Source organism: Elgaria multicarinata, chromosome 10, assembly GCF_023053635.1.
Source record: "Elgaria multicarinata webbii isolate HBS135686 ecotype San Diego chromosome 10, rElgMul1.1.pri, whole genome shotgun sequence".
NCBI classification, from domain to species: Eukaryota; Metazoa; Chordata; class Lepidosauria; order Squamata; family Anguidae; genus Elgaria; species Elgaria multicarinata.
The window spans coordinates 65513460-66090175 of record NC_086180.1 but is presented as its reverse complement, the minus strand read 5'-3'; the positions used below and the strand labels follow the sequence as shown (position 1 = coordinate 66090175).

Here is a 576716-nt window from a genome sequence, read left to right as displayed (position 1 = left end):
AGAAAATATGTAAATAAAATTCTTTGAAAGTAGCTTTCTGGGAGCACATGAAATATAGGAACAGTTTATTTGTTAATGTTGGAAGGCTTTCATATAAACTTATGAGGACACTTGTGCACCTTTCCTCTGAAGGCAGATAAAATCCCATAAATTCTTCAATCAAAACGTCTCTGGAAACAGAAAATAGCTCTGAAAGCCCATCAACAGGCTTAATAGGATGACAAAAACTAAAGAACTTACAAATCACCAATGCAATATAATGGAGTTGGAATTATCTGGGAGAACATTAATTTCCAAGGTTTTTAAAAATCTGAATAAAAGTGATTAAAATTCATTGGGGTGAGAGGTGGAGGCAAAGGAGGTGAAGGAGGCAAGAAATATACATTACATGTGGGTTTTGCAATAGTTTGTGATACTCTGATGCTATAAAGCAATTGTTTTGATTAAACAGAGTATATTCTAGCTCTTCAATCTCAAGGCTTGATTCACCTCTGAGCTATTCAGATTTTAACTGTCATAATTCTATTGAAATTAATGATGTTACACTGAGATTAAAAAATATACCGTAATAGTTCAGTTCCTAAAACAGCATGAAATTGTCTGGCTGTAAGCTCACAGCTGCTAAAAATATTTTGGAAAATGTTATTTTGATTTTGCTCACATGGTTCTTTGGCTGTAAAGGCTGTCTCTACAGCAGGTCTAACAGAGGTCAAATTACTTTTGACACACACACACCCCAGCCACGGACATACATCCTATAAGTTTCTGCGCTTCTGCCACATTACTATATATGCTGTTTCTATGATCAGAGGTAAGGTAACTGTAACATAGATATTGTAACATAGATGATATGTAGCTTATATTAAAGCAATAGGAAATAACATGTCAGGTTTCTCATTAGTAAATTGTAATAATGGCTTACATAAAATGAGACAGCCTATTAATATTTTCCTTAGATTCACATTTAAAAGAAAAATATTGCTATGATTGTAAGTATCCTTATGATGCATACAAAGAAATTCATTATCTTAAAATGATCTGGCATGCCTAAACTAGCCTGAGCTGTATGAAATTTTAAAGATATTGCTGAATACCCATTCTTTAATTTTAGCAAAATAATGAAAAACATATTTTACTTTAGCTTACAAAATCTGTACACACTAATTGATATGAAACATCTATTTTCTACATATCTATTGCAACATCTTTTGTGGTATTAAAAACCATTTCTCTTTCTATATATTTAACTTACTTTGCAAAACCAATTTAAACATTCCAACTATTCATCTACATTTCTTTCACCTGCTTGTTAAAGTTAAAAGAGTTTTGCCAATTAAAAAAAAATCCATCTGCCAGGTTACAGCATATTTAACCTGAATAAAATATGCATGTTGTTTTTTATGTCAATATAATAACAAAAGAAGATGAATGGGTAAACATTAAAATAAATACATTTATTGGGTAAAAGAAAGATATACAAGTACTAGGTGAACCTTCATTTTACCAGAATAAAGTAATTGCATACTGTTATTGATGATGATGATGATGATGATGATGATGATGATGGTAATAATAAATATAATTCTTTAATATCCTCTGAGAAAAGGTGGGACATACCATAGGAATGACTGAAATTCAGTGCATTTGACACAATTCTTCCTACCTGTCCATTTTTCTTTTCTTACAAAGGCAGAGTTGCTCGAAAACAATTACAATCACAGCCCTAGTATTTCTGCCTCTAGGTTCCCAATGATATACCACATCCCTCCTATCTTCACCCAGTTTCATTTATTTACTACAATTAATTAATATATAATAAGAGGCAGGAACAGTTGGAGAGAAGTTCAAACTGGGTATGCATATAAAGAACTTTGGAATGGTTTTGAGCCAGGTGACACGTCATTTAAATCATTGCCCACTTGGTGCTTGTAGAAATTCAGTAAATGCTTTCCTTTTTTTGCCATGTTTAACGCAACGTTTATTATTTAATATTGTGTTCTTCCCACATATGTTTTATTGTACACCATGGACTGTGTTTTTTGGTGGCTAGAGACAAAAGATATTATATACACACTTTCTTGCAAATATGTGACAATGTGTTGACTCTCAAGTTAGGTGAGCATAGGACCACTGTCTAACAGATATATTTAAATATAAATCAGCAAGATTTTTAAAAGAACAAAGGACATAATGTTCTGCTTTTTTCATTTCCCCAGTCAAAAAGTACTGCAGATTACTGTATATGCAGCATCTATGATACAAGATGGGGGTGCCATGAAATTCAATACGTTGTCCTTTCTGCAAGAAGACAGTCCAGCCATATCTCTGTTTACAGTAGTATCCCCAGTTAGCCCCAATCTCTCTTTCTAAATCAGATTTTGCAGGATTATATCTACCTGCTTACTATTCCTTCCTTGCGTATGGTGTTACATACATACCGAACATAGTGCAAGGACTGCCAGTTCAGGAATGAGTTTTGCACGTTCTGTCACTGCTAAAGTACATTGATTCCTAACATACAGCTTCACGGCTGCCCATAGTCCGGGAGTGTTGAAGCAAAGTTTGTCTACGTTAATATGTTGTTGTTTTTTAAAAAAAACATGCCAATACAGCGCAAGCACTTTGTCCCATAATGACTTCTTAGCTTATTCAGTACCAATGTGCTATGGCTGAAAACGGTATTAATATTAATGAAAAAATGGAAGTCTGAGATTTAGTGACTCTTGTTCCCTCCCTGCACCTCCCTTATGTTAAATCCATTAGCAGAGATGAATGCACATTAATAAATAAAAAAAGAACAAAATCGCTCTCCATTCAGAAAGAGATTAACTTGACCTTTGCTACAGTACGCCTTCATGTGACTACTATGATGTTTGAAGTTGACCTGCGCACTGATGTTATCTCAGATGTAACCACTGAGAATTCCTATTTTTCTCATCTGAAATGTTTGTGATTTAAATTGCTCTGCTTTTGATGGAAAGAGTGTTAGAAATGTATATAAAAAACCCAGGATAGCTGTGTCAAGCTTTTTTGTGAATATGGTGATTACTAATAGGACTCTATGAGGGGCTCCCAAGTGTAAATCTATATAAAATTATTTGTCAGAGCCATTAGGGAAATGTTCCAGTTTATTGCTTTGTCTTTAAAATTAGTACTTCTAATATGCTGTGCAATTCATAAAGGAAATATTGACTCTGGAATCAACTAGTACTTGGACAACCACTGTAAAAATAATTTTTAATTATTAAGGGATAAAATAATCTCAGTAGACTGAATTGTATACATAATTATTAATCTCGTGATCAGGGTTGCACCAGGGTTGTGTATATGGCTGTGCCATAAGATTAAATATTGTAAACTCTTGATCGGTCTACTGTGCCTAGTTTATTCTTATATTTTATAGATACAAAACGTTAAGTCCACTTTTCTATTTCAGTGTTTTAAATATGTATACAAAAGAACACCTATTGCACAGCTGCTGAATACCTATGTGTCTTTCCGGTAAGAAATGAAGTGAGGTGGACTTAAAAACTGGAAGTGAATTATTATTATTATTATTATTATTATTATTATTATTATTATTATTATTATTATTTGTATCCCACCTTTTGCCCAATGCTGGGCCTCACCTCGCAATTATCACAAAATGCAAATAGTTACCAGTGCTGCTTATTTGCAAAACCTTTAAGATAGCTGTCTACCCTTTCACAACCAGAGTAGAGGGGAGCAAGCAGCAACGCCAATTTTTTAGATCAAGAAATGCAAACATCCAAACATAGGAGCCTAACAACTTCCAGTTTTTATTAGAATGGGTGGAAAGCACCATGTGTATAAAAGATATGGCTATTGTAATGGTATAAAGCCATTTCAAGGACAGACCACTGATTTATTTAGGTCTTCAGAAGAATGGATTCTTTCCACCCTGCATTTATGTGCATGGTATGTACATTCAGTTTAGTATTTAGTACCATATTTTGCTACAGTTTTAGAAAGATAATTAGACTCTAGAAAGGGGGCTCTACTAATGTTTGCCACTATTTTTTTCAAACTCAAAGACCCTGTTCGGATGACACACCAAGGGCTTTGCTAGACCTGCCGGGATAAGCCGGCAGGGAGGCGGGGCGACGTCGCGCTGACGTTAGTGCGCGCCGCCTCGGCTTCCAGTCGCGGGACGCGCAGGGACTTCGGGATCCCTGCAGCGTCCGCCATTTTTTTTTTTTTTAGTTTAAAGGGGCCACGTGCAGCCCGAAGACTCCGGACCAGGTAAGTCCGTTTTTTTAAAAAAAATGAAGCCCCCCCTCCCTGTCCCCGGCCTTGCCCTGGCAGCGCCGCTCGCCTGCTTGGTTGGGCGGCGGCGCCCGGCGCTTGCCTGGGCAATGCCCCCCATGCCAGGCCTTGCCCTGGCAGCGCCGCTCGCCTGCTTGCTCAGGCAGCGGTGCCCAGTGCTCTCTCTCTCACCCGCCCTCCCCCCTTGCCATTCCCCCTTGCCATCCTTCCCCCTGCCCCTCTCTTCCCCCCCCGGCCGACGGGCACAGCGCTCGTATGAGCACTGTGCCAGGTCCGTGGCTTTTCGCGGCTACTCGCAAGTAAGCGAGTAGCTGCAAAAAGCCACAGGCCTTCCTAGACGTTTCGCAGCTCCAGCCTGAGGCCGGGGCTGCGAAAAAGGCGTGCCATAAGCAACTTCGCTTATGGCGCGTTAGAGGAGGCCTCAGTACGGCCTGGGCCCGGATTCCCCTGTGCATCATCTGGACGCACAGCAGGGAAATTGGGTCTCAAGGCGCACTAAGGCCTCGTCTAGGAACGCCCCAAGTGACAGTGATTAAGCATTTTGAGCTAAACCTTATGACTCAGCATGTTATGTTAAGCATTCCTAACTATGGTGGTCACATAATCATGGTTTAAACACACTCACTAACTATTTGCTGTGAAAGGGTTAGTGGCCGAATCATGGCTTAGCGTGTTGTCTGAACAGGCCGAAATTTTGCTTGGATCTGATTGTATCTCAGGCGTAGGTCAGAACTTCACAATGGTTTTATTGCTTGTTTCTTGGTAGTATCTTTTGCAAATGGAGTATGCCTGAAAATGCCAATATGAGTTGCACAAAGAATGGCTTTGAAGATGTAAAATGCCAACACACTGCAGATTCTCCAGTCAAGGACAGTTTGAAAGTGGTTACATAGCAAAAAGTTGGCACTTTTTCTAACAAGTACTGAGTGTCAAACTAGATGCTACATGCAGATGCATGTAAGAACATAAGAAAAGCCAAACTAGATTGACCAAGGATCCATCTAGTCCAGCATTCTGTTCACACAGTGACCAACCTGCTGTTGACCAGGAACCCACAAGCATGGTATGAGTGCAACAGCACCCTCCTGCCCATATTCCCCAGCAACTGGTGTACATAATCATACTGCATCAGATTCTGGAGGTAGCATATAAACATCAGAACTGGTAGCCGTTGAGAGCCTTATTCTCCATGAATTTTTCCAACCCCCTTTTAAAGTAATCCAAATTGGTAGCCATCACTATGCCTTGTGGAAGCAAATTCAATAGTTTAACTATGTGCTGTATGAAAAAGTACTTCCTTTTATCGGTCCTGAATTTCCCACCAGTTTCATGGTATGACTGCAGGCTCTAGTATTATGAGAAAGGAGAAAAATGTCCCCCTATCCACTTTCTTTACACCATGCATAATTTTGTACACCTCTATCATTTCTCGCCTTACTCACCTTTTCGCTAACTAAACTATCCCACCTATTGTAACCTTCTTCATAGGGAAGTTGCTCCAGCCCCTGGATCATTTTAGTTGCCCTTGTCTGCAGTTTTTCCAATTCTAAACTTTTTATTTTAGGTATGGGGGCTTATACATGGGGAAAGCCCTGGGGTGGCTCTGCAGTGGCACTGTGTTGTTTATACAATGCAGAAGCCACTGCAGAGCCAACTCAGGGCTTTCCCCCGATGCTACAAAATAAACAAGTTGGGAACTTACCCCAACTTTTTTCTCTGGACCAATGCTACAATGGCACATCTGCTGTCTGTTGCCGCTCCAGAGGCACAGTGGAGGTGTGTCCAGGCAGATGGCGACCCCTGATTGGTTGCCATGTTCCCGGACATGGGGGCAGGGTGGGCACATGAGCTGAATGCCCACTGGAATATCTCCACACTTCCTACGGCATGGGGAGAAGGAACACTTGGCAGGAAAAGTCCCACAAAGTACCATGTACATTGATGGTGCTATATATAAATAATAATAATAATAATAATAATAATAATAATAATAATAATAATGGAAAACTGGGGAGGGACACACGGATATGCAGTGGCGCTCGTGCAGTGTTGCGTGGTGGCACGGCATGGGGCGGAGGCAGCTCCTCCAATTGAAGGATGCAATCCGCATGCTCACTCCTTGGCATGGGGACAACCTCACAGCAGTGCAAGCGCAGGGTTTTAGGAGCTCACGGTGCCAATGCATTGTCAACACAGCCCCATGTACATTGATGGTGCTATATAAATAAATAATAATAATAATAAATCAGAACTGTTCACAGTATTCTAAGTGACATTGCACCATAGGGCAGTATGATATTGGCAGTTTTATTCTCAATTCCTTTCCTAATTATGCCTAACATGGAATTTGCCTTTTTCACAGCAGCTGCATACTGGATCAACATTTTCATCAAGCTGTCCACCATAATATTGCCCTGATTTAAACCAACAATAGCCTCAATAGGCTGAGATTTTGAGCAGAGGGGTGGGCAGGGAGATAGGGTGCTTAATCCTTTCCCTGTTGGTTGTTTCCCCTCTACACATGTTCCCACTTGGTCTGTTTTTTCCTTCACGGAATTTGGAAAAACACTTTAATGAGGATTTTTAGCAGGAAAATGGCCAAGAAGGAAAGGATAAAGCAGCCCATTATTATTTATCTGTTATGGCTGTTTGAGGTTAAGGCAATTTTCAACATACTTAACTAGGAGTAAGCCCCACTGGACACAGTGGGACATACTCCCAAGTAACCATGCATGGGACTGAGTTGTGTAAAACCTATTCTCTTTGAATTTGTCAAGTCCATTTGTAGCAGCCATCCTAGTTTACATGCTATTTTAATAGCAACTGTTTTCAAAAGAATAATCATTGTTTTAAAGTCTGTGCAAATTTGGGAAATCCTGATTCTAGTAAAAATTTAAATATTACAGAGAGAGAGAGAGAGAACTTCAATTTCATGGAATGTATCTTAGTATTGTGGAACATAAATATACACACCTACCCAAGAGTAACTTTCATTAAACTAAATGGAGTTCGGTGTCGGTGTCTAGCTCCCTAATATATTTCTATTCTTTGCCTGGCAGCATGCCCATCCTAATGTTCCGCATGAAATACAGCTGCCAAATTGTACGATCACATCTAAGTCATATTTTCTATATATGCTCCCATTACTCATGCATATGTGGGGAAAGAGCTGTCCCCTATATCCTGAATGGAATCACTGCACAAAGCATCTTTGTGGCACACGTGAGTTCAAAATATATGTACACCCTAAAGAGAAAAATTAATGAAAGCATTATGGAACTCACTATCACAAGATGTAGTGACGGCCACCAATCTGGATGGCTTTAAAAGTGGGTTGGATAAATTCCTGGAGGCAAAGGCTATCACTGGCTACTAGCCCTGACTGTTGTGTGCTGTCTCCAGTATTCGAGGCAATAAGCCTGTGTGCACCAGTTGCTGGGGAACATGGGTGGGAGGGTGCTGTTGCACCATGTCCTGCCTTGTTGGTTCCTAGCCAATGGCTGTTTGGCCACTGTGCGAACAGAGTGCTGGACTAGATGGACCCTTGGTCTGATCGAGCCTGGCACTTATTATTATTATTTATTTATTTATATAGCACCATCAATGTACATGGTGCTTCTTATGTTCTTTCTGAACTCAGCCTTTGTGGTTAAGCAATCACAAAGAATAAATGCAATGAAAATCCGTTTTGTCCTCATCCTACACAGGAGCATCATTTCCGTAGATAGATGAAAGATAATCCCCGCCACTCGACTGTGCATCTTTTTGCCTAATGTAGTGCTTCTGCTAATAAGAAGCTGCAGTTAAAAAATTAAAAATATAATTATAAATGAAAGAACAGAGAATTGTTACTATACATGTTAATCAGTGAGAACAGAGCTCTTGACTCTCTTTCTTTGAACAGAGATCTCCCACTGTTTATGCAGAGCCTCCTATCTCCTCTTGAAGAAAGCCTTTGCCTTCGAGAAAGTGACTGTTGCTCCCTGTGCCTGAAGCAGCCCCTTCTTTCTTCTGTCAGTAACACCAAGGGAGAGAGGCCCCTTCATACAACTTTGGGGGATAGCGCTCTCTTGAAGCTTGTTCCTTGCTGTTAAGGACTCATTAGGCATTATACCACAATTAGGACAATCCTTATGTGAGCATATAATGGTAATTGACTAGCTAATAATCTGTATTAATGGAAATAGAAAAAGTGCCTCATTTGATAGCTAAGTGGTTTCTGTTAATCTGGAATATTTATTGCAATTTACAACATTTCTTTCTTTCTTTCATATTCTCCTTGCTGTCGGTGCTCTGAGTGTTTTCTGATTTTGATTTCTGATAGCAAATTGTGCCATATAGCAATAACCATCCTTCAATGGGGTGAAATGGCTCTTAGCACACAGGAAATAAATACAACATGGAATAATTGATACTACAACCCAGGTATGTCCACAAAGATAGATTATCACCTCGATAAACATGCATGCGTTTTATAAACCCAGTTCCTCACTAACCACTCCAAGCTGTATTTTCATTTATTTAAGTAAAATGTTCTGCATTTCACCTTTTGTCTCAAAGAAACTCTCATTTCAGTGACAGATGTCTTCACTCCTGCAGCCTTTAAATTTAAAGCTTTTAAAAAGGCAACTACAATAAATACTATGGCTATTTCCTCTTTTTATCTGTGCTGTGATGAACATTAATCTCTGAGTGAACAAAAAGTCTGATAGCAACCTTCTAGGTTAGATAAGGCCACTTGACTTTTCCCTCTTGGTGCCTGTTTCTTTAAAACTGGGTTGAAGCAAACTTAATTTAACACACACACACACACATTTCATGCATCAAAAAGTTCATGACGATTTATAGCCACTGGTTATTTGGGGCAGTATGCAATGGTGTTATTCCACAAAGTGAAAAAGTGCTACTGGAGTTTCGCTGAAACTTTCTGCTGCGCAAGCGGTCCCCCATTTTGCTTGTGCAACCAGTTGTGCAAGTGGTTGAACAACAGGCTCTGCAAGCATAATGTACAATGGGTAACACAAACATAATGTGGAGCTGGCGGAACACCAGGTTGCGCAAGCATAATGCAGAACCAGCTGTGCAAATGCACTTGCACAAATGTAACTTTGCTTGGATTCTCCTCTTGAGTGCAGTTCGGAACCTACTTTCTGCTAGCGCAGCATCATTTGTGCAAATCGAATGACACAGTTGGATACTGCCCTTGATTTCTGAACCAGATACAAAAGAGAGCAGGGCTCCTGCAGCTTTAACTGTTGTGATGAAGAGGGAATTTACCAGGTGCTGCATGCATACAAATGACACCTGCTAAAATTCCTTTTCTATGCAACTGTTAAAGATGCAGGAGCCCTGTCCTCCTTTCCATATGGTCAACCTAGATTATCCTCCTATCCACTAAAACTTTTCCCCCCTTCCTACTCTCTGGAACCCTCCAGCCAACCTCTTCTGTTAAATCTGCTGCAAACCTTTGCTTTTCTAAGCAGATGTTCTGTTTCCTAATATCTAATTAAACTGGAGATCTCTTTGGCTGAAACTGACCAGCACATATTTTTTTAAAAATAACCCCATAATATATATATATATATATATATATATATATATATATATCTCCACCAAACTATTATAAAGCTGGTGTGTCCAGTGTGGCACCTGGGGATACTGAAGTGCCTATGGATTCCTCTCTTAACATCCTCCAGGCTTTGTGCCCTTCCTGATTTTTATATATACTTTTCATACTGGCAGGCTGCGAAAGGAAGTGCTGGCCTCAAGCCCAATCCAGAGGTAAATTTTGAAGGGCAGGCAGAGCTGGCCTTAGGGTGGATCATGCAGGGTGCCGAGTTGAGGGAGGCACAAAAACCAAGCTGAAGGGGGTGCCAAGCTGAGCAGAGCATCAACCTCACACCGGCACCAGGCCTCATAAACCCTCTGGGTGGCCCTACAGAGGTGACCACAGCAGTGGGCACCAAAGTCACTCCTCACCCAGGAAGCTATTTATTCTAAGACCAGCCCTGAGTGCAGAGCACTCATAATGACAATCCCCATAGCCATGCTCCCAAGGAGAGTCTAAATGTGCAGGCAACTGCATTGATCCATATCTACAAACTGGTTCTAATAGCTTTCATCTCTCTACCAGGAGCAGCTATGTTATAAAGCTATGGAATCCTAATTGCTCATTCCAGTTCAGGCCATTTCAAAATACTTTGCATTACAATAGGAATAGCTCACAACTATATATTGTTGCTGAAAAAAATTCATTCCCCCCACCCCCCACCCGGCTATTGTGAAGATTTCAGCTACCTCAGAGGGAACAGGGAATTATGAGGGGGGTGGGGTGGCAAATGATATCATTATCCCTGCTAATGTGAAAGTGCTGGCACTGTGTCCTTGTGAGCCCTGGCTCCATTACATCATTGGTTTCATCTTTATTTACAAGAATGCCCCTGGTCCCCACTTAGAATCAGCAGTGTGCCCTCTGTGAAATGGGTATTTTGTTGTGCCTTCTGGGTGCAAATATGTGATTAGGCATTTGGAGTTCAGACCATACCTCTGCCTTCTTACTCAGTTTTTGGTAAAGTTACTTATCTCGGAGCCTCATCAGTTTGCCTTCTGTAAAGTGGATGATGGAGAAGAAAACTATGGGTTCAAAAGAATGACTTTGTACTTCTGCCTTGTACTTAGATTCTTGTACCTCTGCCTTGTTCTTCTGCCTTGTACTTAGATTATTTCATTTCATTAATTCGTTTTTTACATTTCTATACCACCCAACAGCCATAGCTCTCTAGGTGGTTGTCAAAGATTTAAATCTTAAAAATACAATATTATGCACAGTATAAAAACTATTTACATACAAACATATGAACAGGCAGCACACACACACACAAGCAATTTTAAACAACAATAAGAAAATCCAGGACCAAAACCTTGTCATATGATGCCAAATGCCTGAGAGAAGAGGAAGGGCTTAACCTGGCACTGAAAGGATAACAATATTGGTCCCAGCTGGGGCTCATTGGGGAAATCATTCCATAATTGGGGGGCCACCACTGAGAAAGCTCTCTGCCTTGTTGCCACCTTCCGGGTTTTGGGCTGAGTTACTTTTTTTTTTTTTTTTAAAGTCTCACCATTTTTTTTCTCCTGGGAAATGGGAGTTTTGTCACTACTATATCTACTACGTCAGCCATTTTGTCAATGTGCAAGTCCCCTATAGCAGCCATTTTGTGAGAATACCCATAACACTCTTCCAAAATCCCAAATGTGCCTACTGTCACAGAAATGTTGTGGAATTTTGCCTGAATATGTTATCATAGAGATACTGAGATAGTGCAGTAGCATTTTCCATAGTTAGGAATGAAGGTAAGCAGAATCTATGAGAAGGTGTGGAAAAGCCATGGCTTCAAGCCAAGCATAACGTATATAGCAAGGCGGGATGATCACCCCAGGGAAACACCCCACTAATCCCTCTCCCCTTTTTTACTAGGAGATAAGAGGAGCAAGGATTAAGGTTTTAGAATTGACACCGTTCTAATTATAACACAACCCATATATTTTATTCAAAGTTCCTGCAATTGCATTTAAATCTTCTTTTAAAAGTTTATAAATGGTTTACATTTTGTAAAGTACAAGAATCCATGAATGTCTGATAAGATTGTATCACTATGATTAGGATTTTATTACATGTTCCGTATCGAAAGCTATTTGATATTTCCTGTCCACTCAGATTTTAAAGAGCAATTTTTTCACTAGAAGAATAATTACAACAATGGATAAATAAGGGGTTAATGTAAAACATGAAGGAGAGTGTTTAGTGGAGGAATTTAAGAGCAGATAAGAAATATAGCATCCCACATATTCTTCCATAATTGTACAGTCCTCCAGAGATAATGGATATCATTATCAACGGCGCCTGTCCTAGGAAACTTGGCAAGGTTATGATTGTTTGTTACAGCTTTGGTTATATTAACATACACATTAATATTTATAAATATTTGATGTCATGTTAATTTTTCATATAAGATGATTTATGTAATGTTGCTGTGCTCTGTTAGAGGGCATTTACTGTAGGCTTCAAAAGGGAACTGGATTGATGCATGTTCTTTAAGGGGACTTGACCGTATATTACTGTACATACACACAATGAATCATTCCAGGGAATAGTGATTCAAAACTAAATTATCTGAATTGTGGAAAAGCTCCATTAACATTTTAAATAAAACATAATAAAAAAGACCACACTAAAGTATTTCATATGTCTTATTAAATAGCAGGCATTTCTTGTCAAATACAGCAGAATTTACTGAAAGTTTGTGTCTAAATAATGGATTTCAAAAATTTTATGACCATTTTTTCCCTATAGTGCACATCCTAAATTAAATTATGATAGAGTGTGGATAATTCCCATTATGGCATGGTATATGAGTACAAAGAGGATATCGCCTATTGTTTGAAGTGAATTACTTTTCTTTTTGTCTTTTACAAGTGGAATAGTTGAAATCCTAGCAGCGTTAAGAAGAATATTCGATTGTATGTTTCCTGAAACTTTAGAGTAAAGGAATGCGCAGCATTAGAACTGAGGGATGTTACTGCCAATCCTCAATTTATCCTGCCCTGTTTCTGCATCAGTTTGTGTCATTAAAAAAAAACTCCACACAAAAATCCATGTGCATTTTTATGTGCATTTCTCCTAACATGTACCTGTTTTGCATGCATTTTGCCTAATATGCACATGTTTTGCAAGCAGTTTTCCCATTTGTAATGCTTTGTACATTTTTTTCATTAACATATGCATTTTCGTGTGAACCTTGCCCTAATAGACATTTTTGTTGTTATTGTGAACCACTGATAAAAGCTTTGTCTATTGGACAGTATAGAAATGAAATGAATGAATAAATAATTTGTATGGAGCACTGTGTTACAAAATTTATAAAAAACACCGATGAATACCGCAGGATAACTGTGTTTCGGTTCACATATTGATTCGGGAAGTGTGAATTTGGTATGCTCATATCAAAATGCAAACCGAATGAAATTCTTCCCCAACCCTACAAGAGGGGCATTGATGGTGGTGACTGTTCAATGATGAAACAAATCCTTTCTATGCTAACTGTGATCTGCTCCCACATACTTGAGAGTAAGAATCATTTTACTCAATGGGGTTATGTTTGAATAGAAATGTCTGGGATTATAAAAGTGGTCTTGGTTTGGCTATCTCAGGATGGAGATAACCCCTGAAAATAAATCCCGAGAGCAGCTATCTTGCTTGTGGTTAATGTCCTTATTTTGCACTTCAGAATTGGTTTACCACAGGAAGATCTCTACCATGAATTAGGATACACTTACAGAAATTCTTTCCCAGAGATGTCATTGCAATTTTGCGAAGACCGACCGCTTGCCCCTCCCCCCACCCCTCTTACCATTCCCAGAATTGAGAAATGGCTGTTTTACTTTTGGTTCTAATAAATTTCCGTTATGATCAGGAAGCAGCAGGATAGTCTGATCCCTTACATAAATATGTCTGGTATTGCAGAAGCAGTTATAGCTCATTTGTAGATTTCTGAAATATTCCGGACTCACACTTTCAATTTTCTACGTTTGTTTTTAAGGTTGCTATTTTAATACTTCAGCACTAGATTTCATTTTTTTATCCAGCCATGGACTTTAAGGGACAGCCTCTTAATTCCTTTTAGGCCTATATTGGCCTCACAATTTAAGAGCCAACTTGGGGACTGTCTGAAGGAGATTGTTCTTCAAACTACTTGAACACAATGAATATGTATTAGAACTAAAATCAAAATAGTCCTTTCTCGTGTATTCACTGGTGCGAAAAGGAAGAAGTGGCAGATTTTACTGGATAGATCCCCTCTAAGTAAGGTGTCTAGTGGGCATGTATGTGACTTGTATCACATTCAGGACTGCTTTGTCTTGGACTGCCTCATCTATGGGCTGAGAATCTTCACCTTATCAATAAATGAATGCATATTTTATAAAATTTTCAGTGCACACAAATTTTAATTTACATACTAAAGGTGTTTACCCCGCCCTCCAAAAATGCTTATTCTATTATCTATTTTAATAGAATATTTCTGCTAGTAGAAATAAAAATTGTTGAGTCTTCATACAGAATGCCAGGTAAGAGCTTCACACTTCATAGGAGTAGTTTCCTTGGGGAAAGGAAATCTAAGACAATCTGTGACAATGAGTGTGACTGCCTGGACACAACAGTATAACTAAAATGACGGCATGCACCAATAGGCCTTCTCTGTGGGAAACATCAAGATGGGCACCAGCTACTGGAAAGCCTTGCCACTGTTTGATAGACCGGTAAAATGGAGTAAAATTCAAGTACTCATAGACAGTAGATTTAGTAATAGTTTTACACACAAGGTATGTTTACATTGGTGGTTGATTGGCAGGATATGTTGATAGTGATTGTGGAACTTGTTTTTAGGAGACTTTAAAATGGAGAAAAGAGAAAGATAAGAGTGTTACGCTGACAATATATGTAACAGTTCATTATAAGTAAATATTTTAACAATCCATCCATCATTTTAATAGACTTTTAAAAGTCGGTTAGCCGTGCAATCTTATACACGTGTACTCAGAAATAAGCCCCATTGACATGGGTCTTATTCCCAGGTAATTGTATATAGAATTGCATCGTAAAGTACCCATCAATTAGATGGGCACAGGGAGGGCTGCATCTGCTTCCTGCTGCCTCTCATTCCTACTGTCTCACAGTCAGGAAAGGAGTAGCAAAGGCTTATGATATTCTCACCCCATCTATCCTGAGGCAGACTGGCCTTGTCAGCAACCCACCTTTATTCTGGTTGCGGACAGAATTTGACAGGCCTTGCCACACATTCCTGCATCCCAGTTACGATGGATATTGTGCTGAATACCTACAAGGTGGAGAGATGGAGAAAATGCTGTCCCCTTGCCTTGCCACCTGTAGCTGTCCATCTGAGCCACCTTCACCATGCTGATGTGTACAAGTTCTCCTTCGTGGTCTCTCCGCATCACACACATGGTTTCTGTGCCTGCACAGAGCCTCACTTCGGGAAACCTCTACAGCTAAACCACCCAGAGAGCTTCAGCTATGGGGTGGTATATAAATGAAATAAATAAATAAAGGCGTTTTAGGCGGGAACCCTTCCCTCCATCTACTGCTCATGTTCTAATGGTTCACACCTATTCCCCTCAGTTCTCAGTGGTAGCTTCATTAGGGAAGCATCTTTGGAGAATTTTTGTTAGAGTTCTGCCCTTGGCATTTTTTTCTCTTAACTATCTATATTTTATTTCAGTCTTTCTTTCTTTACCTTTTTTGTTTTTCTTTGGTGTTCTTTCGCAATCTTGGTGTATGACCCTCCAGGGCCCCTTTAGGAAAAAGACACAGTGTGGAAGTAAGCTGCTGCTGTCAGACAGCTACACTCTGCGCCTTTTTTGTTTAGGTGAGGGGCACATGATGGAATCATGCCTAAATTGCCAGGCTATTTCTAAGCAGACGAGAAGGCATCGCTCAGATTGCTTGTAAGCTCTTTTGTGGTGCAGAGCTCCAGAGTTGGTGACAGCCGACAATATGGACTGCATCGTTGCTGAGGCAGGCATGGTTCGTTCCTCTCCTATGCTTATCTCTGGAGACTTAAATCAAACTTCCATGAGTTCTGAAACTTTTAATGCAGTGGGGAGGTCAAATACAGCATCCAGATCTGCAGATGCTCCAGATGATTGCATGGAGGTAAGAAGGCACAGAGTCGATAATCTCCCTTCACCGCTTAGAAGAGTATTAGAAGCTGTGGTGAGAGTTTCGTATTCAAAGAAATGGGAGATTTTTCCCTAGTTTGCAATGGACCATAATTTTGACCCTCACACTTGTTCTTTGGGTCAAGTTTTATTGTTCTTACATGCCCTTTTTGTTAAGGGCCTTGAACTTTCCTCTATCAGGTTTTATCTAGCTGCAATTTTGACTTTTAGGCCTCCATTGAGGGTTTTCCCATATTCTCTCACCTAATGGTTAAGAGGTTCCAGCTTGGAGCTTGACAGTGGTCCTTAAGGCACTTTCTTCCAAGCCCTTTGAGCCCTTGGCTACAACAAGTTTGCATCTACGCTCTTGGAATGTGGCATTCGTAGTGACCATACCATCAGTTAGGAGGGTGAGATTGCAATGGTGGTCTCAAGGAACTGAGGGCAATAGGCAGGAACTGTTAGGACATGCACAGTAAATGGGGGGGGAAGGGTTCCCACCTAAAATGCCTTTAGCCATTGAAGTTTCCTGAAGTGAGGCTCCGCACAGGCACAGAACCCATGTGTGTGAATGACCAGTTGAAGATCTACAGTTACAGGTAAGCAACCTGTCTTTCCTATTGTGACAAGAACAGAAAGATGCCGTAGGAGGAAGTGAGGCAGCATAGGTTCAGATGCAATTCAGTTGCAGCTTGTATTTCATTTTGTCCACAATGAGCTATCACTAAACCATGTCTTCATTCATGTCGCCTACTTGGAGACTGGGCATGCTGAGGCAGGTGTTTTGGAGATGACTGGTTAGGGCTTATGTTAAGGGGTAAGAATTTCCCGATCCTCACTGAGCCATGATGTAAGCTTAGTATAGTGCCTATCTTGAGTTGAGTATCAGACCACCAGCAGGCAGCTAAAAGCGATGGCTCACTGGGAGCCATTAGAGGAAGCTGTTTAATATATGTATTATATTGTGTTTGGTGTTGTTCCCCGCCTCAATCCAGAGGGACAGGCGGTTTGTTGTTGTTAATCTCCTGTTGTCTGACCATGCTGGATATTCAGAATAGCCAAATAACAGGAATTCTGAACTGCCTGTCATATTTATTTGATTTATTCCACTAATTGCTTGTGCCCTAACCAAGGGATATTGGAGTGCTCTTCTTTCTCCATCTTGTATTATAATCCAGTTTATTGAATAGTTTGTGAAAAGTCAGATTCATTGCTATGGATATAATGTAAAGAGGCCACACTAGGGCAGAATTCAGTTACCACGTTTATTTTCCTCCTGTTCACCACTTGTGATCATAATTCAGATGTCTTACTGCTAATTACATGTTCACATACACATTGGTTCGAACAAAATGCACCAGGAGTTGCTTTATTCCACTCCGTTCTCATTTAATAGAGAAACAGTAGAAATGGCTACACCTTCTGCCTACTTCTCTGTAATTTTTTTGCAAAATTTTAAATAGGATGTCAGATAAAACCTATGGAATCCACCACTTTAGATAAACCTACCAGAAAATTATACCATAGGAGTATGAGAAAATAAGGTACATTCTTTCTAAAAATTTATAATCAATTAAATCAGTAGCAGGATGGTTCTCATGCTGCAAAGACAATTTGCATCTGTTGAGTTCCAATACTTTGGACCATAAGAAGCATCTGGCACTAGTTTCACCATATTTAGCAGGGCAATGATGGCATGTAATCTCATCCTTCTTGTCTTCACTTCTAACAGCTCTACTCATTCCCTGTGGGTGGTTTATGAAGGCCCAGATTGGTACATTTGGAAGTTTTATGTTGAAGAGTTGGAGCCAATTTGCACATTGCATTGCTTTTTGCGTTTGTTTTTCTCATAGAAGTAATATATTCCTAGGAACAGTGTACTGTGATAAACTGCTGCAGCTTCCATGATCAGGGAAATTCCAGAAGGTGATTCCCTGAGGTTCTGCAGCTACACCTTTAGATTACCATTTCATACATTACACTGCTCCTGCAAGTGGATCATGTGTATGAGAAGGGCCAAAAATATATAAAAAAACACTGTGTTTGTCTTGTGCTTCTTCATGTAACGATGTCTGTGTGAGAAACAGACACCCGAAGCTGTACTCCACCTTTCTGGTAGGAGTACTGGTCCTCTTTCAATGAAACTGCCCTGTTACTGTATCAGTGTACCAAAAAAGGAGCTTGAGCAGCTGCTATTATCTCAATAAAATATTTAGGACAAATTAAACATAATGAAGGCCTTCTGGATGAGATTATATTTTTAAGAAAACAAAATCCCTGCACTCCACTTATGTTCATTAATTTGAATTGTAATTGTTATTTACAGTCATTTGGGGAAAATTTACTTTATTAAAAGTAATATTTAAGCATTCAAGTCATCTTCAGCTAAGTGACCACCTTCATTGCCGAAGTTTATGCTATGTTTCTTTCATATCTTTCCCACCTAAAGTGTTACTTGAACAATTTTCAGTGAGAAACATTATTCATGCAGATAGGATAAAAACTACTTACAGTAATAAATATTGATTTGACTGCTAGGCTTCGCTAATTACTTTCTGTCTGGGGTGCTGTGATACACACCTTCAAGATGTCCAAGTTCATGTCAACACTAGAATTACATGGTAAAATAGAGAACCTGCCATTGTAATTCTAGTGTAGATTTACACTTATAATCCTGACATACGCAACATGATTTAACAGTTTAATACTGTCAAAATAGTGTGTTTAGTCTGCAAGTTTGAAATAGGAGGAAAAGAGTAATAAAAGAATAATCATGAGATGAAATGTAAGAGCGCACAGAGAGCGCCAATAACAACCTGCTCCCTCTACACAGATTAAACAAGTTCTTTACTGTAGCACACATTGTCATTGAAATCCTCTTTCCTGTAAGATGTCATGATGGACACTTTTTAATTATACAAAATAACATGTAGCCATTTGGACTGTAACATAGAGGTTGTTTATGTCACTCATTCAGTTCATCTGACACATATTATGAGACAAGTTAAAAAAAGAAAAAAGCTATCTCAGTGACCACTGGCCAGTGAGTTGAGCAAGTAATAAAAATGCCAATTAACAAGGGCCCTTTCTACACCTAATGGTTATCCCAGGAAAATGGAGGGATCTTCCCTGCCTGCTCCTGGGATCCTCTGTGCATCATTTGGATGTGCAGGAACGATCCCGGGATGATCCCGGGGGCAGGGAGGCAGGTGTAGAATCGGCCAGCGTTATGTAATACCAGCCTGCACAAGAATTCACTTAATGCCCCCCTGGGCATAAGGAGGGCTGGGCAAACCTGTCTTTTGCAATAGCTGACTCAAGGCCATTTAACAATAAATGCTACCATTTGAAAGATGACAGAGAAGCAAAGTTATATCATTCTAAAACTACTACAATATTTTCCCCTTGGTTTAGCACTAAATTAGGAGAGATGTTGGAAGAAAACCTATCTACTAGCATGGCTGGTGTCAGTATTCCAAACCCTCCCACTGAAATCTGAGGTAACAGAGACTCACTGTGCAATCCACAAAGTCTTTATTCATAAAAACAAACACGTCTTCACACCCATAGTGTCTGTGAAGGCTACTAGCTGTCCATTAACCCTAATTAACCAAACAAAGCAAGGCAGCTGCTTATCAATTAAATGAACAATTTCCCATAGTGGCTGACAGGCTTTTAGTGGACTCCTCCTTCAGGGAGGATTTTCTTGACCCAATTTCTGACGTGCAGCTCGTTGACAGACCATTTCCCACCTCCTTTCAACTTCACCTGTTTAACCCTGCAGCGGACTCTGGGATCTGTCAATTCTGATGTTCCCTCCCCCTCTGACAAAGGCTGAGTTTCCAAGGGGGAGGGCAAAGATGGTCCCTGAGCTTTGGCATCCTGTTTGATAAGCTCTTGGGAAGATTCCTCCCTTATTCCTGGAGGGGAATCCCCTTGCTGCCAAACTCTCTGTCTTGACTGAGCTTCTTCGAGCTCTGTATCTGAGCTGCTGCTCTGCATAGGATTCCTGTCAGCATCTGAGTTCAGTGGCTGATGGAAATCATGATAGGATTGCATGCTAAATTAATGAATTTGAACCAGGAGAAAAATATATTCTTCATAGGACTGTAGTTCCAATACACCTTTTAATAAAATTGTAGATGCTTTTTCATTTAGAGAAACAGCAAAATCTTTTCTCAGAAAATAAAATATTACACCAGTATAGCTCCCAGTTCAGTGCCAGCAGAGTAATACAAGCCAGCCCTCTTGGCACTGGACAACAGCAAAATCATTTGGAGGAAGAACTAGCAAGAGCTGGGGGGGGGGAGATATATTGCTGAGGTAGCCATTCTAGACCCTGCCTAGGTGTGACTTTCCATATATATGGTTAACTGGTGAATATTTTACAACTCTGAAGTTCTTAATCTGTCTTCCCCACACATCCTGTCTGTAGAGTATTCACAGAAGCAGAAGTCTCTACTAACACTGAACATATATTTCAGAAAAGATTAAGCAACCTTTTGGCAGCAAACAGAAGCCAACCTGTCTCAAAATCCTTTCTGTGTTTCAAAATTACACCAATCCTTTCTTTTCTAACATATTGACCCCTGTATGCAGGGCTACGAGTAGGAGCAACTGAATTGTGATTGTTTCATCACTTTTTGGCAAGGCTTTGGTTAGAAATAACAAGGGCATCCCAAAGACTAACAGCTTTATTATAGCATAAGGCTTTATGGACTATTAGAGTTATCTTCAGTTGACAGGTATATAGGGAGTTGTGTATAGAGAAAAACAAACAATTGTAAAGAATGAGGTCAAATGGCAATGAACTGTGAAATGTTGAGTCTCTGATCATTCAATGTAAAGCAGGGCAGGGAACCTCAGGCCAGAATCAGCACCCTGGGGTTCCCCAGAGAGCCATGCCCCTCCCCCAATCTCATCTCCTTTTCTCCAACTACTAATCTTTTGGTGGTTTTCTTAGCTCCTCCCCCCTCACTGCCATTTTCAAGGGCTGAAATTCCTCTCTTAAGGTTTAGGGCTCATCTACACCAAGCAGGATATTCCACTATGAAAGCAGTATGAAAGTGGTATATAAAAGGCAGGAGCCACACTACTGCTTTATAGCAGTATTGAAGTGCATTGACAACTGTTGGGGCCCATGACACATCTACACCAAGTAGGATATAACACTATGAAAGTGGTATGAAAGCAATATATAGTATATGTCATAGGCCCCAACACTTGTCACTGCACTTCAATACTGCTATAAAGCAATAGTGTGGCTCCTGCCTTTTATATACCACTTTCATAGTGGAATATCCTGCTTGGTGTAGATAGGCCCTTAGTTACTGGTAATAACAGCTTTATACTACTATGGAGGGGGGGTATCTTGGCACCATGTCTTTGCCTTTGGCACCATCCCCTTTGCCTTCAGCCCTGCCCATACTGGGATGCGGCCTCAGAGTTTCTCTGAAATTCAATTCAGCCCTCCGGCTGAAAGAAGTTCCCACCCTGATGTAAAGGTTAAGATAAGTAAAGGGACCATTCACAACAGCAGCATTTGTTTAGTTATTACATTTCTATACTACCAATAGCGAAAGCTCTCTGGGCAGTTCACAAAAATTAAAACCATAAATACAGCTTAAAATAATATTTTATTTATTTATTGCATTTATATCCCACCCTGTGAAGTAGGTTGGGCTGAGAGTCTGTGACTAGCCCAAAGCCACCCAGTGAGCTTCCATGGCCGTGTGGGGACTAGAACCTGGATCTTCTGACTTCCAGTCCAAAACTCTAGCCACCATACCACACTGGCTCTCAATATAGAATCTTAAATGACAATAACTACAGAAAAAACTACAATAACTACAATAAAACCTAGCAGCAATGCAGAGATTAAAAATGCAGATTTAAAACAGCAGCACTAAAAAATTAGAATGTTAAAATGCCTGAAAAAAATAAAAAAGGCTTCACCTGGCAGTGAAAAGAGTACAATGTGGGTGCCAGACAAACCTCTCTAGGGAGCTCATTCCACAGACGGGGTGCCACAGCAGAAAAGGTCCTCTTCCTGGTAACCATCCACTTCACCTCTCTTGGCAGGGGTTCCCAGAGAGGGACCCCTGAAGAGGATCTTAGGCTCTGGGCAGATACCTATGAGAGGAGATGATCTTTCAGATAACCTGGCCCCAAGCCATTTAGGGCGTTGAATGTTAATAGTAACTGTTTCCTGCAATTCTACAGGAAACCAGTATCTTGATTGAAGCCTAGACAGACTCAAACATTGATATCGTCTTATTTAACAATTTTGCACTAGAATCTCCCTTTGAACAGTTAACATTTTCTGCAACTATATGTGTATAACAGGCAAAGTTGTAAAGGAGGGAGATGAACCGAAGGTGTTGTGTGCTGAATTATCCCATTCTTAGATCATGAGGAACTAAAAAGAGTTCCCAGGAGTGATTAACCTTTCTGATCACACTGTGGGCTTGTTCCTAGTGCAAATTTCCCCATTGCTGTAATGCTATGTCAGAAACTGAATGAGAAATGTAGCGAGTGAGAGATCCTAACTAGTTGGGAGTTTTTTGCCTTCTGCTTTGATTCTGCTAGTCCCTCATTTGCTGATTGGACTTTCAGGGATAAGAAAGGGTTGAGCATAGTCCTGTGAGGCTTGCTGGCAACAAGAAATAATTTTATTTGTATTCACTGGTGAAACCCTTCTCATGGTACCTTCCCAATGCAAAATTTAACTGGACTGTGGAGAAAAAGTGATTTGTGCTGCTTCGGTATCAGGACGTTACTTTATTATGCCAAAGAGATTCCTAACTGCCAAGTTTTGGCAGCTTTCCAGTCTCAATATTCTATTAGTAATGAAAATGGTTTAAATAGTAGGTTATGGGACATTAGGTGTTTCTTTGTGCAGCTTTTTTGTGGTTATTATCTGAATGTGTTTAGTATTTCTAATTGATATATAGACAGAGCATTCTACTTCATTTATATTTAGTTTCTCTCAGTCAGCTGCATTGTTGGACGGACATAGTAAAGCAAATTTCACCAACCTGGTGCCCTCCAGATGCTTTGGACTTTAACTCCCATCAGCCCAAAGCAGCATGCTAATAGTCAGGAATTCTGTGAGTCGTAGTCCAAAACATCTGGAGGACATCAGATTAGGAAAGGTTGTAGTAAAAGATTTGAAAGGCACATATAAAACTTAAGACTTAAGTTCATGTGGTTTATCATATTTACAGAACAGAACATTATCAGGACCAATAACATTACTACTTGTTCTGAACATCCCAGAGAGCTTCAGCTATTAGGCAGTATAGAAATGTAATAAATACATATTTTGACGAAAATGAACTAATGATATGAATTGATATACAGCAACTGAAAATTATTTTCCCTGTGTTCACCTTCTCCAGATATACAGCAAGTATATTAGTACTATAACAGCTAAGTTTATAGAGATGTTGGCAACAGTTCAGTATTGCTTTAGCCTTGATCACTGCCTGCAAGATCTTTGGCATCCTGTTTGTTTTTCACACATTGTAATAAATTCAGTGCTACCAAGAAACACCATTTCCTGACCTGCTTAATATTAAGGATCCCACCCACCAAGATCTCTGAGACCCACTTCTGTGTGCTTTCCAAAACCTAGCCTTCCTTTTTGCCACTGGATGCCAATGTAACTTGTATGAGTAAGTCAACTAACATCATCTCTCTCTCTCAATAAACTTGCAGGGCCGGTGCCAGGCTTTTTTGCGCCCTAGGCAAGGTGAGCTGCTTTCACCCCCTCCCACCCCACCGTATCCCCCACCACCCCAGGTTGGCGGAGACAGGTTACCTGTCCCTCTCCCGAAGTCCTCCTGGCTTGGCGGGACGCTGCAGTGGGGTGGGTGGGTGGGCAGCTCCACTTCCGTCCATTCCCCCCCCCCCCCCAGCTTGGCTTTGGCTGGGAGCGCTCAGCCGAAACCAAGCCGGGAAGCTGTGGGAGGGCAGTCAGACGGCTCCACGTTCTGACTTTCGGCGCACGCTGGAAGTCAGAACTTGGAGCCGTTCCTTCCCCCCCCCCCGCCCCAGCATCCCGGCTTGGCTTTGGCTGGGAGCGCCCAGCTGGGAAGCTGGGGGAGTGCAGTCAGACAACTCCACATTCTGACGTCTGGCACGCGCTGGAAGTCAGAATGTGGAGCCACCCGCCCCCACCCCCGCCCCCAGTGTCCCGGGTTGGCTTGGGCTGCTGGGCAGATGCCCAGCTGAAGCCAAGCCAGGGACGCTGGGGCGGGGGCGCCCCCTTACCACTGTGGCGCTCTAGGCAGCCGCCTAGCTGGCCTTTATGGAAGCGCCGGCCCTGTAAACTTGGCCCTTTTCATTTGCCCACCTGTGAAAACAATTAGGTAAATGATCACATGGGAGAGGGCCTTCTCTGCAGCACCTCCACACCTTTTGAACAAACTCCCGTCAGAGATCCGCCATGCACCATCATTGCAGGCTTTTAAGAAGGTCTTGAAAACATTTGATGTTACCATGGCCTTTTCACGTTGAGTATTGTTATAGTTGTGATTGCCATTGTTGTCCTTGCTTATTTTATTGTTGGCTTTTATTGTTTTTAAATTGCTGTTTTATTGTGTTCGTGTTTTTATTCCTTTTAATATTTTAATTTTTTACCAACAGGCAAGGAAAGACCTATTATGTCCTATTATGCAACGTTTCCCTGGACGCTCCCCTGAGTCACTTCTGATTAGTCTACTTCAGGGCTCCAGTAAATCTACCACTGAGCAGGTGGCCAAATTCCTGAATTTGGCCATCCACACCAGATCTCTTATGGATGTCTGATTGTGCTTAAATCCACAGATTAGCAATTTTATTATCTATATATCCTTCCCTTTTTTCACTATGCTAGGCCCCAATAACCCAATCCTGTTCCCCTTTTCAAAAACCAAAAAAAATAACAATCTGGTATCTTTAGTGGTTTTGTAACACTCCCTCTTCTTTCTTTATCCCTACTTTGTATTGTTTTATATAATGGTGTATCTTCTTCTTTTATATTGGTCTGTTGACTGTAAATAAAGAAATACAATATTTTAACTGTTTCTATGTATTGTAGTGTTATAAACCACCTTGTGAGGGCTTCAGCCCTGAAAGGTGGCCAAGAAATGTTTTAAATAAATAAACAAGTAAATAAACAAGGGTATATATTTAGCCATTAACAATAATGGTAAGAATAGGTCTGCTTTACAGAGCCATATTTACCAAAGCATAACTGTAACTATTAAGCAATATCAGGTTGTATAAACCAGCTGTCACTAATTAGCTGTCATGGGTCTATATCTATCAATACCTTATCACCAGATACTTAGTGCTTCAGCTGAACTGACATTCTGTGATTTTCTGAAGATCCCCCCCCCCACACACAACTATTATGGGGAGAGAAGCTAGTTTGCTGCCAAGAACCTGACACCCATTCACCCTCACTCTATAGAACTTTGCCTCTACACAATTCCTGCACTATAGTATGCTGGTTGGGGAGTCTGAGTACTAGTCAAAAAAGTAAAACATATTTGAGTACTGGGATAATATATCTGCCATCCGCCTACTTCTTTGCCCTTCCTATCCTCTACTAAATCTGCTCCACGTTTCTTTAAGCACAGAAATATGTGCAGGGTCCTAAATCTTTAACATTGTGATGAGAACCAAACATCAGTATATTAATGTGTACATAATAGGTCACCCACTGGGGAATTAGCAATGCCATTATGATGACAAAAAGAACTTGGTCTGATTGCCCTAGTCTATCAGTATATTTTCTGCAAAACAAATGATGTCATTCAGTAAGGAGCTGTCTTCCATTAGAATAAAACCCATTATAATCTTCAGTCTACCATTCAAGTGAGGAATGGTATTTAGAGACTCAGGTCCAAGTTCTGCTGACCGCATTCAGATGAATTTCCCTGCTATACAAATAGGGCACCGTGCCGAGGCTTTCCATTTTAAAAAAAATAAATCAGAAATGAAGTTTCTTGAAGATAAGAAGTGGCTATGTGTATATAAACAAACAGATTGATTAAATTTTACAGTGATTTGGAGGGAAAAATGGAAAGGCGTTTTGGATTAAACAGGGTTGTGTGTGTGTTTTTAAATTCAGAGTGTATCTATATATAAAAAATGTATAATGCACCTTTGAGCATCTCACCTGCGCTATGCCCACTAATTTAGCCTTTCGGAGACTCCTACTGGAGTTGCAAACCTCTGAGCAACATCAAAGGGCTTCCATTTAAAATATATATTAAAACCTTATCTGAGAAATATTTCTTGTCTTAAACTTTAGATGTAGAAAAAATATCTTACTCCATATCCCCTAAAGCATTACTTCTCAGACTTTTGAAAAATGAATCCATCTCCAGAATAACGAAGCAAATCACATACCCCTAATAAATCTTTGTGTACATTGCTATATAAGCCTATCATTCGTAAAATATATGAACCGGGTATCTGTATGGAGTAACAAAGATCCTTTCACCCCAGTTTGTGTGCATCTTATTCAAAGAGCCATGTAACAAGCATCCCAATGCCCCTTGACTCCAGTGGGCTGATAGGAGTATCTGTGTGCCCTTCTACTTGCTAAAATGACTGAGGTTCACAGATTTAATTTGTGCCAGGACTCACCAGGATCTCAGCCTTGGCAACAGTAGACAGCTTAGGATTGTAAGAAGTAAGGATTGGTGAACATACCAATAAACAAGTCAAACTGCATTTCCTTAACTGAGTAACTAGTTCAAGTTCCCAGTCATCAGGTATTGCTAGTGTTCTACTTACAGTGTATCTGAAGTGTGATATATAGGTCCAGAAGACCCTGATCTCTTTTCTTTTTCAGTTGTGTGAGTGGCTCAGATAAAGGAATTCCAGTGACAACCTGGGAATGGAACACTAACTAGGAAACGTTCTGATATAAGGTTTTAGATTATATGGGTCATAATGAAATTTCTAGACTAAAGTTCAGAAACCACATAACTGAGAGTAAGGCCACAGCTAGACCTAAGATTTATCCTGGGATCATCCAGGGTTTGCCCCTGCCTGAGCACTGGATCCCCTGTGTGTCACCTAGGTGAACAGGTTTGACCCCTGGACGATCCAGGGATAAACCGTAGGTCTAGCTATGGCCTGGGATATCCTATTGGAGTCTTTGGGACTGCTCTTGAAAAAGTGGTTTGTGGACTACAGAGTCACCTTGCTTTCAGCTTAAAATCCTACAATATTGGAACTGACATCTGTGGAGAAAATCAGCACTTGAAGAAAATCAGTAGTCAGACTCAAGTAGAGATTATGAAAGTGCCAAACTCTGAAGGTGAGAAGCAATGAAATAAGAGATGTGCAGTGCCTCCAGACAAAGGGCTCTAAGCACTAGTGGTTAGAAATACTTGTGCAGCTATTCTGTCTTTTTCTCCTTAACAGATTTTCCACAGTAAGACAAAAGAGAAAGGAAGCAGTGAGAAAACATGGTAGGTTTACGAGTTGAAGACATCGTAGTCTGGAAACCATCACCTCCCTAAAATTATGTGAATGAAGCAGAGTGATTTCACTATAAAAGCATTAGCTGGAAACACCCCTAGAAAACAAATAAGGGAGGTTGTGTCCCACCTAACAATTCCGTTATGCTTCCTGTGCCTTATGAAATATTGCTAAATAATTCAGCTGACCCAAGAACTGGATGGGCAATATTCAGTAAAGGACTTTTAGTCCTAGAGGAGCATTAAAGTACATTATCTTATGAGCTAACATGAACTTTGCATCCTTGAAAGTAGGACAGTTCATGGCTTTCTAATGCAGCAGAGTGGGGGTGGGGTTTTTTCTAGCTTCGTAAGTTCCCAAGAATTCTTATGAATCAGGCACTTCCTTTTCATTTTGACTTAACAATACAGATGGTGAATAATAATATGTGATCTAGTAAAACTATTTTAAACATAATTTAGAAGTATCTTGTTAGTTTTCTGTTCCACAGAGTTGAAAACAAATCATACTGATTTTTCATGCAAAAATTTTAAGCTATATAAAGCTACTCATTTTGAGTAGAGAACAATGTTTTCTGTCAATCAGCAGAATGGATACTACTAGCAGAATGGAGTACCCATCCTGCTGCAAACCCTCGCTTATGCACCCCAAACCTGCGATGGAGGAACTTTGAAAGCAGATTTGAGGGTGCATAGTGGGGCTGCTGAAGGAAGCAAGGGAAAGTCCCACTGCACAACTGGAAGTCTGCTCATGTGACATTGGATGGAGCTCTTAACTTGTACTAGCACCCTAAACAAATGTCATTGAATTGGAACTAGACCAATGGCCAATCTATACAGGTAATTTAGTGCAGAGTGAGAGAACATCATGATCATTCATGACGCATGACGTTGTGGCCACTCCACAGCAATCGAGCAGCTTCCCTTTCAAAACAGCACATTGTCACAAAGTCGTTTTACTGCGTCTTTACTGCTCCTGTACCGTTCCACTGCAGTGTGCCCCATCCCCGACATATTAAAAGCTGCTTAGTGTGCCTGGGTGTGTGCCTGTGACCTGGTCAAGGGGTGTTTTTCTTTTCCCTTTTTGTCCTGTGTGAGCTGTACCCCTTTTTTCCATTCCCTTCTCCTCCCCACATTCACAGTAGCACACTTTGGACACAGACCTCCTTTCCTGCTTCACTTAGCACTATTTCTCAATAGCACTGCTCCACTCTTTACTGCTGCACTATTTCACACTTGTGTTGTGTTCAATATAGGGAACTTCAAACTTTCCTACTCCAGTTTTAATTTTTACTTTGCACTAGTTTGCAGTTGAGCTGTTCAAGTTTCAGGGCCAGGACAGAGCTTTTCTGATTCCCTTTCTTTACCACTCTGCTACTTTGCAGTTCTGTACTTTGTTTTAGGGACTTTAAAAACTTTTCCTGTCACACCTTTGCAGCTACTTCACGGCTACTTACAATGGTGGTAGCAGAGTCACTCAGGGCTGTGGGGTATCATGGAAACACTTTGAAATCATCAGTCTCCTCTACATGTACTGGGTAGTAATTCATTCTCCACCATTACAATGACTAAGGCTGTGGGAAGCAGGGTGCTGTGGCTGTGCATGGCTTCTTATCAATGTAACCATTCTAGAAGCAGAACAGACTTCAATTTTGAAGACAAATGGTGGATGTGAGGAGAGAGATGCGAGGTAAACTACAGGGGTGCCATTCATCTCTTCCAATACACTTCCCTGAGCAGGGGAGCATGAAGCCTTGCTCATTCAGTGAACAGCACCTATGGTGTTGATGATATTCAATTCTGTTTGCAGGATTCCACCCACCCAAACCCAAAGTATGGGACTTTCAAGTGCCATTTGGTCTGTGAAAGAGGGTTTTTAGGTAGCGTATATTCCACTTTTCTTTCTTTGTGTGCTGAACCAAACTAATTTCATGAAAATCCGGTTATAATCAGAAAACACTTCATAATCCCCATGAGGATGGGGTCTAAGTTAAGGCGCAATCCTATTGGATCCAACTGGAGGCTTATGGGTATCCAATGTAGAGCAGGAGGTGGAATGGAGACAATCTTTGCCTCCCACTCTTCAGTTTAGCTAGATGAGCTTTTTCACCTAGCTGTAGCATCGGGGAAGGTGGGGGAATGGAGTCTGGGGTGGGCTGGGGATACAGAGTGAGCCATCCCCGCTCCTATATGCCCACTGGCAAGCCCCCTTTTCCTCCTCTCCAAGGTTGTTTTGCAACTTCAGAGAGGTAGCTGGCATGGTTGTCTTTGCGCCAGGTGTGAGGAGGCAGGAGAGAGGGCAAAGAGCACAGTCTTCTGGGTCCAAAGTCAGAGTGCTATCTCCAGCTTCAAATCCAGGAATCCGAAGTATCCTATGGCCTTCCATACTCTGTTTAGGGGCTATAGAATAGTTTTCTTCATTGCTTTTAGGTCCCACTGAAATCAATAAGATTTAAGTTAGTCATGATTAACTTTTCACTTTGATTCCAATAGGAATAAGCATGACAAACAGCCTGAATTCAGCCCAGTGAAAACGGAGTATTTTGTTCTGTTGACCACATTGTAGCTGTTATGCATGCTGACAGCTCAAGCCACTGGCACCACATGCAAAGGTGGCTGTGAGAAAACTGATGCTATGTGCAAAATATGTTAAAACCTTTCCAGCTACTACTACCATATTTGGGAATGGCAGCTAGGACTCCCAGCACATATAGCAGATACCAAATTTATTTATTTAAATATGGTATCTGCATACGAGAGGAGAGTGTGGGGGGGGAAAGTCTTATATGATCACTTTTTATTGGAAATTATATGCATAGGCTTGCTGCCTAAAGCTATGCAGCACAAATCTGTTACATCATGAGCAATGAGATTTTTGTTGACTCACAACTTGATCAAAAATATCTTGAATAACATGAAACCCTCCCTGGCCTGGATCCTAAGAACTATGTATCTAGAGAGCTTTGGACCTGCTTCTCTTAAACAGCAACTCCTTATACTGCATGACAACCCTGTTTTGAAACTGAGAGGAGTTTCAAATGTGGTTTGTGACATCTCTGTCACTTAAAAAAAGAAAAAGAAAAGTAAACACTTACTTTGCCTGCCCATGCCATTTGGATTGCCTAAAGTAGTTCTTTCCATTGACCTGGTTTGCCTGATCACAACAGCCCACCGTGGCTTATTTAATCCATAGCAAGCCGTGATGTCCACAGGTGCCAGGTTGTCTATTCAAGCCCTGGCTGTGGCTCATTGTCAGAGGGCAAGGGATTGTTGAATGGTTTTAAAAAAACCTCAAATAACCCATTGTCTATTGTAGGCTTATTTGAGGGTTGTTTCCAGCTCTAATAGTCTCTGCCACCTGGGTTCAGATGACACAACAAACCATGGCAAACAACTGCTACAGGCACCCACATGTGCCACAACTCAAGCCATGGTACACTGCAGTGACTATGTGAGCTGGTGTTAAATGAGACTTATTTTTTAATAGTAAGTTTGCTTAATATTTCAGCTTTAATCCATTGACCATATCATGCTGTTTCTACTTATAAAGAAGTCCTCCCACTGAAACACACAACAACTTTTTATCACACTATTCTTTGTCTTTTTAATATGCAACCTTATGTGTTACTAATATGCAACTAAAGATTCAAGGTTGCCCATACACACACACACATACATACACATATCCTTTGGAAAATCCATGCTATGAAATGCAAAAATTATAACAACTCAGTTTGTATTTATACAGAAAATAATGCTATTTACTTTCTTCTACACTTATTTTGCTGTCATTTAAATTTAGGACTCTGTCATATGTCATATATGATTTTATTACTTTTATGCAGGTGAAATCATAGCTAAAGGAAAAAGAATTATGGCTAAGTGTGCTTTGCAGATTCTCACTGCCTGTTTTCTGCATGCCGTATACTTTTGTCACTCAAGCTGCATGGATGTATTCCAATAATTAATAGTAAGCAGGGCAGGGAGAATTTTTTTAATGGACCCCTTCTAGAGATCTTGTGTTAAAAAAAGGGAAAAGTTCCCATGAGTGAAGTATAAGTTAGCTTTTTTCAAGAAAAAGAAAAGGAATGAATTACATTTTTCTTCTTGTCCTTTAAATGAATAGCATAGTTTGGGTGAAATTATCAGGCAATTGCATGCCTTTTATGCAGATAATGCTATTTGATGAAAGCGGTGTTTTGATCTGCTAAGGATAATACAGATCCAGGGTTGGATTCATTGGTAAGAGTAAAGCTGTCTTCTGTGATAACTTCATCTCAGCATGAGGTCAGACGGGGAAAACTGGGATGGGGGATTAAAAAATGACACAGTCGGAGCAGTATTCAGTTCCCTGCTGTGCTCCTGGCTGCACACTATAGCTTATGTTTCTGATCTGTTATGGTATTGTCTGCTTTTCTCTCCCAGAGCAGAAAGAGATTGCTTAAAACTTTTCTTTTTTCAGCTAGAGGGATTAGTTCAGTGCAGCTTTTTTAATTAAAGAAACTGTATCTTTTTCAAGGCAATTTAAGGCTGCAGTAGAAGGCCATCAGCATTCATAACTTAGTACTATTAACGATAACAAAGAGTTGCCATACCTTTTAAATTTTAAAATAGGAGCCAATCTGCAGAATTTTAGGGTTCATAATTGCTCCTTACCCAAAATAAGTGGCTCTGAATGAATTATTGTCTAGAGCTAGCAGCTTCAAATATGGTGAATTCCATTTAGCTTAGCTTCTTTTATTAAACCCTCATGATAATAGCAAAGTGTTTTAATTGTGTAAATATGTGAAAACAGTTCCTGATGTTTTTCTCTCCTTTTCAATTTTTTAAAGGAATATTTCTCCTTTTATTTTTTTAAAAATGTGCATACATATATAGCACTTGGGAAATATAAATGTGAGATGAATTTACAGCTCAATTTAACCAAGGTTAATAGATGGAAACCTCAAATATTCCAAATAAGGCCCATATGGTGATCACTTTACAAAGCATACAGGGATGGTGCTTGGGTTGCAACATACACATCTCCCACTAAATTCCATGTCAGATCAATTAGAAACAGCTATCCTGGACAGACGGGAACAGAGTATGTTGCTGCTAGACTAAAAAGGTATAGACATGAAAGCAGCAAAGCCATACCTATTTTATAATTACATTTTTTAAAAAAAATAGCAAACAATATTTTATTAACATTTCATTATATCAGGAGAGTTGTTTACTTGACAAAAAATAAAACAATTTCCAAACTTTTCCCACTCAGACTGGTATGTTTTGTTGAATTCAACAAGTTGAAAGCTGGACTCAATGCATCTTTCTCACATTATGTTGTCCCTGAGATGGAGAATTATGCTTGAAGTTAATGACTGATGGTGATGATCATTAGAATTTTTTTCAAACATGTTGTGGTCACATGGACAATAGAACTTTAATACCCACTTACCTGAGAGTAAGCCCCATTGGACTTAATGGGACTTACTTCTGAGTAGACATGTATAGGATTGAATTGTAAGACCCTTTATAAAAGAGTTTGTAACTGGTCTTACTTTTAAGCCTTAATGCTTTCAGTGCCATTTTTCTTGTAGAAAGGCACAGTACAAATCAAATCAATCAATCAATCTTCCAAAAGCTAAAAATTAAGAAATTATAAATAGCTGTATTAATTAGCGGCATATTGAACTGTCTAGATACTAATTAATGACCCGTATGTTATTAACCACTTTAATTAATATGGCATTTTATATTGTAAAATATTATACCATTGTTAATCCTAACAATAGTCATGTATCAATACTGTTACCATTTCAAGGGTAGAGAACTGTGTCAGCCAGAGAACTCTCTTACACAATAAATGCACGGCTGAGTAATAGGGATCTTTGGGCCCACTTACGCGGGAGGTTTTCTCTGGTATGTTGCAGCTCAAAGACATTAGGAACACATGGCGTTCTTGCTACTCTGCAGCAAAGCCATCTTTTTCAAAGACATTTTGTGCTACATTTCCCCTTTAAGCCACATTCAGTTCAGTATGCCCCATATCTCCAAATTAAATGTGGCTTCTTACTGAGTTTGGGGGTGTGTTCTGCTGTTACATCACCCTGGGTGGGCTGCCCCTTTTCTTTTCTTTTTTACTCCCTCCGCATCCATGCTTTGTAGAATGGCGGCAGCTATCGTAGTTTGGAGAACTCATTGCCCTCAATTGCACTTGAGCAAAGAGTGCAACTCCTGACAAAGGGTGACCATATGGAAAGGAGGCTCCTGTATCTTTAACAGTTGTATTGAAAGGGAGCTTCAGCAGGTGTCATTTGTATGCATGCAGCACCTGGTGAAATCCTCTCTTCATCACAACACTTAAAACTGCAGAGTGAGCAGATTCAAAAGAGGGCAGGGTGCCTGCAGCTTTAACTGTTGTTATGAAGAGGGCATTTCACCAGGTACTGCATGCCTACAGATAAGAACTGCTGAAATTCCCTTTTCAATACAACTGTTAAAGATACAGGAGCCTTGCCCTCCTTTCCATATGGTCACCCTAGACACAAGCTCAGCATCCCCACTCAGGAGCAAAGGATTGCCCAATTATACTGTGGAGTAGGAAGCAAAGAGCAAAGGTGGTGGTGGTGGTGGTGGTGAGACTGTACTTTTGAGTGTCTGATCATTTGTTGCTGCAATTATGCACATTTTAATAGTGCCAGTCTGAATGGCAGCTGTTCCTATCTGCTGCAAACTGCCCTCCAAACACTCCCTTAGGTATTCAAGTATACTTTCATGTATAAACATATACTTGAATACCCAAGGGAGACACTATGCTAGTTGGCTGCTGTAGTTTTTCCTGTCACATCCATGCTTTGTACAATAGTGGTGGCTGTCTTTCTCTCTTCCTTCCCTTCCCCCAACTCCCCTCCAAATCTCGCTCAGTCCCACCAAGAGAGGGTAAGAATAAGAGAAGGTCACGGAGGGGGAGCGTGTTGGAGGCTGTACTTTTGAATGTCCAGTTATCTGCAGCTGTGAAGGGCTTCAACTGAGTTAAAAAATGGATGTCCCCATATGGAGATAGATGAGTTATGAAGGGTTGAGGTGGGGGGGGGACATAGCGGGGGGGGCAATCCTCTGCTCATTTCTCTGGCCAGGTCATTGATGTTCCTTCTACTCTGCCCACCCAACCCCAACCTAACGTGATTTCTGATGCTATATGAATGCATTTTAAAAGGGGGGCTTTACTGGCTCTCGTGTGCCCTGGGAATTGTAAGCCTATGCGGCAGGGTCTTGCTATTTACTGTTTTACTCTGTACAGCACCATGTACATTGATGGTGCTATATAAATAAATAATAATAATAATAAGAGCAAAATTGAATTGATGAAAATCCAGATTAAAACCGAAACAGATCATAAAACATTTCCTTGTAGATGGCCCCTTCATTTACTCTGCCTTGCCATCGTTGGAGTTATTGGAAATGACGTAATTGTACAATATATAATACTAGAAAGCTAATGTTATCTCATGTATAAAATTGAACAAGATTATGTAAGTGGCCACTGAAGAACCTCACCACAGAAGTGGATTCAGATTTAGGAACATTCGATTGGGGTGGTGGAAGTGGACTTCCCTGCTCCTTTCTTCCCACAGCAGCTCCTTTAGGATGCCACACAGTGCGTCAAGGGATTCTGCTGAACAGATTTGGCTGTAGGGTGGGGAAGGTAAAATCCCTGAACATCGAACATCCTTCTGTGAGTTGGATGGAGCTTACGAAGGATGCCTCTGCCCAATTTTCAGGGATCGCCCCTTTCTCCTGCACATAGCAGGATCCTTTGACTCACTGTGTAGCATTTTTAGGGTTGCTGCCATGGGGAATAGGAGGCAGGAAGTCCACTCCATCAGCCCAGTTCCACATGCCTAAATTGGGATCCAATCTCCAAGGTTTAGGTATTCTTCACAATCATGTTTTCTCTCTTCATATTGCATTCCAAAGCTGAGACACCACCACAGAGAAAGCCCTCTCCTTTGTGATTATATAACACATTTCTAACAAAGAAGGCATTTGGAGTAGAGACAGGGGTATAGGGCAGGATACAAATGTTTGTTTGTTTTTAAATACAGCCTCAGTGGAAGTTCTTAAAATATCTTTTTAGTAGACATGCATGGGATTGTACTGTAAATTCTTTTTTAAATGCAAACCTATACATACATATCTGACAGTAAGTCCCATTGATCTCAGTGATTCATAGACATATATAAGGTTGCACTGTTAAAGGACTTTGTAGACTACTGTAATGAAGCTGCCCTTTAAGACTGTTTGAAAACTGCATCTGAGACCACATTCCACTGCCGTCTTACTGACAGATGTGGGTTGATGAGAACACCTTAACTCTATGCTGAACTAACTCCACTCATTACTAGTTCTTTCTGGGCAACAACTTTTTAAGGTCCTTATTTTTATCTTTAAAGCCATACATATCTTTGGTCTGAAAGATCTTAAACTTCCTTGGGTTTTAAGATGGGCCAGTGAGAAACTCCTACAAGTTATCTCTTGGAAGATAAGATTGTCTTCCCTAGGAGAAGGTACTTTTCTGCAGTGGACCTAGAGTCTGTGTGCGTTTTTCCTAGGTCTCTTTTTTTGGAGGCAGGTGAAGATGTGTGCATTCTACCAGGATTTCAGGACCAGTTTAAGATTTATTTACTGTCACTTTTTTAATTTCCGATTATTGTTCATATTATTTAAATTGGACTTAACATCATATTTTTATTTTTATAATCCATCTTGTGAAATATTTTGTTAAAAGATGGTCTAGACATATGTACTTACTAAATAAGTAAAGAATTGTGATGCACAAAATTGTAGTGTACAAAGAAATATCTGTGGTTTCATATAAAACCCAGCCAATTTTCTCAGTCAATAGTACAGTAGTGAAGATGTATGGGAGGAGGAACATTAAAATGATTTTCCCCCCCCTCCAACTTATGTGTGGATTCTGTCAAGTTGGTTCTTTTATGAGTCCATAGTAAAGAGGGTCAATGGTTGGGTGAAACTAAAGTACCTCGCTTTCACCAGAGGTCAAACTCTTATAGAGCATTGGTTTATGCAATGGAACACAAACTAATGTAGCAGAAAAGCATGACCCCCATTTAAAGGTTGATTTGTATGATAATCAGTACATTCAGTGGTTCTAGAATGTATGCATGTAGGACCCTAGTTTGCCTTAATTAAGACAATTAAGACATATTTCTCACTGCAGACAGCCATTTAATTTTTATGGCTTTGTCACTGATCAGATTAGAATATTTGTTGTACAATATTACTACAATTTAACTGCCAAGCAAATCGGTTTCCTGAAAGTATCCCTGGCTGCTTAGCGATATTTCCATGTAAGGTTACTTGTTATTTAAAACTTTTATAATCCTTTACTAATAATGCAGGAAGCTGGACATCCCAGTGCACTGAGACTCACAGGTGTAATTCTGCTCTGTTTGACCTCAACAGCAAAATTCCCATTTACTAATTTGTCTAATTTACTAATGAGTTACCAACAGGCCTCTGCACAATCCAGCTTAGCTGAAGTGTTTGGATTTAAACCGATTTATCAGTTTAATTGGCTTAATTCCTAGTACTTTCATGATGTTGTAGATCAGTCTGCTTTGTTAGCTGTCGGGTTATCAATCGGGGCTTATGTTGTATAAACATTCCTTTCCATTAAAGTTCAACTTCCCACCCACCCCTGTAGAAAGATGTAATTAAGTTTATTTTTTTGGTTTTTTCACCTAGAATTGTGGAGGTCAGGTGAAACAAATTCAGAATCAACACCAAGTAAATTACAAGATATTCAATGCAGGCTAAAATATTTTTCAGCTGCTAGTAATGTTTCTGTCATTAGGCATAAATAAATACCAAACTGCCTCATATATATATATATAGAGAGAGAGAGAGAGAGTAAAGTAAAGTATAAATAAGGCTGCAATCCTACACACATGTACCACATATTAATTGCTATTGAATTCAATAGGACTTGCTTCTGAGTAAGCATGCATAGAATTATGTTAGTAAATTGAGTGAGGTTATCTTTGGAAACACTTTGAGAAACCTGACACCACACAGATCTGCTGGAATGCTCTCAAACATGCCCCAAAAGGCAGGGGCTAAAGGGGAAGCAGAAAAATGACCCAACTCAACTGTATTTCCAAAGGAAATCCTAAATAGCTGTTCAGCCTGTTCTAAGTCAAGAATAATAATAATAATAATAATAACAACAACTAAACACATGAAGCTAATTGTACCAAGAACAAATGGGAATTGCAACTGTCACATTATGGCCAGCCAATAAGATTGATGGAGCAACTGAAACAAACTCCCCCCCCCACTTTGTCTCCGTGTTCATTTTTTAAAAAATATATTATGCTTTATCCTTATCCAGAGTAATGCACAGAGCTTGCTCTTTAGCTCCCACCCAGGCAATCTCTTATCTAACTGTCCTCAACCACATCTTGACGCATACCCCCAAAGCAAACTTAGTGGTTAGAAACAATTTCCTCTGATATGAGTTGTATTTCAATGCCATTTGACAAGCAATGGTTTCTGTGCAAGCACTTGAGTACCTTAAAAACACACACACACAGAGAGAGAGAGAGGAGCAGCAGCAAAGGCTGAGCCACTTTCAAGCACATAGAAGAAATAGATTAATATGCACATTAAAAAAAGGAAAGGAAAGGACACATTAGGGCAACTTTACAAGTCTGGAGAGCACATGCCAATGCCTGGGATTTTTCCTCACCTCCCCGTTTTATGGGTAGCTTCCAGCAGACAGGAGCCAAAATGTCTTGCGTCGGGGTCCAATCCTGCTGTTTGCTTTCAATTACACCTTGAAGCTAAGAGGACTGGGAGGCTTTCAATTGCCATTTGAGTGCTGAAACATGTGCAAGGTCCTTTTCGTCTGGCACTACAAAATAAAAGTTTATTAGCAGCCAGGACATTTAGGATGGGGCGGGTAGAAAAACAAGGCTATCAAATTAATGTGTATAGGCTAGACTGTAGACTAAAAAGTATATGTGTGTGTGCGTAAAGTTTAGTCACGTCCAGTGACAGACTTTAGAAAGATATTAGCCAGATCAGATTTGAAAGAAACGTGACTTAACGCACTTCAAATTAGCTTAAAGGCTAAAGCGTAATTAAACTCCAAGTAAGCTTTATCCCCTAGTATTAAACTTCGCCTTCGATCCTAAACGCATTACTTGAAAGTAAGCTCCATAGATTGCAGGAAGACGTTAGCACTGCACTGTTCCGCACTGTTTTAATAAGTATTATTTTCTCTTGCCAGTTACTTATCCCCTGGACTCCGAACAAGGAGGAATGGCTGTCATGATAGCTCTCTGCATACCGTACTATAAAATAACCGGAACCTCTTAATACCCGGAGGAGACGATGAAAAGAGCAGAGGGCAGATTTGCCTAAGTGATGGGAAATCTCTGCTTCCCTTGGACTTTGCAGTACCTGTTCATTGCAGTTATCATAGTTGGCTTCTTTTTACAGCGAAAAACTAATCTAACGGGGGGGGGGGGGACAGGGGGACGGACACAGAAACACCTACATTTCTGTTTCTAAAAATTTACTTTCTCGCTCCTCCCTTCCTGCTTCCCCAAACGTCGGTCCAGCCTTCTCAAATTCCAGCAAGGAATGCAGCATTGTGAACACTTTTCCATTTCGATGACTTTTGTTATTAGGGCTCCGATGGTTTTAGGCGACGCCAACTGAAAATCCAGCGCAGGAACATGGGCTGCGTGGCCGATCCTTTGTTTTAACGATCGCTGGAGAAGCTTGAAAGTGTTCTTTGATGGACCTTGGAAGTTTCTTTACCTGCAACTTGTGCTTTTCCACTTCTTTTGATCCCCCCTCCCTTTTACCTTTCCCCACTTCATCACGGGCGCCGGTGCCTAAACGACGCCTTCCTTCTCAGCCCATTCCACCCACACCCATCGCCCCACATTCCTAAAATCGTAATTTCAGACCCGTTTCAAAGGGACAGGTTGGCCATCCTGTAACTTTCCTGGGCTGCTTAGATTGTTAGAGAGTTGTGCCGTTTGGCTGAACGTGGCAAATGCTTTTCTCTTGCGTTTTGCTATCGGTATGTGTAAGTTTGAAACGCTGGACTGTCTCTGTTCCTTTGCGTTCTGTAAGGGTCCCTTCTCGCAAGAAGATTTTACGTGGTCAAAGTAGTGATTTCCTCACTCACTGAACCAGAAAGGCGAGTGATGTATTGGAGACTAGAAAGTCAGCCTGCCGTCACAAGTAGTGGCCACAGGAGCACAGCAGCCAAACTGTTAAAAAGGTGTTTATGATGTAGGCACAATTTAAGCTATTCGTCTGCAATGAGCTTCCTCTGAAAAAAACTGCAACGCATGGCAGAGTAGAAAGTGCTCCTACCGTACCTCACCACCAACCACTTCTTCTCTACCACCGCCCTGTTTCTACCCCAGCCTCCAAGCCTTTCCCTTTTTGTTTTTATTCTTTGAGCAAGAGTTCTGTGAAGCTTGAAAGCTAGCTCCCTGCTTTGTGATATAAGCATGGTTCTAATAAAAGCATGATACGGTTCTCTCCCCCCACCCACCCCACCGCGGCCTCACATGATTTCAGTGTACTTCCTAAATTACAACTTTTCGGAGGCCGGGGCAAAAAAAAGCAAAAGTGAAAGGTTGCAACTGCTGTGTTAAAGAGATGCAGAGAGAAAGAAACTTCCAGAGTGTCAAGCAGACCATTTCCCGCTGCAAAGACACCACAGTGACATGTTGGACAACGGTCTTGTGGCACCTTAAAGCTTATCACATTCATTCTGGCACAAACTTCCGTGGACTGTGGTGTGCTTCAACAGACGCAAAGTGGGCTACAGTCCACGAAAGCTTATGCCAGAATAAATGTGTTAGCCTTTTAAGATAGAAGACTTGTTGCTTTTGCTGCAATAGACCAAGGCTACCCCTCCGGACATAGTTACTCAAAAAACAAAAGTCCGTGTTCCCAAGGAAGTGGGGTTAGTTAGCATTACAGTCTACGTCTCAGAGACAAAAAAAATTGTATTTAATTTTTCAAAACAAGGTATAGTAACCAGTATAGCCGCTGTAGCTGCTTCTCCGTGGGGGCTGAGGACTAGGAGTGTGTGTGTCGGGGGGAGGGATTTGTTTGTGTTCTTTTTCGGGGAGATGTACGGAAGACCTAAAAAGCATTGCCCACCTAAATTACAAGCGTTGCTCATTTCGAGGAGTGGGCACTTTGTCGGGTCACATATTGCCCAGCATAGATCACGTAGGAAAGGGAGGCGAGAGAGAGAGATTAGTTCTCTGTGCCAAAGAGGCGGATGCCACCGCATCCGAAAGCGCCCTACTTTCAGACGAAGGGTTGAACCAAAAAGCCAGGTCATTGTGGAGGACCTGGGGGCCAGCTTCTAGGTTTACGAAACCGTGCAAGCCGGTCCCATCCGCCTCTATGTTCGGAAGTCGACTGCAATCCTAGACACACTTACCTCGGCGTAAGTCCCATTGAGCTCAATGGAACTTACTTCTGAGTAAACGTGTATAGGATCGCTCCGTAAATCTTGCATTTATTGGAAGGTACTCCTAAGGGCGCCGAGCATGGCAGCCTTAATTACAGCCCTCTGCTCTGCTTCATCATCAATCTCTCAGGCAGTCATTTGCTCATCCACCCTCGCTCTAATGACTCAGCTGACCTAACATGCCCATCCGATGAAAAAACAGCCAAGGCGAGGGAAATTAAAAACAAAAACTAAACTGAAAACAAAGTGTTGCCTAAGAATAGCGGAGCCCTTTACGTCGCCCTAAGGAGCACCGCGTCAAGTGCAAATACTTAGCGCAGTTAGTCGCTCTTCCCCCGTTTAGGAAACACAAATAAATTAATAAAATAATAATAATAAAAATAAAATAATAAAATAACAACAACAACCCCTCTCCATCGCACCCCAATAGCAAGCGGTACACCCAAGCCCGCTCTTCCGCGCTCGTCGGCGGTTCTGGGCGAATGTATAATGAGGCTGTGTTAAGTTCATTAGTGTTTGCAATCAGCGGCACGCAGACACCCTCATCAGGGCAGAAAGCTGCGAAGAGCCATTCATCAGCGTGAAGTGTTGTTCACGGATGACCCCTAAATCATGGCACTAGTAGTAGATGCACTGATTGGACACAGCATGGGAGCCTCAGCACTTTGCATTAACCAACAGAGGCAGTAGGGAAAAGAGAAGGGGACGAGGCGAAGGTGGTTCAGTCCATCTGACAGCAGAAGGCAGCAAAAGGGACGCCTCGGTGCAAAAAGCGAGGGCGGGAAGAGCGGCTGCCAGTTTGCCAAATGCCGAAGCAGAGGCGCCGGGGATTATAAATGGTCACGTCCATGCCCCAGTGGCAGGGCTGGGGGGATGGATCTCCCCGCGCTGTATGGTAGGCGCCTCTCTCGTGCGTGCGCGTCTCCCCCTCTCTGGCAAGGCAGGCGCTGAAGCGCGGCTGCCTCCGCCGAGCCCACTCTCTCTCTTTGGGGTGCCCCCCCCCGTTCGACAATTAGATCCCTCCCGGCTGCTGCTGCTGCCCCTCCCCCTTCTCCTCCTCCGGCTTCTGTGGCACTTTATTTTGGGGGTCGTCCTTCTTCCTCCCGTCTCTTGAGAGCGGGCGAAAAATAACAACAATAAACTCTCTCCGCGCGCACCTCTTGCTTGGAGGAAAGGGAGCAGTCCGGAGAGCTGTGGAAAGTGAACTCCTCGGGGCTTGCCTTTCCCTCCCCCACCCCTGGCAGGACGAGGAAGGGAACTTGTAACAGTTCTCTATTTCTTCTTCTTCTCCTCCTCCTCCTCCCCCCACCCCCGTTAGCCCTCTCTCTCCCTCCCTTTCTCTCCCTTGTCTTCCCGCGATTTTTCTTTTTTTCCCTGTTGGCAAAGCGTATGGCGCTGCCGCTCTTCCCGGCGCTGCTGGGCTAACTGAGGAGAGGAGAGGAAGAGGAGGAGGAAAGTCTTAAGCTGAGGCGCCCTGGGTAAGTGGCTCCGTTTCGCGCTCTTTGCTGGTCCTAGTGCCCGCGTCTCCGTCTGAGGGTGCGGAGGAGTTGCGACGAAGAGCCGGTGTGCGTTTGGGGACGGGGGGGGGGGGACCTTCCGTTCTCTTCGCTCTCTCCACTCCCTGATTTGGAAAGGTCTGAGGACCGTGTGGCTTCCAGTCCCAACCTGCCTCAGGAGGCGCTTCTCGTTTCCTTGAGTCGCCTCGCCTGGAAACTTTTTTTTTGGTGTGGTCTGGTCTGAGCTTTTGTCCTTTCCTTCTCTCTTTGCTGGCGGCCACTGCTGAGTCTTCCTTCACTCCCTGTCAAAGAGGAGATGGAAGAGAGAAGCAGGAACGGCGCGCGGGCGGAGTTGGGGATGGCAGAGGGAAAGAAAATCCAGTGTTTCTCTCTCTTGGTGACAAATATGCGTGTCTTAACAGAGTCGCAATAGTGCCCTGTGGAAGTGATGTCCCGTGCTGCCGCTGCTAAGCATAGATCATATCTCTAAGACTGTGAAAAAGGAGACGCCGAAGGAAAGGGCAACCGTGTGTATTTCGGGGTGGGGGTGTTGTTGTTTCAACTCCATCTACTAACTCGTGAGACAAGACAGCAACATTGACCTGACTAGGCGACTGTCTGTTGACATACGTGGTGTCGTTGCTGTTCCGGCGTCCTTTAATTTCTAAGGGCAAGCAGAGGATTTTGCCTCTTAGGATTCAGCAGGTTGCGCTTTGCTGATTTATCGACCTTCTCCAGTCACGCAAGGTGTACATGCACATTACTTATCCGAAACATTTGCCTTGTAAGCTAGCAAAAGCCTTCTATGTTATTGGACGATGTGCTGTAGATTTAGGATAACACTACTGCTGCTTCTATAAGCAATTTCATCTCCCTCATCACTTTATTAGTCCGGACTTCTATTTGTAAGTGTGTAAAAGAAGCTGACTTGTGGTTAACTTTTGCATGGTTTGTGTTATCTGTGGTGCGATCTGTGTGGATAAGGTTGTCTCTTTTTCATAGCACTGTACTTCTCTTCTGACACAGTGTTTGCAGGCAGTACAGAATCCACTGGGTGGTCTGTTCACTCTGGAAGTTAGACATTCAGACCTTACCTAGTTCTTCTGTACTTTGTGGAAAGAACATACACACAACTTTATTCTGACCTGTGTTTAAAAAACCCTTCCAAGAAAAAGAAAAGAAAACAGGAGCATAATTGCTTGAAAGTTTAGACTTCTACAGATCCTTATCTTTATCAAAACCATGGGAATTGCATATAGGGTATTAAGTGCATGGTTCCCCCTACCCCCGTTATGCATTTATTGCCATCTAAAGTTTTATAATCCAATCATAACTTCAACGGAAAAGCAAATAGAAGTCTGGTAATATGTCTGCTATGTTGTTGCTGTATGCAGAACTCCAGTGATACGATAGCATTGTGATTTGCTGTATTAAATCAGTGAATATAAAGATTTAAAACATATAATGTCTTTGAGAAATCCAGTTTCCCCATATACTTTGTTTTCCTACTTAGACTGCAGTCCAATCCCACTGACTAAGTGGGATTTGCTTCTGAGTAAGCCTGCAAAGGCTTGCACTGTCAGAATGTTTCACTTACTATTAAAATGCTACTATTGTGGATATGAACTCTAGTATTGATGACTATATAATATGTAACGATGTATATATTCTAAAGGTATTTAAAAATAACCATCTTAAATTGCTCTGTAAATAAGGTGCGTATATGTTTAGAATGAGGATATCCTGATAAAGGGAGGCCCCCATAGGAACTCTTGACACACGTACACAGACTACACCAGTTCCTAGGTAATCTTATGTATTGTATTATGTTACACTGCTTTGTCTATGATATCTCAAAGCCACCTGGAATAAACTGAAGTGAGAGGATTTAAGCTGTTGTTGCCCCACTGTGGTATGCCAGTTGGCTTAAATTGAAATTCTTATGCTTCCTATGTGGTAGATTGAGTGTAGCTTCTATAAATTAGAAAATGGAAAGTTTTTTTAAAAAATGTGCTATGTATAATATCCATGGAAAAGAAATGAAGAAGACTTCTCCTGCATGTAAGGAAATAGAGATGAAAGTACAGGTTCTGATTATTAAGTAATTTATTCTAGAACAGTTTTCCTTTCACTCTTTGAGGCCACCACTTACTCAGTTGATTATAATATGTTATAGAAGCAAATGATGAGGGTGTCTTGCAAAAACGAAGAAGAAGACTTCTATGGATCAGGGAGGCATACTTATGGTTCAATCATGAATATTCATGGTCCAGTTAGCAAGATATTAGCACTCTAGTTAAGCTTATTATGCAAGTGGTAGTTACTTGGGGCTCAGAGAAAATAGAATATCTCAGAAAAAAATATAAAGTAGACTATTGTGAAATTAAGAACAACCACCATTGTAAATTGAAAGTGAGAATACAAAACTCGCTTGCCACTATGTTTAGTACTACACCTGGTATAACTGACAGATAATGTTGCGTCGTTATAGTCTTAAGAAAATATGGATTAGTCAAAAATTACTATCCTTTAAAAAGCTGACACATTATATTGTGTCCTCCATGGGGCTCCAGGATCCCAGTAGTGTCAATGTTCAACCTCCGATGGCTTCACTGTTTATTGGATTAAGTCCCATAAACAGCAAAGGTCCACAATTCCGGGAAAATCAGGCCTTCTGTATGATGCTCCCTTGAAATGGGTAGTACTCCAAAAAAGCAAATTGTTGAATTGTTTCAAATTTTATTTTTCCTGAATTTATAACTGCTCTATGCAATAATGATTACTTCAAAAAAAGAAGAAGAGGTAAATATGCTATCTTTAAATCACTTACTGTCAAGTAGTCCAGTTGACTTCAACAGGATTAGATGAAATTGGTGGAATAGATAATTTTCAGGTTGTGGCAGAAAAATCAGAAGATCTTTGCAACAAAGGATATTTTAATTTTGAGAATTTTTATGATGCGCAGATTAAAATGTATTTTTAGAGGTAATAGAAGAGTACAGACATATCTAAAATTTGCCTGGTAAACAAATACTTTTCATAATTCTGTCTTAAAGCTTTTGTGTGTGTATGGTTTTTTTGTTTGGTTTTTTGTTTTGTTTTTGTTCTCTAACCTGTTCCCTTGTAGGAGGTTTGTTGTTTTAACACGTATGGCTATATTCAGGTTCTTAACATTTGGTGTGCAGAACAGAAACCTTCTGCTACTTGATTGTGTTGAATCTGTTTGTTTAAAAAGAATGACACCATGTCATGTATTGATACAGTGAAATATATCTTCTTTTTTTGAAATAATTCTTTGAGTTGGGAAATTTCAGCTAGGTTTCTCATTCTTACTTTCAGTTTGAGTGACAAGTTGCATACTACTCATTATAATGCAAGATTTTAGTTTTATATTCAGTTATGGAATTAAATTTTTACTATTATTCTATTCTCCCCACTTTTAAGTAGTTGCCTTTTAAGTGTAATTTCTGATTTGCCAGTTACCAATTCTTAAGAAGGCTGATTTTAAAAGTTGCAGACACTTTTACAACATATCCCTGTAGAAACATGCTGTTCATTTTTTATTGTTTTGAAACTAATTACTTGACTATGTCTTATAAAACCTGATTTATTTTATACTTTCTTCATACCAAGCATTTCCATTACGAAGCTTTACTTATAATTGAGATTAATGTTTATAAGTAAAAGTAGTGGTTTGGAGGACTGCATTCATTTTGAGTGCTGTTCTAATCAATTTTACATACAGCATTTCACCATGTATCAGTCTGCATCCAAACCTGCCTTATTATGTAGAATTAACTTGTTGGTGATTGATAGCAAGACTGCTCCATCTTGAGAAGTCATTTGTTTCAAAACAAGTGTTAGGGATTCTAAGACTTTCAGAGTGCTGGGTCACACAACTCTGACCTTACTGTGGCCTGAATGAAGCTTCACAGAAAAACTGGAGAGGAAACAAGTTTCTTTTTGAAAAACAAATGCTTGTATTTAATCTGCATTTTTGTTAAATCTATAATTTAGACACAAATTTGTACATTTCACCAAATCAAAACATAATAGATATAGGAAACAGAAAATAATAGTCTAATAATGCACTTGCATTTCTTTTCAAGGATGAATATTTTCAAGAACGACGTTAAAAAATCTAAGTTGTGGTCACTTGATTGTCATATATATGTTCACAACTATCCTAGAATTACGTTGCATGCTAAAAGAAATTATCCTGAAAATGAAAAGTAATGTACAGAGAAGCAGATTTTTATCCTTTTCTAAAAACAGTAAGGGTAGTGGATGCTCTCATTCCTGCTGTGAAATTTGCATATTTTCTCCTCTGACTGTATTTCTGTCTCAGCGCTGTCAGCATTTTGTTCCAGACAAAAAGTAAATATTCACATTTTAACATGAGTGTGATATCCATATACCGTTCACTAAAAGTATTCTTTGGCAGGAAAGACTGAAACCCATAAGTATTTTAAAATAAAGCAGAGAGAATAATGCAGTCCCAAGTAAAACAAATGTGCCATTTCAGTTCCTTAAACCTGGGTCATTTCAGTTGTGTGAGCCCTTGTTCATGTGGCATTACTTACATGTTATAATAAATATGCTGATATGCAAGTTACAGTTCGAAGAATGCCATTTTCAGAATGTTTATTTCAGAACAACTACAATACATATTTTTGGAAGTACATGAAAACCATGAATAGAAGACCATGAAAATGTCAAAATTGTAAAATGCGTCCTGAACAATTTCCCCCCTATTCCACCCTCGTATGGAAAACAGGTTGTGTGTCCCATAATCGGTGGTATTGCTTTTTCTTTCCATACTCGACAAGTTTATATTGTACACATTGTAGTGGAGTAACTGCACTTGACTCCCTTATGAGTTCTTGGAATGTGGATGAAAATATGTAGTCTCTCTGCTAACAAAGTTATCAGTATGAGATTAGATAGATAGATAGATAGATAGACAGACAGACAGACAGCCACCCACCCACCCACACCCAAAATATGAAAGTTAGTAAAAAAAAACCTTCACATTACAGTAAAAATCTTAACTGTCAGAGTTAAAAGAGACACTCTGCTTCTTACTTGCTTTGGGGGATATTTTATTCCTGTGTGTATATGATGACATAAGCTCAGCAGAATAAGGCACGTTGATGATGTTACTCTGAATATTGTGTGTTTCATTAGTGTAATTTTGCTAATATGCTATTAGTATGAGACTGAAGAAAAGAAATTCCAGAGTTGAGAAGTTAAAAACAAAACACCAAAGACCAAGAAGTAAAAATAAAACACCAAGCTTGATCTAAGTGTAATATTTGCCAGCCTCATTGGAAGGATCATGGATGTAAGTAACTTCTGAATTTCCTCTACAATGTATGCAAAAAGAAAAAGGGTGTTTTTATTATATTAGTGCATTGCAGTAAACTGGCTTTCATGTGTGTAAAAGAAAACATTGTTACCTCTGGTACATGGTAAAACATCTGCGTTAACAGGTTTTCAGTTAAAATATTATTTTGTAAACAGCAGAATATTTCCTATTACTTGAGATATCTGTAAACACACAATGTCATCTTAGTTTGTATATATTTCATTTCCACATTTCTTTCCTTTAATCAGGGCACAGGGGTGTTAACTGCAGGATACAAACATGTAGTATTCTGGTTACAAAAGGTTACAAACACACACACCCCAATATTTTTCTAGCAAAGTTGTGGAGTTACATCAACAACTTCCATAAAATGATACAACTCATGTTGACACAAATCAAGAACACATATCAGCACAAGCCACTGTGTGGTGGTGTGATCTTCATTTAAAGAAATTGGGCTACTTTTACCACAATATTATGAGGATTGCTCCTTGAGATTCCTGTGGGAATAAAATCTTTTCAAAACACCCACAACATAACTTTATCCATACTTCTTTGATGTCTACAAGTCTCCTTAAAAATATTAATGACCAATATAGGCTATAAAGAAGAGAATAGGCTATTGTACAATATCTCAGTGAAAATTAACGTGAGACCTACTGTATTGGTTTCATTATAACTTTAAATGAATAAACAGCTGTCTGCATACTGGTGACATTTTCTGTATATTAAAGCATCATGGACATATGGCTGATTCAGATTATTTAAATATTCATTTTGGAAAAGGATTAATTTATCTGTGAATATTAGGTGAGGTATAAGATAGTTATCCTAAGGCTGAAATCCTAAATTTATTTTTCTGAAAATAAGTCCCATTGAAATTAATGGGGTTTACTTCTGAGTAAAGATGCGTGGGTTCTTGCAAGAAAGTTCCATCAAAATTTATAGGACTTCCAAGTAACAGCTGCAATAAAGTTGATGTTTAATGGGGGTCTAGTAGTTGTATGTTGTTGCAGCCATATGAGTATTGGATAGGGGTGTAATTTATAGTTTGGTGTTATAAAATGATTGTATTGCATACTGCAAGCAGTTTGAGTTTTAAAATAACTAGTGCTTTGAAAGAAAGGACCATTGTGTCTTTCATTTGCTGTTCCTGTAATGTGGTGTAAAGAGACAGAGATTGAGTTTTCATATACCTGATAGTTCCTTGAGCCATAAAACTGAGAGCTGGTGATAGAGTAAGCTTTGAGCCAGAAAATGCTTAGTTCATTTTAGTCATGCCCCCACTGGGTGGGTGGTCTTAGGCATGCCACTATTTCTCAGCCTCAGTATCCCATCTATAATATGGGACCAATAATGCTGGCTTTTAAAATAGGACTGTTGTCCTGTTTAAAGCAGAATTATTGACAGGGCTGAGCCTACAATCCCTGGCAGGACAGCCACATCAGAATTTAGGCAGTAGTAATGTGCAGAATTTAGGCAGTAGTAACGGGCAACAAATTAACCATTATTTTTTCACTGTGTTGGGTACCAGTTGCTACTTTGGGTTTCACTATACCTTGTGCAGTTCCTTAGGACAGTGTTATATAAATTACTAAATTTTATGACATGAATGTTAAAATCACAGTGATGTAAGAAATTGTAGATGGTAATGCAAATGATCAAATACATAAGTTTTGGTTAGGACGAACTGCTGCTACTTGTAAAATAATCACTAAAATATTAGCTTTTAACTTAAGTGTGATGATTTATAAATACAATTGGCTGAATTTTACGTACAGTGGTATTAAAATCCTGATAAATCTTTAACTATTGGTAAAACTAATAGTATTTATTTCAACAGTCAAATTTCTTCCTGAGTTTATAATCTGCCAACAGTATTGAAAAATAAGAGTAGGAGCATAATTCCCCCCAAATGGTTGTAGCCTATAAAAGTATCATATTAAACTGAAGTACATGCTTAATAACCACTGTACACAAATGGAAACTACAGCTGTTTTCACAGCAAAATCTTAGCACTGTAAACTTACTGAAATCTGGTTTTTGAACTAGTGGTTCTCTACTCCCCACCCCCACGGTGTTATTGCTGACTATAAATTCATTTAAAAGTCCAACAGGACTGCAGTAGTTTTTCTGAACAGTTTTTCAATAATTACTGAGGCTGAGTGGTGGCTGTTAACTTCAGGGGTAATTTGACATGGTGGTAGAGTTGGTGTATTGTACTTACTTTGACATGGTCAGTGCCATTGCAATTTATACCAGCCTGAATCTTTACAAATTAAACATTAAGCAATTATTCCAGTTCACTGTAATGCATTAATAAGGCACTTCCTCTTTTCTAAACTACATAGCCAGTGTATAATTTTACATTAATAAGGATCATAATGTCATAATACAAACTGATTTCAGTTGGTTATCATCTGCATTTTATTTCCTTTAAAACTAAAGCTCAATTCTTGCAGAGATATTTGGCAATGAAGACATTTTTTTAATATTAAAGTGAAAGGTTTTTTTTACTTAATTTACACCACTGAAAAATAAAAGCTGTTTGTTTTATGTTAGGGCTGTGTATTGCTTTTCAGGTTTACTATGAAGTCTAACTGGAAAAAGGGTTAACATTGTTGATCTAGTTGTGTTCTATAGTAGGTCTGCAACAGCAACTGAACATGAGTGACTGCACATGTAGTGTTCTAATTTTGGGTGGGGGGATAGAGAAGGAGGAGGAATGGTGTTGAAGCTCTATTGTTCAATCACCAGCCAACCACATTGCGTGCAACCTGCTGTTGTCTCTTGGTTCATAAGCCAAGTAACTAACCCCTCAAGTTTAGAAAAGCAGGACTATTGCAAATGACTGCTACCCCAGTTTGAAGACTGTATATTATGGAACATTGAAAAGTAATGCTGAAATTTGAAGAGACAGACTGTTAAGACTCCAGGTGAGACTTTGGTTTTGATTTTCTTTCATCTATAACTGGTTAGCAAATTAAGATTTTGGTACAGTGAGAGCCTTTAGCAATGCAATCTTTCTCCAGTTTATATTGAGTTTGATTTAACACATATTGATCAGATAATGGGAGGCAAGATCACAGGGGTCAGATATATGTTCGACAATATTTTGTAAATATGAATTCTCTTAAAGCAACTACATTGTTGCATAATCTGCATTACATAATTGGATTTTCTCATACACAGTTAATGGAAAGATGCAATAGTATGGTAGTTTCAATAATGACATGAACGATGTATTTATTTAGAAGCTGCATGTTCCAGAAATGGGTGTTACGATTCTGATGGTTAATGACGGCCAAGGACATCCCATATTCACTTTTGGGGAAACATTCATTCCTTCATATGATGAGGCCTTACTTTAAAAAAACAAAACCTTACAGCACAATTGTATGCATGTTTACTCAGAAGTAAGTCCCACTCTTTTCAGTGTTGTTACTCTGAGGATTGCAGCCTCAGTAAGTTTAGAGTGTCTCTAATAGAATAAAAGCTATTTGAGTTTGAAACTAGGATTTAAAATTCTTAATGTAGATAGTAGATTTTAGCTGGTGTTATGAATTATGGGATTTTGTTGACTGTTTAGCTCCCAAAAATCATAATGTGTAGAATAGTACAAAACTTGTTCTGTTTTTAATATTGCTGATACATTTATGTAGCATGAAATTCTGTTGATTATTCGCATGCAGCCTTATTTCATGAAAAGGAACACAAAGAGTGCTGTAAAAAGCAATTTAAATAAATGTGACTTTGCCATTGATTTCTGTGGTTTAGGAGTTGTCCAAATACATTTCTTACATTTTCTGTTGAATATTAGCTATACAAATAAGTACACTACCATACACCATATAAATGTAAAACAGTTGTGTAAACCTACAAATCAAACCATCTTAAATTTCTAAAGTACAATATAAAGTACAGAAGTAAATGTTTGTTTTCAGCTGCATCCGCATGCCAAATTACTTGTGAGTAAGCCCTATTAAATTCGGTGGAACTTGGGTAAAGTAAATATGAGCTGTAGATCAAGTGAATTTCAGCTAGAGGCATATGCTGTATTTTCTAAAATTTAATATTAAATTCACAGGCCAAAAATATATTTAAATGCCTGCAGAAGGTAGATATCCTACCAAGTATTTAAAATGATAATCTCCTTTGCAATTCTGTTTTTAAAATAAGTTTTACACAGAAGTTGTGGTGCTATAAATGAGAACTGTAGGACTTCTTAAAATGTTATCATTTAGTTTAGTACATATTAGAATTTTTAAAAATGTCTTCATCCATTTGTTGCTCCAAATTGAGTACATTTAAATGATATGATCATATCTATAATTTGATAACTAATTTTGATATTTTAGTGCATGTTTCATTGTCAAGCGTTCATTTAACTATGAAAAAAATATTAATAATGTTTCATTTTAAAGTAATGTTAAGTATTCTACCTGGATCCACATTATTTGTAATAATTTCTAGAAAAGTAATTTCTCACTTGAGAAGTTTTGCTTGTAGCTGAAAACATTGTAATAGTGAACTTAGCATGTCTTAACATGTTTGTAAGACAACATATGTTCTGCAGGATGTTGTGCATTTGAGTGCATGTGTGGTTTAATTATATTTTAATTAAAGGAAACTTGGGCAGCTGACATGGAGATTTTGGAACTTGTGCCATAATATTCACGTGTTACTTTGCACATTGAAATGTATTCGAGTTGAGCAAAAGGTGACTGTCTTAATTCTAGTAGTGATTTGTAAAGTGTGATGGCTAGGTAACAGTGAGATATGGCAGATTTCCAATGTTTTGTGTGTGAAGAATTCGTACGTGCATTCATAATTTCCTTGCCTTCTTGGTTGGGTTTGTTTAGTAGGACTTTTCAAGTGCCTAGCAATTACTCATGCAAGCAAAAAGTAGAAGCATCAATACTGTTTCTTTTAAAGGATACTCCATAGGGGCTAGGATATCTTGAGGATAATCTGACCCTTTGATGCAGACCTATATATTCTGCCTTGCATTATGATGATAGAGTAATGCCACAGAGCAGTCCTGTGCATATTTGTTGAGACATTAAATTACACTGAGTTACGCTAGTGAGAATGCTTAAGATTATAAAGTGGGATTTTTTGTAATGTATGTCTTTAGTCAACAAGGTTTGGAGCCCATATGCTTTCTTATGCTTGATGTATAGAACATAGAATGTATATGTGTCCCAGAGCTTGGAGTAGCCCCTTCCCATTCTCTGCTGATTCAGTGCAGTAGGAGCACATACACACCACAAGAATATTGTATACAGGATTCTGTTGGTATAAGAAGTTGGCAGGACTGCATTCAGTAACAAGCAGTTATTGTATTAGAATCAGAAGTTAATGTCTGATGTTAATAGTTTCTTTGAATATCAGAATAACTTAGTTGGGATATATGTTTGTTTGATATTACTTAGGGTGACCATATGAAAAGGAGGACAGGGTTCCTGTATCTTTAACAGTTGCATAGAAAAGGAATTTCAGCAGGTGTCATTTGTATATATGGAGAACCTGGTGAAATTTCCTCTTCATCACAGCAGTTAAAGCTGCAGGTGCCCTGCCCTTTTTTAAATCTGGTCACTCTAGTATAGCTCCTGCACCTTTAACTGTTGTGATGGAGAGGGAATTTCACCAGGTTCTCCATATATACAAATGACATCTGCTGAAATTCCTTTTCTATGCAACTGTTAAAGATACAGGAGCCCTGTCCTCCTTTTCATATGGTCGCCCTATATTACTGGACTATGATTTTAAAAATTCCAAGACATGCCAGAGAACCATTGATGGGACAGCTTCCATCCTGAGGACTTTGAATAGCACAAATGCAGCTGGTGTCTTTTTTGCAAGTAGACATCTACTATTTTATATTGCAGTTTTAAGACATGGAACTTACTTATGCAAATATTACTATTTCTTAAAATCATAGCAGAAGAAATATTTACGCATACACAGTTTCTTAAAGCAAAGATTACCTATTTTAGGATACTTTTAGGATGCTTTTAGGATTTTTTTAACAGTATATACTATGTTTTTAATTAGTATTTTATGTATTTTATGCTTGCTGTTGTTCCCTGCCTCGATACAATTGGAGAGGCGAGTAAGAAATAAATTATTATTATTATTGTTGTTGTGGATATACAAGAAAACTTCCGGAGAGAAATTGGATTGAGCTGTAGATAGAACATTGGGATTGCTTAGCTTGTTGGACTATCTTGGTATAACTCTGAGTAGGCAGTGCTCTGTTTTTCTGGACAGCTTAATGTGTCACCTGAAAGTATGAAGAAGGAATTTAGCAAAGTGAAGTATGAGATTACTGCACTTTATTTCAATGCACCATGGTTGCACTACCATTAGGCAGAGTGGGCAGATTTTGTGTATCATGAAAAGGCAGCAAATGGTTAGTAGTTTCGTTTATTATTATTGTGTTCTTACTCCCAGGGAGAGGAGCTTGTGTGATTTTGTGCCTAATGTGCAAAATTATGTCATCTTATGGTATTATGCAAGTTGATAGGGTGTGGGTGTACGTGTATGCATACACCATGTGCAGTTCTGCTTCAGGAAGCCCTGCCAGTCACCTATTTTTCTGAAAGAAAATAGTTTATTTCTGTACTAGTAGGCCACCTTTCAGGGCTTCTCCTTTCAGTTTAGCAGATGGCCATTCTGCCACTTTAGCATAGATTCTATTACCAAAAGGGCCTTTCCCCCGAAATCCATGATAGAGTAGGGTATTTCTTCTGCTTGATAGTAGAAGCAAACCAATTTGCTATAGGCACATGTGTCATGTTGATATTTTCTTATATAAAAAAGCTACGATTCATCTAAGTCCCAAAGCAACATTGAGATTGAAATTTGTCATTTGTATACCTCCTGATTTAAAATCTAACACATGTGGATATTGCTTGAAGTAGCCTTGATGTGGCACATATTCAGTACAGAAAACCATGTTTGGTAGACTGACTTGACCTCATGATTGTTTGTCTCTACACTACACTACCCAGTCCGAGTAGCAATTCACGAGAGAAACAGAGAATCATTTCTCATGATATGGCCATCCCAATGTAGAAGCTGATCTGTGTGGTGGCCATATTATGAGAAATGATTCTTTCTTTTACTTTGGCAGATCAGGTCACTAATATCCATTAGAAAATTGCCATGAAATTCTAACTTGTATTAAACAAGTTAGCTGTTTTCGGAATTTGTAAAGTTCCTTTCAGTGTTGTGTACTCATCTGGTTACATGTGTCTGGTGTATTAAAACATTTACATATTTGAGCAAGTTTTAATGGAAGATTCTATCACATAAAGCTTTTGGAAACATAATTACATAATGTATAACAATGATAGCAACTCCTTAAATGACAAGGCAATATTAGAAAAGTAATAATTTGATTTTAATGGAGATGGGAATTATAGGCATACTGGCTTCTAACATTTTGTTTTATCTTCTCTTTTGTATATATTTTTATTATTTATTACAAACATTCTTATTGATGTTGTCACTGTGTTTTCATGATATAAACCACTTCTGAAACTCTTTTAGATTACAAAGCAAGGCATTAAAGACTTTCAAACGTGGCTTGTATCATGAAAACAATAACATCAATAAGAATAATTAAAACTAGTAGCACACACCAAAACATGATAAAATAGAATGAAGTCTTTACAGGCCTGAAAGGCCTGAGAAAATTTTAGTTCACCAAAAAAGAAACCTCTCTGATGAGAGCATTCGATAACTGAGGTTCCACCCCCCAAAAAGGCTGTATCACTTTTCACCACTTCCTTTACCACTGAAGGAGGACTCTGAGAAGGGTCTACAAATATTATTTTAATATTCAGCCAGGTTCATGTGGGAAAGGCTTTAAAGGCTTTAAAGGTTTTTTAACAAAACTTATCACTTTGAAAAGTGCTCTGAAACAAAGCATTAGCAATTTTCGGAACTGGCGAGAAGTTCCATTTGATCAGTCTCAGTCAGTAATCTGGCTGCTCTAATGCTAACATATGCTAAAATATATAGCAAAGTCATTCTGGATTATTAAAAGATACTATGCTCATCTATAAGCTATTGGGGCACTATGGTAAAGCTGTCTACTATAAGGGTTTTATAAGGTAGACACATGTCTGCAAGGTTCATGTCAGACTAACAAGCATGTTTTAAGTAAGATGACATAAAAATGACCGAGTCAAGCAGCGATGTCAGTATGTGCTGCATGGCTGCCCTCACTCTGGTACAGAGGTCATCTTGTTTGCTGTTTTCTTTATAAATCAGGCTGATACAGCAAGCTATTGGCACTTGGTGCAAAGATCCCATTTCCATCTTTTATTTTAAGTGGTACACTTATTTTAGAAAAATGCATTTTAAATCAGATTCTGAAAAAAGCACCTTTTTATTGAAAACAGAACATAACTATCAGCAGCAGGTTATATCTGATATGTAAAAAATATATAAACAAGAAATATATTGCAAAGATGTTTTTCAAATATGCATATTAATTTGTTAGAAATCCTAAGAAATCTATGCAGACTTTCTGCTCCGTATAGTAAAACTTGCTCTGTTGGTTTTATATTATTTGACAACAGTATTCCGTATTTTAAACTCCATTGTTTTTTTTTAAAAAAGAATGCTAATGTTGAGAGAATGAAGAGCAGAACTCTAAAAAAAATAGAAATGTGAAATAAGTTCATTTCATTTTTTGTGGTAGCAGTAATGCTCTGAAGACTATTTTGTCATAGGCAGCCTAGTTCCGAAAGCTATGCATTAGGTATCTTAGTTGTGTTGAAAAAGGATGGGAGTACTGACTTAACTGTTCATCTGATATGTGTATTTGGGTCAATTTCAATGACTGTTTTAAGTCCAATTCAAAATATGCTAACATTAAGTATTTTATTCATACAAGAAAATAAGAAGAGCCCTGCTAGATCATAGCAAAAGTCTTATGTAGTCCAAAATTCTGTTTCCACAAAACCCGGCAAAAGGACACAAACTAAGTAGCTTCCCTCCTGCTCCTATTCCCTGGCAACTGGTATTCAAAGGCACATATACTCTCTGACACTGGAGGTAATATATAGCCATCCTGACTAGTAGCCTTATCCTCCATGAATCCCCTCTTAAAGCCATGCAGATTGGTGGCCGTCTAATCTTCAGGTATAAAATTGCATAGTTGAATGAATGAATGAATGAATGGTGTATTATGGTTACAGTCCAATACAGAGTTCTATACAAAGAAAGATACAGGAGTTATTAAATCCAGTAAATTTTAAAATGGGGCCAACATAATTTCCCCCTTGTTTTCATTAAAAAAGAAGGAACCTAGCAACCTTGTCAGTGACATAATTTTATGAAAGAAGAGATTTTTATCCAGATACTTTATACTGTGCATGATTTTATACATTGCAATCCTATTCACCAGTACTCTCCTTTTTCCTAAGCTAAAAGCCTCAAACCCTGTAACCTTTGCTCCCAGGGGAGTCGCTTCAGCTCCTTAATTGTTTTGGCTGCCTGTTTCCCCACTTTTTCCTATCTCTACAATATCATTTTTGAGATGTGATGACCAGACAGCTATTCCAAGTGCGGTTGCTCCATAGATTGGTTTAAAGACAGTGAGATATTCACATGTTTACCTTTCATTTCGTTCTTGATGGTGTCTAACCTGGAATTTACCTGGACTTCACAGCACCCGTACTCTGGTTTGATGTTTTCATTGAGCCATCAACCCTAATCCAAGGTCACTTTCCTGGTCAGATACCTCCAGCTGAGATCCCCATCAGTGCATATGTAAAGTTGGGTATGTTATTTCTTACCCCAATGTGCATTTGGTGTCTGGTTCCAATACATATCCTTGGGGACTGGCTGTTTACACCCCAATTGTGAGAAATGTACATTTATTCCTACTTTCTGTTTCCTTTTCTTTAACATGTTACCTATTCCTAAGACAACCTTTCTTCTTATTCTATGACTGCTAAGTTTGGGTGAGGAGGTTGGTGAAAGCCTTTTGAATGTCCAAGCAAACAATGTCGACCAAACCACATCATACTTCATGCTTGTTGTCATTGTTCAAGAACTCTAAAAGATTAAGGAAACATGACTTATTTTTCTAGAAGCAATGTTGTATGCACAAGCTCTTTATGTGGGACAGCCTTGAAAAGTATTTGGATAGTTCAGCTTGCCCAGAGTGCCGCAGCCAGACTAACCAGCCTGATTTTAGGGAGCATGTAACTCCCTTGGTAGATCAGTTTTACTGGTTACCAGTACGTTCCATGCATAATTCAAAGCGCTGATTGTGATCCTTAGAGAATGCATTTTCCAGAATGAACATTCCCATATTTTAATATCCTTGGGAAATGACCTTATCTCTGTCCCAGCACCCTCAGAGGCACATTTAGCAGGAACATGGGAGAGGGCCTTCTGGTGGGTGTTCAAAGGCTCTGCAACATCATGCCAAACGAGACCCAGCTAGTTCGGTCTATGTCCTTCGGTTGGCAGGCAAATATGTTTTTTTATTCAGACAGCCTTTTGGGTTTTAAGCTGTTTGCTGAAGTAGATTTTAACTGTTGGGCACTGTTTACATTTCTTTTTTATTAATGTATTTGTAACTTATGTGCTTTAATTATAATTTAGTATTTTATTTTAGTGTTAGCCATCTTAAGCACTTTATGTAGTGGAAAGGCAGGATATAAATTAATTAAATGTTTAATTCTCCTTCAGCATGATTTGTCTTTCCATACGTGTGATAGTTTTATCTTTAACAATGCTTTCCGCCAATTTACTTGGCCTATAATTTTCAGGATCCCCTCCCCCCTCCTTACTAAATCCCTTTTTAAAAATTGGTATTACGTTGGCCACTTCCCAGTCCTCTAGGAGACAGGCTGATCTTAGGGACAAGTTATACATTTTTGCTACATCAGCAATTTTACGTTTGAGTTCTTTAAGAACTCTCAGATGATGCCATCTGGACCCAGTGCTTTGTTTGTTTTTCAGTTTGTCAGTAAGATATAGAACTTGCTATTTGCCTCAGTTCCTCAGACTCTCCTCCTGAAAATAAAAGTTCAGGCATGGTTATCCGCCCTATATCTTCTGCAGTGAAGGCAAGTGCAATGAATTGATTCAACTTCTCTGTAATCTCCTTATTCTCCTTTAGCACTTCTTGAATCCTCTTGTCATTCCACGGTCCAACAACCTCCTAGCTGTTTCCTGCTTTTGTATTTAAAGTGTTTTAAAAAACTATTGGTTTTCATAAAATTGCCCCAATGTAAGTGGCTTGTACTGATGTACTGAAGTGCTAAGAACTGAAGAGCAAAAGATTAAATATTTTCAACAATTTTATCTACTAACTTTGAAAGAGAGTGTTGTAATTTTCATTTTGATAGCCATGACTAAAATCAGGAAAATAGGGTAAGTAGATGCAAAGTCAAAGCTTGTACTGTTAACTCTTTCTATAAAAGCACAGTTTTGGCTGTTGCAGAATTCTCCCCCCCCCCCGAGAAAAGGTAAACTCAACTGCACGACTGTTAAAAGCTATAGGAGAGTTGTTCTCCTTTATCCGTGTCATGTGAAAGTAAAAATAGAGAAAAGGGTGGATTGTATGTAATACGCTATATCAAAACTAAAACAACTCCAAATGACCAGTGTCCATTTTGAGCTATGAAGAGAGGTAACCCAAGTGTGGTGTGCATGTAAAGAATTAGAAATGAACATAACTATACAACTAACTAGCCAGCTCTGTAACTCTTTGCATATTTATAAAAAGTAGGTATCCAGTGAAATACGCTATCTTAAATCCAGTGTTCCTATGTGTATCATAAAATATCAGCATAGTAATAGCATTCTGAATTTAAAAGTATTAAACTCTGATACTGTGCTGTATTCTAGAATTAAGCTTTGTTTTAGAGTCCATGCTTAATCGTTCTATGCAAATTGCAGTGCTTTTTTATAGTTCTCAGTATAGTAATAAAAGAGTGTAATAGATATGGCGTGTGACAAGTTGATAAGATTATGTATTCCAACTTCCTGATATTATTTCTTAATATTGTATAGTGTATTGTTAAGAAAAAGATTTTATAGAACCACTTCATGTCACCTTTTCTTTCTCTTGTGCAATGGGCAGCCTCTTCTTTATTTTATTTTTAAAATTTGTATATTTCTTGATTAAAACAAACAAACAAAACAGAAAACCTCTAGTGAGAAAGCTAAATGCTGCATCTTTGACCTTTCTGTTTATCAGTAATCTAATGAGACATCTCTGCTGTAATAACAACTTCCAGCATTTCTTGCACAAGTTCTTGCTAACAGCACAGACCTTGTCCATTGGGGGCTAAGAATATTTAATCCTTTAACGCTGACATATACAACACATAGCCATGTCAGCTACAGCTGTTTCCAAACATCAGTAACAAAATTATAGACAGGTTTTGAAGCTTCCGTGGTGGAAATGAATACATCTGAGGATTCAACTTGCTGACAGTGTTTATGTAATTTAATCTTACCATCTGGAAGAAAGTAAACATTTTTTAGAAAATTTAAGTTAAGGAAATAAACCCCTTGTGGTTTTTAAATTTAGTTAAGTTCATTAAAATGTACAGTTGCAAGTTCATTGTGGTTATATCTGGAAGATTATTATTAAAAAGCCGCAGGGACATCAACTCCTTCATTAAAAATTGTTTTTTTAATCTATAGTTGTGATTTTTATTTTAGTGTAACTTTATTAACAGCAAGAAGTTACTAAACATCCAGGTACTGTACCTTAATGGTGGTATAAATTATAGTTGAATATTAGGTCTATAATACTTCAATTATTATGTATGCTTAAGTTGCAAAGGCACTAGTGGGACTTAAGTGTTTGTAACTATATGCAAGATATCAGTTTTGTTATTTATGTAGACATTAAGATCATAGTCCAACATATAGTTAAGTAAACTTACCTATTCCCATGAATTTGAATAGGCTTAGTGCACTTACAGTCCTATGCATGCTTACTTAAGCCCCACTGTGTTCAACGGGGCTTACTCGTTTGTAAATGTATTTAAGCTTCCAGCCTTAACAATGTTTTAAATTGTGGCCCCAGTAGACGCTGCAATTAGTGGTGATTTACTAACTTATTAAAGCAATTCCTTTTTACTGGTTTTCTTAAGTTTTTTGTTTACCTAAAACTAGAGAAAAGAGGTTTGTGACAAGTGGAAGACTAATACACCCTAAAACACTTATTTTAACATGAACTTTTGTAGAAAAAAGTTACCTTTCTAGAATTAAAAAAAGAGCATACTTATTGCATACATTTGCTCTATTCTGGTTTTCATTAATATAATACGATCACATTCTTAATACAGAACTGAATTTTGTTTTATTATGGTTTTAATTTTTGTGAACCGCCCAGAGAGCTTCAGCTATTGGGTGGTATAAAAATGTAATAATAATAAAAAATGTAATAAATAAATATTTTTTCTTCATTTTTTTTTAAAAAATACTCGTACATATGTATATATTTAAATTGATTTTTGCTCCATTGGGGGAGGGGGATCTTAGTATCAAAATACAATGTCCTTACTACAGAAATTTGCCTATTCAGAAATTCCTTCAGAGAGAACATGTTCTAGCCAAAAAGTTTAAATTACGCACCAATGACATTTTTTTTAATAGGAAGATTTTGCATATTTTAAGTCTGTAAAGATATCGCCCTGGTATAATATACTAAAATATATTCCAGTTCCAGAGGACTACTTTTCTAAAATTGATAAATTCACTCTGAAAAAGGAACTAACTCTTGCCAGGTTTTTGTTAATACCTTCTGCAGTTCTTGATGGTAGACTAGCCAAGTCACCTTATCAATTGCGCCTTTGTCATTGTCGTTTAGAATCTTCCTCATCATTCATTTAATTGTCCTTTGTCACAAGACTTTAGGGGGGAATCTTATTGGCTTGCTAAAAATTGGAACAAATTTTTCAGTTTTCCAGGCTTCTTGCTTTTTAACAGGGTGATAAAGATTTTGAGAAAAGCACTGCCCAGGTATGCACCAGATTTTATCCCTGGTATCCCAGCTATTTTTATAAAAATTGAAAACCACTTTTCACTTTACGGAGTGTTATATTTAGGTTGTATTTGTTTGCCTTCAATTTATTAATCATTTTTCTGATTTATGTTTAGTCTGTTCACGTATTTTTTGTATTATATTGGTAAATTTGGGGTGACCTATGATTATAAACAATACAACTGAAGTTTATCAAATTTACCCTCCAGGTATTATACATGTGCCTAAGTTGATTTCCCCCAGCTTGTGTAGGGGCATTGAAGTTTGGGAAATAGTACAGGGTAAAAGCCTCTCCACTCAGTATAGACTCCAACTCATCCACCTCGCACACCGGGCTGGATCTCTCATCTGTTTACAAGCCTGCAAAAGCCAGACCAAATAGAATGTTGATATTTCTTAGAGTCTTAAAATAGGCTTTGAACTCAGTATGATAAGAAAGTTGCAATTAAGGTTAATTTGCTTGATGTTGGAAATACAAGATGGACAGAAGAATTGAGAGCACATTTCAAAAAGCTTTCTTTTCTTCCTGCCATGTATATCATTCCTATGTACATTTTATTATTTTAAATTGTAAAGCCCCGGGACAGGCCTTCTAAGGCTGCGCCTAGAGTTTGGAAGTCCCTGCCAAGAGAGGCCCACCTTACAACTTCCCTGATGGCCTTCTACCATTGTACAAGGACAATCCTTTCCATCTGGCATTTGGCCTGCTGAATTGTTAATTTTAGGTTGGAATCTGATGTCCACTTATTTGGGAATAAGCTTTACTGAAGTCTGTGGAATCTCTGTGTAGATATGCATATAACTGTGCTGTTAATCGCCTTGTAGTATCCAACATTGACCCCAGCGTTAGTGCTAAGTGTAATACTGTGCTAAGTGTAAACCAATGTTTGTGCAATATAACTATTGCAATGGGGAAAAGCACCTATTTGTCACTGAGAAGCAGTGGCAAAAAAACCTGAGAAGCAGTGGCAAAAAAAGCTTTCCTATTCATCTAGTTTTGAAGAAAAATCACCCCCTTTGTGCTAGTCTGCTGCTGAATTTCAGTGGCAAGTTGCTGCTTTGTCTTGTGCTAGTTTCATTGCACGAGCATTGTAACCTAGCGCAGTATCATTAATGCTAGCACTAGGACAATGTTGACATTTTAATTGAAGTGTTTTATCCGTTTCCTCTTCTCTCATTGTTGATTATGTTGTACTATTTACATTCTATAAGCCACTTTAAGTTGTTCTTTTAATGGAGAGGCACAATGATAATACTTTTAATGAATAAATAAGATGCCTTTTGTGTTCCATAAAAATGTAAACATCATCTGCAACCTGGTGTTGTTTATTGGCTGAGAATCTGAACTGTTAATCAGGAAGTCTCCAGGTCAAATCTAATCTGTTCCAGGAGCTCACTAGAGAAGCCAGTCTTGGGCTCAGTTTTTCCATCTGCCCTATTTATTCATTTATTTTATTTGTACCTCACCTTACTACCAAAAAATGGAACTCAAGGTGGCTTACAAAAACAATTAACATTGATTAAAACAATAAAACAATACATTAAAATAAAATAAAAACTTAACAATTACAAAAAATATATTTTAAAAAACAACACCAACCCAACAACCCTTTTTGAGGAATAGCAACGGTGATTTGATTTATAGAGTTGTTGTAAGGCTTCCAGGTAGATTATATATGTGAGGTACTTTGAATACTTGAAAGTACTATACAAATTATTTGGTATTATTTGTTGTTTCGTTACCACCGTATAATCATTCTAATTTCTACTGACTGTTCATTTAATTGGGCAGTTTTGTTTATTTAGTTTTTTTATTACATTTTTATACTGCTCAATAGACGAAGCAAGTCTAAATCACTATTAAATGAAAAAATAATTGTAAATAAGAAGAGTTAGAGGTTATTTTGGAATAGACAGACATTTATAATTTATAAATTAGTCCTAACATTTTCTTAACTCTGTGGAAGGCATCTAATCCTTATCAGCTCATCAGGTACCATTTGAAATAGTGCTTGAACCTCTAAGTCAGGAATCAGATTATGTTTGCATTTTGGACCATCCCTATAAAGGTTTCATGAACTATTTATTTAAAATTCTTACACTTTACCCTTTCTCCAACAGGAACACAAAGCAGCTTTCAATATTAATAAAATAAATGCCAGTAAAAAAATGCTAAAATCCTACTATCACAACAGAAAAAATTTAAAATACAATTTGTCCACAAGTTGCCTGCTACTACATTAGATGAAGAAATCAGATCCATAATAATGAAAACCAGAAACTACACCTATAACAGCAAGTTAAGATCTGTGAGTTACAATGTAATATAAAGAAAAAGAAGAAAAAATGACAAAATTACTTGATATTTATTAGTAAGGATGGTAGTTGGATGTGATCCATTTCCATATATCTAAAGTGGATACTAACTGCTGAAGATGACTGTTTTGTCCATAAAGAGATGTTTCCATATTCTTCTTCCACATTCTTCTGATATCAGATGTAATACTAGGGAGGGTTTGATCTCGTTGGCTTTTTCTACATAGAGAACAGTCAAACAAGGATGATGCTATAATATTGTTTCTTGATACTCTTAGTGAAGGTAAGAACTAGTTAGAACTTTAAATGTCGTAGCCATCTCTTGTATTCATATTAATAAATTTCATAGACTTCATAGAAAAACATTTGTCCCACTGGTGTTGTCCTAGAATGTATCAATGTATACTTCAGTGTTGGAATCCCAGAGTTGGATCCCGAGTTCTCTTCCACAAACAGTTCCTTCCAGCTGTGGGAGGAACTCTGATCCAGAGGAGCTTCTGCTGGAAACAATTTTTAATGATCTTCCTCTCCCCTTTGTGCCCCCCTATGCTACTCCCATACTGTTTCAGAGACTTCCCCCATCCCTCAGAATCAAAGTTTTGGGGGCTGCAAGTCTGCTTCTGCTAATGGAAGTATCCTGTGAGCAGAACACTGCTGAGAAGACACTCCCGCTAGATTGTTGGGATAATGTCATAATTTCAGTGCTTCAAAAGAGCCATGGTTTGAGTTAAAACGATTGTTGTTGTTTTCATTTCTATATTGCCCCATACCTGAAGCTCTCTGGATAGTTTACAACAATTGATAAAATACAAAATGCAACATAATAAAAATAGCCTAAAAAATTAACACAGGAAAATTAAAACAATGTAAACACCTAAAAACCAATGAACAATGTTTTCTAATAGATCTGCTCTAAAACATCAGACATAGATGCCTCATAATATACCATTATGTACCACCAGGACAATTCATTTTATGTTCTGGGAAGTTCATGTGCATAATTCTTGAAAGCCATGAATGTGTGACCCAAATGAGAATATTTTTTGTTATTTACAAAACATAGAACCTGTGGCAAATGATACCAGTCAATCCTAACATCTGGTAGTTGCCTCCAATTGACCATAAGTAATTGCAATAATGAAGAGGAAAGCAACTTTTTCCTTAAAGGAAAAAAAATCAAATATTCCATTGAATAGTAGCAGTGGACTGTTATCTGAAAATAATGTCTTTAGTAAAAGGGAAGTGATAGGCTTTGAGAAGGATCTGACTGTGAATTGCACAAGGACAAACTGTTTAATGCATCAGTTCAGTTCTTACCAGCATGCATTTCAGTAGCTTTGAAAAACTTAAGTGGATGCACAAATCTTGCCAAGTCCTAACTTTATGAATCTGACCTAGACAGCTTGTTTGAAATAAATACACAGACGAATAGGTTCTTAAACATTTATAGTTGAGCCCTGCGCTAAATGAAAGACCATGTTTAATGTTGATGCAATAAAAATTAATTAGTTGTAAGTCAGGTTTTGCTTCAGTTGTAATTAGTTTAGTGCATAATTATTATGTCTAATAGCAATCTGAGATCTGCAAGCATTTTGATCTTATTCCAAGTTTTTAAAATAACACCTCTGTTAGATTTATACCATCAATGGCTATAATAAAATCTTATTAGTCAACCATATTATAGACACTGTAATTTTTAAGTGGCTGAAACAACTTTTACATTGATGTCAGTCCATGTTAAACTATCATGGAAAAATATTTTGCAGTGGATTTTCTTTACTTATTTAATTAGAAAAGTACTAGTGATAGTGTACTCAGGTTTCTTTTCCTTTGTTAAAGGAAGTTTTTACTGTTGATTTCCTAATTTGTATGCTATATGACAAACAAATACCTTCCAAATACAAGCCCAAAGCCCTTTCACACATGCTTTGGCGTTTAAAAAAGTAGCTACTTTGCAAAATTGCTTGTAAAGACTTTAACAATTGACTGAAGTTCATACAAGTTCTTCTACCACATAGGTGTTCCCCTTCTGTGAAAGGGGCTGGTAACACTGACAAATCCTGAAGTCGGGAAGGGGGTATTTTATTTTTTTGGTGTTGTGGACTTTTCATGGTTATGAAGAGGCACACATATATCATGAGCTGCTCCTCATAACGTGTTCATACACCACTGTGATATATATCAAAGTTGGAGCCAACTGTATGGGTACTTCTCACTCAAGCAAGCAACAACCCATTGGTAAGGGGGACCCATATTCCGCAAGCTCATGTAATCTTGGTATTCACAGAAAAACAATGATGTGGAACCTTGCAATGGGGGAAGTAGATGCATGCCATTAGAGATACATATATGAATTGGACCACAGACCTTTTAATTTACTTTTTATTTAAGATTCTTATATCCTTCCTTTCACAAGATTATTTATATTATTTATATATTTTTGTATTACCAAGCAAATCATAGTGCATACATGGGTTCACCCTTGCTGTAGTGCATTTCAACAGGAATGTTAGACTCAACATCAGATGTTCAAATTTTTCTCTGAACCACTGTTTCAGTCGAGATGTGATCAGCAAGATGTTGATAGAATTACTGGAACATTTTACATTCTGAATGATAAGAGTAAATTTTTAATATGAAAATTTATATGGGATTCTTGTTCCCCATGTTATTTAACAATTACATGAAACTACTGGGAGAGGTCATTTCGAATTTTAGAATAGGTTTCTATTAATATTCTGATGATACCCAGTTCTATTGTTTTCTGTCATCTAACACCCAGAAGGTAATCAAAGCCTTGAATGTTGCCTGGGTTCCATAATGGACTGGATGAGGGTGAACTAGCTGAGGTTAAACCCAGACAAGATGGAGATGTTATTGGTCAGTAAAAAACATTACTCGGAGACCAGGATTCTACTGGTTCTGGAAGGCGTTGTGTTCATAGCTAGGGAGTGCCCCCTGATCCTACAGTATCTTTGTATTTAGAGGTGGAAGTGGTGGCAAGGAGTGTGTTTATAGTATTACATTTGTTGTACCAGCTGCAACCCTTCTTGAGTCAGTCTGATGTTATAACCAAGGCATGGTTAATGGTAGCATCATGTTTAGCTTATTGTAATGAACTTAGTGATATGGTTTGCACAATCATTGAGTGTTAAACAAGCTACCACTGCTTCTTTAATCCTTGGTGTGTGCTGGCGATTTGCCAAATTACCTGTAAGGGCAGAGTTTGTCATGTCTGGGTGGGCTGACCTTTTGGAAGGGCAAACAACCCTCAAATAACCTATAACTTCTTGTTGGATTATTTGGGAATTGTTTTCCCTCAAACAAGCCATGCTGCCTGAGTTTGGACGACATGACAAAGCTGTGCCCAGACAGAAAATTAGGCAAATGGAGCCCCACATGTGCAGGCATGCACTGAGATTAAATAAGCCATGATGGCTTGTTCAACCCTTATCATGCCAACCAATCCTATGTGGGGCTACCCTTGAAGAGAGAAAAAAGAAGACAGCCCAGAAGCTACAGTTGGTATAAAATGTGGCTGCGAGGTTGCTAACTGGGGCACAATATTTGGATCACATTACACCTGTCTTGAAAGACATGCACTTGTTGCTAATTGCTTTCTGAGATCAATTCAAGGTGTTGGTTTTAACCTTTCAATCTCTGAACAGGACCTGGCTATCTAAGGGACTGCCTGTCTTGTTATGAACCTGCCCTGATATTAAGATCTGCAGGAGAGACCCTTCTGAGGTTGCCTTTACTTGCAGAGCCTCCCTTGACAGACTCGTGCAAAAGGGCTTTTTCCTGTGACACTCCCAAATGGTGGAATGTGCTCCTTCAAGCACGTCAATGGCCCTCACTCTCTTGGCTTTTAGAAAGGATATGAAGACGCATCTTTTTAATTTAGCCTTTTAAATTACGTCATTTTAATGTTAATTCATGTATGCCTTAATAGCAAGGGCAAGCTGATAGTATTTTCGGCGATTGCCTCACAACTCCTTTCCAAAGGGGGGGGGACACACTTCTGTAACATCTTTTGCTTTGATTGGATTGAGTCACCTGAGGTATGGAGAAACTTAATTTATTTTTGCATATGATGTTTTCTGTTTTAGTTGGTAATCTTGTTGATTTTATTGCATTGTGTTTCTTCTTTGTAGTTTGTTACTTATCTAGATTCTTAGGTATGGCAGATTAGAAGTCGTTGAAAAGTTAAAGAAATTAGGTCTAAATCAAAAATTATCTTAAATATGTTGCATGCCGTAAGTGTGGGGTACCTGATTAGTAAGTGTGGGAACCTAATTAGATTGGGGCCCAGGTGAGCTAGATTAGGATTCCTGTGCTTCCAATTTGAATAGAAAAAGCCCCATTTGTGTAATTTAGGTTTAAATGACCCCTTCTCTAGAATTGTTTTAAATATTCTGAGCAATATAGCTACAGAGGGTATTTGGAAAAGAACATTGTGGTAGAAATTAGCATCATTTACGTAAGTTCTGTCCTGAAAGCAAAAGCTTCATACTTAAGAACTAGTATGCTGTTTAAAAGTTTATTAATTTCTGGGGTTTTGTCAGCAGGAAGCATATTTTACCCTAGGTAGTTTCACAAATTTGGCAGCTAGTTGATGGATCTTCTAAGCAGGATATTACCCTAGGACAACAGCTCTGTTAGGATTATGGAGTCAAGTGCTTTGAAGATGTAACATCCAGTACGAGCGTTCTGCTTAATAAATGTATAATGGGAGGCATTCTCACTGTGAAACATCTCTTGGGATAATGCACTTTTGCAGTCTTCAAAAACAGGCAGGGACTGTGAAGAGCATATGTTGAAGTGGTTAATTGCCATGTCTAGACAAGAATTCCACAAAAAGCCTTTATTGGGGATGTGTGAGAATCAAGCAAAGAGAAAAGCTTGCTGGGTGAGGTCCGAGAGGAGACAGGTGCGATGAATGAGAGATGAGTGAATGAGAGAGATGCATTTCCAAGAGAAGAATCTATACACTTGGTATGCTAGATAAAGAACTGAATTGAGTTTTTAAATTTGAGGAAATTACGCACACAGACAGGGATCCGAGAGTAAAGACCGTCTAGAATGTTATTTTATAAGAGATGAGGGGATGCTGTCAGAAGAAAAATCCAGCAGGCCTCTGAATGGCAGAAGTGATTTGTGTGAGCCTCTTCAGAATACAACCATAGTATTATATTATTTATTTATCACTGTTTTTATCTAACTGACCCATAACAGAAGTTTCTGGGCAGCTCACAAATAAATACAGCATTAAAATATAACATAAAACTAAAACACAATTCAAATAAGAATCATAAACTGATAAATCCAGGCTAAAAGACATGATTCTTTAAAAGACCTTACATGGCACTGAAAAAACCATAAAGATGGTTCTAAGTGAACTCTGTTAGTACCATCACTAAAAAGCTCCTCTTCCAAGTGTTTACTTGCCTCAACTGCCCTAAGATACATTGGATCTGGCTTTTAATGGCTGGACTTATGTAAGTGTAGGGTGACTTTAATTGTAATGTTGAATTTTGATAGGCAGGTGATGTTATTTAGTGTGTAATCCTATGCATGTTTAGACAGGAAAACATCCTAAAATTCCAGGAGGAATGCTGGAAGTTATAGAATATTTTTCTGTCCAAGCATGCATAGGATTGCTCCCCCCATTGATATTGTTATCTACCATGAGTGCTTTGGATAGGCGGGCTAAGAATTTAATAAATAATTGCAGCCTCCTTCAGGTTATTCAGATGAATGAAATTGAATTATATTTGCTGCACTAACACTGTTGTGCTTGGGATCTAGTTCACTTAATATAATAAAGGATACAGAGAGCTGTAGGGCCACTCTACACCTGACATCTTTGCTTCACAGGTGTTCACTAATATAGGGAGCAGGAAATGTATACTCTTATTCCAGTTGTATATTTGCATTTGTATATTTATTGGGAAATCGTGGCTCGGCGGTATGTTCCCAATGTGTGTACATCTGGCCTAATAGATAAGTAATGATCTTTATATACAACGTTATATTTTCATGTTTTTCCTTCTCTGTGTATATCTTTGCAGTGGAAAGTCCTGTATGAAGCAGAACATGAATATTAGGGCTCCTATGTCTTTTCTAACCCCTCCCACGAGTCTAAAGACAATAGAGCACAAGATAGAACAGCAAATAGAACACACAATGGAGACGAAAATATGGTTTAGAAAACAGAACAAATAGAGGGGAAAATATACAAATAAATAGAGCAAGTTGTATACAGGCAACAAAACTTTGCAAATCATATGGAGAAGCTAAAAGCAACACACACACACACACATACACAGAGGGAGGGAAATAGTTCCACTCTTTGTTCATGCAATTATATTCCTTTAACTATGCCACCTTGCTTCATACCTTTGACTTGGTTGGCAACAAAACCCCAGAGATTACTGAGAAATATACTATGCTTGGAACAATGAAGACCCCCAATGCTTATCAGATCAAACTCTGAGCCCTTAATTATTTCAGACCATTTATTTGCACAAATGACAGGAATCTTCAAATGGCACTTATATAGCACATAGCATGGCATTTATATCTCACATAGCATGGCATTTATATCTCAAACTTTTAAGGCCAGAGTTACTTTATTAAGACTTTTTAATTTAGTAAATGTTAAATTCAAGAAGCTGGAGATCAAGGATACATGAAATGCCAACGAAAGAGGCACATTTCAAAACTAAAAGCACATATTTTTTCAGCCTCTTAATGTATTTTATTCTAAGAGTACAATTGTCATAGCTTTGAAATGTATTATAGCTTTGAGTGAAGTGGTTTATTTTCATATAGTTAATAATTGAAACAAACTTCTTAAAAACTGCTGATCACAGAATTTAAAATAAAGCCTTGAATTTAGTCTATGTTTATTTTCAATCTTCTCTTACAAACCTTTTACATATTCCCCTGGTGGTCTTTCAAAAGCCAGGTGTTTGGGATTGTCTCCAGCCTACTCAAAAAACACCCCAGGCCTTGGATTAATACATGAGAGCTGCTTTTTATTTAGGTCTTCCCATTTACATAATGCCTCTTCATGGAATGTACACCCAAATTGAACCAGATTCTTAGCAGGTCAGTGGTGCATGGCCTTGTTTTTCCACTGAATTAAATTTTAAAATTGTCCTTCCTCAACTAGAGTTGACAAAAACTGTGAAAGCATCTCTGAAATTGCTGTGCATATATATCATATAAATATCTATGGTATAAAGGAATGGAAGGAAAACAAAGCAATGCTTTGGAAATTGCCCTTAGTGCATGTAAGTATAATTTTAATATTTGAAATCCAGATCCATGTAATATGCATAAGTGGCATGACTGTATAACACAAACCTTGAAGTAATGACTTTGTTATGTCTTACAGTTGTCTTGCATATATAATGCCATTGTAAAGGCCAATATTTATGTGAAGGTGTTCTAGAATGCCGTGCCGAATTCTGTGTCGAAATATTGATATAGCTAGCATTAACTCACATTATTTAAACTACTGTGAGTTACATGAATTGTAGGGTGTTTTCACCCCATCCTGTACATAGAGCCACACCACATCAGAGTATGCCTTGGTGGCAGAATTGCTTTGGAGCTGAAATTGCAGTATAACCAAGGGAACTTTTGACATGCAGATCCAGTTGGTTTGTTTATATAAGGCTGAAGAGTGCAGATCTTTTAGGCCTAACACTTTTAAGGAAAAGTTTTAATGAGCTTTGATAAGGTAGAAAATGAACCTTCTAATAATGATCTGCAAGTAAAAGACCACTTTGGTCACAAGTTTGCTTATGAGCAAAACAAGATAGTCATCTGGAATTGGAGCAAAGGAGATTAAAAACAGTAGCTTGATCACATGCATGATGAGGGGTGAAGAATGAGTCGGAGTTAAGAGACAGCTATACATTTTTGCCTTATCATGGTGATAAAATAATTGCATTTGTATTTAGAGAAGTAACTCAAATAGATTCAGAATAGTTTTTGTTATAAATCTAGATTGAGAGTGTTTGTTTAGTTTAAGAAATCAAAGCAAAATAGATACAGAATTATTTTCATTATTTTCATAAACGAGAACTGCATTTTTCCAAGATGATAAAACCAGGATATTTGTTTCCAGGAGCAATGAGGATTTATAAATAGTTAACTCAATCTATGGCAACTAAAGTGAGGAACCATTTTACATTGCTCGTGGCGGGGTGGGGGATGTAAATTTATTTATTTATTTATTTATTTAGAATATTTATATACCGCTCCCTATTGAAAAATTTTGGAGCAGTGTACAAGGTAAAATGAAAAATTTTGAAATTATCAAGGATGAATAAGGACTTGGTCCTAACATTTTGGAATTATTAGAAATATTAGAAAGCAAGAATGGAATAGAAGACCTCTTTCATAACAAGCATGATAAGTGTATTCTGTAACTCCTATTTAATATTTGTAAGGATTACCAATTTTCAAATGTAGATTACAAAAAATATTATGAATAACACTGCAAAATGAATAAATGTTTAATACGGCCAAAAGCAGAAGTTATTATGATAAATCACAAAAATACAGTTTCAAATACAACATGCTAAAACAAGCAAAGAAAAATATCAATAGTAGTCAACACTATGGAGAACATCATAGTTGGGATGCCATTTCTCAAATAACATGCCTGTGTTTTTCTGTTGCTACAAAAATGCTGCTCTTTTAAAATTAAAATTCTTATTATTGCTTAGCAAATGACCAGTGTGTGAAGAATATTTGATTATTATTTTTTAAAGTAGCTTATTTCAACTAGAAGATCTATACAATATTTAAGTTGGGACAGCAACCTGTGGCCCTTGGCCCTCATTATGCTATCATTTCAGACCTTTGGCAAGAGCAATCTTTTACTTCTCCGGCAGCCTGCTGCAAGGGAAAGAAGAAAAAGGAAGAGAGAGAGAAAATAGTATGACAGAAAGAATGTCAGAAAGAGAAAAGGAGTGATCTATCCACTTTTGATTCTGTCCTGTTCATTACTGGCTTTGGCCCTATTCACTGTTGACATGCAGTATGTCCCTAACAGATTACCCATGAGAAAACAGAAAAAAGGTTGCCTATGCTTGGTTTAAATATATAGACGAAATAAACTATGGTGAATTAAATACTCTCTCAGTATAGCTGAAAGCATTGACAAACTATAAAAGCCCTTTTGGGGCTTGCATAAGGGGAAAACTGAAGATACTTTGGTTTTTAGTGTAATTTAAAGTATTTTGGCGATAGATGTTCACTTCAGTAATAAGTAGCAGACATATCCTGAAGAATGATATTTGATCCAAGAAGTTTTATTTACCTGAACAACTATAATAAAAAAGAGATTTCTACGGTTTCTCTTCTTGAGTTATAAGAGGATTTGGAGCGCTCTTTGGTCTACCAAGAACCATCGTATGGAACATATTGACTGAATTTGAACATAAGAATAAGCTTAATAAAAGATTATGTAAAAGAGCTGTGTGCTGGTCCATACAGCTCATTTGCTTACCCCTTAGCGTCCATCATGGGAGTGCTGGGGCAAGAGCTACGAAGGGGAGGGAAAATAAGTGGCTTCTTCCATCCAGTCTTTGCTAGATTGGACTTCCTTCCATGGAGGGAAGGAGCTCTTCCATTTCCTGAAGAACCCAGGATTGAACCCATCTTCTTAACAGTTGGTCAGGAACTGAGTAAAACAGATGTACTATGCCATCATAAAAATATATATTTGAACCGCCCAGAGAGCTTCGGCTATTGGGCGGTATAAAAATGTAATAAATAAATAAATAAAATAAATAAATAACAAGGTTATTTTGAACTGAAGCTGTTTTACATCTTGCAATAGCCCATTGCGCACGATATTGTGAATCTGTTCAAAAACATGGCATCTCAAGTCAGCTTTCAGATTAGCAAAACATATGAACAGAGATTGAGTGAACACTTGTTTTTAACTTATCCATCTTTTGTAATTGAATTTTGTGCTGCTGTATGATTTTATTGCATTTTATTATTTTGTTGTGGTTGTGAGCCACCTTGGAAGGACTACATCCTAAAATGTGGCTTATAAAAACTGTTACAAATAAATAAAATAAAGATTAGTAAAAATACAAAATGGTACTATTATTTCATGTTTGTAAATCATGTCAGAAGACAGAGTATTCGTCAGTTATAATTTCATAGTTTATGAGGGTAGCTTGTTTTAGTAAACCATAGTTAAGATTAAATGCAGTTTAGGGTTCAGATGTAACACTGCATGAAGTAGTATTTACAAGCATAAGCTTTGGGCTCATGCACTCCCCCTCCTCTCTACTTCCACTCAGCCAAAGAAGGAGATCTGAAGTTTTCATTTCAGTTAGCAGTTCAGCACTGCATCTGAACTGTAAATTGTGCTTAATCTTTAATATGGTTTATTAAAAGAAACCAACTTTATAAATCATGGTATGGTTTGAAGTTGGCTTTTTTCATTAAACCATATTTAAGACTTTTTCTAGGTTCACACATTATGCTAAACAGCAGTTAGTTAAAAATGGAAATGGAAATTTCTAATTTCTAATTTCTTTGTGGCTGTGCCAGAAGATGGTAGGGTAGGTTAGGGGGTTGACAATCCCATAGTCATGTACTACAAAAACATAGTATACCATTGCGACCAAATCCAGCCAATAAGAGCAGTTAATTCATAGTAGTAGACTTCAATGGGGTGCCTGGAAATTAAATGACAGGGTAAGATCCTTGTTAGCTTCATGTGATCACACCCAACAGTAACAAAGGGCATATGGGAGGAAACGTTATTAAGGTACAATGCTCATTATCCTTAATGAGCTTAGGTGTAGAGGGAGATGCTTTTGACTTGTGGGTATTTTATACAGAAGATTTCATGTGATGGTGAAGTGACATTTTGGAACATTGTAAAGGAAGAAAATGTTTTGGCTCAACAAAAATTAATTAGGAGAAAAGTGGTAAGGGAACAGAAACTCAGTTGCTTAAGAATGCTCCAACAGCTGTAAAATGAGAACTTGCTAGAACATTTGTTAATATAATTATATAAAAAGACATTTTTATATTTCCCTATTCTAGTATTAAAAAGAGGTTTTGTCAAGCCGTAACAATTTATTCCTTATGGAAACTGCTCTATTATTGTCTGATGGGCATTTTACTTCCATAAAACAAAATGGATTAAAGAAAATTAAACAGTATTTTTAAGACTTTGACAGTATGTGGCATGCTAACAACAATCTTTATCTAAAGAGGTTGTGGGAAGAAGATACTTAGATTTGCATTCCTGCACATAACCAGATTCTGTTTTCTAAGAATACAGATCATTTAGCAGATTTTTAGCTTAATCAACTGTCGAACATAGCCCAACACAGAAATCGAAGTTTAAGTACTTGGCATTAAACATTGCATTTAAATCAATTGGAGTATATGGATTGAATGCACATTCTGGTTTCATCGTTTTGTGGATCACAGCTCAAAGACACAACCATTATAACCTAGTTTTTAGAACTGTTTGGGGAATATATGTGTATCTTTACAGCATTTCTTTTGTCCTACACTTCTCTTAATGGCACAGTTCCACAAGTATATATATTCATGAAATATTAATTTACTATTTCTGTTACTTTGCTTAACATTTGGCAATTAGTTGTGCTGTCTTGATCAAATAGTTAATTTAGTACTTAACAGGTGCTACACTATTTCTATTAGGTTAGGCCTGTTAGGACAAGGACATTTTTATCTGTGGAGAAAGGATTCTATGGATTAGTCAAATTCTGAGTTTTGAACCAATTAGGACTGCATCACATACTCACTGATTTGGATCAGGATGACAGATTTTGTGCTCTCTATCAGGCTGTTAGCATATGCATGTTCTTCTTTTGTGAACTGCCCAGAGAGCTTTGGCTATTGAGCAGTATAGAAATACAGTAAATCAAACTGATTTATTTATTTTAAATGATTTTTATGCTGCCTTTAAGGTTAGTGACATCAGTACACACACATATAGCTTCTTCATCACTCATAAAAGCTCCCTGGCCAGTATCAGTTGGTTCTTAGCAAAAAATTGTAGAAATAATGATGCTACATGAACTGGTACTACTGTACCCGTCTTCTGACTGGCCTTCCTTCTTCTCACAACAGTTTGTTGGTTTCTGTTCGCCACTCTGCTGCTAAGATCATCTTCTTGGCTCGCTGCTCTGACCATGTTACTCCACTTCTGAAATCTCTTCATTGGCTTCCAGTTCACCTCAGAGTCCAATATAAACTTCTCCTGTTGACCTACAAAGCTTTTCACAGTCTAGCTCCTTCCTATCTTTCCTCTCTCATCTCACACTATTGCCCAGCTCGTGCTCTTCGCTCCTCAGATGCCATGTTTCTTACCTCCCCAAGGGTCTCCACTTCTCTTGCTCGGCTTCGTCCATTTTCTTCCGCTGCCCCTTATGCCTGGAACTCTCTTCCAGAACATTTGTGAACTACAAGTTCAATCACAGTCTTTAAAGCTCAGCTAAAAACTTTTCTTTTTTCGAAAGCTTTGAGAACTTGATTTTGATCTTACTTTTATACTGTTAGTTTTACTCTACCCTGTGCCTGTTTTGTGCATTCTCTTCCCCTTCTTATTGTTTTATTATGATTCTATTAGAATGTAAGCCTATGCGGCAGGGTTTTGCTATTTTATTGTTTTACTCTGTACAGCACCATGTACACTGATGGTGCTATATAAATAAATAAATAAATAATGGTAATATATCTTAAAGTAGCCTTTCCCAATGTGGTGCCCTTCAGATGTTTGGGACTTCATCTCCTATAAACCCCGGACAGCTTCCCAGTAGTCAGTAATGCTGGGAGTTGTAGTCCAAAACATCCTCAGGACACCAGATGGTGTCCTAGTGTATACCCAATACTCCTCAGCCTTCTGCACACTGCAGAGGAAGATGGGTAAATGGTAACAAGTTTCAGGATTTCTGACAATTGGCTGTCCTAGCTGGGACTAATGAGAGTTGAATCTGGAGGGCACCAGGTTGGAGAAGGCTGTACTAGTATCTTCCAAAACATGCTATAAAATGCTTGTTTGAATCTACAAAACAGTGTTTGTGAGCAATTTCACTTCATTTCACTGGGGCCTGAATGCAGGTTAAGCAGTGGTAGAGTGGAGGTTAAGCAGGCAGTAGTGCTTCATGGCTTGCACCTACTTCAGCAATAGCAGAAGCTTTTGTTGGATAAGGAAATCCTATCTACCATATTGGTTTAAGTATCTTTTTATAGTCTCTCTTGGAATTTGCATCAAGAGAGGCTTGCTGTTTTATGAAAGCAGTTTATAAGGAACCTCTATGAAAGGCCGTAACCTTGAATGTCCTGATGAGCCCCTACGAAAGCAATTTAGGATACCTAATGCATATATTTTTATCTGAGTTTAAAGAAAATATTAAGAAATAACTTAGCTGCAAAATACATTACACATATAATTACTGCTAAAAGGGTCAGCATTTATAGCCCAATCCAGTTTGGGGGCATTATATGTTCAGAAGCAGATTTCCATTCTGTACAGTTAGGTGCTGAGTGCATGCCTTTTCTTTCCTTGCTGAGCAGCTGTTTGGCAGTGTTTTAGCTTTATAAAAAGGATTCCATGCATGGAGTCATGTCTTATCCATCCATATTCCATTGTATCAGGATAGTAATACTTATAAGTGTTAAATAACTCATTGAAGCAATGAGAAAACCTATATAATGACCAAGAGGCAGATCACCTTGGACTGGTTTATAATAATAAAAAGCAAAGCAGAAGACAAAACAACAAAATAACAGCCAAAACAATATATTCAGCAATGAAAACATAGACCCCACTTGTTCAATTCCAGGAATATTCTTGTGATTATGTTACTTTTACAACCATGTTTAACTTCTCGCTGCATAAGCCAGTGAATATCAAATAGGTTTTCTCCACCATACCATTACAAAGTAGCAATATGGTATGATTCAGAATGCTTTGATATATTTGTGGTGTTCACAGCTAGGGTCCCTTCCTCATTTCACAGGGGAAAATCCCTACACTCCAGTGGTTGTTTCAGTGTATGCACTTGGTTATAAAGGGACTTTCAGAGATACTGTACTATCAGCTGCACATGAACAGCTTGTGGTTTGAAGAGGAACCTGGGATAGAAGTATTCTACATCCCGTATCCAATTTTACCCAGTGGAATATGGAATTAAGCACTCTCACTTGTTTTAAGAATTTCATTTTATCTATTGGAACAGTGGACCATATGTTTTAATCTTTAGAAATGGGTGGAGTATATAATGCATTACAGTAGTAGTATTTTAATTTATGTTTGAGATTGCTCTGGTTTAACCCACTGTGTGAAAGTAGAATTGCTTTTCAATTTAGTAAGGTAAAGAAGAAGCCCGTTAAAAAAAAAGGAGCTCTGGTAGATTTTTTACAGATGAAGTGTTGATGTATTTACCTTTCCTTTATGTAAAATACAAAGCTCTGAATTTACAAGGCACATGAGGTTTTATATGAAGTGATATTCAAAAAAAATTCCTCACACAAGAAAAAAATCCCTTCAATAAATGGATTTCCAAATAATTGAGCCGTGCTCATCTGAAACCAGTCAGATCTGGGGCGGAGGGGGGTGTATTTTAAAAGAATGTGCTAAGTGTCAGTCCCTATGTTTATTTACTAGTGTCCTATTATATACTAGTGTCCTATTATGTATTTCATTGACCTATTTGGTCAGTGAAATACATTTATCTTCCTAAGATAAGTATGTAAGACACAGGATATCTAAATTGTATCTTGTGAATGTGCCCAAATAGTATTACCACAGTTAGGATTGTATGATAGTAATTCAGTAGTGAAGTCAGGTGTCTAGTTTTCATTGTAGCTGTTCTTTCAGATTGTCCAACAGAGATATAATAATGTATTTTTTCATATTCCTGAAATGTAAGGGAAGTACTTATACACATACAACACACACACACCCAGTACACACACAAACTACCCAGATTGCTGTACTTTATTGATAAACTACATAATGAATGGAGAGGCATAGAATATGTCAGGGTGATAATGTGTGCAACTTTGGTTAAATAGTTTGTTAAATAATGTATTCAGATTGACTAGTGTTTCTCAACTTCGACATCACCCATTATGTGTTGAAGTAAATTAAAGCTGGAAAACCTTTGTCAGTGTTATAATACTCAAACTGACATCCAATTCCCCCAGACAATAGGTACAAGTCTGCAAGCTGCTCTAATTCTTTCCAGTCTTTACATTTATTGATTCTTTTGTAGACCTGTTTCATCCAATCTATTACAAATGGCACCAGTTAAAAGTGTGAAGTTTATCACATTTGACCCGAGGCACATGAAAAACAATGGTTTCGTAGCATATGTTGCACCAATACCAGAACTGTTTTTAATCACAGCAATTTTTTTGTCTAGGGTTTTTAGACTAGTTTGAAGTGTTGTCTTTATTTAGAAGATGGACATGTTAATTTTTGGAGTGACCTTTAATCCTCTGTGTAAAAAGCAACTCTATTTCTGATGTGAACTTAATTCAGCTAGTATTTGTTACCGTGGGCTTTAAATGTTTTATCAGTTCAGTCAGCTTCTATGCTGTAGTTAACTTTGATTCAAAGCTTATTTTGCCATGTCTTTGAAATGTTATTTTGCATATTTAAATGAATTGCTTTCTATGCAGTGTTCATGAGCATGACTGAAATATCTCTTCTTCGTAAGATTTTTGTTCCTCCGTTAATAAGGGAGTTCTACTGAAAAAGTTATCATTCGTAATCTCTCTACAGATGTATCAGTAGAACAGGTTTACTAGAATTAACTTAATATAACATTTTTATTATACACGTTTTTTCAGGATTATGCCTTTTCTGCATATCCTACACTGTAAAACATACCGTATAAATAATTGATAATAAACAAACAAATCCTACTTTTGCCTCTCTCTGTTCTGCCTTGAATTTAAGGCTTTGAAGTTCAGTAAATAATTTATGGTACTTATTAGAGTAGACGAATCAAACAGTATCCTTGATCCTGGTTGTTTTTTTGCCCTTGTTGTTTCTGAGGAGAATTTTTAAGTGATCTCTCTGATTGGTAGATAAACAGGATGGTGAAGAAAACAGAACGATATACTATAGAGCATGTTTTAGATACTTGTTGTGATGAACTATATACTAATTTTTATATGCATCTGCATATTTATAAATATATAAGCTACAGAATTCCTGGATCTTTTTAAATAGCAGTGTGTCATATTTTTTTGGTAATAAATGTGTAAGTAAATTTTGATACTATGGCAGACTCAACTGTGTGATAGAAATTTTAACTGTGTGAAACTGCATGAAAACTTCCTGAAGGCAGATTATTAAACCTACCTCTTGCACATATAAATTCACAGAAGTTGCATGCAAACCAGATTAAGTACTTGTCAAAGTCTCATCATGGTTATGGAGATCGGAAATAAAATGTGGTTTGATGTGGAAATAGAGTGAAAAATTACAGAACACATTCTCTGAGCATTGGGCTAAATAAGGTATCCTTTTATTCCTGCTTCGGCACAGAGCCAGAAGGAATACTGGGACTACCGAGCTGGGTTTAAATACACCATTTTAAAGTGGTAGATAACTGAGTTTCCATACTCCTCAGATTCATCTCAAGAAATTTTTTGATTGTCCACAAAACAGACTTGCATCAAATGTGTTAAGATTCTAAAATCTTAAATATAGAAAATGGTATCCAGGGCAGACTGATTTATTGTTCTCTTGTTCCAATGTATGAATAAATTCTTCCGAGGCCTGAGCTTTAGGTAACAGCTTATCCTTAAATTCAGTATAAGTCCAAGTGCTAGGTCCAGGATGAAGTTTTTTCTTCCTTTTGTTTCCGAGTGTTCCAGAGCCAGCATTCTGGGCAAAATCGGAGGTTTTAATTTTATTTACACAGCTGATAAATCCAGATAGTATGCATTATATTTGGATGTCTGTGCCTGCAGTCTGACTCTAACTACACTTTCCATGGTGAGCTGGAAGAGAGAGAAAGAGCAGTAATCTCAGAAGGTGGACCATGGAAAAACTATAGCCCTAATCAGGCATTCCTGATCAATGTTGATTAAACACCAGAGTAGGGAGAGAGCGATTATCTAGCCTTCTGTATGGTGGGGAGAGCCCGCAAGAATAGGGAAGGCTCTCATCTTCCCAAAGTCACCCTCCATGTGTAGAGGGAGATAACAGCGATGACGGAGGGAGCAGGATTATTGTGCTCCCCCTCCTCACATGTTTAACCAACATTGATTGAAATGTCTGAATATAGCTCATAGTGTAGAACTTCTAAGTATTAATGAAGAGCTTCAAACTTTCTGCCTGGCTGTTGCCTCTGGCCCCCCACATATTGCATTGGGACTGGAACACACATTGGGTCTACATTAGTCAGAGGACTTATAGGCACCAAGAGGATGTAACCCTAGGAATAATACCAAGTTCAGGGGGAGACCAAACTGTTCCATCAGTCAGCAAGAGAAGGAGCAGTTGCAGGGAGCTTTCTTCTTCCTCATTGCCAGAAAGAATACTTGGATCCAATTGACAGTTGTTCAGGGATTGCAGAAGTAAAGGAAAGAATGCTCTGACCTCATCCATTGGCCAAAGGTACAAGAGTCACCAATTGCTATTTAACTAAGAACACCAGCAAAGGAAAATCAGCTTGACCTGAAGTGCATTTAAATGTATGTTCATAGCTCACCACTGTGATCTGGCATTGATAAACTTGTGTCTGACTCTTGTTTTTTTTATTTATTTGTAAGCCTGATAGCTGGGCCTCTTTTTTTTATTCCTGTGAACCACTTTAGGAGACAATAAGTATCTGAGAAGCAGAGTAAAATATATAGTAAATAAATGAAGATTCCTTTAAATTGAAAGCTTCGTAGCCCTAATTACAATACACCTATGATTTCAGGCACAGTAGCTACATTTTCATCATTTTACTCCTAATCTCGTCCACAAATTTCAGGCATAGAGGCCTATTTTCCTGGGACTACAAACCTATACTAAAACATTTGCTTGATAATATAACCTTCAGAGCACATGCCAAACAAGTTGGGGAAGGAAAAAGATACCAGGATGCTTCAGCCACAGCAATATCAGGCCTAAAGGTCTAATTGCCTAGGTTGAAAGGTCTACCACAGCCAGGATAACCCAATTCCCTCAACCAAGGGTGAAAAATGAGATCCCAAATTGCACATGGAAGTCTGAAAGGGAATGCAACTAAAAGCTCCCATTAAGCACTCACTGTTACACAGGCCTCAGAACTCATATTTGTATTCACAGACCTTAGTGCCAATTTTTTAGATACCGTTAAATTATTCAAGATGGCAAATTGTTTTTTTATTTTGATTATGATGATGATTTTAACAGAAAACTACTACATTAAAAAACAACACTCCTAACATCCACAAAAAGATTGCATCTAAAAAAATCTTTATAAAGATGTAAACCCATGCGGATTATGAACTACAAAATCATCTGTCCAAACTAGATGATTGTGAAAATGCAAACCAGTCTATTTCCAGTATGTGTCACATTCACATGAATTATCTTATGTCTATCCCCTTTCCACATTAATCTCTGATTTTTTAAAAAAATCCAAATTTAAATGCATATTTACTTTGTACATACCCATTTTAGATAGATATTCTCTCCCAATATGCATTTTAAAACAGGTTTTGATAACTTTTTGAGCCAAAAATTAGGGTGAAATCCAACAGATAGCTTTGTTATGATCGCACATTTAGTCCAGGATGTGTGGATCAGATCAGTTCATATTGGAACTCTATAAGATTGGATTCCTCAAGCTTTTCTAACAAAATGACAAAATAAGTGTGAAATATGTATATTGAGTCAAAACATTCCAACTTCATGTTTATATTGTGGGACAAACCAAAGATGTACATGTTTGTTGAACACTAGCAATGGTTTGGCTATAAAGCAGGGATGGGGTTAACTTTCAATAGTAATTGGCGCATGTAGCGGATAGGATTGAAATCTGCCCCTGCCTCTTGCCTTACTTCTCTGATGTTTGAAGACCGCCCCCCACCCCCACTTCACACCAGCTTGATTCCAAAATGAACTAGCTGTGTAAAAACATAAATATCAGAGCGTGGGCAAGGCAACTTTCACTTTTTAGTATTAACACCCCTTTTCCTCTTTATAGATGAATTGGTAGTGCCTAACCAGAAAAAGAGATCTTGCTATTATAGTGTTGAATCTAATGGTTCTGTTCCTCCAACAGAAGGTTTGTTCCTCCAGTTGAATCTTCCATCAGCAGAAAGGACATTTGGGATCCAGCTCATTGTAGGTTTCTCACTGAGTCAGTTTGGTGTGTCTCAGGCCTTAGCTAGACCAGGCTAGATCCCAGGGTAAACCCCAGGATTGTCCCTGTGTGTCCACATGATGCACAGGGGATCCTGGGATCAGGGAGGGATCATCCCTCCCTTGCCCCGGGATACAGCCCTACACTTTGGCCCCGCTTTTTCTACAGTCTCGGGCTGAGCCCAAGACCGCGGAGCATGTGGCCCGTTTCCGCAGGTTTACCTGGCTCCACGCGATTACTTGCATGGAGCCGGGAGTCGCCACGGGGCACAGCGCTCCTCAGGAGTGCTGCGCCCATTGGGGGTAAGGTGGGGGGAGCGGAGAAAGTAGTTAAAATTAAAAATAAACCCTTACCTTTGCGCATGAGTGTTTGTGCGCTCCGTCTGCTTTAAAAATAAAAATAGCGAGCGTGACGCCTCTCTTCCTGAGGTCGCGTAAACGAGGGAGAGATCTCATGTTAATCCCAATGTAAGATCTCCCCTCCTCTCTCCTGGAACAAAAGGTAGGTCTAGCTAAGGTCTCCGTAGTGAAAAAGCAAATTCGGGCTTGGAGATTAGGAAGAATTCATTCAATCAATCTATGAGTTGCCCTACAGTGAAAGAAAACTCTTAGGGTGACATACATAGTTAAAGGGAAAAACCAATAAAATCAATGATAAAATCAACAATTAACACATTAAAAGTACTAATTTAAAAGCAGCAACAAAAAAATATTTAAAAGAAATAAATAACCGAGCAGAATGAAACCTGAGAAAGAAGGAAGATTAGAGAAAAGAGAGAAAAAATGGCCATGAAACTTTTTAAAGGAAAAGTTTTGGTTCTAGTTGAGTATTACTACATATAGAAAAATGTAAAGAAAGTGATATATGGTGACCAAGGACATAAATTTTGTAGTCCTTATTTGTTCCAGAGTTTTCTCTAATGTAAGTTCGGATAACTAAACTTCAAGGGGAGAGATTAAAATCTTTCCATTATTACTGTCATCTGGGAGTAAGTCAAAATGCTAGATGTACTCTATTTATAGAATGAAGCTGAACTGTTGCACATTATCTATTAGTACTGCCAATAGCTACCATCACCATTTAATGCCTACCATCACCAATTAAAATACGTATAGTTAATTATTATTTTCTTTTTTATCATTATGACATTACATAAAAATAATGACACAAGTAATTACACAGATGGATAACTTAGAATTGTAGATAATCGATTTATTTCACAAGCCTTTCTGCTCAACTCAACTCTTTATTTTGAATATGAGTTGTTTCACATCATGCACTCCTTATTCCAAACTGAAGGAAGTGCAACAATGACTTTTTAATGCTCTTAGAATTTGGAACACATACTGAACTAAGTGTTGCAGAGAATATGCTAGCCTATTTTAATCCAGATCTGGACATTTTTGTGTTTATAGGGTGAAATTAATGAAAAGATATTGCTTCCAGTTCAGATGAGCCATGTGCATGTTGTTTACTTCCTCTTTTAAAAGAGGGGGCAAATGCAGGGGCGGAAAAACGACTGTAAGGAAACACGATTTCCCCCTGTCTAATGACTCTCCCAGTTTCATATCTTAGTTTGGAGCCCCTGAAACATAATTGATAAAACCTTAACTTTCTACTCGCTAGTCACTTTGGAAGTACATTGTTTCATCAGTGTCTAGTTCAACACAATCATATACGTGTGGGTAGGTTCAGAAAACCAGAGGCAAATTTAATATTTCTTGCTCAAATATTTCTTGTCCGGGCCCGATTCAAAGTGCTGGTATTGACATTTAAAGCCCTAAACGGTTTGGGGCCAGGTTATTTGAAGGAACGCCTCCTCCCATATGTACCTACCCGGACCTTAAGATCATCTACAGGGGCCCTTCTCCGTGAGCCCCTGCCAAAGGAAGTGAGGCAGGTGGCTACTAGGAGGAGGGCTTTCTCCGCTGTGGCACCCCGGTTGTGGAATGAGCTCCCCAGAGAGGTCCGCCTGGCGCCTACACTGTACTCCTTTCGTCGCCAGCTGAAGACCTTTTTATTCACTCAGTATTTTAACACTTAATTTTAACTTAAATTTAAATTATACTGTTTTAACTCTGTATTTTAACCTTATATCAATTTTGCTGCGTGGTTTTATCCTGGTTGTGCTTTTTATATTGTATTTTGTATTTGTATTTTTAACTTGTTGGTTGTTTTATGATGGTTTTAATTTTTGTGAACCGCCCAGAGAGCTTCGGCTATTGGGCGGTATAAAAATGTAATAAATAAATAAATAAATAAATAAATAAAAGCAAACTTTCATTGTCCCAAGATAATCAAAAAGGGCAAGGTGTAAAACTGCTTTAGTAAGCCAGTTTTCACAAGTCCACATGTAGGCTGTTCCACATGGCTCTGTCTACATGTTTTCTGACCCCCCTCCCAAAAAACATCTCTAGGTGAGCCATGTCTTTTGTTTATGTATTGGAAGAAGAAACAGAAATAGCAGAAAGAAAACCAAAAATAAGGAAACTTTTCAGCTTTGGGCAAAAGGGTTTTCAACCAGTATTAGGTCAACAGCAAAGCAATAGATTGAATCCACTGGTGTCCTTCCACCAGCATAATGGAAACTGTTGGTGGAAGGCATTTCCCTACCTTCCTGCAGCCCTCCATTCATCCTCCAAATCTGTTGCAGAGAGCTGGAGGAGAGGATTGGGAAGTTCTACTGGGTGTTCAGAAGTCTGGCTATGTGATGGTGGATTTAAGCCAATATCTTAACAGATTGCTGCAAGCAGGGTGTTACAAAAGTCAGTCAGAGAAGCTTATGCTAATAAGAGTTTCCAATTTCTCATGCTAATAAAATCTGAATTGCACAACTACACTTCTTGCTGCATTACCAAAATATCCAGTATTTTAATTGGAGAGTCAAAATAAAGGATCAGGTTCATAGCTTGGGGGATCTCCTTGATCCTATGCTGCATCTTCAGGTTGTGGCAATGGCAAGGAGTGGATTTGCACAATTACATTTGGTGCGCCAGCTGTTACCCTTTCCTGAATCAGTTCGACTTAGCAACAGTTATCCATGCTTTTGTTAAATCATGTTTAGACTATTGAAATGTGGCATATGTGGGGCTACCCCTGAAATGTGTCGGGAAGCTTTACTTGGTACAAATTGTGGCATCTAGGCTGCCAACCAGTGCATAGTATCAGGAGCATATTACTACATTTATCAACATTAATATGTGTGCACACCTATATCTTCACTTTGCCACTTTATTCCAGGCACTGGGAAAGGTTGAAGCACAGTGCAATGTGGGTTTACGCTTACCATCCCCTGTGTTGTCTGTAAATATCCAAGAACTTGGGAGAAGGGTCCAATCTATTTCCTCTGTCCGGTATCAAGTGACCGAGATCCCCTTTAATTTCTTTGGGACCCAGGAATTGAAGGATCTTGGATTCCCCTTCTGTAGTTTCTGGTATGGGGAAGAAAGTCTGTGTGATGAATCTGGTTTACATGGTCTATGACTGTTAAGGTATAGCTAGCTGACATGAACAGCTTCCATTTTAAAAGTCCAAAGCTCCATTTTAAAAAGGTAATATGCTAGGATGGAAATAATGATAGGCAAGCAGTCAGCCCTATAGAATATGGATGTATGTTGCATTTCTTTCATTTAACCTTGTCTGCCACACACAGGGAGGAAATTCATCTTATTATTAAGGGCTCATCTACATGAAGCAGGATATTGCACTATGAAGGTGGTATGAAAGCGGTATATGAAAGACAGGAACCACACCAAGCTGGATATAGCAGTATGACAATGGTATATGGTATGTGCCAATCGGCCCCAACATTTGTCAGTGCACTTCAATACCGTTATAAAGCAGTAGTGTGGCTCCTGCCTTTTACATACCACTTTCATACGGCTTTCATAGTGGAATGTCCTGCTTGGTGTAGATGTGCCCCTAGTCTCCTTAAAGGGTGTCAAGATTCTTAACTACTTTTTATGCAAGATATTACCTAGTTTGCTTTCTTCAAAAAGGTGTTGTGTCCAAATCAGACCCAAGAAACTGCAATTTTTGCTTCCCAAGGTGCTTAATTGTTGCAAACTTTAAGAATGGCCTGTTTTAAACACTTGTATCCATGTTCCTTGTCTCTCTGATACAGTTTTTAAAAGCTGCTGGTTTCAATTAAAATAAGCTCTTTACACACACCTTTCAGTGCTTTATATCCATTCAAACAACTGGAGAGTTAAGGTAGAAAAGGGAGGTACTAATTCAAGGGCATTTGAGGAGCAATTCACCTCAGTAGTCTGTCTTAAAGGGTCCAGCCTCAGTGTATTATCTTTCCATCCCTTCCAGCATTCTAATGTCATCTCTCTAATCCATGCTGGTGAGCAGTTCAAGAGGAGAAGGTGGACAAAACTATGTTCAAACAAACATGAATGTGGAACACTATATAGGTATGTGCCATAAACGTATGCAGTATAGACTTTAATCTTTAAAAAAATACAGTTTATAGTCCTGCAGATACCATGGCCTAAATTCTGCGCTTGAAAAAATATGAGCAATACCAACAAAACCTGTTCCTGTGATGAAGTGCTAGGATATATAATTGGAAATCGTTTTACTTCCTCTCTGTTCCTTGTTTGACATTGATGGGTCTATCTGCTCTGTATTGAATGGTAATGGGAAATACGTTTTTGGCTGTATTATTGAAGGTTTTGTGTACTCAGGGGTTCCAGGGCAGGAAGCATCTTGGAAATACTGTTCCTCTTCTGAGTGTGCTGTTAGAGTAGCTGTGAGGGCAGATGCTTGTAATTTCACTTGTTCCTTATGTTGATTCTTATCTATGTATGTAAGTAAAAACCTTGGAAATCTGTTTGCTAAATCATGTGGTAAATAGTCTTGCTGATGACTGCAGAGTTGCTTTGGGGCTGCCGTTGTTAAGCACTTATTACAGGAATCCAACCGGGCAAATTAAGAAACCTGTGTGTTTGCTTGTTATTTCAAGACTTTTATGCTTGGCTTCTGAAGAACCCCTTACAGGACCTCATGACCTAAAAAAAAGGCTTGCTGTTCCTTAGTCAGGGATTGTGCCTTGTGAAATCTGAATCACTGACCTGGCAACAATGAAAATGATTACCTCCAAGGGAGAATTTAGCTTTTGTTATTCTTTAATGCAGCATGTTTGAATGTCTAGTATTAAAAATGTATGTGTAAAATAACTATGCAGCACTTAGTGCAGTTTTATAATACCACATTAACAGATACTGTTAAAAGTGATTTTTCATCATTCTAGCAGGTTAAAGGATTTATTTTATATTTCATTGCAAATGGTTTTTAACAGTTGCTGATTTGCAGTGCAGGCATATTTACAGTAACTGAAACTCTTATTTGTTCCACACCTGACTGTATGGAAATACTATCTCAAATGTATGGCATTTAAGACATTGCAGAATTTACAAAAATACAAATGTATTATGTTGCACTAAACATTTACTATGGAAGTGTATTGGACTGTTGAAATTCAGAGAGGGCATCATTTATGCAGTGATATACATACAACAAACTCCTTCCTTCCAACATTCTGGATTTAAGCTCAATTATTTATTCAGGCATCTTTTCTTTAATGTAGTTTATTTGTCTTTAGATTTTTTTTTTTTTTGCAGTATTTCTTGAAAGGTTTGGGTAATGACTAGAGAAGGAAAACAAAATAAGCTCTATATAGATTGGCAATAGGGCACTTTTTAAAAACAAGGGGTAGTAGATGTTTTAGAAGAGCCTTGCCCAAGATGCTGGTGGCCTCCTGATGTTTCGGTCTTCAGCTCCCATCAGCTCCAGCCAACCTGGTAGATGGTCAGAAATGCTGGGAACTGCAATCTGAAACATTGGAGGGCACCATGGCCCTTTCTACACCTAAGGATTATCCCAGGGAAATGGAGGCATCATCCCTGCCTGCTCCTGGGATCCCCTGTGTGTCATTTGCATGCACAGGGATGATCCCTGGAAAAAAGACAGGTGTAGAAACGGCCCATATTGGGGAAGGTTGTTTTAGAAGCATGAACATTAGCATGGCCAGTTGGCAAGCCAAACTGCTACCCCACCCCACAACACTTTCCTCTCAGTTCATTTTGGGAGGGAGTATTGGAACACATCGGGCTTTCTCCTCTTACATGCACACCCTAGACTTGACCTCTCTTCCTGCCCGGCTTCTCCAGAAGGAAAGCTAAAATGTGGAAATTTTAAAAAAATTAATAAACCAATATTAACAAAAACTTTGATTCAGTGTCTCTTTCTCTTCATGCAGCTTTTGTTTATATCTAGAATTTTTCTTTCTCTTTATTTTAATTGTGAATAAACGTATCTCCTGTAATGTACCACGTTGTATCAGACATGGCCTATTTCTTTCCTTTTCCTTTTTTAAAAATAAATGCTTCTGTTTCACTTTTCAGCAATTTATTTAAAGCCTTTTATTATCGACTCCACAGGACATGGAACTGTCCTTCCTTTATCGGTGGATGTACTGTTCCCACTTATTATTTTGAAACATGTAATTTAGAAGAAACCTTTTGCTATTTGCAAAATATTATAGGAATCCTAACTTAGAAAAGTTGTTAGGATGATCCTTGCAATGAGTTTTGATACTAGTGTCAGTGTTCAGTCACTAACTGTTAAGTGTTTTAATGGCAAGGAGGAACAGATCACAAACACAAAACAAAACTACCAGTAGTGATGTGAAAGATGAGTAGAGATTATGAACGATGTTGTACCTTTACCTTTTAAAAGTGTTATATGGTATTTAAGTTAAAACATGGATTTCCCGCCTGACAGATTTAATGGGGCAATACCTCTTAAAAAGAGGCGTTACATCACCCATGGTGGAAGACTTCAAGTAGTTATATTCCAGGAAAAGTGAAAATACCAGTCAAGAAAAGTAGCAAAACTGTTCAGCTCCAACTGTTTTTGAAATTTATTATTGTTGCTTTTAAAATGTATTTGAGAGATTTGGGACCTGTTTGCTGCTAGATGTGTCTGTTGCACCGAAAATACTTATGGATGACCGAATGCTGACAGATGCTGTTCACCTTGCTAGCAGTTGGACAGAGCATCAGCAGGCTTTTATGGGTTCAGTGTACTACTGCTGATGGAGTGGTATTCATAAAACAATTTTGGCATTTTGTATCTTCTTGCTTCATGCAAAATGCTGCCCATAAGAAAGCTGCTTGAGATCACATCTGCATGGGATATGCCATTTATTGGCCAGCACATGGGTTGGCCACTGTCGTGTTGTTTGCCTCCACAATGCTGGAAAAACGGCTGTCAGCATTTTGTGTTGGCATGGAGAAAGCTGTGAGAACTAGAGCTTTGTTTCTGCTGCCACTGTGAATTAGTTGATGACTAGTGCTTTAGTTTCTGAGCATACATCTGTATGGAATTTTGTTAACAGCTGTTTGTCAAAGCCAGCATTACTCTATAATTTGAAATTCTGTTATGGATATTCTGTTAAGGGTTCCTACTAAACTCCTATGAGCTCCTATTCCTATTAAGTTCCTATTTACTAATAATTGAATAAAGCAGTATGTGAGATTTATTTTTTGTTAAGGCAAACACATTTTTATTTTATTTATTTATTTATTTATTACATTTTTATACCGCCCAGTAGCTGAAACTCTCTAAAATATATTTAGAAGACCTAAAGTATATTTGCTGTATTTTCTGTATCAACATACTGTGTTTTCTCAGTACGGGGCATATGCATGACTGTCAACGCTATTAATCTGGTTTTTAAAAATTTAGCCAATTTTTAATAAGTATACAAAATAACAAATATGAGTATTGGTGACTTTTAAAGGATATTGCTAATATGACAGGATAAGTTGTTCTGATGGATGACCTTTATGAGGAGAGGGACAGAGGGAGTGAGACTCTGTTACTCTTACTTGATCATACTGCTGCTTTGGAAACCATTAGTGTTGGGGAATGTATGTTGGGCCCCAGCAGTCTTGCTGTTGGGTGCCTCAAAGTACTGTCTTGTCTCCAATGCTGTTTAGTATCTACGTGAAGCCACTGGGTGCAGTCATTAGAGCATTTGAAGCCCTCAGTATGCTGATGATACCCAATTATATTTCTTCATTACATCTGAATAAAGAGAGGCCATTTACAACTTCAATCAGTGCTTGGGCTGGATTAGGGCCAATTAGCTGAATTCCAATAAGCTGGCGGCACTGTGGGTGAGTGGTTCCCAGTTATGGGAAATAGGGGAATTAGATGGGGTTTTACTCTCACTGCAGGAAAAGGCTTGCAGTTTACACATGCTCCTGGATCCACCACTGTCATGGAAGCCCAAGCAACCTCTGTCACAAGCAGCAGCTACTACAGCAACTGTACCCATTCTAGACAGGAATAGCTTAGCCACTATGATTCATGCATTAGTAATTTTGAGATTGTATTACTGTAATGCACTCTATGCCCTTAAGGTAGTTTCAGAAGATGCAGGTAGTGCAGAATGCAACGGCAAGGTTATTGACTGGGGTTCCTTGCCACGCACACATTAATCCTCCACTTAAGGATCTACAGGGGTTGACCGTCTGCTACTGAGCTAGGTTTAAGGGTTAGAGTTAGTATATGTATAAGAGCACTATACAACTCTGGAACAGGATAGCTCAAGGAACATCTCCCCCTATAGCAACCTCCCAGGCCATTTCAATCTTAAGGGGAAGGCCTGTTGTTTGTGCTTCAGCCTACAGATTTTTGTTTAGTGATGTCATGTAACTTCTATGCAGTGGCATGCCATCCTATGGAATGAGCTCTCTCTAAAATATGTCAGGGCTCAACACTGTCATGTTTTATGTATTTATTGAAAACATATTTGTTTGTTTTGGTTTTCCCCTGACTATGAGCTAGCTTTGTACCAGCCTCATGGTACTATTGTGTGTATGTATGCATGGATGGTCTGTTGTTGTTGTTAATTATTATTTTATATACCACTTTTGGATTTGTTTCAAATCGTAGATGATGATGATAAAAAACAAAGATTCTTTTTTTATTGATTGATTTGATTTGTACCCCTCCTTTCTACCAAGAAAAATGGCTCACAGTGGGTAATGGAGAGGGGAGAGGCACAGGAAAGTGCTCTCTCCAGGCGTCCAGAAAGTGCACAGATTCCCCCGGCCACAGTAATGGCGTGGCGGGGAAATCTGTGTACTTTCCAGAGGCCCAGAAAGCTGCTTTCCCTGAAAGGGCCCCTTAATACAGTGAAACAAAGATGCAAAGCCTGCTTCTAAGAATGAAACATGGTTAATAATACTCTAGATGTAAATTAACGTGACTTAGTGGTCAGATTTATGGCATTGTTCAGGAAATACATACAAAAGTTTCAATGGGAAACTTGATGTACATTGATTTAAATTGTCATTTTTTTCTTTCTGAATTAAATCACCCTGATTTAAATCAATGCACCCCAATTTTGAGTAGAGAAAGCTAGAATATGTGGTAGTTTGTACTGGCATTCCTGGGTATTAATTTTGTCTAATAATAAAGATTTAAATACGTTTCATTCTCTTGTCCCTGAATGATCTACCTCGCTTTTGGAAACTTTCACTTTCTACCTTTGAGGTATGCCTTTCACAGGCCTTATTCTTGTAGCATTCTATTCTCCTCAAGTCACAGTGGGGCAGTTTACAAGTAATGGCATGGGTTAAACAAACCATGAGCTTCAGGGCCAAGCAGCAGAGAGCCAGCACACTGCCGCTCAACTCCCTATGATCAGCTCATTTGTACGCTGACGAGCAAGACATGCAAAACTGGATCGATAAGGGTTAAATAACTGAGCAGTTAATCCAACAACAAAGCATGGGATTAACTGCTGGGTTGTTTAGTCCTAAACAACTCATTAGTCTGGGTTCGTACATCACACTCATCAACCTATGAACAAGGTTGTTGAATAAAAGTGGAAGCGGTGTGCACGCAGGAGGCAGCATGCTCACTCTCTTATACTTGTGCATGACAACTCATGGGTGGTTGTTACGTGCAAACCAGGTCCATGTCTTGCAGCGCATGTCAAACTACCCTTTTCCAACCATGTACATTGATGGTGCTATATAAATAAATAATAATAATAAGAAGAAGAATTGCAGCTATATTCCTGAAGTCTGAGCCATTCTACCCCTCAACAAACACTTAAGGAAATTAGAACAGCTTGTAGAATATAGGGTCTACAAGCATTTTATAAAAAAAATTCCTTATGCATAAATGCACGTACTTGTCTGAACCTTTTTTTTATCATCCTCATTCCCCTTCAATTTGTCAATATATACTTTCATGTGTTTCCTCTTACAAGAAACTAAATTAACACTTACGATTTGACTCTAGCAGCCATATGCATCTATTTCCCTTGTATTTCTTCCAACTTCATTTTCATGTGTATTGCGTATTGTGTATTTTTATTGTTTTACCTCCCTGCTGGAAAGACAACTATCCATAGAAGGGTAGTGGAAACATAGCAGCATTCCCTAGCAATATTCTTCTAGGCCATATGTAGTTGAGAAGACAACACAGCAGGAAATGGACTCCTAGGTCATAACTGTTTGTCTTAATTGGGTCATGCTCAAGACATGGCAGAACACTTTTGGATAAGAAAGATGTAGGATCAATGCATCATAAGAAACACCTTCCACCTGAATTAGAAACACCTTCCACCTGAATGGTATGTGTGAAGAGTTCTTGTATTCTAGTAAGCACCTAAAAGTAGCAATAAATCTCAGACTCATTCTACAGACTAAATGCTGGCCATTGGCACAAGGTTGCTGGAAAGGTCACAGGTGTATTCAGTCCTAATTTTAATGAAATACTAGAAATACATTGCATACTGGAGTTATCAATGGCTTGTTACATAACATTTTAATTACAGAAATGTACTTTTTGTGGGGCTGCCCCTGAAGAGTGTCTAGAAGTTTCAATTGATACAAAATGTGGCAGCTAGGCTGGTAGCTGTTGCATGGTATTGGGACCATATTACACCTGTTCTGAAAGACCTGAACTGGTTGCCAGTTACCTTCCAGGCTCAATTCAAGGTGTTGGTCAAACTTTAAAGTCCTAAGTGGCTTAGGAACTAGCTAGCTAAGGGACCATTTGTCTCGCTATGAACCTGCCTTATTACTAAGATCTTGAGGAGAGGACTCTTTGAAGGCACCATTACCCACAGAGGCCTGTTTGTTGGGCAAGCCTGAAAGAGCTTTCTCCTGTGTTGCACCAAATTAAGAAATGTACTACAATTGCCCCCCACTCTCTCAGCCTTTAGAAAGGGTGTAAAATGCATCTTTTCAATTTAGTCTTTTCAGATGTTTTGTTTTTACTGGTTTTTAAGTTTTTGTTTTTATAACGTTTTATTGTTTTAAATTGTTGTATACTGCCCTGATGGCTTTTTGGGCGATAAGATGGTATATAAATGTTAATAACAACAACAGTACTAGTAGTAAATAAATACATAAATATGATTTCATAGTGAACAAATTTGTTGCAAAATTTATGATCTTATTATATTTGTTCACTAGATACTTAGGACTAGAGCTCTATGTTTTCATCAATTGTATTTATGTTCTAATTTACAAAATGGTAGTTCATTCATTGTTCTTTATTACGGTCACAGACCAGCAAAATCAACACCAAAACATACAAAGGATAGATAAAAGGTGACATAAAAACAAAATACAGCTCGGTGAGTTGCTTCACTCAGAAGGATTGCAATGTTATTTTTCTAGTTTGCATTGAGGTCATGAGAAACTTAGAGACCCTTTCAGTAATATGGGAGGACACATCCCTTAAACAAATTAATACCAACGTTGTGGGGCTATATCCAGAAAAGGCTGTTAATAAGGGAAAGATTAACTTTTTTCTACATTCCTCATACGTGTTACAATGCAAAATGACATGTTCAACAGATTCTATTGCTCCAGAACCACAGGGACAAATCCGTTCATTAACCGGAATCTTACTAAATCGTCCTTCTAGTAATGCTGATGGCAGCACATTAAAACAAGCAAGGGTAAATGCTCTCCTATACTTCGGAATGGTTAAAGCATACAGATATGAAGCTGCAGTGAGCCCATAGTTATTAAAATTATTGTAGAGCAGCGGAGAGCAAGATTTGTTAGCAGCAGTTCTTAAATGCTGTAGATCTAAATCTATTAGTCTTTGAACAACAAGAGATTGGGCCTTCTGGAGCCCATAGTTGCCCACAGCTTCCACAGAGAAGCCCAGCCTAAGTAGCTTCTTCTCCATCTCTCTCATCCAACGAGTGACATAGGAATCTGAGAACAGTAAAGAGAAATAGCTACCAGGAGCTGCAAGGAAGTGTAGCCGTAGCCACCATTTAAAGGCCTCGATCCATGCTTTGCATTCAACTTAAGGCAAGAGAGACTAAATGGTTTAATAACCTCAGTATTTCTCTTAATTGGGAATGAATACTTTGTGTTGTATTAGCCACCAGAAAACACTGATTTGCCAAAAGTTCCGTAAAAGATATATCAAAAGGAAAAGGCTCAGGTTTAGTAGCCTCAGCCTTAGGGGGAGAACGGCAAACATCTTCAGCTCTAGGAGAAGGCTCATTATCCTCAGCTAATGCAGAGTACCTATTTGCGACTGGAATAGTAAAGACTGTCTCTTTTGGTTGAGGTTTTTGGGAAGGCAGAAAGTCATCGATTTTGGACTGCTTGAAAGATGGTTGAGGCACCAGCTCGCTCAGAGATCTGCATCTTTTCCTACCTTTTATTGCCATTTCACCTGAACTGCCACACACCCTAACAATATGCAATCTGAGAAAGAGTACCCCGTTAAAAGATAAAATAAAGAATAAAAGTAATAGTCAAAATAGCTAAGATATTAAAAATGTTAAAATATTGGCTAAGATATTAAAAATATAAAAATATTAAGCTAGAGCAGCATAAAACATGAACTGATTTCCTTCCCTCCAAGCAGGGACTTGTTTGTTTGTATATTTGGGATGTTCACTTCTCTCCTCCTCACAGCCAAATTTGCTGATCGCAAAGCACACTCTGGAGTCTTTATTCGCGACGAGGCAGTTCCTTTTGCACGGCTTCTTGCCCACGGCTGAGAGCTCTTTTGCTCTTGCCCTTCAGCTCGCGCCGCAGGCTCACGCCTCCGGCACCCTGGTCCCTTTTGTACCTGTTGGAGTGGGCGGGACAAACAAACTCTCTCAGGTAATATAATCTTAATTTGGTTACACAGTAATATAATCTTGATTGACAGCCAAGATTCTCACTGTGATGCAGTTCTATTTCAGAGGCTCAAAAGCTCTCCAAATTTATCTCCTAATTTTTGTTGATAAGTGGAAGCAGGAGCCTTGAGTGTCATACATTGGCCATGTTCAGAAGACACGTTAAGACATGGCTTTAACCACAGTGATTAAGGCTTTTGGCTTTATTCACCATGGTTAAAGCCATGGTTTAAGGTGTCTTCTGAACACAGCCATTGACTGTCTGTGCTAACAGGATGGCTGACCAAAGCAGGAAACAATGGGCAGTTGCATTTGAGACTGTTGCACAAGGTGGAAATCTTTTGGCCAAGAGAATTAGATGATATCAGAGAGACAATTGAACACCAGTCCCCAGATAGGCTGCACTTCATACTCTAGGCAATGTTTTACTGAGAAAGTGATCACCTGCATCCCCACAGACAAACAATCCTGTCCTAGCTTTTATTTTTTGCGCAATTAATTTCCCCTCCACCTAGAATTCCAAAGATATATATTTTTTCCAACCTGCCTTGCCTGAACTCCTGTTGTTTCTGAGAATTACCAAATGCAAGGAGGTTTAGGTAATTTGTCTTAGACTATTTTGTTAATGCATTCTTTGCTAAAATCGAGGGTAGTATCTAATGGGACAAAAGTGTTAATGTAAATTGCATTACCCCAGAGAATCCTGTAGTGGCAGGTAACAGTGTCGGATTCGAATCGCACTAGCAGTCCCTAAAGCTACCGCAACATAATTTACGTGAGCGCCTGTGTTGCATTGGATACTGCCCCAGGACCAGAATGCAGTGGGAAAGGGAAAATGGCAAAATGGGTACGACATCTGAGAGAAGACAAAATAATTATCATTCAGAACCAGCAAGTAGATCAGTGTCCTTAAAAAGGTTATTAGTGTTAAAGAAGTCAGAATCATCCTAATTTATTAATATATATATTATATAATAATATATAAATTATTAAATTACAAAGCTATAATAAGGTCACTTAAACAGTCTGATTGGCTTAAACACCATATTTTGTACAATCCTCTGCTTAGTTCCAAATGGGTTAAGAGGCTGGGAAAGGGATATAAAGTTCAAGGATTGCCAGTGCCATCCACTGAGCTGAACATTACTGTTCATGTTATAATTCTGATTGCTAATCCTCCATTGCAAGCTGTATAAAAAAAGTTGCAAACCGTTTAAATCCAGTTTTGTAACCCTGCTCTTCTATCCAGCTGCTTCAGTTTTGGGCCTTTTGTTGATAGTGTGAGATAGACTGCAATAGAAGATTAAAGTATAAGTTAAAATTCTGAGATTTCAACTGTGTCCAGGAATGTGAAACATTATTCTCTTAGGAGTCCCAAGCCACTGACTTCACTTGCTTTTAAATCAGCGCTTGGCTTTTACTTGTGTTATTAAGTTTTGATGTTCTGTGAATCACTATGCAGTGATTATGGCTTTGAAAAAAGTCTTTGGAATATTTAAGACTGTGCACTGTAAAGTCTTCTTATATATGTATTTTTATTTTCCCTGAGCTTCAGAGATTTCTTCTATTTTACTGGAAATGAATGTTGTAGTGCCATTGCACACTCATTTATCTTTCTTTGTTGCTAGCTGTGTGAGGTACATATTATTTTCAGATCTAAAAAATATGCTTAAGTTGAGGATGCTGAGGCCAGTTTCATATGTGGTATTGGATAGGATTGCCAGCGATGTGGGTTTTCTGGAAAATTTTATATTGGATTTTTCGTCTCATGCAAATTAAGCCAATGTGCATCAACATTTTCAGTTTACATCAGAACATTTTCAGTTTGTTTAGGAAAATAATTAAAGAGTGATCCAAATTAGCATGTTTTTCTAAATACAAATAAAATAAACAACAAAGCTTTTAAAAAAGTACCTCTGAACTTGGAGGCTGCCGAGTGTCCAATGAGGGCGGCTGGAGAGCGGAAGTGATCTTTGCCTCGGCTCTCCAGCTGCCCTGCATTTCCAGCCAGGAGGTTACATTGCTGCTACTCGAAACCTAAGCTTAACATCTTCTGTTTTAATGTGGTGCAGCACAGTTCCTACAGACCAGACTGCCAACTGCCATAGTATTTCATTTTGCCGATGGGGCTGGCTGGGCTAGGAAAAGGAGCCACATTGGGGGGGGGAGGGATCACTGGCTGATGCAGTGGCTGCTGTGGGTAATGGAGGTGCCTGGGTGGTGTGCAAATGGGAGGACCATCAACCCCACTTTGTCAAGGGCCCACTGGAGGCTGCCTGCAGTTCTGATCATGATTATGAAAATGGAACTATTCTAAGAAATAGCACCCATCAGTATCCTTTGAAGAAATCGGCTGAGTGTAGTAAAAGCAGTAGCTAGAACTGTCACTACAGGGTATTCTTGTGATATTTAATGAAGAACAACATGAGAAAATAGTTCAGTTGGCATCTTTATATCAAATACCACTAAACCTTAGATTCTGCCCTTGTGTCAGAAAACAAATATACCCAGCAGTATATATATGAGAGAGAGAGAGAGAGAGAATATGAATTTATTTATTTATTTTATTACATTTTTATACCGCCCAATAGCCGAAGCTCTTTGGGCGGTTCACAAAAATTAAAACCATAATAAAACAACCAACAGTCTAAAAACACAAATACAAAATACAGTATAAAAAGCACAACCAGGATAAAACCACGCAGCAGAAATTGATATAAGATTAAAATACAGAATTAGAACAGTAAAATTTAAATTTAAGTTAAAATTATGAGATGCTTGAGGTTCTTCTGTGAACAAGGTCATACCTGACATATGGACGATGTAAAAGAGTGTCAGCAATGCCAATACTTTGTTGATTTTTGGTGAAGTTTGGAACATCTCAAAATGGCAACTTCTTTCTGGATACCGCACTTGAGTGAGACCATGGAACTGTCCTGGGATTATTGGTTTCATTATACTTTTCTCCATTTCACTGAACACAAATTGCCTAGACTAAAGTACTTCTTGTCCTGAAAGTGCTTTATATAGTAAACTTGTTTATGTTTGTTTTACATGTGAGATGAGAGCGGTCTTGGGATGTTTCTAGATAATTTGTAATAGTATTTTCTTGCTACCTATATTGGTACTTCGTACTTAAAAAGTTGAAGAATGTTGCTTATTTTAATACTGATGCACAGCTTAAAGTTATATACAATAAACAAAAAAAATACAGTTTACAACAAAAAATGCTAAGTCTATACAGTTTTCAAATCAGCACCAAAAAGCTGTGAAATTGTGAGCTAAGGCTCACAAGTCTTAACTTGTGAGCCTTAGCTGTAAGGAGGCAGAGGGCAGTATCCAACAGTATCATTCCGCAAACTCAAATATTGCTAGTGGAGTTCTATTGAATCTTTCCATTGCGCAAGTGGTTATCCATTAAGATTGTGGAACCATTTGTGTGAGCATTTGCACATAGCTCAGAACCTAGTTTGCTCTTGAGCAATATCATTTCCATTAACAGAATGACACAGCTGGATACTGTCCAAAAAGTGTGAGTGAAATTCTCATTCTCCCAAAGTAGATAAACCATGTGGACAAGATGGAGAATATGATACGCAGAGGTGATTGTAGGATTGTGGAAATCTGATGATGAACAACTTAGAGCCACCTACTTCTCTCTCTTTTTTTTTAGAGCAGACCTCTCCAACCACCCTCAATTTAAATAGGCTATTGTAAACAAAATGAGGGAGGCAATGAAGACTTAATCAAGAGAGTTCTAAGACAGTCCATTTAAAGTGTTGCACTTTTTTAAGAATTCCTTGGTGGATTACATATGTTCTGTCCTAATTCTGGAAAAGAGGATGCTCTAGAAGAGCCTTCCCCAACCAGATCCCTTCCAGATGTTTTGGACTATAACCCTATGCATTCCTGACCATTGACTTCACTGGCTGAGTCTGATGGAATGCACCAGATTAGGAAAGGCTTTTCTAGTACAGGCTTCCCCAAGCTGATGCCTTTGCAGGCCATGGTGGCTGGCAATGATTGGAGTTGCACTCCCACACATCTGAAGGGCACCACATTGGGGAAGATTGTTATTGTTGTTGTAATACTTGCAGGTGACAGATTGTGTTTAGGAATTGTTTCCCCTCCCCCGCCCTCTGTGCTGAAGTTGTCTATTCCTCATGTATACACTAAATATCTTCAATCCTAGATATTATTATTATTATTATTATTATCATCATCATTATTATTATTATTAATTGCATTTTTATACCGCCCAATAGCCGAAACTTCCATAGATATGGCTGTATGATCATCTGTGAACAGTTTGGGCCTAAAACCAGCAGTGTGTGTGTGTGTGTGCAAAAATCTGTTCCTGAAAATAAAAAATTCCATAAAATACATTTTTTATCAGTATTCTGACCCATGGAGTTTGCTGTTAATGCTGTTCCTCCCCTGCCATTTCACCGTGTGATCTTAGCCAGTCAAGGACCATGTAGTAAGCGTTGTAATGTTTCTACATAGCCAATCCAATTTGGCTACATAGTGTTTCCACTAAGGGAAATAAAATAACATTAACCCCACTGGAGGGGAAAGGGATGTTGCATTGCTCAAGCGACTGATCTACACTCCATGTCTTCTTACTCTGTACTTAATCGCATCAGTTGGGTTGCCTTGGCAATGTGGGGATGTGATGTGTCCCATCCACAGAGTGGATGAACCTGTGCACATCCTCCACAACAGCGCTAACTGTACCGCCCACAGACACAGCTGTGAAATTAAGTTAACATTTTGACTGGGTCCTTCTGTTGGGTCATTGATTTTGTACCTACTCTCTGCAACCCCAAAGGCTAGAGATCTTGCAATATCATGGGCTCTTTTAACACCTGCTTCTGTGAATCGTGGTCTTTAGCCCCTTTTTGTTTTTACTGATTTTTTTGGCAGTGTGTGTTTTGAATTTTTTGTTCTTGCGTTGCAAGAATTGGAGAATTGGGCATACTACAATTAGTTGGAAGGGTGACTGCAAAAAGCAATTTGCATTTCAAATACATAATATATAAGGTATTTGGCCTCATGTTCCATATTCGCTGATCAAGCATTGACCCTTTAATGCAACCTCTGTCAAACAGTATAATGGTTTGGAAGTAGATGACATAAAACTTAATAATAGCTAATAGTTTTAAGAATAGTTGTTCCAGCAAGCTTAGGCACAGTGATATTTTGCAAACGCAGCTGTCACTCATCAAGCAGATCCTATTCTTTATATTTCTAAACATCTCTATACTGAAATCTTTTTGTTAAAATTCAGACCTTTAATTTACATAAGGCTCTTTCTAAACTCCTTCAGCTATAGTTCTTTTAAAATTCTTTAATTAATTTTATTTATTTATTTATTGCATTTCTATGCCACCCAATAGCCGAAGCTTTCTGCGTGGTTCACAAATTATGATACCTCGTATTCCAGGCCACCATTTATTTGACTGAATGTGCTATGAGAAAGGACATAGAGGATTTCTTTTTGAATGTACAGTTGTGTTCAGTCTTGGTGGCATACAAGAAGTCTGTTTGATGAACAAAAGCATTCAGTCTCATATATATTGACTGTTGAACTGCTTGGGGTCTTGACAGCTGGATCACTTACTGACCCTTTTCTTCATGCAATCTCTTCAGGGATCAAACAGAGTACTGCCATACTGAGCATTTTCCAAATGCAGAAGGACTGAAGTGGAGACAGTCTCATCTTAGATTGATGGCTAGATTGATAGTAAGAAGCAGAGGAGGTTCAAGCACCTTACTAGTATGAAATCATCTGACAGGTAGACATATTTGCCTATAAATTGGGGGGAAAGTAATAATAGTGTTTTTATGATTACATTACATGATATTTTATGATTACCAAACAGCTAGCAGATATCAGATTATACACTTTACTTGTTTACCAAGTTGATGGGTGACAGTGATTGAAAAGCATTTTCCCTCTCTATGCTATTCTGAAGGCTGGTAGTGGACAGCCATTTACAAGATGAGCCAACAAAATTATATTTGTTTAGGGTTTTTAGAGTAATTTGTAACTTTCTCCTTAGCTTGTGTGTGTGTGTGTGTGTGCGTGCGTTTTGCATATGCATACAAAAAACATGTATTTGTATCTTTTGGGATAAACCTTACGTTCCACATTTCAGGGGAAAGACTTTTAAATGTCCCATTTTCAGCTTCTTATAATCAGGGAGGGGACTGTTGGGGATTGCATGTGTATTATGTTACTGCTTTCTTCTAGTATGGAAATACTTCATTTATTGAGACAAGTACATTTTCCTTCCATTTCAAAGGTAAATCACTCATCCAGTTCTCCTGCTTTCCCCTGACTTCTCCCCACAAGCTCCAAAGGTATGTGTCAGCCTCTGGCTACCCGCTGATTGGCAGAACCTTACAATTTTCAAAGAAAGCTTCAATCCCCACCTCCTTGGCTCCTCCTTCGGCTCAAGCCTCCCAGGGCTCATCTACACCAAGCAGGATATTCCACTATGAAAGCGGTATATAAAAGGCAGGAGCCACACTACTGCTTTATAGTGGTAATGAAGTGCAAAGACAACTGTTGGGACCCATGACACATCTACACCAAGCAGGATATAACACTATGAAAGTGGTATGAAAGCAGTATGTGTTATATGTGAATGGGCCCCAAGAGTTGTCAGTGCACTTCAAAATCACTATAAAGCAATAGTGTGACTCCTACATTTTATATACTGCTTTCATACTGCTTTCATAGTGGAATATCCTGCTTGTTGTAGATGAGCCCCCAGTATCTCTCTTCTGCTTGCTAAAGGCAGACACTCTCTGCAGAGCTTGGAAGCTACAGGAGGAGAAACGTAGCAGGGACTAGGAACATGGAGCAAGGTAGCCTTCCTCACTTCTGTCCCCAATTAAAGAGGGACCTGGTGCTGGAGTGCAAAGTTGTACTTGTCCTTTGATCCTGTGCTCTCTGCTCAAACAGATTCAGAGCCCCAGACAGCTCTGGCCACCTGCACCCCCTATTTCAGAGGGGACCCGGAGTTGCGCCTCTTCCTTTAGAGGGAAAATACTAACCCTGCTAGCAGACAGGAGGGCCCACTTGCACTTCTTTGGGCTCCTGGCCTGCCAGAGCCTCAACGCTGCATCTCTCACGTAGAGGAGACTCGATCCTCATTTCCCCTCTTTTATGGTCAGAAGGCAGCAGCAGCAGCAGCAGCCTGCGCTATCCAGCCCTTGCCTTTTCTTGCCACCCTCTCTGCTACTGCTTATGCCTTGCTGTTCCCAGCCCTCTTTTGCCTAGCTGACATTTTCCTGGCTCCATGTGGAGTCGTTGGAGTTTCAGGCAGGCGCCTCTCACATGTTGTTGATCCTGGCTGGCCTGGTCTCTTTTGAACCTCTCCTAGTGCTGGCTGGGACACCACACAAGACCCAGCCTGATATTGGGCCTCTCTTGGCAACCCCAAACATGTTTGGCTCACCCCACCCCACCCAAAAGAAGGAGGAGGTCCATAGATGGAGAATCTATGGACCCCCTGTCCATAAGTGTGTAGAGTGGCCACGTGGGCCTCTGATCCCTCTTTTGTAAATAATTATAGTATTCAGGAGTGTATCAGTGCCGAGGTGGCCTCCAGGCTGTTACTCGATGACTCATAGGAGGAACTTTTACCTCTCTTCAGCACTGATGTTCCCCACCCTGTATCACTAGAGCTTTGGTATATCCCATACTTTTGGAGCTTGTAGGAATAAGTCAGGGAAAACACAGCTGTTACACTTACCATGAGCTGTTTTCCCCTGACTTCTTCTGGAGTAGCTCTAATCCCATCCGTTTTTATGTGTTGGAGGGTGGTAGTTGCTAGAAGTCTCTTTGCCGCCTGTCCTTGTATTGCTTGTTACTTTCCTAGCTTCTGAGCTCATGCCTTACCGCATTACACTTTCGGCTGAAAGCTGTCAACCTGTTGTTGAGTACTTCAATAAATGTCATTCTACAATCTACTTTGCTTGTCATCCTTGTCTCCTGCTGGGGTCTGACCCTGTTACTTGGGAGGGGGAGGGTGGCTCCGAATTTGTCTTGCTGTTGCCCTTCTAGACTGTTTTTTCCTCCAGGCTTGGCAAGTACTTGGACTGGGGAGCTTGAGCCAGAGGAGGAGCCAAGAAGGCAGGGGCTGAAGCTTTCTTTGAAATTTTAAAGGTCCTGCCAATCAGTGGGTAGCCAGAGGTTAACCTTTGGAACTACTCTGGGAGAAGTCAGGGAAAAGCATCTCAGGGTAAATGTAACAGCTGTGTTTCAGTAATCAGGGTGTCTTATCTTAGGCTGTATGTGTTCCAACCTTTGATAAATCTGCTGTATATGCAGTGGCACCAATTAGTTTCATAAATAGCCTCACACTATTGAAAGTTGGATAAATGCTAATTTTCAATTTAATTTTCAAATGTAATTTTAGAAAGACAAATAACTAAATATTACGAAGTCTAGCACAGACTTCCAAACAATGCTACTGTAACCGAATATCACTTTTATGCTTTCTGCTTTTACTTAATAACAGAAACATACACACAGGAATAGTACAATTAGTTGAGAGAATGTGTCAATGTATTTAACTCCTTCTTGGACATGGACTTTTTTCTGTCTGCTATGGATAGTGCATGGATGAAAGTGTGTTTCAGATTAATACAGGGCCGGAACATGACCATGATGGGCCCTGAGCCAAGTGGGTTATAGTAGGCCTTTCTCTGCCCCAACTAAGAGCTGACACTCATTTATGCACACATTCATCAATGAAAATTATGTTATGTACAACACAGAGAAGAAGATAAAACCCACATATCTTAGCGCAACATAATGTCCTTTGTTTTCCTAAAGCCATCTTCTTCTGTTAATTGGGCTCCTTGAGTATAAAGAGGCTGCACTACTGGATCTTCCCCCCCAACATTATGTGGGTTTCCCTGCTCCCAGCATCCACAAATTGAGCATGAACCACTGCATAGGTTAAATCTCCCCTATAGAGATGTAAGCATGCAATTTTAACAATATACTATAAGAACAGAGAAGAAAGTCTCGCTGGGTAGGACCAGAGGCCTATGCTAGTCAACATCCTGTTTCCCACAATGGTCAGCCCAGATGCCCATGAGCAAGATATAAGGGAAATAGCCCAGTCCTCCTATTATTTCCCAGCAACTGGTATTCAGAAGCATGGTGCTCTGATCATGGAGGTAGCATATAGTCATAATAACTAGAAGGCATTATAATCTTATCCTCTGTTCATTTTTCTAAACCCCTTTTTAAACCTGGCCATGCAACATAGAGAGAAAGGCTAACTGTGCATCCCACAGCCTTTTGTATTCATGGAGACCTCTTCACATGATTAACACATGAAGGGGGCTTAATACATTATCAAATAGAATTACTTTGTCAACTTGCTTCCTCTCTAGGACTTCAGTCTTTCATTTCTATGGCACCACACAAAAACCTAGAGAGTTCCATTCAAATTCATGAAATGCCTCAACCTTTTTTTTAATTAACAAAAATACAGTGTTTAAATGGAATTGTTTATTTAAAAGGGTCTGGGATGTCATTCAGCCCATCTCTGGGAAGTGGGCTGTGAGTGGAGACTCCTCCTCTCTCTTATGCTCTTTGTGCACCTGAACAGTAAACGCAGACAAAGGAGTGCATGTGGTAAGACATGGTAGAAACAAAAGTACTGTGCTGTAGACAACACATACACCATATTTAGGAGGTGAGCCTAGAACCCAGTTGGGCCACCTTGAAACAGTGGTTCCTCGGTATGGAGGCGTAAATCAACAAGAACTCCCCAAAGTTCTCCGAATTCCATCTCGAAGCTTAAGTCGGTATCAGATTGCAAGCTTTTGTTTTTTCCGTTCCGCATGAAAATACATGCATATTTTTATGTACGTTTTCCAAATTTGCCCATCAGTTGTGTGCATCTTTGAAATGTATGCATTCTTCTCCCATTCATTAAATAATATTTGTGCAATTTTTAAAGGTATATATTTTTCATACCATTTTTTCAGAAGTACACATTTTCCATGCATATTTTTCAGATGTATGCATACACGAAGCACATTGCAAGCTTGGAAATGTATGGACTTTGACTGCAGATTGTGTCCGAGTCAGTGTTCAGTCCAGAATGTGCAAACTGAGTAAATCCTGATTTTAAAAAATGTACTGAACCAAATTTCTCATATATTCCTATTCCTGGCCTATAGCTTATATATTGAATGCCTTAATCCAGCCTTGGTCATGGAATCCTGTGCTTCACCCTCTCTTCTCTGTCCCATTATATCTAGGAAGAATATAACATATGTTTAGGCACAATCTGTATTTAGGTTCTCTCTGTTGTCCTTTTCTGCTTCTTTCAGTCCAGGGATTGAGAGAGGTTTCATGGAGATTGAGAGACAGATAAATCTAGTATTGTTTCCAGGTCGAAGACATTATTTTCTGCCCAACCAGGTGAAACAGGACAGAGGGGGATGAAGGTGAGGAAAAGGCATCCATAAACCAGAGACCTATTGCCCCTGTCATGTTGGGTTGAAAAAAATGTTTGATTTCAGAGGAGCAAAATTCCAAGAGATTAAGGCCCACCTCATATTTACACAATGATCCTGACAGTTCATAAAAACACATTTATCAGTTTACTAGCTTGGAAAATGTCACAATAATTGACATGCGTTATGCCATTTGCTCTCTAACCCAGAGCAGTGTCTGGCTTGTCAAGAAAAAGAATAATACAGCTGGTAGTTATATATTTTTTAAAAAAATGTCGGAAGAAAGAGTGAATTACTGAAAATATCATTGTCGTGGTCTGGCCTTTTGGGTTTATTTGTTTGGCATTCACCCAGATGATTCATGTACCTTGAGGTTGCCAGTGCTGCCTTTCCAACTGTGTTGCACATTAAATTAGATGACTCCTCTAAGAGAACGAGAGAGTAATATCTACACATGCAGTATAGTGTTAATACTGTTTTACAGTAATATAATTCTGGCTTTGTAAAACAGCATACAATCAATGCTGCTGCTCTTTAAAATCCTACATTTTTATGGTTCCTTTACAGTTTTTTTTTTTTATAGTTCCCTCGTGGACTTTACTGTTTTCTATTTAAATTATTGCTTTCATTGGTTCATTTTTAATTTGTTCGTTTTGATTCCTATCATAGTTAACCCCCTCGCTTGAGTCACTTAGAAATCTTTGTAGCAGTGAAAAGCTTCCATTAACCCCCATCAGTTATTCCATGCAGATTATACATGTAAACTACCAAAATGTAAGCTGTTCCTCAGAATTGCTCCAGGGATTCTGCTTCTTCATATTTGCCAAATTAATTATCATGTGAGATGGCATGAATATTGATCAAATTTCAAAATGAATGGTATAAATTTACCAACAGATTGTTACAACCAAGTCATTGTGAAGTATCTTTAGAAACCATTGGAAATGTTATTTCATATCAATTCTCAATCAAGAAAATAAATAATTACATACAATTAGGAAAGGGACAGTCTAACACTGATGCAGTGCACATTATAGTAGATGACTCCCTGCTTTTGAACACTGTAATTGTGGATTCCCCATCTTACCAAGATATAGAGAAATTTAACAAATTTGTGTAGTTTAGAAGAAGAAGCTTGAAGGTTAGGATATTTTAACTTGGCAAGGGCATCAGTGTTAGGATGCAAATTTTATGGCCCTTGGGAAGGGGTCCCTGAGCCTTAGAATACTGTGGGTCTCCTGCTCCATGGGCAGAGAGGAAAGTCTGTTGTGGAGAGTCTCCATTGACTGGTATGGAAAGCTCTGCCAGCAGTGCTCTGTGGGTAGCTTGGACAAAAGTAGGGGGAGCAGTCTGAGGTTGGGTCAGGGATGAATTGGGGACATGCCCCTAGTACAGAGGAAAAACACTGCAAGCCTTGGAAGGAAAATTAAAGAATAATGGGGAAGAGAGTCTGCCCTGGCCGGTGCAAGCACGACTTAATAAGTGGCAGTTTCTCTGAAGCGGTCTCCCCTCTCTAACCGTCACGTGATTGTTCTGCCCATGTATGTAGAATGTGAACGCAAAATTGCTTCTTTCTCAAGCTACGAAAATTATGTTCAGTCTCACTAAATCAGCACTATTATAGTAACCATTCTAGTAGTCCAATTATCTTATGTAAATAAGTATAATCATCTTTTTAGAAGTCCTCATCTATTTTTTAGCCAAAATATAGAAGGAATTAGCAACTAATTTTAACTAATGGTTGCCTTGGTGGCAACTAACTTTAACAGGAGCCAGACCTAGAATCCGAATGGTTCAAGGGGTCATCAGCGCTGCCTGTGCTTATGGCCTTATTCCTATGCTAACAAAGACAGAGGCAAAAGAATCTACTACAGTGATTTATTGCACACTTGTGATTGGCCACTCATAGAAGTTTGCAGGTCCATTACATGACATCATCAGCATCCAGAGCCCCTCCCATGCCTTTTCAGTGTTTATTCGCTTAGAAAAACTCTGGGGATAATCAAGTACTGAAATAAAATGCACACAAACAGTAGTGTGTAATGTCAGCATAGTGCAGTATTTCAGCCACTAGATAATATTGTCTAATGTTAAACACAGGAGGGAATTGAAAGGGAAGGCTTCAATTCAAACCATGTAGTTGCCCGTGTCCACCTATGTTATGGAGCTGGTCTCAATCCTGCAAAGAATGTGGAAGCAGCAAGCCCTGGTAAAGGAGCAGGATTTTCTCTTACAGAGTAGCCTTGAAACTCCATTCCCTCAGTGGAGCAGAAGCTTTGGCAGAGGCATTCCTTTATGCACTTCAGCTCATGTGGAGGTGTGAATAGGTGAGGTGCATGATAACGGTACAACTTGGATAGAGTCTCTGTTGCTGGAGGGAAGGATTAAAGAGCCTCTTTGGAGAAAGGACAGACTAGGAGGCAAACTGGGATCAGATGCAAAGCCCTTGGTGGTTAGATTAGGTATTCAGTTCTAATCCTATTTCTTACTACTGAACCCTGGAGGAATCTGTAGAACCTATGCATGGAATGAGGGAAGCATGTACCTGTCCCGTAGAGAAACCTGTCCTGGCCTCAGGCCCCTTGCAATCACACATTGGATATAATGTTTACATTTGGCCTGTAAATACCTTGTAGTCCCCAAACCATTCAATTTTAAACTGTATTTTTGGTAGCATTAGCACTTGTACATTTTGAAGCTATGTTTATTGGAAGTTAGCACAGCAAGGACCGATGCAAATGTTTTGCCCAAATATGGATGTTAGACACAAACCTTCTGCCCACCTCAACAATACTCATAGTAACCCATAGTAATGGTTATTAGGTAGTGTATTTGGGGAAAGAAGTCGATTGAAAAGGAATATTGTTTTTAACAAATATTTTCAATGGTGTCTATATCTCAGGTAAATTTTTTAATGTAGTCTCCAGGGGATTAGTTATCAAAGCATGTGTAAGGATTTTTCTTTGAAACTAGATACCTGAAATTTCTATTTGTACACACAGTCCATGGCTGAAGAGCTATTCAATGTGCCAATTTCTACAAATGAAACTTGATCCTAAACTCTGAGCTTAGATACGGAATGTAAAATTAGGTGTATATTAAGTTGTTGGGAACAATGACATAGAAAAATGATGCTTTGGTATAACATGTGATTCCACAGAATGCAGTATATACAATAAGTTATATGTGTTTTCTTACACAAATGTTTGTATAGTGCCCAATAACCGAAGCTCTGTGGCAGTTCACAAAAAATAAATTATACAAATATTTGTATAGTGCCCAATAACCGAAGCTCTGTGGCAGTTCACAAAAATTAAAACCTTAAGTATAGCATAAAAGCATATAAAATATAAAAGCTTAAAACTACAGTATAAAAGTCCAACCAAAATAAAATCTTGCAGCAATGCAGACTTGAACAGTAAAAACAAAACAAAACACAGAGCTAAAAGTCTAGGATTCTAAAATGCCTGGGAAAATTAAAAAAGTCTTAATGTGGCACTGGAAAGAGCACAATGTAGGTGCCAGGAAAACTTCTCTAGGGTACACGTTCCACATCTGGGGTACTGGTTAGCATACAATTAGAATACTTCAACGCCTGTGCTAGCAAATGTGTTCTGTAGTATTAAGGGAACTTGAGTCACTTCTACTTGGAGTGGGTAAAAGTATTTGCTTGGCATGAGTCGACACATGATTGGTCATCAATATCACATGATTTTCATGTCTAAAATATTTATGAGAACAAGCACTACTGCCACAGCTTCCATATTTTGATGATGTGAGGAAGTCCACACATTGATCTGCAAGTTTTTGATTTGCCTTTGAGTGCATGTGTGAGGTAGTCTTTAGGAAATAAGTTTTGTATTGTAATTGGTAATTAACTTTTTATTTTATTTTTTGTCTGTGGAAGGATTTGATGTAATTCAAAAGGTTGCACATTCATTCAATAAAAGTAGTCTCCTTACAGAAGTTTACTTAGTATTTGTTTAACTTTTATTTGTATGTAGTGTCCCTTTTCTTCACCATTTAAGCAACATTCCTATATTTTTACTTCTCATCTCCACTTTATGAATTGAGATGGAATTGTAACTCTTTGCTCCCATGCTTCTTAGAGTCTCACTTCTCAGATTTTCTCTCTGAAAAAATCAGACCACTTTTCCCATTTAATTTAATTTAAATTATCAGTATTCTGAGTGAGAAATGAAATTTTAAAATTAAAAATGAACTATTGAGCTAGAAGGCAATTTCAAAGCTACACAAAATAAAAGATGCAGTAATGGATATTTCACAACAAAAATTCTAGTTTTTGAAGCCCAAATCACCACACTTTCATATACCTGAATCTTCTTTTTGCCCCTTTAGCATTAGACTTTTTTTCCACCTGTATAAAATGAGCAACTGGATTAGTTTAGATCAGTTACGCTGTCTTGGAGAAGCTTGAGGGGGAATTGGAAATGCATCCACTATATCTCGTGTGTAAATTAGGTTTTTGATCGTTTTGATGAGGGATAATTGCTTAAACATGACAGTTAATTTGTGTTTTGTATTCCTACGTCGAAGCTTCAGAGAAAGTGTGCTATCCTAGATATTGCTGACTTAAGTTTAAATTTTCTAGACTTCGTATTACTAGAGGCATTTTATTTCAAATTTAACTACAGTAGTCTCCATGTTTTACAATGTGCTAATGTAGCAATCTTCGAGAAGAAAACGTTTTTCCAAATTTTAAAAATAATTTGTGCAATTAATGGGCATGATCCACCAACATTTCGCACTTTTAACTCCCACTAAATACTGTCGGATTGAAGAGTGCTAAACTTTGGCTAGATCATGCTCAGAATGTATGCCTTACACTGGCAGTCTAATATTTTTAAGTAAATAAATGCACATGTATTTACAAATATATAAAATACTGTCTTCCTTTTGAATCCAGGTTCTGTAAACTTACTTTTGTAGAGCAGGTAGATGCTTAATCTTCTAAAATAATATATTTAAAAAAAGATATTTCTGTTTGCTATGCAGTCCATATTGCAGCCTAAGTTATGGTTATCAATAGGTTTCTCAAGTTATGGATCTGGGTTTTGAATTTAAAAAAAGCCCAAGTACTATATTCCTGGGAAATTGTGAGCAAAACCATTCCTTTACAGCAGCTTGTTTACAGGCAGTTTAGTTGTAGCTGAAGAAGTTTAGGAAGTGTAGTTTGCTGCTTCCTTTTCAGGTTTCTGAGCAGACCTAGAGTATTTACAGTTCTTTTACTTTTATTCTCTTCTCAGTTGCAATTAAAATAAAAATTTGTATTTGTGTGTAGTTAGCATATATCCCTTTTCTCTGTATTTTAATGCTATACTATCTTTAGTGTTATTTGCTTTACTTCTCCATTGCCTACATGCCCCAGTGTTAATTACTTTTGTTTTGCCAAATTTATCCATAGGGTGCTCTCTATATACAGAAAAATACTGCTCTTATCCCATATTCTATAGCAAAATGTGGAAGGTACTAAATTTGAAACACTACAGTGTGTTTTATAGAAGATAACATGTTATTCTGAATCCTGGAACCATCCATACTGTCCCATTAAGTCTGGTCACCCTGAAATTATTCAAAACTGCCAGTATATCATCAAGACTACTGCCACTGGTAAAGTGAAAAAGTAATAGTAACTGGAGTAATTCTAATATAGTACTAGCTGTAACCCAGCAGCAAAGTCAAGCTTCCTTAGCCCCAATTTATTCAGGGTATATCCACCTTGTGATAGGAGGAACCTATTTTTGCTTAGAGATAGTAAAACCTGGTAGTTTCATTTACGTTTAGATGCAAACTATGGTAGTGCGGCATACAGTTGGCTGAGCTTTGTATTACTTGAGGTTAAATGCTGCAAGCTACTCAAAAAGCACATTAGTGTATTTCTTGCTTTGCTAGCTTTAACATTTCTGGAATGCTTTAAGTATAGACACATACTGCTTCCTAAGAGACAGACTCCTGCAAATCTGTCTCCATTTACTCTTGTTAGAATTGAATCAGTACAATTGATAAGAAATGTCAGACAATAATGTGCCTGGTTAAACAGACCATCTGCTTGTTTCATAACATTAACATTTATGCTTAGTACATTTCAAGAACTACGTTTGGGGGCGCTAGGCAGAATCTATTGATAGTCTGTGAGCAAAATATAATATGCACTATTTAACAATATCCATGGAGGACTTTCTTTTCTGTTTTCCCCAGCTTCAATTGTGACATTCTTGTTCTCACACTTCTAAAGCATAAAGAACCTTTAGCATATTCTGCTACTGATATTTGTGTACAGATTTCACACAAAGATCTTTATCATGTCTGGAGTCTCTAGAGAACACCTACAAGCTATCTGTTAAATTACCCAAAACTACTTTGCTGTTGTTTAATTTAAAAATAATGGTTTTGCCTATTTCTCTGTTTAGTAGTGGCAATACTTAAAAACAACACTGTGCAAGCCTATGAATACTTAATTTAGGGTGACCATACATCCAGTTTTGCCAGGACATGTCCGGAATCGGGGGGGCCAAACCCAGTCTGAGCAGGGAAATCCCTGTTTTCCCCGTTATGTCTGGGCAAAACGAGGGGATGGGGGCTGCCGTGTGCGGCAGCCCTCCCAGAGCCGCCCTAGATCAGCACTGGGGGCGGGGCTGGGAGGAGGAGGAGCTGGAAGTCCGGAACACGTCTTCCAGCTCCTCCCCCCACTGCCGATCTAGGCTTCTCCTGAGTGCTGGAGCCATCGCGCAGAAGAAGGCCTGCATCAGCACTAGGAGGAGGACATGGAAGATGCATTCCGGACTTCCGGGAATGTGTCTCCCAGCCCCTACACCCCAGCACTGATCTAGGCAGCTCAGTTTTTGCTGCCTGCCCCAGGGCTGGCCCAGCCGCCTGGGGCAGGGAGCGAAAACGGAGCCCCACCCGTTACCTCTCGTTGCCCTGGCGTTAACAAGTGCCATGGCGACGATATCTGGAGGAGGACCTATGCCAGTGCTGCCAGCACAGATCCTCTGGGGGAGGAGGAGGAGGAGGAGAAGAATAAGATGAAGAAAAGAAGAGAAAGAAGCAAGCAGCAAGAGAATAAGCAAGTAGCAGGTAAGACTAAGGTGTGTGGGTGTGTGTGCGTGGGTGTGGGGGTGTGCTGGTAGTGTATGTATTGAGGTCTGCATGGGGTGTTTGAGTGAATGGATGTGTGCATGCGTGTGTTTTGGAGTGGGAAATCCTGAGTGTGTGTGTGTGTGTGTGCGCGCGCGCTCGTGCTAGCAGTGTGTGTATTGATGTCTGAATGGGGTGCATGGGGTGTTTGACTATGAATGAATGAATGCATGTGCATGTTTGCAGTGTGGGGGCGTGGAGCGTTGTAGTTTTCTGTGTGAGTTGGGGATGATTTGGACATGATATTCCTATTAAATAATGCATTTTGACCCATAGACCTTCCTCTCCAATTTGTTTGCTATAATTGTCAGGATGTATATTTTGTAACAATGGCTGATAATTGTGTTAATTAAGATGTTATGTAGAACAGGTTTGTCTTAATTGTGTGCTGTGAAATCAGACATGTAACCAAGGCCATGTTTGGGTGGGCACAGCCCTTTGGGGGCTGGACATGTTGATGGGTATGCCCCCTTGGGGGTGGCCATGTTGTCCTCCTTTTTTGGTTTCCAAAATATGGTTGCCCTACTTAATTGACAGTAAAAACCTTTGAATACAGTTGGACTTACTTCTAAATAAACGTGTATAGGATTGTGCTGAAAAGTTATGTTTTCCTGGTGGCAAGTTGTGAAGCAGCCTGTAGAAAACAATAATAGTTTTGTTTTGTTTTTTAAAAAAGGCTAGCAATAAGCAGAACCAACTGAATGGAAAATGGAAAAAAAGTCGCTACTCAACACCCAAATATTTCCAGACTCACCCACTAATGTCCACGCTTCCCCAGAAAGAGGCAGATTGCAACACACATCTTCCATCATCTCCATTTAAACAGTAGGCTGAAGTAAGGGTTAGATGCAATACATTTAGTTTATTGAATACTATGAGTTGCATAGGGTGGCTGTATGAAAAGGAGGACAGAGCTCCTGTATCTTTTACACTTGCATTGAAAGTGGAATTTCAGCAGGTGTTATTTGTATGCATGCAGCACCTGGTGAATGTCCCTCTTCATCACAACAGTTAAAGCTGTAGGAGCCCTGCCCTCTTGACCAGATACAAAAGAGAACAGGGCTCCTGCAGCTTTAAGTGTTGTGATGAAGAGGGAATTTCACCAGGCGCTGCATGCATACAAGTGACACCTGCTGAAATTCCCTTTTCTACACAACTGTTAAAGATACAAGAGTCATGTCCTCCTTTTCATACGATCACTCTATTGTTGCATCACAAATAAGTCCAGGGCTGGTGCTATCATTAGGCCAACTAGGCAGCTGCCTAGGGTGCAGACCTCAGAGGGGCGCAGTACTGCCCTTTAAGGGTCACAGTTTTATACAAATTAGCTGTTTTAAGAAAAACAAAACAAAAAGGAAAATATAATAATTCAGAAACTCTTCTTGAACAGCTGAACTGAAGTTGGCAATTATTGGGTGTGTGTGTGTAAGTAGCTCGCTTTGCCTAGGGTGCAAAATAGTCTGACACCGGCCCTGAGTAAGTCAACTCCTCCCCTCAAATGTACTTCCCTTTCAGGGCAAGGAATAATGTCTCTCACTCCTGGTTAATGGATCAGATATGTTATGGCCCTTAGTCTGGAGGATTAGGAGTTGAGAGCCTCCCCTGTTCTGGTTTCTTCACCTTGCGTTTCTCTTGTAGCTGCTATAAAACTGGAAGCTTGACAGTGCCTGCTCTCCTTCTGGGCCCTGCCATCGTAAGTAAATTAAGTTCAGCATAACATTTCTGGTCCCAAGGGGTGTAGTATTAGCTTCTCTTCACCCAGAGACCCTTCCTCTGCTCCTCTCCAGTTGCCTTTCTGTTCTTATTTCCCTCTACTAAACAGCCATTTTATCTCTTGCCTCTCAGGCCAGGCTCCTCTTCCTCTGGTCTCTTCAATCACTCCTGGCTCAGCTTTTCCATCATCCTTCTGTTCTCCCCATGCTGTGCTTCTGTTTTGCTTTTCAGCTCTATCTTGGCCCCACCCTGTATGATAAGCTGAGCGGCAGCCTTTCTGCACAGCCAGCCAGACTGATGAGCTGTACCAATCTGTTCCCTGCAACTGTTACCCCCATTTGGAGCCTTGAGGAGCTGGTGCTTTTTGGTGCTTCCCCACATACACCTGATATGGAAAATCCTCTTCACTCATTCCACTTTTTCCTCTGTCGACAAGCCCTGATGGGAGAGTTCCTTCCTTCCTTCCCTAGTTGTGCCGGCCGTCTTATCTCTGAGGGAATTTATGTTGCACTCTGTCTCTTGTGTGCCCTGCATTCAAGATCCTGACTTGTTTGCTGGCTTACGTTGCTCACCCACACAAATCTCATGCCCAGCTAACCCCTCAGTGACTCACATTGTTGACCCCTCTTGATGATTGTAGAATCCCTTACTTCAAGCCTTCACAACTTGTGACCAATCAATATGAATGTAATACTACAGCCATGTTTGGTTCCCACTGGGAGCTCAATAAATTTATTCTTGCTGCCTGCTTGGTATTGCAAAAATGGGTTTGTCAAGAGCCGCAAGTCTATAGTAGATGGCTGGTAGGTTGCATCAAGAATAAACAGCCCACATTATTAAGTTATCTTGAACTGAAGATGATGATGTGCAATGATGATTTTAGGAAGGGAAAATCTCTCTGCTGCTGTTGTCTGCTCTGTGTTTTATTCCTGTAGTTCCTGGAAGTGTTGAAACGATAGGGACAAATACACCTGACAGCCTTAATTCTAGGAAGATGTATTGTTTTGGTGAAGATTTGTTGTTGCTTCTTGGGAGGCTTTTTGTGATTAAGGAGTTGTTCAGATTGCATCTTCCTTCACAGATGATTTTGCATGGTAGAAATGAACTGTATTTGAGAGTAAAGGAACAGAAAAAGCAGGTACCAACTAATGAAGCTGTTTAGCACAGCAGCTGCTCTTTCTTTAGTGTGTCACCTATGCTGAACCTGATACCACACAGTCTGCTATTTGAACTAGCAGAGATCAGAATACTGTACCAGTGCATCTGCTTCTTACCATTTAGCATAAAATGACTCCATACTTAGGTACCACTTAAAAAATATTTTCATCAGTGCGTCCCACCAAGAATATGTATTGGGATCTGTGCTTTTAAACTTCTTCATAAATAATCTGGAATTAGGGATGAGCAGTGGCTAGAGATGTGTTCTCTCTTCATACAGCTCATAGTTAAACTATGGGATTTACTATCACAAGATGTAGTGAGGGCCACCAACATGAGCAGCTTTAAGAGGAGAATGTTAGATTTGATACCGTATTTCTTCGATTGTAAGATGCCATCGATTGTAAGATGCACACTAATTTCAGTACCACCAATAGAAAAAAAAACCTAAGACACACCCGCAATTCTAAGACGCACCCCATTTTTAGAGATGTTTATATGGGGAAAAAAGTGCGTCTTAGAATTGAAGAAATAGGGTAGGTCTTTGGTCTGATCCAGCTGGAGCTCTTATTTACATATGTTTTTCATTCACCAACTGGTGGAAAGCAGCCATCTGTCATGGGATACTAAGACCTCATCTGTTCATCCTTCTGTGGCTGGGGGAGAGTTCTGGGGAAAATATTGGTTGTGTTTTAGGGGCCTTTTTTTCTCTTGTAGCAGCAAGAATGCAAAGGAAAACAACAACAAACCCAGATATTGTAGCAGCACGTATATACAGATACATACAAATACAGATGTACAGATATATTCCCTCTTGGGTGTAATCACTTTTTTTGTGTGGTTACTGTTGCTTTCTTCCAAAACTTTTAGGAAATGTTTTCAGGCTTTTGTTCTCATGGCAAGTAGAATAGAAGAGTGTTGTGATGTTGGGTATAAATCACATTCCTTTCACTCAGTCATGGAAGTATTGTATCCTCAAACAATTCCATCTCTTCACTCAATTGCTATATACAGATATCCCGCCCTACTCATCAGTGTTAATCAGCTCACTCCAGGACATGTTCTGAGAGTATCCATCCTGGATTAGCGACCTTTTCAGATTGGTTCCCTGGAGCTTGCATGAGAGATTCTGACCCTCAGGCTTTATAGCCTTTAACCACCAGGTATAACATCTACCGTCTCTGAGCCTGAATCTAAAATTTAATCTGACTCCTGAGGGATATTTCTTAATACCATTGCTTGCCAGTAGCACAAGCTGTAACTTTATTTCAACAGAACAGTGATACAAAAATTCAATACTGAATTTTGCCTATATTATTCATATATTCAAAATGAAAAATGACAACCAGTTTCATTCTACTGTATAACCTGGATAGTGGATTTTTGTATACTTGTTTTAATCTTAATTTTAGAATTTCTGTAAACCGCCCAGAGAGCCCTGGCTATGGGAGCGGTATATAAGTGCAATAAATAAATAAATAAATAATATAGTAGTAACTAAGCTATCTGTAGTAATACATTAATTTATATGGATTTCTTATTTTTATGGTGGGTGATCAGAAAGAAGCAGTGGCAGATGGGGGATGAGTATGTACATGTACTAGATGGTACAGAGGAGCATCAGCTAAGAAGAGGAGGGTTCCAGCCTGTGCAGTCCAGGCATGCCTATATTGTGCTTGAATGTGGATTGGAGCATCCAATATATGCACATATCTTCCCCTACTTCATAAGAACATAAGCTAAGGGGAAACTTTCTACTTCAGTGTTGTCTGTTCTTACTTGCAGTGCCTCTTCAGTGTTTCAGGCGGAGATACCTGATCCTTTCAGGTTCAGATTCTGGGATTGAATTTGGGACCTTCTGCACTGAGCTATTTTCTCTCCTTCCATTTTTCAGCCTCCACTTGATGCAAGCAATCAGATTTCAGTGTGCACTAATGCACAAACCACTGCTAGTGATTCATGCAGGTTTAAAGTGCACAGGTCCAAGAATTGTTTTCTTGATGGCCATCAGACTATTCCTTCACATGGCACATAAAAAAATAGTAGCTGTACAGTAATTCTCTGCCTGACAACTTTTATTTCTCAAAAATGTGGGCAATTAGAATTGATTAGTTCATCTTAATAGGTTTGAGGCCTCAGCTAGACCTAAGCTTTATCCAAGGCAAATGAAATGGATGGGTCGTTCCTGCCTGCTCCCGGTATCCCCTGTGTGTCATTTGGATGTACAGGGATGATCCCAGGATGATCCCGGGATATAGGCCTGGTCTAGCCATGGCCTGAATGTTTCTAGGATTCAGCGTGATAAATCCACAAAAACGATTTTTGTAACATCTTAAACACGTTAGTTCCAAAGTGTTAATTAACTTCAGAAAAGAACACAGAGCACTGATTTGATGGACAGAAAGCTGGATGAGGATTGTTTGGAGAAGTATTTAAGTACTCGGATGTGAAGGAACTTGGCACATACTTAATTGTTCTTTGATCAAAGACATTAATGTATTTTTTAGGTACATCTTGCCACATGGAATACCAGTTACTGATGATGTGTGATGGCATATGATATTTTCAAAGTAGCAAAGATCCAGCAAGTCAGATAATTTAAAAAGCTAAATATACCACCACCTGCACTGAGGTTTTCACATCTGCTTCTTTGATAGAAGTGTTGACTTAGTTAATAAAATTTTAAAATGTCATTTCTATAAAATATAATTTAATAGCCTACAGTTACATAAAGTTTTATGTACTTCAGCCCCCATTTGTTTTAAGCTATGAAGCAACCAGTGTTTTATCCCCTTCCCCAAAGCTAGGGTGACCATATGGAAAGAAGGACAGTGCTCCTATATCTTTAACAGCTGTACAGAAAACGGAATTTCAGCAGGTGTCATTTGTATGCATACAGCACCGGATGAAATGCTGTCTTCATCACAACAGTTAAAGCTGTAGGAGCCCTGTCCTCTTTTGTATCTGGTCACTCTAGTATAGTCCTGCGGCTTTAAAACATTAAAGATCTTCTGGCCATCAAGATTGACAATACCCAAGTAGATGAATTATTGGTCTTACTTGGGTTGAGGAAACTCTTTTATCCGTATTTTCTTTATTCTGGTTAGTCATACGAATTTCTCATTAATTAGGTGAATGATGATTTGTCAGGTGCTTTTAAGCAGGGACCTTGCATTGTTTTCATTCATGGTTATGAGTGCACATAATGACCTATGACCACTCATGAAGCAATTTATTTTATATATAGTCTAGGATTTCTGATGTGCACATAGTCCTTTTTGCTAACCATATAGGAAATAGTCAAACAGCATTGACTTCTGTGCATGTCTTTACTCTTTCTGCCCAGAAAGGAAGAATCATGATACTATGACATGAACCGCCCAGAGAGCTCTAGCTATTGGGCGGTATAAAAATATAATAAATAAATAAATAAATAAATTCAGAGATCCAATGTACAAACTTGTTCATCTATACCAAAGTTTCTCTGATTCCTGCACCCACCATAAAAGTACTTTGTTTTATGTTGGGCAAATCCTAGTAGAAGAAGGTGGGCTTCTTTTGAAGTCAGTGGGCCACAACTGAAATACCAGAAAAAATCCTGTTACAATATCCGAGATTGGAAACAGGATATTTAAAGGACTGACTTTTCCTGCATGTTCTTGCCTGCCCACTCGAATAGCCTTTGGAGGCAGTTGCACATTACATCATCGTTGTTGCTGGGACAGGGCATTTTCAGTAGCAATTCCAGCCTATGGAACTCCATCCTTGCCCTTGGAATCTTGTCCAGTTATCTATCTTCTGATGGTATTATGGCATTTGGTGAGAACTATATCTTATTTCCCTATATTTATAGGCTTGAATGAATCCATTCCTGCTTTTTCTGTTTATTGTTCATTTGTTAGGACATTGTTTTGTTTTATTGCCATTATAATTATATTGGCCTAGTTTTGGCTTATTTCTTTAATTTGATTGTTTAGTAGCTGCCCTGGGATTCTGTTTTGAACTAAAACAGGATTCTGTTTCAAAGAACCTCACAAGGACCATATAACAAGTGGGGCAAAATTGGTTGGGGTTCCACATATCCCATTTCCATTGTTAAAAGTTTATAGCAGGAAGTATGTCTACTCAGAAGTAAACATGAGCAGCATGTCTACTCACAAATAAGCAGTGCAGGCCTTTGGATGTCTACTCAGAAGTAAGCATGATTATCATGTTTGTTCACAATTAGCAGGATAAGCTTTTGCATATTTACTCAGAAGTAAACAGGAATGAATCACTCAACAGCACTTTCGAATAGTAACAAACAGCAAGCCTCTGCATGGCTAAACACAAGTAAGCATGAGCATGACTACTCAGAAGTAAGCAGCCATTTCCACCTCTGGCCTTATCCTCTCTGCCCCACAGGGAAACCTCTTGTCACTGATCAGCTGCTGATTGTAAATTCAAGCTTTTCCCTCCATGGCAGAGTGGGTGGGACTAAGGGAAGAAGCTGCCAGGCGAGACAGGGAGCAGATGGTGTCTGTGTGAAGCGTTCAGGCACATGGATTGATTCTGGTCCATTAAATAGTGGATTACCAAACCAAGATTTTTATGTCTGCACTGAACCAATATCTTTCCATTAATTTTATCCCACAAACACAAAAAACATTTGCACATCTGTCTTAAAATAGACCAGCATGTTTTCTGCAATACTTAATTCAGTTTCTTTAAATTCTACAGACCCTTAGAAAGTGTTGCACTTCCCATCCCTGGACTAAGGGGTGGCCATAATTATTAATATATGAAATATCTTTGGCAAATGTTCCTGGAAGAACCTTTTGATTTTGAATGGAGGTAAATTTTGCACTCAGGGTTTGATTAGATCCTACTGAAATGGATCAATAGATCTCTGGCTATTTCACTATCTTTAAAACCGTATTTAAGTTTATTGTGGAGCAAAAATTTGGTTCTCATGTTTAAGTGAAGCTTACTTGTGAAATGAAAAATAGTCACTTCAGAGAGTTTCCTAAAATAAAATTAGTAAATGTTCATTAATTTTTCTACAAGTGGCAAAATAATCTCTATTTTTGACAGATACATCTGCTAACATACATGGAGGTCTCATAATTTTTAACTTGAAGTTGTTAAGACTTACAGACTCTAGTCACTTATAAAATACTTAAGTATTCAAATAGAAGAGAAATGGCCCTGAAAAATAGGAGCAAGAGAGAGTCCTTCTGAGCCGTGTTAAACTGAAAATTTTAATTTATTAGTTTTAAAAACATGTTTCCAATTAAATATTCCAGTGACTATAAACTGTATTAAACATTTTACAAGTTAACACAGACTTGTAATTTAGTGAGAAGTAACAGAATACTTCCTTAATAAACCACAAATTAACTACGGAAATAAGTTGTTGCTGGGACTGAATTTGACTTTCAAGATGAATTGTTTGCAATTTTATATTTTGTATTTTTTAACAATTGAAAAGCATAGGTTATCCTGTGGTTGAATACAAATTCTGTTTAATTTGACAGATGGTCTACAGTTGTGCTGTTTGCAAAGAACCTAACTAACTGCACATTTGACTCCTAAGCTCTATAGTAACATTTGAGATCAAATGAGATCTGGGAATACAGCATTGACACTTCCTGAAATTTGTTCTAGCCTTGTTTTTGCTCTCCCCTTCCACCAAAAGAGTAATGCCTGAGCACAGAAACACAATTCTTGTGGTCAAACTACATGTCATGTTAATCGTGTGGTATCCAGCTCCCTGAGTTGTTTTTGCTTTTTTGAAAGTATGTGTGTGAAGCCCTGATCTGGATCAAGACCACCGCAGATGGGAAGCAGAGGTTTAATGCTTCCCACCCCAGCCACTTCCCTCCTGAAATCCCCGTTCGGTCATGTGGCACTCTTCAGTAATCTGCTGGAGTGCTTAGAGTGTGGTTGCAGCTTTCCTTGTTGCATGTCCTGGTCCCACCTTTCCCTGCCCAGCAAGAGACTCCTTTCTTTCTTTGATGGTCCTGAACTCTTCTCCCATGGAGTCCTGTGTGCTCCCCCTGTGGTTCTTCAACCAAGGGAGCTAATTGGGTCATGAGCTCTAGGTGGCCAGAAATGGATGGTCTTCGGAAAAGGGGAAAGAGGCTGTATGGCAGAACCCTGGGTTCCATAGCTTCAGGTAGTTTTGGTGAGGGAGCAAGCCAGCCTGTGGATGCACCCAGGAATGTGCATTAGGATCTTGGGAGGCCAGAGAACTACAGAACTTACCAGGAAGGCCAGAAACGGAGTGATTTCAACAGCAGAGTTTTACCTTACCTTGGATGACAAAGAACCAAGTGGTTTAAGCAGGTAATTTCAGCAAAGTGGTGTCTGCTTTTGAAAGCCAGGGACTACTCGGGCATGAAAACAGTTTTTATAGGGTTTAAAACAAAAAGAACAAAGGGACAAAAACTCTGGGTCCAACTAAGAAACATCTGACAAAAGAGGGAGGACAGCTTCGGTCCATTAATCAAGACTGCACTTCTTTGAAATTGCTGTTAAACTATTATCCCAGTTTAGTAGCAGCAAATTTTTAGTTCAATCAGAAATGGACACGTTTTAATTAATTAATTAATTTTTTAAATTTTATTTTATTTTATTACTTCTCTATACCACCCAATAGCCAAAGCTCTCTGATTTAAGTGACTTAATAACCTCAGTACTTAATTATTGTTTTCAAAGTGCCTGCAATACTGCCACAATGTCCGTCCCATGGTAGCATAATGGCCTGCAGCATTTTGTTGGTAGATCACTGCTGTGACTATATGCCATCCTAATATTTGATGAAGTGGCATCTCCTATAGCATATTTCATTAAATGTGAAAGATTTTATATGTAATTTTACACAATGCTCTGTTTATTCTCAAATACAGCATGTTTTATACTGCTCAACAATTTAATAGAATAGGTAATACAGCCCAAACTTTGGTATCTTTCTAATGCAATATTGAAGAAATGACTTTTACACTCTGGTCAAAGGAAGGGATCTTGAATCAAGGTAATAACAGGTGGTAGCCCTGTGATCTTGGCAGCTTTCCTCCTGAAAAAATATATAATGATAAAATAATGCTGTGATACACTTGGCCACTGATTGCACTGCAAACAAATTTATCTTCTAGCTGCTTTTCAGATTGTGGCAATTGTATCTAAAAATGTCCCTTGTTTAAATCAGTGTTTTTCACTGCAAGGGGTTTCCCAATCACCTCAAGTGCAGCTGTCCACCTTCCCACCCCTTTCTTTATCATCCAGTTTCGGACAGCATTGCCGCAGCTCGTTGTGGGCTATTTAATCCATGATATGCATATGCAATCCCTGTTTAGTGATGCAAACCCAGTGAGCGTGGATTACAAGACCGTTAAACAACCTTTGCATAACCCTAAAGCAGTCCATAGATAAGGTGAGGATTATTTAACGCCCAGGCATGGGTTGCATATTCAAAATGGTGGCCACATGGACCCCACATGGGCCTGCAGCCTCATGTGGGTTAAATGACCCATGGTGGGCTGTCATGTTGTGAGAATAGCCCCAATCTCTCCCTCTCTCTTTTTATAGTAGCTGGTCACACTAAACGGTGGCTCTCTAGCTTTGCCTTGTGGTTTGCTTTAGTGGTGGACCAGGTTGCATGATTTACCAGGGGATGCTTTCAGGGTTTCAACTGTGCAGTGAGGGTGGAGGAAGAATGCAGGAGCAATCAGCTGATTAGCTGTGGAGGGGGAGAAGAACAACAATATGACTGACTAGCTGCAGTGGTGCATTGTGCAGGTGCTGGAGGTGAGGGGAAATTAGACCTATTCTGGGACTTTTTGCAGCACTGACAAGAGCAGAGGGCACTCTTACAGTCAAGTAAAGTTTCCCAGTCCAAGGACCAAGTGAGCTTATCAGAATTGCCTGATGACCTAGTGAATGACCGATGAGACATTGCTTGGACAACAGGAAGAAAGGAGATATCTGTAAAGGTGAACATCATTCATTTAAACATTGACATTTATTTAAAGCACAACACAAAAAAGGTGTTTACAATATGGAATGGTTCCATTAACTAATTCCTACTTCAAAATTGACATATAGATAAAATGAAATCAATAACTATTAAGGATGGGTCTAGACTTAACAGTAACAATGGAAGCCCCGTGAGTTTGTTCAATACTCCTGGGAAACTTAGCAATTGTACTAACATCATCTTATTATGCTTTCCTCCACCTCATATCTACATAATTGGCTACTAGGGCTGTGCAAGAGTCGAATCTCAGGATATTCACATCCGAGGCTTTGAGGCCATTTTGTGGCAGACCCACCATTTTAGGAGGCAATCCACCATTTTTCGGTACAGCCCTAGGCCCCGGTACAGTCTACAGCCCCCAGCATCCCGTGGCTGGGAGGGCTGGCCTTCCCAGGGCCCAGGAGCAGCGGGCAGATGTGTACTTGCCGCATGCGATTGCCACTCCTCGGCACAGTCACTAGCTTTCCTGCCGCCATTGGTGGCTTCCTCTCATGAGATCACGTCTCGACGGCATCCTCTCACAAGATCGATGCCGGCAATCGCACACAGTAAGTACACGTCTGCCCTCTGCTCCTGGCCCCCAGCGAGTCCAGCCTTCACAGCCACTTCATGCTGGGGGCTGTACCAGGGCTTAGGGCTGTGCCGGAAAATGGCGGATCCTGTCCTAAAATGGCGGGTCTGCCACAAAATGGACTCTGAGCCTCGGATTCATATATCTGAGGTTTGAACCATGCACAGCCTTATTGGCTACTGTTAGTGAGGCAAGGAAGCACACCATGGGATAATATCAGGGTACAGATATGTTTTATTACACATTACAAATGCAGTGAGATCTGCATTAACCTGCCATGTTTGGTGGCAGCAAATGTTTATGTTAATATCTAATTCCACTCTTACAAAAAGTTTTCAAGATAATAGTTTAGGATCTCATTCTTCAACTCAATTCAAGCTATATATATATTGTACAATATACATTCACACACAAAATGCAAATTCACAGTGGCCTTAATTTGTTTATGGATTTGGTCTGTCTACATGTGAGTGACTGAGAACCAAAATTTGGTCAGAGGACATGAAGGGGCTGTACTGAGAATATAAACCCCTTGCTGTTACTGAAAAATCAGTCTAATCAATCAGGAAGTAGAATAAGTATTACATTGTTGTTTTCTAAAAATTACATTGTGATGTTAGAATATCTTATATGTTATGGAAAATGGCAGTTTTGCAAGATAGCATAAATCATAAAGTAAATTGTGGGCCTCCAGGTGTTTTGGCCAACAACTCCCATCTTCCCTTACCATTGAATATGTTGGCTATAACAAGTTAACCACTCCTGTTATAAATATTCCAGGTATGCCTTGTACAATTAACTAGATATGCTGTATCAACTTCCTAAAAACTGTTAATAATAACTTATACAAGATTATCATCATCATCATCATCTCTCTTTTCTCGGTTGTGGTGGTTTTTCTACATGAAGGGCTTTGCTAAGTCATGCTGTCTTTTACAGATTCAGGAATTTCCTGACTATTAAGCATGTTTGAAGTAAGACTGCTTTCTAGATGTTGGTGTGGGCCCAGATGTAGGCCCAGTTTCTGAAGGTTTTCTGTATTGTTTTTTGATGTGATGCCATAGTTGTTGTTGTTATTATTATTTTTATTTATTTATTTATTTATTTATTACATTTTTATACCGCCCAATAGCCGAAGCTCTCTGGGCGGGTCACAAAAATTAAAACCACAAAAAACATCCAACAGGTTAAAAACACAATTACGAAATACAGTATAAAAAGCGCAACCAGGATAAAACCACACAGCAAAGTTGATTACAAGATTAAAATACAGAGTTAAAACAGTAAAATTTAAATTTAAGTTAAAATTAAGTGTTAAAATACTGAGTGAATAAAAAGGTCTTCAGCTGGCGACGAAAGCAGTACAGGCGGACCTCTCTGGGGAGCTCGTTCCACAACCGGGGTGCGACAGCGGAAAAAGCCCTCCTCCTAGTAGCCACCTGCCTCACTTCCTTTGGCAGGGGCTCATGGAGAAGGGCCCCTGTAGATGATCTTAAGGTCCGGGTAGGTACATATGGGAGGAGGTGTTCCTTCAGATAACCTGGCCCCAAACCGTTTAGGGCTTTAAATGTCAATACCAGCACTTTCAATTGGGCCTGGACCTGGACTGGCAGCCAATGAAGCTGGAAAAGGACTGGCGTAATGTGATCTCGTCGGCCAGTCCCTGTTAGTAAACGGGCTGCCCTATTTTATACCAGCTGAAGCTTCCGGACCGTTTTCAAAGGCAGCCCCACGTATAACGCATTGCAGTAATCCAAGTGAGAGGTTATCAGAGCATGGATAACTGTAGCTAGGCTATCTCTGTCCAGATAAGGGCGTAGTTGGTATATCAACCTAAGCTGATAAAAGGTGCTCTTTGCCACTGAGTTCACCTGTGCCTCAAGTGACAGTTCTGGATCCAAGAGCACCCCCAAACTACGGACCTGATCCTTTAGGGAGAGTGCAACCCCGTCCAGGACAGGGAAAACATCACCTCGCCGGACAGATGAACCACCCGCTAACAGTACCTCCGTCTTGTCTGGATTGAGTCTCAGTTTGTTAGCCCTCATCCAGTCCATTACCGTGCTCAGGCACTGGTTCAGAACAGTCACTGCCTCACCTGGGTTTGATGAAAAGGAAAGGTAGAGCTGGGTATCATCCGCATATTGATGACACCTCAGTCCACATCTCCGGATAACCTCCCCCAGCGGCTTCATGTATATGTTAAACAGCATAGGGGATAAGATAGAGCCCTGTGGAACCCCATGGCTTAGGAGCCATGGCACAGAGCAATAATCCCCCAGCACCACCTGGAATCGGCCATCCAAGTAGGAGCGGAACCACCTCCAACTCCAGCTCAGACAACCTATCCAGAAGGATACCATGGTCGATGGTATCGAAGGCCGCTGAGAGGTCCAGGAGAATCAACAGGGTCGCACTCCCCCTGTCTCTCTCTTATTACTATTCTATCCATTTCTGTACTGCCCTATAGCCGAAGTGCTCTGAGCAGTTTACTAAATACAACATAATGAAAACCGTTTAAAAAATTTAACACAAATTTAAAACAATGTAAACAGCTGAAATCAATTTAAGCAGACAATATGAGTTGAAAGACATTAGAGTATATATGTTAGCTGAGTTTTTCTAAATAATTCTAGATGTCAACAAATCTGTGGAGCCTTTAATGAAGTAAAAATATTACTGAACACCAGTGTACATTATTTATTTCTTTATTTTTGATTGATGAAAACCTGTTTATTCTTAGAAGAAAATGAATAGCTGAATGCTAGTTTCCTTTCCATCACAAAATTAAAGGTTGAATGACAGGAGTTCATAGCTTTTTTCTAAACAAGCTCAAAAAGTCTTGTTCATCAAGTTTAGCTTCTGGTAACCAGGTGATTGTAGTGTTAATATTTATTTTAATGCACCATATGTAAGTCACGCTGTTGCTATGAAGCCAGACAGTCTTCCATTGATTAAATGTGTGGACTGACATCTGTCATTTTTTTCCCAGTGAAATATGGCCCTATTATGTTTTAATTATGTGAAATATCTTTGGAAACCTGAATGCTGATACTGTGTTTCTGGCCACTGAAATCTGTCATCTTATTGTGCCCTCACTTCCCATACGTTAAGCTAAATAGACTAACTGCTGTTAAGAACCTGTCAGGGAATGCATGTCAAACACTAGGGGTATCATGCAATCAGACTGGTGTCAGGGTGGAAAAGTCAGTTGCTGGGAGGGTGGAGAAGACTGACCTTGTTCTCTCAACATTGCCTTTACACTGAATGGAACAGATGAGATTCTGAATTATTCACAACGCTGAAAGCTTATAATTGTTAGCATTGGTGGCAGCAACGAAGCATAGAGACAGATTTTTGTGTGTGTCAAAATGTCTGACCTGGTAACACTTCAAAGACTTTCCTTCACAAAACTGTCTTTTAGAATTTAACTTCCTTTCCCCCAAAGGTTTCATATGTAGAATTATTCCCATTTTTGTTTCCTGTATATGAATCTGGGTCAAAGAGGTTCAAGTTAAGATTTAGTATTGTTTTTCAGGAACTCAATAATGGAACAAAAGAGGTATTTTTGAAGGATTTGTTGCTTCAGAAGTAATTTTTTCAAGGGTAGGTACAAATGCATACGACAAACTAAACCTATAAATCCATAATGCAGTGTCATATAAGATTCTCCTCCTTTATTAATAGCTTAGAATGTGTTTTTAAAAATAAAGCATTTCTTAGAATTCTGTAGCATAGAAGTAAAAATAAGATATATTTGAACCAAGCTTGATTTTCCAATCATCCCCCCGCGCCAGTTTTATAAAAACCAATATTTAGAATGTTTAAGTGTCCAGAAGCTTTATCTAGTAAAACTTAAAATGGTAAGAATGAGAATTTTACCTGATTAGGTTTTTGTGTTATTCAGAGGGATAAATACTGAATGATGCAGTAGTTTACTGTCTACACATTTTAGATTAATTTGAGTTTTGTATTTTAATTTAAAAGTTACACCACACCAATGGCTTTTCCTTCATTATTTGAGCACTTTTCTTCATAGCCTGCTGCTATTCTCCTATTATTATTTTTTTAAAAGAAAGTATTATGATCATTCCCCAGTTTCAACCCCTCTAAATCCTACTATTAAAATATAAATCAAGAGGAATTTTGAATCATCAGCTTTATACCTATTCGTGCTTTTGTGCATGCCCCATTCATTTCATTGGAGTTATGCAGGACAGATTTCTCGGGGATTGTCTCCCATCTGTGAAGGGACAACAGCTTAGCTTTCAGTCCTAAAAACAGAACATTGAAACCATCTTGTGAGGCCAGTAGATTACATTTGTTTTACTTGCATTGATTACTACAGCTACAATTGTAATATAACTTTGACATCCAGAATATACAGCAGTTTAATGTTAAGATTTCAGTAAAGGGCCTTCTGCATGTGTCCGTACCATCTGAGGCCAGAAGAGTGACTACCAGGGAGAGGGCCCTTTCAAGTGGTGGCACCCCAGTTATTCCTCCCCCCCCCCGAAAGAGGTATACCTGGTACTATTTAGTCCTTCTTGGTGCCAGACAAAGACCTTTCTATTTAATTAGAAAGTACTGTGGATTGTTTTTATCTGGCTTTTAAAATCTGTCTGCCTTGTGTTTTTAATGACTGTTTGGGGCTGTTTTGTTTGTATTTTAATTGGTTTGGGTTTTATTTTAATGTAAACCATTCTAGGAATCTTTACTGAGAGGTGGTATAAAATATGTTATATAAAAATGTAAAAATCATAAAACAAATGTAGAAAAATTACATAACGTGTCAATATCAAACTTGAAATAACTCAGAAATCTTTGCTTTCATTCCCCTCTCTTCTTTTGAGGGTTGTTTCATTTGGATAAAGTAGGGAAACTTGGCATCTTTCTGAGATGTTGCGAAAACAAATTTAGAAACAGGTGTCAGGTTGTTGTTTTTACAGACTGATATAGGTTGCTGAAAGAAATGAATGCAACTATTTATCTATTCCATGATTTAACAGAGGTAATACGACTGTCTTTACTTCTTTAAAGGCTTAGTCAATGAGCAGAGTGATCCTTTGGTCCCTGGGAGATGCCACATTCCCCTCCCAAGGTCGTAGGCACTCCATCAACCTTGGGAGAGGGAATCCAATATTAGGCTATTCCCCCTCTCCTGGCACTTTCATAATTGCTGCAGAAAGCACCACAGTAGCTGTTCCTTCAAGGTTACAACATTGACCTCTCAGGAGATAAGGAAGGGTGAAAATGGGGCAAACAGTGGCTGAGGAGAGGCCAGGGTCCTATGGCCTCTCCATCCCCAACCACCACTGGTGAGTCACCTAGATCGGCTTAGATGCCCATCTAGCTGAAACTGTTGTTGTTGTTGTTGTTGTTGTTGTTGTTTTTAAAGGAGGAACAGGAGGTGAAATCGCCTCTGTCCTTCTCTGGTCCTGCCTGGCTCTTGCCAGCAGGGTATTGGATAAACAGAGGGCTTTGATCATTAGATAAAAGATGAATATTTGGATTGAAAAATTGTAACATGTATAATTAGCTGTACATTATTTTGAGACTATTTTTCCGTCCATTTTATCAAGAATCTTCCATACAGTGAGAGTGAAGATATTTTATCTTAAAATCACTTTAACAAATGGTTACAAGAATATAGAAAAATAAATTATAAAGGAAAAAAATCACAATTGAATGAAAAAGAAACTGCATTAAACTACTTCACACAAGCACCAACATTATTCACTATCTAAATAGCCTTGAAAGTATAAGCTGTGAATTTGGTTGCACGTCAGCTTTAAAAATTATAGTTCCAATATATTTCCATTTATGTTCTGTGGGTGCTGACCTTGGATGCTTTGAAAGAGCTGACCCATTGTAACTTTTGTCTGTTTGCTTACAAACATCATGTGGAATGTGGTATACAAGATTCTGGAGGGTTCACACATAGCTTTGGAATAAAATGGAGATCCAATAGTTACTCTTACACATATCCAAACCTCGCTTATTTTACAGTGGTCTTAAGGTGCCTGTGTATGAGAAAAACCGAAAGGCCTAAGTACTTCTGAGTTTATTTATTTATTTATTTATTTATTACATTTCTATACCGCCCAATAGCCGGAGCTCTCTGGGCAGAGGCAAAAATTCTATCAGGGCTTGGGAGCAAACCACATCTGCTGGAAGGGGGAGAAATGCACCTGCAGTGAGGAGATTATGAGGGAAAGGGGGGGGGAAGCAGCAGGAGGGAACTCTTTGTGTCACTTTCTACTAATTTTCTCCAGTTAAACAAAGTAATGGGATAGTTAGATGACCATAGAAGAAAGAAATGCCACACAGCAGAGAGGCATTTTAAGGTCTTTTTGCAGAGCTCACAGCCACAGTATCACCATTTGGATTTGGGATGGGTGTATCACCATTTTGGATTTGGGGTGAGTATTCCCAAGCTCTGGTGTCTGTGTCTTTATTCTTTGCTTCCTTCTCCACTTGCAAAAGGGTAATATAAATACCAGCTAAACGAACGAAAACTCACCATCGCTAATAAGCTTGCGCTGTGGGAGAAAAGGTGAGGCAGTGCTTAATTTGTTCCTGTTGCCCACCCCTGTTTTCAAGGTTTCATTATGAGATTTCTTATTCTGATAAAAGAGGCTAAAGCTTCATATATATGGATTACAGACTATACCAGAAGATCCAAATACCACTTATTTTGTCTTTTATTCCGCAAGTTTGGGGATTTCTTTTCTAGGCACACTCTAAGATTTTCCTCATAGTGCAGGGAATTAGAGGTTATGGAGGGGGCTATGTTGGGGAAGATACCAAAGGCAAGCTGTCAATAAGTATTTTTTTTGTAAGAACCACAGGTGACCAGTTAAAATCTAAGTAACCTTCATCAAAATCTGCCAAGGAGTAAGTGCTTTCTTGAAATGTCTCTTGTTCTACCTTGTCTTCATTTTTTTTTCCTTTGGCCAGATCTACACCAAGCAGGATACAACACTTTAAAAACGGTTTGAAAACGGTATATGTAATGTGTCCTGGGCATGAACAGTTGTCAAAACCATTATAAACCATTATAAGCAGTAGTGTAGATCCTGCCTTTGTTAAATATTTGCTTGTCTATCTTATTGTTCATTTTCTTCCATTCTTAATTTTCTACAGGGAACAGTATTTTTTTCTCTTTTCTTGATATTGTTTTAATTTGTTTTTTAACAGCCCCCAGAACTGTTGTTTTTAAATGGATACTGTTGTTTTTATACTGTTGTTTTTAATGTTTTTAATGGTTTTAAATTTTGTATACTTTTAATGTTCACTGTTTTTTACTTTTGTAAACCGCCCAGAGAGCTTCAGCTATGGGGCGGTATATAAATTTAATAAATAAAAAAAATTAAAAAATGAATTCCTTTGTTATGCTATAGCATTTCAACATCTTTATCCTTCACTACCCCTCCTTACCCACATTTCTTCATGCATATTCTTTTGAACTCTCATAAATATGATCCTCTATCAAATGAGTCCTTTCGCTGCTGCAGTGCTGCTACTCAAGCAGCCCTACCTCTGTCTTTCAATTTGCCCTCTTCTTTAAGCAAAAAGATTCTCTCCTTCTTAGACAAATCTCCCTTGTTAAAATTGAAGTCAGATTTCATTTCCCCTCTCCACAAAAGTATGCCACAATAACCTAGCAATCAAATCCTCTTGACTAAATCCCTTCCAATCCACCCCGAGCTATTATCAAATAATCCCCCAATGTCAAATCAAACGATCAGTTCTTAATGTCTTCCTGGATGTTGCTCTTCCAAATCCGCCTACCACAGAGATCCCTAACCTGTTCTTTTATTTGTTAGGCTGTAGTTTCTCAAGTTGGTGTTTCTAAGCAAATTAGTTGACAGTCAGTTTCATTGAGAGTCCAGATTACTTTACAGACTAATTCTCAAAGCTGTAACCCTGCAAAAGCAAGGGAGTGGGAAAAGAAAGTGAAATGATCATGATGCTAAATATCAATCAGTGTGGTTTTGCATGGTTTTGTTTGTTGAAGGTTTACTGCATTGCATATTTAAACTTTTCAATAGCTTCATAATTTTCTGAAATGGCATATTTCAGTCAAACCAGTTTGAATAAATAACAAGAAAACCTACTATTTGAATTATGCTTAACACGTATTTTATTTATTTATATTGTATTTTAATCTGCCCAATAACAGATGCTCGTTGGGTAGATTACAAAACCTAAAAGAAAAATATACAATACAAATCAGCAGCCAGGGCAGAATTAAATATAAATATATAAAGACAGCCAAAAATCTTTTTTAAAAAATCCTTAAATTCCAAAACATCTACGAGAAAAGAAAGGTCCTTGCTTGGTGTTGAAAAGAGTTCAGGCAAGCCTCTTTTGGGAGAGTGTTCCATGCATGGCGTGCCACAACTGAAAAGGCCCTAACTCTTGTAGCCAACTGCCTAACTGCCTTCAGTAGGAGTACCTGGTGGAAGACCTTCGATGATTACCTAAGGGCCTCAGCAGGTACTTATGACAGGAGACATTTGTTTAGATACTGTGGTCTCAGCCCATTTAGAACTTTAAAGGTCACCACCAACATTTGAATTGAGCTTGGAAATGGATTGGAAGCCAGTGTGGTTGATAAAGCACAGGCATCACATGATCACAACAATCAATTCCAGTTAGTAACCAAGCAGCTCTGTTTGAACTAACTGAAGTTTCCAAGCTTTCTTCAAATGTTACCTCACATTTATAATACATCACAGTAATCCAAGCAGGAGGTTACCATAATGTAGATAACCATTGCCAGGCTATCTGTTTCCAAAGAGGTTGCAGCTGGTATATCAACCTAAGCTGATAAAAGGCATTCCTAGCCATTGAGGCCATCTCAGTCTCATGTGGCAGTGATGGATTTCAAGCTTCCCCAAGCTGCAGAACTGGGGGGGTCTCCTTTCAGGGAGAGTACAATTCCCTTTAGAGCAGCTGAACAGCTCTCAACTGGGCAAATGAATGCCCCCACGAACAGTACTTCCATTTTGTCTGGACTGAGCTTCAGTTCGTTGGCCCTCATATAGTCCATTATCCTGCTTGGCACTGTTTCAGAACATCTACTACATCACCTGGGTTAGATGAAAAGGAGAAGTAAAGCTGGATATTAATGACACCTCAGCCCACATTCCCTGTTAATCTTCCCTAATAGTTTCATGTAGATGTTAAATGGCATGGGGGATAAAAATTGACACCTGAGGGAACTTGTGACAAAATTGCCACAGAAGAGAGCAACAAAATCCCCCGCACCACCTTTTGGAAATGACCATCCAATAGAAATACAAGCACTGTGTAAAACAATGTCCAAACTTCCAATCCAGTGAGCTGGTCCAGAAGGAGGCCGTAGATGATAGTATTGATAGCTACTGGGAGGGCCAAAAGAACCAAAAGCTCACACTCCCAACCCCCCATTCTCTCTCTTAGCAAAGGTCATCCCACAGCATGACCAAAACTCGGCTTAAAGCCAGACTAAAATGGATCTAGAAAATCATGAATGCCTAGAGTTGATCGGCAACCACTTGATCACTGTGCTCAAAAAGGGAGAAGTGTACAGCTGTTCTCCACTTTTAGTTCCAGTTTAGGATTCTTCAGGAGTGGCTGATTACTGCATCTTTCAGAGAGACTGGTACCACTCCCCCCTTCCAAGGAAAAATGTATAACTTCCTGGAAGAATAAAGGTTGAACATACAAGTGGTCAGTCAAACTTACTCAGTTGCCTTGTCTGCGTCTTTGTGCTTCAACAGTTAAAACTCATCCAATAGATCTATACCAGGTGGTGTTCAGGATAACCTTGTTAATAGAACTTCACTAACAATGGAGTCCAAGTGATGGCAGCTATGAGTAATTTTACTTCAAATTTATCACATTGAGGGATTTGTGATCAATTCCCTTTCAGGTGCAGCTCATAATCATCATCTGAATCAGCTCTGCTGGGACACACTGAATATTCAATGGAATTGGAAAAGAACTCCACCTTTGCCACCATAGAGTAGGGCCAATAATGAGCTCTAACCTGTATTTTATCAGGGTTAGCACAAATCTTTCTCCACTTGTGTTCCAGACAACATCCTTCATTGCCCTCAAGTCCAATGTGCACCAAGGAGCTTTTGTGGCTCTGCAGAAGGGGAGAGGGCATGTGGATAGGATTGTGTTAACTCTGTGTCCCATACAATGACCAGGGCATTGACAGGCGCGCTAGTCATATCAACTGAAAAATAGATAACATTCAGGTGTATGTATTGGCTGGATTAATTGAGATTTACTGGAATTTTTTAGGTTAAAGTTTTAAAATTAATGTGTGGGTACAATCTTTTCTTTTAAAACAAATTCCAACTAACTTCCATAAGATATCAAAACAATATTTTTCTTACAGAAACAATATTATAGTTTTTGTGTAAGTAGAAAGAATGTTTTCCACAACCACTGAACTATGGGCTCATCTACACCAAGCAGGATATTCCACTATGAAAGTGGTATATAAAAAGGCAGGAGCCACACTACTGCTTTCTAGTGATATTGAAGTGCACTGCAGGATCTACACTACTGCTTTATAGTTGTAATGAAGTGCACTGACAACTGTTGGAGCCCATGACACATCTACACCAAGCAGGATATAACACTGTGATAGTGTATGAAAGCAGTATATGGTATGTGTCGTGGGCCCCAACAGTTGTCAGTGCACTTCAATACTGCTATAAAGCAGTAGTGTGGCTCCTGTATTTTATATACTGCTTTCATACCACTTTCATAGTGGTATGTGTAGATGAGTTTGTGTAGTGCTTGTGTAGATGAGCCCTATGTCTACTTCCACTATATAAGTAGTTGACGCAAATTTACTGTACCAGTCTTCTAATCCACAACAGTAGCAGTACAAAACCATCCAAATCTTTTCTGGCATGATCTTTTCAGTCCCACCAACTAATCACAACTCTGCCACTTGAAATTCTGAATAGGAAATCATATTTCATGTGGTTTCCCCACCACATTTCATGTGGTTTTTCATGCAGAAAGAGACTGCTTGAACATTAAAAAAAAAAAAACCCATGCACATCAATCAGAATGGTAGGTTAGAATCCTTCTCCCTCACAAGCACAACAGTCCCAGTAGGGTTGTACCACATTATATTTTGGAACATATGATTTAGCAATAAAAACACATTCCTATACATATCTATTCAAAAATAAATCCCATTGTGCTCAATTGAGCTCAATAAGACATATTCCCAAATAGTTGTGTATCGGATTACAGATTTAGCTGCAACATTGTGTACTCACTTACTTGGGCCAATGAACTCAATTGGACTTAGTTATGTTGCGAGAATTCAAATAAGGATGCTTGCAAAAGGGAGTGCCCCTGCTTGAATTCTTGCATGTATGTTTGACGCAAACTGGAACCTATTCCAGTTTGTGAACCTCCCAGAGAGCTCTGACTATTTATTGTGGTATAGAGATGCAATAAATAAATAAACAATATTCACAGCCTGTTGTGAGCTGGCACTGCAAGCACCGCTGCCATTCTTTCCGCTGGCCTGAGGTACTGGCAGTGGGTGTTCTAAAGGCTCCAATTTCCTCAGGGTAGAAATAATGTGAGTGCATCACTTTCTCTCTGGGGATTATGGGATTATCAAATCCAGGGAGGGTAGATGACCTCTGCCAGGCCTCTGGGGTGCCCTCTGCTGCCTTCGTGTTCCCCTGGCACAAAAGTTAAGTGCTTTGGGTAGGAGAAAGAGAAGGGAATTATATTTCTCAAACATCTGCAAGCCTTCTGTGAGTACTTCAACTGAGCACTCAAGAAAGCTCAGCTCCTTTAAGGTGAGCGATAGGAAGCTCATTCGTCTTTACACTCTAACCAGCTATACATTTTGTAGCATTGGAAAACAAGATTAAGTGCATGCCACTAATATGTAACTTGTAGGAAAACATCATGTGCTATTTTGTATTTGATTAATTCTAAAATATAGGGGTAGCTGTTGGCTTTGGAGAGGTGGTTTTTTTTTAGGGTTGCACTCATGACAGGGCTTTTTTATTCAGAATGCCAACTTCAGAATATACTTCGTAGTTTTGTACAAGAAGACAGGCTTCTGAAATTAAGATTCTAGATATGATGACCTGAAATATCCATGTATTAAGAGTCATCAGTTTGAGTAATGGTAGACCATAGCTACAGATCATTTTAAGCACCTCTTCAGAGCGTCATTTTTCCAGCTCAGTTGATTTCTGACATATCTCACTTTATCAGCCACTGAAGTGGAAATTCCATCACTCTTCTATGTGTTTTGAATTTTTGTGAGTGTTTATTTGTAATAGGTTTTATGGATGATTAGTTATGTGAATTCTGTCATTGTTTTGTGGGACTGGACAGTTCTTAATTTTTTTTTTATAAACTCCAATTTGTATTTAGGCTTTTCATGTTAGAGTAGTTGTATTATTTATTTTGTTTATTTTTGTTTTGCATTTCTTACATTTTGAAAATAGCTATCTGTCACTGGGGGAATGTTTTCCCGTTAAAAATATTACTAGTTAATATTCAATAACTGCACAAAAGAATAACCTCAAGAGATTAAAAGTATCTAATATTATGCTTTCCTTCCAAAATGGTCAGTGAACTGCCTTGTAAACTTCAGTTCCTAGGACTAGTAATATTTCTGATTATTTAATTAATTAACCGTTTTAATGGATGTGTCATGGATCTCTTCTTATAGAAAGCAGGAATGAGACTCTGAGGCTTTTATCATGCTGACGCTATTCATGGAATTTTATGGGGTTCAGACATCATTGTCTTCCACTCATAAAACCTCTCAACTTTTTCCTACTGCTCTTTCTATTCCCCCCCCTTGGAAGACACTGTTTTGGAAGAAATGCCTTACTTCCATCCCCCAGCGCAGCTTGGGCATGGGGAAGCTATTGCAGGTGGGGTGGGAGATGAGGCGGGGAGGCATGCCATAGGCGACCTTCCTGTGGTGCCACTGGAGAGGGGAGGGTGGAACCTTGCCCATATATAGGCTCTCGCCCCTCCCCTCCTCGTCTTTGAAGCGCAGCTCCTTCCCTGTAGGCAGTATGATCTCGCTGGTTGTTCTTTCAGAGGCTGAGTAGGAATTTTTTGGCTCATAATCTTTCATTGGTTATAAGTTTTTTGCCTACTTCACACTGTAAGACAGGCAGGGAGAAATAATTACGTTGATTTGCAGTGTTAACAATTTGGTCTCAGTCGCTGATAGGCAGCTATGTGCGGGCATCCTGAGCGCGTTAGGGTTGGTGAGCATTCAGTGGCACCGCTGCGGTGATGGGTAATGGCTGAGGCTTCCCAGCTGCGAGCCCCGCAGCCCAGCTGGCGGTGATAAGGTTAGCTTTGAGGCCAACCTTCCTCACCCACTCAGAGCCCCACAGCACAAGGGATGTGTGTGACACGGAAGGCCTCCCTACCCCAAAAGGGAAAGCCAGGGAGCTGGCGAACGTTGAGGTACCACTCTCCGGTTGTGAATGTCTCACCCAATAAAACAACGGCATAAGGCCAGATTAGAGAAGATGCCCACTTAGGTTTACCCTTCCTGCAGATCTATTAATGAATCTGGCCCTATTTAAATCCCAACTTTTGTGTCCGCCTCTTTATTTCCCACACTCCACATTCCTACAAAAGATGGAATAGCTATTAGAGGGCAGTATAAATACACATTATAAAGTTCACTTCCTTTTTTTAATAGGAAGATGCAAGATATTGCATCTCTTATTTGTTCGTGACTATTTTGCATTAAACAACTTGCCTGTAAATGTGTTCCATAGTTTAATTAATTGTTTGTTTCTGATAGTATAATTCTATTTTGATTAAAAATAACCTCTAGTATGGACAGCAAATATTCTTTATTTTTAAGAAAAGATTTTTTTTATCCTAAAATAATTGTTTTAAAATATTACTCAATCCAGCAATAAAACACAATATTTTTTTATTTCTGTTTACGTTCTTTGTTTAATTTTAATCTCTGAAGTTTAAATGCTCATAATGTAACACAATCATAGTTGTAGCCATGGATGTGAGTGAGCTGTCACAACACCACCATTCATGACTCCTCTGTTCCAACCTCCTGCTTTTTGTTTTCTCTACAAAAATGTGAAAGGGATAGTTTATCTTGCAGTATTAATCCCTATCTTCAGACATTGAAACAAAAGGTTTGGGGGCTGAGGAGAGACACCCAAACAATAAGGGATTTTGTGAACCCACAACAGAATACAAAATCCCAGAAACCAGGATTTTGTTTGTTTTTGAAAAGTGACTTACCTCACCAATTCTAGCTCCTGGCAATTAACAGAAGGTATGAGGCAGATAGCATCCTATATTTCAGTGTTTGGAAAGAGGTGATTTAGCCCTAAAAGGGTCAGCAAATTACTTGCCCCTCATTGCAAAACATCTTAGATCTTTGCTGTCAGTTCTCTACTCCACTTCCAAGTTTACCATGCAAAACCAACTTCAGTTTGCAAACCATAGCTATAATCACATTTGATTTTATCCATATGACGATAGTTATTAACATGTTGTGCTTATTTTTCTGTGTGTGAAAGCTTTGTTTTTAGGCAGCAGGTCTGTAAATTACTGTTAGTATTGCCTTCCAAAATTAACTGTTCTTTTACATTCTAAACCAGATGGCTTTATTAAAACTAAAAAGAACATATGAAGCGTGCAAAGTACTACATGCATTAGGTGCAATGGACACCATGTTTCCAAACCTTAATAATCAGGGAATAAGGGAACTTGTGGGTGGAACTACTGTTCTGAAGTGAATGTAGCAATTTTCTACAGCACTTTAAAAGGCCTGTAGGCATGCTAAAGACCTAGCTGGATGTTAACACTATGTAACATGGCCCTAAAGCCTAGTTTACATAAGAATAATTAAAATATATGCTACAACATATGTTTATGGCATATAGAACCAATACAGTATTGTCTTTTCTCTGGCATATTCTATACAAGTAAGTAGAGTTGTAGGGGGAAAATAGGCGGGTAACTGTATAGAGTTCTGAAACATCTACTTAACCAATAATATGCTATAGAGATAAATATGTCATAAAGTAGTTTTAATTCCATTACAGTAAAAATATTAATCTGATTTGTCAAAACACTGGTCACTCAATTCCCCTGAGTTTATATGTTGCACATATTATTAAAACTAGTGTCTTTAAAGCATAGCAAGGAAAAGACAATAAAGCATTTGGGTAACTCCCTTTGGGATGTGGTTCTCATGACAGAGATAAGAAAGAAAATGAAAACATGCTGAAGTTTGACCAAGGGATCATTTATGCTTCAAGTTAGCAAATTTGTTGACACGTAAAATTACCTTTTAGGTTTTTTTGTTTGTTTGTTTGTTTTGCTATGAAAATGATCAGAGATTTAGAAAGTTATAAGCTCTATTCTAAAAAGTTGCATGTTATTTGTCATTGGTTTGCTCTGATGATGAAACTACTTTGATTTCTTGATCGGAGAAAGAAAGGCCATCGTTTTGAAGTTCTTCATAGTATGACAAGGTGAAAATGTCATACAATAATGAGATAGCATTGCAGTAGGAAAAGTATATTTTATCTTATAAAAACCCAACTGTTTCAGAAAAGTCAAATACTGAAAAGCCAGAAGCACATTTTATTTTTGTTGACTAGCATTTCTGACTGATGATCTCTAAGTTTCAACATTAAATACCTTTCTAAATTTAGCAGAAATGCATGTTTTATTGTTGAACTCTTTTTCTGCAGCTTTCTAGATGAGTGTTTGTAGTACACTGCAGAAAGCTTTTTACTAGTGTCTCCTAGATCAGATTGGCTGCATTTCTAAATACCTATTAGATATTTGTCTTTCCACATCGGAAAGCACTCAATTGGTTTCCTTTTCAGGTGGCAAATTTGGTACTAGGTAATTTTGTGACTCCAGCTTGATTTACACACAAAAATGACCATATTTGCAAAATACTGTATTTTGCTATTATATCATTTTAATTATCTTTTACATGCATTACATTAACTTTGCTAGGCTATGAAATGTTGATAATATTTGCATACTTCTTTCTCATTTTCTCTGAAACATTCATACAAGTACATACAATAAGGTCCTGCATCTAACCTTTCATGTGGCCCATACCTGCAGGTAAGTTAAGTCATATGTAAATAAGTAAATAAAAAATAAATTAAAAGAGAGAGCTGAGGCACTTCTCTCAGTTTGGGGTGGGGAATGTCCAGATGCCACCTGCCCCACTCCCACTGGTCATCAATTTGGTAGGGGAAATGAATGAGCGTAACAGTTAGAAAGGTTTCCATTGACTGTTGTCTCTTTTTATCTTCCTTGCAGAACCCTTTATTTTCCCCTGAAAAAGACTTTCTCTGCATACCCTGGTTGCATACTTTTAATTTCTTACTATCAGATCACAATATTAATGGCACTGGAGAAGTGAATGGAAAGGGAAAGGAGTAGTTTATGATGCCCTTAGGAAGAGTAGTGAGCTTATATGAGGGGAGAAACTTTAGAGAGAATAAACTACTGGAGCTGGGTGCTGAAATAATATTTGGTCAAAGCTAGGAGTAGGATTACAAACCTTTGTGCCAGAAAGATGAACACCAACTTTCAAATATGAAACCTCAAGAATATTAATGGGGATTAAAAGGGAAAAATTGAAGTATTATAGTTTCTCAACATCAAGACTATTGTATTGGCAGGCTTGTCATCTTCTGGCATTAGTGTAGGAGATTAACAGTCCCAAAGTGGAGTTAGAAATACAAGATCTCAGGGTAAAACATCAGGCTAGATGAGAGGAGCAATGTCAACTACTAATGAATTTCAAAAGGCTGGTCCCTTTGGAAAGACTCATTCTGGCCAGCAACAGTTTTTGTTGCAACTGTCTAACATAGTGTATTAACCAAAGGGAGTTGCTTGTAGTCTAGGTGGTTTTGTATCATACAAAGCTGTCTAGAGACTTGGTGCTTTGCCAATGTTCGTGGATTCCAATTGTAACCCCAAACACTACTAATCGGACTGTAGTTTGTATAATAAAGCAATTGTTTTGAACTTGCAACTTCTCTGATCTTCTAGGCACTTGACAGTTTACCATGAAATTCCCCCTCTCCTCTGTCATTCCCATCGATGAAGAGGGCCCTGGCTGGCTACTTTCCATCTGATTAGTTTGCACCAGGACAATGTCCACTCTGAGACTGTTAGTGTCCTGCAAACTTGGTGCTTCAGCAAACCCTTCCACTGCCTCCCCTTCTGATTTAGAATCACTTCTTTTTGAAGTGCCTCTGCAGAAGTGCTGGACCCAATCCCTACAGCTGTCTAGGTATCTAACGATCAAATCTCTCACTAATGCAACCTGCCCACCCCCCCAAAAAAACACATCCTTGATGCAAGAGGATATATGTTCATCTTCTGAAGAATGGGTCCCTTTTAAGGGATAATTTCTCTCTTCCGAAGAATGTTGCCCTCCTTCTCTGAAACCTCCATTCTCTGCGACAGCAGAGGAGCTGTCACTCAGTGATTGGCCCCCGAAGTTTCCCTGATTAGAGGGATTTGTTTAAAAAGCAAGGGAGGCTGTATTGGTCAGCTCTAGCTTCCAGTGAGTGGAAATGTAGGTCAATTGAGTCCCCTGGATATTTTCAGTTTTGGGGAGAGGACAATAGTCAATGCAAGATTTTCTGTTTAAGGAAGAGAACTGAAAATCTGAAAACAAGTTATTTATCCATCCACAATTTCAGATATTTCCTAACCTGTGCTATTAAATTCCAATATTTATAAGTATGTTATGGAAAAAGGATGAAATGGAATATATATTTTTGTATGTTCATAAAGGGTTGTTTTTTTATTTTGCAGGTCAATATCAGTAATGTTTATGTCACGAGGTTTGTTTTGTACAAAACTGTTTTGTACAATTAGCATGATAAATGTTGATATTTAGGGTTAAGCTTAGTAATTTTCAAAGACATGTGGTTGTCCTTAATTTATCTGGATACCTGCCACTGGCTTTCTAAATAAAGAATATAATTGTCAGTAAGTGTTAGTATTCACTAGGCTTTTGACATTTACCTTAACATATATGTATTCTTGCTCATATGCACACATGTAAGTATGCACATTCTTTGTCACTCATCATTGACAAGTTTCTCCAATGAGCAGTGAAGGTAGAGGGAAACCCTCCTTTTTCATATCTCACATGGGCAAAATCAGCATTAAAAGTGATCAAAAGCCATCCCTTCATTTCTGCACCCAGCATTAACAATAGCTTATTCCTTGGTATGAGTTGCCTGAGGAAGCATTCATGAAGGGGTCTTTGTAATTTGGGCTTTGCCATGGCAACAGAGCTAACTCAGCAGCTCCAGAGCTTGCTGCCATCTTCTGGGTTTCCTTGTGTATAAAGTAAATCCCTTTTATCCAAGACCTTTCAATGTCTCTTGGTTGATAGGAAAGATAGAAATGGGACCCACGAATAATTGAGTTTGAGGTTCTTCGTACCTGATGTACAATATAAGGAGAAAGAAACAGAGTTCATTTATTCTACAGCACAAACACAGGCGAAATTAGTAAGGGTGCAATTCTACAAGTTAACATGTTTTGTAAAGTGCTTAGTCTCAATCAAGTTTTTCAGGAAAATAGCGTTCTTCCATATATGTTATGCAAAAAGTAAGCATAGCATCTATTGCATCTCCATATAACTACAATGATAATAGAGAATGCCAATAATACAGTGCTATTAAACAGCTTGGAATTTCTAACTGTCTCATTCTTAGTCTAGAGAGGCAACAGATAACCTAGAAAACTGTCTTTTGAAGTATATTGAATTCATTGACTTCTGAGAAGGAGATCAGTACTTGCTAACACCAGAGCATAGATTAAATCATTGAGGACTTTCAACTGTGGATAGTAAAATAAAATTTACACAGAAAAATAGTACAAAGGGCTGTTTGCAAAAAGGGAAAAAGGGGGGAGGCTGGATAACTTTGAAGATAATCTGTACCTTGATGATTCATATTAAATTTTGTTATAGTTGATAAGTAAACAGTAGAATATTATAACAGTAGAATATTATATATGTTACAAGTAGGCTTTTAAATTGTAGTTTTCAAATAACTGTAGAAGACTCATAAGTTTTTATGTAGAGCTATAGAAATCCTTAATGTAGCTGATTACTGGTAGCAAAAGGCATATTAAATTTTTTTAAAATCAAATCTAAGAACAGCTATGTGCCAAACTGGAAGTTATCAATAAGACACATAATGCAAGTTATACAAAAGCACTAGAAAAGTATATGCCCTTATGGTTCATATTAGAAATGCTATTGCATCAGTACCTATGAACTGATAGTGGAGGCTTTATATTCTCTGTCATTAAAAGAAGGTATTTTCCCTAGTAGGTTTGAAATGGCCTTAATAATAATAATGGTTTCTGTATTCAGCTTATGCATTCCACATATACAAATATATATATGTAGAAACTGAATTTATACAGGAAAAGTATCTTGGCCCTCCAGAATATTTCAGGTCTGGCATGATGATTAAAGACCTGTCCGTTTAGAATTTTAAATTACAATATGATTGTAAATTAAATGCAGGTTAACACAATCTTGAACAGATCTAACACAATCTTGGTTAACTTTTGTTGGACAGGAAAGAAGTGCAGCTTGATATTGCATAGTGATGAATTCTGTTCTTTGTTTTAATAATCTTTTTCAAAGAAATTGGAGGTTTCCATTGCTTAAGCTGTGTATGTTAATTAAGTGTCATATTTTATATATACTATATCGAGGAGAAAGATCTCATTATGCTCTTCTTCCTAAAGACAAAAGAAAAAACTATGAAATGTTAGTACAAGAAATAGCATTTCTGTTAATGAGCCACTATAAAGCATTTAAGTTCTCAGATCTTGGAGTTTGTTTATGCATCAAGACAAAATTGTGGCAATGCCCCTTACGTTGAACTGGCTAAATAGATTTTAAATATGCAATATTTTTTTTGTGTCTTTAAAATTGCTTTCTACCAATTAAAAGAATATGTGCATGGTAATTATTTTCTCTGTTATATTCATTTATGTGTACATGTGTGTATCTATATAGCCATGAAAACTGATTGGTTTCACAGTCTCTGAATTTGTAACGTAAAGTGCTAAACAAATCACAAGGCCATGATAAAATTACAAAAGTTGTAATAATAAGTTGCTTTGGAAAGATTGTTGAAAATTCAGTTACTGCTTAAGCATCTTGAAAGTGGTCTATTTTTAGTGGAATGCATATAGGGTTTGATCAGGAAGAACTTTATTTAGTGTAACTTTGATAAGTGGCAAAAATAGTTCTGATTTTTTAAACAATTATTTTTCAGTCTCAGTTGTATAAAAAACAGAACAATAAACATACACAAAAACAGTTCGGTACAGGTTTCTTTCATAGATAAGATGTTTTAGGTATTGAGTAAAAAAAATAGGACGGAAGCAGATGTATTGGCTGAAATCTACAGGCGGACTTTGCAGTACAACATTTTGTGGTAGCTCTGACTTGTTTGTGTTAATCTGTTTTTTTTTAAGCTATCTAAGCTAGTGGCCATCTCTGTAGATGTAGCAGAGAATACTGTTACTTAATTAATTACACCTTGCTTTTAATGATTCTGGTCCTTCCTGGAGGAGCAGTCTGGTGGTTCCATCCTGTTCCCCCATATTTTTAACATCTACATGAAACTGCTGGGGGAAGTTATCAGGAGATTTGGGGTGAAGCGTCATTAGTATGTGGATGACACTCAGCTGTACCTCTCATTTCCATCTACACATCCCAGGGAGGCTGTTGAACTCATGAACCAGTGTCTGGAGACTGTTTTGGGGGTGGATGAATACACGCTGAATACACGCTGAAACGTAATCCGAAAAAGACGGAGGTATTGTGGTTTGGGAAAGTTGAAGGTCTACAACTGGCCTCAGATGGGGTTGCACTTCTCCTAAAAAACCAAGTGTGTAGTCTGGGAGTCCACCTTGACTCTGCGCTAACTGGGGAAGCCAAGTGGCGGCAGTGTCCAGGAGTGTATTTTACCAACTTAGGCTGGTATGTTAGTTGTGGTGGCCATATCTGGAGAGGTCAGAGCTTGTCTCAGTTATCCATGCAGTAGTGACATCCAGGCTGGACTACAGTAATGTGCTATATGTGGGACTGCATTTGAATACAGTCCAGAAACTTCAACTGGTGCAGAATGCGGCTATCTGAGTGTTGGAGGGAGCGAGGTGATTAGATCATATAAAACCTATATCGCAGCAACTGCACTGATTAGCAGTTTGTTTCTGAGTCCAATCTGAAGTGCTCATTTTGACCTTTGAAGCCTTAAATGGTTTGGGATTCAATTATTGAAAGAATTGCTTTCACCCATACCAGCCTAAAAGAGAGTGCCTTCTCATTTGCCTTTTCTGCAGTGGCCCCAAACCTCTGGAATAAGTTGCCATCAGGGGTCCGCCATGCCCCATCATTTTAAGAAGGCCCTGAAAACTTACGATTTCACTCTGGCCTTCTCCTGCTTATGTTTTATCAGACTAAGTTGTAGCTCCAGCTGTCTTTTGTAATGTTGATTTCCTGCTGGTGTTTGCTGTTTTTTAGAATGTTTGCTGCTGCTGCTGTTTTTAACTGTGTTTTTACTACTGTATCTTCTTTTATTATGTGTTTTATTGATGTTTGCTGCCTTGGGAGATGTCCTGCCCTGAAAGACAGCCAAGAAATACTTTAAATAAATTAATAAATTGTGAGAAGAACTTACTGTTAGTTTTGAACTTACCGAATTCTGGTATTCTGAGAGGGGGTGGGAAATTCCCTCTATCTATACAGTTCATAATTTTGCTTTTCCAACCCAAACACTTTTTGCTTGAGTACAAAAGCTCAACAAGGTTCTGATGCTCATCTGGAGTTTTGTGCAAGCAGCACGTTCTGTTCTGTGTAATGGCAGTGCAGTTGTGTACTGTATCAATGCTATTATGCACAATAAGCTTTCCCCAATTTTGAAGTGCTTGCTTAACACATAGGATCAACCTGACTAAGGCCCCATTCAGACAACACGCTAGCGTGTTGTCTGAATGGGGCCAATGTGTTTAACTGATATAAAATATGTTTGGTGCTTATTTATTTTATTTATTATTCAGATTTATATACTGCTTTCCACAGAGGTATCAAAGCACTAAACATAAAAGACAATGGCATCAAAACAACAATAAATATAACAATAAAACAACACAATACAGAATTAATCAGGAGTAAAACACTTTAATATAAATGATAACTTGCTGGGTCACACTTCAGGGAAAGCCTGTGTGATGAGATGAGTTTTAAGAACACCTTTAAATAACAGAATTGTGTGTATGAGAGAGGGGGGGCTGTCTAATGCCAGTTATTAAAGCTTTCCAGCGGGTGGGTACCTCAGCACTAAATGGTCTACTGCAAGTGCTTCTGAAGTGAAACTGAGGAGCTTGTGGCACCTTCAGAAATGCTCCCTCTGATGATCACAGATATCAGACATAAGGGATGAGGTGTTCTGGTAACCTGGACCCGAAGTTGTTTAGGGATTTATTTGTTAACAACAATACCTTAAACATGGTCCCGTAACTTATTGGTAGCCAGTGCAGTTATTTTAGGCAGGAAAAGAACAGTATGTCATATGTTTCCTTCTCTGGAAATGTTTGCTTGGTTTTTGAGCAAGACTTCTTAGTGACATTTTTATTCACTGAAGATGAAATACACCAACAACTGATCTTGTGCAATTTCCCTTCATATATGTGCTTGCTGACATCAGGGAGTCAAGCTGAATCTGAACAGCAATCTAGGATGAACCTCTGTTTTTTCCTGAATTGGAACAAAACCTGAACCGTTATCTTTGTACTTTGTTGAAACTGAACCAGAAAAGATCAGTGTCTATCAAATAGTACAATGAGAACATATATGTAAATGAAAAACCGAGTAGAAATATGTTTGAAATTGGGATTAATCTGTGAACTCAAAGTTGGGGCAGGAAAACAGGAAATAAAACTTTCTCCTGTAAGTCAGAATTGAACTGGTTGATTATGTGTTCTGAACTAGTTACTGAATTTTTATTGGCCTGATCCGGAACCAAACCAGAACAACTTCAATTGCAGCTGAATCTGAACTCGAACTATACTCAAAGATTTAATGGTTTGACTCCCTGGTGAAATGAATAGAGCATACTAGCAATTTACGATAGATTGCATCCTTAGCGGTATATATTTTACTTCTCTTCCTTGGCAGAGATTTCTCATCTAATCTACCAAATAATTACTCTATTTTGGTCTCTTTCAAATACAGTTCAATTGTAGCTGAAAGTAAGCTCTATGTTGTTTGAGTTGGGCTTTTACCCTTAGTAATTACATAACTGCCGATGCATATATGCTATTATGTAAATATGTACATAAATTATATATAATCTATTTAATCCTCTTACAGGTGAAAAATTGAATGTAGAGCAGAATTTCAAGCAATCTGGTCTGAGGCGCATACAGAAGGAATGAAGCATGGATGTGAAAGAACGCAGACCATATTGCTCCCTGACAAAGAGCAGAAGAGACAAGGAACGGCGTTACACAAATTCTTCAGCAGAAAACGAGGACTGCAGAGTGCCTACACAGAAGTCCTACAGCTCAAGTGAAACCTTGAAAGCTTTTGATCATGATTCCTCCAGATTGTTGTATGGAAACCGGGTAAAAGAATTGGTTCACAGGGAATCAGATGAGTATAGCAGACAAGGTAAGCATAATGTTCTAATGCAAATAGCATACATATTTTTATACAAATATGCAGCACTCTGGGAGATCCCATGCCTTCATGTCATTCTTGTAAATGATTCAGGAATGGTTGAAATTTCTGTCATACTACTACCATATTGGCTTCACACTTTTAACTCTAAACATGATCGATCATTCCTGGTTTAAAAAATGACCTGATACAATCTCTAAGGTTTGCTGAGAATGTGTCTTTCCTATTCATGTGCCAAGTGAATACATTTTTAAAAAAATAATTTTTATTAGTAATTTCACATCTTAAAATACAACCACATAATACAGTTAACACATAAGAAAAAATAAACAAACATAAATTGCTTATAATTCCAAATTATACTTATCTAATTTTCCATAATCACATAACATATCATAAATGCACCCCACCACCTTCGGGATCTATTCCTGCTTCCAAAATCTCATTGTTTCTTCTGGTGGTGATTTTCCACCCCCTTTAGAGAATACATATTCTAGGAACTGTTTCCAAATTCCCTCAAATTCGTTTACATTTGTTATACCTTTTCTTAACCTTATATTACATGTCAGTTTATCATTAATAGCTATATCCCATATTTCCTTATACCCCTCTTCTATATGATAATTTCCCTGCACCTTCCAGTTCCTAGATATGATTAACCTTGCTGCTGTCAACAAATTTGTTATCAATTCTTTAATCTCTTTGTTACACTTTAAATTGCCATATAGTGATAGTAATGCCACTGTAGGTGCCACTGTAGGTGTCTCTTCTATCTCTATTCCCACAATTTTTTTTATCTCAATAAACACCATTTTCCACAATTTTTGCACAAATTCGCATTCCTACCACATATGTAAATACGTTCCTTTCCCTCCACATCCTCTCCAACAATTTGCTGAATTCATCTTATTTATTCTGTTTAGTCTCACCGGGCGGTCAGATGTGCCAAGTGAATACAAAGGCATTTCAAGAGGCACTTTTAGGAACATTTCTACAATGCTTGTTTCTGGGGTTAGATATAACCCAGAAATGCAATGCATCCAGTCCCTGAAAGCCACATATAACAGGGGCTTCAACCCTGATCCCTTGCCAGCTGACACAGCTGGTAAGACAACTGCAGAACTATTTTGGCTTCCCATATTGTTGTGGAGTTCTTGCAAAGAAACAACATTACTGCACTTTCCATGGCATTTTGCCACTTCCATTGTGTGCTGCAGTGCCCTTCTGGGAGTGTGGGCAGGCTGTACAGACAAACTCTTCATGACTGCTGTTCTTCTATGAAATGTCTTTCCCCAGGAGACTTGTCATTACTTAAACATTGACGTCGTTGGTTCAGGGTCTGAAATAAGTCAAAATGGCTAAACAAATGTATTGTAATTGCACTGAACTTGTCTCATGCTCACAAATTGTAAGAATTAGGGTGGGCACATAAGAAAGAGGACAACTCTAGCCCCTTTAACAGTAACGTAAAAGAGGCAATCCAAGCCGGTGTGGCTTGCCTAACAAGTGACACCTACGAAAATTCTCTCTTCTTCACAACTATTAAAGGTGCAGAAGACCAGTTCTCTCTTCCGTATGAACACTCTAGTAAAGAGTGAGAATAAATTCACACAACCAAGCAGGGAAGATTTTTTTAAAGTATCTTAGGATGTTGGAGGAGTAGGATAGTGTCTGAAGTATAAACAAATCAATAAGCTAGAAATCAGTGGGTAGTTCTTTTCCTTCAGGCCACCAATGTACTACAAATTACTTACATTGGTATGCATGGGCAGGCTGATTAGTAAACTTTTTTATGGGCTAGTCAGGTGTGAAGTCATTTGACAAGTCACCTTACCTGACTACTACTTGATATGATTTCTTTTATTGTACAACTACAGACATGACTATATGGTTCATTTGTGACCACTTTAAGGTGCTATGTCATTATACAGCATGAAAATACTATTTCTGTGTAATGGATTGGATTACACATACTTATTTATACTATGAAAATACTATTCCTATGTAATGGATTGGATTATACAGACTTATTTCTTTAAGCTCCTACCTTTCTGATTATCTGACAACCCTCATCCCTGGACCAAAACTTATAAAAACTTGTGGTAGATTGCCCATCAGGACTCTAGATAGTTTCTATTTATGAAACAAAATCTCATCGATCCAGAAGTAAGATTGGGTAGGTTTGAACATCCTCATGGCAACAGTATACAGTTAGGGTTAGTAACTATGTATTATTATAATGGCAATAAGAATTTACATGAAAGTAAAAGGAAAAATTGAAAATTTTACTTGAGTTTATTGTATTTTAATTATTCTATTGTGAGCTGCTTGAGGGGGCCCTTATAGAGCCAAAAAACATCTATGGAATGCTGCAGGGCACCATCTTGTCCCCAATGTTATTTAACATCTATATGAAGCCGTTGGGAGCGGTCATTAGGGGATTTGGAGCGAAATGCCATCAATACGCTGATGACACGCAGCTCTATCTCCCTGTGACAACTGAATCAGGTGAGGCTGTGCAGGTCCTGGACCAGTGCCTAGACTCAGTAATGGGCTGGATGAGGGCCAATAAACTGAGACTGAATCCTGGCAAGACAGAAGCCCTGTGGGTGAGAGGTTCCCGAGTCCGGGAGACAGGCTCATTGCCTGTTCTGGATGGGGTTGCACTGCCTCTGAAAGACCAGGTTCGTAATTTGGGGGTACTCTTAGACCCATTTCTGTCATTGGAGGCTCAAGTAGCCGCCACGGCTCGGAGTGCCTTCTACCATCTTCAGTTGGTTCACCAACTACGGCCTCTCCTGGACAGGGATAGCTTGACCACGGTGGTACAGGCATTGGTAACGTCAAGATTGGATTACTGCAACGCGCTCTATGTGGCGCTGCCCTTGAAGCTACTCCGGAAGCTGGAGCTAGTGCAGAATGCTGCAGCTCGGCTGTTGTCTGGAGCTGCCCCTTTCCAGCATGTAACTCCTCTGCTGAGGGAACTGCACTGGCTGCCTATTCGCTACCGGGCCAGGTTTAAGGTTCTTGTACTTGTGTACAAAGCCCTAAACAACTTGGGACCAGGATACCTGAGAGAGCACCTTCTCCCTTACCAACCTGCCCAGTCACTGAGGTCATCCGAGGGCCTGCTCCTGGTGGTTCCACATAGATCCATCCTCCGATTGGAATCCACCAGGGGAAGAGCCTTCAGCATGGTGGCGCCCCTCCTGTGGAATTCCCTGCCTCTGGAGGTCAGGCAGGTGCCAACCTTGTACTCCTTTCGGCGCCTCCTGAAAACATCTTTATTCCAAGAAGCCTTTCTTTAACATGCAGCCTTGGATTACTGTTATTGCTTCTTTTAAATTTTGTTTTAACTGTTTTTTCTTTTTTTATTATTTTCATTTTACCTTGTACACTGCTCCGAAATTTTTCAATGGGGAGCGGTATATAAATATTCTAAATAAATAAATAAATAAATAAATAAAAATGTTTAAATAAATAAATAATAAAATTGGCAAATGCAGACACACAAAAGGTATGAATATAAAGGCTTCATTTAAGAAGCATTTTTTCACTACCTGACATGGTGTTTTGCCTGGGCAGGGTCCCAAACATATATGTTTTCCAAAGGTCTTTTCATCCACTTGTTAGGTTGGTTCCAAAGGTCTTTTCAGCCACATGTTAGCCCCAAGAAATCATGATATTCTGGTCAGTATCAGGAAAGAACTGATTGCCCTCTCAAAGATCAGTTCAACTGAGCTCAGAATCTGCTAAGAGAGTCATAGTGCACAATCCTATGCATGTTTAGAGGAAAAAAAGGCCCTTCAGCTCCCAGCATGCCCCAGCCATCCATGCTGGGAGTTATAGGACTACCCCCCCCCCCAAACATACATAGGACTGAGCCCTTACAGAGCTTTCAGATGAAGGGCTTCTAGTGCTACAAATCAATCAACATTCTTAATGGAATTTTTCTGGAAAGAAAAAAGATGGCAGAAGCACTCAAAAAACATTGGAGGATTACAAATGGAAGATGACGTTCTATTAAGAAAGCAATGTGTTTGATGATTCCAGGATAAAAGCCTCTTCTGGAAGCATCCTTATATGTATGTCCTTTTTCTGATATGGAGCCAATCTGCATGAGCATTTTATTATGATATATGGGGCCAATCTGCATGAGCATTTTATTATGAGCATTATGGGACAAACAATGCACACCCCAACTTGTTACGCTGGCACTACTTCTCCCTCAATATTCTGTTGTTCCCCAGAGTACTTTTATGAAAACTTTTCTGGTGCTTGTGGTTCCTGTGTGCTACAAAAGTGTGTATTCTAATCTAGCGGTATTATGACTGTTAATGGTAGTAATGACCTTAAAGCTGTAGAACCTGTTTTGTAACATTTCCCCATGCATTCTTTTACCCTGCCATGTCTTTCTTCTCCATATTTCATTCCCTACTCTTTCATCACACCAATTTCCATGGGATTAGCAGGCAGGACACCCCAGCACCACAAAAACCAGCACCATGACCTCCCCATATTCTTTCCCCTCCCCTGTCTTTCTCTTCCCCTGTGATTTTTATTGTGTCTATCTTTGACTGTGCACCTATGGAGCTGTGCAGCTGTGAATAAACACACTATTTTTAAACCTCCATTCCTATGCATCATTGAAGGTAGGCATGCATTTAGCAGTCTCAAAAAGTGCAAACTGAAATGGTAGCCTCCCCTCCCTTTTTCTCCTGCAACTACAGTACTATACTGAGACTTGAGCCGTTTGTGTGTACTATAAACACAAATGATAAAATACATGTGACTTTTCAAACACCACCTACTTCTCCCATAATTACAACACTATGCATAATCATAACACTATGCATTCAACCACGTTGTAAAACCCAGTGGATACTGTACTGTATTCATTAGTATGTGACCCCAGAGCAGCGATTGCCTTTTGGAAAGAAAAATATATATCCCAGTACGGTACTACCTCGCACACGAAAGGGGCAGTAGTATAGATCCTACCATGCAAAGCTTATCCAATGAGGATCTGTTGAAAGGGCGTTTTAGCCAGTGAAAAAGAACTAACAAACTTTCTATACTCTTAGTTTAATGCCTGTGTACTAAACTAGGATTGTGGAAAAGAGGATCAAGTGTATGTTCCCTGAAAAAATAATGCCTCTCTCCCTCACCAACCCCACCCCCTCAGCCTGGCTCAAGGCTGCCCTGCAGTGCATGATCCAGAGGGAAAGGCCTCATCTACACCAAGCAGGATACTACACTGTGAAAGTGGTATGAAAGCGGTATATAAAAGGCAGGAGCCACACGAAACAGGATATAGTGGTATGAAAGTGGTCTATGGTATGTGTCAATGGGCCCCAGCAGTTGTCAGTGCACTTCCATACCACTATAAAGCAGTAGTGTAGCTCCTGCGTTTTATATAACGCTTTCATGCCACTTTCATAGTGCAATATCCTGCTTTGTGTAGATGAGGCCAAAGGAAGAGGTGTCAATGACCCCATGCATACCAAAGCAACCTTAGTAACAACTGACTATGAGGGATTTGGAAGCATATCTTCCTCCCTGCTTCAGGATTTTCCTGCAGACACTAATTTGCTGACATATGGTTGAAATTGTGATGGTTTTGCACTGCCTGCCTAGACTATGAAAGGCACAGGGCATTAGCTTGAGAGGGAAAGTACATAAGACTTGAAATTGCCTTTCTTCAGAATATGCCTGTCCTCTAAATAAATGATTTAAAACTCTAATTAGGATTGATGTGGCCTTACCTCAGGGTACATTCAGATTCATCCATTGTGACCTGGATCTATCTGCAGTTCTCTGCTGTTCACTTGAGAAGACATATAAGCATGGCAAGTCCCAGTAAATTACCACCGTTCCCTTGGATGGTCTCCAGCTATTCCAGATTATTTGCTGATTATTTGCCGTACGCAATTTGATCAGAACAGAGCAGAACATCAGTAATGTTTTTAACAAAGAAGTTGTAACCAATATTTCATTGTAAGAAGCATAAGAGAATTGGGATTGCATAGTCTAGTTCTCCTTTTCAAAATGAAACAAATATTGCCTTGAATAGTTTCATTAATTTAATCTAAAAATGGTTACTATATATTTATTTGGAGAATGTATGAGCTGCTCCTCAATATAAGGTCTCACAGTGGCTACAGATAAAATAATGCAACAATGAAAAAAATACAGAAATAGCATTGCCACTGTTTAATACATTAGCCAAACCATAAAATGTTAAACTCAACTATTCAATAGATTGGAATGCCTGGGCAATGTTTTAAAAAGAATTTTCTGGGATCATGAAGTCAGATTGATTGCCAGGTAATCACTGAGTAGGGTACTCCAAATTAGAGTCACCATGGCTGAGAATGTCCTTCCCCAGACACAATCTGCCAATCTTCCATGGTGGTAGGATTCAGAGAGGAATTCCAATGAAGGGCATAAAGTTCAGATTGGCTCCTGAAGTAGAACGGGGTTCTTCATATAGTTAATTTATTTGATTTATGTACAAATTTTGCACAGTGGTATATGTGCATAATGGTGCCCAATAAATGAAAACCAATTCATTACAAAACATATCAAATTCAAAAAAGTTATTTACAACAATTCAGTAAATATTTCATAGCATTGATCAAACATTACAAGGAAATAATACTATCACACTTAAAACATATCAAATATAAAATGAAGAAAAATTGTCAGTTAAAAAAATAGCTAACCCAATCTTTGTTGCTAATGCTATTTCAGCAGTACAGAAAAGGGCCAGAGCAGCTAAGTTTAAATAAATGTGGGTTCTTTGATGCAAGATCTTTATCAGGCACCATGCAGAGCTGGGTCCTTCATATCTCCTGCATAGAGGCACTTCTAGCAGCAAACAGAAATGCTGGGGAGTGCCATGGTGTTAAATGCTCTTTCTCAGCCTTCCAGGTATTCTGGCTGAAAGCATTGGTCTTCTTGAACAAGCAACCAGAATATGTGGCTAGATCCCAAGCCATTTAAGAGTAATGACCTGTACTGTACTTTGAATTGTGCCTGGAAACAAGAATAAAAATCAGCATTGTTCTTTAAGAACTCTTCAAAGGCAGTGCCATATACAATGCATTGCATTAGTCTAGTCTAGTTAATATCAGAGTATGGATAACTACAGCCATACTATGACCTTGTTTACATGTAATGGAGGCAAAATGTAGGCTTATTAACCTGTGATTAGTTTTTAGGTGATCTTAAGTTTTTTAACCCAAAAATAATCCATAGTGTCCAGGTTCTCATGTCATGAAGTAACCTACGATCAGAGGTTACATCTTCAATTTGGAATGAATTAACTCATGATTTGCCACCATTATGTGCGGACAGGGTTAGACTCTGTTCAGGAAAGGTTGCTTCTGGCACACCATGCTACCTGGTGTGGATGCTGCTTGGGCCTCAGTGACAACATTGGATCTGTCAATATGTCTAACCTGATCTTTCTGGTGGAGTACAATCAATCTTGAACTGGTTGAATACCACTTCTCTGTTCAGATGAACCAGATACTACTGTACGATTGTACCTTTGTCATATTTTGTCAGTTTTGATGCATTAGCCCCATCCAGTCCATTGCTGACCTCAAACAATGATTCTGAATTTGAATCAGAGGAAATTTTCTGTATAGTGTGGGGTGCTCTTTGGAAAAAGTGAATGATAGCCCTACCGAACCTACAGATTTCTGTCTGACTCTTTTCTTAACCAGATTTAGAGTATTGTACTAGTGAAATATATTTAATCTTTTTGTACTGAAAAACAACAACACTAATTCCATTCTAATTTTCCAGTTATATTCTGCTTTCACAAAACTGCAGTGTTACTAATGTTCTTTTCACAAAAGTGCAGTATACCTTTAGCTATTAGTCAATCAGTATACATGGGATTTTGGCAGTTGAAGAACTGAAATGCCAGTTTCTGGAATGTTTTCTGTAGTGACATATGGGGCTATCTGGTTATCTGGATGGTCTTTTAAAAGTGTTTGGTATGGCCTATTGGCTTCTTCTAATGCTTGCTGTTTTAGCAGCCGTGATTACCTATAGGTTTGATAAAATTCAGATTATCCTTGGTTGATTATGCATTCTTGGATAATGACTCATTGTGAATTCAAGAGAGTTTGCTTCACTTTGTCTGGTATTTATTTTGTCCAAGGTCGTGGCACACATTTGAATGAGAATAAAAGTATAAGTCATACTAACCTGTTCAGAAAAAAATGCATTTGGTATATTGTAGAAAACAAATATGGTATGCTGAAGGTTTAATGACTAAATTTAATAGTTAATTGTTGAAATTATTATAAAACCTATACATATAATTTGACATAATGTGATATAAATTAGAAAACAAGTTGGTATCCAGGGTGCTACTGTACTTTGTCTCCAGATAAAATAAGAGCTGGAAAAAGTAACTCTGATTAACTATTCTCATTTAGAACCTCCCTTCAGTATCTGATTGGGGATGGAGATTTGGCATTATGAAACTTTTCTGGGTTCAAGATTTTATCATTTTTGTAGTGCATTTAAAAAGTATTACAGAGAAAGCATTTGATGATGTCCATGCATTGAAATACAGTTATGTTCCACTAGTAAAGTGTGGGACTATAATGTCTTTATATCAAGGATAAATTCTGCAAAGCGACTTGCATTTATGCAGATTTATTTTGCATATAAATTCTAATACCAGCATTTGAATTTCCATAGAGTTTACACTTAGGGTTACAGTAAGCACAGAGTGACTGACAGCAAACATAGTGCCAACTGATATATTTGAAAACAAACCCTTCATCATTATCATTGCCAAATTCAACCTACCCAGCTAAAAGTTAATAATAATAATAATAATAATAATAATAATAATAACAACAACAACAACAATAATTTATTTATTTCTTACCCGCCTCTCCCTTTGGATTGTGTTTTTTAAAAAAACAACAACATGTAAAAACAACAACTGGACTGTAAGACTGTCACTTTTAAGGACTGCAGAAACCTAAACATTAATCATGACTTCAGTCTTTAATTAATGTGAATCCAAAGTTTATTACTTTTTAAGTATTAGCTACGGAACATGATTCATTCAGAGAACAAAATGATTAATCTTATTCAGCTGCTATAAATGTCAGTTACAGCATGAAAAGATTTAAATGGTCATAGTTTTCTTTCTTTTAAACTTTAAATGCCTGTATTTAAACACACCAGTTAAACAAATCTGTCTTATCATTCTTACATACAAAATCTTGCTCTGCCCCCACCATCTTTTAAATTGCCTGACTAATGATTTACAGCCTGCTTTTAACCACTTTACTTGAAAGCAAACCCTGTTGATTTCAAGAAAACTGACTTCCACATAAAAGCATTTAGGTTTGCAGATTTTTTTGGGTATTAGGGCTGGGGAGTTAGCAACAGCAAAAATTCATAAAAAGTTGAGATGAAAACAGTCCCTTTCTGGTTTAATTCACAGTCACAAAATGCCAGCTGAAATAGACAGGCCTTACTTACTTTGTGAAGATAGTCAGATGTACTGGTGAACAGAACTTCTGGAGAAGCTTCATAGTTGTGGGGCAGTTACCAATAATTTTATCTGTTGATGACATTTTTAAGAGAGCAGCCTGGTTGAATTTTAGTGATTGTAATAGGATGTAGTCATAAGGGGTACTCTAAGGTGTTTAGCACTTTGATTTTGGTTGGAAGAGAGTGCAGAACTTGGAACACCGAAATAAAGTACTCCTATTCAACCCTGCCATTTAGAGCACATGCTCTACTGTTGAAGCAGCCTTAAAAGACATTAGAGTAATATAGCTTTGAGGTTAAGAAAGCCATGAATGAAAGTAGCTAGATCTTAAGAGAGCAAAAGATGAAATTGCTTTCTCCTCCAATAGAGCTGGTAAATTCATTCCTATCTACCGTCGCAACCTGGCTTTCTCATTGCTTTTACCAGTAGGGTGGGAGTGAGGGGTGGACTTCATGTGGCAGGTTTCTTCAAATCATTATCTTAGTCAGGATACAGTCATACTTAGGATATTAGTCATTGCCATTCCTTCCTGCAGTCAGATACAACGTAAGAATAGAAATTGCAGAATGTACATCTCTGTGTTTCATTCTATTTATTGAAAGTACTATTCCTCCCTTTGCTGTCTTCACATTAGCACCTGTACGCAAAGCTTCAGCAGGTTAATCTGGACTGGATTAAAGCCCTAGAAGAAATTTGAACATGACCGAGTTAGTGTTTTATTTTATACTGATAACCATGTTTTTAGAATTCTGTAGTTAATCAAATAACTTCCTCCAAAAGATCAATGGATTGTTATTGCCTTCAACTTGAACATCAGTTAATTTCTTATTGTTGCTTTAGAGCAGGGGTGGACAATTTGTAGCCCTACAAATGTTTTGATTTACAGCTCCCATGATTACACACTGTTGGCTATGCTGGCTAGCGCTGATGAGAGTTGTAGGTGAAAACATCTGGAGGGGCTCAAGCTGCCCACGCATTCTCAAAAGGGTTTCCAAAATGGAAGAAAATACAATAAATATTATTTAGTACTTAGACTGCGCTTCAACTTCAAAGACCCTAAATAATCCTAAGTAAACCCCTATGAGATAGGCCAAAATATTACTAAAAGTAGTAGTACTTTGGGTTTAATTTCTGAGAGAAATTTTGCAGAAGGCTTGTGTTGCTAAAGTTATGGGAAAACTGTGGGCAATTAAAGAAGTGGTACATCAAATAGAGCAACACTGGTGACAAAACTCAGAACAACTCTGATCAAACACAGCTTAGAACTCATTTGAAAACCTACTCCATGGTCATGAGAGTAGCAAAAAAAATTGTACTCCTCCTCCACTGTTACGTCTGCACAGAGTCACCCAATAGAGCTTTTTTGGGTGGTGAAAAGCACACTATGCTCTGGCCCACTGGACCACTTGATGGCCATTTGTGTCTAATTTGCATGAGATTTAGGAGATTAAATCAATTCTATCCTTGCTGACGTGGATGCCATAGTTGATAGAAGTCCAGCGGATGTAGCTTTGACTCTTTCTTGTCTGGTTATAATGGATACTTCTCAATTTGTACCGCCAGAGAGGGCCTTCTCAATGACTTAGAAGTCCCAGCTGATGGAGGCTAGGTTGACTCCCTCTCTTTTGTCCTTCCTCCAGCAGGCAGTGACATTTTTATTCAAGCAGGTCTTTGGCATGTAAGCAAGTCTGTTGGGTTGCATGTTTTTATTCTGTTATTGTTGCATTTCAATTGTGCTTTTAATGTAATTGTTTTATTATTGTTTTGAGTTTTTATTTATTTATCTATGATTGTAAGCTGCCTTGAATACCATTTTCTAGGTAAGAAAGCAGGATACAAATCAATAAATAAATTTGATAGTGGAAGGAGGTAGGGATATTCAGTCTCACTGAGAGAGGTTTTTTTTTAAAGAGCTGTAGAAACACCATTTTCAAGACTTAAGCATGAGACTTTGGCCTTAGCTAGACCTAAGGTTTAGCCCGGGATCATCTCGGGGTCATCCCTGTTCATGTAAATGACACACAGGATATCCCGGGAGCAGGCAGGGACGACCCCGGGATAAACCTTAGGTCTAGCTAAGGCTAAAATGTTAGTTATGGTTTTTCAACTGACACCCTACTAGGCAATTGGCAGACTTCCCTAACTCATTTTCTTTATTTCTAAAATGGGAGCGTTCCCTGTGGTATGAAGATACCTCAGAGTCTTAATCAGCTAATGTTTGTAAAGTGTTATAAGCTTATTGTGTTGATGGTGTTATCTATATAAGTGCTAAGCAGTATTATCAATATGATTACATCATAAGGTGATAGTGGATTGGCACCATGGTCTTCGCTTAATCTTTCCCATTTTAATGTATTTTTGCCAATATATCCTAAATTTGGAAATGTTGTATATTTCATTAGTTTCATGGTATTCTGTTCATGTAACTTAAGCTTCTTCCTTAGTTGTTTTCTTTTTGGAAAGTGAGTTACTATCAGAAACTAAGGGCAGCATTTCATGCATTTTCACCCACAGTGAGAAAACTAGGTGACTTAATACTTACATGCAAACATCGAGGGCATAATATTCTCAGTGTGTGTGTTTGTGGGGAGCATTTTACTTTAGTATAAAGCTATTTGCATTACTGTAGATAGAGCTATTTTTCCCTCCAGGCAATAACATGAAATGGAGGACCAATCTTGAAGACTGGTACAGTGAATGGGGGTGCAAGGCGGGTGACCATCCCAGATGTACATGAAAAAAAGAGAAAGAAGCATCATGGTCCTAAAGAAACGTTTATAATACAAAAGCCCAATGTGTTTCGGCCTCTTGTCACCATCACAAGACAACTTGTCAATAATTTCTGCAGACATAACAACTCCCTGAAGAAGGCCTAAAAAACAAGAGGCCAAAATACGTTGGAATTTGGTATAATAAACATTTCTACAGCATCTTGAGACTTCTCTCCCCTTTTGGGCACAGGGAATGACCACTCCCCACCTCTAGATCTGGGAAGGGAGCTTCACCTTAGGAAAAAATGGAGAGGGAAAAGCACACCCCTTGTACACCCCTGCAACTTCTCCCCAACACCTGGCCTCACACTATGTGGATGAGACCCCTTTTACACCATAGAAGCACCGAATGATAACATGAAGCCCACTGTCAATGCCAACTCAGGTTCTTATCTTCAAAGAGTCATAGCTAGGGAGCCAACAGAGAAGAATGTTTAGCAAAAATGAGAAAGAGAAAGCAGCATAAGCACTATTGCAATAGCCAGAGCCCTTCCAAGAGCAGTGGAGAACATCCTGAGTACCATTATTATTAGAAACAAACGAACAAGTCTCTGCCCTCATGCTTGACTGTGCTTGTGCAAAACCTTTTCTTCCCCTTCCTTACATTAAAAGGTTCCTTACGAGGACTGAACAAATTGACACCGTACGATTCACTGGCTCAACATTGTAGCTGAATGTACTAGTGTCCTTTATAGGACCTCCATTGAAACTCAAAGTTCCCTTAAGGAAAATTTCATTTAAGATTCTGTTCCTAGTGGCAGGATCCTTAGCATGCAGTGTTTCCAAAACAAACAAACACTTCTATTAGTTAACAAAAAAAATGTATCTTTCATTGGAGAAAGGTAGTCCTCAGTACAAATTCCACAGTTACTCATAAGGTCAACTACTTTCTTATGCCAGACACTAATTTCTTTGTGTCCAAAACCTGTACATCCTAAAGAAAAAAGAATGGCACAGAAATTCTTAGAAGGATCTTACAGTTTTACCATGCAGTATGGTCCACATCAGAAAGATGGAGGCCCTCTTTGTTTCCTTTAAAGAGTCTTTCATAGAGAATATTACAACCAAATCCACTTTAGCAAAGTGGATGAGAGACTCCATGCAATCTCACAGAGGATTATAGAGCAGTCCATTATGAAAATGGCAAACTCAGTGGCCCTTCAGGGCATGCCACCATCAATAAATTTTACAAATCCACCACTTGGTAATTAGTTGACACATTCTCTTGACATAAAATTTGAAGCTTAATCTTCTTCAAATGCAACCTTTGGTGTTGCAAAATATTCTGGAGCAATATAACGGCCAAACTACATATTCCTTTTAATATGTAGCATGCAGTTTATGTCTATTCTGTCTTACTCAAAAGTGAGTAAGTGCCTAGTCCAGACAGGGATCATACTATTTATTTATTTATTTATTTATTTATTTATTTAAAACATTTATATCCTGCCCTTTATCAATAAGATCTCAGGGCGGCGCACAGATAAAAGCATACAATATAAAACAGTAAATATACACATCTAAAAACAAATTAAACCATAAACCAAGTTAAAACAATATATAATTTAAAAGCAGTAAAACTATTAAAACAGTTAAAATAATGTGCCAACTATGTGTGGGGCCATTGCTGCAATTTAGGGAAAGCCTCCATTTACTTCATGGAGGCCTTTTTTCTTCTGCAATTGCAGGTGCCTCCCCCCCTCCCATCTAGACTATGGCAGGGTAAGGTTACATACCCCATATTTCTGAGTAAGAAAAATTAAGATTTGTATTAAAGCTATGTAGCTATCTCTTAAGGTAAAGGGTAGTTTGGCTGTAAGTCTCCCATCTGGAATTACACATGTAATAGTTCTTAGGGATTCTAAACTGAGTTGCTCTTATGACTAAGTGAAAGAAAATTGGGCTTACCACGAAGCTATTGTTGGTGAGAAAACAGTTAACCCACTCATATTATTTAAGTGGGATATTTAAAGTAGGTATTCCCTAGGTTAGGACTTCCATTTTTCCTGACCTTTCTAGGATTATTCATTTTGGGAATTGATATCACTTATATTGTATCCCATGTTACAGATGGTGGCTTTATTAAGAGTTCAATATTTTTAGTTTGATTATCTATGTATTGGGAAGGAGGAGGACTGGTGTCTCCTCTTCCTGTTTGGAAAAAAAATCCAGTGCTGGCTGTAGGAGGAATATCATCCTAAACTACTTTGTAAACAATGAATAAATTAATATCTTTAAAAACCCATAGGTTAGGGAAATTTTTAAACAAACATATTAGGCATTATTATGCCACACAAATCTTCCACCTCTTTGGATAACAAGAAAATCTTGGACGGCTAGTGCCTTTGCAGAAGGCTACTAGATTACCTGCTTCTAATGAAATTCGGTCTTGAATCTAGATTTTAGTTGTTTCTTGGTGGTGGCCTTTCAGTGATTCTCCAGCCTCGATGCCCCATACACATTCCATGCATGCACATATTCATCTTGCATAGTCACAACATCTATACCTCTACTCTACACTCCCTTAGCTCTACGCTCCCCTTTTTCATCTGTCATTTGTCTTTTCTTCCTGAATCCATAATATATATTCATCCATTGGTCTACCCATATTGTTAACCTTGATCATATCTACCTTTTCCTTCATCTCTTTGTTTCTCAATCCATCCTTTCCATTTTTCGTTCCCGAAGTACATTTTTACAAACTGGGGTAGAAGGTTATGGCTATAATCCGAAAATGGCTTTATGAACAGGAGTAGAAAAAATACACTAGCAAAAGAAGGTAGAAAAGTATGTTAACTCTGATAACAGGTGTGTATATAATGCAAAGTTTAATAATACAGTATTCTTTACGAGTTTGACTTCAAGGATTAGACCAAGTGCTGTAATGATCATATGCATGCACAGTTGATGTGGTGTAGCTCATCCTATAAGTGAAAGGTTATTCTACAGTTGCATAATATGATAGCTTTGTGTCTTGCCTGTTTTCTCTTTTCTTTGATAAACTTGCTTTGCCATGTCTTGCCTAAACTTTGAGGTTGAACGGCAAGTCGTATGTACATATTCTCTATGCGATGTACAGAATCAAATAAAAAACAAAATTAGAATTCTAAAAACACAACTTATTGCAGCTGAGTGCCTGGTGAACTGTTCAGCACTCATCCAAATCTCTGTATAGCATCCACTCTCTTAAAGTATTGAATAGTGATTTGGAAAAGTGTCAGAGCAATAAACTAGCTGTTGTGATTCAGGGTGAAACATGCATGCAATCCAAAGTGTGACATTTGTTCATGTCCTTCTTGGGTCACACTTTGGCCATATGAACTTTTCCTAGGCTATTTTCTAGGAATTTGGGATGAGTTGGGATATTTCAGTTCTACATCAAGCAAGATATAACACTTTGAAAGCAGTTTGAAAATGGTATATGGAATGTGTCATGGGCCCCAATAGTTGTCATTGTGCTTCAATAGTGTAGATTCTGCAGAAGTTAGATCCTGCCATCTTACCTAATGGCCTTTTTTCTTTCCACTAGCTTTTTCCACAGCTCTCCTCACTTATTCACTTTTCTCTGAAAGATGTGCTGTAGTCTGAACCTCAGATATTTTGAATAAACCATTCCTTATCACCTATATATCCCCTGGGCCACAGAGATGTAACCCAGAATCTGGGCTTAAAACATAGCCTTCAAGCCCTCTCAGGTACCTTCCCGCAAATGTTGTTGGCAGATAACATAACATATTTAAGTATGTGGAATACCAACATAATACATGCATTACATAGTTTAATATATAATATTTAATTATGATGAATTCATTAGTAACTTTGAATGCCAATTAATTAGACAGGCGGTTTACCTATCTGGTGAATACACTTGCATGTTTTTTAATGGTTTTATTTATCTTATTTAATCTATTTCAAAGTAATACAAAAAGAATATCAGAGAGTTTCAGAAAATTACAAATCATCATAGTCTCTATAAACATTATTTATTATTATTAATATTAAGAGCGGAAATTACCAAATATTTTCATAATACAAACAAAAAGTGCTTTAATATAATATAATTAGCAAGTCATATAATACTTGCTTTCTTTTCAACTGAATTGAAAAGGAAAGCTTACTGTTTGCTGAGAGCATACTAGGATGGTTAAGTCTTTCTTGCCATATGGTAGATTTTAGGTGAACCTTTACCTCTTTCAGTTTACTAAAGATGTGCTTCCTGATGCAACAGTTCCTGTGTCAGCTGCACTATTTGCACTAGTGTGTTTCTGAGCCCAGTTTAAAGTGCTGGTTTTGACTTTAAATTTTTAAACAGTTTGGGGCCAAATTTCTTAAGGACCACCTAGACCCATATCAACCAACCTGCACTTTAATAACAGCAAGAGTGGCTCTTCTCACCATTGGGGGCAGTTAGGTGGGTGAGTACACAAGAAAGAGCTGTTTCTGCTTTGGTCTTTCACCACAGGAATGGGTTGCCATCGGAAGACTGCCCGGCCCCATCGTTGCAGGCTTTAAGGCGGGCCCTGAAAACCTACTTGTGTACCTTGACCTTCCCCTGATTATGTTTTATCGGACTGGGTTCTAGCTGTAGTTGTGTGTTGTATGCATGGGCTAAAGATGCCGTTTGTTATTCTTTAGAATATCTGTTGTTTTATCACATCAGTTTTTATTATGTGAATTTTACTGTTAGGAGGGCTTCTGCGCTTAAAAGCAAGCCAAATTATTTTTGAAGCAAATTCATCCCTATATGTTTCAATGAAAGTAGACCACCATGGTATAGTTACACTAGTGTTCTGCTGTTTTTATTATTATTTTCAATCAGCAACCTTTGTTTTTAATGGACTTTTAATGAATAGATAGCTATTTAATTTTGTTATATTTGTTTTGTATGGTTTTTTATCTTATATGCCACCTTGAGAGGGTTTTACCCTTAAAGGCGACCTGAAAATAGATATTACAAAATTAATACACGGCTTGGGACCATAATACCTGACGGAACGCCTCTCCCGACGTGAATATACCCAGTCACTACGTTCAACATCTAAGGTCCTCCTCCGGGTGCCTACTCCGAGAAAGGCTCGGAGTGTGGCAACGAGGGACAGGGCCTTTTCGGTGGTGGCCCCCAGACTATGGAATGACCCCTGACGAAGCTCGCCTAGTGCCAACGCTGCTATCTTTCCGGCGCCAGGTTAAGACTTTCCTCTTTGCCCAAGCATATGGCAGCACATCTTAATTACCCACGTGTTTAGTTTTTTAACGGTTTTTAATGCTTTATGTGTGTATGGTCTGTGTTTTAGAATTTTAAATTTTGTATACTCGTTTTTAATCTTAATTTTAAAATTTCTGTAAACCGCCCAGAGAGCCCTGGCTATGGAAGTGGTATATAAGTGCAATAAATAAATAAATAAATAAATAAATATATTCATTAAAAGTTCATTAAAAACAAAGGCTGGTTTAAAATTGTTTGTATGGTTTTTATCTTATATGCCACCTTGAGCGGGTTTTACCCTTAAAGGCAACCTGAAAATAATTTTAAACCAATAAAATAAAATAAATAATAGTGACAGCTAATTGTTCGGGCCCTGTAGGTTACCTCCTAGACAAATAATGTTTTCTTTATTTTGGATTTTAAGTTCTGATACAAAATTTAGGCTCTGCATGTATAGAAACATTTTCCTATTCACTCCACTACAAACAAACGTTGGAATAATTCTTAGTAGTTCTAAACATAGGAATATTGTACAGACGCTAAATAGTACTGATGATGTGCAAATGTTCAGTAAATGTGCTGGAAATCGTACATTTCAGCATTTGCACAAACTTTGATAAGTTACATAGCATGGTTCTTATTTAAACAGTTGATTGTTTACTGATTCATCTTCTCGAATAGCCTTCACACAATTTACTCACCAGTATGGCTATTTACTGCTGTGACAGTTGCCTTTCCTCCCTGCATGCATTTTTGTTCTGTTATTTATTCACAACTCAGTGATAAGTACTATTTGATTTGTAGCTAATTGCAGCAACTGTTTTTCATTATTTATGAATGTCGTAGTCAGAATCCATTTACAATTCTGACTGGGATAAAACTGATTGCAACAACTGATATGACCACAGCAATAAAGTAATTAACTGGCACACTTGAAAGCTGTCAAGGTCTGGGGCATTAACTCCTTGTGCTTTTCATGGACCATTCATTCTTCTGTGTATCTAGGTCTTCATATTCCGGTTGTTCTTTTTTATTGTGTTTGATTCTGTACTTCTGAGATTAATACACATTTACACACAACAATGTATTTAGGACAATCACTAGAGTTCTTGCTAGAAAATAGCTTTAGAAAAATATTAGTGTATACACCTCTTTCCTGTTAAAACAAACAAAACAGCTTTCAAAAAACAAAATAAGCAAATAATAAAAATAAGTATAAAGCAATAATAAAAGTAGAGAAATCTGCAACCGGATTAAAGCAGAAAACAGCAAATTGACAAACTAAAATCAAACATTAAAATCATGTTAAAATGAAAATATCTTCAGCAGAGTAAAACAGAAGGGGTTCAGCAGTTCTCTATAAGGAGGGTATCCCTTAGGACCACCACTGAAAAGGCCCTGTCTCACATACCCACTTGTCTCATCATACATAGGAGCAGGTCCGACAGCACAGTTAACATTACAATTCCAGTAGTATAATGATTCATAATATAGATCAACATTCCCACATCTGGTGCCCTCTAGATATTTTTGCCTCCCAACTCCCTACGTTCTTCAGTGTTCTCCCAGCATTGCCCCAGAATTCTCCCATCATGGGCATGCTGGCTGGAGTTGATGGGAGAGAGTCTAAAATATGTGGAGGGCACCAGGTTGGGGAAGGCTGTTACAGATTATAATTGAAAGAGCTAGAACATGGGTTCTCAACAAGGGGAGAATTCCCCCCTGGGGGGAATTTTAGGGTTCCAGGATATGGGAATTGGGACCACTATTCAGCAAAGTATGATGTCCCGTAGATTATGTCTTCCTACACGTTATTAAAAATGTCCCAGAAAAGTGTCATATCGTCTGCAAAAGCCAGGCCTTTGCTCTCTTTTCCCTCCCTCCCTTGCAATCCTAGAAGTTTCAAGTTTCCCATTTAAAGGGGCAACGCAAAGCATGGGAGCTGAGAATGTAAAAGGGGCCATGCTTTGCGTTGCCCCTTTAAATGGGACTAATATAGAAAAAATTAAAAGATTTTCAATATTATATGCATATTATTTGGAATTCACCTTTTGAGTTAGACTATCTTGGGAAGGGGGAATTATATTACATTACATTGTTACATTGTTATTTATTACAGTCACAGACCAGCAAAATCAACAAATTCTGAACAATGGTGAAAGGGGGGAATGGAGCATAAAAGGTTGAGAACCACTGATCTTGAATGATCAGTGATGTGTGTGTGTGTGAGAGAGAGAGGAGCTTGTCTACACCAGGGGAGGGGAGGGGGAGGATCTCACAATATGCTGATCGTGAGATCCTCCCCCTCAGTCCACTTGGGCCGCACAACTTCCCAGGCATTGCGCCCATTGTGGCAGCCATTTTTTTTATTTTTTTTTACAAACAGGAGCTGGAGCGCACTCGCACTCCAGCAAAAAATAAAAGGTAAAAAAAGGCCCTCTCCAACTCCCCTCCGCACCCCTGATGGGCACAGAGCACCTGAAGAGCTCCGTGTCCCATGTCCGGTTCCCAGCTCCTCGCATTTACTCGCGACGATCTGGGACGAAACTGGGATGGCTGCCCACACATCCCGTGGTCTCAGGATGATCCTGAGGCCGCAGGAAAAATTGGGCTAAAAGCCATCCAGTTATCCTGGGGAAATGGAGGGATCTTTCCTCCCTGCCCCCCGGGATACCCTGTGCATCATGGGGACGTACAGGTATGTTTCTGGGGCCATCCCCGGGATAAGGCCCAAAGAGAGAGAGGATTTGAGACAAATAAAAGTAAAATGAAAATACAGTCTTTACTAAAGCAATATTTTGTAAATACCGTAATTTAAATATACTTAGAAGTTTCAAATGTATTACACCTGATTTATTCATCTAATCATTTAATATTCAGTTGTATGTCTCTTCAGTTTATTGGAGTTGGGTATTTTACTAGATAGTATATTTAGTTTTTAGCTGATTTTTAATTATTGTTTTATTATTGTGTTTGTATCACATTTTGTAAGCTACTTTGAGAGGGTTTTCCCTTAATAGTAGCATACAAATATAGAACATAATTAATTAAATAATAATAAAATAAATTCTGATCCTCCAAAACATGACACAGAAGTGGCCCCCACTTTCTCTGGAAAATATCAAACTTTAAATTTTAAAATAATATATCTGATTTGCATTTGACTAGATTAAACCATCAAACCCAAAATTGAAAATCTAGGAATAGCAATCATCGGTTGCTAGTCTTGCATGTTCTTTTTCAGGAAAAAAAGTAATGTACTTATTTGCTTTTAGGCATTCAGCTAAAGCAGGAAGATTTAATAAAGATAAACTGAGCCCTTATTCTAATCTAATGAATGCTTTATTCTTTAGGGAAGCAACATTTTCTTATGACAGGTGGCATCTGGATGGAAAAATATGCTGTTTAGGAGTTTAGCCAGGACAGAGACAGATAATCTCGATACACACTTGTTATTACTTTCACACTTTCATAAGGTTAATCCTATATGCTGAACTAGCTCTTCTTCGTTTACAGGTCTTTCTATATTTCTTTTCTACCTTAGAGAACTCCTGATGTGCTTAAGTAGTTGATAAAGAATGGCTTAGACGGAGAGAATGAAAGGGGTCACTGCAGATACAAAAAGGATATACTTGACCATAGCGAGAGCTTAACAAAAGATGATGTGATATACCTAGAAAAACTTGTATAGCTATTGTGTGTTTATTTTAAGGATTCTGTTTTCTAAAAAAAAACCCACCAACATTGTTTCTCATATTTTGTTATCTTTTTCTTCCCTAATCAGGACAGAATTTTACCCTAAGGCAGTTAGGAGTTTGTGAACCAGCAACTCGAAGAGGACTGGCATTTTGTGCTGAAATGGGGCTCCCCCACAGAGGTTACTCTATCAGTGCAGGGTCAGATGCTGATACAGAAAATGAAGGAGTGATGTCTCCAGAGCATGCCATGAGACTTTGGGGCAGGGGGGTCAAATCAGGCCGCAGTTCCTGTCTCTCAAGCCGTTCCAACTCAGCCCTCACTTTAACTGATACCGAGCACGAAAACAAGTCCGACAGTGAGAATGGTAAGTCTTTCTGTATGTGTGAAATGAAAAACAACCCCACCTATTTCAACGTTTATATTTATACAAGTCTTATTTTTTAAATGTGACAGTACTTTCTGAACAACTTCAATTAATGCCAGTTTTCCAGGAAAAGCCAGTACCTAGTATTGATCACTTAATTCTGCAATCCTTTACATGTCTCCTCAGAAGTATGTTCCACTGAGTTCAGTGCAGCTTACTCCCAGATAAGTGGGTATAGGATTGCACAAGCAAGTTACAAAAGTTACACAAGCAATCTGTAAAATATTTTATCAACCATTTTGCAAAATTGTGTGAGAGAAACGTTAGCTACATAAGACTTATTTGGCCTATGTCATCTGTTGTCCTCCAAAGAAGAGCAAAGAAAGGAAGTACCGAAGTTTATTTCCAAGGCTAACTTGGATTCTTTGTACTTTCCTTTAAAAATGTAAAAGAATTTTCTGAAATTGAGAATGGATGTGTGAGTTCACAGAATAGTTTATAAAGAAGGTTTAATTGACTGGGGGGGGGGGGAATTTGACCATTGCTATTTGATGAGAGTACTTGAAATTATAGTAAATTGGGAAGAGTGCCCTTTGTGCCCTGGAGACTAGATTATTATGCAGTTAAAACCCACAAACAGATAAACAAAACTCTTTTATGGTTTTTTGTTAAGTTAATTGTTAATGAAGCAGGTTAGTTCTGAATAACATACTGCTCACAGGCTGCATGCAGCCTCCTAAGTATTGTGCATAATTTGTTTTCATTGAGATCCCCATGTAGACAATACTGGGTTAGATCAACTAGTTATGTATGGCAGCCTAAGGCAACTTCATAAGTTCCATACATTCATACAGCTTGAATTGTCGTTGTGCAGCAGAACTTCCATGATGAACTGAATCATCATTGTGCAACTTTCAGACTTTTGTTCCTAGAGAAAAACAAGCTTAAATTTATGTCTTTTAGATTTCTTTTCAAAACAACTACTAACATAAACTTGTGCTATCACTAAAAGCTTGCCTATTCCTGATATAATAAGTTAAGATCGCCAACATTTAAATTAGATATGCTCTTGTGTTTTAAACAGCAGCAGGAATGAAACAGGTACAGGTTTTCCTAGCATGGAGATTAGGTGAAGGGTAAAAGTTAATCACCTATATTTCTCTTATCAGGCTGCTTATTAAACACAAAGGAACAGAGCCAATAACAAAAATGGGCAATTATTATCTCAAATCAAGTAATTCAGTATGTCTAAGAATATAAGTGCTCAAGAATGTAACCATTGTAGGAGGCTGAGATGCATTTGGTGGTTGGGGCGGGGAATTATTCAAAATATATTTGCAGTCTGATTATATCCCAGAATGTAATTGTTCTGACACAAGTAGAGGATTTTACTTCACAAGTGTGTAGTATTATGTGAGAGACAAGAATGGTAGAGCAAAACAATTTCTGGCTGCTTCTGATATATCAAACATAGTACATGGACTGGAGGCAGATACCAACAGCAGGGCAAAGCAACGAAGAGTCCATTTCTCTGGTCCTGGTAGACCTCAATACAACTCTTTGTCATACTGTCTATGAAATTAGACTCAGGAACAAGCAGGCAAGACAAAGGAAGCTAACTTTATGGCTTGGTTTGCAGGTCACAGCAACCTAGCGATTTGTTTAATTCTGGATTACCGTGAGGTAACCAGCATGCTAGTGCAGGCGGCTCAATTGCTCTTGCTTGGCTCTGCCTGCCAGTGGGAGCAGCTAAATGAGTCAGGGACCCTTTGTCCCTGGCTTGGTCAGCATGACGTCCAAACCTGGAACTCATGCTTGTTTCTTATATCTTAACACATGTTTTGGAAGAGGTAAAAGTCTTCTTGAAGTGACTTTAGCAACTCATTTTCATGCAAAGATATGTTTATATAATTCAGTTCTTACATGACAGACAAAAAAGTAACGAAAATGTTTTCTTTGAGATAGTCACTTCTGATTTTCTGCACGTTGTGAATTCGTAAATTCAACGTGTTCCTCATCAAAACCAAATGTGTGAATTTACCCTGATTTTGTGCATGATTCAGAGTCTTTTGAAATACCCAGGGAAGCGGACCCATTTCATAAGGAAAGATAGATTTTGTCATGATTTTTTTTTTTAAAAAAAAAGTTTTGCTTTTATTCGCAATGACAATTAACTCATAAAATATTAGTTGGAAATAATTTGCACTGGTTTAGATAAAACTTCCTCCAAAATAAATCAATTTAAGCTTGAGGTGACTGTCTTCAGTTCTTCCAGTTTGTTATGGGGATCATGGGTCTAAGGTCTTTACAGATAGCTATATTTTACAAATGCACAGTTCCTATTCAGTTGTTTCAAAGAATTTACATTTTTAAAATGTATTTGTTTATTTGTTACATTTATATGCCACCTTTCCTCCAGGAAGCCCAAGGTGGCATACATGACCTACCCCACCCCACATCTTCTATTTTATCCTTCAAAAACCCTGTGAGATAGGCTAGGATGTGAGTCAGTGACTGCCCCAAAGTCTCCCAGTGAGCTTCATGACCAAATGGGTTTTGTAATCCAGGGCTCTGTCTTTCCCCAAGTTAGTTCCTCTGACAGGAAAATATTATTTTATTGCAATATTCAAAGAGAAAGATTTGTCACTGGAAAAAAATGTAAATCTCTGTTCCTCTGCCTTAGTTTAGTGTCTTTTCTGGCTTGGATGGTGTACAGAATGTAATTATATGACATAAGTAACCACCTCTAATTTATTAGCCACAAACAATCTTCTTATCTCCCTGACACAGCAGTACACCTAACCCCCCTCCCCAGTATCCATTTTAAGGGTGCTCTTTCCCATCCTTGAAACCAACTGCTGGATAAAGGTAGCACTTGTTTAGCAATACAAATATATATATGTTTTCTTGTTATCTGAAAAAGCCTTTAGGGGACGACGACTATTTGAAATGAAGCCAAGGAAGATTTTTCTTATACTTCCTTGTTATAAAAGTTGAGAAGGAAGGTACAAGCATGAACGATTGGTATCTATGAAGGGCTGATACCTCAGGCAGAATAGTTGTGTTCTTCATGTTGGAACTTTGAGCCAAAATAGACATGGCATTATTTGTGCAAATGCAATTAATGTACTCATTTTTTGTTACGTAAATAGTAGTCAGGAAGCAGCCTCAGCAACATTGGGACCACAGGGGGTGGGGTAAGGGTATTCAACTCTCTCCTTCTCTATAATGACTCCAGTGAAAACCACCACCTCCACACTGCCATTTGCCTTGGGAGGGGGGAGATTCTATTGGAACTAATGAAACTTTTTATGTGGGGGTGGGGAGGATAATTTTTGGTTGGACCACAGTGGTTGGGGAGGGAGAAATATACCTTACTCTCTGAATTCACACAATTAAGTCTAGTTTGGCTCTCTACAGCTGACATGATAAAGGATCAATTTCAAAATTATGAAACACTGTGCCTTGTGATACACCTCTCTAACATCATCAAATCTGAAATCAGGTGCTTATTTCAGCTTTCTCTTTGATTTGTAAACTTCCTCTAAGTAGTCAATATTTTGATTAGATGTCAGTGTAAAGTTTTAGCAAACAGAAGTAAATGTTTCCCAAGATAGAAATCACCATCACTCGTGTATTATTCCAAACACAGACTGTACAGATTTTATCTGTGATGTTTATAGATAATTCCATAAATGAAATATCAGGTCTCAACTAATTTTTCTTGAATTCAAGTATAGACTTTAGCAAGAGTATGAATAAATTAATTAAACATTATTTAGTATTAGTGAGATTATGCAGCAGACTGTCTGATATTTCTGATACGAAGTTAAGAAGTTTGGCTACTAAAAATATTTAACTTCATTTATTTATTAGGAGGCAAGCAGTAGAGCATAAGAATATATCACATCTGGGTAAAACTAGGGCATCCTATAGTTCTTAGTATTGGAGATGCAAAGCAGATTGTTCTATAGATTTATCTTATCTGAAACTGAATTGCAATTATTGTTGCACAGGCTGAGTAAGAGTCATGTTAACAAATTTATATGACAATCCAGAATCTGACATACTATAATGCTTTCATACTATAAAATCTAAATATGTCTAAGTTTAAGGGGCACTTTTGATGTAAATTAAGGTTGATAAAAAATTCAAATATTAAGAAAAAAGGAAATGAATCATCTCTATCTCAGATTGCTCAAAAGTCAGTTTTCCACATCTATACGCAAAAGATAGTTACATCTCTTACAAAATATATGGTTCTTCCATCAGTATTCCAGTGCTTAAGGTAAGTTGCACATACATTAATATACTTTACAGTCCTCTTGTCAAAGAACTTTGTAATCTCCTAGGATGAGATCCACACTTTGCTCCCAGCAGCATCCTTTGAGTGGAGTTCTGCTCAGAATACTCCTGCTGGTTGAAAAAGAAAGGTGATTTACTTTCCTCCCCAGCAGGGCCAGTGCCAGACTATTTTGCGCCCTAGACAAGGCAAGCTATTTGCAACCCCCCCCCCCCCAAATTGTGCGGAAGTCCGAATGTGTGCGCCAAGTGGAGAGCTGGGACTGTCTCACTTTGATTTGGGACCGAGCCGTCTGGAATTCACCGGGACTTACTTCCGTGCGAACGCAACGCACTATGCAGCCTGGCATCCCGATCCCCCCCCCGCACGTTTACTCAGGGGAATAAGGCTTCTGAGTAAGGAGGCATAGGCGGATTGGGCTGCACTGGTGCCTCCTGGATGCAAGTCCTGTTGATCCACGCGTGCAGGATCGGGAAGCAGGAGAGTTTGCCTTGCGAGGAGTCCACAAGTCCCTAGCTTTCCTGGGGGAAGGGAGAGGGAGTCCTGCTTGCCCGCCTGCCTGGACATCGCAGCCTGTTTGAGGAGAGAGGTGAGGCGACCTGGTGCCCTTTCCTCGGGAGTAAGGCAGAGGCTGGCATGGGCCAGGGTCGAGCTTGCCACGTGCTTTTTCTTCTTCTGGCGGCGGCCTCCCAGCTCTGGGAGGGCGGCTTCCAAGCGGAAGTACGAACGCGGAACCCCCACCACACCCCAGTGTCCCTGGCTTCGCTTTGGCTGGGCGGGCGTGGGGCGCCACCTCGCCCGCCCAGGCCCAGCTGAATCCTTGGGCTGGGCTGGCCCGGTTCACAGCCAACAATGCGCGTGAGTGCTGCGCAGCACCCGGTGCCCCCCTTAGCTTGGCGCTCTAGGCGGCCGCCTGAGTGTCCTCTATGGTAGCACCGGCCCTGCTCCCCAGAGCTTCTAGTTCCACTTTTCACCCTGGTGGAGGATCCCACAACCTATTGAAGTAGATTTACAAGGACCATAGGGAGCTGCGGGGAGAGGAGGAATCAAGAAATCAGTTTCTCCAGTGGGATTCCTCTACTGGATCAGAAGCCTACCGCAGGGGGAAGAAGCCCTTCTATTCATAGGAGACAAATTCCTGATCCAAGCCACAGTTCTCAGGATTTCTGTAAATATCCGGAGAGATATAGTCCTATCTGAAACTGCTTATCTTCTGTTTGTACTTATAACCATAGACCCACAAGACTATTCATTCTGTTTTAGTCATCAGTATGGTTGTCAGAGGCTACAAAGACACCCAGAACCTCCTTTTTTGTTTTGTTAGAGCATGAGGGATGTGTTGCACTCTTTGTTCCACAGATACCAGTGTCTTTAAGGCAAAACATGAGCCTTCCTTATACATGGGGCTCCAGTTTGAGTAAGGCAACACTATTACAAATATCTCTCCCAGGTACCCACAAACAGCTTCTGTCTGCAGTGCTGTTTTTGTCTTATCCTATTAATCTAGAATAATTTGATATGTTATTCCTCTTGATGATAAAGAAGGGTGCTTCCTATTAACAGCATCCTTTCCCAGTCAACCTCCTACTGCAGTGAATATCCTCCTCTAGGTCAACTATCACAAAGATATCAACCGTGCAGATCTTTGATGCAAGCTATAATTCCCTACTGATCTGCACTACTATTATTCCAGCATTTAAGGTAGGTTGCACAAAGATTAGTATGTTTGGGTACCTCTCTGGTGAAAGATCTTAAAGACGCCCTACTCAGGTGTTAACTAAAAGTAGTAAACACAACACATGAGTGGGGCCTTGGCTGTGCCAAGTAGGCCCACCCTTGATGTTCATGTTTGTCCACCCTCAGGTGTCAGGATAGCTGTACACATGGAGACCTCTTTGGAACGCTGTGGTATCGGGGTTCTGAATTGTGTGCAAGCCTCTGTGTGTACAGCTGTATGTGTGAAAGCATGCCCCTACAGATGTCCATACTGTACATGTGGACATCTAAGGGTAGAGCTATGTGAACACTCAGCGTGGCCATAGCCTCACTTGCATGTTGTTTCTACTTCTTTGACTTATTGCCGGAATTAACCCGAGTTAATGCCTACTTTGACTTAATGCCTATAGTCAGCTTCCAATTCATTGAAATGTAGTCTCTGTAACAGCAAATAAGGATTAAACTGTAAACCATGAAAAGTGTTTGGGCATGGATAGTATTTGTATCATAATTTTGTAGTGCCGATTTTGCTGTTTGCACTTGATAGTAAATGCAAACTCAGGACTGAGTGTTCCACTGTGGATGCAACAATGTGAAAGCTTGAATTTCTCACTTCTGTGAAACAAGGAAAATCGCCCCTGATATTGTTGTTATTAATTTGGCTCCATTTGTCCTTTTTTAGTGTGTTTTCTGTAGATTCTAGCTAACAATAATACCAAACAGCAGCTCATCAAAGATGGTGTTATATTACTCAAATACCAATCCCATTAGGACATAATGTAAATATTGCAGAGTGGCTTATACAACAGAACAAGTAATTCTTTGAAGTCATTCTTTTTACCTATTGGGATTTTAGCAATGTACCTTTTTCTAAGACCTCACTAATGCCAAAGTAATTATTGCATAATATGGAAGAATTTAAGGCTTTATCCATAAAGCAATGGTACTAAATTGGTGGACTTTTACATCTACGAGTAGCATACCTTATGAGTAACAACATTCTTCTTGTAAACATTTTAAGTGCTTTGCTAAGCAGTTAGGTGAATGCTCGCTTCGCCATCTCAGGTTATGGGTGAATCAATAGTGCCTTATAAAGGTAAGTTATTTTTTCTTTTAAAAGCAGGATTTTTTATTATAGTTCCATGAGTAATTTGTAAGTGTATGTTATCCTAGATTGGTTCTAATTTTTAGAATAAATATTTGCCTTGAAGTTGCCAAAATAAAAATAAAGATTTGCTTGAAAGATCATTGATAACTGTATTTGTTGTGCAGTTCTTTCCCTGACACTGCAGTTAGAAAGCCTAGTTTTGTTCCAGGAATTATGTTAGAATTATGCTAGTGGTATCGCCAGGCTCGTTAAAAAGCATATGGGAACTAAGAAAGGACTGCCAAAAGGCAATAGTGTTTAGTCAACCATGTGATCCTGGAAGGAATAAGGGAATCTGAGAGTGTATGCTGGATATTTGGAACAGATCTGGGATAGAAGATTTGAGCAGCATGTAGAGTGGAGGAAGGGCAAGATAACTTCAGGAGGAGGCTGGAGAGGGAATGGAAGAGGAAAGGCAACTTGCCATAAGGAGCAGCCAGCCATTCCTAAGGCTTTTACAACTCTTAGGACAGAATCATGAAACAATCCAGGGGCGTGAGCCAGATGTGCATGAATGTCTTAGGCCTGGTTCTGATACTTATCTGGGTGGTAATGGTCTGTGTATAAATATGGAGGAACAAGCATATGCCCCTTTCTCCATCACATCCTGATTCCTCCAATCTCCAACATATACACACAGATTTGGCAAGAACAATATGAATTTGGTTGCTGCATGTCCATGTGGAGTGCCCATATCCGATGTGAAGTGATGTGAATGATGGAAGAAAAGGGTGAGCATCTGTTCATTCATCATGCTAAGACTGTTGCTGCCTGAGCAAGTGTCTAAACTGGCCTGTAGGTTACGGCAGATTAGTTAAAGGGTGTGTGCAAAGGGATTTCATGGCATATTTTCATCTCTTGGTTGTTTTGGAGGGTTATATCGCCTATGTCATCTGTGTACCAAAACTACCTACTTCACATGCAGTTTTTCTACATTAATTCAAATAAGATTCTCTATGTAACAATCAAACTAGCTTGGAGTTGAATCTATTACTTATTTATGAGCCTTTTGTAATGTCAGTGTTATTTCTAGAATGCATATGTGTGGATACTATTTTATATTTAGGTTTTGTACAATGTGCTGCAAGATGACAAAATGCCAAAGGTAATCTTCTGGCATTTACTGATTCGAAATCAAACTGCTGCCTTGCAGAAAATAGCAAAGACACTAATTGAATTGCTTATAAATACTTTTTTACAGCAAAAATCATTTGAGATTGAAATATATGTATAACACGTTTTATGCAAGATGATGCTTACAGAGAATTCTTAAAAATGCTTTAACTGGAAAAAGAATTGCATGTTATACATTGAGGAAAATAGAAGCTATGGGACTATTGCCTTGAAAGTTACTTTAATATGAGCATTTACATTTAGATTCATTCTAAAGCAATCATAAAATGCTTCCAGAGAACTTTTTGTCGATTTTGCCTTTTTTTTTTAGCATGCTGCAAATATATTGCTACTCAGTTTCACTAGCTAAAAAGTATTTTGTGTGTGTAGTCCAATAAAGAAATCTTAACACAATATCTTATTCTTTTTTAAATTATAAATATTCTTCTAATTTTTGAGATTGCAATGAAAGCAATCCATGCTGTGCACATATCAGAACTGATGATGTGTGCTGTTTTGATTTTGAATGTGTTTTTGATGTCCTTGAAAAATCATAGGGGTAGCAGTAAAATTGCTTTAATTAATGAATCAGAGAGCAACAGATCTGCTGACTCAGGCTTATTGATGTAATTATCACTGGCACAGAAAGGAAGCAAAATCTGGCAGGAGTGCTAATCTTTCGTTTGTGGTCAACTGAGAAATAGTTAAGTGCCTACATTATATTTCATATATTCTGTTTTCTTTTCTTTCTTTTCATTTGTTAACAAAATTATTTCAGACCTGATTACCATAATATTTTTCATATACAGTTACACTGTAACAATGGCAAGTAAATCTCATTTTTGCTTTCTATTTTACAAGTAAAACATCTATCACATGATCACATGTGTGAGTATGTCATCTGTCATTTACTATGAAGTGGCCTTTTTTATTCAAATTGCATAATGTTGGATTAAGTCATTTGAAGGGTTTAGTGTTGATCATTATTCCTTGGGTAACACAGCAGACATAAATGAACATACTGAGTAGAATCTATGCCACACATGTGAAATATTGTTTGTAAGAACAGGTGATTAACTTTGCTGCTAATTCATCAGGGCAGTGGTGGGCAACACACAGCCTGTGGGCCACATGCAGCACCCACTGCCCCACCAACCAGTGGTTGTTGTTTTTACAAAAAAAAAAAGTCACTTTAAGCATTTCATAGTGCTTAATTATACATGTAGATATAAGCCTTAGGCTTATATGTTACTCTCCCAGCCTTGCTCTGTTTATCTCAGGGAGAAAGACTATGGCCATAGCTAGACCTAAGGTTTATCCCTGGATCGTCCAGGGGTCAAACCTGTTCATCTAGGTGACACACAGGGGATCCAGTGCTCAGGCAGGGGTGAACCCTGGATGATCCCAGGATAAACCTTAGGTCTAGCTGTGGCCTGAGTCAACTAGGAAGATCCTGTATTTATTTGAATGGAAAATCTCCATTGCCCTGAAAGAGAGAGGGAAGTCTAAAACCCCTATCCTGTCCATGTTCTTGTAGAAGTTAGTTAACTTTGTTCAGTGGGCTAAATATGCATAGGCATACAACCTATGGCTGCAATCCTGTCCACACTAATTAGAGAAATGCCTTATGTTAACGCCTGGCACAGCCTGTGCGTAGGGAGACTATTGTGGGTGGGAGTGGGAGACTAGGCGGGGAGGCATGCCATAGACAGCCTCCCCATGGTGCCACCAGAGGGGGAAATCCAAGCCTATATATTGGCTCTCGCCCCTCCTCTCCTCCTCTGTTGCACTGTAATGCTGCAGTGTTTCTCTGTAAGTATTGTTAAATTGTGGTTTTTCCATATGCGAGAAACAACCATAGAAGGGATTAGATCATTTTGTTCTGTTTATATTGCATCATTCTCCAAAATGTATTTATTTATTTATTTATTTTATTAAAACATTTTTAGGCTTCCTTTAAGGATAAAACTTCTTTCTGCTGTTCTTAGTGCTTGTTTGATAAGGAATAAGCAAAAATGTTATTTGTTCCACTGGAGATAGAACAGCAAACTGCAAAGGAATAGCCTCTCTTTACAGAACATAAGGATTGAAACTTTTTAGTTTTTTAGGACTGACTTCCTCTTTTTTCTGCAACATCTTGCCTTTGCCTGAACAATCAGCTGTATCTCATCACTAATAACTGCTTAAATAAATTAAGAAAGTATGTCAGTGAAGACACTCTTTCCTTACTTTATGCTTAATGAGAAAAATGCGTAGGATTATTATTGTTGTTGTTGTTGTTGTGTTGTTCTTCAATACAAGTTTTCAAAGCACTAATAAATCATACATGAAAAATACAGTTACATTTATAATAGATGTAGCTGAACAACAAAATATCTATATCCTGTTAAAATACACATGGAAGAAAGGGTGTGTTTAGTTTTGTGATAGTGTTCGAAAACATTAGTTCCCTCTGCCCAATCTCGGCCACTGAAGTAATTGTCAGGTATATGGATGTGGCAGTTTCTCTGATAAGTGTTAGATTCCAGATTTACCAGACATGAGAAAATTGTCTCACAGAGATTCTAGTTCCATCTTTTATCATTAGGAGTAGAGAAGGTATGACTTTTATAATCAAATATTACAGCGTCATTCCTTGAAGTTAATAGACATTATTCTCAGCTCATAAAAGAATGTATTACTGAACAGAGCAGTCCTAGGGGAAGGGGGGAGTATAATAATTCCTTTTTTCCTATAGGTTTCAGGATGGAGTACTTACTCAGGTTTCTGTGGCTCTTTTTATTAAGAAAAAAACACATGGAAACAACCTTCAGATAGCAAAGTGGCTTATGCAAATTTCTGCATGCTCCCTTATACACACAGAGAGATGAAACAAATCCAGAGCCAGAAGTAGTGAGACTGAACTACTCCAGGCAAGTATCAGAGGAGAAACCAACATCCCCTCCTTACAGGCCCCTTAAGGATAAATTTAATACCACAAACAGTATTATTATTATTATTATTATTATTATTATTATTATTATTATTTATTTATTTATTTATTTATATAGCACCATCAGTGTACATGGTACTGTACAGAGTAAAACAGTAAATAGCAAGACCCTGCCGCATAGGCTTACATTCTAATAAAATCATAATAAAACAATAAGGAGGGGGAGAGAATGCAAACAGGCACAGGGTAGGGTAAACAGGCACTGGGTAGGGTAAAACTAACAGTATAAAGTCAGAACAAAATCAAGTTTTAAAAGCTATAGGAAAAAGAAAAGTTTTTAGCTGAGCTTTAAAAGCTGCGGTTGAACTTGTAGTTCTCAAATGTTCTGGAAGAGCGTTCCTGGCATAAAGGGCAGCAGAAGAAAATGGACGAAGCCGAGCAAGGGAAGTAGAGACCCTTGGGCAGGCGAGAAACATGACATCAGAGGAGCGAAGAGCACGAGCGGGGCAATAGTGTGAGATGAGAGAGGAGAGATAGGAAGGAGCTAGACAGTGAAAAGCTTTGTAGGTCAACAGGAGAAGTTTATATTGGATTCTGAAGTGAATTGGAAGCCAATGAAGAGATTTCAGCAGTGGAGTAACATGGTCAGAGCGGCGAGGCAAGAAGATGATCTTAGCAGCAGAGTGGCGAACAGAAACCAACGGACTGATGTGAGAAGAAGGAAGGCCAGTGAGAAGAAGGTTGCAGTAGTCCAACCGAGAAATAACCAATGCATGAACAAGAGTCTTGGCAGAAGAGACAGACAAAAATGATCGAATCCTGGCAATATTATACAGGAAAAACGACAGGATTTAGCTACTGCCTCAATATGAGGAATAAAGGAGAACGAGGAATCAAATATAAAGCCAAGACTACGAGCTTCCTTGACTGGAGTAAGTGTAACATCATTGACAGTAAGAGAGAATGAGAGATGAGGAGAAGGTTTAGGAGGAAAAACAAGCAATTCGGTCTTTGCCATATTAAGTTTCAAACGACGATGAAGCAACCAAGCTGAGATATCTGAAAGACATGCCGAGATACGATCGTGAACATCAGGAGAAAGATCCGGAGAAGAAAGATATAATTGTGTATCATCGGCATACAGATGATATTGGAGGCCATGAGATTGAATAAGATTATCCAAGGGCAACATGTATAAAGAAAACAACAGCGGACCAAGCACCGAGCCTTGCGGAACCCCTACAGAAAGGGGAAAAGAAGAAGACGAGCTGCCATTAGCCAACACGCTGAAAGAGCGACCCGCTAGATAGGAGGCAAACCAGTTATAGACAGAGCCACAAAATCCAAGGTCATGAAGGGAATCTAAAAGAAGATCATGATCAACCATGTCAAAGGCTGCAGTTAGATCAAGGAGAATAAGAACGGAATAATGGCCTTTAGACTTGGCAGTAAGAAGATCATTGGTAATCTTAGTAAGGGCTGTTTCAGTGGAATGCAAAGGACGGAATCCAGATCGAAAAGGATCCAAAGCAGAGTTACTAGAAAGAAAATCAAGACAACGAGAGTAGACCACACGCTCCAGGATCTTTGAAACAAACGGCAACAAAGAGACAGGTCTGTAGTTAGACAGAGATAGCCTATCAAGAGTAGGTTTCTTGAGAATAGGAGAGACTGTAGCATGTTTAAAAGCAGAAGGAAATGAACCAGAGGACAGAGAAAAATTAATAATATGAAGCAAGGAAGGGAGGATAGCAGGGATAAGGTTAATAAAGACGCGAGAGGGAAGTAACTTTAGGAGCATAGGAATCTGTCTTATACTGAGTCAGACCACTGGTCCATCTTGCCCAGTATCATTGTCACTAGCAGCAGGTTTCCAGAGTTTTAGGTAGGAATTTTTCCTTCCTGGAGACGCCAGAAATTGAACCCGGGACCTTCTGCATGCAAAACATCTGCTCTACTACTGAGCTATGCCCCCCCTTCCTAAACCCAGGACAGAAAATATGGGCTCCCCTTCCTTCCTGGTTGGCCTCTCCCCCCACCACAATTGTGTATCCTACAAGGGTTTGTCAGAAGAATGAGTGAGCTTTGGATCCTAGGGATCAAATGCTTATGCCAATAAGCCTCCAGAACATCATTCCCCCCTCCAGCAGTACCACTTAGGCAATTTTTAAAATCATATTTTATTGAGTCGGGGGAAGGACAACTCCTGCCTCATTGTTCTCAATTGTCAGAATAATACTTGTAAGTGTTCTTTATGGAAACACATTTAGCTACTTGTTGATATACAACAAACATGGTAACACATGTGTGGATTTAAGGTCCAGTTGTTTTTAACTAATAGTGCTCGATAAATAAATTTCATTTTCTCATTTGCTATTTTCAAAGTTCTTTGTTCTTTACTGTATCAGATGTATTGATTTTATGAAATAGCTAATAGGGTTTCCTTTGTGCAGAGTGCCTTTTTCCTGTGATTAACTTTTTACAATTGAATTGTTTCATCCCCTTGTGGGAGATATCTAAATGTAATAACAAAGTACATTCAAAAGAAGCCCTGATCATTCTTTCTTTTTAGAAATATTACTGGAATGTGTTCTTACAAAGACTAGATTTCTGTTTGACTCTCAGTAAAGCATCTAGTATGTGGGTAAGCTTGTACTCTGTTACCCATAGTACCTGTTCAAATAGAAGCTACAAATGACAAAAGGAAGTCTGAAGTTATGGGAATAATTGAAACAGGGCAACAATTCAGCAAAAAGCCAATCATGGTAGTAAGTTCACATGAAAAACTGTGAGTATAAACACAGCTTCAAGGCTTAAGTGGTTTAGACAAAAATCAAGATTAGGGAAATCTACCACAACTTGAATGCAGTGTACTAGAGATGACTAACTTTCAGCTGACAGGTTGGAGCAACTTTCTGTTTGCTCTATCCATTTTTAAAAACTATTGTTATATCAGACGTATTGTGAAAAGGCAAATCACCTCTCAAAGTGGTTTTTCAATTCCATTCATTTCATTTATTATTTATTACAAAATGAATGAAATGGAAATGTCATGATTCCAAGCCCTCCCACTTATGTGAGACAATAAAGACGTTGGCTACATAATCCACAAATTTATACCACAAATAAACATCTCTTCACACCTTTAGGAAGTGTGAATGCTAGTAGCTATCCTCTAAGCTTAATTTGGCTAACAAAGCCTTCAATTAAAGCAGGAGTGTTTCCTACAGTTCAACAGGCAGTTTAGCTCAGGGAGGGTCTTTTGGGAGGAGCCTCTTGTGAGCGGCTACCCTAAGGGAACACCTCCTACCTCCTCTTAACTCTGCCTGCTTGACCCTGTGGCGGACTCTGGGATCTGTCAACTCCAATGTCCCCTCTCCCTCAGACAGAGGCTGAGTTCTCAGGAGTGGGGGAGGGAATGGTCTCTGAGCCGTCAGCATTCTCACCCATAAGCTCAGGGAAGATTCAGCCTTGATTCCTGAAGAGTCTTGGAGAATCTCCTCACTTCCTGTGATGGCTGGAAAATTCCTCCTCCTCCTCCTCCTCCTCCAGATTCTGAGTCTGGTTGGACCCCCGTGAAAGCCCTTCCCACACACTAGGGAGAACAAGCCTGATTCTGACACTAAATTTATTTATTTATTTATTTATTTATTTATTACATTTTTATACCGCCCAATAGCCGAAGCTCTCTGGGCGGTTCACAAAAATTAAAACCACAGTAAAACACCCAACAGGTTAAAAACACAATTACGAAATACAGTATAAAAAGCGCAACCAGGATAAAACCACACAGCAAAGTTGATATAAGATTAAAATACAGAGTTAAAACAGTAAAATTTAAATTTAAGTTAAAATTAAGTGTTAAAATACTGAGTGAATAAAAAGGTCTTCAGCTGGCGACGAAAGCAGTACAGTGTAGGCGCCAGGCGGACCTCTCTGGGGAGCTCGTTCCACAACCGGGGTGCCACAGCGGAGAAAGCCCTCCTCCTAGTAGCCACCTGCCTCACTTCCTTTGGCAGGGGCTCACGGAGAAGGGCCCCTGTAGATGATCTTAAGGTCCGGGTAGGTACATATGGGAGGAGGCGTTGAATGAGTATAGATAAAATGGCCACTTTTATTTCTGTCTCTCTGAAATTCATAGAATCATAGAATAGCAGAGTTGGAAGGGACCTACAAGGCCATCGAGTCCAAACCCCTGCTCAATGCAGGAATCCACCCTAAGGCATCCCTGACAGATGGTTGTCTAGCTGCCTCTTGAATGCCTCTAGTGTGGGAGAACCCACAACCTCCCTAGGTAGCTGATTCCACCGTCGCACTGCTCTAACAGTCAGGATGTTTTTCCTGATGTCCAACTGGAATCTGGATTCCTTTAACTTGAGCCCATTATTCCGTGTCCTGCACTCTGGGAGGATCGAGAAGAGATCCTGGCCCTCCTCTGTGTGACAACCTTTTTAGTATCTGAAGTGTGCTATCAAGTCTCCCCTCAATCTTCTCTTCTCCAGGCTAAACATGCCCAGTTCTTTCAGTCTCTCTTCATAGGGCTTTGTTTTCAGACCCCTGATCATCCTGGTTGCCCTCCTCTGAACACGCTCCAGCTTGTCTGCATCCTTCTTGAATTGTGTAGCCCAGAACTGGACGCAATACTCTAGATGAGGCCTAACCAGGGCTGAATAGAGAGGAACCAGTACCTCACATGATTTGGAAGCTATACTTCTATTAATGCAGCCCCAAATAGCATTTGCCTTTCTTGCAGACATATTGCACTGTTGGCTCATATTCAGCTTGTGATCTACAACAATTCCAAGATCCTTTTCGTTTGTAGTATTGCTGAGCCAAGTATCCCCCATCTTGTAACTGTGCATTTGGTTTCTATTTCCTAAATGTAGAACTTGGCATCTATCCCTATTAAATTTCATTTTGTTGTTTTCAGCCCAGCACTCCAGCCTATCAAGATCACTTTGAAGTTTGTTTATGTCTTCCAGGGTATTAGCTATCCCAGCCAATTTTGTGTCATCTGCAAATCTGATAAGCGTTCCCTGCACCTCTTCGTCCAAATCATTAATAAAAATGTTGAAGAGCACTGGGCCCAGGACTGAGCCCTGCGGTACCCCACTCGTTGCCTCTCCCCAGTTTGAGAAGGTTCCATTGATGAGTACTCTTTGAGTCCGATTCTGTATCCAACTGTGAATCCACCTAATAGTTGTTCCATCTAGCCCACTTTTAGCTAGTTTGTTAATCAGAATGTCATGTGGAACTTTGTCAAAAGCTTTGCTGAAGTCAAGATATATGATGTCCATAGCATTCCCACAGTCCACAAGGGAGGTTACCCGATCAAAAAATGAGATCAAATTAGTCTGACAGGATTTGTTCCTGACAAATCCATGTTGGCTTCTAGTAATTGAATTCAAGGTGTTTACAGATTGACTTCTTTATAATCTGCTCCAGAATTTTCCCAGGGATGGATGTCAGACTGACCGGTCTGTAGTTCCCAGGTTCCTCCTTTTTGCCCTTTTTGAAGATAAGGACAACGTTAGCCCTCCTCCAGTCATCTGGCACCTCACCCGTCTTCCATGATTTTGCAAAGGTAATAGACAACGGTTCTGAGAGTTCTTCTGCTAGCTCCTTCATTACTCTAGGATGCAGTTCATCGGGCCCTGGAGATTTGAACTCATTCAAGGAAATTAGGTGTTCTTTGACCATTTGTTTATCAATCTCAAATTGCAATCCTGCCCCCTCAACTTCTGTTTCACTTTTTCCAGGGGGGTCATAGACCCGCTTTTGGGAGAAGACTGAGGCAAAGTAGGAATTGAGCACTTCAGCCTTTTCTTTGTCATCTGTTATAAATTTGCCATCCTCATTAAGCAGTTGAACTAAACCGAATTTAGAGATGCTTAAGTAAGACAGTAAATAACAACAATTCAGTAGTTCTCCTTTGGGCACAACAAACTACAAAAGAAGAAAAGTAAAGAAGTAGTATGTTAGAAATGTTAAATATATTAATTACATGATGTACTAAAATTGAATCATGTTACTTAGTAGATGAAAGTTAAGATTATGAGTCTTTGGATTAAAGTTAAGACTTTTGTGGCCATACTGGGTTTGTATGGTCAGTGTTTGCTGGGATATTAGTCTTCCTGTTGTAAAATTTACTTAAATATTGGTGAATAGTGGCACTGCAACTCAGGCCATGGCTTGACTAGCCCTATATCCTGGGATCGTTCCGGGATCATCCCTGTGCATCCAAATGACACACAGGGGATCCCGGAAGCAGGCAGGGATGACCCCTCCATTTGCCTGGGACAATCCTTAGATCTAGCTAAGGGCTAAGTCAGAACTGGGCGGATGGTTAGAATGATGAACTCGGGGGATTGCCTATTTCATTGCAAATTGTGCCCAGTTCCCTTTGAGTTTCAGGCACGGTTTGTAATAGGCTCATCCCACCATAAGCCTTCCCTGCTGCTGCCTTCTAACTTTTGTTCCCTGGCAATAACAGGAAGAAGGATCATGGCAGAGCCCTACTTAGGCTTACAGACTGCTGGGCTCATGTCTCACAGCATCCAGGACCATCAGAAATCATGAGAAATGTAGAGCTGAATGGAGGCCTTGCTGTGAACGCTCCTTGCTACTGCCAACTAAGTTTGGGGGTCAGAAAAGGGCAGCAAGTAACTCTAAATCTAGTATCTGCTTTTCAAGGAAAGCTTCTGTTGTCGCCTATGGAAGCTTCCCTTGAAATGCAAGTAGCAGCTTTAGAGAGGTGAATTAGTCCAGACATGGCATGGGGAAGAGGGAGAGAATGAAAGAGAATAAAACTTCCCTCTTCCCCACAGTCTTGAGGCTGCTCAAGCTCCTCTGTGGTTGTTGTTTACATAACAAAAAAGGAAAACAAAATTATTTGCATTCATGCAATTAATGACTCCTCTAGTTTGACCCTTATATGTAAAGAAATCAAAGGGCAAAAGACGAAGGAAGGTAAACAAACAAATAAAAGCTGGATAATGCTTTCTAGTCAAGGGCTATAATGAAAGGCCACAAGGAAAGCCTGTAAACATTTGATTCCTTATCCTCTCAACAGATACTACAAATAAATACCCAGAATGTACTGATGGAGACAGTGTGCTTTATAGTTAAATCAAGAAGCATGTAGAAATACGTATTGGAGGCATGAGTGATGCATTCACGCTTCCTCCAACAACTGCTCTTACTTCTTTTTAGAAAGCCATTATATCTAACTTTGAGAAAAGTGGCTCTATGGAGCCATAATTGATACAATTTTTAAAATCAGTCTGCTGCACGTTTTTGAGTTCATTGTTGAAGGGTGAAATTCTATGCATGTTTAGACAGGGAAAAACCCTACAATTCCCAGCATGGCCTAGCCACTATCCCTGGCACCCTAAATTATTTTCAGTAATTCGGATGACCTGTTGCTTATCGTCTGACTATTTCTACTTTACATATTTTAAATTATATGTGCATTATGTGTGTGTTGAACACTAATGATAGATTTTTATTTATATAGCACACAGTAACCTAATGTCAGTCAGGGTGGTTTGTATGAAATTTCAGCTACAATATTACCATAACACAAATATAAAAAGCTATTTTTAGAACGGAAAATAGGAGGATGCAAAGAATACATTAAAGTTCTTGCCAGATAACTGTTTTGACTTTCATCTAAGTGTGTATTCACTGCAGAGTTTCTCAGCATTTAAATAGCAACATTTTGCCCCTGAAGAAATTCCTTCCTTTTTGCTATCTGTTTTCAGGTGCTATTGGTGGTACATGTGTCATCATTGTGGGCGGTATCCAACTGTGTTTTTCCATTAACGCAAATGATGTTGCAGTAGTGGAAACTAGGGGCTCATCTACACCAAGCAGGATATTGCACTTTGAAAGCAGCATGGAAGCGGTATATAAAAGGTAGGAGCCACTCTACGGCTTTATAGCGATATTGAAGTGCACTGACAACTGTTGGCGCCCATTGATACATACCATATACTGCTTTCATAGTGTTATATCCTGTTTGGTGTAGATGTTTCATGGGCCCCAACAGTTGTCAGTGCACTTCAGTACCACTATAAAGCAATAGTGTAGATCCCACAGTGCACTTCAATACCGCTATAAAGCAGTAGTGTCGCTCCTGCCTTTTATATACCGCTTTCATAGTGGAATATCCTGCTTGGTGTAGATGAGCCCTGGGTTCCAAACTATGTGAATAAGGAGAATCAAACAAAAGTTACGTTTGTGCAAACACAGTTGTGCAGATGGTTGTGCATTATGCTTGCAAAACCTGTTGTGCAACTGAAAGATTCAGTGGAGCTCTTCTAGCTTTATTTGAGTTTGTGGAATGACACCATTGGATACTGCCCTATGTATTTTTCATATATGCTTTCATGCTTTCAGTTTCATTTTAAAGGATTTCATTTTTTTAATCCTGTCTGGTTTTTAGGGACTGAGCATCCTTGCCATGATGCTTCAGGAGAGTATTCATTTAGCTTTCTTAAAAGAACAACAACTGGCAAACACAAGTAGCAAGGCTAACTCTCATTACCACTCTCCCAAAGCTCCTTCATTCATGGAACACTTTAATATTTTTCTTTAAATCTAGATATTGGGTTTTTTTTAATAGTCTTTCTCCAGTGCTACCCCTCAAAAAATAGCATGGCTACCCTTCTTACAAAAAGGCTCCTCTTGTCTCCCCCCACCTCATCCCTCCTCATAGTACAATGCATGGAGACAAAATAGTGTGCTGTTAGTTGTAGCTCTTGGATAGTGGTTAAGATTTTTAAAAAGTTGGCTTATCTAGAAAGGCACAAAGAATACTAAAATGGATACTAACAGTCCAGATGCTTTTTAAAGGTGTGGACATTGGAACGGAAATGGAGATCTGGATCAAACTTCACACTGGCAACCTCACTGTAGTGTAGGCTCATTTGCCTTTGGTATCTGACTACTGATCATTGCAATTAAGAAGCTCTTGGAACTGATTTAAGTGTAGCCAGGGCTGACTCAATTTAGGACCCTGCATATGAACAATGCTTTCTAGGATTTAATCTATCATTCCACAGTAGGGATGTTGGAGAATTCTGCAACAGATTCAAATCAGTTCAGACTTCTGTGAATCTGGCCTACAGATTCTTAAGAAGACCAGCTTTTTCTGAGTTACGTAAATTCTGTAGACTTGCAGACTGGTTTTTCACTTTTAGGGAGGAATTGCGCTAATTCGCATTAGTGCATTTGCGCAAGTGTGCATTAGTAGAATGAAATCCTGGTTAAACAAATCCAGTTCTGACAATGAGTGGATGACAGAATGAAGATACCTGACAATCTCTGTGAAACGCAGACGGAACAAATTTAACAAAATCTGTACATCCCTACTCCACAGGCAGTCAGAGTGCAGGGTAGGTATAATATGATCACAGTTGCTTAAATCAATAAAGAATTGTGCTGCTATGTTCTTAACAAGCTGCAAAGAAGTCACTGCTGGAAGCCCATGAAAGACTGGCAGCAGCTCTCCATGTTCTCAGGCAGAGATCTTTCACATCACCTTCTACCTGATCCTTTTAACTGTAGTTGAATTACCTCCCCAAATACATTTGATACCAGAGACTTAATAGGGGAGGCATAATCCAAGATGAAATCTAGTCCTTTATCTGCCCCACTGACTCTACTTGGTCCTTCTCCCAGGGGAGGAGAAGGCATGCTAACTGTCCATTTGTAGCACTGGCTTAAGTACAAAGTAGCTTTGAGACATTCATTTCATTCATTAATTCTTGTATTTCATTTCTATACTGCCCAACAGCCGAAGCTTATTGCGGTTTACAAAGATTAAAAACGTTAAAAATACAATACTGTACATAATATAAAAATCATTCATATAGAAACATATAAATAGGCAGCACACACATGCACATCTAACAATTTTAACAATCAACCATAAGAAATACAGGACACAAATTTAAAACCTTATCATATCCTGCCAAATGCCTGAGAGTAGAAGAGGGTCATAACTTGATGCCAAAAATAAATAACAATATTGGCAACATCTGGTCCTTGCTGGGGAAACTATTCGGTAATTTGGGGCCACCACCAAGAAGGCTCTCTCCCTTGTTGCCACCTTCTAAGCCTCCATCATAGGAGGCACCTGGAGGAGGCCATTAAATTATGAGTGTAGTGTATGTGTAGATTATTATTATTATTTATTTATTTATTTATATAGCACCATCAATGTACATGGTGCTGTACAGAGTAAAACAGTAAATAGCAAGACCCTGCCGCATAGGCTTACATTCTAATAAAATCATAATAAAACAATAAGGAGGGGAAGAGAATGCACCAACAGGCACAGGGTAGGGTAAAACTAGCAGTATAAAGTCAGAACAAAATCAAGATTCATGCTGGGAGAGGAACCGTACAGGCAGCCACTACAAGCAGACCAGAATTAGTGTTATATGTTTGGAACTTCCTGTCCCTGTTACCAATCTGGCAACTGCATTTTACTTACAAGTCTCTCTCAGAGGAGGCACCTGTAGGAGGTCCTTAGCTTATGAGTGTTGTGTATGGATAGATTCACGCCGGGAGAGGCACTTTATCAGGTATCGTGGTCCCAAGCCATGTAAAGCTGGGCCACCAACTGACACTCTGAGCCACTGAGGCCACCTGAGCCTCAAGTCACAAAGAGGTAGCTCCAGGAAAACCCCAAGCTATGAACCTGCTCCTTCAGGGAGAGTGCAACACTATCCAGAACAGGTTGAGCACCCTCCATTTGGTCAGAAGACTCGCACACTAACAGCATCTTACTCTTGTCTGGATTGAGTTTTCAGTTTATTATCCCTCATCCAGTCCGTTGCTTCAGTCAGTCACTGATCTAGCACATACATCCACAGACTCACCTGATGAAGATGAAAAGGAGAAATAGAGCCACATGTCATCAGCGTACTGGTGACAACCTGCTCCAAAACTCCAGATGACCCAACTCAATGGTTTCATATGGATGTTAAATAGCATGGGAAACAAAACCAACCCCTGCAGAACCCCATACTGTAGAATCCTCAGGTCCGAGCAGTATTTCCCAAGCTCTGCCTTCTGGAGCTGACCATCCAAGTAGGAGTAAAACTACTGCAATGCAGCACCTTCCACTCCCAACTCAGACAATCATCCAGAAGGTCAATGAGATCCGCTGAGAAATCAACAAGGTCACACTCCCCCATCATTTTTCTGACATAGGTCACCATACAGGGTGACCAGGGTGACCAACACCAAGGCTGTTTGCATGCCAAAACCCCAACTGAAATGGATGCAGATAATCAATCTCATCCAAGAGAGTTTGGAGCTGGTTGGCAACAACTTGCTCAAGGACATTGCCCAGGAAAGGAACATTTGTCACTGGCCTAAATTTATCAGTGCTTCAATAACGTCAAGGTCCAGGGAAGGTTTCTTAAGGAGTGGTCTCACCACACCACCTCTTTCTAGAGGCCTTGATCACCTCCCTGGCCCAGCCGACTGTTCCCTCCCTGCCAGTTTTTATAAGCCAAGGATCCAATGCAAGAGCAGCTGCATGAACCTGTTCAAGCACCATGTCAATTCAGCTGGCTATATTGCTCTGGCATTTCTTGAGGGCAGGGAGAAAGGCTTCAGGAATCAAGAGAGCTAGAGAATATGTGGTTCTCATACAGGCTATGTTCAACAGTCTTTTAAACATGGGAATTTTGAAGGGCTGCATATATATGTTGAACAAAGTTTGTGAAAGAACAGAGTTGAATGGATAGTTCACGGTGATGGGGAGACTTCTACATATATTTGGGATTTGTTTTGTAATAATCAGAAATGTACAAAGTCTAGTTATTATAATTTATTTTTAAAATTACCCCACCAGTATGCATGTTACATATTTTTATTTTTTTGTTATAAATTTCATTTAAAAAACTTCAGTGCACTTATTTTGTGGCCTTCAATAATACTATTTTGGGAATTGCTGTCTTTTGATGGTTGAATATAATCCAACCTTATAAACACAAAGTGAAAGTATTTTTGTTGACTATTGTGTAGTATTTGAACAATAAAGGGTTTTGCCATTTTATCCAGGTAATAAACTTTTTTTAAAAAAATCACAGCAGTGTTATAAATGACAGAAGAACACAATGGTGGATGTAGAGTTTAGCAACAGGTTTATTATCTCATGGAGAAACACATGAACCAATTTAGTGTTCCCTTTGAGATAATAGTATAGATCTGTTGACATCACAATGCATAATTAAAAATGTAAAAATGAAATTTGCATTTTACTTGGATATGTTTTACAACAGTACTACTGTGTAGATATGGTGAATATGAGTAAACCTGGGAAATGTCTACACCAGCCCTATATCCAGGGATTGTCCTGGGATCATTCCTGTGCATCCAAATGCCACACAGGGGATTCCGGGAGCAGGCAGGGACGATCCCTCCATTTTCCATGGATAACCCTTAGGTGTAGAAAGGGCCCTGGAATCTGAAGTGCAGTGGGGAAAAACTCTATTCAAGAGGGCAGTATCCAACTTTGTCATTCTGTTAGAACAAATGATGTAGCCCTAGCGGAAAATAGGTTCCAAACTATGTGGAAGAGGAGAATCCATCTAAAGTTACATTTGTGCAAGTGCAGTTGTGCTAGCATTATGCTTGCACAGCTCACTGCTCAACTATTTGCACATAACTTTTGTGCAACCATTTGCACAACCAGTTTGCACAACTCAAAAGATTCAGTAGAGCTTCAATAGTGCTATTTGAATTTGCAGAGGGACACCATTCAGCACTGCCCATAGTATTTCCTTTAGTCATTCTATCTACTCCATTCAGTTCTTACTGTCAGATCTCTTTCCTGCCAGTGTAGAAGTATCCTGAAGAGGAGCAGAATCCTGCAGTTAGCAGCAAGAGGAAAGTCTTGTGAGTACTGCTCCTGCACTTTGCATGCCCCATCCTATATGGCAGCCTTCCCCAGCCAGGTGCCCTCCAGATGTTTTGGACTTTTGTCACTCCAGTACTACATAACATAGGGGGTAGTTTGCATAGCAAATTTTGATAGGAAATTGCTATTCAAAATGGCAATTGCAAACCTTGCAAAATGTGTAGAGTTTTGGCAAACATCTACAGCAGGGGTAGCTAAGCTGTGGCACTGCAAGATGTTTTGTACTATACTTGAACAGCCCTTGCCCTTGAGGGATGATGAGAGTATAGGCTATAACATCTGGAGGACCACATCGGGGCGATGGATCATGTTGTAGTAAGGTGAGGGAAGGTTAGCTCTGCTCATGTGCATCATCCCTTTGATGTTCAAACTGGACCCCCTCCCCAGCCTTCTTTTATATGTAAACTGGGCACATGTAAGTAAACAAATATGTTTACTGCCATGATGTCTAGTTGACCCTAAATCACTGGAGAGCTGCTGCAGGTGGCATAAGACAACTTCATACATCTTTTGCATCTTTTAAAATCTATTTTAAAGTGTTTTATTCTGTTTTTATTTTATCTTGTACACCGCTCCAAAATTTTCAATGGGGAGCGGTATATAAATATTTTAATTAAATAAATAAAATAAATGCATCCCGTATTATATGTTAAATTTCCTGCAATGAGAATATATGTACCTGGCATAGCAGTGCTGACTGTTGCATTAATATGCTATACCAGAAAGGTTTTATTGACTGAAAAGATTATGCACAATCGGCACATGTAATTGATGATACTTTTTAAAGTGACACATATAAGTTGGAATGTTTCTTCTTATTCCACTTAATCTTCTAAAATAAAACAAAAATATGCCCTAATATATGAAAAACCACAGCTCTCAATGCTTGCTACTCTTCTTGCTCCAGGAAATACCTGACAAGTCTGTGCGTGTCTTTAACCATTTTATAGATGAAAATAAAGAGTGGTAACAAAAGTTAAAAACAAAAGTGCTTAAGTACCTTAGTAATTACTATAAAGCTCATTTGTAATTTGTATATCTGGTAGATGTTTAACTGCTGAACTTTGCAACTAAGATTGTAGTGCCTGAATTTGCTTTCCTTTCCCCCCCCCTCCTCCTCCCTCCCAATCCCCTTTCCTTTTGTTTCATGTCTTTTAGATTGTAAGCCTGTGGGCAGGGACTTCCAAGAAATACTTTTGTAAGCCGCTGTGAGAGCCTTTTTTGGCTGAATGGCGGCATAAAAACCCTTAAATAAATAAATAAATAAATAAATGTTTTAGACCCAGAATAGATAATATGTAAATATCTATCCCATATTTGATTCCTTGCTCCCATGTCATTACTTCATTTGCATTTTGCCCCCAATGGTGCCATTTGATACGGCAGCATCTGTAGCAAACTGTAGCTTGAGAAGTGATTTTCAACTGGAAAATGGCAGGGGGGAGGAGTCATACCCCTACTTGCAACACGCTGTGGTCCTAATCCAGATTGCCACATACACACACACACACACACACACACACACACAGGCCCTGTTCAGAAGACACCTTAAACCACAGCTTTAACCACAGTGAATAAGGCTTTTTGCTTTATTCACTGTGGTTAAAACCGTGGTTTAAGGTGTCTTCTGAACACAGCGTGGCTTCCTGGCTTAACCACTGTGGTTAAATCCATGGTTTAAGGTGCCTTCTGAACAGGGCCACAATTCTTTTAAAAAAAAAATGTTAACAAGCTCAGCATAGATCACATGGCAAATGTATGTTATCAATCTTAGTGGAAAAGTAACAACTTTAGCATTTTAAGTTTCCATTATAAAGCACCCTCCTTAAAGTTAGGGAAGCAATTGTGTGATTATGGTCACACGGCTTTTCCCCTTTTGTTATGGTGATCCATAATGGAGCATATAAAACATCGTATTGTGGCACAATATCTTTATTAAGATCTGCCATAAAAATCACAAGTTAGCTTTCAAGTGTCCCAGAGTTCTTTCTCAGAATCGATGTTAAACAAAAAGAGGGACAAGGATTGGGAATAAACATATGTTCCTGGTAAAGGGCATTGTGGAAGCCTAGTCTGCAGTATGATACATTAAGATGGTAATTCAGTAAATTCTAGCACATTAAATAAATTAGTGCTAGAGATCACTGAGTCATAGAAGCAGTTTGTGACCTGGCATAGGAAAAAAAAAAGACCCCCAAATACCTAATGTACTTCAGTTCCATTCTCTGCCCTTTTGTTCTGTGCATACATGAGGGCACAAGTGTATGCCCAGATTATTTTTTTAAAAAAAATACCTTACCAGAAACACTTCTACATCTTCATGACACTGAACTTCTCTGGACCCAGAAACAGAGCCCAATGTTGGAAAAAGATAACAGGATTTTTTATTTCTCCAGCAGAAGAGAGAATCCTTCCCTTTAGAAGTCAAAGGCAGATAGATTACTAAAAGAGCACAAAGTTGTTTTCCCATTTTCTGGGAGGTTGTCTTAAACATCAGGTTTGCGGGCTCTTCCTGTCAGCTGTGGTGTGTAGCGTGGTATTTATTAAAATTAAGCAATGCAGAACAGAGTTTTGGATTTTGTGGAGAAGTTCCTCTTCAATTCTGTTTCTTATCCCTGCTCCCTTTGTCTGGAGTAGTTTTAACATTTTTCCTACTACACTAAGGTATAATGAAATATAATTATGGAATTTTCAGTTGCATTCTTAAAACTGTTTTAATCCATTCCACTGGCAACATTAGGTCCTCTTTTTTAAAGATTTTTTTTTATAAACCTTCTCTCCTGTGAGACAAACAAAAAAAGTTACATTAAAAAAGAAATTCCTGAACTTTACTTTTATTACATTAGGAGATTTTTAAAGGTTAGTGTTTCTTTGTTACTATACTTGGTATTTAAAGGCAATTTCTTTTGAGAATATCATGCAGAACAGTTTAGACAAAGCTAAGGACATCTTTAAAAATTTAATATTGGAGAAGACTATCAGGAGAAAAAAGTTACTAAGGCATTCCCCCGTGCTCCCATTAATTTGTATATTATCAAGGACCTGTTTATGAATATGGTTACTGAAGTAGGCATGTAATAAACAGAATATAATTGAATTTTCAATCTTTTGTCACAAGGGAATAATTTTCTTACAAGACCTCTGCTCTATCTTCCAGCTAATTGTCAGCAGTTATTCAATATTGCCACATAAATGTCATCAAATGGTGCAAACTCTCCCACTCCCCAAAATGATTACATTTAAAAATGTGTGGCTCTACTCCATGATATTTGAATGATTTCAATCACATATGCCTTTGTTGACAGGGCCCAGAAATGGTTTGAAATGAAATCAAACAGAGCTTAGGGCTCATATGAATCATGCTTTATCACTGGGTATTCAACATGCAAAAAAGTAACTTGCATCTCTCAGAAATCCAGTGAAAAAGTAGGAAGAGCTGTAGCTGAGAGGATATACTTTGCATGTAGAACATTCCAGGCTTAATCCCTGGCATATCCGGTTAAATAGATAACAAGCAGCATGTCTGGACCTTGGAGGGTTACTGCCTGTCACAGTAGACAATGATAGACTAGATAGACTGTGGCCTCATCTACACCAAGCAGAATATTGCACTATGAAAGTGGTATGTAAAAGGCAGGAGCCACACCAGGCAGGATATAGCTGTATGAAAGCGGTATATGATATGTGTCAGTGGGCCCCAACAATTGTCAGTGCACTTCAATACCACTATAAAGCAGTAGTGTGGCTCCTGCCTCTTATATATTGCTTTCGTACCACTTTCATAGTGGAATATCCTGCTTGGTGTAGATGAGCCCTAAGGCCATGATTAGACAAGGGGGGTGGAGGGCGATGATCTCGCGATATGATGTTCGCGAGATCGTCCCCCTCAGTCTACATGCAGCGCGTTACGTCCCAGGAGGAAGATGATGTGCCCGCCATTTTTTTTAAGAAATAGGAGATGGAGTGCTCCAGTGCAAAGGTAAGTGTTTTTTTTTAAAAAAAATAAGTCCTGACCCCGCTCCCCCCCCCTCCGATGGGCACGAGCGCTTTCAGAGCTCCATGCTCTGTGCCCGGTTCCTGGCTCCTCGTGTTTACTCGCGAGGAGCTGGGTCTATACTGAGATTTATTTATTATTTATTTATTTAGAATATTTATATACCGCTCCTCATTGAAAAAATTTCGGAGCGGTGTACAAGGTAAAATGAAAATAAAAACAGAATAAAACAGTTAAAACAAAATTTAAAAAGAAGCAAAAAAACAACAACACAGAAATCTAAGGCTGCATGTTAAAGAAAGGCTTCTTGGAATAAAGATGTTTTCAGGAGGCGCCGATACATCCCACGGTCTCAGGATCATCCCAGAACTGCGGGGAAAACCATGAAAAATGTGTAGGGCGAGATCCCAGAGAAATGCAGGGATCACCCTTCCCTGCTCCCAGGATCCCCTGTGCGTCATGTGGACGCACAGGGACGATCCCTGGGATATCACCCCATCTAGCCATGCCCTAAGACTGCAATCCTATAGCCATATACTTGGGAGTAAGCCCCATTGAACTCAGTGGAGCTTACTTCTGAGTAGACATGTATAGGATTACATTGCAACAGTCTTAATATAAGTAGGATATCACTTATATTCCTGAACGCAAAGCTAGATGTCTAGGATAAGGACTCTGGCCTAGCATTTCCCCTGACATGCTGGTTTTCTATGTGCAGAATGTGTGGTGTGTTTTGTACATTTATTTATGTGAACCTGCACCCTTAAGTGGCATGGTCAAAACAGGTTAAACAACTTATCTGCTGTTTTGTGACAAATAGGCAAAAGCTATTAATTTATCCCTGTAGGGATAGAACATTTGCATTCTTGTTGGCTGCCAACTGAGATTCTTCACTAGGAAGTTGAAAACCTCTTTATTTTTTGTGAATTTTGTTGGATTTCTTATTTTTGATATAGCTATTTGACCCTTAAACTTCAAGAGCATTCAGTGTTTTAAATTAACATTTAAAACTCCATATCCATCTTACTGTTACTTAGCGTGACCATATGAAAAGGAGGACTGGGCTCCTGTATCTTTAACAGTTGCATAGAAAAGGGAATTTCAGCAGGTGTCATTTGTATGCATGTCGCACCTGGTGAAATTTCCTCTTCATCACAACAGTTAAAGCTGCAGGAGCTATACTGCAGCTGTACTGTGACCAGATTTAAAAGAGGGCAAGGCACCTGCAGCTTTAACTATTGTAATGAAGAGGAAATTTCACCAGGTTCTCCATATATACAAATTACACCTGCTAAAATCCCCTTTTCAATACAACTGTTAAAAATACAGGATCCCTGTCCTCATTTTCATATGGTCACCCTATGATACTAGATGCCTCTGGATGTACAGTTCAACAACTTTGTTACTAGAAGTTCAAAAGGTGGCTGTTGTCAGCATGTGAACAAAAACTATTATAAGAAAGGTAATTGGGGGGTTTAAGGCATAGGAACTGCATTGAAAGTACTATTATGGTAAGTCAAATTTGAAAAATTCACATTGGGGATAGCTCCCATATGATTTACAGACTTCCATATGCATGTTACTTCAACCTGCAATTTGCATCTGGTAGCCAGAATTTAAAGGGGGGGGGGAGTTTAAAAAATCGCACTAAGCTTCTGCACTTTAAAACACCCCTACCATTCCTTCTGATATTGCAAAGTAATCCCCCGCCCTCTCAAGGTTGTACCAGTTCAAAAATGCATGTAAGCATCAGTCTTACATGCAGAATTTGATCTGTGTCTCCCACACTTCCTACTTCAGGAGAGGGTATTTTGTTTGTTTGTTTGTTTGTAGCATTTACAGCCTGCTTCTTTAGTCCATTGGGCTTCTAGAATTGCTTACAAATAAGCTTGAACGATAAAATGTATAGATCATTTTAAAACACAATAGGAAAACAGCCAAGCAGCAGCAATTAAAAGTAGAAACTAAAAAGTCAGACAAAAGATCTAAAATGCTTAGGTAAATAAAAAGGCCTTCACCTGACACCAAACATCTGTTCTTGGTTTTATTATGTGAAATTGATTTTAGTAGTTCTGTCTGTTTTTACTCTGTACTGCATATTTAATCAACTTTATTAGTGTGTTTTATAAGGAAAAGTGCATATAAATTTCTAAATAAATAAATGTGCCATATTCCAGGAAAAGATAGCGTACTAGAAGTGTGTCCGAATAGTCAGACTAGTATATAATGGGGAGCACTGTTGTTGGTGATGTACAGGCTAGTGTCACTTATGCTGCCTTGACTAGAGTTGACTCAGGTTCATTGGTCATGGATCATCACACCATGGATTAGAGATGATTGTTGTGTCAGATGACACATGACTACCCCAAACTATTCATGTAAAAGGCACTCTTAAAGGCCAGTTGTTGATCTTAACATTTATGCTATTATAATCGCTTTCCAGAGAAACATCTCTGTAATCCCAGCATAATGTAATCTTTTGTGATGAAGCGGTGGCACAGAAGTGTGCTGATTGACATGGTTCTAGTGTGATTTGTACCGCAAGTACTTTTAGGATCCAGCAACTGTTGATAAATAGAGGTTCTTAATTTTCATTACAAATTGAACACAATGATGATGTGTGTGCGTGTGTGCGTGTGAATATGAATATAACCACTGAAACCTTTATTTACAACATATTATTCTCATCTAGGTTACAGAATTAATGTTAACGGTTGATGCTAAAAATAGATGCGAGAGGTACAGGACAGTTTCGAAGAGGAGATGGCAGATGAAAGTACTGGTTTTGTGTTTCCACAAACCTGATCCATTCAGCCAGCTGCCCTTTCCACCTGCCCTGTGAATAAAGCGTTCCCAAAAATGTGTGTTTAAAGAGCACTTATAAAAGCCAGACCCTTTTTGGTGAAAGCTTAGTAGAATGAGCCAGTTTCAAATTTTTAACGTGTGAGACAAAGAGGATTAGGGAGCTGCTTCCAGCCAGTGGAAATTTGATTTCAAAAGAAAACACAGCGATTTTCAAACTTGAGATTCCTATTGTATGAGCGCCAACTGTAATAACTTTAAAATTAGTTTTGTATGGTGGATGGCAGTTGCTTCAGCCTTGAAATCTGAAATCTAAACATTTACCAGGGAATTTGCTAAAGCAGATTTCATTTAATCACATGCTATATTACAACCCAGTCACACATCTCAATTAATAGGTTTTGCAGATCCACAAGAAATAATTCAAACCTTTAGGCTGAGAGTTGACTATGGGCTAATCTATACCAAGCAGGATATTCCGCTATGAAAGCGTTATGAAAGTGGTATCTAAAAGGCAGGAGCCACACTGCTGCTTTACATCTTCACCAAGTAGGATATAACACTCTGAAAGTGGGATGAAAGCAGTATATGGTATGTGTCATGGGCCCCAACAGTTGTCAGTGCACTTCAGTATCTCTGTACAGCAGTAGTGTGGCTCCTGCCTTTCATATACCACTTTCATACTGCTTTCATAGTGGAATATCCTGCTTGGTGTAGATGAGCCCTAAATTTCTCACATTCTGGACAAACCACATACTTTGTCATTGTGTGTATTAGCATTAATTGCGGTGATCTTGTTATTTGCATCATGGACCTTAGGTGATCTTGTTATTTGTATCATTGTCTTCACTATTGATCATTGTAAACACATAGAGCTGGATCAAACAGTGACCTTCCATGGGTGGCACTTCCCCCCAGAAACATTATATCACAGCTGCCAGTGGTAGGGGCCACTACCAGCACACCACTGCCGGAGGGCCTGGGCCACCTGCAGAAGGACACCATTGGATCCACCCCACTAAAGTTAATAGATTATTATTTGGTGCAATCCTATACACAGAACTAAACTCTATTGAGTTCAATGCTACGTATTCCTTTTTAAGTGAGTATATTCTTCTCCCCATCCTCTCTCTCTTTGGCCATGGCTAGACCAAGCCTATATCCCAGAATCGTCCCAAGATCATCCCTGTGCATCCAAATGACACACAGGGGATCCTGAGAGCAGGCAGGGACGACCCCTCCATTTGCCTGGGATAATCCTTAGGTCTAGCTAAGGCCTTGTCACTAAGGACCTTTGAGAGGTAATTTTAGTTGCCTTGTTTGGTGCCAGAGGAAAATGCCCACATTGACCCTGTTCTGACCACATGCTAAACCAAGATGGTTAAGCATTTTGAACTAAACATTGTAACTTAGCATGTCGTATGAACCATGACTTAGCATGTTGTGTGACCATTCCTAATCATGACGGCTATATAACCACATGTTCACAAACCACTTGCTGCAAATGGTTTAGTGGCCTAACCGTGACTTAATGTGTTGCCTGAACAAGCCCAGTGTCTTACACTCCTGCATCCTCCTCCATCTTGCAGAGTCTTTGCCATCTGAAAGCTTTCGTTTTGGACATTTATTTCCTTCCAGCTACTTACTTTCTTGGAATTATTTAATAACAACTGGTTATATTTTTCAAATAACACTTTTACATGCTGTCCATGGACTATTTGAGTGTGGGTGAAACATTTCACCTCTATCTTTTTTGATGTTGCTTCACTTTGGAGTTTGAAGCGTCCTTGTCCATATAGTATGAATGTACCGTAATGACACTATGACACTTGCAGGGAATACATATTTTTAATCTATGGCTGTTCTAACAACATCTTAGCCAAAATATCATTCGTTTATGCAATTTATATGATTTATGTAAATTATGTGTGTCAAATGACTTGACTTCTAATGATTGAAATGCCTTAAATTAGTGTAATAAATTAAAATACATAGTTTTCTCAGGTCGTCTATTCTGGATTTATTTAAAGCTGTGAAAAATACAACAATAAGTGTTTAAAAATAGGGTTCACAATTCAGTGGCAGGACATTTGACTTGCATGTATATTATTATTATTATTATTATTATTATTATTATTATTATTATTATTATTATTATTATTATGCCCCATAGCCATAGTTCAGTCTCTGACATTTAAATAATTTCCAATAGCAAGAGTGAGAAATGGCCCCTACCAGAGAATTTAGGGAGCCATTGCCAGTCATCAGAGAAGTAAGATTTGGCTTATTGGGCTAGTGATCAGATATCTGCCAGCAACATTTTCAAGCTTTGGTGAACACTGATGCATTTCTGCCATTCCTTTAAATGCTTGGTGTGTTGCTGCTGCTGCTGGTGCTGCTGCTGTTGTTGTTTTAAAAAAATATCTTGGCTTGCACAGGATATACTGTAGCTCCTGAAATTGGTTGAGAAGAAGAAACCTTGCTATGTTGCCTTTCTGTTCAGGTCACCCCTTTCCTTCATGTATTGAAGCTGAGTGGAAAGCTCACAGTGCTCATTTTCCAGGAGCCCAGACTCGGGCAAGCCCTTAAACGTTTTGCTGCCTGAGGAAAAGCAGCAAATGGTGCCTCCCTCCCTCAGGTTCAAGTGCATAGGCCAAGGCGTGATCAAACTATTTTGCCTCCTGAAGCAAAATCCCCCAAGGCTTTGGCAGTAAAAATACAATACACAACTATTAATTTGCTGCCCCTGCATGACAACCTTGTATTTATCTGCTGCCAGAGGAGGTCACCTCATTCTGCCTAACAGTAGGGTCAGCCTGGGATATTTTAGCCATCTCTTTAGTCCCTCATCTTACTCCTGTGCATTTCTTCTGACTGCCCTCCGCCTTCTCATTAAAATCTTCAGGGGTGTGTGTGCGCTGCCTGATGTTTTCCATGGCTTAGAGGAATATGGGGCTTTGCTTTGAAACAACAACAAGGCTTTTGCTGCATATCTACAAGCTACCCACTCTTGCCCTATCTTTCTACCAATTTTAACACTCTACACATCTTAACACAATTCTTACACAAAGCAACAGCCACTTTACTTATGCAGGGAATCATGTACAGAGATTCATTATGAATCCTATTGGTTGAGATCATATTGAAAAGTGGTTGCTGCACAATAGAGATTCCAAATCAATAATGTTAAATGTTACGTTTTCAGCCCAAAATTACATTTTCATGCTAGTTAATATTAGAATTGTGCAAGTATGGATGAGGTGGAACTCGGGAGGCAAAAGAATACGATATAAATAAAGGGCATGATGCAGTGGGTTTTCTAAACCATTTTTCATGACAGAGAAAAAAATGCCATCAGTACTCGAGTGGCTTTGTGGCCTTGGGCAGCTAAGATGAGCGTAGTGTTTTTTAAACAATTCTAGAATTATATAATGACGTGAATTATGACAACAAATATTAAACTCAATAATATTCAGTTCATGATGGGACAATTTTTCATATAATCACATTTTTAGTTTCTGATGTGACTCATCTCTCTTATTCCTATTCTTAGCTCGTTTTTATCATTTCAAAAGCTATTAATAGGGTATAAAAAGCATATGGCCACTGATTAATTGGTTCAATGTACACATTGCTCCAGTTTGCATGATCAAACAAGGTTGTTTAAATCCGCAGTGCTGGCATGCCAAGGTGGCATGTTTGATCATGCAAATCAACCCAACAAAAGGCCATGGGTTATTTGAACTTTGTTTCCCCCTCAAACCATGTATTAGATGATACAACAAGCCACACCTAGTTAGGTAATAAGGCTAATGGCACCATTGATTTAAACAAGCCACCGTGGCATAAGCCACGGTGCCTTGTTTCGATATGTGCCAAATAGGTCATTCTCAGTTTACTGACTTTTTTTATTCCCATATATGAAAAATATAAGGTTCAGTATATAGGGGCTTTCTAGGGGAAGGAGATGTCATAAATTGCTCCCCACTTTCCTTCTCAGAAAAGAAACTATGTACATCTCTGGTATATCTAAATAAATAAATACAAATAGTTCTGTATTGGACTATTGCGAAGCATTGAATGTGGGGCACCTTTTAAGACTATTCAGAAATTACAGAAGCATGTTTATTAACTGGGGCTGGACTTGTGGAACATATTTTACAGTTCGGTAAACAGCTTCAGTGGCTTTTTGGTCCATTTAATCCAAAATGCTGGTTTTAACCAATAAAGCCCTAAATAGTTTCGGACCAGGGTACCTGAAAACCCATCTTCTCCCTTCTCAATCTGCCTTGATCTTATCCTTGTGCACTGTACTTCCTCAAGTACTTCAGGTGGTGCCTGGAGAGAGAACGTTTTCAGTTATGACACCCTAGCTCTAGAATGACCTTCTAAAAGAGGTTCGCCTGATGCTACCCTTGTTTTCTTTTCAATGCAAGGTGAAAACCTTTTAGAGTTAAGAACACTTAGTTGGGAGTAAGCCCCATTGAGCTCAATAGGACTACTGAAAAACCATGCTTAAGATTGCATTGCATGTCTATTAGTCTGTATGCGTCTTGCTTTGTATTAGAATTGTTCTTTGCTGTGTTTGGTTTTGTATATTATTTTATTGTATGTCATTGTTTTTACTTTGTATACCACAGCACTTTGGCTGAAGAGTGGCTCACATATAAACTAAAATAATAAATAAATATTATAGATTTGCCATAAAATAGGCATTTTAAGGGCCCAGCTCATATGTTGTCAAATAGGTGTGGGAACTTGCTTTTGTTTAGTTGTATCCTACGTCATCCTGTAACATCTGCAAAGACGAACTGCCTGGTTCAGGTGAAGGAAGTGGTTCCTTCCCATGCCCAGCATGCAGAGGCAAGCAATTTTGGGTTGTGGAATGAACTTTGTAATCTGCCAGACTTTTATTGGTTCCTCTTTATAGATGCTAGTAGAACAGTATAAGATCCACCCATGAAGAAGTGGCTCCCATGTTGCACTCTCGCTTTCTCTCTTAATGCATTAGTTAATTCAAAATGCCATGTAAAAGAGACTCAGGCCTTTGCTAGACCTACCTGATAATCCAGGGGAGAGGAGGGGAGACCTCGCATTGTGAATAACGCGAGATCTCGCCCTAGTTTACACATAAGGCACAATGGCCTCAAGAAGAGGCATCGCGCCTGCCATTTTTTTTTAATTTTTAAAGGGCTGGTTGTGCACGAACTCTGGAGTGCCTAAAGGTAGGGATTTTAAAAAAACCAAATTGATTTCCCCTCTCCCCCCACCCTAGCCCCAATGCGCGGCTCCCGGCTCTGCCGCGGAAACGGACAACACGCTCGCAGTCTCGGGCTCAGCCCGAGACCACGGGGAAAACTGGGCCCAAAGTGTAGGGCTTTATCCCGGGGCCATGGAGGGATGATCCTTCCCTGAGCCTGGGATCCCCTGTGCGTTATCTGGACGCACAGGGGCGATCCTGGGTATCAGCCCTGGATAACCGCTGGTCTTGAAAAGGCCTTAGTTGATTTACACTTTTATGTATAAGTGTCATGTGAACTTCAGTTGGAGGTATCAACTGCCTGGACAAATCTTCCATGGTTAATTCTTGGATTTATGAAGCAACAGAAAGTTTGCTAGCTGAACGTTACTGTTGCTAGTGTTTCTTATACTTCTATAATAACCAGTATATAATTAAATTTTTAAAAAGAAGAGAAAGAACTGTATCTCTTAGATAATGAAAAGCTACCTGAAACCAAGACTTGATCCTCAAAGTACTCGAAGCACCAGAACTGAGAACTGGAATTGCTGTACTTATTGTTAAAACCATCTCTTAGATGATAGCTTGTCAATCAGTCACAATAACAGAAGGAAATCTATCTATCTAATATTGAGCTCAGGGTCCCTTGCAGTAGCGATGTTGAGGCACTTACTTCTGTCTTAAGACAGATGGTTTGGGGGAGGTTGTCAGAGGAAAATGTGCTACATGTAATTTTGCCAGAAAATAGCTTTGAAGGAAGAAGGGAGATGTCTTTTAAAAATGCAACACTTCAACAGCACATACACATTGTGATGTGAGGACAGACATTGCAATTGCTGAGATGGTTCTGAGTCATGAGGAGGCTGAATTGTTCAACAGCCTCATTTAGCCTTTGGTCAGGAGATGGGAATATGGCATCCACTACTCTTAAGTATGTTAGAGAGTAGTGTGGAGAAGAAGACAAATGGGTTCAGAGGGTAGTTTTTAAAAACACCAGAATTGTTGTGCATTTCCATTTGTAAGTCCTCATTTCTACTCTTGGAGTTTTCATTCAAATCCTAGCCTTTTCGGGCACTCTCTTACCTGGGTAGATCAAACATGTGAGGAGCAAGAGCACTCCAGCCCCAGGCTTCTTCTTCGTCACATCCGACTCCCTCTGTTCATGGAGAGATAATGACTAGGTTTGGGGCTATTGTGTTGTCAGGAGCTTTTTTTAAAAAAAACCCATGGTGGCTTATTTGGCTAAAATAACTCAAATAATTCACAGTGTTTAATTTCTAGTCACCTTGCATGATTTGCTTAGTCATGCAGTTGTTGAGATAAAATTGATTTTTCATTAATAGGCCTTTGTTTTAGACTCCAGATATGCCAGATTGACCTAGCATATTGTTCAAGCGATGGATCCCCAGTCTGTCACCTTAGGTACTTTGCTAATGTAGCATTGATCAAATCTACAAATCCCAAACTCCGAAGAAGCGATAGAAATATTAGCCATGGGACGCACTACACGCCCGAAAGATAAATTGTTCAGGATGTCATTTTGCAAGTTGGAGGTCACAATTCATTCATCTTGTTACTTTGTTGTATCCCTTTAGTGGCTTCAATTGCAGGATTAAATATTGAATGGTGGCAGATCATTCAATATATAGTTCTCCTATGCTGGCATTAGACGGCTTTTCATGCTTAGACTGGAACTCTGTGAACATAGAATGCCAAAGGTAATCGTGCTGATGATCTATTCTGTAAGATTAATCCTCCAACAATATTACCAGGCAATTCTTAACACATTGATTCATCCCTGATTTGACACTTTTAAAATGAATGGATGTACCAAGCTTTTTAGAAATGGGATTGTGAACGGAGCCTGTTCTGAAATGCACCATCAAAAATTAATCAACTTGAGAGCTCTATGAGGAATGTTTCACAATTCTGGGTAAATTTGTGCCTCTGTACAGCACCATGTACACTGATGGTGCTAAATAAATAAATAAATAAAATAATAATAATAAATTTCACAGGGTTGTTCCACGCAGAGACTGGGAAAAAGACATCTGGACAGCCATGTTCCAATAGATTGATTTGAATTGCTTCATGCTGCTCAAACCCCAACTGTACTTCTATCTAACTGAGATTTATCTATATTAAGTAACTTGTATTGTGGTTGTTGTTTTATAATACTTATAATAATGGAACTATCTAGTTCCTAGTTTCATCTGATTGAATAATATGATAGTTTTATTACCTATTTGGGTTTTCTGTACAACAGAGGCTGTTATAGATGGCTGCTTGGATTGCAGAAACATTTGTTGACATGGAGTCAGTAGAATAATGCTTCAGTTTCCCCACATATCTCTGTTACCAGTCAGTACCAATAATATTTGGTTAAGTGTGATATCTTTTACTCAGCTAATTAATGTCCTTCTAGAGAGTCCTTCAGTTTGTTTGTTCCTTAGTTATTGTTGGAGAGGTTGGCCATCATCATGTTTTTCCACTAACTATTCAAGACTCCTTTGACATTCACATTGATTTCTGCAATATTCTGTTCAGATTCAGCAGGGACCATTTATGGTTTAGATGTGTGTGTGTGTGTGTGTGTGTGTGTGTGTGTGTGTGTGTGTGTTTTAAGGCCGTGCATTAAGCAGGCATTGAGTGGTGTCATTGGTCATTCATTTTGCTAGCTACCATTGCAGTTCAAACTCAAAGCCCCATCAGCCTTGGCTCTATGTCTGCTTTTCACTGATTCTTTCTTACATTCTGTGAAGTGTGTGCTTCCCGTTCCACAATCGGATGTCAATTGTACTGCCATTATAAGCCTCACTGTGTGGGAGGGAGGAATGAATGAAACTCATTAGAAAGTGCATTCAATATATTTTCTTCCCTAGTGCTCAAATCCATTTTGTGCAGTAGAAACCTTCTATAATGTTTAATATTTGTCTGCTGTGCATGTTAGCAGCTTTTATATTTGTCATCTTGTCTTAATTTAATGAAAGCATAGTTGGCCATCTATTTTATAGAAGGCAGATCTCATATGCAGCTATAACCAGAATAATGTATTTTCTTTCTCCCAGCCCACCATTTTTTTGTTATAAATAGCATGCACACACACACACAGCTTGCATTCTGTAAGTGTAGTTATACATGCCCCGTCCCTGATCAAAATGCCCCATCTCCCAGTGCAAGGCTGATGGAAATGTGTGAAAGGGCATTGGAACTCCCACAATCCAACATATTCTGGCTGACATGTGCTGGAGAGCTGATCTCTATTAAATGCTACATCTTGAATATTCTGGTTGGCTGGTTGTGACAGCTCATATAATGTACTATAGTGGTTACGAGGCTGAGCTACAAATCAGAAAGTCATAATAATGCGGACATAATTTATAGGATTGTTATAAGCATTGCAAGAGTGGAGGCTGATGGCCTCAATTTTGGTGGGGCTGGGAATCCATTCTGGGTTTCAGTCAAAACCATCCAGAGGTCTAAAAGAGCTATCCAGGGTCCTGAACTTATTGTGCTGCTAGAATTCAGCACCTTGGATAGATCCTTTAGAGTTCTGGCTGGTTCTGGCTGATACCCAGAATGGATTCACAGCCTCACTGAAATTACACCCACCAGCCTCCACTGATTACAGGACAATGTATATGAGTGCTTTCAACATTAAAAAGCACTACGAAAATTACTACCACTAGTAATAGTAGCAATGGTTCATTTTCAGACTTTTCTGTTAATCCTTGAGTTTTAGGTTTAGTACCGCCATCAGTGCTGCTACCTCCAGACCTCTAGGTAAAAGTCTGAAGCCCTGCAGTGCAGGTGTCCCCTAGAGAAAGGTGACAGCATCCCACTTGGGGAAGCAACACCCACCCACACCCACACCGCAGTTCAATGGCAGCAGGCATACTGCTGAGCCAACTGCAGCCATGGCTGCTACCCCATTCATTTCCCAAAGTGCCCCTGGGCCAGAGAGGCACTCAGGGAAATGAAGGTAGTGGTGGAGACACATGGCTGCAGCCAGCTGACAGGTGGTTTGCTGAACAGAGTGCCTGTCACTGCTGAACGGCTGTTCTTTTTTAAAGGAAGAAGGGGAAGAAAAGGAACCCTTTTCCATTCTAGATGTAGCTAACTGGGTGCTTGTGTGTGAGAAGAACCAAATGACAAGGTCGCCTTGGCATTCACCTTACCTTTTCTTCCCCCACCACCCACCCATGCACACACACACACGCACACACCAGGTGGCATTGGGACAGAAAGAGGATCTTTTTCCTTCTTAAAAAAATTGTCACATGGCAATAGATGGGCTGTTTTGCCAAGCACCAGCTGAGCTTGCTCCAGCAATTGACTGAGCAGCACATTTACCATTGCACAAGTGTTTTGATAAAGTAGAAAATGAAAACTCTCCCTTTCCTAGTATCGCCTGGTAAAGTGGGGTGGGTGGGGAGAAAAGTATGACCAGGGCAGTCCCCGCACTTACCATTTCCTCTCCTTTACCAAGCAACATCCGGAAGGGATCCTTTCTTATTCTTATTCTTTTTAAAACACAGTTACGGAGTCGCGGGTTCAGTGAAACACCTGCTCAGCCAGCTCCACCAGCCAGACATGCCCCTTGCTTAGTTGGGCAGCATGTGTGATTCCTGCTACAGGACAGATTTTTTTAAAAATAAAAAAACCAAAGAAGAAAAAGGAATACCTTTCCCAGTGTTACAGGAAGGGGGAGGGAGGGGGGCAGGTGCAAACTGGCTGAAAAAAGTGGGGCACCAGTGCTAGAGAGGAAAGGGCAGAGAGGGTGGGACCTAGCAACACCAGGGTGCAGTAGCGTGGCTGGGGCTGGTCCTTGAGGCCAAAGTCCAGGGCCGGATCTACACTACTGCTTTTAAAGAGCTTTATAGTGTAGATCCTGCCCAGGGCTCTGCAACCCAGCCACCAGCACCCCACTGATCACCCAGAGAGCAGCAAATGATGAGGGCATCAGAGTAGAAGAAGCAAACTCAATTTTATTCCTATACTCACTATGATACTATGATTTCAGTGAGCTGAAAATGCAAAACTGCATCTGCCCAAAGTATTTTTTTTAAAGTAGGTTTGGCAAACATTCTGATATATAGGGAATGTAGTAGTATTTGTAAAAACATGGAATCGTGTTTGGGTTGGGGAAAGACAAGTCTTAGTTGTGTGCCACCCACCCAAATAAGTCCATTAAGCACAGGGTGTAAAGTTTTCTAGCTGAACCACTGGATTTTTGCAAGCACCTATTAAGGCAGTAGGTTGACCTAAAAAATTGTTCAGTTAGTAAATGGAATTTTCGGAAATGAATTCCATTTTGTCTGTTCTTTACTACTCAATAGCTGCTACTAAAATGTTAATAAATATATTGTTTCATTGAGATAGGTTTGATGATTCTTTTTTCTTTTACAATACATTCTGTTTTTTCTTTTAGCTTATACTATTTATAGTTCACTGTTATCACTTGGGATTAATTTTGTCAGGTTTTGTATTCTCTTGCAGATAGGCTTTGTTTTTCCAGGCTTTCTATAGTACATAGAAATGTTCAACACTTCACAAAATCAGTCTCTTAGCTAGAATTATTTTTGAAAGGTTCATATGGAGTTTTCTTCTACGCATAATTTGTGTGCCATGTTGGTGTTTGTTGCGAAGTATTTCATTGGTGCTTCCTGAGTTTTGACTTCTGATAAATAGAAATGCCAAGCAACACTGAGCTGATTGTATCTCACCCATGATGGGCAGCTTGCTTGCTGTTATGATGGAAGGATCTATCACAGCTAGAGTATTCTGGCTTCTGCTCCACTGGATTTACAATAGATTATCTCTTTATCAGCTTGGACTTGTTTTTCTCCTGATGGATTACAGATAAATTTATATGCACAGTTATTCCAGGATTCATTTGTGACCCTTTTATGAATGGAAAGATGATTTGTAAATGATGAAGTTTCTTTTCGCCGATGAAAGAAGACTTTCCTATTCTCTGGAAACATTTGAAATCCTACCTTGAAGCTATACCAATTTTCATATTCTACATGTTTTAAATGTTCTGAAATGGAAGTCAGTAAATGAAAGTGTGATTGCAGAAGGATAGAAGATTGCAGAAGGATAGAAGATTCATATGAGTGCATTTTCCACTGCAAGTTAGGAAGAGCTATGGGGAATTTGCTCTTTTGAATGGGTATGAAGCACTTTCACTAAAAGAAATTCAGGATTGCAATGCATATGATAGCTGGACAACCAACTATACAATGGACAACTCTTTCTTATCCTTGTAGCTCAAAGATCTATCTGATATAAAGCTGACACTTCCACTGTTAATGTGGAATTTAACAGCAAAGGTAAAATTTTGAAATCCAGAGCCCTCTGTATAAATACCTATTATGTGCTCCCAGTGTAATGGAATTAGAATAGTAGGAGCCAACAATAGTCGTACAGTGAGTGGGTACATGTTTTTCCTTCATAGCCTGCATGCAACAGCAAAATTAAGAGGCATCGATTATTGATCAAGATTTCTTTCTAGTTGAGTGAAAGTCTGAGCTTCTCTTCGTCTGTGTCACTCCAAGGGAAATAGATGCAGAGACAGACACACGATCTACAGAATAGTACCCTAACAGTACTATTTGTAACAATGGAGGAAAGGAGTAACAGAAGGTGAAAGATGGGATATACCTGATAGTATATTATGAGTATCCTTCAAATTGTTTGGATTTTGCTTTCCAGTGTAATTAACTGATTAATTATATTAGACTATTCATCATTAGACTAAAAATCAAGACTAATTGGACAAAAGGTCCCCAACTGAAAAGCAATTGACTAAATAAAGTATCATGTTGCGGATTCTTAATTTTTTCCTCATGAACTTGCTTCCTGATTTGGTTCATCTAAACTGTTTCGTGTGGAAGAGTTTACTTTGTCACTATGAGGTCAGTATATAAAGATTTAACATAAATCTGCTTTGGTTAAGTGAGCCCTTCAGCCTTATTAAATCAGCAACTAGGCAAATCCCTAATATACAAAATATCCAGGCATGGATGATATCATGGTTAATTATAATATTCTAATACAATGAGGCAAAATTATATGACCTTATTAAGTGAAAATGAAACTCTGTCAAAGGAACTAAACCATCTACAGCTCCATTTTCTGGTTGATAAATCAGGTTATCAGTGATATCATAAAACAAAACTTTAGATCTGTACTCATTAGCAAACCACATAATTCTTTCTCCCCTCCCCATGTAAACTTGGCTCATTTTTTATCTAGTTCTCTGCAGTTTCATATTGAATCTTCCTTGTACTAATACCATTTTAGTATCAATGTGCACAACATACTTGAAACAGTAAACGCTTGTAGCCTTCCTTCCTTAACCCAAGTAGATGCAGCTTAAAGTGCCCAACACTTTAAGGCAATGGGCTGCAAGCTAGGTCAGTATGGGTGCATTCCTATATATGTTTAGACAGGAAACGTCCTACAACTCCCAGCATTCTCCAGCCAGCATGGCTGGCTTGGCAATGCTGGGAGCTGTAGGACATTTTTCTATCTAAACATGTATAGGATTGACATTTAAACTTTATATGTGCAATAATAGCAATACATTATAGCTGCCAGCATAATATTGTGGAATAAAAGTACACCATGCACATCCTTTGTTGCTTAGTTGAGAAGATGATTCCTCCAGATTGCACATAAAGAGGAATATATAAAACACAGTTCAAGAAAAGGGAGCACTAGGAATACTATCAAAATATGATCACACAGCTGTAAAAATAATGCATGACTACCAAAAGCTGAAAACTAAATATGAACATCTGGAGGGGGGGGAATAAGGGAAATTGGGGTTTGGATCAACTGAACATTTTTTGGTAAGGCGTTGTCTATGGTAGGTCAATCAGTTATTTCTACTGAAGCAATTTAATCACAGTCAGTTTAGTCACCTTTGGAGTCACATTGATGTCATGAAGTAAGAGATCTATACTTAACCTCTACCCTGCTTCTGTGTCGACATTTGCCAAATGTTGGATTCTGGGTTAAAGCTACTTTCCTTACTACAAATGTTTTTAGGCTAAAGATTACTTGTGACTTTTTATATTAGTAACATACTTTCCCTCTAATCTGGCTCTTGCAGTATATCTTTGGTTGTGTTTCCCAATATTTATATCCCTAGAAATTATGCTCCTTCTCTCAATCTCTCTCATGTTTTCTTACTATTGCGTTCCCCAGTTAGCAAATCACTGATGATGAGTCACGCAGTTTTGTGAATTGAGGAAAAATATTATTTCAGAAGACACTTATAAAATGAGAGATTTCTTAGTGTTGGACTTGCTGAATCAGTGATCCATTTGTGGCCCCTTTGCTGTTAGGACAAATCTGGAAGTGCTTTGATGATACTTAATATTGACTATGTCTCTAAACTTCAAAGTAATGTAGATGTGCCACTGGGACTTATCCACATGGATATTCACTTTACTAATAACTGTTTGGATGAATTACAACAGAAATGCTTATTTTTTTGATCTTTTATATGAACTTCCCTGGTTGTGTGTGGATGTGAAGTTAAGGCAGTTCCCAGGTAAGATAGAATTCCTTAAGGTCTTAAAACAAGGACTGAGCCACAATATCATCCAGTAAAAATATGGGGATGAAATTAGGTCTTTGTAGGGGAAACTATTTACTTTACCTTCACATCTGCCTTCCCCCGCCCCGCACCTTGGCTGCTGTGTGCAGCCACAATAATCACTATCATTTTGCTGGTATATCTGAAGAGTTGTCTGGTTGCCTAGGCAATGTGAAGACACTTTCCTGTCTTCCACTGCTGAAGCAGAGGATGAACCTCAGGGGCCCCATTGTGCAATGGATGAACCTCATGCCCCCTCTGAAGTACTGACAAAAGTTGAAGTGCAACTTTGCAGCCTGCCAACAAGGCTACAGAGTTAAGTTAGTTTAAGTCACTTGTGCTTAGAAACAACTGTAAACATACGCTGTAAGTTTAAGTGTACTGAAGAGAAAAGGTTAAAACTTCACGCCACAGTTCACAGAAGGCATTTTCTGTTTAACAGCAAGCATTTGCAGCAGCTTCAGCTTCAATTTATTGACATAGCCTTTTGTATTCTAAGGGCCAAAACAGAGATTACTTTAAATCTTTATCTAGCACCTACATCTCCATCCACCCTATTTTTACTCTGGAGTAGATGCAGGGCCCCAGATTTGGATTTTAAAAGCCCCTCTGTGCTAAGATCCTGATATTACTCTTAAGTAACAAATGTGTTAGACGGTGGGGGGGACATAGATGCTAGACACAGATTTAAAGAAATGCCTGTTTTAGTGCATGCTCTTTTAAGCCACCTGGAAGGTTTGAAAATGAGGGGTTGGAAGTAACTTACAGGGCTGACCAAAGAGTGTCAGTTCCTAGCTAGGATCTAGTGACCAGAAACGCCCACGGACAGTTTGCGGGATGACCCTCAAAGCTAGTGGGACTCTTTTATCAGATATAAAGAAATCCAACTCAGGTGATTATAAAAAGCAAGAAGTGGGCCAAGGCAGATTCTTAAGGAAGATGACATGTGGATGCTGGAAGAATAGTGGGGGATTCTGAACTGTTTGGAGAAGAGAATCATGAGGGAACTAGTTCCTATCACCTGAGGAGGACAGTGTGTCCTATGTATCAGCTGAACATCAGGAGCCACTATCCACTTTCTGTTGCCTGAACTATGTCCATGCCTTGATAGATGTTTAAGAGGAGCATGGAAGTGGATTAATAATGCCAGGTAGCTTTATGGAATCTTATGGAAGCCCACAAAGCTAGGAGGACTGCTAGAAGCTGCCTGTGAATGGGATGTGCTCCACCAATTCACTCCTCATCAATTTACAATTTTTTACTAGTCCTGCATTATTTATTACAAGACTATGTTTTCATGCTACTTTTATTTAGATACTGAACAAGTTTTAATCAACTGAAGAGAATTTTACTAGTACATTTAAGTATAGACAAGGACTTATTCTAAGAGTTTGTTAAAGCGATGGAGTTAATCATAAATCCTTTCTGAATATAGTTATGGTCTTCCTTGCATAAAGGGTATGGGAACGTAGGAGTAGATTTGCAATGAATAAAATATTGTGCATCTGTTTCAGAATATCTGTTTCTGCTGCAACGTATAGTTCGCCTCCGGCATATTGCATTGTAGCAAATCTCTTTTTATTTGTTAATACTAAGGGCACAAACAATATGCTGTGTATCAAACATAATAATGTTAGAACCAAAATCTAACGTGTTGGCCTATATTTCGCAACACTTGGTGTGTGTGTGTGTGTGTGTGTCTGTCTGTGTAAATATGGAATAAATGAGAAAATGGGATTATGACATGATTTGCAAGAATGCCACAGGAAAGTGGATCCCTTTTGCCATTTTTAAAATGCCTTCAGTTTCCAGGAAGGTCCAGTCCTCTAAATGCAACTTTGATGTTATGATTTTCTCAACAGGCACTACTGCTCAGCCCACCCTATGTTGGAATGCTGCATATCATGATGAGGATCTGATCCTGATTGGAGATACTGAATGCCACCAAAATACAAGTAAATAAGAGCAAAGATGATTATATAATACATACAAATAAATAACAGTAAAATGCTGCTTCACAGGTTTACTACAATTTGATAAACTCAAATTGTCTTTATGGCAAAAATGGATTTCTGGACACAGATGTATCATTAAATACTGCTTTTACAATGATTACATATTTCACGCATTCCTCTTGGCAGGAACTTGTATTAAAAGGATATAATACTGTTGCCTTGTGTTGTAAGATTCGGTGCCAGGCGTAAGGTTCAGCAATCCAAATTTTCTCTTCAATCTCCTGGTCAATATGATAATGTGACTTCAGTATTCAAGAGACACAATTAATCATATATTTATTTATTATAAATTCCTCAAGAGAGGGAGTCTTAATCCAGGGGGATTCAGTTTCGGAGAAGCTTGCAGGGGCCACATTCCAGTGGCGAGTGGGGCCAAAGTTACAAATCCAACCTCCACCCCACAAAAATTGCAACATGTAGGAGCTTAACACCCTCACTGCCAGAAACAAAGCCTTGGGAGTGGTATGTCAACCTTTTAGAATTGGGATAAAACTGCACAAAAGCTGGAAAACCTCCAAATGATTGGTTGTTGGGTAAAAGGGAAACCCAGGAGGAACACAGGATGGCTAGATTTGGCACCTGGGGCTGAGTTTCCCTATCCCTGCCCTAAATCAGGCATGCCCTCATCATAAATCACTGTGTACTAAATGGCCTGGTTCAGACAACCCGCTAAACCATGCTGCTTGTGGTTAAGCAGCATGGTTTAGTGTGTTGTCTGAACCAGGCCATTGCCCAAAACAGTGCAGTACCTCCATGATCAGATGCTAGTGAACATGAGCAGGAGGGTGCTTTTGCGCTCATGTCCCACTTTGGATTTCCCACAGGCAGCTGGTTGGCCATTGTGTGAACAGAATGCTGAACTAGATGGATCCTTGGTCTGATCCAGCATGGCTCTTCTTATTTTTGTAAGAGTGGACAGTTTTTGTTTCAACCATCCTCCTAAAGTCAGTCTTCCTATTCCTTCATTTAAGTAGAGTGTGGGAGTTGGGAGGTCTGTGAACAAAAGGAATGGACTCATAGAGCTGCCTTATCTACTGAAATGAATGATCAAGTTCTTGTAAACAGGAAGGAAATAGCTCTGGTGTCCAGTCAAAAGGCAATGGATTAGGGAAATGGTCTTGCTGCATTTATTACTACTGAGTTCTTAACTATCACATTTTTATTTTATTATTTAAAAAAAGGAAGATAAAAATGAAAAGCAAAGAATTCAGATACAAATCTGAAAATTTGGAAGAACTGGGGCTTTCAAATTAAGAATGGATACAATAAATGGGTTTCAGACAATTTAAATGTTGCCAAAATGAAGTTCCATAATTCCTATTGATAAAGAATAGATAACCGATTACAGTTGCAGAAACATAGCTACCAGTGAAGTATCAGGAGAATTTTCTGTAAAAAAAATAGGCGTTCGTGTATTCCCATAATCCTGTCTGCAAATGGGAGATGGTTATTAATAAGTCCATCCTGACAGCCTGGTGAATGCAAGCTTGATGGTACATAGTGAAGTTATCCTCTACAAGTTTCCAAAAAGTAAAATAATTGTCAAAAGTTGATCAATTAGAATCTGCTGCTTATATGTATTGAAAAGGTGGGGAGGGTAACTGCTAGTTTCTAAAAAATTAAGATGGATAAACTTATCTCTGTATTAGTATAGGTGTTGTAAATCATGACCAGTTTGATGACTAATCAATTACAAGGCATTAAGATTTCAGAATTTATTCCTACAACAATATCTTCCTTAAACTCCATTTCCATTTCCTTGAGCCAATTGTTGTAGCACAAGTGGGAGTGCTATTTAACAATTATGTATCAATTATTCTCCCTCTTAGTGGTGGGCATTGATTTTTTAATTAAAAAATGAATGTTGTGCTTCTCAACTTGTTTCCCCAGACTCTGCATAAAAGGAGAACAGTCATCGAATATGGGGAAAACAGTAATGTACATACAACAATCTGGCTTTTTCACTCTAGGAGGTTCATTTGCCGTACTAGGTTACTTCCTGGGGGGATGTATATATATGTAAGTAGTTATTTATAGGAAGCAAGTTATTCATCTCAGTCAATTTAGCAGCAGATACCTATATTTACATAATTCTCAGCTACATTATGAGATTAGTCATATTAGTGAACCACAGAACAAGCACTGGGCGCAGATGGAAAATAGCTGCATTGCTCATTTTCAGTTAAAAGTCTATTATCTTCTAAGCAAAGGGCAACATTTATTGATTCTAACTCATTGTTTAGTTTTTCCGTCATCTAGAAAAAATGGATAAAATATGGAATATTACAGTAATGGGAAAAACGTAATTAATCAGTTGAGACTAGGTAAAAGTCAGGCTAGCCCAGCAACGTTTCTATTAAGCGGACACCTTTTCTAAACTTTATTGCTCGCCAGTATGATATATTATGTTCTGAATAAGTATGAATTGATTTATGATTTATGATTTATTTAAGTATTTGTTTAAAATTTCATGCCTCATCTTTCAATCTTGAATGAACCTCATGATTTATTTGTGCTGTATTAGTCCTGTATTTCTGTTATCTCTGTTACTTTTCAGATATTTTGTCCTGTGTAGATTTCTTGGGAAGGAGAGTGAAAGTTGATTGGAGAGTTGTTATTATTATATATGTGGATTTTACTTCCTTTTTCTGCAGAGGTCTGTACTAAAATAACAGTTTAGAAGATAGCTAGTTGTATTTGGAGTGGGGATGGGAAACTACGTCAACGTTGATCTCTTTCTTGGCTCACAGAACAGAGAGGGTTAAGCATTTAACACAGGAGAGGGCAACCTCTGGCTCCCAGGCCTAATCTGCTCCAAGTCCCATCCCCTGAGGGGAGGAGTCCCCACATTATCTTTTAAAGGCTGCTGGGGAAAACCCCTCTATGCTTATTTTTCAAACTTTTTCTTTCCATCAAATTTAAATGATAAATGTTTTATGGCTGTACCTGTTCCTAAAGAATAGCAGTTCCAAAGCTTTCAATATGTCACAGTCTAGGACTACAAGGAGAACATGTAAATAACATTTATTTTTTAACGCTACAATAATTATACATTTTTAATATTAAAAAAAAACCTTACATTTATAGTTGTGCCTTAGAGTGTCCCAAACACTTCAGTTATCTTTACAATAATTAGGATGACCATATGACCGGATTTGCCCGGGTTTTTGATGGCAAATCCGGGAGAGGGAGGGGAAATACGGATTTCCACCCCAAAGATCAGCTCTAATGGGAATTAACAAAAATGCTTATAACTTCATCATTTTTTAAGATAAAGACATGAAACTTGGCACAATAGTAGCTCTTAGGAAGGGCTTAGTCATACCAAATTTAAAACAGATCCGTTCATCCATTGATTTTTTAGGAATTTTTTAAAAATTGAGGTTTTAAAATTATTATTTTTTAAATTGTCATTTTTAAAAATAAAGAGATAAAACTTTGTACCATGATAGCATTTAGGTAGAGCTTTAGCCACACCCAATTTGAAACAGATCCGTTCATCCATTGATTTTTTAGGAATTTTTTAAAAATTGAGGTTTTAAAATTATTATTTTTAAAATTGTCATTTTTAAAGTTAAAGAGATGAAACTTTGTACCATGATAGCATTTAGGTAGAGCTTTAGCCACACCAAATTTGAAACAGATCCGTTTATCCATTGATTTTTTTAGGGATTTTTTTAAAATTGAGGTTTTAAAATTATCATTTTTAAAATTGTCATTTTTAAAGATAAAGAGATGAAACTTTGTACCATGATAGGATTTAGGTAGAGCTCTAGCCACATCAAATTTGAAACAGATCCGTTCATCCATTGATATTTTAGGACTTTTTTTAAAAATGAGGTTTTAAAATTATTATTTTTAAACTGTCACTTTTAAAGATAAAGAGCTGAAAGTTGGCACCATGATAGCTTTTAGGTAGAGCTTTAGCCATACCAAATTTGAAACAGATCTGGGGCCAGTAGCAAACCCTGTTAACAACAACAGCAGCTTGCAATTAGTGAAGATACAGTCAGAAAAGATATTTGAGGGAAGGGGAGAATGTAACACACGGAGTATAGCAAAAGCTTCAAAGAACAGCAAAACCTACAAAAGTAGGAGTGAGTGAAGTTAATTTCAGATACATTGAATCTCTCACTTGTTCTTTATTTCAGTGATTTTAACATTAAGATTTGTCTTAAATGTGTGCTGTAAAATCAGACATGTGACCAAGGCTATGTTCAGGTGCTGGACACGCCCCCTCGGGGGCGACCATGTTGTCCTCCTTTTTGGTTTCCAAAATATGGTCACCCTACAATAATCCAATCATTGAATATTATTACCATATTGAAGGTGGGGACAAAGGCTGAGAGATACTCACCTAGTGCAGAGGTGAGGAACATACGTCCCTGTAAAAGCTGGTGAACTGAAACTCTCATCAGTCCTAGCTAGACCTAGGCCCTTTCTACACCTAAGGGTTAACCCAGGAAAATGGAGGGATCATCCCTGCTTGCTCCCGGGATCCCCTGTGTGACATTTGGATGCACAGAAACGATCCCAGGACAATCCCAGGATATAGGGCTGGTGTAGACATCCCCGTAGTGATTTTGTGACTGAAAATAGATTTCAACTTGGAAGCTGCCCAGCAAACACTCTTAGCCACTATGTTATACCAACTCTAAAATAAAATAATGGTAATATACTGTCTAGAACAAATCATGCATCAGGTTACCCATAATGAATATGAAACATGTCAAATGGTGTACAAAAGTTTGTCCTCTTTTATTTCTGGGTCGCAAATGACTAACATAGATATTTGTGGCTAGGCAGACTAGTAAAACTTCATGTGGACTAGTAGGTTTTGTGGACATATTTGCAAAGCAGATTTAGAATTACTAAATTTCACAGGATGAAAGAACATTAACATTTTATCATCTGTAATCTACTATATGCAGACAAATATGTGAAAACATTTCTAGCAGCTTAAATTTAAGGATTAATAGTGTAACCCCATACATGTTTACACAGCAGTAAATACCACTGAATTCAATGGGGCTTACACCCCGTAAGTGGGTATAGGTCTGCAGTCTTACTATTCACTCCTATACATTTCTATTCAAAAATAAATCCCATTGAGTTCAATTGGGAACAGGTAAGAATTGCCCTATTAAGCAGTTTCTGTCAAAGACAGAATTTGGAATTTGTTTCTTTGTGTCTAAAAGCATAATTTCTTGGACAGTCTCAGCATTACTATGAAAAGTCCTTTCCCATTGAGGCTCTTGTTTAATCAACTATGTCCACTACAGTTCCTGTGTTCATTTTTCCATCTATCGTTTAAAGGCAAAAGGAGCAATAATTGATTAGAGAGATAGATTTGATATTGGCATAAGTAGCATTGAAAAATAAAGGGGACTAGGGAAGAATGGGAAAGAAGAAAAAGTAATTCACTAGTGGTTCTAATTACCTTCCCTTCTCTCTTGTTCCTCTTTGCCATTAATCTAGTTTGTTTCTTATAATGAAACTAGGACAACACAGTATTCCTATACTCTTCATTACAGCCACTCAGCTGTGAGACCGGAAATTGTAGCTATAGTGAATTCTGCAAGTTAATAAGTCTGTTTTCATTTTGCCTTGAGTTCTATACAAGGGATCTCTAAAATCTGAGTGGGATTCAAAGATGGATTAACAACTAACTCAGCATTGATTATATTTTCTTTGCTTTGTTGCTCTGGACAAGCCCAAACCAACTTTGATTAGATTGCCTAGACTTCTCCTTTGTTCTGAGAACAGAACACCAAGGTGATTAGTCACCACCTAATTTGTTGCCTGGACATGCAAAAAAATTCCTTTCAATTTCATTTCTTGCTTTGGACACATTTGTCTCATGAAGCTTCTTTGCAAGAACGAATACACTTTTGAACAATTCACTGGCACTTTTTTTGTGTAATCCATGATTACAATACCTTGATGAGACTCCAAAGCAGCTGCAAGCAGCTGCCTCATCACTTACCTTCACGAACCACTACACTTAGGCCTTATTGCCAAAGAGAAATACACACACACACACACACACATATACAGAGTCCCTTTCTACACTTAAGGATTATCCCAGGAAAATGGAGGGATCGTCCTTGCCTGCTCCCGGGATCCCCTGTGTATCATTTGCGTGCACATGGATGATCCCGGGATGATCCCAGGAAAAAAGGCAGGTGTAGAAACGGCCACACACACAGAGCTGGGAAGAGTGCTCTTTTAACCTCAACTATCTTTTCACACCAGATACTGTTTTTTTCTTCACCTGCTAGTATACAATGATACTTAGAAGATAAAGTTGCTTATTGGAAAATAGATATCTTCTGACTGAGCCCTTAACCATTTACATTTCTTCTTCCTTTTTGCTCCCACAGAATTGCATCATTTTAAAATTGCCTTTCATTATGAAGTGCATCTTGTATGAATGCATTCCTTTCCAGTTTGCTCTTCAAGTGTTGAGAGATTAAGGGGCTTGACAGGTATGACAAAGCAGAACTTTGAAACGCTAAGAGGAGAAACATTGCAGGCTTGGAAAGATGAAAACAGTCCATAACAATGAGTGCTACTTTTGAGCTCTGTTTCTAATTATCAGAAGGACATTGAAAAGAACAGAGAAAACTAGCAGTAGCCTCAACATTCCAGTATCCTTACTTCCATGCTGCCTAGGCATTGCTCACTGAAAGATCTGGGTTTCTGATGCAAGTTTGAATATTTATTTATATAACAATAGAGGTGCTCAGGAAGACCAGTTTTTATGTGGGACAACAACTCATGCAATATTTCCACACCTGTACATGAGAAATATAGAAATATAGCAGAACAAATCTGATCAGGTTGTGTGTTTTATTTTATACTCCCAAACAGGCCCAGCTTTGTATGGGTTGGAATATTTTTTAGTTTGATACAGTGAATCCTTCAATCAAAGTTACACAGCAGTCAGAGTTAGACATATTGTCTCAGTAACGCCACAGCCTACTCTAACACTTAAGACATGGCACAGTAGTGGACAGCCATATAATTCTGTGTCTCAGACTAACCCACTCCAGTTCAAACATTCTTGACTGCAAAACTATGCACTGGTTAGGAAGTCTGCCTCCTAGAGACTGATGATGGCACTGCTTCCTTCAAACACATGGACACATTTAAATTAATTAAAATTATTGCATTTAATAACCAAATACCTTGAGGTGCACAGCTCTAGGGTCTCCTTAGTGTGCATGCCAGATTTCAGGTGTCTATGTTTCATGGTCCTCGAGCTATGGTGCTGATAGGCTGACAGGCACATATCCTCTTTTATTATTATAAATGCCAGAATGTAGCAGAAACTTTCAGTTAGCTACTTTTCTCTCATTTAATATCTTTGTCACCTATAAAAATAGAAACAAAGACCAAATCCATCAACAAGTGTATCAAATGTTTTACTCAAATGTAGATACAATGCTCAGTTCACATATTTAACAGCACACTTTGTTAATAATATATTAAGAACATAATGCTATTCGCACACAGACACCAATAAAAAGGATGTTGTGTGTAACTAAGTGCATATAGTTTGCGTAATCATTGGCACTAAGATAGGACTTGACTCTTCTCTTGAGTGGGTGTCTGTCTCCTATCAGACGTTTTTATTGTGATGTAATAAACATCAATTAGAGACCAATCTTGTGGTTATATTATGTTGGCATAATGTAGTAACAATCCTGTACAATCCTAGCAGCAAGGTCAAAGGCAAAAGAATACAAGTATGAACAAGATATAACATAGAGAAATAAACCACTTCTACAGTGTTCAAGGCAGCACAACTGGAATTGTGTACTGAGAATACCCAACAATACCCTTGCAGGAATAGCACCAATCAAGCCTAGCAATTAGGATGTCAGCTATTGATGCCTGTGGCCGCAGGCTAAGATTTGAACTCCTGGCAGCAAAACACAACCAGGATTAGCCTACCAAAAACAACCCTATTGACAAATACCAAGGGTTTTAAAAAGCAAGAGATGCTATTTCATTCATAACAACCATCACATATCTTTAATCCAAATATTGGTACTATTCTATAAGGGGGGAAAGACCAAATCCATCAGCAAGTGTGTCAAATTTTCATTCAAATGTAGATACGATCCTCACTTCACATATTTAACACACTTTTGCCAGAAGAGGGATGGGGAATGCATTGAAATGGTGGGCAATACTATCATCTGGCTGATAGCTTGGTGGGAAACAGCACTGCAGGGAGAGGCAGTTTCTGGATACCCCCCCCCAAAAAAAAATTGCTGTTAAGTCAGAAAATGGAGGGGGGGACACAGCAGTATCAAAATATAGGCATTTCAGCCACAGGATCAGGCAGAAGGGGATTTTAATAATGGTGCCTTTGTTGTTTCCCAGGGACCATAGGGCCAATCCATCACACCCAGGGATCCTAGCCATATAGCCCAATATTTTGCTGTTCAATTACTCTTCCTAGTTTGTTGTTAGCCTTGGCTAGCTGTTGTTTGCATTAATTCCACGTTGTCAGAGTTGCCACTTGTGCACCCATAGTTCTTTAGACATGAAACAGAATGATATAGTTCTATGTCTTGTGACTTGATATGTAAGCTGTGTTCCCTTGCTAGGGCTTGTATCCACCTGGTGCTAGGCCATGACGGACTGCAGAGTTAGTCAGAATATTCTCTCCATTGCAGCTGTGGGTAGAGAAGGTAGGGACTGTCATCTTGAGCTCCCCACTAACTCCTATCAGAGTGTTTAAACTTATGTCACCTCTTTTGCAGATGTAAAGTTACCCCATTGTGGGAGAAGAGTGGTCTTCTCAGTGAACATAGGATACTGACTACTTTTTAGTTCTTCTCCAAAGTCATACTGTATGTTTAATTTTAAGGCAATTATTTATTATTTATTTATTACATATTTGTGCTACCCAACAGCCAAGGCTCTCTGGGCAGTTTACAATCAAAACCATAATATACAAAAATAAAGATTTAAAACTTTAAAAAATTAAAAAGATCAGATAATGCCAGAATAAGTTATAGTCCAGGGAAAGCTTATCTAAAAAGATAAGTTTTCAGGAGGCATTTGAAGTATGTTACAAACTGCATGAAGGAGGGTTTTCCATAGGGTGGGTGCCACTACAGAGAAGGCCCGCCATCGAAGTTCTTCATGATGACAGTCTGTTTGTCTTGAAATGATGAACAGGACCTCCTCTGACGATCGTAAATGTCATTGGGATGTATATAAAGAAAGGCTGTCTGCTAGGTATCCTGGTACCAAGTTTTTTAGGGCTTTATATGATAATAGAACAAGCTTGTATGTGGCTCGGTAGCTAACAGGCACCCAGTGGAGTTCTTTTAGCACAGGTTTTATGCGGGCAGAGCTAGGTGTCCTCTTGAGCACCCTAGCTGCTGCGTTCTGTACAAGCTGTAGCTTCCGAACCACACACATGAGTAGCCCCACATAGAGTGCGTTACAGTAGTCTAATCGTGAGGTTACCAGTGCATGAATGACCGTGGCTAGGCTATCCCTATCCAGGAATGGACATAGCTGGTGTACCAAATACAAACCTTCCTTTAAAATCCATTTGTAATAGAAATCATGTGGAAAAAACTTTGCCAACTTCTACGCTTTTTCATTGATGGCCGTTCTAATTATAACTCTTTTTGTCATCCTCCACATTTGAGTTACATTCTGTCCCTTTCAACACTAATTGGTGACATGCTATATGTCAGCATGTTTCCCCCCAAATACTCTAAAGCTCATCAAGTCTGCTTGCTTTTATGAAGTAATGAACTTCAACTTTGTTTTAATTTATGGATTTCAGTTCTTTTTAATTCAAAAGTTAAAGGATGGGCCCAAGAAAGCATGCTTACCACAAAGCATCTCAAGCTTGATGGCACACTTGATTGCTGGGTTGTCTCGTCACTCTGGCACTGCTGAATTTGAAGCCAATAAGGAATGTAAGATTTCAAATATCTGAAGTTCAATAGAGATGTTTTGAAATATTATCTAATCATTCCTAGCAGCTTCTTATCTTTTAAGTTTGGTTTAAAAATATAGTAACACAGCATATAGTGGTCCACAGCCTGCTATTTGCTGTACTACTCAGAGCTTCTGTATGAGTAGAGCTCCCTGTTCACTTCAGTAGCAAGGGTAGCTCTGTGTGTATTTGTACCTACTTCATCCACTGAAGGCAAGACCTTTGAAGGAGGGAATTTATTTATTTATTTATTTATGTGATTTGTTTTATACCCTGCCTTTCGACCAAGAAAAATGATACACGGAGAACCTGTGCTTGGAGAAAATCAGTGGATCGGGTTTAGTGGTTGCAATACAGTGTTCAGTAAAAAGCATAGCACCTGCAAGTGCAAAGGCTTATGCAATCTACGGTCCATCTAGCACAGTGTTGCCTACTCTGACTAACAGTTGCCCCTGCCACAGCAATATGCTCATGCTTAAAGGTGACACAGGATTCAGATCTATATATCAAAAGTAGTTTTTTTGTAGAATTAAGATAGAACATCATAAGGTAATAGAAATATTGTGCTGTAACTAACTGAGATAAATGCATGATAATTTGAAAGATAGGTATAATAAAAATGAATGAACTACTTATTATTGACAAATAATTGTGAACATAAGAAACCTATTATTATCCAAGGATACATTAACTTACCAACAACTATGTTCCACGTACCATTTGTGGATGTCCTGCCAAACCTCTAGGGTTAACCTAATTAATTTTAATTAATCTGTGTGCTGGCTTGAGATCCTAATGATATAGGGCAGGATACAAATATTTTAAATAAATAAATTTTGAGTCTGACTCAGTAGATCCTTCGTATGTTAAATGTTATTTAGGCATGTTAAATGTTCTGTAGAATGGTTATCCTTCAAACCAGTAATTGATTTGCCCATTAGATAGGCCTAATGCAAAATCACAAGTAGTGTCAAACAATAGAATATAAATGTTCTACATGATGCTGCAATCAGTGATGAAGTTTGCAGCTTCAAAAATATTTGGTAGGCATTGAACAAGAAGGTGCTTTATTCTTGTTGGCACATTGGTAAACGTTTCCATAATGCTTGCTTTATTTTTAACAGCTGCTTATATGTTCAGTTTTAAGCATGGTTAAGATTAGTCATGTAAAGCCTTTTGAGACAGTAGGGAACATGATATTTTTGACCAGCTGCAAAAATTGTAACCTCATAGAGGAAAAATGAAAAGAATAAAAGAAAAGAAAAACCTGTTACTGTATCGGCCTTTTTTCTCTTCGGCTTTTAAATTCCTGTAATCCTACAATAGAACTCTAATGTTATCTTGAGCAATTCATCATGATCCAGCTGTTTTAAGGATTTTTTTAAAGTTCAATTTAAGGTTTCTTTAATTCAATAGATTATTTGTGTTTATGGACTTTAAATCCAGAAAAAAGCAGTGTTTAATAAAATGTGATTTAAATGACCTATTATAGTTAGAGTAAATGAATGTAACAAAAGTAGAAACAATGTTTAAAGTCACAGAATGTTTGAATACTACTGATAAAAATTGTCCCAAACAATTCCTTCTTCTTTTTCCCTTTAAGTAGTATAAAGTAATTTGGTGAAATTAGGTTGCTTCATCTTCATTTGTTAGGAAAAGGCTTCCTTCAGTTAGAAGATAATTATCCTGTTTTCTGACTTCCTTGATGGAAAAAGGAGGCCATAAATAATAGGTTCTGTAGAACAATGCATATGGTTCTAATTGAACATTCCTATAGTTTGGTTTGATACAGTTATCCAAATGTGGTTTTACAATACTATGTCAGTTTCACATCAGTTTTGTGGGTAATTGTTTCATGTTTTCATACAACATTTCTGAGTTTTAAAGAATCTTAATGCTGAAAGAAAGCTGTGAAAATGAAATACTCATTTTTAAAATCCATTAATATTGAGGGAAGATTTGTTATCGTTTAGCCTGCATACCAGTAACATTTTTGTTGAGTTTTGTGTTGAAGAACTGAGCGAAAATAATATTTTTTGCTAAAATGAAGTTTAAAAGAAAGAAAAGGAAAGCTTGCCACAAATACATCATCATATGTATATTTCACATAGTACATTAAGTCCCTGCCTGTACAGATTGATGTTAAAAGCTTGTAATCAACCATGTAATAAAATTTTCATCACCAGCCCATGCATGTAAGGTCTCACTAGACGATTCTTGTCTTGCCAGCTTGCCAGACAGTTCTGTATTATCGAACCCTAACGAAGCAACTAGTGACTTGCTGTGCAGATAAATCTTCATCCCAATCTCTGGAGTTTATGCAGAGTGAATGGATCATGCCCCAGATATTCATCTTTTTGTACTAGGAAGTATTGGCTGAAGGGAGGAAAAAGAGACTGGAAAGAGCATAAAGTAAAATAAAAATAATAATATTCATTTCCTGCCTAGGTCCTTGAGGTCTGTCATTAGTCCATGTTTTGTGTATAAATGAAAGAAATTGAGAATGTTCATAGGAGCAATATCCTTGTAAACATGAAAGCTTCTCTATTCTTTTGTAAATCACTACCAGCTAGTCCATCTTGAGACCTGGTGTAAAAGAGCCATTTTGGCCACCTCAAAACTCAAACAATGTGATGGTTAATAAAAGTATAAAGGGGTACAAACTGAGTATCAAGCCCTAGCATTATCTTACATTTTAACAATTCCCCTTCTGTAAAAGTTACGAAGAAAATGGTCTGAAGAATGTGCTTTTTTCAATTATCTTCAGTTTATAATCTACAATTGCATAAAATGGATGCCTAGCATTATTGATATTTGCCTGTTCAATCGTATTATTGTTTACACTACAAATACCTGTATCTTGTTGATGGAGGCCTTCATTTTATCTATACTGAAAGAAGCAATAGTGGGAAACATAACAACTGTCCCTTGATCATCATGAGCTGGGGAATTACAGGTCAGTGTGTAATCTTCCTTTTCTAGCCAAAGTGCTTGGGTGGGCACTTCCAGCTTATCGACACCTATTTTAGTCTGGGATCTGATTAGGGTTCTGGACTGAGATTGCCTTGGTCCCCTGGAACTATCATCCAGAAAAAATACAAGGGAAAAGTACGTCTCTTGGTTCTCCTGGACCATTGTTTCTTTCATTACCATTGGTCATTATATACTTCTGGGTTGGGGGATATGGACACTGCTTTGCAGAGGTTCCACACCTACTTCCTTGGGAGATGCCAGGAAATGATGCCGGAAGGCTGTCATTGTTCCCTATAGACTGTCATTGTTTCCTAACATGTGGGGATCAATTCTTGTGTTTTTAATATCTACGTGAAACTGTTGGGAAACGCAGCCAGGTTTTGGAGTGTGTTTTCATAAGTATGCTGATGACACTCAGGTGTATGTCTCCTTTCCGTCTGCACCACGTGTGGCAGTATAATTCATAAATGACTATGTGGCAGGATGGGAGTAAGTAAAGTGAAGCTTAATATGTCCTTAGAACTAGAGGAGAGGTAGAATTGCCTGTTTTGAATGGGATTACACTTTCCCTAAAAGAGCAGATGCACAGTTTGGGTATGCTTCTGGATCCAGGCTTCCTTTTGGATAGAGACAGAGACAGCCCTACCAGTTGACAGAGTGAAGCAATTGTCCCAGGTGGCAGATAATGGGTGGAATGAAAAAAGCAGCAGTGGCATCCCATTCACCTCTGTTGGAGGACAGAGTTGTGTGTTTCACTTGATACGCCCTGTGCCCCTAAACTAGCCTGTTGCCATCAGGTGGGGTACTATCATATAACCAGTGCTGAAGTAAGGCTCACCTGCCAGTCCAGACAGATTCTGTAGTTAAATTATGTGGGGGGAGCACCATCTTGTCCTTCATCTCAGGCATCAGTGTCTTGGGGCAGCCCTGAAACTCAGAACTGTGGCTGAGTTTTTTCAATTAGCTTTTGCTGATATGCCAGCTACAACACTCTTTGAAGAAGAGCCAGTGCTCTACTGTGGTGTATTCCTTAGTTACCTCCCAGCTGGAACACTGTAATGCGCTGTTTGTGCAACTGCCCTTAGAAATTATTCAGAACCTTCAGTTGGTCCAGAATGTACAGCAGATTAGCTGCTAAGGAGCATATAAAATCAATACATGGGTTTCAATATTTGCAACTCTTTAGTTATAGAAAGAAAACACTATCAAGGAATTCTGAGAGAAACCTTAAGTTGTTGATGAAGAATTAATGGTGAAGGAGTCTAATAAAAATATTGTTATCTAGAATATATAATGCAAATTTGCTGATTTCTAGGGGGGAAATGACTGAAAATGAGATATAACAAAAATGGTGGTATATCTTTACTAAAGGTCCAATTTTATCACAATGCTCAAACAATGCTCAACACCAGGAGTTAGCTTGGCATTTATTTACGGCAGACCAAATATTAATAACCACCAAATGGAGAAATAATGAAGAAGCAACTATTAAAAGCTGTTTATTGAAAGTTTGAAAAAATTATTAACTTAAAGTGCAGCATGACATATAGGGAAATACTTCTGAATTGGTGCCTATTTTGTCATTTCTGCTAATTTGATATCCTAAATAACAGTATCCCATCGATGATCATTTGTCCATGAAGTTGCTAATACTTTATAAGTGCTATATCTATGTTACCTTTTAAGTCAGGCACTCTAACTCATCTGCCTTGGCTTTGAGGCTTCCAGAATTAGGATCCAAACAGCTATATATTTTGTACTTCATATAGTTCTTTTACATGTGATTTTTCCTTTGATAACTTTGAGGTTCTGATGACTCTCCAGTATTTCATTAACTCTTCGTGCTCATTGTCACCTATTGTCATTTTGAGGGTGTTGAGAATTCAGAATTAGATGCTTCTCGGGGGGTTTCAGCTTTCCCCACAAATTTTAGATTCACCTGCATTCTGGTTCCATTTTGGTTCATGTTGCCTAATTCATCTGTTTTGTACAGGCTTAGCTACTCTCCAAAAGTTTGCTTGTGCCCACCATATTGCATTGAGACTGAAGGTCTACGTGTTTAGGGATTCAGGCCTGGTTTTGAAATAGAAACTGCCTTGGTCTTACTGTGAGATTACCTTTGCCAGGAGAGGAAAAGGAGGAGTGCGAGCCTGTTGAATCTCTTGGAACTCTCACTGGCTTTTGATACCATCAACCATGGTATCCTTCTGGATAGGTTGACTGGACTGGGAGTTAGAGGCACTATGTGGTGGTGGTTCTGCTCCTAATTGGATGGTTGATTCCAGAAGGTGGTGCTGAGTGATAATTGCTATGTGCCTTGGCAACTATGCTATGGAGTTCCACAGGGCTCTATCCTCCATGCTGTTTAACATCTACATGAAACTGCTGGGGGAGGTTATCCGGAGGTGTGGAGTGAGATATCATTAATATGCAGCTCTATCTCTGTTTTTCATCAAATCCAGGTGAGGCACCGTCTGTTCTGAATCAGTAGCTGGGCATGATAATGGACTGGATGAGGGCCAATAAATAGACTCAATCCAGACAAGTAGGTAATTCTTCTGTCTGGCTACATAGTGCAATCTTGTAATGATAGTGGTCTTTATACTGCCCAGATCTTAAACAACAACCACACAAGTCTTTAGTAGGGATTATATAGATCGGTTGTGCATCGTTATGGATCAACTAAGTGCAACTGAGCTATATATGGATTGTGTAGATTTGGTTGCACATAAGCTTGTAGCCAAAACCATGCCACTGAAAAACAGCTTTGCAGGTAGAGCAAAATGGGTAGGACATTACCCACTTTAAGGTTTCCTAAGTACCAGAACAAGATGGATTTAAGAGGAAAAATAGAAAGGATAACTCTAAAGCTAGATCTAAATTATCAGTAGAATGCAAATGCAACTCCATATGGCAACTCTCACTGTTAACTGCAAAATTCCTCTCTAAATAACTGCTGTAGAGGTGGTCCCTCTCAGCATTAGGTCGTGGTTTCTATTTAAACCACTATTTTATTTGTATTACTAGCAAACAGACTCAGCTTCCCACAGATTAGAATTGCCTTTAGTTTGATACAGAGAAGCCGTCAAGAAAACGTACACAGCTGTCACAGTTGGACACGTTGTGCCTGCCTTGTCTGAGTGAAGGCACGCCTGCTGGCACCTGTAGGCATGGCCCCTGCCGTGGTCCAGCCTTAGCCCCTGGGGGGAAGGGTCTGTCCAATCCATCCCCCTTAGATGGAGCTGCCCCACAGCAGAGTAGAGGAGGCAGGCTGATAACTCTGCCTTCTAATCTGTCTCTGGCTTCAAACTGTGCTTGTTCTTTTTTATATACTTTTACATTTTGGGGGGTTGTTTTTCAATATTTGGTGCTTGGTTTTTTTTTTAATGTCTAAAAAGCAAGAAAAACATGAATTTTGTATACTTAAAATCTGCTCGCTGCAGCGCTGAATCATGATGGGAAGTCTGGTTGAAATCAATCAAATGGCATTGAAGTAGTATATCTTTCAGATGTTTGATTTGTTGCCTTTTTGGTTCAAGATCACTCTCAAAATTTTCACTATGCCTAAAACCATTCCAGACAGAGTAGAACAAATCCTAAAAGTCACATAACAATCAGATGTGTGGTTTCGACACCATTGAGGATATGCAAACAAACATTTCCCTTTATTTATATAGATAAGAGTTCTGTAAGATCAGGCTGAAGGATTGCATGTGTTGCACTTACTTACCCACGTAGTTACTCGTCTTTTAACCAAACAAAGTGGAAGTTGTCAGTGTCATTAATATAACTATGGTGACTCTTCCCATATTAACTGACAATGAGAAGATGTTTTTTTGAAGCAATGTATTCACACTGCTTTGTAATTGGTTTTCCTCACCGATCATATACTCTCCAAATCATGTGTTTTACTATGGACATTCCTGATTTTCACAAAGAGCAGCTGCTGAGGTTTATTTTGATTGATTGATAAATAATGTATAGGGTAATAATGATTTTTCTAGTATAATTTTATCAATCAAATACTGCTTTCTCCTTTTAATCTAGTGCTGGTCAAATTGTAGCAAAGTAACTCAGTACATACAAAAGGTGGTGAAGAGTTTTCAAGATGTAGTAATAGATAGTGGTGGTATATGGGGTTCAGGCAGTGATATCCTTGGTATGAGAATAGGCATCTCTGAAATTTTGGATGTTATGACATCACTTTTATGGGAGAAAAAGCAATGAAAACTAATTTAATTTTTTTCCAAGTCCTGCACATTCCGAACCATAAAAGATATTTGGATAATCAATTTCAGTGCAGCATTTCCATGTGAATGTGCTCACAGGATCACTTCAAAAAGTGATGCTTTAAGAACCAAACATTATATCAGAAATGGCCTTTGTTTTTGCTTTACTCTAATTTAGCAAAACAGTTTTAAAATTTTAACTTATGACTGGATGCTTATCAGGCAGAATTTTAAAAATTGTCTTTCAAGATTCTGATGGTCACTTTACTCTTACGCATTTGATATTACTATCTATTTTTATACAGACCAACATTATAGTCTTTTATTTAATTCCAGATTGTGAATACATTTTATCTAGTAGAAGTTTAACGGGAACAAAGAAGAAATTATAGATTTATTTGAACAGTTCCTTTAATTCAGCAACTATTGTACTGTCAACAAAATGTCTTTGTCCAGGATTTTATTGGACTGGAATGCATTAAATAGCAAATTTTATTTCTATGAGTTACTTTATCTTGCTGTATTCTATGACCCTAAGGAAGAATACAGCAGGATTATCAATGAACCACAAATATGTTTAAAAATTGTTTCCATTTATAAAAGCATGTGAACACTAAAAGAAACCATATGGGAATGAAAAAACACATCTAGGTAAACAAGCTAAGAATATTAATTCCAGTATGCTTCATGTGGTTGTATAGATGTTTTCTTGTGCTATATTTGATTGAAAAACAATAGATGACTAAAATTTAAACTAAAAAAAGTTTGAAAACCTGAGTAAGAAATGGAAAAGCAGCCTGAACATAATAGTGCTATGAAATCCATCCCTGCTTGTGGTGAGATGAAAGCATCCATGAAAATAGCTATAAAACAATACTCTCATACATCATATTGGAATTATTTCAGTACTAGGTTTTATTATCAGATTTAAATCAAAGGCACTGTAGAGACCATATAGTACTCTCCACCATGCACACAAGGCCCCAAGTGATGCAAGAATACATAAAGACATGTGTGCATAGGTCTACAATTCTTCCCCCTACAAATACTTGGAAAGGTTGTCACACAGAGTGCAGGACACGGAATAACGGGCTGAAGTTACAGGAAGCCCGATTCCGGCTGGACATCATGAAAAACTTCCTGAGTGTTAGAGCAGTACGACAATGGAATCAGTTACCTAGGGAGGTTGTGGGCTCTCCCTCACTAGAGACATTCAAGAGGCAGCTGGACAGCCATCTGTCAGGTATGCTTTAGGGTGGATTCCTGCATTGAGCAGGGGGTTGGACTCGATGGATTTATAGGCCCCTTCCAACTCTACTTTTCTATGATTCTATGAAAAAGAGGGAAGGAAAATTGGCTAATTATCCTGAATATGTATATTTGTAAATGTAAACCCCTTGCATCATACATTGCCTATGTTTGGACATCATGATAAGCCATGATTTATTGTGAAAATAATAATCCACATCGAGTCCTGGGCTCTTATGTTCTTTTCTCCCATTCCTCCAGTGTGGCCACAACAAGAAGATTAGATGTTTTCACTTCCGTTATTGATTAACTGTTGTTTAGCATTACATCTGAATCTTTAACTGTGATTAATCTTAATGATTTGAAACAAGCCAGATTTATAATATGTGTTTGAAGTTGGCTTGTTTCAAAGAAAACACAGTTAAGATTAACAACAGTTTGTCTGATTCAGACGATTCAACAAGCTGTGGTTAATAAACAAAAAAATGGAAGCAAACACTTCTGAACTCTTTCTCACAGCCATGTCAGAGGAGAAGGACACATGTGAGCCCATGGCATGCTGTGGCTCATTGCCATGGTTTATTGTTACATCTGAATGCAGCAATTTCCTTCTGTGTGTGGTGAAAGGAACATGCATGCCCACTCCACCATATGAAGATGATAAAGGGTTGGGTGAGTGTAAACTTACCATGGTTATTAATTAATTACAGTGAGTTATGACTTAAACAATTCAGACTTTACTACTTCTGCCTGATGTGCTTCGATAACTGCTTGCACAAGTGTGCTCTACTTCAATGAGTCATATAACATAGAGGAGGGAACTTGCTCTTCGAATCATATCTCTGACTTTGTGATCAGAAAAATAAGACTTGAGATTTTCTTGTTAATAGAACTACTTTACTTAGAACAAAAGAGTTGAGCTTAAAATCTGATCTTCCTGAAGGTGATTTGCAGAACAAATAGAAAAGAAGACAATCCAAGTAAATAAAAATGATGGGTAGTGTTGTAGACAAATGGCTATGAATTCTTTTCCTTCCAAACATTCAGCCAACAAATTTCTTCCTCTGCCCTCCTTCAAACGTAAAAGAGTTTTGCAGTTAGGGTGCAGAAAGCCATACTTGCACTAGTTATCTAGGTTCTGTATCTGTAATTGCAAACTGATCTACAGATGCTTGAACCACAAGAAGGTATTGCAGGTAAAACATACATTCATTTCTGCACCAAGAGACAATTGGCAATGGATGTTGTGTTTGGGCCCTATTGAATGGAGCACATTGATGGTTATTGAATTTGTAGACCAAACAAAGTTGGTGGGTTGGTTTGTCAGCATGGCAGTGGTCTTCAACTAGTGCAGACCTGAGACCCACCTCAGACTCCCAACCTGCAACATGGGACACACTTTAACAATTTCCCAGTTGACCAACATGTCAGCAGCAGCTTTGCTGCAACCCATCTGGACTGATCTCGTGACCCGCTTTGGATCACGACCCACCAGTTGAATACCACACTGCAACAACAACTTGGGGTGGGGAGACGGAGTTGTCCTGTACAATGTAAATCTGTGCAGCTACAGCTTTCCACATGCACAAGGCACCTGTTGCCAACAATTTATATATAGTTACTCAGACCCATGCTCCCCCCAAACTGTAAGATTTTAGCTAGGAACAATTAGGTGTTTGTATGCTCAAAGGCTTTCAAGCAGTGTTAATTAAAGTTATACAGTACATACTTGATACTTCACACTTTGCCTGGAGTTGGAGTTATTTTTACAAAGAGAGAAAGCTTGTCAGTGACTACTCACTCACATTTTCTACGTACTTGTATCTGTTTTCTACCAGTTTTGTCTTGAATTGTTACTGTGTATTTGTCTTATCAGCTATATTTTAGAAAATGTTCTAAACCTCCAGTTCTTCAACATTGTCAGTTGAATTTGGGCTATAGTTCCAACTGTAGTGACTGTATAACAATTCAATAGTACAATAAACAAAATTCTACCATCATCTTAAATTGATGACTGACAGCATATGTATTACTTATATATCCTCAACTCTGATATCCTGTGACTTATATTAACCTATTCTGTAAGGATCACAGATCTTCAGAGGATCTCCTATATCATTGCAATTTACTTGCTGTCAAACATGTAGGAAAATCTCAGTTAAAAAATTCCATTTAAGGAGTTTGGAGCTGGTCGGTATTTTTTGTTTAGTTTCATAATAGTATGCCCTGTGTGAATTTTCTGCATGTGCTGATGAAACGCAGATACGATAGTACTGTAATTGTTTTAAAAGTGAAGAGTGGTTAGTTTCAGACTTCCTAATAGTGAAGTGGGCCCCTTGCAGGTAGATGTGCTGGAGACCCAAATAGTAAGAACACGAGAGCCACAGCGAGTCTCTGGGTGTACCTGGACCCCTGTAGTACACAGGAAATTACCCACCCCTACTCTTCAAACCTCAAAAAGTTCAAGGAAGACATGATACATACCCACTTGCATCTGCTCCTGAAGAATATCTCTGGCATTTTACAAGCACTAGCTGTGACCATGCCGCAGACAATACACTTTGGTACATGCTTTCTGAGCCTCAGATACTGCCCAGTGCAGTTGTGCCAGAAGCACAGGGAGGTCAAATAACTGCAGGGGTTGAGTGAAAGGGCTTCCAGATGTAGCTTTTATCCCACCATCGTCCTGCCTGATTCACAGAATTTTATGGGGTATCCAGACGATGAATGTTCCACTTGTGATGCTCCCATATTTTCCCACACTTTCTTCTGTCTTTTTCTTACCATAGAAAATCCTTTAAGGAGAAAAAGGCAGAATAGTTGTACAATGCTTTCTAATTGTTAACAAACACCTGCTGTCTAGAAGCACAGGCTTCAATATACCGCAGTATTTAGTCAGTGGTCAACTTGGGGCAGAAGGACACTGAAATTGCCTTCATTTCCAAAGTTACCACAGTATACAGGCAGCACTCCTTGCTTTGTCTTGGAAGAACCCAACTACATTGCCAGTGTTCATTTGAGGGATAGAGGGAGCAGGAGTCCTCTCTTCTACCTGAGATGACTGTGGTGGGAGGGAAATTTGTACAAACAGTGCATGCTTTGATGTGTTGTTTTGGAACTTGCATTTCTCCTCCAGTCTGTGGTTTGGATCTGAAGGAAGTCTGAGGCCTCCCATCCCCTCTCAAGAAACAGCAGGAAACACAGGGAATATGCTTGGAGGCAGCACACCCTTTAGCATGTTCTCTCACCCCAAATCCTGTGTCCTCATAACTGCTTCAGAAGTTGAGGGAGGCTAAGCTTTCAACATCTTGTCCTCCAAAGTAATCACTGGGTAGGCAGGGGAGTGATAGTCTTTGTGATTCTCACAGAGCGTTTGGATTTGTCAAAATTATTCATGATTCTTCACTAAAAAAATGGATTTCTGTTTGAACATATGCATGTCATTTTTGTTGCATCGTTAATTTATTATTTATTCATTACAATTATTTATATCCTGCCTTTCAGGAATCCTTCCAACATGGCTTACAATCAAAATAAAGTTACGTTACTAAAATCACTATAAACAATGAAAAAAAGGTCGTAGGATCTATTTCACAGGGCAGCTGATGGTAGGAGGCCTTGTGGGGAAAGGGAAGGATAATCCATCCAATGCAGAATATTGAGTTGGTCTTTGCCTGGCTGCTTCCCTCTATCATCTGGAATTTTTAATTTTGTGTTCTAAATAACAGCCTAACTCTGACATACAGCCTGGTCCTGAATATGTTTACTCATAAACAGCTCATTCATAGTACGTGTGTTTCAGTGAAACGTTGCCATTCCATAAGCCCTGCTGAAAGCCTCCATCAAGAAAGTTACTTCTCCCTCAATTGTCACCACCACCAGCCATTCTAGCAGGCTGTGCTTGAGGGAAATGAGAGGGGAAGTAGGGCCATTCCACCAGGGTCATTCTCTTTCCTCCTGAGGGAGATGAGAGGGAGAAGTAGGGCCATTCCTTTCCCTCCCTGTTCCTCTTTCCTTGAATATCATGTCTTTTTAGATTGTAATCTTGCAGGCTGTCTTCTTTTACTCTGGGAGCCCTTTTGGCTGGGGGAAGACTACTCTAAATAGATAAATGCATTTAGGACTGTCAGCAAGTTTATAAAGTCAAGTTTATAAAGAACTGTAAACATGCTTAGCAATGTATGAATGACTTAAATATCATTCCTAGAGCATTTTTTTAAAAAATTAATAAATGCTCTCCCACTTTTTCTCCTCATATTTCCTGTGCTGGAACTACTTTTTAATTTGCAGTTTATCTATACTTGCTTATTTTACCTGTCCTGGCCCAACCTACAGGATCAAGGATCCTAAAGGACCAAGGCAGATAACTATATTGCTGTTAATGTAATTTAATCTTTTCTAGTGTGCTATGTAGGTAAACTGAGCATGTCAAGCTTCACAGTTTAGTGGGAAAACCAAACCAAAAGCATTTATCACTGTTTGTGTAATTCGGCTGCCAACCTGAAACAGTTAGGAAATACAAGGTTCCCTCTGGTTTCTTTGGGATTCTGGGCCAAACAAGACACTTGCTTAATACTTAGCATGAAGCTATGTGTCTTGTTTTTCCTTAATTAATTTCAGGCATGGGAGAGGGGCAATTCTTTCAGAGATGCCTTAAAATGGGAAACTTTTTTAATTTTAACAAGTTGAAGAACAATGGAATCTGCCAGCCTTCTTAGTTAAGAAAATTAATTTATCTAATTAGTTAACGTTGGGTCAAATGATGCTGTACAGAAGTATTCTTTAACATTTTATTAGTTTGATAGAGCCTGTATTTCTCTTCCATTAGTTCTGTTTCCAACCATTATTAAATCACTTCTAGGCATCATTTGTATTTGTAAATTATAGTGAGTTATAAACTCATTGATTTTCACATTTGCCATGTTAGTAAAAGGACTTTCATACCACACTGCTGAATTTCCATACTGGAATAGTTTGGCTAAAATAAATGGAACAGATATACTGAAGACCTGTTTGGCAAGAAAATTTGAGTCTGAAAGCAATGGGAAACATCCAAGAATAGTCCTTAAACATATTGCATTCATTACAAGCAGCTGTGTGTGTGAGAAACCATTCTTTATCCCACCTACCAAATCCAATAAGGCACAGCACTGCCATTTTTATGCCAATTTCCTGACCTTTTTAAAGCCTCAAAAACAATGTGCACAAAGCACATGTAAAATAATAGGTTAACTATTTAGTAAAAAATGGTGTTAAGGAACTGATGCTGTAGAATTGTTCTTAAATACTCATTGTTTAAATGTGTGCATTTAACGTTTCATTGGTGATGCAATCCAGTTGTCCCACCATGCTGGCAGCTACTAACACCAATGTAACATTGGCATGATGTAGTCTGGATTCTGTACACACCCAGAAGCAAACAACCAAGGATATCAGATTAAGCGAGAGTTAATGTAGCGATACAAACAGTATCCTTTGGTACCACCACCATTTATTTATCATAGTGTTGTATACCAGCAGTGTTGCCACTTTAATCATGCATATATAAAAAAAATCCCAATCAATGCATGATGACAACAGAACGGCCCCATGACATTTATCTTACTTAGTAGATGTGCAAAATGCAGTAGCAACCATAAAATCATTATGCTGCCCTCTCCAGTGCACACCACTATAACACAGCCAACAGAAGCCCAGCAATTGACATAACTCCAAGAATCCCTGCACATGGGGGTTTGAATCCCCTAGTAGCACAGACACCTGCAGACAACCAGCATTTTGATAGACAAATACACATGCATACAAAAAAAGGAAAGACTGACATTCCTATCGCAATGGATGTGCAGAAGAATGCATGGAGAGCTCATTGTTAAGCCCCACTGAGGGAACAATGCTCCGATACAGGCCCTGCAAACAAGACAGTTGTATCATTGTCCATGTAAGGGAGAGATCAGATTCATAACTGAGTGTGGGAACCACAACAGAAAACTCATGTGGGTCAACACCACAACCTGCATAGTAGCCCATCAAGAAAATCATTGGATGTAAAAAAATAATCTAGATGAGCAACATTTGTTTTTTGGTTCACTGGTCAGCAACAATAATTAGATGCAAAAAAGATAGAAGAAGCAAGATTAGAACCAATATCTCCCATTCCATGGAGCAAAATTGGTAGAATAACATACATGTAATCCCTCAGCAACAAATACATGACAGTAATGGGTCTGTCAGGATCAGGCCTGTTCTCCCTAGTGTGGGGGAAGGGGTTGTGGAGGGTCGAAGAAGAAGAAGAAGAAGAAGAAGAAGAAGAAGAAGAAGAAGAAGTTTACCAGCCAACACAAGAAGCGGGAGAGGAGATTCTCCAAGCCTCTTCAGGAATCAAGGATGAATCTTCCTCAAAACTTATCTGTGAGAATGTAGATGGCCCAGAAACCATCCCCCCCTCCTGGAAGGTGGAGCTGAGAGGAGGTGGGAGGCAGTCTCGGGTTAGCAGCTCACAAGAGGCTTCTTGAAAAATAGTCTCTCTAATGAAAAGTGTCTGTTGGAATATTGGGAACAGCCCTGCTTGAGTTGAAAGCAACTTTCTAGCTTTGTTAGTCAAATTCAGCTTAGAGCATAGCTCCTAGCATTCACACACCTTCAGGTGAGAAGATATGTTTGATTGTTGAATAAAGCTTTATGAATTACACAGGCAGGCTTGAAATCACGACAGTATCCCACGTAGGGAGCTGTAGTGGAACTCTGGCTGCAGTTACTGTTTGGTCTGCTCCATTTGCACTGACTGTCATCCTGGGGGGGGGGGGAAAGAGGGGGGGAAGAGACATGACAGTTTAGCCAGTAATTCCAATAACTGGAGTGAAGTGGCTTGTATTTGTCCATAAAGTGGTTTTAATGTCATTTCAGTGTTTCAAGTATGGTTTTATTGCTTTTCAGCATTTTACTATGGTTTTATTCCTTTTATGTTTTTTACATATATATTTTTTATTCTTTGAATTGCCTTGGTGACATTTGTGGAAAGGTGGAATATAAATATTACCAAAAAAGTGATTGTGTTCACAGTGCCATCACCATTGCATGGTGGGTGTTTACCTGCATTTGGATATTTGTGGTCCTTTCTTCATAGTGTTCCCTATATGGGAGATACTTCTACGATGTCTGAAGTGAGGGAGCATTCTTTATCCGTTATTAGGGGGAGTATGGAATACATGTGTAGACATCATTCTTGGAAGCATAGATTCCTCCTTCCTTGCTTACTTCTGTGTTTTGTCCTGACATCTCCAGTTGTAGCAATGAAGTTGGGCATTTGTATTTGGAATCTTCAAGTGTATTACGTAAAATGTTCTGAGAGGACAAAAGTTTACAATGTGTTTATTATTTTTACTTACTTAGAATATGTTTGAATCACCCCTCTGCTCGGTGAATGCTTCAGGCTATGTACAAATAAAAACATCATTAACTACAAAAAGCTATATTTAAAAGTTCAATAAAGGATTAATAGCAAAATCAGAGAGTGCTTTTAACTATTAAAATCTCAGTGGAATAATAATGTCTTCACCAGCCGTCTAAAGGACTATAAAGAGAGGGCTAGCCTAATGTTTAAAAAACTTAAAGGTTTTACCTTTAAAGGCAGCCTATAAATCATTTTCATCCAGGAGCAGCGCTGGATCCAAGAGCACTCTCGAGCTTCACACCTGATACTTCAGAGTGAGTTGTACCACATCCAGAAAAGGCTGTACTCTCAAACTAAGTGAACTGCCTACTGAGCGACATGACCTCCATCTTGTCTGCACTGAGCCTCACTTTATGTTAGGGATAGTTAAGGCACTAGCAGTGGGGTTTTGTAAGGTTTTTTTTTAGCTAAGGTTTAATTAGAAGTAGTTTGGAAAACTTTAGGCTTGTTTGGCTCCTGGAATGTTAGAATCTGTGTGAATTGATCTCTGTCAGCATTTTCAGAGAAGGGATGGGGGAGTGGTTCTTCTCCCACAGCCACACACTTTTTTTAGCCTTGGTAGAGAAGCTGTCTGTGATAAACTGATAGAGAAAGGGTGGGGGTTTGCTCAGATTGAAGCATCATCTTGATGCGCTTAGCAGTGCTGCCCTGTTTGGACAGGGGCATTGCTGAAAGGCCAAAGCCCCTGTCTGTCAAGTGGTCTGGAAGAGTCCTACACTTCTCTTTTTAAGCTGGTGTAAAAGTGAGGAGCCTTTGCTAGGAACATCTGCTTAGCATTTCCAGAAAACCTCCCTGTTTGGATCCATCAACATCTGAGATTCTGGGGGGCACTCTGCACATGCTCCCTCCTAAGTGGAACTTTGGATTACTAAGAACTTGCCATGAAAATACCTTGAAGCTTTTCATAGGATTGCACTCTCGTTTGCTGTGGATTGTGTATCTTTGTTGTCAGCTCAGTACACCAGCAGACTGGGCTTGATCATTGATTGTTGGACCTCCTTTCCTCTGCCTGGACTCCTTGCATCTGAGGAGCCACATTCCCCATGATCTTGTTTAAGCCTTGACCATGTTGAATTTGAGTTGCCAGCATATGATCTGAGGTTGGACTTTCTCTCCTTGGGTGGTTTATTAGGCCTTTCAAAAATTTGCTCTTTTGATTGCCTGAGGGATCATGTCAGGAATCATCCCCTCCCTTGTCCGTGTTTGGAACTAATGTATGAATTGTCTTTCCCTTATGTTCAGAACTATGGAAAAGACAACAGGGAAACCACTGATTTGGATTTCTCGTGTCAGTTTGCCAGAAAGTGTTCATGCCTGAGGGACCAGGAGACCTGACACTTTATTCACCCACATCCAGTCCCACACTCCATTGACATTAGTTCAGCATAGTGATGAGACTCAACCCCAAAATTCTGGATGAGCTTTCCCAGTGGCTTCGTTTAGATCAGGAGTGCCCAACCTTTTTGGCCAATCACACACCATACATACTCATATACACAGTCATTCATATACCTGGGTTCACTGGGAGACCTGTATCAAGGTCACTCGCTTTCGCCCCCCCCCCGACCCAATGGCTGCTATTGGTGGTGGTAAAGTAACGATCCGGCGTGCATGGGGGTTGCTGGGGAAAGGAGGAGGCTGAAGCCTCTTTCCTACCCTGCCACTCCTATCTGATTGCATAGATCCTTCCCTACCTGTCTATGGCAAACTGTCTTCCAGGAGATGATCTGAGGGATGATATCAGAGAGCTCTATGTTTCCTGCCATAGAAGCCCACTTCCTAGAGTTTCTCTAGAAGGAAGAGACAGGGTTTCCCCCCCCCTTTTCAGGGAGGGGAGTGCCATCACAGGGTTTTTTGGTGATAGTGGAAGTTGGGGGAGGTGGTTGCAGGACCAGCCTTAGGGCGGTGCTTTATGCACCCCAGATTGTGGGTGTGGGTGCAGTCTGTTCATTTTAATGACAATGTTTTAACTTATACCATCTATTTTCACTGGTGTAACATTATGCCATCATCAGGGATGAGGCTGATATGGGCATGAGCATAAGATTCGAATTGTGCCCAGACCCTCTTCTGAGTCCTGCTACCACCCTTTTTTGGCCCCTAGGCTGTATAGCTGCTACTATCATAGTTATGCTGGCATAATAATACTATGATACTGCATCAGCGTACATCATGAATGTAGACATATCTTTAGGTAATGCAGTACAAGGGTAATTTATTTTATTTACTTATTATTAGCTATATTTTATATACTACGTTTCCCCTCTGTTGTTGGTATCCTTTCCAAAATCAGTTTGCAAAAGTCAGGGATAGGATTCCAGCAAGAAAATAAAGTGTGTGTGTGTGTGTGTGTGTGTGTGTAGTGCATGCTAGATATGATTTTGGAGAATTTAATAGAAAGTTTATCTTCAGCTAAGTGAAAAGGCTCTAGTATAGCTTTGCATATTGAAAGTTTTCTAAAATGGATTAAACTAGGCCTCCATTAGAGGGAGTTATACATTTGTCGCTAAATGTATCTGAAAGGTTTTCAGAACATCATGGGTGCCATAGATTATCTTTTGGCAGATGCAGAACATTTTTAAAAGAAATTCTACTCATCCTGTCCTATTTTAATAAGAGCGGATCTGAAACTAGTTTCTCCCCATTGCATTTTGGTATTCTGTTAGTGAGATCTAGAGAGGCAAGTCTTTTAAGTTGTGTGTCTCCATCTTTCTTCCTTTAGTGTGATCAGACTACTTCTAACCAAGATAATTCAGGAAATATGTGCTTTGTTTATATTGCTGAAGTAATTCATGGAAGCAAATGCAACATGATCTCAGTGCGAGCTGTTATCTTCGCCATACACCCTGAGTAAGGATATGTACAATATAATTCAGAGCAGCCAAATGCACATATATACCCAGAATTATTTTGACAGGGTGTTGTATCAGCAGCCAGATCCCCCAAACTTCGTTTTAAAATCACATATTTATCCTGTTATACCTTCTGAAGGCACACGTACAGTGAGCAAGTAATGGAAGTAATTCCAGTTTAGCCACATGTCTGTACTAGGCAACCTAGGCATATCCATTCCCTTCATTTCCCTGTGATGTTGCTTTCTGCTCGTGGCTTTGGCTGTTATTGCCAGTGAGTTAAGTCTCCTACTAGAAGTTATAGTATAAAGCTAGTTTGAAGGAGCAGGTCTGTATGTGCATTAACATGCAATAAAACACTTCAAGGTATGTTGTAAATGCATTACAGCACTCAGGCTTGTACCTAACAGCCTGCCTAAAACACATTTATCATTAAGCTGAAAACATACCCATTGAATGTAAGTTTAATGTAGATCATTCTGGTTGTTCAAGAAGTAGTAGCTATGAAATATGGAATACATTTCCTTGAGTTACAAAACTCTTTTCCTTAGAAGTAGGACTGAATTACACATTTCACAGCAATTCATGTTATATTTCTCTCTTTCTTTACAAATATGAACCAGGAGTATTTATTTTAGGTAAGCTTGTTTCTGCTTTTTTTATACATTAAAATTATAATTTTAATGAGTATGTAGGACATGAACTTTCTGTAATGGTGGAGGAGGAAAAATGGGTGAGTAGACTATGGCAACTGGACTGTTTTCTGAGAATGTCAGGTTAGATAATCAAATATTGTGAAGTTTTAAGTAGTGGATGCTATGGGACATCATATAAGCAAGTTTCCAAATAATTTCAGGGCCTCTACGAATGAAAGCCAACAAATTAAGAGTTTCTAAGGATGCAGGAACTGAGGGGAAATGGACTGAGGAGTGCCAGGAAGGAAATACGATTCATCATTAAGACACAGGAAGTGGAGTGGAAATCAGGAGATCTCCATGAATGCTCAAGGTTTTAGAAAAGTGGATGGAAAATGTATGAGTTGGGGGCTAAAAAGATGGTGAGATAGTGAGGTTTTACATGACAATGGACAGTTGAGTCAAAGTGTTTCAGAATAGTGTGAAATATGGAATCTAGGAAAGTGCTTTTGTCATAATGGTGGCAAGCGTCTTAGGAAAAGCACTAGCCCAGGAATAAGTTCAAGAAGTAGTAGCTAAATAGTTGATGTTATTAAAGTGATATTGAACCTATATAGAGGTGGAGCAGAGGGTAGATATTCACAGTTTAAAAAAGTGAAAACTGGTGACCAAAATGATTTAATGACCTTTCAATTATCATCTGTGTACAGACTAAAGATAGGTTTGAAGGACAGAAGCAGCTGAACTCCTAGATCCAGAACACAGTTTCTGTAGTGTTCAGTGGAAAGAACACTTGTGTAGAATAAAATGTGAAGGATTTTACATGGAAATCATAAGGAAACAAGTTTGTGCTTTCCTCTATCTGAAAAAAAAAAAAACACACCTCTGTAAGTGTTTTGCCATCTGAAAAACACTGTTCCATCGGAATTCTGTCCCAGCATTTCTAATGGTAGGAGATGCGTGAGATTCCTATTTCACCATTACAGAGAACAGGGTGGATTTTTGTCCTCCATGAGAACATGTACACTTTTACTGATAGGACTGCTCCATTGGTGCTCTTTACCAATTCTTGTTGGTTAATTATAACGTTGTTTCTTAAGGAAAGCCAATTCTCTGTGCCAGACAACTATACTAAACCATATATTACTAAAGGATGACTGCAAATACCTTGGGATTACTTGTTTTGTGCAGGCATGTTAGGCTGCCTCTTCTTTCTCTACTTTTCTTTATTCCCCCTCTTTTTTTCAAATAACCCTTTATTGCTACATAAGCATTAATTTCTAATTAAAGAATGTGCTTCTTAAGAAGAAGGAGCAAGCACCATAGATGCAAGAGCCAAAATCCTAAATCCAAGCCTCCTGGTCAGTTGGTGGTGGTTGTATTATGGAGATTAGACAGCCAGTCTCCTGTATGGAAGGAGTGCTGGCAATAGTTGTGTAGGCAACTGGTTCCGTGCCAGATAAAAGCCAACATGATTGTAGCAGCTGCCAGCAGAAAGGAATGTGAGAAAATGGAAGTTTATGAAAGAGAAAGCAAGTAAACATATGGAACTCAATAAACAGCGACATTTCAGAAAGTTTTCCTCTGTATGTCGTTGGAGAATATGTTTGGACTGCAGATTCTGAATCCAACTTACTTTGCAGTAGCTCAGCACTAGTCAATGAGATTTCTTCAGGACTGAGACTGCAGCTGCTGTTGCCTCTTCCCGAAAAGGAAAGATCTAGAATTATGTGTTTGGAAAAGCTGCTCTGCTTTTTCATCTGGGAAGGATTTAAAATGGCCCATTTCTTCCAAGGTAATATTACTTGGGGGGAGGGTGTTTGTTAAAAGAAGCAAACATATTTTAACCTATCATAATTTTATTTTTGGTTGATATAAATGGATTCTTGATTGCAAAGAACTGTGTTAATCTTGAAACATTAAAGAATCACATTTCTCTCTTAATGTTTTAAAAGCAAGGGAACGTCATACAGTTTGAATCTTTCTAGTCAAGAGTGTTTGTTGATCTAAGAGCCTAATGTACAGACTTTGTTCTTAAGCACTTAACCAGCAGTACTGTTTCATGTTCAAATATGATAACAAAAGTATGTGTGCTTCATTTGTACAAGAACTGTCTCTTGTATTAAACATCTGATTGCCTGTATGCCCTTTTTCTCTGAAGCCTACTGATTAACTGATGATATCTCACTTGTGCTCAAAGCCTAGAGGCAATTAACTAATTAAAACTGTTTTCTGACCATGAAAACCATGACTGTTCAGGTTTCCCTTGAAAAAATAAATAAATTTGGGATCTGAACTGAGTGAGTTTCCTTGTATCATACGTAGTGTGTGATTTCCCTCCTGTGTTTTTGCATGTTAAAATATCAGTTCTGAATAACGCCAATAAAAATCTGGATTAATACTTATCACCTTATCATTTCAATATTATATGTGTCTCAAAATTATGTGGGAGTTGGTGTGTAACTATGAATATTACAGTGACCAGAGACAAACAAAGGCAGGACTCCTGCAGCCTTAATAGTTGTGTAGAAGAAGGCATTTTGGCAGATGTAGCTTGTCATCCTTAGTAAAAGAAAAAATAAATAAGGAAAAAAGCAGCACCTACTGAGATTACACAAATATTAAAGATAAAGGAAGCATGTATTCCTTTACATCTGCCTATCCTAATGAATGTATGTAGCAAAGTTGTGTCTGAGAATTGCCACCAGCCCTATGGATCATAGAATCATAGAATAGTAGAGTTGGAAGGGGCCTATAAGGCCATCGAGTCCAACCCCTGCTCTATGCAGGAATCTACCCTAAAGCATCCCTGACAGATGGCTGTTCAGCTGCCTCTTGAAGGCCTCCAGTGTGGGATTGCCTACAACCTCCCTTCCTTTGTAGTACTGCTAAGGAGCTACCAGGACTATAATACTAAGGAGCTATAATACTACTTATAATTATACTAAGGAGCTACCAGGGCTATAAAGACTGCCACTTTTCTCAAAGGAATGTGCCACTTGCTTTTCTTACTTTAAAAAAAGAATTAAAGTTTATTAATAGTTAAAGTTATATTTTGGTTTTAAGACACAAGCATTTGTTGACTCTCGCAATTAACGAAACTAAATTAAAGCAGTTTTGATTTTTATTAATATTCTTGTTATTTCAAAAATATAAAAGATCAAATTAAATATCAGCAAATCTATTGGTCTTCCTACCCATTTAATCTACTTACCAAACTCAGACAGATGCTTTTTAGTCTTTTTCAGCTGTGCCTGCACACTTTTCATAACACGTAAATTTGCCTAATAATGTCCAGTTCTATGTCACTCATCACTGTCTTTCATGATGACACTTTCCCTGCTTCTTCAAAATCCATCTGTATCTTCAATCTCATTTGCAGTAGAGCAGCTACTTCCTCCTGTTGCTGAAGAAGCTCAACTTGAAAGCCGAATACAATTAATCCCACTTGATTATTGGCTGTTGTTGTTGTTATCTCACCTGATCTCTCTTTGTCTTCAAATTTTGTGACCCTGTTCAGATGGTACACTAAGCCATGGTGGTTAAGCATTTTGAGCTAAAAATTATGTCTTAGCGTGTTGTGTGAACCATTCCTCCATGGTGGTTATATAACCACGGTTTAAACATGCTCACTAACCATTTGCTGCAAAAGTGTTAATGGTCCAATCATGGCTTAGCATGTCATCTGAACAAGCACAATGTCTTGTACTCTTGCATCCTCCTGCTTGTAGAGTCTTTGCTTTCTTTTTGGACATTTTTTCCTTCCAGCCGCTTGCTTTCTAGGAATTGGTTATATTTTTTCAGATAACACTTTTACATGCTGTTCATGGAATATTTGAGAATCAGTGGAACATTTCTCTTCCATCTTCTTTAGTCTCCATTTCTATCAAATTCCAATTCTTCTCTTTCATCATTGTGTAGTACTTTACTAAAGTTACTGAGCTAGTTTCTTAATATTGTCCAAATATTCTAAATCAGGCAATTTGCTCAAGTTGATCATGCAACCATATTAATCTCTGGAAGGATAAACTTTTTGTACGTGTTTCCTGTTGGTTTCTCTGGCCTTCCATAGGCAGGATTTGTAGACAAAAAACTCAAGTTGATCAGCCTTGGGGACTTTGTGAATTAGGGATTCTGGAAAGGTTTTTGAAATTGGAATCATCTTTGGTGATATGAGGATGGAAAATGTTTGAAGGACGTGATGATAGTATTGCTCTTGAGTTTCTTGATCTATGTATTGGGTTTACTCTTCTTTAGAGTTAGCAAGTATACTATAGATAGAGCACTAATAAGGTTGTTCTAAAGTTAGTACGTCCTCACCTGATAAAACTTTTGAACCTATCTCAGGCAGAGAGTTTCTAGGGATATGAGATAGGTTATCTTTATGAATTAGAATTTGCTGAAGCATCTGGGCCACAGTTTGAGGAACAAGCTTCCTTTAGGGTAGGAATACAGTTTATTGAATTCTCTAGTAGAGAAACTGAAGGTGATCAAAACTGTGGCCTGCCCATCTCCTGGTTACCTTGAAGACAAAAGGCAGTAAGGCTCTATTTCCTTAGTTAATGAAAATCTATATAAAATCTTGGGAAGAAGCTCAGTCTAACACAAGCCAATATAATCTACTGAAATTTTAAATAATTGCTTATTAAGCATGGCATATTCTGATTAATTCTTTCAAGAGATACTGGCCTAATTCATAATTGGATAGAAGCACAGGAAATTTTGGTCACTTCAAATCCAGAAATTTGGGAATCCCTGTTTAGAATTTATTTTTGGTACAGTTTTGACATTTCTGAACTATATCTTCGCTATTATGCATTAGAGGGGTCTGAGAAGAAAACTCACATTAAAAAGTTAGGCAAACTTTCAGATATATACAAACAAGAATAGGGTTCAATAATCTTCAGTCTAGAGAGATGAAATACAAGTCAGAAGCTAGGAGGTTCTGGATCTGAGATATCTGTTCTTTCACTTTAGGAATGGTAAAGGGAGAAGCTGAGTTGTTCAATAACAAGCCAAGCTGAAAAATCATCTTCTAATTATTTCCTTCAGTTTGCTCCAGCTTACTATAAGAGGCTGCACATGTGTGGTAGTCACTTCTGCCAAGAAGTGTCTCCTGCACTTATTTTTCTCTTGGGAGACTATGGATAATTGGTGGATCCTTGGCATCTCCAGTTTTAAAGGATCAGGTAGTAGATGATGGGAAAGATTGTTGTCAGAAATCTTGGAGAGGTGTTACTAGTCAGAGAAATCAATACAGGGCTGGATGGACTAATGGTTTGGCTCAATATAAGGGAGGTTCATATGTCCATTTGTGCTCAGCAGATGCTGGAAACCAGCTTTTGGGAAGAGCCCTAACTCTGTGATATAGAACCTGCTTTTTGGACAAAAGATTGTGGCGTCTCTAGTCTGGACTGGGAAAGATTCCTATTTGAAACCCAGGAAAGCTATTGCCAGACAGAACAGTGGATGGATTCAGTTATGTCAGCATCCTATATTACATTCAAAGGGTTGTGTATCCAAATACACTTCTCCATTCAGTTGTGACTAGTCAACTACACAGAACTAGATCAGGGCAAGGGTTTATTCTGACTGACGTGGCATTAGGGATGTCTTTGTCTTAACTTTGATACCAATCCCCTTGCAAAAGCTTTTGAACCCTTTCACAAAGGAGTACAAAAATTATCCAAATGGGGGGAACATAGTATTCCCAAAATTATCCACTGCTAGCACTGTTTATATTCCATATTTTTCTTAGCTTAGCATTAAAAATAGAAATAGGAGCATGCTGATTAAAATAGCTGGTTGGGAGGGTGATTACCCATTTGGGGTGAAAACATCAATACAGATAATAATTGGGAAGGTTTGTGGGATAAACTGATAGTCTTATGGGCTAAAGTAATAGAAATGAAATGAGATTTAATAGTACGAATTAGAAGAATATTAAAGCAAGTCTTCAGAGGCCCTTGGGAGCTAATAATGAGCATTTTTGTTATCTGCTGGGAACTGGGAACTGGAAGCAACAGGAGAAAGAGAGACCTAGGGTCTTGGTTAATCACAAGATGATTATAAGCCACTAATGTTATGCCATTGCAAAGAAACAACAAATACAATTCTACAATGTGTTAGGCATGATAATTCCAGTAGCGACAGGAAAATAATGTGCTACTTAATACACTTGTATCTGTTTCCAGACAATGCCAAAAAAACTCAGGACTGACAAAAGTGTCCCACAATCTTTCTGGATGCCTTCAATTCTACATCATGGTAATGTCCTACTAATTAAGGAAGATCCTGATAGTGTTCACATGATAGGCAGTTCATTGTTTTTGATAAACCAGCTATGGGTCTTAAATATATCCCCTACTAAGCCTGTCTCAGAGCTGAATATGTGGCACTGGTGTAGAAGATTCTCCACTGTATTGATCCAGTCCACTTACTAATCAAGTTACAAAAAGTTATGGCTCCCACTTTGAGCCACCACCATCTGGAAGCAACTTCTGCCATCTGCACACAGACCAAGGCAGGTTTGAGTAGAATAGCTATGGGTTGTTTCTCTTCTTCCAGGAAGAATAATTCTGAATTACAAACTGTGAACTTTCTGGAGCAATTAGTGTAGCAAAAGAGAGATAGTCTGTATAGTGACAGCAGAGGCAGATATTCTAGTGCTTTGTTTTGTTTACTGGAAGGGCACAACTTAAGAGCAGTGAATAAGTGATTTTGCTGTGTCCAGAGGTGGTACTTACATGGTTGATTTGTGCGAAGAAAATGCTGATATAGTGCAAACATGCAGGCACACTTGCACATTTCAAATGGTGTTCTTCAATAGTAGCTGTCACTAAAGCATAAGTGTGAATATTGTTATGTAGCTTTTTGGCCTACTCCAGCAGCTTAGCCAGACAAGTTATTTTTCAGAAAGGACAATGATCTAGTTAGGAACACAACAAGTGCTTTATTTGTTCATCTTCTGGAAGGCAAAACTAGGGGCACATCTATACCACTATGAAAGCGGTATGAAAGCAGTACATAAAAGGCAGGAGCTACACTACTGCTTTACAGCAATATTGAAGTGCACTGACAACTGTTGGGGCCCGTTGACACATACCATATACTGCTTTCATACCACTTTCATAGTGTTATATCCTGCGTCGTGTAGATGTGTCAATGGGCCCCAACAGTTGTCAGTGCACTTCAATATCACTATAAAGCAGTAGTATGGCTCCTGCCTTTTATATACCGCTTTCATAGTGCTTTTATAGTGGAATATCAAGCTTGGTGTGGATGAGTCCTAGGTGTCCCTTCTTGAAACAGGCCTTCTTACTTACAGAACTCTCTCTTGTGTTCCTGGCCTGCCTCTCTACAGATAGCTCTCTGCTTATGCTAAAGATATGTGAAGCATAAACTGATTTTGTTACAATATCTAGTGAAGGCGATGTGGCTTTTTTTAAAAAAAAAAAAATTGGGGCTGACTTTGCATCAGTTTCCCTGGGACTACAAACTAGAAACCACCCTAAGTATTTCTGAATAGGAGTTTTCCCATGTGGAAGTCGTCACCATTCTGATCCTTACAGAGGTGTCCCGGCTCCGTGCCACAAGAGCCTCTTCCTCCCTTCTCCCTCATCAGAAGAGAGAATAAATATGCTGTGCTGAACTTTGGAGTAAGCAGAAGTGCTTTTGCCACCTCTAGAGTCTAGTTCACTATGGGAACTAGTGAAGGTGGCGTTTTGGGAAGGTGGCATATCTGATGTCACACTGCTCAGCTTTAGAGTAGATAGAAGCAGTGTAAAAAGCTCACTACCTCTTCCTATTTCAAAGTCAGTGCTACATACGAACCCCCTTTTCTCAAGTTCTCTGCCATGCACAGGGGACATGCAGAAGATGAGGAGTCGGTGGTGACCACTATTTACGGCTTGACTAGTAAGCCAAACCAAGGTTTGTGGATCTCTGCCCATACAATTTCCTGAAACATACCAACACCTTGAGATCAAGCTTTCTACCTAGTTGACTGAATTCAGAGACCCAGACATGTTATACTACAAAAAAAGGAGGAAGAGGCTGAAAGAGCTGTGCCTACGTTGTGTCTCAGTAAACAGCCAATCCATTGTAAATATAAAATGATCATAAAGTTTATATCATTCATATTTATTCACATTGGTGATCAATTTCTGTATGTGTAGCAGGCAATATTCACAAATCTATTCATCCAACCCATATAATTGTGACTCTTCTGCATTCCCTAGCAATCACCTTACTGAATTAAAAATTGCCATTTCTCATGGATGTGGAAAGTGCATGTGAAAGGTAAGGCACATGTGAAGAGTTGACAGCAGCATCTGTGATTGCATTTGCAGCTTCTCCAGGGTAGTTTTTGAATTCATCATAAAATGTAAACTAATAGGCAGCCAAAATATGACTGGTTACTTAAAATCAGTATTTCTGATGCTCTTGCCATGTGCACCTCTCTTCTCTGCTTATTTCTTCTCCCATTTCTTTCCTTTCTAAGAATTTTTCCTTTCGCTCTTCTCCTTTTTTCTTCATTTTACTGTCCCACTCTTTCTTCCTCTATTGTAGCTCCTTGCTACCATTATAACTCCCTGATTCCTTTAGTTTTCTTTCTTCTCAGAATCCTTTCATGGGACCCTGCTTCTTTTACTCCACCTTTCTAGCTCTTTGAGCTTGGCCTGCTTCTCTCTAGGGTCAAAATAGTTTGGCCAATAGCATATAGTCTAGAGTCTTTTGCCTGCCCTGTCTCTCTGTGACATTGGAGCAGCTCAGCCAATCATTGGCAGAGGCTTTATCATTTGCCCTTGATGGTAACAACAGCCTTCCCCATCCTGTTGCTCTTCAGGTATTTTGGACTAAAACTTCTAGTATTCCTGACTGTTGGCGAGGGCTGATGGGAATTGAAGTCTAAAACATTTGGAGTGCACCAGGCTGGGAAAGGCTGGGTTACAAGACAGATGTTACAAGTATTCTAACAAGTATTGCCCACTGCAGGGTGTTGACACAAAATGAAGTTCATCAAAATTATGGTGTAGTCTTAGCATGGAACTATATGTTTATTCCAGAATTTTATCTACATTCCAGATAAATAATAGAGAACAATAATAAAATAATAGTAATAACAACAACAATAATATCTATTTGCATGATTCAAAGCTCATACATAATAACTGAAATGATCCTCATTATTTATAATTAAAATTTCATGCTTTCTTTGAGAGAAAGTTATATTTCCTTGTGCTTGAAAGCCAATTTAAAGTAATTGGGTCATTTTATTTTTGCCTATGCATATTTTATGATTATGATTGACTAGTACATTTTGTTAACACTCCCGATTATTTGGAAACAATAATAAGTATAGTGATTATCATGCTGCAGTCATGATGTCTTTAAGATTAGCCTTTCAATCAGGTATGGGCAACCCAGGGACTCTAGGTAACCCACCATAGCCATATGTGTTCCCCACCCACCCCAGGTCTCCCCTACTGCTGCTGCCACTACCAAAATCCCAGCAATTCTTCTGGGAAACAACTGTTTGGCAGGCTGGAGCAAGCGCTAACTTTGATGCACTATTATTGTGCATTATCAGTCTTTTATAAGTGAAAAGAAAGGTGACATACATTTTTGTTTTTTAAGTGGAGTGTAACAGAAGAATAAGTGAAGGCATGACTGACAGCATGGACCAGAATGGAATGATGGGTGAAGTTAATATCAGTTGGAAATGTAAGTTGGGAAGTAACATCAGAGACAGTTGGTAACAGATCAGAATCAGTTGAATTAGAATGAAAAGAGTTATTGAGAGGAATTAAGGGCAACAGTTAGGTATAAAGTTAGTTTGATTAAAAGACAGAGAGAGAATGAGAAATGGGAGCTGACAGAGTTAGTGGTTTAGAAGACATGGAAAGGAATTAGTGAAATCAGAAATAAGTTAGGTATGCCTTACCCAATTTGGTGCCCTCCAGATGTTTTGGACTACAGGCCACAGTATTCCTGACCATTGTCTATGCTTGCTTGGGCTGATGGGCACTGAAGTCCAAAACATCTGCAGAGCACCACATTTATCAGATGAGTAATTGTTGTGGATGATGTTATATTTAATGTTTTGCCAGCCTGTGTTCTAGTCAGGATTTATTCTAAGGCTGGCATATCTCGCCACACATGTTGTTTTTGAAGTACACAGCCAGGTATACAAAGAGAGTTCTACTGTTCCTTACAAATAAGTAGGTGGTGGCAGTGAGTTGTTATGGAAGATATGAGGGAAGTCTAGGCTCACTGGACAATTATGCAGAGATCTCTAGGAGCCAGGATCTTAAGGGGACTTGTAGATATGTAACATGAAGTCAGAAGTATTTCTTCAATACTTTTCATATAGAAGATATTTTAACTAGTTAGTGGTATTTTGAAATATTTGTGAATTATTGTGCTATTGTTTAACTATTTTTCATGTCTATATTTCTCGGAATAAAGAACTAAAACCAACATTCTGTATATTCTAGAATGTAAAACTCTGAATTTTTTTTTTAAAAAGCTCTTCAAAAAAGAGCAGAGTAGTGTTGAGCCATAGATATATAAATATGGACCTTGAAAATGATGTAGTGACCTGATCATAGCAATTGGTGGGAAAATATGAATGTAGTGGGGACATTCTGAATTGAGAGGACACAAGCCTAACAGGCAGAAAGAAGGTTGCAGCAGTGGAGATGAGATTATTGTTGCGTGAAGAAGAGGATAAAGATTATAAATTTATAATTGTCTGAGTGTTGGCAATCCTTTAATCCAGTTATGAGGGTATGTCCAGATGGCAGCTGCCTGAAGCCTTGGTGGGAGAAATGGCCTGGGAAAAAGCAAGTCCCTGGTCGTTCCTGTGCTCCAAGCAGCAAGTCAGCCACACAGGCTACCCAGCCTTCACTAAGACCACTGTCTGCTGATTAGACTCGTGGAAAATCTGGAAAAGTTGAGCACTCTGCACATATGTAGGGTGCAATTCATACCAAAGTCAATGCCCAAACTTGAACTAATTTTAATAAAGCTGGGGTTTATCCAAATTGTCCAGGGAATATTCATCCAAACGGTGCAGTACAGCTAAGGGATATTTTTTTAAAAAAACTAAACAAAATGCATCTGGGAATAGTGTATGAGTAATGTAATTGTGGATTCTATGGCTGTAAGAGAGAGGGGCGCAAGTCTTTGGAAATGTTTAAGCCCCTTTAAGCTGCCACACGTTTCTGTTTTTAGCTGACGCACTGTTTTTATTTATACTGCTTGAGATGTGGATTTTTGTACAATTTGCTTTTGTTTGTAAGCAATGCTGATTGGCATTTATGGTGCAGGTTATAAATTTTAGAAATAAAGAATGGAAAGGGACAAAGGTGCAGTTCCATATGTGAATGCACTAATCCGTTTACAATTGTGCTTATGCACAATGAGTTGTATGAAACAGGCCCCCTTTATGCAGAACAAATTTGTAGACGAAGCTTGAATTTCCTCAGTCCAGAGTCCTGTGATGGTACTTGCATGAGAAAAACAGCTGACCTGCATGCATCCAATATTAATCGAGCTTAAGTCATTCATTTCAATAGGTCTACTCTAAGTTGGACTAACATTGGATACAACCTATTGTGTCTGGATCATAGCCTGGATCAATCTGCGAATTCTAGCCCAAAAGTTCTATTTTCTTCGCATGGATAGATTGATGTCATGCATGAGAATGAGAATTGAGTATAGATGTCAAAAAGGCAAATGGATCCCTTCTTTTCTTCATTCCGTGTTCCATTGCTATGCAGAATTTAGGAGCATTTCATAGCAGCTGGACCAGTAAAAAAAAAAAAAAAAAAAATGCTGCAAGATCAGATAGATGATTTCGACTTGTTTGTTTTTGTTAATCACATCTCGTTAAGGCTGTCTCCATCTCTGCTAGAAAGCTGCGCAGAAGAGACACTTTTTTAAGAAATGAAATTTGCGTGACATGTTCTGTAGCCCCCATTTAAAGGAGTTCTACAAGACACGCAATGTGAAGGGAAGAACTGGCTCCTACAATTTCAATCTGTCACGATAAAGATTCTTTCCTGGCAGTTGACGAACGAAGCGCCTCTGAGTAAATCTTTCCATCGGCAAACTCGAGCGTCAAAAAAACCAAACCAACCCGCACCCATCATTATCAGACGGATTTCATGTGCGCTGCTTTTTTTAAAAAAAAATCATTTTATCTCTCACTGCCATAAATAACACATCACTCTGTGTCCCTTCGAAATCTTTTAAGGCTTTTGCTGCGGACGGTGCTTTTGGAAGAGCTGCTGTTTTGATGCAGTCCGTCAGCGTCACGGCTTATGTTGGGGAGGGGTGCACCGTGCGTGTGTGTGTGTGCGTGTGCGCGCGTACACACGTGTGTGTGCTTTAAAGGCACTCCGTCGAGCGAGGTACTACGTGCGGGGACTGGCGACAGAGCTTCAAGCCATTTGTGGCCATGACCAGACCTGGGGGGATGGCAGAACCGCCCGAGGAACGGCGAGGGTCTGGCGCGCCGTGGGCTGGCAAGAGTTAAGCGCTGCCTAGCCCGCCCCCTCCCTTGCCTGGGTGTAAACAGAGGAGCCTCAGCCTATCATGTCTGATTGCTGTGCTGTGCCTGAAGAGAAAGCCAGGCTCTGTAACATGATACATTATAGACTGATTCAACTTGGAAGCGCTGCGCTCGCCTCGTCACATCCAGACAGTGGAATCGCCACGGAAAGGTGGGTGACTGCGAAGCGACCCTTTCTGACCTCGCAGCTCAGCCAGGATAAAGTGCGATTTCTCACCTCGAGTGGAGCCACTTAGAACATTTCGAGCAGGACTGCTGGCGCTGCTATAGGTAAATGTAGAAGGGTCCCCCCCTTTCCCCCCCCCCCTCTTCTTTTTCTTTCCTCCTCCTCCTCCTCCTTTTCTGTATGCTTGCTCCGGTGCGGTGTTGGACTAGGAGGAGGCTGCTCTTCTCTTTGAATCGGTGCAGAGGCAATATTAGCGTTTGAAATGAGATGGCTTTTTAACCCCTGAAGGGCCGAATGGAGAACTCGCAAAGGCACAGGCTTAACTTTGCACATCAGTGGACATGCCAGATGCTGTTACAAGTAGCTGCTCTGTTCCAAGCGGAGCTATTGTCCCCCTAACACTTTAAAATCCAATGTATTCCTCAGCGAGGATGTGAGTCTGTTTTTAGATTTAAATTGGAATTCACCATATTTCCTTTCAAGCCTTTCGAGTACCACGTTTTGCCATCATTTCTTTTTGATGTGGCTGAGATTTTACAGTGTTCCTCCAGGCTTTGGGACTTGATTAGTGCAAATCTACCGTGGCGTTCTTAAAGGGCAGTGTATAAAATATTTCTAATTATGGAATCGCCCGCTTGTGAGAATAACAAACCTTGTGTATGGCATTAGTTAGCAGACTGTGTTTTTGTTTTTTGAGAAAAAGCCCATAAAGGCAGAGCCAACTTTATAACTGCTAATGTAGTGTAGCTTAAAACAGTATGAAAGCAGACTGGATTGATTTAGAAATAATTGTTAAATGTTGCCTGTAAACTCAGGATTACTCTTTGACATTTATTACGGTATCTGGAAAAAATAAAACATATCACAGTTGCTGTAAACAGTTGCAAATTCCTGTACTTTTTATTTATAATTCTAGCTCCTTTCCCCTTGTATACTTAATACATGATATATACAGAATAGATGGCTGGGTTATAAAGTCATTCTGTATTCTTAAAGCTTAATATAATCAAATTCATTGCCTAAAGATGGTGTAGTTGAAGATTTGATCCCTTTCCACTGAAGTGGAAATACTTTCAGTAATTGAAAGCAGATTCATGTCTGGAGCTGTACAAGCCAAGGTTTTCATTTTCAAAAATAAACCTTTTGTTCTCCAACTTTAAATGTTTGAATTAAACATCCAGAGACCACCATTTGCTTATTGTTTAATGTAGTCTTTAAGACCTGTTAGAAATACTTGCAAGAAAAGGTATATCAGGCTTCAACTTATTTTGGACAGTCATTGTGTTTGTCTCAAATATGTGATAATCCTATCCAACTACAGAATTGTGTGTTTTACAGATTCTGACTTTTACATTAAACAAACAACTTTCTGTTTGTATGTAAGTTTAAAGTAGTGGTTGTTCTCACGTCCTCAACCCCTCCCTAATACATTTGATACTACAAGCTGATTTCAGAATAGGGGGATGGGAGTATTGTAAAACTTTGATAGCACTGGTCTATCTCACCAAACAAACCTGGACAGCTGCTCTTACTTAACTTTGTTTCTGTTTTCTGGGCATCATCATCAGAAAGAAAAATCTTTTCAAGAATGTTTTCAGTCAGATCAGGAATAGCTGGGTAGGAGATACAGTTTTTGGACCTTCAGGCAAAGACTAATCTGCAACTGACCTGTTTAGGAATTTGGAAGGTGGAGAACAATGGAGCTAAAGTGTGGGACTGCCTTGCTATTGTAGGACTTTTAAGCAGCAAATTAAATGGGCTAAAATTACGTGGGAAAAGTTGCCAAGGATTAGAAGTTCCTGCATTGAGTCTGTGTAGAGTATACATACTGTATCCCTTGTACTGATTAACTGATGGAATGAGTCAGTGTTAGCTTTTCATCTTTTTACAAACTACTATTAAGGTGAGTCAATAAATTTTTGTATTACTCCTAATGCTAATGTAATTGCTTCTAAAAACCATTGGGCGGCCTGTCTTCTTCAATTTTTGAAATCATTGCAAACCTATTACAAATTTAGATAATAAAAATATAAGAAACACTCTGAAGATATTATTTTTACAGTTTTGACATTTATGAAAAATCTATAGTAATTATATATTTATACACTTTTCCTGTGTCCGAATGATAGGGCTATGATGATAGGGCTATTTGTTGCATAACAGTTTTCTTTGTCAAATACTTCCAGGAAAACAAATAATTCACACTACAAATCTCTATAAGTATTACTCAGGGGGGAAAGTTTTTGTAAACATTTTGCTTCTTTGGTGTTTGTGAATAATCATTTTGCAAGGAATTGTTTCTCTAGTAAAATTTGGACACGCAAGGTTTAAATAATTTCAGTATAATGCGGACTAATTTTTTCTTATGAAGTCGGGTAATAGTGAGCTGGATAATTAATGCTGTATGACAGATTAGACGCTTTACTCCAGGTATTCAGTTCTTTAGAAGATTCACAAGAGAAGGGTTGCTAAGCACCCATCAGTACTGCAGGCAAGGTAGAATGACCCAAATTAAAGAACCTATTCAAAGCTATATTTTTGCGTTTGTTGAAGCGCATTTCAAAAGATTTAACAAGACAATTAAGGGGGGGGGGAGATCTCCTTTCAGTTATGATCAGCAATTAAGGGATCAGAATTCAGAACTTAACGTTTTGTTTATAACTACTACATTTTTGTCCTTTTCAGTCCATTCTTTGAACTAAACAATGGTGACAACAAATCTAACCAATCTTTCTAGAAATGAATGCTGGTGCAGTAAATACAGAACACGATAGCCTGCACTCTTTTGTTCTGAATGGGAACTTGGGAACTTTGTTTTCTCTAAGCACTGTAGAATGGTTTTAATATGAATGAGTACAATCCACTGTAAAGTTCTTCTGTGACCTGCTTAAGCCCTGTTGAAATGAATGTGAGAAACATAAGACCAGCAGCAGCAGGAGGGAGAGCAGAACCTATAGGGGTTGGGGGATCTGTGTCTTTCCTGCAGTCTACAAGCTTATTATACTTTTATAATGGACTGCATACCCTATTCCAACAAATATTTCTGAATAGAGTGATATGCACCAAGTAGAAATGTCCTGTGCTTCAACTATGGCTCTTGTTTAAAGGTTTGTTGTGAAATGTTGACTATTTTTCTCAATTCATTTGTTTCCTAAACCTTTTTAGACCTGCATCCTAAAAGCCCCTCCCTTTTTAAATGAGAAATAGAATTGAACTAATTCAATAGTTAGATTATAAATATTTACAGTATTCAAAGCAAAATTAATTAACCTTTTAAATATTCATTAGTTATTAACATATAAGTACATGAAGTAACAGTAAATCTTTTCTCCTTTGGGGGGTAAGCCCATGCATTAAAATGTCTAGAGGTTTAATAGGTTGCAGAGATAGTTGTAAAGGATTGGAAAGAAGTCTGTCCTCAACCCCTTTTTGCTAATGCATTCTGTTCAGAATTGTAATTGCAATACTGCAGAATATTCACAGTAAGCAGTATGAACTCCCCTATTCCTCTCAAGGGATTTGCAGAAGCTGCTCTACATGTATACCTGAAATCTTGCATATGTCTTCACCAACAAAAAAGTGTCTGATAAAGGATATTGTCATATCTGTTTTACAATTTAGATTTGCTTGTGCCGTCATGCCAATAACTGCCTACAACAATGTCCCAAAACAACTAGATGTAGAAGAAAGATGTAGAATGTCTTGGTAGGGTAATGTGAAGGGGGTGGAGCTTCAGTTTTGAATTCTAATTCCACAGGTTTTCCTCCCTAGTAGCTAAAGTATTTGGGTACAACTCCGTTACTGAAGGTTCAAATAGAAGTCAAATTGTTTTTGTACATCCTAAACAAAATCCCACTGATTTTAATGAAGTTTTGTTCCAAGTAAAATGTAGCTGATTCATGTGATTTCATTAGGACATTGTTGAGAGTCAATGATATGCTCATTTCAGAAAATTTTACTGTGGAGATGGAACAATATTTGTTTATTTATGTTCAACAGTGTCACTTTCTAACACTTTTTTCCTATATGTCTTTCTCCCAGTTTTTAGAGTAATTTTAATTGACTATATCTGTGAAATAATAGAATTTCTATAAACCATTTTCAATTTCCTTGATTCCTTACTGAGAAATGAGTTTAAATGCCTATGGATAAAGATCACAGTCCAGAGCTCTTTTTTGTTGTTGCACCCACCACACTTTTTCATGAACATTTTTTTCTTTGTGCAGCAGGCCCAATGCCGCAGTGCACACTGCCTATAAAATGTTCCCTGAGGTTCAAAGCTACTTTTCTATGGGTTAGGAAGACAGTTTGGTTAAATATCCAGAACCCAAGGTGACTGCACAAAGAAATATGTAATGCTAATTCAGTAAGCGGGTTTTTTTTGTGTGTGTGATATTGAGTAAAAAAAAAAAAAAATCAGAAATGGCAAATAAGGTTTTTATTGTGTTTTATTGTGTTTTTATTGTGTTTCTGGTTTTTATATCATTTTAATATTGTTTGATTTGTTTTTAACTGAATGACTAGTTTTGATTTTATGGGGTCTTTAATGTGTTCTTGTACTATCTGACTTCTTTGGTACTTTTTCTATAACAATTTGTTAAAACTGTAAACAAAAAATGATTGAAAATTATACAGTTACAACTCCTGCGGGGTGTGTAAAGTTAGTCACATAGCTTTCTGATTTGTGGTCATAATTTCTACAGCACTGACTAACAAGCTTTGGTAAATACAGTGATGCAGGATATTTTTGTTTGTTTAACATAGTCCATTTTCTATATATTCTATACTATCTTGGAGGCCTTATTTAACTCAAAAAGCAGACTGGGATTTTAAAATAATACCTAAAAGAGAGTATACTTGGCAATAACCAAAAAACAGTGTACATTTCAACTGTTAGCTGTGTTAGTTTGTAGATAAGATGTAAACTTTTAAGAAACCATCATGATAGCTAAAACACTCAGGCCAGCTGTAGTAGGGTCTACACTTCGCTGTAGCAGAAATACTGTTGAACGTTTGGCTTTCCTTTGATTACTAGTGTACAAATCAAGACTAATATTTTACTATTGACTAGTTTGGAATTTACAAATAAAGTGCAAAGTTTAGGTCCATTTTCTATGTAGATGTAGCTATCCTACAGATGTTTTATGGATTTATTGAAAGTAATCACATCAAAATCTATAGAAATTATTTTATTGAAAGTAGCCACATCAAAATCCATCAAAATCACTACCAGAGTTGCTTGTGTTAATTTCTGAAGAGCACTTTCTTTCAGTCATAAACTGCTTCTTAGGTGGGGAAATGTTGCCTGGAGAGCTGTAAAACATAGTCTTGAAAACCTTTATCGCTCATTCTTTTTAACTAAAACAAAAGTGCCTTATGTACAGAGTTAACATAGTTAACCTTTTATAATTATTTAACCATTATGTCATTAATGTTCTCCCCTGCTTAAATGTTATCCATCACTGCAAAAGACACCTGACTGTGCTCTTAAAAGTTTGTTTGTCTTTCGATTCCTGTGATAGTAGGGGGCAGTACATCTCCTTAATTATCTTTGTTCAAGGAAATGTTGAAAGGCCAGGATAGTTAAACAAGGCCATTTGGATTTGAGATTTATTTATTTATTTATTTATTATTAATTAAAAAATAAGGTCAAAGTCAAATGCAAGGAAAGTGGTTAAATGCATTATCATATTGTTGAGCACATCATCAGTAAAGTGACCTTGATGGAGGTGGAAAATGCCATTTGGCTCTTTTATGACAGCCACCACTCTGCCTCCATGATCTCTTCTTCTTCTTCTTCTTCTTCTTCTTCTTCTTCTTCTTCTTCTTCTTCTTCTTCCCCTATTTGTTTTGAAATCTGATTTCTGTTGATCATGACACATCAGTGAACAGGTGAAAATTGAGATAGATCTTTTTTTTCCTGATTGTGGTAGGTTTAATATGGTTTACTTATTAAGAGTTTAGCTGTTACTTTGTCAGGTATGGAAATATTCTTTCATTAAATATTAAAGCAATCCGATTAGTTCACCAGCCTATATCTGCTCTTAGGCATGTTTGAAAGATAAAGGTTATTTTCTATGCAAGGGACCAGCTGCTATTCTACTTCTATGGTTTTAAAGCTACTGACAAGAGAGTTGCCAACTTCAATTTTAACTGGTGATGTAATGTTTGCATTTACAACTATGTAACTGTGCTTACTTGGAGGTTGTTAAAACAGTACTGAAGCTGTTCTAGATTCATAATTACTTTTCAAAGCAAATATTAGATCAAAATAAAGGTTGTAATCATATTTCTAGATATGTTCATGATGATTTGAACAAAAGTTCGACATACTTAACTGGATTGCTTCTAACATTCACAAGTAGTTATATTCAGTGGTTTTATGCAGTTTAGGTCACTTAAATAAATGCATTCAGAACATTGCTGAGTGACTGAATTCCCACTAGAACGCCAACTTGCTTAACTCAAAATTTAGATATTAGAAAAGTTATTTGAAGATTATCGTTGCAACCCCAAGCACACTTACTGAGAATAATTTACATTGTATATGATTCAGTCACGTTAAGAACTTCTAAATCCCAATTAAATGCAATGTAAAGCACTTGTTTAACTCCCTACCAATTAATGATTTAAATCAATGTGTCTTAGGTTTAAGTTGATGTCTTTCATTATTATTTAGATAAGTCACAACATAACATTTTACATTAAATATATAAAAATAGTTAATTATGATTGTTCATCAGTAGCTTTAGGTGAAGCATTTGTTCTTCTGATTTTTAAAAACAAAAACAATTATGGGTAATCAGAGAAGGGCAATTCAAACTCTTTTTCACCATATGATGGCAGGTTCCCCCCCCCCTGCAATTTGATTATAATTAAGCAAAATGTGTTTTTGCCAGCCTTTAATATATTAGCTATTTATATTGTAAAAGTCACAACTTTTAACAACACATCATTAAACTTTTATTTAGTGGCTAATTAGGAGAATATGCTCCACATATCTTTAGTTCTTAATTCTGTTCTGTAGACAAAAGCACACAAGCTAAATATTTTCTCATTTCTCTCCATCTTTCTATCTTTTTTTTTAAGAGTTTATTATCTTTGTCCCTTTCAGAGAGCTAAAAAGAGGTCTCTTAAATTTTACTGTCCTGAATAACCAGTTGATGCTTCCCAGAATCGGTGTGGACAAATGTAAGAATTAAACCTACATTGACCCGGTTTGAACAATCAAATCAAGCCACCATGGCTTGTTGTGAGCCATGGTGCATGACAGGCGAATTTGCATAATCACTGCCTGGCTACAACTTATTGTATCATCTGAATCTGGGAGCTATGGCTTGTCGGAAGGTTAACAATCCTCAAATAACCCAGGGGCTGTGGCATGGTTATTTGAGGGTTATCTAACCCTCCAACAAGCCATGCCGTCCCGGGTTTGGACAACAAGATAAGCTGTGGCCGGGTAGTGATTATGCAAATCAGACTTTGCATGAGCCAGCACCACCATGGCTTGATTTGATCATGCAAACTTGTGGGTTTCCTGTAAACAGCGGATTGGCAACTGTGTGAACAGAATGCTGACCCTTAGACTTATTCAGCATGGCTCTTCTTATGTTCTTACTTTGAAGTAAGCCCCATTATGTTAAATAGGGTTTACTTCCTAGTAATGTGTCTAAGATTGTAGTCTGGGGTACTGTAAGTAACATTAAATTTTCTGGAACTTTTGTGTAAATCTGTAAAGAATTAGGTTGTATTAGTCAGACTGTGACTGAGAGGAATTCCATTGAAGTCAGTACAAGTAATGTGTTAAGGACTGAACTGGAAGGCATGCATTTTGATTAATATTGCTGTTGGTTCATGTTTCCAAATCATGAATAATGGAACTAAAGCCCACTATCCTGTTTTGGACTGATTTTGTATAAATTAGCCCTGCATATTCTATGTGCCATATTGAAACAAAGCATTGTTGAATCAAAATTATATTATTAGACATTGAAAGGAGGAATAATGTCTGTATTTCATCTGGAGCGTGTATGCATTTAAATTTTATTTCATTTCATTCATTAACAGAGTTGTGTGTGTGTGTGTGTGAGAGAGAGAGAGAGAGAGAGAGAGAGAGAGAGAGAAATCCACATACTATAATTTTCTTGAGTGCTAGATATTGCATTTGTATATCTGACTTGGCTGAAAAAAAATTAAATGGTCTCTTTGGCTACACATCTGAAGAGGCTCATAAACGCAAATAATTCCTTTCCAAGTCAATTATAACTTATGCTTACTAAATTGGTTCAAGATCTGCTTGTGTCAGACAAGTAACCTAATGAGTATTTTGCTTTTGAGGAAACCACATCCCAGAGCTTAAAGGAGATAAAGGAAATGGGAGTCTGGAAGATCTTCATTTTTGTTGAATTACAGAATATTAACAACTTAGAGACCCTTTTGTGCAAATGCCAGCTAGTTTGTGGTGTTACTTTAGTTCTTTATGCAAAAGTTAGGGAGGAGATATATATATATATATATATATATATATATATATATATATATGAGTAATTATAATATAGTGTTTTTATATTATAGTTGTTAGTGTTATACTAATCCTTAACATGATTCAAGTGTACAAATAATGAATCAGTTTATATTACTTTAGTGAATAGTTATTTAAACCAATTGTTTTAAAAGCAGTGGGCACAATCCACCACCAATATTTCTAGGCTGTAATAACCGGATAAAAAAAAGTAAATAAGCTACTCTGCAAGTCAAGGGTCAGATCTACACCTTGTGTCAAATCATTATGATTCCATCATGGTGATGCTATATCCCTCTTGCAGATTTATACCTTGCAGGACACACAGTGACATTTGTTTGAATAACGTGGAATAAAAAACAGGAAATAATACTATGAAAATGGCATGTGGAATGTGCAATGTGCCCACAGTGATCAGTGTTATTATTATTATTATTATTTATATAGCACCATCAATGTACATGGTGCTGTACAGAGTAAAACAGTAAATAGCAAGACCCTGCCGCATAGGCTTACAATCTAATAAAATCATAGTAAAACAATAAGGAGGGGAAGAGAATGCAAACAGGTACAGGGTAGGGTAAGCAGGCACAGGGTAGGGAAAAACTAACAGTAGAAAGTAACAGTAGAAGTCTGCACAACATCAAGTTTTAAAAGCTTTAGGAAAAAGAAAAGTTTTTAGTTGAGCTTTAAAAGCTGTGGTTGAACTTGTAGTTCTCAAATGTTCTGGAAGAGTGTTCCAGGCGTAAGGGGCAGCAGACGAAAATGGACGAAGCCTATAAAGTCATAATGTAGTTCTTGCCATGGTTTATACATTTTTCTTTGTCTCCCAGGTAGTGGTATATTTCATAATAACTTTTCAAATTATTTTATTTTAAACATTTCCCCCCATTTTTACCTTTTGTTCTGTAGTGCAGGATAGAAATTGCACCATGAATCCCTGGACTAAGAATTTAGGATTTATTTATTATTTATTTATTTAGAATATTTATATACTGCTCGCCATTGAAAATTCCGGAGTGGTGTACAAGATAAAATAAAATAAAAACAGAATAGATTTTAAAAGAAGCAAAATGTACAGTGAACCATGGCTGGTCATTAAGGAAAGGCTGCCTGGAATAATGACATTTTCAGGAGGCGCCGAAAGGAATGCAAAGTTGGCGCCTGCCTGACCTCCAGTGGCAGGGAATTCCATAGGAGGGGGGCTACCACGCTGAAGGCTCTGCCCCTGGTCTATGTGGAACCACCAGGATTTGATGCTCTCCTTTTCTCCTCACTTCCAACCGTCTTTAGTAAGCAGAACAGCTGCTATAGGCAGGGAGTAGAAAGCTGTGGCCGTACGAGGGGAGGAGAGTTGGGGGAGCACATAAGTCTGAGGCTTGTTCACATAAAGACCTGGTTTGTACATTTAAACAACTCATGGTTGGTCAACCATGGGTTGTTTCGGAGTACACAGGAGTAAGCAAGTGTGCTGATACCCACCCCCTTAACATTTTGCTAAACAATGGGCATACTTGGCATATTTTCCATGACATCCAATCCTGGAATTTTCAGTTGTTGAGGGAGAAAACCCAGAGTTTTAATACATGGGACTATAACATTTTAATATGAGAAGCGCTCAAGCTGATGGAACAAAGACCTGTACTTTTAAAACTTTTGGGAGTAATATCTGAATGAAAGCTGACGATAGTTTACTGAATTTTCACCTGATATGTATTAACTGCTAAAATAAGAGTATTTGAAAAACAGAATTTATAATGGAAATGACAGCTCCACCATAGCTCTGCCAGACCTGCTGGAACAACAATATTTAAAATGCCATAAAATCAAAGATTGAGCACATTTACCTTTTCTTGCTACTGAAAGATAATATGGCCATGAAATGCAGGCTTGCTTTTATAGATAAATTGTGTGCTATAAGTCTAGTCTATTGTAGGATCAAGAACTTTCACATCTACGGCAGCAATTTCTTTTTAAAGCAGCACAGCATCTAAAATCATCCGTCTTTTCCTCCCCCAATCATTTCAAAGGTGTTCTGAAGCTTTTATCAGTTGCAGATACAAACTTAATTACTGTCTACTAGAATACCAAGATGGGGCTGCGTTATATAAATATTAAAAAATAAATATATAGCTTCAGAGCTACTGTAGCTATACAATGTTTATTTAATGCATTGTAACTGTTCATTGATTCCTTTCAAATTCAGTTAAAATATATTGAAAATATTTTAAAAGCCTATGGTAGTAAATAAATTGTATATAACAATTATTGTAGTAACTATTTTAAAGAGCAGTCATCCAACTTATTCTATAAAACATTTTAGAAATGAGAAAAAGTATACTCTTATACTTTTGAAAATGATTGATAGCATTTATTCTTTTTTCAATCAAGTACTATTCCTTTAGCACAAGACGTTTGGAAATAATTTGTTAGAAAATGAGATGAGAAGACTATTTTAAGCTTTTTATCAAGTTATTTTGTAAAGTTTCATTATACTAATCCTGTGATTGTCAAAAGTTGAGTGGCAGGGCAATCTTAAACCCCACCGGAGGGCAGCTGAGGGGCATTAAGATGGGGTGGAAGTGGCCCTCTGTTAGTGCAGTGGAGCAACTGTCCTGGTGGTTCTTAGTACATAGAGATCTGTCCTGAAATGGGCCAAGACAGGGATGGCCATGGTCCCTGGAAAGCAAGAGAACCCCCTCCCTGCCCTGTCTGAGCTGACAAGGCTTTGGAAGTGGCTGTTCATCTGCCACAAATCCCACCCCACTTAAGACTGCTCTGTAACTCTAGGACAGGGGTGGGCAACTTGTGGCTTTCCAGATGTATTGGCCTGCAACACCCATCATCCTTACCCATTGGCTATACTTTCTAGAGCTGATGAATGCTGTAGGCCAGAATATCTGGAGGAACTCTAAATTGCCCACCCATGATCTATGAGAAAGTTAGTATCATAAGGAAACGAATAGACATTTATTTTATAGAGGAGCAGTTGTCTTTGTACTATTAAAACAAATGATAAATAGAAATATGTTGTACCAACTAGTTAAATAATACCTACTGTTGTCTAATAAATTGTAAGTAATACAATCCCTTAAAATACCCATCAGCCTTAACACGTGTAGATAGAACTCATATCACACAACGGTTTTAAAATGTGTGTGAAGCTGCAAATCATCATCCAAATTCAGCAAGAGATATCTGTGAGCGACACTGATACATATGCACAAAGTGGGTCTGTTCAGACAACACACTAAGCAATGGTTAGGCTGCTAGCCCTTTTGCAGCAAATGGATAGTGAGCATGTTGAAACGGTGGTTATGTAGCCATCGTGGTTAAGAATGGTTCACGTGACATGCAAAGTCATGGTTCACACGTCACGTTAATCCATAATGTTTAACTCAAAATGCTTAACCATCATGGCTTAGTGTGATCTAAGCAGGTTCTGTGAAGTTTATCAAAAGCCCAATTAACTTCATGGAAGTTTCTGATATGGATGATGAGCCATAGAGGGGATTAAGGGGGATGGCAGTACAAGAGTTACATCAATGGGAGAGCAAGTGAGATGAAGTTAGGATGCTCAGAAACCAGTCCAACCCCACCTCCTCCATGCAATAGGTCCTGAGAAGGTACTGGTTCTTAAAGATTTCAGAAGTGTTTCTGTCTATACAAGTCTGCAGCACTCAGTGGCTTGCAGATATAACTGTAAAGAATCATATCATTAGATCTCACAGGCCAGTTTCAAACAGAACTTCTTTGAGGAAGAAAATCCAGCAGTGTTTTCTGAAATGAAAATCTTTCCAATCCATCTAGTTTACATTTTAGCCTTTGAATGTTATGCATATTCATTATTTTGGTACAATAATGCCATCTGTACAAGATCCCCAACTAAAATAGCTGCAGTTTCCCCCATTAAAATGGAACTGCATATTAAAACAACAGTGTATTTGAATGAATTCCCCCACATATCATTAAAATAAAAGCGTTAGGAAATCAATATTCTTTTATGGCTCTACCCTTAAAGGCAGCTTAAGAAAATCATTTTAAATACATAAAATAAATAAATTACTCATCCTAGTATGATTGTTCGCAAGGACATACTCTGTGAAAAGTCATTTTAATATATTTTTGAATGGCAACACCAAGCTGTTCTTTAGTCTAGCACAGCACTCTTGCTTCCTTTTCTTGGTCAAAGTAAAATACGCAAGCTGTTTCTACACCTTTCTCCCTGGGATCATCTCAGGTTCATCTCTGTTCATCCAAATGCATCCAAATGATACAAAGGGGATCCCGGGAGTAGTCAGGGACGATCCCTCCATTTTCCTGGGATAATCCTTAGGGTCACAATGTATATGGGATGAAAAGAATTTGGTCCTACATTATTGGCTTTAGGTGTTATTAAAACCAGCATTTCACAGATCCCATTGATGCCCATTAATGTTGATGTCTGTTCAGCCTTTATGATTCAGTTTCAGGGATTAGACTCAGGAGAATGTAGGGTAGGCAGATGCAAGAGCATCATGCAAGCTGCACCTGCTGAAATGTCCTCTTCCTCACAACTATTAAAGGTGCAGCAGCCTGTCCTCTTTTGCATCTGACCTAGTACAGCACCACTGTACATAACCCAGATCTCTCACATTACTTTCCACCTTTTTCCAAAGAGTTCTTCCATCTCCCTTTTTTATCCTCACAACAACCCAGTGAAGTAGTTTAGTCAGAAAGGGAGGGTGAGGGAGAAGATGAAGAACTGGCCAAAAATCATCTAGCTGAGTTTCATGGTTCAGTGAGGATTTGAGTGTGATCTTCCTATTAGCACTGTACAACACTGGATCTCATGAATGAAAGAACAGTCACTAATTTGAAGAACTGCAGTTAAGGGAAATTTCTTTTTCCATTCCGACATATGGAGTGATTTCAATGTTTGATTTGAAGCTTTTGGTGAGGCTAGATCTAGTCGGGACTATGCACAAAATGAGTCATGGTCTGTTGCCCCAGCAGATAGGTGTGAATGAGAACTCTGCTATTTGACACATGCTATTTATATCACATACTATAGTCATGTTTAAGTGGTTTGTTCCTTACATCTTGACATTTAATTAAAAATATATAGTGATAAACAAATAGGTGGTTGTGGTCCTTCAAAAACGGCTCAGATTTGTATTTTATTTTATTACTTAAAATTATTTTAGGCCACCTTTAAGAGTAAAACCTTCTCAAGGTGGCATATAGAATAAAAACCATACAAAAATATACAAATAGGAAATAAAAATACAATATAATACTTTAAAAGGTATAAAACTGAATTACACCAATAAAACTTGCAGACTACATATTATACGAAAGCCAGTGAAAATAGGTGGGTCTTCAGAACCTTCCTGAATACCTGCAAAGGAGGTGCCAGACAAACCCTGATGGAAGCTGACTCCAGAAGTGTTAGGGTACTCCTGATAAGAAGGGGGGGAACCTAAAGAAAGCACGCGGTCTTGCTTATTTTTATTATAAATTTTTTTCTTGGCACACTAGCCCTTTTTCTATTCCTGTTTTATTTGAAAAGACCACTGCAAATCTTGAAATTTACTTTACAGGATGCTGCCCTTAAGCTTAGCTAGACAACTGGCACTTCTAGCACAGTACTCCGTGCCCCATGCAGCACACAAATCTCCTCCTTAGCAATGCATGTCAGTCAAGAACATTTGGATTAAAATAAATGGGGCAAGAAATAAAAGGAACATGATAGTCGGAGTCTACTACCGACCACCCAATCAAGGAGACAGAAAGTGGAGGAAGGAACTAAAGGATCAGCTGTCCTTGACTTGATATTGACCAATAGGGATGATTTAGTGGATAAAGTGGCAGTTACGGGAACTCTGAGAGAAAGTGACCACGTCATATTGGAATTCTTGATTTTAAAGGAAGTAAAAGCTGAGTGTAGCCATACACATACTCTGGATTTTAGGAAAACTGATTTTAATAAACTCAGAACTATGATAAGTAAGGTCCCATGGCAAGTGGCCCTAATGAGAAAAGGAGTCCAAGATGTGTGGGAGTTCTTTAAAAATGAAATTTTAAAGGCACAATTACAAACCATTCCAACTAGGAAAAAAGATAGAAGACAACAGAAGAAACCAATGTGGCTCCACAAAAAGCTTAGAGATGACCTGAAAACAAAAAAAGGATACATATAGGAAGTGGAAGGAAGGCCAGGCTACAAAAGAAGAGTACAGACAGGTAGCACAGAAGTGCCCAAATGGCATCAGGAAGGCTAAAGCTGAGAATAAGCTGAGACTAGCAAGGGATGCTAAAAGCAATGAAAAGGCTTTCTTCAGATATGTGAATAGTAAAAGACAGAGAAAAGAAATGGTGGTTCAATTGCTTAATGAGGCAAATTGATAACAGATAAACAAGAAAAGGCCGAAGTGCTCAATCCCTACTTTGGCTCAGTCTTCTCCGAAAAGCAGGTTTATGATCCCCCTGGAAAAAGTGAAGTACAAGCTGAAGGGGCAGGATTGCAGTTTGAGATTGATAAACAAATGGTCAAGGAACACCTAATTGCTTTGAACGAGTTCAAATCTCCAGGGCTCTATGAACTGCATCATAGAGCAATAAAAGAGCTAGCAGAAGAACTCTCAGAACCACTGCCTATTATTTTTATGAAATTATGGAAGATGGGTGAGGTGCTGGATGACTAGAGGAGGGATAGCTTTGTCCCTATCTTCAAAAAAGGCAAAAAAGAGGAACCTGGGAACTACAGACCAGGGATGACATCCAACCCTGAGAAAATTTTGGAGCAAATTATAAAGAAGTCAATCTCTAAGCACCTTGAAAACAATGCAGTAATTACTAGAAGCCAGCATGGATTTGTCAAGAACAAATCCTGTCAGACTACTCTAATCTCATTTTTTTATCAGGTAGCCTCCCTTGTGGATTGTTGGAATGCTGTGGATTTCAGCAAAGCTTTTGACAAAGTGCCCCATGATATTCTGATTAACAAACTAGCAAAAAGTGGTCTAGAAGGAACAACTATTAGGTGAATTCACAGTTGGCTACAGAATCTACAGACTCAAAGAGTACTTATCAATGGAACCTTCTCAAACTGGGGAGAGGCAACGAGTGGGGTACCGCAGGGCTCAGTCCTGGGCCCAGTGCTCTTCAACATTTTTATTAATGATTTGGACGAGGAGGTGCAGGGAATGCTTATCAAATTTGCAAATGACATAAAATTGGGTGGGAATAACCTGGAAGACAGAAACAAACTTCAAAGTTACCTTGATAGGCTGGCGTGCTGGGCTGAAAACGGAATGAAATTTAATAGGGATAAATGCCAAGTTCTACACCTAGGAAAAAGAAACCAAATCCACAGTTACAAGATGGGAGATACTTGGCTCAGCAATACTACAAACAAGAAGGATCTTGGAATTGTAGATCATAAGCTGAATATGAGTGTGATGTGGCTGCAAGAAAAGCAAATGCTATTTTGCACTACATTAATAGAAATATAGTTTCCAAATTGTGTGAGGTACTGGTTAGGCCCCATCTTGAGTATTGCATCCAGTTCTGGGCACCACACTTCAAGAAGGATGCAGACAAGCTGGAGCATGTTCAGAGTTGGGCAACCAGGATGATCAGGGGTCTGGAAACAAAGCCCTATGAGGAGAGACTGAAAGAACTGGGCATGTTTAGTCTGAAGAAGAGAAGATTGAGGGGAGACATGATAGCACACTTCAAATACTTGAAAGGTTGTCACAGAGATGAGGGTCTGGATCTTTTCTCAATCATCCCAGAGTGCAGGACACGGAATAATAGGCTCAAGTTACATGAAGCCCGATTCCGGTTGGATATCAGGAAAAGCTTCCTGACTGTTAGAGCAGTACGACAATGGAACCATTTACCTAGGGAGGTTGTGGCCTCTCCTATACTAGAGGCATTCAAGATACAGCTGGACAGCCATCTGTCGGGTATGCTTTAAGGTGGATTCCTGCATGGAGCAGGGGGTTGGACTCAATGGCCTTATAGGCCCCTTCCAACTCTACTATTCTTTGATTCTATGATTCAGATGTCTTCCCTAGCAATGCAACTAAAATAAAAGTCAATGGAACATCCACTCTATTTTATTTATTTATTTATTTATTTACTGACTGTATTTCTAAACTGCCTTTCTGGAATCAACTGAAGCAGTTTACAAAATGTTCAAAACATAAAAACTATAGTCAAATCAAAACATAGTAAAACATGGCCTCTTGCTTTCTTCTCCTTTGATTACCACACTCTGTCAACATGTTTTCTGGGCTCTGACTCCATCTCCATCAGTACACTTCTATTTTGTAGTTGGTGGCTGTATTTTTTCCATGACTGAAGTGCTGTATTTTTCCATGATTGAAGTTGATTGAATCACAGAATAGTTTGTGTGAAGAAGGAGCAAAACACAATAATTTAAATAATTTAAATGAGCTATTAAAATTTTCATTTGAAGTGCACAAAATTTTAGCTGAGGCTTGTGATAAATCATATCTTTTCTTTTCTCTTGCTGTTTTGTAACCTCACTCAATAAACTTCACTATAGGCATATAACAAAACATTGCAGCATAGTTTAATTGAAGACTTCAGAGAAATATCTCTGCTGTCCTGGGAAATGAGATCTAAGCTCCTATTCTTGAATTTGCTTTCAGGCAAGTAAAGTGGGTGATTTTTTTCCCAACTATAAAATGATTAAATAACATGCTCTAAAATATTAAATAACTTGTTGTAAAATTAAGTTTGCTTTTCTTAAATGAAAGCAACAATCTATTAATTTTTCCAATTAATAATATTTTTCCACTTGAAAGTGCTTTCATATTACCTGTGAACATCTTTAAAGAGATTCCATGTGGTTTGTGGTTAATTATGAGAACCACTTATTAGCATCATAATCAGCATGACTCTGCCATGCTCTAATAATGAAGCTGCTTCCTCTGCAAAATCGATATCTGTAGTACAGATATGAAAAAGCATATGAAATGTAGTCATCAAAAGATAATCGTAGCTTACTGAAGCATGTCTGAGTAGCAGTACTTGCAATGTCACAGGTGTATAGTTATCTTATTGTAATTAGCCTTTTATACTTCAATATTTAAGCAGGAGTGCCAAATAATCCTGGAATAAAATGAAATATTCCTTTCATTTGCATATAGAAATTACATGAGAAAGTTTTGGGAAGAAACAGGATGCAACAGTTAGCCTTCCTTCATGTCTAAAACTTTTTAATGTTTGAAGACTTGCCAGTATCCAACATAATTGCCCCATCTCACCAGGCAATAGGTTGGTCATCCCTCCCAAGAACTGCCAAAGTGGAAAAAACCAGTAGTGAGTTTGTTCAGGGTTAGGGCACTCAGGAACAGGGCAGCCTTACCCTAAGACAGCAAAGAACTTCCAGGGGCTTTCATGGCCAGAGTGCATGCAGGGTACCAGCTCTTGAGTAGCTCCAAGACTAGTTATGAAAAAAGGAAGGTTACTCTGGTGCTGTTACAGAAGGATTTGTTTGTCAGTGATGGCATAGAGAACATGTAAGGGCTGGAGCAGTGATATATGACAGTCCTGCTCTCTTAACTAAGGGCCGATGAAATCTGACTTCTATATTTTAGACCACCTCATTAACATATAGTTCTTAGTTAAGCTAACCATAGCATATAACTTACGTTTCTGCTGGTCTCTTTAATGGCTAAGGCTTGAATGGTCAAGTGACTGTTTATTCTCATGTACTGAGCATCACCAGAAACCCATTGTAGATCCTGCTTAAAGGAAATTGCAGATTAGAAGGTTTGGGAAACGTCAGTCTGCCTTGATCCATCTGGCTTTTGAGTTAATCTGGTGGAGTTGTGACAAGTTGCAAACCTTGGTGGCAAGCAGCAGCAGAATCATTGATAACTGGATTCTGAAATTTCTTCCTCTTTCGTTTGGGGAGGGTTTTGGCCTCTGGGTTGGGTTCTGAGCAGTTTGTGACACTATCTGTTATAGAAAGAAGAGGAAATATAAGGTGCTATAGACAACCAGTTCTGTTTTCAAGATGGTCCAATGCATTTTGGGCTGTATAACTCCTTTTCAGAAGTCTTCCCTCCCTCCCTCCTTCAGTTCCTTCAAGTAAGAGTAGCTTGCCTTTGATAGCCACAAAGAAAGTAAATGGAAGAGGCAACCACCCTCAATTGCTAGGAGATAGATATGAGTTGTATCCAATGTTAGTCCTACTTAAAGTAGATCCATTGAAATGAATAGGACTTAAACTAACTTTGGATCCAACCCTAGTTCACAAAAAATCAAGCCAGCACTACTCTGTTTCTCAGGCAGCCCAGTTTGTTCTCTTCCTGTAACACAATAGGCAAAGTTGTACAGATCAGCTGCTTTCGGTTGAAGGAACAGTTCTTCATGGAGGAATGCTTTCTTATTTATATTTATTTATTACATTTATACCCTGCCTTTTTTTTTCTTTTGGTGGCTTACATGGAACTCAAGGCGGCTTATTTATTTATTTATTTATTTATTACATTTCTATACCGCCCAATAGCCAGAGCTCTCTGGGCGGTTCACAAAAATTAAAACCATTCAAAGTATAAAACAACAGTATAAAACCATAATATAAAATACGATATAAAAGCTCAACCAGATAAAAACAGCAGCAATGCAAAATTACAAATTTAAAACCATGTTATTTAAAATTTATAGATTGTTAAAATGTTGGGAGAATAAAAAGGTCTTCACCTGGCGTCTAAAAGCATATAATGTAGGTGCCAAGCGAACCTCCTTAGGGAGCTCATTCCACTTACAGGGTCCTCCTCCTCCTCCTCTCCATTTTATCTTCACAACATCCCTGTCAGGTAGGCTAGCCTGAGAGTCTATGACTGGCTCATAGTCACCAAGTGAGCTTCATAGCCCAGTGAGAACTAGAACCTGAGTCTCCCCAGTTCCGGTCCAACACTCTAGCCACTATACCACATTGGCTCTCTCTTTTGCTTTATCTGGATGGAGTGGGTATATTCGACTTATGGAAGGTTTGTTTTGTGCCTCGAAAACAAGTGTTTTAAAAGAGATTGCATGGAAAAACCATGGGAATTGCTACCGATCATTCTCCTTCGCTGCAAGGCCCAAGGGCCACTGGTGGCTCCCAGTCACTTCAAGTGTCTCTTTCCATCTGTCCTTCTTTCTCTGTCTATTTCTTCAGTAGCTGCTTAATCTCAGTAGAGGTTCTCTAACTTTGCCTTGTTGTTTGCTTTATCAGTGGGCCAGTCGCTAAAATCTGGACTAGGGGAGGAGGCTTCTCAGACTTGCTGCTCATTAGCTATAAGGTGGCTGGTGTGAGGGGGGGGAATGCAGGAGCTATCAGCCAATTAGATCTGGTGGGGAAGGAACCCAAGAGGCAAAGACTAACAAGATAGGCTAGCTGCACTAGCGTACTGTGTAGATGCTGGAGTGGAGAGAAAATCGAATGCACAGGTGTGAGAGGCAGCAATGTGGACCTGTGCTGGGAGATTTTGCCGCTCTAGATAGAGAGCAATCTCTCAGTGATGATAAAACGACCCATACCAATCCAAGGACCAGGTAAGCCTTGTCAGAATCGGCCTGCCCAGTGACTTGGTGACTGATGAATCCTTCCTTGGATAATGTGGAGGGGATGGGGAGGAGAGACCTGAAAAGGCGTCCAGCCAAGTTCTACACACTGTGTTGCAACTTGACGAGCGGGGCAGAGGAGAGGGCCCACGTGGGCTAGGTGGTGGTGCCTGAAAAATAGTGAAGGTGCATGAAAAATAGTGAAGATCACTATTACAGGTGCTACTTACTAGAGCACCCTGTCAACATTTTTGCTAGTAGTTGTGCAAATACTTGCAGAACACCACTACTTGTTTTCCATTCACAGTTCTTTGGATCCAACCCTATCTGCTTCTGATTTTTTAGTGTACTGCTAATGTGTCCCATTTTGAATCCAATCCATTATTTCTTTGCACATAAGTGCTCAATAAGCACAATCATTCTGAACAACAACAAAAATCACAATAGCCTTTTAAATCAAGTATCTCTGAAACAGGATGAAACCCGCTTGTCTGTGTGTCTTACTCTGTGGCTTGATGCTATTGCAACTCTGGCATATTAGCACAGCCCTGCCTGAAGGATAACACTGCTGTGCAATCAGTACTTTAGAGCTTTCTACCCCCTAAACCCCTGCAGCTCAATGCTTTATAAAAATCGCATTTTAAAAAAAATTCTTCTCCAACAGCTGCCCATGGGCAGTGTCCCAGCAGTGCCTAATAGGCTACCTGTTATAGTAAAAATAGCTCTTCTAGCTGAGATAGCAAGATTAGCCAAGTTTCTCGCAGAGGGGAGTGCACGTATCGGTGTGGCTGCATGCATGCTCTGTCTCTGTGCTGCACATAACAGCGCCACGATGTCAGACAGTTATTTCTTGACGTCTTTGTGGAGCAAAGTGAGCAACCATGCTGAATTTATGGTTAATTCCTCAGATGTTGCAAGAAACAGGCTTTGTTTTCATAAGGCCATTTTGAGCTGTCCATTGCACATGGCAAAAAAAATAAAAAATAACTGCAATAAGGTTTCTAATGAATTCACAATGTTCATGTTATTGCCATTAGTAGGCTGCTTTTGAAAGAGCTGAACTTGAGGATGAAATTCCTTGCGTTTGCTTCTGATGATAGTAGTCTTCAGTTTATAGACTTCTCACACATAGTTTTGTTTCATTAAATGATGGTTAGCAACTGCTGTGAAAATGTTATAAGACATAAAAGACTGAAACTTAAGCACTGAATTGTTGATATTATAAATGTAGGTACGTTAGAAAGCAGTCCTATGTTCCTGGGAGAGCATCCCAGGGAACATAGGATTTTTCAGAATCATTACTGCTATGACCTTGGAAAGGGGGACTCTGGAATCCGATCCCTCCCCTGGGCCTACCCATTGCAGAAGGAACCAGGCCAAGCGCTTTATGAAGTTGCAAATGTGGCCTCAGAGGACCTTGAAGAGGTTTTTAAGGGTGTTTTCTGGTGGGCGGGGACCCCACCCCACCAGTACGCCAGGATCAGAGACCCACCTAGAGCAAAAAGGAAATAGCAAAAGCACAGAGAAGGGGAAAAAAGCCCCCGTCGCTCCTGTCACCCTGCTGGCAACAGCCTGACACGGCATTGGATACACAGAACCTTCCGAGTTCAGAAGCTTCTGTCTAATGAGGGTGCAACTGATGGGATTGCACCCTTAATTTGTCCTAAATATCTTCCTCTGACAAAATCCTGTTCCTGACTCTTGAGAGAATAATAAACTTGGCAAGTCCACATCTCCATTTTGTTTATTTTGGCAAGCAGTAAGGAGTGAGTTTTTCATCTTCATAGTTTTCTCTATCATATGCTCAACTTTGTGGCTGTAATTTATTTATTGCACCCTAAGCAGATGGGAATTTAAGATTTTAACAGCTCTAGTATATTGAAAGGGGAGGAATACAATTCCCTTTTTTCCCTTGTCAAGGAAAGAGACATAAAATAGAAAATGTCATTCTAAGAATGTGAAGGTAGATGGGAGAAGACGGATCATATATTGGGCCTGTCAAACATGACAGGCACTCTTTAAGCTGTATATGAGAAATGAGTACATGTAAAATCTGTCTCTCTTTTGTGGTCTTGATTTACTGTGGACAATTTTAATTACTGTGTGGCTGTGCGAATGTGTGTGTTCCAGCTGTTGGGACAAATGTTTGATTTGTTAATGGGTTGTACAACATATTTGTATGTTCTTAAGGTTCTACTACTATAATTATTATGGTCATATGTTACTAATAATATTTGAAACATGGTGGTATGAGTATTTTCAGTCTTTGCTGAAAGGAGTGCAATGTGGGCATCAGGTGAACCTCTCTGGGGACTTTATTTCACATCCGGGGTGCCACACTATTTTTCTCTCGTACATTAATTTTCTCAGGAAAATAGGTCTTAGGTTTAATTTTGCTTTTCTGAGGCTTTTCAGTAGTTTATCAGAGACTCTCAGGCATTTCTGAGACTATCAGAGATTTCATATTCTACGTAACAAAAAGCACAATTTAGACCAACTGTATGGCCCAAAAAACTCAGGTGTGCTTTAGAGTACACTTGCAACCTACAGTGGAGATTTTATGCTGGGATCTTGCATGATTGAAACTTACTGTTCTGCTTTACAGAACATGAAAGATAATAAAAGGCTGATTAGGATGACCGTGTAAGCCTTCTTGGACTAAGAGGTGTTCTCAGCTCTTTTCTCTCTATATATTTGACATGAAACAGCTAACGGTATACAGTACTGCAGGGCAGCTAATAGCAAGGCAGTGCAGAGCTGACAGGTGCGTACCTGGAATAGTGGTACACTTAGCTGCACCTTCTGGAAGGGAAACCAGATTCCTGAGGATTAAACCCTGGTTAAGGGACAGTTTTAGGATGGATAAAACTGTCTATCTTTTCATATTTGATGGGGATTTCCCAGGATTAAAACAAAATTCTCAAGTGGTTTTCTCAAGTCATCTTTCTAGTCTTGTGATTTTCTAAAATGTGGTGATAGAATTGTGCTTACATATGTATTCTTAAATAATGAATGATCTTGCAATATAGATGCTGCCCCTACTTTGGGGTGAGGGTGAATCCTACTGTGTGTGCAACCAATAGCATCTGTAACCTTCTGAAATTTGTGTGGCTTTGTAGACTTAGTATGTGAATTGGCTTTATTGTTAATTAAGACATTTTTAGCTTTCTTTTCTTCCAAAGTTTACTGGATACAGAGCTTATTAAGAAATTCAGATAAGCATTTGGCAAATTAGATGTGTAAGATTTATGTGGGGCTGAAAAAAATTCACTTGTTACATATTGTGAAATTACTTGACTTTAGTCCAAACAAATATTACAACTGGTTGAATTAGATGGCACAACATTAATTTGTATCTGAAATAATTTTTTTAAACGTTCTGACATGATATATAAGCCATCTGAAAGTCTGCCTACTAACTGAAAGTATACATTCCTATAAAATGTCAAACTTAACATGATTTTTCCAGCTAAAAGCTTTATTCTGAAGTGAGTGGGAGTGGGAAAGACCATCTTGCACAGAGAAATGCACAGATTAAATGCACGAATTTCATGAAAGGCCTATGTAATAGGTCTATGAATTAATCTTTCGGTAATGTATCTGTTCTAAGAGGGTTCACTAGCCAAGTATCCCTCTTAAATCACCACCACATGTTCCCCAAGACTAGTATTAAAGGATAGAAGATAGGCTTTGAGATTGTATGTCTCCTCTTACCATCCCCATCCCTCTCTGACAAAAAAAATAATCACACTTCCCTTCTCATACTAGCCTTAACCATGGTTATTTAATTAGGATTTAGAAACCAGCTTGAAACACTGGTTTCAAATCCTGGTTAACGGGAAACTTTGAGTAGTGCTAATCATGGTTAAGGCTGTAGTCAATGTAAGCCATAAGCACACTTGAAATATGTTATTCCCATGTTTCAATTAATTTAGAGCTTCTGGTTATGTCCTAATTCATCTGTGTGTGGGTTTTGTACTTGGATCTTGCAACAACAGCATATTTAGGCTTTGTGATTTCTGAAATTGTCAGAATTCATCGGTTGGATTCCATGTTTATTCTTTCCAGTTGGAGCGCTCCCTAAGCGGTGTACCTTTTAGAATGCTCCAGTTGATGGGAAGGAAGGGAAGCAATTTTGACAATTCCCCCCCCCATTCCCCTGCAGCCCCCAGTGCCATCTCCTATGCTGTTTCAGAGCGTCCCCAACCCTCTACAGCAGATTTTTGAAGAGCATAGGGAGCTGCAGTGGAAGGAGAGAATTAGTGAAAATCACCTCCTCCCCATTGCACAGTGGAATGGATGGATAGTCTCCTTCTGTCTGCAGGAGGCAAATTGCGGATCAAACCCATTATTTATATGTTTGTGTCACATAGTCAGGTTGCATATAGTGGAGCAATGCAAAGACACTGCATTGTTGTTTTTCAGCTGCAGTGTTGCATTATACATACCTGATAGCAATGATGCTACCAGTAAGTGCTGGTATTAACATTTAAAGCCCTAAACGGCTTGGGGCCAGGCTATCTGAAGGAACGCCTCCTCCCGTATGTACCTGCCTGGACCCTAAGGTCATCCTCAGGGGTCCTTCTCTGCGAGCCCCTGCCAAAGGAAGTGAGGCAGGTAGCTACCAGGAGGAGGGCCTTCTCTGCTGTGGCACCCCGGCTGTGGAATGAGCTCCCTAAGGAGGTTCGCTTGGCACCTACATTATATGCTTTTAGATGCCAGGTGAAGACCTTTTTATTCTCCCAGCATTTTAACAGTCTATAAATAAATTTTAACTTGGTGTTTTAAATTTGTAATTTTGCATTGCTACTGTTTTTCTCTGGTTGAGCTTTTATATTGTATTTTATACTTTGAATGTTTTTATTTTTTGTGAACCGCCCAGAGAGCTGCGGCTACTGGGCGGTATAGAAATGTAATAAATAAATAAATAAAAACAATACCATTAAGCCAGTGGTCCCCAACCATTTTGACACCAGGGACCGATTTCGTGGAAGACAATTTTTCCACGGACCGGAGGTGGTGGTGGTTGAGGGGTTAGGGAGGTGCCAAGGGGTGGGCTGCCCCTTTCCTTGCCAGCTGCAGCCTCCACCTCCCTCCACCTCTCACCAAGCATCAGCCTAAGATGCAACATGCTCCACCTTCGGAGTGCTGACGGCGCTGTGTACCTCCAGCCCATCCACGCACAAGGCCCACTCCTGCCTGCCAGCGGCGGTGGTGGCCTGGGTCGCGCCCGCCTGGTCCCCGAGTGGGAGGAGCGGGGCTGCGGCAGCCTCCCCACCCCCGCCGCTGCACCCGGAAGCCGCTCTCCCACAGTGGCTCTGACAGATGCTGGAATGGGAATGGGCGGGCGTGGCTTTGCTTCGGCTGGGTGGGTGCCCAGCTGAAGCGAAGCCGGGACGCTGGCGTGGGTGGGTGGCTCCGGAACGGCCCGCCCGGAAGTCGCTCTCCCAGAGCTTCGCTTCGGCTGGGCAGGCAAGATGGCGCCCTGCGCCCAGGTACGCTGGGGTGGCGGTGGGTGGGTGAAAGCAGCTCACCTGCGCGGCCCGGTTCCTAACAGGCCATGGACCGGTACAGGTCCGCGGACCGGGGGTTGGGGACCCCTGCATTAAGTGACTGATGTAGTTTATAAAGTGTACTCTGCGAAAATAGCCTTTTTGCTCCTAAACAGGAACAATCCTATCCCTCTGGGAGTGTGTCCCGGGGACCATAGGATTGTTTGGCGTCTTCTTCCTGAGAACGTAGGCAGTGCTACGAACTTGGGAGGGGGACTCTGAGTTCCAATCCCCCTCCTCTGCCCCCTAAAAGCTGCCACGAAAAGAACTGCCCTGGCTGCTCCCTGAGGTTTCACATGCGGCATTGGAGGGAGGGTAAAATAGCAGGAGAGGCTGGGACACAAGAAATCCTATGGCCTCTCCAGCCCCAGCCAGGCCTGCCCCAGCTCCCGGCACTGCACCTTCTCCTGTCTAGAAAGAAACAATTGTAAAGGGAGGACAGACAGGCAAAAATCGCCTCTATCACTCCTCCCGCCCTGTTGGCAGCAGCCTGGCAGGGCACTGGATATTCAGAAGCCTCTGAGATCAGAGGCTTCCTTGTAAGAGAAACAATTTATTACAAGCATTGGAATTCCTCTCAGTACTGGGGCTTCAGTATAAAAAGCATATCTGTGCAAATGCCCATTGTGTCCTTGTGCATGGGGGTCAGTTCTCACCACTAAAATAAATTGGGTGCCTTAAGGCTGCAATCATATAGCTACTTTCTTGAGAGGAAGCACCACTGAAGTCAGTGAATCTGACTTCTGAGTAGACATACATAGGATTGCTCTACAAGAGAACCATGTGTACATACAAGCACAAACAGGCCTTTGTATTTCAAAACACACTTAATATGTATCATTCTGGGTCCCCATATTTTACAATACGGAGGCCACAGCTGTTAAATTACTACAATATAGGAGCCTCTAAAATTATTACATTTCAGAGTTATAAATATATTTATCATATTCACCCGCACCACTGGAAATAATGTCTCAGCATATGAATATATAATTACAGGATTTCAAAGTATTTGGGTCTTGTTAAAACAACAACAACAAACCACCTTTGGATATCAACTGTGCAATTTTGAAGAAATGAGGAATGCCATTTGTTTTTATTAAGCTGGGATTTGAACATTTTAGAAAGCATTGAGGGAGGCATAGCTTTAGTAAATTGAGGTAATGTTTCTCACTTGAATGTGAAACATTATTTTTGGAGTGCTTTCATTTTTTATAAAGAAACATAGAAACCTGTGCCTGCACAAAATATATTTACTTTGTGGGTATTTTGGTAATTTTGTGTTGTTTTTCATTTTTACAGCATGGTAAACATGTCTACTCAGAAGTAAGTCCCATTGAGTTCAATGGTGCTTACTCTCAGGTAACTGAGCATAGTACTGCATCCTAAGATTAATTTCCTGGCAATTGCAGAATTAGCCAAGACAAATGAGAGATAATACCTGGTGATAAAAGGTGAATTTATTGATTAAAAAATGTCAGTATGTTTAAGAGTCGAGTACTGAAAATATTAAGAGAAAACAAAGGGTAGAATTCTCATAATGTTTAGCTGGCATTATGATTATTATTTGAGAATAATTTATTATGATTATGATTATTATTTATTTATATTATTATTATTATTATTATTATTATTATTATTATTTATTGCATTTTTATACCGCCCAAGTAAAACAGTAAATAGCAAGACCCTGCCGCATAGGCTTACATTCTAATAAAATCATAATAAAACAATAAGGAGGGGAAGAGAATGCACCAAACAGGCACAGGGTAGGGTAAAACTAGCAGTATAAAGTCAGAACAAAATCAAGTTTTAAAAGCTTTAGGAAAAAGAAAAGTTTTTAGCTGAGCTTTAAAAGCTGCGATTGAACTTGTAGTTCTCAAATGTTCTGGAAGAGCGTTCAAGGCGTAAGGGGCAGCAGAAGAAAATGGACGAAGCCGAGCAAGGGAAGTAGAGACCCTTGGGCAGGTGAGAAACATGGCATCAGAGGAGCGAAGAGCACGAGCGGGGGAATAGTGTGAGATGAGAGAGGAAAGATAGGAAGGAGCTAGACAGTGAAAAGTTTTGTAGGTCAACAGGAGAAGTTTATATTGGATTCTGAAGTGAATTGGAAGCCAATGAAGAGATTTCAGAAGTGGAGTAACATGGTCAGAGCGGAAGATGATCTTAGCAGCAGAGTGTGAACAGAAACCAACGGACTGATGTGAGAAGAAGGAAGGCCAGTGAGAAGAAGGTTGCAGCAGTCCAACCGAGAAATAACCAATGCATATAACAAAAAGTGGCAATCTTAAGTATATACAAAATTGAAAAAACACATTTAAAGTACTTTTTGTAACAAAATATATTTAATAGTGAAAACAAGCAGAGTTAACATTTTAATCATCTTCCTTTTTACTTCAAACTATTTGTTATCTGCTTCTCATCTTCCACCCTTAAGTAACACCACAAGGAAGTGTATATTTAACCTTGCTTCTTACCTGATCCTGTGAGCAGCTGTAGTTTAATTTCATTTCCTAGGAGCAAGCATGAGGATCGCAGTGCCAGTACAAGAAGACATATAGTCTTGTGCCAGTAATGGGCCCTCTTTCAGGAAACCAAAATCACCTGAGAAATTTTATTGATCCTACTGAAATTCATAACTTGTCTGGAAACTCCTACATTTGTTTTACTTTGACAAGACCCTCAAAATTAGCCTCCAATTTTAGTTTGAGCAAAATTCATAGCAACTAGATGAGTAGAAACACAGTTATGAGAAAATTCATTAGTCTTAGTGGTATTCCCTTTACTTGTTTTGAATTTCCTAAGGAGGATTTTACCTGAGGAGGGTTTCCAAATTAACCTCAAATACTGTCTGAGCATCAGAGATCCACCCCCTTCCCTCTGCCCTGTTAACTATAGTACCTAGACTTCCTATTTTAATATGTGCTCCTCTACCACTATGACCTCAGGGCCAAACAAAATCAGTGAACACTTTTCTTCTTCTTTTTACCCACCCTCACCTGCCTTCTTGAGGGAGAGTGGAATTTTACAACAACAACAACAAAAAGGTGGAAGGGAATCCTCGTCTGGAGTGCCATGATCCTGATCAGAATCGGGGCCACATGCGTTTACACAAGAGTAGAGAAAGCTAGTACGCAACACCCACTTTTCATTCTTTAATGAACGTTTAGTTTGGCCCTCAGTGAATTGAAAGACAAGTAGAAGAAATTGCAGTGTGCAAGCCCTAAAGTCCTTTGACTGTATGGGCAGTATCCAAAGTGACACTACCCCTAACATAAATTATACCGCACTTGTGGAAGTGGCGTCCAGCACAATGCAAATAACATTTGCTAGTGTGGCAGGTTTTCCAAGCAGACTCATTGCACCAGCAAATGCAATTGGCATTGCTCTAGAAGTCACTTAAAGTACTTTACATGTAATTTACATTAGTGGTACTGTCGCATTGGATGATGCTGTATGTATGCAGGTTTGAACATGAGGCCAAACATGCATACATACAGGAGCCCCCTGTGACGGTTGGAGGACCTTTTAGAACATAATGAGGCACATGGGGGGGGGATAGAGATGATGGGGAAGTCCCATTGTGCCAGTGGACGTCCATTTGTGTGACATTGGATAGAAGTCAGAATTATTTCCCCCCTAAAATAGTATTACTCTTTGGTGAATTGTTGCAAAGTAAGTGGAGCTCAACCTCTTGATATTGCAGTTGCTGTTCTTAATATATATAATGCTGAGCTCCAATCCAAACTCAATTTTTCTCTTTCAAAAGTAATATGTATAGAATTGCTTCTTATACTACTTGAAACAGAATATTATTGGCAGTAACTGGGGAAGTACTTGGCATTAACTGGGGAAGCTCAGGTGGCAGCAGTGGCCAGGAGTACTTTTTGTCAGCTTAGGCTGGTACACCACTTGTGACCCTATCTGGCCTATTTGCCTTTGTTATTCATGCTCTGGGGACATCCAGGCTGGACTACTGTAATGTGCTGTTTATAGGACAGCCTTTGAAGACTGTCCGAAAGTTTCAACTAGTGCAGGATGTGACTGCCTGAATATTGGTGGGAGCCAGGTGGTCAGCTCGTACGACACTGATACTGCACCAGCTACACTAACTGCCAGTGCATTTTCAAGTCCAATTAAAAGTGCTGTTTTAAAGCCTTAAATGATTGGGCCCAAGTTACTTGAAGGATCACCTTTTCAAATATCAGCCATCCCATACTTTGAGGTCATCAACAGAGGTCTTTCTCACTTCTCAACCGCCAAGAGAGGTTAGGTTGGTGAGTGCAAGAGAGAGAACCTTCTCTGCAGTGGTCGCACACCTCTGAATCTGCTTCCATTGGAGGATTGTCAGACATCTGTTTTATTGATTTTTTTTCTTTTACTGATAATCACAGCTTTTATGGAACTTTTTGTATTTTTTTTTAATATTGCCTTGAGCAGGTTAACCCTTAAAGGTGGTCTAGAAATAAATTAAAATAAATATTAGTGCAATTGGGGAAGTTTAGTTTTCAAGCTTATAGTAGTTTAATCCTCTTACGTATCTTGGTACTTGTTCCTACAGTTGTGTGCAATTTCAAATATCTCATTACCAATTTGCTAATTTAGGGTGTTTGCTGCTGTCACAGCTCTCAGTGAATATTTTAAGAGGTATGCTTGAACAATGATACTTAGTAAGCAGTGTTCCACACTGTTGGCACAGTCAGTAAGATTCAAACCATTCACATTTTGTATTCTGGCAGTTATGATTACTTTAGTATGTCTTTTAAGTAAATGCAGTTTTTCTGGTATGATGCAAAATGTTTTCTAGCCTTCTGAATTTCGTCGTACCCCCCATTTCTTGATTTTTAATATTAAAACATATTTGTCATTTTATGGTTTCTGACTAGGTAACTTCAAGTTATTTTAAATTGACATATTTGGCTTGTTCCTTTTTTTTGATAAATGATACTTTAAGTTTCCAGTATTGTCCATGTTCATGATGTTCATTGGAACTATGTCCCAGATGATTATCTCGACAGTGTATGCTTTCACTTCAGCAAGACCTTCAAGAATTTGGGTCACTGCACAATGAAATACTTTTAGGGCTGAACATATCCCATAAGACTCTCTACAAAGAACTGGCATCCAACTAGCAAAGTGAAAATGTAAAACTTGGAGTTTTCTGTGTTTAAATGGATTTGCAAACCCAGACAATGAATTTCTCTTGCTGAAGAGATAAAAGACTTATGTTCAAATTTAAATGTTATACTTTAGATAATTCTTAAACTCCTTAATGCAATCTCTAGGAATATATCAAATGTATTAATTTTCTAGGTAATAATAATGTTCCCATTCTTACAGCCATCAATATAAAAACATGTTTTTGAAGAAAACTATGAACATGATATATGATACCTGTATGTAAACATAAGAATGGAGACATCCATTTCTATTAAGAGGGACTTGCATTATGTGCAATATTCCATACAGGAACCCCATGACGCTGGCATATGTCACTTACTTTAGCGTAGTGTAATTTATGTGAGTGATAGGGCTAATTTGAGCCCAGAACAAATCCATGATTTGTACTTTCCTGAAAATCAGGATCAAATCCTAGTTTGCAATCCTGGTTTGCAGGGAAGTGCAAACCAATGGCTCAGTTTGCACAATCACCATGGCTTAAACTGAGGGAGCCCCAGTTCCACGCCGTACAGTGTATCATAATAAAAAGCTTAAAACCTAAATAATTTCTCCTATTTCACACCACTGCTACTGATGAATAGAAATTAAGAAGATATATATGCATGAAAATACGGTCTATAAGTTCGTAAGTCCCTGCAGGCATTGTTAAATAGCACAGCAGTGTAGAACCCCGGACCTCAGACGGACAATTTGGATCCTGCGTTCAAAACGTATTGAAAGGTAGATACAGCTGGCATTGGAAGGGCTATAGTTCAGTGGAGGAGCCCATGCTTTGATTGTAAAAGGTCCCAAATTCAATCCCTACACTGGCCACTTCAGACAACACGAGGCCTATATCTAGGTAGGGCTGGGAAACTGTCTTGTTTGGAACCTCCAAGAACTACTGTCAATCAGGATAGGCAGCCTTCCCCAACCTGGAGCTCCCAAGATGTGTTGGACTACAATTTCCCATCCTGAGCCAGCAGTGCCTGGGATTGATGGGAGTTGTAGTCCAATACATCTGGAGGTCACCAGATTGGGGAAGGCTAGTGTTGACAATATAGATAGAACAACAATCTGTCTTGGCTTAAGACAGCTCCCTATGTTATAGAAAAAACACAATCCAGATTGGCCTCATAGCATATTTGAAATTTCTATTGTTTCTCCTGTTTGGATATGGTCCTCTTTGCCCCTTTTTTCATCTTCTAAATTTATGTTTTTGGGAAATTAGATATTAGTGGGATTGCTTTGTCAAATGTCTCAAGCCTCTTCTATTTTATGGCTCAAAGAGATTGTGGGATTTTTCTAATCATTTGTTAGGATTTAAGGTGTGATTATTTTCATCCATAAAAGCATTGTTATACCTGATACTCAAATCACAGATATTATATTTACAGGCATCTACTGGGAAAAATGACCTGTAATTACTGTAGAAATATTCTGAGTTATAATTTTTGATACTAAAGTTCAAGCAGAAAATTCCTGTGCTAATAAAGAATAATGTCCGGAGGTAAACTTATTATGCAACTGGCTACTAATGTTACCTCATCTCTGTAAACTTTTATTTTATTTTTTCTCCCAAAACATTTTCAGATTTTCATGCACTTTGCAATGACCATTTTTTAAAAAGGGATCCAGGGGGTGGGTGGGGGGGTGGAAATTACAGGCTGGTTAGCTTGACATCTGTTCCAGGTAAAATGGTTGAAAGCCTTATTAAAGACAAAATTAATAAGCATGTAGAAGGGCATGTCCTGCTGAAGAAGAAACAGCACAGCTTCTGCAAAGGCAAGTCTTGTCTCACTAATCTTCTAGAATTCCAAAAGGCTTTTTATAAAGTCCCTCACCAAAGACTCCTGAACAAACTGAGCAGTCATGGAATAAGAGGAGAGGTCCTCTCAGTAGCTGGTTAAAGAACAGAAAGCAGGGAGTAGGAATAAATGGTAAATTCTCCCAATGGATGAGTGGGTCCCACAGGGATCGGTACTGGGACCTATTCTTTTCAACATGTTCATAAATGATCTGGAATTAGGAGTGAGCAGTAAAGTGGCCAAGTTTGCTGATGACACCAAATTATTTAAGGTTGTTAAAACACAAAGGGATTGTGAAGAGCTCCAAAGGGATCTCTCCAAGCTGGGAGAGTGGGCATCCAAATGGCAGATGTGGTTCAATGTAAGGTGATGCACATGGGGGGGGGGGGGAGGGACCAGCTTCAAGTATAACCTGATGGGATCTGAGCTGGTGATGACTGAACAAGAAAGAGATCTTGGGGTTGTAGTGGACAGTTCGATGAAAAATGACCACCCAGTGTGCGGCCGCTGTAAAGAAGGCAAACTCCATATTAGGCATTATAAGAAAATGAATTGAGAATAAAACTGCCAGTATCATATTTCCATTATACAAACCTATGGTGCGCCCACACTTAGAATATTGTGTACAGTTCTGGTCACCGCACCTAAAAAAATGATATTATAGAGCTGGAAAAAGTGCAGAAAAGGGCAAAAATGATCAAGGGGCTAGAGCATCTCCCCTATGAGGGAAGGTTACAACAGCTGGGATTGTTTAGTTTGGGGGGGAAAGGAGGTGAAAGGGAGACATGATAGAGGTGTACCAAATTATGCGTGGCGTGGAGAATGTGGATAGGGAGACATTTCTCTCAAAATAGTTCATCCCACGAAGCTGGTTGGTGGGAGATTCAGGATAAATAAAAGGAAGTACTTCTTCACACAGCGCCTAGTTAAACTATGGAATTCACTACCACAGGATGTAGTGATGGCCACCAGTTTGGATGGCTTTCAAAGGGGGTTGGATAAATTCCTGGAGGAGAAGGTTATTAATGCTACTAGCCCTGATGGTTATGTGCTACAGTATCTGAGGCAGTAAGCCTAGGTGCACCAGTTGCTGGGGAAGATGAGTGGGAGGGTGCTCTTGCAGCATGTCCTGCTTTGTTGGCCCCTTGTCGACAGCTGGTTGGCCACTGTGTGAACTGAGTGCTGGACTAGATGAACCCTCGGTCTGATCCAGCATCAGGGCACGTCTTATGTTCTTATGACTGGCTTGAAGTCATTTTAGAAACCTTCTTTCCTTCTTTCTCATATTTTCTAGATGAAGTTGTGCTTAATTCTTCCATAATAGAGCAACTGATACAGTTTTGCTACTGTAGTATTTGTGTAATTTAAACAAATTAACATTGTAGTGTTATCTTTTGGTTCTAAATGAGTGAATGTTTCTCTGAAATTTAAAAAGGAACCTTTTTAATGATTGATGGCATAGGGAGCAGTAAAAACATGCTGTTTTCCCTTGTCGAAGGAAATCAATTTTCAATATATAGTTCAAGTTTATAGTCTCTTTCATTTTTTTTAATAGAGGTAAAGTTTCATTCTACAATGCCATTCACTTTTATGCTTATTAAGTGAGAAATTGTTGGCTTATATTTTAGTATTGAGATTTAGCACCTGTGATACAGGTGGCTTGTGACTCATGGGAAAACCATTAAGGCCCAGTTCATATGTTACCATGGAGAAGTAGTGGCCATCAAAACATGGAAGCTTGGATCATGGCTATTTATTTAAAGTATTTTTCTTCTGTTCCTCGGCCAAAGAAGGCACCCAGAGCAGCTTACAATCAATCAGCAAAAAAGGCAGCCCTTTCCCACAGGCGATTACTCTAAAAAAAACTATGACAAACAAGAGGGGCTGGTGCAATGGCCCTGCCTCTCATCATCCAGTAGGGGAGGGTGGGGAAAGGACAGTCCTATTGTTATTGGAGAAGGAGAAAAATGCCTCCCTGTCCACATTCTCCACACCATGCATAATTCTGTACACCTCTATCAAGTCTCTCCTTAGCCTCCTTTTTTCCAAACTAAGCAATCCCAGCTTTTGTGACCTTCCTTTATAGGGGAGATGCTCCAGCCCCTTGATCATTTTAGTTGCCCTTTTCTGCACTTTCCCCCATTTTGACTGTAATAGCAAACTATAATTTGCAGAAAAAATACAAGTGAGGGGGGAGGAAGAGGGGGAAGCATATGAACCTAAGGCTCATTCGTCTTATGTCAAACTATGGTATGAACTGAACCACTTGACATCGAAAATACTAATATAAACCATATCAAAAGATGAAAATTCATGTGCAAATATGATTGTAAGTTCTTATACAATAGTGTAAGATAGAATTTTAAAAGGAGGAAATGCTGTTTTCCACCTTAAATTCAAGTGATGTAGAAACAATTATTCCTCCAATAGATCTTTGATATATAATCTGCTGCCGTTTCCTACAACATGGCTTCTTCACAAGTTAGTTTTGCAGCCCGTTATGCATATTAATTCAGAAGTAAATTCCCCCTGGATTCAGTGTGGCTTCTGTGAGCGTGGAAAAGATTGCAGCATTAGAAAATTTCATCACTGCACCTGAAGATCCATTAATGGTAATTTGAGAAGTCTGATGCCATATTTTCTCAACAGCAGACACATGTAGAGCAAATTTCATCAGCTGTGGATTGATTGATTAGTGGGCATCTTCTACTCTCAGAAAATTGGTAGGATACCTATTCCTTCTAAAAGTAAATTGAGAGCTTCCCAACTTGAATGTCATCCTTTGTGGAATAATAAAGTTAGAAAGTAGTAGAAATCTAGTCAGAAACTGCAGTTAATACAGTACTTTCTAGCCATAAACTATAGAAGATATAATACTGTAAAGATTAAGAAAACAATGTATGATTTTATAGCATATTAGCAAACAAACCCGGCTTCACATGGCTTGGAATAGCCTTTAGTTTGATACAGCGAAGCCTTCGAGCAAACCTACACAGCTGTCACATGTTGTAGCCCCACTGTCTGAAGTGAAGACATCCCTGCTGGCACTCCTAGGCACAGCCCCTGCCATGGTGCATCCCTTTAGCCACCTGGGAGAGGGGTCTGTCTACTCCATTCACCTGAGGGGGGTCCTACCCCACAGCAGTAGATGGGTGTATAAAACTCTCCCTCATCCTACTAATCTCTCCCGACTTCAAACTTTATGGACTGAAAAGCTATGTGCTACTTAGGAAAGCCTGCCCCTAGTGCCTGAAGATGTTAATGCAGGCTTTAACCTTATGTATACATTAAAATTAATGTGTTTTTTTAAAAAACAAAATAATTCAGGGATGTGCACCGGAGGGGTCCCCTTAGTATGCCTAGCAAGTTTCAGGTATTTGAACTTCAAGATCTTGGCACTACAGCACTGATGGATGGACGGATAGACATCCTCTGTTTTGGTTATAAATAAATACAATATAAATATTTGGTTATAAATAAATGCAATATAAATAAATATTAATTATGTCTTATGATTAGAAAGATTAGAGGTTCAAAAATGCCTATTTGTATCCCGAGCCAGTTTTCTAGGTGTTACTAAAAGTTCAGAACAAATACAATGCAGAATTGTTTTATACATGGATTTATATAAAACCGCCCAGAGCTCTCTGGGCGGTTTTTGTGAACCGCCCAGAGAGCTCCGGCTATTGGACAGTATAGAAATGTAATAATTAAATCAATCAATCAATAAATAAATAAAATAAACTTTCAAAATCAGTGTTTTTACATCACCTATATTTTATATGACACCTGGCCCAATCCTGTTAAATATTTTTTAAAGTAAGGGAGCATAAATATGCAGAAGACATAAAGTGAAGAGTAGCTAGGTATTTATAACATAGCACGTTCTTTTTTACATAATCTTTCATCTTATTTAACTCCAAGATTCCCACAAAAAAAAAGTACTGCATTGTTCTTGGCTTTTTGACATCTTTTATAAGCTTGCATTATATGAAAAATATGCATTTGTTTCAATTTCTCCTAGAAACCACTAGTAGATTCTGAAGTGGAATTTGATCTGTTTTATATGCTTGCCCCTTAAAGTGTATACATTGCAGTCTATAACCATCTGCATAAAAGGGGACATGCTAAACTTGTTTTTTAAAGTCCAAGACAAAATTGATTTGTTGAAGTGTTGGACAGCACATATTAAATATTTGATAGTTGTGAGAGCTATAAATGGTCACACTTTACATCCTAACCTTCATAATATTTTCCCTCTTGCTATCGGTGTGCATGTGTTGGAAGCCACCGTGCAAATACAGTTCAGTAAGGACAGTTTCTTAGAACTATTTGGAAAGGTTTATTTCTGCTTGAAGTATTGTTGTTTCCTTTCTGAGAAGAATACATCACTACAATTTTATATTCAAGCTTTTAACAGAGTCCGTCAAAGTCTGTTATGATCTCCTGATAATGCAGGACTACTGACTTGCTTTATCTAACGCAGCCATTGTCGGATAGAGTTATAGCATGACTGTGGGCCAGTTGATTGTTATGGCTTGAAGGAGTATTTTCTTTGTAGCTGCATCGGCATGAACTGCCTTGCACCTGAGCCATAAGAGGACAAAAAATAATTGATGTGATAAACTAGTTCAGGGCCAGAATTGCTTTATGAAAATTATTTTTTTTAAATTTTAAATTACCTTTTAATATTAAAAATGTCTACTTGTAAAGTGATGCAATGTTCTGGCATTCTACATTATAGTCAAGAAGTGGCAAAACATTTTCTGTTAATTATGAATTCTCAATGTTTTGTTTTGTTTTGCATTGCATGCTGCCTGAGTTTTATACTTTATGGTAACATTTACTGATTATTTTAATATCAAAACCTTTAAAAGAGTGTATGTTTGTGCAATCTCCTAAATTACTCTTAGAATGTAAGATTATTTGAGAATCAGTATTGGCCTTTTATACAAATAAAAATGTCCTTCTTTATTTCATGAAGAAACAAGAAAGCGCTGAAGGAAACAATAAGTAAACATCTATATTTTTACATGTCAAGTGACAATAGATTTTCCTACTATTTAATGATATTCCTATAACGTTATATGCTGTATTTTTAGCTGGGTTCTTGTTTTACCTGACGTGCTTTTTTGCTTTTTTTAACAAGACAGTATGTTGTCCTGAGTACTATAGAGCTGGAAAGGTTACTAGGAAGTTTGAAATAAATAAATTCTTAAATTAAGCTGCACTGCTATACAAAGTTACTTGGATGTACATCTCAATAGGGCATATGTCTGAGTAGAAATCTGTAGGATGTTGCTCTTAATTAAAAGAAGAAAGTATAGAAGCTTGGATCTTTCTCTTCAATGGCACCAGAACTTTCTAAATATCAGTTTAATACATGTTAAACTCGTGAGGAAGAATGCTGGCTCTTACTCTTAACGAAATTAAAATAGCCCATTAAAGTAAAAATTCTGTACTATTAGGTATTGAAATGCTCAGGTGATTAAACAAATGGAATATCCAGGAGTTTACAAGCAACATTTAATTACCCTTTAGTGAGCAAGTGAATTTACACTAAAGTGATCTGACAAGGCAGTTACTAATAAAGATAATTTGACAGTGTAACTTTGGGCCAGACACTGACGCTCAGCCTAACCTAACTTACAGGGCTGCTGTGGGGATAAAATAGAAAGGAGGAAGAGTTGCTTTGAGTTCCTTTGCAAGAGGAAAAAGGCAGGTTATAAATTTAATAAATACATGAAGTGACGGGCAGCTTGAATCTATGTATATTTACTTGCAAATAAAAACCCACTGAATACAATGGCTAGGGAGCACATTTTTCTGTGAGAGTGAACTATTCATTTTCTCTCCCCCCCCCTTTCCTTGGTAGCTCTTATGGATATTTCTGTGCAATTCATTATCTGCTACTGAACTAGTTGTTAGTCATGGAGCCACAGATCTGGTTTGCATGACACAACAACCAAGGTGGATTGTCAGCCTTGTTTGGTTCAGGGTGTCTTGTTGTGAGGTCTACCTGGAAGTATTTTTTAAAAATGGGGGTGGGGCACATTTGTACTCTTTAGTGGAGTAGGCCGCTGAGCTTGTGCTGCAAACGTGCGTGGGATATAAGCCAGGAGTGGGTGGGAGGATTAAGGGCAGAACAATCCATGGAAGGGTACAAAGCACCTGATTTGACTGTCAGGAGTAATGTGGGTTAGCGAGCGAACAACCAACTCACCATAGCTTATTTTCAGGGTGACTTACCATGATGTTTGAATCAGTGATATGCTAATTAGGCTATACACAACCAGAATGCACGGGGAAGAAAAACAAGCAACTGAGGCTTATTTTTTCCTACATAATCATGCAAACCTGCCCAGGGCCTCCTACTCTCAAAATAGCCTAGAACATTTGTGTAAAAAGCTGCTGAGAGATCTAGGAGCATTAACTGGTCAAAATCCTCTATCAAGACCTGGAGCAGCACTATAAAGCAGTATATGTTCTGAACCCCAGTTGATATGAGTCGGGAACAGTTTTCTCATATTTGCTTTCCTCCAGCTGTTTTAGACTTCAACTCCCATCAGCCCCAGATACCATGGCCAATTGACAGGAATGCTGGAAGTTGTAGTCCAAAACATCTGGGGGGCATCCAATAGGGGAAGACTGGTCTAGAACATTCATTTCACCCAGAAAATGTAACTGTAGCTCTTCCATTTCAACTTGGTCATTTTGCCAAATGTGAAACATTTGAAATCGGTTTTGAATTGTTAATATCAGATGAATGCTGGTTACCAGTAACCTCGCCAGTGTAGAACATCAACTGCAATGTATGCCTTGTTTAGTGTTGGGGACTATTGACAGTGGTAAAAGCCATGGTTATCATGGGTGCATGAGTTCCTGAGCCATTCCTAACAAGGCAATCTCTTAAGCTGTCCTAAAAACAGAAGTTTGAGGCACTAAAACTATGACTGCCTTGATACATTCAACCAGGCAATCTGTTGAGAAGCTGTGCATGGGTGGTTGCTCATACACACAATGCTCAAGTAGAATTCCCAGGTTGCCTCTAGCACCCACAGTAAAACTTACATTCATACCCCATAGTTCATCTACTGGCCTATTGTACTAGAAAGCCCCCCCCCCCCGGTCCCTTCAGCCTATGTTGGTGCACAACTGGGCCAAAAATGACTGACTTGTCTCCTACACCTATTTATTTTAAAGCACCATTTTTAAAATAATAAAAATAATATATAATTTTAATATAGCTACATGTCTACTTAGTATGGGCAATCCTGATGCTATGCTGTTGCATAGAAAATTGTTGCATGCTTTGCACTGATGAAGTGGCATCCTATTTCTTACATGGAGCAGATAAGGCTTCAGCTGCCACACATGCCATTTACTGTAAAGAACTTTCTTTAACTTTCCTGAATGTATATCATAAATATAGATAGAACAATGCAATGTTACTTTGTGTAAGGTAAGCCCCAGCTGTATCTCTCTCCCTCCCCACCAACAGATAACGTGTACAACCTTTATTAGATTAAAGACCTTGGAGGGGGTGCTACTTTCGTGAAATACAAGTCCAATATTAGATTAGCAGACATATGTGCATGCAGAATAAGCCTATGTATTAATGCAAGGAACAGCATTAGCACTCGTGGTCTTGTGATGTGCTCTCTTCTGTAGAGATCAGACACATCACTCTTCGGAAAAGGATAAAGCCTTGTGACCTAGACCTTATCGGCCGAGTCTGTCTAATGCAGCAGCCTCTCCGGTATTATTAATATCTGTCTTGCATACTGTGAGACTGGCCTTCACAGTATCTTTATATCCAAGGATAGGCTAACCTGAGATATAAACAAAATCAACGAAACAAAAATCTTTTATAGGACTCCTCTCTTGCCTAGTTTCAGTTTGACTTGATGCTTCCAAAGGATGACATATATTTAAAATTAAGTACTCTTTATTCTCATTGATTTCTGTGGGAGAATTAAGTATTTGTTTAACCCTTCTACACTGAAATCAATGGGGTTTTCATGTCCATCTTTGACTGAATCGAGTACTTCTTTATTACATTTAGATCTCACTTTTTTCTTCAAGTCCCCAAGCATCTAACAAGAAGATCTTGACAAGAATATTGAATTCAGATTGTTTCATCTTCACCTTTCCTCTAATAGTGTCTCCTTCATAACACAATGACCGCATTTACCTGACCGAGGATATGTATGAGCACTTACACAGAGCCCCTTTTCAACTGTTTCACTCTTACCTTTGCACAAGTAACAAAACAAGCCAGGAAGCCAGACTTACTCATAACTTAACCTCCAAAGTAGGAAAAACTATGGTTAAGGGCTTCCAAACAAGCCAGGATTTATTTATTTATTTATTACATTTTTATACCGTCCAATAGCTGAAGCTCTCTGGGCGGTTCACAAAAATTAAAACCATAGTAAACAACCAACAGGTTAAAAACACAAATACAAAATACAGTATAATACAAAATACAGTTAGCTTTAAACCATGGTTTCAAGTTAGCTTATAAGTCCTGGTTTGTTTGGACTATAGTTAATTCCAGGTCTGGATGTAATAGAAAACTATGATTAAGTCTGACTTCCTGACTTATTTGCTTGCTCATGTACAAGGAGAAGTGGTGGCTGCAAAGAGGATGCATGTGATTAAACTAAAATTTATGGCTTACTGTGTTATTGAGTCATGGTTCTTATTTCTGTCAAAATAACAATTAGGAAAATACTCCACAATGCCTGCTACTTGAACTATAAGCCCATACGTCTTTACTAAGCCTACCAGCAATGCTATTGTGTGAACCCAAAATGACATTCACAATGTACATGGGGTTAATGATTAATTCAGGAAATAGTTCACATGTGCTTAGGAATGAGTAATAGTAAGTTCCTCATTTTTACTTTCGAAGAACACCGAAAGAGTCTTGTGGTGCCTTTAGCATATATTGAGACATAAACCTAGGTAGTTCATCAAATGCACACAATCAGATTAATTAAAATTTATGATTTATGGCAATTTTGAATGTAAAGAAACTCTTGTGGGGGTAGGGTTAGTTAGTGATATTGCATTAATTGACATTTATTTATTTATTTATTACATTTTTATACATCCCAATAGCCAAAGCTCTCTGGGTGGTTCACATTGAAAGACCATATACTCATGCGTCCCATTATTATTAAGAAACTGTAAAAGCATCCATTGTTTAGCAAGTGGGGCAGAACTATCATGCTTTTCATTTAATAATAATAATAATAATAATAATAATAATAATAATAATAATAATAATTCTTTCTTACCCACCTCTCCATTTTCATCAAGGTGGGGAACAACAGTAAGCATAAAATACAAAAAATACTGATTAAAAACATAGTATACATTGTTAAAACATCCTAAAAGCATCATTTAAAAATCCGATATGAATCCTTACTGACAAAATTTAAAAAATGAAGGTGCACGGTGGTATCAACATCACAGCTCAATGAATGGTCTATTTCAAAGCATTGTGTTAATGGAACAATTTCTGCGTTACTTCTACATCTTCTGGTTCTGTGCAAGTATTTTCACACAGCACGTAAAATCCCCCTTAGCAGTAAGAGGACTATTAGCAGTGAGCAGTACTTGTATTATGGCTGCTGAAGTGTTAGCAGAGAGCCCTTAACTCTGATCCTGTGAGTTGATGTATCACCACAGCAGCCATTAATATGCAATGTGCTTTACACTAGTCTAATTTCATTCGTCTTCACAACAGTTCTGTGAAGCAGATTATTGTTATTATTAAATTTTTATATACCATCTTATTTGCTAAAAAGCCAACAAAACAGAACACAGCAATTTAAAACACAAAAACCTTTCAACAATAAAAAATAGAACAGTAAAATGGGAGAACAGTAAAACGACTCATAATTTAAAAGGCTAGATTTAAAAGGCTAGATATTTTTTATCATTAAGAAAACTGACTTGAGGGATGTAGACTAAGCCAAGGTCACTCAGTCAGACATGACTTCAACAAACATCAAGCTGGCCAATCATGTATGTGTAAAATAAATTGTTTTTTCATTGTTTTTCTAGCTTTATTTATTTGTTTTAGGAAAACTATTTACCCTTCCTTTTGACCCTAAAATGGGTCAATTAAAATTTGTTACAAAATAACAATGAAGTAAAAAGATTAATAATACAGAAGAACCTGTTAGTAACCCACAACATTAAAAAAAACATAGGAAAGAAAGGGGATATAAAAATATACAGGTGTAATTGCATATGTCCACATATTCAGTCTCTCTGTTTTAACTAGTTTGTATCATAGTAAAAATGTTTTTTAATGTCATGTCTGACAACATGTTGTATGGTAGCAAATGTTGAAAATAATAAACCATTAGAATAGTCTAGTGCATACTGCTGATAGCTAGCATTCTCCTAGTGTAATTCCAGATGTTGGAGGCTAGAGGCTACCTTTATATAGCAAACATATCAAAAGACTCCTAGAAAACAATCGATCCAGTAGGTTGGATCCAGAGAAATGCTTGCGTAACGGGCCAGAGAAATGACTGCACAACTCATAGAGGTTGCCTCCATTTGATTTTTGGGAATTCACCCTCAGTCCCCTGCACCACAGCCCATCACATTCACCAGGGTCCCCTGACCCTCTGGCTGCATTCGGACAACACAATAGTCAATGGTAGGTTAATAGTCAACTCCATGGTTGATTATCAAGGCTGTGTGTCCCCACAGGATATGACTCTCTGGGCAGTTTACAAAAGTTAAAAACAGTGGACATTAAAAAGTATACAAAATTTAATCAACCATGGTGTGGATTAAGGCCAGTGTCAAGTTGACTATTAGTCAACTGTGTGTTTGACTGACACATTCCCTGCCCTTTCAATCCTCCCATTGGTATTCCATCAGCCATTGTAAATTTAGCCAGCTGGACTAGTGTGGCAGCTGCCGCTTTGGTCACTTGCCAGGAGACTCTGTAGTTGCCGAAAATAACCAAATGTGTGCAACAAAATAGCCAACGTTGCCTGACACACAACATGATAACCAACGTTTGTTCAAATAATCAACTCTGCACAACGTTGATTATTTGCATTGGTTATTCTGTCTGAATAACCAATCATGGTGTGAAAAAGTCCCAACAGACAACACAATAACCAGCCAATTTAACCCTCCTTTGACTATTTAACCCATAGTTGTTTATCATGTCATCTGAATACAGTCTATTTGGGGGCTGGGGGAGATGGTAGGGAAGTCGGCTTCCACCAGCTCTATTATGCACACTTTTGTCTGGACCCAGTCCAATGAATTATGAATTCTGTTTCCACAAGAATCACCTCTGAATTAGGTCACTTGATTACCTGTAAATCACAAGAAAGGGACTATAATGGTAATAGTTAATATCTGAATAAATGATAAACATAACATTGGTCTGGTATTTTTTCTTACATATTTCAATTCTCTATTCCTGTAGTCCAAGATGTACTTGTTCCAACATATCCCAAGTTTGAGTATCTTCCGGAATTCCCCAAAAAGCTTTCTATTTAAGCAAGCATTTAGTAGCCAGCTATGAATGGTGGACTTCTTTAAATAGCAGTTCTTTGAATCTTTTGTAAATTGTATTTTATTAATAGTTTGAATGTTGTTACCTGTACTGAGGGTGGTTCATAGATTAATAGCTTCATTTTATGGATTTCACACTACACTGTCATTTGTTTGTGTGAAGAGTTACCCATATGATTTGGGCCAACTAACCATTCCAAGAGATCCCAGTGCTTGGGTTTAGTTATGGAGAGCTTTATGTTCAGGAGATCTTGAGCTTTCATTTGTAAAAGGCACATACACGTGCCACAGACACATACTGAACAAATAGCTCCTGCCTTTAGGAGGATTTCAGAAACTGTCTCTAATGCACCATAAGGAGCTTCTTGCTAGGAAATAAGTAGGATATCCTGGAGTATGCACTAGCCCAAAATGCACTTTCTATAATAAGATACATAATGTGGTGGAGTTCTTAATAATTAAGTGGAAGACAATAATGTATGATTTATGGCTTTCTACAAACAAGGTGAAAGAAGAAAGTGCAAAAGCTGGGTTGCAGTTAAACCTCAAAAAAACCAAGATTATGGCAACCAGCTTGATTGATAACTGGCAAATAGAGGGAGAAAACGTGGAGGCAGTGACAGACTTTGTATTTCTGGGCGCAAAGATTACTGCAGACGCTGACTGCAGCCAGGAAATCAGAAGACGTTTACTTCTTGGGAGGAGAGCAATGACAAATCTTGATAAAATAGTTAAGAGCAGAGACACCACACTGACAACAAAGGTCCGCATATAGCAATGGTATTCCCCGTAGTAACCTATGGCTGCGAGAGCTGGACCATAAGGAAGGCTGAGTGAAGGAAGATAGATGCTTTTGAACTGTGGTGTTGGAGGAAAATTCTGAGAGTGCCGTGGACTGCAAGAAGATCAAACCAGTCCATACTCCAGGAAATAAAGCCAGACTGCTCACTTGAGGGAATGGTATTACAGGCAAAACTGAAGTACTTTGTCCACATAATGAGAAGACAGGATACCCTGGAGATGAGGCTGATGCTTGGGAAAGTGGAAGGCAAAAGGAAGAGGGGACCAAGGGCAAGATGGATGGATGATATTCTGGAGGTGACAGACTTGACCTTGGGGGAGCTGGGGGTGGCGACAGCCGACAGAAAGCTCTGGCGTGGGCTGGTCCATGAAGTCACGAAGAGTCGGAAACGACTGAACGAATAAACAACAACAAAACAAACAAACAAACGAAAAACATTACAATTAGGGCCTGTTTTGATGCTACATCTGCTATAGAAATGATAATTTTCTTTGGAATGGTTATGGTAATGCTCAAGCCATATTTATTTATTTTTTACCTTGGCTGCTTTGCTCCAACACTGCAATTCTTTTAACCTATTAGTCAGAATTCTAAACCTTTTTAAAGCAGAATCTCTGTTATGTTGTTGACTGTAAAATCACTCTTGATTAAATCAAATAGAGAACATGAATTTTAGGAAAGAAGTGGGTGTAATTTTTTCCACTAAGATTTTTATGTGTTAGATTGTAGTATGTACTAGATACTGTTTGAAATATTTGTTTCGTAACACAGATCCTTTGTGCCATAAAAAAAAGTCGCGAGGAGAATCTATAACAGGATTTGACACATTTAGTATAATGCATTACAAGTAAGAATGACAGCATAGGATAGTTTATACTTTCAAGCAGTTTTCTAGAGGAATATAGCAATAGCATATTTTTCTTCTGGAATAAAATCATGACCTGTTGTAGATGATTAAAAAAAATGTATTCTTCAGGACTGACACTATACTTAGGCAGAAAAATTCAGTTTAAGTTATAGTATGTGTGCTAGTGATTGTACCAACTTTCTTAATCCCCTTCTTTTGCCAACCATTGTACTACACACACACACACACACACACACACACACACACACATATAGTAAAAGAGATTGCAATGTCTGCTACTGCTGTTGCTTTAATATGTTTTTGTATAGTGTGATCCTATGCATGTTTATTTGGAAGTAAACTCCATTGTGTTTAATCAGTCTTACTCCACAGTTAGTGTGTTTAGGATTGCAGCCTTACAGCACAATCCTAAACATATTTACTCAAAATGAAGTACCATAATGTTCAGTAGGATTTACTCCCAAGTAATTATGTATAGGAGTAGCCTTACTGTTTTTCAATATTTGGTTTTAATTTTATTTAATTTACTGTACTTGTGATATCTAAGTAACACTTTCCCTGCTATAAGTTACCTTATGGAAAAGCAGGGTGTTACAGTCAATCAAGGATTCAATATTATGCATAACGAATTTGGAATTTGGGATCTGTGGATTGGTGTTCAACTACAGTAAACAGCGAAGTTATGGGCAAAGAAAAGTGTTATGCTTTCCCTACCCCCATACCTATCATTAGGATTTCTTTTTTATAGAAAACATTGAGAAAGTGATTTAGTATATGTTGCAATGATAAAAGTCTTAGCTGCAACAATTCAGAGAATGCATTTTGCTTTGTAAAACAGGATTGTAAAAATCCTTTCAAAAATGACATTTGAAATAGCATTAAAATACAATTTCCTTCTGATAAGGTTCTAAGGCATTCATATGAAAGATGATATGATTCAGAGAGGGTCTGTGTCAGCACAATTCAGTGTTGTGTTGCTCATAAATAGATTAATCCATTAAGAGAATAAGAATTATTTATTTTTATGTAACCCATAACGTCATTAGATATAATTATTGGTTTTGCCAGAGTGAGTTAATCTGTAGAAACCTGAAGAATTACTATACTGTTGTGAAGCCGTTCATATTACTTCATCAGATGCAAAATAAACCTTTTAATTAACAGTGTTGGTTTTAAGATACTAAGAAACACTGAACTATAAATGATTTAAGGAAAATTTTATACCTCCCTCCCTGATTAATAAATACCTTAGTACTATCGGTCTTTTAAAAGTGTTGAGGTACGTATTAATGAGGGAGGAGGAAGGTGTCAAATTGTGCTATCTGACATCAAGATAACGAGAAGATAGTAAATTTTGGAAAACAAACAGAAAAGATTAAAATAAAACTTAAGTAGAAGAGTTTACAAAGAAAGGTTTTGTAGGTAACAAAATGATACTGTGTTGTATATGCATTTGATTAAGGTTTGCTAATCAAAATTTGACTGAATTATATCAAGCAAATTATTTCATCAATTTAAATTAAATAAATTATAAATGTAAATTTCTGAAATTATGATTACGATAAACTAAAAAAAGGCATTAATATTCCAAAATTAATTTTTAGATCACTATCCCCCACTCTTCACATCCCATTTCTCCTCTCCTGAAAATAAATGATTTATCAACATAAATTTGCAATTTAGCCCAGCAGGCATAATAAACAGACTAATGTATTAAATTCCACTTCCAAGAATATTCAGTTTAACTATCAAACAGTGGATTATATCAAGCTGAGGATAAGCCATCCATTTTGAGGTATCCTTACCGGGCAACCAGAGGGTCTCTGACAGGCCTTGCAATACATACTTATCCATCTGGGTCTCACATGTCAAATGATGCCAAATTGTAGCAAGTTTATTGTAGAGTCTCTGGAGAAGCCATTGTGCACTCAGCTTTTTTATTCCTTAGACCACTTGACTGATTCATTGAAGGAAACCTGGGCAAAGCCATGTTATTAATGAATTATGACAAGCCTTTTGACTGTGAAGGCAAAGAGGTTCCAGCTATCCCCTTTTAAGACAAAAACTTAATGGAAGATGTTCATAAGTGCTCATCTCATTCTGATGTGAATATTCAGAAAGCCGTGAAGCTGCAAGTGGCAGCGTTTAATACCATCTCTCTCATGATGCTTGAATAATTTTCCAGAAGGTGATCACTGCAGCTGCTGTGAGCATGGATATTTGTTTATTTTTCACCTTGGTCCTACTGGAATGCTGACATAGCTAATTTACCGTGCACATAGGGGAGAATGGTTTCATATTCATAGCTGTCTGGCATTCTTTTGAACAAAACGAAATAAGAAGCCAGTGCTTGGGACAACTCGCGTAACCCAGACAGAATTTATTGGAGCTGACTCTTCTGACTGTCTTTCTTGAGGAAAAAAAAATCTGAGGCGTATTCATGAGGAATTTGGGGGGAAAAGAGGTGGAAGCTGTCCTTTGTGTTTTTTAATGGATGTGTGTAAGAGAAAAGGAGATGGCATGGGCTGTCGGGGTGAGTTATAGAATGCATTTTGTGATCTCCCCTTGGTAGTACTGCTCATTATGTTAAACAGTATAGCTCTTAAACCCTCCATAGTTTTCATTTTATGTGCATTGGCCTTCATTTGCTGAAATGCTTCAAGTTCACAGCACTAAAGTCATTTTGAAAACAGGATGTAATTACAAAGGTTTCTTATGCTTACCCACAGCTTTTTGGGACCAATGTAATTATCATTACATGTGGATACTGTAAATTGAATATCCCTTCCCTAATTACATTAAACTCAAGGGTTAGCTGCTTAAGCATCTAAATAAGAAAAGTTCACCCTTTGCTATAAATAGTAGAATTGTTCTGTTAGTTAAGTTGACCTTTAAAGCTCAGCGTTTACATGATATTGTCAGGTGTACATTATAAAGATAGCTTGTAATGAGATCTGTAATGAGTAACCCAGTTATAATGGCCTTTTCTAAAAGTTCATTTATTCAGCATTTTCTAACGGCATGATGAAATTAAAGTTTTAATCTGTGCATGTCAGGCCCTTTTTAAGGAGCGAGTGTCCCTGTTCTTAGTTTAGTTCTGTCCTGCCAACTGCTGGAAGTAGTTTAATATTACTTCCACAGCATCACAGCTTGACAGAAGTTACCATAAATGTAATGAATTAGTCCTGCCTATTTGAAGAGGAGTAATCTATTTGAGAGGGTTTGTGCTTTCTTTGATGTAGAGTTTTCTGTTCTATTTCCTCCTCCTTTGTGCATGTATAGGAATGTACTGCAAAAAATTTGCCAAAAATAAGTTCTTGTTTTATGTGAAAGGATAAAAATGAATTCTCATAGGCAGTCTAAAGACTTTTTTGTATATCTGTTCTATTTTAGTGGTGACACATTTTGCTACGGTTGTACTTGTAGCGATTCTATACTTTATTGGAGAAAATAGAGAAAAGGTTCCACTGAGAATTCATGTTTGAATTCAGAAGCATTGCAAATATTAAGGTTCCACATAGCAAATGATAGCTATTTAGTTTTGTTGTCTCCATTCTAGCTTCATTAAAATCACAACATTCCACTGTTGAAGCTTTTTTTCTTCTTCTCAAGGACACCTCCTGCTGAGTGTCCTTTATGAGCTCTCTCTTGAAATCAACAACCTGCTATATGTGGGACAAATTACGAAGCATGCATTACAAAGGAATTCTCTTACTGTATATAACTGACTAGAATTTTGATTATGCAGAATGAACCACAGCAACCATTACCCAACAATGCAGATGAATACTTAAAATGCAGTATCCTAACAAATTAGCCATTTTATCCATTTAGCCTACCTTGTTCACTCATACCTTCCTGATTATAGTTGTAATTATTGTTTTTCTTATATGCGTTTCTATTAATTGTAAAATTTAAGACATTTATATGTGGTCATCTTCAGTTTCAACAAATTATATTGCAGTAAAATCAAGCATATTGTGTAGATTGTTTGACTTGTACGATGACGTAAGGATTAAAATGTATAAAGAAATAACATACCCAGTTCATTCAGTTATAAAATATAGGATTATGTTCTCTATTATCAGAAGTTTAACATTATGCCACCTAAATAGGAAAAGGGCAGGCTGAAGGTTTATACCACTGACTGATCCTCTTCAAAACAACGATCTAGCAGAGAGACATATGAGGCAGTTAAGTCCAGTTTAGCGCTTAATTGCCAGCCAGGCTTTTGCATATACATTGAACTAATCAAAGAAACAAGAAAAATATACAATGTCAGCCTACAAGGAAATCACACTAAGCGTAATGATAGAAAATAAGAAATCATTTAACAGTTAACAACAGATTTGTATACTAAAATTATTAAATTAGTTAAAATAGGCCAATGAACTATGTTATCATAGGTCATTGAGACTAATAAGTGACTCAAGTAAGCAAACTATTCCATTTTGAGGAGTAATAAAGAAGGTTCACCAAGAAGATAAATGAGGCTGATGAGCAATACAGTAGAAAGCAGAGATGACTTTTTACCTGTTGATTCTTGGCTCAACTAGAATTCAGTTGATATGACCATGATGGTTGAAACCACAAATAAAGTCAACAGCAACTAGAATTCAGATATGTAGGAACCAAAAGTTGTTTACCATGTGTTGGCTTGTTACTTCTCTGGAAGAACTTGGAAATCTGATTTCTAAACACATTTACTTGGAAGTGTCAAAATATTTTAGTGAAAGTTAAAAAAATGTGTACTTCGAACACTCTCCAGTCCTGTCCAATTCTCTGCTGTAGCTGCATGGTGCTGGCAGAGTCATGTTCTGTAACAGCTACAGCACCATCCTGTGTGAAGCAAATGTGATACAGCTAAAGATCTTGCCTCACTTTGTCATTAAACATAATAGGAAGCCTGTTTGCTACAGTTCCTGACCAGTTCTGTGCTGCACTGATGTTGGAGCTGCTGTATAGCCTTAAAGTGGACCACAGGGTTAAAACAACCCTGGAATAAAGTGATCTGGCTGGTTTGGCAGCTGGGTTGAGAAGCTGCCTGTCAAGAGAGAAAGGCCCCTCCTCCATGATAGAATTATGTAGGGGAGGGGGTGTACGCACATCTTCACTGACAATTGGGACTTGTCAGTTGGGGAGTATTATTTAATTATTACTAGCTGATATACCCGGCATTGCTCGGACCCTCTAAGATATATGTCTGTGAGGTAATCATCTTAAAGTAATAGTCCAATGCTAGGCCTGCGAGTTAACTTTTAAATGAATTAAATTAGTTCCCCACCCCTCACCCTTGATGCAGGCCAGGGCCACCTTGCAGCTGCAGCTCTCCATGGCCTGCTTGACCATCTTCTGCTCGGGTCTCTTGGCAGGAGCCGGGAAGCCTCCAGGGCAGCTGGGTCAAAGGCCTGTGCCTACCTCGGCCTACATTTCTCGCCCACCAAGTGCTCTAGCAGGAGACTATAATGAAGCACCAAGGCTGGCTTGAGCACTTGCCCTCTTCATCAGGCCTACTCAGGCCTGAGGAAGAAGCCGCCGCCATGATTTTCCTTGTCCCCACAGAAAATGAAAAGTACAACTCCTGGCATGCCTTTCACCATGGTGCCCAACTTGCCCAATGGGCGTACTGTTGCCAAGGCTCATGGGAAGTGTAGTCTTACTGAGCTGGTCCATGCTGCACTGTGCAAGCAGTGCCTGTAGGTAGGCTGTGAGGGAGCCAGATGACTGACTGACTGATAGTTACCTCAGCCATTGCCATCGGCGATGGGCCCAGAACTGCAGCCGCCTTCCCTCCCACTCACAATGGAGCTTGACAACCAAGGCAGCTGGCCCCAGGCACTCACCTCCAGGCCCAGGATGGTGAGCCACTTCCAGATGATGACTGCCAAAGCCTGCTAAGTCTTCCCTCCCACCCAAGGCATGCTGGGAGTTGTAGGCAAAAGTCTAGGTCCCTGAAAAATGTATTAATCTTTGAACACCTTCTGACGTGTGGTGGGAGACAACTGGAGAGCGGGCCTTCTTAGTTGTGGTATCCTGCTTATGGATTACTTTTTCCCAGGCTGGCTTGCCTAGTGACTGCATTAATCACTTTCCAGTGTCAAGTAGTAGTAGTAGTAGTAGTAGTTGTTGTTGTTGTTGTTGTTGTTGTTGTTGTTGTTGTTGTTGTTATTATTATTATTATTATTATTTCCAAGGCCTTTTAACTTGATGAGATTGTTTATGCTGCTTTCCCCCCCCTCCAACGTTCCAAGACAGAACCAGGAATTACTGTTTATTCATAAACAGAATAAAGTTTATGATTTTTCTGTAAAAGCCTGACTATACCATTGAAACAGATGAGTGAATGGAGGAATGACTGACAGCTGAGGCTAGAATGGAATGGTGGGCAGGGTTAGTGGCAGATGGAGAAAATCAGGTAGAAGGAGAACAAAGACAGGTCAGGAAAGTGGGAACTGAGTTAGGATTGAGAGATAGAGATCTGGTTTGCTAACCCATACTTTACTTAAAATTAGCTGCTCTACATCCAGTACTGCACCTCCCAGCATGCCCTTGGCAGCCTGCAGTTGCCCGCGTCCTCTGAGACATCCTCTTGTTGTCGATGCTGCTACTTGATAGAACATCGAGAAGTAGCATCAGCAAGGAGGGGAGGTAAGCGGCTGTCAGTGGACGTGTCCAGCTGTAGCCAATCCTGCTGGAACTGCTTCAGCCAATGCTTCTCACCCCCCAAGTGCTCCATCATGCTGGGGCCAGGCCGGGCCCTTCACCCCTTCATCAGGTCTGTTTCTGGGCATGTCTCCCCTTCCTTCCTCCCTCCTTCTTAAAAAAGAAAGCTGCGCACTCGCTTCCCCCAGATTCTGAGAAAACAGCAATATCAGGGTAGAGTGTCTTTGAGCATGTCTCGCCCCTCAAGGTCACGCTGTTGTATATAGTTACAATTTTTAAAACCACGCAGAGGGTGGGAGGAGGCACCACAAATGGACGCAACTCATTTATTTGAGTTGTTTCCTTTTATGTGGAATTGGGTTGACTGCTCAAGACCACCCTTAGGAGTTGCTGTAATGGACTGGATGAGGGCTAATAAACTGAAGCGGAATCCTGATAAGACAGAAGCTCTGTGGATTGGTGGTTCCCAAGTCTGGGAATTGGGTAAGCAACCTGTTCTGGTTGGGGCTGCAGTCCCTCTGAAGGAGCAGGTGCGTAGCTTGGGAGTATTCCTAGATCCATCCTTGTCACTGGAGGCTCAGGTGGACTCCGTGGCCCAGAGTACTTGGGGTCAGTTTTGGCTGATCCACCAGCTTTGGCCTTTCTTGGACAGGGATAACCTAGCCACAGTAGTGCAGGCACTGGACTACTGCAATGCACTCTATGTTGGGCTGCCCTTGAAGACAACTCGAAAGTTGCAGCTAGTGCAAACTGTAGCAGCTAGACTACTGACCGGTACATCTCACAGAGACCATATAACACTGGTCTTAAAGAAATTGTACTGGCTGGCTATTTGCTTCCGGTTGGAATTCAAGGTGTTGGTAACGATGTTTAAAGCCCTAAATGGCTTGAGACTTCGATACTTTCCCTATATATGCCTGCTTGAGACTTGAGATCTGTTGGAGGAGCCCTCCTCTGCTTCTCACCAATGTGAAACATGCTGTGGTTGAATGTGGGAGAGGGCTTTCTCTGTTGTGGCACCCCAGCTATGGAATGCCCTCCCCTTGGAGGCCTGACTGGCACCGGCACTGGCTTCATTTCGTCACCAAGTTAAGACATGGCTTTTCAATAAAGGCTTTTATGGCTAAATTCACCAAGCCGGTACATAGTTTTAATTGTTTTAATTGGTTTTACTGGTTTTAAATTCTATATTGGTTTTAGCTTATTAATGGTTTAATTTGTTTTTAGTTGTGTATATTTTTGTTTTATATTGGTTTTTATCTGTATGCTGCCTTAAGATTCTTATTATATAGGGCAGGATACAAATGTTTAAATAAATAAATAAATAAATAAATAAAATGCCTTTGACTTTGCTCTGCCGTTAACCCAGCTGTGCAGGTGCTCTGCTCTTCATGGCCTTGGGATTCATTTTGACCCAGTTCACTGAAGGCCTCCAGTAATTTACCAGTAATCTGTTACTGGATGGCCCAATTGACACGTAATGAGAAGCCCTGTGGAGAATTTCCCTGTGGGGCATCTTGTGGCGGTGGTTGCCATTTTGAATATCTGGGATGTGACGGGGGCATACCACACATGTGAATCCACAAGGGTGGGTTGTTGGGGTGGTTGACAAGCCACCCGTAACCCTAAAATAGCCCATGGGTTCTACGTGGCTTGTCCACCAACAACCCACCTCCGCTGGGCTCACATGTAACAAGACTTGAGTTGTTCTACTTGTGTTTTCTCTCAAAACCTCCAAAACTGATCCCACTTCAAAAACTAAATATATGATGTATAACACCTCTCTATGCTTTAGGAGGCTCACTAATATTAATAAATAGCTAATTATATCCTAAGTCTGCTTAGACATGATCCCTGCCACCACTACCTTTTTGCCATATTCCCCTGGCTAGGCCAGGAACACCCTTACACTTTATAAATCTGTACACAGTAAGCAATTCGGTGGTCTGTGAGCAAGGAATCTAATCACCACAGGATCCACCGAATATTGAAAATAGGGCTTATATATTCATATGAAAAAGACAGGGTTGATTAACATACAGAACATTTACTCAAGTGAAACAAAAGAAATAAACTTGCTACAATCCCTAACTGCACTAACTCTTAGCTGGGGTCATTCAGAGTGTAGTGCAACTATATATGTGTGTGTGGCAATAGTCCTATTTAGGTGTTCTAATTTGAGGTATGCCTGAATAGGCCTAAAAACAGGCTTAGATTTAATCCACTACTTTTTGTCTCTGGCTAACTACCTATTCCAACTTTCAGTTCCGTGGGACTGTGGACTCTGGCCTCATCCATCAGCCAGAGAACCAAGGGCCTCTAGAAGGCTACATACCCTGGCTCCCAAAAAGATCATGGCAATCTTGCCCAAAATATATCAAGTGAAAAAGAAGAAACAGCTGAAGGGAGCTTGTTTTGCCATTTCCTGCCAGGAAGAACACCCATAAGAGCTTTGAAAATAAGAACTGATGCCTGGGCTTTTATTTTTTCATCCACCCTCCCAATCCATTTTCCTTTTGTGTCATGTCTTTTAGGTTGTAAGCTTAAGGGCAAAGATTGTCTCATTATTAATCTTTGTAAGATGCGCCAGGACCTTTTTTGGCTGGAGAGAGGGGTAAAAACACTGTAAATAAATCTCTGCTATAAAGTGGAAAGTATGTGTCCGGAAATGTTTACCCATCCATCCCATTTTTACTGGAATTCTGCAAATTTAAATGGTTTCTTTTTCCTACTTCAACGATTTAAATTAAAAGAGAGTTGCTGCTGAATTTGCAGAGCATTCAGATGGGATTGTGCTTTCATGCTCCTTCAAACAGATGGATAACCTCTATCTGTTGATAGATTTGGATGGCCTAGTTGGCATTTCTTTCATCCCTGAACATACACTAAAGTATTTGGAAGCTGTTTTGTGAAAGCGTTGGATTTAGGGGTGTGTAAACAATAATTTCTTCTAGCCTGGGATTTTTTTTTCTTTTGCTGGCTAAAATTGGTTATGGGCCATACGTTCATTTGTGTTTTCCACTTTCATTTAGATCAGACTTATAAAGCGTAAATGATGTTGTTTGTTTTTATTGGTCAACTTGGCACAAAATTAAAAACTGACATTTAAAATTGCCTGGTTTTCTGTAATACTAGTTCCAAGGAATTTTCAATATAGCCCAAATTTTCATAACATAACTTTTTAAAAGAGCATAATTGGCCAGATTCTTTCCAAGCTTTATCTAAGGCCAAAATGGTTTGTGATATCCTGCTTAGCCTTGTCCCACAAGCATAAACTAGTGTGTTTATCCATCTATTAGGAGTATTCTTTTCTCTTCTCTTTGAAACGGACTGTATAATCCAGCTAATTTCACAACTTTATGAATTCAGTCTGATTTGGGAGGGTTTAAGGAGATTATTAAATTATAAGCTGTCATGTTTAGCAAATTAACACCTTTTAAAGTTGTGCCAGTTCTGTAAAGTATATAATAGGATTCTTCTAACACTAGAAGACATGTCCTATAATGTATAGTCATAGAGGAAACAAGTAATCTATGCTTGCAAGTAGAAGAATATTCAGCATTTACTATTTGATGCCAATTTCTTTAATGGCACCTAAATTGAGCTGTTATCTGCTGACCCCAAAGCCTCCAGTCCAGTTTTACATTGCTGTGTTGTCTTAGCTGAGTCAGTGGTGTCCTAACTTTGGTGATCATATTAGGGTGGTTTTTTTTATTTAAGCTTTCCAGCTTCTTGCCTGTGGCGTTCCATTTGTTCCTTGGGTAGGAACATTTTCTCCACATGGGTGAAGCTGATAAATTCTGTTCCAGCAGAGAAATAAATTACAGACTCACTATAATGAGACCATCAGTGTCTTGTAAATGTCGTTTAAGTTGTAAGAGTACTATTATGTGGGGCAACACTTTAAAAAAATCTGTTAATTTTCCAATTGTCAGAGTATATTCCAAATTACAAAATGTACTGGAAGTTCTTGTCAAACATGGTCGATATGAATACATTTATATTAGAGGATAATGTTAAGAATACCAATAGAATGCCAGGCATTCTGTTAAGCTGGATTGTGCCAAAAGTTATTAACCCTTTGTTTCAGCCAATTTAAGTGTACTTGTTGGAATAATTACATCACTTATACTGCAATTCTTTACATGTCTACTCAGAACTAAGTCCCATTGTGCTCAGTGGGATTTAGTCTCAGGTGTGTATAAGATTGTAGCCGTGGGTACTTAAATTATGATGATTGTCATAAGATCAAACAGCAAAGTTATTTATTTCCTAACAAACCTTATGGACACCAGCGTTTATAATCAATCAGATGATTGTGTTGCCTAATAAGTAAAATTACTAAAATCTGTAGCTGCTAGAGATGTGAGTTGAATGAAGAATGCTTAATGCAGCTCCACTAATAGAGGCATTCAGAGCACCGTCTGGTCCAGTTTTATTGGATGAGTTTCAGTTACTGAGGATGTGGACAAGGTGCTTGGCCAAGTTCGGTCAACCACCTGTGTGCTTGACCCTTGACCCTCATGGCTCATTACATAAAATAAGGAGAGGATCACAGGATGGGTCTAGGAGGTAGTAAATGCCTCCTTCAGAGAGAGAGTGGTGCCAACCTCTTTAAAAGAGGCAGTAATCAGACCACTCCTGAAGAAGCCTAACCTGGAACTGGAGGATGTTACAGGCCGATGGCTAATATCCCCTTCCTGGGCAAGGTGCTTGAGCAAGTGCTTGCGGGACAACTTCAGGCACTCTTGAATGAAACGGATTATCTAGATCTATTTCAATCGGGCTTCAGGCCTGGTTTCGGAACAGAAACTGTCTTGGTCACCCTGTGGGATGACCTTTGCCGGGAGAGGGACAGGGGGAGTGCGACCCTGTTGATTCCCTTGGACCTCTCAGTGACTTTCAATACCATCGACCATGGTATCCTTCTGGATAGGTTGTCTGGGCTTGGAGTTGGAGGCACTGTGTTACAGTGGTTCTGCTCCTACTTGGATGGCTGATTCCAGAAAGTGGTGCTGGGAGATTATTGCTCTGTGCCATGGCATTTATCCCCTATGCTGTTTAACATTTACATGAAACCACTGGGAGAGGTTATCCGGAGATGTAGGTTGAGGTGTTATCAATATGTGGATGATACCCAGCTGTACCCCTCCTTTTCATCAAACCCAGGTGAGGCAGTGGCTGTTCTGAATCAGTGCCTGATCACGATAATAGACTGGATGAGGGCCAATAAATTGAGACTCAATCCAGACAAGATGGAGATACTGTTAGCGGGTGGTTTGCCTGTCCAGCTAGATGATTTTCACCCTGTTCTGGACGGGGTTGCACTCCCCCAAAGGATTGGGTTCGTAGTTTGGGGGTGCTCTTGGATCCAGAACACTTGAGGAACAGGGGAACTCAGTGGCAAAGAGCTCCTTTTATCAGCTTAGGCTGATATATCAACTGCACCCTATATCAACAGAGATAGCCTAGCTACAGTTATCCATGCTCTCATAACCTCTTGTTTGGATTACTGTAATGCGTTATACGTGAGGCTGCCTTTGAAAACAGTCCGGAAACTTCAACTGGTACAAAAAAGGGCACCACGTTTACTAACAGGGACTGGCCAACGAGACCATATCACGCCAGTCCTTTTCCAATTTCACTGGCTGCCAGTCAGGGTCCAGGCCCGATTCAAAGTGCTGGTATTAACATTTAAACCCCTAAACAGCTTGGGAGGAGGCATTCCTTCAGATAGCATGCCTCCTCCCATCTGTACCTGCCCGGACCCTAAGGTCATCCTCAGGGGTCCTTATCCTTGAGACCCTGCCAAAGGAAGTAAGGGCTTTCTCTGCTGTGGCACCCCACCTGTGGAATGAGCTCCCTAAGGAGGTTCACCTGGCACCTACACTATATTCTTTCTGACGCCAGGTGAAGACCTTTTTATTCTCGCAGCATTTTAACAGTCTTTCAATTTAATTTTAACTTTACTGTTTTAAATTTGTATTTCTGCACTGCTGCTGATTTTATCCTGGTTTTATATTGTATCTTACATCATATTTTTATACTGCTTGTTTTATATTTTGAATGGTTTTAATTTTTGTGAACTGCCCAGGGAGCTTCGGGTATTGGGCAGTATAAAAATGAAATAAATAAATAAATAAATAAATAAATGTGCATAAGCATTGGCCAACATGTACAGATAGTAGCATCATGGAGAGTGAATTGCATATATTCTTCATTCAATATGCAGTTTCCCAGAGAAATCAGAGAATGTGCATACACTGACAAAATTGGGTACTTTGCATAGGCAGTATACATAGCCTCCAAGAGATGTCAGCAATGAACATACAGTGGCAGAATTTTGTTTATGGTAGAATGTGAATAGAGTAACAGCATAACCAGGACATTTGTGCAATGCAATATGCACACCTGTTCAGGCAATACGCCCAGCAAAGAAGGAGAATGTGCACAATTTCCTTTTCATTGTGCTTCTATGTGGATAGTACTCTGGATTTATGTATCAATTCATATAAAGCCTGCCAGATACAGTTTTTGGAATAGCATATGTGACAATTGGATTCATACACACAAACACATATTCTGTGATATCAATCAGGCTGCAATGCTCCTTCTGTTGCGTATTTGGGGGTATTTGATGCTACTGTCCACTTAATTAATAACCTTTAGCCTGGACATGTGGACAATCTAGGTGTATGGGTTATATTTAAAGAAGAGGACAGGGCCCTTTTACAGTGCTTCCTTTAATTACTGTGAAATGGTGGTGGAATGTACCAAGTGGTCTGACCACATGGTCAGTGCAATTGAACTTAATCAACTCTAGTTTCCAATTAATTGTATTTATTTAACCAAGTAGGAAGAAATCCAAAAATAATCAGTTGCTTTTTAAAAGAAAATGTAGAATTGGCTAACTACACCTTTTCAAGAGTCCAAATCCTCAGGATAACTCAACCAAAGCAATTTGCAGATGGCTGACTGTTATTTTAATAATGTATTAGTTTTATATGTTTTAATCAGTTTTATATATTTTATAGTATTTTTATATTTGATGTTGTTCCCTGCCTCAATCCAGAGGGAGAGGTGGGTAAGAAATAATAATAATAACAATAATAATAATAATAATAATAATAATAATAATAATAGGGCCACCTGGTACTGCACAGTGTGGGAGAATCTAATCTTAACTCTTTGGCACCAGTATTTATTTATTTATTACATTTTTATACCGCCCAATAGCCGAAGCTCTCTGGGCGGTTCACAAAAATTAAAACCATAATAAGTCAACCAACAGGTCAAAAACACAAATACAAAATACAGTATAAATACAGTATGAAGACACAAAGCATGATTGCACAAGCAAATGTATCTTTTTGATGAGAGATATTTATTTATTTATTTATTTATTGCATTTCTATACTGCCCAATAGCCGAAACTCTGGGCGGTTTACAAATTTAAGACAATTTAGAACAAAATAATAGTATAACACCATAATATAAAATACAATATAAAAGCACAACCAAGATAAAAACAGCAGCAATGCAAAAATACAAATTTAAAACAGCAAAGTTAAAATTAATTTATAGACTATTAAAATATTGGGAAAATAAAAAGGTCTTCACCTGGCGTCTAAAAGAATATAATGTAGGTGCCAAGATATGATATAGAACCATTTGTCACAGCATGGTTGTTGCATTTAGGGAATTTTATTCTGTAGATACATTTTAATAAGTTTTAAAAGATTTAATTATTTTTGTAGACATAAATATTGTCTTCACAAATAGTTTAAAAAGCATACCCTTTAGTGTTCTTTGAATACTGAATTTTTACATAATGGCCAACTTCCTAGATCATCATTGGAGACAATGTGTCTCTTAGTGATGTCAGTGACAAAATCCTTGTGACAAAATAGAGCAGGATTGTATTCTTTTCTCTTTTTAAAGGGGCCAACATGTAGGTATCTCTTTTTTATTGTTTGGGTTTGTGCTTATTCTGCCTCTTGCTTAATATGGGCTGATATATATTTCCACATACTTGTTGCAAATTACAGGCCATTGTATTTTGATATTTGCTACCTGCCTGAGTGCTTAAATAGATTGGAGATGGGCTAACAAACTGAAGTGCAATCCACCCAAGATGGAGATACTATTGGTCAATAGACAAACTAATGTTGGATTGAGGGTTCCACCTGCTCTGGATGGGTTTGCATTTCCTCTGAAGGATTAGGCTTGGAGGTGAATCTGGACCAAGCACTACTTATGGAAGGTCTCAAGTGCTGCTCTGATCAGGAGCACCTTTGAATACTCAACAAAATTTAAGGGTATATATTCAGTGAAACCATAATATTTAATATACAAAAATAAAATAAAGATTAATAATAATGTTGCATTAAAAGTACACTAACATATTGCACAGACCAATGTATAACTAAAACAACGTAGAAAAAGGCCAAACGCGTTTCGACAAGAGGTCTTCGTCAGTGGCCTAGCAGTTTGAAAAGGCTGAGGCCCGGCATATTTTCAAAGGGGAGTGACACCCTATTGTATCGTTAGCCCCAATAAATCTTCAGGGAGTACACAGCAGCCTGCATTGGCCACTGACGAAGACCTCTTGTCGAAACGCGTTTGGCCTTTTTCTGCATTGTTTTAGTTATACATTGGCCTGTGCAATACGTTAGTGCACTTTTAATACAATATTATTGTTAATTTTTATTTTATTTTTGTATATTAAATATTATGGTTTCACTGTATGTGTGTGTGTGTGTGTGTGTGTGTGTGTGTGTATATATATATATATATATATATATATATATATATATATATATCCTTAACTTCTTTTTGAGTATTATATGGTTGTTTGTTAAGGATTTCACCTTTCCTTGCTCCAGGAGCACCTTTGCCCAGCTTTGGCTGGTGTGCTAGCTGCGCCCCTTCCTGGGAAGCTTGATCCAGCCACAGTGACCCCCATTCCTCAAACACTTTCTCTTTAGAATTTTACAACATATTCCATGTATGGCTGTCCTTGAAAAGAGTTTGGGAACTTCAGCTTGTACAAAATGTGACAGCCAGATTGCTTTCTCTCATGCACTTAGTAGTTGCACCAACTGTACTGCCTTCCCATTTGTTTCCAGATACAATTCAAGGTACTGGTTCTTACTTATAATAGCCCAAATTGGTTTGGGGCCAGGATATTTGAAAGAGTACCTCCTCTCATATAAACTGCTCCTAGTTTAAGATCTACATCAGGGAGCTGCTATATGTACCATCACTAGTCTTGTTTAGTGAGAAAACAGGACTGAGTCTTTTCTGTGTGGCACCTTGGCTATTGGTACCTTTTACCTAGGGAAGTTTGACTGGCTTCGTATTTGTTTAGTTTTAGGATAGTTGTTAACAGCTTTTTCTTTTCTATAGCTTTTGGATTATTTTAACGTAATTCATTCCTCCCTCTGGTTTGGGGAGATTTTTTGTCTTGTACTTAATTAGTTTGTTATTACATTCTTTGAATATTTTTAGGTTTAAGTTTTTAAATTGTAAATTCCCTTGGGGTCCCTCTTGGAGCCAAAAGGTGACTCATAAACAGTTTTATAAATAAATATTAGTAATGTATTCCTCCCAAAATCATGTATTCTAGAATAGTCGCATTCCACATGAAACTCCGTACCCAAGAAAGTCCTGAAGCATTAACGCATACCAGCTTTTTACACATAATTTATTTGCCCTTACCTTGAATCACCCACCTCTGCAATACTGAAAAGTTGATAATCACAGATAATGTGGGCAACACTTCATCTAATGTCAAAAGGGACCAGAGAAAGGCTGTCTTTGGAATTCTTAGGCTGAAATAAGCAAAACTATTCTTATGAACTGGGCCTTGTTTTACACAACAGAAAGCACCCACCTAAAAGCTAAATAACGATAGGGCATCAGTTTTAGCAACCCTACTACTGCTGGTTATGATCTGGAAACTTTATTGAGGATACTAGCATTGCCAGAATATATTCAGAAGAGAAAAAGATGCTTCATCATCCTTGAAAGTCATGACCACAATCTAACACAGACTTATTTCAGTAGGGCATAACTGTGCACTGGGTTATAGTCTCAGGTCAATTTTGCTACACTATTCTGAAAGGGAATGTCTGTATAAACCAGACAAACATTTGGAAGAGGGGAGGCATGAAATCCCAGTAGATCAGATGAGCGTGTTTGGGAGAGTAAGGCTTTAAAGGATGGTGCTGATCCTCCCTTAAGAGAACATCTTCAAAAACTCAGCCTACCTGCTTCAACTTTAATCAGGAGCAGCTGTGCATAATTTGGCATAGAAGCTTTTAAAAAATTGGCTCCTTTTCAGAATGGGAACAGTCAGGGGGTCCCTGCCTAGATTCCAGGACTGGGAGCTTTCTAAAGATGCAAGAGCTGTCTTCTTTATACTGCTTCATTGCTTAAAGGCAATTTAGCTTCACAAAAGAACGACAACGGTGGATTTTGCTGGCCTGTGCACCAAGAACACAATATTTTTATAAATCTGAAAACCCTGAAACATTCCCTTATGTTTAACTTGAGATTCATGCTGAGTTCTGTCTAGCTGTGCAGACTTTGGCTTTGGCACAGAGCAATGTGTTACGCTTACTAGCTTTTCAAAAAGTACCGATTGAGAATGGTATGTCAGATTAGTCTAACTGAATGTACTTTAGTTAGTTCTCAGATCCAGCAGTCTCTTCACACACAAAATTACTTGTGGAGATGGAGGAAAGCCATGCTTGATTGATAATTGCATAACTTGACCTCCTTTAGTAACTGACATACTAGCTAGGTAGCAGCTGGTGCCATTTTAATGTTTGCCACAATATTCTAAACAACAACATATTTAACAATTCTCAATTTCTAATGGTAGATAGAAAGATCTTTTAATGTTCACAAGTTTGAGCATCTTACATTGAAGAATTTATTTAAAAATAGATTTTTATTTCAAGCTACTGAAAACAGTGTTTCTCTACTAACTTAAATGGCTACTCTGGATAAACGAGTTGAAGTCTGCAGTCTTTACTACATCTCTAAACAAAAGAACATTGTTTTTCTAATCTCCTGGAGTGTAATAATAATTTCCACCCTTTTTGGCAGGCCACATGTAAGTACCAGGCAGTTCATGGAGGGTGCATGATATGCAGGTACGCTGTAGGAACGATAGCTATTTTCCAGCCATATAGTAGAGTCAAGAATGCCTAGAAAGAGGAGGCATAAGCACCAAAAACTAAAGTGAGCTAAGGGTGTGTGTGTGGAGGAGAGGGACGGTTGGCCTAAGAACGAAGAGAAAAAGTAAGTGAACTGGCTTATGATGAAGAAGGAGAGGTTTTGAGTGGGAATGGTAGGGTGGTAATAGAGCATGGAGGATTAAGAAACTCAACAAGCATTGCTTGGTTGGGAGAGTGATTAGAAGGGAAAAGAAGTTGCTGTAGCAGCCATGATATATCCTCAGGCTCTTGGCCACAGAATTAGAAACTTCTGCTGCTCTGTAGGAACAAATATATCACTGTGAGTTCAATTGCATGCCTAATTACCCCTTTTGTTTATAAATGATAGCTTTGCATACAAACCAGTTAAAAGAAGATGCCCTTTTTTCTTTCAGATTTCTAAAATTAAGTTGGCAGTTCATTTTAATTCAGAGGTGGCTGAAATTTGAAAAGCACACTTCCTGAAACAAGGTTAAAGGGGTCATCATCCATTTTTTAAATATAATATAAAGTAGGTTTCTTAGATATTGTATAAAATTTCCTTCTAAAGAAGTTCCCATTGTAACACATCTTTTTTATTACTGTATGATGGCTATGGAAAGATCTATTACTATCTTAACTTAAGTAATAAGGATTTGTTAAGCATATTTCCCAGAGGGAGAGCTTCACACTAAGTACAATGGTTGCCCAGTATTAAAACTGTAGATAACAAGGCCTGTGCAGTTACAAATAATTGTGCTTTGTGTGCGCTCTGCCACAACACTTTTCAGTAATGCTATTTGCATGTAGAGTTTTAATTAAGAGATAACTGTCACCACAGGTTGACTGCAGAAGGCTCTAGTATCCAGCAGAGAGATAAATGCCAGTGCCAAGTTATACAGGTTGGATAGCATACAGGGGGTCTATAATATAAAATGGATTTATAATTAAAAGTCACTTATTACAAAGTTATTGTGTTATATAAAGGGAGGAGAATGCCTGAAATCATGTGATTTCATGGTGTCACATACTACCTATGCATTTTCTTAGCTCGGCTTAACTGCATATAATGTAGTTATAATAGGAAATGTTTTGTGAATCTTTTAAAATACATGTTTATGTTTTTTATGTATATATTCCAATCTATCCCTAATGCATGAGGCACAACTTTCCCTTGCTTAATTTTGGATTAATGGCCATGTAAAGAAGGCCACCATTGCTTCCATTTTATAGATAGAAAACGTAAGTTGTGAATGACACATCCAAAACCATCTAATAAGTTATGAATAAGGTGGGATTTGGACCTTGTTCTCCCAAGTCCAAGTTTTGAAAGTTGTACAGCAGGTTGTAGTTATTTCTATTTGCTGAACTCACATGGGCAGATTTCTAAAGGCTTGAATACACTTTACAGCTACCCTGAGAGAGCTGCCCTAAATTATTCTACTTGAAGACTATAGCTACGTGGTGGGTAAAGTAGCCTGCTCATGATTTCACGAATGCTCTTCAATTTCCCCTTTATTTTAATTCCATGTTATAATGTGTGATAGAAGCAAATTTATTCACTAATGTACTAGACAAATATATTAATCTGGGCTCTTATTAAGACATACAGATATCTGTTTTAGGTATGGGAGCTCCAATAGGCATGCACATTTCATCTGTCTGGACTGTCTTTCCTATTAATTTCAGTAGTGGAAGTAGAACCATGTGTGCTTCAATTTGGAGCAACCAGCATGCTTAAGACCCTTGTGTCCATAAGACTCTTGTATCTGTGGCAGGTTGCATACAGGGCTCAAGATGAAAGCATAATTGTCTGCCAGTTTAAAAATACCATATATGAAAGAGTATTCCATTAATAGTGTGAGGTCTATATAAAGTCTTAAATGTTACTGATGTCTAGTCCATCTTATCTTGGAAGTGATCACTGCTTTCTCACTGCTCTAGTCTATTCTGCAGACACACATAATGGCCCAGTTTGCACAGAATGAGAAGCCACCATGGCTGAATTTCTCTGTTGGTCTTTTTTGTTGTGGCGGCCACCACCATTTTCAATATTTGGGGCATGACGGGGATACACAGGAGCTTGTCATTATGTGAGAACCTAGCGAGGGTGGGTAGTTGGGGTGGTTAACAAGCTACCCGCAATCATAAAACAGGCTTGTCAGCCACCCAACAACCCACCCTTTCCACGTTTACACATAATGACAAGCTGTTCCGTGTTCCTGCCACAGCTTGAAGATTCAAAATGTCAGCAGCCACCGCAAGGAGAAGCCCTGCAGGGAAATTCACCCACTGTGGCTTCCCATTACATGTGAACCAGGTCAATAAGGGAATGGATTAATACATTTGGATTATGTAAATCTAGCCAGTGAAGCAAGAACAGAACCATGGAATCTTAAGTTTATAGACATGTAACTGATGTTTAAAACTGTAAGTTAATATTAAAATAATGTGAAACTTAATTAAAGTTATCCAGTTTTGCTCTTATGTAGAATTAATTTCTATACATTGGGTTATTTGGAAAAATATCATAAAATTGTGAAAAAAAGTTTGTGAACCCTAGGGATAATTATAGAAATTCCATAGTTACCTTGATAGCCTTCATAAATCAAAACCAGTCATGTTCAAAGTATCCAATATGGTTTAGATTAACCAATTCCATGTCATGTGAAATAAAACAAATTAGGCAAATAATGAGTACCTAACAGTCGGGATATGTGCAAAAGTAAGTGAACTCCTGGTTGCATCAGCTCAGTTAAAGGGAATCATTAGAATCAAGTGTTTAAGTAATTAGGTAGATCTTCAGCGGTGAGTTTAGAAGGCCCCACCCTATAAAATGATCAGAAACATTGTGAGTTTGGTCTTCACCCTATAGTTGTGCAGAAACATATCAGGCCACAATCCAAAGATATCACTGAGCACCTCAGAAAAGCAGTTATTACTGCTTATTATTCTAGAAAGGGTTACAAAACCATTTCTAAGGATTTGGGGCTTCACCAATTCACTGTCAGACAGATAGTCTACAATTGGAGAAGTTCCACAGTCACTCTACCCAAGAGTGGTCATCCTACCAAAATCTCTCCAAGACCAAACTGGCACATCATTCAGGAAGTTAAAAAGCAGCACCACAGTGCAACATCCAAGGATCTGCAGGCCCCTCTTACCTTGGCTAACGTGAGTATTCTTGACTCAGTGATCAGAAAAAGACTGAACAAGAATGGTGTTCATGGGAGGATAGCCAGGAAGAAACCACTACTCATTAAAAAAAAAAAGCATTGCCGCCCGTCTGAAGTTTGCTAAAGATCACTTAGATGATCCCCAAGACTTCTAGAACAATGTTCTCTGGACTGCTGAGTCAAAGGTAGAACTTCTTGGCCTCAATGAGAAATGTTAAGTTTGGCAAAACCAACAAACACTGAGTTCAAACAGAAGAACTGGTTTTTGTGGGCTGCCCAGAGAGCTTTGGTCAAGGGGCAGTATAGAAATGTAATAAATAAATAAATAAATCCCAACTGTCAAGGACAGTGGTGGGAATGTGATGGTTTGGGCCTGTTTCGCTGTGTCAGGACTAGATGGTTTGCCATCATTGACACAACCATGTCTGCAGTATATCAGAAGATTCTAGAGGAGAATGTCAGGCAATCCGTCCGTGAGCTGAACCTGAACCGAAAGTGGGTTATCCATAAAACCATGATCCTAAACATACAAGTAGATCTGCAAAAGAATGACTGCAGAAGAAGTTCCATGTTTTAGAAAGGCTTAGTCAAAGTCTGGACCTGAACCCCATTGAAATGTTGTGGCGGGACCTGAAGAGAGCTTTTTCATACAACTACACCATCAAATGTCACTGAGTTGAAGCAGTTCTGTAAGGAGGGATGGGCCCAAATTCCTCAAAACAGATGTCAGAGACTGACCAACAGTTAGAGGAAGTGCTTACTTGAAGTCATTGCTGTTCAAGGTGGTGCCACCAGGTACTGAATATAAAATTTCACATACTTTTTCACACATGGATATTGAATGTTGAATCAGTTGTGGATAAATAAATGTTGAAAAAGCATCATGACTGTGTGTCATTTGTTTAATCAGGTTATCTATTGTTCTTTCTCTAGGATTATGGGGTTAGATAATAACATTTTAGGTTAGAAATATGTAACAGTCCTAAGAGGTTCACAAACATTTTCTTGCCACTGTATATAGAAAGTCAACAGCAAAAACAGTCCCTTGCACGATGAATTTCAAATGACTAGAATGATTTCCATCATGTGCTATCATAATTTTATTTGGCCATGATTTATTAAAGTATTTTATAAGTAGCCAAAATTTGAAGGGAGTAAGCAGCAACTGATCTGTCACTCATGTTATCCTAACCCAAAAAATTAAAAAATATTTTTTTTTATGTTTTTCCTTAGGTCCTCCCATGCCATCCTCTTCATCTAGTCAATCCGTTATTGAACATTTACATTCCCCTCCTCCATCACCTAATCTCCATGACAACCAGAGATGGTTGCTAAGTACTAGTGCTATCCAGCCAGTTCAGGACTCTGACACTGATGAGGACTATACTGCCAGCTCATATCTAGTACAGACCGGTCCCGTTTCAGTTTTTGCCTCAGGTCATGGTAAGAATAGGACATCTTGTCCGTAGTTTAAGTACATTTTTTATTTTTATTTTATTTTTATCCTATAAGAAAAGAGTATGATTAAATATTAACCAAATTATTTGGTAGTTTATATCTTGGAATGTTTGTGAAAGCATAAGGAGATTTTTATTTTATTTTGGTTGTTGGAGCCAAGCAAAAGTAAGAATACAGAGCCACTTTATTTATTTATTTATTTTAATAATGCAAACACACCTCTAATTTAATCTAAATGTAGTGGGCTTCTACTTACATAGGAAGCTTAGATTCTTACCTATATAGAATGTAATAACTTGTAGATAACATTTGTTTGATTTACAGTGCAATCCTATACATATGTACTGAGAAGTAAATTTCACTGAATTCAATGGGCCTTACTTCTTTTTAAGTGGGTGTAGGATTGCAGCTTTAGTTAAAGTTTGTTTTCCAGTAGTTACGCTATTTAGGTTAATTTTGTTATAAGAATATATGCTCGCCTTCTCTGTCCAGGCAGATGTGGTAAGTTTCAAAGTTTAGAAGTTTATGGGTAATGAACAAGTACACAACCACAAAAGGGTATTTTTTTTACTTACATCCAGTATTGTACAAAGAAAGCCTTTGTGTTGCCCATCTACTAGGAGGAAGTTTCTCACAATTTTTTACCAGTGTGCATTATGCATTTATTTGCTTGGCAACAATTTTAGATCTTGGTGATAGGTTGGTGTTCATAATCCTCCTCCTTTTCATTTTATCCTCACAAAAACAACAACCCTGTGAGGTAGATTGGGCTGAGAGTCTGTGACTGGCCCAAAGTCACCCAGTAAGCTTCCATGGCTGAGTGGGGACTAGAACCCGGATCTCCTGACTCCCAGTCCAACACTCTAGCTGCTACACCACACTGGCTCTCATGATAATGCTGCAGCAAAGGAAACAGTGAATTGTCTTTTGTGCAAGGGAGTTTCCAGACACTAGAGTATTTTGTAAGGATTTCTAATACTTGCAGAATATTGCCTGAATTGATTAGGTAGTTGAAGAAGCAATCTGACTTTTAGGACTTTTAGGATCGTGTCCACAAAAGCTTATGCCAAAATAAATAAGTGTGTTAATATTTAAGGTGCCAGCCAAAAGCCTCATTGTTGTTTTTAGAAAGACAGACATCCCTGAAAATCTTGTGTTGAAGGAACCTTTGTGGATCCACATTTTAGTCTTTTGTTTTTTGGTCAATAAGCGGTTATTAAAAAAAACTAATGCTGCATCTCTGAGCCGGTAAGCTGTTACCCTATTGGAGGACTTAGCTAGTGGAGGCTGGTGGCTCAGATGTCAGTTGGGTGGTGAATCCACTCTGGGTATCAGGCAGAACTCAAAAGGAGCTATCCAAGGTGCTGAACCTATTTGGGGAACAGGGTGTAACACCTTGGATAGATACTTTAGAGGTGGGTTGAGCACTTTGGATAGCTCCTTTAGAGTTCTGACTGAAATTTGAGGCTGATTCACTGCCCCACTCTCATTGGAGCTACCAGCCTTCCTTGGACTTAGCCCTTTCACCAGGCTCTTTTTAGTTCTCTCTACTGTACTATGTCATTATTTAGAGCAGACAAACAACCAGGCCAGTAAGATATAACTAAAGGATAATTCCATTTGAACTCAGTACAATTACATTTTTTTTCTTTCTAATAATGTTGTAGGATGAACAGAGGTTAGCAGCCATATTTGATGTCAGATAGGATAGAGGAAACTCACTAGACTACTTTCCATATTCTTGTACCACCAATTCAATTTCAATTCAACAGACCAATAAAACATATGAAAACACATAATAAATATTTAAAATACATGAAATTAAAACAGAGCATGATTGCATGAGCCTCCTTAAAGTTCTGTGCTAGATTCCAATATTACCAATTCCAATATTACCTTTCCAGATGGCCCACCTTTGCTGTCAAAAACTTCATCCCCACCTCTAAGATCCAGACACATACCCCCTTTATTATAGCTGGTGGTCAGTTTTATAAAATCTACAATAATAAGAATAAGCCGCTCAATTATCTAACACAGATTCCAGAGCGGTGAACATAGGTTTAACAACAAAATAAAGTTTTAAAAAACAAATTAAAATTATTCAATTTAAAAACAAAGGTACCAGGAAAAACAGTCACTAATCAGTTGAGAAAGGCTTCTCGAAACAGAGTTGTTTTCAGGAGATGCTGGAAGCAGCCTAGTGTTGGTGCCTGCCTGACCTCCAGGGGCAGAGAGTTCCATAGAGAAGGGGCCACTACACTAAAGGCTCTTCTCCTGGTGGATTCAAATCGGGCTATAGCTCTACATGAAACCACTAGGACCATGCCCTCCAACGACCTCAGTGATTGGGTAGGATGATAATGGAGAAAGCGCTCTCTCAGGTATCCTGGTCCCAAATCTGGCAATGTCACATATATTTTACACTGTTTAAGAGACCACCCCCACATGTCACAAACCTTCTTAGACATGAATTCTCTATGGCGCTAGGAAGGCAAATTCTTTTGGCAAGCTATAGCAATTATCTTGTTCTTGTGCCCTATGGAAGGTTCTTGGAGGAATCCCAGGGGGAGATTGGGTGCATGCTTCTGGTTCCCTTAACTACCCTCACCACTTCCTTTACTGCAGGTAGAAGGTAAGAAGTGTAGCAGAGAGATCCCATAGTTGTGAGTTCTCTATTTTCAAGAGACCCTGCTCAAGCTTTTAAGAGAATCATAACTGTGGCATTGTGTGTGTGTGTGCATGCGCGCGCACGCGTGTGTATTTTAAATAATAATAATAATAATAATAAAGAAAGTAGATATTAAGATATTTAAAAACAGCCTTTAAAAAAGAAAAAAGAATTGCACCTTTTGTCAGAAATAGATTTGTGACTTGCCCTAGTTAAAGCTATTTGGCAGAACTGAAGTTATTTAAAGATGGCAATATATCATTTCATGAGTAATCTATCATTTCCTGATGTATAGTGCAAAACAAAAAGTAATAACGACCAAGAAAATTCACTAATTTGTGGCAACTGATATTGCATGATATGGAGAGATTCCGATTACCCTGATAACAACATAAACACACACGAGTTGAAATTCTTCTTCTTCTTCCCCTTTCTCTTGATTCAGTTAATTTTTTTCTGTTTGACTGTTAAACATATCTTAAATATATATTCTGCAGTCATATCCAAATAAAAAGCTACCAGAATATTATAATATTAGTACTAAAAGAGTGCATGGCATTTAGCCACAGTCTTTCCTCTTCACTTCATCCTATTTGGGCAATTTATTGTTGTTTTTCTATTTTATTTGTGATTGAGATAAAAAAAAAATAGCCTCAGATCTCAAATACTGAGATCACTTTTGGTGGAATCCACACATATTCTAAAGTAAGCCCTCTTGTGCTAGATTTATAAATATAAATGCAATGAAGTTATTTATAACATGTTTCAACTAATCTCCATGTGGTATCTTTGAATTTTGAAGATTAATGTATGTGATGACTCATCTGTTAGCAAAAGTTGTAATATAGTACTGAATGATGTTCGGTCTTTAAAAAATGTCTGCCACACAGCAAAGAGCAAATAACAGATTGTCCTAGCATTATGGGAGTACAGATTGGGTTTTTATGTTCAAAGACGATCATTTTAATTATGACCAAAAAGGTAGAAAATAAAGTATTTGGGAAGTTATGTTTTGAAAGAGGCAAAATTAATAATAGTGTGGGGACTATTTCTTGTTCACCATTTGCAAGGTGTCAGAGATTTATTTTAATCAAAGAATGAAAAGTACTCACTTCCTTATTGAATCCCTCTGCCCCAGAGCTGCTATTATCCTGGTTAGGAAATTTCCTTTGGTAGCGATAATTGTTTTGTGGGGCCACAATCCTAATCCTTTCAGGGTGTAGTGCTATTTAGAGAACAAAAATTCATACTCGTTAAATGCATTTATTGTCACATGCAGTTTGGTCCTGAGAAACACTTGAAAACTCACTCCGATACACCTGCAACTATGTGGGGAAAAGGTTGTCGGTAGCCTCTGTTTATGTGGTTGAGACCAGTCCAGTGTCTCCACACCGTAGGTGCAAGCAATGGTGGTAAGCTGAAGAGCAAGCAAAGCTTAAACGTATTGTCAGAGCGTACAGTCATCTGCCTCAACACAATAGTCAATGGTCAGGGTACTCCCCACACATGATAATAATCAATTGTGTAGATTAGGATCAGCATTGAGTTGACTATTAGTCTATGCTGTGTTGTCTGAACACAGTCATTGTTTTGCATGGCATGGGGATAAACTTTTAAAGACTACTTGTAAGTGGCTGCTAGTACCCTAATACACTGTGCCATGAAAAAAATAACCCAAGGTACCAATATACAAACAGCTTGACAGCTTTGGAAAAATATAATTAAAAATGTAGCTATGGCTGTAAAAATCAAATGTGACACACTACATGGATTTTGGAATAATTTCATGGTAATTGTCAACTAGGGGCTCATATACACCAAGCAGGATATACCACTATGAAAGTGGTATGAAAGCGGTATATAAAAGGCAGGAGCCACATGACTGCTTGATAGTGGTATTGAAGTGCACTGACAACTGTTGGGGCCCACTGACATACCACATAGCACTTTCATACCGCTTTCATAGTTTTATATCCTGCTTGGTGTAGATGTGTCAATGGGCTCCAACAGTTGTCAGTGCACTTCAGTACAACTATAAAGCAGTAGCATAGCTCCTGCAGTGCACTTCAGTATTGCTATAAAGCAGTAGTGTGGCTCCTGCCTTTTATATACCGCGTTCATAGTGGAATATCCTGCTTGGTGTAGATGAGCTCTTAGCTACTACAGTGTTATTATTGATTGATTACATTTATATCCCGCCTTTTTTCCTCCAAGGAATCCAAGGCAGTGTATATAATCCTCCTCTCCGTTTTATTCTCACAACAACAACTCTGTGAGGGAGGCTGGGCTGAGAGTTTGAGACTGGCATAGTCACCCAGTGGGTTTCCATGGCCGAGTGGGGACTATAACCTGGATTTCCCAACTCCCAGTCCAACACTGGGAGTTGCTACACCACACTGGCTCTCACTAGTGTTAGCTAAAAAATTGTAATAATGTTATAGAAAAGAGCGTTTTTTCTTTGTATTATTTATATAACTAAACCCAGTATTTGAATCCAACTGTTAGACTTCACATGGAATGGAAAATATTTTCAATTTAAAAGCACTCAATAAAGCATAACAAAGCTAATCATGGAGATGAAGGAACTGATACATGAGGAAAGATTTGAGAAGCTGGATATATATTGTATATCTTGGCTAAAATGAAGAAGGAAAGAAATAGAAAACATATTTTCAAGAATGGAAGAAAAACCATATGCAATGCACAGGGATATATTTGTGAGCAATAAAACTTAGGAAGAGAAAGTGTAGGTGGAATAGTTTCCTGCCAGTGGGTTCTTTTAGGAATGGGTAATAGTCTCCCAAAGGAAAAGAAGGAAATGTTGCCACTTCCCAGATTCTTAAAATCAGAAGGTAAAAAAAAGAATTTTCAGATTAAGGAGCATACTCTCATAATTTTGAAAGTTGGGCTGGAGACCCTACTAGATCCTATGGTAGTGAGCTATTTCTTGGTAGTGTTCTGTTATTATCTTTCCAAGTTCTCTCAAAACATTCACTTTCACACTTGAACTTTCTATAGCAACCTTGAATCACATTTATCTGTTGACACATTTTCATTGCTGTACTTTATTCTACTCCAAACAACATTTAATCCACAATGAGCTGCAGTGTGTTCTGGGCATCTGCAGCCACTAGTTTCAATATGACTACTTGATTGGGGAGATTGGAGGTTGCATCATGTCAGATGAACCCAGCCATCAAGTTATTCAAGGGTTAAACAACCCTCACGTAACTCTACTACTAATTAATGTTTATGTGAGGGTTGTTTAACCCTCAAATAAGCCACAGTGGCCAGATTCACATGACATGGCACAACCCTTGATTGCCCAGTTGTGGGTTGCTTATTCAAAATGGCAGCTGCATATGCCTGGCATGCCCCACATCTCATCATGGGTTCAACAACCCATGATGAGATGCCTGTGTCATGTAATCTGGTGACATCAGGTGAACCAAGCCATCAGGCTATACAAGGGATTGCCCAATCAGGGCTTGCGTATTCAAAATGGCAGCAGCACATGACCAGCATTTCCCACAACTCCTCATGGGTTAAATACTATGTCATGTGAACTGGCCCATATGAGAATCTGGGCAGCTTTCCCAGATTTCTAATGAGGGTCAAATGACGTGTCTCTCTGTATGCATAGTTAGGTTTTTTCTTCAGTTAATTTTTGTATACTTGTAATGTTTACTATTTTTAATTGTTGTAAACCGCCCAGAGAGCTTCGGCTGTGGGGCGGTATATAAATGTAATAAATAAATAAATAAATAAATACCAACTCTAATCAGAGCAAACACACACAAACATACACACCCTTTACGTACTGCTAAGGCCTTCTGGCATCATGGCTAGAGGTGGAATTTTCATTCTGAATGCAGTTGAGAATAAAAGAAATATGTCTCCCCTCCCTGCATGCTGTATTTCTAGTAAAAGTTCTCCCCCTGTCTAACCCAGTGCCATTAATTAAAGAAAAAAATAAAGGCCTTAGTTACATGCTTTGCATTCAGCAAAATTCGTAGTTCTCCCTTGAGTAGAAATGTATAGGATCCCACTGTTTATTAAATCTACTTAAGTGGGAGGACTTATTTTGTTGGTTCTTCAGTGAATTCATTAGAATCATGAGCAAGCACCGACTTTAATATAGTTTCAACCTAATATAAATTGATTTTTATCTAGGTCAAAACCTAATATACCTTGGAAATTTTGAAGGTACAGGGGTCACTTGCTTTGTGAATTAAATTTACTGCGGTCTCTGATTTATTCCATAATCCCAGCATTCTGTGCAAACCTGTTCACATCTTTCCATTATTTCAATTACAAGCCCTTCTCCATCAGTTTCTTCCCTCCTAGCTACCTCATCGTAAGATAAGGCCACCTATCCCTTAGTTTAAACAAAATAATACTTAGACTATAGTCCTAAGCACAGTTCCTTTAAAGACAGTTCCATTATGTTAAATGAGATTTTTAAGTAAATGCATCTGGGTAGCAGACATCTTGGAAAATCTGTTTATATCTAAAATATTCAAATAGAAAAATATTAAAATAAACCCTTAGTAAATTTAAAACAAGCTTATTCTCATACCTTTTGCAAAAAGGGTTGTTCAGTTCTTCTCAGTCCACTGGTTTGTAATGATTCACCACAGCACTTGTAGTGGAGTGCTTGAAGCATTTCTCAGTGGCTAGCTTATACAGGCATTTAATCTCCTACATACAAAAACAGACAAGGAAGGTCAATATCTTCAGGTACAGTTCAAATAATTTATTTGTTCAACATGCTTGAGGAAAATGGAGTGGCTTTTAAAAGTCAACAAATGTTCTTGAGTACTAGCCCAATTATTTTTGATCTCTTTATGATCTTTGATTTGATAAATTTATTATATATTCATTTTCTTTTAATCATTCTGCCAAAAACCTGTCAGCATTGCTCTTGTAATGTAAAAGAAAATGTACAGTTGTTCAGTTTAATTAAGCATTCAGTCCTTCTGCCAACAGTAAATTAAAGTCCCCCCCCCCTTCTCCTCAACCCTGCCCCACCGAAATCAAATTAAACGAAGTGGTGGGCAATTATAATACGAATGCTGTAGTTCATATTTTCTTCCTTTAATATATATATATCAATCTTTGTTATTTAAGAGAGAAGCCAAAACCAATTATTTCTTTACTAATTGTGGCTCACACCCACAGTGTCTATATCATTAATATCATTCCAAGAAGGGTTACCAACCTGTTGACAAATCAAAAGGATTTGGTATGACAAATTGTCATTTCTACTGTAGCAAGTGCATAACACTCTTGAAAGTGATATAGTGATATCCATCCATTACAATCACATATAAAGTAGAAGAAAAGCCAACCAGATAAAAGTGATTTTCAGACAGTAAGGGTTTATAAAAAGAATAATACTTTTGGGCAAGTATTAGCCTGATTAAAGTCCCAAAGCAAGTGCCTGAAATGTTTCACTTTAATTCCCTCCCTGTCATATGATAGGCAGAACGACGCAATGTCATTTTTTCCTGTGCCACTGAGGTCATGCAAGAAGCCCCATACCATATAGGAAAAGCTTTGAAGCTCGTCCTCATGCTTGTATCAACACACAGGGATAAAAACTGGATTAACACTTTTGAGGAGAGGAGTTGTGGTGTGCCAGTTCCTGGAGAAGGCAGATCTGGCCACAGTTTATTTATTTATTTATTAAAACATTTGTATCCCACCCTATATCATTGGGATCTCCGTGCAGTGTACTATAAAATCAATTCAGGCAATGTAAAACAAAAAATAATTTGCACAGCTAAATCGTATTAAAACATTAAGAAACTAATACCAGTAAAACAAATTAAAACAATAAAACAGTTAAACTGTAGGCAAATTTAGCCCTCGGAGGCTTTGATAAAATAGTCACATTTTAACTTGGCATTGAAACAAAGCCAGCATCTGCGCCAGTTGGGCTTCCAAGGAGAGGGAATAATAATAATAATAATAATAATAATAATAATAATAATAACAACAACAACAACAACAACAACAACAACAACAACAACAACCCGCCTCTCCCTCTGGATTGACATCCACAACTGGGGTGTCACGACAGAGAAAACCTTCCATGTCCCACCATAATATATAATGCATATCTCATACTGGTGGGACGCAGAGGAGTGCTTCTCTAATAGATCTCAAATCTCAGGCAGGCATATAAAGGGAAAGGCACTTAATCACCTACTGCTTATATTATTGCAGTGAGTGTTACATGGGGCTGCCTTTGAAGAGTATTCTGAAATGCAGCTAGTGCAAAATTGCTTTCTGATATGTGCTTTGTTGACCACTTTACGCTGATCTTGTATCCACTGCACTGGCTTCCATTGTGTTTCCAGGCACAATTCAAGGTGCTGGTGAAAGCCCTGAAAGTCCACCTCCTCCCATATGAACGTGCTGTAGTTTGGATGCCTTTCTGCTTGAGTTTTGGTTGTTGGGAATACTGGGTAGGGCTGTATTGGGGGGCCTTTTTGGGCTGAAATCTTATATATATTATGTCTAGGATTATATTTATGAAATACTTGGCCAGATTACATGGGAGTACATATTTGAACCATTCTAGCAGGCTTACTACATTTAAGATTATTCTGAATCTTCAAGATTATTTAGTTTACTATAATTCTCCTAGCTAAAGAATATGATTTTAAAATACTGTTGAAATATGTCAGAGAGAGCAAAGTTAAATTAGGTTTAAACCTAATAATTTGTATTTTTGTTATGGAATTTTTCCATCAACAAGCATTATTGAAGTGCTATATCAACAGTAAAGTTATTTGAGGGTCAAACTTATGGGATATATAAATTAAGCAAAGAAAGACACTCAAAGGTTTGTTCCGAAGTTGCTTTAACCAGCAAAAATGTTCCCAAATTGGAGTGGGAACTCTAAAGTTACAGAAAAAGATTTAAGCCATTTATTCAGTAACCTTTCTCCTTGTATATATTTCCTTCTCCTATAAAAGCTTCAGGGTAGCTTTGAAATAATAAATTTTCCGCTCTTTCCCATCTCTTACAAAAGACTTCTCCATTTAGTATCTTTCTCTGTCCGGATGCACCATTGACATGAATCTTGCTGTCACTAACCCATTAAGAGCACGCTGAAGTAGTATCCCTGGTTTTTAAGGAATGCAGAGTTTTGACTAGAAGGCACATCAACCTCCTTCCCTCATGCTAGATCAAGGATTCCTATTGTCAGATGCAGTGGGCATGAAAGCAGCAATTTTACAGCACAAAAACTCCAATAACATTTACTGCGGTTGGCTGAGATTGAAATGCACACAGGCACTGCTCAGTCTTGGTTTCTTAAGCACCAGCTTCCCTTGGCTTCTTGCCAGTTTGTGCATTTCAAAGAGACAAGTTCTTTAAGGGGAAAGAGTTTTCCTTGTAACTTGCTGTGGGGTAAACAGACCATTCAGGCATAGTTTATTGCATTACATAGTTGACTATGCATAGCAGAATGAAACACCGTAATTGGCAGAATTATTTTGATCATTGGAATTCATAACTATGAGATAGCTGTTCTACGCCAGAAGAAAAGGAAAGATGTGATTTTTTTCTTCTTTTGAGGTGAATCGATTCCTCTGGTTCTGCAGTACCATAAAGCACAATAGCTGTTCTTAAAAACAAAGAGCAGAACCCAAGACCCATTGATTTAAAAAAGAAAAGAAAAATATAATGAATGTGCTAACGCTTCTGCTGCAATCTAAATGCTTGACACTGGCTGGATCCAGCGCTGGTGCCAGAATATTTTGCACCCTAGGCAAGGCGAACTACTTGCAAACCACCACCACCCCCAAATAAATTGCCAACTTCAATTCAGCTGTTCAAGAAGAGATTCTGAACTATTATATTTTCCTTTTATTATGGTTTTTCTTAAAACAGTTAATTTGTATAAAACTGTGACCCTTAAAGGGCAGTACTGCGTCCCTTTGACGTCTGCGCCCTAGGCGGCTGCCTAGTTGGCCTAATGGTAGCGCCTGCTCTGGCTAGATCATGCCCAGAGTTTGCAAAATTTGCCAGCACGTGGTGTTACATACTTCTCTCGCCCTCCTTTGTGTATTCTCTACTGCAATTCCTCACCTTGTGAGTAAGAATTCTTCCTGCCTGCCTTAACCATAGATAATGCTTTAACTATGAGCTCACATTCACCAGCATTTTATGCAGCATATGAAACCTCCCAGTTTAACGAGTCTTAACATTACAAATGGAAAAGTAGTTATATGTACAAGCTGAAGAGTGCTTCTCATGCAATGTTTTGTACTTCGGTACACAACTGTTTAGTTTTAATGGGCACATGTGAATTTTATTTGCTGCTGACCCTTTTAAAATAGCAGAAACAAAGGCCTAAACAATCCCGGCTGCAGTTTCCATGTATTTTAAACAAGGGGCTTTAACTCTAACCTGGAGCTAAATTATAACATTTATATTGTATATTCTTTAGAGATTTTTATTATATTAAGATCTGGCCTTTCTCCTCCTCCTCTTCTTCTCTCCCACTCTCTCCAAAAGAGAGGTATGTTGCTGCTGGTGCAACATGACCCAGTTGTCAAGTCATGACCCAATTGTGAGTCAAGCTCCATGAATTAAAGACTAGCGTTTTAAAGGACAAAGGGATCTATCTATATAAAATGGTGTGAAAGCAGCCTAAGTGGAGTTTGATTGCATCCAAAAGGAAAATAACTTGCTAAAAATAAATCAGCTTTACCAACAATGAAAAATACCTAGAATATTGCTCATTGTTAACAGTAACCTTGTTCCATAGACACAGAGTGCAGTACTATAATGAAGTCCTTTAAATTTCATTTTTTTTTGTATGTGCTTCTTGAATCCTTAAATATAAGTTCAATTGACATATTTGATTTCTGTGCTATAAAGGGTTATTGTTATGATATCTGAATATAAAGTAACAATTTATTATTGAACAAAAGTGTGACTGCAGTGTTTGAATCATTTAGTTGCTTCAGATAGCCGTCAGTATGGTTTCCTATAAATGATATTAAGACAGTGGATTTTTGTTTTGTATTAATGTAATGTTCCATTCAGAATTCAAGGTCTATTTTTACTTTTGAGTTGTGTATGGTCCATCTGTCCCCCACCCTACACACATTTGCAGGAACAATTTTAAATGGTATCTGAGGTAATCTTACATCTCTGGGTTGCTTTCCAGTAGCTTGCCCTCTGCTGAGTAGGAAAAAGGCAAGAATAAGAATGACCTTGAACCCCTCTGCCAGTGTGTGCCTGTAGCGAAAATGCTTCAGAAACCAAGTGAAGCACTTCTAATGAATTGTGCTTTTGATTCTTTGAATCTGCACAGCGTCTCCATCAGGTTTTTACAGCTGGACTCTTGCTGTAATTGCTACTGGGATGAGATGCACAACATGGGGTGTTGAAACCAAGTACTTATATTGTCTTACTGGCCAAAAATATATGGCATAGTAGGAGCAACAGACTTCATGAAATTCACACGTATATATCTTCATGTTCTTCCCCCATTTCTGACACGCTGCTGTTCTGTCAGCAGGCACTCTGGATGGAGGTGATAAAAATGACAAATCCAAAAGGTGTTTCTTAAAGCTGAGAATGTGTCTTTCAAGTAGGAAATTCTGCTGATAATTATGTAATGTTCAAAGTCTGGTAGCATTAGCTGCAGTCCCTAAACTGTATGCACTGGAGTGATGATGCTGTTCTCAGCGCTCTGTAAATTATTTGTAATGCTTTGTGAAACAGTTAATATTATGGTACTGAGTTTGATGGATGCATTCAGAGGTTTATAACTTTATTATTGCAAAACAATTCAAATCTAGGAATAATATTACAGTTTTAATTCCATAAAACAAAATGCCATTTTCAGGATGCATTTCAGTAGTATTACAATGATATTGTACCCTGCCTTTAGCCAATGAAATAGGGTGGGGTAGAAATGTAAACTAATTACGTTAGCTTCAAAATCTCTTTGCTGTTTTGGTGGCACATATAGATCATTGTTACTTGACTTCCTCTTTGATGCTGCAGTTTTGTAGGGAGAGCCAATTAGTTACATTTGCACGGTGGCTGCTCTCAACATACAATTCACAGAACAACGCATCATACAGTAACTAGTTCTGTTCCACCCCCACCCCCCTGCATAGCTCGCTTTGCCTTTTGTCTTGTGCAGAGTTGACTTTAACAGTATCTTAAACATAACATGACAGTATGCTGATAGCTAATGTTGCCAAATACTTCAGGTGTCACATGGGAACTAGTTGGAGTGCATTCCCATTGTCCTGGTGTGACAGTTTTGGGTTCAGCAAGTAGTCTCCATTTTGCTTAGACCACATGGCATTTCCCCTCAAGTTACTCAGAAGTCAGCATTACACCCTCCACTGTCCATTATTTTCACGAAATGCAGAGATGGAGGCTGGAGTTGGGACTCTGGAATGTGCTGCTCAAAGAAGCTGCTTCAGCTTGCTTCACAACCAAGTCTGGCTGGAACTGCCCTCAAGAAGGTTCTATTGAGTTTCAGAGTGAACACTCCATGTCTTCTAATGGTACCAGCTAGTATATGCCTTTGGGGAAAATGAGTAATCCTGTGAGTTTGGGTCAATTCAGAGCCTGATACAGGGGCAGATGAAATAAGAACCCTCCTGAGATAGTGGTTCAATTAATTATGCATAGATAAGGACAATAGATGAACAGAGTGCAAATATTATTGCACAGTTCTTCCAGTATGTTTTTTTCCCTTCTCCTTTTCCTGAAAAAAGAAAGTTACAAATGGTCTTGTACATAACAGTGCTCAAGGATGAAAAGGCAATTAATCTTCATTTGAGACTCAGATCAGAAGAAAACAACTGTTTCAAAGAAGGTATTTGTACTTTATAGAGGAAGAATGAAGGAAAGCACTTTTGGATACCAATATGGTGAGCTTCATTCCCATGGAGTCTAGAAGGAGGGTCACATTATTCTGACTTTTATTTATGTCCAGGTAGATTATTTACTTTGTAACACAGAATGTAATGGAAGCTCCTGGAAACAGAGCTAGCTCTTACATAGATAGCTCCACTCCTTCAAAACCATGTCTTTCTTCAGCTCCATTTCTTGGTGTGAAAAGAGTGTGACAGTATTCTGGGAATTGTCTATAGCTAGCTAGTTAGATTGATTCAAACACAGAATATCGTCATTTTCGTGTAGTATAAACATAAGTGCATTTCTCCTCACACCCTCTTTTTTCTGACACAGTTCAGTCTTGTATGCTTTCCCTCCTACTAAGAAAACATTAGCATGGAAGGTACATTGAGCCTGGGAACATACCACTGAGAGGAGGATTCTTTCTTTTATTTTCCCATATTAGCATCTCTCCTTTCTGTCTAGCCTTCCTTTCAGGGATGATTAGAATTGAAAGAGGAGACAATGACTACAGGTCCCTGCAAGCAACGAGGGAGAAAGAAGGCAGGAGTTTGTGTGCTCATGTCTCCTTCTTTCCAAAGCAGAGAGGGGAGGAATGGCAGCCGGGGATGTGTGTGGACTGAACCTGTCAGCTGTCAATTACCAACATGTGCTTCGTTGTTTCATGTGCAGTTTATCATAGGAGACATGATACGTTCTAAGCAGCCTCTGACAAAACTACTTGCCTATAAACCAGGAGCAAGAAAGTCTCTGGTTTTGGCTAGTAAGAATGCAAAGGGAGGTTACGTTGTAGCAGCCAAATTTGGCTGCCTGAAAAACCTGGCGTGGACCTTTGGGAAAGGGAGTCTGAGGTCCATGGTCCTGAGCTTGGTCCCTACCTTAGTTCTTAATAAATCTCAAAGAATAGAAGGGTGGGGAGGTAATTCTCTCCTTCCACAATGTGTGCCAGTTAAGAAACATTTTCCTGGCATTTTATAGATAAACAGGCAGGAACAGCGAGGTCCAAGCGGTCTGAAGAGAACCAGAGGTGAACAGGGACATTTGCACAGTAATTCATTCCTCCCCTAAAAGCACTAATAAAGTAAGTTGAGTTTAACTTCTCTTAAACTGTCTCTAGTCTGTGCTTATTGCCTTCAGTACAAAATGCTGCATTGCCACGTTTTCTCTGAGTAAGGCAACTCTGCTATGTCGCATCAGACTTTACAACATATTTAAGTCAAAGCAATTTTATCTTAGTTATCTCCTACATATTTAGAGGCCTCTCATAATAATATAATGAGGCCCTAAGCCATGGCTTACTTGGCTTGTTCCTAAATCTGGCACTGGTGAGACAGTTTCAAAAGCCTCTTTGGGCTCACCTCATTGTATGGCAAGTAAGTGGCAATTATATGACTGACAGCGCATCATGGGTGGAAATCACCAGTGACATTTGTCACTGACATCAGACACATCCTGCAAGACACGAGACTTCTGAGAAGCCAGCAAGTGACAGCTTCCTCTTCACTCTGCTTGGGCTGGGCATGCCATGTCTGCCGGGCACAGTGTGCCCCTTCATCTCGCCAGGGCACTGGCCAGGAACACTTGCACTCCAGCTGCTGCTCCTGTCTCTGCTGCTGCCTGCCTCCCTCCCCAGTGCCGTCTTTGCACCTCCAAGAGCAGCAGCAGCCAGATAGGGCCGCCCATTCTCTCACCACCCACTGGCATCTGCAGTGGGGGCGCTCAGCTGGGCCTGGTCTCAACTCTGCTGTGGGACTTGCCTGCGCTCAAGGGGCTTGTGCCACCCTCATCATTGCCAGCCTCCTGCAGGAGCTGCAGGGTGGGTGACCTCTCCCTAAGGAAGGGAGTTCAGTGGCTCCGCCCCCTTACCTTGTGAGCCATGCTTGCTGGCAGGAGGTGGGGATGTGACTTCGGAGGAGGAGATTGCGTGTGTGAGAGAGTGTATGAGTGATGGTTGCTGTGTGTTTCAATTTGGTAGTAGTAGTAGTAGGAAGAAGAAGAAGAAGAAGAAGAAAAAGAAGAAGAAATAATAGCATAATAAACAGAAGTTGGGGTGTTCGTAGGTAACACTGTCACCAAGGGGTTTTGCTTTCAGGAGTAGCTGGGATGAGGTGGAATAAAAGGTGCATGTGTGAAAGTTGACGTGGGGAATACCCATTTTTAAATTAAGTATATTGAAAAGGTGGTTCTTCTGGGAATCTACTTTTTGTACCCTTCTCTTACATCTGGGGTGAACTTTCTTTACATTGCATTGACTTTCATTATATTTACATGTTCTGAAGTGCTGATAAGTGAAACTTAGAATCATAGAATAATAGAGTTGGAATGGACCTATAACGCCATCGAGACCCCCACCCCCACCCCTGCTCAATGCAGGAATCCACCCTAAAGCATACCTGACCAGCTGCCTCTTGAATGCCTCTAGTGTGGGAGAGCCCACAACCTCCCTAGGGAACTGGTTCCATTGTCGTACTGCTCTAACAGTCAGGAAGTTTTTCCTGATGTCCAGCCGGAATCTGGCTTCCTGTAACTTGAGCCCATTATTCCGTGTCCTGCACTCTGGGATGATCGAGAAAAGATTCTGGCCCTCCTCTGTGTGACAAACTTTTAAGTATTTGAAGAGTGCTCTCATGTCTCTCCTCAGTCTTCTCTTCTCCAGGCTAAACATGCCCAGTTGTTTCAGCCTCTCCACATAGGGCTTTGTTTCCAGACTCCTGATCATCCTGGTTGCCCGCCTCAGAACACGCTCCAGCTTGTCTGCGTCCTTCTTGAATTGTGGAGCCCAGAACTTGAAATGCAGTTAAAGCATTTACAAAGGAACATGTTACTTTAGAGAAGCAGTAGATGTGGACTTGCTCCCTGGCTCTCTGCCTGCCAACAAGCAATTGGTAGCAATGATGAAGAATAATGAATAAAAGGAGCTGGTGACAATGGCAGTAAGAGTGTAATCTAATTATGGCAAGGCCCTAATTTTACTAGCCACTACTATAACTGTAGTATCTCCGAAAGGTCTATTAATCGATGAAATAAAACATTCAAAATAAATAAATAAATGAAGCTAGTCATCGTGTTCTAGGATCTCTTTATCTGTGCCCTTCTAAGAACAGTTTTCTTGTACCAAAGATCTGATTCCCCCCCCCCCCTATTAAATAGTGGCACACAAATTGGGTTATTCTCTTTATTTTCCTACCACCACTTTGATTATTCTGTGGCAACTGGCACTGCAAAGTAATTAAAAACATAAATATATGGTACAGATGCAAGACGAAAACAGTTCAGTTTGCACCCAGATTTAGGTTTCATATATTGGTACTTTGTACACCTTAAATGTGTGTCTTTAAGATGCTGCCAATTTCCAAAACCTATAGTTTCCATTAGAACTGATTCTTCGTTCTTACATGTAACATGCTATGAAATCTTGGTGCACTTGCATTTATTTTTGGATACGGAATTGCATCGGTTTTAGAAAAAAACACAGTGCTTTTTTTCTAAATATACTATATTTTCTTCTTTATTAAAATTTATTTTCCACTGGAAAATCCATGTAATAGCATAATGTTCCTTGGGGACCATACTACATGATTTTTGGTAACTATTGTTACTCCCATTTAGACTTTGCAATTTGAGATGAAATTCACACTACCATAGTCTCAACAAAAGACCTGCATAAAAGTAGAAACATTGATATTGAGTATGGGTGGAAATCTCATAGGAATTCAGAAGAGGTTGGAAATGCATTGCAGCTCCTGTTTGTTGTTTCTAGATAGTTTCATCTACTAGAGAGAAGCATGCGTCTACCCCAGGGTACAGCTTCCTAATGTATTCATGCTCAGCAGGCTTGACTTGCACCCTTTTGTAGCCGTACTTGTAAGATAACATCACACTTCGGGGCCAATGGCATCATTATTTTATACCAAAGTGTACACATAAACCGTATTATTCTTCTAACTCTTCATTTAATGCTATGCGCATTCCATTGCCCAATGCCTTTACATCTTGCTTTGCAGACGTATCACATAATCACAAGATTTACCCCATTTCACATGCACTTTTTATTTATTTGCAATATTTAAATACCGCTACATATCTAAAATAGATTCCGGGTCAGTGAAAATAGGAATAAAACAGTAAAAAGAAATAAGATTAAGAACAGCACATTAAAATTGTTCAATTAAAACAAGGTACCATTAAATACAGTAGCTGGTCAGTTGAGGAATGCTTCCTGGAAAAGAGTTGTTTTCAGGAGGCGCCAAAAGCAGCATAGGCGCTGGAAGCAGCCTTCAGTGGTAGGGAGTTCCTCAGATCACCTTTCATGCAGACAAGGATTTCTGTATATGTGTGTGAAAGAGACAGGTGGCTTGGGAAATGCTTCCTGCACCACTCTGTCCAGATCCAGTTTGCCGGTGCTTTCAGGGACTTGCTTGGCTTCTGCCTGTGGTCAGGGACATGGACAGAGAGCAGGGCAGAGTCCGCCAACTTCAGCAGCAGGGATGGTGGCACTGGCCATATATGGCTGGATGCCTTCTCACTGTCACTTCCTTTTATGTCTTTTGCCTTATTGCTGATCGAAGCCTCTGTGTGTGTGTGTGAATGTTTTGTAATGCTTTGGCTTCATAGAAGCCATAGCATTACAAAACATTCATAGCTAGTATCTTTCATGAACGCCTCTCTCTTTCTGTAAATGGAAGCTTGTCCTTTATAAAACTTTACTGAAATGAACACGAGATCAGAAATAATGTTTGCTCATACAGAGGGTTGCTGTTGTTTTGTAGGAGTGACTTATTCGAGTTTCCATGCCTAGAAAGTATAACTTGCGAACCAGTGTTGAACATATTTTTAAATGTTTCTTTCACTGAATATTGTAATGCTGCTTTTGCGTTCAAGTTGGAATACCAATATGTTCTTTATATAGGTACTAAAACAAAACAAAAAAGTAAAGGAATAAAAATAAAATAGCTACTTTTATTTGGCACTGAATAATTATGTCCTGCCTATAGTGGCATGTATAAGTTTCAGGCCAGAAGAAGAAGAAAATGGTTTTCCTGTGCAGTGCTTTCTAAATATGATGTTATTTTGGGGGTAGGTAACTGCAAATTCACAACACTCAAATGCATCCCAGTTAGTGTTGCCATATTCCATTTCCCAAAATCTGGGCAGCTTATGAAAATTGTTTGCTATTTATGCAGGTAATGTGGTGGTTTGGGAAAGACTTAAACAACCCACTCACGTATCTTTCCCACTACATATTACCACTTCAAAGTTGCTTTATAGGAAAGAAGCACATTGTTGGACTTTTCTAATACCTCAAAAGCTAAGTAAAAATTAAAGACAGTCGGTGTGCCACTCTAAACATTTTTGATCCCTATAACTAACACTGCTTCCCTAAATGACATAGGTATGACTACACTCATTGGCTAAAAACACAGGAGTGGGCTCTTTTGTCACAAAATGCTTGTGCTAAATAGTGCCTTTCTTGAAAGGCTAGAGATTTTTTGTTTATTTATTTATTTGATACATTTTTATACCGCCCAATAGCTGAAGCTCTCTGGGCGGTTCACAATTTTTTTTCTATCTTTTGGGGGTGGGGGTAGACTTTTCTCAGTTTTATAAGTACTGCTGTTTGATAAATATGCAGGGACACCTAGCGTGTGGATTCTCTGTCCTCCCTCACCTATAAAACCATTGCCTTCATTTTACCAGTTGAATGGATAGGAGGCTTTTAAAGTCTTCTCAAGTTTGTAGAGATTAAAATAAATGAAAAATGAAAACTCTATTGTAAAATATGGAGATACCATAAGGACACTATTCTTTAAAACATAATCTGAAAATCTTCCGTTTTGTACTGAGGTTGCAGGGAGAGGGGAGGAAAGCAAATGTATTAATTTATCTTCCTTTCATGAAATATGCAAAACTTTTTATGACATTGTAATTGGAAGGAGGAAACTTTATGGGATTTAGACTGCAGTGCCTGTTAATTCTAATGACAATATGAATGAAGCTTATTTTCTCCATAGTGTACAGTGTAACAGTTGTATACTCGTCTTATCCAAGCTTACATACATTTTAGATTTTTGTTCATGTCTCTTCCAGTTTGATGCTTAAATCAAAGAGGGTAGTCATGAGTTCGACTGCAGTCATGAGCTGTGATTTCTCTATCTTTTATCTATTCTGGCAGCCTTTGCCCTAAGACTAAAGTGTCACAGTAAAAGGAAATTTTTAATATTGTGTGGATGAGCCAAACTTGTTCATAGCTTCAAACCGACCTTAAAATTCACCTGCTAGAAGTGTAGTGTCATTTTGACTAATGAAAATCTACACAATGATGACCATAACCTTATTTCTTCTCTCTCTTTAAGAAACACAAACTTCTCCATTTCAATAAGATAGAAAAATAAAAATAAAACACGGCTACATATTTATTTGATGTTCTCAAATTTTTGAAGAAATGAGTAAGATTTTTGTCCCCCGAACCATTTTGAGACAATTCTTTACCTATTGTCCTTTGTCTCTTCTTGCAAGTTAAAATGGAGTATGCAAATACACAAACCTCTACTTTAATTTTCTTTCATGGTCCCTAGATAATAGACATTGCAATTACATAGGGAGGTGATGGCCGTTTCATTGTTTAAAATGGGCTCCTTTACTTGAATCGAAATAGATTCAATCTGGAAGGTAGAATTTGTTTAATTATCTTACCATTTTAAAGTTTACTCTGACTTGAAAATTACTGAATGCATCATGCTGTTAAACTGGAAGGTGCATTAATCCGAAACCCAGAACATCTCTTGTAAAATAGAAAGGACTGTTTCTGGGACTGATATTTGAACAGATATGATGAGCAATGGCATAAGAAAGTTATGTTTGTAACCAGGATTGCTTTTTTCCAGCATTAAAAAAATATGTGGATTCACCTGTACATTTGGGGACTTTAAATTAAAGTAATTAAAGAATAAAAAGGCTACTGAACGCACCTTAAGAGCTGTTTTGGAGGCTTTCATTTCTAGTTTGTTTCTGCTCTAATTTATTTTCTTTTTTGCAATGTCTGTCATTTTCAGGAAAACATTAAAACTATTGTACTATAGCTAAAATTATTAAGTAATAACTTTGCTCATATATTATTTCATTTTCACTTGGGAAGCAGATCTGACCAAAATAGTGGTTTGGGCACTATTTATTTAGGGCCTCCCTCAACTTGGGACCCTTCAGATGTTTTGGACTACAATTTGCACCATCCTTGACCATTGGCCATGCTGATTGTGGCTGATGGGAGTTGTAGTTCAAAACATCTTGTGGAAGTCTGATTTAGGTCATTTCCCCAACCATACTATATAGTCTCTAGATGTTACTAGCCTGCAAAACAACTTACTATCCTGATGGGGTCTGCAGAGGAGGAACAGAGGGTTGTATTTCTATGCTAAGCATAGAGGCTTCCCTTCTCTAGTAACCCTTGGTTTCTATGCTGGAAGCAAAGGAGGAACAGAGCAGCACTCCATTCGTTGGTTGCCACCACTTACTCACCTGCACTGAATTCCAGGTTACCTATGGCTCCAAAGCTAGATCTTGAATAAAAAGGTTGGACTAAGTATTCTACTGATATCTAGGGGTCCCAAAATTGCCATTTTCTGTGCAAGAGGCAGGTTTCTGCCCTGAGGAGTTTATATTTTGATTGGGTGAGTACTTCAAAAGCAGGGGTTCAAAATGTGTCTCCCTGCTAGAATAAAACTGCCTCAATTAGATTTGAGCACAGTCCCACATCAAGCAGGGCCTGACTTAAATGGGGGTCTCAGCCCATCTCTTCTTCTCCCTTCCTGTCCCCCCTTCCCTTACATTGGAGAAAATATGCTCTGTACTTAATGGGCCCCTTCTACTACCTATGATACCACCCCCCAAAGTAAACCTTTTTAGCTTAGTGGAGGAGGTAGCAGGAAAGACTGAATAAGACCTGGAATGGAATTTTTTGGTGTTCGTAATGAACACTTGTCAAGTACCTTGAGTGAACATGTTGGATACTCAAAGATCCTAATCTGGTGTTGGGAGGGACGGGGCAGATTGGTGTCCAGCATCCCTGCATACAATCTAGGTAAACTCTGGTGGTTGGGAAATAACACCAACAGGGCAGTATTGAAAAAAACATTTAGAGTATGGTTATTGAAAATTGCCAGGAACTTTTGTTTTGTTGTGAAGCATGTAAACTAACTTGAATGTTCCTATTTTGTTTAATGTTCATGTTGTTCCAGTATGGTTCCCCAACACACTCCATCAGCTCATAATATTTCTTTAATGCGCCTTCTTTTATTCCTCATGCCTACTTCTTTCCCACAGCTTCTAATCAACATTAATCCCTGCATCTGAGTGAGTTTGAAATTTCTGATATGAATAGTGCTTTCCATACCTTTTCACTCTATTAATATGGTCTTATTGCCACATAGTTGATTGGCTTTTCTGCTAAAATCCAGCCCTGAACTCAATCAATCACTGTGAATGAACTTTCTCTTAAATATCTGTTTATGTACAAACTGTTGTATATTTCCTAGGTACAATTTTGTATGGAGGAGTGATATGTTTCCCCCTTACTCATTCTTGCACTCTGTGAATCTTCCCTCAGCAGAGTAGTGCATGTTCCTACATTTTTGTGGGATTGTTGTAGGAGCAATTCCCTGGGGAATTACTCTAATCTATTGTGTGATGGCTAACAGTGCTCTTTCCTTCTCTTTTGCTGCCCGACAAAATTGAAATCTCTTACTGCATAAAAATGCTGTGGGCTAACAGGGATGCAACAAATATGTACACTGTTGGTTGGTGTCGGTCTTTTGTGTCTTAAGCATTTGCAGATCCAATAGCAGTAAAGGGATTTAGGCAGCAATGGCAGAAGGAACAAGCTATTGTAAAGTAGTTGGGGCAAACAAAAAGTCCAAGAATCAAGGTAATAATCTATATGGTAAGAGGGAGAAGTTGGATATATTAAGGCCATGTTGGGCAGGACAAGCTGAAGAGTAGGCAAACAAAGAATAGTCCAACCAATGCACTAGAGAATCCCATTGGCGTGCATAACATGGGCACTAATCTCTGCTATTCTTGGAGGCATATGGATCCAGATACATTCTTAATGTCTCTCTGAGATTTTCCTGCCTGCATGTCTTGTTGAGCCCTCACTCAACCTTTGGTATGGGGAAGAAACCTTGGACCACTAACATCAGCATTCCTGAGCATCCTGTTGCCACCCATAGAGCTAAGGAAGACCCCTGGTTTTCTGGGGACCTTTTGGTAATGAAACGGGTGGGGAGAGTGAGAATGGAGGAACAGTTGAACACCGGCTAGAGCCCGTTGAGGACTGTTCTGTAGTGGTGATGACAGCAAGGAAAGCTTACTCTTCTGCCACCATTGCATCCTCAGAACAGAGCTTTTCTGGGTGGACCATGGCTGTGACGAATTTGCAAGAAATCACTTGCATCCCTTCCAACTAGGGATGAACAAACATTTTAATTTGAATTTCACTCAGTTTCATATTTTATTATTATTATTATTTATTTATTTATATAGCACCATCAATGTACATGGTACTGTACAGAGTAAAACAGTAAATAGCAAGACCCTGCCGCATAGGCTTACATTCTAATAAAACCATAATAAAACAATAAGGAGGGGAAGAGAATGCAAACAGGCACAGGGTAGGGTAAACAGGCATATTTTTCCAACCTTATGTTAATTTCACTCCATTTTCACATCTACATGAATACTTTCTTTTAAAATTCTACATAAAAACACTTTTGTTTGCATTTCTCCAACTTTAAGCATTTCTCCAACTTTTCTGTGGATTTTTCCTATTATATTCAATTTTGCAAATGAGACAATAGGTTCATCCATCTCCTCACTTAGCCTGGTTAAATTTATATATAGGATTAGATATCAATCTGTTAAGTAAGGAATTAGTGAGTCATCTATTGTTAGAAAATTGTTAGTAGCAAAATGGTTGATATCTAAGTATTGGAAAGCTGGTAAAGAGCTTTATATTGAAAACTGGTACCAGAGAGTATGGCCGATCTCTCTGTTAGAGAAATTGGCTGAAAAGTTAAGGACAGCACTAGTACAAGTAAAGACAAATTTGAAGGGGTGTGAAAGAAAGTAATCGAATTTGTAAATAAAGCAGAACATGGGAGATTGGAGCATAAGTCTAAGGAAATGTGGTTCCCTTCTCAACATGTCTTTTTCTGTGAATGGGTGATCCAGAGTTTAAGAGTGATGAGTAATGAAATAAAGTGTATTAAGCAAGTTAATGATATACCATTATTAAAACCAGGCGGAAATTGTAATTGAATGTAAATGTATGACTTATTATTTGATTTATATAACTAAAACTAAAGTTTAATAAAATAGTTTTTAAATTTTAAAAAAATCTACTGGGAGAGATCATATGGTGATGCAGAATAGTTTTGACTATTGAGTATAGAAATGTTGTTATTGTTGTTGTTATAACAACAATAATGGTTTTTCATCAGTATGCTGATGATACTCACCTCTATATTTCTTTTCTATGATATTCTGGTGATGCCTTAGAGATTCTGAATCCGCTCTTTGAGTCTGGAAAATAGTTCAGCACCTCCAATTTAATTACCGGTCCCTTATTTATTTATTTGGTTTTTTGTTGTTGTTTTGCTTTTTATATTTAGTAAGCCACTCTGAGTAAATTACCTGTTTGAAGGAGAAAAGCAGAGTATAAGTATGGCCAAGTATCAAGACCTTAATTTAAACACTTCTATTACATTTAGCTCACTGCTCCAACACCACAAATGGTCTGTATACAAAAGGGTGAAGGAACTGTTACATACTGGATGTAGAAATGCTATCGTGTGCCATAAGAATCAGTTCCAACTAATGGAAAACGTCTTTAAAGTGAGCATGTACAGCTTGTACAGAGGATAATTGTTAGAAGAGAAAATTCCTAAACCAATAAATCCTTCTGCTTTCCCTTTAACAGTTAGAAGAGTTTTCAGTTAGAAAAGTTGCCCTCTCTCCTTACGCAGTATGGGCTATATTGCTTCACTCAGTTGTATTTTTGTGGTGCTTGAAAAAATTTGACTGTCCATTGACATATGAACAACTGATAAATATGTTTTTACTTGATTAACATTTTTGCCAAGTGAGAAGTAGTACCCACAGTTTTGCTACTATGGAAACAATCTTGTAGCAGCTTGTATGGGTGTGTGCCGAAGTTTTATTATTGAGCAGATTTCACCCATCTGGTTTTGTTATTTTTGTTTGCTTGCTAGTTCTTTACAATGTTGAGATCTACATGCAAAGCAGGCTTCCCTCATAGTGGTACCAAAATACAAAGCTGCCTGCTAAGATTTGTCTCTCACTGCTACATTGGGAATTCAAGCTAGCTACTTCCAGGAAAAAAAAATCCCAAACTGTTGTTTAGGACATACCAGGAAACTTGTGTCTTATTTGCCCGGCTATTAAGTAGGAAGGAGTAAAAACATAGATACAAGTAGTTAAGAAGGAGCAATGTCTCTGTTTTGGGGCAGAAAGTCTCCTAAAGTCTCATCCAGCAATACCCTGAGAACCTACATTCATTTGAAATGATGGGGGTCCACAAAGGGTGTATAAGGAAAATAGTGACATTCTTGTGCAGCATCTTTATTTTTACACCACGATCATTGCTTGTAGTACCCCAGCCCTCACCCCAGACCATTACATATACAGAAATAGAATTTACCAATGTACTACAGTCTGAAGTGGTAATAAATGCATAACAAGCCATGAATTTCTGACAAATATCATCACTTTAAAACTTTCAGCTAGCTGTCATATAATATCAAGCTTAATTACTGCACAGACAGTTTAAAGTTTACAGAAGGACAAGCATAAAATGTCCTGTCATTGTTTGAACATCATGTAAAACTTCCAACTATTGTGGGGAGGGTGGATCTCGGGGCTCATGCATTTTTCCTGGATGAAAGCCTCCATCAAGAAATAATTTTACACTTCAAACATAAACTGTGCCAACAAAATTAAATTAAGGCATTTTTTGCTTGGATACAGATTGGAACATTCGAAGCAACACCAAACTATTAGATTAGCTCTGCACATCATGACCCACGATGGAAGTTGGGAAGGGGGAGAAAAGAAAGGCAAATCTCTTTATATGTATCAAAAAGAATGAATATGTATAAATCAAGAGAATCTAACCCAGTCCTCCAGATTATAATTGGATGATGATGGTGATGATGATCATCACCATCATCTTCATCAACAATAATATAATCATTGGACTTCTAAAAACCTTTCAGGACAGATTAACCTCCTAAGTTGTTTTACAATTTATAGTAAATGCTATTAAATTTAGAAATATTAATGTCCAGCATTCCATACTTCTAATCACTTACAAGTATTAGAATACCCATATAAAGCAATATAAAATATACATAGTGGGCGAGTTTGTCATTTTACTACTTTGACAGAAAATTTGACTGGATGTTTACAGACTGAGGAATTCTGAAGGATAGCAGTCAGGTTCTGATGAATAGTCCCATGTATTCAAAAGATTGCATACCACTGCACGTATAAAGGTGTTCTGTTTTGTTTTTACATTAAGGTTCTTAGTTTTTCTACATTACATTTAAAATTATTGGAAAGTTTCCTAATTAAATATGCACATTTTTAAAAAAACACAAATTAAAACCTATTGCTGCTAAACCATGAAAAGAAAACATTTTATTTAAAGAGACAGAAATATACTGACTTGACTATTGGTTCATTTAATCTAGTACCAGTAATTTTGAATGGCAGTAGCTCCTATTTTATTCCATATACCAGGAAATATACAGTGATGGCATCTGGGCCATTTGTTATTGCTCTGCTCTCTTGGATGGCTTTATGGGGGAATGGTAAGGTAGTCCTGATCCCAATTCTACAGCTTGCCTGAAAGTACATACCCTCTACATCGAGCAGCCTTTGAAGACGGTTTGTGTTTCTGTACTTTTCTCCAGAAATACTTTGTATCTACATACCTGTATATGTATTATGGGACTTGGTAAAGGGTAGCTGGGCAGATTGATTGTGGCAGTCACTGAGCTGCTTTCAAAAGTATTCATTTAGGCCACTTAAAATTACTGCCTTTGTGGGCTGTCTTAAGTGCCATTTTTCTTAGTAGAAAGGCTTGTATTTATTTATTTCATTTCATTTCTATACCGCCCAATAGCCAAAGTTTTCTGGGCAGTTCACAAAAATTAAAATAGTAAGGTATGGTTTTATACATAGCACTGAACTATGGGTTAGCAATATGTCTGAACCAGGCAGGCAAACGTAAGAAAAAACAATAGTCTGGAAGGATCCTAAGGTAATACCCTGGTTTTCATGGAATGGCAAGCAACCATGGGTAAATTTTCCTGTGAGGAGCATGCTGCTTTGTATTTTAAAAATTCAAGTCAATGCAGCGCACATGCCAGCGCATTGTTGCTTGCAAACCTGCTGAGGTGGGTTAGTTGGTTGGTTGACAAGCCACACAGAATCGATGACATGTTAAGGTTTGTGAGTGGCTTGTTAACCAGCCCAACAACCCTCCCTCACCAGGTTTGCACCTAATAAAAAGGTGAAGACCTTTTTATTCTCCCAGCATTTTAACAGTCTATAAATAAATTTTAACTTGGTGTTTTAAATTTGTCATTTTGCATTGCAGCTGTTTTTATCTGGTTGAGCTTTTATATTGTATTTTATATTATGGTTTTATACTGTTGTTTTATACTTTGAATGTTTTTAATTTTTGTGAACCGCCCAGAGAGCTCTAGCTATTGGGCGGTATAGAAATGTAATAAATAAATAAATGACAAGCTGCTTGAATTTACAAAATTGCGACTAGTGAAATTCACCCACAGTGGCTTCTCTTTATGTGCAAACCAACCTAAACTGTGGCTTAGTTACTACAGATTAACCTTTCTGAACTTCATGTTACTTTATAATTTGTTACCAGTAAACACTAATTAAGTCTTGAAGTTCAAAATATGCTGTAGCTGATTTTAGATAGATTGCAACCCACCTATGATAATCTCAATACCATATCAATACTTTGTGGTAATTTTGTTATTACTAGGCATACTTTATTATAGGAAAATCCTAAACATTTTAATCATTCCCCTGGATATTATTACAATGCATGTTTGTGTCTTATTTGTTAAGGTAGCTACTTTTTTTTTTATTAATCTTAATTAAATTCTGCCCCCAATATGCTATCATATGAAAAATCTCATTTTCTTATGTGAGGGGCTGGGTGATGGGTCCCAGCGATGTGGCTGCTATGGAAAGAATATAGTATAAGGTGGATGACAAATTACTTTTTTCATTCTTTATGAATTAAGATCACAACTTCAAATGGTAGATAATTATTACTGCTATATATCGAACCATTTAAATCTTTCTGTCTGCCTGTTGCTCACCTTTTCATTTTCATATAAATACATGGTTTTGTTTTGCATTGTATTCTGTTTAAATCCCATAACAAATAAATGATAAAACTAACTACATGTCAATTAGCTTAAAAACATTTTTCAGAAGTTAAAGAAGTAAGCGCTACCTCCAATCTTGGCTTAAAACTATTTCGGGGGGTGTTGAAAATGAATGAAAATCTACTGAGACACTCTTAATTCCTATCAGTTCATATCAACTCATCAGTTTTCATAGCATGCATCATTGTGTATGTTTATCTAATGAAAACAATTTACACAGTAGAGTACATATCTTTCTCTTGCTTATACCTCACCTATGGTGTAATGACACGGATTAGGAGTAGCTGAGCAATATGTAACGAACAGTGTGGTATTGTTTATCATTTGACTGCGAAAATAATCTCTCCTTCCCTACCTTAAATAAATTAATGTAGTTGTATGCCTCTATATTCCTTCATTTCCTTGAATTTGTGCATTCTTCCAAAACATTTATTGTAGTTGTTGCTTTTATATCCTTGAGGCTGGATGTCTTCTTTCTTTTCTCTCTGACTTACCATCAAAATGGAGCTGTCAGCCAGAGAGCTGGGATGCATTTGGCTGCAGCCCCATCAGAATTACTCATCGGTTGACTGACATTTCAGTAAGACTGAAAAGAATCCTCCTCCACATGTATCAATTAGGATTGCCAACACCTGGCTTTGAAAGGTGTTCCGGTGCCTTTTATAGTTGTATGGAATGAATAAGCTTGACAGGTGTGGTTTCTCCCATCATTGCAGCAGTGTGACAGGAGAAAATGCACCCCCTGAACAGTCTGCCACACTGCTATGAAAGGCACAGTAATTGGCCACCTTATACTCAGTCATAAAACTGCTTACTTTGAAGTTGCCAGCATTAGTAGCTCTGTTCTGTAAGGAAATATGGATGAGTACCCTAAAATTAAGAGAGATTTGAAGGCTGAGGACCAAACCGAAATTATCTTTAAGCTCCCAACAACTGGGGGGGGGGGAGTCGATTGAGAGACCTGAACCTGAACGGTAATTGACCAGACCAGTTTGTGCCATTCAAGAATTTTGTCAATATGATCTCATTTATCTAGGTTGTACTTTGTGGTTTTAATTTTTGTGAACTGCCCAGAGAACTTCAGCTATTGGGTGGTATAGAAATGCAAATAAATAAATAAATTTACAGTCTACCAGCCTAGTTTGGACATAATGCTGAAACAGCCTTCCCCAGCCTGGTGCCAGGCTAGCTAGCTAGGGATGATGGGAGTTGTGAAACACATCTAGAGGACAGAACACCAGGTTAGGAAAGGGTACAGTAAACCATAATTTAGCATTATGAAAATGACAAAAGGTGCAAAAGTGGGAGAGCATCAAATATAGACCCACGAATGGAAGAGAAAGGTATAGGCACTGTCTAAGGGTGAAAACTCCAGCATAGATACGTTTAAAGTGCAATCCTATGCATTTCCAAATAAGTGGGTACAGTAAGGCCCTTTGAACCCACCTGCACTTTTTTTTGTGTAGACAGGTATAAGATTTCAATGTTAGGTTTCCTATCTGGGAATTGGTAGTTTCAGTAGATTGAGTTTATCGTCATTCTAAATAAAATTTAAAATTACCTCTAAGGCTTCAGTAGAGATGTGAAGGCCTGGAAAATCTGTTTTTACCCCATTTTTTCCTGAAGCCTGTTTTGTTTTTTTCCGAAAAATGAAAAAATGAAGAAAAATGGATTATGGAATATTTTATTTTAGCATGATGAATAAAATGTTTAAGACAAGGTGTTCATGTATTTACTTCTCTAAATGATGTCTACAAGCTATGTACAGTATCAGATTATTACAATTTCTGTGCACCAAGGACAAGCAAGTCCTAGGCTGCAAACTGAGACTACAAGTCTCAAATGCAAGAGCAAGATGCATTTCTGCCTCTAGGGGGCACTGCTATTGATAGTGATAGCTATAGCTCAGAAAATATCTGATTAAATTTCATGCATATTCATTGAATCTTGGTCCCCACTCTTTCTCTGTTCTTTTTATAGGAATGGGTGCTTTATGTCTGCTTGACACTGTGGAAGACTAGTGGAGACATAAATAATTTGTTACTAATGTAGATAGTTTCTTCTGTTGTTGTTTTTAATTTTTTTTTTTGCCTGCTCCTCATAAACTGGCAAAACCAACGAGGTTCCTTACAGTTCAGGCGTTCTTTATAGTTCAGGCGCTTGTAGCTACATTTGTTACCAAAAAAGAAAAGAAAAAAGTAAATTCAATTTGTAATACTTGTTTGAATACACTGTAATAATTTTATGCCAATCCAACTTGGACATAATTACATTTTATGTTCCTAAAGTAACAAAGTGACTTTCAATCTGTAAAAAGTGCTAATATTGCATTTTCCCCCAATTTTTCCAAAAAATTCAGGTTTTTTTTTCCAGAAAACCTCAATTTTTCCCATGGCTAAAAAATTTCCAGAATTTTTACATCTCTAGGCTTAAATTATATTTATGTAATAAGCTTCTATGTCTCAGGAGTCACAGATAACAAGGTTCCCCTCTCACTCTTCGTCTGACTTGGGCCCTTTATTCTACAAATAAAAATATGGACAGCTGGTCCTGAACATATGCTATGATGTTGTAGGTTGTAAAATAGAGTGAGAACTGATGTTTTAGATGATGCACAAATAATAAGACCTTTGCACTAAAGACAGTGTGTATCGAGCAAGGAGACTTTTGCTAGACATGTTAGATATTAGAAGAGAAGTACATGGAGAAAAATGAGTCTCTTCTACAAACAGGAGATAAATTTAGTGTTAAGAAAGGGTCTTAAGATAGGGTTTCCTGTTGTGTAAGTAATAATTTTATATGTATTTTCATATAATGACGAAAGTTAATTCTCTACCAGCTGATAATTAACTTCTAATCTAAATCAGATAAAGTTTTAAGCAGACTTGAAAAAATCCTTTGTGGGCTTTAGCCTGTTAAATTATCCTGTAGCTAGCTGTGAAGCTTTCTATAGCAATTCTAATCATATGCACCAACACCCTCTGGTGTTGGTAAAGACAAAGCTGATTAATTGTATGCCACCTGAATGATAACACTTTTCTTCATATGATTTTGTGGAGCTTTTTCTATGCCAAAATCTGAGAAAACTTTGTGGATTGTCCTAGTGCCTAAACTGTGAACTTCTGTCAGTCCAATTCACAATTCTCTTAAGCTGAAGTAATTGGATACAAGCCAAGTTGCTACCACTGAAATCAACAGGAGGAAATTGAGTTAAACCCATGTACTTACCTTGTGTACATGGCAGAAACACGTGCTGAGGAGCCAGGTCTACAATTTGTTTCTGTAATGTACACAAAGTGGAAAACACCCCTCATCAACTCCAGAAGGTCTGGTGTGAAAACCAATATTGGTTACTGTTGCCTTAAAGTAATAAGTGCACTTTTTGTTGGGAACTATGACATATTTATACCATTGTCGTGGTGGCAAGATTCTCTGATTACCTGTGACTTGCTTTAAAACATAGTTATACCACATAGTGTGAAATTGGAAAATCTGTTCTGAGTGTGTTCTAATGGATGTAACGGTCATTAAGTATATGAGTCTTCTGACGTCGTAATCAGATGTGATTCAGTCTGTTAAATATCCATGAAGCAACATCTGCTTCACAGAGTGACCTTCTGCTAAAGAATACTTAGCATCTATTAGCAGATCATAGTGCAGATCTGCGTTATTTGAAATGCACTAAACTAGAATAGTCTACTGCTGTTTAGCAACTAGCATGTAATAATTCATTGCAGTTAAATAAAGCTTTAAAAAAAACCTCCATTAGATAATTATAGGGATTATATGCATTTCAAAAACCTTTATATTCCACTGAAATTACCCATTTAATTTCAGGGTTATTATGTTAAAAACAGTTCTAAAGGCATGTTAGGGGATCTGTCAGATGCTATTTTCTGTAGGTGTTAATAAAACCAGTTTTTAAAAAGCTGAAACAAATTAAAACCAAAAGCAGTTGTACCATCTGTTGTATATTAATTGGATCTTTGCCTGTCAAGGGTAAACTCATTCTTAAAGAATGTCATTGAAGCCAACTAATAGAATAATATGCAAATATATTGGATGGTGGACTTTCATTTCAGTTTTTGCTTGAGCTCTAGCAAAGGTGAGGATGATGTATAACAAACTTTAATTTTCTTTCTTCTCAGAGCAACCTCCAAATAACCAAGGCCAGTCGACCCTGCAACCTTTACCACCTACTCACAAGCAGCATTCAGCCCAGCATCACCCATCTATCACCTCCCTTAACAGAAACTCACTGACAAATAGGAGGAACCAGAGTCCGGCCCCGCCGGCTGCTTTGCCCGCCGAGCTGCAAACCACACCCGAGTCGGTCCAGCTGCAGGACAGCTGGGTCCTTGGCAGTAATGTGCCACTGGAAAGCAGGTAATCCTTTAGGACCTTGTAAGACTACAGTTTTGCTCAAAATCTCTAAGAAGCCTGAAATTTATACTTCCCCTTATTCTGTTAGTAAGAGTTTAAACTGTGGAACTTTAATTCAGTGTAGCCGATATTGGTACTGCCGCAAAGTACCCTAAGCTCACGTGGTAACTTAATTCTTCACTTAGAATATTTTCTTGTAGTAGATGTATAAATTCATGATCACTGTAATTCAGAGATGTCATTATCTAGAGGCAAGCAGTTTCACTTTAATGCTACATGACTAGTGTTGCTGTATGAGTTATCCTGAAGAATTTCTCAACCTTGGCAGACAGATACAAGTTAAGGAGAATGTACACCATGCTACCAGAGAAGCTTGTATACCTTTTTAGCAACTTAGATGTTCTCTGCTTCTCAGCTTTACTATTTCATATTTGGTGGTTATTTCAGCTGAGCAGTTGCTTTGTATCTAGATGTCCCCTTGTACTTATGTGACCTTTCATTTTTCCATAACTTCCAGTTAAAGTTACAAATGTCTCTGTGTATTTAGGCACAGAGTGATGATTAACACATTAACAGATCTGGAGTGTGAGGGTTGTCTTTTAGCTCATATAGATGTACAACAATTATAATGCCAGTGAAATGCTATCTGTGTTGCAACCCGTTGAGAATGTTTACATAGCCCTAAGCTTTGATTGTGTAAAGTCTGGCCTGCATGGTCTCTAAGCACTGGGAAATAAGAGTTTGCTTGGAGCCGCCTACTCACCTGCACATGGTTGCAGGAAACTAATGCTCTCAGCATTGCAAAATGGGACAGGATGGAATATAAGTATATGCCTTCCCATCTTCCCCTATATATGTCTCAAGATGAGAGAAGACTACCTCCTTCTTTACAGGCTGTATAACATGTGTTATCTGAAAATGATAGCAGTTATTGTCATTTCCAAGACTGGGTGGAAAAATATGGAAGGACTATTTTCCCACTGAGACCCAGTAATCTTCTCTCACTTTGCTTAAGCCTGTGGGTCTTTGTGTGTTTGAAGATCAATTAAAGACATGTATGTGTCTAGAAGAGTGGATCAGGTAGCATGTTTATTTTGGAAGTGTCTTTCTAGAGGGATGTTTTATAAAGTTATTTCACACTTTTTATATTGTCAGTCTTCTTTTTTCTTGCTGTAGCTAGGGTTTGTCAGTACGATAATATGAAGCTTACTGCTTAAAAGGACAGACTGTGAAAGGACAGTCAATGTCTTCCAGCAGAGATTCTTAGCCTTACTAAATAACTGCCCTTCTCTCTTGGAATTCAGCAGGGAAATGAAACTGTCCCCTTCCCAAAACAAAATGGTCTTTGTGTTCCTTTTAAATGGCATTAAAGGTAGCGATAAGGATTTTTTCCTCTTTTTTCACATTCGTCATCATCATATTTCTCCTCCTTCCTTCTTCAGACTCTCGATACCCTACAGCACAGCAGCCATCAAACCCTCCTCCAGATAAACGTTTCCACTCTCCCTGGTAAGATCAGCAGCTGGAGCTGCAGACCTGCCAGAGATACCATCATAGTTGTCACTGAAGTGGTAGACATTGGGGCTGTACCACTTCAGTTTGCAGGTCAGGGATAACTCGACTGAATGCTTACAAAAATTCCGGACACGTAGGAACTAAATTTCACCAGAATGACCCCTCATGTCTGTGACATAGCTTGAGGGGTGTGGGTAGATTGTGGTGGTGAAGACAGGCACCTATCCACCCCAATGGATTGCTAGGTAGTCTGGCTACAAGTAAACATTGCAATATAGCCTATTACCACAAGAGGCTAGCCCAAGAAGCGGGAGGCAGAACTATATAAGCTTTGTTCCTACTCATGATGATTAATGTGGACTAAGCATGCCAAGTGTCCCACACATCCTTTTCTAGATATAGATATGTAGGCATGCTTTTTTCATTTTTTTCATGTCTTTCTTATTAACGATAGCTGAGCATAGTTTTTGCCTTTCCCAGGGAACCATTTTACTTTCATTTTACATTTGGCTTGCTGTTGTTGTCGCAATTTGGGCAGTGTCTTGTCCCGTGGGGACATCCAGCTCAAGGAGGCTTCAGATTGTCGTCTGAAGAGGATTCCTCTGGGGTGGGAAAGGCATGATGTCGGCAGAGGCTGGGCTAGAACCTTCTCCCTGAAATCTAGTATTTTTATGTGGGCGAATCCATTCATTTATTAATGTGTCAGGGAGCAGTCTGTCATGTAAGCCCCTGTCTGCAGTCTGTAGCTCAGTGATTACAACCCAGTCACTGGTTGATGACCTAGTTCAGTGAAATTCTAGTCATTTCAGTCCTTTTGATCCCTTGCTGGGTTGTACTGGCCTACACATACCATTCTGATGAACAGCTGTGCCTCCCTGCTCACATATGAACTTAGTGGTGCAACCCTATACACATTTAGACAGAAAAAAGTCCTACAATTCCCAGCATTCCAAAGCCAGACATGGCTAAACATGCCTGTCTAACATGCATAGGATTGGGTCCTAATTGCTTTTGTAGTTACCTGATCAATGTTAACAGAGTAGCTCATTTGTAGTCTCTTTATTAAAATATATTAAGAACCTGTCCTATGAAGAATTCTTTCTGAAGCATTGATACTTCATTCCTTAATGTTTTTATGACATTTACATTGTAGCTTAATAAATGTCTAGTTAATTACTTACATTTGAAATTTTGTTATTAATAACTATTTCACTTAAATATGATAATGTAGTAAATCTGTGTTCAGTTAATGTATATATTTATGTATTTAAAACATGTCTAGCCCACCTTTTTGTTCATAGGGAACACTCAGGGTAGCCACAGTATATAAAGTATAATTAAACACACTGACCCTGTTCATACAACAAGCTAAGCCATGGTGGTTAAGCATTTTGAGGTAAACATTATGACTTAGCGTGTTGTGTGAACTATTCCTAACCATGGTGGCTATGGTTTAAACACACTCACTAACCATGAGGGTTAACAGTCTAACCGTGGCTTAGCATGTTGTCTGAACAGGCCACTATCAGTGTATCAGCAGAGGTATAAGATAAGATAGAACATAATCAGCAGAAAAATAAAACAACCAGAGGCTAGCCATTTCAGAAGTTAAAAAGTACATTAAACAGCAGCTTCTTGACATAGTGCCTAAAATATACAGGGAGGGGCCAAGATACGTTTCCCTGGAAAAATTCCAAAGCTCAAGCGCCACTAGTGGGTCAGCGTGTGCCAGTTCACATGATCACAAGAGGTTAATAACCCACAGTGGCTTGTTAACCACCATGCACATACCGGTTGCATTTTGGTCAGTTTTGCATGATTTGCAGATTTGCGCAGCTTGTTATGATAGCCACCAGGGTGGTTGGTTGGGTTTGTTAAAAACCACCCAGCACCCCTAAAACAGGCCATGGACAGTTTAACCCTAAACTACCCCAACCAATCACCCTCAGTCAGTTTGGACATCACAACAAGCCACACCGGCCAAGAGTAATTATGCAAATCCGACTGGCATGTAGATGGTATCTTACAAAACACTGTGGCTTATTAACCATCCTGCGATCATGCGAACCAAAGTCAGTGTATGAACTCTATTGAAAAGTTTTGCGGTTGAAATTCTGTCAGCTGATATGAAAGCAGTAGTTGTGGTGTTTGAAGGTAATCATTTCGTAGACGTTACATGATGTTGACCATGATTCACAGAATTAATAACCAGAGGTTTTCTCATCAACCTTAACCAGTTACATTGGATTTTTCTACAAGTCTTGTGAGAGCCTCCGTGAGAACAGGTTAAACTGAGTCATCAGCAAAAGTGGATGAAAGGCATAGGGGTCGTATTTTTCGGCCCCAAATTACATTATTCAGAAGAAAATGCCAGCACAGAACCAGGCATCTGGTCCTTCCTTATAAGACTAACAAGATCTGCACTGACATTAGAGCACATTATCCAGTGGCATCAAGAGAAACATGAGAGGCAAGTAAAGTGTTGGGCCATCAGCTGGAGTGTTAGAAAGCACAGAGTCAGCCTGACAGGTGTTATAATCAATGTTTGTCTAACACAAGTCCCATTCATTTTATTAGGTCTGCTCTAAGTAGGACTAAGAGCCTCGTGTGGAGCAGAGTGGTAAAGCAGCAGTTTCTGCAGTTGAAACTCTCCCCACGGCCTGAGTTCGATCCCTGGTTTCAGGCAGCCGGCTTGGGTCGACTCAGCCTTCCATCCTCCCGAGGTCGGTAAAATGAGTACCCAGTTAGCTGGGGGAAAGGTAATAACAGCCGGTGAAAGCAACGGCAAACCACCCCGCTATAAGGCCTGCCAAGAAAATGTCAGCGAAAGCTGGCGTCCCTTCAAGAGTCAGTAATGACTCAGTGTTTGCATGAGAGGTTCCTTTCCTTCCCAAGTAGGACTAGCATTGGATACAATCCAGTATTGACTTGTTCTGTCTAAGTCCATATAAGGAGAAATATCTTTGTCTTTAAGTAAATTTATTATGTGAGGCACTTAGTTGGTTTTGTGAACTTCTTGTGAGATTGTATTTAGTATGCTAGCCAATTTATGATAGTGCTCAGTAACACTATGAAAGATGGTGGAGTGGGGAGACAGTATTCAGAGTAATTTGCTAATGTTGCATTGTTTCTTTTCTCAGGATTCTGCTGTAATTAGTTAGAAACATGACATTGTATTTAATTATCTGCTAATTTTATTACCTTGAGAGGAAAGTATTGAAAAAATTAATGATGGGCCAAAATTTCAGCACATTGAATCATTTAATTAACATACTAACATTTAAGAAGGTGAAACTTGATCAAAACATTTGCCTATTATATACACTTCCCTAAGTCATCAGTAAAGCAGACCAAGGGGTGTGAAAGGTTTAGGAGTCATTCAAGCTTGATAAAGCATTTGTGCTAGTAGACAATTATGGGCTTTTATTGGTGTGATTTCCAATGGAACGGCTGCCTTTAATATTGATTAAGCCTCTGTGAAAACAGATATTAATCTTTTATAGGAGGCATTGAATCCATTTACCTGAAGGCTGACGCTCCACGGGAGTACAATATATTGGAAGGAGAAGGGTATATAAACATTTCATAGCAGATAGTTTAATGTGTTTCATTGAAAAAGAAAAAGCCCAGATCTGCCACATGCAAGATAATTTCATATGCTCTATTTTTCCATTCATTTTTCAGGAACTTGACCAAATTGGGTCATTGCTAGTCATGATTTACTTCTGTTTTCTGTATATAGTGTATAAAAAGGATTACATTGTAGTTCAGAATTCATTGCCATCCCTTTGTGTTTATGATGAGGTTAAAACACAAACAGTTTGATATAAGTCCAGGAACATTTCCCTAAGGTTATATAGCACCAGGTTCAGGAAAAATTGCCTCTCAACACACTGCCTATCATAATGTTCTTCATGTAGAAAGGGTATTGCCTCACCCTAATAGCTAACTAGCCATTTAAAAATAAATCCTGCTCCTTATCTTGCTCTAGTAGTCTCTTGAAAGTAAAAATGCAGTAAAAATATAGAATTATTTTGTGTATAAAATATACAGAAATATTTTAATAAGCCTGAAGAGAGATTAAAAATTAACCAGAAACCCTGAGATATTCAGGCTGCAATACCCAGTTTTCTAAGAGTAAACTCCACTGATCTCATTGGGACTTACTTTTGAGTAGACATGTAGAGGATTGTGCTGTCAGTATTAAAAAGAATCTTGCACGTAAGTATATTTTGCACCCCAAATTGTTCCCTCTAGCTCAATTATCCCACAATACTGATTAGCCTTCATAATTGCTACTTAATAGAAACATAAACATTTGTTTTATATATATTTATTATGGGAACTGCCAGTTGCAGGTACCTGGCAGATGAGGTGAAATTACGGTTAGCTGATACCAACATAGGTAACAGAACTGTGAAATTTATCTTGTTTATAACCTTTTTGTTTTTGAAATTATGCTAGCAGGGATTGCCTCCTGGTGTGAACGTTGTCCAAAGATAATAGCCCATCAGTTCAAAAACATAATAGATTTCAGAATGCAGCATGCTATCAGCTTGAAGATGTAGTTTATCAGCCTCACTAATACACAACACCACAGCTAGAACCATTATGCTTTTGTTCTTTTGTTTTCATATGCATTTATGTTACATTTTAAAGAACTTGTGCTGTAGTTCATATGCTTTCTGCCCTCTCTAAGAATAGATATCAGTGTAATTAATGTTAAATAATGATTGCAAAAGCAGTTCTGCCATGAAAGTTGCAGTTGTTCTCAAGCCAAGTTGGTTGGCATAGTACTTGTGTGTCATAAAATGAATGAAAATGCCAATGTGTACGATGTTTATTAATCTTACTTATTTTATTATTATTTTATTTCTTAGACACCATTCTCAAAAATATCAGGCATTGTCATCCTGATCCATATAAGCCTTTATCGGTTAAAACTAGCACCTTGAATTGGGCTCAGAAATGTATAGGCAATCAGTGCAAGCAGGCCAGCATATGTGCTATATGTGCAGACTTTCAGGCCCTCATTATCCATGTAGCTGCTGAGGTTTGCACCAGTTGCAGTTTCTGAACCATCGTCAAAGGCAGCCCCACGCAGAGTACAGTGCAGTAACCTAACCTGGCAATTACTAGAGCATAATAATAATGACGACAACCAAGTTATCCCTATCCAGATAGGGGCATAGCTGGGCTACTAGGCGAAGCTGATAAAATGCATTCCATGCCACTGAGGCCACTGTAACCTAGGCTACGAACTTGATCCTTCAGAGAGAGTGCATCTCCATCCACAACAGGTTGAACACCCACCATCATGTCAGAAGAACCACCTACTAACAGCATCTCAGTCTTGTCTGGATTGAGTTTTCAGTTTATTATTTCTCATCCAGTCCATTGTCACAGCCAGACATGGTTCTAGCACATTCACAGTCTTACCTGATGAAGATAAAAAGGAAAAACAGAGCTACGTGTCATCAGCATACTGATGACAATGCTCTACAAAATTCTGGATGACCTCATTAATGATTTCATGTAGATGTTAAATTGCATGGGAGACAAAATCAGCCCAGTGGAACCTCATACTAGTGAATTCATGGGCTGAGAAATATTTCTCAAGCACCTTTCAACTAGGAGAAAAATCACTGCAATGTAGTACCCCCACCCCCTCTCCCAGCTCAGACAGTTGCCCCAGAAGAATATTGTAATTCATGATATGGAAAGGCGCTGAGAGATTAAGCCAAGATTAAGCAGAATCAGCAGAGGAACACTTCCCCATCTCTCTCTAGCATAGGCCATCGTACAGGGTGACTAAGGCAGTTTCCATACCAGAATCCCAGCTGAAATGGACCCAGATAATTAGTCTCATCCAAGGCTGTTTCTACACCTGCCTTTTCCCCCTGGATCATCCCAGTGTCCATCCAAATGCCACACGGGGGATCCCGGGAGCAAGCAGGGACGATCCTTCCATTTTCATGGGATAACCCTTAGGTGTAGAAAGGGCCCAAGAGTGTATGAAGCTGGTTGGCAACCACCTGTTCATAGATTTTGTATAAGAAAATAATATTCGCCATCAGCTAAAATGTGTTAAGATCATCTGGGTCCAGAGAGGATTTCTTTAGGAGTGGTTTTACTGACTCCTCTTTCAGATGGCCCAAGACTACTCACTCTCACAAAGAGGCATTAATAATTTTCCCAGCCCAAATTGCAGTTTCCCTCCTTGTCAGTTTTAGTAAGCCACAAGGGACAAGGACAGTCACACAAACCTTGTCAATTCAAATTTTACCAACTGGAACTCATCCAATGCAACTGGACTAGACTGTGCTCTGGCTACCTCACCTGATTCACCTGCTATTACAATAGAGTCAAGTCCAAACAAAAGAAATGTTACCTTGGAAATGTCTCAGAAGCATGTCACAGCAGACATCTTACGGTTGCACAACGTCCTTATGGAGAGCATATCATACGCTCCAAACAACCCTAAAAAGCACACCTGGATGGCATGGAGAGAATGCAATGGAGGCAGAGAAGTAAAGTTTCTTCTCTGCCTTCACCACCCCCAAAATAAGCTTGAATATGGGCATGTACCAGTGTCCAGTTTTATTCACTAGGAGTCCCCACCCCATTTAGGCTCAAGCCATCACCCACCCTACTTCATCACTGTCTACTTTAGTGTATCATGGAGCTATATGGGCTCTACTAATCTGGAGAAGGCTTTCAGGAGAAATCAATTGTGTCAGCCAACCAGGTCATTTCCACATTGCGCAGATCAACCAAGGCTTTAACAGAAGAGCCAGCCAGAAATCCTCTCCCCTCCCGAGCCCTCTATAAACCAACCAGAAAAATTAGCAGACCATATTAGATTCGTAGAGTTGGAAGGGACTTCAAAGATCATCTAGCTCACACATAGAGAGACACTCAATAGCCCCCCACCCTTGCAGAATGGAATACGTGCCATGGGTCTAAACCTCAACACCAGGTGACATGACCATGACAAAGGGCCTAATACAAGATCACTTTCTCCATGGCTGGCTGCAAAAAGCAAAGCTAGAGTGTGCCCTATTATATTGATGGGCCAATGACATCTTGGGACACTCCAATGGTTGTCATGAGGAACATGATGTCCTGACCTTCCCCAGATAAGGCCCCCTCAATGTGAATATTGACATTTATATATTTATTTATTTATTGCATTTCTATACCGCCCAATAGCTGAAGCTCTCTGGGCGGTTCACAAAAATTAAAACCATTCAAAGTATAAAACAACAGTAGAAAAACATGATATAAAATACAGTATAAATCCCACAGAAACTGCCAGGGGGTCCTCATAAACCAATCTGGCATTGAAAAGCAGCATCTCAACAGTTGAAAGCAGCCTAATAGGGTAAGCAAACTTCCTGGTGGGAGGATGGCTAGAGCACAGCACAACGGTTAACTGTCTAGGCCATATTCCCCATACCTGGTTAGCCCATCGTCCAATACCATACCTGCAACCACACCAATTCGCCCATGTTGCTCCATATCCTCTCCTTCACCCCCTAAGAGGGAAACTAACTCCCACTCCAAAAACCAGTCAGCCAGGTGTTGGAGGAGTGGCCCTTGCCCTTGTGGCGACTCCGGTGCCCCAAGTTGGGCCCAGCAGATAAAGGCCTTCCCCAGGAATAAAACACAATTGGCTCAAGTTAAAAGTCAGCCCTGGGAAAGGCTCTCCGCTATTGATGGTGATGCCAGCATCTCCCACAGCTGAAGCTGTAGCCAAACAGCAGCAGGCAGCAATGCAGAGCCAGTCCCCAGATGGTAAGATACAGCTCACCTGCTAAGCAGAGTGTTCCAGCTGCCTTGCCTGCTGCTTCGGGGCCATTTGTATGTGTAATTACATGTTATAGAATCAGATCACTGCTTTTCATGCCTATCCTGTTTTTAATCTAAATTGGGTTCTCTTCGCAGATTTATTAGATGGCAATATTGTAAATATGACCAAGTCATTCATTATTGTTGAGTTTTAGCTACAGAGAAGAGCCAAGTAGCGAAACAATCAGGGTTTCCCCTTTCTGTACAGAAAGTCTAGTATAGTTACAGCTATCAGACAAGACCTGTACGCTATTCACCCCATTATCTTTGCATTTCTGGACAAGCCATTGTAATCGCATTCTTCAGGTGACAGCAGCCACCTCTGCTAATGGTAATATGAGGTCATGCCTAAATCTCTGCTTTTCTCCTGTAACAATGATACTTCTCTATTTATTTTTAAATGACCCAACTATTGTATATGTTCTTTGCGTTTTTGCTTTACTTTATCTTGGGAGGTGAAGAATCTTTTATTCTTGGATTCTAGGTAGTTATATTTGCTTGCAGCTATAGCAAAAGGTGATAATCTCTTGTACCCTATATACTCACTAAAATGTAATGTACATATTCTTAACACATGTTACTTGCTTCTGGTCAGTAACTTTGCTAAATGAAATCCAGAGGACAAAAGTATTCACATCTACCATACTTGCAAAATAACAATCCAGAACAATCCCTGCCCCTGACAAAGCCTTGCATTAATTGCTGTCAATATAATTTCCAGGATTGCCAATTTGTTTGCTTAAAATCCAACTACACCTTTGTCTCTTATGCACCATGAGAGAAGGAAGCCATGGCTTATCTCACCTGTTCCTCTTCTAGACTGGTTGTATGGTTTCATCCCACAACTGCTATAACAAGCAGGATTCCAGAGGTGCTACACAATAAGCAGGATGGACGGTCCTGAGGCATCTGTTGCATCTGAGAATTTAAAGGGTCATTATGCATCTTGATATGGTGCCATGCCAGCCATAAATATGCCCTAGTGTTGAGATACTGCCTCTGATCACTTGTTGATGCTTTGTGATATGCAACAATAGGATTTTGGCATTTTTGTGCATCCATTTTCTTTTGTGCATTTTGTGCATCCATTTTCTTAGGTTAGTTTGAGGTAAATCTGAAATGTCTATATGTCTCTAATTCTTTATCTGTTTTAATGACCTGGAAATTGCAACCTGGAAAGGAAATAATAGACATATCAGCACAAAATGAGTCAATGATTCATTGACCCAGAGAGCTTCAGCTATGGGGTGGTATATAAATGATGATGATGATGATAATAATAATATATTTTGGTAGGCCCCTTCAGAAACTGGGCCTACCAAAATACATCCACACCAACATCCTTTCAAAAATATGATCAAACTACTGAAATAAGTTTTCTTTTGCAATCTTCCTCTAGTGATTAGCTCTCAGTATGCATTTTATTCTCTGATGTAACTATTTTTTCTTGCAAGTTCACTGTCAAGAAGTTTTTTTAAGAAGTGAGAGAGTGGGGGACCTTCATAACCTGCAAGTGTCCCCTGAACTATTTTCAAAAGTTCTCTGCATGCAATCTGTTCAGACCTTGTATGCCCTTCCCTGGCAGCCCATTGCATGATAAAGAAGAGGGAGTGGCAGAAAAAGAGAAAAAAAGAAAATGGGTGACCCATCCACTGCCCATTCCCACTGCTGGCGTTCCTCCATATTTCTCATGTAGTACATATTCCTCTATGAAATAAAACATATATTGCACCATGAGCCCTTTAAAACATGGGTGCCTTTTAGTTTTTGCTATGCTGTGTTACCTGCATGGGACGCCAAACCTGCATGGGACGCCAATGCCTAGCTGAGGGCTCCAGACATTTGTGCTGGAGTCTAGAACAAGTAATTACTGATTCAGTTATTGTAAAAGAAAAAGAAAAAAAAGCTACTGCTGCTCCCCCATCATTTGAAGCAGTTTAGAAACATAAGTTAAATTTTTAATTTAAAAATCCAGGAAATCTACAGTTAATGCAGAAAACAGCAGCAAATCCAATCTACAGGAGGAGATATAAATAATGTAATACCACAATTGAAATTCCAAAACTTTGCCGAAAAGGTATGCCTTGCAGTTCTTTTGGAACATTAGCATTATCTTATGCTAATGTTTAGGAACCATTGCAAGGCATTTTTCTCTAATAACATTGCAGGGCATATTTCTTCTAATGCATACCTCATCTGGTAGTGCTTTCCAGAGCCTCAGGGAGCTTCTGAGAAGGCTTGGCTTCTTCTACAGTCACAATCCCAGTTTGTTCTGTATTCTGTTTCATGATGATCCAACTGCTTTGGACCAACAAATGTAGACATTTGTGATAACATGAAACTATAGGGTTATAATACTTACATCTTTGTAGAATCTCTTGCTGATGACATTATTCCCATTAGCAGCTTAGCCAGACAAGTATCCTGCTGTCTTGGCAGGCACTTCTCCCAGAGTGAGATAGTGATCCACTATTTCACTTCAGTGAGAGAAGACTCCATGGCAGCCTTTCCCAACCTGATGCTCTCCAGATGTTCTGGATTAACACTCTGATCAGCCCCACCCAGCATGGCCAATGGTCAGGGCTGATGGGATATGTAGTTCAACGCATCTGGAGGGAACCTGGTTGGGAAAAGCTAGGGTATCGTCTCCTCTTCTTTCACATTGGATATAGGAAGATGCGTCTTTGGCAGAAGCAGGGCCCTGTGTGCTGTTTTTGGTCTTGAGCAGCATAACCCCTGAAATAATTCATTTCGAAAACTCTGCTGCACAGGAAGAAGTCAGTATGTGAGGCTGCACAGCTGCCGTAGCAAGCCCCCATTGAAGTGAGGAAAAAAAGATGCCTTCCATCACTGCAGAGGCCAGTGGACCATCTTTAAATTCTAGGCTGTAAGGAACAGTGCTAACTTGGAATGGGGTACAATTCTCATATGACCCCCTGAGCAAGTCGCTTGGGGAGGGCCCTGCCCAAATAAAAAGCAGGTTGTGATTCATCAGTCCTCCTAGTAGTACCTGGGGATTGGGGACTGGATGAACCTAGCTGACCAGCTAGCTGCTGTCAGTGAACCAGCAGATAGTTATCCCTACTCTAAGCTAAAATCATCAATCTTATTGTTAAGAGTTAGTTTTTCTCACATTTTAATGAAAATAAATGGTTTTAAAAAACTGTTTCCAACTATCTTTGTCCACAAAACTATATGAAGTTGATGGGGAAACTATCCATTATTACACACTGAAGTTCAGAGTAGACATCAGATAGTTTTATGATTTCACTCTTACGTTGAATTAATTTTCTGGGTAGGGATTTCAGTGGCTTTTTCACAATACATAAAATGCTATTATTGGCTACTTTTAACTCAACCCTCTCATATAAGAAACTGTTTCTGACTTATCCTCGCACGGACGGATAAATGTCTCTCTTTAATGTGGCTGATATTTATTTTGTAAGGTTTCCAGTTGGTGGTCTGAGCTATACTGCCTTTGGCTGGATTTACAAGCTGCCCCTAGTTCTTTCAAAGATGTTGTTTCCAGTTAATTTGATTTTACTACCCTACTTCTGAACTGTCTCATCTTGTGCATTGGTGTGGTTTTTGTTGTTGCTTTTACTTGTTTTCTATCATGGTTCTCTGCTAAGGAGCTTGAACTGGATTCCCTCAGTTTTGTGTTTCCAAAGAGAGAGGCGCAAAATGTAATATCCTGCTTGTAATTATACTACTTCTACAGGATTCTTTAAAAATATGTAGCAGAATGCCAGTAAGAATAGGCATCAGCATTGTATTTTGTGTGAAATCGAAGTACGTCTTTCCAGAAGGATAGCTGTGCTAGTCTGTTGCAGCAAAAAGTCCTGAAATCTCAAAACACCCAGGTATCTCCACGTAGGGCTGAAAAAGACTTTGGCCTGGAAGTCTGGAGAGCTGCTGACACTGCCAGTCAGCCGACAACACCGAGGTAGATTAACCAATGGTCTGTCACAGTATTAGGCAGCTTCTCGCATTCCTAACACTTCATCCATAAAGATTTCACATGTTATTCCTGTTGATATTAAAAAGTCATGCCACAATAAAACGGCTATTATTTAAGGTGCCATGCAATTTTGTGTTCCCCCCCTAAATAAGGTCTTATATTCTGTTATGTTTTATTGAGCACGTTTTGTGTCTCTAGACAAGATCACTCTTTTTATATATAAAAAAAGGTAATTGAATAGCTGTTTACACTTATAAAGTAATTGCTAACTTTTGATTCATAGCTCCATTTAGTTGCTCATGCTGCTGCTGGTAACTAGAAAAACACTTCAAAATATTGCAGAGGTATTATTGATTTATCTTTGCTGGATACAAACATGATTCTGCTCAAGAAGTGAAATATATGAACATAAACATCTATTCTGAAATCATAAAAACTAAGACATTTTTGTTTTTAAATAAATTATTCATCCTTTATAACACTATTTACTGAAATGTCTGGCACTTTTCCATAGGATTTTGCTTAAATATGCCACTTCGTGATCAAATCAAATAAATACCTGTAAAATAATCAATTTTGAAATGATGATATGCAATTATCAAAAGTCTAAATCTTCTGCTGCAATTTTTAGATGATTACTGTTTACACCAACATGAAGTCAAGTACTGCATGATATATTTATGATCCAGAGAAATTTGTGTGCCAGATTTTCATGAGCGGTAGAGGTTTTTCTACTTCTTTGGCACTGCATTCCTCTATTCTGTCACACTGCAGGAATTTTTCTGGGGGGTGGGGAGGGTAAAGCTGCACAGAAGTTAGTGGTTGTAATTTGCACGCATAGCAGACACCACTATAGCACACCTATGCATGTTCCTTATGTGCGGGTTTTGTTGCTTAGCATCATACCTATCTGCATTTCCCTAAAACACCAACAACACTGGCATAGGCAAGCGTAGCACATTTCATTAGTGTGTGCACCCAGGGGTTTGTTTTTTTAAAGGTGAACATTTATTGGGTACTCAATAATAAAGGATATTATTTTTATTCATTTATTTATTAAACACTGTAGACACTGTAGCCCTACTCTGCATTCAGCTTGACTGACCACGAAAGGGCCGTTGCAGATGGGGGGGGGGAATTAGGCGACACTCCTCAAGCTCCAGCATTGGTCAGACTTTGTAGTGACACTGGCCGGAGGATGGGCTTAAGAAGCAGTATTAGAGTTCGGGACTCTTCCTCCTGGCCTCTTTGAAGTGTGGTTTCTGGCAGAGAGGCTCCCGGCAGAGCGATTCCTTTTCGCTTCTGCTGCTGGGAGCAACAGCGTGCTGTTGGGGCAGCGGAGCAGCCAGAGGGCAGAGGAAGAACATTCCTGCTGCATCTGGATCGCCCTCTGGATCCCTACTCAAACCCACCCACCCCCATTTGGTGCTTATTGCTTGAGACATTAAGGTGTGCCTGGGCACACCTGGTATACCCCTTGCGCACACCTGTGAACACTGGACTATGCTGCAGAGTTGTCATACACTAACACACACACCTCTGCATAATGGAAATAACAACACTGGGCTACTTTGCAAGTCTTGTGTAACCCACATTTCTTCAGCCAGAGCCCTGCGTCCTGCATGCAATATGGGTATTATAGTGATGAACTTCCATCTGCACACGTCACATGTGTGTTTTTTAATGTTTATAAGCTCAGAAAAAATATTAACAAGACCTGAGTGAGATCATATCTTTGCTGCTACCTTTTGTTTTTTTGTATAGCTAGGTTTGCCCAAACCTAGGTACACAAAACTCCTGGATTTCTAAAAAATATATTTGCAATTACTTCCTAACATGGTGCAGTTACTTCCTAATAGAGAAGATCCCAAAAAGCATTAACACACCCATATGGCTGTGTTAATCATTGCTGTGACTGTATTCATTGGCTAAAAACACTAAAAGGTAGAAGCAGGCTAGTTTCTCATAAAATGAGTGAAATGATGGCTGCACATTTTGCGTCATATCTCGGGTTTTGCAAGGGCTAGAGACTGTTATTTTCTTTTTAAATGAAAGCTAGGAATATGGAAAATATGGCTCATCCACATGGGGTAAATTATCATCCTTGCCTCATCTTGAATATGCCCATGAGCATGGATGAAGTTTGGAATGGCTATCCTCAAAATGTGACAGCCATTTCTCCCTTTCCCTTACGTTCCCTTTAAGCACTTTCCCAGCATTTGTGGATGAAAGAATAGAGCTTTAGGGTGCTGTCACTTACCAGCATTAACAACCTAATCACATGTATGTTTGGGTGAATGTGTTAAACCACACACACACAAATTGTGTGCATAAGGAGCGCCTCTTCCCTTTTGATGGAATCTCATACTTACTTGGAAGTAAGTCCCAACAAACTACTTCTGAGCAAACATGCTCATGATCTAGCTCGAGGCAGCAATCAAATGCACAACTATTTGGCAGTAAATGTGAATTTAAAATGTTTTTAATAAAAAAAATTAATATTTTAAAACTTTATTACATTTTCTATTTTTAACCACTACAGTAACCTACAATTACAGCAAGGATTAAGGCACAAAGGGCAATGTATATGTACAGAAAATAAAATAAAATCTTCACCAATATAATAATAAATATTGCTTCTACACATACCAAGGTGTAGTCTCATTGCACCCAATGGGGCTTGCTTATGAATAGATATGAATAGGATTGCACTGAACTCGGCTGTGTTTTTTGTAGATGCTATATCTATTGATTTAAAGATCCAGGATAATGCACAGGACATTGCAGCATGTTATCTGGGAATCAAATGATTTCAGGAGCGCGGTCCCACCCTTGATGTTGGATGGGGTCATCCACCCACCTCAACTTAGTTGCACACCCCTGCCTTAAAGAAACTAATGCGTTCTAAAAACTCTTCTTGTGTCTTAGAACCACAGCCTTCACATTCTTAATTTAGAAGAGATCACATTGAGAAGAAACACCTTTGAGCAAGATAAGGGTCATCTGTGTCTCATTCACACTCAATGTGTGACCTGACTGTGAGCAATGAATGTTTGTGGCAATATCTCTCATTAAAATTTAAGGGCAAAATAGGGATTGTTTAACACATGTTGAATCACAGATTTCTGTTAAGGAAGTTTCTGCCTCTTTCTTTGTGTTTTCCTCCCTCCCCTGAGGTTTTCTAGCTGATCTGTAAATGGTTGCTCTTTAAAAGCACTTCTATTTTTAGCAGGAGGATGAAAAAGATCTTGAAATTAAACCTCAGTGCCATGTTATATGAAGTCTGAGACTTTACTAATGTTAAGTTATTGAACATTTTATAACATTCCTACATGGTAGCATGTCCATGTAGGAATTTGCAGAAAATGTATACGTATCTCATTATGTGTAATAATGTAAGGCTTTGCTGAGTGTAAGTGTGCTGGAGTGCGATGGTTTGGCAGCCCTGGCCATCATGTCCACCACATATGCATACAGAAACTATATAGGTTCCATTGTCAGCCATTGTAATCTACGTATAGACATCCTCCAAACTCATACACAGATATGCCCTTGTAACCTATGAAATCTTTCTAACGTTGTCTCGTACTTGAGAAAAATGCTCAACCACTACAATTATGCAGACATTTTTCATTCTGTAGAATTAACTCTGTAAAGGCTTGCTTTAAAAAAAATCTACTACCTTTCTCTTACAAAATATGTGATATACCATGTAGGAGCTGGTATAAAACTGATTTCTATAAAAAATGCTTAAAATAGGAAAGCAATCCATTCTCTTCTCCCCATCTTCAAATAATAATTTACATTCTCAAAGTGGCCTAAGATTGACTAATTTGGAATCTCTTGAATAAAAACAAAGCTTTTCCCCTAAGAAACTTGTAAGAATCACAAGGAGAGCAAGAGTTTTTCCAGACACTACCTCTCCTGTGTGTGTAGATTCATGCATGAGTTCAGCAAACAAACCTGGTCTTCATAGATCACTGTTTTCCAGCATTCAGGCTGCTTACTGTAATTGTTGCCAAACAGCAATTCTTACCCACAGCAATTGTGTGCAGTTACTTTGCAGGGAAAGTAGCAGTGCTATTGTCATAAGAACGCACTGAATGGTGCTTTGTGACATTTTTAGTAGGCATGCCATGAGTCAGGTAGCAGATAGTAGAATAAGACACAGGGCGTGAGGATCAGCAACAGCTCCAGTATTGCACAGATGTTATATAGAAAACACTCAACAGAGTCCTTGTATTCTAGTGCTTTAGTATAAGCTTTAGCAGGATTTATCTTATAAATAAATAAAGTTTTACATGACCATATATGCTGTGTATTGTTTAATAAAGCCTAACAATACACACAATGCATATGGTTGCCAGTACTTTAATAAAGTACTTGTTATCAGCTGAAATACGTTATTAATATTTTTCTCACTTTTGAACCAGAGGCTTGTACCATAAATCAGATGGTCATACTGGTAGAATTGACAGCACCAATCACCTAATGGGGCTGATTCCAAGTAACTCTTCTCCATCGAGCAGTTGACATCTGCATCACCTGTACATCATGGTTTAAAATTCTCATATCTGAATAAATTTTAACAAGCTACATAGAAGGATATGAACAATTACACAATAAGACAGAAGTGTCATTACCGTTCTTTCACACACAGCTTGGGACCACAATACCTGACGGAACGCCTCTCCCGACATGAACCTAACCATACACTACGCTCAACATCTAAGGTCCTCCTCCAAGTGCCTACTCTGAGGGAAGCTCAGAGGATGGCAACAACGGAGAGGGCCTTTTCAGTGGTGGCCCCCCAATTATGGCATGATCTCCTCGATGAGGCTCGCCTGGCGCCAACATTGTTATATTTTCGGCGCCATGTCAAGACTTTTCTCTTCTCCCAGGCATTTTACAGCATTTAACAACATATGCTAAGTTTGTTTGTTTTTAATGGACCCTAGAACTGTTGTTGTTTAAATGCATATTGTTGTTTTATATTTTCTTATATATTTTTGATGGTTTTAAATTTTGTATACTTTTTAATGTTCACTGTTTATAACCTTTGTAAACCGCCCAGAGAGCGTCGGCTATGGGGCGGTATATAAATTTAATTAATAATTTAATTTAATTAATAATTTGTGATTATTTTTAATATATCTTTTTGTTTTTTGCAGGCATTTCCTATTCAAAACAGGAACAGGGACAACACCACTGTTCAGTACTGCAACACCGGGTTACACGATGGCATCCGGCTCTGTTTATTCCCCTCCTACACGACCACTACCTAGGAATACCTTATCAAGAAGTGCTTTTAAATTTAAGAAGTCTTCAAAGTATTGTAGCTGGAAATGTACAGCACTCTGTGCTGTAGGGGTCTCAGTGCTACTTGCAATACTTCTATCTTATTTTATAGGTAAGCTTGGATTTTTATGATTATTGTAATCATAAATCTGTATGCCTGTTTTGCTGGTTATATATGGACAGTGCCAAACTGCATAATATACAGCTGTCTTTTTATCAACTCCTGGAAAAAATAAAGGCCATGAGAGCAATTTAATTAAAACTTCTTCAGATGGAATAGAAAATATCTGTATTTTGTAAGCATTTTCCTGCAAAATGGCAAAGTGAAATGCCATTTTAAAAAACTGAACTATAATTTAGAAATGCACTGCCTTTCTTTTTTAGGAGGATAAAGTCATAATTCAGCTATCATGCCTACATTAAAAAGTATAGTACATAAAAAAGGAAGTAGGAAAAGTCATACAAAGAATTTGTTTCTTAAAAAAGCCTTCAGTTTTTCACATTTTAAAAGTGTTATTTATGCATAAATTATGAGCAGCAGATAGTTATTTAATTCTAATAATACTATAGAATTTTGGATTTTATTTCCACGCTCTGAACAGTGCCCTCATTTTAATGAAGAATAAAATCATGAATGTGTGTATTCTAAAGTTGCTATGGAACTATTTAATTCTAAAATTCTATGATGCAATGGGTATATTATAACTGTAGTCCACCATTGTTACATATCTGTAGGCACACCGGTGAAAAGTCAAATTTCAGTGGCCATACCAAAATATCTCAGATCCTAATGAAAAATTATACTTAGATTTAAAGGTTCATTCAAACCCCAAAGCCTTCATAATCCTGAAATGTTAATAGCCTGTGTTGAAATGCAGTGGTTAAATTTCAATCCAAGCCACAGTACTATACTGAAGAAAATTTTGAAATGGGCCCTTGTAGATGCTGAAGCTTTCAGATAAAGCAAAAAAAGAAGAAATTCCCCTTCCCTGCTGATGGAATAAGGTTCCCGTGACGGTGTTGCCAGCCTCGTGGTTGCCCAGGAAAACCAAAGGATTTTAATGGGAATTATATTCATAGTTTCTGCTTTGTATGATAGTTAGATTTGTTGCTGGATCTGGTGTATGCATTGTGTTTCAGTACAATCAATATATGCCTGTATGGAGCTTATTAGGGTGAAAACCACTGTAAGGTCCAAAGTCTTCAGTCACAGTCTATACACAATCTATAAGCAGTAGTGTCATTACTGTAATCCGTTTGTGTTTTATTTAGAGATATAGCCATGGATACTGCAGAATTTCAGGGCAAAGAGATCACATGTATAAAATAAGTAAGATTGCATTCCAAACCATAGTTATGCACATTTTAGTATCGTTACTTTCAAATACATGGTGATTTTAATAATGTGTGGGTTGGATTGTGACCCAAAATGTAACATATATGGAATCATAAATAATACAGTTTAAAGCCCTCATTTAATTGTGTTTAGTTAAAAAGGTGTTAAATTATGTCAATGTGTTTTTATAATTAGTGAGGCTTTAATTTTATAGGTTAACTGAAGGATTTTCTTTAGCTGGAAGGTTTTAAAGGTTGTCAGTTATTGTTCAGATAATAATGGTGCTGCTTCAGTTAACTGAAGTCACAAAGTTAAAATATAGTGTATTTTAACTGTATTTACTCTCTCTGGCATTTTTATCACACAGATTAGTGGACACAAATGCGAACACCTCCTATATATTTCCATTAACATGTAAAAAGCAATTGCACTTAAAAGAATCAAAAGGTATGATACGTAGAAGTGTGCTACCAAATAAATAAATATATCTTTCCATAAGGTGATGAGAGAAAATAATCCCAAAGCACCCATGTGAAGCTGCCCTTTGAACATTGATGTTGTCCATATTCAAAGTCAAAGATAGAGCTGATGAAGAATGAGAACTTGTAGTATCATGAAATAAAATGACAGGTAGAGAACAAGACAAGTATAGTGTTCAATGTGTTCCAGTACTTCCATGCAGAGTGAAATGAATATTTATTTGTGGAAACAGTTATATGTGTCAGAAAGTTTGAAAATATATTTTGAAAATATGGAGAATTTTTTCTATGAACTTTCTCCATTTAATCAAGTCTGCTCACACCATTAGGAAGAGAGCCGGTTGCCTCAACCAGCAGATACGGAGGGGTGTGTATCAGTGGCAAAATGTTAGAGGGCAGACCTGTGTGTGCCATGTGGCCTGCAGTGCTCCCCCTAAAATAGCCTGCTGCCCTCAAGTGTGGTAAAATACACTGACCTGTCACCATTCTGGACAGCTTCTATAGGTGTGAGGGTGGCACCTATCTCGTTTTATTACCTCATGCAGAAATTTCCAGAAGCCAAGACCTAGATTTAATACAATTTGATTTTGTACAGAACAGGTATAATTGTGCTGCATTGCATCACAAATAACTAGTTCATATACCTGCTGAAATAAACAATACACAGGAGTTGCCTTCCCTAAGTATTCAAGAGAGAGCTCTTCATGTACTGGTGATATTATGGATATTTCAGCTAACTCAGCAACATAAATGTAAAATCTGGCACTCAGGGACACACTTTTGGAGGTCTGGGGGTCCATAAAGTAGTTAACGGATTAAATTCTCTCATATATGTGGTTTTCCCATCTCTTCAGATGTAATATCAAAATTCTAATAGGCCATCCAAGTATAATTCAGTGTGGGTTACTTAATATGAAATTGAAATGCTCTTCCATTTTATTTAGCTGTTTCATAACAGCAGGCTTTAAACAAAGAAATGGGATGATAAATGATGGATAGAAACATTGGCTGGAACAGCCTAGGTGACAAGTCACTTTTGAAGACCTAGATTAGAATCATAGAATAGTAGAGTTGGAAGGGGCCTATAAGGCCATCGAGTCGAACCCCCTGCTCAATGCAGAAATCTACCTTAAAACATTCCTGACAGGTGGTTGTCCAGCTGCCTCTTGAATGCCTCTAGTGTGGGAGAGCCCACAACCTCCCTAGGTAACTGGTTCCATTGTCATACTGCTCTAACAGTCAGGAAGTTTTCCTGATGTCCAGCCGGAATCTGGCTTCCTGTAACTTGAGCCCGTTATTCCGTGTCCTGCACTTTGGGATGATCGAGAAGAGATCCTGGCCCTCCTCTGTGTGACAACCTTTTAAGTATTTGAAGAGTGCTCTCATGTCTTTCCTCAATCTTCTCTTCTCCAGGCTAAACATGCCCAGTTCCTTCAGTCTCTCTTCATAGGGCTTTGTTTCCAGACCCCTGATCATCCTGGTTGCCCTCCTCTGAACACGCTCCAGCTTGTCTGCATCCTTCTTAAATTGTGGAGCCCAGAACTGGATGCAATACTCTAGATGAGGCCTAGCTTCCAGTGTGGCTCAGCCTCATCGCCACAACAGAGTCATCTTGCAACCTGTATTGAAAAATCTGCCAGTATATATATCGATAAAGGAAGGTTGGAAGATTCATTGAAATTGTATATTATGGTATAATAAATCTGGCAAATTCTGGTTGAGACTTGCAGAGCGCTTTCCCCAGATAAATAACAAATGGGCACAATAGTAGAGTTGATACAGTCATCCCTTGTAGCATAGATATAGCCCGTTTTCTACAAGGACATGAAGATGGATGAACATGCCAAGCCTCTGTACTTTATTTAAATGTTCAAGTGAAGGAAATGTGTTCAAAAATACTACTTTCTCTATATTACAATAGTGTGACAGGAAACAGTGTTTGCTAAAGTGGAGACTCGTCTCTGCAACCTCTCCACTGTGCAGCTGGCAGAGGGATAGGTAGTGAGAGACTGGTTTGTCTTGTCCTTCTTTGAACTCCATGACAACAACGCCTTTGGTAGTGCAATGATTCAAAGAAAGAGGAAGCAAGGAAACAAAAGGAGCAAACATGAGAATGAGAAAAAGCCAGGAGGTCACAACAGGGAGAAAAGAGAACAACAAAGGAAAAGGAAAAGAGGGCATAGGAAAGTGAATTCAAAACCAAGAAGTAGCTTGAATGAAGCCAAAAACCTAATCCCCGGAACATGGAAAGAAGCAGAAAGGGGGGAAATGTGGGGAAAGTTGTTTATACTTTATATCAGCAGCATGTAAGTTAGATATGTAGACAAGAATACATAAACATATTCTCAAAATGTTGAACATATTTTTACATTTTTATTTAAAGGAGTGAGAGGAGGCATTTAAAGAAAGCAACCATAATTTACTGTTAAGCATACTTAGATATTGCTGAATACTAATTTTCAGTGAACCAGCCTTTTAAAAAGAAGCTCTGAATCTTAACCCTTTTCCCCATGTTCTAGGGTTTTAAGTGAAGAACAGTCCCGTTCTTCCACCACCCCTTGACGTTATCCCACTCTTTTACTTTTCTGCATGAGGCATGTATTATGTGCTCGTCATTCCCTACACGTTGTTGTTTGTTAAGATGATGTCATGATGCTCCAGTTTCATTTATTTTTGTAAATAGCACTTTCCATAAGCTTTTTTGGAGCAGAGAAAACAGGGTATTATTTCTGAAAGCAAAGAAGCCATTGCTTTAACTTGTGCATTTGCACTATTCGAATATACCACAATGCCACCAATAGGTTATGTAGCAGAAAACCAGGAAACATAGAAAGCTGCCTTATACTGAATCAGACCATTGGCCCATCTACTTCAGTGACATTGACACTGACTGGCAGCAGCTCTCCAGGGTTCCAGACAAGATTCCTTCCTAACCCTACTAGGAGTTGCTTGGAGTTGAACCTGGGATCTTCTACGTGCAAAGCAGGTGCTCTACCACTGAGCTAAGGTCCTTTGTGTAGTGCATGGATCTCAATTCTGCAACAAAACTAAAAGTAGGTACAGTGTATGTCAGCCTTGTGTAATAAAGCCCATGGTGAAGGATTGATATTGGATTGGAAGGGAAATTGTTAGGCTGGGTTGATTTGTATGTTTGTGTAATGTGAAAAACTGTAAAATCAATATGGCCATTTCTACACCTGCCTTTTCCCCCGGGATCATCCCTGTTCATCCAAATGACACACAGGGGATCCCGGGAGCAGGCAGGGACAATCCTTCCGTTTTCCTGGGATAATCCTTAGGTATAGAAAGGGCCTATGTATGTTCAAGTAAAAATGTTGGTAATGATGACCTGAAATGTTGTTCATCTTAATTGAAAGAGAATACCCCTCTTGTTCTCTTTCTTGTGACCTACTCTTAGTATATTGTTGTTGCATATGTATAATCTTGTGATCTCAGACTAAGTTACTTCATTAAATATTTACTAAGTTTCTCGCTGACAAGAGTTAATTCCAGGTTTGTGGGAAAGAATGTAAGAGCAGTGACTAGCAATGTGTAAAAGAAGAATGGACTTCCAAAAGCAAGTTCAGGGGCAAGCTACACATTACATGGAGTTCCGTGTTACTTTTCTCAGACCTTTTAAATAGAAAGTAGTCACTGGAGGCTTCTTTTGAGAGTGAAAGTTCAGCTGAGGATAATGTATGCTTAACCCATCACCCACTGGGCATTTTTCCTCTTAAAATTTCAATCTCAAGCTGTTCTCCCCACTTTTCTCCAAAAACATTATGGGGAGCTTGTCAGTTTGGCCCTTGGATATGCTAGATCATACTACTTAACGCTGCTAGACCAGGTCAGATGAAAGATTGACTGCATTTGCATGTGACTCTAAATGATAGCTTCTTAGTATACTGCATGAGCAGAAAGGAGCCCATACCAAGTGCAATACAAAAGTGCTGTCTTCTCACCATATCCTGCGCAATCTGGGATAGAAAGAAACCAGGATTCCATTTCGCCACAGGTTTGTCATTATGTGTGAACAAAGAATTGTGATTTAAAATAAACACTCGATTTTAAACAAGTCAGATAAACAAGCCAGGGTTTGTTGCTGGATTGCTTAGCAAGTGATTAGAGGTGTCGTTTTTAAGCTTCTATTTCTGGTTCACATGTAACAACAAGCCAGGAATCAGACAAAATCAAGCAGTCCTTCTTCCACTATACGGGAAAAAGAGAGGGCAGGCTCCTTTCTACTCATGCATGTAGGGCAAACCATGATTTAGTGTTACGTATGAACCCTAGTGTTTAGCAGCAAACAAATGTCTGTTACTTGAAGAGATGATGAATGACAAAAGGGAGAGAGTCTGTTACAATGAAGTGAATGTCACTGTGGGAAGCAGACCCAAGGTTCACAGTTGAATTTGGGAAGATGATTGTTGTTTCTTTTCGCTGCTTCCTCAAACAACTCTTGATTAAGATTTGCTGCAAACCCTAGTTAAGATAGAATCTTGATTACACGTGAACCATGATTAACAGTGTACCAACAAAACCCTTAACCCTGATTAGTGCTGGTGGGATATTGTTGTTTGAATTTGCACTCAACAGATAAGGCTGGGGGATGAATTACTGATTATTATAATATATAAACATTATTATAGAATAATGTCTGAATACTATGCCTACTTTAATTTAATATTGGGGGATTTTACCATTCTGGCTTTTCAGGCTGTGGAGGTTTCACCTTTTGATTCATGGCAAACTTTTACGTCTGTATTATAGAATGGTCATGTTCTTAGTTACAGTCAAAGTTCTTTGGCAATGCAAACTTTTCCATCAGAGACTGATTAAAGTGTATGGAATGAGAGACAGGAAATATTTCATCCATGACCATAAGGCTCACAGCCTTACCCAGGAACATTTGGACTTAATTGTTTTGTCACTGCAGGGTTTTAGCAGGTCTCCAATTTTGAGACCTTGGTATTGTCAGGATAAGGCAATTACGGAATTACAGAACCCGTGTTAGCAGAATTATTCAATTTTTCAATAAATGTTAATAATTAAGACTAAAAATAGAATTTCCCCTAAATTATGGGGACTAGTAAAAAAGGAAATTTTACGTGTTTTTCTCTTTCTTTTTTACCAATATATAGCATCCGTACACTGTTTGCAGCTTTGTAGATAAATAGTGTGTTGTCCCCTTCTGACAACAGGCAAAAAAATTATAGACTCTACTATGCCAATAAAAGAATATTAGAAAAGACTTTTTTGACAGTGCAATACAAGATATGCCTACTCAGAAGTAAGCCCATCTGAATTCAGTGGGATTTACCTTCAGTTAAGCATGTAGGACCATATAAGGTCCTTTGCCTTATTATGTTTAGAAGCTTCTCAAGTTGTGAGTATATTATTGGACTCACAGTTGTGCGTCCAATAGATGAAGGTCATCAGTAAAATAAGAATTCTGCAGGTTAAATGAAAATCAGAGGGGTGGGTTGAAAAGGTTTCACCGATCATCCTGAAATTTGCACATGCCAGAAATAAATGTCTCACGTAATTTGAAAATTTAAGGAATATTGGTTAGTTATTGAGGAATATAGAGCAATTAAAAGATATATCCAGGTTTGTCTGTTTTTACCAAGAAGTAAATGGACACAATTTAAAACAATCAATGACTGGAGGTGGGTGTGTGGAATGGTTATGAGGATATCTTAAAAAACTTTCAGCCGCTTCCTGACCATGTTTACTCAGAGGTAAGTGCCTAATCTCATTGGGACTTCCAAGTATGACTGCAATCCTTTTTTCACTTTTCTGAGAGGAAGTCTCTTTGAACTCAGTGGGGCTTACTTCTGAGTAGACATGCATAGGATTGCACTGTGAGCAAGAGCGCGGGGTGGGGGGAAAGGAAGGAATGATTGCCAGGATATTTTTAAAGACGTTTGAGGGTTCATTATACTGATTTCAAGGCACTGATCTTCTTGATTCATTTGTAGAGAGGGAATCTTTCCCTCTGCAGCTGTGTGTTTTATTTATTAATGTATTCCTGATGTATGTGGGGGGATTATTTTCCTCCTGGGGGCACTGGCTGCTGAACAATTGGGGGGTTTTTGCTCCAATTTGGAATTTTGGCAAGCTAAGTTAGTGCTTTCAAAGAGGAAAAAATGAAGCTTAAAACAACCCTGTAAAGGAAGCCAACACTATTTCCCATTTTGCAGATAGAACGAGCAGGCAGGTGTGGGGTGGGGTGGGGTGGGGTGGGGTGGGGGAGAATGAGGCTGAGAACCACCTTGTCTAAAGACTTCTTGTGAGTTCATCACAGAAGTGCAATTCCAACTGGGAGTCTTCTGATTGTTAGCTCATTTTTTTACAGCATAGTACAATGTATATCTACTCAGAAGTAAATCCCATCAAGTGTATGTATATATATATTTGCAGCCTTTACCACATTGCTGTCTAGCTCTACAGCACAATCCTATGTATACTTAATCAGAAGTGAATCCATTCTGTTCAGTGAGATCTACACTGCTGCTTTAAAGTGCTTTAAAGTGCTTTATAACAGTTTTGACAACTGTATACGGAGTGTCCTGGGCCCCAACATTTGTCAAAACATAAAGCGCTTTGAAGCACTTTAAGGCAAAAGTGTAGATGCTGCCTTACTCCCTGGTAAATGTTCATTTGATTGTTAAATCCTGAACATCTCCTGGTTTGACTGGGTCCTTTAAAAATATTTATATTGTTCCTCCCCTCTGCAATGTGTGTGTATATGGGTGGGCTTAGAAAATATGGTTGTCCTGTACAACAAAGGCTATGAACTCTGTGGGCTACATTATGATCTAAAGACACATACTCCAAAAAAGGCCACTAGGTCCAGGGTCTAATATTACCTAGCTGCAGCCATATGGACATTGAACACAATAAGCCAGAAATCCTTTGTTTAACCAACTCGGAATCACAAATGAAGCAAAAAGGCCACAAAGGCTTCTTAAGCTTCAATTCTATGCCTACTTACCTAAGAGCAAGCTGCATTAAACTCAGTGGGGTTTACTCATATAGGATTGCTCTGTTAAAATTCACAATAGGATTTCAAAAGTCTTATTTATTTATTTATTTATTTAGGGTGACCAACTGTCAGGATTTCCCCGGATTTGTCCTGGTTTTTGTTCTTTCCATGGTGTCAGGGGGGATTTTCTATCATTTTCAATAATGTCCTGGAATGATACACCTTCCTCTTTAAGGCTGCCATTAGCATGGCAGGAGGGAATGACATGCTTTCTTGAGGCACATCATTCCCCCACCCCGAGCTCCAATTGAGGTCTTAAAGGGGAAAGTGGGTCATTCGTGGACATTATAGAAAAAGCCCCAATTGGAGTGGATGGTGGTGGTGCAGAATGAAATCCTTTCCCCTCCTCCACTCCAATCGGGTTCTTTAAGGTGGCGGGGGAATAACGTACTTTCTGCAGGACTCAGAAAGCTGCTTCCCCACACACACACACACACACTAGGTGTCCTCTTTTTTGGTTTCCCAAATATGGTCACCCTAATTAATTTATTTATTTGCATTTCTATACCACCCAATAGCCGAAGCTCTCTAGGCAGTTCACAGAAATTAAAACCATGAAGACAATTCGAAGTATAATACAAACAACAGTATAAAAATACGGTATAAAAATACAATATAAAAGCACAACCAGGATAAAACTGAGCAGCAATGCAGATATTAATACAGATCTAAAATACAGATTTAAAACAGCGAAGTTAAAAAAAACTAAGATGCTAAACTGTTAAAATACTGGGAAAATAAAAATGTCTTCATCTGGAGTGGAAAAGAATATAATGTAGATGCCAGGGGAACCCCTCTATTTTATTTTAAACTCATGACAAATAAAGCAACTGCAGGAATGAATGAATTCTCCTCTCTCATCTCTATCTCTCCTCTCTCATCTCACACTATTGCCCCGCTCGTGCTCTTCGCTCCTCTGATGCCATGTTTCTCGCCTGCCCAAGGGCCTCTACTTCCCTTGCTCGGCTCCGTCCATTTTCTTCTGCTGCCCCTTACGCCTGGAACGCTCTTCCAGAACATTTGAGAACTACAAGTTCAATCGCAGCTTTTAAAGCTCAACTAAAAACTTTTCTTTTTCCTAAAGCTTTTAAAACTTGATGTTGTGCAGACTTTATACTGTTAGTTTTACCCTACCCTGTACCTGTTTGCATTCTCTTCCCCTCCTTATTGTTTTACTATGATTTTATTAGATTGTAAGCCTATGCGGCAGAGTCTTGCTATTTACTGTTTTACTCTGTACAGCACCATGTACATTGATGGTGCTATATAAATAAATAAATAATAATAATAATAATAATAATAATAATAATAATAATAATAATAATTCTGGAATGTCTCCCTATCTACTTTCTCCACACACCATGCATAATTGTATACATCACTATCATGTCTCCAGTCACTTGCTTTTTCTGTAACCTAAACAGTCCCTTACGCATGATTTTTTTTCAGGAAGAAAACTGTGTATTCTTGAACAGTAATATGAAATATGTTAGATTCTGTGATCTGCATTTGATGGATTCTTTAATCTTAATATAGTAAAAATTAATTTTTTTAGCATTACATTCATGACTGTATTAGTTCTTAAGATAGTAATAAATGTATTAGGTAGTGCTCAAGGTGAGTTTATTGCATTGTCTCTCGCTGACATTTGTGTTCAGCTGTAGTTTAAGGTATATAGTAAGCTATTTTAATGAAAACCTGAAACCTTAAAACCCAAGGCTGCCTGTCTATATCTATGAGAGAGTGAGATGCAGAAAGACAGTCAATGGGCCAGTCATACACTCAGCCTAACCTACCTTACAGGACTGTTATGAGGATAAAGGTAGCACATGCCATACACCCAGGCATTACCAAGCATTTAGTGTACGTTTTCACGAAAGTGAGCTGGAGGAAAAGCTCACTGGGTGATTTTGGGCCAGTCATAGACTTTCAGCCTAACCCATCTCACAGGATAGTTGCGAGAATAAAATGCTGTGAGGATAAATGTGAAACATAGCATAAAACCAAGCATCTGGTATGTGTTTCCCTGCAGGCTACTAAAGGGGGGGGGCGCTTATAGACCATAGAGCTGCCTGGCTGGGTCTGGTAGAAACCCGGCCTCATCACTCCTTGCAGGTCCACATTCTACAGCAACTGCTCTCAGCTGAACTAGATGGAATCCCACCTTCCAACCCTGGGTTTAATTTACTAACCTCCCTTGGCTGGGCCTCATTGGGAATTGTAGGGATAAACAGAACAGGTATACATAGCACACATAGAGTGCTGAGAGTGGCAAATCTAAAAGCAAGTACATTACTTTTCAAAACCCAAGGAAATTCAATAATCACCCTTTTCTTTGGCCTTCTCCTCCTGATAGCAATCTTTACATCTGCTGGTTACAAGAATATAAATGGACACTTCTTGTGACGATCAAATATAAAGGTGGATAAACAGACACGTGATAAACAGGGGGGTCCAATCTTGGAGCCCTTTGTCTATCCTAAGACCTGCCGGCAAGAGACAGGCAGAGCCGGAGGAGGATGGAGACTTTTACCTCCTGTCTGTTCTCCATTTTAACCGTTTTGAGCTAAATGGACCTCTTAGTACATCTAGCTGACTTACCTGCCTGTATGTGAGGGCAGCAATGGAAACACTTTTGGATTGAGTGGATACAGGACTCATTGGCCTGGTTCAGACAACACGCTAAACCATGCAGCTTAACCACAAAATGGTTAAGGGAATGCATTAATCTTAATCCACTGTCCCTGTGCCTTTTCTCTCTTATCTTGTCCAAGGATGCTATTCTAAAGCAGCGGTGAGGGGCGGAGGTCAGAGGACCTGCAGTTGTGTCGATGGCCTCAGGATTGGGAATCTGCACCAGTGTCTAAGGAGCCATAGGATTGCTCTATTGTCATGTTTTATCATTGATTTTATTGTGATTTTTTTATTATTATTGATGTCAACCTGAGTGCTTCAGCTATAGGGTGACTCATAAAGTGAGATGGTGATAATGATGATAGCTTTAGCACCAGTGTTACAATGCAGCCACGTACCAGTAACTTGAGAAAGTGGCATGTGCGAACCAGGCAATCATGGATACAGATCCACTGTGACGCCTATGAGGGCAATAGTATTTTTTCCAGCTGATGCAATCATGATAATTGTTGTAGACTGCTTTTGTGTTAAGCACTTCTTAATGGGAGGGAAAACCTGGGGATTTTTCAGATTGACTGTGTCGACAGAAAAAGTATTGTGTATTAAACTGCCCCCCCAAATTTAACTTCTCTGCAGATCTGACTTCTTAGAAGTTGTCTGTCATATTTCCAGGTGTACTTCCATTTCATTAAAGTCTTACATTAAAATGTATTAGTGAATCAATCGTAAATTTATGACTAAGGGTCAAATGAAAACTTTATGACAACCAGCCTTCCCCTGTAGTAAAACAAATATTGCAACATAAAACATATGTTGTCATTTATATTTTTATATATCTTAGTAGCATTCTGTTTGTTTACAACTCATTGATGCATGAGACTACTGCTTCTATGAACCTTTGAATAAATTCATCCATCTCAAGCTGATCTGAAGAGTGGCACCATTGAAACATGTCATAGCGAAATCAGAATTTGTATTGTAGTAAAATATAATGGCATTTTAATATCTATTCAAAAATGTTTTACTATGACACAACAATCACAGGAACCATCCACTGAAAACAGCATGCAAATGAGAAATACAATTGTGATGATGGCCATTGGCAAATCTTATTATGCTGTGTTCTTTTCAACTATTTCTCTTAAAGCTTAAAGAAAATTCTTTATGAGAGAATTATTCCCCAAATTCTTCCTAACTTAATTCTTCAGCAGTTACGATAAGCTTGGGCAGGGTCTACACTACTGTTTATAATGGTTATGACAACTGTTCAGGCCCAGGACACATTACATATACTGTTTTCATACCATTTTTAAAGTGTTATATCTTGCTTGGTGTAGATCAGGCCCTGGTAGAAATTGGTGGTAGTCATTATTATTATCAGTATTAGTATTTTACAATAACTTGTGTGTGTGCTTTCATACAGAACCATAATAACATTTGCATGTCACTAAATGCCTACATTTCATTTATCTCCTGCCTCTGTTTGTTTGGACTTCTTTGTATAATCTGTCTTCTATACTTGCCACAGTTCTTCATTGACATGAAATGCCTGAGACAGATGCAGGGTAGGTTTGGTTTCTCAAAAGAAAAAAGCCTATTTTTTTAAAAAAACAACAACACCACACAGCTGTCCCCAAAATTACTATATGTTGTGTCACATTTGAGAGCCTCGTGTGGCGCAGAGCGGTAAAGCAGCAGTTTCTGCAGCTGAAACTCTCCCCGCGGCCTGTGTTCGATCCCAGCGGAAGCTGGTTTCAGGCAGCCAGCTCGGGTCGACTCAGCCTTCCATCCTCCCGAGGTCGGTAAAATTAGTACCCAGTTAGCTGGGGAAAAGGTAATAATGGCCGGGGAAGGCAACGGCAAACCACCCCGCTATAAGGCCTGCCAAGAAAACGTCAGCGAAAGCAGGCGTCCCTCTAGGAGTCAGCAATGACTCAAGTGCTTTGCACGAGAGGTTCCTTTCCTTCCCTGTGTCACGTTTAAGATTTTTATTATTCTTTAAAAGTGCCTGTTTAAATAAATTATATAATTGTAGTAAGATCTATTGTTGATCTTAGATTTGGTAAATCACTGCACTCACTTACTTGTGTGGTAATATCAGATAGGGTGGCATAGAAATGTAATGCTAATAATAGTTTGCATTTTTATACCGCTTTTGGAGTGAGCAAATGCTTTTAATATAACAGTAATCCTTACAACCACTCTGTAAGGAAGGTCATTATTATTCCTGCATTGCAACTAGGGTCTGTCACTAAGAAATAGTAGCTTGCTTAAGCCATCTATTGAGTAGTCAGAAGTATGACCCATTCTGATCAGTAGGAATCACTTCCAGGTGTATGCACATAGAATTCAGTTTATTGCTGAGCTAAGATTTAAGCAAGGTACTTCCTGGCCTGGTTCAGACAATTCTTTGAGGCTTCATAAACCATGATGGGGCCTGTGCTCTTCTCCTTGCCACTCTTTGTGCTTGTATTAAGACAGAGTACCCTGTTATATCTGAACCAGGGAATTTTGGCTTAATGTCAGTTACAGGGAACTTTGGCATAATTAAAACCGAGATCTTCACACTGAAGCTGACATGTAAAGGGAGGATGGGACGGGTGACGGAGAGTGCCCCAGTGCCTTTTATAAAGTCTCGAACAATTATCTGAATCAGGCCTCCAAACTCAAATCGCAACTCATCATCTTAGACATTATGCTGTGCCACATCATCTCTCATGCACCTCATATTGTCACCTAGATATGCCAGTTGTTCATCCTGGACAAAAACGATTCAGCAATAGCTTACAAACAATATTGAAAGGCACTGAAAGCTTCACTCAAATTCTTCTAGAGGATCTAAAACAGCTTTTACTTCGGCTAACCAATTTGTGAAATTATCAAGCACTTCTTTTACAGAAATTAAACTTTATGGTAGAAGCTCTGCTTCCTTATATTTGGAGATGTTCTGTTATTCTTCTCTGGAGCCTTTTAAATAAGCAGACAGCCTTAACTAACTATAATTTTAAATAAATAGTTTAATAAGAATTCTGAATGTAATGTTTTTAAGTGCAATATATATATATATATATATATATATATATATATATATATATAGGTTTGTTGCATCTATCTATGTGAGATATGATCCCAGATAGGTTTTCTGCTGTCATAGGTAATTGTCATCAGTAATATTTTGAGATGTTGGTTATTATGGAAAGATCTTCTGAGTATACTTCATACAAACTGCAAAGCATAATACAATATTTACAATTTCAGCACTGCACACTATTAATATTTGATTGGTGCTGCAAGTGTCACATGCTGTTATTGTCAGTGGCGCTAAAAAGGAAATGTTCAATGGGGAGAACAGCCCGTACACAAAAAGATAAAGAAAGACAAGTGGCAGCCAGAAGGTTAAAAGCAACATGACAAGATATCAAGGGATTTAAAACGTCTATTTTTTTCAATGAGCATTATCCACTTCACCTTGAACGAGGCTCATTTTCAAATTATCACACTGTTTGTCAATCACATTGCTGCATTTCCCCTTCTGCATTTCTGCAGTGCAGCAAACTGTAACAGTCTTCTTGATAACACAATAGAACATGTCTGGGAAATGTGTGGCTTTCTAGATGTAACTGTACTCCCATCAACTGGCACCATTGGCTATGTTGGCTAGGGCTGATGGGAGTTGCAGTCCACCAACTTCTGGAGGGCCACACATTTCCCCACCCCTGCAAAAGAGTCATGGGACCCTACAACAAAATTACAGTTTAAGCAAGCCTTCACAAAAAATATTGACAGGTCTTGTATATATCATGATCCTTCCCTACCCTTCAAACTGATGGCAATTCTGTCTTTTATGCTTCATCATCTAGAGAAACAATGACTTGTTAACTAAATACATCACCCAATGGAAAGGTTTCTGTAGAGATCTATGATCATTACAAATTCTGTAGAACGTGATCCATTCATTTCATATTTTCTCAAGTTACTGCCTCAGTGCTTTTTTATTACAGTCTATTTGTCTTTCTGTGCTTTTGAATTAGGGCTCTTCTCCTCCTCCTTTCCAGTTAGTCTGTGACTTGTCTACTTTTTTTTTTTTTAGATTAGATAGACTTCGAGAGGCATGGATTGATACCCAGTAGTATTAGAATTGTCCCAACTATTGAGAGAGCCAGTGTGGTGTAGTAGGAGGGGGGCTTTCTCCGCTGTGGCACCCCGGTTGTGGAACGAGCTCCCCAGAGAGGTTCTCCTGGCGCCTACACTGTACTCCTTTCGTCGCCAGCTGAAGACCTTTTTATTCACTCAGTATTTTAACACTTAATTTTAACTTAAATTTAAATTATACTGTTTTAACTCTGTATTTTAACCTTATATCAATTTTGCTGCGTGGTTTTATCCTGGTTGTGCTTTTTATATTGTATTTTGTATTTGTGTTTTTAACTTGTTGGTTGTTTTATGATGGTTTTAATTTTTGTGAACCACCCAGAGAGCTTCGGCTATTGGGCGGTATAAAAATGTAATAAATAAATAAATAAAAATAAAATAGTAGTTATAGAGTGTTGGACCAGGACTGGGGAGACCTGCGTTCAAGTTTACATTCAACTATGGGTGAATTCGGACCAGCTGCTGACTGGGTTCGGACAATTGTGCAGGGGAAGAAGCCACCGTGGATTCTCCCCCTGCCACTGCATCTGGTGCACAAGCGACTGCTATTTGCATAATCCCCCGCAATGTAGCGCATGTTGGCGTGTTGTCTGAACCTGGCACACTGTGCACAGGGAATGGCTTCGTACCCACCCTACAACCCACAACCTGCAGTAGAGGTTGCAGGATGAGAACAAAGCCACCCCTGCCATACACCAAGTTTGGATGACACTCCAGCTTGCACTGCATTGTGGGGGATTATGCAAATAGTGGCCACATGGGCAGCATGATCAGGGGTGGTTAGAGAAGCCACAATGGCTTCTTCGCCCTGTGCAATTGTCCAAATGCACTCTCTGACTCTCAGCCTAATTTCGTTTACAGGGTTGTTGTAAGGATAAAATGGCGAGAAAGAGGATCATGTAAACCACCCTGGGCTCCTTGGACAAATAAATCACGTATCAAGAACACTCATTATCTAAACTAAATTCCTTCTCTTCGTGTTGCCCATGAAACACTGTATATTTTGAGGGTTTGCATGCATTTTCTCACATTTGGATGCCCGTTGTAGATGGAGGAGGATGTGGTATTGGTACTTATATTGATGTAGGGGAAGAAGGAAAAAAGCAAGATCTGCAGCAAAATATTGCAGTATAGAATGCAACATTTCAGACTACCTGCTAGCCAGCCATATTCTCCTCCGGGATACTCCATTCCATTCCCCCCATTTTCTGTTACTTCCCCCCAACAGACACTCTGGCACCACTGAGCATGTTCAGTTCTCATGACTTTGTTTGGGGGGCAGGTTGCGCCCTTCGGCTGTTTTACCTTACAATTTTTTGGCTTTCTGCAGTGCTTGATCTTCTCCCAAGCCTCTGATATCCTTCCTCTTGTGGCCCTGCTTTGACTACAATTTTGTTGCACATAGACAACCTGAGTACACTATTAAGGGAGTGGTTATGCTTAAGTAATGAAGTAAATATATATTTTCTTCCGCTTCTAAACATTCTCAAAATGAACTGAAGTTAAACGTATGACTGTGGGTATCCACTGAGAGCGATTGCTGCGCCAAGAAGTGCAAGGGGAGAAGCTTGTGAAAATCCTATTTCTACTTGGTAACTTGTGGATAATGATGGCATTTGGTATTTGTATCTTTTTATTTTTCCACTAGCTGTACCCTGCCACACGTTGCTGTGGCTCAGTCTGGTTAAATTGAAAAGGAAGAAAAGACAAAGCGGATGTTTCTAATATGTTTAATTTCACAATGCTTGTGGATATACAATATTTTTAGTTGTTCCATTGTCTGTGTAGATATAGAGATTGTCTGGTTTGCCGACTCTAGAACAAGCAACATATAATTGTCCATGTGAGAAGCCATCTGTGTCTAGATCTAAACCGCACAATTCTAAAGATTGGCCCTGAGCTTTGTTGATGGTGATTGCAAACGCCAATCGAATTGGGAATTGCAATCTCTTAAATTGAAATGGCATATCTGTTGGAATCATAGGAATGCGAGGAATGAGGACATCTTCACCTTTGAAAGGTCCTGTCAAGATTGTTGCTTCTATGACCTATAAGAGCAAATAGGAGAGAACATGCAAATAGGAGAGAAGGCAGAGGCAGTGGATTGGCCTACTGGTTGGCGATGTCACAATGACCTATAAGAGCAAATAGGAGAGAACATGCAAATAGGAGTGAAGGCAGAGGCAGTGGATTGGCCTACTGGTTGGCGATGTCACAATGACCTATAAGAGCAAATAGGAGAGAACATGCAAATAGGAGAGAAGGCAGAGGAAGCGGATTGGCCTACTGGTTGGTGATGTCACAATGATCAGCAGGACTGGTTTTGAGGAGGCCTATTTCTTCCATTTTAAGACAAACCTTTGACCCCATAGAGAACATAGTTACATAACAACGCTCGCGTATTCGAACGCAACGCTGTGTCAAAATTTCAAAGCAATCGGTGAAGAACTTTCGGAGATATAACGACAGTAACGAACGGTCTTTTTCATTTTTATTTATATAGATGTGCCTCCAATTCACTGCCCTTTCTTAATCACATTCCCTTTGTGATCTGTCGAAGTGTATATGTCACTGAGTGAGTTGCATGGTGGATGGACAACACACCATTTCCAATACATGAGACAGTGCGTTTGGTGGTAATTGATCATTTAAATAATAGGCACTTGGTATTCTTTATTAGTATTTAATAAATACTAAATTTAATATTTAAGATTAATATTTAAGATTAATATTCTTTCTTTCTTTTTAGCTGCAGCATTGCCCTATTAAAAATATAGGCGTCATCTTTGGTCCTGTCAATGTGGATAGCTTACTGTCACCATTTCTCATACCCTGTCCCTATTGTACCACCTCTTTCCCTACAGTTGACCGGGTACAAAAGTCTCAACAACCCATAACATAGTATTAGTGCATTAACATCTGGCACGTTAAACAGATACAGAGCTATAGATAAATAAACTCTGAAACCAAAACTCCACACTCATGAATCATAATGGTGGTATGCCCATGAATCCAGCAAATTAATTAGAAATGGAGTTTAGGAGCAATCTTATACATGTGTGCGTGGTGTGCCAAATGCCAGGCTGCAATCTTGAAAATCAAATCAAAGGTCTCTAGATTGCAAAGTCTGAAGTTGTTTTGCTTTTGGTAATAATTCATCTGCTGTAAGACGTTTCCCTTTGTATTCTTTGCATAACAGCACTTGGCAATAATTCAACGTATGATTAGTACGCACGTTTGTTTTGATAATCTAGTTGAACACGTTCAGATTCTCAATTTTGAAAACATTTCTTCCCATTAGAAATATACATTGTAGATTTATATGATACAGTGAAGCACATTACAGTGGCTCAGCTTACATGAACACTTGCATTTTCAGTACCTGAATTTCAAATATAATGGCTTGAATCCAAAATTGCCTTGCACAACCCGCCAAGTTCTGTTCAGTTTCCTGCACTGTTGCATACACATCATATGCCATTCCAGAGGGTTACTGATTCTCAGGAGTGACTTTTGTGGAGCGGGAGACTGTAGTAGCAATGAGGAGCCAGTAAAGCCCCATTGTGCTGACAGAGTTCTGCTCATCTATCTCTGAATCTAATCCTAAGAGCTTCCCCACCCCCACCCCACCCCCAATATTAAAACCAGAAGAGCAAGATCATTATTTTGCTAAAATGCTACGAAATAGTATCATACATAGAAAATTAGAAACTGGCTTTAACAACTCCACATGATGAGTTGTGTATGAAAGCAAGATCAGTAAGCTTTTGAGAAAATAGGTAGGTCTACAGATTGCCGCCTTATTTTTTTCCTGTACAGGCCAAAGTCGGCAAATATTTTTATCATCTTTTAAAACAATAATTAAAAAAACTATGATAGAAACAAAGAAAAAAATTACAGTGAATAAAACAATTTCCCTTTCTCTTTCTTTATATGTGTTTTTCAGTTCAGCTTGTTTCATGGTGATCCAGTATTCCCCAACCTAGTGCCCTCCAGATATTTCAGTAATAGATATTTCAGTAATAATTCAACAGTATTAGACCAATGTATTTTTATGGCCATTTGGAAGGGCACGGTATGTGTAAGGGAAAGTTGCCTAAGGGGTCTGTCTGTAAGACAATTTTGGGACATTCCCTCCCAACCCGCTTGAATCTAGTCCATTTGGAAATGGTGACTAAAGACCATTTGATAAGCCTCCAGTCACCTTTCATTTAATGCATTCCAATGAGTTTTCCTATTTGGAGATGAACTCTAAAAACTGCTGTGTAGGTGATCATAGGGGGTGTTCACTAAAGATGATCCGTAAAATCTTTCAGTGATTTCCTATGGCCATTCAAAATGAACTATTGCATTTCAGTGGGCATTTGGTATTCTTCAATGGCCATTTGGTGTACCTCCAGTATACTGCTGCTGGTCACCTGTAGTGGTTTACCCATGATGTCTGTTAGAATACTATATCAGGAAATAAAATGAATGTTTTGTTAAAAGAGGTAGCTCTCCTGGAATCATTTCACATAGTTATACATTGAAAATGCCTGCTATTCTGTTAGATAAAGGCTAATACTCTATCCTTGCTATTGTTAATAAAGAGAGCTTACATTCACCACAATCCTATGCATGTCTATTGAAAAGTAAGCCCAATTGAATTCAGTGGACCTTACTCCCAAGTAAAGGCTTTCAGCCAGTCTAATACATTTGTTCCTTGAATGGAATGTTGTAATAATGAGTTACGAGCAGCAATGTTTTAGGAAATCATACTGGCACATTTAAGCCTATTTACTTATGAAATCAGCAGGAAATGGAAAACAACATTTAATTTATTGGAAAATATGTTGTTCTAATCACAGTTTAACTCTGTGGGGGTCCAGATAACACATTTGCAATCTTTACATGTAGATGCCTTCATCTCATGCTCCAGATCTGATGGTATTCCAAAAATTCTTATAAAATCTTATTATAATCTTATATTAGATTATATTACATTTTGCTTTCTAGAATACTTGATGTAGCAGTATCACCCTTAATATGGAATATTAAAGGATGCTATGCTTTTTACCGTTGAAATGTGCAAGACAAGTGCTTAAATATAAATGAGAAAACCTTACCTCACGTAATATTAGAACATTACATTAATTTGACCTTGTTATATTTGACTCTATAAATCTTTGTATTAGATTTCATCATTCTTTGTCAGGAACATGCAAAGAGGTTATTTATCATACGAAATTTTGAATGTGCCTGGCCATTTCCCAAGTATCCTTCTAGCTTGATACATGTATTAGAGATTTTATTATATTAAGATATTATATTTATATTATATTTATTATATTGTATTAACTACTTAGAGAGAGTATTGTGTTAATGCATGTATAGGTATTAATATTGTTATTATTAACAATAATATTTTAAGAAGTTTTACTTTTTAAAAAACCATTAAATAAACTGATATGTAGGTGGTGTGATGTACATGACACATCACTCCAAACCACAAAAAATTACCTGCAAAATTTTTTAAAAGAACAGATTTTAAAATGTGAAATGTTTTGGCATAAAACACCAGCTTCACTCACACATGAGAGTATGCTACAGTGCCACTTATAAACTGAGCCAAAACCAATCAGGAACAGACCAGAAACAAGCCTCAGAAGTGAGTAATTAACAATCAACACCTGTGTTAAACAACCCATCAAGCTGCATTTTGTGAACCGCCCAGAGAGCTCCAGCTATTGGGCGGTATAGAAATGTAATTAATAAATAAATTTTTTTAAATTAATAAACATCATGGCTTGTTTCATTTCATCCTTCACACTGATATCAGGTTCAGTTGATCAACTAACATTGCCTCTGGAGGTTCCATTCAGTTGCCAGTACAGAGGTCTTAATTGAGGCTGGCTTACCAGCATTTTTCTCCCTCATATGAATGGTATGTGATTCATTATCCTGAATATCAGCCAAGTGCTCCTTATATCTTTTCAGGAGAGGGCTTCCAGCTTCACCAATGTAAAGGAGTTACATTCTAAACACTCAATTTTATAGACAAAACTCTTAATTGTACACTATCGCTTGCCTTCAACACAAATCAGACTTTCCAGCATTTGTTCTCATATACCTGGGACTTCACAAAATGTTATTTTGTTATTAATGGGTCAGTACAAACATTACAATGATTAAGGATCTTTTGGATTTTCCATACAAATCCATTAGTTGCAAATTGAATTTTCAAAACAGGCAGTCCAAATTTCCTTAATTGTCACAATTTTAAGCCTAATGTTGTTTGTAATGCCCTTTTACATAGGTGAAATTGGAAGAGTGGGGGGGGGAATGAAAGGAAACACTAGGGAACAACTATTCTCACTATAGCACTGAAGGTATTGAAAAGGTACCCCTCCACAATAAACTCTCCTACAATCCAGACTGAATTCAGATGGAATGGTTTATAAGTAAAGGAGCTGATAAATGTTTATCAAAAACAAATTAACACAGAAAATAGCCTGTTTTGAGAAATAAATACTATGTATACCCCTTTGGTGGACTAAAAGCAAGCATAAAAATTGTTGTTAGTTGTTTCTGAATGTCTGTGACATGAACAATGTAGAATATGTGTTAGGATGTTCTAGGCTTTCTTGGGTAGATCGCAAAATGTAGAAGGCTCATCTGTAAGATCTTCTTGAGATTGTATTATGAAAAAGTTTCTATAGAAATGGGAACTATACAATCAAGATTAGATCTTTCACTGATAAAACTCCAAATTAATAGATTGATCTAATCCACGCATAAGTATATATTTTGTTTTCAGCCACAAAATTTCTGTTTGCAGAAGATAGATTTGAAGTAAAATACATTTTAATTAGTTATAGCTAACAAACATCTCCTCTTCTGCAGCCCTTTTGTTTTCCTTTTAGTTGAATGCAGGATGATCATATCAAGCTGTGACACCATAATAAAGGCTAACTGGTTTATTATGGCATGAGTTTTCTTGGGAAGAGGCATAAAATGAGCAATGTGGACTAGGAATGTGGTAATCATTAGGGCACCGTAGAGGGTAGTCTGAAAGCTGTTTCATTTATGGTTTCCTGCTTTACAAAAAAACTCCGTCACAAGCTCTGAATAACGCAGGACATTCTAATTAAATTTTACTGAAAATTAAAACAACAAATCCTTTAAAAATGGCTGGGATAAGTATAAGAGAGAATGGAGATATTACTGTGAATATCAGACACTGGTGATGGTCAGCTTTCATCAGCAAATATTGATAACTCTCCACTGGTGATTTTTAATATTTACCGGTGGCTGTCAACATTTTCTGGAAGAATGATAAAAACTATATCGACAGTTCACAATTTCTGAAATTCAGAGTAAATGAGACACCACAGTCCTGCTAAGTAGTAAAGCAGACTAGTTGAAACATTTTTAGTAATGAATATTTAGAACACCTCAAGTGGGAATCAATCTTTGCTTTGTTGCGTTGAAGCCGTTATCCTGAGACAGCGTAACTGACAGTAGATTTGGCCTCAGGGATTTTGCATACCCGTAGTAAACTAAGACAACAATAAAACATGAGCATTAGGCAAGTCATGAAAAGGAATTTCATGTGAAGTACATTCAAAATATGGGATAATTCTGGCAGTGTTCCAAAAATGATGATGTTTAGACAGGAGAATAGTGTTGGGAATAAAGAAGAATTAATGTTAAGACATGCAAAAGGAAATAGATCTTAGAATCAAAGATCTGAAGCAAAGACTTTTGCGTGTACCTTAGAGGAATTTTTTAAACTATATGGTTGAAAAATGAGAGGCAGTGAAAAGATCTTCATATTAATAGTTGCAGCATTCCAAATCATATTGTGCACCATTATCATTGACACAGCGAAACTGCTATCTGTAGCCAAGAGGCAGAAGCTAGGAATCATGAACCAGGAGCTGGACACAGCAGAAACTCCTGATGCCCATGCAAAATCTACACCTGAGCCTTCAGCTCAGAGGTCCCTGGTAGTCCATGACACAGGCTGGCATCCCCTGAATCACTTCACTGCATCAGTATTATTATTATTATTAGTAGTAGTAGTAGTAGTAGTAGTAGTAGTAGTAGTATCCTGCCTTTTGCCCAATACTGGGCCTCAAGGTGGCCAGTATGGCAACACAAAAAGCTTTCGACAGTGGGGATATTTTTCTTTCCTTCCCAAGTGTGCCAATCCTCCTCCAAAATAGGTTTTGCAAGCTTTCAAGGGAATTTTGCAGCTCCCCAAGTCCTTGGTCACCCTGGACGTGTTTGTAGCACTAATTTTAATGGCAATCTGCTGTGGTATCCACACTAAAGTAAAGATCAAATTCCATTTTCTAGGATCTAAAAAAGATTGTGTGGAGTGCTGACATTCAGTATAGTATGGTAGTTCTCTGGAAATAAAGCACAATCCAGGTATTGAACCTCTTGAGAAATAGTTTTCTTCCAAAATCCCCAGCCTTCCTAATCATTGACTTTAATGTCTTCACTGCAATCTATAGAATAGTGTCTGCTAAACCAGGGTTTAATCAGATTCAATTCTCCATGAATACCTGAGGAGCAGGAACACTGAAGTAGCTAAAATATGCTCTTTGCCATCTTTGTTTCATCTACTTGACTGTTATATCTATTCTAATACTTCACAGAATCATTATATGTTTAAAGAATTTTCTTCAAGAATGCCTTTTGTTTTAAGATGAAGGGAGCTGATCTGGGAAGGAATAAGGGAAGTACTACAGAGAGTGTTTTTTTCTTTGTTTTTTGTTTTGATATTGATGTGGAACTTGCACAGTGGTAAAGAGTGTCCAGGCATTACAGCTGTGTCACAGAGATTACCTATGTTTTGTGACTAAAACCGTTTCTTATTCATATTTCTTTGTACCTTGAAAGTGAATTCAGTAGTGATGGTTTCTTTAAATCAGGAATTAAATAAATCAATTAAATACTTAGGAAAATATTTGTTCTTATTGGAGTGTTTTAAAACATAAAATTCATTTTTTCTCTACAAAATGCAAACTTCATTAATGATTCACAGTGGATGATTTCTCTCCCAAACATGAGCAAGAATTGTTAAATGATTTTTTTTTCTTTATCGTCAGCAATGCATCTATTTGGCCTCAACTGGCAGTTGCAACAGACTGAAAATGACACATTTGAAAATGGAAAAGTGAATTCTGATACTGTGCCAACACATACTGTATCATTACCTTCTGGTGAAAATGGTAAGAGAGCATCTAACTTTTATTCACTTCCTTTTTGATATATCAAAATCCTTTAAGTTTCTTCTCATCTAAGGATTGCTACTGGGTTTTCTTACATCTATTGAAATCACAATGGGACATTATAAAAAAGAAGCGATAGAATTGCTGAATTCTATGACCTGGTATGACTGCCATGGGTTGTTTAACTATGGGTAGTCACTAAAGCAATTTTTTTTAGTGTGCAGTTGGACACAAAATGTGCAGTTACAAATAAATGTGCATTTAGAAATCTGATAATGTACAGTTGAAAAAAGTGGTGAAAAAAATAAGATGTGTATTATGTGTATGTGTTTATTAAGAAATTAACAATAGACAAGTCAGGGATGGCATATAACACAAATTATATAAGGATGCAAGTGAAAGAGCCTTTGATGGTGTGACAGATGTTATTGGGTCCTGTGAGAGTGTTGCCTGAATAGATGTGGGGGCAGAGTTGGCACTTGGATCTATTGCATGGTGTGGTCCCTGTGTCTGTGTCTCTGTCCTGTGTACTGTTGCTGGTTAGCATCCGCTTCAGGTTAGGAGGTTGTCTGTAGGCCAGGACTGGCCTGCTTCCCAAGGTATGTGAGAGAGAAGTGTCTGTGCTGATGATGGGTTGGAGTTCACTGATGTTCCGTTGTAGTGGTTTCAATTGGGGGCTGTAGGTGACAACCAGTGGTGTTCTTCTCTTGGTCTGTCATCCTTCCTGGGTATCCGTATAGCCCTGTCTATCTGTCTTTAAGTTTAAGGTGCTACTAGTGTTGGTGATAACCTGTCCAGTCGTGAAAGAGAAATAATGTGTTTGGCTTGGATGGGGGTGGGGTTGTCTGACAGGGCATTTGTGCAGTTGGAAAATTTGCTTTTAAAAAATCCTGCACTAAAGAGTGAGAGGAAGTGTGCTGGCACCTGCCCACTGCAACTGAGCAGATTGTTTAGCATGACATCCAAACCTGGAATGGTGGGTTGTTGAGGGATGGGCAACACAGAGCTGTAAGCCATGAAGAAACTATGGAATTTTGGGATGTGATAATTTATTCAGGTGGAATAAGCATTTTATAGTGGAAAATGATGGGAACAACTACATAGAAATCTGCTGGGGTCCAGTGACTTCGGACCACAGAATTATTTGGTTTTACATTCCTCCCTTAGAGCCTGCCCCTTGACAATATTGTTTTTCCATTTTCCTTTTGTGACCAGAAAAGAAGGCAATCTCAGAAAGGATTTAGGACAGATATAATTATTGAATTAGATTCAATTCATCCTTAGTGTGGACTAAGAGTAAATTAGTAAAATGAAGAGTAAGTTATTTGAATTCTAATTTTCATCCCAATTGTATTTTTAGTGGTAATTTACAATTGATGAAGTTTTTGTAGCTATAGTGCCACAATACAAGCCTCATTGCTGGAGAAAAAGCAATAACAGGAGGATTGTGCATCAGACTGCTACAGCATTTACAATAACTTTAGTTTGGATAACAGCAGCATGTTTTCAGGGTAAAACATCTATTTGTTCTGTTGGGAATAAACCCAGTCCCTGTGAGAAGCTCTTGAGCATCCTTCCCCAATCCGGCACCCTTCAGATATGTGAACTACAAATTCCATTATCCCCAGGTAGCAGGGCCAATATGAATGGGGATAGTGGGAGTTGTGGTCTAACATATCAGAAGGGCACCAGGTTGGGGAAGGCTGCTCTTGAGCACATGATATCTGGAGATTATTCTGTAGTAGACAAAGCAACTAGGACAAATTGATGGGTGTGCTTCTCATGGCCTATTTGTCTTTCTCTGAAACGGCTTAAGGCTTTGTTTGCCTTATTCTGAAGTTGTATGTTTCCTTCCTATCATGTACCCTGTGTTTATCTTCCTTAAAAGTTGTCTGAGGATATTATATTGAGGTTGCCTCTTCCAGGCAATATATAAAAGTCAAATGCTATATTAATTTTGTTGTAGGAGCTTTTAAAACACAAACCACATAAGGGATTATATTTTATTGACTTTTTCTGATGTTGCCCTTTAAGTTTCTCTAAATCTTAAAGAGCCCGTGCACTTTTGGCGAACAGATCAATAGTTTTTAAATGGAAAAACTGATTTAAATGGTTGATGAATACTGTATTTGCTGCACTATTTTCTTTAAATCCGTTTTCCCGTTCACAATGTACAGCTGACCTCTATGTCATTGTAGAGGAAGATGGAAGCCTTTTCTGTTCACTTCTCCGTCCATCACAGTTCCAAATTATAGAAATGATATGACTCAATTTCCCATCTCTAACATTTTTTAGAAATTTTGTCCAAGAGAATGCTCCTTTCCCCCTCCTCTCATTTCTTTTTGCTTCAAATCTGTGCCTTGTACTTTAGTATCCATTATCTCTACCCTTATGTGGGCGGCTTCCTACTTATAGAAAAGAACAGGGGGGAAATCTATTGTGCATTTAATGAATATATATACACTGTTCGAGCAGCTGTGGCTGCCACATTCTTCAGCTATGACTAACCAAGGCAGACTTTTATATAAAACTTCATTTTCACTATCATTATTGACATATCCAGTGTGTATTTGACAAAGAAAGAAAGAGACAGAGAACACATTCTTAAAACTGCTAATGTATTTGTATTGAAGGGTATAGAGTTAGATCATTATCGGTGATGATTTCTAGTACATTCCATTCAAATCACTAGTTTCTGATATTATATAGGTAACATTTCATGACATCCAATATTGGGACACCGCTCCTAAAGTTATTTAAAAAATGAAGAAGCATATATCATTGTTTTACATTTTAGGTTTTTTACAATATAGCACTTATTCTAGCACCATGAATAGTGCACCGTGTGTCTCCTCCAGTAACAGATAGCTGAGTGTGAAAGAACAGACTGAAGGGGTAACACTGGGAGCCTGTCAGAAATGGCCATCCCACATTTTTGGTGGAGGAACTACACAAATAACCACCACCACTGTGGCTAATGTGTGTGTCTGTTAAGGAAGGCATGAGACAGATGGGTCTCACATACTTCTAGTTGTTCCTCTGCCATGCCTATGGAGGGTGGGATGGTAGCATATTGGGCCCAGCCGTCATCACTAGGAAGATGTTGGGTGTGAGGCCAAAAATGCATACGCAGCTATCATAGCAATGGTGGTACCTAGTAAATCCAATTACACAAGTGTCCCTGTTGATGCCAAAACATGCTGACCCCTGGTGTTTGGCTTGTATTATATAATAACTCTGGCATAATGGTTGATTTTTGCCATCACCATTGGTTTTTATTTTGTTACAACTGGGAGGTTGAACTCCATGTTACAAAACACAAGACTGTTGCAAAAAAGGACAGGCCCTATGATCAGCTCATCTTTGAAATGCTTAGTTCAACTTACATCACATTCTGATGCTATTGCAGTATGTATTTTTGCAGCCCTGCTACACAAGATTGGCTGGCAGGAGTGTGGAAATTCATCATTACATGAGATAAGTTGAATTCCACATTATAGAGGTGGTTTGGAGTGGAAGTGGCATCAGCATGCTGATGACATTCAACTCTGTCTCTCTATGTCATCTGAGTCAAGTGAGGTTGTGCAAGTGCTGGACCGGTGCCTGGAGTTGGTGATGAGCTGGAAGAGAGTTCATAAACTTCATCTGAATGTTGACAAACATAGGTGTTGTAGGTAGGTTCTCATGTCTGGGAATTAGGTATATATCTTGTTCTAGATGGAGTTGCACTAGAGATATGAAGGCCTGAGGGGGGGAGACTGGAAAATTGGGGGGGGTCTCCATTTCGCCCCCCCCCCCAGGTCCATTTTTGGTTTTTTTCTCTCCCCAAAATTGGGAAAACGTCTAGCATAGTTATTTCTTGCATTCCTTATTAAAATTATTGATCTAATGTATCTTTTACTAATAGACATTTAGAAATGCTCCAAGTCATGCTTAGTTTCTCAACATGTGCATAGAGTCACCATATAATGTGACTCTTGGCAATTTGCGGGTTTTTCTACATAGTCCTGTGTTTCTCAGCTTGTTCTGGTTAGATGCTGTAGCAGTCAGTTAATGTAATTCTATGTTAATTGTTGCCTGATGTTGGATGGGAGTGGAAGTCCAAAATATCTGCTTCCGAGCCTAGTTCAAGGTGGTGGTGTTTACCTTTAAAGCCCTAAATGTCTTGAGACTCTCTGAGCTCCTTTGACTGAGGAAGCTTAATGTGTAGGAACTAGGCAAAGGATCTCCTTTGTGGTGGCTTCCTGTCTCTATAATACCCTACCCCATTGATGCTTGGCTAGCACTGGTGCTGCTGTCATTTCAGCCAGTGTAAAACCTACTTATTTTCCCAGTGCTAGGCTGGTTTGTTTAGTTATGCTTGTAATTTGTTTTATTATGATGTTGCTTCATGATTTTATTATTATATTATGGCATATTTTTGTTTTGATACTTCTTGTATATTGCCCTGATATCCTAGGATGAAGGGGGAGATTAAGTTTAAAAAAGAAGTTAAAAAAATGAAGAAAAGTAGTGATGCTGTTTTCAGCATGAACCATGTGTTTTTTGTAACATTTAATTGCACGTACCACATTGTACAATGGGGAAACCATCCTGCCTCTATTTGAAATGAAATGAAAAATTAATTGAGAGCAACAATGTTGAGAAATTGGTACAGGCTAGTACATTATGTACATCGAGACTAGTACATTATGTTAAAATGGCTATCATGAGTAATTAATAAATGAACAATGACTAAACATTTAATCTGAACTATTTACTTTTGAATTCAGTCTACAGTCTATGCTTCAGCTACTGGGCGGTATAAAAATGTAATAAATAAATAAATATAAATAAATAAATAAATATATCAGGGAAAGGTCTATCCCTGACGGTTTAAGGGAGTGGTTTAGGTCAAACGTTTACATTCTGATTTGATCCTGTCCAGGCTCAGTTCAGTCTGTAGTGATTTCCCCACCAATCAGTACAGTAAAATACAGTACAACAGCAACTTGCACCATATGTTGTCAAACAGACTTTCAGGTTCCACCAAATAAAGATTCTTGCTGAACCAGGAATCAATCATAGTAATTTTTTAAAATAAGTGCCGCATGTCAAAAATCCTTAAATGTAAAAGAAGTATACTTTGTCTGAACATTCCTCCCTAATTATTTTGTGAATTTCCCTATGTGAGTAATTACACTCACTTAATGTATAGTGTAATTGAGCATACTCACTTTCTATTTCTCTCTCTCTCTCTCAAGCTCTACAAGCTCATGTCTCTGCTTTACTTAGGAGTTTGAGAAATTTCAAGAAATGTTTGTAAAGTAATTTAGTTGCACAAACAAATTTCACTGTAAAATTCAGTGGGTTAATTTAGAACACAGTTTATTGAATTGGTCCACAGACCATATCAAAATAACCAATGAAGTAAAATATGGTTTCAATTCCAAATAAAAGTAAACATCATGTGTTAATTTAAAATATTGCCTAAATGCAATTAACAAATAACACCACGTGAACAATAAAACTAGTTGTATTTTAGATAATGATTTTATTCTTCTAGTTTAAAAACAGAACGCTGAACTTTCCTCCCTAATTACCAGTACTGACCAATTTCTCTTTTTTTAAAAGTAACATGCTCAAGGTTCATTTCTTGATGTCCTATCCATTAGGACATTAGAACTTGAAGAATAGCAAAATATTAAGTGTTAAGCTAAATGCTGAATCATTTTTAATATTGTTTGAAATGCTTCCTTCTAATTAAATAGTCTCTTAATCCCATGCTTTATTGATTTTGTATTAAGACCAGAGCAAGCAGATCCTAATACAAAATAGGACTGCAGCTCTCTTGATTCTGTCCAATAATGTTGGGATTTTTAAAGGATATAGAATGTCATGTCAGATATCTCAAAATGGGTGGTATGAATCCAACGCTATGCTATGCAATTGGATGGTGTGCTATTGATTGTCTATAAATCTAATCTTGATAGTCTTTTTAAAGCTGGCCATGATCACTAAAAGCTTGAAATTATATCAAGCTGTGCCCTGCAGCAGGCATTGTTAATCTTTTAATCTCTTGGTAAATCATACCAAATTCATTTGTTATTAGATTACATTTTAATGATTACTTTTATTGATTAGTTTACACTTTAGCCTAACAATTTGGTAAACATTGCCACAGTTTCATTTTTGGATTTGTACAGCCATAAGAAAAAGTAATACATCTTGTCCAGTAAATATGTAAGTGGCGCTTTAGTATGTATGAGTATATTATGCTTCTATCTTAATAAAATTATAAAGCCCTGAGATTGTCAAAGATAAGTATTTCATCTGTGGAAGAATTGAAAATTTAGCCAGATGAATTACAGGCTTTTAAAAAGTAGTTAATCCAGATACCTAAAATAATTTTACTGGCTGTATCTTCTGCATGAGTCATGAGAAGCAACATAAATTTGGACACACATACACACGCCATTCATTTTCTTAACAATATGTGTTTTTTAAAAGGAAAACTTTATCATCTTTTCCATCTCATGTCTTTTTTCCTAAGCCATAAAGAAAGCTTCAACTAGTTTAAACCATTTTTCATAAAGAACATTATCCATCCTCCCCAGTTCTCTAATTACTTTTTTTCTGTGACAGAATCCATTTTCAGACTTCTCACAATGTCTATAGTACACTGATGTCAACACAAGACCCATATGTGCATATAATAGTTTTCTCAGTGTGTATTACTTTATGATTACAACAGTGAAGAACTAAAGGCACACTGGACAGGGATAGCTTGACCACGGTGGTACAGGCATTGGTAACCTCAAGATTGGATTACTGCAGCTCGGCTGTTGTCTGGAGCTGCCCCTTTCCAGCATGTAACTCCTCTGCTGAGGGAACTGCACTGGCTGCCTGTTCACTACTGGGCCAGGTTTAAGGTTCTTGTACTTGTGTACAAAGCCCTAAACAACTTGGGACCAGGATACCTGAGAGAGCGCCTTCTCCCTTACCAACCTGCCCGGTCACTGAGGTCATCCGAGGGCCTGCTCCTGGTGGTTCCACCTAGATCCATCCTCTGATTGGAATCTACCAGGGGAAGAGCCTTCAGCGTGGTGGCGCCCCTCCTGTGGAATTTCCTGCCTCTGGAGGTCAGGCAGGCGCCAAGCTTGTACTCCTGTCGGCGCCTCCTGAAAACATCTTTATTCCAGGAAGCCTTTCTTTAACATGCAGCCTTGGATTTCTGATTTTTGCTTCTTTTAAAATTTTGTTTCAACTGTTTTATTCTGTTTTTATTTTCATTTTACCTTGTACACCGCTCCGAAATTTTTCAATGGGGAGCGGTATGTAAATATTCTAAATAATAATAGTGGGAGACGGGCATTGACAAGGTTCCACCAGATCTTACAAATCTACAAAGAGAGACATGCATGAGAAACCCATGGAGCAACCTCCCACACCCCAAACCCCACATATAAACCACAACTGAGTTCTCTGTTGTGTAAGTCTCTCTCTTTGCTGTAAGCACCCTTGGCCACTGACTGCATCAAAAGAATCCAAGGCAGTATTGGTATTTAATAACACTACCAATTATTATATTTTTATGTGCTTCCAATCACTTTGTTAGAGATTTGTGCGTAGAAGCAAACGTAGTTGTCTTATACTGAGTCAGACCATTGGTCCAACAAACCCAGTATTGTTTACATTGACTAGCAGTGTGGCTCACCAGGGTTTTAGGCAGGCTTCAATCCTAGTCCTACCTAGAGAGACTAGGATTGAATCTGGGACCTTCTGCATGCAAAGCATGTGCTCTGCCACTGAGCTCCAGCCCTTCCCACTGAGAGCACAAGTTAAAGCACCTTAGTCTGTTCTGTTTTTGCTCAGTTTTTTATGATATATTCTAATGTCATTATATAGGACTTTTTTGTCCTTGTTTGACAACATTTAGGAAAATATTTTCTCTGTTACATCTGACAAATGCATGCTCTGTTACTAGAATTTTCAAAGATGATGGAAGCACACTTTCAGGTCACCACTTGTAGATATTATTAAAGCACTACAGATAGCAGAAGATGAGCATTTTGAAAATCAAATCTGGGTTCTGTACGATGTAACTTTCTCATCCAAATCAGTGATGCAGGGAATTAAACATTGGTTTTACCTACATTCTTTAAAGCTCCCTGTAACACTTAGCACTATGCTAAGCAAATGAAAAGGGGGGCAGGGAGCAGAGCTATTATACTAATAGCAGACAGGACACAACAGGTGTGTCTCTGGAGTCTGTGGAAAGCTTTGCAGTAAGCTTGGCAGTAAGGCTTAAAGAAAGATTTTAAATCTGGGAGGCTATAACTTTCTGAATGGAAACTGTGTTTATGAAGTATCTTTACTGAATATGCAATATTTAGACAGCATTATATATAAAGCAATTAAGAATGTTACTTCACCTGAGTAAGTTGTAATGTCCTGTTGTTAGAACAGAAGGCTGTGAGTCATAATACCAATTGTATTGTAAATACACCCACAATATGTTGTTTCAAAACATAGGCTGACATAAATTAAAATGGGACAAACTATTTTTCTGAATTCTGCTCTCTCTCTCTCTCTCTCTCTCTCTCTCTCTCTCTCTCTCTCTCTCCCCGTGTGTGTGTGTGTGTGTGTGTGTGTGTGTGTGTGTGTGTTCCAGCCTGCACACTATGTGACTAATTTACATAGACAGGGTTTGAATTCTTTTTCGCACAAATGAATACGTTTTGAAAAAGACTTCACAGAGCATTTTTACTGTGTAAGTGAATGCTGTACTATCTAATGTAGTGTAAAATTGGACTTATCGGTCCCACTGATTGTTTTGCTACCTGTTTACATAAGAATTTCTCCACAAAGCTATATATATTTCAGTTCAACTTAATTTTCAATTTTAAGAATACTGTATGTTTAAACAGAATGATAAACGCCAGAGTTAATCCTACTGAACAAAATACATATTTGTAAAATAATTAGGTTATGAGTGATCAGAATGAGAGTATGTCGTACACCACTTGCCTTAACAATATACCTTGGAGAAGTCATGGGATTCTGACTTTGAAGGTATTTATGTAAGCTGTCCTTTTCGTTAGCTATTCTTCAGTGGATACCCGGGGATCGTTAACATTCACTGAGTGGTTCTGAGATAATATTTCAGTTGAAAATAGTCTAAATATTTGACAGTTTATTTAACGGATAACTAAAAGCAAACATTTTATATCTTAATTTTTTTTAATCTCTCAGGAAAATCAGGAGGATTTGCACAAGAAAACAATACTATAGATTCTGGAGAACTTGATATAGGCCGAAGAGCAACACAAGAGGTTCCTCCTGGGATCTTCTGGAGGTCACAAGTCTTCATTGATCAGCCACAGTTTCTAAAATTCAATATCTCCCTTCAGAAAGATGCATTGATTGGAGTGTATGGCCGAAAAGGCTTACCACCTTCGCATACTCAAGTAAGACCTATTTTTACTGAAAGCAATTTTCAGTATTTGAAAACAATTATTTTGCATCTTTGAAAATATGCTATTGCTCTGAATTTCATCCATTCCTTTTTGGCTAATTTCAATATATATATTATGTATTGTGTCAAGCAGATAATGACACACATCATTATTTTAAAAATGTAATTTGGGATATTTTATCTCTATAGCATATGGAAAGTATTTTCTGATCACTTTGATCAGTTATTACTAGTACAGTAAGTAAACACAAATGTAGATAAATGCTTAGTTTTTCTATCTCTTTGTTGGGTCATTTTGATTCATTGTAGCAGATGCTTCATATGAGAAAAATTGCTTGTAGCAAGATTCCTATCAGTAGATTTGATTCAAATTTGATGGGTTCCATGACAGAACCATATATTTGGATTGGGGTGAGATGGCTATAAATGGCAAATCCGGAACACATGGGAGGGGGAAAACCTGAAGTGTATAAGGTGAAATCCATTTGGAGAGAGGTATAAGACATGAAGAAACATATAAGGTAAAGAACAGGAATACTGTGCACCAAAGGATTATTGGCATCCAATACTTCTGGACCTCACCCTGGCTAATTAGATAGTAGAACCCTCATTTTCAGCTGAAAATAACTGATGAGAATAACTGATGAGTTACCTGAAGTGCCAGGAAGGTGCAAAATACAAGATATTGGAATTACCTAAGGTTAAATCAACCAACATCATGCTGCCAGAGGTCTACTAACATGGTGGGGCGTTCTCCCTCTCTTCTCCCATTACAGCCCTAAAATATGCTCTGCCACCTAAAAATATGCTCTGTAGGGTTTCCCAGCCTTACAGAGCAGATTTTGAGGGTACTGTGGGGTGGGGATTGCTCCCCTCCTGGTTGCCCTGATGGAACTGTTTCCCTCAGCAGAATAATACTATTCAATGCAACCCCCATTTGTCCATATTGTTTCTAATCTAGGGTCAACTGTCCTTCTCATATACTTTGGTTTCATCCGGATTTTGCACTGAAATAAAGATACCTCAGATTGTCCTCCGTCCTTTCATACTTTGTAGCTTTTTTCTTAAGGAAAGAAGGTAGAGTCTATATTACGGTTCCCAGGATCTCTGGATGTTGCTGTGAGCTTGCAAAACAGTGTCCAAAGATATTGGGGAATATGGGAAATGTAGCACCCTTACAGCAGAGTCTAGTGATGCTGGGAACTAAGCGGACTAACAGAGCCCCTACTACCTACGGAGCTCATTACACTTTGCTTTTGGTAAACTTGAGAAGGGGTGCAGGTAAAACTGGGTCTATTTCAAATTTGATTCAGGTCACGAAGGTTCTGTGCCCAATCCAGTAGATCCAGGAAGGCAGACCACTCCCATTTTGGGGCTTTTTCTGCCAGGAACTTTAAATATCTTCTCTCAAGATATTGCTCATACATGTGTATGCTAAGGGCAATAGGTCCATTTAAGGGAACGTACTCCATATCTGTCAGCTTATCACTCTCTGCACTAATTCGTACAGCCGCTGCCTCACCTGGGTTTGATGAAAAGGGGAGGTAGAGCTGAGTGTCATCCGCATATTGATGACACCTCAACCCACATATCCGGATAACCTCTCCCAGTGGTTTCATGTAAATGTTAAACAGCATAGGGGATAAAATAGAGCCCTGTGGAACCCCATGACCTAAATGCCATGGCACAGAGCAATAATCCCCCAGCACCACCTTCTGGAATTGGCCATCCATGTAGGAGCAGAACCACTGCAACCCAGTGCCTCCAACTCCCAGCCCAGACAACCTACCCAGAAGAATACCATGGTCGATGGTATCAAAAGCCGCTGAGAGGTCCAAGAGAATCAACAGGGTTGCACTCCCCCTGTCCCTCTCCCGGCAAAGGTCATCCCACAGGGTGACCAAGACAGTTTCTGTTCCGAAACCAGGCCTGAAGCCCGATTGAAATGGATCTAGATAATCCGTTTCATTCAAGAGTGCCTGGAGTTGTCCTGCAACCACCTGCTCAAGCACCTTGCCCAGGAAGGGGATATTAGCCACTGGCCTGTAATTGTTAACATCCTCATCTGTATACATCATCTATCAAAGATTTTTTTATATAGTTGCTGGGAATTATTGGGATCTTTTATATTATTCACATTGAATTTGAAGAGGAAGAGTAATAAGCTTTGCTGTCTTACTCCTCTTTTAGTTGGTATTTTTCAAGACCATGGACAGCTCCTCGTACTTCCAGTCAAAATACATTCTGCAGCTATTCCATCCTTTCTTCCTTAAATGATTATTTGTGGAAAGAACAAAGATGAAAAAAGCGGTGGGAAAACAAGGAAAGATTACAAGCGTCCCCTCCATTGCAAAAAAAGCCCATGAATTAGGCAGAGTGAATGCTGCTCTAGTCAGATCTATTTCTATTCTGATGGGAGATGTGAACTATACTTATGCATCACTGTTCAAAACAGTTGCTTATGACTGTGCCAGACCCTTTTCTTCAAGGAAGGAAAGGAACCTCTCGTGCAAGCACTGAGTCATTACTGACTCTTGGAGGGACACCAGCTTTCGCTGACGTTTTCTTGGCAGGCCTTATAGCGGGGTGGTTTGCCATTGCCTTCCCCGGCCATGATTACCTTTCCCCCAGCTAACTGGGTACTCATTTTACCGACCTCGGGAGGATGGAAGGCTGGGTTGACCCAAGCCAGCTGCCTGAAACCAGCTTCCACTGGGATCGAACTCAGGCCGTGGGGAGAGTTTCGACTCCAGAAACTGCTGCTTTACCACTCTGCGCCACACGAGGCTCTCCTTTTCTTCAAACCGTCTGATAAAAGTCAACACACCAGGCCTTGGGCCATGCATTTTGGAGTATTGTAAAGTAAAAATATTACAGAACACCTCTTCAGGAATATACTGAGCACAAGCCATAATTTCATATGAGATCATTAGTTTGCTAAATGATTATATATTTACCATATTTCTTCAATTGTAAGACGCCATCGATTGTAAGACGCACACTAATTTCAGTACCACCAACAGGAAAAAAACACCCTAAGACGACGCACCCCATTTTTAGAGATGTTTATATGGGGGGAAAAGTGTGTCTTAGAATCAAAGAAATAGGGTACGTATTAAAGCTCCTATGCTTAATTAAATTATATATAGGTTTGTTTGTTTGTTTGTTTGTTAGAAGCGGTTTTAGAAGCAAGGGAGAGTCAGTTATTTCTCTGTAAGTCATAAAGAATCTGAAATCAGAAGCAAGGCTTTTTGCGACAAGGATGTTCCAACTGGGAACTTTTAGGTGCATTATTTTTGTTTTTACTAAAACATGTAGGTGTTCAGTTGTGAAAATCCCATACATGAAGAGAAAAATCAGAGTTACAAATGCCTTTGGTGGGACATTTCCAGTGCGGAGCTAGCACGATATCTTACCATCTTACCACCGTCACCATATTTTACATAAGCCTTACAATTTTTCTTCCTGAGTCTACTTTCTTTAAAAATCACAATTACCTGTTTATTTTTATTTTAAGTTTGTATTTCTAGCTGTTTCTGGACTTTTGGGCATAATATCATAAGGAATGATATTTGGCAGTGTTTTCCCTGATTGTTTTACTTTATTCCTAGATGTTGTGGAATGACTGTCTATTGTATAATCTGCCTGTGTCAGAACAGTGTGGGTTGCACAGCTCTTTTTTCTCAGGTATCACAAATAAATCAACCAGAAGTAATTGATAATGGCTGCCCATTCAAAAACAGTCAATGGTAGTCTGCAAGGCTTTGTGACACTTTCCTAAAATGTCAGTTTCATTGCAACCAGCCAATCAATATGTTTATTTAAAGAGACAAAATGACTTTGGTAGCTTAAAGCAAAAATGAACAGAGTGTGAGGTAGCCACATAGAATCATAGAATAGCTAAAACAATTTTAAAACATCCTAAAATTACACTGGATAGGCCTGCCGGAAGAATCATAGATTCATAGAATAGCAGAGTTGGAAGGGGCCTACAAGGCCATCGAGTCCAACCCCCCTGCTCAATGCAGGAATCCACCCTAAAGCATCCCTGACAGATGGTTGTCCAGCTGCCTCTTGAAGGCCTCTAGTGTGGGAGAGCCCACAACCTCCCTAGGTAACTGATTCCACTGTCGTACTGCTCTAACAGTCAGGAAGTTTTTCCTGATGTCCAGCCGGAATCTGGCTTCCTGTCACTTGAGCCCATTAGTCCGTGTCCTGCACTCTGGGAGGATCGAGAAGAGATCATAGAATCATAGAATAGCAGAGTTGGAAGGGGCCTACAAGGCCATCGAGTCCAACCCCCTGCTCAATGCAGGAATCCACCCTAAAGCATCCCTGACAGATGGTTGTCCAGCTGCCTCTTGAATGCCTCTAGCGTGGGAGAGCCCACAACCTGCCTAGATAATGTACTGAATATACATGTATGTATATCCAATAAATACAAGGGTCTTATCCATGAAGGTGAAAACCATGTATATTAGTGCATAGATATTTTTAAAAACATCTGTAACAGCCAACATACCAGCTCTAAAGTTAGTTTGTTTCCTTCACTCAGTGCCTTCCACATGGAAAAGCTTGGCTAAAGAGGTCTATCACAGTATAAGACTGATGCAGTGATGCTATGTGCAAAGATACTTTTTAAAGTTGTTGGAAAGCATAATATCAGCAGTCTTATGCTTGGATCTCCTTCAGGCTGCAGATCCCATCCCATGGAAATGGAAATTGATATGCAGTGGGACGAAAAGGGACTTCACTGTGTGGATGATTACAAAAATATCCTATTTTATTAACAGGCAGGCTGTATACAATTTATGATTTTAGAAGTACAGCAACATGGAAATTCATTCTTTGGTGTGGAGATACACACACACACCCCTGTCTTTGTATAGCCATTTTATAACAGAAGTTAACTCACAACAAATACATTAAAATGCAGCATAAAGCAAAACTAAAACCCAGGCCATAGCTAGACCTAAGGTTTATCCCTGGATCGTCCAGGGGTCAAACCTGTTCATCTAGGTGACACACAGGGGATCCAGTGCTCAGGCAGGGGCGACCCCTGGATGATCCCAGGATAAACCTTAGGTCTAGCTATGGCCCCAGTTAAAACTGAGAGGCCAAGAATAAAATACCTCAGTTATTTAAAAAGCCTGAGTGAATAAAAAGTCTTCAATATAGACGAAAAGAAGCGGTTCCTACTTTGTTACACATTTAAAATGTAATTAGGACAAGTGAGAATATTGGGTAATTTTAGGCAAGCAGTGGATGCTTGAAAGAGTTGAATCAGTGTTCAGGTTGTGTTAAATGTGTGTTCTATGTGACGATCCTGAAATAGTGGCTTCTATTATATATGTGCTGAGGAGTAGCTGAAAAGTAATATGAAGCAAGTGCTTTTAAAGGAATATGTACTATGGTGTTCATTTAAATATTGTGTTATGATTAAACAGATATATTTTAAAACAGCATTCTAGAAATACTAGATTACTTTTCTGAGTAAAAAAGGCCATTCCATTCTTTAAATTAAAGGAGACAGACTTTTACATTTAATTCTGTTCAGGGACTCCTTTTGCAGATCAAGAGCCAGTAGATACAAACCACTTCAATCGAAATAATATTAACTGGCTTTATAACTGGCTTGGATGTATCAGTGGTTTCTTACACTGCTATATATCTAAAATTTAGTTAAATTTCACTTGACTGTTATCTAAAGGGCAAATGTATGTATGTGTGTGTTGAGGGTGGAGGCATTGGCAGTAATGGAGGAATTTGATCACTATGTTTGATTTCTATGCTAAATACTAAATCCTCCCTTATTTCAACCAAACTTCAGTAAACTATCTTGGCAGCATATCTTTGCCTTTATTAGTCAGCTTATGGCTAAGGAAAAATAATCCCAGTTCACATTCTTAGCCTGTACACATCACCAGCACATGACCTAGTTTTCCTAATTTGGAACATAAAATGGTAATGTAAAGATTTTAAAAAAAACCTTTGTCTCTAATAAAGTTGGCATATTTGGTACTGTACTGTCTAAGCATCTGATAACCTATTTGTTGTTATTAGGGTGACCATATGAAAAGGAGGACAGGGCGCCTGTATCTTTAACAGTTGCATAGAAAAGGGAATTTCAGCAGGTGTCATTTGTATGCATGTCGCACCTGGTGAAATTTCCTCTTCATCACAACAGTTAAAGCTGCAGGAGCTATACTTCAGCTTTACTGTAACCAGATTTAAAAGAGGGCAAGGCACCTGCAGCTTTAACTGGTGTGATGAAGATGGAATTTCACCAGGTTCCCCATATATACAAATGACACCTGCTGAAATTCCCCTTTCAATACAACTGTTAAAGATACAGGAGCCCTGTCCTCCTTTTCATATGGTCACCCTAGTTGTTATTAATAACACATAGTACTTCTGACAGCTCTGTTGTGTCTTCAGCTGACAAAGTGCTTTCTATTGTCAGCTTCCCTATTTGTAGCTTTTTAGTTATGTTCTTTCTTAAGAAGAAGAAAAATAGTATAATGATTAGCTGAATTGTTGTAGAGGGGTTGTTTCTACTGTCATTAATTAGCACCGTCTATGTGAGATAATTAAGGTACTTCTCAATGGCTATTTTAAAAAAAAATGTATTTTTACACTGCCACTAGTGTCCAAAAGTTAATGGTGTTGGTTTTACTTTACCAAAGTATATAAAATGACAGCCTCTGTGATAAATACAGCTATGAAAATGTACTCCTAGTCTGTTAGCATGCAGGCAGAATAATATAGAAGCTTGATACATGAAACCTTCAAAAATTAATGGTGGAAAGTACTTCAGGCGCTGATGCTTTCATTTGAGAACTTTTTAAATGCTAAATTACCTATAGAGAATGGTATGAAAATGATTTCAAAAATTAACGCAGCACTACATAACTTAGTAATATATACGTTTTATGCCGTTTTCTCTTGCAGTATGACTTTGTGGAACTTTTGGACGGGAGCCGGTTGATTGCAAGGGAACAGCGTAACCTTCTTGAGACAGAGAGAGCAGGCAGACAGGCAAGGTCTGTCAGTCTTCATGAAGCAGGTTTCATTCAGTATTTGGATGCTGGGATCTGGCACTTGGCTTTTTACAATGATGGAAAAAATGCAGAACAGATTTCTTTTAATACTATTGTCATAGGTAAGCGTAAAATTCACAGTGTTCATTAACAAATGCTGTAACCTGTTTTTTTCTCTAATAAAAAGGATTCTCCACCTCCTTTGGATATTCTGAGTATTTTACAGAAAATCTGTTTTAATTGTCCACAATTGTATCAAAAGATGACTTATTTGAATGTGTACTAAAAAATGCTTATTAGATACTGCTGAACTCTGTTATGAAAGTTAAAAAATGTAATAATTCTATTTAGATTTGTAGCCTTCGTGTTCTAGTAGTTTAGTAACATTCTAAAACCAGTAATTAAAATAAATTGAGCACTATTTACTTTCTCAAAGGCGGTAAGCAAACCAGGCACACGCATTTCTAAAAGTATCTCAATTTGTTATCATTTACAAGTAATTTAAATGAGTGTTCTCTGCTGTTTTTGTTAACTGCTGTGATTGCAGCGTATTAGAATTCCTCTTCTGATGGTTTCTTTCAGAGTCTGTGGTGGAATGCCCCCGCAATTGCCATGGAAACGGAGAGTGTGTATCAGGATCGTGCCATTGTTTTGCTGGATTTCTGGGCCCTGATTGTTCAAGAGGTACATAAACTGAATTCTTTCTAAAGTCAATACAAGTAGGGCACAGAAACACAAGTAGTTACTAGAGCAGCAAGAAAAAGAAACTGAAGTACAACTTGTTGTCTAGATGTTCCTCTGCTTCTAAAGCTTGATTGAAAAGAATTGCGTTAAGTCTTCTGTCATGTTTTATTTCACAGCAGCCTGCCCAGTATTGTGCAGTGGCAACGGGCAGTACTCCAAAGGACGCTGTCTGTGCTACAGTGGCTGGAAAGGTACAGAGTGTGATGTGCCTACCACCCAGTGCATTGACCCCCAGTGTGGGGGTCGTGGGATTTGCATCATGGGCTCTTGCGCTTGCAACTCTGGATACAAAGGAGAAAACTGTGAGGAAGGTAAATATGTAAACATTTGCTTAGAATTTGACTGTAAAAATTCTTCAAAAGTGCTTTCCTACACCATTATATTCTAGGCCCTAAATTTAAGGCCATATAAATACTGATTCTAGCACATTTTCAGTGTCATAGAAACAAGTCTTTTATATGCATATAATTTTTATTCAGACTCTTTCAAGCATCTTAAACCGAGAATTAAGAAAATATTTGGTTGCTTTACTGAATGTGTAAATACATTTTAATCTCTTGGCTTGTGGGCATGGTCATTGTCACATCATTGAGCTGGGTTAAATTAAAAAGGTAGAAAAGATAGATGTTAGATGAAGCAATATTTTTAGTATAGTAGAAGGAATTGTTACCGTATTGCATATGTTGGCAATCTTCTCCATATACTTCAGTTCTGAACATGCTGATTCAGGCATATCACAATTTAAAAAATGGTGCATAATTTTTGTGTTGTAGTGATGTACATATTTATGATAGCCATTCCTCTGTGCCGAAAATTGTGGTCATTTTGTTGGATTTTTTTAAGGATGAGAAAAGCACAACTTTCCATTCTCAAACTGATTTTATTGATCTGCACGTTCAAAGTAATACAATTAAGTCTCTGGAATTAAATTTTCAGACCATTGACCCTACAAGTGTAATGTTTTATTGAGTCAAATTGCTAAATTAAATCTCGTCATCTAAAGCACATTAAAGTGAATTAAGAAAGATAGAAGCTATGCAACTCATTTATTTCCTAAAGAGGCTAAGCCTACTACACAGCTGTCAGAACACAGGAACCACAGATTAGTAGAACGGTCCACCAGGAATGTCTCTCTAGAGGGTCTCATTCAGATGAATAGTCTTTGGGCAACAGATCTTGTCCAGCTTCCATTTGTTTTAGTGGGACTTTCAAACAATTTCAAAGCTGTACCTTTTGTTGTGAATATCTGAACTTTGTCTTAATATAAAGACAAAGACATCAGGTATTGTGGCTTGGGACCACAATACCTGATGGAACGCCTCTCCCAACATGAACCTACCCATACACTGCGCTCAACATCTAAGGTCCTCCTTTGAGTACCTACTCCAAGGGAAGCTCAGAGGATGGCAACAAGGCAGAGGGCCTTTTCAGCAGTGGCCCCCCAATTATGTAATGATTTCCCCAATGAGGCTCACCTGGTGGCAACACTGTTCTCTTTTCGGCGCCGGGTCAAGACTTTTTTCTTCTCCCAGGCATTTAACAGCATTTAAAAACACTAAGTTTGTTTGTTTTTAATGGACCCCAGAACTGTTGCTTTTAAAGGGATACTGTTGTTTTTATACTGTTGCTTTTATGTTTCTGATGGTTTTAAATTTTGCATACTTTTTAATGTTCACTGTTTTTAACTTTTATAAACCGCCCAGAGAGCTTTGGCTATGGGGCGGTATATAAATTTAATAAATAAATAACTGACAAGATTAGTTTCTCCAAAACTGATCCATCACCCTGTGTAACATTTTTTGAGGTAACAAAAATTAATTGAAGGACCCTATGTAAAATGGCATTAGCATGGGTGAGGGCCCTGTTCCTAGGCATCATCTGAGGAATGGAGAGGCTTTGGATCTAGTGGATCCATGACTTCACGTGGAATTTCTGGGCCTTCCATCTGCTACTGCCTGCAGGAACACCATCAGCAGTACAAGCTAAATTTGCAGAACTCTCTGTAGGCATAATGGGGGTCTCTGTAGTAGCAGAGCCACCTAGCAAAATAGATTAGCATTAGCATTAGGATTGCTCTGTCAAACAAACATCTTTATTGATGAGCAATTGGATTTAGGAAAGCTACAAGTACCACTAATCATTGCTTTCTCCTCAGTAATCTAATTAGAAAATATATTCAAGCTCAAAGAAATGGTGATATGCATTGTGTGTTGATTTGACTGCTGCTTTTAACAGATTCATTAGGGGCAAACTGTAGTTGACATGACATGATGACATATCAATATTGAAAGCTGGCTGTTTATGCCGATCAAGTTCTATACCAGTGGTTCCCAAACTTTTTCAGGTAACCACCCCCTTGGTTCCACAAACCCATGCCCAGTGCCCCCTACCCTGCCCCTACCCTACCTATTGTTCAGAGGAGCGGTTTTCAACAACCCACTAAGGAAGATAATAACAATAAAATTCAGAACAGTAAAAAATAATTGAATATTTATTCTAAATTGAATTACATTTTTTTAGTTTATTCAATTAAACATAATTGATGAACTTGATCCAGTGATATCATCTTTTCAAAGTCTGATAGTCATTTAGCAAGAATATTAGATATCACATTTAGTAACTAAGGTAGAGCACCTCACTATTCTGTAAATTCTTAATGTGATGGATGGGCTTGATGAAGGGATACCAGTTTCCCAATGTCTGGTTTAAAGTCACTTAACATGAGTCTTAAATCACCACGTTTAGTAATCGAGTCGATTTCTTTGCTTGGAGAGAAGTAGGCAGACCACACTAAAACCACATTCCACCAAATATGATGTTGGAAACGCAACCAGGAGCTTCTGAACCACTCTCCATAGTGCAGGATAGCGATCAGAAATTTCTTTCTGTAACCAAAACTCCTGGTACAGAAAAGACCACCTCGAGCGCTCCCCTGCCACCCCTTTGCCTCTTAGTGCCCCCCTGCTGCCCCCTTGCCTCTTAACACCCCCCCTATGCAATCGCACCACCCCCAAGGGGGCGGTACCACCCACTTTGGGAACCACTGTTCTATACCAATACTAGTGCTAAAGTTAGAATAGGAACTATGATTCATCTCTTGTAATATCTCGTGATAATTCCCCTCACTAGAACGATGAAGCATGTTTTGTACATATATCTTCTCTTCCCCTACAGATACTAGCTGTGCTTCACAAAGTTTGTTTGTAACCTATCATCCTTTTTGTAATGTAAAGTTTTGGGGAGTTTTGTGTTAAGGTTTCAAATGCTTTCATAATTTCTTGAGGGCTCGTGTCGAAAAATTCCAGCTGAACAATATCGATATTTTTGGAGCCAAAGAAATTGAAACTGCTGAATACTTCATTGTGTTATTTATATTGAACTTGCAGAAGAATACATAAAGGCCTTGCTTGTAGAGTCAGGTTAATTATGATGATTTTGTAAAAACTGCTTTTTATCAAATTTGTCACCAAAAGAGTGGCAGAATTTGCTGTAGCTACTTAGAAAAAGAATCAAAAAGTCTTGATACTCATGCTGTTGTTTGTAAGCACATTTGTTTGAATTAGTCCTTCATTTAACTTTGTTTGACATTTTACAGTGTACTGGTGTGTTGGTCGTTTTAGGGAAATGGAGTGAAGGGACTGTAAAGTTGATTGTAGCAGCAGTGCAATGTATTAAGTCCAGAGAGGGTTGCGGGAATGTGTGAACGTGTGCATATAGCTTTAACAGAACATGCATGTTTTAGTTCTTGCAGGAGGCCTGGGTGGGGCCTCTCTCTTTCTTTTAGTGTGAGCCTTATTGGTGTGACATGCACCTCTACTGAAGTTAGTGTTTTCTCATGTATTGTAGTAACATAGAACACAGTTTTGAAGGTACCTGAATCTATTATCTATTGCCTACAATGCAGAGCCTAGGAGAGGACTGCAAGCTGAGCAGGTTGCACACATACATTCACACACACACACACACACACACACACACACACACACACAACTCCAGGGTGGATAAAAAAAACAATGTTTTAAAAACAAAATTTAAAAAATCAATTTTAATTTTTTATGATTATTATTTCTCTCTTAAAACATAACCTAGTTTATGAAAAGGAGGACAGGGCTCCTGTATCTGTAACAGTTGCATAGAAAAGGGAATGTCAGCAGGTGTCATTTGTATATATGGGGAACCTGGTGAAATGCCCTCTTCATCAGAACCGTTAAAGCTGCAGGTGCCCTGCCCTCTTTTAAATCTGGTCACCCTAGTATAGCTCCTGCAGCTTTAACTGTTGTGATGAAGAGGGAATTTCACCAGGTTCTCCATATATACAAATGACACCTGCTAAAATTCCCTTTTCTATGCAGGTGTTAAAGATACAGGAGCCCTGTCCTCCTTTTCATATGGTCAACCTAACCTAGCTACAATTAAATCTCATCAACATGCTGGATTTACAGTTATAGTCTCATAAAAATGAAGTTGCCTGCCAGTCATCATAAGCATTCATTTCAGGTTTTTTTTTTATCTTAGCTATTGCTTCTTTGGGCAATTTGTAGTAGATCAGCAAAGGTTTCTGACACTCAATTGTTTAGCAATAACAACAAACGAAGGAATTCTCATGTGAAGCCATCAATGTTATGATAAGGACAATGATGCCATAAAAGATTGAATATGACATTCTTAAGACCGTAGTTTTCTGTTTATGCATCTGTTTTTTCCCCTCTTGTTTTTTTTAAATCTCTCTCTCTCCAAATAAAGTTTAGTTGGAGTTCATGATTCCTCTAGTGTAAAGACTCAAATACTCTTCTGCTGTCAGAAGCAGATTCTGTCAAATTCTCAGAATTTTCTGCCACTCTGGGTAGGCTTCAAAATGTAATGGAATATGACTGTAAGCAACAAAGGAGATGTAGACATACAAGAAAATGCACAGCTGTGTTGTAGGACCATGTGCAAATTACAATCACACACCACTTCTCAGCTTTGCCCTCCCCTGCTTCCCATGGAAAAATCCCATCAGACGCTTATGGTTTACGTTCCAAGATTTAAGGCAGGGAGAGCAGGCGAAGTTACAGAATTGCTCCAAATTTTGTCCTGTTTTTTAACTTGGGGATGTCAAAGAGACTGGTGGTAGTTATGCATGGAATTTGCAGATTTCAAAAAGCATGCAAATACATTATATTGGAAAAAGAATTGGGGAGAGCAATGTCAAACTGGGGTTCCGGTTTATAAGCCATTTCCAGAAACAGCCATTGTTGCATTCTGGGGTGTTTTTGTTTGCTTTAATCCAGCCCTATGATCTGAAACTTTTTTTTTTTTAAGGAGAGTTAAAACACTCATTATCTGCTATTAGTAAGTCATATTCAATGGCACAATTACAGCCAGGTCTTTTTTAGACTTTTTAGTGATTAGAACATGTACCTTATGTTATTTATGTGTTGAATTTTGTTGCTGTGAATTCTCTTTACCTGTTGTTAAAGCAAAAGGTCTGTAGCTGCAATTGAAAGCTTCTGCTTTGTACTCTCACTCATTTTTCAGAACCTAATAGGAGTATTATGCAGATTGTTGAATCTGTGTACTACTCTGCTTATATGTTTCATGAATATAGTACAGCCTAATTAATTGGGAAGTGATAGTGGAACTCACAAATGCAATACTATCTTCCTATTTCAGCTGACTGTTTAGATCCAGCCTGTTCAAATCATGGTGTGTGTATCCATGGAGAGTGCCACTGTAACCCAGGATGGGGTGGTAGCAACTGTGAAATACTGAAGACTATGTGCCCAGACCAGTGCTCTGGCCATGGCACGTATCTTCAGGAAAGTGGCACTTGCACTTGTGACCCTAATTGGACTGGTCCTGACTGCTCCAATGGTAAGCATTGTTTAAAAACTCTTTTTGCTTTAACTGACAACGCTGAGCAATTTAAAAATATTCTCTGATGATACTGCATTTTGTGCAGTAGTCTACAGGTCTCAGCTTACACCCAACTTATAGCAAAAGCCTACAACTAATGCAAACTAAAATTATAGAAATTTTTAATTTCAACTGGCGCTACAATTTGGTGCGGTGAGAGTGGGGGGAGTGCCAAAGATTGCAGGGTGCTGCCAGTACATGGTCAAATGAGGAAAAGAGTCCAGTTCACACCATGCATGCTTGACTGTATAACATATGTGGAACAGTTTGTCATGTACTGCATAGACTTAATGGTTTTCTATTAAACAGGCCTATTTTATATTTTATTCTATTAAAATAATTGTGCATTCACAATACAAGCCAGTCTGTGGCCAGATCTACACCAAGCAGGATATAATGGTTTGAAAACAGTATATGTAATGTGTCCTGGGCCTGAACAGTTGTCAAAACTGCTATAAACCGTTATAAATCAGTAGTGTAGATCCTGCCTTAGTTGTAATCCATTTGTGCTGAGGCAGCAGCCTAAAACAATGTAATAACATTAACATCATAGCTTGTGATATCATAGTGATATCACAGTAGCACCTCATGCTAGCCCATGGGGCAGCTTTTGGAAATGGTCTGGAAACTACTCATCAAGGATAACCCATTGTGGTTTATCATGTTGTCCGCACTCAGTCCAAATCTGAGTACTTTAGCTTATTTGGCTGGTGGATAAACTGGCAGAGCCATAGATGAAACAACTAAAACCTGTTAAAGCTGTTTAGTTCTACATCCATGAAAGATTCCTGACTTAATTTGTTATTAACTGCTAACGAAAGCAAACACGCTTGTGTTATATAGGAAATTTGCCAGGTTCAATTAACTTATGGCCCTAGTGGAGAGTATCTGAAGTCTCATTCTATCACTTTCATTGAAAACATAGGTTCTACAGATTTTGATGGCACCCACATGCATATAATGTGCATTATATCATGTCATTCTCTGCTAACATGTTTTTAGCTAACTATGGTAAGTTAAATTAGTTCTCTGGTCATTATCCAAAATTTTCATATCCTACCAGATAAACATAGAATGTTCACGTTTCAGATAACGTACAAATAATCAATATAGAAATGTTCCTACTTTTTTTAAAAAAAGTTAAGATCTTAAAAGGGAAAAGAATAAGCTGTTTTGTTCCATCAGATGGTTTATGGGTTTAAAATCAACTCTATCTTCATCAGCAGTTTGTCCATTAATTAGCCTTCCAATTCCATTCAGTTAAATTAACTCTAATTAATAAGTTCATTACAAAGACTCACACACCTTGCTTAAAGCAAGTGTGCTAAAAGCTGATAAACACCTTCACTCTAATGAAAAATTGATTAGATTGAAGAGAAAAGGTGAGGTCTCTGAAATAAATGTGTTTCTCCCAGAGCAGGGGCTTGATGTTTTTAAGTTCTGAAGCTAATCAATCTTTCCAAGATTTCATTATATATATTTTTAAAAAATCTAATTTACAGTCCAAAGCATTATATGAGAAAAGTTCTCTTGGCCAGTGCACATTCTGACACATTAAAAAGTGTCACAATACTGGATTGTACATTTAATATTCTACAGCACTTTGATATAGAGCAATTCAGTCATGGGGAAAGGATCTTTTTAGCCCTTTTTATTGCGCTCCCTTTTCAATATCCATCACAAATAATTTCTGATCTTTGTTTTCAGCATTGCTGTTCTTTTATAAGGAAACTGCAGTTGAATAATAGGCTTATGAACCAGCATATGGCTGTGCTAGCTTTGTTCTAAGAGACTTAAGCTATATCCCTTAGGCTATGTTACATTGTGTTTTCCTCCTGATATTAGCTTCACAGAAAATGATATTCTCTTAAAAAAAAAAGAAGGAAAAAAAGAAAAGAAAAAAGAAGGAAAGTTGAATGCAAATAGACTGGAATGTTATTTCACTCCATGTATTACTTTTAAGAACAAACTGTATTAAGAAACTAGAAAATCTTTTATTATTCTAGCAATTATCCTTAATTTTCATAAGGACCAAACAAAAAATTGAATACTGTAGATCCAGTGGATTTCAAGCCAATTTCAGGTCGGTTTCCATGCTGCAGACTGCCCAGTGCCTCTTTGCTGGAGTATCCTGTGCCATGGCTAAAACAGGGACTCTCCACAAACAAGTGTGTCAGCAGGAGTTGCCATAGCTTGCACGAGTCCCACATTAGTCCTTGTCACTTGTGTGAGCTGGCAGGGACCAAGTGGGCTGATTTGCCCTGCTTGTAAGTAATCTGGGAATTAAATATGTGAAACCTTTTCTTATTCCATTGGGTTGTGTTTGAGCCCCTGGTGCAATGAAAAGGTGTAACTCATAATCCTATGCACAGACTTAGGTCCTGACCACTCATGATGCAAAATATTTTGCATGCAAGTTGAAATACACTATGTCAAACAACCAAGAACTAGTTCAGCCCAAGTGGTACAAGTGCAAGTTCAAATGCCGCCACGTCATGCTCAGTCTAAGAGGTGCAGGCATGCAAAAATCATGGTTTAATTTGTTTTTAGCTGTGTATATTTATTGTTTTATACTGTATGCTTTTATCTGTATGCTAAACAAATAAATAGAAGGCAGTAGTTTTTAAATAACTAATATATATATAAGGTGTCTGAAAGCACACAACTACCCAAACCACTAGTGATGATTAACAAGAAACCCATTTATTAATATACAAAAATTACAAAAAGGCTGATGTATCCCATAGTTGTTAAACAATAGTGATGTTGGGTACTATAATACAATAAACCAATAATTGGAATAATATTCCTACTTAAAGACTATACAAGTCTATAATATAGCCCAACAAAATCGCACTAACACACTTTAGTATATTAGACACATTTGGCAATAACATCAGTACATAAACATATATTCACAGATATATTGTAAATAAGGTTTGTTCTTATTATATTTTGTTCTTTCCAGCGTTGTAAGTTGACAGGATTTCGCAATATATTTCCTGTTTTCATTGCTTAAGCCTTATCGGAACAAACGCTACAGAGATAAGATAATATTATTTATATAATCATCACATTCAGTCTAGATATCTCTATAATTATAAAATCCAAGCACTCATTTCTAATTCAGCCTAAAAATCACTCACCCATATCAGGTTAAACCGTCAGTTATGGAATATTCTGTACGCTGCCCTGAGATCTTAATGACACAAATGTTTTAAATAAATAAATAAATAAATAAATAATCACAGATTTACCCTCAGGAAAAGACTATCCAGGAAAGCCACAATGTGACCATTTTGAAGAGAAAAGCCATGATTTGTACCTGCGTACATATTTCATAGCTGTTGCAGCACTCTAATGCTCTGGTATCTCTCTGAACAGAAAATGTCTCTTTAGTAGTGGTCTAGGTGAAAACGTTGGTATAGGTTTACATGATCCTAAGGACAGAAAACCAATAGATTTCCCATAGCCTCCTACTAAAAGGGAAAGATCTGTGTGCTTTCTGAATACTTTTCCACAGGTGATTATGGGAAGTCTACTTACTTGTGGTCTTGGGACTGTAGGTGTAGTAAGTTGCTATAAGACAGGTGTGGGTACATTATGTTGCCATAAGTCATATGTTGTTGGACTGCAACTTGCATCAGCCCTAGCCAACATAGCCAATGATGAGGTCTGATGGTAGTTGCAGTCCAGCATCTGGAGGGACACATGTTGCCCAACCCTGCCATAAGAGGGCAAGTGGAGTAAGAAAGAGCATCCAGCTATTGAAGAACTTCACATCACTGTCCTTTCTCTCAATTAACATGAGGATGCCAAGGTTGGAACAACTTTATCTCCATAAAACGCATCATGACAATGATACTTTCAATATCAAAAGTATCATGGAGATCATAGAACTGAAATAGACAAAAGAGATAGCTGATCTGACATGTCTGATGGAAGGATTCAGATTTTATACTGGGGAAAACAACATATTAAAATGGCATTGTCGTGTCTTTATTTTACTGGAGTTTGGAACAGTTTTTATTTCTGCTATACTTCCTTCCAGAGCACATACTTACATTGTTCACAAGAATATTCTATAAATCCTCATAGGTTTCTAAGCATGCACAGTAACAGGCCACTCTTAAGAAATCTGTGATCAGGAAAAAAAAGTAATGTGAAATTACTCAGAACTAACTGAAGAAAAGCTGAGGACACTTAAATGTCACCAGGCCGGCTGGGCAACTAATCAAGCATTGCCAGAGATGTAGGTTCCACATCCTCTTGAGTGCTTCCCTAAAATAAATTATTTGATTTAATTTTCAAAGACTTTTGTTTTCTGTCTATACAGCTTGTATTGGGAGCTTGCCCTAATTATTGTGTTATTTCTCTCCCCTCACCCCCTCACCCCATTCACCTTCCTTTTGGTGTATATTTCCAATACAGAAATCTGTTCGGTTGATTGTGGCACTCATGGTGTCTGCATGGGTGGAACGTGCCGTTGTGAAGAAGGCTGGACTGGCCCATCCTGCAATCAAAGAGCATGCCACCCTCGGTGCGCTGAACATGGGACGTGTAAAGATGGGAAATGTGAATGCAACCAAGGGTGGAATGGCGAGCACTGCACGATTGGTAAGCTAAGTGTGCTTTAATATCCTGCTTCAGTGCTGAACTTATAAAAGGCCCTCATCTGAATTAGAAATTTAGCACTTTGAAGATGGTTTCTTCAAACAGAATATTTCTACTTGTCATTCTGTGTTAAGGAATTGATATTTTAAAAAAGGAAATGGTTATATAATTGGTCATCAATACTTTATGAATAGCTTGCCCCAGATAGGAGGGGCAAGAATTTCCCTGTACATTTTTCAGTTTTCACTGAACATATCTTCCGTGATTCCAATAGAAGGGGATACTATTTTTGTATTCTTCATGATCTGTAGATGAATCAGTTCATTGCTACATTCTTGCCTATTTTTAGCTGATAATAGTACTTCACATTTTAACTTTATTAACAACTATGGAAACATTGTACATAAACGTAAAAGCTAAAACATGGTTGCCAGGAAATCTAGCACCCTGAAATTATTTTTGTTGTTTTGTGTTAGCAGGCACTATGATTTATTTAAGATTTTCACAAAGCTTCCATTTTAGTATTGACAAATTGAGAAATTTACTGACTTTTAGCAGTTCCATTCATAGTTGTGTGTTTTGCAAGCAAGAGCAGAGACTCTGTCTTTTTATAGTGCATGAGTTCTTTTTTCTTATATCGGGAACGTATGGATATGAAAGAAAGATATAAAAGGTAATTTTTTTTCTAGAATTCTATTAATGTTTCTTTCCAGAAGTTGATCTGTGACCAAAGAAATGTTGATCTCTGATTAAGTTGGATCTCTGATTAAGTATCACAAAGAGCAGAAATGAAGGAAGAATTATCACAGTAATTCTTCACTTTTGTCTCCATATTTCCTTGTCCTTTAAAAACACCAATGGCAAAATGGATGTGTAAGACAAAGCCTACTCATAATAAGCTTTAGCTTGCCAGTTAGTAGGAACTCAGATGATCACTCCTGGTGTTCTCACTGACCTTTCGTTATAGTTCTATGTGGGTGAACTGTTCTTGCACAGTTTTTCTAATGTGTTAGACACACATATGTTTTCCCCTCACCATTGGGAAGGCAGGTGTATGGCTTTTCAAACCCATGTATTTCCCATGTATTTATTGCATCACTCTGATTTGGATGGAGTCTTTTGGATCGAACCTTATCTCAGTACAGATAGAATTATGTTAGAAAAAGATGAATGGTGCAGAGTATAACCTTCTGTCTTACGAAGGCCAATAAGACAAAAGCTTATTGCACCTGGCCATTATGGCATTTCAAGTAAGTCTGCAATCGCTGTCCACTAGAAATATAGAAGAGTCTGCAACAATTGGCTGGAGGAGTACATTGTGTTACCTAGAATTCTGAGAGCGTCCAGTATCAGAGGTAGTAAGCCTGTATACACCAGTTTCTGGAGAACATGGGTGGGAAGGAGCTGTTGTACTAATGTCCTGCTTGTGGATCCATGGTCAACAGCTGGGTGGGCCACTGTGTGAACAGAATTCTGGACTAGATGGATCCTTGGTCTGATCCAGCAGGGCTCTTCTTATGTTCTTATGGGTATGTTGCATAGTTTAAAAGAAAAGAGACAAGGGTGAGACTCATATTTTACAGTGTTCAATTAGTGACACTCTATAAATGAAAGAAATGCAGTTTGAGTACAAGCACTAGCTGCACAATCATGCTGTCTGACAAAACTATATAAAAAGTGCCGGACTGAAATTTTGTCCAGACTCTTAAAATTTAGTCTTTTCCATAGTGTTTAACTGTGAATTCCCCAGCTGTTTGTATTTCACTTTCAGTTTTTCACTGACTGCCTTCCTAACCCTACAGCAACCTTAAAGTTTAATAGAAATGCACTGACCAGCATGCCACATTTTTTTCTGAATAAAATATGTCTTTGTTATCATTAATGATCCTGATTTTCAATGTAGTAAAGAACTGGAATAAAAACAAATAGCTGGTCCTTTGTAGTTTAAAGGAATTAGGATTTCCCCTAGGCTGGATTTCCATTTGAATTGCCTGCATATACATGAAAATCAATGTAGCTCAATAAACAACTTGGTGTTTAAAGCACTATTAGCAGAGAACACCTCAAAGGACTACCTTTCTTTAAATTGGAGAAATGGGATTTTGGGGGGCTTCTTAATATGTGCCATCCTGAATACAAATGGAGAGGCTAATTGAAAATGAGAAGGAAAGAAACATTAAAAAACTAATAGAAGTTCTCTGTGGAAACTTAGAACAGCAGTGTACAGTCCAGTTGCTTTGCTGTGCAATGTAGCTTGCACATTTCTTTGAGCTTTGGGCTGTACCCAATGTTGCTTCCATATTGTTAGAGGTTTGGACTACACCCAATGTATCTTTCCCATTGCTAGAGTTTTGTGGCTAATTAATTAATCCTCATACACTCCCTGCTTTAGACCTGGTTCCTTTCCAATATTGAGAACAAACTTGTCCATTATTCAAGGTCACATCCCAAGATCATTGCAATCTTTTTACATTTTCCCATGTGGATAGCTGTGTGCACAGGGAATTGACTGTAGTGAGCACATATTGGGGGGAAAGGGAGCAGAACCCCTTCATGTTCTCAGGCCCAAAACTTAACTGTGTACATCATTTCAGAAGGCAATGGGGAAAGGGTGATGGTAGTAGTGACAGATGAAGGCCCTTACTGTTATTGTATCTGGACTCTAGCATCATTTTATTTATTTACTAGTGAGAGGGCCCAGCTTGGAATATCCGTTAATTAGATACAGTGGAACCTTCAAGCAAACTTAAATGCTGTCTTAGGTAGACACATTGTGCCTGCCCTGTCTGAATGAAACCATGCTCACTGGCGCCCCTAGACATAATGCACCCCATAGCCTACGAAGGGAAGGCTATTGGGGGGATGGGCAGGCATATAACTCTGTTCCTCAGCCTATTAATTAGCTTTAAATGTATATGGACTGCAAACCTATGTGCTCCTTAGAGATGTCTGCACCATAGGGTGCATAGGGAGGCAGGCAGAGGATCATGGACTTACCAGCTTCCGCGATCCTCCTCCAGTGTCTTGACAGCTGTGTGACATGCCTGAAGGACATTGCGGTTGCTGTTTTTCCCCCCAAAGAAGGAGAAGGAGCCCAGTTGCGCTTCTCCGCAAAAAAGGTAAAAACTCTCACCTGATGGGCCCGGACTGCCCCCGTGCAGCTCCATGCCCATTTTATAATGCCCGCTACATGCAGGGACGAAGGGATGACCCAGAAGCAGCAAACACAAGGCAGTCAGGTTTTTCATGGTTCCCTATATCCTAGGGAAAGTCCTTGGTCATCCTGGGTTGTCCCCAGGATCCCCTGTGCGTCATTTGGATGCATAGGGATGATCCAGGCACTACCCGGGGATACATGGATGGTGTAGACATGCCCTCCAGTTACTGCAGGCTTCAACAACAGAAGATGTTGCTGCAGGCTTCAACCACATAGGCGCATTAAATGAACTAAAATGAATACATTGTAAAACAAAATAACCCCAAGGTACACCCTAGGGTACCCTTAGTATGCATGCCACATTTCAGGTGTCTAGGTTTCGCGATCTTGGCATGGCATTGCTGTCGGATGGACAAACAGACACATCTCCACTTTTATTATTGCATTGTATTTATTAATTAACGAATTTCTAAACAACTTTTCAGGACTCAGAGCTCTTACAAGACAGTGCACAAACAATAAATTGAACATAATAATACACAGATGTAAAATCATTCTTAAAATATGTACCCAAAGAACTTTAAAATGAACAGGACTAAAAATCCACAGCAATTAATACAATTTATAAAAATGCAGATTGAAATAAAAACTAATAACCATGAAGCTGCATGAACCTCAAGAAGGAGCGAATTCCAGCAGGGTAGGTTTTGTGCTAACCACTATGCCATCCCAAATGTCTTTACTCCTTTTCCATCTGAGGAGGTGTCATGCAGAAGATGGCGCAGATTTCTTTTCTGTTGCTTCAGAGGGGAGGAAATTGCAGGGAAGCGGATTTCAGTTCAACGTTAGGAGAAATTTCCTAAAGGTCAGAGCTGTTTGGCAGCGGAACAAGACTGCCTTGGAAGGTGGTGGACTCTCCTTCACTGGAGGCATTTTCACAGAGGCTAGATGGCCATCTGTCAGGGGTGTTGTAGTTGCATCCTGCAGAGCAGAGCCTGCACTGGGCAGGGGCTGGACTAAATGATCTCCAAGGTCAATTCCAGCTCTTATTTTATGATTCCCTTCATGTCATTCACAATATAATTCTCTCTCTCTCTCTCTCTCTCTCTCCTGCTTATAGTCAAGCAACCAGTATCTGTCCTGAGACTATGTTTTTGATTAATTTAACATGAAGGACAAAATTCACATTTTAAAGTTCATGGCTCATTTCGAGTTTTAGAGTACACCAGTGCATTTTAAATTGTCTAAAATCCACTGTTACGTCTTCAGTAATTTTAATGATTTTCCTCACTGTGTGCCCCATCTTAATATTTGGAAACTACAGCTGTGATTATATGAACTTAAAATCTGAAGTGACCTGGATTTGACCATTTCAAGTCCACATATGAAACCATAGGAGTGTTCATGAGGCATAGTTTATACAGTGGAAATAAACTTTGGCCAATCCTGCTAGTATGTTTTTAAAAACAAACAAGTCAAATTAAGGAGGGAAAAGTCAAGAGTGGCAAAGCAAGGCCCTATCTTTTAATAAGTGTCTTCCGTCATTAACTATTTCCATTTGAAGGGTTAAAAAGAAGCAAAATAAATTATTATGCTTGAAAGTAAAACAAGTGCTTTGGTAATCTAAATCTAATCCTCCAGTGTGAGAAGGAGGGGGTGATCCATTGGTGGAACCCTGATCCCAGGAGATACTTTTGCCAAATTTCGGGGATCCTCCTTTTCCCCACACTGTAGGATACGCTATTCAGCAGGGTCCCATGACCCCCTTAGTTGGATTTTCAGGGAACTGCCATAGGGAGGACGTTGGGGATATCTGCTTTGAACCTATAGAGAGATATTGCTTTATAGGTTTGGTTCAAAACTGCAGCTTGTTTGTCCAGGTAGAACTGAGAGTCAAGCACTAAAACTGGCTTAACAAAACTGTCTGATAGATGCTACAATGTAGAATTCCAAGTGTGCTGCAATGTGTGGAGTATCCCCATTCATTTCTTCATTCATTTCAGTCTGTGTGGTGGTTGTTTTTTTCCAGCGAGTGCATATAGATTAAAGTAAGTGCACTTACATTTGTGTACATAGGAATTCCATCTGTATATTGGAAGCCCAATGTGTTTTAGCAATCACTGGATTTGAGTACTCACGTTTACTGGGATTTCTGACCCTTGTATGTTTTTGTATGCTATTGTAGAATAACCTAAATTAAGTGCTTGCTCTGAAATAATTAGTATGCAATCAGGGGATGCTGCTGAAAACTCAGTGAAATCAGTAAACTAAATCCATACTTATATGCTTAAGTTTAGGTGTTTGTAACTTTCACTGATTTATACCCAACTGTGCAACTATGGGCAGTTGTGATTGTTTGTGTTGGGCTATTGTTTTTGCAATTGAACTGACACATATTGTGGGTAAATTAAATAACAGTGATAGGAACTCTATAAAAGTGAATGCTTCACCAGCTGCTTTCCCATTAAATGCCTTTAGCTGAATGGAATTAGCAAATAATTAAGTTGATGGGAATCTACTATATCCAAATGTGGTATTAGCGTCTCCATTTTAAAAGCTTCATAATTTTTCTTTCTGTATACAAGTTTATTGTTGGAGTAATTTACATTGCAGATTAGAAAACTTGCATTACAATTCTGTTGCATTCTGATTTGTCAAAACCCCATTTAAAGAAATCTGTAACATTAAGTATGGGTGGATAAGACCATCTGTTTTTAGAACTTGCCTGCAGCTTGATCACTTAACTCATGAGAGGCATTACAGCTGTTTAACTGTGGAAACAATTATTGTTCTGTCCAAAATTAATATTTATATACATATGCATGTGGTTGAATGTTAGTGGTGTTGATGTGAATCAGTATCATTAAGTATTCAGATAAGAGATAGTTAGGCATTTGTGCTACTTTTACCTGGCTGTAAAGCATATCAATTTTAATCTGATCTCAAATAGAAGTGGACAATAAGCATATTGTTAATCCCATGCTTCTTAGTGTATGAGAAGGCTATTTTAGGGAGAAATGGACAGTTGCTAATTAGCACTTGCCTGAGTTTGATGATTCCTATAAGATAATTAAAATGGTAGAATGAATTGATCTTCGGATTTGTGGGGCTGGGTACAAATTGGTTAGAGACTTCTAGTAACAGAATAGTCTGAGTTTCCAGAAGCCTGTTGTGAATCCACTTGTCAATTGGGAGGCAAAGTCAGGTGTGGTATTAGGAGTACACAAAGGCTGCACCTGTCAAGTCGTGGGACAAGACAGCATGGCTAGATGACTAGAGGGATTTTTATTCTTATTATTTATTATTTATTTATATAGCACCATCAGTGTACATGGTGCTGTACAGAGTAAAACAATAAAATAGCTAAACCCTGCTGCATAGGCTTACATTCTAATAAAATCATAATAAAACAATAAGAAGGGGAAGCGAATGCACCAAACAGGCACAGGGTAGAGTAAAACTTACAGTATAAAAGTATGATCAAAATCAAGTTTTAAAAGTTTTAGAAAAAAGAAAAGTTTTTAGCTGAGCTTTAAAAACTGTGATTGAACTTGTAGTTCACAAATGTTCTGGAAGAGTGTTCCAGGCGTAAGGGGCAGCGGAAGAAAATGGACGAAGCCGAGCAAGGGAAGTAGAGACCCTTCGGCAGGTAAGAAACATGGCATCAGAGGAGTGAAGAGCACGAGCAGGGCAATAGTGTGAGATGAGAGAGGAAAGATAGGAAGGAGCTAGACTGTGAAAAGCTTTGTAGGTCAACAGGAGAAGTTTATATTGAATTCTGAGGTAAATTGGAAGCCAATGAAGAGATTTCAGAAGTGGAGTAACATGGTCAGAGCGGCGAGCCAAGAAGATGATCTAGAGGGATTCTTGAAGGTGGTGGCTGCAGGCAGGACTACTTGAAGTAGTGCAGTCAGCCAGAGTGTATGATACAGAAAGCTATAAACAGAATTTAGAGTTATGAGGAACTACTACCTCAGAAGCAAATGAACTTGGGCATCTTCCTAAGGTAATCTATTGTTGTTTGATACTAGCTCTGTTTTGAAAGATAAAGCTGCCAGAGATTTTGGAGAACTTGTTCTTTAAAGAATCATCTGATCCTGCATGTTCATATATAAAGAGAAATGTCTGAGTGACAAACAGTTTTAACAGACTGTTTTAAAAGAGTGCGTACACTACAAAAGAGAACAGGTGTTCTGTGTCATGAAATCATGTGCATATATGGTTTTAACAAGGCACACAAGGAGTACTTAGCTGCATCCTTTATATTGATAATTAATTGTTAAAAATTCCAAGCATCAACCCTTCTCTGTTGATAGTTCATTAATACTCTCCAATCTCACTTGAAGTATTCCAACAATAATGAAAAATGCTTTTCCATATACAAATTGGGAACGTAGAAATTTACACAGGTGGTAAAATAATGTTCTTAAGGTTTAACATGATAGACATACTGTGAACTCATTGAAGTTAGCAGAGGCTATGGCAACGGAAATTGATAGATATAGAAGAGGACAGAATGTTCGAAGAATACAGCTGGTCTAGCACTCTACAAACTATGCAAGAAAAAGTGCAATCTATTAAAATTGTAGGTTCAAATTCAGAATTATTCTTACTGCTGCAGAATTAGAAAGTGAAGAGTAAGCATTCTCTGTAGGGGGAAATAAAGGACTCTGTCAGCACAGAACTTTGAACAGTTTAGAAAATGACACTATTTTGATAATAAAAGAGAAGACTGGGGGAAACAGAAACACCATCTGTCAAGTCTGAAAATATTAGTTATTGGATGAGAAATGAAAGATAGTATATGAATGAATTTGTAGCAATTGACATTAATGACAATTAATGGAGACCCATTGTTTCCATGAAATATTGCATATAGATTAGAAGAGATGACATAACTAAGCCAAAGTGCTGCTACAGGCACACACATTTTTTTTTTTACCACAAAATGACACTGTAGTCACCTTATGGTATGCAGGCATTGGCTTCCTGGTCCTGTGAATGGTTTAACACTGAAAAAGCATATCCATGGCTGTCCATTCTAATTAAATGAGGGTGTTCTTTTGTGCTCCTCCTCTGTTGGTTCTTTTGGAAGAAGCTTTTCTTGTTTTGTTTCTTCTCCTTCCTTTATGATAGTTGGCTTCATGATTCGTAGCTACATTTGCTATGGATCTAGACTACGGGTGGCTTTGGGCATTAAGCAAAATTATCACAAGGAGGATACCTGAGCATCTTTCCATCTTGCAAGGTAATGCACTCATTGTAAGGATAATACAAGGGGAAAGGAAAGGAAGTCATTAGCAACCTACCCCCAATCTGGTGCCCTCCAAATGTTTGGGCTCCAACACCCATTAGTCCCAACGAGCATGATGAATAATCAGAAATGATGGGAATTGCAGCCCAAAACATCTAAAGGGCACCAGATTGGAAAAGTTGGCATCATGGTTTATTAAATGCTCGATCACAAACCTAACACTAAATGCATGCCGAACATGGGTGCTTCAGTTCCACAGATACATCTTACATATATGTACATAGAAACAGTACACAGAGTACCCTGTGCTGGGAAGCTGTAGCATCACCATTGTGCTTTACAGACGTAGAACTGATGCTATGCAACTTTAGGCATCTTGGATCGGACTCATATAAGCGACTATGGAGTGGCTAAAATGCCCTGACAATACTTCTAATTCTTTTCTTCCTGTGCATCTAATTCTGTGTCATGCAGTAGATTTGCAATAGGTTAGTAAATTACATCTGTTGATGCTGACTGCTGTCAAAACAGCACTAGCAACCCACACAGCAATACCAGCAGAGCACCCTAAGTTGGTTTTCCGTAAGAATGGATGGAATTGTAAATTTCGGTTTCTCTTTTTTAAAAAAAACTTACGTTCATTTTATCCCATTTTCACATCTATGGGTTGTTTTTAAAAAAGGTCTGCATAAAAACAGCATATTTTGTGTGCTTTCCTCCTAATATATGCAGTTTTGTACATGATTTTGCCTCATATACACATTTTTGCAAGTGCTTTCCCCACATTATTTCACTAATATAGTCATTTTTGTATGCACCTTTCCCCTAATACAGTCTTTTTTGTACACATTTTTCTTTGATTGGGGAACTGAATCACAAAATTTGGAAACCTATGAGTATCCAAGTATAACTGTGTTTCAGTTTGCATATTAGTTGAGGAAGTATGAATTATGGGAGTTCACATTCAAATGTGAACCAAGCAAATGCTGATGTTCCCCCAGTGTATCAAGCAATGTGCTCAATCCTTCACTTATTCACCAGCCTTACGTTTCATGGAATTGTCCGTTGGGTTTTGTATTACAGGTTTGCCTGGAACTTGTATTTTTATTATTTTTAAATGGAGAAGTTTTGAATACTGGGTCAGTTATTGTAGCCCTGATATGACATCTTACCTGACACTCATCTTGAAAAACTATGCAGGAAGCAGGATAGTTAGTATTTTTTAATTATTATTATTCTAGCTGTGGACAAGAAAGATCATGGTAAGTAAAACTAGCTCATAAAGGGTATGAATAAACTAATATGAATAGGAATTTATTATACTGCATTGAAAATTATGTCACTGCTATAATCCTTTATGACAGGGTAATCAGTAATAAAACAGTGCAGTGAGTACCAATTAAGGAACATCAAATCACTGGGCATGCTGTTCATGCTGATTTAAACAGGAGATGATTGGAATAAATGGATTTAATATATACTTCTTTGCAGACTGTAGCTATTCTGTCATCTACAGGAGCTAGCATATGAATAATCTAAGGAGGATACCTACTTACATCTCTCATGGAAGACTATTGAAACCCATTAAATTTTAGAAAGCCTGCATTGAGACCTGTTGTTAAAAACATACTCCTAAATGCGTATTTTCCTTCTAGCTTAAACAATTTATTGCAGGAAAATTACAAGGGAGGTGTTTTTTTTTTCCTTTTTGATGTTATATTTGTTTCCATTCCGCAGCGTTTCTTTCATTGCTTGATTACAGAAGGTATTGGAAAACTTTTATGTACTATTACCTGTATTCTTGTTGAAGTTCTTACTAGGACTAAGCAAACACAAGATTCAAATTCTGACTTGTTTTCAATATCCTTAGCCAAGTGAACATAAGCAAATGCTGGGCTGTGAAGGATGTATGCTTGTATTTCTTGAAGGCTCAGGGGTTTTCCCCTAGCAAAACTAACAGAGCAGCCTGAATTTTGTTTGTAAAATTTGATTTTGATCAGGAGGGAAAGATGTGAAGTGGAGAAGTGATGGATGATACCTAATCCTTTCTCTGCCTGCTGTTTCTCTGCTTCATAACATGGTCTCCCTAAGCTGCTTTTCCAGATGGTTTATTCTCAAAAAAGAGATAAGTGCCCCCTCTCCCTGCCAGTTGCCTATTTTGCAACACACCTTCCCCAAAGCTGCTTTTCTGTAGAAGTAAAGGGTCGTCAGGTTTGTTACTCATCTGCAACATCTTGTTTAGCCCTTCTGTGTGTAGCATGCCTGTGTATTTATTGTTTTGTTATGAAACTATTATTATTATTATTATTTATTTATATAGCACCATCGATGTACATGGTGCTGTACAGATAACACAGTAAATAGCAAGACCCTGCCGCATAGGCTTACAATCTAATAAAGTTGTAGTAAACAATAAGAAGGGAAAGAGAATGCAAACAGGCACAGGGAAGTGTAAACAGGCACCGGGAAGGGTGAAGCTAACAGTATAGAGTCAGAACAAACTCAAAGTTTAAAAGCTATAGGGAAAAGAAAAGTTTTTAGCTGTGTTTTAAAAGCTGTGATTGAGTTGGTAGTTCTCAGGTGTTCTGGAAGAGCATTCCAGGCATGAGGGGCAGCAGAGGAAAATGGACGAAGCCGAGCAAGGGAAGTAGAGACCCTTGGGCAGGCAAGAAGCATGGCATCAGAGGAGCGAAGAGCACGAGCGGGGCAATAGTGTGAGATGAGAGAGGAGAGATAGGCAGGAGCTAGACCGTGGAGAGCTTTGAAGGTCAACAGGAGAAGTTTATATTGGATTCTGGAATGAATTGGGAGCCAATGAAGAGATTTCAGAAGCGGAGTGACATGGTCAGAGCGGCGGGCCAGGAAGATGATCTTAGCGGCAGAGTGGTGGACAGAGACCAGCGGACTGATGTGAGACGAGGGGAGGCCAGAGAGGAGGAGGTTGCAGTAGTCCAACCGAGAGATAACCAGTGCGTGAACGAGAGTCTTGGCAGAAGAGACAGACAAAAATGGTCGAATCCTGGCAATATTATACAGGAAGAAACGACAAGATTTAGCTACTGCCTCGATATGAGGAATAAAGGAGAGCGAGGAATCAAATATAAAGCCAAGGCTACGAGTTTCCTTGACCGGAGTAAGCGTGACATCGTTGACAGTAAGAGAGAATGAGAGGTGAGGAGAAGGTTTAGGAGGGAAAACAAGCAGTTCAGTTTTTGCCATGTTAAGCTTCAAGCGACGATGAAGCAGCCAAGCTGAGATATCTGAAAGACATGCCGAGATTGCTAATTTTGGAATGTTGTTTGTATTGCTTTTGACCATTGTTATATTATTTTAAATTTTTCCCTTTTGCGTTCTTGTTATTATTACCACTGAGCATTTTATAGTCCCTAGAGGTAACCAAAGAGGAGAACGGAGCCAGATTAACTCCCATCTAACATCAAACCAACTTCCTGTCCCATCATTACTTACTCTTCCAGCTCATTCCCTTCTCATCTTAACCACTGTCTTCAAATACCCATCCTTTTACATTTCCTCTTTCATCTGTTCATTGATTTTATAATTTGGTCACACACCCTACTTTCCACTTTCTGCATGCAGCTATTGTAAATTATGGACACATAGCCATCTTTACCTGTTGCAGCAGAAACATGGGTTTCTTCTGGCACTTTAAAAACTTAATTATTTATTGTTGCATATGCTTTCATGGACTAAAGCCAGATGCAAAGATAAACGGTTGAAGTGGGCTTTGCCCAAAGAATTAACTGGGATTACAATTTGAAGAAGTGATGAGGAATTGGGAGTTGCATCACTGATTGGCTTCATTTCCTTCTAGGTTCTCAGGCTTCCACCTTTGGGGTGCTCCTGGTTTTCTTCCTGGGTACCTATTTGAAGGAAAGACCAGTTGTGCTTCCTACCAGCCTTCATTGCCCATTGTTCGAACTGTGAGGGACTGACCTTAATATAGTTAAACAGCATTAGTTGGTGCAGAGTGATGCAGCCCTTGTGAAAGGAGTGAGTCACCAAAGCAAACACATTTCACTAGCGCTGCAGTATCTGCCCTCTTGTCTTTGCAGCTAAATTCAGACTTCCGGTTATCACTTATAAAGCTCTAAATACATTTGTGCATAGTGTACTTGAAAAGCAAACTGAATGTCTTATGTTCCATCATAATTTCTCTAATGCTTACCATCTGTTCATCAAGTTAGATACACACAAAGGTAGCCTTCTCCCTGATAGTCTCATTTTCTATATGAAGAGAGCTTTTCATGTGGGGGATCATTGAAAAATAGACTCCTCACCTGCAGTCTTGAAAGGTTGCAGCCCAGAATTCCACCATCACAGTCCACCACCTCATCCTGCATTATGTGTAGAATTGTTCTTAGATAATAGCAAAGCACATTCAACTCTACTGATATTACCTGTCAGTGAATTCATATCTAGTGATCAAAGCTATGTCTTGATAACATAAAAGTGTGAAACTCCTACCATGGATCCATTAACATATTGCAGCATGCTGGATAGATGCCACGGCAAGTTGGGAGCTGATAAGCTTGTCACATTTATTTATTTATTTTAGAATTTTTATACTTCTTTCATCTATGATTACACACTGGTTTGCAACATATTAAAACAATAAAATACAACATATAATTGAACAAGCACACCTGAATTGAATATGTGAGCTTACCTAAGTAGCCATGATAAATATTATACAGTTCTTACTTAACCATATCCTTGCCTTTAAAAAAGAAAATATTTTCTTGAAATGGCAATTGGCCATGTAAAAAGCATTAAATTTATCTTATGCTACGTTATATGCTAAATATGATGTTTACGTTGGTAAACTTGGTTTACTTTAAATTTTAAGCTGTCTGTTTCTTTTGCATTGCTGACGTACTGCTGCTCTCAATAAGAATAATATAGTTCAATGTTTCAATGTTTCTCATTGGATTAGTCTGTCGCATACAATGAGTATATTACATAACTGGAGGAGTATTGCATACCAGTTCTGAGTGGAAGGGGGTAAGAAATGGGGTCTCCCAAGAATCTGTTCGTTTTATCTTGTTCATAAATGATCTAGAGTTAGGAGTGAGCAGTGAAGTGGCCAGGTTTGTAGATGACACCAAATAATTCCGGGTAATAAAAAGACGAAGAGATTGAAAAGGCTCTCTCCAAATTAGGTGAATGGGCATTAATGTAGTTAAATGTGATGCAGGGTAAAAATTCCTACCGAAATACGCTAATGGCATCTGAGCTGCCAGTGACCAGGCAAGGGATCTTGGGGTCATGGTATATAGCTCAATGAAAATGTCTAGCCAATGTGCAGCAGCTGTGGAAAAGGTGAAATCTATATTAGGGAAAATTACAATATTGCAATACTTTTATACAAATCTGTGGTGTGTACAAATTTAGAATACAATCCTGGAATACAAAACTGTGGACAATTCTTGTCTCCAAAAGATATTGTAGAGCTGGAAAAGATGCAGAAAAAGGCAACCAAAATTATTTGTGCTGGTCTGGAGCAGTTCCCCTGTAAAGGAAGAGGGAGTGTATGTGGCCAGGGGTAGAATCCATTGAGGAGCGTACGCCTCCACTGATTTGTTTCTGCCCCACCGATTCCCTTCCATAAACAGTGGGTTCTGCCAATTCCATTGTGCAAGCGGAACCCACCACTTTACGCAAAGGAGATTGAGCATTTCCCAGGGAGAGCTCCGAAATGAGTGAAAGTGGTTGTTTCTGGAAGGAGGCAGGTCAGTGGAGCTCCCTTATCTGAGCTCTGCCAACATGCCTCATTCCAGAAGTGAGTGTTTTGGCACTTCAGGTGGGCCCCTAAAGTGCTAAATCAAATTGCACAAGCAGTGAGGGCCACTTGCACAATGGAATTGGCAGGGCGTAAGAGAAACAGCGCCTGGGTGGGAGTAAGCACCTCATTGGATTCTGCCTAATGATAGTCTTCCAGTTTGGCCTGAGTTGTAACGTTCATATACTGCATAACTGGGCTAAATGAATTGAAAACCAGAATTCTTTATGACTCGGATTAAGTTTGTTCTACATAAAAGACAAAGCACAATAAAAACAGCTACAAAGAAGGAACCAAGGAAACAATAGACTTCGAAATGTGGTGGGGTTTTTTGGATCTGTAGATGCATTTTTAAATGATGGCTGCTTAATCACATCATGACTATATATTTGCTGTAGGAAAAAGATTGTGTACACTTTTAAACAGTGAAAAATATCTCTCTTTGCTGCAATGTAAGACCTCTCTTTTCAGCAAATCACTGCTCTTTCTGTGTGTGAATTCTGAACAATTCCTGTCCTACATGACTCTTCTGAAATGTCTTGTCTGTTCTCTTTTTCTTTTTAATTCTCAAGCTCACTATTTGGATAAGATAGTTAAAGGTACTGTATATTTGCTCTTCCTTGACATACTTCCATGTATCTCTGTGTATATTATAGTAATCATTCCACTAGACATGGCAAATGCAACATATTCTTATATGTACTCCATGAATTATAAACTTCATTCATGTTACTTTCCATGTGCCTTGGATATAAGAGATTAAGACTTTTAATGTTGTTGTTGCCTGTTAACGTTTTTAATAAGCAATTGTAAATTTCACTAGATCCTGTGTAAGTGGATTAGCTTTGGTACTATAAAAAACTGAAGATAGCCATGCATTTGCTGTTTGTGGTTTTTAAGCCTTCTAGCTTTTGTTGCTGGAAGGAATGGCCTAGACCTATATGTAAAAACATAATTGAAAAAATCAAATATTTTTCAATGATGATAAAATGTCATAGCCTCAAGAATACATTATATGAATGAGATAATTAGTACCATTGGACAGGATCCAATCATACTCTCCTTGCATGGGCAGAAAGCACTCCTGTGCAGTCTCAGTATTTCCTTCCAGCAGTAGCCTCTCAAGCCTTCCTGACTTTGAGGGCTTTATGGCTGTTCGAGGGGGTTGCCCCCGGAAGGGGAAGCTGAAACTTATATAGTGCTTTGGATCCTGGCAATTGAACTTGACAACTAGCTCTCTAAGTTTATGGAAGCTCAGTAACTGTGTGAAACACATAATGAATGGCTTCAATAAGCTTTTGTTCAAAGTTTTTATCTCCATTTTTAAGGAACAGCTGTGTGCAATCAAATAATTATACCTTGCAGAGGAGATAAGTATTGGGATGGAAAGGTTAATGCAACCAACTACTTGTTGAATAGTATAAAACAAACCACGAAACAGCAAATATTCTCGTATCTTCAGTTATGGTAGAAGTTTGGCAAAAATATGTTTTTATAAAACTATCACCAATCCCTCTTTCCAGATTGCCTTTCTTCTATTCCCTATTTGTGCTTTTTTCATTAGAGTATGGCAATATTCATGGCAATATCCAGGCTTTCGTATAACCACTCTTGATCACATTAGCTTGTCCACCGTGCTTTTCCAATAGGACAGATAAAGCTGTGTGTCCTATGTAACTAAGCAGAGGAAATGTATTTCAGAAGTAAAATGTACCTTCTGTATATACAATTAAAATGTGCAGATTGCAAAAAAAAAGTGCCAAAAGAAGCAAAAAAAGGCAGCCAAATCTAATCTCAGCCTGGCATGATGACATGATATCCATAACTATAACTTCATCATACCTTGTCATGAGACACTACTATGGTTCCCTTCCATCTGTAAGTACTAATTTTACTAGAGGCAACGATGCCCATAGAATTATTGTTTAATTTGTGCTGCATAGGTGGAGAAAGGAGTACATTAATTATTGTTTAAGCTTTAATTACAAGCCACAAGAAGAGATTTTTCCAACCACATTTGCAAACCAACAGGAATAAAACACTATTCTAATTCCCAGAGACAGTATACAGATAAAACTTTAGAAGGTGGTGGCCCAATTTATATTTTATGCTGTGTAAAGTTACAAAGAACTGTGTTGTCCTAAAGTCTCTGATTTGTAGCCACTGATAATAATTCTGCTTCTGTACTTGCTTATGTGAATGTCTTACCCACAGTCATAGATAAGGAATACTAGAATTCTACATATATATCTATAAACTTGTCATCATCCTCATACAGGTCATGTTGGCTGCATGCCAGGTTTTCATCAGTAGGAAGTGACAGATACTGTTTTTGATGTACTGTTAGATGGAAAAAATAGATCTTCGATATATTAAATAATTTTAATTGTTTCCCAAATTTTCCCTCCTTGGCCATAAAAGCAGACAAGATAGGATATAAAGGTAACAGCACAAAAGCCTTAGGGAGATTGTCACACAAAAATCACTCTCCGCTATCTGTCTTGAAGCACGTCACTACCGTGTTTTTGTTCAGTCTATCAATGTTTTATTGTGGTCCTTATGGTATTTCATTTTGTCCGTCCTAAGTAATCAAATCCGCACAGCTATTACATTTAGTTGGAAATCCTGTCGGTCCTGTCCCATCCGTATGCAGCCTGAATCCTAATGTTTGTTAGAATAGATGCTAAGCTGCTTCACTATTTCCTGGGCTTTGCTTATTCTGTGAAAAGGAATGTACTTTTGGCATAAAGTATAGTCACTGAAACTGACCTATACTTTGTGCAATTATTTAATGCACTGTAATTTCACATGAATACACGGCAACTCTGAGGCCAGATAAAATTAACGTTCACTTTTATTGAGTGCAGAGGAGCGCACCTACTTAAGAACTTCAAAGGATTTATTTAAAACAAGGAATTTTAAAAAAATCTATATTGTCAAGTAGCCAACAGTGCATATACACAAAATATGATCTGTTCTATACATGCAGAAACGCTATCTCTTTACTTAGAAGCTGTGTGCTATGATCACATTGCCTGCTGCTCTGTTAAAGAAGATGTAAACATAATTTTGTCTGGCCTGCAGGTATTTAATGGTTTCTTGCATACATTTCCTGCCTGCACAGGTAAGTGGTGTCTCAAGTATTAGACCAATCAAAGATGCCACTTAGTTAAGAATTAGAATGCCAGGTAATGTTGCTGTTTCTCTCCATGTGGAATTACAGTATTTGTGCTGTTCTGAAGGCCTGTTCCCAGTAAGTGTTCCCTGTTTGTATTTTGATTAGATTTAAAATTAACATAATATTTAAATTACATGCAGTGTCTTTTTTTGTCTGTTTTGACAGAGGGATGCCCTGGCCTGTGTAATAGCAACGGAAGATGTACTCTGGACCAAAATGGCTGGCATTGTGTTTGTCAGCCAGGATGGAGGGGAGCAGGATGTGATGTCGCCATGGAAACTTTATGTACTGATAGCAAGGACAATGAAGGAGGTAGGAGAGTGAAATTCCTGCACTGCAAAAAGAAAAAAAAATGTAAAATTATCGGCTTCCCAATCAGGTGAAAAAATACTGCTGTGAGAATGATACTGAGCTTTTACTACCTGTGATGAGATACATGCAGGAATGTGCTACAATATTTATTGCCTTCATTTAGTATGCTATCAAATCCTTAAGAGATGGTTACAGCAGGCAAAATGTGTACATCGAAATCCATTAGTGAGCATTAGGTTCCAAGTGGTAGTATTTTATCTAAGGGCAAACATAATATCGTAATTCAGTGAGCTTTATAATAATGCTGCGTAACAACAAAGAATAGTTGTGAAATCCACATTCAGCCAAAGTTTTCAAGATGTATGTGGAAATATATGTTGAGAACCAATTTAGTAAAAACTTCACATTTCCCATAGATCTATTGTCAGGAACAATCTAATCCCACCAAGTCTATTGCTAGCACAACATTTCCTTATGTGACTTCAACTTTGACTCATTCCTGAGTTTTTCTGCTTTTAGGTCTCATTACTGAAGATCTCCAAGATTTATTTATTTATTTATTTATTTATTTATTTATTTATTTGCAACAGCACTAGCATTGCTATATTCTTCCCTGCCTTCCATCACAATTTTCTTCTTTATCTTTTCTCTCAGTCCCAATTCCAGTTCTAAATAATATTCTCTGTATCTCCAGTTCTGCAACTCTATCACCTCATGATATTTTACCCTATATCTCTCTTTTTCTCTATCTTCTCTTTCATTCTCTCATCTGAATAATTCTCTATCCCAGGCTTGCACAAATTGGGACCCGCCACGCCCACAATCATGTTTTATTTATTTTATTCATTTATTTGATTTGTACATTATTTATTTATTTATTTATATAGGACCAACAATGTACTTGGTGCCCAATTGGCAAATGCCCTTGGGCTGGTTTACAACAACACAGTCTATTATGACCTACCAGATGTTTAGAAGTCCCACTACTTCTGTACTCCAAGACATAAAACAAAAGAAGACATTTATTGAGGTTCTCGGGGAGGCCGGGTTGGGTTAACATACATAGGATTGCCAATGGGTTGGAAAACAACTAGCCCAGCCAGTTTGGGGGTGTCTACCTTCCCATCTGGAGAATGTATTTTTGTGTGTTTGTGTGTGCATGCATTCTCAATACCCATGCATGTATACAGGAGCAGAAGAGACCAGGAAGTATGTTGGGCATGCAAGTGCATTCATACAATGTGGGAAAAGTTCAAATTGTGCTGCCATACCCACCCTTTGTCTCCAGCCCTGAGATTTCCTATTAAGCGCATCTGTGAGGAGGAATCTGGTTGATTGGCACAGCAGGCAACTGCCAGATTAGGTGCCTGGAAGATTTGTAGGAAAGTGAGGGGGGGGAGAGAAAGAGAGTTGTCTCTGAATGTTTCTCTTCTGTATTTATTTGTGTGTGTGTGTGTGTGTGTGTGTGTGTGTGTGTGATCACGCGTGGGTGTTTGGGGGAATATGCAATGGGAAAATGCTTTCTAGTTGTTTGTTTCAAATCACAGTATTATGCATATTGTGACTTGACAAAGTATGTAGCTGAAATTTTCTTCCATGAATGAAAAAGAAATACTGTATGTGTTCTGATTTTTGTTGTTTATGGCTAATTTAATTGTGTAATCTCCTTTGCATGTTTTTGAGTTCTCTGCTATGGTCTTACTGATTTTCCTTTACACCTCAGTGTTTCTGTTACAGTCAAAAGGGTGGGGGGATAAAGAGACAAGATTCAGATATATGGTATAAAATGTGGGCCACATTTATTGAGAATCTGCAAAGGGAAAGACCTAAGCGATCAACTAACCTATGCCAGCAACTAGCCAGACAATATATTGGGTGAAACATTCTGTGCCTGCTGAGTGGCATCTGTAAGATCGCCACTCTTCAGGACTACCCAATTTGGAGAAGGGAGGCCTTTGTCTATGACCTCCTCTTGGGGCACAAAGCTCTGGGTGAGGTGAGTTGGCTTCTCCCATTGGGCCCCTCCCATTGGGCCACAAAACCCTGAGTGGGAAGCCTCAGACATTACCTGTCATCAAAATGGTGCCTCAGAATGCTTAGCATCCCTGTCCTCACTAAAGGTGCCCACTCATACCTGCCTACCTAAAACAAAATGTGATCAAATTGACATAACAGTTGAGACGCTAACAAATGTACCTATACACAACTCCAACCCTGCTTACAGTGTGAAGTAGGCAAAAAGACACTTAACCCAGGCCAATCAGACTATGAGCCAAAAATTAAGAACATAAGACGTGCCATGCTGGATCAGACTGAGGGTCCATCTAGTCTAGCACTTTGTTCACACAGTGGCCAACCAGCTGTCGACCAGGGACCAACAAAGCAGGACATGGTCCCACCCATGTTCTCTAGCAACTAGTGCACACAGGCTTACTGCCTCGGATACTGGAGGTAGCACATAACCATCAGGGCTAGTAGCCATTGATAGCCTTCTCCTCCAGGAATTTATCCAACCCCCTTTTAAAGCCATCCAAATTGGTGGCCATCACTACATCTGCCTCCTTCTTAAATAATTACCCTACCGTGTAATAGCTTCATATGTTTAACATGTTACTGAGGTACATTTCCAGTTCACAGTAATTAATTCGGTCTGTATAGATTATGCAGTTGCTTAAGATTTGGGAGTTCAGATTGAGAATAGTGCTTTAACACAGACCCTTAAAATATTCCTCATTTTTGGGAGAATGTTGGATATTTTAAAAATATTACGTGAGTTGTTTAAGCTTTGGTCTACTCAGATAGAAAACTATGAAACATGAAATGTTACTAGACTCTCCTGTGCTCCAGTTACAATCTAAATACAAGTGCAAACATAAAACAAATGAATCCTCTGTAAGAGCCAGAAGTATCTAATGACAGAAAAGATTAATATTATTAGTCTCCCTGAATGTAAAAGTAAGATAGATGCCAGGCATAGCAGTATAAAGAAAGGAAGGCTATACCAAAGACACCCTGGATGTTCAGGTCTAAAGTTACAATAAACTGTACAAAAGTATAGGTTATATAGAATTCCTTCCTAATTTTTATTATTTTATAACTTAAGAATGTAGGGACTGAACTGATTGTATATATGACACTGGAGTTAGAGATCTATAGGATCTCTAACCCCATAGGACAGAGGACTGAATACCTGACATTGAGGATGCAATTCTATGTGATAGATGCCCATTGGCAGGAAAGCTGTATGTATGACACTGGCCTGGTTCACACAACACGCTAAACCAGTGATTCCCAAAGTGGGCGGTATTGCCCCCTTGGGGGCGGTGGGATTGCATAGGGGGGCGTTAAGAGGCAAAGGGACGGCAGGGGGGGCACTGGCAGGGGGCTCTAACAGGCAAAGGGGCAGCAAGGGGGCCCTCGAGGTGGTCTCTCCAGAAGGTCCTAAAACCCAGGGACCGAGCAGGAAAGAGCGGCAAATTCAGCTGCTCTCCCCACACCGCTCCTGCTCAGGAAGGACTTTCTCACTCATGCAGCCGCTCTCTCCTCCTATCTCAAGCCCACAGCGGCCCCACCAGAAGTAGGGGGTGGGGGAAGCGCCCACAGGAGGCAGCAGAGCAGGAAACAGTGGCGAATTCAGCTGCTCTGCCCACTCTTCTCCTGCCTAGGAGGGCCCAGGGCTTCTTTCCTGCTGGAGCCACCGCCGCTCACTCACTCCCTCAGCCAGAGATGCTCCCTCCTACAAGCTGCCCTGGCAGATCTCTCGCGATAGTTGCTGCACCAGGCGGGAGCAGCAGCCCTGCAGCGGAGATGAAGGAGCACGTGGAGGATGGTGGATGGCAGAGCAGCTGCCAAGAACAGCGGCCGGCTGGGTGGGTGGGTGGGTGGGGAGCAGGACTGCTTGTGCTGCTGCAAGGTATCACCAGGCTCCCTTCCCCTGTCAGGAGTTGCAGATTGGGGCCATCTCCCCTCTGAGCTGCTGCCCTCCTGTCCTAATCAGCCCAGCAGCTATTGTGAGGCTTGGGGGGAGGGGGGTTGGAGAGAGAGAGAGAGATGCTGTGTGTCTGTCCCACCCCCAAAATAATCTGGACTGCAACAGGATTGGGAGAGAAAAGAAAAGGGGGAGGGAGGGAGAATTGCAATCCCCCAGGTCCTTCCTGGCTAAAGAAGATTCAGCAGCACCTTTTTCCAGAATGCTTGCTGAAACCATTCCTATCTGCCCTTGCTTATTTCAGGGTGTCCAACCCCCTTTTTTCAAGCATTCTTTTGGTAAACATGGTATGTGTGTATCTTGTGTCACCAGAAAAACAGAGCTGCAACACAATCCTAAGTATGTCTACTCAGAAGTTAGCCCCACTGAGATCAATAGAACTTACTCTGAGGTAAATGTGCATAGGATTCAGCCTGAAAACAAAGAGAGGGTGAAGAAAAGACAGGAGAAAATGAATTGTAGAAATAGAATAGCAAGGTAACTGTGGGATATTTAACCATATTTAAAGACAATAAGTACAGTAAAATAAGTGCCCCTCTACTTCAGTCCCAGCCAGATTTCCCATAGGAAAACTCTTTACCAGGTGGCAGATATTTTATAATTTTAATTAAATGGGAAGCACCCGCCCCAGGCTTGCCAAGGCTGGGAGGGAAAAGAGAGCGAACACCTCTGTTTGCAGCCAGCGTGGCAGGGTGGATGAACTGGATTTTGAATAAAGTATTCAATTAATTGTTACTGTTTTGAATTTTATTGTTATTATCTTCCTTGCTGGGTTGTTGAAAACCGCTATTCTGAATAATGATTTTTATAGGGTAGGGTAGGGTAGGGTAGGGGGGTGCTGGGCATGAGTTTGTGGAACCAAGGGGGCGGTTACCTGAAAAAGTTTGGGAACCACTGTGCTAAACCATGCTGCTTAACTACAAAATGGTTAAGGAAATTCCTTAACCTTAATGCATTCCCGTAACCATTTTGTGATTAAGCAGCATGGTTTAGTGTGTTGTCTGAACCAGGCCACTGAGAAAACAATCCTATCTGATAGACACCAAGTAGGATGGGAGAAACAGCACAGGCTTTTGCAGCCTGTGCTACATTGGATTCTTACATTTGTTGGCATTTATGTTATATTTTGTCTTTCTTTTAAGGATAAACAAGTTCATAATTAAAGCTGAATTTAATACATACAAGTATATTAAAACTTGTATGTATGGCATTTTAGGCCCCTTCCAACTCTACTATTCTATGATTCTAAATCTGTGATCCTGCTTTTCTATATTAATGAAAGGTCCATGAAGAAAATAATTACTTTTGAGGTTAATTGTTATACATATAAAATAATAGATCATTGTATTTATCCTTGTGGCAAATTCTGAAGATTTTTGACTGTCAACCAGATAGAATGGAAATTTACTCTCCATCTTAGGGAGAAATCGGCATTTAGTATTGAAGTAAGTGATCCCGCCGAGTGCCCCAATATGTGTAAAAAGAGAGCCAAATACAAATCCATTAATTTAAGAATTGGCCTTTTGTCTCTGTCTTGCAGATAGAATTCTAAAAAAAAAAGGCAGGTCCAAAGTTTATTATTATTATGCTGATTGGCAATAAAAAGGCCTGGATTTAAATCAGTGCTTCTTGTTAGTTTTTAAGATAATAAATAAAAAGCAAGCCTGTCACTTGTTTTTAAAAATCTGTGGACTGAGTATGTGGGTTTAATCAATTGTCTGTAATTATCCTATTTAATCTTGATAAGTTTGCATATGAATAAAAATAATTCTGAAGGAAAAAAGCATACTCTATTTTTAGATAATGCATGCACATGTCATAGCATGCACCACCTTAGAAGATGTGCAAAAGGTATAGTTGTAGGCATATTGGTCGATAGAAAAAATCCAGAATCCACAGTAACACAATATCTTTATTACAAAACCCAACTGTCACTAAATAGTGAACAAGGTTTTAGATTCCCCAGAACTCTATATCAGGCTACATGTTAAGCAAAATAGTGGGGGAGCTGGAATGATACTTGAGCCACAACATTGGCAGATTGGAGTCCTTGGGTGTTTGTGGAGTCTTAATTAGATTAGCCTCTTAACTTCTAAACATTTTTTTTTTTAAAGAGAGGATCAGCCATTTTTGTTTCTTTGTTCCAGTAGTCCTTGGTGCAATCTAAACATCTGTTTAGCACCTAGCAAAAGCTAATCTAATTATGTCTGGAATCTGTTTTAAGACTGTTTCGGTGATGGGGTACGGATGACACAATAGTCAATGGTTGATAGTCTCCTGTTGCTTAAATAATCAACTGTTGACTACTGTTTTGTCTATCAAGCCTTTTCCATGGCACAGCTGGTTCCCCCCCCCCCGCAGCAAATCACGAACACAAATAATCAATGGTGTGCACAAATAATCAATGGTCTGCACAACCTTTGATTATTGTGTCGTGTCGGGCTCCGTTGGTTATTTCACATGCCTTCGGAGTTGTGAGGCGGAAGTGGGAGAACCCCCTGCCACTCTTGCCCAGTGGGGCTCTATATGGACATGAAATAATCCCGTCTCAGAAAGTGCATGGGGAGCTACCGATCATGCCATCCCTTGGTAGGGCACCATGTTCTGTGGTGCCCTGTGTGCTTCCCAGGACACTGCACATGCCATCTCTAGGTGGGGTGGCATCCCATGTGTTCCCAGGGAGGTACATGTCCCTTGCCCCCACTCCCCACAATCCTTCTGGACATCCACTCGGGATGGAGGGAGCTCCTTCTGTCCCCTTGAGCCAATATCCAAATGGATCGTGGGGTGACAGGGGGCGAAGGATGTCTCCCGCAGCTTGACATATAATGTCAAACTGCAGGAGATATCTTTCTGCCAAGAGTGTCCTCCTGCACCCTGCTGTCATTTCTGGAGAATGGGGATGGAGGACGCTAGGATCTCCTGCCACTCTCAAGCAGTAGCAGGAGTTCCTAGTGTTCCCTGTACCCATTCTCCAGCACTTTGCGACAAACAAGGAGAGAGGCGCATGAGGAGAGCATCTCTGTTTGCCATTTGTCCATCTCTCCTTCGGGCCATCCCAAGATGCACAAATGGCAAAGGAGGGTGTGGTGGCGGAGGCGGACACTCTCCTGGAAGCATGTCAGGAGACTGTGGGCCTCCGCCATGCCCCCCATTCGCGGGTACGGGGCGCACAATGGGGGATGCTGTCAGAAGAGCTGAAGTGCTCTTTTGACAATTTCCTTCTCCATGCATTCCATACCCACCAATGGAGAAAGTGTGCATGACAGAGGAGAACACTTTGTGGCAGCTCTCCTGTGTCTTCCTCACCCCCTTCTGCCCTCCCCACCGAATCGTGGCGCTGGTCCCTGCTTTCCATATCAGGACACCACGGAGAAAGCTGCAGGATAGCCGTCTTTTGCTGGGGGGCAGGCGGCGGCAAAAGCTGCTCTCCGACGGCTCTCCTGCATCTTTCTCCATGGCTTCCTGATATGAAAAGCAGGAACCAGCACCGCCATTCAGTGGATATGCTGGAGGAGGGTGGGAGCAATAGTCTACTCCACAGATAACTATTGACATATCACATTAGGTGTACCCCAGCATGTCGTTCTAATAGTCATCCATGGAGTGGACTATTAACATAGGGTTGGCTATTGTGTGATCCGAATGCTGCCAGTGGCTTTAACTATTGACCTCTTCTCCCCCTCCCCCTATTTTGCTTAACATCTATCCTGAAGAAGTTTTGGAGAAATTGCTCACTGTTTTGTGTACTTTTGCTTGGTAACCAATACTAATATTTACTAATGACCACCAAAACTAACATTCTGTTTCATTTTGGGTTGGTGTTACTGTAAATTTTGTTTCTAAGAAGAGATGTTTGCTCCTGTGTGAGAGAGAATGCTGAAATTGCCACTCCCGTTTTTGAAAGTTAGATATGGCTGTGAGTCCCATTAATCAGAATGTCGCCACTATTATACATCACCAAAAAAGAGGAAATGTATTGTCTTAAAAGAAGACAAAAGAGAACATAAATGTGCATAAATTTTGTATGTGCCACTTTATGTGCATGGATGCAAATTTGGAAATGATTTGCTATCATTAAACGGAGAAATACAATCCATCTCACCATAGTAGGTAAGGCTGTTTGACCTGTGTGCCTGTTTGGTCTGCTCTTAGGGTGCTGATGGATTCCCTTCTTGTGCTTCTTTATTTTTAAACTAGACTTAGACAAGACAGTCCATTAAATAGAGAACACTTTATAGATAGAGCACTGTCCTCTATTAAATAAACACATGGCCACTATTAATCAGGGATGCCTCTTTAATTGATCAAAATGTTTTGATCAATACAAAATGTATTTAGTCAATACAAAATGTACTGATTAAATGTAGCACCTCTAATAAAAAAAGCCCGTATTTTCCTAATGAGTGCAAATAACAAATTTCTTTTTCTTTTTAAAAATATATTTTAACAGGTAATCTAGGTGTTTTCCCCCATGGGGAAAATAGCAAGTTTGAGGAGGTGGAGAATTTAAATCAGGAAAATGTTGTGGGAAGAAAATTAACGCCCGCCCCCCACCCCCACTACCCAGCGCTGTGGTCTTGGTTTAGTTTGGGGTCCTGCCGCTTCTTTTATCAAAAGGAATGTATCAGGAGATATTGATCACAGATTTCCTGCATAATGTCTAATTTGATTCTGATAGCATTCTGAGAGTGGAATATGTTATGAGGCCCTGAGAAGACAACCAGAACTTCTGCAAAAGGCAAAGTCCAGTAAAAGGTTTTTTCTCCTGTATGAACAGTATTCATTATTCAGGACTTGTTAAAATAAATCACTTTTCTGCTGCTCTTTTTATGTATGGTCCGTGATGAAATTAATTTCCTAGTTTAAGGTCTCTTTATTTGTGCCAGCATAAGATATTGGACAGATTTACTGCATTTGTGACTGGGTTCTTCTAGTTCAGTATCAATATTGCTTTTGGTGTCCTCACCAAGTATAGATATCACAATCACCACTCCCAACCTCTGATAGTTTATTAAAGTCTTTGTGTTGAGCATCCTGTCTAATAGCTATTGGTATGCCAATCCATCATGAGATTGGGCATGTTCAAACAATCCTATCTTGGTTTATTAAGCCAAGATGTGCACAATCCTTTTGTCCATATATTTAACCCCTTCTCTCCTCCCTCAAACTTCAAATTCTTTAATTTAACCATAATTTCCCAAATCATACAAACTGAGAAACCATGGTTACCAGCTTCAGACCATGCCAGAATATTAAACTGAAGATGGTTTAAGATCTTGTCTTTGATTGTTCTAAAGCTGGTAACCATAATTTACCAGCTCAGACAAAAGGGCGAAACACTGGTTAATTGCTATGGATTAATCACAGCTCACATGATGGGAGGAACGCAGGGGCCATGCGTGCCTATTCTTCATTGTCCAAGCCAGGCAGGTTTATAAACATTATTGCAAGGAATATGTATGCCATATTGCAAATTACATTACTTTACTTAAAAGTTTTCCCTTTGATTTCATTGCCTGCTGTACAATTTGTAAAAAAGTAAACAGAAATTTTGTGTTAATTTTTTCAATGCCCTCAAGATTTTATATATGCTTCATTTGTTCATCCTTAGTTACTGCCTTCCTTATCTGAAGATGTTTAATCTTTTTATCCTTTTCTACTTGAAAGGTTTTCTATAGCCCCTGATTATTTTGTACATTTTATCTGAGCAGTGTGTAGTTATATCCTGTTTGAAATGTGAAGATCAAAAGTGCACACAATATTCAAGAGGGAATGAACCGTGTGTTTTTATAGAGGGACAATCTTGTATAATGGCAATTCTTATAATAGCTCATAGTTGAGATTTTTGTTGACAGTTTGTTCAACCTTGTATTGTAGATTAAGCTATTCTAAATACAAGACTGTCACCTAGTACTAATGATGATAATTTAGTAGACTTCAACATTTTGTGATTTTCTTTGGATATATTTCTTAATTCAACCAGAAATAGTTTTTAAACCTTCTGAGACAGGTACAGTTTTTTCATCCTTATTACAATAGACCAATGATTTCACCTTTGTTATTTAACACGTAGGGCAATAGACTACTTTGTAGAAAGCATTAGCTGCATAAATACAGAGAGAGAATGAAAAATGTTTTCGTAAGTTAGAGGGAGCCAGATTCATAACCATCCGTCACTCGCTTGGGCAAGTAGCTGATAAACTCCATAGAAAAATAACAAACAGTGTGTCCCTGTATCTTGACTGGTGAAAATGAGATTCTTTCCCTGATTGATGTGAGTGGAGACGCTTGTAAAAATGCATTTCCAGCTGATTAGTTCAGAAGATGCCAATCTCACACAGTTTTATGACCTGCAGTCTACACGCCAGATGTACATTTGCTTTGTATAAAGTAACAAAGATGAATGACTAAATTTGAGCATTCCTCTTTGGCAACTGTGCTAAATATTGCCTGCAGGATGCCATAGAGGTGTAAAAGCAAACAAAGCAGAGCCCCCAAAGCACCTATTACAGCTTTTAACAATCAATAGAGCAGATATTAGATACCAGATTTTGATACAAACATAAGTTCGTTGAAACCAGATTGGCAATGCATGTTTCTATTATTAGACCTCTTAAGGTTGCAATCCTACATATGCTTGCCTGAGACATGCTTCTGAGTAGACATGAATATATATATTGAACTAGACAGTGTCTGGGGTGGGGCATAAGATTGGTTGGCTTAGGGGCTCCAACGTTGAAACAGAGCTCCAGGCTCAGAAACCATGCTCCCCAACCCCAACCCCTCATAGCTGGCACAACTGTAGACATATCGGCCTTTGCTAGACCTACCTTAAAATCTGCGACGGAGGAGGGGAGAGCCCGCGATGCAATTATCGCGGGCTGTCACCCTCGTCTAGATGTGAGACGCGATGCGCTGAAGGAAAGACCTGTTGCATTCCCCATTTTTTTTTCAATTTTAAAGGAGCAATGCGCACAAACGCTCGTGCGCTCAGGTAAGTTTTTTTAAAAAATTAATTTGATTTCCCTGCTCCCCCCACCCTGCGCCCCGTGCATGGCTTCTCCCGGCTACGCATGAGTAATTGCGCGGAGCCAGGAAAAGCTGCGGAATGGGCTACATGCTTGCGGTTTCGGGCTCAGCCCGGGATCGTGGGGAAAATCAGGCTTAAAGGGGTAGGCTATATCCCGGGGCAAGGGAGGGTTGATCCCTCCCTGAGCCCGGGATCCCCTGTGCTTCATCTGGATGCACAGGGGCGATCCCAGGTATCAGCCCGGGATATAAGCTGGTCTATCTAAGGCCATAGTGAAAAAGCTAATGAACTTTTCTTAGCAGAGTAGATGCATGTTGACAAAGCTTCCAGAAGTGTTTCCAATCCAGTTAATAAATATTTTTGTTTGATAGGCCAGTGTGTTACCCTTCTGATATTACATGTTCTTGTATATTTTAAAAATGAGCATGCCTACTCCTACATCTTTTGAATGTTGTTTCTGAAATAGCCCCAAAAGAAAGAGAATCCGCTGAGCCAGAGCACATATTCTGATGTGTGTAAATAAACACATAACAAGCAATAACATTTAGATGCTGAATTAGTCTGCTTTATGAGTCTGTGGTTAAATTATGTAGGGCTGTCTCTCTCTTTCACAATCACATTTTTAAAGATAGGTAAAAACTGCTTGCTCTCAATCATCACAGACTTATAAAATTCAGAGGTATTGTGTTTCAAATCTAGATGCACCTTGCAGTTTTTCCATTAGTGACCTTTTTTAATATTGGGGATTAACAGTGCAATCCTAAACATGATTACTCATAAGTAAGTCCCATTAAGGTCAATGGGGCTTACTCCTAGGTACATGGTTATGAGTTTGTAGCCTCAAAGTTATGTGGAGGTTGGCTTAGGGAGCTGGTAAAAAGGAAATGAAAGGGGAAAACTAGGTGGGTGTGGGTTGTTTTTACACACATAAATCATTAAGCTATTTATATTGGGGCCACAGTGTGAATGTTCTTCTAAGAGCAAGTTAATTAACCATGCTTTCATTGATGTCATTTAATTAAGTAGATAAGAATTTAAAAAAAAGCAATGAGGTTGCTGTGTTAAGTGATGTGTAGATCTAGAATGAGCAATCCTATGGTTCCTAGACAGCATCTGAGGGGTCATAGGATACTTTGGATTACCATCTCCAAGGTTGGAAACAGCACTCCAACCTTGGACCCAGGAATCCAAGCTCCTCACCCTACCCCTCTCAGTCAGTGCAGAAAGAAATGTGTCAGCTGCTCTCCAAAGTTGGGAAGCAACCTTGAAGAGGGGAAAGGGGGGCATTTCAGTGGGCGGGGAAGGGAGGAGACTGGGGAAACTAGGATAGGAGCAATCCTGAGGCCTCTCCAGCCTCCTTCCTTCTCCCTCCAAAATGCCATTTCTAGACAGGCCAAGAAGCCCATCTAGTAAAAAATGCAGGGTGGGAATACTGGGAGGCAAAAATCGCCTCCACTGTTCCTCCTGCTCTGCATACATGTTTGTAAGCTTCCAAGTTCAGCGGCTCACTATTAACGCAATAGGACAGTGCCCTAAATGATAAATAGGAGTAAAAAGGGACCTGCAACCTAAAGACACAAATAATGTGAGAAGCAAGCAGAATAAACAGACAAGCAGAATAAAGAGGATCGTGTCTTACAGATATCAGGTCAATTCTACATTCTGTTTTGTTTTCTAGTGCAGTGAGAAGAAGGCTTTGTTTTATTGTTTAAGGCATGTTAAATGGGGAAAGGTAGAACAAAGAAATAATAATTAGAGGATGAGAAGTAGGAAAGGTAGGAAAGAATGAGGGGAACTGAGGAGGGTTGCTGAAGGTATGACATCAGGTAGAGCTTTAGGCTTTGGTACAGACTAGTTAAGTGAATATTTATTTCAGCTCCCTGTAGCTGGTCAGGAGTTCTACTCTGAAATATTTATCATGGTGATGTGTAAATGGTATTACTTAATGGAAATGGCTTCTTCAGATGTTGCTTCAATATATTTTTAATGAAACATTGAAAGAAATACTCCCTCACATATAAATTGTAGTTTATAATGTACAACCATAGGACATAATATGAAAAAACAAAAAAATGAAAGAAATGAGCCAATTTTATTATGTACCAACCTTTTAAACTTGTGAGATTGACAGGATTTTGTTTTTGGCTAGGATAAAGGGGTGAGAGAAGGAATGAAGATTAAGTAGTATTTTATTCTCAGTTAGAAAACATGCAGCTGGAATTTACATTTTATTAAACTTTCAGCTAATGGCTACATATCTTTTTAAAGTTCATGATTAATTACCAAATTATACATTCCAGAGTCAATGGGTTTTAATCCATATCATATGCTGCACAAATGTACAAAATACCCAGGTGTGTACACAGTGTGTTTATATTAGCCAGTATTCATCATTAACTGATTTGCATTAGATATAATTTGCTCAACAGAGATTGTGTTCCCATATATTTCTTTTCATGTGAAAGAGCGGGTGAAGTTACCTGTGCTTGTAGCGATGTAGCCTTTCTTGTAAAGGAAAAAGAATCCATCTTCATAAATGTTCTTAAATATTTAAAGCTTACTTGCAGCTCAAATGCTTTAAATAGGCTCCAAGAAGCAGCCAAACAGGAGTTACCTGATTCTCTTTTCTAGAAAACCAAATAACCTCACATAAAAACTACTTTAAATCCCCATTGGAAATTATTTAATATTTATAAATCAGCAATATGTGTGCTAGCTATATCTGTGCTGGCACTGTAATGAAATTTTGCAGTGATTTGAAATGTGGCACATTTTGAAGACCTCAAATTGCAATAGTACTCAACAGCAATTCACAACATTTGTGGGTACTTTGTTGGCATGTCCACATCTGCAAGGAATCTGAAGTTCACTGTGGTTTTTGTAAGTTGTTTCCGCAGCATGAAGGTTGGCTTTTGGCTAGAAAATGGAGGCTTTGAGGTGTAGAACATTGTACATTGATGGTGCTATATAAATAAATAATAATAATAATAATAATAATAATAATAATAATAATAGAACTTGTATTTCACCAACTACTAGCTGTATTTCTACAGTTAGGGTTTTCTTTTGTATGTCTTCATTGTATTATTATTTTGTATTTATTTTTGTTTTTATGTGTGTAGCCACTTCTATTGTGTTTCTGTTATTTATTTTCTTTAGCATTTTTTGTTTGTTTAATTGGCAAAAGTATCACCTGCAACATGGACCCAGTTCCACACTGCTTTCAAATACTGCTTAATACAAGATCTGCCCTTTATTCCTTGGGAAGGCCCAAAATAAAAGTATATTTAAATGTCTAAACCAGTAATATTATTGCTTATGACTTACAATGTGAAAACTGCTGAGTATGACAATCGTCTTTAATTGCTCATATAGGGAGGAAAGAATAGGAAGAAGTATTGTTCCTTTTCTTCTGGCTTTTTGTCTGTAGATGGATTAATTGACTGCATGGATCCTGACTGCTGTTTGCAGAGTTCCTGCCAAAACCAGCCCTACTGTCGTGGACTGCCTGACCCACAAGATATCATTAGCCAAAGCCTGCAATCACCATCTCAGCAAGCTGCTAAATCCTTTTATGATCGGATCAGTTTTCTTATAGGACCAGAAAGCACCCATGTCATTCCTGGGGAAAGCCCTTTCAATAAAAGGTGACTGCATCATTGCTGTATGAAGTCTAAAATGATATATTAAGGGGCTTTTTTTTGTCATTCTGACAGCTAGATTCTATTTCAAAGGTGGTGGGAAATTGCAAAATTTGAGACTTTGTTTAATTTAATGATTGTAGGACTGCATCATACAAAACTTCAGACAATGGTATTGCATTACAGAGTTTTTATTGTGCTGTGGTGTCTGGGTTCTAACAGGGCATTCCATTAAGGATTATATAAATCTTCATTGACCCAGCTGATTTGGGTTAGCACAGTTGGAAGTGTATCAAAGTGATGAAAATGCCTCAGAAGGGAAGGCAGTGATGCTCTTTTAAAGCTGAGCTCAGTAAATAATATAAATTATGAATTAATGTAATAGAACTGTTAACTGCAGGACAGTATGATTGCATAAGCTGTTTGCTTGGTGCTTTGCAGAGCAGTTATATACCTGAAAATAAGCTAGTAACTGAAAGCAGGTGTCCTGTGCCTTACTGAGTGAAAGTAGATGATTTACACTGGGACTCCTGCGTCTGCAGTAATTTAGCTGCATTAATGTAGTTGGGCACAGCAGTTGATTAAAAGTTGTTACACAAATGTTCCTTATTACTCTTTTAAATTCTGTGCTTTGCAGCCCCTGCAGGTTTACAGATTGCCTAAAAATTAATTGGCAAAACACTTTTCTTTAGGGAAGTGCAAAAGATGGGAGGTTTAGAAGGAAAGCCTTGAGTTTATAATTTTAAAACCTCATTGCTAATTTATTAATTTTGCACACTGATCCAAAGTGTTTGGGTTGTGTTTCAGAAAGTCCCTTTATATGCAATCAAGGGATTGTGCATGGTAGTGAGGTGCATCAAAGAGCAGCCCTCTCCTCCCTTGGTATATCATAAATGGCTTTTAAAATTCATGGAATTTAAGAAGATTCACACAGTGCTGCTGTTTGGAAAAATAAAATAAAACTCCTACCAGATATTAGAGCTGCTCTTTACCTTTCTCACTGGCTTAAAACTAACGTATTTGGTCCCAATGAAACCTACCATCATGTGAGTGAGCTTGAGTTTGCAACGTTAGCAAGGAAGATACAAAAATTCAGAACCCTAGGGGCAGTATCCAATAGTAGTCCTTCCCAGACTGTTCTGTGTAGGAGTACTCCCACTGAATTTAATGGGAGTTACTTCTGAATAAACATTCCTAAGGATTGCACTTAAATCACTGTAGAGGCAGTAAATAATTTCCCATATTACCCAGCAGCAAGCCCAGATTTTCAACTGAGTGTGTATCGATAAACTGTAGTCAATAATGGACTTTTTTGTATGATACAAGTGTTTGCCACGTTCTGACTTCACATATTTAGGTGTACATTAAAACATCTCAGGCAGATAGACTGTGTATTAGTAAGAGTTTGAAATGAGACAAGGTTTCAAGATTATGTGATACTGTAACATAACAGGAGGAGTGTGCCTCTTTGCACTGGTGTGCAAGTGCTAATTTTAGATAGCATCAAACACTCTAATTTTGCATCTTTCCCTACAGTCTTGCATCTGTCATAAGGGGCCAAGTATTGACAGCAGATGGAACACCACTAATTGGAGTTAATGTCTCCTTTTTACATTATCCAGACTATGGATACACGATCACTCGTCAAGATGGAATGTAAGTTTGCTGGGCAGCCTTTAGATTGGAATGCTGAGAACGTAATGGGGTGCTGAGAATGTAATTTCTTGTTCACAAGAAAAGTTGTTCCCTATACATGGGCACAAAATGTAAGGGCAATTGCTTCAGACTAAGTCTTGCTAACTATTTAGCAGAGTTTTTGTGTTTTAGTAAAATTATTATTATTATTATTATTATTATTATTATTATTATTATTTACATTTATAAACTGCCCCATAGCCAAAGCTCTCTGGGTGGTTTACAATACTTAAATACTTCTTACATTTGTCAGGAAATATGCTTGGGTAAAGAAAGAGACTAGTTTTTCCTCACAACTTCAGGCATATTACTAGTTTGATTTAATTTTAATTTCACTGAATGGTATCTTATAGAAATCAGAATCATTAAATCTAAATTTTATATGACTGTAGGCAAGATATAAACTTAAGGTATCTTAATGAGTATCTGGTTTACATTAGGTTTGACTTGGTGGCAAACGGTGGTGCATCTTTAACCCTGGTATTTGAACGATCACCATTCCTTACTCAATACCACACGGTCTGGATTCCATGGAATGTCTTCTATGTCATGGACACTCTTGTCATGAAGAAGGAGGAGAACGACATTCCCAGCTGTGATCTGAGTGGATTTGTGAGACCAAATCCTGTCATTGTATCATCACCTTTATCTACCTTGTTCAGAATTTCTCCTGAGGACAGTCCTATTATTCCTGAGACACAGGTACAATACTACTTAAGTCAAAATATCTCTTTAAAATAATTATAATGTATTTCAAAGGAAAAAAATAGTTGAATATGGTTAATAAGGTAAGATACGCAGGTAATTTGTATAGCTCTTATGTAAGCATAGGCTTGACCTTAATACTGCTTGGTATTTTCAGTTGCCAAGTAAGCTCACATTGCCTTAGAAGATCCTGATGTTCCTATGCTTTATTCTGACTTCTTGAAACTTCAGAGCAATGTCATACCTGTTTGTTTGTGCTGATTGCCCTTTATTCCTTTTATTACATATAATAATGCCAATTATGCCAACATGATATGGTTTACCATAAAGGACTTTGCATATAGAAATAAACAATATCCCCAGAACTTCATCTGTGGTTGCCGCTTTCACAGAACTGTTTACTTCTCTGAGTAGCTGGATGAATGGAATTAGGAGGTTATAAATCTGGTAAAATCTTGGAGGCGCCTGAAAACTACAAATGTTATCCATGGACGCAAAATGGAAAGCAATATTGGATTAAACGGCATTTGAACATTAAGCTGGGCCATAAACAGGGGCCCTCCATTTTATTTATTTATTTATTTGACTTGCAGTGCCTATTATTAAACACAGCATATTCCCGAATTCTTTAAGAGAGCACTAAATATCATTGTAAAACTTTCTGATTTGGGGAAAATCTGAAAAAAAACGATATAAAAGGAGGGGCCCAAATATTTTATTGGACTGTCTCTCCCTAAAATCTGTACTTCGTATTTACTGCATATTTTCCTCACTAAGTTTACTGAAGTATTTTATTGTTTAGTTATTACTGTGTTATACCTATAAATTCTGGCTGAATTTACTATACAGGCTAGTAGCAAGCTGCAAAGACCAATCTTATCACAATTTCAGCTGGCCATACAAGGATCATTAATTACCAATTTCTGCACCTCTTCCCATCTTCTTCATGCCTTTGTCTTGTGCAGCTTTGAAAAGAAATGAGTTTTAAAAGCCCTGTGTATGTGTAGTGCATGGGAAAAGCTCTTCTCAGGAGATTTCCACAGGTTGCTTTTTTATTTATTTATTTATTCATTCATTTATTTATTTATTTATTACATTTACATCTCACCTTTTTTCCACCAAGGAACCCAAGGCGGTGTACATAATCATCTTCCTCTCCAGATTACAACAACAACCCTGTGAGGTCGTTTGGGCTGAGAGTCTGTGACTGGCCCAAAGTCACCCAGTGGGTTTCCATGGCTAAGTGGGGACTAGAACCCAGATCTCTCAACTCCCAGTCCAACACTCTAACCACTACACCACACTGGCTTTTGCTTCCTTGCTCTTACTGCTTCCTTAATACCAAGCTCCACAGAGGTGATGGGGGAGAATTGTGCCTGACACTTCTTTCCCTCTTCCTCTTCTTTAACCTTCTGAGCTATTCTCCATGAAAACAATTAAATGATAGCTAATAGTTAATGTGCTTGAAAGGAATCCTCTTGTGCTCCTCTTATCAGGCAAGCCTCAAACAAGCCCTCAGGAGAGGAGTGAATTACCATGCAAATGTGCCTGTTCTCCCCCAGCTGTCTTGCTCTTTCTACACTGACCTTGCTATTCCTGGCATATTACCTGTAAATGCTTCTGAGCAAGCCTAGAGCATGAAGGGAGGCAACATCTTCAAATCATTCCTTGAAATTCATGAAAAACTTTGGTGGGGGCAGGGAAGCTTGCCAGGAAAAGAAAAGTTCTCATTCCTGGTCTGCTGGCAAAGGGGTTTGTCAGTGCCTAGTTATATGCCTACAAATCTCCCATATGTGACAAGGAGTCTATAACGGAGAACTCAAACCACGTACGGATCAGATCACTCAAGAAAGAGCCGAATCACAGATTACAGGTCAAACCGCACGCACATCATGTGCAGAACGATCTAGAAAACATCAATCCATTTCACAAATGGGGAACGCTGGCTGCTGGTCCCAAGAGCGAGCAGTAAATCCTTGACAGAGAACTTAAATCACAGGCAGAGCAGATCACTCAAGAAGATGAGCCAAGCCAGACCCTAAAGTTTAAGGCACACAAATGCATTCTATTATCAAAGAATTAAGCAGGTAAGAAACATTTACTTATTTTATAGGTGCATATTTCACACACACACACGTACACCCTCATAATGTTTCGTGAACATGACAGGCAAATGAAGCAGAGACATTCTTGCATGTATGCACTCTGTTTCTCTCTACTGCGTGCGCACACATTTCAATAGTTATTCTGTCCCTTGTAGTATGGGAATCTTTTCATGATTATCTCCATAGTGTTTACTGTGGAGGTTAAATGTGGCATCTCAAAGCATGTTTAAGAAAATGTGTGACTACTTAAAATATACCTGTAATAATAGAGGAGTCATTTGAAATTGGTTATAATAAGAATTTAAGAATGTAAGGTACTTGTCAGCATAATGTATCCGATAGCATATTGCAAAAGCAAGAGTAATTTATTAATATGACATTAGGGACTCATGTAATCTTATTTCAGGGGCTCAAAACATTCTAGGAAACTTGGATTTTAGACTAAGAATGCCCTCATTCCATTAACATGGTGAAGTGGAAGGGGGTGAAACATAATCAGGGCTTGATGCAGACTGAAAGCCTAAAGAAAAACACAGAATAATTAAGCAGGAGCTAGCTTTATCTCTCACTATTCTGCCTCTGCGTTTTGCTACTGCAGCTGAGATCAAAAGTTAGTTTCAAAATACTACCCATGGCAAGATAGCTTTGATATTTGGCAATAGCTGATGAAGTGTCTCAAGTTCATGTCTAGAAACAATTAAAATTAATAATTTACAAGACATGCATTAAAGTGTTTTGAAAGAAAAGATTGTGGGGTTTTTTTGTGGGGGTGGTGGGAGAGATATGCAGGTGATGTGATGCACATGGTGCAGCATCCCATAAAAAACAAATGACCACTAGTAGCATACCCAGTTCATAATTTTTATAGGTCTACATTTTTATAGCTTTAAAAAAAAATTAAACATTTTTTTTTTTAAAGAAGTGAAACATTTCGGTATAAAACACCAGCTTCAGTCACAAAGAAGTGTATAGCACCATACCATTTATAAACTAGGCCAGAACCAAACCAGAACAGGCCAAACCTCAATGAGGCTGCAAGACAAACACAAAAGGAGAGAATAATCTCAGGATGCTATAAACTAATTTATTGCTGAAAAGCCCGATGCGTTTCTGCCTCTTGCTTTTTATTATGCCTTCTTTGAGGAGCTGTAACAATACATATATAAAGCAAGAATGAGCCAACTCAATAGCATCGGGCTTTTCTTCATTTATAGCATCCTGAGATTATTCTCTCTTTTTGTCTTCAAACCTCAGTGAGGGAACATAGATTAACAACCAACACTTATATTCAATAGCCAATCAATCAAACATTGCCTCCTTAATCTTTCTCCTTTGGAGGCTCCGTTCCACTGTTAGCACAGAGATCTTCACTAAGGTTGCTCTACTAGCATGTTCCTCCCTCATATGCACGCATTTCATTACGCTGAATATCTGACAAGTGCTCCTTATATCTTTTTATAAGAAGTCTTCCAGTTTCACCAATGTAAAAGGAGTTACTTTCCAAACACTCAATTTTATAAATAGCTCCGAGTTAAGTATAGGAATAGTAGAAGTTACACATATCTAAAAGGATATATAGTATACCAGGGTTAAGCGTTAATCTCTGATGCACCATAGATAATATTAAATCTTCTAAACTCTCAATAAATTCAGTAATCTTGATAAATCAATACAATTTTTTATTTCATAAAAATACATTAAATTTCTTGAGAGTGAATTGTGTAATTTTGAAAAGAAATGATCAAGCAGGACAAAGAGAGGGTGTGTGTGTGAGGTCTTTTTAAACCTTTATTCCCTTTTGGTTTTCTTCTAATTCCGTTAACATGAATCAGCAACATTTTGCACCATTTGAAAACAAGCTGGGTTTCTTTGAAAACTGATTTGGCTGTAGTGGAAGAAAATAGTCAAAATGCTCCTTTGTTGTTCTTCTGAAATTTGGCCATTAAATACATAAACCCTAGGTAGTATAATAGTTGGAATGTGAATCCTATGAAGATTGTGCCAACATGCTCATGAAGCACATTAAGTGTGGAGCTAATCAGTATTAGTTGAGATTGCCTGCTTTAGTGCTTTCAGCATTCATGATATCATTTACTGCATTACAATCATGTTGTTGCATACATGATCCAGAGCCCCTTTCTTCAGCCACACATAGCCCATGCCCGGTCCAAATGGCAACAGTAGCTCTGAAATGGAGGATATTGCTCAGCCCTGTAAAACCCTTGCTTCTAGTTTTTAAAGGAACACCTAACCAAGGCTATATCTTTTCTGCCCTTTCAGTCAGAAACAGTGAAACTTTAAACATTTTTCTTGCAATGGATCTCAATAATAGTTCAGAAGAACAGAGATCATCACTCCAATTTTCATCTATAAGTTGGATCCTGAAAACCCCAAGGAAGAGGAAGCTCACAGCAAGGAACTTTCCTGTTTCTTTCCACCTCCCCCGCATGCCCCAAAGGCCCTCCAGAGGGTCAGGGAACTCTCTTGAAAAGTTTGGGCTGAGGCTTGGAGAGTTGTAGTGGCAAGGGAGAATCGCCCAAAATCTTTGCACCCACATCCCATCCTACACTGTTCAGGAGTTCCCCTGACCCTTCAGGAAAGCCCTTTGGTGAGCTGCAGTATGGGTTTCATTCCACCTGTCATTCTTAGGACCCAACCCACAATTTGAGACAAATTTATCTCATTTATCCTTATTCCAGCAACCTAAAGTTATTGGATTCAAATAGGTGGGGGCGGGGAAAGAGTGATGTCTTTGTTCCATCAAAGGGAACAGGAAGCATATGATGATAGAGAATGGTTTACATTGCTCCCTGTTCATGGCAGCACAACTATTTATAGATCTCACAAATCAGTCCAGAACAAATCTGAAACCGAAATGATGACTCTCACCCACCAGCTCAGGTTTTTGAGTTGGTGGCCACTATGTGGCGTTAACCCAGCATAGCTTTATCTTCCATCTGTTCTAAGGCAGCCTTCCCCAACCTGTTGCCACCCAGATGTGTTAAATAACAGATCCCATCATCCCCAGTCAGCACAGAGCGGTAGGAGTTATAATAAAACACATCTGGGTGACAGCAGGTTGGGTGTTCAGACACCTCTAGGAATTGTGCTTTTTATTTTTCAAAGGTGCCATAGAGCCCAGAGATTAGATTTATAGTTATCTTATTAGAAATCTTTTCATCTTAATGAGGATGCTTGGTAGCTTTACAGCTAAAGCTTTAGCTTCCTGTCTTTAGTGGTGTGATTTTTTTAAATCCAGTTGGAAGTCCTGAATGAAGTAAAGATGATTGACTATCTTAATCCATGAGAGGCAGAAACCCATCTTGTCTTACTATCACCCACACACTCTTCTCAGGGAAGAAAGGCTCTAAAAAGAAGATTGAATCATTGCACTTTTGTGATATGAGAAAGGAGTGAATATTGATCAGAATGCATGAAGAAGCTTTCCCTTTAGGCAGTGATCTAGCTTGAGAAAGAAAGGGGAAACATTCCTGTTTTGAACATCTTCATAGCAAATTGCTAATGTAAATACTCCCATTTTCTGAAAGCAATATTGTGAAATGCCACATAAAACAATATCATTTTAGTCATTAGAACTAAATTCCAAAATACAGTAATTAGAAGCAACAAAATCAAACATGCTTATGTTTGGAATTTAAGTTGTAAAGAAAAGCAGCTCATCTATATAAACCAGTGATGTGACATTCCACTTTTCCAGCTGTGCTTCTCCATGTATGCTTTCCTGCTAATAGTGAAATTTGTCCATTATAAGCCTTTAAATGCTCATTCCCTTTTTTGGTGGGCGGGTGGAAAGAGTGCAGTTGGCGGGGAGGAATTGGCCTCCCGACTGCCTGAAGTTGATCAGTCCTGATGTGTTAGTGTTTCTTCAGTGTGTCTTGTTAGACAAACATGCAACCTTTGGGCAAGTACAATGTTTTCCCTTTTCTCTCCCAAGTCTTGTGAGTCTCCATTTTACTCCTTTTTCCTTCTCCTGCCCCCAATAGTCAGTCAGCATTTCATTGCCCCTGAGAATGCTCTGTCCTTATTGGGCTATGTTTGGGAGGTATGCCCACTTAGTTCCCCCCACCCCACCCACATGAGCACACACACACAAAGTTTGTTTGTTCTTCTGCAAACCTTGGGTTTTCCTCAATCTTCCCAACACGTCTCTCTTGCGTGTGTATGGTTTTGGCTACATGAAGCAAGTGGGCCACTTGAGAGTGTTCGGATGCAAGGCCTATGCTCACATCCCAGAGCAGAAGAGGACTAAGCTAGGTGACAGAGCCATTGAAGGGGTCCTGGCGGGATATAGCCCCTACAGCAAAGGCTACAGAATCCTCATTCCATGAGACTGTAGCATCATAGTCAGCCGAAGTGTGCAGTTTGACGAGACTGCAAGGCCCGGGACTATGGAGTTCATAGAGGTGGATCTAAGTGCACCTGACAGCGGAGAAGGGGAGCCCAAGGCATTCAAGCAAGATGAGGGGGCGACCAACATGCCCAAAAGCAACAGCGAGGCCAGCGACACCGAGGAGCCCAACCTGGAGGCAATAGAGCAACAAGAACCCAAGAGGTCGGAGAGGGCTACTAAAGGGGTGCCACCAGCCAAATACGGTGACTATTACTTCACAGCCAAGGCACAACAGGTCCAAGAGCCAGCGAGTTGGGAGGACATTGCCCACCTACCTAAAGATGAGGCAGACAAGTGGAGGAAAGCAGCTCAGGAGGAGATGGACTCATTACATGAGAATGAGACCTGGACCATGGCCAAGCTCCCACTCAATCGCAAGGCAATTGGCTGCAAGTGGACTTTCAAAGTGAAACGCAATGCAAGCGGCGAAGTGGAGCGCTACAAAGCCAGGTTAGTAGCAAAGGGATACTCTCAAAAGTATGGGGAGGACTATGATGAAACTTTTGCCCCAGTAGTAAAACACACGACCATCAGAGCCATGCTGAGCATAGCAGCCAGCAGAGAGATGCAAGTCAAGAATCTAGACATTAAGACTGCATTCCTATACGGTAAGATAGAAGAGGACCTGTACATGATGCAACCGCCAGGATTTGCAGATCCAGAAGGGGCGGGGAAAGTGTGTAAATTGCACAAGAGCATCTATGGACTTAAACAGGCAGCCAGAGCCTGGAATGAGAAAATTAATGGAGTCTTAGTAAACCTGGGTTTCACCAAAGGGAAAGCAGACCCTTGCCTCTATACCAGGCAGAAGGGGGGCAGATGGACATACGTGTTGGTGTATGTGGACGACTTAGTCCTGTGCTATGAGCAGGAAAGCTACAGCACAGAAATCATGCTCAAGTTGAGGCAGAACTTTGAGATTAAAGATCTGGGTCCAATATCACATTATCTTAGCATACAGGTCGAGAAGGGGAAAGGCAGGAGCTTTCTCCTTAACCAAAGACAAAAGATCGAAGAGATGCTGCTAGAGTTTGGAATGGCAGAGGCGAAACAGGTCAAGACTTCCATGACCACAGATCATCTGAAGGGTCGAGGCGATGACACTCCACTACCGGACAACCAGCAGTATCGAAGGGCGATTGGTAAGCTGTTATTCATTGCAACAGTTACCAGGCCAGACATCGCTGCAGCTGTGGGCATCCTGAGTAGGAAGGTGGCCAACCGATCTCAGCGTGACTGGAACGGAGTGAAGCGTGTGATGCGCTATCTGAAAAGCACTGTGGATGCAAGGCTAAAACTGCCAAGAGGCACATCCATGGGACTGGTCGGGTTTGTGGATGCAGACTGGGCAGGCGACGAGTCAGACCGTAAGTCTACGTCGGGAAGCCTGTTCATATACAATGGTGGAGCCATCAGTTGGGCCAGTAAAAAGCAGGCGGTTGTAGCCATGTCTTCCACAGAAGCGGAATACGTGGCAGCGGCCAGTGCATGTCAGGAGGCGATTTGGCTCAGGCAATTACTCACTGACATGGGGCTGGTGATCACTCAAGCCACAGTGCTACATGAGGACAATCAGGGGTGCATAAAGCTGGCATCGAGTGAGAAGCTGAGACCACGGACGAAACACATCGACATGAAGCATCACCTGATAAGAGACCTAGTAGAGCAAAGAGTGATTGAGCTAAAGTACTGTCCAACCGAAGAGATGGTGGTAGATGTGCTGACAAAACCCCTACCAGGGGAACTGCACCAGCGGCACCTGATGGGCATAGGACTGATGCAATGACCTATTTGGATTGGCGCAGTGCCCTGTGGCCTTCGAGAAGGGGTGTTAGCAGAACTCAGGCTACAGGTCACTGACCTGAGGCTAAAGGGTTAACAAACACCTACAGGGTGGGAAGGGATTGCTACAGTGCTTGTCTTGCTACTTCCTGTCTCCTCCCTCCTCCTTCCTTCTTCTCTTTCTGCTGTTTTACCCACCTGCATGGTGTGCTGACCACGATGGGGGAACCAAGCCATCCCATCGTAGGATATAAGTTAAATGTTGCTAAGTAAAGTTTTCTTTCAAACCACCTGGAGTGTTTCTATTGTCTGTACGCATGGCTACTCACAGGAAACTGATTCGGTCGACAACAGTTTTGGCTACATGAAGCAATAGCACTCACAGCCTGAATGTCAGAAGCAGAAGGAATGATTTCTACTTATTTGTATCATGCTTTCAGTCCCTTCAAGGTGAAACCCTGGATGGCACCATAAAGTTTTGGCTCAAGATTTACATCTTTAAGATGGCTGTGGGCTTGTTATCGCATCTTCCTGATGATAGGAATAATAGTGCTTGGATGAAGTCTGTTCCCCAATGTCAGGTTCTGTTCTTCAGCACCACCTGGCAGCCGCAGTGCACCTTGCCGGCTGCAGAGTAGTTGCAGGACCCAGCCCCGTATCAGCAAGCACTCCCAGATGGGCTGATGTAGACCAGCTGGGAGTAGCCAGGAGAGGGCTATTGCCACAGCAACATGGTCTCCTGTGCATGCTGTAGCCCGTTCCTGGCTTCCTACGATTCCAGACCTTGCTTTCTGCTTTGCCTGACCATGCCTTTTGCCTCTGACCCTGCTTGAACCCTGCTTGTCTCTGGACCACGTCTTTTGCTTCCGGCCCAGCTTGGACTCTGTTTTGCCTTTGGACTCTGAACTCTGCTTACCTCTGGACCTCGCCTTTTGCTTCTGGCCCTGCCTGGACTCTGTTTGCCGGTTCCACCGCCATCCATCCCGGCGTTCCTGCACTGAGGCCTTGCTGCCCATGCCCTGGACCCTGACACCCAAAAAACTTGTTGTATTAGCATGTCACCCTTAGCTCTTTTAAAATTATATTTGACTCTCTGTTAATACTAATAAAGCATAGACTCTGGGACATCACTTTTCTGGATCTTTCTATTTGTGTGTGCACAACTTGCTCAACTAGTTCCTTAGGCATTTTTATTACAATTATTTATGCCTATTTTAAGAACCTTTTCCCTGAAGTGCTGCCATACTTTCCCTGTTAGTATTAATGTTTGGTATATAATGGCTGACTTACATTACAATAAAATTGACGATGAGTACTCTTTTAGGAACCTGCATGTTATTAAATATTGGAGGGCTTTTATTTTTGCTAGATTCAAGGTGTTACCTACTCAAATGCTCTGGGGAAGATATGTTGGTGTTTCCCTATCCATTTCGGTCTGCCCTTGTAGTAACCAGGAAGCAGAATCTATTTCTCTTTGGTAATTTTTATGCTAGAGATAATCAGCAAATGATTGCCCCTTTACAAAACAACTATCCGGAAGATCACCCCAATTTTATGTTAAACACTTGCTGACAGACACAATCGCATGATAATATTAAAAGTTAATGCTAAAAACGTTAAAAATAATGTTAAACATGTTCTGTAAACCGCCCAGAGAGCCCTGGCTATGGGAGCGGTATATAAGTGTAATAAATAAATAAATAAATAAATCTCAAAGGTGAAAAAAAATCGGCTAAATAAACTACTTCCAAGTTAAAAATCCCATTAGTAGTGACCATTTTTTATCATTGGCATTGAGAACAAGGACAGATTAACTGTCTGCATCTGGAAGGATACTTTGGGGGATTGTTTGCTATTTTGCATATATGTATATCCAAGCTGATGGTACTTATGTCACTATACTTTGCTTTGTATTGCTTTGTTTGGTTTTACTTCTGATCTGTTGGCCATAATAAATAAACGGATGGAGTGGCTGCCATTTAGCATTTCAGTTTTAGACATATAGCATGAACTAAAAAAAAAAGTTCCCAAGATATTCCTGTTTATTTTATTTTTTAGAATCAATCTGATATGTGCATTTTGTAAAGTATCAGTATATTGAATAAATAAATGAGATGGGGGAAATCCACGATGGTTGCAAGTTTTCAATTAAGAGATTATGGGTTGTATTCAGACCTGCTTCCATGTATAGATGGCTCCTTCCATTTGCAAAAGGAGATTCCCACTCCACTACCTAGATGCTCCCATGATAAGAGGGGGAAGATTATTATTTTCCCTTCCCTTGTAGTCCCCAGCATTACATTGCATGCTTTTCTGAAGGGTCCCCGAACTTTCTGGAGCAGAATTTGGAGGACATAGAGGCTGCAGGAGGGATGGCTAGTCTCTCTCCAGCCCTGTAACCAGCCAGTTGGCGGAGTTCTGATCTGCATAACTCTGGATTCAGTCCTATATAAATAATGGAGTATAAAATGGAATACTGAATAAAACATTAACTGATTTAGGGGGGAAAAGGCATGTAACAGCCAAGGCTTTAAAGGAATCTTCTCCAAAACCTATCAGCCAATATTCTCTATTGACTGTAACACTGGAGATAACTTTAAACACCAGTGAGAGACTGTGCTTAGAAAAGCAATTAACAAAGTTGTTTGGTTTAAAATCTTCATCAAAGGTGATTTGACCTTGATTTGTATTAATATAATGTTACATTTTTAGCAGATTTTATTAGGTAGCCCATACTACTCCCCATAGTTTAACGAAATACATAGGGACAATAAACACAAATGCTGGTGTTGTAATTATGCTTCCATCAGCCTCATCCACACCTAGTAGAAAAATCCTAAAATGCAGAAATATTAGGCTAAAACTTTACAAGAAAATAAATTAACATCATATACATTAGGATTATTTGATAAGATTGTTCTAACAGATATTATTCTTTCATCTGTGTCTTGCTGACTGCTGCTACAATTGTAACAGCAAAAAATTGGCACAGGATTAAAACCAGCAACTCTCAAACCAAGCATCACTAAGCTTTGGCACAGGGCACAAAAGTTAGAAGTTACTATATTAGCGAGGGAAAGATGCGAGGCAAACGATGAAGCTGTTATCAACATATGGCACCTTCTGATTGATGCCTGTAAAAACAACAATATAGCCTAGATATAAATGTTTAGAATTGTTTCTCAGTTCTTTAATGCTCTTTTAAACGTTTAAAGCTTTTTCCTCTCTCAGTTTTGAATTGTGATAGAACCCATGCTTTCTGTTGTTGTTCCTTTTAAATAAAAATATAAAGAAGATATTAAAAAAGAGAAGGGGGAATAGATTTGGCTATCGGGCGGTATAGAAATGTAATAAATGAAAGGAAAAAGACGAGAGAAATAAAAGAGAGAATGAGCTGCATTTACTAATTTTCCAATCATCTTGGAAGAGCTAGACTGGTTTTCCATTTCTTGACAGTGGGGTCTAGAGGTTGCAGGCTTCTGGCTGCCTATGTGTTTTCTGTCCAGTCATGGATATCCTTATATTCTGGGATTGTTACGGTGATGCACCAGTCTTTCTACACTTTGTGTTTTTGTTTCAGATACATTGTGCCCTTTCAGATGTAACAACCATGGCTTGGTAAACCTTCTTTTAGGAAGCCAGGAATGAACAATGGGCTGCCTGCTCCTCCCTTGCCTCTTCCCTCTTATCATGTGATGACTTCTTTCAATCTTTCTTGATTTACTAACCATAGTCTCAAATCAGAATCAAACTATGACCTAAGGTTCTTAGAAAACTCTGGTTTAAACAGACCAGGTTCACAGTGCTAAAGCTGGTGCACAAAATAGTGGGGAGTGTGCAGGCCAAATGCTTATCCTGGCTTCTTAAACCATAGTTTTGGAAGTTGGGAACCAGCCCATTGTCTTTTGGAGAACTCAAATTAATAATATTTTGTATGGGAGGGAGAGGAGTTATTTCTTAGAAAGTGCAATCATTACTATTGCAATTATTCTTAGCCAGCATGGTCAGTGGTGGGCATCGCTGAGATTTGAAGGACACCAGGTTGGAAAACACAGCTGCAAGGAATATATGTAAAAAACATTTCCATATATTCACCCTAACAAAATTACTAAATCGTTATTCAAAAGTTTAGATAATGAGCCCAAAATTGGTTAAACAATGGCATCTTCCTGTAGAAAATATAGCTCTGATACCGTTTCGAATCAGTGACATGCAGCAACATTGTCACAAGCTCAGGTGAATTCACATATTTTTGTTCTGTGTTTTAGGTACTACACGAGGAAACAACAATCCCAGGAACAGATTTGAAATTGTCATACTTAAGCTCCAGAGCTGCAGGATACAAATCTGTTCTTAAGATCACCATGACGCAGTCGGTGATACCATTTAACTTAATGAAAGTTCATCTCATGGTGGCGGTGGTGGGAAGACTTTTCCAGAAATGGTTCCCTGCATCCCCAAACTTGGCTTACACATTCATATGGGACAAAACTGATGCGTATAATCAAAAGGTCTACGGTTTATCTGAAGCTGTTGGTAGGTTTTATTTGTGTTGGGTTTTTTACTTGTTTGTGTTGCCTAGAAAATAACAGTGGGCACTGATCATTGGCAGTACATTTTGTAGAAAGGTATTTTCAATAATGATGTGTAACAATATTTATGTTTACACAATGGCCCCATTCAGAAGACACCTTAAACCACGGCTTTAACTATGGTGGTTAAGCCAGAAAGCCGGGCTGTGTTCAGAAGACTCCTTAAACCACGGCTTTGACCACAGTGAATAAGTCTTTTTGCCTTATTCCCCATGGTTAAAGCCATGGTTTAAGTTGTCTTCTGAACACAACTCGTCTTTCAGGCTTAACTACTGTGGTTAAAGCCATGGTTTAAGTTGTCTTCTGAACACAACTCGTCTTTCAGGCTTAACTACTGTGGTTAAAGCCATGGTTTAAGTTGTCTTCTGAACAGGGCCAAACAGTAAATGTAGGAAAGGAAAAGATGACAAAGGAATTATATTTGTTTGTAATTATCACATCTGACCAAACAAATATCTAGAAGTAACAGAATTTGAAGGATTGTGTAGATCAGATCTGAAACAGAATAACATGAAGGGAAAGGAACAAACCCTACTCGCTGAAAGAGTTTTAAACTGCCTGTGGTGCTTTCAAAAAACAAAATGTTGTTAATTGCCTTAAACTGCTGTTAAACATCTGATGTTTTTCAGGGGAGCATCAATATATCGTGTATATAGAGCTTCAAGCTTTAATCAGGCAGTACAATTAATTGACTGCACCTTTAGTTGAAGATTAAAAATTGCTCTCTAATTAATTGGCAAAGTAAAGCCTGGGCCTTGTGAGTCTTGAGATATATGTCACTGTGCAGGCCACACAGGAGCTGATGAAGCTTAAAGAGGTTTTCTTTCTAGTTTGTGTCTAAAGCAAAAACAGAGTAAAATGGCTTAATATCCTTCTAATAGCAAGTAATGCAGGCCATTTCAGTGGACGGTGATCAGCTGAGATCTGTGTCAATATGGGTCGCACCCAAATTTTTCATTACATAAACAGAAGTAGAGTTGTGCTCACAAAATGGGTCCTTCTGTGAGCGTATCTCTTTTTACATGTATGGAAGCTCTTTCCGTTCATGCGGCGAAAACACTGAATACTACATGCATGTTTTAAAACCTGCACCTTCAGCTATACTGATGAATCTTGAACTTACTTATTTTGAAATAATTTCTACAATGGTAAGCCCTGTTAAAGTCTTATGGCGTTTTAAAGGCCAACAAATTTACTATGGCATATGCTTTTGTGGACTAGAGTCCACTTCATCAGATGCACGAAGTGGATAATTTAGTCCACAATAGTAAATTTGTTAATTTTTAAGGTTTTTATTTTATTTTTGAAACAAGGGAACTGTAAAGGATTTGGAAAATAAATTTAAAAATTTAGTAAGTGTGCCCTGTATAATGACTATGACTGCGTTGAGATGACATGATAACCCACAATGGATTAAATAAGCCATGATGGGTTACCCTTTAGCTATATCGAGAACCCTTATACTACTTTAGCGATACTGAGAACACTTAAAAGGCCTATATGCCAGCAGTGACTATGGTGGGAAATGTGCAACTGAGGTTTTTGAGGGTACGTTGGGTGCCTCCCTATGAGAGGCATCGGTGTGTGAGATTTTGTCCCATTCCTTCAAACTTCCAAGGGTTATTTGTGCCATTCCCTTTTTGGTGCACATGGGGGTTTTGCTCTTCTGTGTGTATCGCGCAGAGTTTTGTGTATATGGTGCATCGGCTGCCTCCCGGTTAGGAGCGGCTGTGTGAAGTTTTGTCCCAATCCTGCAAATTTCCAGCGCTTTAAAGCCATCACCACCTGGGTGATGGTGGAAGCACTGAACAAAGCCCCTGTGCTTTACCCCACACCTCTCCTCTCTCATTGGGATATTGAGGAAGGTTAAAATAGGCTGCTGTGATGTTGCCAATGGGTGAAACGGTGCCACTGCTCAGGCAGGAGGACTGCCGGGGGGGTGGGGAGGGAGGTGACTCAGATTAAAAACAGTAGTTTAATAAGATATGTGCAATAGTTTGTCTGATCATGTAGGGGATAACATGTGAGTAATTTATTAATCCATCGTGGCTTAAAGTGATGTCCAGACCCAACTTATATGTCCTATAATAAGATTAGAAATGTAAGCAAATTAATTCTCAGTAACAAAAAATGTAATCAATTTGAAACTGGAAAAAGTCATCATTTTATCTTTATTTCTAGTATCTGTAGGTTATGAATATGAATCTTGTTTGGATCTAACACTGTGGGAAAAACGGACAGCCATTTTGCAAGGCTATGAATTGGATGCATCCAACATGGGTGGCTGGACATTGGATAAGCACCACGTATTGGATGTTCAGAATGGTAAGTTCTTTGAGTCTTACGGTGCAATACTATACATGTTCTACTCAGAAGTAAATCCCATTATGTTCAGTTGGAGTGCTCTCAAGTAAGTGTGTAAAGAATTGTAGCCTAAATGTTATGATTTTATCTAATAACCTTTCTTCAATTATTATGAAATATATATATAAAAAATCCTTCATCTTAATTCATGGTGAATTTACATACAATTTTAGCTTGACCAGGGAATTTCCCCCTCCTCATATTATATGAAAATACTATGCTGTGTCTATATCCCACTTCTAAGCAGGCATATTCCCATAGAACAGTGCTAGGCACAACTACCCTGATTTATTCTGATTATCTTTCTCTCGTTGTATTTTTTCATCAGCTGCACCCCATGCAAACAAATGGGTGTTTTGTTTTTTTAAAAAAAGTCCAATCATTTGCAGGGTGGAGGTATTTTGTACAAATACGTTCTTGTAGAAAATGGTTTTTTTATCTCACAACAGAAATGCCACAGTTGCTTATACCAAACTGGTGTTCAGGAAACATGCATCATCCATGCTTGTCCCCACATTAGTTCTATTCACAGCTAGAAAGAAACTAAGAGATGGCAATAGCACTACCAGTAAGTTGATCCCCTGTGCTTTGAATGCTGCCACTCACCTGATTCTGTCTGTTTCCATCCTCTTTTTCATTCCTTATGTTGCTTCTTTCTTGCTTAACTTTCCTTTGGGCGGTATCCAGTCCTGCCCTTCTGCGTGCAGGGCCCACCACCACATTTGTCCTATATGCAAACTCTGCCAATCTGTCCCATTCCAGGCAGAAATGAGTGTTTCTGCCTGTTTCAGTTTTCCCCCAGAAGCATTAAATCACCTTTGCTGTGCACGAGAGATGGATGGCACTTACGCCACAGAGTCACTGTTGGATACTGCCCTTTGCTCTCTTTACATATCTTCATTCTCTTGCTCTACTGCATCAGCCTTCTTTCCCCCCCCCCTCCTTATTTACCTCCTTGCTCCCTTCATTTCATCTTTCCAATTTCATGATTTCTGCTTCAGTCTGGGTGGATTTAGCCTCACTGTTGCTTATCAATGGATTGCTCTCTCTTGAATGATCTCACTGCGATTGTTTCCTTTAAAAGTGGAATAAAACCTTTTCCCTGGTGTTCTCTGCTTGACCAGTTTTCTCCAACCGTCTTTCTCCACCACCTTCCCTTTTTTGTGATGTCTTTAGATTAAGCCCCAGTTCATCTGTACTCAGCCATAACTGCTGTTAGGAGAGAAATTAGTATGACCTTACCTCCTGGCAGCAAATGGCTAAGATCAGCCCCGCTGCTTCAACATATGTACTTAGCGTCTTGTTGCTCAGCAGCGAAGTAATGGTGCCCTTCACAATTTCTCCCTGATCTCTCTTTCCACACCAGGCCTGTGGCTGAGAATGAACTTTTTTTCTTCTCCAGTCCATACCCACTGAGCCTGGGGCTTGGCATAGGGGGAGACATGTGGCTTCCAATGAAAAGAGTAGCCTGGCATCTCAGTATAATGCTGCAAGCAGACAGCAAAATCGAATCAAACTCCAGTCATGTTGGAGAGGCATTGCGCAAAAGTGCCCAGTGATTTTTGCTGCTAAACTATGATTATTTGGACTCAGGTTCCTTTAAATCTGTCAGACTAGCTTCCAAGTCAGAAGTGTCATTTAGAAATGAGAAGATGATTTGGTTGAAGCTTCAGGGGGCTTTTAATTCAAACAGGTTAAAGATGCTAACATATGTTGGGACTTTCCATAGTAGTATGGCCACAGCCACAAATGTAATGTAACCAAGATAATATTTTTGTTTACTTCTATCTTCAAAAATACATTGCAAGCTACATGGATGTAATGATTCTGCCAGTTTTAGAATGAAATGTGGCTGTTATTTAGCTACAGAAACAAAAATGCATAGAAAAATTATTTGAAATAAATGGGAATTTATTAGCAGTGAAATCCTATATGTGTCTATTCAAAAGGAAATCCCATCACTTCCAGGTAAGTGCATATAGCATTGCAATTGCAAGAAAATTAATGACAGTTGTCCTGACTGGATAGTAGAAGTTAGGGGAGCTGAAAGAAGTTATGTAAAATTTAAGATTAGCAAAGGCTTGTGATTGAAATGTTATGCCTACTACTACTTTTGAATAGGTTCTGGGCATAACTCATTATAGAGAAGAAAGACGTCCAATTGATTCAGAAACATATGGAAGCCAAAGAACAACTAGAAGCTAACTAGGGGCTGATTCACATGTTTCTTGATTTATCTAATATGGGATTAGTTACCATACGGAGAGATTTTATCATGTGACTATAATACGTGTCAATGGGAGGCAAAGGTTAGAAGTGAAAAGTGTACCATTGATAGCTACCGTTTCAGCTTGCCCTGGGAACTGGCACCAAACAAGTAAGGATGAAGCGTTATGGTATTTCTGTGTTTGTCCATTCCTTCATTTTTTCTTGTTGAGTAGATTCTGTTCACACAGTGAGTCAGCGATGTGCTTGAATTTATGCTCAGGAGACAGTTTGACAAGTAATGACTTTTCAAAGTGATGCCTGTCTAATTGAATAAATGAAGTGGCTAGTTGTAATGTCAGGGTAGATGAGCTTGGGAAATTTATTCACAAGGGAGCAAAGACAGTGACAGGTGTTTATACGGACACCCTGAATCACTGCAATAAATATTCTAATGTTCATCTTTCCCCTCTGTAGTAATAGAAGAGAGATGTGAAGGGGTAATTTTTCAAAGTAATGACAGAATAAATCAGGTGCCACAGTGCTGAGTGCTGACTTGTATGATACCTCTGATGAAAATGATAGAACTCAGCTTTTTCAGCAAAATTATGGTTTCCTGATTGTCATAAATGATGTAATCATAGGAGGGGGGGTTTCAGCTTCCATTAGTACATTCTCATTCTAACTGTTCATGGGGAAATGTATTCCATGTGCTGTTACGATGCAGCCTTATTTACGTGGCTTCCCTTTTCTGTTTTCATAAGCCATTTTCATTTTCCCACATTTTATAATGTAGGCTTTTTCTGGCAGTTACCTCTCTGAGATTGCATGGCGTTGGAAAAGTAATTGGTAGAGCCCTAAAAAATATGATATCCTTATGGGAAATATTTGCCCATTGAAATTCAACTTGAAAGTAGCCTTGGGGTGGAGAAAGTGGTCTTAAAACTTCGTAAATGTACTTTAATCATTATTGTGGGAGCACCAGCATTGCCTTTGAAATGCTGCACGCTCAGTCAATAAAACAGGTATTGCTTATTCAGTACAAAACTGTGACATGTGGTTTGCATGGATTATGCCACATTGAGATTTACTGTGGAACAATAATAGCTGGCAGTTCTTGCAGCAGACCTTGATTGAGTCATTGATTTGGATAATAATGAGGATAGTGGTCATGTCTTACGGAATATAGTTCTAGCTGTGAAAACCTAACATTAGGCACAGATATTGCTTCCCCACATTCCCTGTGAAGGCCATAAAAAATGATGCCGGCAAAGTACTTTGTCTTTTCCCAATGATCATTGATGCCTTACAGCAGAACTAGGTTTAAAGGGCAGGTGGCCTGCCAAAACATTTTTGTTGTGTTTGACATATGAGTACAGAACTGCAGATACATTATAGAGGCAGACTGTGCGACCAAAAGTAAATTATTCTTGTACATTCTATAAGGCAGTTTTGCAGCGTGAAACTGAAGCTGACAGAAAACTTCTTTACAATCATGGTTTCCTAGTATAAGGTTGTTGGTATATATATTTGCAGTTTATTCTAACAGAAGAATGAATCTATCACTCCAGTTCAACATTCACACCGGTCTAACAGGAGGAAATGTGCATGCAAATAGGTGCTGCTCATTTTCTTTCCAGTCCATAAGAAGAGCCATGATGGATCAGACCAAGGATCAATCTAGGTCAGCATTTTAATCCCACAATGGCCAGCCATGCCCATGGGAAACCCTCAAACAGCACCTCCCTGCCCATGTTGCCCAGCAACTGGTGTACATAAGCATACTGCTTCTGATACTGGAGGTAGCAGATCACCCTTGGGACTAGTAGCCATTGATAGATTTCTATTCCAGAAATTTGTCTAACCCCCCTTTAAAGCCATCCAAATTGGTAACCATCACTACATTTTGTGCTAGTGAATTCCATAGTTTAACTATGTGCTGTGTGAAGAAGTACTTATCATAGAATCATAGAATAGTTGAGTTGAAAGGGGCCTATAAGGTCATCGAGTCCTCCTTTTATCTGTCCTGAATCTCCCACCAGTCAGTTTCATGGAATGATCCCAGGTTCTAGTATTATGAGAGAAGGAGAAAAATGTTTCCCTTTCCACATAATTTTGTACAACTCTGTCATGTCTCCCCATACTCACATTTTTTCCAAGCTGATGTAACCTTCCTTCATAGTGGAGTGGCTCCAGCCCCTTGATCATTTTTCTGTGTGGAAGGTGAGGAGCATAGAGTTGGTTACAGTTCCCAAACAGACAGTTGATACTTTTGAAGGCATTCATTCATTGCATTTGCAAAGCTTTGATTCTTGGAGTGAACATTTCAGCCCTGAGAAACACATGCACAGCACCTCCAAGTTCTATTGAAATCAGGAGGACTTACTTTTGAGTAGATGTCCATAGAATGGAGCAGTAAGTCTGGACATAAAATATTTTTGTTTGCTTTTTTTCTTTATATGAATGTATTCAAAATGTTTTGTCTAATTATGGTTGCTCTGATTATTTACTGACTTGCTTGTAAACATGAATGGTTGAGGGCAAGTATATTCTGATATATGTTCTCGAAGTCATACTCATGGACTGGAATTAAAAGGGCCATGAATGGGACTGCCGCATGTACAGTGGTCTTTTATAGCCCGCTCCCTGACAGCAGCTCCCAAAATTTATGGATATCAGGGGAGCAGCAAGAGTGGTCATCAGTGTGCACCTTGCGGATTTCAGCACTTGTGGATAACCACATTGTGGAATGGTAAATTTACTTAGAAGGTAAATAAATTCAAAGCTTGTCATTGCAGAAACATTCCATTGATGTGGGAAATCATGTTTTGTGTTTTCTTCAGGTATCCTCTACAAAGGCAATGGGGAAAACCAGTTCATCTCTCAGCAGCCCCCAGTTGTCAGTAGTATAATGGGCAATGGTCGACGACGTAGCATTTCTTGCCCGAGTTGTAATGGTCAAGCAGATGGCAATAAGCTTTTGGCCCCGGTTGCTTTAGCTTGCGGTATCGATGGCAGCCTCTATGTAGGGGATTTCAACTATGTTCGACGGATATTCCCATCTGGAAACGTAACAAGTGTTCTTGAGCTAAGGTACATATTTTTCTAGTCATAAACACTTGGTTTCAAGATAATGTTGTGATACCATAGCCCTATTTGGGCATTATTTAACCAGCTTACCTCCACACGTGAGCAGGGAGTAGAGCCACACAATGTAGCCCCAACCCCAATGTCATGCGTGTAATGTCCCCCCTCTAGCCATTCACATGTTATGTGCAAATGTCCAGGGGGTGAGGAGGCGGACAGGGCTATGTGGTGCGGCTGCAGTCTTTGCTCATGTGCGCAGGTGATCTGGTTAAATAATGCCCACAAAGGGCTGATGCCTCCTTATATATCTGAACATTGTAATAAAAATGTCAACGCTTTCAAAAGCATATTTTAAAATGAACTTGAAGACAAATGGGACATTTTCTCAAGCATTCACTCATGCAGATAGCTGTCGAAGTGTCTCAGCCGTACAGATGATCAAATTGATTGAATGGAATCCTAATCTGCATCCTTACCTGCATCATTACCTATTTACTGTTCATCTTTTAACTAGTTCTCCAACTTTTTTCTTCTAATACTGTTCTTTTCACTCTTCCTTTTATTGCCTACCCATCAAGAAATAAAGATTTTAGACATAGGTAAGCATTTAACCATATTCATACTTGTTCAAAGTGTTCTTTCCTTTAAAAAGAAAAGAATGAAACATCCGGTGGATTGAAGTGCTTTAAAAACTGTTAAGATTTGTAAGGACTGGATCCTCTTTAAAAATAGCAACTACTTTTGACATAAATGATAGTAGATGTTTATTGAAATTGCTACTCTTTCATATAAGCCAAATTCCTTCCTTGTCCTAGTTAAAAGGGTTATATTTTATCGTAAGCTGCTCCAGAAAAAAGACAAAGTAGAAATGTCTAAAATGAATAAATAAATAGTTGAGTGTTTTCCTTCACTTCTTATTTCCTTTTCACAGTCTGTCTCATTGCTCTTATTGCCTTTTCAATAATGGCTGCTCTAATTCCCCGCCACCTTCATGTTGTTTCCTCATTTCCCTTTCCATGTCTTGAATACCACAAGCAAAAGCAGGGGGAGAAAAAGCACCCAATGAAGTGAAAAGAAGAGAGAAATGAATTCTCAGGATGCTGAACTTTTTATTTGTAGGTTGTAAAGCCTGACGCATTTCGGCCTGTACCTTTTCAAGGCCTTCTTCAAGGGTTTTGTAGGAAGATGTCTGCAAAGATCTTCTTATCCACAGATTGTCTTTCTCTGATTGTTAATAGCGACTGACTACAACCTACAAATAAAAAGTTCAGCATCCTGAGAATTCGTTTCTCCCTTCTTTTCACTTCTCTTGAAATACCACAGCCAGAACTTTCAGATTGACTCATATCACCTGAAATGCAGTGTCTGCAGTTTGTTGAGTCCATTCACACATTCAGCTGCCAGTCACCAGGTGTATGTAATCAGGGTTACAGAATCTAGTAGTGTGCAGGCAGGCATGGAACATGCCTATGTCTAATAGCAAAATAGAGCAGGGAATGGTTGTAGCTCAGCGGTAGAGCACATGACTCAGGTTCAAACTCTGGCATCTTCCAGTGTTTCTGGAAAAGACTCCTCTCTGAAACCTTGGAGAGATCCTGCTAGCAAGCGCAGACAGTACAAAGCTAGATGGATCGAAGTTCTTTCTCAGTACAAGGCAGCTTCCCATGTTCCTAAAAAGCAAACTGTTTCTTGCTGAATTCTGGCTAGACACATCCATCAAGAGGAGGGGGAGAGGGAACCCAGTGTGGCATAGTGGCTAATGTGTTGGCCTGGGAGTTGGGAGATCCGGGTTCTAGTCCCCCACTCAGCCATGAAAACCCACTGTTTGACTTTGGGCCAGTCACAGCCTCTCAGCCCAACCTACCTCACAGGGTTGTTGTTGTGAGGATAAAATGGAGAGGAGGAAGATTATGTATGCCGCCTTGGGTTCCTTGGAAGAAAAAAGGCGGGATATAAATGCAATAATAATAATAAAAGGGCACACAGTACTTTAGGGCGCACTCCTATGCATGTTCAGGTAGGGGAAAAGCCCCACAATTCCCAGCATTCCCCAGCCCTTACTTGTTATTCTGTGACTACAGTAGAAAGGGGAAGGGGAATTTCCCATGGTACGGAAATTCTTGTGAGGCACAGGCATTGTACCACTTCTGTGTAGCATAGCTGCCAAATGGGCATTGCAAAATGCAGGGAAATTTCTAAAGCCCCCACCCATTTATATGTGTTTTCATTTTTATTGTCGGTCTTCTCAATCCCCCCCTCTCATTTTCATTAGACACCAATCCTTAGAGACCTACATTTCTTTCTTTCTTTTCTTACGCCTCGTTTCTGTTGAAAATTATTCTGCTTCTGGTGATACTGTTTCATGTGTTTTCTTCCTTAATTGTGGAAGGATCTTTAGGTTTAAGAATCAATGTTTCACATATGTTGTGTTGTGTAGTGTCAGCAAGTAATATTTTCCCCCTGACTAAATATAATATTCACACTTATTTTAAATTATAATTGGAGCAGTCAGCTGCTGTCAGCTTCTCTCATATTACATGCTCCTGATGGTTCATTGTTGTGATATATATCACTGTCCTGTACCCATTAAAACACTGTGATGCTTTAACAGTCTTTAAAGGTTTTTTTTTAAATTCACAACTTTAAAAATGTTATACAAAAGGACAAATTTACTATGCCTCCACAAGTTCTGTCATTTATATATTGTTAAATATATACAGTAATGGAATTTAGAGCTTCTGTTAAGTAAGACACATTTTCTGTGCTTTGATAATACGTTATTGCACACTGTCATAGTCTCATATATGACCCTTCACTTATGATTTGAATAAGAAAAGGTGATGTGCATTCCTTAAATTACTCTTCTGGATGGCTCCCATTGTCTTTAGTGGGGAAACTCTTTTGCCTTTGGAAAGCCAAAGATAAGTCACATATCCAGCGTTGCATGAGGTGTAATTCCTGGATGGACCAATGTGGTTCTCCTACAAGAGAAGTTTCAGGTGGGAGTCAAAATGTGTATTCATTTTGAACTCAACATCTTTCAGAGTACGTGTACTCCAGAGATTTCCCCAGGGGAGTAGAAAGAGCTGCAGAGGCAACTGTAGTGGCAGACATAGAATTTTTTTCTGACTATGAAGGATTTTCACTATACTAAGCAGACCTTGTAATGCCTACATTACGGTAAAGATTTTGTTTGAGTAGAAAGCAGGGAATGTCTCACATTAGTCAAAAACAGCCTTTTTACAGCCAGCCAAAATGATTATTGTCGATCTCTAGAGCCCAGAGATTGTGTCAAGCCTTTGAAGTCTCATGAACGGAGGTTATTTTCAGCCATATGGGTTCTCATGGAGCATGCCAATGATTATTCTTCAGAGATTCATCTATCTTGCACGGGGCGGGCAATAGCACAGCTAGTCTCGTTTTCAAAACTGACTTACTACTATAAAGGTTTCTCTAAACTCATGTCAGAAATGTTGCACTTGTCAGGAAGCCTCCCGTAGAATTACACATATATTTTCAGCAGTGCTAATGACGAAGACTAAATCAAACTGTAGAACCATTGCTTATTATAGCTGAAACTTTCAGGCCCATGTGGAGGCTCAATAAAGATCTGTCAACAAAAAATACTCCTTAGGTGTCTCCTTAGGTGATATACACAGAACAAACACTTTATGACAAATTATTTTAACATGAGACAAATGTGAAGTAATAATAATCTGCATATCATAGTACATTTCATATAGTCATATAGTGTGTAGTCTGGGAGTCCTCCTGCCTGTGGTGTCCAGGAGTGCAATATACAAAAATTAAAAACCACAAAAACATGCAAAATTCACATACATTTAAAACCACTACATCAACTTTTGAAACGATGAGCCAAAAAAACAGACCCAGGCTCATTACATATTGCTAAATGCCTGGGAGAAGAGAAAAATCTTGACCTGGCGCCAAAAAGATGACAGTGTCGGTGCCAGGTGGGCCTTGTCAGGGAGATTGTTCCACAGTTGGAGGGCCACCACAGAGAAGGCCCTCTCTCTTGTTGCCACCCTCCGAGCTTCCCTCGGAGTAGGCACCTGGAGGAGGACCTTAGATGTTGAATGTAGTGCTTGGGTAGGTTCATGTTGGGAAAGGCATGCCATCAGGTATTGTGGTCCCAACTCCCAAGCCATGTGAGGCTTTATAGGTTAAAACCAGAACCTTGAATTGGGCTTGGTTATATACAGGCAGCCAATGCAAGCGGGCCAGAGTGGGTCTTATATGCTCAAACCTTCTGGTCCCGGTTATCAATCTGGCTGCTGCATTTTGCACAAGCTGCAGTTTCCGAACCGTCTTCAAAGGCTGCCCCACGTAGAGTGCATTGCAGTAATCTAATTTGGAGGTTACCAGTTGTCCTTAAGACTTGACTGAGGGAAAATAGAAAGGTTAGATTAGGGATGGGCAATTTTGGAGAGTCCAAGGGACAATGAACCCACCCTACTCCTGCTGCCCAGAAGCCACCAGGAGCCCACCGCCAATCTCTGAATTGCTGCCAAAAAAATTCTTTAAAACATGGTGTGTGGTGAGTGTGCACAAAACTGTGCTTGCGGAAGCCCCTGAGCTTGATTTTGCAATATTTGGCCATGAGGCGGTGATGATTTGGGGGCACTGGGGGCTGCAAATAAGCAAATGCAGCCTGTGGCATGTGGGTGCCCACCCCTGAGTTAGATACCTGTTTTCTGTATCTTTGGAGGTAGATTGAAACTACTTTCCTTTTTCCTACTGTAACTTTTCCTTCCCCTCCCCCTCCCATCAAACAATGGCAGCCTGCTTCTTTGATTTCACACTTTCTACATCTCACATCTGTTTTTAAGGAATGCTTTATCACACTCTTGTCTTACTTTTCCTTTTCATGCTTCTGATGCTTTTGGCCCATCTACTTGTCTTGTGTCTCTTTGTTTTTGACATTTGCAGCACAACCTCCTACCCTGTTCCTATTGGCCAGATCCAGTTTGGCTTGAAACACTTTTATAAAAGTAGTGATTACCATTTCTTTCTCTGAGTAGTGAACGTACAGTCAGGGCCAGCACTCCCATGCAGGAGGATGAATCCCCTGCTCTGGTGACAGGTGAGGAGGAGCAGCAAATCACACACACGCACACACCACACACACACCACTGGGAAAGCTTCTATAGGTACTGTCGCTGCACTGGCACCACTTGCCCACCGCAGCAAATGCCACAGAGAGAGAGAGAGAGAGAGAGGCAAGCAGGCCTCCCTTGAGGAATAGCCACCCATCTCTCATTCTGAGCCCGCTTACAAAGCGAGACATCAGGCAAGTGGATTCTCCCAAAAGACCAACTGCACGATCTCTCACTTTGGGAGAGGGCTCAGACCAAGAGAACAGGCAGCTGGGCTCTCTGGAGAGCCCATGCGCCCTCCTACCCAATCTCTCACTCGAGGACCCTTGCCTGAGCAAGACATTAGGTGGCCGATGCATCTTGTGTTGGAGGACTAGAGCGAGAGATTGGGCAGGCAGATGACCTCTCTGGAGAGGCTGCCCACGCAGGTGGTCATGGTGATGGTAGGTGTCTTACTGCCTTAGGCAGGATATTTATTTTATTATTATTATTGCATTTATATCCCACCTTTTTTTTCTCCAAGGAACCCAAGGTGGCATACATAATCCTCCTCCTCTCCATTTTATCCTCATAACAACAACCCTGTCAGGCAGGTTGGGCTGAGAGTCTGTGACTGGCCCAAAGTCATTCAGTGCGTTTCCATGGCCAAGTGGGGACTAGAACCCGGATCTCCCGACTCCCAGTCCATATCTTGCACAGCCACTATGTATAGTTTCTTTTAACATTTGCCTTTTATTCCTCCAACTTATAATGATTTAGGCTGTCTTTAAGGGTAAAACGCTCTCAATGCACTGTACAGGATATAAAAACATACAAAAGTATACAAATAGGCAACACATATATAATAAAAGACTATAAAGCACTATAAAATATTCCCGCCCTAAAGATATATTTCATTTTCAGTTCATCCTGTTTCACTTTATTTTCTCCCCCGCACTGCCACCTCTCTTCAAATTCTCATCCTGCACTGACATCGTTTCTCAACCAAGGCCTTTGTGTACTGAGTTGCTAAACCTGTGTCTGAGCTGTCCCACTTCGCAGGTGGTGCACAACATTAGAGAATTGTGTTTATTTGGCCTTTCAAAAGGCTTTTGACAAAGTCCCTCACCAAACACTCCTGAGCAAACTTAGCAGTCATGGAATAAGACGAGAGGTCCTCTTCTGGTTAAACAACAGAAAGCAGACAGTTGGGATAATAGTAAATACTTCCAATGGAGGCATGTAAATAGGGGTCTGTATTGGGACCAATGCTTTTAAACTTGTTCATAAATGATCTGGAATTAGGAGTGAGCAGTGAAGTGGCCAAGTTTGCCGATGACAACAAATTGGGGTGGTTAAAACCAAAAGGGATTGTGAGGAGCTCCAAAAGGATCTCTCCAAACTGGGAGAATGAGAATCAAAATGGCAAATGTGGTTCAATGAAGGCAAGTGTAAAGTGAAGCAGTGTGGAGCAAAAAAATCCAAGTTCAAGTATAACCTGATGGGATCTAAGCTAGCAGTGACTGACCAAGAAAGAAATCTTGGGGTCGTACTGGAGAGTTTGATGAAAATCATTCCCCAGTGTGCAAATAAAATAGGCAAATTCCATGTTAGGTATAATTAGAAAATAATTACTAAATAGTAAGTTGTTTTCTTAAAAAAAAGCCCTGATCCCACTCCACTCCCCACCCCCAATGGGCATGGAGCACTTAAAGAGCTCCATGCTCTATGCTTGGTTCCCGGCTCCTTGCATTTACTCATGAGGAGCCGGGACAAAACCAGGATGGCCACCCACACTGGGACGATCCCGACACCGTGGGAAAAACCATTCTGGTTATCCCGAGCTCCAGCTCCTTTTCTTAAAAAAAATAAATGGCGGGCGTGACGTCCTCTTTCCTCCCATACAGAAATCCTTTCTGTATGGAAGGATTATTTTTAAAGGCACTGACCAATCTATCATGTGGGTCCCCACCTGCATTCGAAAGTGGTACAGCCCAGAATCTGCTTTTGCCATCTAAGTGAGAGCTAGGCCTAATTTATCCATCCATAAAATTCAACAAAATCTAATGTAGCTTTCCATAGTATATATGCAGTTCTTCGAGCTGTCCTCTTTTGCATTTTGATAAGTTCACTTTTTCTTTTTTCCAGATTTTCTGATATGGGGGAGGAAGTTAGTCAAAGTTAGCCAATATGGGGGAGGAAGTTAGTTACTAGGAAGTTAGTATTTTCTTCAAATTTTGTGTTTTGTCATTTAATTTAATATCTCACTCGTTATTCTACAACAAATGCACTAAAGATGATCCAAAGCTGGATTATTATTATTTTAATGATGGTGATTAAAACACTTTCCATGTAGCTGGCACTTTTCTGTCAATGGAATATGAACAGTCTGCAAAGGAGACAGCACATTGAGGAACAAAGTGATTAAAAGCGCGCGCGCACACACACACACACACACACACACACACACACATATATATATATATATATATATTATTACTGTTATAGTTTTAGAATTAGAAGAAAACTTTTCTAGTTAAGTGTCTAGTTGTCAGACATAGAGAATAGCTGCATGTAATTAATAGTAAAAAGGAACAGGAAAATAAACCATCCTATTATTGTAAGCCATTCTCCTTTTTTTGGAACCCTGGCTCACCATTTTTAAATGCTTAGTTTGACAGTACTGATTGATTATATGTTATTGTGAACTCACTGGAATAATAAAAGTTATGCATAATGCCCCAAAATTTGATTGTTCAAGTTCTTCTCCAGAACAACCTCATCAGTGACCAGGCTAGCTAAGTGAAGTAAAAAATAATCTGACTTCAGTATTTTGGCTGTGCCAGTATAAATGCACATATCTTTATTATTTTCAATCAGGATGATACAGAATCATCTGATTATTTCCCAAATAATTCCCCAAAATAATTATACTGTATTTATACTGTATTTTGTATTTGTGTTTTTAGACTGTTGGTTGTTTTATTACGGTTTTAATTTTTGTGAACTGCGCAGAGAGCTTCGGCTATTGGGTGGTATAAAATGTAATAAATAAATAAATAAATAAAAATAAATAAATAAGATACCTGCTTTTCTGAAAGCATACTGGAACATAGGAAGCTGCCTTAGAGTGGGTCAGATCATTGGTCCATCTAGCTCAGTATGGTTGACATTGACTGGCACCAGTGGCTGTCTGGGGTTTCAGATGGAATTTTTTCCTGCCCCATCTGGAGTAGCCAGGGATTGAACTTGGAACTTCTACAGCTGAGCTACGGCCCCTCACTGAAGTCAGTGAAAGCTGTACAGGAATTCTTGGTCTGAAGTAAAGGTTACATAATTAGTATGGTACATATTTGTTTGCACTTTGATATGGGGATATGCATGCCCAATTCTGCCCCTTCCATTGAAATGAATGGAGCAGCTTCTGCATGACAATATTATATAAATGATTGATATTTACTGGCCTGATTGGGACCTCCTTTTCAACAGAGACCATAATTTGAACTGAGCATGGGCTGAAGGATAACCAGCAATCATTGGTGCATCTATTATTTTTTTCCTGTGCAAACTAACACAAAGACAATGGTTCTGTTCCCCACAATATGAATAGCAACAGTGGCTTTGGCAAAGTTACTTCCTAATTTACCTGCATTGGTCCCATTTGCCTTGTCTTGGCTCAGAGGCAGCAGCAGATGGGTGTCATAAGCAAAAACTCTGCTAAAGTCTTGTTCACACTGGAAGGCGGAATTTAAGAGATCTTTGCTTGTTTCTCAGATTGCTTGGGAGAAAGCAGCTAAGATTCATACTAAGGTTGGTGTGTCTTTGGAAATCAATGGGAAGTCCTAAACAGCCAATCACCTGTGCCTAATGAATTGTAAACTACCTATTTATCCATAAACAAACTAATAGATACAATCTGCATATTTCTTAAGACAGAGGGTTATATCCAAGGTTACATTTGTGGAAAAATTACAAGAGTTGCTATTGTTCTGCCATTGTTCACAGCCACTAGCAGAACAAGTAGCACAGTTAGTGCAAGCAACACTTAGGCTAATGAGATGTGAAACACCTCGTGAAACAGCCTGTGCAAGGGCTTGCACTAATAGAATCAAAATATTGGATTTGACACTTGCAGAAGGATGAAATGGGTTTCCGCAAGTGGTAAAATCTTTGCACTAGTGAAATGACACCATTGGATACAACTCAGACAGTGCTTAAAACTGTTCCTGCTTCAAGATTCACAACTTGTTTATGTTGTCCTCTGTTGTCTTTAATAAGAAGTACATGAAATGTGTTACATTGTGTTATGTTGATGAAATAAGAGGCACTACACAAATAGATGCTCAGATATCACCAAGGCTGGAAGATACATTCTATAATGCGTTTGGAAACGCATTAGAAATAGAACTGTTTGTCTTGGCATTTGGGCTCTGTGCATTAGCAGAGCCAGCTATATATTAATTTTAGTTCTTTAACTGTCATAGATGTGACTAGTTACACTTCTGGATCATATCTTTGAGCAACAAACATATTCTCTAGAGCTACTTTTTCCATAGGAGAGAAATGCTTTAATTGTGCAAGGCTTATAGAGTTAGGTGCAGTATGTTCTTTCAAAAATGACTTTATTTCCTAAAAACATGTGCCAGAATTTGTGACCATTTGAGAGAGAGAGAAACTGAATTCACTTATAAATCAGAGAGCATATAAATATGTCATCCAATATGTCAAAGCATGTCCAAATATGAAGAATGCCTTCTTATCCATAATATGAACAATCTGTTATCTATTTATGAATATCATGAATCATGCACTTAGGTTTACATATACTGAAATTCATTGTAATCAAGAGATACGGGCATAGGGATAATTTCAAAAATGAAGTCTGCTGATTTGAAGCTAGCACCAAAATACCTCAGAATGGTCATAGAATTATAGAACTGGACAGAACGAAAGGATATTTATCACATTGCCCTGCAACAGGAGAGAACAATCTATGCATAACCTCCTTCTGCCCCCCCCCCCCACTCCACCCCTGATAACCCCATATTTTCTTCTAGATTTTTGAAACCCTTACAACTAAGGGTGGAATCAGACAGATCTACTGTAGCAAAAGTAGTTTGAGCACATATCTGAGATATTCTGTGAGATTTGTTTTCATGATTAAAAACGTGTGTTCAAATCACTTTGCCACAGTTTAGAATGTCTGCCACTCCACCCTAATTTTTAAAAAAGATTAACGGGGTGTGGGTGTTTGCTTTTACTATTTTTCTGTCGTTCTCCAATTTAAAATTCATCTTGTAAAATGGTTTATGCATGTTGCATATTGCTCATTATACTGAAACATGTTGTTTCCTTCTTTGCAGCAGTAACCCAGCGCATAGGTACTACCTTGCAACGGACCCAGTCACAGGAGAATTGTATGTTTCGGACACAAACACTCGAAGAATTTATCGTCCAAAATCACTCACTGGGGCAAAGGACCTGACGAAAAATACTGATGTGGTAGCAGGGACTGGAGAGCAGTGCCTTCCATTTGACGAAGCAAGATGTGGCGATGGTGGCAAGGCTGTAGAAGCAACTCTCATGAGTCCCAAAGGTGGGGGAAACTGTCAGTTTATGAAGAGAAAAGCACAGCTCAGTCAGCATGCACAATGGCATTTCATGCTGGCCATTTCAGTCCTTCGTTTCCAACAGCTAATTTTCAGTTTGTGAATGGCAAAACCATCCTAAAGTGAAATTGCAAAAAAGTAAACTCGGTAGTTCTTCGCTGATCATTTGCCATTCATTATAATGCAATTCAAATAGTCTTCACATGCCATAAAGGCTTCATGTTGAGCAAATTACAAAGGGTCCAGTCCACAAGCACCCACTGAAATGAATTGCTGAAGCATGGTTCTTGGCAGATTGCACTAACAAGCACAATGTTCTCGTTTATATGTGTTGTTCCAATGCGCTAGCTAGATCTGGTAAAGTACCATAAATGTGTACCGTAAATTTTTGCCAGTTATGCTTCATAAGGTTGCATGTAATCTTTAAACCCTGTAGTTTCTGTTAACATCCTCAGACTCGTTCTATGAGATTTTACAGAAAGTCAGAAAAAGGCAATGAGCAAATAGAGCAGGAAAACAAATTAATTATTTTGAAGAAAAAGAACAAACTGTTGTTTTTGCTTTTTGTTTTACTAAAGGAATGGCAATAGATAAGAATGGTTTAATCTACTTTGTTGATGGAACCATGATCAGGAAAGTGGACCAGAATGGAATAATATCAACATTACTTGGCTCAAATGATCTGACATCAGCACGACCTCTAACATGTGACACCAGCATGCATATCAGTCAGGTATTTTTAAAGTAGATCTATTTTTTTTTTTTTTTTGCTTTAGGACTGATTCTTTTTCCTACGAACAACCTCTGTGGTTTTTACTGTATACCAAAGCAACCTTCCTTTTCAGACAGTCCATTGATGAAAAACAGCTATGGACCCTTCCTATTAATTCACATAACCAGCTCTAATTCTTTCCAACAAACAGAGTTTCTGGCAGGTGACAGATGGTAGGGAGGAGTCTTTTTAGGCTTTCTTAGGCTGAAGATTCCCTTGCTTCCACTGCTTGCATTTTAAACTCAAAATATTAGAAATAAAAGTATCATAAACTGCCAAGGTAAAACTTCAGGCAAAATTTCATTATCACTAAAAACACCCCCAAAAAACTTTTTTCATCATGTGGGGTGTTTCAAAAACAGGAAGGCAGTAGTTGAATGATCTAATATATACAGAGTGCCCAGCTGCTATTTACGTTTTTTCCAAGCTCAAGGCATACTGGCTGTTTTCATTTTGGAGGTGTCAAGCTCACAATAATCTATGGGTTTCCCGATTCGTTGTTGCGTTTTTTTCTGAAGAAGCTACAGCACAAACAGGACAAACTAACTGGTGGCCTGTTAAAAAATTATAACACTGATAAGAACAAGAAGAAAAAAATATGCTGATAAGAACAAGAAAACAAAAACACAATGAAGTTTACAAAGCTGATAAGAAAAAGAAAACAATAAACATAACCTTGTATTATAAACATAGCTTACAAGGTTACTATACTGATGTCATCACCAGCACTGTATTGAATCTATAAACTGTGACTGTGGTTTCGATTTATGTACATCATGCATTAGAAATTATTCATTATAAAAATGTGGAGATGATTGTATTAGGAGTAATTTTCATGTACAGTTTTGTTAGGCAACCAGCAGTTTGCCATTGATGACCGTGTTATTTCGCCATGCAGTGATAACCATCAGTTATAACCATCATATCTGTGAATAAGTTTAATTATCACTGTCCATCCTTTAATGTATATCTTGTAGTTGTGTGCTTGTGTGTAGTTGGGTGTTTTCTAACCCCATAGGAAATCTGTCTCTAGTGAGGTAAATGTTCCCTATTATTTTTATTTATTTATTTATTTATTTATTTAGCACCATCAATGTACATGGTGCTGTACAGAGTAAAACAATAAATAGCAAAACCTTGCCGCATAGGCTTACATTCTAATAAAATCATAATAAAACAATAAGGAGGGGAAGAGAATGCACCAAACAGGCAGTATTAAAGTCAGAGCAAATCAAGTTTATTATGAATAATAATATGAAATTATGAAATCTATATGAAATCCCATGGTTTGTGGCAACCTACTGATACCCAGAGTACTTAAGCTTTCTTCCCTAGACCAGTTTTCTTTTCCAAAAGCCTGGGGACATTTTTACATGCCAGTGCATGGCTTGTATTTGGGCCATAATGACACCCCAAAAGCAAAATGAATAAATTCTGGAGATACTTCATGCCCTAAGTGTGTTTTTGTTTCCAGAAAGAAAACAGTAAGTGGTATTGGGCTGAAATTTGGGGACATTGTGCAGGTCAGAATACAGAACAACGTCATGAGAGGACCTATGTTGTAGGTCTAGTTGTGTTTAAATTCTGCAATGTAAAATGCATTGCGGGTCACTTTGTAACCCTGCCTGATTGGATGAGGGTTTAAGCATACTTACATGAAATACATTGTGTTGAAACCAGTGGTACTTACTTCTGAGTATTGAGCAGTAGTGAATTGAATACATTTACAATATATCCTTATAATAATCATATTCCAAGAATGTAAGAATCAATATTATAATCTATAAATGTACTTTTATGTCTACTTCTATACTACATTTTATGGACAGTTGAAAACAGCATAATTATAGTATAAAAATAAAAGAAGAGCTATAGTAAAATATAACTGGAGCAGAAAATATATTAGAAAAGTGTTGGCATTCTGATACTTTTAATATGATATTCTACTAATGTCTCTAGTCTGTTATTCTGCATACCATGTAATTTTATTTTCTATATATATATACGCCAGAGAAACTTTTTCTGCTGATTTCTTGGGCAAGAATTTTTATTGTTTTGGTAGATGAAGTATGTAGTAATCTGAGAAGTTGCTGTGTCATCTTGGAATAAGATCCTACCTTTAGTTGAGAGTGCAACATTTTATATCACATATTTCTAAATGCCAAATGTCACCCTGAGCTAAAATTAGTCATGACTAGGTCCCATTAAAAATAATGCATCAATTTAGACCAGTTAACTTAATTGCCATTGCTTTCAGTGGGACATAGAGAATAACCCTAACTTCTTGAATGGCTATCTGGGAAAGGTTAGGATGAGATGGAATTTCAGGTTGGCTAGCCTCAGGATGTCTTAAGCATTTCCTTCCCGTTGGAAATAATAGCAAGGGAAACGCAATAAAGCCACCAGTGATGGGGACAGAGGTGAGTCCACTCATACCCAACAACTTCCCTGGCTGGTGGGAGCAAGCAGAGCTTTGGCAGCAATACACCATCTTCTCCCAAGCCCACTTGAGATTGCTTTAACATTCACTGGATCAGGACCATTACTTGTAAAAATGTGCTAGGATTTTTCCAAGGGATTAGGATTCCCTCTCTATCCCATTTTACTCAGTGGAATGTAAATCCAAATAATGCTTTTAGGATCAAGTTATAGTGTTTCCAAACCTATATATTTTCCTATAGTAAGCCTGACTGACTTCACCTTTGGTTTTATCATTTAGATTGCTGCATTTACTTCTATATATGCCTTTCTATTTCTCGCCTGCCCAAGGACCTCCACTTCCCTTACTCGGCTTCGTCCTTTTTCTTCTGCTGCCCCTTACGCCTGGAACGCTCTTCCAGAACACTTGAGAACTACAAACTCAATCACTGCTTTTAAGACTCCGCTCAAAACTTTTCTTTTCCCTATAGCCTTCAAATACTGAGTTTGTTCTGACTTTACACTGTTGGTTTTGCCCTACCCTGTGCCTGTTTACACTTCCCTGTGCCTGTTTGCATTCTCCTTCCCTCTTTATTGTTTACTACAACTTATTAGATTGTAAGCCTATGCGGCAGGGTCTTGCTATTTACTGTGTTATCTGTACAGCACCATGTACATTGATGGTGCTATGTAAATAAATAATAATAAATAATAAAAGCTGATCTTTTCCTTTGTTTAGGTGCGTCTGGAGTGGCCGACAGATTTGGCTATCAACCCAATGGACAACTCCATATATGTGTTGGATAACAATGTTGTTCTTCAGATTACTGAAAATCGGCAAGTCCGTATTGCTGCTGGAAGGCCCATGCATTGCCAGGTTCCTGGAGTGGAATACACCGTAGGGAAACATGCAGTACAGACCACTTTAGAATCAGCCACAGCTATTTCTGTATCTTATAATGGGGTGCTTTACATTACAGAGACTGATGAAAAAAAGATTAACAGAATAAGGCAAGTCACAACTGATGGAGAGATCTCATTAGTTGCTGGAATACCTTCCGAGTGTGATTGCAAAAATGATGCTAACTGTGACTGCTACCAAAACGGTGATGGTTATGCTAAAGATGCCAAACTTAATGCCCCATCTTCCTTAGCTGTTTCGCCTGATGGAACATTGTACATTGCGGATCTTGGAAATATTCGGATACGAGCTGTGTCAAAGAACAAACCGTTGCTGAATTCAATGAATTTTTATGAAGTTGCCTCTCCAACTGATCAGGAACTCTACATCTTTGATGTCAATGGCACTCATCAGTACACTATGAGTTTAGTCACTGGAGACTATTTGTACAATTTTAGCTACAGTAATGACAACGATATCACTGCAGTAACTGACAGCAATGGAAATACGCTTCGTATTAGACGGGATCCCAACCGGATGCCAGTAAGGGTTGTATCTCCTGACAACCAAGTCATCTGGTTAACTATAGGAACCAATGGATGTCTGAAAAGTATGACAGCCCAAGGACAGGAGCTAGTCTTATTTACATATCATGGCAACAGCGGACTCCTGGCAACTAAAAGTGATGAGACTGGATGGACAACTTTTTTTGAGTAAGTAACAGGCAAAAATGTGCCGTTTTCTAGGTATGTACAGCTTGATACTATCATTGTGATTCAAAATATGTTAAAGGACCTGGTTAAATCATCATTAGGACAGGACAAGTTTGCACAAAACAGAATACAAAGTTGTTTCTGTACCCCTGTCACAAAACTTTGATCTGAATTATATTTAATGGATTCTTTCACACAAGTCTAAATTGGTCCCTTTTACAGCAAAATTATTAGATGGCAACAAGAGTTCAAACAAGTCTTGTGTGGCCAAAGCAGATTTGTATAGCAAAACTGGGTTTGTCAGTTTTTTTGCTTTGTTTTTAGCAGACTACAGTTAATCCCAAGGCACTGAAGAAATATAATTTCATGCATAATCTTTTAGTGTTTATTCCTTTTATTGTTTTTTTAAGCTTTACAAATTGGATCTCTAGTACTGAAAAGATAGAGACAGGTTTTATATGATTTCATGGCATTTTGTGTTTCTTATGGCCACCTCTATGGGCATGGCTAGGCTGACAGTTCAAAATATCCCATTTCAGTGTTAAACCAGATTTGACCTGAGATCACTATGTCCAAGCGCAAGATTCTATACTAGCCATTACACTGGGTCTAATTCTTTTTACCTTCTGTTCAGCCTTTCACTATGCCTAGGATAGCGTCTCCTCTTTCCTCTTTTAACCCTCTCTTCAAAATCCACATCTTCTCAAAGCCTTTCCTTGCCAAGCTATGTCATCCTCTACTTTGTACTGTCATTCCACCTTCATCGTGTCCTCAATCTTTTGCTACATGCTACAAGACTTGCTCATTTCTGTTTGTTTACAGTGTTTACCATCTTGCCAACACTACAATTTAGTACTAGTCATTTTGACCAGTTCTCCCCACTCCTATAATTTTACATATGCCCATCAGAGGCAAAAGCACAGAGCAGCAGAAGCTGCTTTACCAGATATTATACCCTGGAGTGAAGATAAACTAAAAATACTGAACCCAAACAAACACAACACCATGCTGCACAAACTGATATATAAAAGGTATTTTTTTAATAATGATTTACAAGTATAACAATTCTGGTGGTAGGCTTAGTCCCAGTGCATTAGTGCACAACTAATATATTCCACTGAGCACTGTACGCCATTGCATCTCTTTTTCTTTTCTTTTTTAGCCCCTGCCAAAAGCACATAGAAGCGTAATGATGAGAGATTATTCAGCCAGGGGCAGTGAATGCATTTCTTATTCTTCATGAGTTGTAAATGTCCTTTCTATTGTTAGAATAGTAAAATCCCAACTTAATGGCAAGTGGGATTCCATCTCCGACGGGAATAAATATATAGCTGTTGGACATGAGTTGAGGTTATAAAAGATTTTATCAGCTTTACAGGAGGAGACATTGTAGTTTAACGGTGTGATTTTAGGAAAACAACAAACCATGGCCATAGGAATGAATGTGGGATTTGAACTCCACCAAATCAGACTTTCCTGCAAAATGTTGATTGATCTTAACAATGCCAAGGCAGATGCTGACAAAGTAATAAAATGTCACCAGTTTGCAGCAACTTAATGTTTGGGCTATATAAGTGTTAAAAGAATTTTTAGAATGACCAATAATGTTAAATATGTTTGAAAACTAAAGTATTTTTCCCAAACAGACTGTCTGTTTAAATAATTTAAATCTGGTATGCTTTCTTTACCATCTTTCAATAAATAAGGTTTAAGTGTATTGCCAACTTATGAATTGGAGCAGGTGGGGATGAAAGAGATGGGAAATCCATTACCAGAATGAATGTGTCTGCTGAGGACAGTTGGCATCTTTAGCACACTGGCACGGATGGTAGAGGCCCCAGTGTTTTATTTCTAACAGTAATTTCTACCCCGTATTTCTTGTGTTTACAGTATGCCTGTTGTAATCCCATTAAGGAAATAGCTGAGGACTTCTGGATGTACATTAATGGCTTCTGTGTGGCCTTAAAATGGTTTTTATTTGGTATCAAGTGGTTTATATATCTGCCTTTTTTGAGTGTCTTGGGGAGGATTTGCAGTGGTGTGCTTCATGAATTGAATAATTACTTTCTGGTTGAAGAGCCATTTCAGATGCCCAGTCTTTTTCAGTATACAATCTGTGGTCTGTGTCAGGGGGACATCAAGCTGCCTAATGAGAGACTGAGTCTGATGCCCTAGACTAAATACATAGCCATGCTAGGCCCTCCAAGCCCATTGAGCTGATATAGAAAAGCAGCTAGCTAGCCAGTCTTTCGTCACGTCCGGCAGTTGCTCCAGTAAGCTATGCTGAAACAGATGGCCTGCGTTCTGCATTCTGTTAAGGAAATGTCTGTTACCTCAGGGCTGCTTCTTGCAATACCGCTTGAACCCTGGTTCTGCTGCCTGAGATTGATGCATATTTAAATCCTGCTTTTCTCAACAACACACATAGTGCTCATCTACACCAATATGAAAGCAGTATGAAAGAGGTATATAAAAGGCAGGAGCCACACGACTGCTTTATAGCAGTACTGAAGTGCCCTGACACCTGTTGAGGCCCATGACACATCTACACCAAGCAGGATATTTTTTTTTATTTATTTATTACATTTTTATACCGCCCAATAGCCGAAGCTCTCTGGGTGGTTCACAAAAATTAAAACCATGAGGAACATAATAAAACAACCAACCATCTAAAAACCCAAATACAAAATACAATATAAAAAGCACAACCAGGATAAAACCACACAGCAGAAATTGATACAGGATTAAAATACAGAATTAAAACAGCAAAATTTAAATTTAAGTTTTAAGTTTAAAACTTAAGGGTGTAGTTGGTATATCAGCCTAAGCTGATAAAAGGTACTCTTTGCCACTGAATTCACCTGTGCCTCAAGTGACAGTTCTGGATCCAAGAGCACCCCCAGACTACGGACCCGATCCTTTAGGGAGAGTGCAACCCCGTCCAGTCATGTAAGCAGTATATGGTATGTGTCAATGGGCCCCAACAGGTGTCAGTGCACTTCAATACCATAGTGTGGCTCCTGCCTTTTATATACTGCCCATACAGTCAGGATCTGCTCCTTTCCTGATTGCCCTTGCATATGTTTTGCTGGGCAAAGCAATTTGAATTATTGAGCATGTCTAAGGAATATTGCTGGATAAGACCATCTAGTCCAGCATTCTGTTCTTAACTGTGGCCAGCCAGATGCCTCCTGAGAAGCACACGATCAGGGCATGAAGGCATCTTGTGCTCTTTGCCTCACCACAACTAGTATTCAGAGGCTTACAGCTCTCCTCTTTAGTAGCTGTCAAAAGACCAATCCATAATGAAGGTTATATTCTTATTTCTAGGATGCCTGTATAAACTAGGCACAGTACATAAAACAAAGTAAAAGACACAACCCCTTATCCTCAGGCTTGGCAATCTATGAAAAGGCAGTAGACACAAGGGAAGGGAAATGGTGATGATGCAACGTGAAGGGAAAACAGAGTAAAGAAGAGGCTAGTCTTATTCAAGGGTTTAAATACATCAATAAAAGGAGCCAGATGGATTTAAGTGTGGTCTTTGGGCGCCACAAAGAAGAAAGGAGAATAGAAGATGTATTTCAAGTTTACAGAGGATTGGGGTGGGGGATACCACAGAATAAAGACGTTTGAAATTCAATAAGAAGAAGCTTAAAAAGAATACAAGAAGAAAAAGGGAGCCCATTTAGGGGACAGAAAAGTGAAATAATGTGATCATAATGACAAGTGGAATAGATTAGGCGAACTGAAGAATTTAAAACCAAGGAAAGAAATTTGAGTCATGAAGACAAAGCGTTTCAATAAATGCAAAAATTGTGACAGAGTGAACCTAAGGGTTTTAGTTGCATCAAAAGAGAGAAAATTGTGAGTTTTGGGTATGTGCCATTTAAAACTACAAGCGGTGTAGGTTTTTTAGTTTTACCAAATCCAAAACATATTTTAAGAAGCAGCCCTCAAATATAATTGGACTTGTAGATCTAAGTCATGTATATACTTAATTATACCTTGAGTGTCCTTTCTGTAGCTGGACACAGAACATAAATAGAAGCAGGTTTGGAATAGGATTAGGCTTCCTGTCTTTATGTGATTTCTGCTAGGTGAGAACTTGGCTAGTCTCCCAAAAATATACTCTGAAGAGTGGTTTTCAGCAGTGCGTTTTACTCTTTCTGTACTTAGTTGTTCAATCACTCCATGTGCTGTTCTTCTCTCCCCCACGCCCCCCCCCCCCTCGCTCCTCTCAGCTTTTTATCTCTGGCTGTGATCAGGTGCGTTCTTCCAGCTATGGCTCACCACAGACAGTTTCCCTTCATTCCACCTAGCTGGGTGGCTAGTTAGCCTTGAACAAAGGACATGAATCAGTTTAGCTCCATCAGCCTTGTTCTGCAGCATCGCACACTGAAAACTTGGAAAGAGTATGAGAAAGGAGAACCCGGAAAACGGTGCTCATTTTGCCGCAAAAGCCACCTGGCTCAGCTTTGTTTACTGCCATGTCACAGAAGGTGCTGCTTCTGACTTACAGCAACCTAAGCCTTTGCATTGCACCTCACCTGTGCAACTCCTTCCCATCCCCAAGACAAATATAGCTTGATCATGGTGGTACAGGCATTAGTAACCTCAAGATTGGATTACTGCAATGCACTCTATGTGAGGCTGCCCTCAAAGCTGCTCCGGAAGCTGGAGCTAGTGCAGAATGCTTCAGCTTGGCTGTTGTCTGGACCTGCCCCTTTCCAGCATGTAACTCCACTGCTGAGGGAACTGCACTGGCTGCCTATTTGCTACCGAGCCAGGTTTAAGGTTCTTGTACTAAGCCCTAAACAACTTGGGACCAAGATACCTGAGAGAGCCCCTTCCCCCCTACCTACCTGCCCGGTCACTGAGGTCATCCGAGGGCATGGTTCCACATAGACCCATCCTCCGATTTGAGTCCACCAGGGGCAGAGCCTTCAACGTGGTGGCCCCCCTCCTATGGAATTCCCTGCCTCTGGAGGTCAGGCAGGCGCCAACTTTGTATTCCTTTTGGCACCTCCTGAAAACGTCATTGTACCAGGAAGCCTTTCCTTAATGACCAGCCACAGTTCACGGTTCACTTTTCATTTTGCTTCTTTTAAAAATCCATTTTAAGGTGTTTTATTCTGTTTTTATTTTATTTTATCTTGTACACCGCTCTGAAATTTTGAATGGGGAGCGGTATATAAATATTGTAAATAAATAAATATGAGATTTGTATAAGGGGGGAAATGTTATGTGTCAAGAATCCTCTATTTGGAAGAGCAGATGGCATCAAATCTGCGGTGATTTGGCCATCATGCTATGTAGGAGTAAGCTGCACAGAGTGCTCTGGTATTCAGTTGCAGGATGTAGGTCCTTACTGGGTAAGGAACACCACCCCGAGTGCAGAGGCATCATTTGGGGGATTGCATTCCCAGCCCCCATGTTCTTCCAAAGCACTCTCAACCATTTCGCAGGGATAGGCAACCTGATGCTTTGGACTACAACTCCCATAATTCCTGGCCATTGGTCATGCTGGCTGCGGACTGATAGAATTTCTAGTCCAAAATATCTGGAGGGCAGCAGGTTGCCTAGCCCTGCTACATAGCATGCTGATATACTTTTAAACTAAACTGAAAACTACATCTGTTCCAAAGAGCACACACATCCAGTCCACATCTGAAGTCTTCTCCATGTCGCCCTGCCAACTGAAGTGCAACAGTTGTGGTACCAGCCCTGTGGAATGTCCTCCCCATGTTGGCTTGTTTGGACTCTTTGATATGTACTTTTTGAGGCCTGGTGAAGGCCTGGCTCTCTCAGGAGACCTTCAGGATCAGTTTAGTGCCAGGGAGTTGGTCTGCTGCAGCTGTTGATAGGACCTCAAAACTTTGTTACCCTTTTGCTGTAAAACAATAATTTGCCTCTTTGATGTCTAAGCTGTTTTTAGTCTGCTACTGTAATTATAGTGTGGTTTGTTGACTCTTTTGCTGTTGTTAGCTACTTAAATGTTTGTTAAAGATAGAAATAGATTTAGAAGGTAAGGCTAAAAGCTTTAAAAGATAAATATTTATGGATGCCACAAATTAGCACAATTCTTTGCACGCTTATTTACGATAGGAGTCCCATTGAACTCTGTGGGACTTACTTCCAAGTAAATATGTCTCAATCACACTGAACTTATTTCTAAACACAAATGCCATTTGCTAGTATGCAACTGTTCTTTGCGGCCCATTCATTCTACCAAGGAAGAATCTCAACGTAGCTTTGGAATCTTGCACATACTGAAACATGTCCAGAAAGGCTGAGACACCTTTATTTGAATGTGACGCTTTACTGAACCCTCTTCATCTGCCCTTAAATGAGATGATAGTTTTCAGTTGCAGTATTTTGGAGGTGCCATAAAAAACAAATCCTACAACCAAGTTTCTCCCCACAGTGAATGAGTGGGGGGAGAGGCTATATGTGACTGAGAGTCTTACCAGATTGAATATTTTCTCCCCACCCACCCCTCCCCATATCTGAACAGGCCTTGGGATTAACTAAGGTGCAAAAAATAAATAAATGTGTTTCCTTTAAAGCAGGAATGGGGAGCCTGCTACTCTCCAAATGTTGTTGGACTCCAGCTCCCATAAGCCTCAGCCAGCATGACCAAAGACCAGGGATGATGGGAGTTATATTCCAACAACATCTGGATGGCCACAGGTTTCCCCACCTGTATGTGGATTTGTAGTTCTCAAATAAGGGATTTCTTATCAGGTGTATTGAGGTTCCCAAAAGACTCCCTACTGACTGTAAGTTAGAACCAAAGAGTTCTTGTTTTCTATACATTATATCATAAAATTACTCCTTAAATTCCCAGATAGAAATTTCAGAAATGAGACACTAACGCTATTGTAACTACTGTATGGAATTCTACTGTGATACAGTGCTCCGAAATACAATACACTCTCTTGAACTGTATGACATATTGAAACCTTAACAGTTGCTTTTTTAAAAAAAAAAATCTCTGTAACTTTCATCCACAAACTTTTAGCACTTGGCTCCTCTTGAAAGGATCTAAGCACAATTTATAAAGCCTCAGTTATAAATGCAGAGGAGTTGGGTATTTTTCTGGCATGCAGAAATCTCCAGGGTGTCATAATGCCAGAGTAGTAACACTGCCAAGGGTATGATCAACAGAATCGTCCCTTTCAATATATCAGAGGAATGTGCCAGAGGGAATTCAACTGAAAGGGCCTCAGGGCTTTGAAATACACTTTTGCCTCCAGTCTGAAATATAGTGGATTCCCCCCCCCCCCCGCCCACCCCCATTCAGGGCACATTTTGAACATTTCATTTAACCTCACAGTTCAGGAATGTTGGAGAGAACGCAGTAGGAGCCCTTGTGTAACAGTATTTGTCCTTAGCATTCTTGATTAGTCATAGAAGTAGACTATGAGAGATTTGCATTTGATTAGGAATCTTCAATAGATTGACACCATGTACAGTTGCCAGTACCAGATGTGAAGGAAACAGTTTTGCTTTAACAGCTCTGGGGCAAAGAATGAGGCAGAGCACTGCTTGATCCTTTGAGGCAACAACCATCTCATCTGTCTTCTCGCACCTGCTGTGGGACAAAATTGTCCTGGATTGTTACAGCAGGCAAAGGAGCAAGTTAAATTCCTGCTACAGCAGAGGCAACTCACTCTCTCTCCGGTGACCCCAGCACCATCTTATGAGAATATTTACCTATTAGATGGTCACTATCAAGGATAATATATTTAATAACAAATTAATAAAAATATCCTCTGCATGTGGTGGCAAATGCATGTCTTAAGTATTCAGATCTGTAAAAATGTCAAGTAACTCTTTACATGTCTGGTTCAGCAAGCCTTTTCTCTCTTAAAGGAGAGTGGCATGCTCTGAATTAATTCACTGACCATATAAACAAATCAAAAACTGAAGGAAGGGAAGACACTGTTTTTGGATAAGTAATTATCCAGAAGTGGCTTCATATAAGCTTTTTATTTCCTATATTTTTATGCCCTATGCACTCATGCAAGTTCGGTTATGTTCTTTGAGACTACATCAGACTTGGGGTGGGTGTGGGGATGTGGGGAAGCATGTTTTTTGCCACAGAAATAGCTTTGACTTGTCAACATCAGAGCCTCTGGCTTAGTTCATAGAAGCAACAGCATCAAGTGATAAAGCTCTTCCTTGAATATTCTATGTAGGCTTGAATGAAGGCTTCTCTATCCACCCTCCCCCAAAAAACCTTTTTTGCGTCTAGAAAGCCAGAATGTCATTGAGAGGCTCTCAACCTAAAACTCTCCCCTGGAATGTTTTTTTTTTCTTTGCTTGGAGATTTTTAATAGACCAGCATTGAAACATACAAGTTCCTAGTTGCAGTGGTTACAGTCCAGAGTGAAGTGTTACCTCCTTGTTCTGCTGTATGTGTAATATGGGCCTCTGGTTCAGGCATTTCAAAAGGTTTAAGATTTTTGCTTAGTATTCTTAATGGATGTAAGTGTGGTGCAGGCCTAAAGGGACAACACAATGATGGTCTAGGAAAGGGTTTGTTTCTTGCGGTCTCTTTCTTCCATTATATTCCTTTCAGCATTCCCCCTTTGGTTTCAGATGGGTCCTGTGGCCTGCACCCTCAAGATGCAAATATCTAGTTGCTTAGCCGCCCCGTGTTCTTATTATGCACCCTCCCTCCTTCCCTAGCTCTTTCCCAAACGTTGATTTCTGTTCTTCCTCAGTCTTTCCGCTCAGTTATTTTATATGTATTTTCTCTATCTCTTTTTGGTACTCTCTGGTCAGCAAGGCGGTGGCAAACATTGAACAGATTAGGAAGTTATTTTTGAAGTGCTATCACTTTAACCTGGCAGATTAACATTCGTTCTATTGCATTTGCAAATTCCTAATCATGTTGCTAAAGGTTAAATCTTACAAAAGTTAACATTCAGAGTAAAAAAATCTATTTAACTGCTTCGCTGCTAGGTCAGATAGTTTTGACATGTTGTGTTGCCTTCTTATTCTTGTTATTTCCTGAATTCCAGTGCTTTCCCCACTATTAGGAGATTCAAAGGGAGACACTGCCCTCTCTTGTGCTAAATAACCTGACATGCCTCTAATGGCAAAATGAACTGAAGACCAGAACCTAATACCTTTTCCTATTTTCAGCCTCCATCTTCCTCGTATTATTCACAAAAGTAATCTCACTGTAGACTTTAATATGGATGACACAGATTTTTCAAGGAAGGTTTGGCCTCTTCTAATAGTGTTTTGGCAGCTGTATTCATAAGAGCAAACTTGAACAACCCACAGTGAAGTGATGTTTGGTTTTACTGCCTGTTGTGCTGTTATTTTTTCTCTTTTATAGTTTTCTTTGCTGTGGTAGTCATATCTTTAGCTTCATCTGGAAGAACTGAAAAATATACAGTTGTGCTGAGTAAATAATGTTGAATCTGTTACGTAGCTCTAGAGACATCATACTTTACATTGGGCACTTGAATAAAACAAAATAGAAATGTAACTATCCTATTAAACTCAAAATACCATGACATTGCAGTTAGTACCATGATTCTGATAAAACAGAATATAAAAAATTACAGCGCAAGTAAAATAATTTTCGTAATGAATGCTATCATGTTTGTAGTGTTTGAGACTATGCCTACTTAGAGAACAAAAGTTAAAAAGTAAAGAAACATTAAAACTGCTGTAGGCATCAACCTGAAATCTTTGAAGAGAAAATCTTCTGTTTCTCCCTGGGTACTTATAAATCATTTTAATCTTGGTAGCTGTTATCACACTACTGGTACAGATCTTTATTTGATATATTTTGCCTTTTCCACAACTTTTCAAGGCTTATAGTTCTATATTCTGTATAATATATCTTAAAAGATTACCTAAAACATCAAATTAAGGAAGACATGACCAGGACATAGGTAGCATCAAAATAAACAAGGATAGAAGTACCTTGGGGGAAATGAGAGGTAATGAGTTTCATTCTAAACACCAGTGATGGTGTGCGTAGAATTTAGGAAAACACCCAGGAGACAAATGAGTTGACGAGAAGGGAGAATTTTTATTAGGAGTGTAAGAATTTCTACCTCCCTTTGGCATGCTTTTAACCACTTTCCATACATCTTGGCACAATTATTCCTATGCTGACATTGGTCTCAAGATCTATTGATACAGCAAGCAAGAATTGCCTACATGGTCTGAGTTTTCTTTGACATGTTCGTTGTAGCAGTTCCAGCAGCCAAAAACACACACCACACCATCTGCTTTCGACACAACGGTTTACCCTCTTTCACAGTGAGAGCTGCTGTGGTAAAAATGTTGAAGGAAGTTTCAGCTGCAAGTACAGTTCATATGTGTCAATGAATACAACTTAGCTTCTTTAGGCTCCTGCCATTGCCCTCCCACCAGTGATGCCAGCCCTACAGTCTCTCTGATTAAAATGTAGCATTTCTTACCTACCATTTTGTTCACAATTGTACAGATATACTAAAAAAAAAGAAAGAAAAACGAAAAACAAATGAACCAGAAAGGCTCATCTCATTTGAACTACTCAGTGCATGAAATTGCAGCAAATAAACACTTTTATATGCATAATAGTAATACTTAGTACACATTTAGAGCATTTCAACTGTTCATCATTCTTCATACTCATTGGAGCAGGAACTCTTATAGCAGCCCTGTAATAATATTATTTTGCGGGGGGGGGGGGAGGATCAGGCATCATCTATTTCAAACACACAAAAAATGAGGTGAGCCTCAACAACAGCCTTTAAGAACTGTTTATTGAAATATTTCAGGAAGTTTATTGTGCCTGACATATTTCGAATAAAATAATGTAACCCCTTGTGAGAGGAAATGTGGGGATGGGACATTTTATTTCCCATAAGTAAAAAATGAAATGAAACGAAAGGCCATTTTGCTAAGAGAAAGGCTTGTTTTGCAGTGGCAGCCAACCCATATCAGGAATGCAACAATGAGATATATGTGAGATGAAAGGTTAATGTAAATGTGCTCATCTGATTGACAGGTAACTCACATAGTTCAGGGAGAGCTCAAATTCAGTTTTCCATTTTCTTTTAAGTCAACAATAATTAAAACAACATATATGTAGGTTTACTAACTCTAGGGAAATATTTTACCAGTATTTTTTTCACATTAAACATGCTAATTGATCATTTCTATTTAATGGCTCTAACATGCCTGATGAAATACTTTAATTGCCACATAATGATAGATTTTCACTATATGTCTACTTGGAGCAAATGTACAGCAGTGCTATGTAAAACGTTATTCCTGGGATCCAGATCCAAAGGAACAAAACGCAATTAAGACCAGGATAGGATTTCAGGCTGAATAGCACTTCCAGCCAGAAAGGCATGAAAGTCATGCCTTTCTGGCTGGAAGTATCTGGAACAGGCAGTATCAGGAACAGGCAGATATGAACTTAAGTGCCAGAGGCTGCAGTCATGATATGAAGACAGACATAGCTTAGGTGGCTTAAGACAGAAAAGAATTTCAGGAGGCAGCACAGGGTACATCCAGGTTTAATGTGCATTCTCCTTGTCTCCTTCACACTATTTTATGGGATGATCAGCTGAGGTCATAAGACAATTGTAATCCTCCTGTGTTTTCCATCACTGCTTCTGTTTTTTTCCCCCCCCTTGCCACAGAAAATCCATTAAGGAGAGAACGAGTGGGGTAACAGCACAATCATTATGCATGTTTGGATAGAAAATGTGTGATTGGGACACAGTGGGAGTTGTCCATGGGGAAAGGAGATTATATGTTGTGAATGTCCCTTCTTCTTCTATTGCTTGCCGTGCATTTCCAATTTCGAAGCCATTTCGTATCCTGGACAAGTTCTTTCCTCTGATCTACCAGCTCTCAGCCTTAATTTCCTCAACCCACATACTTTAATTAGCTATTTAATTAGTAGATTACATTGGAAACAGCAGCACTTATTTCTGAGTTCATGTTAGGTTCTGGCTGTAATTCTGTAAGGCTGAAATCCTCTATATCTGTGGTATCTTTTTTAAGTTAAAATTTTGCAGTTGTGCTATAGTAGAACAGTGCAATGAGCAAGCAGGGAAAATTAAGTGGGCAAGTTTTCCTAGCTGGGTAGTGACACTGTGTATACTAGATCTGGTTGTGAAATTGACTAGAGATAGGACAATTCTCAGGTGAAATGGTTGGGATGGACTTTTAGCCCTATCAATGGGCCCGTTCAGAAGACACGTTAAACCATAGCTTTAACCATGGTGGTTAAGCCAGAAAGCCAGGCTGTGTTCAGAAGACACCTTAAACCATGGCTTTAACCACAGTGAATAAAGCTTTTTTAAGGTGTCTTCTGAACACTTTCTGGCTTAACCACCGTGGTTAAAGCCATGGTTTAACGTGTCTTCTGAATGGGGACACTGTGTTTACTCGGAAACCAGTTTCACTACAATCCTCTTGGTCTGTGCTGCACATGCTAATTTTAAAGACATCAATTTTGCCCTTGTTAAATGATGAAAATGCATGTGCTCATGCACAGCTGACTGCTAAAACGGTACTGAGAAGCACTGCTACAAAATATCTGGAGAAGACTGTGTGTGTGGCAACGACTTGGGTCAAGGGGAGGGGACAGCACTACCCACACTATGTCAAAATCACCATGTGCCCAGAACATAGTGGGATGCCCACACTAAAAAGCCCCCACTAAGCTCCTTAAGTGTGGATGGTCAGTTACAGTTCCATTTGTAATTTACAGTGGAAGATGCAATAACTTATATTGTCCTCTTCCCTAGAGACAGCCTAACAAATGTTGCAGTGTGGTATGTCAAGAAATAATCTGTCCCAGCCAATAAAAAAGAATTTGTTTAAAGTGGAGTTATATCTAATGCTAGCAGTACCAGGGTCTCACATCTAGATACGAAAAAAGTGAACCAATTCCTCTACCTTCTGGCTGCCAGCTGAACAATGTTGATTCACCCAAAGTTGGTCTTAATCTCCATTAATTGCAGGATATTTAATCTTAATTAAGTAAGAGCCATCTCAAATTATATGAGGAGATAAAAGACAGATATTGGGGCTGTTTCCCAGAAAGGGCTTTGAAAGCTTTATATAGCATGTTAGAACAACACTTGGCCACTAGTACAGTGGTAGCCTAGAAGTCAACTTTGATCAGATGTCTTGAGACTTCCAGACAGGCACCGTCATCACCCCAGTGCCTAGCAGAAAACACAGTTTAGAAATGATTTCATGCATTTTGGTAGCCCATGATTCTGGCCCCATGCCTTCAAATGCCAGTAAAACCAGAGAGGCCTGTTGAAAAAATAGCTTAAGCTAGAAATAAATAGCTGCCTTCTTGGATAAAATTCAACTAAATAACAGACTGTTTTCCTTCAAACAATTGCCTTGTGGGTGGATCTAAGCACACCCAGGGCTGTAGCTAGTAATTTGTGCTGTTCTGATTCCAGGGGCCCCATATAGGAGGTGGGGAAGTAATTTGGTTTTATAAAAGCAGGGTCATCACTAACTTCCCACCATATCCAGCTAAGAAACAACAATAGCATTAGCAGTGGCTTTCAAATGAGCAGACCAGGATATGGAATTTTAAAACTTCACACCAAATTATTTATCAGTCAACATGATCCAACAACTGATTATCCAATTTCCATTGGTATTTTCCCCTCAATCACTCCAATTTTAAATTTGGAATAGTTAACTTGTAAAAATGCCCTAGTGCAATATGATCTTAAGGCTCTCAAAAGTCTATGCATCCCCAGCTGGAATATGCAACAGAACAACATCATTATGCATCATCAACATATACTTGACTAGAAAAACCCCTACTCTTAATCAGAGAGGAAAAAGCTCTTTATCAGAAAGAGCAGAAACTATCTAGTTAAAATACAAATTAAATAAAAGTGGTGCCATCCCTTGTCACACTCTCTTATTCACAGTCAAAGCTTCTGAAAAACTGCCTCCTGTATGAAGTCTGACATGTATTCTAGAATTATCAAACAACCCCTGAATTCTCCTTAGCAACCTACAATCCATATTCAAATGAGCAAGTTTGTGCCAAAGACAAGACCGAGGTATGGAATCAAAAACAGCCTGAAAATCTGCAAAAGCAGCATAAAGAGAGTGATGTGGTAGGAACATATATTGCCTTACCAGATGATTCAGGAGGAAGCAATGGTCAATTGTTGATCTATCATGGAAGAAACCTGCTTGCTCCTCTGACAAAGGATTTTCTAAGCCCACCAACTTTCTACATTATCCAGAAGATGCTTCACGTATAATTTGCTGGCCACATCGAAAAGACTTACAGAACAAAAGTCCCTGTTATATTCTGGAGTAACTACCTATGGAGTAAAATGTCTGATATAAAATAAGACATGTATTTCACAGTTCGAGACCTATTTCTCCTGTGTTTTCAGGGGTACAGGCTAGGACAAATAACAAGCTGGGTGAGAATGTAATTAAAAGTAAAAAAGAAAGAAAGAAAGGATGGGCATCAGATGAGAGGATTCCAGCAGTTAAGGGAGTAGAAGGTCAAATGTCTGAGATGGTGATCATCATTACCGCTGAGATTTTGACCTTGTACAAAATTAGAGTGAATTCAGATTTCATAAGGGGCAATGGCAATGTATTCTAAATCTTGTATGGCACAAAATAAAAAATAGGAATCAAAATTCTGTTATGAAATGAAATAGGTGATTAAGTGTTGTGTAAAGCTTTTCTATCAGTCTTAGATGTATTGTTTATTTGTTGTTTCAACCGTCATGGTCATTTCAACTTTACAAATGTGCATAGATAAACACACAAAAACTTTACAATATAAAGGAGTAATATACAAAAGGATACTAAAAGGTTTTCATTAAAAAGTGCCAACACATATGTAAAAGTTAGTTTTAATACAAACAATTAAAATAAGACATTAAGAATTTACATTAAAAGGGCCATAAATGTATAGAAGTTAATACTACTTCACCATATTGACCTCTATGAATCTTCTTCTCAATTTTTGGGCAGCCACTGCAAATCTCGCAACTCTGTCTGTCACAAATTTGTCAGCATCAGAGAGCAAATATATAACTTTAACTTGGTCATCACTGTTAGACATATCCTGTAACAGATTCAAAATAAATTTTGTCCTGGGTTCAGAATACAGAGAGCAATATAGTACTGTTTGTGAAAATGATGCACTGGATAAGCACAGTGAACAATGCTCAGAGGAATTGCTCAGAAGAAAATGATGACCAGGATCTGCTTTAAACAGAACTAGATAGAGAGGCTCTTGTCTGCTGTTTCTGACCTCGTAAGGATTATCAAGCTCCTGAAATCACTTGAAAATGTAGGGAAGGAGTTGAGAGTAAGGGGACATGGGGATGAAGTCACAGACCTTGATAGGACTAAGGGTTCATTACTTGAGCTGTGCAGACAAAAGTTACACAAGTGCAGTTTTCCCCAAGACAAAGACATACAATGACTTGAACCCCACAACTGCTGAAAATTGCCTTGCTGCAGCATTCTTAAGGAGAGAGAATATCCTGAATTGGATACAGTCACCCTCACCTTATCCAAGGCTTTAGGATTTTTTATTATTATTGGAATTCAAATAATGGCTATAACAGAAGCAGGTGAAATTTGGAGGCTTCTTAGAAGGGGATTATACATGCCAAAGTTGCAGGAAAATAGGTGCAGTGGTTTTTGTGCCACTCACTTTTATGTTGTTGTTTGTTTTTTAAAAAAGGGAACTGCTAGTAACTTGGATAAAATGTGTTGGGGTTGTTCCCCTTCTGAGGGTATTGGACCTGTCAAGTTTCAGATGAATGGATACAGGGCCTTTATGTGAGAGCAGCTTTTTCATTTTGAGAGTATCCAGAAAAGGACACGCATAGGAGTATTGTTAGGTCTGGGCCCAATGTTTTTCCCAGGTCCCTGGATCTGTTGGTGCCAATGGAAGGAGTTTTGTCAGCTTAATTGCCATGCAGTGGACAATTTTCAAGGATTGCAGCTGGGGAGAGAATGGTTTTGCCATTGGTTTGGGGTGATCAGAGGCAAGATGTAAATTAATTGAACTTTTTTTAAAATTTAAGATGGTTTGGATGAAAAATTAATTGGTTGGCTTTGCCTATGAATTTTAAATAAATTGTAATAATTATTTCTACGGTTGCATATGTACATCAACATGTACAAATTTTATGCAGATCTGTGTCCAATGGGCCTGGTCCCCAAATCTTTTAAATGCTTAGTAACACCCATACTTATCTCCCTGTGTTTCTTTTGAAAATGACAGACAACATCGAGGTGCCCTTAAGTAAGAAAGTTGCAAAATTTCAGAAGGATAGGTGCAGGTCCTGGAGAGTTAGAATGGTAGAAAACTAGTTATACAGCTTTGCAAGAATGGCCATCTCACAGACCCATCCTTGCTCTCTTCCAAAGTAGTGACTATTATTACAAGGTGGAACTGTCAATCACTCAAACCCATTCACCCCCCCTCCAGCAACATTTAGAGAAGCAGGATATTCCAGTATGAAAGCGGTATATAAAAGGCAAGAGCTACACTACTGCTTTATAGCGGTATTGAAGTGCACTGCAGGATCTACACTACTGCTTTATAGTGGTACAGAAGTGCATTGACAACTGTTGGGGGCCTTGACACATCTACACCAAGCAGGATATTCCACTGTGAAAGCGGTATGTGTCAATGGGCCCCAACAGTTGTCAGTGCACTTCAATACCGCCAAAAAGCAGTAGTGTGGCTCCTGCATTTTATATACCGCTTTCATAGTGGAATATCCTGCTTGGTGTAGATGAGCCCATGCTGCCTGCCTTTCTAAAGCTGAATTGCGAACAAAGCCTTGTGCAGGGTCCAGCTTCAGTTCTGATCACTTCAAAAAGACGCCTACTTCACCGCGGAAAGCACCAGAAATGCTCCAAAGGGGCTCATTTCAGCTTGTGCTTGGGCTGAATCTGATAGGCATCCCTAATTATTATGCATGACTAGAAAACAGGAAACAGATTTATGCAGATGAAAACACAGGAATGTGACTGGTGCTGCAACATTGTATCATTTTTAATATTCAGGCCGTGTGTGCTGTTGCTTAGGTAGCCAAAACATCACCATCCATACACAAGAAGGTGCTATCAACAGGCAGGCAGGAACCCCAACATTTGTGGAAGTACAAAAAATATTTAGGGGGGGACCTAACTGGAGGGGGTGGGAGGTGGAGAAATCCCTAAAACAGTCCATGCTCAATGACCACAGAATGCTTACTGAAAAGAAAAGGGCAAGGGTGAGAAGAAATGGAGTACCACGGAGGAAGGCATGATTGATTAACTGGAACAGTGAATAGGAGCACTCCACACTGCAACACTGTAGCAGGTCTCACTTATTCCTTTTATATGAAAAATGTTACCTTGCTCCATTTGATTTTCTGTTCTCGGTGTACGTGTCAAGGTAGAGCAGTGCTTCCCTGTACAGCTTACTCTTGTAATGCAGAGAATGTGATACAGTCAGGAACATAAGTGGAGGAGGTCCGCTCTCTTCCCGGGAAGATAATGCCGATACTAAAACCTCAAGAGCCCCTGAGATAACGTTTGTATAAGAGTGAACTAAATCTAGCCTGATTATGGGAAGCGGGTTCAGAATGTGAAGCAATTTATCCTCACCAACATGTTCCCTTTGAAACAGCAAATTAGATGTGCAGCAGGATTTGGTCACACTTCAAAGAATAATATGCAGAACTGGAGATCCATCTGTTTTCTCTTCCACTGAGGCTCCTGTATGTTAAACAGGCTTTCGATATCTTCAAAGCATGTTTGAAGTCTTCATTGTGCATAACTCAGGCACAAAAACCAAGGATTCCTTAACAATATTACCATCTGATATTTTCTGTTAGTTTTAATCTGTGAAGGAAAAACAATTTGTTCTTGTTTCTTATCATTTTATTTGCTTCTTTTCTGCTTTAGCTATGACAGCGAGGGGCGACTAACCAACGTTACATTTCCAACTGGAGTGGTCACCAACCTGCATGGTGAGATGGAAAGAGCCATTACAGTTGACATTGAATCATCTAGCAGAGAGGAAGATGTCAGCATCACTTCAAACCTGTCATCAATTGATTCTTTCTATACAATGGTCCAAGGTATAGTAAGAGAATTAAACCAAAACACTCTTTCTAAAAGGAAGAAAATTAATCAAAGCCAGTTGTATTAAGTGTATGATTGTTGACCAGCCTCTTAAAGATTAGAATGGAAGATCAGCATGGAGGAAAACATTACAGCTCGTTTATTAAACATAAATTTGAAAGATAGCTTATCTATATTTAAGATATGTAATTACCTTTACTTAAATAACTGGCACAAATATTTTTATTGGTGTCCGAAGCTAACTGCAAAGGAAGCATAACCAGTATTCAATCAACTTAATCAAAAACCTTAATATGAAGCTCCTATGCATGCAGAAATTCTCTCTACTGAAGTGAATGTCGAAACATGTACAGAGGTAGGAGATAGCCATGCTTATTGCAGTATATTTGGAATGCAGATCAAGCAAATTCAGCCATCAAATAGTAAAACTGAGAGGCGGTATATAAACTGAAGAATCAGAATGTTTAAAAGAGTAAAATCAACAACAGAGCATTGACTTGATGTCCATTTTGATTCCTTTTATATGAAAAGTCATGGCTTAGAAAAGTCATAGCTTAGAATGCATACTGTGCTTTCCCCCCATTTCAGATCAGTTAAGAAATAGCTACCAGATTGGATATGATGGATCCCTCAGAATTATCTATGCCAGTGGCCTGGACACACACTATCAGACAGAACCACACGTTTTAGCTGGCACAGCCAATCCAACGGTAGCAAAAAGAAATATGACCCTTCCTGGAGAAAATGGACAGAATTTAGTGGAGTGGAGGTTCCGAAAAGAACAAGCCCAAGGCAAAGTCAATGTGTTTGGCCGAAAGCTCAGAGTGAGTAATGCCTCTAATGCATTTTTAACTCTAGGTGGGTACTATGGAGGATATGTCATAAACTTGCAGTGCTTGAAATGTGTGTCTTTTCCTTTGGGTAATTTTCTGAGAACAATTCAGATGAAAGGGAAATGGAATGGCCTCTGGTGATTATAATCAGATTTTTAGAGGTGAGATAACATCTTGACTGGCAGGCGGAATCCTCTTTCAGATGTTCACATTTGCATGTTGCTCTATGCATTTCCAAATCTTGTTCGTGGGACTTGTAGTCCTCAGTTAGTTTTGTTGACTAGTAATTAATATTACACCGTAAACACGAACATGCCTCTGGCACACACACTCCTCTCTTTCACCGTTGCAATATCATACCATTATTTTACACTTGACACATTAACCATTTTTGCCATTGAAATCAATCCTAAGACGTTATTTCTTTTTAAAAAAATTTTTATAATGCCTGCTTTTGGAAGAAAGGCCTGTAAAGGACATGACTGGTTTCTTTATCAAATGTGCTTGTAGCACATCTTTTTACTATCTTTGTAAAATATACTGGGGCAGCTTGGGTGGAGGTTGAATAAGCCTGCAGAATTTCAGCAAGTAGAAACATAGGGCTCATCTACACCAAGCAGGATATTCCACTATGAAAGCAGTAATAAAAGGCAGGAGCTTTATAGTGGTATTGAAGTGCACTGCAGAGTACTTGTACAACCTAGAAATTTGTTTCTGTGGACAATATGATCAGGCTATGGGCTCATCTACACCAAGCAGATATTCCACAATGAAAGTGGTATGAAAGTGGTATATAAAATGCAGGAGCCACACTGCTGCTTTATAGTGGTAATGAAGTGCACTGACAACTGTTGGGGCCCATTGACACATCTACACCAAGCAGGATATAGCACTATGAAAGTGGTATATGGTATGTGTCAATGGGCCCCAACAGTTGTTAGTGCACGTCAATACCACTATAAAGCAGCAGTGTGGCTCCTGCATTTTATATACCACTTTCATACCACTTTCATTGTGGAATATCTGCTTGGTGTAGATGAGCCCATAGTTTCTGTCCACAGAAACAAATTTCTAGGTTGCACAAGTACTCTGCAAGCTTGGAAAATCCTTTCTTAAGGAAGCAGGATGGGGCAGGGGAAGTACCGTTTGAAACAGGGCTAATAGCAGGACCCTTTTGCAGAAACAGCACCAATCCATTTCTCAAAACAAGACTGCATTCCTGTTTTCTGAATGCTCAAATGTTGCCTTGTTTTAGCAGGGTTTGTGAGAGGGCGGGTAGTAGAAACCAAGACCAAGGCGAAATAGCTAAGCAAATGTAATAAAATAAAAGTTATAGAACAAGATAAACCCAAAATTGTGTGCGAAGATCAACGTTCTGCCCTTTAAGTAAAGAAAATTATATGAATGCCTGTTCTCTCCATTGTGCCCAAATGATTGTCATGAGATCATAACAACCTAAAAGCCTTGCAGGATCATACCAAAGGCTTGTTTAGTCCAGCATCCTGTCAACACCATGTGCTCATGGGAAGCCCACAAGCAGGACACAAATAGACCCTTTCCCTGTTATTTCTAACAACTGATATTCAAAAGTATACTGTCTCTGAACCTGGAGGTAGCATATAGTCATTGGTAGCTTTATTCTCCATGACTTTGTATAATCCCCTTTTAAAGTTTTCTAAACTAGTGGCCTTTGCTACATCTTGTAGCACATGAATTGTACTTTAACCAATTTTTGTTCACAGTAAAAGTATAAATTTTCAATTCATGTTTAAAGTTTGGAGTACTAGAGACTATGAGACTATGACAACAGGTCAGTAGTTCTAGTAACAGACATTTAGTGTATGACACATCATTGTAAACTATAACGCTACAATGAATTCCAGAAATTGACCTGGCTCACTGATCCTAAATATGTTTATTTGGAAGTAAACACTATTGATTTAATAGAACTTACTAATCTTTAATAGAACAGGTTGTACTTTTTTTTTTTTATGGAGGGTTGTTCAAGAAACACAAATCCCCAACTTTCATTGGGTATGCAGTATTAGTTGGATAATTCTTTGGAACTTAGGTCAAAGTGACAAACTGATACTCATTTAGGAAAGTCTCAATCAGTTTTAAATACTACCAACTAGCCTGTATTAATGGTGGATTCATGTCTGTGTTAAGAGTGATTAGTTGTCTCAAAGGAGAACTTTTAAAAGTCTCTTTCTGGCAGCAAGCAGTGAAGTACCAGAAATAATTCCATCAGACCTTTCATTTGGAGGGCAGTAATATGCCGCATACTGTTTGCCCGAAAGTAAGACATCCCCCGAAAATAAGACCTACTTCCAGTTTTGCCTCTCGCTGTAATATAAGGCATCCCCCCGAAAATAAGACCTTTTTTTTTGTTCAACAATAAATGTGTACCGTATTCTTCTTCATGGAAAAATAAGACATCCCCTGAAAATAAGACCTAGCGCATCTTTGGGAGCAAAACTTAATATAAGACACTGTCTTATTTTCGGGGAAACAGGGTATGTACAATGTTGAATAATATATCATATACCTTTTAAAATCATCATTTTATAAAATAATATTTTTAACACTAAAAAAAGCTACTTTTGCTATGTAAAATGATATTGTATAGTCTTAATGATTAATTTGAAATGTAATTTGTTGTGTTTCATCAGTATACTTGCTGGCCTTTTATTTTGTTTTTCAGTATTGACCCTAACTGATCATTCCTCTATATCCTCCTAATATCCTCCATAAATCATACTGATTAATATACAAGTTATCAATGTATATAGATATTGTTGTATTTTATTAACATTTAACTAAATTCCAGGAGAATTAATTGAAAGGGTTTTGAATAAATGCCAAGACATCTTTATTTAATGAAACCTTTTAAAATGGCAATTAATCTAATGCCCGGCACTTATACCAAGAAGTTGCTAAATTAATTTACTGACAAAGGAAATCAATCATGGTAAATGGTGTTTAAACAATGCTATTCAAACAATAGTTGATAGTATGAGAAGTAATAAGCAGTTCATGGTCAGACAACATGATTTATTTTGTCATCTTGTTTGTTTCATAAAAGGTTAATGGTAGGAACCTCCTTTCAGTTGATTTTGACCGGACCACAAAGACAGAGAAGATCTATGATGACCACCGTAAATTTCTGTTGAGGATTGCCTACGACACATCAGGACATCCAACTCTCTGGTTTCCAAGCAGCAAGCTTATGGCTGTCAATGTTACCTATTCATCTACAGGTCAAATTGGCAGTATCCAGCGAGGAACCACTAGTGAAAAAGTAGATTATGATGGACAGGGAAGGATTGTATCTAGAGTATTTGCTGATGGCAAAACATGGAGTTACACATACCTTGAAAAGGTAAAGTAACACATTGGGAATGGTGTATCCATATTGCAATGAAATTAGTGAAGTGTTGCTGCATTAAATGGTTTGTGTTTGCAATTAGAGGCTGAAGAGCCACAAAGATCTGTATTTGAAGAAAAGAGTGCATGTCTGAATCTTTGCAGTACCAGACATAAGGCAAACCTCATTCACTTGCATTTACTGGTTTGCTGCCTATGGGTACAGTTAATGATGCCATTTAAATCAGAGAGAACTAAATATCATTTGAAGGATTACATCCCAGTGACCTGAGTAAAATTTAAGCTCATTTAATGTCTCAGGATTGCACAAAAATTATTTATTTATAATTTCATTTTTGTAATTATTATTCTCATTGTGGCTTCAATATACATAAAATACATCCAGTGGTGGGATATAATCAGTAGGATCCCACAGGGAGCTCTATTGGGACAAATGCTTTTAACTTGTTCATAAATAATCTGGAATTAGGAGTGAACACTGAGTTTTGCTGATGAGACCAAATTATTTAGGATGGTTAAAACAAATTGGGATTGTGAAGATGCTCTAAACAAGGATTTCTCCAAATGTGATTCAGTGTAAACCAAGTGTAAAGTGATGCACATTGAGACAAAAAAAATTATTAACTTCATGCTGACGGGATCTGAGCTAGCAGTGACTGACCAAGAAAGAGATCTTGGGATTATGGTAGACCACTTGATGAAAATGTCGACCCAGAGCAGAACTGCTATAAACAAGGAAAATTCCATGTTAGGCATAATTAGGAAAGGAATAAAAAAGAAATCTCCCAGTACATTGCTGTCCTTATACAAATCTATTGTTCAGCCACCATTCAAATACTTACACTGAACCTAAACAAAGATATTGTAGAGTTAGAAAGAGAGCAGGAAAGGCAGCTAAAATGATCAAGGGACTGGAGCAATTCCCTATCAGGAAATGTTACAACAACTGAGGCTGTTTAGCTTGAGAAAAGGTGAGTGAGTGGAGATATGATAGAGGTGTACAAAATTATGCATGGTGCGGAGAATGTGGATAGGGAGACATTTTTCTCCCTCTTTCATACGATTAGATCATGGGGTCATCTGATGAAGCTGATTGGTGGGAGATTCAGGACAGGTAAAAGCAAGATACAGCAGATAGCTAAGTTATGGAATTCTCTTTTACAAGGTGTACTGGTAGCAACCAATTTGGATGGCTTTAAAAGGGAATTAAACAAATTCATGGAGGAGAATAAGGTTATCATAGAATAGCAGAGTTGGAAGGGGCCTACAAGGCCATCGAGTCCAACCCCCTGCTCAATGCAGGGGGTTGGACTCAATCAGTGGCTACTAGTCATGATGGCTATATGCTACCTCCAGTATCAAAGGCAGTATGCCTACATACACCAGTTGCTGGGGAATATGAGTGGGAGGGTGCTGTTGCATTCATGCCCTGCTTGTGAGTTTCCCACCAGCAGCTGGTTGACCACTGTGTGAACAGAATGCTGGCCTTATGGACCTTTGGTCTAATCTCGCATGGCTGTTCTTCTGTTCTTAACGCTATAATTTAAAATTCACAACAATAAAAACAGCAACCTCTCTAGATGAAGTCTGAATTATGAGAGGAAATCTAAAATAAATGTCCTGGAGAATTAAAAGATTTTCACCTCGCACCAAGGACAGCAGACTTGGCACAAAGTAGCAAAAGAGTTCCAAAGCCAGGGCGCTACTACAGAAAAGGCTCTGCCTACAATCACCACCTGACCTGCCTCTGACAGCCTGGTCCTACAGTGCATCTTAGATGTGGCATGATAAGCTGTGCCAAACTTGCTATAAATCCTCACTTTCCCTGCCCCACAACACTATGGTGGTGTGTGCTGTATGGTGGCTTTTCCCCCCAGCCAATAATGTTTGCTGCCTGGTACAGAGTCTTTTCCTGTTCCAAAAAGAAGGTCCCCTTATACCAGCACTTGGAACTCAACCCCATGCTTCAAAGCATAGCACAGTACTGAGCAAAGCTTTAGGTGGTATTCCAAATATTTTCACAAGTCTTAAAATAGAGGGAAACATCATATGTTCAGTCTAATGGCATCAGTCATCAGGTGACAAAACATCACATTTTGCTGCCTTTTATCATCTTTTAGCTTGATGTCCTTCCAGGGGATGGGAGCAGAATTTGCCTTGAGTAAGAACAGCGAGTGACCTCTGATGACTGATACTGACAGTTTCATACATCTTCCCATGAATAATATAAAGTAACAATGCCATTGATGCACAGTACAGAAGCCTTGGCGGCTGATAAACTCCACAAACTTTTATGTAAATAACAAACCAATTGCTTTGCCCATCTGACAAATAGATGCAGAAGGGGAGGTTCAGGGATCTTCAGGCTAGTAAACTTCTCGCTAAATTATCTCTAATTACAGGAGTGAAATTGTCTCTCCCATATGTTGTTCCCTTCTTGAGTTATTGGCTTTAAGACAGCTTCACTTTTGCCAGTATTAAACATGACTTATCCAAATCCATTGACAATCTGCTGTTTGGCTGTGAGTGCTTGAGAAAAGAATGACTCAGTCACAACAAGTAGCACATTAGGAATCTGGAGCTACTAATTACAGAACCTCTTACAATTAAGTATCCAAATGAATTAGGCAGAGAATAATTACCAATATGTAAGGTCAAGGATAACTCAATTTAAACGATGATGATTTACTCAAACAGAATGCTGTTATCATACAATGGTTTTGGCACTTATTTAAACCCTATTTCCTTCTTTCAGTCAATGGTCCTCTTACTACACAGCCAACGGCAGTACATCTTTGAATATGACTTATTGGATCGACTTTCTGCGATAACCATGCCCAGCGTTGCTCGCCATACCATGCAGACTATCCGTTCCATCGGCTATTATCGGAACATCTACAACCCGCCCGAAAGTAATGCCTCCGTCATCATGGACTACAATGAGGAAGGGCAGCTACTGCAAACTGCTTTCTTGGGTACAAGTCGAAGAGTCCTATTCAAATACAGAAGGCAGACCAGGCTCTCTGAAATTCTGTATGATAGTACAAGAGTCAGTTTTACTTACGATGAGACAGCAGGAGTTCTGAAAACAGTAAACCTCCAGAGTGATGGTTTTATCTGCACCATTAGATACAGGCAAATTGGCCCATTGATTGACAGGCAGATTTTCCGCTTTAGTGAGGATGGAATGGTAAATGCCCGATTTGACTACAGCTATGACAATAGCTTCAGAGTGACTAGCATGCAAGGTGTTATAAATGAAACTCCATTGCCTATTGATCTTTACCAGTTTGATGACATCTCTGGAAAAGTTGAACAGTTTGGAAAATTTGGAGTTATATATTATGATATTAACCAGATAATTTCAACAGCCGTGATGACTTACACAAAACACTTTGATGCTCATGGCCGCATAAAGGAAATTCAGTATGAAATATTCAGGTCACTTATGTACTGGATTACGATTCAGTATGATAACATGGGAAGAGTAACTAAAAGAGAAATTAAAATAGGGCCATTTGCTAACACAACCAAGTATGCTTATGAGTACGATGTGGACGGCCAGCTACAGACGGTGTACCTGAATGAGAAAATAATGTGGCGCTACAACTATGACTTGAATGGCAATCTCCACTTGCTCAACCCAAGTAATAGTGCCCGTCTAACACCACTTCGATATGATCTGAGAGACAGAATCACTCGACTAGGTGATGTTCAGTACCGGTTAGATGAAGATGGGTTTTTGCGGCAGAGAGGCACAGAGATATTTGAATACAGCTCAAAGGGCCTCCTCACCAGGGTTTATAGCAAAGGCAGTGGGTGGACAGTGATATACCGTTACGATGGACTTGGAAGACGGGTTTCCAGTAAAACGAGTCTGGGACAGCACCTCCAGTTTTTTTATGCAGATCTCACATATCCAACAAGGATAACTCATGTATACAACCATTCAAGTTCTGAAATCACCTCTCTCTACTATGACTTGCAAGGACACCTATTTGCCATGGAGATCAGCAGTGGAGATGAGTTCTACATAGCCTCAGACAACACTGGCACACCGCTAGCTGTTTTTAGCAGCAATGGGCTTATGCTTAAGCAAATTCAGTATACGGCATATGGTGAAATCTATTTTGACTCCAACCTTGATTTCCAGTTGGTGATAGGATTCCATGGAGGCCTTTATGACCCTCTGACCAAACTAATTCATTTTGGCCAAAGAGATTATGACATATTAGCAGGTCGTTGGACTACACCTGACATTGAAATCTGGAAAAAAATAGGAAAGGATCCAGCTCCTTTTAATTTATACATGTTTAGAAATAACAATCCAGCCAGCAGAATACATGATGTCAAAGATTATATTACAGGTAAATAAACATGTTTTAATGATATACGCTTAAACAAGCATTTACATTTGATCATGATCTAACTGTTTATCAAATTGCGTTGTACGCATCAGCGTGGAACTAACAGAGTATCTCACAGAGAGCAGTGTGTGCTGAATATGATGAGGGATATATGCCAGTGAGGCAAATTAAAGCTTGCCCTGGATATTCTAGTTTGTCCCACTTAAGTGAGGAGAAAAACAAACAGCATTCCCCCCCCCCAATATGTATAGAGAGGTGTTAATGGAGGCTATCTGGGACATTGCTTCAGTAATAATGATGGATAAACTGGTCCATTTTCTGAGCAACGGTTTCAGACGGGCAAGTGGTATTATCTCCTACACCTTAATAGACATTAGGCTAGGAATGGTCAAAAATCCTCATGGTGGGCCCTGTCCTTTATCTCCAGAAAATCTTATAACTCTCCTAAGGGATTCAGAATAAAAGTATTACAGAAAAGAAATATGCAATTTTAATGTTTCTTTGTCTGACTAGACAGTTACCATGGAAACAGCATACAAACCTGTAAATATATTGAATATTATGGGTGGTATTATGCCAGATGGCAACTTTATCTAGACTGTTTGGTAGGGTTTGTTACTTGCATGATAACACCTCAGATGATTATCTTTGTAAAGGGAAGCTTTCCAAGTCCTCGTCTACCAGTATGAAAAATAATATGCTATCACTCCCACTTGCTGTTTATGATTGTGTGTTCATCTGTATACTAAATAGAAAATGGTGTTCCTTAGCTCTCCCTGCTCTTCTGGTATCTTAACACAGGGTCTTCAGACCAAGTGGATCAATATAGAACCTAAATCTGCTTAGCTTGCTTTTTGGCCACAGTGCATTTTAATGCCTGAGCTGCCTTCCACTTTTCATGTGAAAATAATAATAATCTGCTTTCTGGACTCATTATCTGTCGATAAAAGTGTTTGTGGACACCATTTTATTATCGTAGTGGCTCCCCCTCCCACAGAACAGGATTTAGGCCCACTGGCAATTCAGTTGAAATATTAGTAACATCTGTTCTCTGTAACCAAGAACAGTGCCTCACTTTTACATTAGGAAACCTACTTTGGCTGTTCTGTGCATAATTGACCTTCTGAGTTGTAGTGCACCTAGGTGATCCTTTAGGTTGTGCCCTCTTCCCTATTACTATATACTTTTCAGCAATAGTAGGGACAGGTCCAGTTACACCCCAGGAATACTAGTTGGGTCCTCACCTTTATATTCAGAAACTTTAGGTCTTGCTTTTATGTGCTCCATGATAGAGGGCCAAAGTGATTCCAGATCAGGCTCTTAGAAGCATATCTGTTATACTCTGTGAAGTCACAGAGAACGCCCTGCCTTAAACAATATTGGGTGGGTGGTTCTCTGCAGTAGTCAAAATCATCATAAAATTGTGTTCCCAGTAGCATCTTGCAGGACAGGTATTGGAATGTCTTCATGTCTTCCCTCTTCATGTCTTCTATTGCTTGCATTCATATAAAACTGAAGCAAAACAGTGTTTACAAGACAGACCCCTTTATGCTTTTGCAGCTGAGGAGAAGGGAGATGGAGTAGCACCAGTCCAAAGCAATGTGCTAGGCTTATGTGATCATGAAGTGTGAGATTCTGGGCCTTCTTTTACGTTTACAAGTTACTGGCCTCATCTCGTCATAGAGAAGTGACTGAGAAAAATGGCATTAGATTATTATGTATAGTTAGATATTGCATTGAAGAATCGTCTTTTTCTGGAAAGGGTAGCTTATGCATGGAGATAGAGATGATCCATTAAGAGTAAGGCATACCCGGAGCCAGAAGTTCACATTAATAATCATATCATCTAAGAATAACACCTGCAGATGCTGTAAAAGTTAGTGAAATCTAAAGAAAAAGCTCAGGATCCACAGGTTCCCATGCACAGCAGGGCTAGGATCACAGCCATCAAACTTCCTATTTGAGGCTGTCAGCTTTGTCACAAATTGGAGGAATGAGCAAGGAAGAAGGTTGCGATTTTGTCCGTCTCCGCCTTTGCTGCCACAGCTGACAATGTCGCTCTTCGATTTGGCGCTGCACACACAGTCCCAGTCCAAGAACACAAACCATAAACACAAATCCAAGGGCTCATCTACACCAAGCAGGATATTCCACTATGAAAGTGGTATGAAAGCAGTATATAAAAGGCAGGAGCCACACTACTGCTTTATAGCAGTATTGAAGTGCACTGACAACTGTTGGAGCCCATGACACAACTACACCAAGCAGGATATAACACTATGAAAGTGGTATGAAAGCAGTATATGGTATGTGTCAATGGGCCCCAACAGTTGTCAGTGCAGTTGTTCAGTATCTCTATACAGCAGCAGTGTGGCTCCTGCCTTTTATATACCATTTTCATAGTGGAATATCTGCTTGGTGTAGATGAGCCCCAAGTGTTTGTTTCAGAGATTTTGCAGCTTCCAACTCATAAGGGAAGACACCAGTCACCCTCCCTACCTCAGGATGATAAAGGGACTCTCATTCCTGTTGCTATTCGGGGGGGAAAAGTATACTTAGAGCACAAGCTACAACCATACCATACAATGCTTTTTTAACACTAGGTATATATCATTAGGGTTCAAAGCACTATCTAGGCCCATTGATATTTAAAACTTGTGCAGGATTGCATTCAATAAACAGGGAGAGGAATCTGACGTTTTCCACTTTCTCTTTTTACAATTGCTTTATAGATGTTAACAGCTGGCTGGTGACATTTGGTTTCCACCTGCACAATGCCATCCCAGGATTTCCTGTGCCAAAATTCGATTTAACAGAACCCTCCTATGAACTTGTGAAGAGCCAGCAATGGGATGATGTACCGGTAAGGAAAAAAGAAAATTAAAATTGAACTATAACAGAATTGAATAAAGAACACCATTCCCTTCCAGCACTAAAATCCTTAGTGACTTGCATGGCATTTAAAAAAAAAATCAACCTAAAATGTACATAGTAAAGATGTGCCTTGATATTTTTTTTTCTTCCAACGATATTCATAGATTAGATGCTAATTTCTCTCTCTCTCTCTCTCTCCCTTTTGTGCATTTACAAAAGATTAAGTCTGAATGTTAATCTACCTTGGTTTGCTTTCCATAATGCAGACTAAAAATGGGAGTGGAGAGAGAACTAATCAATAAATAATAGTACTTTGAAAAAAAACACCTTTTTTAGAATTGTAACTTTCCCAGTGGAAACTATGGAGATTGGATTTATAGTAGCACCCTGCCTCAAGGCAGAAAGTGAGCACTGTAATAAAAAATAGACTGTGAAATAAACAGAAGAACAGGTGATATAAATTATGCATACCAAGCACCAGTACAATTTTACTTCTCTTTAATATTAACCATGTTTTATATGTGAAGATAAAATATTGAATGTGAAATTACCTCAGGTAAAACCCATTACATTACACAGAGCCAAAACTCTAGGTGCTTATGAAATTACTTGATAATTTTTTTTTTACTGCAGACCAGAAATATGTAGGTGGTTTAAATGACAGACAAAAATGAATGGAATGTAAAATAGAAAGACATATATGGTATTTAGGAAAATAGTGATTATAAATCTTAACTGTTCAGAGATCAAAAGGCCATGTGCCATCATGTTTTCGGTTACTGGCAAGGAATGAGAAACTTTAAACAGTTGATAGCCCATAATGATTATTCCGAAGGAGCTCTGTAACCTATCAAGCTGTTAAAATAAAGAGTCAGGATGGTTTCATGTGTAACACATGTCAAAAAACCACTGCATGTACCAGTTTCCCAAGCTGTATTCCAATAGCACAAACCATGCTCTACCCCTCACTTTAAAAATAATCAGTGTGAATTTTACCCTCCTTTGAATACATTACTATGCATGAACTCCATATGGGAGGGGAAGGATCATTCTGCTTCCTCCCCAGTTCCTAAAATGGATGTCAATGAAATCATGTGAAAAGCTCTCCTAAATGATACACTTGTTGTTCCCAATATACATTTCATTGTATTAATGCATAAAGTGCTGGTCCCCAAGGTGCACTGAAGAAAATACCTTTCAATTTACAAAGAAGTTACCATCCTTAACTTTATTTATTGGGTAAAACATGTCTGGGCCATGTTGCTAACCGCCTTACAGAATAATACAACTATGAATCAACTATATTCATCTCCCTTTTTAACCTGCAGTTCTCTGTGAAGAGCAGTGTTGGGTTTACTAGTCCAACAACAGTTGTTTATCCCTGTTCTTTAGTCCTTAGTTGCCTGTCTCTCTGTGTGGAGGTGCACTCTTCATTACACCGCAGACTGCCTCCTTCTCCATCTCATGTTGCTGCTGATTTCTCTTTCCTTTCTTCCCTTTTCTCCTTCAACGCACTCCTTCTACCTCCTCTCCTTCCAGCTCCCGCTTCCTGCTCAACTCCTCTCCTCAGCCGACCTCTTGCTCTCTCCTCCCCCCTCCATTCCATGCCCCTCCCACTCTCCTCTAAAGACAGGCATTACAACACCATCATGCACTAAATCAGGGGCAGGCAGAAAGTAGATCAGCAGATGCTTTGGAGTTCAGTTCCCATAAGCCGGCATGGCCAATGGTCAGGAATGCCAGGAGTTGGAGGTCAAAGCATCTAGAGATCTACCTTCTTCCATCACTGCATTAAAGTCTATTCAGTCCCATTGAGTTAAATGGGACTTTCACCCAGGTAAGCCTGCCAGGCTGAAAGCCAACAAGAAGTGGTGTGCCTTGCAGCCCTTTCTATGAAAACAACTAAACTGTGGTGAGGAAGATTTAGTTCACAGCCTTGGGACAGCTTCTACAAAATCTGTGGTTCTCACTTCCATAGAAAAAGCTTGGCATGGAGGCTGATATAGGGAGATCACTATTTTGTCCACTGGAGTAGGTTAGGCTGAGAGATACTAACTTACCCTGTGCCACTAATAAATTGTATAGCTACCCAGTCTCCCATAGCAAAATTCATCAGAATCCCTTGTGGCACAGTGGCTCCTTTACTGCCAGGACAGTGAAGTTCAGAGAATATTGGAGAAGGACATACACTGTGTATGACGAAAGGATAAACAAAGACAACAGAAGTGAGCACGCTATGGCTGGAGAAGAAGTACCATCACAGCACAATATTTCCATATGATATGGCAGGTGGGGTGGGATTTTTTTCTGGTGTAGAGGTAATTTCCATATAAGAAATGTGTCTTATGGGAAGTGTACTTGAATGCCCATGGCTGCAGCAAATCTAAGTTTTTAAATGTGGGTCTGCCCCATTCACCTGTAAAGTGGGAAAGGGCAATTGAAAGAGCCATGCAGCCATAGGGATCGCTGGACCCTCCCTTCCATTGATTACTCTTACTCTTTTTGTCTGTCCCTCCAAACTAGGCTGAAGTTCTTTTGTTGCCTTTATTTTTTTTAACTTAATTATATAAGAAAATAATTTAAATGCAATAATAATAATAATCTAATAATTGTGCTGGAAGTCGAAGAAAAGTATCGGGGAAGGATCTACATGGGGAAACCATGAGCACAGGGGATTTCAGCACGCACACAAGCACAGGCCCCTTTGCCTATTTCACTTTTGCCTCCTGCCTATTGACATATGATATATATAGATATGTGTGTCTTATGTGCTGCCGCCACACATAGGCCTGTCTTCCTATCCTATTAATGGGGCAATTTTGTGCAGGGCACTGATAAACCCTCTAAAGAGCTGCAGCAAGCTTTAGAAAGCTGCCTTTGTCACCGAGTTGTAATACACAGCCAGAGAGCTCCTGCAAACGGCTTATTTGGTGGTGATGGCGTGATTCACAGGAACACAGGAAGCTGCCTTATACTGAGTCAGACCATTGGTCCATGATGCCCAATATCATTGACACTGACTGGCAGCGGCTTTCCAGGGCTTCAGGCTAGACTTTTTCCAACCCTACCTGGAAATGCCAGGGATTGAACCTGTGATCTCGTGACCTTTTCTACTTGCTTAAATACCTGTTTCACTGGGAGATGGAGTGACAGGCACTGTTGTTAGAACAAAACTAATATATAGTTACTGCCCCCTTGGACAGCAACACAGAACAGTTTGAGAGCCTGTCCACAAACTTATGATTATCAGCTAACAGGTGAAAGCCCAGTTGTATGAAATATCTGCCATAACTTCGCTATTAGGGATAGAGTTCAGTCTGTGGATGTTTTACCAAGTGATCAGCTCATAGTTTAATAAGAAGCTCATGTATATAACTTGGCCACTGGAGAAGGTGTGTTATGCTTAGGTTAAATGTTCAAGTTAAATGATAACTAACCTATAACAGGCTTAGCACCTCCCAGCTTGTATTCCATGACTGGATAATGTTAGATTATAGGAGAAAATAATACCCGATAGCTGAACCCTAGTAACAAGTCCAGTGCAGTTATTACATGAGTGGAATAAAGTATGAGCAAGCAAATGCTGTCATCGTAGGCCTGTTTTCATTTCTGCAGGTGTGGAGAAAAATTGCTGGAAATCTACAGATTAAAGATAGGTGTAATAATCCTCTCAAACAATTTTTAATGTCTCTAGGGAAAGTTTTCTCTGTGTGAGCATATGCAGGTCTAAATAAGATGTCTTTATTTTAGCTCCTTGTCTACCTCTGTAGCCTTTAGCAAGCCACTTAATGACTGCCTCCATTTCCTCATCTGGAAAATGTTTATGATTCTGCTTTGCACAACTGTTTTTATGATGTATTTATTAACATATGAAATACCTGTGTAAATGCCAATTAAATGTAATGATCCTCCATGTACCAGCTTTCACGATTTATTTGGAGTGATTCACTGCAAGGATTTATTATTATTATTAATAATAATTTTTCTTGTATTTTCAAAGAGATAAAAATGAGAACAACACTGGAACATTATCAAACAAAATTGCAGTTGTAACAGTGGAATCCAGTATGTGGATTCAATTAACTCTTTGGCAGTGTCAGTGGTGGCATATCCTATTGTCTGCTCCAGGCACCACGCCAATAAATGCTGACTGTTGGAATCTAAGGGCTACAGATGGTTTGTAAAACTTCTGTCTGTTCTTGTTTTCAGCCAATTTCTGGAGTGCAACAACAAGTGGCAAGGCAAGCAAAGGCTTTCCTGTCCCTAGGAAAGATGGCAGAAGTCCAGATCAGCAAGCGCAGACCCGGTGGCGAGAAATCATGGCTGTGGTTCGCGACTGTGAAGTCTCTGATTGGAAAAGGGGTTATGCTGGCTGTCAATCAAGGCAAAGTGCAGACTAATGTACTCAACATTGCAAATGAGGATTGTATCAAAGTGGCAGCTGTTCTGAACAACGCGTACTACCTAGAAAACTTGCATTTCACTGTCGAAGGGAAGGACACACACTATTTCATCAAGACCACCTCACCAGAGAGTGACCTGGGCACGCTGAGACTGACAAGCGGCCGGAAGGCCCTGGAAAATGGCATCAACGTCACTGTTTCCCAGTCCACCACGGTAGTGAACGGCAGGACTCGTAGGTTTGCTGACGTTGACATGCAGTATGGCGCGCTGGCTCTTCACGTCCGCTACGGCATGACTCTCGACGAGGAGAAGGCACGGATATTGGAGCAGGCGAGGCAACGGGCCCTTTCCAATGCCTGGGCCAGAGAACAACAAAGAGTGAGAGACGGAGAGGAAGGTGCGAGGTTGTGGACAGAAGGGGAAAAGCGGCAACTGCTCAGTGCTGGCAAAGTCCAAGGATATGATGGGTACTATGTACTCTCCGTGGAGCAATACCCCGAATTAGCAGACAGCGCTAACAATATACAGTTCCTGAGGCAAAGTGAGATTGGAAAGAGGTAACACCTTGGTGGAGCCTGGGCTGCCAAAGAGACAGACTCTGTGCCAGTTGTCTTCTAAGAAGGAGACCAAATTGTTTTGCTGCATTACTACTTGAGCCTAAACGTACACCTTTGCTCAGATTTTTCTGTAGCACAATCTGAATAGACTCTACATGAAAGAGAGAGCCTTCCAGAAGAATGATATTGCTAAAAAGAAAAAAAAACTGGGGTGGGTTTTTTTTCCTGAATGACCTTAAAGGTGATCTGCTTTAAAGAATATGTTTACATATGCATATCGCTGCACTCAAGTTGGACTGAAAGTATTAAAAGAAAGACCTGAAGGGTTTGCAACAGGCTGCCTATTCCTTTGAGGCACTGTCTTTTAACCAAGAAACAGATCCGTACAGTGTTTCCAAATATTACTAAATTGTTGACCTTTGCATACAAGAAATAGTCTCCTTCTCCTCCTCCTCCTCCTCCTCCTCCTCCTCCTGCTCCTCCTCTCTCTCGCTCTCTTCCTCTCTCTGCATAGGATGTGGTATATATCTCTGTTCATTTTAAAATGTGGGGCAAAGATTCTTGTTTATGGACACCCGGGTGGCTTTAAACTGTGCTGCTTTCTAAAAGGACATTGGCACAAGCAATTTATGCTACATTGGGAATTTAATAATGGATTTTACAATGATAACGGGGTTTGCCTTGGGGGGAAATGGCAAGTAGAATCCTTGTCACAGAGAAGCAAAGGAAACCTTGATTTTTTTTGTAAATTATGTGAGACAAGTTGTTTATGGATTTTTATATGAATTACAATTTACTGTACATCAAATATTAGTCTCAGAGGAGTTAATTTATGTAAAGTGTTTAAAAAAGGTTTATACTTAAAATAAAATGATAAAAATGTGCAGTGTGTGAATTTTTTTAAAGGAATTGCACCTTTTGTTATGTTATAGCTGTACAGTATAAAGAGTTATATTGTAGAGATATAACAGTGTATAACTAATGGACAGAAGTGTTAATATTTTTGTATTAGCTTTAAAATGGTGCATTTTTCTCTTTCGATCACTCCTGCGAAGGGATGGAGTGGTCCTAAATTCGTACGTAATCGGGCTCTAGTTCCTTTCCCTTTCTCTACCTTTGCTTGGCCCCTCAGCCAGCAAAAGTCTCACCACTCCCTGCTAGGAGGGAAAGTCATTTATTGTGGTAGAAGTCTTTTGTAGGCCAGGCTTGCCTTTGTCCTCTACCAGCCCTAAGGGTGTATTTATTCCTTTTGCAGCTCTATTATCCATTTTTGAATGTGGGATGTGAAGCTGTGTTAGGTGATGAAAAGAACAATCCTATACACGTTTACTCAGAAGTGAATCCCATTGTGTTCTACTGGGCTTACTCTCTAGTGCTTGAGTTTAGGATTGCAGCCTCAGGTGCTCAGCAAATGTGCATGAATGGCAAGATGATGGAGCTCCCGCCCCCATACTTTCATCACCTCAGGGGCAGGGCTTCCGCCTTTGTCTTCTCTGTGAAAGAGACTTTTCAGTGTTTCACTGGAAGAAAGCAGAAACCTAGCAGCCCTTGTAAAATGGATAGACAGATGAATGATTAAACAAATACCCTAGCCTTTAAACCTCTTGTCCACCAAAAAGGGCCACTATGAACTTTGAAAGGGGAAAGAGAAAGAATTTTAGCTTAGTGCGTAATACACATCAGAAGGCTAACATACAGTTCAGAAAGACTTGCCCCTAAGGGCAGCCCAATCAAATGCTTTAGGACTTGAGATGTGTAGACAGCAGAGCTTAACCTGGGTCATAGCGTAGCCCTTTCAAACCAGGTTGTTGTACCGGGTCTCTGCTGTGAACCTTCTGAAGTGACAATTATGGGGAATGTTTCTGAACATGTTCCAAGTGCATCTATTCCATTGCTGAATAATCACCATCTGCTGTCCCACATCTGGGGAGGAAATAGAGCTTCCATGCCAAATGGTGGGGGTTTTCTAGCGGTCTTGACCTCCTCCCCCACCCAAGCATCTCATTTTTTAAAAACAAATCAACCACTGAGAGACAACTATGTCTCATGGATCTTACTATGCCTGAAAACTGCTTTCAGAGGGATCTACATCATTCTATTTCAGTAGCACAAAATTCACTTACTTTCCCAACATTCTGAGATTCTTAGCTTCCTGTTTTTTGAAAAATCTACCCCTCAGACATAGGAAACATTTTTTAAAAAAAAATAGCAGCCACATGTGTAGCTCAGGCTTCATGTGCCAGGAAATCAGCACTAAAGCATTCCTTGATTCCCCTCATCAATTTTTATAAATGTACCCGTTCTAAAATGTCCACTACTTGCAATTGGAATGGATCGTGCATGATTAAAAATGCATACAAATTTTTTTTTGGCATCATTTGTAAGTGGGGAGGGAAAAGACAAAAGAGATACAGCATTAATTTAGGGATGCTCCTTCCCACTTCTCTCAGTATTTTTGAGTGAAAGCCCTTGTACCTATGTGCCATTTTCAGCAGCAAAATATTTTAAAATATTACTTTGGAAGATATGGTTACTTTTCATTGTGCTGTACTCAATATTCAGAATGGTAATAAATGGCAGGTAAATGTGTCTTATACAGGGAGCAATGTGGATAGAATAAAAATAGTTTTCTAACTGCTTTCTGCACTGGGATTCTATCATATTATTTGTGCTCTTAACTCCACAGTAGGAATCTTGTCAAACAGGCTGTGAGTAGGTCAAGCAAGTTACTGAAGCCAAATTATCAGTGCTGTTCTTATATCGGCGTTCCCCCTTGGGTAAAACCTATGGAAATGCTGACAGTTATAACAAAAGTTATTTTATTACATTTAAAAGTGGAAATAAATAGCTAGGTTGTTTTTATTTTTCAACCATCAAGCAACCCAAATTTAGAAACTGGGATTCACGAAAATTGCTGATGAGTTCCATTGTTTCCCATCTTATCTTAAACACGGGAAACGTAAAAGGTGTTTACAGTTCTGTTAGACAGGATTTCAACAACACTGTATCAGAGCGCTGCGAACGCTATTTGTGGAATTAGGCACATATTCAAAAATGTAGTGGAATGTTATTCTGTGGATTACTGCAAAAATACCGTGTGTATAACATGTCAGAATGGATCTAAAAAGCCTCTACTTGATGTGTCCTTGCTCATTCCGCCAGATTTTGGCACTGGTAACCTGCAATCTAAAGTATCGTTTGGTGCTCAAGTTAAATGAAGGCCAATTGGCAGCGTTGTTAGTAGGTATATAATAGGCCCTTTTCATACTTTTTAAAAAACCTCTTTCTGATATGAACATAATCTTACATGAGGCAGTGACTATGGGGAATATGTAAACAAAGGATCTTTTTATAGAACAACAACAAGAAGAAAAATTGTATTAAAATAATTAGCCTCCAAAAAACAAAAAGGAGATTCAGAGTATTTTAGGCAAAGCCAGTCAAAATGCTTTCATGCTATTTTGAAATGTAAATTTTTGTCTGATTTGTATTGTTCTTTTAATTTGCCTTCCTAACTTTATATGTGTCCTGAATTTTTCCACAACTTGATGACTATAGATTGCATCTAGGCTTTCCAATAAAAGCCAAGCCAATGTGTCTGTGTTTAGATTTGTTTTCTTAACTATGTGTGTCAGACATTATAACTGTGTTATTGCTTTTCTGTTTCTACTTGTAGATGCAAAGTGATCTGATTGTACTAGTATTGATTCATTTGCTACACAATTGGGAGTTGTTTCCCGCCCCCTCTGCCCAGTGGCTCAGACTGCTAACTCAGCAAGGCAAAAGGCAAATTACTCCATGGGATCTCTAGTGGCCTACTTTCCAGAAACATTAACTACACCTCACATAGTTAAGCATTGCGAAGTTAAGGGAAGAGGACTTGCAGACCTGTTCCCTCTCCTCTTTAAAAAAAAAACAGGACTTAATAAAAGCAGCTGATTAGAAATAACCAGTTTGGCACTGGTAGTTTTTCACATCCTGGAGATCTTTCAATCCACATTTACACCATCTCACTGGAAAATGCAGCCTTCAAACCACTCTGTGAGTATGTGTATACATATGACAACAGCATGGTTTGATGTTAGTTAGAATAGGCAGGCTTCATCACGTTAGCTTTGTAGTGACAACTGCAACTTGATAACATGTTGATCCAGCACAAATCAGGTCACTATGTAGCTAAGTGTGACTTATTTTTTTAATAAAATACTTGCTGGTTACAGGGCTTGGAATTTTTACAGTGAGAGAAACTAGTCCTCCATTTTACAAGGAAAATATTGTTTCTCCTGTAATTATTCATAGCTTTTTATAGAGTAACGAATGAATGCTTTAACAATAATACTTCACACTTCTATAGTGCTTCAGAGTGTTCTAAGTGCTTCACATCCATTATCTTGTAATTCTTATAACAAACGTGCACCATAGGTCTGTTTTATTATCCCACATTGCAGATAGAAGAAAGGTGGAGGGGGGGCGGGGAGGAACTGAGAGACATGCCTGAGGCCACCAAGTGATGGCAGAGATCAGATTTGATCCATGAACTTCCTGATTTGTAGCCCAGTCTCTCAGCTACAATGCAACACCAGCTCACAACAGAGTCATAAAACAAAATACCAAGGCATCTCTAAAATTTGTTTTCAAAATTATATCTTTGAGAACAAAAAGAAGGTCACAAATGCAGTTAATAGCAGAGATGCCAAATAACCACACCTGTTAAAGCATCATGTATGAAACATTCATGGACCTTCCTTGACTACCTATGGGTCCCAAAATCTGGATTTTGGCATGAAAGTAGCGAAGAATGCAAATTGGCAATTATTTTAATAAATGGGGCAATCCTCCTGATTTGAAAATGCTTGTGCTACTCGTTCCCTCCCCAATTAATGTTTCCTTTCTAGGGGCCACTGGGCTAGGATAGTGCCACAGGATAAGCCATGACATTCTAAACACTGATGTAAGAGCACAATACAAGCTTGTGCTGGAACACAGTTCCAGCTTCAGGATAGCAACAACATTTGGGGCTTGAAATATAGAGCAATATCTGATGACGTTCTAACCCATTTAGGATGACCATCAAAAGCAAAATACGTTAAAACTCTAGCAGTGTCAGTTATGGTTGTTGCTTCATACCTCAGCAGCAGACCATTTTTGGGGTGTGGATCAGTTCACGTGACCAGATTAGAGTGGATCCAGAGCCAGACGTGGTGAAGTGATATGAATGTGGTACCAGAAATACAGCTTAAAATTCAATCTACACTCTGAAGAGCTGTACCTTGTAGGTCGGTAGAGTTGTGAGCTTATGGTGATGAAGCCACACTAATCACTTCATCACCTGCCAAACAACCTACAGCCCACATCAAAGTCTCATTAAGTATTGAAGAAGGTAGGTGGCACCAATTGTCTCTTGTTCCTTTAAGGAACTTTAAAATCATGCTTGTAACTAAAGAAGAAAAGCAACAAAACAGCTGCAGAGGGCCCAGTGAAGATCAGCAAGGGGGTTAACCCTTCACACCCCTTCACACACCTCCACTGAAAATCAACCCCAAAGGGCAGAAAGCAGGAATCGCCCCCAAAGCAGGAAAATGGTATAGGCAGAAAAGGTTAAAAAAAAAGGGGGGGGGAGGACATGCTGTGGTCCTGATCCAGATTGGGACCACCACAATTCCTTTTGCTAAGAAGAAAAGAGAATGGCTAGTTATAAAGTAGATTATAAAAGCGCATGTTCAACAGAACATGCTGTTTGGCCCTAAATCCACTGTTAGATGCAGAATGGGCTCAGACCAATCCTGTGTACCAAGCTCTTTCATTTGACAGATGATTGGTTAGGGAATTGAGGTTGTGACACTCCAAATTTGCTCTGGGTTAGGAACAATAATCAGCACTATTAACTCTATTTGGCCTCTGAAGCAATGGCATGGACTCAGCTTATAACTCAGCAAGCTCCATAGACCACCCATGTACTAACAGTCCTTAAACTGTTAAAAAGTTATTTTGGCAATGTGAGTTCTTGGTATTTGCTCACAACACTCAAACTCTCTTTGTCTTATGGTTCAGTGTGCTGGCACCCTGATGAATAAGCATTGCTTTTAAATGTAAATGTCTAGCCAGCAGACGGAAACTTTTTAAAATGTGCCTCTGGTGTAATCTGTAGGGCTCAAAATGGAAGGCCAGTCAGATCGAAGTAATCGTGGGGAGGATTTTAAAGGTGGTTTTTATTGTTACAAACCAGTCTTCTGTCTTTGAAATACTTGGCACTTGCACTGCAAAACGTTCAGGAGGCGAAAACTATCTGGAGAAGATCTGCATAACTATACATGCAATGGTGTTTGCATTTATGTAAGCATAAATGTGAAGACATTTATAGAACACAATATTGCTGTTGGTTTACAGAATGTAGACTGCATATATAATACTCCCCAAAATTACATACAGATGTTAACGTTGCTATCAAACTGACAAATTGCATTTTTCACGGCACAGTACTTCAATATCACTTTCATACAAAATGGTCTGCTTTTCCACCGCATCGTTCAAAAAACACCCAATTGTATCCAGCAACTAGAGGTAACTTTAAGAACTAGGTTGTGCCTTCAGTGGTAAGGAACGCAACATTAGATTGCGCAGTCACTGTGCTTTCCACTCATTCTTCCTCTGATTTATGTTGTGCCAGAGAGCAGGCAGTGTATGTGTGGGTGGGGGTGGGGGGGGGAGAAGTAAGGTGGAGCCAGGCATGGGTAGAAGGTGCAGCAATTGCACAATCCTCACAGCAGCATTAACATTAAAGGCAATGCCCAGTTCTCTTTGTAACAACTGGGCCAGGGATACCAGGGACTAGTAGCTTAGGTTGCGTATAGCCAATAACTAATAGAAAGCAATAGCAGTTGCTTTTTCCTCTTCCCCCACGTTATTGCTAGCGGGACACCACCCCTGATCGAACAATGGCAGGATGAAAACCAAGAACATAATGGAAATGGCTGCAGGGGAAAAGGCCTTTTTTCCTGAATTTCAGTTGCTTCTCTGGTCAATCAATGGAGTGATGAAGAGCAGGTGAAGAGCAGCTCCTTGTCTAGCCAATTCCACCACTACAGGGAACTTGTATAGAGTTTTGGGAAATACTGAGGAAAAGAGCAATATACCATTCCAAGGGAAACTGGGTTTTTTTTTTAAAAAAAATGGGAACACTTTCTTGAAGTGGCAGCACACTGCAAGATAGGAGAGGGCAGCCTTGCACTTTTAAAAACAGGCCATGTGATAAACATTATGCACTTATCTAGATAATGCATGCCTATGTATGGCTGTTCATCAGCAGGACCATCAGGGAAACTGTTGCATTTCCCTTTTTAAAGTATCTGTTCATCCTTTTCCCTACTTCGAGAAAGATCAGAAATGTAACCTATTCTAAGCCTGGGAAGGGGAGGTACATTACCACCAGTGATGTCACTGTGACTATCCAACAGGCGTGTGCAGAATCTGTGGCAAGATCTCTTGGAGATGTACCACTTGGCTGCTAATGTTCTTTTCCCATGATACAAAAAGATGCAGAAACAGTTTGGTCACACATCATGGTAGGACACACGCAAACACAACAACGAATGTGTGCATTTTGGGTGACAATACCCAAAATGCACGTTATTGTCTGCTTGTTACCCAGACTTACAGTGGCAGTAAAAAAAAAAAGAAGGTAGGTCAGGGGTCCCCAAAGGGGTCCCCACTGTGCCCATAAGGCCAGGCTGAGGTGCCCACCAAGATAGATATAGGAGTCAGAGCGAGAGAGAGAGAGAGAGAGAGAGAGAGAGAGAGAGAGAGAGAGAGGAGCCAGAGTGGATTGTGCACAGACAGGGTGTGCATTCACACACACACGGGCCACTCCTAACTTTTTTTATTGTTCCCCACACCCCTACAGCAATCTATTTGTTGTGACACCCAGGGCATTTTTTCAAAATGCCAAATGTGCCCATGGGCTCAAAAAGGTTGGAGACCTTAAGGTAGGTGTTCATGGCCAGAGAAACTCTCCATTAACTCTGGCTATCCTATATGCAGCCTTCCCTGTATGGTTCAAGGGAAGGACTTGATGTACATGTGTAAATGACATGTCACTGTACAATTATACTTGCACCATATACAAACACAGTACATATAATAACCTTAAACATGAATATAGCCACCTATAGCAACATACCTGCACCTGCTCCATCCAGATGTTCACTGGACTCTCTTGTATAAGCACAAGCCTACCCAGGCGGTGGGGTGGGGGGAAGAGATACCATGTGTGTATCAATGGATTGGATTTTTTTGTGCAACCAATGGGTTGGACTATGTGCACAATATTACAGTATAATGGGAATCTTCATGGTTTAACCTTAGATTTTTAGGGCAATGGTTTACTTCTAAATTAAGCCAACGTCTAAATTAAGGTAGGGTGCAATCCTATGCATGTTTAGACAAAAAAAGTCCTACAATTCCCAGCATCCCCCAGCCAGCATTGTGCTTTTAATGTCTTTTCTGTGCTCCTTAATGTTATTGTAGCTTTTTGGTAGAAGGATCATTTTTCCCACCACCTACCCCGCTGCATTCAGTGCTTCTGTAAGTAGAGTTCCCTTAATGTTAATTGATAATATATTTTAGGTAACTTGAGTAAATCTTTTCATTTAGTGATTTGACCAATAATTATGTCATTGAGGAACAGGGATTCCTGGAGTCCTGTGCAGGAGGGAAAAAGTGGATTTGAAACTGCCAATGATGTAATTGTAAAGTTTAGGGCAAACAGGTTCTACAAAGCCAAAACATTCAATGCCTTTGGGACCAAGATGAGGGAAATATTCTGAAGGTATGATTGAAGCTACCACACAGAGAGAAGCTGGTTTGATTGCCTCATAAGCCTCTTAACTGCAAGTAAATACATTGCTCCCTCGAAACTTCACATACTGAAAATTTAAAAGAAACAAAGCACAGTTGAATACTGGAACTCTTTACCTTAACACTATTAATGAATAATTCCTCTACCTTAGCACTGGCGGAATGTTCCAAGAGGTGAAATTGCAGGATCTAATTAATCCAAGACACTTAGAAACGGAACCCTCACACTTGACCTGCTGGGAATGTGCTGTTTCCATCCCTCATTGAAACTGTCCCCATACAATTTGGTAGGCAATGAAAGCAATAGGTTTTCCACAGGAATTACTCTAAAACCTATCAGGTTTAATAGATAATGGAAGCCTTCCCCAGGGTTGCTTGTTTTAAAGCCATTGCAGAGAATTGCACAGCAGAGACAGAATTGTCTGTTACGTTTTGTAGCCAAAAGATGGTTCTCACTTGCATGCCATATGACGGTTCAAGGAGTGTCCACAACACAGTATGAACTCGTGTTGTGCACATGACAGAACTGACATGTGGAAGCCTCTAACTGACTAGTGGTGGCAATTCGCGTGTAGCTATTGCCATGAGCATCCTCACTGCATTGACCATGCCAAATCTCCATAAAATCTGTAAAGGGACAGACTGAAAATCCATCCGTATTTTCAGAGAAACAACCAACATAAGGAACAATTTAAAGTGGTCTCTAAATGGGGGCAATTTATTGTGCATTGGCCCTCGGGTCAAAATGAAATTCCATTATACACATACCCCACTGTTTCTGTTGCTGAGAAATCCTAAAGAAGCTCTTGAAACGATCCGTCAACAAGTTTATACATAAAACTGATTGTGCACACAAGCCTGCCTCCCCCCCCCCCCCCCGGTTACATCTATTTTGGCACAGATTCAACAAAGGCTGCAGTGGAGCCAGCCTCCCCACAGAGTGTAAAGAGCAGAGGGTCTCTACAGCAATGCCAGGATCCCTTCCTGCAAAAGTGGTTTCTGGGTCTCCTAGGTTGCAATCCTATGCACCCCTAAATTGGGAGTCCCTTTCTCTGTGAATCCACCTGCTTCCTCATCAGTGATTAGGCTGCCCGTCAGCCTTTGATTTTAGAGGCTATCCAACACTTCTGCCCCTCTTTCCCTTGTTCCAACACTTACAATTTCCAGCCAACCGGCAGTCAGTCCAAAACAGCTCTGCCCCTCCCACTTTTCAGCCAAGGCCATTCCTGCCCCATTTAAGCACCGTTTAAAGGCCCAGAAGTAACAAAAGGGTGTGTAATTCTGTCACAAATGCACTTTCAAAGTAGAAAGCTATATATATAAAAGCAATTTCCTCTGGATTTTGATTATGGGATTTCAGAGGTGTTGATTTTAAAAGGGTCCTTGAAAACCAAAATTCCAGCTCAAATGAAGAGCTCTTGCAGTAGCAGCCGCTTTAAAATGCTTCCTAAACGTGCAAATCATTTCTGGCATGGCTCCTTCTGCTTTCCCTTGTAGACAATGAGCTCAAATGGGAAAAGCCTCAGACCAGCTGGGGAGCAGCCTGCAGCTAATCTCGCCACAAGCACAACCAGTCCAGCTTGTTCCCGTCAAAAGACATTAAACACTTGGGGGGACCCCTGAAAACAGGACTGGGACTTCCAACCTGAATCATTTGTCCTGACACCAACAACCTGAGTAGAGAGGGTTAGGTAGGTCTTGAAAGGAGCCTGTATTTTTAATGCCATTTAAATTGCATGTGCCCCCTGCAGGTTATGCAAATTGGCACACTGTTAATATGATGTCTGATCGAATCATAAACAGGCCTTTGCCCCATAAAGAGCCTTATTGCTCATCAGTCATCACTCCATACTGGCTCTACCACAAATGTGACGCCAGCCCCCCCTAGTGGAGAAGCGTTCAGAAGAGACTCCAAAAGTGGCTGGGGAAAGGGGGGGGGGGGCTGGTGCCATTGGAGCCGAGTCTGCATTTCCTTTGCTATTGTTCGAAGAATTCTAATTATCCTGCATTTTAACAGCTTACCACTGCCCACAGAGTTTCACAAATAAAGGCTATTACTGCTGCTTCATGCTTCAGCTCACTGATGCCTGGGCCTTGCAAAAATAAAAAATAAAAATCACTCCCTCAAGATTTCTTTTCACCTCAAGCAGAAACTTCGTCAAACCACGTTCCTCTCGCCTGGCAGATCAAAATGGAGCTGGCTGCCAAGAATTGTTTTCTGGTCAGTTGAGTGTCACCGGCCCCGGCCCAGACACCTCTCAGCACTTTGTGAACTGTGCCACGGCATCTATTTAGTGGTTCAGAAGCTCAGCCCACCAGGCAGTGAAGAGGACAGAGGAGTGTAACACAACACATGACAAGTGGGATGCAGGGGAACAGCCGCCACGTCATTCTGAAAGACAAGCAGGTGAAAGACAAGCAGGACACCGGCCCTATCTCTTCCAAAACCCAAAGCATAGAGATGTCGCTAGCAGCGCCATCTTTCTTTCTTAGTCTAGAGTAAGTGTAGAGGCCCTGAGGTAGTTTAGCACCCCTGTCTGGGTGTAGGAAGCTTTTAACTTTCCCCTCTGTGGTTCCAATCCAGATCATACCACCACCACCACCCCTGCAATATATATTGCCAAATAGTGATTTCTCTGGCAATATATACATCCAATCTGTACTGGGACTACAGCAGGCAAGAAAGGGTTAATGCCCCTAAACCAACCAACCAACCTCCCCCCGCAAATGCTTGGGTCCTGATCCAGATTCTAGAGTAAAACAGAAAAATGCTAGATCCACCTTTAAAGTAATGTGTGCTTTGGCCGTCAGACTCTGAGCAAACGGAACTGCCCTTCTCCCTTACACATCCACAAATGCCCACAGGTAGATTAAAGATAGTCCTACCGATTTAGATGTCTCTGGAAACTGAATACTGAGCAAACTCAGCTCACAGCTACTGAGTCTTCAGCTTCTTGAAACTACAAAATTACTCCAGAAACCAGGAGTTGTGCTGGTTGGAACTGTTTCAATTTCACTCAAAATCAAAGACAAACCAACCAACTTGTATTGAAATATGGGGTTCTTTTATTTCATAACCTACCAAAATCCAGCTGAGGCCCTGTCCAGGACTGCACCCAGGAAACAATCATGCAACATTTAGGCTTGTGCTAAGTCAAGCATAAGGTGTCCCATGCCCCCCCCCAAACTATGAACGTGTGAGGTGGTAAATGCCCCCCCAACAAAAAATGACCTCATAGTAGGGATGCTACACCAGCTTCCCCCAAGCAGGTGTTCATGCTGGTGAGGGATAATGGGAGTTGTAATCCAACACACCAGGAGGGCACCAGGTTGTGGAAGTGGGCAAAAAGTAGATCTCCAGATGTTGGCCATGTTAGCAAGGGATTTTGGGAATTGAAGTCCAAAACTTCTAGAGAACTAGCTACTGCCCATCCCTGTTCTACACAATAGCTGTAATGTATGTCACAGGCAAGAGATGACAAGCACCCCTCAAGTTGCTGTTAACATTCTGCATATGACCCTGCCAAGCCACACAGGTATTTTTCTATAGTGTGCTGGAATGACACACTTTCCCCTTTAAGGCCACCATCACAGTGGGGAGGAAGGCATCGTTCCCGAAGGCAAGTCATCCTGGAGGAGCGTCATTTCCCACCACCACCACCACCACTGCTCCAATCGGGGTCTTAAAGGGAAAAACATGTAATTGCTGGACGTTATAGAAAAGGCCCCAATTGGAGCAGGGGTGGGGGCGGATGACACACGTTCTCCTCCAATCAGGGCTTTTAAGGTGGCAGGGGGAATGATGCACTTCCTGGAGGTACCAGAAAGCTGCTTTCCCACCCACCCCCACAGGCTGTCCCCTTTTTGGTTTCCCAAATATGGTCACTCAACCTGGGACAGCTCCACGATGGTGGCTGCGTCATATAAACGACCTGCCGCCATTGCAGATCCACCCCGGGGCTTTCCCCTTGTCAAGATGTACTCCTGGTGCCTACTTACAATCTTTTTAGTGCCAGGTGAAAACATTTGTATTTTCCCAGGCATCTTAACATGGGCTTGCTTTCAGCTTTAAGTGGTTTGGGGTGCAATGCTATGCATGCTAAGACAGAAAGAACTCCTACCACTCCCAGCATTTCTCAGCCAGCATGCTGGGAGTTGTAGGACGTTTTTCTTTCTAAATGTACGTAAGATTGCCCCCAGAATAGTTGTTTTAAAAGGATATTGCTGTTTTTATGTTCTTGATGGTTTAAAATTTCATATACTTGTTTTTAATGTTCACTGTTTTTAAACTTCTGTAAACCGCCCATAGAGCTTCGGCTATGGGGCGGTATATAAATATAATAAAATAAATAAATTAATGTTAAATTGTTGATTTAATCATGTTTTATTACGACAGTGTCCTGAAATCTGATTCGGGTGAAGGGCTGTATATAAATGCTTTAAAGAAATAAAATAATACTTTACAACCTGGCTCAAGGAGGAAATGTAGCCCTGCCAACTATGTAGCTGGCTCTTGTCCTGCAAGAGCCCTGCCTGCTATGTGTTCCAGCATGAAAATTACTGCAGGAGGCCTGCTTGTCCAGCTCCCTAAACTAGAGCCAGGCAGCTGTTTCCTAATGGAACGGACTCAACCAAAGACTGTAAGCAATAACCTTCCATCCATGGTCACAACAGCAACACTGTAGTAGGTGGGGCACTAATTAAACACTACCACATGTGTCCCTGAGGCTGAACAGTGGTTTTCCCTTTGATTTCTGGTGTCTGACACATCGCTAACAGCGTATTATCACTACTGTATAGTGGGTATTATGGCTTTTTATAGCATCTCACATCTTAATGTGGGAATCAATTTAAAGTCTAAACATACCAACCCCTCTGGAAGGTGGCTGTTATACTGTCTCCAGCCAAGTGTCCATATACACACACACTGCACCGAAGCCACTTAATTTGCTTAACATCAGCTCACTAGCAATTAATATGCTCGCCATAACAAGGTCCATAAAAAATTGCTAGCAGTGGGGGAGTGGAATGATTATAAAAAAAAATTCCCCCTTTCAGCAATACCGTCTATAGTTTGAGTACTGTCAAATCTTTTTAGAAGCGGAAAAAGACGCTGAGCTGCATCTGAACAGCTGTTGTTTACTGAAGCAATAATTAGCAACAGGGATGGAGTTAAAATACCTGCTACCTGATATAAAAGCAAAACAACGCACACATGCGTGCACATACACACACACACACACACACACACACACACGTGACCCTGACCTCCCAGCTAGCCAAATCAAAACAACCCACAATACAAAGAATAAGCTGTTGCTGAGGTTTCTTAATTTGTTTTATTAAACATTCAAAAGCCTCCCACGCTACTGCACACTGCTCATTTAGGGAAACCTGCTTGGTGCCACATAATTAAATTCAAGTCATCCCACTTGACTTTGCTCTGCCTCTCTGGATAATTATTAGTTCAATGTGAGAATGTTTGGATTCACAGGGCCATACTAGTTCACCTTCACCAAGTAACATTTGCTTAGGCAACACCTTCACCAGGTAACATGTAGTCGCAAAAAGAGCAACCTTGTGTGAAACAAAAATATTCGTGAGAGTCTATTCATCAAGGTGGGCAGATCTGGGTTCATATTGATTTGCCAACATTGAAGTTCATCTATTCTACAGAATAGGCAACCGGGAGCCGATTAGTAGATTGACTACTAATGAAGCATTTATTGTATGCTCATGATTGCTTACCCATAGTTTTTTATGGGTTCTTTAGAAAACATTGTGCTCCTACAGTTTTACTTCTGTTTTTTAAGAGTACTTCTCTGTTGTTGTTGAAATAATTGGGTATTATTTCTGGGAGCAAAAGAACTACATGTGTATTTGTGCAATTCCATTATAATACAGTGCCACCTAGAGGTTATGTAGCAGAAAAGCGGTAAAGGAAAAAGCTCTTTGTGTAGAGATTTCAATTATGCAATGAAACCAAAACTAGATACAGCAGCAATTAACAAGCTCCAATAGTAAAGCTGAATATTTTGTTATGACTGCCTGACCTTCCTTTCTTAGGCAGTTTATTAATTACTGTTTATCGGTGAGTGAGTAGATGGTCCTGTAATACTCTTGAGTGTTTTAAAGAAGATGGCTAGCAGCGCTTGGGAAAGATGACTCCCCACTTCCCAACTGAGGGGAGAAGCTGTGTCTGCGAAGAAATGGACAAGGAGAGAGAGAGAGAGATGGCAGTCGATTTAAGACAATTTGCAGTTCAAAGTATCTTGAGCTGCCTAATATGGGTATACATGCTGCTTGCTTCCACTTTAAGTTCTATATGTATATTTGCAAATAAAGCAAATATTACAACAATGCTGTATGTCTCCAGTTCTTCATCGTGGTCTCTATGCATCACACATATGGGCTTTGCGCCTGCGCAGAGACCAGACCGGAATCTCCAATAGCTTAGGGAAACGCTTTTGGGCGGGAACCCCTCCCCCACGCTACCGCGCATGTCCACGGGGTTCCCGCCCTCCCCTCAGTTCTTCGTCGTCCGCCATCGTGCTTAGACGTAGAAACCGTGTTCTCTCCAGCTTGTTTGCTACTTACCGTTTTTACCTCACTTTTGACTTCTCTTCTGCACTTTTTCTTCTCTTGTCTTACCTAAAAAAAAAAAAAAAAAAAAAAAAATTTATATATATATATTGTTGTTATTCCTACTTTTTTCCAACGATCACTGATCGCCTGAGGCGCCTGAGGCGCATGGCCGTAAGGGCCCCCTTCAGAAAGTGCGTGAAATGTGGCGCTAAACTGCCACCTAAGGACGGTCACTCGCTGTGTGTGTTGTGTTTGGGCGAGGCGCATAAAGTCCAACAGTGCCACCATTGTATGGCGTTTACCAAACAAACACGGAAAAATAGATCAGATAGACTGCGGTCTATACTGTGGGAAAAGGCTCTGCAGGCAACTGAACCTACGCCTCATAAGCGTAAGGAACAACACTCCTCAAGGGCAATGGAAAAATCCCTTAGCCCAGAAATTCAATCGGTTGTGGTTGGTGAGGAGTTGATGGCGGATAACAGGGCCATACCCCTGACGCCAGGCCGATCCCTAGCGGTTTCCGCAGCCAAGAAGATTTCGAAAAAGGCTCGGACCCCTACATCGGCGGAACAGCTTAAGAAAAAGAAGAAAAAGAGGAAGGACGCTGAAAAATGCTCCACCTCGAGGGTCGATACCCTATCTTCGATACCCGATGAGCCTACCAGGTCGGCGCCGACCTCGGTATCGACGCAATTGCCGCTACCAGCACCCTTACCGACTGCGAGGAGCTCCATGTCGGAGGGTGAAATTCGGGACTCCACATCGGTTGTGTCCATACCATCGGCTCAGGTACCGTGCACGACTGAGCTGGAAGAGTCGACTAGGCTTGTTCCACGTCGGCAACATCGATCTCCTGGCCCGGTTTTTGATCGACGGCACCGATCTCCTGGTCCGGATTTTGATCGAGTATCTCAATACTCTGAACACCAACGTGACTACCCTTATGATTGGGAGTATTATCGGCCCCAGGACTATTTCCCATCTGACCACAGACGATATGAACGTTTTGCACAACCTCCTCCGAATTCGAGAGTCCTGCAGGTTCCTCCAGATCCTCGATCCTATACGCCTCGCAGCCGTGATAGCAGGGTTGAGCGAATAGAACATCGTTCGATACCGACCGCTACGGTTGTCGCCCCTTCACCTCAGCAAGAATTGGTCTTGCAGCCAGCACATCAGACGGTGCGGGCGGCTCAAGACTCTCCGGATGAGGACTACAGGTCTGACTCAGACTCCGTAGTATCTGTAGCCCCATCTATGCCTTCACCTGATGACATTGTAAATGCTCATGAGCCTGTCTCTGCATCTGAAGATGTGGGAAAATTCTCAGATCAGGTACTCCGAATGGCAAAATCTCTAGGTCTCGACATCGACCAGCCAACAGAGATTGACGATGACCCGATCTATGATGTGACTCGAACGGAGTCTAGCTCGACCATCGCGATTCCCTTCCCTCCTACACTACGGAGGACTGCACAGATCTCCTGGAAAAATCCGTGTGCAGCTCAGTCGACATCTAAAAGATTGGAGTCAATGTATAAGGTCAAGGAAGCCAATGCCGAGTTTCTGTTCCAGCACCCGAAACCGAATTCCATAATTGTGGAATCTGCTCAGGGAAGATCCCAGAAGGTGCACTCAGCCCCTACCGACAGAGAAGGTAGAAAGTTAGACTACCTCGGTAGGAGGGTGTATGCTTCATCTTCTCTTGGAATACGAACCTCTGCGTACGAGGCTACCATGGCCAGGTACCAGATATTCATCCTGGAAAAATTAAACTCTCTCTCTGACCATCTGCCCGAAGATAAGAGGGAGTTGGCGAGGATTTTCCATACCGAAGCAACTGCAATAGCCCATCTGCAGCTCAATTCTGCAAAACATCAAACGGACTCCCACTCCAAGTCGATGATGGGTTCTATAGCCCTTCGACGTCACGCTTGGTTGAGGTCAGCCAACTTGACAAATGAGACGAAAACTAGAATAGAAAGTCTGCCGTTCGACGGAGAGGGGCTATTCAACAATAAGACTGACGAGTCCTTAGATTCGATATACAAGGCTCGCACAACTGCCAAAAAGATGGGTTTCTCACAACCCCAACCACAATTTAAGCAAAGACGCTGGACTAGACAACCGTACCAGCAGATCCAACAGCGTCCCCAGTTTGACAAGCAACCTCCAAAACAGCAACATCAGATGCAGAGAAAGAGACCTTATCAAGGTCGGTACCAACAAGGCAGACATCAGCCGGATTTCTCAAAAAGGCAGCGGCTTTGACTTCTCCGTACCAGGCCTACTACCCTTTACAGACCGTCTAGCACCCAAGTACCATCAATGGGAGTTCATAACATCCGACTCCTGGGTGCTCACTATCATCAAGACGGGTTACGCCATCGAATTCGATGCCCTTCCTTTCTCTTCGGGAGTAAAGATAACAGCACCATCCCCTCCTCTGCTGCTCGAGGTACAGACCTTACTATCGAAGGGAGCCATCTCTCCCGTACCTACAGAGGAGCTCAACCAGGGATTTTTCTCCCGTTACTTCACGGTCCCGAAGAGAGATGGAGGTCTTCGACCGATCTTGGACTTAAGACAACTGAACAAATACATCACCCCAAGGAAGTTTCGTATGACAACAGTCACTTCTATCCTCCAACTGTTGCATACAGGGGTTTGGTTCGCGGTAGTAGACCTGAAGGATGCGTATTTCCACATCGCCATCAGGAAGTCGCATCGAACTTACCTACGGTTCTCCATCGGCGTCGAGCAGTTCCAATTCAACGTCCTCCCTTTCGGCCTCGCGACGGCACCGAGGGTCTTCACGAAGGTGATGGCTGTTGTGTGTGCCCACCTGCGAAAGAAAGAAATACATGTTTATCCATACATAGACGACTGGCTCCTGGTTGCGGAGGACAGTCACACGCTCCAGGAGAATATAACCACGACTCTAGAACTTTTAGAATCCCTTGGCCTGTGGGTCAATCAGGAAAAATCTATACTGACTCCTCAGCGAACGATAGACTTCATAGGAGTGACTCTGTCGTCTCGAGATGGAAGAGCTTACCTCCCGTTAGCGAGGGCAAAAGCACTTCGAGACCTGATTCTCGATGTCGAAACCCAAGCAAGACCTTCGGCATGGACAATCCAACGATTGCTGGGTTTGATGGCGGCGACTACCGCTGTCATCAGATTCGCCCGATTGCGAATGAGGATTCTTCAAGGGTGGTTCTTGAAGACCTTCGATCTTCGACGCAACGCTCGCAGGACTCACCTTTCGATACCGAGTCAGGTTCGGGCGTCGTTGAAATGGTGGCTTTCGATGGGAAACCTCCTGGAAGGGATTCCTTTTCAGCAAGGAGCACCATCGCTTACCATCACGACAGATGCTTCTCTCGATGGATGGGGAGCTCACTGCAATTCGCTCACCGTCCAAGGTCGATGGTCCCCTCGGCAGAAAGGGGATCATATCAATCACCTGGAACTCTTGGCTGTGGAAAATGCTTTGAAGGCGTTTGCCCAGATCATCGAGGGCAAGAACGTTCTGATTGCAACAGACAACACCACTGTTGTCTGCTACATAAACAGGCAAGGGGGAACGAGGTCATACCCCTTAACCCGTTCTGCACTCAGGATTTGGAACTGGTGCATAAAGAGACAGACTTACCTGACTGCGATCCACGTAGCAGGGAAGGAGAACATCGTAGCGGACTCCCTAAGCAGGTCCTTCCATGTCGACCACGAATGGGAGCTCGATACCAAAGTAAGAAACGACCTCTTTCGGTATTGGGGCGATCCGGTTGTCGATGTCTTTGCCACTGCAGAAAACGCAGTTTGTACCAACTTCTGCAGCAGAGCAGGAAGCGGAAGGAACTCGCTAGGAGACGCCTTCGCAAGAACCTGGACAGGGGGACTACTATACATTTTCCCACCGTTCCCACTCCTGACAAAAGTCGTGGCCAAGATAAGAACAGACGGCACAAACTGTATTCTGATCGCGCCGTGGTGGCCTCGACAACCATGGTTCCCTCATGCTCTTCGACTGTCGAAAAGGGATTACATCGAGCTACCATCGATACCGAACCTTCTGTCTCGACACCAAGGCAGAGTTCGACACCCAGACCTCTCGACACTCAAGATGACGGCATGGAGAATACTACCATAACCTCCGATATCGAACAATTGACGGTACAGAGTATTTTGACTGCATCGAGAAAACCTTCGACAAGGAAATCATATGCGGCTAAGTGGCAGAGGTTTTCTAAATTTGCGGTGCAAGTGAATCACATCGCGGAGGCTTGTCCCATGTCTGTGATTCTAGAATACCTACTCTCACTGTTCCAAGGAGGCTTAGGACTTTCGTCCATCAGGGTCCATTTGGCTGCCATCACTGCTTTTCATGAAGGTGTAGAAGGGTTCTCGCCTTTCACCCATCCTACATCCAAGGAATTTTTAAAGGGTTTGAAAAACACCATACCGACTACTAGAAACATCGTACCATCGTGGAGCTTGTCGGTGGTGCTCCATGCATTGATAAGGAAACCTTTTGAGCCCATGGCTACAACGGACTTAAGACTCTTGACTCTCAAGACTGTGTTTCTGGTAGCCATAACGTCAGCAAGGCGTGCAAGTGAGCTTAGAGCTCTAAGAATTGATGCGCCATATACAATTTTCCATAATGACAAGGTCGTGTTGCGAACAGACCCATCCTTTTTACCCAAGGTCGTGACACCCTTTCACTTGGCTCAGGACATTATTTTGCCAGCCTTCTTTCCAAACCCTACAACGTCTGCAGACACTGCTCTCCACATGCTGGACGTTAGAAGAGCTCTTTCTTTCTATAGAGCTAGAACTGAAGGATTTAGAAAATCCAAACAACTATTCGTATGTTATGGTGAGCCTTATAAAGGACTCCCAGTGTCATGCCAGCGGTTGTCACGCTGGATAGTAGAGACAATTGAGCTTGCCTACTCTATCTCTAAACTAGAGATGCATCGACCTGTGACAGCTCATTCAACCAGAGCAATGTCAACGTCGGTGGCCTTCAGCAGGGGTGTCCCACTTCAGGACGTTTGCAGGGCTGCGACCTGGTCCACCCCTTCTACATTTGTCAAGCATTACAGCTTAGACACTCGATCCAGACATGACTGTTCGTTTGGAAGGGCGGTGCTCTCAGAAGTGTTGAAATAGTACACCAACCCACCTCCAAGGTATGTGAGCTTGCTACTCGCCCATATGTGTGATGCATAGAGACCACGATGAAGAAATGCAGGTTGCTTACCTGTAACTGTAGTTCTTCGAGTGGTCATCTATGCATTCACACAACCCACCCACCATCCCCTCTTGGTGGTGTGATATTTAATAATGACATAATGGACTATAGATTTATTTTATCTTATTTATTGATTTACACTCATGTTTATGGGGGCACGATGTCGGACTCCTGTAAACTGAGGGGAGGGCGGGAACCCCGTGGACATGCGCGGTAGCGTGGGGGAGGGGTTCCCGCCCAAAAGCGTTTCCCTAAGCTATTGGAGATTCCGGTCTGGTCTCTGCGCAGGCGCAAAGCCCATATGTGTGAATGCATAGATGACCACTCGAAGAACTACAGTTACAGGTAAGCAACCTGCATTTCTCTCTCTCCTCCAAAGGAAACCAAATCCAGGTAGCACTGCCTCTTTGGAACTTCTCACAGCTTGTGAAGTGAGAAGCACGAAGTACTGTAGCCAACTGCCCTGGTTTCAGCCAGACAGCCCATAAATTTATCTGAATAAAAAAAACCACCCCTAATTTTGAAAGGAAACAAAGGGGTTCATCACACAAGGCTGAAATCCTGCATTTTTACCATGGCTGATTCTGGATTCTTTGTGGGATTAAGATCAACTTGTTTACACAGGCAGACATGTGGTTTGAATTGAGGAAAACCTTTATGTTTTTTCTACAACCACTAGATGGCACTGTGATTATAGCGCAACTTCATCATTTTACACAGCTAAAAGATCGGATTAATGTCCCTTATCGCATTATTTCCGATCTTTTTGAAAGTGGGATAAAGGTCATAAACCGCGGGAGGAGTCCTGGAGATTGACGATGTCATTTAAAGGACCTGCAAATTTCTGTGAGCAACCAATCTTGATCACATGATATAAGCCTCACGTGGAAAATCTCAAAGTGTTTGACCTCTTTAGAAACACAATTTAAAAAGTACAAATTTCTCGTCCCATTTGGGGCAAAGAGACCTAAACGAGCAAGTCCTAAGGGTTACTGGAGTAAAACAAGCATCTCTGGAAGAAGAATTTTTCTGCTGGAGTTTAGTTGTATCAGAGACCACCTTGTTCATATAAAAGTCTCTGCATCAATGCTCACCTATACTGGTCACATCATGAAAAATTGAAAGATTTATATGATCTGAAGAGAAACCAGAGTATGGTCAGATCATGAATGAGAAAGCAGTGGGTAAGAGAGACCATTCAGGCCAGGCTTTAGATGGTATGGATTAAAGTAACTGCTCATTCCCACCTTGCATAGGACTTTCATAACTTTTGTCAACACGGACCTTTATTTTCTAGCAGAGGTGTGAAAACTGGTTAAACAGTAGGAAACTGCTTTTAACCACTCCTATGTTCACCCAAGTTGCACAAATATCAACAAGAGTTAAAGACACTCAAGAGGATCAAGGAAGCTGTGCAGCAAAGCAGGAGAGGGAAAAGACCACAGGTGCTGCCTGTGATACCAGTCAGGCTGTCTAAATTAGCTTCCGCAGTGAAGCAGCTCAAACTGTTTTGTCAGAGCCAGTCCCCCTTTCTCAATCGAAACCAAGCAAAATAGGTTAAAAGTAAAGACGCAGGCGGTGAGAGCACTGAGTAACGCAATTCCTTGCTGACAAGCCTGCAGTTAAGACCCACTAGCAAGCCCAGAGTGCACAACCCAGACATTACACATCATCAGACTGTGCAGCCATCGGACCGTGAGACCGTCAGCCTTTCTTCTGGAATGCTTCCAGGAATTAGCAAAGGCAAGAGCCTAAACTGCCATCGCAAAAGACTTCTTCTCTCTTTGCCATGCATGCTCGTTTGCTTTGTGTCTACAAAAGCACAGAAGAGCAGTGTGGAGAAGATTCCCTCTTGAGCGTGGGAAACTTCCCCCCTTTGAGGATGAGCCTTACAGCCTGCAACTGGGCAGGATATGGGAACCTGCCAGCAGCGTGTCCTGGGTGGCTGTTCTTGTTCTGAAGTTAAAGTAGCTGCCCGGGGGGGGGGGGAGTTTAACCCTTTCCCACATGTTGATCTCCTGACCAGAACCATGCCCACACAGCTGCTCTTTGCCACATGGCCAGAAGAGCATATGGGTACTCTAACCCTCAGCCCCAAGCTGTGCAGGCTGGTGGCTCTGAAGTTAATGGGGTGGTGAATCCACCCTGGGTTTTGGCCAGAACCACTCAGGCCTTTATAGGAGCTGTCCAAGGTGCTTCCCCCCCCCCACAAGTTCTGACTACAACCACGAGCAGATTCACTACCCCACTGACATCGGAGCTACCAGCCTCACTGGCCACAGATGCGTTTCCCCACCCCATCACTACAGATTTTAACTTTAAAAACCACCAGATATACTGAATACAGATCCCCAACAACACATCTAGTTAGATTCTCATTTGAATTTTGGAGATGGAGTGTTCATCTTTTCCCTGGTAAATCCCTGAATGCTTTTTCCACATGTCGAGTCCACACATGTAAAGAGAAATTGCTTGTTATGTTGCCAGTCTCGTGTATACTTGGGGGGTTAGTCATGAGGAGAACCACTGGTATTCAGGAACCCATACACTCCAGGTTATTGAAGTCCTTCAGATTAAAAGGAAGTTGCATTTCCTTACCATCACTCTACTTGCTACTTCTCTTCCGCACTTGAAACAAACTGAATTACACGGGAAGAGAGCAGCAACCACGTGGCTTGTAATTTAGAACCTGCCAGCTCATATAATTCAATGGGACACTGCCCTCTAGTGGACATTTTATAATGCAACTTCACCTGCACATGGCAGGTTAGAATCGGGATATTTGAGATGAATCAGGTTTTCCAAGGGTTATTTTTCAATGGAATAACGGAGGGGAGGAGCAGGAGGCACACAGGAGGCTCACAGCATTGTCAAAATGACCAGCTAACTTCCATGAGTGGCCAGTCATAAGCGTGCTATAAATTGCTTGTGCAGGCATGTTGGAGGAGCACCAAGTGTACATTGCACACTGTATATCTCTTTAATGACACACTTCCAAGTTACAAAGCCGGAATGGAGCCCTATATCATTATTCTACCAGAGATGGGGTGTAGATGGTTCCCGCTGTTTCCAGGACACGTTCTGAGGGGAAAAGCTAGCCCAGAATCCAGTTCATCAGTGGAACTCTCTCCCTGAGGGACAAATGCATAGAAAATAATTGGACAAGTTCACATCCAGAATGTCTCTCACAGTACTGATAATGAACATCCCATTCATTTCTTCAGCATATGTAGTCTTCATTTATCCCGCCACATTGTTTGCAGAGAGCCAGTAACACAACTAGCACAACCTTTGCGCTTTGTAGGGATGGTTTTGCATCGTCAGCATGAGGGCTTATCTTCTTTTCCGGAAACATTTATTGGACTTCCAGCTGAGTTCTAAATTGCAAAATTAAGAGCACAGGAAACTTACAAGTAGATGAGTCCTAGGGTTACCACCTCTCAAAAAGCCCCAAGCTCCTACACTGGAACATTCAAGTGTAGGGAGGAATCAGTCAGACTAATTCTTTTCTGATTTAAGGATGTCTTGATCAAAATGGCCATTTTACCTCCCTTCCTTCTTCCCTCTTCTCTGGCATCTGCTAAGGCCGATTCCATTCAGCACTAGGCACCTACTAGATCAGGCAAAAGTAGCCACAAAGAAGGAAATACAAACCTGGATGATTTCACCACCATCTTAGATTTCTTTAACATTTAGGAACCTAGCCCAAAGGCTTGCTTGAATATAACTGTAAGTGCCCAGAAGGTATTCTGCAACTATTTTCATAGCTCTGCAGCTAGAACCAAGAGCATCAAAAATGTAATTATTTTATTTTTCCTTTTGACTAATGGCATTCAGACAAAGACTTGTGCCTTAACTCTCCATTTCCAGGCTGTCATTGTCTGACTTCTTGCTATTCAGTGAAATTTCTGATTTGTGTTGAGTTCCTCTAGAGTGGGAGAAAAAGCTGATCTTCAAAGGCGAAACAGCATCAGCCGCTGATTAAAGTGCAGCTTTAGCGTGCTGTTTAAACACAACTGGGTGCATCTCACGTGGTACATCTGATTAGAAGCATGCCGAAAACTCAAAGGAAGGATTTTCCCCCCAGCAAGTTGATAGGCAGAATGATGAAAGTTCAAGAGATTTTTTTTAATAGCAGCTGATTTAAAATACAAAATGCAATTGAAATAAGTGCAGTAAATCCAATTAGTTACCCTGGCTCTGTCCCTTTATTACTTTATTGAGTTTTAATAGCTCTTTGGCCCTTCCTAGAACGGAGCAAGAGGGCTGTGCCCTGATGGAGGTCTACACCGAACGGTAGTCTGTCAAACAGGCACTGAACTACTGTGGGCTGTGTCGTCCACTGCTCTGCTACCCTGAAACGGACAAAACAAGCAGTTAAAGTATTCTCACAGCCACACATTCCCCATCCCTGTCTTAGATCCTGACAGTAAACGCTTAGAATTACATGCTCCAAAGATGTGAATTGGGTTTATGGAGAAGCCATGCTCGCAGGTGCTGAGGTTTATGGATTTTATTTATTTATTTATTACATTTCTATACCGCCCAATAGCCGGAGCTCTTTGGGCAGTTCACAAAAATTAAAAACATTCAAAGTATAAAACAACAAAACAGCAGCAATGCAAAATTACAAATTTAAAACACCAAGTTAAAATTTATTTATAGACCGTTAAAATGCTGGGAGAATAAAAAGGCCTTTACCTGGTGTCTAAAGGCATATAATGTAGGTGCCAAGCGAACCTCATTAGGGAGCTCATTCCACAGCCAGGGTGCCACAGCAGAGAAGGCCTTCCTCCTGGTAGGCACCTGCCTCACTTCCTTTGTCAGGGGCTCGCGAGAAGGACCCCTGAGGATGACTTTAGGGTCTGGGCAGGTACATACGGGAGGAGGCGTTCCTTCAGATAGCCTGGCCCCAAGCCGTTTAGGGCTTTAAATGTTAATACCAGCACTTTGAATCGGGCCCGATTATACTAGGAAAGTCGCAACAGTACTGCCTTGGGAATATTGCAACAGCATCTGCAAGTTACAGGAACGAGGCAATGTTGCAGTTTGTTAGGAATTTGGGGGCATAGCTAGCCTTAGCATCTCTATAGATTACATTGCAGCTTCCGGCAACTCCCCTTCCTCTTCCTAGATGGGAGCACAAGGCTTGTTCTCTTGCTCCTGCCTGTTTAAATAGGGTGACCATATTTTGGAAACCAAAAAGGACAACATGGCCTTCCCCCAAGGGGGCGTGACCACCAACATGTCTGACCCCCCCACGGGGCGTGTCCAGCACCAAGGGGGGGTGCCCACCGGAACATAGTCTTGGTCACATGTCTGATTTCACAGCACACAATTAAGATAAACCTGTTCTACATAACATCTTAATGTTAAAATCACTGAAATAAAGAACAAGTGAGTCATTCAATGTATCTGAAATTAACTTCATTCACTACTACTTTTGTAGCTTTTCCTGTATTTTGTAGCTTTTTCTATACCCTATATGATACATTCATAGAATCATAGAATCATAGAATAGCAGAGTTGGAAGGGGCCTACAAGGCCATCGAGTCCAACCTCCTGCTCAATGCAACCCCCTGCTCAATGCAACCCCCTGCTCAATGAATTCTCCCCTTCCCTCAAATATCTTTTCTGACTGCGAATCCTTCACTGGATGACCATAGTCCTAACATTTAACATTCTTTCCCCTACACCTTTCTCATATTCATACTCACAGATTCAACATACTGCTACCACTGAACAAATGAAGCAGTTGACAATTGCAGCATCACACCAATATTTTTTTTTACAGAAAACCTTCAGAAACTAGGCCTACCAAACTACATCCCCACCAACATCGAGAAAGCAGTGATATTTAAAACATGTTCAATAAACATACAGAATGGTACTGTTAAACATTTGAATCAACAGAACATAAAAATGCTTAATTTCAACAGTATTGTGCCCGCCATATTTAATAGGAAGCAAAAGTTTTAAATTCCTCTACACTTTCAATTAAGAACAAAACTTCTTTTTCCAAGTGTTTTTCCTTTCCTTCTGTTTAAAGACCAGGTGTGCCCCTTACTCGAAATTTTTCTAAAGCCAGTGTTTGGGCAACAAAACCAAACAATCTTCCTCAATGAGCCAAACAAAGTTATGACTACTTATTTTAGAAGGTACAGAGCCCAAAATCTTGACTGAACTTTGGTTACAGCCCACAAAATCCCAAACGTGCTATCTTTATTTCTCTCTCTGCTGCCCCCCTCCCTCGGCCCAGGTCTCTGTCCTACCATTTTCCTTGCTCCTCAGACTCCCCTCCTCCTCTTTTCACTAAGTCAAATGCATTGAGCGTTGGCCTCCTCTTCATCCTCTTCCTCCCCCTAAGAATCACTCCCTCCCTCACTCCCTGCCCTTACACAGAAAGCCCTTACGATGTGGGGGTGGGGAGTGAGCGTGTGTGCATTGAGGCACAAGCAGCAGCAGTAGCAGCCCTGTTTCCCCAGGCCTATTAAGTTAAGGTCATGGCACCTCTATTTTTCCTATGTCTGTGGTTGTAAACTATGGCAGCCATAAAGGGCAATTTCTCTATGGACACTGTAGTTTTCATCCATAGATATAGGGAAAAAATAGAGGTGCCCTTTGGGTGGCAAAGATGGGGAAAAATATTTATTTTATTTATTTATTTATTACATTTCTATACCGCCCAATAGCCGGAGCTCTCTGGGCGGTTCACAAAAATTAAAACAATTCAAAGTATAAAACAACAGTATAAAACCATAATATAAAATACAATATAAAAGCTCAACCAGATAAAAACAGCAGCAATGCAAAATTACAAATTTAAAACACCGAGTTAAAATTTATTTATAGACCGTTAAAATGCTGGGAGAATAAAAAGGTTTTCACCTGGCGTCTAAAGGCATATAATGTAGGTGCCAAGCGAACCTCCTTAGGGAGCTCATTCCACAGCCGGGGTGCCACAGCAGAGAAGGCCCTCCTCCTGGTAGCCACCTGCCTCACTTCCTTTGGCAGGGCCTCAGGGAGAAGGATTTTTCTTCAAATTTTGTAATTCCCCCTCTTCCTGGATTTGTTACCAAAAATCTTAAGAAAGTCTTGTTTTTTCCTGTCATTTCATCACTTTATGTTTAAAGGAACCCAAAATGGACTGAACAAACTCTCCTGAAACTCTATGCTATTTCTGCATGTGTATGTGCAAGAATATTCGTGAGTAAACTGTTTTCTTTCGTCACTTAAGGAAGATGTGGACTCTTTTTAGCCTTTGTGTGCATGTGGGACTGGAAAATGCTCATTCTGTTCTGCCTCTTGTTTTTCTCTGCTTGTTGCCTTTGTAACAGCTTGGGCCTGTCTTGGTTGTTTTTCCCCTGAGGTGGTTCTGAATCCATGCTGCATAGGTTATTTGATGCAGCTGCAGACTCAAAGCCACCCCGGGGGCAAAGACGCGCGGCTGAAAAGTTGGGACTTACTCCGACTTTTCCAGCCAGAGCGAGGTCAGCCCGGCTCTTCCGCAGGTCTGTCCTCACTCGGAGCCACTCTGGAGACGTTCCCAGGCAGAAGGCGACCTCATCGTGATCACTGGAAAGAGGGGGAGGGGGCAGGCTGACAAGCCAGTGTGGTGTAGTGGCTAAAGTGTCAGACTGGGAGTCGGGAGATCCAGGTTCTAGTCCCCACTCAGCCATGGAAACCCACTGGGTGACTTTGGGCCAGTCATGGACTCTCAGCCCAAACTACCTCACAGGGTTGTTGTGAGGATAAAATGGAGAGGAGGAGGATTATGTATGCCGCCTTGGAGGAAAAAAGGTGGGATATAAATGCAATAATAAATAAATAACGCCAAATGGCCACTGCAACACCCCCATGCTGCGTCTGGCATGGGGTGAAAGGTTTCCTTTTCAAAGAGGAGCTTTTTGTGTTTTACGGGGTAAGAGGGAAGGCCAAGGAGGGGTGGTGGTGGCCGTAAACCCCGCACTCACTCCTTGGCATGAGGATTACCCAGCGCAACCCCAGAGGAGCAGAAGCGTGGGGTTTTGCAAGGACACGGCACCAGTGCGGCACTGTCAAGACAGCCCCCTTGTTAATGGTTTTAGCTCGTTAATGGTTTTAATACTTTTTTGGCTTTGTATATTATTTACTGTTTTATACTGTTTGGTTTTATCTATATGCTGCCCTGAGATCCCAATGATATAAGGTGGGATACAAATGTTTTAATGAATAAATAAATAATAGGAGGCAGCAATACCAAATAATCCCATCACTTTAGGCATGCACAGGGGACCCCTCTTGCCCCTAGACAGAATAATAAGCAGTCACGTACCACATTGCTTTTTTGCGATTCCATCTCTATTCCCAAATCACTTTTTCATAGCAAACAGCTTAATCCCAAACATGGGTTTCACAGGGCCTCCAAGAGATTGCGTTATATGCCCCATTTCAAAACTAAAATTAAGTGGGAAATTACAAACTCCTAGATTTTTAAATTAATCAGATGTGAGAGAACAGCAGCTCATAGTATAACTCTATACACAGGTTTTAATCTAGACGTATAAAGAAAAGATTACTAATATATACACAGTAAGGAGGACACTTTATATACAGTAAAACATGTATAAGCAATCTTTATAGCAGAGAAGGGTCTAAGCAAAGGTCAAGCAAAATTGTCCTGGAAATACCATCAGTGTTACATTTAAGTGGTCACTTAAGCTAAAGGTTGCTTATTGCCGATGTCTGCAAGTGTTGCAGCTATTCACTCCCAGATAATCATGTTGTTTTATTTTTCCCCATTTATTTATTGAGTAAATCGAACTAATAAAAACACAAGCCATGACTGTCATGGGAACACTCCAAGGAGGAATGATCCAGTGTGGCTGAGGAAAGGAAGGGAGAACGCCAGCGTCAACTGTATTTTTATTCACAAAGCAATCAATACAGTTTAACACAAATAGTCCTTGAATGTTCTATGCTGTGCTTTGCTTTCCCAGAAAAAAAGAGTATAAGCTTTCTCCTCTCCCTACCCCACCTCCTCACTCTCTGGGGTGGCTTTCTACAAGCTCTTTTGGACTTCTTTTCTTTCTGCCTGATGCTTTATATCCCAAGGAGGGGCAAACATCTAAGCATGATTTCAGCTCTCTCTCTCTCAATGTGCTTCTTTTTTTACACCCCACAGGAAAAGCTTGGTGTACTACTTTTTCCACGGGTCCATTGTGTGTAAATCTACTCTCACACATGCTTCTGCCTTACATAATGTAGGACCATCTCAGCTGTTCCGAAATAGCTGCTTGTCTATCCAATACAAATGTGAATGCACGCCTGAAAAGTGCCTGTGGTCTTCAGGCAAAAGTAGGAACACTTGAGGCTAAAGCTGCCTTTTAACAACCTATTTATTCGAACCTAAGGGGACCCAGCTCTGTTATGTGGATTAGCTTAATTACATTTCGTTATTCAACTTCCACATCAAGCAGAATCAGAATAGGGTAACTGTACAAGAAGACAAAACTGCTGAAATTCACAACAAAGACTGATCTTTTCCTTTAATCCTCTCCCATTAAGACCCATTGGGGTAGACGAAAATAATAATGAATTCATCGGGAACATGAATTAATTATTTACAAATCGAGTTGTGGCATTTGATCTGTCTATGTTCAGCACTGAGGTCAGGCATCATCAGTTACAACCTCCTAGCACATGTTTTTAATACACAGACAATTGTAGAACTTTGTAACAAGGCTGGCGTAGAATCCTATGTTGCCTATGCATCAGCAGGAGTCAGTGCTAGTTCAACGGGAAGCTAGTGGATCCTTAAGCAAAGGGAAAGGAGCAGAAAGACTCATTTCCAGAACAGGGCAAGTAGCAAAGCTAGCAGAATGCAGAAATGAGCATGTCCACTCATTTCCAAGGTTGCTTAAGGATACACTAGTTTCCTCTTGCACTAGTGGTGACTCCTGCTACTGCAATACAATCAGCAGAAGCACAGCAGCAGTATAGGATCCCTGTGCATACTAAGCTCCATTGAATGCAGTGGGATTCACTTCCAAATGAACAGGCATAGGGTTGCACTGCAAAGCTACTTAATTCAAAGCACCAGGGGAGTGGAATATTCACACTGGAAAAGGAGCACAAATTACTGCTGGAACAGGATATCCAGTTGGTTTCCTATCCAACCCATGTTTGGATGGCCTGCCCATTTATGGTACATATAGAAAGCATTCTAAGCATATATATACACAAATATCACTCTATGTAAATATCTGCAGTTGTGCACATCTAATCTCACTTTAGAATCATACAGTGGGCCCTGCATGTTGCATTTGTCATTTACTATTTTATTTAGAATTTATGTAGCATTTCTGTTGTCAATTACTTCTGCTAATTCCCCATATTTATAGAAATTTCTGTATCAGAGCGACACTGACCTGGTTTGCACATCACCACAAGCCATTGTGCGTTAATTTCCCCGCTTGTTGTTGTGTACCGGCTGACATTTTTAAAATGCAAGCTGGGGTTGCTGTTCGTGTGAACTCAGCTGGGGTGTTGTTGACGTGGTTAGCACATCAACCAGAACCCAAGGGCACTCTTGCCAGGGAACTCTGTAGCCACACAACACGTCACACAATGGTTGTGGAGGAACTCTCCTCTGCACAGCGTGGATATTCTGCGTGGAATTTTTTCCAAAAAAACTCCACAGCGAGATGGAGTTTTCCCACCAGACAGCACGTTTCTCAACGAGGGTGTACAAACTCCACCATGGAGTTCTAAAAGCACCATTGAGAAACATGTTGTCTGAACTGAGCCACTATGTTGAATTTTGAGCACAGAATGGAGGTTTTCTTGGTGCATAAGGCGGCATTTTCTTTGCACACTCAGCCCTGCCCCCAAACCTAGTCCCCAGCCTGGTTGCGAACACTTAATGCAGCTCAGGGGTTCAAAACTTTTCAGACCATTCTCTAAACTGAAGCTGCAAATGTTTCTTGCATTCATTTTCTCTCCCAGCAATTGCTTTAATGGGTTGGTGCTCCTAGGAGACCATTTGACTTTTTGCTCATGTCTATGCCATTCTTCCTTGTAATGCTGACTGTGCAAAAGCTTAAAGCTGTCAACAACCTGCATTCTGTATTATTTCAAGTAAAGGGAAATAAAGTGACATCTGATCTGTCGAGAGGAAGGTGGGGATTTTGTTTTTAAAAAATAAAAAGCAAAAATGTTCTGTGCAGAATCAATAGCCCAATCAATAGTATGCCCTCCCTCCAAAAGCTCAGCTTGGCCTGAACTGCAGTCTTCCTCTGAGCCCCCGTTACAGCAATCATCCATTAAAGCAAATGAATGGTACTTACTTTGCCAGGACCACATCTTTGGTAAGTGTTTCTGTAGCAATACAGTAATGATTATTTTGCAGTATTGCATTTTAATAATTAAAATAAAGCACTGAGCATTATGTTCACTACTCTGTGGGAAATACTTCCCAGTAACCAGGCCCCTCAGAAAGCATAATTCACATTAGCAGAGAAATGCTTCCACAGAGTAAAAGCCTAGGGTGAAAATATAAAGGTGACCCTGACTCATTCACCCTCTTTCTAAAGCAGAATCTACAGTCAAGCCTTTTAAAAAATATGTTTTTCACTTCACAGAATTACTGCTATTCCACAGTTCTTCCTGTCAGAGAAAGAAGTTCGTAGGCTCACCAGTATTACGTACTTAGAAAGGAAACTATTTGCATAAAGCAAAAGATGGGGGTAAAAGAGGAGAATTAAACACACACACACACAGAGGAAAAGGTGTAGGAGATTTTCATTTAGAAAAAAAACTAGAAGCAATGTAAGACTCTGATTCAATTTCATTTACCACTTGCAATAAGGTGGCCTTAGAGTGTATAACACTATAAATAGAATCTATTGTTTAAAGCTTTTTTGCATAATAAAGCCTGGTGGCGTTGGAGGTATGGCCACCTCCTTCCCTTCCCCCGACGAACAGTGATTGGAGATCTTCTAGTTAAATAGGCCCTAGAATTAGAAAGTGGACCTGTCAGTCACTCAATTACGCTCCCTATTCCACCCACCCCGGCAGATGTTATTTGGAAACATAAACTCTGGCATGTCTTCAACATACAAGGCACGGATGGGGCTTCATTGTGGGACTTTGGAAAGATGCTTGCTTCACCTTAGGAACCAACAGAGCTAGCCAAAGCATCCTGCTTCTGAGAGGGCTTCAGACTTTCTCCGAATCTGAGGCACATCCTTACTAGTCACTGTGAACAGATGCAGCTCCTTTATCTGAAAAACTGCTTTCTTTTCTTTGACTATGAGCATACGTGGCACAAACTTTGAGCACTAGGGCAGGTTTTGAGGGCACATGATGCAAAAACCTTTCTGAATCTAAACAGGTCTAGGTCTGGTTACTGCTTGGATGGAAGACAACCAGTGAATCCTATGTAGGCCACCTTGACTTTCATGATCAGTCACTCAACAGCCCACCTGATGGGATTGCCTCCGTCTTCTGGAAGGCAGGATGTCTAGGATCACACAGATCCCCTATCATAGAGGTCTGATTTCCACCCATGTTTTTGAGCAGGTAAGAGACAGCAGGTGTACATTCCAAGCTGCAGGAGAGGCTCCTGTTGTTTCTTACTTTCTCATACCCCACAAAAATTAGAGAAGACCTTGCTTCTCTGCCAAATTCCATGCTGGAGGACATGGGACAGGACAATGATGCTGACCACAAATAATGGCTGGCTAGGCAGCCAAATCCACACTTGTGAATCCCTGTCCATTACGGAAGAAGTGGCAGGATATTATTTATGGGTGGGGGAATTGTATTTTTTTTTAAAAAAATCATTCCTTCTCTTCCCTTGTTTTCTTTAGAAATGCATGTATGTTCTTCTGCACTAGGGCATATAATGCACAAAGCATTAGTGAAAATGGCAAGACTTCCCCCCCAATTATGTTAGTTGCATCAAAATTGGAGGAAGAGGTAAAAAATGCTTTAGGTGAAATTTATAAATCTTTCCCTTCACTTTGTCAATTCCATAAGATATCGGGGCAGAAGATGATGGTGTGGAAGTAGTGAAGCGGGTGGGCAAGCAATTCAAAAGGAGAGGAAAAACCCATTCTCGGAATGTCACTAACCAGATCGTGATGGAATTGCGTCCAAATCTTGTTACAGAGCAGATGAAAATGCACATCTGATTTCGGCCTTAGATTTACAGCTCCATTCTGAAGCAGGTAACAGCATTTGTAAAAGGTAAAAAGTATATCTTCTTTAACTACCAAAGCTGGCTGAGACAGGCTGGAAATTGTAGGACTTTTTTTGTCTACACATGCATAGAACTGCACCCTAAGTCACTTACTAAATAAGTACTCTTCACATTGTATCCAGAATACTGCTGTGGGTATCATTTTGTTATCTACTCACTTCTGTCTTGTGAAGGAAATTCCAGATCTGAACTAACTTATTTATTCTTGGTACACACTCTGAATGTTTCTTATAGATGTTTACATTCCTTACAGAGGTTTTTAAAAAAATCTAAACTCAAAGACTTTCCTCCCATGTCTTTTATCCTTTTTTTGGTTTTTTATCCTTTTTCTAAGTACAAAAAGTCCAATTTTGCATGGTCTACCTGAGGATTACTTCTGGACTTCACACAAGTCCATTCTAAATTGCAGCAAGACCATTCACTTGACTTAAATTGGTACAGGAAAGACAAAGGACATCGCTTTAATCTCCAAAGCTACACAGTTAAGCACTTTCCATGGTTTTATGTGCAGGTTTCATAAAAACCCCAGATAGATAGATAAGATTAGGCAGCGTATTATCAGAGCCAGACTCACTAATGCCTCATGAGCAAATGAAAAGAGCCATTGACTGACTATTAAAGAGTAACAAAATTACTGACAAGGAAATGGTTGGATAGCAGAGCTATAACAATTAGTAAGGCTTTAAATCAAATATTTTATATCTATCTCAATACTGAATAAAACAGTTTCCATCTCCAGTTCCCCACAGTTACTAAGATACATTCTTATCCATGTTGCTAGCAGAGATATGCCTGACTAAACACACTTTTTGCCTCCCCTCCTCCAATATATGTTTTCTAACTTCTATTGTCAATAAATACTCAAAATACAAGCACCATGTCATTGTTCCAATTACTGAGACCTAGTCAACAGTCATTCCTAAAGGTAGAAGAGAACAAGCAGAACAGGGATAAGGGTGCATTGTGTTGAAACATAAGGGCATTTGAGCGTGTGTGTGTGTGTGTGTGTGTGTGTGTGTGTGTGTGTGTGTGTGCGTGTGTGTACAATTCAAATACAGGTGTCTAGAGTCGTAAAATTTATGCCTGAAAGCAAGTTCTTCATGCAGGGTAATTCTGAATACAACCCACTTACCCACCTAATGATTTAGTACCCACCTAATATTTCAGTATCCTTCTTCTATTGCATTTGCTAACATTGATGCTTGGTAAATTTTCTTTTTTGAGATTCATAGTATCATAGGAAGCTGCCTTATACTTACTTACTTACATTGGTCCATATGGCTCAGTCTTGTCTATGTGTGCCTTCCCCAACCTGATGTCCTCTAGATGTGTTGGACTACAACTCCCATCATCCCCAACCAGCAGGTTGGGGAAGGCCAGCATACGACTAGCAGTAACTCTTCAGGGTTTCAGACAGGGCCCTTTATCTCATTCCTACTCATAGATGCCAGGGATTGAACCTGAGATGTTCTGTAGGCAAAGCAGGTGCCTGGCCATTGAGAACCTCAAGGCACCATGAGATGCAGCCTCCCATTATATAGAGTAAAGCACCCTGCATCAGTACCATTAAAAAGCCAGGAGAGGTGGGAAAGGAGGGAAAGGAAGAAATTGGCCAACGAGAAGGGGATGCATACAGAAAATAGTCAATTATTCAGTTTATCATTATTTTTACTATCGGAACAGACACCATTTAGAGTTTATGCCCTGATTTCCAAAATGTCTTGGTCCATATCTGAATGCATAAAAGACATGCCATGTAATGAAACTGTATGTATGTTGCATTGTAGGGATGGGGGAAGATGGAGATCGCATTTCTCCTCCTCTGTGGCACATTTGACATTCCCCCCAAAAGGTTTTGGATGTTGGTAAAGTTGGAAAGAAAGCAAATGGCTCAGAGGTGTGCCTTTCCTGAAACAGCTATGGCTTATGTCAAGTTATTCACACACTGCCCTACTAGTATATTATTACGCTAATGTCTACAGTTCAAGCTTAGCCATAAATACTGAGCCAGAAATACTGAGCTAGCCAATCAAGAACAAATTGTCATATAGGAAAGGGTGTGGGTGTCAGAAGCAGTTCCCACGGGCTCAGAAACTAGTATCCCATCACTCGCAATAAACTCAAGCAGCAGCCCGAATATTCTATTACCAGATTGGAGTTCCAAAAATCACAGAACAAGTCTCATGCGCAGACAACCAGAAGTAAGCAACAGCATCTGACAGTTTCCTTGTTTGTCCTCAGCATCTGATACACTGCCTCTATATGTGGAGGTTCCACTGAGCCACCCTGGCTAATATTTGTTGGCAGACCTAATCTTATAAATTTGTCTAAACCACATTTAAAGCCCATCTCTACTAGTATTGCACACATGATGCTTTTAAAAACATTACAGAACCTCAGCATATATTAGGGTGACCATATGAAAAGGAGGACAGGGCTCCTGTATCTTTAACAGTTGTATTGAAAAGGGAATTCAGCAGGTGTCATTTGTATATATGGAGAACCTGGTGAAATTCCCTCTTCCTCACAACTGTTAAAGATGCAGATGCCCTACCCTCTTTTAAATCTGGTCACTGTAGTACAGCTCCTGCACTTTAACTGTTGTGATGAAGAGGGAATTTCACAGGTGCTGGGTGCATACAAATGACACCTGCTGAAATTCCCTTTTCTATGCAACTGTTAAAGATACAGGAGCCCTGTCCTCCTTTCCATATGGTCACCCTAGCATATATCCCCTAAAAATGGAATGTGTGAAGCATATTCACATTTATTTATTTATATTGCATTTATATACCACCCCATAGCCGAAGCTCTCTGGGCGGTTTACAAAAGTTAAAAGCAGTAAACATTAGAAGAAATATACAAAGTTTAAAAACATAAAAAGCATATATCTTTCTTTTTTTAACCTTGCATACAGCAATGAAACATACCTAGGGAGACATCTGATGCCAATCTCAACTTCCTGCACTGGAAACCATGATGTACGTAAGAACAGGGGTCGAGGCAGTGGCGGGGAATTGTGATGGCTTTGATTGTGATGGCTCTAGACAGCAGTTACATAATGCAGATCTGTAGTCTACATACTTCTTGAAACTGTAACATGTGACACAGGCTTCAGTTCTCAACGTGCCAAATGGGAATATATGAATTGTCAATTTCACAGGATGAACACTATAAAAGGACACAATCCAGACATGCTTGAGTCCCACTGGAGAAGCAAAGTGTGTGCTTAACAGGGCAATCCTAAGCATGTCTATTCAGAAGAAAAGTTCTACTGAGTTCACATTTTCCCTCTGTTCACTCTCTCTGCCTGGAGAAAGGGGATGAGGCTTTAGGAGAAGGGCTTCAGGAAGGAGGGGCCCACCGCCTGACATCATCTGAACCCCAAGGGGGACCAGGAAGCAGTACTTAGGATTGTAGCACCTGCTATATAGAATTGTGATCTAAACCTCTCAAATTCAGTTCTGTGGGTCTTACCCAGGTTTGGCTAGATCATACCCTAAATTTTGGAAATTAACATTGCTATAGAAACAATATATGAAGGTAAAGGAAGGAGAGAAAATGAAGTGGCAGTTGCTGCAGTGTGGCTACTGTAAAGGGAAACGATGCCCTGGTTTGCATGATCACGGCATAGTTAGCCAGCCACAGTATTTATCTAGCCACGCTGTTGGCTGCATGCTAGACGGATTTCCCTAATTACCCTCACTGACATGGCTTGCTGGATCATCTGAACCTGAGCTGCATAGCTTGTTTGAGGGCTCAGCCACCCTCAAATAAGCCATGGGCTATCCTTGGGTTATTTGAGGGTCGCTGCCCTCTCCCCACAAGCCATGTCACCCAGTTTCAGATGACACAGCAAGGGTGATTAGGGAAATTTGACCATCACATGCGGCAGGGAAAAGAAGCCACCACGATTTATTTCTCTCACTGCAATCATGCAAACCAGCCCAGTGCCTGTTTGAGAGCTTGCTTCAGGTGAAGTAGAGCCAGGGTCTCCAAATAGCGCTCATGGACACTGCCTTAGTTCCCACTAGGCTCCCTGCCCTTTCTGATTTTTCTTTTATTAAGATATTTTAACTTTTTAAAAACTGGGACACTGGCATGCTTGGTTGTTGTTATTTTTATTATTGTTGTTGCAATTATATCCTGCCTTTTTTCCTCCAAGGAACCCAAGGCGGTGTACATAATCCTCCGCCTCCTCTCCATTTTATCCTCACAATGGCAGCCCTGTGAGTTAGGTTCGGCTGAGAGTCTGTGACTGGCCCAAAGTCACCCAGTGGATTTCCATGGCCGAGTGGGGACTAGAATCCGGATCTCTCAACTCCCAGTTCGACACTTTAGACACTACACTGGTTTTGGAGCTTAGATCCCACCTCTGCTTTGTACTTCGGTTTTTGGGCAACTTACTTATCTTTTCGTCTCACCATTTTGCCATCATGGAAATTGGGGTTTGTAACCACCCAGGCAGCCATTTTGTGAGAGCACCCATGACATTCTATCAAATTCCAAATCTGCCCACTGACCCCAAAGCATTGGGGATTGCTGGTATAGAACTTGTCTTTTGGCCATATGGAAATGCTGGTAGGTAGTACTTCCAGCTGGTTCAAGTGTACATCATTTTATTAGTCACCACTGAAAAGTATTATATTTGAGGTGATATCAGTAATATGAAAGTACTATGTGTGTTGCTGTTCAGGGCATGGTCTGAAGCTACGACACATGATCATAGAATCATAGAATGGTAGAGTTGAAAGGGGCCTCTAAGGCCATCAAGTCCAACCCCCTGCTCTACCCCCTGATGCAGCAACCCATACTGTATCATCAGTCCAGCTACTGCAGTGCCCGAATGGAGACTGCCTAGGAATTCTATTCTACGTGCTTCCTTAATTTCCAAAACAGATGGAACGCAGGATATAAATGTCTCATCTTAATATGGTATAATGATGGCTGAGAATTTTGGGAGCAGCAGCCCATCATATCTGGAGGACACTATGTTGGAGAAGGCTGCTTTACTTAGCCATTTTTGTTCACTTGATGGTAGAATGGAGGTCACTCTGAAAGTAGCTGCCTAGAGTGACATTGGCCTGGTTCAGACCACACACTAAACCATGCTGCTTAACCACAAAATGGTTAAGAGAATGCATTAA

General features: G+C 39.2%; 2 protein-coding genes across 2 annotated transcripts; both read left to right on the top strand.

The window, feature by feature from the left end:
• The first annotated feature begins 149397 nt into the window (after nt 1-149397).
• On the top strand, nt 149398-361000 carry LOC134404426 (teneurin-3-like). The gene is made up of 5 exons (XM_063135114.1): nt 149398-149689; nt 170995-171273; nt 217933-218025; nt 328315-328524; nt 360759-361000. Exons 1-5 carry the CDS (start codon nt 149458-149460, stop codon nt 360998-361000), a joined length of 1056 nt encoding a protein of 351 aa, XP_062991184.1. The 5' UTR covers nt 149398-149457.
• On the top strand, nt 360759-538117 carry TENM3 (teneurin transmembrane protein 3). The gene is made up of 27 exons (XM_063136114.1): nt 360759-360996; nt 379492-379730; nt 404366-404488; nt 413723-413937; nt 420897-421107; nt 421568-421669; nt 421846-422040; nt 427385-427585; nt 432059-432244; nt 447025-447051; nt 448874-448894; nt 449796-449942; nt 464394-464610; nt 466141-466260; nt 466740-467001; nt 479571-479838; nt 482076-482219; nt 487307-487556; nt 498010-498242; nt 498834-498988; nt 502185-503059; nt 521021-521196; nt 521789-522024; nt 525119-525415; nt 528176-529787; nt 532520-532650; nt 536871-538117. Exons 2-27 carry the CDS (start codon nt 379559-379561, stop codon nt 537624-537626), a joined length of 7332 nt encoding a protein of 2443 aa, XP_062992184.1. The 5' UTR covers nt 360759-360996; nt 379492-379558; the 3' UTR covers nt 537627-538117.
• Nucleotides 538118-576716: the final 38599 nt, after the last annotated feature.

Excerpts from the sequence above, each read along its gene's own strand:
- LOC134404426 (XM_063135114.1), top strand. The coding sequence starts at position 149,458 with ATGGATGTGAAAGAACGCAGACCATATTGCTCCCTGACAAAGAGCAGA. Across the intron at positions 218,026-328,314 it reads TGAATGCCACCAAAATACAA|GTCCTCCCATGCCATCCTCT; the intron begins GTAAATAAGAGC and ends GTTTTTCCTTAG. Across the intron at positions 328,525-360,758 it reads AGTTTTTGCCTCAGGTCATG|AGCAACCTCCAAATAACCAA; the intron begins GTAAGAATAGGA and ends CTTTCTTCTCAG.
- TENM3 (XM_063136114.1), top strand. The coding sequence starts at position 379,559 with ATGGCATCCGGCTCTGTTTATTCCCCTCCTACACGACCACTACCTAGG. Across the intron at positions 464,611-466,140 it reads GAAAGCCCTTTCAATAAAAG|TCTTGCATCTGTCATAAGGG; the intron begins GTGACTGCATCA and ends CTTTCCCTACAG. Across the intron at positions 466,261-466,739 it reads ATCACTCGTCAAGATGGAAT|GTTTGACTTGGTGGCAAACG; the intron begins GTAAGTTTGCTG and ends GGTTTACATTAG.